The 487394-nt window shown below is 46.9% G+C and overlaps 7 protein-coding genes, 2 long non-coding RNA genes, 1 other non-coding gene and 1 pseudogene across 31 annotated transcripts; 5 read left to right on the top strand and 6 right to left on the bottom strand.

The window, feature by feature from the left end:
* Positions 1–22356: 22356 nt before the first annotated feature.
* Positions 22357–150119, bottom strand: UBE4B (ubiquitination factor E4B). Of its 3 annotated transcripts, XM_027610069.2 has the most exons (29): positions 149402–150119; positions 109257–109443; positions 93633–93768; positions 87328–87415; positions 86166–86310; positions 84046–84274; positions 83168–83581; positions 82256–82402; positions 75676–75817; positions 74666–74766; positions 73331–73445; positions 69260–69343; positions 66489–66545; positions 65817–65933; positions 65623–65721; positions 64929–65042; positions 63275–63473; positions 60786–60924; positions 49278–49377; positions 47901–48028; positions 46958–47056; positions 45832–46067; positions 38231–38357; positions 36330–36474; positions 32230–32364; positions 30451–30642; positions 23904–24078; positions 23194–23340; positions 22357–22906 (listed from the first exon to the last, which is right to left on the bottom strand). In XM_027610069.2, the coding sequence occupies exons 1-29, from the start codon at positions 149423–149425 to the stop codon at positions 22845–22847; spliced, it is 4083 nt and encodes a 1360-aa protein (XP_027465870.1). In that variant the 5' UTR covers positions 149426–150119; the 3' UTR covers positions 22357–22844. The 3 variants fall into 3 exon arrangements, with proteins under 3 accessions (XP_027465870.1, XP_027465852.1, XP_027465861.1); XM_027610051.2 differs by lacking the exons at positions 82256–82402; positions 83168–83581; XM_027610060.2 differs by lacking the exons at positions 82256–82402; positions 83168–83581; positions 149402–150119 and adding an exon at positions 116120–116259.
* Positions 150120–196307: 46188 nt separating this feature from the next.
* RBP7 (retinol binding protein 7) lies at positions 196308–210403 on the bottom strand. The gene is made up of 4 exons (XM_027577858.1): positions 210249–210403; positions 199599–199777; positions 199372–199473; positions 196308–196556 (listed from the first exon to the last, which is right to left on the bottom strand). Exons 1-4 carry the CDS (start codon positions 210319–210321, stop codon positions 196506–196508), a joined length of 405 nt encoding a protein of 134 aa, XP_027433659.1. The 5' UTR covers positions 210322–210403; the 3' UTR covers positions 196308–196505.
* Positions 210404–216925: 6522 nt separating this feature from the next.
* Positions 216926–246819, bottom strand: NMNAT1 (nicotinamide nucleotide adenylyltransferase 1). Of its 10 annotated transcripts, none has more exons than XR_003522613.1 (8): positions 246727–246819; positions 245709–245832; positions 226840–227010; positions 225561–225744; positions 222698–222840; positions 221978–222353; positions 217448–220526; positions 216926–217329 (listed from the first exon to the last, which is right to left on the bottom strand). XR_003522613.1 is itself a non-coding variant. In XM_027608362.1 (7 exons), exons 3-7 carry the CDS (start codon positions 226952–226954, stop codon positions 220508–220510), a joined length of 837 nt encoding a protein of 278 aa, XP_027464163.1. In that variant the 5' UTR covers positions 226955–227010; positions 245709–245832; positions 246727–246819; the 3' UTR covers positions 216926–220507. The 10 variants fall into 10 exon arrangements, 7 of the variants coding, with proteins under 7 accessions (XP_027464163.1, XP_027464144.1, XP_027464110.1 ...); XR_003522614.1 differs by having other exon boundaries at positions 216926–217493; positions 217658–220526; XR_003522615.1 differs by having other exon boundaries at positions 217658–220526.
* Positions 241508–242790, top strand: LOC113930793 (annotated as a pseudogene).
* LZIC (leucine zipper and CTNNBIP1 domain containing) lies at positions 246809–263100 on the top strand. 3 transcript variants are annotated; one of them, XM_027608381.2, is made up of 9 exons: positions 246809–246894; positions 247513–247673; positions 252600–252708; positions 253745–253880; positions 256067–256165; positions 259029–259124; positions 259299–259380; positions 259858–259883; positions 262624–262867. In XM_027608381.2, the coding sequence occupies exons 3-9, from the start codon at positions 252608–252610 to the stop codon at positions 262684–262686; spliced, it is 603 nt and encodes a 200-aa protein (XP_027464182.1). In that variant the 5' UTR covers positions 246809–246894; positions 247513–247673; positions 252600–252607; the 3' UTR covers positions 262687–262867. The 3 variants fall into 3 exon arrangements, with proteins under 3 accessions (XP_027464182.1, XP_027464191.1, XP_027464199.1); XM_027608390.2 differs by having other exon boundaries at positions 259858–263097; XM_027608398.2 differs by lacking the exon at positions 246809–246894 and having other exon boundaries at positions 247329–247615; positions 259858–263100.
* A 16692-nt stretch (positions 263101–279792) lies between these two features.
* On the top strand, positions 279793–330546 carry CTNNBIP1 (catenin beta interacting protein 1). 2 transcript variants are annotated; one of them, XM_027579736.2, is made up of 6 exons: positions 279812–279846; positions 287584–287637; positions 303189–303273; positions 307939–308057; positions 308630–308720; positions 328098–330546. In XM_027579736.2, the coding sequence occupies exons 4-6, from the start codon at positions 307962–307964 to the stop codon at positions 328154–328156; spliced, it is 246 nt and encodes an 81-aa protein (XP_027435537.1). In that variant the 5' UTR covers positions 279812–279846; positions 287584–287637; positions 303189–303273; positions 307939–307961; the 3' UTR covers positions 328157–330546. The 2 variants fall into 2 exon arrangements, with proteins under 2 accessions (XP_027435546.1, XP_027435537.1); XM_027579745.2 differs by lacking the exon at positions 287584–287637 and having other exon boundaries at positions 279793–279846.
* Positions 330547–349028: 18482 nt separating this feature from the next.
* On the bottom strand, positions 349029–351138 carry LOC118356925. Its single transcript, XR_004820040.1, has 2 exons — positions 350760–351138; positions 349029–349320 (listed from the first exon to the last, which is right to left on the bottom strand). It is a non-coding gene; the product is annotated as an uncharacterized LOC118356925 (long non-coding RNA).
* A 169-nt stretch (positions 351139–351307) lies between these two features.
* CLSTN1 (calsyntenin 1) lies at positions 351308–428981 on the top strand. 4 transcript variants are annotated; one of them, XM_027599017.2, is made up of 19 exons: positions 351308–351637; positions 391087–391209; positions 404271–404300; positions 405507–405702; positions 408034–408242; positions 409573–409722; positions 409838–410023; positions 412025–412273; positions 412645–412766; positions 417463–417625; positions 420573–420629; positions 421806–421963; positions 423145–423293; positions 423526–423752; positions 424241–424411; positions 424783–424928; positions 426050–426185; positions 426520–426704; positions 427149–428981. In XM_027599017.2, the coding sequence occupies exons 1-19, from the start codon at positions 351547–351549 to the stop codon at positions 427347–427349; spliced, it is 2949 nt and encodes a 982-aa protein (XP_027454818.2). In that variant the 5' UTR covers positions 351308–351546; the 3' UTR covers positions 427350–428981. The 4 variants fall into 4 exon arrangements, with proteins under 4 accessions (XP_027454818.2, XP_035582912.1, XP_035582913.1 ...); XM_035727019.1 differs by lacking the exon at positions 404271–404300 and having other exon boundaries at positions 427149–427361; XM_035727020.1 differs by lacking the exon at positions 420573–420629 and having other exon boundaries at positions 427149–427361.
* Positions 393345–393470, bottom strand: LOC113917718. The gene has a single exon (XR_003518335.2). It is a non-coding gene; the product is annotated as a small nucleolar RNA SNORA40 (small nucleolar RNA).
* A 712-nt stretch (positions 428982–429693) lies between the features above and the next one.
* PIK3CD (phosphatidylinositol-4,5-bisphosphate 3-kinase catalytic subunit delta) lies at positions 429694–478696 on the bottom strand. Of its 5 annotated transcripts, XM_027598984.2 has the most exons (24): positions 478632–478650; positions 476514–476590; positions 441853–442025; positions 439624–439852; positions 439307–439536; positions 438703–438882; positions 438308–438457; positions 437707–437796; positions 436401–436622; positions 435748–435844; positions 435526–435656; positions 435010–435060; positions 434774–434941; positions 434560–434681; positions 434278–434421; positions 434031–434130; positions 433705–433883; positions 433487–433599; positions 433226–433304; positions 432502–432669; positions 431778–431901; positions 431510–431655; positions 431234–431366; positions 429694–430579 (listed from the first exon to the last, which is right to left on the bottom strand). In XM_027598984.2, exons 3-24 carry the CDS (start codon positions 441991–441993, stop codon positions 430442–430444), a joined length of 3135 nt encoding a protein of 1044 aa, XP_027454785.1. In that variant the 5' UTR covers positions 441994–442025; positions 476514–476590; positions 478632–478650; the 3' UTR covers positions 429694–430441. The 5 variants fall into 5 exon arrangements, with proteins under 5 accessions (XP_027454785.1, XP_027454764.1, XP_027454798.1 ...); XM_027598963.2 differs by lacking the exon at positions 476514–476590 and having other exon boundaries at positions 478632–478696; XM_027598997.2 differs by lacking the exon at positions 476514–476590 and having other exon boundaries at positions 434774–434938; positions 478632–478696.
* Positions 461290–462278, top strand: LOC113924788. Its single transcript, XR_003520801.1, has 3 exons — positions 461290–461716; positions 461849–462012; positions 462190–462278. It is a non-coding gene; the product is annotated as an uncharacterized LOC113924788 (long non-coding RNA).
* Positions 478697–487394: the final 8698 nt, after the last annotated feature.

Here is a 487394-nt window from a genome sequence, read left to right as displayed (position 1 = left end):
AAAACCAAGACAAAAATGAAATTCCAATGGGTTAATGAACAGAAGCTCATCAATTCATCAGTAGACACCAAGTTTTTCCTAGGCTGGGACTCTTTGTATAAGTACTATGATAAGCACCATGGAGAGTTACAAAAACCTGAGTGGTAGTTAATATTGTTTTGGCTCTCAATGGAGCTCAATCTGAAAAGAATCTAAAACTGAGTAAAGGGCATGTGGTGGTAATCATCACTGAAATTAAGCAAAAGCATACCGAGAAGGGTCAATAGAGGCAGGTAAGGCTGTTCTAGGTTTCAAGGCCAAAATAGCCAGCTCTGCATAAGCCTTTTGACCCTTTGATAGATGAAGTTACTCTGCGGGGTCATTCAATTTCTCTGTAACCTAAAAGATTACAGATTTTGTACAAAGGCACCTTTTAAAAGCTGTCAAGTTCTAGAAAATTGAATTTAGCCATGGCCCCATTGGGTTATCCCTGGAATGCCATAGAATAACATCAAAAGATCTATTAATGTGATGCACATGCCCACTCTACTACAACTAATAGGGTTTCTGGATACAAGATTACTATACAAAAATCAACAGAAATAGCCAATTAGAAAATGATTTTAAAAGATCCCATTAAATCATTAAATATGGCAATAAAACTATTAAATATGTAAGGTTAGGTTGGCAAAAGATGATCAAGACCTATATGAAAAAAAATTATACAGCTGTATTGATGAAACACTTAAAGAATACATAAGTATTATAGCAACATTATCCTAGATCTGTCTCCTAAAACAAGGGAAACAAAAGTAAAAAACTATTAGGACAACATCAAAATAAAAAGCTTCTGCACAGCAAAGGAAACAACAAAACTAAAAGACAACCTCTGAATGGGTGAGATATACCTGATGAGGAGTTAGTATCCAAAATACATAAAGAACTTACACAAAATGGGCAGAAGACATGAACAGACATTTCTCCAAAGAAAATATACAGGGGCACTTGACTGGTTCAGTCGGTGGAGCTTTTGATTCTTGATCTTGGGGTTGTGAGTTCAAGCCCCACATTGGGTGTGGAGATTGCTTAAAAATAAAATCTTCTAAAAAATTTTAGAAAAAAAGACATACAGATGGCCAACAGACACATGAAAAGATGCTCAACATCATTCATCATCAGGGAAGTGAAACTCAAAACCACAATGAAATACTACCTCACACCTGTCAGAATGGTTAAAATCAAAAACATGAGAAACAAAAAGTATTGGCAAGGATGCAGAGAAAAAGGAATCCTCATGCAATGTTGGTGGGAATGCAAACTGGTGCAGCCATCGTGGAAGACAGTATGGAGTTTCCCCCCAAAATCAAAAATACAATTACCATATGATCCAGTTATTTCACTACTGGGTATTTACCCAAAGAATACAAAAACACTAATTCAAAAGGATATATGTACCCCTATGTTTATTGCAGCATTATTATAACAGCCAAATTATGGAAGCAGCCCATGTGTCTATCAACTGATGAATGGATAAAGAAAATGTGGTATGTCTATGTATATATGTGTATATGTACAATGGAATATTACTCAGCCATAAAAAAGAGTGAAAGCTTGCCATTTACAAAACCATGGATGGAACTGGAGAATATAATGCTAAGTGACAGAAGTCAGTCAGGGAAAGATAAATCCCATAGGATTTCACTCATGTGGAATTTAAGAAAACAAAGAGCGGCACCTGGCTGGCTCAGTCGGTGGAGCATGTAGCTCTTGATCTTGGGGTTGTGAGTTAAGCCCTACGTTTGGGGTAGAGTTTGGAAGAAAGAAGGAGGAAGGAAGGAAGGAAGAAAAGAAAGAAAGGAAGAAAGAAAGAAAGAAGGAAAGAAAGAAAGAAAGAAAGAAAGAAAGAAAGAAAGAAAGAAAGAAAGAAAGAAAGAAAGAAAGAAAGAAAGAAAGAAAGAAAAAGAAAGAAAGAAAGAAAGCCGACTCTTAACTATAGAGAACAAACTGATAGTTACCAGAGGGGAGTTAGGTGGGGGAATGGGTTAAGTAGGTGAAGGGGATTAAGATTACACTTATTGGGATGAGCACTGAGTAATGTATAGAATTGCTGAATCACTACATTGTACACATGAAGCAAATGTAATAGTGTATGTTAATGATACTGGAATTAAAATAAAATTAAATTAAAATAAATTAAAATCAGTCGGTTGAGCATCTGCCTTCGGCTCAGGTCGTGATCCCCAGGTCCTGGGATGGAGCCCCACATCAGGGTCCCTGCTCAGCGGGGAGCCCTGCTTCTCCCTCTCCCTCTGCCCCTTCCCCCTCGTGCTTTTTCTCTCTGTCTCTCAAATAAATAAATAAATCTTTAAAAAAATCAATTAAAACAATTCATCTAATCACCAAAAAGTAGAGGGAGAGATAGTCCTTATTTTCAGACAGGAAGAAAATATTATGAAGTTGTCTGTCCTCTCCAGGTTTAATCTATAAACTTAATGTAATTTCAATGAATACTTGAACAGGATTTTTCATGGAATTTGACAAGGTGATGATAAAATTAAATAATAAATCTATTCCATGTCCATTTAAAAAATTCATATGCTAGAATGAAGCCAAGATTATCCACAATTTTTAAGAACAAGATGTGGGGACTTGCCCATAAGTTAGCAAGATTTTCTGTAACATCATTCTAATTAGAATTCTGTTGCATTGGCACAAGACTATACGAGTCCAGAAATGGAACAGAATAAAGTCCAGACCACATGCACATGGTAACACAACATATGACAGCATTGGCATTACAAATCAGTGGGAAAATGGTAAACTATACATGATAATAAATGATGCTGAAATAATTGTTTAACTATACAGTTAAAAATGTGCTCCTTATACCATATAAAAAATAAATTTCAGATGGAATGCAAACCTGAATCAGAAAAACAAAGCTTTAAATATTTTAGAAGAGGGCGCCTGGCTGGCTCAGATGGTTAAGCGTCTGCCTTCGGCTCGGGTCATGATCCCGGGGTCCTGGGATCGAGTCCTGCATCGGGCTCCCTGCTCCTTGGGAGCCTGCTTCTCCCTCTGCTTCTCTCTCTCTCTCTTTCTCTCTCCCTCTCTCTCTCATGAATAAATAAATAAAATCTTTAAAAAAGTAAATATTTTAGAAGAAAATACAAAATATTTTATGATGTTGAGATAAAGAAAAATATTTTTATTTTCTTTAAGATTTTATTTATTTATTTGAGAGAGGGAATGAGAGAGAGAGAGAGCACATGAGGGGGGGAAGGTCAGAGGGAGAAGCAGACTCCCCGCTGAGCAGGGAGCCCGATGTGGGACTCGATTCCAGGACTCCAGGATCATGACCTGAGCCGAAGGCAGTTGCTTAACTAACTGAGCCACCCAGGCGCCCAAGAAAACTATTTTTTAAATTTTTATTTATTTACTTTATTTTCTTAAGTAAACTCTACACCCAACGTGGGGCTCGAACTCATGACCCCAAGATCAAGAGTCACATGCTCCACCAACTGAGCCAGCCAGGTGGCCCCAATGAAAAAAAAATATTTTAAACAAGAAACAAAAACCACTAACCAAAAAAGACTGACGAACTTGACTGTGTTTTTTAAAAACCACACACACACTTCTACACAACAAAAGATATAATGAAACAAAGCAAACAACAAACCACAGATGGGACAAATATATTTGCAACACATATAGCCAGGGTTTCAGAATATATAAAAAAAATCCAATCAATTTACAGTTATATAAACCAATATGGAAAATACAAGCAACCTAACAGAAAAACAATGGGCAAAAGGATATGAGTAGGCACCTCACAGACGAAAGAACGGAAAGACACTTAAATCATGGAAATGAGATACCATGCCAAATCCATCAAACTGCCAGCAATGGCAAGTGTGACAGTACCCAGTGATGGAAGAGAAGGCAATGGGACAGCTATTTTGGAAAATTTGTTAGCAGCCAGCCAAATGGAAGATGAGCACAGCCCTTTAACCCAGGATTCCAGTAGATACTCTAGCGAAAGTCTTGCACAGGTAAGCGAGGAAACAGGTCCAAGAATGCAGTCTTTCCATTGTTTGCGATACGGAAAAATCAAAATGCCCATCGACAAGAGACCGGATGAATAAACTGAGTCATAGGAGAGAATACTATGCAGCAACTAAAATTAATGGTCCAGCAACTAAAATTAATGCAGCAGTCAGGGCCCAGTTAGAAACCCCACTAGTCATGACAAACACAGGAGATTTAATAGAGGAATTGGTTATGCAGATGTTGCAAGCTTGAAGAGAAAAAAGAAAAGAAAAGGAGAAGGGATGCTAATTCAGAGACTAGAAACTGCAGGAAGGTGCCAAAATCCTAACACTGGAAGAATAAAGGAGGAGGGAGTGTTCCGGAAGCTAGGAGACTGGGGGAGGGGCCAGGACTGGAGCTGAGGTGCGCGGGGAGAGGGAGAGGCGGCAGCCTCAGGAAAAAAGCACCAGAAGGAAAAGAGCAAAAGAGAAAGGAAAACGAAGACTTCGCTCCTCCCCTCAACGCCTCCTACTGGCAGAACCCAAAGAGAAACCAACTGGCGAAGGAGCTTGAGGAATACAAACAGTATGGAACGGTGTCCACAGGGCTGAGAAAGAATAAGAAAACAGCTAGCGCAATGACTAAATCTCAAAAACATAAAGCTGAGCAAAAAAAAAAAAAAAAAAAAAAAAATAGTAAGAGTTTCAGAATAATTTGTGCGGTAAAATGCCATTTATGCATGAAGTTTGGAAACATGTGCGGAAGAACACTATAGCGCGCAGGACTCCATTCCTGCAGAGTCAAGGAGGAAAACCTGCACGGGAAATGATCATCAACAAATTCAGGAAAGAGGTTACCCTAGGAGAGAGGAAAGAAAGGAAGCAGGAAGCAAGACACAGGAAGCTAATATTTTATTTCTTGGGGGAAAAAAAAAGACACAGGATGAAAATGTTGGGGGGCGGTGGGATGGGTATATAGGTGGGTGCCGTTATGCCGGTCTCTATACTGCCTGTTAGAAAATATTTCATCGTTTAAAAATGTATTTGTCCAAAGGCATCCCAGCAGCGATGTCACCAGTAATCCTCTGCAGGCTGGGTCAGCAGCTGGATCGGAGGGGCCAGGACTCACCCGTGGCAGCTGGGCGAGCCTGAGGGGCTGAGTGGGCGGGAGGCCATAAGCCATAATCCCCTCCCTGACCTGGTTTTAAGATGCCCTAGTCCCACAACCTGCCTTGCGAAAGGTCACTGCCTCTTGGCCAAACAGTTGGCCTTCCTGACTCAGAGAGGCCATATTGATTCAAAATTGCCACATGCCGCCACTTGCACTGATGAAAATGTAGGGAGAATTAAGACCGCAATCCTTTGCAGGACTGTCCGTGCCCATAAAGAGAATTACCTTCCGGGTATTTTAAACAAGGTCAGGTAACACATATACTTAAGTCTTGGATCATGTTGCGCATTTAAAAATAGGAATTGCTTATATGTTTGGACCTATGAGGCTACTGTGTTGAAGCTGGAAAGTATCTGTTTTATAATACAAAGTCCTTGTAAATGTTAGTGTCTATTTGATAGAAGTATGTGTGTACAGATTGTATTGAACACTGTATTAAGTGACAACAATACAGAGCTGGAGACAAATCAATAAAGGCTCTGGTGTTTTTGTTTGTTTGTTTTTAAAGATTTTATTTATTTATTTGACAGCGAGAGAGACAGCGAGAGAGGGAACACAAGCAGGGGGAGTGGGAGAGGGAGAAGCAGGCCTCCCGCTGAGCAGGGAGCCAGATGCGGGGCTCGATCCCAGGACCCTGGGAACATGACCTGAGCCGAAGGCAGACGCTCAACGACTGAGCCACCCAGGCGCCCCTGGTGTTTTGTTTCTGTTTTTGTTTTTTTCAGTGAATACTTAGGATGCAATCTGATCTAACTCATTAATATTAATATACAGTGACACGACTTCTGCTGAGGTTATTTGGAATCAGAGAGTAAAAAGGGGAAGATACTTTAGCACAGGTTAGTCCTCCCGGTCAGGAAACTGATGAGCACAGCAAGCCTCCAGTTTGCTGAGGACTGATTTTTATTTGGTGGCTTCAACTACCCAGAATCCAGAAGGAAAGAAAAGAAAATCAGCCAAAACAGATGTCATGAAACTCATGCTTCTTACTCACTGAAAAGTTCCTCAAGCCTGTCTCTTTACTTATCTTTTTCACCTCGAATTCTAATAAGCTCCACAGCCTGAATTCTTTGCTAATGAGATTGGTAGGAACAAGTAGGAAACCGGAAATAGGGGAGTGAGCTGCTGGGAGAAGTGAGTCTTATTCCAACAAGATTAAAAATTTAAAAAGCGTGTGTTAGGTCTCAGACAACATAACCACCTGACAGCATTTGGATCCAAGTGACTTCTGGCTATCCGCAAAAGCCAGATTAATACAAAAGGTGAATTCTGATACTGCCTGGAAGAGTCAAAATCATGCTTCAGGATATAAACACAAATCTAGAAAGGTAATTTCAAAAATATGTGGAATAGGACAAGGCTTCTGCCTTTGAAAAGAATTTTCTAGTCTTCTTGGGAAGCCTTGAAGAAAAAAAAAAAAGTCTCTGCCTAGACCACATTTTCTGAAGTCCCTAACGCCAGTAGCGAAATCAATTGGTGTCATTTTTTTCTTTGCCTCCAATGTTCAATTATATTGAAATGAATATCCATTTATAAGGAATGTATACATCACAATGCAAATTAACACAATTGCTGAGATCGCTGTGGCCCTGAGGACCCCACAGTAAATACCAAACATGATATTTACCACGCAGAAGTCATGAATCAAGAACCCAACACTGACATTTGATACTTTTGTAAAGACCAAGAGAATGGGAAATTTTAATTTGGTGTGTTCCCTTAGTTCCCCCCGATTAGTGCAAGGTTTCGTTTTAATCAGCTGTTGGCTCTTTGCAAACACAGTCAGCTAAAATCAGCATGTCTGGCTGTTTCCCCTGGTCATGACTGGGGATCTATCATTTCAGCCAGATAAAAATACCCTGCATAGATTCCCCTCTTCTGAATTGCAGTTTATGTATACATCATTTTTCTGTAACAGGAATTTTTTTACTAATTAGGAACAACCTTGTATCAATTAACTTTGGTCTTAAAGCCATGATTGAAGAAACCAAATTGTTGTCTCTGGGAATTGCAGTGACAGATGGTCCCGGAACACATGGGCAGAACATGGTGCCTGAAATGGGCTTCCTACGGCTCCAAAGAGTCCAGCCACCAGGAGCGATGCCTGAGACACGAGAAGAGGAAGGATCTGGGCAACACGGAGAGCTGGGAGCACAATGCCCAGTGAACAGTGCTCAGTAGGGTCAGGATATCTCAAATAACCCCGCCGTTTCCACCATTGCCAAGTCCCCAGTCCAAGGAGACTATCCTGAAGACATAGCCCTCTCCAGAGCTCTAGCTCTCAGTGTCTCCTGGAAATTGCATTTTCTTACTCTCACTTACAGTGTAACCACTTGAGATGAATACATAAATCATGCTGAGAAACCATCTACTGGGAAGAGGGAGTAGGGAGGGGTTGAGAGCACCTGGTCTTTACAGTCCAACTGTTTGGATTCTAATTCTATCACTTGCTATGTGCCCTTTAGCATATAACCCCTGTGTCCTCATCTCTAAAATGGGAATGAAGATATTACCTAATTCACCCTTCCCATTGAATCTTTATTCTCTCTCACCTGCACTCTCCCTAAGTGATCCCCTATCATCCCTTTCCTTCGGTGTCCCTATCTACAGATTACAGAGTCCTAGTATCTAAAATGTTACAGTGAGAGGCACCTGGGATCAGCGTGTCAGACAAGAGTCTGCCTTCGGCTCAGGTTATGATCTGAGGGTCCTGGGATGGAGCCCCTCATTGGGCTCCCCGCTCAGTGGGGAGTCTGCTTCTCCCTCTCCCTTGGCCCCTCCCCCTGCTTGTGCTGTCTTTCTCTCTCTCTCTCAAATAAATAGAATCTTTTTAAAAATAAAAATCTAAAAAAAGTGTTACAATGAGGAAAACCTGGATGACTCAGTTGGTTGGGCGTCCAACTCTTGATCTCAGCTCAAGTCTTGATCTCAGGGTCATGATCTCAAGCCCCGCATTGGGCTTCACGCTCGGGGTGGAGCCTACTTTGAATGAATGAATGAATGAATGAATGAATGAATGAATGAATGAATACAATGTTACAACGAAATAAATCTGCTTCATTCTAGCTGTGGGATCCTGAGCAAGTCAATGCCTCTAGACTTCTGTTTAACCTATATGTCAGAGTAGATGAATTCTAAAGTGTGTCCAGGTTTTACAATCTCAGCATTCTGTGCTTACTGGATTTTTCTCATCCTCTCCAAGAGAGGGGAAGAATTTGAGTAGGTGATGGTGATGATGATGGTAGGGGTAGGGATGATGGCAGCTGATATTTATCGAGCATGGACTCTAAACCAAGAACTACTGGAAGCACTCCACGTTCACTGTCTCGTTTAATCCTCACCACAGTCCTGTAAAATAGGGATTCTTACTGTTCCCATATGATGAAACTTAGCTTGTGGGGGCCCCCCCCAGCGATAGCAGGTCCTCATCTCTGGGACCTGTCAATATTACCTTATAAGGAAACAGCGTCCTTGTAGATGCGGAGATTATCCTGAACTATCTCGATCAGCCCTCACTGCAGTCCTACGTATCCTTGTAAAAGGGAGGCCGAGGGAGATTTGACGGCCCACACAGACGTGCAGACGGCAGTGCAACCGCGGGAGGGGGAGCCTGGAGGGTTGCAATCCCAAGCCTAGGAACAACAGCAACCTCCAGAAGCTGGAAGAGGCAAGAAGCACATTTTCCCCTAGAGCCTCTGGAAGGAGCACAGTCTGGTCAACACTTAAGAATTTTCGGCCCCAATGATACTGATTTTGGACTTCTGGCCTCTAGATATGGGAAAGAATACAAAATTTCTGTTCTAATTTCACCTGGTTTATTTTTTTTAAAGATCTATTTATTTTTGAGAGGGAGAGAGAGAGAGAGAGAGAGAGAGAGAGAGATGGCACACGAGAGTTGGGGAGGGGGCAGAGGGAGAGAGAGAGAGAGAAAATCCCAAGCAGACTCCCCACTGAGCGTGGAGCCTGACACAGGGCTCCATCCCAGGATCCTGAGATCATGACCTGAGTTGAAAGCAAGAGTCAGCCGCTTAGCCGACTGAGCCACCCAGGTGCCCTGTAGGTGACCCGGTTTATTGTTACAGCAGCCCCAGGAAACTCCCACCGGGATGAAGTCATTTATTCAAGGTCACAGTCAATAAGTGGGGGGTGGAGTCAGGATTCAAATCCATGAACATCTAGCTCCAAACCCCATGCTCTTCAGCACAGCACTGTATGCCCCTTAGAACACCTAAAACAGAAAGTGGACTAAGTATTAACAAAGAAAAAAGAAAGAAAAAGCACTGGAATTCTATCAATAACAAGGGAGCATTCTAGTGGTGGATTCAACCACATTCATTCTCCCGGCTGCAAACATCTCAGCTTTGGAAGCACTGCTTTAAAAGTTGATTCTCCCACACACTTAACATCAAAATTAGGTCATACCTGCATCCCAGCCAAGAATGTGTGCACTTCAACAAGAAGATACACTTTGTGAAAAGATAAAAGATGATATATTTAGCTTATAGCTGAAGAGGTTACTTGGCGGCAATTTGAGACTCAGTCCACTCTGGGCAATCAGACAAGCAGAAACCTCTTATCTTTTTAAAGGGTTTGTTTCCTTTTATTCTCGCTTTCAGTTGGGACTCTGTCTTCAATTTTCTCAAAAGGAAAGTGAGTAAGAACTAAGAACCTGATTTTTATTCCCCTCACTTGCTACTTTCCTGACTATTTGAGTTCCCAGGCAAATCAACTCATGGGAGAGTTGGGATTTGGGGCTTGAATTTAATCCTAAACTTCAAATGAGCCCACATTTTTCTCTGTAGGAATGGGACCTGCATTTCATACTCTTAACACTCATTAAACCTTCTAGTTTATACTCTGAACCTGTAATAGTCATCAGTCCACCAACTTTATTCATTTTATCCACTCCCCCCTCCCCCTTTGGCCATTTAAATGAATATACACAATGTTTGAAGATGAGTGGTCGTAATAGGTTGGTCTGCAATGCTTTAAATTCAATGTTCTCCCCCAAATGAAAGAGCATAAAGCCGTAAGCAGGCAGACAACTGAGGATGGGACCCCCTTGGCTGCCATGGTATTTCTCAATCATCCTAAAGAAATCAACCGGAAAAGAAAAATGTTTTCGCATCACTGATGGCCTCAGTAGGTTGTGGTTTGGAAGGACAATAAAGCACAGCCTTCTAAGACAAGGAGCCAGCCTCCAAGGAAGAAGCTAAGCATTTAGATCTATAATATTTATATAAACAGCTGACTCTGTGGTTTTGACTAGAAATTAACCCTATTTATTTATAATGTGCTTTTCTTTATAGAGCTCTTTTTTTCTTTTTTTGCTTTAAAAAAAATCCATTACATCAACAATTTCCTTCCAACCATATAATGTTGACAGGTAACATGCTCATTTTACAAAGAAACTGAAAGGCACAGAAATAATCTCCAAAGGCTATAAACCCAGCTGTGATAACCAACCAACCAACTCTCTCCTTCTCTCTCTCTCTCTCTCTCTCTCTCTCTCTCTCTCTCACACACACACACACACACACACACACACACACAGCCTGCACCAAAAGAACCTCCAGGTACCAGGGTCAGAGATACTATGTTTTATTTTTTTCTAAATCACAATCCAGTCTGCCTGTCCACTTTCTACCCTCCAATGGGCGGCAATTTACCCAATGTGCTTAGCTTTCAACAAAACAGTATAAATAATTTAAACCTCCATAAAAAGTCATACTTGAGACAAAAGGACGAAAGATTTAAAGGGGACTGTCTCCTGGAAATCAGCAACAACCCTGTTCCTTTGTCTGTCCCAGGATCCCACGGGGTTTGGAAATGGCTGAAGCAAAGGTCTTGTCCACGCTTCTTTATTTTGGGGACAAACGACTCCAAAGAGTGGGGTATAGCCTTCGCAGGCAGAGAGGAAGTGATGAGCCTCAGATTTTCACTTAGCAGCTGCGTGGTTGCAGGCAAATAATGTAACCCCTCCGCATTTCAGTTTCAATCTGGAGAAAGACATGGCTAATAGGATCCACCACGAGGGTTCTTGGGCAATGGGATGGGGCTGTCATGTACACCACTGAGCCCAGCCATGGAGAGTCCAGAGTCAAGAGGGAGGCAGGGGAGCCTGAGAAACTAGAAATGGAGAAATGCAAGAGGGGAGAGAGGGTGGTCAGGCTGGAGGAGGGGGGCGGTAACAGCAGCAGGGAGCAGACCGGGGTGTCGGCCCCGGGTAGAGGGGAGGCTGGACAGGGGCTGTTGTGTTCCTCTCACAGATGCCCGGCTGCGGGGAGCAGCAGGTAGCTCATGCCGGAGGATGGCCACATCGCAACTGTTCCCTTCTGCTCCTCCATTCCCTCAGTACCAGGCGATGACATCCAAGCAAAGAGGTCTCTAGAAAAGAACTGCTCGTTGGGACATCTGGCTGGCTCAGTTGGTAGAGCACGTGACTCTTAATCTCAGGGTTGTGAGTTCAAGCCCCATGTTGGGCTTGGAGCCTACTTAAACAAAACAAAACAAAACAACTGCTCGAAAGAGATACAGGAAGGTTTCTGGAAGGGCACAGTGACCTGTAGCGAAGGCCCATAGGGGCTTATGAGACCTATACTTTAATGCCACCAACTCCACCCTGTGACAGCCCCCCAACACACACACACACACACACACACACACACACACACACACACACACACTGCACCAGGAGGGCAGAAACTGGGCCCTGAGCTTTAGCCTTGCTCACTACACACTACCACTACCATCCAGGTAGTTTCTGACACCCAGGGGAAGATGAGCTCGTGTGAAAATAATTGCACATCTAAGGAGCAAAACAGCCATACTCCAAATCAAAGACAATAAACTGAAAAGCTTATATTTGAGGAAGCAGAATTAATGGAGAAGACCCAACAAGAACTTCAAATATCTTCAAAGAGGTGGGCTGAGTGGCTCAGTCAGTTAAGCATCCGACACCTGATCTCAGTTCAGGTCTTGATCTCACAGTGGTGAGTTCAAGCCCTGCACTGGGCTCCACGTTGGGCGTGGAACCTACTTAAAAAAAAAATCAAAGAGATAGGTTATTGGTAACAGGTCAGGAAATAGGCAGTTATTAAAAAACCAAACAGCTAATTGGAGAGAGAGGGTTCAACAGGAAAATGCATACAAAGAAGGAATTAGTGACCTAGAAAACCAGATTGAGAAACTCCATCAGAAGACACCAAGAAGGGAACCATTAATATATGTGTAGAAATGGCATCATAGGTTATAATGCTGAATCACTGTGTTATGCAATGTAGGGATCTGAAAATTGGCACCTCCCTTGTGAGAAAAACTAAATGGGGAAGCTACTAAAACCAGAAAGAGATACTACAAGAAAAGAAAACTATAAACCAATATCCCTTATGACACAAATGGTAGATATAGAGAGATGCAAAAATTCTTTCAAAAATTTTAGCAAATTGAGGGTGCCTGGGTGGCTCAGTCAGTTGAGCTTCAGGTCATGATCCCGGGGCCTGGATCGAGTCCCACGTCCAGCTCCCTGTTCTACTGGGAGTCTGCTTTTCCCTCTGCCCCTCCCCCACCCCTTGTTTTCTCAAGCTCGCTCTCTCTCAAATAAATAAATAAAAAAAATATTTTTTAAAATTTTAGCAAATTCGGGGCGCCTGGGTGGCTCAGTCGTTAAGTGTCTGCCTTCGGCTCAGGTCATGATCCCAGGGTCCTGGGATTGAGCCCTGCATGGGGCTCCCTGCTCCGTGGGAAGCCTGCTTCTCCCTCTCTCTCTCCCCCTGCTTGCGTTCCCTCTCTTGCTGTGTCTCTCTCTGTCAAATAAATAAATAAAATCATTAAAAAAAAATTTAGCAAATTGGGGGTGCCTGAATGGCTCAGTCAATTAAGTGTCTGCCTTTGGCTCAGGTCATGATCCCAGGGTCCTGGGATCGAGCCCCACATCAGGCTCTCCCCGCTCAGTGGGAGCCTGCTTCTCCCTCTGCCTCTGCCGCTCCCCTTGCTTGTGCTCTCTCTCCCTCTCTCTCTCTGTCAAATAAATAAATAAATAAATAAATAAATAAATAAATAAATCTTTAAAAAACTTTTAGCAAATTGAATCCAACAATACATAAATAGAATAATATATGATATTCTAATGGGATTTCTCCCAGGATTGCAAGGTTTATTTAACTTTCAAAAATTAATTGATGTCACTTCACCGTATTAGCCCAAAATTTAAAAACCATATTACCATTTCAACAGATGCAGAAAATGCATTTGACAAAAGTCCAAAATCCAACATCAAATGGGCCCTGAAACATATCCAAGAATGTTCACGGCCACATTAGCTGTAATAGTCCCAAACTGGTAACAAACCAGGGTCCCTCAACAGTAAAATGGATACAAAATATTTTGGTATATTTAAACAATGAAGTATATGTAGCAATGAAAGTGAATGAGTCACACGTAACACAGCAATACTGATTATACTTACTCTTATGATATAAGATCAAAACAAGAAAAGCCAGATTTAAATACATTACCTTTAGATATGTGTATATATATTTTAAAGTTTTTATTTAAGTAATAAATATTTAAGTTTTATTTAAGTAATCTCGAACTCACGACCCCAAGATCAAGAGTTGCTTGCCTTTCCAACTGAGACAGCCAAGTGCCCCACCTTTAAGTATATTAATATAACATTTCAAAAAAGGCAAAATTAAACTATGGCGTTTAGGAATATATACCTAAGTGACAAAACCATACAGAAAAGTAAGGAAATGATTACCATAAAAATCAGGATAATACTTACCTATGGATGGGGTTGGGCCTGGGAAGAGCAGTAAAGGGGCTTGGGACACTGAAAATGTTCTGTTTCTTTGCCTAAGTGGTAGTTACATCAGTATAAGCTTTATAGTAATTAATAAATTTGTCTGTCTATGTTTTATGCATTTTCTAAATAGGTGTACTATTTCATAATAAACAGGGGGCAAACAAGGAAAAAGGAATATATACTAGGCAAATATCAACCAAAGCAACACCAAAGTACCAATTTTAATATGAAAAACTTCATAACAGGGGTGCCTGGGTGGCTCAGTCGGTTAAGCGTCTGCCTTCAGCTCAGGTCATGATCCCAGGGTCCTCGGACCGAGTCCCGCATCAGGCTCCCTGCTCAGCGGGGAGCCTGCTTCTTCCTCTACCCCTCCCCTGCTTGTGATCTCTCTTTCTCACTCTCTCTCAAATAAATAAATAAATTTTTTTTTTAAAAAGAAAAACTACGTAACAGAGAGATGACAAAAGGAAAGATAATCAAGAAAATATAACTATGAATATATCTCCCTTATAACATAAGCTCAGAAGATCCGAAGCCATTAGTGATAAAACCACACAAAGAGATAAGTCAACAACTGGAATAGAGATCTTATCATATAGTCTTGAAATAAATAGATCAAGCAGAAGTCAGACAAAAAAGTAAGCAAAAATAGAGAGGATTTCAATAATACAATCAATAAGCTGTAAATAATAAATACAAGTAAAATTTTATACGTCATAAACAGAGAAGACACACTGAGCTCCAGGGAAGGGTCACAAATCTTAATCATGTTCAAGGCCACAAGGAAGCCTTGACAGATTCCCAAGGATCAACACCATTTTGACAATTGTTCTCAGAGCATGGTGCAATAAAATGACAAATTTCAAACTGACTTAAATATAAGTAGAGATGTGTGTATACACTTTGTTTTTTTTGTTTTTTTTTAAAGATTTTATTTATTTATTCGAGGGAGAGGGAGAATGAAAGATAGAGAGTACGAGAGGGAAGAGGGTCAGAGGGAGAAACAGACTCCCCGCCGAGCAGGGAGCCCGATGTGGGACTCGATCCCGGGACTCCAGGATCATGACCTGAGCCGAAGGCAGTCGCTTCACCGACTGAGCCACCTAGGCGCCCGTGTGTATACACTTTGATCGTCCAAGTCCACTGCTAGGAATTTTATCTTCATATTATGTTTGCACACGTGCAAAAATGGTGTATTTATGAGATTGTTCACTGTGGAGCTGTTGGAGGCAATCCAGATTGCAATCCGCTAACGTGCTATCGGTCAATGACTTGGTAATAACAGGACAGAGGCGCTGCTGGAAGAGAGGATTCCCGAGGTATATTTTACGTGAAAAAAGCAAGGTGCAGCCTAGCTAGGATGGCCATTTCCACTGAGAAAGAAAACGGGTAATAGTGCAAGGGCCATGGGAGGCTGGGGGATGGGGTTAGAAAAGAGGAGGCAGTCCTTTTCCTCCATACTCCTTGGGTTTTTCCCATTCAAAATATTAAATCAGGGGCGCCTGGGAGGCTCAGTTGTTAAGCGTCTGCCTTCGGCTCAGGTCGCGATCCCGGGGTCCTGGGATCGAGCCCCGCATCGGGCTCCCTGCTCCGCGGGAAGCCTGCTTCTCCCTCTCCCATTCCCCCTGCTTGTGTTCCCTCTCTCGCTGTGTCTCTCTCTGTCAAATAAACAAATAAAATCTAAAATATATATATATATATATATATTAAATTAAAAAATCGAAGCCCTAAAACCACATCTATAGTTTTGAAACCAGAGAGAGCTGGTCATTGCCCAGCACTGTGTATACACTAAACACCACTGAATTGTACCCTGAATTAAATTAAAAGGGCTAATTCTATGTTGTATGAATTTTACCTAAAAAAATACGTAAGCAGAAGGATAGCTAGAACAACACAAACGTTCAGAATTTCTGTTTCAAAAAAGAGACCACAACAAAGCTATCAGAGAGACAACAGATGGTGAGAAGATATCCCCAACATCTAAAATGGACTAGGGGGTAAGTTCTAGAAAAATACATAAGAATGCCTGCAAAACAGCAAGAAAAGGGGCAGGAAAACAAAAAGGTAAGAAGTGACCATTTACAGAAGGGAGAGACGGTGTGGATGATTCTGTTTTCTAAGATGGCAGCAACACGATCTCTCATCCACATGCTCCTCTTGAAATGTGACACTGACATTCCTCCCACGGAGAGCTGGGGGCTCCGCTCCCTCCCCCGGAACCTGGGCGGGGCTGTGTCTGCAGCAGAAGAGACGCTCTGTCTCCTGAGGCCACTAGGTTGTCAAGATCCGTTTCTGCCTGCACCTCTTGGAGTGCTTGCTCTTAGAACCTGGTCACCATGCTGCATCTGGAAGCCAAAGAGCCCCAGAGGGGCCACATGTAGGTGTTCCAGCCACCGGCCGGATGGAAGGAAGCGTTTCGGGTGACTTCATCCTCCGCAGGCTTGCAATTGCCGCTGTCTGGAGTCCTGGAGCAAGACCTGGCTGCTGAGCTCAGTTCACCCCAGAACCACGACAGACGATGATAAATTAATAGCAGCTGTTTTAAGCCATTAAATTTGGGCGATCTGTTTAGCAGCAGGATTTAGGACCTGGAAATGGGTGTGGGTGTAACAAAGCCGAAAACACGTGGCGTTGGCTTCGGGGCTGAATGGTGGACAGAAGACGGGGGTGCCTTTGAGGATGCTGTTAGCCCAAAAGCCATTGAAGAGGCTTGAAAGGAACGTGAGGAAAAGTTATTGGAAGCTGAAGGAAAGAAGCCCCTTGTCATACGGTGGTGGAAGTTTTGGCAATGCCGTCATCTGTGTTAGAGGAAGAGTAAATGTGGAGGAGTGGACTCAATGATCGAGGTCAGGAGATTGCAAGGCAAAACAGTGAAAGTGTCACTTGGCCTCTTTTTGTTGCCTCCGGAAGCCATTTAGATCCTTAGAAACCATCTACATACGAGGCCAAGAATGTGACTACTTTAAGTAGTTCAGAAAGATGTAAGGATTTCACAAGAAATCCTAACTAGGGAAAAGTTTATCTGGAAGAGATTTAGGGGTGTAGCTTTTGTTTAGTAGAGTCAAACCCAAGGAGATTCATAGAAAACCCACAAAATTCTAAGGGAATCGTTCTGAGGAAAGTACCTCCGGCTTAGAGGAAAGGCGATAGAGAAAGAAACTTCTGAACCCCACCTCTTTTTATGAACAGGAAACAGACTGAGATGCCCACTTCATTGCGATTAGGTTTTGTTATGGAAAAGGGAGGAAAGATTCAGGGGCAAAACCCAAGAGCCCAGAGGGTGGAGTTGAGAGTCTTGGTGAACAAGTAGTAGATTGTAGGATGGATTCCTACATAAGGAACTGGCAACACGTGCCAGGTGGGATTTCAGAATTACTACGGGCCACTGACTCCTGTGTGTTTCCATTTTCCAACATTTGGATAGGAGCATCTATAATGATTTTTCCATATCTGTCCCATCATTGTATGGTGTGTGTGTGTGTGTGTGTGTGTGTGTGTGTGTGTGTGTGTGTGTGTGTGTGTAGATAACTTGTATCTTTAGTTCACAGAGCTTTAAATTTTTTTTTTAAAGATTTTATTTATTTATTTGAGAGAGAGAATGAGAGATAGAAAGCACGAGAAGGAAGAGGGTCAGAGGGAGAAGCAGACTCCCCGCTGAGCAGGGAGCCCGATGCGGGACTCGATCCCGGGACCCCAGGATCATGACCTGAGCTGAGGCAGACGCTTAACCAACTGAGCCACCCAGGCACCCTAGTTCACAGAGCTTTAAATCAAGAGGAGTGGCACTCCAGGGACTGGACCTGAAGAATCACATCAGAGGTGACTCACCTGCACCTGGAGTAGTCTTGGATGATGAGATGTTGGGCTTCAAGCTGATGCCATAATGGGATGAAATCTGGGAGTCTTTGGGGGAAGAGATGGATGTATTTTGCATATAGGGAGCCTGTAAATTGTTGGCGGGAGGGGAATGCAGCAGATCTTATTTTGCAAGGTGACCAGAACAGTATCTCCTATCTCAGAAGCTATCCTTACGGTGCATTGCTAACATCCTGTCATGCAGTGGCTTCTACATCCCTTGCCCTTGCATCCAGGTGGGTTTATGACTAAGGCAGAAGTCACACTGTGTGACTTCCAAGCCTGCACTGTAAAAGGTGATACAGCTCCTGTCTGGTCCTCCTGGATGCTTGTTCCTGGAACCTCCAGAACCAACGGAGATAAAATCACTGTTACTGTATCAAGCCACTAAATTTTGGGGTGATCTGGTTCTGCAGTAACAGATAAATGATACAACTGGAATGACAAATATATGAAGAGGTCATTCACTCAACAGATAGACTGAGCATTGACCCTGTGCCAGGCACCCTTCCAGGTGCTAAGGCTACACGACAGACTAAAATCCCGCCCTCCTGGGGCACACATTCTAGTGGGGGAAACAGACTGTAAATAAATAAGTGATATTGTACATTAGCTAATGATAAATGCTAAGGAGAAAACGCAAAGAAAGGGAATCGCAAGGGACAGCAAATAGTGAGTGTGATTTTAAACAGGGAGGACAAGGAAGGACTCACGGAGGTGATAGTTGAGCAAAGACCTAAAGCCGTACGGGAGCTGTGTTCCAGGGGGATATCCGTGGGAAGAGGATTCCCTGCAGAGGGAGCAAATACAAGGGCCCTAGCAGTGTGGGGAGCATGCCTGCAGGTTAAGGAGGGCAAGGAGGCCAGGGAGGCTTGGTGGTTGGAGGAAGGGGGAGCTGTAGGTTGTTAGTTCAGAGAGATCATGGAGAGGGAGCGTGCTGCCTTCTAAGCTACTGTAAAATCCTTTTTATTCCTAGGGGATTGGGAAGCCATGGAAGGTTTGAGCGTAGAAACGGTGTGATCTTAGTCAAGTGGTTTTTGTTTGTTTCTTGGTTTTAGTAATCTCTCCACACCCACTGTGGGGCTTGAACTCATGACCCCGAGATCAAGAGTTGCATGCTCCACTGACTGAGCCAGCCCGGCGCCCCTGATCATAGGCAAGTTTTAACAAGACCGCTCTAGCTGCTGTTACGAGAAAGGAGAACAACAGGGAAACAGGGAGAGTAGTCAGGAGGCTATCGCAATAAGCCAACTCACTGCTAATGACTCAGACCAGTCATACCAGTGGGCCTGGTGAAGAGTGGCTGAATTCTGGGCACATTCTGCAGGTAGAGCTGAGAAACCTGTGGACAGGCCGGATAGGAGGAAAGCACAAGAGAGGAATCAAGGATGACTCCCAAGTTTTTGGTCCGCGTGACCTAGAAGGATGGAGTTGCCATTTATCATGATGGAGGAGCGGGTTGGGGGTGAAACAGAAGGAACTTAATTCAGAACTCTGAGGGCATCGGAGAAGACTAGTGTGTTGGGCACGGGAGAGAGGCCTGGGCTGAAGACACAAACTTGGGGCTTGACAATGAGTGGCCAGCAAGCAAAGCCCTGAGATTGAAATCATTTCACCATTTCCCATGAAGGTTGGGTCTGGAGCTGACCCCAAGGCCAAAGCTCCTTCCAGAATCGTATGCTGCTTCTCTGTATGTCCTTGGGCCTTCTGAAGCTGGGCCATTCTGGAATACTGCCATACAGCAGGAGCGTTGGCGGGATGACTCTGAAGCCCATGTGGCTTAGTCTCACATGCGTGTCTCACTAACACCATCGCCTTCAGACAGTTGTTGAGGATTAAGTGAGTTATTACATGAAAGAGTGGCTTGAGCATAGAATATGCTCACGAAAGACGAGTTATCTACAACCAACGTGGTTTCCTTCAGCCCAACACTAGTAGGTATCAAGGCCAAGCTCACAGGCCACTGTGGTCTCTTTCCATCAAAAACTTACCTAGTGAGACCAGGCCTCTTGATGTCTCCTTTCCACTCCAACCAAAACACGGTGAAACTCACTACTTTCGGCCCCAAATCCAAAGGTTGCAAAACGTGCACAAAATAATGTGCTCAGCTATCTTTTCAAAAGATATTTTATCAACTCCTTTTAAAATCCCACACGACAGTGAGTCACAAAACGAGTAAGAAGTTATTTTAATCATCTCTCTGCCAAGGACCATTTCTCTCCTGCTCATCTGATACGCGGATCCTCCTCATTTGACCATCTTCCTTGTAGCCAAGACCTACTTTTAAAATATTTTGGCATTTATCTTAATATCCGTAATTAACAGATTGCATCAAGCGTTAAGTTTCTATAAAACAGTAACCCCGAGACTCTAAAAAATAGAAACATGAATTATCATGCCCCTAGAGATGGTACATACAGAAGACATGTCCTACCCAGCAGATCCTTGAGACCTCTGAATTCTGAATATTCAGAGTGCTGAGGGCGTACGGAGGGGTATAGCAGCATTCTATTACATTCACAGAGACGTGCAGACAATATGACAGAATCTGTGCCTCTGAAGACTTTATAATCTGGTTAGAGAGGAGATAATACATATGCATAAGATGGATAAACAATTAGGCACAGAAGCCCCAAAACATAATTTTTTTAGGCATACACATAAACAAGTTTAGTAAAAAGTGAACCAAATTAATGGCATTATTTGCATGGTGGGATAATGAATGCATTATATTCTTGGGGGGAGGGGAAGTGATTTAGTACAAATTTGCTCAAGAGAAGTAGTAGTACATATGGCAGTTGGGGGCATGGACCTCGGAGCCTGGACACTTGCTCTTCCACTAACTGACCAGGTGGCCTTGAGCCAGTTACCTAACCACCCCTCACCTCACTCCTGATGTGTGTGTGTGTTTTTTAAAAGATTTTATTTATTTTTTTATTCATTTGAGAGAGAGGGCATGAGAAGGGGGGAGGGTCAGAGGGAGAGGCAGGCTTCCCGCTGAGTAGGGAGCCAGACATGGGACTTGATCCCAGGACGCCAGGATCATGACCTGAGCCAAAGGCAGTCGCTCAACCTTCTGAGCCACCCAGGTGCCCACTCCTAATGTGTTTAAAAACAACCTGAGACAGTAGTATTGTCTTCTTTTTTAAAGATTTATTTTAGAGAGAGAGAGTGCGTGTGCGTGCGAGCAGGGGAAGGGCAGAGGGAGAGGGAGAGAGAATCCTCAAGTGGACTCCCCGCCGAACAGGGAGCCCGACGGGGGTCTTGATCCCAGGACCCTGAGATCATGACCTGAGCCGAAATCAAGAGTTGGCCGCTCATCCCACTGAGCCAACCAGGTGCAAAAGCCTCTTTGTGCGGTGCCCAGCGCACAGGAAATGCTCGCTTTCATCATCGCACGATGACACGGGCTGGCCTTGAGGAAGAACTGGAGAAGTCAGGGAAAAGGTACCAGCCATGGGGACCAAGTTGGGAAGAGCAGAGACCGAAGGTGGCAAAGCTCAGCCCCTCACACACACAAACGGTGAAATGAGAACCAAATGGAGCACCAGGACTGATACAAAGGCAGAAGTTTTATTTTAAAAATAGCAACTCTTAATTGGCTGCAGACAAGAGGATTCACCACATGCAAACTCATTTGGCTCTTGTCCTTCACCCACCCCTTTGCTTTCCACAAAAAGAAGAGACTCAAAGAAGGTTCCTTCTGAATGTGTATCACCATTTATTGTAGTTTGCGTTAGGAATCGAACAGAGGACATTGTCTGTGGAGGGGGTGGAAAAAAAGGAAAAGAAAAAGAAAGTCTGTTCTCGTAGCTTAATTTCTTCAAAACACTTCACGGTTTCAGACCCTTTTTTACCCCAAAGGAAATGCAAGAATTCAAGTATGTTAAAGTCGGGAGCAGTAATACAAAATCTTATGTTTCTGTGTGTGTGTGTGGGGGGGTGTGTTTGTGTGTGGCTTTACAAGCAGGCACACGCCCACGTTTCCTGCACCCCGTTTTTGCTTTGGTAAAGGCCAAGCCCCAAAGGACACGTCCTACAGATGATCCCCTGCCTCGAACTCACAGGCTCCAGAGTTGAGGAATTTCTCTTCCCTCCTAGGATAACTGTAATGGTTTTGAACTGTCCACACCACCCCCCGTGCCCGCCCCCCAAAACCGTTAAGTGATGTAAATCCTGATATACTTGAACACTTCCTTTGCTGCAGCTGTTCCTCAGATTCCTAATAGAGGCCTTATGACAAGGACCAGAGCAACAGGTTCTCTTCATTTTGTTTAGAATAAAAAAACTTTAAAGGGACATTTCAAAAGAAAAAAAAATAAAAACTGAAATTCGAATTCTGAAAATATCTTGCCTTTTTTATTAATCATGTCATCTAACACCAATTAAAAAAAACAAATATGTGAATATGATATAAAAATACGATCCCAGGATTAACACTTTGTTGCAGGCACAGTTATCTCACAGAGTATATGTTTGGAGGGCCAGGGGGAAGGAGTTTATTTTTGTTTTTGCTTCTCTTAAAAAAATCCACAGCAGTGCAAGTTGGGTCAGGAAGGGAGGGGGGTAAGGATTCTTTAGCAGCAAAATGTCCAAGGTTCTCTAATCACAATCAAATCAACGGATATTGGATTGGGGGGGGGGGGTGAACGGGATGCTGCCCAGACCCATTTGTCATCAATCACTAAAAGACTTCCGTTGCAAAAGCCCCGATGGTGACATAGGAAGGACGAGCTTTATTACATAAGCAATCGTAAAGTGTGTCCCTCAAGCTTTTGACCATGTGTGTCACTTAAATATATGTACAGGAATGGGGCTCCTCTCCTCAACCACGTCCTTGCAGCTCTCCACCGTCTGGTCACTCTTGGGGGGGGGGGGGGCTCTTGGCGTCTCTGCCGGGCGGGGCCGAAAACATCGGAACAGCGTTTCCACCACCGACGCGGCTTCCGCCTGCCTGGCTGGCCTCGGCTGTGTCTTGCAGAGGGTGGGCACGGGGGACGGTTTAATGGTCACTGTTTTGTTTCTCTCTCATCCAGGCGTGAATCTGTTCTTTCAGTTCTGGCACTGGGAAGAGAAAAGGAGAGGATTAATGGCCCCGGACGGGAGGGCTCTTCCTAGGAGATGCAGCCTGCAGTTCTCTCCAAACAGAAAGAAAAGGCCATTCACTCCCTCACTGACACGAGGACTGAGGAAGCAGCAGGACCCGAGGACTAGACTCCCACAGTGAATCAGAGCAGACAATGTTTTGTGTCTTTCCCGCGAAGTGCCGTAAGCTATGGAAGCTTCTGGATTTGGTAAATCACCCCCTTCTGATGGATCTCTGGCATGGGACTCAGGTGCCACTCCTCTACCTGGTTCCAGCATACTCTCGGTCAGCATCTGTCGGTTGAAGGGGTCCGTGGGAGAGTTGAGCAAGTGCCGCAGGATGATGGAGCGGTCCATGATGGTGCCCGAGGGCAGCCGCACGGGGTCGGTCATCAGGGTGTCCATCAGAGGGTCTGCGGAGACAAAACAAAGCAGACTCTCATCGCGGCATCCAAAACTGAAACTGAAAACGAAACAAAGCCCCTCCTAACAGTGTCTATCCACAGACACAGCAATCGTATGGTCCGACCAGGCCACCAAGTGCAGCCGAAGTTGGCATGAGATATAAATGTCCGCGGTGCCTTTGGGGGAGGGGGACACCCCCTGCGTCAGCTACAGCTGGGGGCGGGGGAACAGAGGAAAAAGACCAGGGCTCTGCCGGAAAGACAGTGGCTGGAGCCCTTCATCCGAGACCTTCCAGGACTCTTCTTTGGAAATGCGAATCCCCTCCGGCACAGGCAAGGCTGATCTTGGCATTTGCATGGTTGGTACTTGGTTTGAAATCAAGATAAGGACTTTTCCCCCCTTTTAATTTACAACAGGAACTAAAAGTAGGCAAATGTAATTTCAGACAACGTGTCTCAAGGAGTAACACTAGCACACCACACAAAAGTTAAAAGCACAGAACGCTGTCTTTTCATGTTACGTGTCTCCAGGTAATTCAAAGAATTCGGCACGAAGAGAGTGGCCCGCTTGCCTCGGAACTCGTCGGGGGCGTCGCTGTAGTCGATTTCTGCGCGCGCGTTCTTGGCCACTATCTCTTCCACCTTCTCCGCGAGGAGCTTAAACTTCTCGATCGCTATGGTGGATTTGATCCCTGCCTTCCGCATCTTCGAGATGACTTCTTCAAACAACTCTTTGCTGTAGGATCTCTGCGAATGAGGGAAGACAATGTGAGAGACATCAATATATTTTAAGTGGGGAAAAAAGCAAGCTGCAGAAAGTGCCTGAAGTATGATCCATTTGTGTCTTTCTAAAAAAGCCCTAAAATGATAACATGTACATAGTTTTACATGGCTATAAACACATACAGACTGGAGTAACACATACGAGACTGAGCCAGGTCATTACCTCTGAGGAGGACTTTAGGACTGAGGCAAATGAGGGGAATTTTGAATTTTGGAATTATTTTCTACATCAAACATGTATTTCTCTTAAAATCTGAATTTAAATTATTTATTTATTTATTTGAGAGAGCGGGGGAAGGGCAGAGGGAGAATCTCAAGCATACAAGCAGACTCCCTGCTGAGTAGGGAGCCCGACTCAGGGCGCGATCCCAGGACCTTGAGATCACGATGCGACGAAATCAAGAGTCCGACAATTAGCTGACTGAGCCACCCAGGCGCCCCTAAAATTTAAATATTAAAAAGAGAATGAAAATCGCGTCTGTGTGGGGCTTTGAAAGGCACTGTGCCCTGCAACAAATGTCGGCTCTTTTCCTTAAAGGTCAACATGGTGAAAACAACTCAATATGGTTCATAATCAAAAGGAGCTTTATTCTGTTCGTGGTCAATCTTTCTTCCAGAGCTCTCAGCTCAACACTGTTAAATGTCAGGTGCTCTGCTGAGAGGAGCATGAGGGATGGTGGAGAGAGGACAGGTCCCCACCAAAGACCCAGATGAACTTGGACTTGAATTCTGGCTCCACAGTCTACCCACTGGGTAGTCTCAGGCAAACCCCTCTGGGCCCCAGGTTCCTCCGGCATAAAATGGGGGGTGGTAACACCCACCTGACACGTGCCTAATTCATATACATCATTGCCGTTTCGAAATATCACAGCATATCCGAATTTGCATTTATGGCAAAAACACTGGCCACTTGTCAATTCAGTGACAGTGATGCGAACAGAGGAGACTGATCAAGCCTGAGACTCCGAACGATGGCCCAGTAACCCCTGAGCGGCGCCTCCCTTCCAAGGACTCAGACGAATGTCTATGGGATGAATTCATGTCAATACCTGTATTTTCTTAGAGCATGGGGTTGAGATTTCTCAACCTTTCTTCTTTTCTTAACTTCAGTTTCCAAGTGAGTGTACGCACCCACACGGAAGAGAGAGGGAAGGGCACGCACTAGCATCGGCCTGGCAGGAATCCTAAAAGCCATCTCGTAATCTCGTACAATCCTGAAAAGTTCCGAGAGCCTCAAGTGTAGTTTTCTGAAACTAAACTACTACACGGATTCAGCAAATGCCTTATTTGACATCTCCTTCTTATGAGCCAGGAAGCCACAGTCTCCATCCCTTTGGGGAGGGGCACGGCGGAAAGTGGCCAAAAGATTATAGGAAGATGTTGGAAGGGCAAAATTAAAATATTGCACACAGGGACTTATTGTGGGTTGGGCGTTGCAACTGAGACGATTTCACTTTGAACTTCTCTTTGAAACAAGGAGCCACTTGCTATCCTTGTGAAACATCACCCACTCTATTTCTCAAAACGATGATGAGTTTTTAACCAACTGACTTGTGCTTACTTATAAGTCAACTTCTAAGAGCAGTGTGGTGGCCATTATCAGAAATCAAAGGCAACCCGCGATAAGGGGACATGGCATTCAGCCTCACGCATGGAATCAATGCATGGAAAAAAGGCACATTACTGAGCTGCTGCTTCGAGTCTGATGTGGGTTGGGTCAGAGACGCAGTCGTTCTTGTCCTCAAGGATCTTACAGAGTCTTTCAAAAATTAAACACAGAAATATCTACAAATCATATATCTGATGAAGGCCTTGTATCCAGAATATATAAAGAACTCCTACAATTCAACAACAAAATACAAACGATCCATTTAAAAAAAAAAATGGTGAAGGACTTGAATAGCCATTTCTCCAAAAAAGATATACAGATGGCTGAGAAGCACATGAAATTTGTCATTATGAAAATGTGAATCAGAACCACAGTGAAGTACCACTTCACTCCCACTAGGGTGGCTATTAAAAAAAAATGAAAAAATAACAAGTGCTGGTGAGGATGTGAAGAAACTGAAATGAGACCCCTGGTCCACCGCTGGTGGGAATGGAAAATGGTTCGGCCACTGTGCGACACAGTGGGAAAGGTCCTGGAAAAGTTCAACATCGTATTACTGTAAGATTCAGCGATTCTACTCCTGAGTATATACCCAAAAGAATTAAAAACAGGCAGGGGCGCCTGGGTGGCTCAGTCGTTAAGCGCCTGCATTCAGCTCAGGTCATGATCCCAGGGTCCTGGGACTGAGCCCCACATCGGGCTCCCTGCTCAGCGGGGAACCTGCTTCTCCCTCTGCCTGCCACTCCCCCTGCTTGTGTTCCTCTCTCACTGTGTCTCTCTGTTAAATAAATAAATAAATAAAATCTTAAAAAAAAAAATTAAAAACAGGTATTCCAATACTTGGTCACAAATGTTCAGCGCGTACCATTTATAACAGCCAAACGGTGGAAACAACTCAAAGGTCCACCAATGGATGAACAGATGAGCACATCATGATAGATCCACGTAATGAGATATTATTCAACCATAAGAAAGGAATGAAGTACTGTACATGGATGAACCTCAAAAACATTATGCTAAAGAAGCTAGACACAAAAGGTAACATATTGTATTATTTCCTTTACATGAAATATCCAGAATAGGCAACAGGTAAATCTAAAATTAGGTAAAACAAAGACAGAAAGCAGATCAGTGGTTGCCCAGGGCGGGAGTGATCGGGGGATGGACAGTGCCTGCTTAACGAATATGGCATTTCCTTCTGGGGGAGATGTTTGCATATGATGCTGGAACCAGAGAGAGGTGGAGGTTGCATAACACTGGGAATGCACAAAAGTCACCAAACTGTGCACTTTAAAATGGTGAATCTTGGGGCGCCTGGGTGGCTCAGTCGTTGAGCGTCGGCCTTCGGCTCGGGTCATGGTCCCAGGGTCCTGGGATCGAGCCCCGCATCAGGCTCCCTGCTCGGCGGGAAGCCTGCTTCTCCCTCTCCCACTCCCCCTGCTTGTGTTCCCTCTCTCGCTGTGTCTCGCTCTCTCAAATAAATAAATAAAATCTTAAAAAAAATAAAATAAAATGGGTGAATCTTATGTGAATTCCACCTCAATTAAAAAAAACAAAAACAAAAGGAAAGATGGATAGGAGAAATGTGACTTCAGATGGGCTCTTTATTCTTTATTTTCATTTTATTTTACTTTTCAAAGATTTTATTTATTGATTTTACAGAGAGAGAGAGAGAGCACTTGAGTGCGAGCAGGGGGAGGGGCAGAGGGGGAAGGGAGAGACTTTTTTTTTTTTTTTTTAGATTTTATTTATTTATTTGACAGAGAGAGACACAGCAAGAGAGGGAACACAAGCAGCGGGAGTGGGAGAGGGAGAAGCAGGCTTCCCGCGGAGCAGGGAGCCCGATGCGGGGCTCGATCCCAGGACCCTGGGACCATGACCTGAGCCGAAGGCAGACGCTCAACGACTGAGCCACCCAGGCGTCCCTCTTTATTCTTTTTTTCTGAACAGACCCCAGTGCTAATGGACAGTGCTCCAGGAACAGCAGACCTGCAGTCCATGCACAAAGTCTGTCCATGAGAGCTAGTCCTGCATGGCCATCAATGCAGCACACAGAGTCCCCCTAAAGCCTCCCTGTCCAAGGCGCCCTCATCTCCAGGACAACTGTTCTCCACTCCTCCTCTGACAAGGGGCTCTCTCCTCCAGTCTGTGAGCATAAAGCTCATTGGCTCTTCATGCCAGTCCTCCTGTCACCTCTTCCGGACACTTGTCTTTAGCCTGCTCTTGGCTGACGGGGAGAGAAGCTTCTGAGTATCTTTCCTTGCACGGCCGCCATTTTCTTCTTCCTTGGTCTTCCCAGACATACCAGGCCAAACCAAGACCACCGCTCCCAAAGGAGAAAACAAAATTCCACTACTATTTCCCTGGAGCTTTCTAGACTTCCAACCTTCCTTCCTCAGCCCCCCAAACCCTCTTCTGAGACGATCATCAGGGCCCTAATCAGCTTACAGCCACTATAAATGGAAAATGCCCAACAATCAGAACAAACACCACACTGTAAAAGGAAGCAAAAAGCCCACGTAAAATGTTTTCCTGTCCATGGTGACACTGGCACATGTATGTCTTTGCTTCATGAGTCTGGAAGAGCAGGGCTATTTAGACATTCAAGAAAAGCCATGTGCCACGGTGCAGAAAGTGTGGCCTACGACTCAAGCCGGGTGCCACCACAGGCCCCCACCCCACCCCACAGGTTATTACTGGGCACTGTCCCCCACTTGGTCTTCACCATCTCACGGGCTGTGCTGTGTTTATTCACACTGCAAGTTGGTTACCTGTACCACTCGTGATGTGGCAGCCACAGCAAGGCCTACCAGCAAGACCCTGCTACGTGACTCTTCCAAGTCTCTTATAGTAAAGAGCAGAACAGTCTCTGGGGACTTCTCACACCGTGACCTCTGGCCGGGCTACCACAGCCTGGCTGCAGTCGGCCTGCTGTCCAGCAGACACCCCCATCCGGATGGGGGTGCATCTTTGTTTTCTTTGTCTAACTGCAGACTGCCACTTACCGTCCATAGGTCAGCATGGGCAGTATTGTAGTTGTCGGCTAGAAAAACATCCTTGCACCTCCCCACAGTAACTGCAAACTCTTACCCCCTCTCCTATACCACCTTTTTTTTAGGATTTTATTTATCTGACACAGAGAGAGAGAGAGAAAGAGAGAGAGAGAGAGAGAGAAAACAAGCAGGGGGAGCAGCAGAGGGAGCAGGAGAAGCAGGCTCTCTGCTGAGCAGGAAGCCCAATGCAGGGCCTGATCCCAGGACCCTGGAATCGTGACCTGAGCTGAAGGCAGACCCTTAACCTACTTAGCCACCCAGACGCCCGTATAACACCACTTTTTATGGAAAACCCACTTTAGACATATGTGTTGTTTCCCCCTGTAGGCACTCTGTCAAGACCGACTCTCTTGCTTACATCCAAAAGTACCCACATATGTGAATTATATCTCAGTAAAGCTGTTATTAAAAAAAGTAGTACCTACAATTTCCATATTTTACTATCATTCCTTTGGGTGGGATATGGGTGAAGAACCTTCGAGAACCCCTACTGCTAGTTAACCTGAAACGTGAGTGAGATTTAGACAGAGAGTGTGAACAAAGATGGAGAGACAGGGCGCCTGGGTGGCTCAGCTGGTTAAGCGACTGCCTTCGGCTCAGGTCATGATCCTGGAGTCCCGGGATCGAGTCCCGCATCGGCTCCCTGCTCGGCAGGGAGTCTGCTTCTCCCTCTGACCCTCTCCCCCCCCATGTGCTTTCTCTCTCTCTCATTCTCTCTCTCAAATACATAAAATCTTTAAAAAAAGAAAAAAAAAGATGGAGAGACAGATGAGCATAGAACTTTTTGGGTGTTTTAAGTAGAAGGCAGAGAGGCTGGGAGCACCTGCTCAGGGCCAGACTGCCTGGGTGTGAACCCTGCCTCTATCCCATACTCCCTGCTGCCTGGAGCAAGCTGCGTCAACTCTCTGTGCCTCAGTTTCCTCAGGTAAAAATGAGGAATCTAATAGAACCTATACCACAGGATTTTGCGAGGATTAAGTCAACGAAAACAAGCCCAGTGGTTAGAACTTGGTATTCAAATGATAAACGTCAGCTCTCAGGATGCTGCCATGATGCAGGACAGAACACGGCTGGTGGAGGAGCCCTTTATGAGACTGCTGGGAAGTCAGGGGGTGGGGGTGCTTGGCCTACATGGGCAGGTGTGGAAATCACAAACACGGAATGGGCGTCATGACAGCGGCGGACACAAGGAATAGAGCAGAGCGGACTGGGAAGACAACCACACGAGGTCTGAAACCACAAATCGCAGTAACAGCAGCACCAGCGCGGGGCGCTTGGGAAGCAGACCGGGACCCCGAGCCCCTGAGAAGGCTGGACCTTGGTGGGAAGGTGATGGATCTGCTGCATGAGGCCCTTGGCAGGATGGGCCAGGAACCCCACTGGAGACGGATCCGGGAGCCAAATCGGCTTTCACACCCGAAGGAAAAGAGCTGATTCATCTTCATTTACACCAGACAAGATCCCCTGGCCCATGTGGTGATCACTTCCACTTACGTACTAAAAACCTCCCAAACCACAAGTTGAAAAGTATCGCTTCCCCTGATTCCAAGTGGGGAAAACCCAGGGACAGATGGGTCTGCCAGGAAGTCCAGAGAGATGCGAACTCTGGCCAGCCGGGTCGGCAGCCTGAGGCCCCGGTCTCCCCCTGCAACGGCCTGCTCCCCGGGCACTGACCTGGTCGTCAGCAATGGCTTTGGCGAACCGGGCACAGTCCAGCTGCAGGTAAATATCCGTCAGTTGGTCCAACAGCTTCTTTGGTTCAAAGCCGTACTTCTCAGGGTTTTCAACTTTCAGGTCACGGCACTTGGGGCCACAGAGTTGCTGAAGATTAAAGTTCAGCATTGCAGCCAATCGGGGTCCAAGTTCCTAGGAAATCACAGGTAAGAGGACAATTCGTGCTGTTGAGACAAGCGAGAAGGACCAAAACTCCCATTTCAGTGGAGGAACATGAATTGGCTGGATTAATCTTCAAAGAATCCCTTAGATGTACTGTGAGTCATAAGCTGAAGGACATTTATATGCAAAATTTTCTTTATTCTCCATCTCCAATCCAGTAATTCTAACACCTAATAATGTTACAGGTTGGTGGAGTATCTATAAATACGAACAGAAGGCAACCTTTTCTTTAAATTCACGCTTTCAATGATAAAAACAAGTCACTCCAAATTCACTGAGAAGCAGGTAAGAGGGAAAATCACTCATAATTCCATCTCAAATAATTTATTATAGTTTCCTAACAATCAAAGACTCGCTGAGCTGGGAGTTCCTAAACATAAAATAAATCATGTTTTTAGTGCAGGGATTGGCCAACTGCTACCTGCAGGCCGAATCTGGCCCAAATGCTTGTTTTTATGAAGCCTTATTCAAACAGCCATACTTACTTGTTTATATGTATTTTTTCTGTTACTGCTTTTGTGCTACAACAGCCAAGTTAAGTAGCCGTGCCAGACTGTGCAGCCCACAATGTCTAACTCTTTACTATCTGGGCTTTGTAGGAAAAGTTAAAAGAAATTCCATTTGCAAGCCCCAGGGAAGCAAGGGTCTGAACTATCTTGTTTAAATTAGTTGCGGTGTTTGCATGCTTTCAATAGTGAGCTCGGCTTTGTTTCACGTTCCACTGCTCCTTTATGAAGAGAAGTGAAATGGAAAACGGACAGAGGAGGAGACTCATTGCTGAGAGGCACCCAGGCCAGGGTGTGGCGAGAATGCTGAGCCGAACGGGGAGCATGGACACTGGAGGAAGTGAGGAATAAAATTACGTTCCATTGTAAACCTGTCTCCACATCTCCAGGCAATCAATGACCAGCTTCCAGGCCCCTTCCTTGACTTCGTCACCACCCTTGTCCCGGCCACGCCATAAAGCTTCTGTGCCGTGCGGCAGCGGGAGGGCAGGGGTCAACACAAAGCAGCGATCTTCAGTTAGGTCACTCAGTTCCCATTTCAGAAGCAGGACTCAGGGCTTCATAGTGTCAAGGCCACATATTCTGACTACCTTCAGTCTGTCATAAACCCCAATTATGGCTCTCATTACCCTTTGGCTTCTTGAGTGTAACAAAGCTACAACCAGGAGAACCACAGATCTTACCCATTATCAGTGATTTCTACTTACTATAATTCCTAACTGATGCTACTTTCTACTTTTCCTATAAATAAAATACAGGAATCAATAACAATAAAAATATGTCACAGCTTCAGCATTAATAATCCCATGTGCTATGTAAGCAGAAAGCGAATTACGTTATTTTTGGAAGAGACTTGTTTGCAGACTTTTTCGGTCTTGCCCCAGAGTGCTAGATCACTTAGCGTAACTGGGAACAAAATCAGCATCGAGCTTTCACTTAGCAACTCGGAGCTGAAACGTCCAGGATCTCAGTAACCACCTTTAGTGACAGGTGACGGAGCTTGACTGTGGAATCCGACACACAAAATAAACATCGCGAAGTTTCTACTCACCGGCCTGAGGAACGGCTTCTGGACCTGCTTCGTGAGGATATGGAACATGTCCACGGTTTCTGTTGCCAAGGCGAGATAGGAGCGGGACACCCGCTCGTCCTGGGCGAGCTGGGACTGGCGGGCTTGCTGCTGGTCCTAGGAAGGCCGAGCAGAAGTCAGCGCTGGCCGAGAGCTCACCGGCGCGCCCAGCGTGAAGGAGAACGGGACGAGAGCACAACAAAGCCCACAAGCTGAGGGGATGAGAATGACCCAAACCAGAGAATTTTCCAGATAACTGAAGTTTATTCTTTTTCAGCGTGAGAACTCTCTGGGTCTCTGAGTCAGGTGACCCTGGCACACTGTTTAACTTACATGAGCTCCTGTTTCCTCAGAGAAGTCACTAAAAGAAGTCACCTCCAACTTCTGTGCGGGATGAAATTAGTGAATCTTCCATCACACCTGATACATGTGGTTGCTAATCCAGGACAGTGTGTTTCCCAGAATAACAACTTGTAGTCACTACTATTTTAAAAACATGTGCTGTGCTATGCCACGATACTGGGGCCTAGAGGTTTTGCCCCTACACCAAGAGCCTCCAGATTGCTAAGGTTTTGAGTTTTCGTCTCGCTGTACTCTCAGGGTGTCGCCCCGGACAACTGTTAGCATGCTTGCCTCTGGCACCATCTTCCTCCTTCATTTTTGCCAGGGGCCGGGAAACAAGGTAAAAAGGTGTGCTTGACTCGGGGGTAAAGCAAGGTGGAGCACTGAAGGCTCTGGGATGCAGAAAACACCCAGGAACAGCAGTAAAGTCGGAAATTCTTGTATCTCGGCTCGGAGGCCATTTTACTTCATGCTGAGGGGAGGGCAGTAGCCAGAGCAGCTGATGCCGCCACAGGAGGACCTCCTGGGGCAGTGCCCTCTGAGAGGGTGCGTGGGGGAGGCTGTTACCCAGTGATGCTGGGTAACCTGCCCACTGCCCCCTTGGCCAAGAATGCGCCTACAGAACACACGTCGAAGCGGGAAGACATAAGAACAAGGTGAGAACTAGTGCAATGCGTGTCTGCATGTCACACGCTTTCCTCCACACATGGTATCCGGGCCCTCGTCCAGGCCAGGCTCACCTTCAGGCACTGGAGCGCAGAACATGACCATCAGGCTCGCAGGCCTCATGAAGCTTAGCTCGCAGGCAGGGAGACAAGCAATAAACAAACACCCACACAGACGCATAACAAGTCTGAGAGTGATGGAGAAAAGGCAAGCAGAAGAAGAGAGTGGTCAGGGACAGCCTCTGAGAAGGTGACAGTTAGGTGGATGTCTGAAGAAGAGACTCAGCAGAAATCTGGGGCAACGGTGCTCCCAGTCGAGGGAACAGCAAGCGTGTCAGCAGGAGGGCAAGGAGGCCCATGTGGTTCGGGGAGAGTGGGTGACGGGGAACATGGTGGGCCGGAGGCCCACTCTAATTCGGGACTGGACTCTGTGTGAGAAGGGAAGCCTGGACGAGTTCTGAGTCAAGTGGTGATAGTGAGCAAACAGGTTTTAACAGCAACCCTCTGGTATGGACACGGGCAAGAGTGGAGGCGAGAGACCGGTCAGAGAGGCTACAGCAAGCCAGGCAAGAGAGGGCTGTGGCCTGGAGGTGGGGCAAGAGGCCAGATACGGGCATTTTAGGGTAGAGTCTTGAGGCACTTGGTGAGGGAGAAGAATCAAGGAAGACTCCCGAGTGTTGGGTCAGAGCACTTAACAGAATACAGTGGTCACTCAGTGAGGCTGGGCCGACCCGGAGAGGACATGTGGAGGACCCCACCAAGGGATCCTATTAGACCACCGGGCAGAGGGGCAAGTCAATAGCTGGTTGGTGAAGCAGGTCTGGAGTCAGGAGAGATAGGAGCTGAGGAGACACCTTCTGGAATCTTTAGAATACAGACCGTTAAACAGATGAGATCGCCCAGCACTGAGTTTGAGCCGGGGCACCAGGCCTCGCGTGGGAGTGCTTCTGGCTGCCTGACAGGGTTTGGGGTAGGAGGGTACATCACTGGCCCGAGATGGTAACTGTCCTGCCACGTCGGTGCAGTCTCTCCTAATAACGAACTACTGCTACAGCAAGATTCCGCTGCACTCACGATTCCAACGAGCACCCTCGCTGAGAGACAGCAACCTCAGCCGCGGGCGTGGGGAGAGAAGGGGAGAACCTGAGGGCCGAGCAGCGGCGTCCTCCAGCATTCAGACGACGGGCCGTGGGAGGAGCAGGCATGGAGGGGGGTGGCAGAAGGTGACTTCAAGGTCAAACGGACAGGACGTCGGGAATAGCACTTGCTTGAAAGGATTGTTTATGCTGTCTTCTCGTCCACGAGCATGGAAGAGTCAACAGGAATTGTTCGGCCATCTCACAAGCAAATGCTAGCAAGCGGTGACCGCGAATGAGATAATGTGCCACAGACCAGTATCGCACCAGCTCCGCCGTTAGCCGGGCTGAGAGGAGCATCTCGGGCGACATAAAGTGGGTGCTACAGAAGCAGAGAGAAAGGTGAAGATGTGCAGCCGCGCTGACTGGGCTGGTCCCAGCACGAGCGACCACCTGCACAGGACCTTACTCAAAGAACGGGGAGGGTTTTAATACGTAAGGATGGAACGTAGAGAACCGTGGACAGAAGGAATGTCTCAGGGCACATGAAACAACAGAAGCTAGCCAGTCCTGAGCTACGTGGTGACATCTACCGTTCCTCCTCATTGCTTTTCTGCAAAGCAGGGATCGTCTCTGGTTTGTGGACAAGGAAACAGAGATGAAGGAACTCTGAAGGCATGGCAGTGTCTGTTCTCAAACCCAGGTGCCCTTGACTCCAAAGCCGGAGCTCCTTCAACTGGCCTCATCTGCTTCCCAGCCTGTTCTGCAGGGGCCTGGGGACCGGTCCGGATTGGAGCCAACAGACCGGAATGGGAAGTAAAGCTTGGAAGGATCTCTTAGAGCCACCGTGGCGGGGGGCCATGGAGCAACAAGTCTGGGCCACCTCCCGCCTCTGGGACATGGCGGGGTGCGGGAGGCACAGTAGCAAAACAGTCTAACGGGTGTGTAGACGTGAATACGAGGGTAGAGGGTAGGCCGGACTCGGACAGGTGCCAGTGCAGTGCGAAGGACAAAGAGGAAAACCACCGCATCATCTCAAGAATACGGTAAGAGGGGTTCTAGCAGTGTGGCAGCCCGGACCCGGGAAATCCAGCATTCACGGGCCCTGGGCAAAGCTCCCGGGAGGTTTCAGTCTGTGGTGTGAGCACATTAGCTACAGCAAGATGGAAACTTCTCATCAAAGCTGCAGGAACACTTGGGATGAAAACCTTTCCTAAACGGGCTTTCATATGTGCTTACCTTATCTTAAGCATTAGAAGCTCGACAGCATTTGCGTTTTGAGGATGCTATTGCTAGTCAAGAAAAAAACAGTCCTCCCTACTTTTCCACGAGAACTCTTTTTGGAAAGCAGTTCTGATTCTGAGCCTGAGAACACCAGGCACAGAACGAACCAACGTATGAAGTCACCCGTAGCTGTCGAGGGCTAAGTAACTGATCAGAGAACCATCTACATGGCTGCAAGAAATGTCAGAAAAGCGTGTCAGTGTGCTGTCACTGGCACAGCATGAATTTCTCACGGAACCTGGCAAAACAACCCTCTCTTCCATTAATAACTGAACATAAAAACCAAGATCAACTGGAAGGAAAAAACCCACCAGAATCCTGCGTGAGTCACATAGCTGTCTGAAGATCACATGAGCAAATCAAATGCCTGTCTGGCACCGCATTCTAGAGATTTCCTTCCTACTTTCATAAATTGATATCAACACATTCAGATAATAAAAGCTCTTCTCCAAAAAAGCCCTTTGAAATTAAAAAGGCAAGGAAGTTTTCAGGACACGTTTTGAAAGACTTCTCAACTCATTTCTTAGCTTTAGATCAGGTGTCTAAGCTTACTCCTACCCCAAACCTGGGATGTAACTTCATGGACGCCCACAGGTGGGAGGTGACAAGTCAGTCAGAGCTACGTCACCAGGGCCCACAGATGCGGCCCCGAAGCAGAGCTCCGCCCGGGGCCAAAGGCAGCTTCCCCGCCACAGCCGGCCCACTATGTCCTCACCCGGGGCAGCTGGTCCCACTGTTCTGTGTTCTTCATCTCTTCTTGCACTTCGTGGATTCGCTTCAGAGACTCCAGACTTTCATCGAGCAAAAACGTCGTGTCATTTATCAGCATGTTTATATAGCGAACAAACTGCTTCCCCGAACTGAAAAGGCAATTACATTGGACATGGTCATACAGCTCCCTGAGGCAAAATGCTGCAGCAGATCCCAAAGAAAATGGGCCCCCGCCCAAAGTGCCAACCACGTCGTCCTGTAAGGCTGCCCACCTTGGCACCACTCAAGTACTGCAGAGGTCAAGGACTATGGAGTTTCTCCTTGGATTTTGTTACTCCTTTTAATTAATCACTTCAGTGGTGCAATGGAGGTACTCTGCACAGTTTATGAGAGCCAGTTGCTCATACTTCAGGATTTTGTGAGCAGATTCCCTTGAGAGCTTAAATTTGGCACCAGTGCAAGTATTTACATCCCGCTTCTCGGCCTTTTGGCTAAGATCAAGTGTGGAAAACCAGCAAATGCTGAATTTTTTCCCCCTTCTTCAGAGAGCAGGTTTATCAACACGTCCCTGGCTCGTTCTCTCAATGACTTTAAGTAGAAAAGACACTCTTCCAGACAGAAAATATGCTTAAACTCACCAAGATACAAAGAAAGCACAATTACCCACATATGAGACAAGAGAATTACCAATACAGTGATTTTTCATTATAAGGAGACAATGAAGAAAAGCTGGAAGCTGCAGTATTGATAAAGGAGAATATTAACTTACTTTCTAGAACCTGAAGCTTCCCATCTATAGAACTGTCCTGCATATCCTGTTACAGTGGAGGGCTCGCTGGGGCACTGAGATGCTGGTGCACCGTCAGGCTTTGTAACTGCAAGATTAGTGGAGCAAAGAAGAGCTACATACACTTTAGGATCTACTGCTGTGTAATCAGGGGGCGGGAAGCCCGTGCCTGGGGAGGAGAAGTTCCTGCGAACAAGGGTGGGAAGCTGAGATTTCAGGAACAAGGAAAGTTCAGGGCAAGCACTCCCACTCAGCACCACGCAGATCAAGCCACGGGCCTGTCTGGTCTAAGCTCATGCCAGGGCTTGTGGGAACATAATTCTGACCATAAGAGCAACTTTTGGAAAGAGAATTAACTTGAAGAGTCTACTCTGCAGAAACCTATCTAGCAAATGGTTACTCCACTGGTAATACGAAATTTTATTGACTAGTAACTTAGCTAACAAGTGACAGCTAGACCTGATCAGTGATCTAACATGGGTTGCAAAAGATCCAAGCAGATGGGATAAAATTTCTCCTGACGATTATTTCAAGAGTTCAACATTTTCATCTCCCTTCTTTTTAAAGCACCTTTCCTTTTAAAGTAACTTAGATGAAATGACTAATGTCCAGATTTAAGTAGCCACTAAAATTTCAGGTAGATAACAAAAAGTCCTTAATCAAGGTTTAGGGCCTTATTACAAAGAATGACATTTGAAATGACAACCCCAACCTAACCACTTCCAAATCGGAAGTCTTCCTAACATTTCGCATCTAAATCTTGACATCATGTTCGAGAACACTCTACGATCTCATTCCAGTCATTCTGACAACTTCACTTAACACTGTAATCGCAGAAACACCCAAAAACACTTCACGGATCATCTCAGAATATTTATAGATTCTTTATGTATACATACCATCCCCACAGTGTCTTGACAAATCTAAAGTTCAGCGATACCTTGCAAGCACAGACATTTAGTTAACTCTGCTCACGTGTAGCAGAACCATCTAGAAAACTTAAAGGAGGCTGAGACCAAGCCAACAGTCCAGGAGAATCAGCTCGGAAAGATTTAAGCAGTCACCCTACCTGTGATTTGCAAGAGAGCAACCTGTGACATCGGGCGCCCGATACTCACTTGAACTCCTCCATGAAGGTGCCATGGTGAGCTATGTTTTGCCAAAGGCTTTTAAAAATGGTGCTAATGTGATAGCGAATGGTGAACTTGTCGTAGAACTCACTGGTGGCTCCGGTGTGCTCAACATCTAGAGAAGAGAGAAGGATGAGTACTGCCTTACCTTTCTAAAAGCAGTTACTGCGTCCACGATGTTACTGAGTGCATACAAATCTGTAAATTTAGAGATGTGATAAGATCGTGCACCTATCTCTCACATGTAAGGCAGGACAGAAATCAGGAGGTGGTTCTGAAGACACAAGCTTCACAGTGAAGGTCCGGCAATGACACAACACGAAATGAATTGCTCGGAAAGCGGCTGGCCTCATCGGCACAGCACCCACTCGCCAATGACCAGAAAAAAAAAACTGGGCTGAATTTTCTTAAGGTCCACATGCTTATTAAATGTGACTATAGGCCAGGCGCCTGGGTGGCTCAGTCGGTGAAGCGACTGCCTTCGGCTCAGGTCATGATCCTGGAGTCCCGGGATCGAGTCCCACATCGGGCTCCCTGCTCGGCGGGGAGTCTGCTTCTCCCTCTGACCCTCTTCCCTCTCGTGCTCGCTATCTGTCATTCTCTCTCTCTCTCAAATAAAATCTTTTAAATAAATAAATAAATAAATGTGACTGTAGGCCTACCTCATTTTATTGCGCTTCGTAGACACTGTGGGGTTTGTTTGTTTGTTTTTTAATTACAAATTAAAGATTTGTGGCAACTGTGCATCGAGCAAGTCTATCAGCCCCATTTTCCCAACAGCATTTGCTCACTTCATGTCTCTGTGTCACTTCTTGGTAATTCCCACAATATTTCAAACTTGTTCATTATTATTATATTTGTTGTGGTGATCTGTGATCAGGGATTATGACCCACTGAAAGCTCAGATGATAGCATTTTTAGCAATAAAATATTTTTATTTTTATTTATTTATATAAAAGACTTTATTTGGGGTGCCTGGGTGGCTCAGTCATTAAGCGTCTGCTTTTGGCTCAGGTCATGGTCCCAGGGTCCTGGGATCGAGCCCCGCATCAGGCTCCCTGCTCAGCAGGAAGCCTGCTTCTCCCTCTCCCACTCCCCCTGCTTGTGTTCCCTCTCTCGCTGTGTCTCTCTGTCAAAGAAATAAAATCTTAAAAAAAAAAAAATTAAATTAAAAAAATAAAAGATTTTGTTTATTTGAGAGTGAGCGAGCAAGAGAACACGAGTCGGGGGAGGAGGAGAGGGTGAAGCAGACTCCCTGCTGAGCAGGGAGCCTGACAGGGGCTCGATCCTGGGACTCCGGGACCATGACCTGAGCCAAAGACAAATGCTGAACTGACTGAGCCACCGAGGTGCCCCAATTTTAAATTAAGATATATCCATTGGTTTTTTAGACATAATGATAATGTACACTTAACAGACTACAGTATAGTGTAAACGTAACTTTCATACGCACTGGGAAAGGAAAAAATCCATCTGACTTCCTTTATTCTCGTATTTGCTTTATTACAGTCGTCTGGACCTGAATCTGCAATAGCTCCGAAATATGCCTTATTATTTTAAGTACTTTTGTACAATTAACATTTTCAAACATGTACCCAAGTAGAGAAAAGCTTAGTAAAATCCTATGTACTCATCACTCATTTACCAATTACCAACATCCGTGTACTATTATTAAAATGGAACAAAGATCAAACTTAGTTATCCAAAAGACAAATAGCTTAAGCGTGAGAAGCTCCTGAGTTTATGGCAAGTTTTAAAAAGAGGGAAAGTTGTCAGGTAAAGACAATAAGGCTCAAGAAAAAGATAAAAATGTAAGTTAAAATAAGATACCATTTTTACCTATCAACTAGTAGATTATTACAAAAATGACAAAACTGCGTGCGAGAATCTGGGCGGGAGGTACCTTCTGACTGCTGGTGAGAATGAACAGTGACACAACCTCTTGAAGGCAATGTGACAACTTGCATCACAAGCCATCAATGAGCCCATCTCCCTGACCCACCAGTTCTATTCCAGAAAACACATGCAGGCAGGTTCAAAGACTGATCTCCCAGGATACTCTCTACAGTACTATTTATATTAGAGAAAAAATGTAAATGCAAATGCCCAACAGAGACCATGAAAAAATACTTGTGACCTACGAAGTGAAAAACACAGGTTACTGAATGGGGTCAATCATATTTAAAACCACACACACACACACACACACACACACACGATACAGAGCAAAATGTTAACTGAGATTCTGAGGGCAGAGACTATCAATAACTTTTATTTGCTTCTTGGTATTTCCTATATTTTGCAAAAGAACGTATTTTTTTGTGACAAGAAAGATTATTTAAAAATGAGAGGGGTAAGATAATTAGCACTTATCATACAAAGACCTGAAAGCACTTATGCATATTCATTAGGTCAACCTTTCTTTACAATGAACTAAGTGTCATTTTGTTAACTGTAGAAAAGTGTGAACTGGGGCGTCTGGGTGGCCCAGTCGGTGAAGCGTCTGACTCCTGGTTTCGGCTCAGGTCGTGATCTCAAGGGTGGTGAGACTGAGTCCTACATCAGGCTCTGCACTCACTGCGGAGTTCGCTTGAAGATTCTCTCCCTCTGCCCCTCTCCCTGCTCATGGGCGCTCTTTCACTCTCTCAAATAAATAAATAAATCTTTATTTTAAAAAAGTGTGAACTAAAGTGTGGAGAGCTGATTTAAAGAGTCTACTTGAGAAAGACGCTGGGGGACTGATACAGAGCCTCTCATAGCCTCAAAGTCGCCCTTAATACCTGTACCACTTCCTGAGCACAGCAAAAGCTAAGTAATGCCAACATTTAAAAAATTTCACTCCTCATGCTCCCTCAAAACTGCAGCGGCCCGAATTCTACTTCCCAAGTTCGAGTTCTAAGAGGCCTGAAATGAACCACACCCTGGCTGGCCTTGCTCCCCTGCTGCTCACTGTGCTCCCCCCCACAGGTCTTCTTATTCACTAAGCTGCCCAGGCCTCAGGGCCTTTACACTTGCTATCCCAGTTGCCTGCCACACTGTGGCTGAGATCTTCGTCTGATTCACTCTTCCGTCTCATTTCCAAAGTCACCGTCAGAGACCTTCCCTTACTGTGCTCCTTAAAGTAGCATCATCCCCTCCTCCCACACCCACCATCTGCAAGTATCTTATTTATCGGTTCCATTGTCTATCTCCCAACTAGAACACCTGGCTCACAAGACCAGCGACTTTGACATCCTCACCACTAGGCCTTAGCATCAAAACCAGTGCTGACACACAGTAGGAGCTTCATAAATATTTGTAGAATTAGAGACTGAATCTACTTGGGCTAACGCTGGCTTTGCCGATTCAGATCCACCTGGGGAGGAGAAGAGTCTGGAAGTAAGTCTTTGTTATCAGTGTTCTTCTAAGTTCTGAGTAGGCAGGTTGGGAAAGCTGGTCCTTAAGGAACTGACGGCTGGTACAAATAAAATACTCTGATTTTGGAACTTAATTTTATTTTTGAAACAAAAATTTGATCTTAAGCATTTCCAAAGCAGGATATTCTCTGGGGGTAGAAAAGAGGAGCCTGTTCCATAGGTCCATTTCTAGTTCATGTCTGAGAGTCTGTACCTAAGTCAGCAGGTGTTATTATGGGGCGATGCATGAGTGGGAGGGGCTGTCTTCTTCGGTGTCCCACTGGAGGGCCCTCTGGGCACTGGTCCCCTGTGACCACAACAGTAACAGTGCAGCAGTCAGGAGCACCTGTGCTAAGGTCCACCTGCCGAAACTGCTGCCACTCACTAGCTGCTGACCTTCAGCAAGCTTCTGGACCTTTCTAAGCTTCGGGTTCCTCGTTTGGAAGACGGAGATATTTATAGCCCCCATCTTGACGATGGCTGTGCAGAGTAAGTGAAAGGATTCGTGAGGATTCGGTAAGTGGTGGCTATTATTAGTAGGGGTATCATCTCTCTAGGACTGTAGACGTGGTCCAGGGCCAGGGGGTACACCGCTTGGTGGCAAAGGGGAAAAGAAGCCCCTCGGATCTTACTAGTGGGGCTCTGCCAGACCCAGCACTGGTCTCCCAGGAAGAAGCCCACCCCTCTGCACCCCCATGCTGAATTCCAAAGCCACAGTGACAGGCCCAGGGCACTTACCGAGTATAAAATACATTTAACCAAACATTTTTTGCTTTTAGTACTAACGATACATGTTTACTGCAGAATAATTAAGTTCAGATTAATTTTTTAAAAAGAAAAAGAAATAAAACCATTTACAGTTCTACCATTCAAAACTAACCAGCTCACTGTTAGTGTTTTGGTATATGTTCCTCCATGCGGTTGTCTGTCGTACGGATGTGTACCAACATACTGAACGTACTGGTTCATTACTTGACATTTTTAATGTAAATAACACAGTATTTTTCACAGCTCATATAGACCCACTTCATGGATAAACTGTGATTTACTTAATTTATCCACAGCTGGAAGAAATTTAGGCTGTTTTTAGTATTTTCACTACACTGCATTATAAATGACGCTGCAGTGAATATCATTATAAATATGCACACACATTTATAATTATCCCCACAGAGCAGATTACTAGAAATTAAGTTTACATGCAGAAGGGTGAGCTGTTTGTTTAGCTGCTGTCTCTCAGTGCCCAACCCACCCTTTATACTTGGCTTCGCCAGGCTGGGGCTAGGACTCTGCAAGTTTCCCCTTGCCAGCCGGCCCTCTGCCGGGTTCGCCAATAGGGGGTGCTGCAGGAGAACTGGAAAACTACAGGACAGCAGGGACTTGGTCCCAGGCCGTAGGCGGGCTGCTCCTGCCAGCAATGGTCCTTCCTCCAATCGGCAGCAGCTCCCTCCAGGCTCCAGCTCAGTCCCACAGTCGCAGAACTAGTTAGCCTGCGCTCCTCAGAGACAGAAGCGGGCCAGTGTCCTTCCTCAGAGACCTAGGTCCCAGTTCTGTCCTGGCCCTCATTCGAGCTGCCAGATTTTACTTACTCCAGCCTCTTCCCTGGGTTCCCCCAGCTCTGGAGACAGATGATGGCTGCTTCCTGAACCCATAATCTGCCTTACGCCAAAGTTCTTATTTGCCTTTCTGTCCTCCAATATCTATTTGCCCAGTTCCTTATATAGTTGCTCCTTGAACAACAACAGAGGCTTGAACTGCATGGGTCCACTTACAGATTTTTTTTCAATAAATATACATACAGGACCATAAATGCATTTACTCTTCCTTATGATTTTTTTTTTTTAAGATTTTACTTTTATTTATTTGAGAGAGAGCAAGAGAGAGCTAGGGAGCACGAGTAGGGGCAGAGGGAGAGGGAGAAGCAGACTCCCCGGTGAGCAGGGAGCCCGATGTGGGGTTTGATCCCAGGACTCTGGGATCATGACCTGAGCTGAAGGCATCCCTCTTCCTTATGATTTTCTTAGTAACATTTTATTTCCTCTAGCTTACTTTCTCATAAGAATACAGTATATAATACACATAACATAAAAAGATGTGTTAGTTTATGTTACTGTTTATGTTACTGATAAGGCACTACATAACAAATTCAACATTCTGGTCAATAGTAGGCTTTTAATAAACCTGGGGGAGTCAAAAGGTAAAAGTGGATTTTTGGCTGTGTGTGGGGGGGTCTCTAACTCCTACGTTGTTCAAGGGTCAACTGTATTTAAATTCTATTAAAATAACTGGTATGGGGGCACCTAGGTGGCTCAGTCGTTGAGTGTCTGCCGTCAGCTCAGGTCATGATCCCAGGGTCCTGGGATCGAGCCCCGCATCGGGCTCCCTGCTCGGCGGGGAGCCTGCTTCTCCCTCTCCCCCTGCTTGTGCTCCCTCTCTCGCTGTGTCTCTCTCTGTCAAATAAATAAAATCTTTAAAATAAAAATAACTGGTATGTTTCTATTTTCCTTACTTGACCTTGACCGATACATAGGATATATACATTTTTAGGGCTTTTGGTGTGGACTGCCAAACTGCCTTCTGGAAAGGTTTTACCAATTTACATTCTCCTAAGAGTTTCTTAGCGCTGATTCCACATACTAGCTAAGGGGGAGATGAAACAGGCATTGGCAGGTTAGAGTTGTTCTCTACAACTATGTTATTAGCACTAGGCATTCTTATCTTAAAAAATAAATAAACAGGTGAAAAGAGGTGGTACCTTATTGTTATTTTAAGAAATGCAGAATTATCTTCACCTAAGTCTGATATGTGCAAGACCCTGAATGAGGTCGTGTCCCGTACATATGTAACTCATCATCTGGACCTGAATGGCCCTCTCTGCCAGGGAGGGAGGCCCTCCCTCCCAGGACTAAGAAATGAAAGAGGACTAGAGCGCCGAGAGGCTTTTTACCCATGAGTGTTCTCTCTGCTGTTGCCAAAGTGAGGGTGTTAACAAAACTTCAAAGGGCTTGTCTATTTGCTTTAGGTTTAAGAGGATACCCAGAGGCTGGGAAGAAAAGAAACTCTTTCTCTCTCTCTCTCCTTCCTTTTTTTTTTTTTTTTTAAGTAATCGCTATACCCAACGTGGGCCTTGAACTCACAACCTAGAGATGAAGAGTCGCATGCTCTACCGATGGAGCCAGCCAGGTACCCCAGAGAAACTCTTATTAGATGTTACAAAGCAATGGTGACAAAAGAAAAAGGAGGTAGATGGACTGTTGGAACCCTTAGTAGTGAAGAGAGAGGTGACGGCACCAGCTCCAAATGAGCAGGAGCAGGTCTTGGTCAACAGGGAAGGGATGTTCATCACTGATGGTTGTCACACAGAGGAATCCACAAACTTCTGTTGCTGCAGTGAACAGCAAGTGGCCGTACTCACGGACAGCCAGTGTTTCTCCCAGAGTATGGCAAGTACACTCTACTAAATGCTAAAGACACTTACTGAGTGCCCAGAATGTGCTAGGTTCAACAGAAGAGAAGGCAGACAAGACATACTTCCTTTACTGCAACATGTACAAACTGGAAGGAAAATGTATCATTAGTAGAATCCCATGCCTTTACTAGCAGACAGGTCAATAAGGTCTCAAGCTAATCAGTTGATGAAAACACATTTGTAGTTCAAAAGCCAAATTAAGCATAAAAATTTGGAATCCAATTCATCCAGAAGTGGAGGACCTCCTTACAGAGGGTCTGATGTGTTCTCTGTCTGTTCACCAATGTAGCCTAGCACCTAGAACAGTGCCTGGCTATTAGCAGGCACTCAATAAATGTGTGTGGATTTAGTGAATGAGAGAAGACTCCCTGATATCCTGATTCCACTGATTTAAATGGGGTTCAAAAATAAACATTTTTAACAAGCTCCTTGTTTTACCCACGTTCTAGAAACTCTGAGTTACACAACAGTATTATAAAAGTAGCTAAAAGTTCATCTGATTTTCAGTGGATCCTGGCGCATCATCAAGGACTAGTGCGTAGAATAGTCAATGGGATATTTCCACTCCTTAGGGAAAACTAAGCAACAGTACATTCTCTGCCGGTGGTGGGGTTAGTGGGGTTAGTAGGTTATACTTGTAAGTGGCCATCAGAATATTAGCTACCAGATTTAGAGTAACTCCGTCCACTGGCTTTAGACGACCTTGCCTATCCGAATACTCTTACCTGTATAAAACTTCATCAGTGAAGGGACCAACAATTTGGTGGAGAGAGGATGGTTTTCGATCATTTCAAAAAACTTCTGGGTTCGTGGCTGAACAGCAGGGTTGGTCATAAACATGACTTCTACCAGTTTCGCCACCAGATAAGGATTTCGGATGTAGTTCTGGTTACACAACATCACAACGAGGAACATCACAATATCCTGAGTACAGGGCTCATAAAGCACCTGAGGAGAGTATCTGGAGAGAGGCAAGAAGAGCAAGAAATAAAGCTCCCAGAAACTCTCACTGGGCAGATGCTGGGGTCATCACGCAGGGAAGAGGCCAATAGGTCTAGGAGCCAAGATACTGAATTCCTTTGAACTTGCTGAGTTTCAAATGACTGTTTACTTTATAACTAGACAGATTTTAAATCTATTGTGTCTACTGGCTGAAGCATGTTATATTAACTTATATTATTTTAGGAAATAAACCAAAGCCATGATTAAATTATGAGGTAAGTTTCATAAAAGAGCTTTGCTACCAAAAAAGACTTAAAAAAATTTTTTTTAAAGATTTTTGTTTAAGTAATCTCTACATTCAATGCAGGGCTCAGACTCACAACCTCAAGATCAAGAGTCGCACGCTCCACTGCCTGAACCAGGCAGGCACCCCTAAAATTTTTTTCTGGTAATTATTTTAATTAAAAAAAAAACACAAAAAACTTCAAACATCAGTTATAAACTCAAACCATTTCTTTGTAAGCTTTCTCCAATGTTATAATTGAAAAAAAATCTGGTACAAAATATAGATGTGGGTATTTCTGGCTTTTGAATGTTCAGTTAGATATTTATAAACTGTTTGCGCCTTCTGTTTCTCAGAAACACATACTCAATTATTAGAAATTCAACTCAATTTTCAGAGAGTACATTCTTATCAGCATTGTTAATCCTGCTTCTGTCTTGAAGATATTATTGGAACTGGCTTGGTGCCATAGTTGGATTTATTTTACCAGTCTCCAGACAGTATTCAGTTACAGCAGTTACATAAAATTTCAGGCATAAAATGGAGGGCTGCAACATAGTTCGTAATACAATATACATTCTGTATAAAAACAAATTAGAACCATGCAGTATGTCAAAGGCACTTACTGTACAATAAAAAATAAAAATTCAGCGACGTCTTCTACATAAAACTCAGGCAATGCTGCAAATACCTTGGGGACATCTGAGTTTAAAGGCAGTGTTATACTGTCAAAGAGAATAAAAGCACAAGTTATAGAACAAAATCATGGCACCTGGAACCCCCCCCCAAAAACCCCAACCAAACAAACAAACAAAAAAAAACCACACAAAATCATGGCACCTGAAACTATAAAGACTATAAGACGGCCATTACAAGTAAGTATTTTACTGGGGGAAAACCTCCTCTAACACAAATATGGAAAAGGTACACAAGCCAGGAGACTAGAACCTGAAATGAACAGGGAAGAATGAAGACAGTGGATGTATTATGCTGTGTAGGAGATGTTTCTCCTTTTACTGCTTTTCTGTTAAGGCTAATGTAATAAAATAGGAAGGAAATAAAAGGGTCATATTTGGTCATTTTATGCAAATCAAACTGTTTCGAGGCAACAGAGCTACACATATAACTTTAAATAATATTTTTTACTCCTGCAGAGGGCCTTCAGCCAACCTCATCAACATCAGTCGGTCCAGACATTTCAGAGTAACAATAAACTAATAATAACTGGCTGGGTATTTTCCTGGACCCAGTGCTCAAACGGGCCTAATATCCTGTTACCTCCAGGTTTTAGCTTCTAATTTGTAGATTTCCTTTTCTATCAATCTATAGCCAATTTGTAAAAAGGACCAGGTCAAAATTAAACTCATAGGTGCTGACATTCCCTTCTTACTGTAATCACTGGGAAAACACTAATATTACTACTTTTGTAGTCTACACAGGTACAACCTGGAAATTGAAGAACGGATTCTTGATAAAGTAAGGGTTTGGGTTTTAGCTACCGACTGGAGGACAGTGGAGACAGCACAGGCCACCGAGGAGAGAGGAGGTGAGGAGGAAGGGCACACTCACTCGGGATAGGCGGGGTCCAGGATGCGGAGCAGCAACTGAATGAGAAGGCCATAAAAATTCAGACATCTTCTCAGAAAGCTCTCATCAAGTAAACCAGCGTCAGCACAGGCCTTGCACCGTACCAGTTTCTGTGGAAGGAGGTATGCCCCCACCCACAGATTAGTTGGTAGCCAAGTGCCTGCAGCGTTGACTGGCCAGGGAATGGGCCAGGAGATGGGAATTCGAGGTTCTAGGCTTTTCGCAAGCTTCATCTCTAACTAGCTATAATGTGCTGGTCATGTCCTAAAAGCTTACCTTGTTCTGAGAAAAACAAAAGTACGCCATGCAAACCACTGGGCGGAAAGCCGAGCACACAGTTACGGCTCAAAAAAGAAGTTAATACTGTCATATTTAAATAGCTTGACTGGGGGACAGGGTTGATGGGCGTCAGAGATGGTTAGTGGAAAGAAGCCAGACAAATCTGCACCTGAATTCCAGGTCACCATTTATGAACTGCCCCTGGACAAAATGCTTGTCCACTGAGGGTCCCACACCCACCTCAGAGGACAGCTGTGAGAAGGAAACCCAAGGCATGCATGCGCATTGGCGCATCTGTTTAAAGTTTCCAGGCACCTTCTAACATGTCTGTGGGGTGTTCACGGGGGTCTACAGACGCCAGGAAAGGGCCCATGGTGTATTCTGCATCTCAGCAGGTCTAGTGTATTAGTAAATAAAACAATTCTATCTTAACTTGCACCAGAAATCGAAGTTAAAATGTCCACATATCCTCCTACTAATTGACAGAAAGCAGAACCTGCTAATATTCAGTTTTATAATTTGAACGAAAACACAAGATAAATGCATAAATAAGCTGTCTACACTCCATTGTACAGCCTTTGCCCAGCATCCGTCTTCAGCTGTGTCTCACCAGCGGAAATCTTCCTGTCTACAGTTAGGTTCCATGCAGTGGATCATTTTTAACGACAAATGAAGAAGGAGGGATTGGGGGGGGGGGCTCTTCCCACTGCCACAAATCCACTCAGCCACACATCGTGAAAATGCATGCCTGGCACACTGGGTCACGGGCTGGGAGGCAGTGGAGGGGAAGAACCTTGCAGAAGGGTTAAGAAAGGCAGGTGACGTCAAACTGAGGATGCTAAAACCGGGAAGAATTCATGCTGTCACGGGCATAAGCACTTGCAGATTCTGTCTTGATTTAAATACTGTATGTAGACCCAGGTGAGGTCATCAACTAGTTTGAAAGTGCCGTGTTTTATCTTTAGGGGAAAGAACAATGAAGGATAAAGGATGCTGCGTGGCTCACTCAAGGCACACATTCTGGTAGGAAAATCGCTACAGAGAGGCTGACCTAGAATGACTGCAATTCACTTTACAAACCTTAAGCTGAGTTTTGCAACGCTTCAGCATTTCGCGGTGTCTAGTTGCCAGTGGGGAATCTTTCCATTGGCTCTCATTATTTTTCAAATCTTCCACAGTTCTGAAACCAAGGACTAATGGTCAAACACAAGAAGACACACAGATCCATCTTATCTATTCATTTTGACCATTTCAAGGACTGTCAGATACACATTTCCTCCCACATTTTAGCATCTTTAAAGTCAGAATATTTCTTATCATTCATTGGCGGAACTTTTCTTTCTTATTGGTTCCTAATATAATGAATATCTTGAAATTGATGGTACTTTAGATTTAATGACATATAATAATTTCTTTTGGAAAGGAATACATTGTTCCCTTATTTTCCTGGGAGGGAGAAAAAGAAGTCCCTTGCGAAAATTCCCGGTTACTAGACCTGGTCAGTTACCCCAAACAGAAGGCTGGTTCAACAACGGCAGCTCCTTTTCCTCTCCTGCCACCGCTCCCTCTGTATGGAATGCTCTCCTCTGAGGTTATCTTTGCAGCTTGCCCCTTCACTTCCTTCGGATGCCCGCCCAAATATCACCTGCCAGTCAGGCCATATCCTGCCTATCTTAGAGACTGGCTCACTAAATGCTGTATCAACCCCTCTCTATCAAGATAACGCACAGAAAACTGGAGGTTGGTAAATTCTTTGAACCTACACTTTCCCAGACTCCCTTGCTGCCAGCGAATCTGCCCATGACCTAGCTTCCATCAGGAGGTGAACCCTCGCTGGAGGCAGAAGTGAATCCTGGGGAGTGGCAGCCACACAGTGTTTCTGGAAGCATAGTAGTGGAGGAGTTCTGCCAGAAGCACTGACAGAGGCTCTACAGTCAGGATGAACCCTGGAGCGGCTTCCTGCCCAGTCAGGTTCAAAGGTGAACTCCAGGTACATACCTCACTCCCCAAAACTGATGATGATCTGACAGACTGACTGCGGCCACTAAAACTGCTGTGTGACACCTGTTTCTGCAGCTTATGAGGGGGAGATGGCACTGGAAGACGCTCAGAAGCCCTGTGGGATGGCAGATTGGCCTGACGGGTCAGCTCTAGGGAGCCACACGGGACAGGCTCATGGAACAGTGAGGCAAAGTGCAAGGCAGCCTTGTTTGGCTTCCAACTGGATGGTCTTGATAACAAATGTGGTAACATATTTGTTTTTCCAAACAAACTGCTGTAGATTTCAAAGCACTGGGACTTAGTCTCTTCCACATCCTTAGCTCCTTACCATGGAAGGTGACAGATCTATAGGTTTTATGGGCTGGGACGTGAGCGACTTTGGGACATCATTATTCTACCTACCACATTTGTAGTGACAGAATGTGGGAGTGTGTGCGGAATGGATCCTGGAGACACCTGATCAGCAAGAGTGAACCATGCAAAGATCCTTCTATGTAGAACCAAATTCACGGACATGGTTACACCTACCAGAGATCCTGGATTCAAGATTATCATGAGTAGCTGGGAGGGGTCTGAAATGTGCCACCAGCTAGTGGACTAAAACTTGGAATTTGACAGTGACCTATGCTGAGTGAAGCTGAGCTATCTGGTATCCCTTGACAGAATTCTGAGGAAGGAATCTAAAGTTTAACAAGCTGAGAATATTAATATATAATACTATGTGTGACTGGCTCAGACAAACCTTCCTCCTGAAACCTGCCCTCTCGCCCTCCCCATACCCTAGAGGACATCTCTCGTATCACAGCACTGGGAAGTACACAGGTGAGGGGAACACCGACATCTTTGAGAAGCACAACAGTGACCGTCCACAGTAGGGTGGGAGTGAAAGCAGTCGATGGTACCATTGAAATGGATCATCCAAAGTCAGTAAAAGAGATGGGATCCCAGGGCTCCAAGATGAAGAAACAGACAAATTCACAATCACAGTTTGAAACTGTATAAGCCTCTCTCAATAATTGATATAATAGGTCGCCTGGGTGGCTCAGTTGGTTAAGCAACTGCCTTCGGCTCAGGTCATGATCCTGGAGTCCTGGGATGGAGTCCTGCATCAGGCTCCCTGCTCAGCAGGGAGTCTGCTTCTCCCTCTGACCCTCCCGCCTCTCATGCTCTCTCATTCTCTCTCTCTCAAATAAATAAAATCTTTAAAAAAAATTGGTATTATAAACTGATAAAATGAGCAGAAAGAGAAAAATCTGAATAAAAGATGAACAAACCTGACATAACCGACAAAATATGAGACTGTGCAATAAGCAACACAGAAAGCACATTCTTTTCAGGTCTCTGTGGAACATTTACTCAAGTACATGTTAGGCTATAAAGCAAATTTCAGTAAAGTTCAAAGGACACAAATCAGAACACGTCCTCTGACCACAATGAAATTTAGCTAGGAATCAATAACAAAAGATAAACAGACAAATTCCCCAAGAATCTGGAATTTCAACAATATATTTTTCAATAACCCACAGGTCAAATAAGAAATAATAAAAATTGGAAAATATTTTGAACTGAACAGTAAAATGTGACAAATGTTACAAAAATGAGGGATGCAGCTAAAACCAGGCTTCGAGGGAAAGAAACAGCCTCAAATGCGTATATAAGGGCTGAAAATGAATGATATAAGTACCAATCTTAAGAGGCAAGAGAGGGAACAAGATGGCGGAGGAGGAGGAGACCTAGATTTCGTCTGGTCTCAGGAATTCAGCTGAATAGGGATCAAACCATTCTGAACACCTACGAACTCAACAGGAGATCGAAGAAGAGAGTAGCAACAACTCTCTGAACAGAGAAAAGACCACTTACTGGAAGGTAGGACGTACAGGAAAAGTGAATCCGAGGCAATATTCGGGAGGATAGAGGGCGGGAGAGGGGGCCTCCGTCCGCGGCTTCTGGCAAGTGATAGAGCCGCGGAGCACAAAATCGGACCTTTTAGAAGTCGGCTCCGCGGGGGGACGTCGCTGCAGTGGCTAAGCGGGAGGTGGAACCCTCGCGGGACAGTGTGGTCTCAGGACCCTCGGGGTCACAGAAAGACCGGAGGTGCCTGAGTGCGGCAGAGCTCCCAGGGATCAGAGCGGGGAAGCCGGCTGCAGAGACGGAGCCGAGGCGCGGGCTCTCAGCTCGGGGTGGCCATAAACTGTGATCCGCGGCCCAGTGGGGCCACTGCGCCTCCAGCAGGGACCCAACAAGCGGCAGATCCGGGGAGACTCCCCTTCCTTCCCGGGGAGGAGCGGCGCGGGAGCGCACCGCAGGGATCTGCTGGGTTTGGAGACTCCACACGGGGTCGGGTGCCAGACATAGAAACGCTCGGTCACAGGCCGGGTGAGCACGGAGTGCGGCCGGAGACCGGGGACACGGGAGTGACTGCTTTTCTCTGGGGGCGCACTCAGGAGCGGGGCCCCGAGTTCTCAGCTCCTCTGGGTGGAGATTGGGAGGCCACCATTTTCGCCCTGGTCCTCCAAAGCTGTACCGAGAGCTTGCAGGGAACAAAAGCTCCTGAGAGCAAACCCGAGCAGCTTGCTTAGCCCGGACCAACAAGGGCGGGGCAGTTCTGCCTCCGGCAAAGACATTTGGAAACCACAGCAACAGGCCCCTCCCCCAGAAGATCAGCACGAACAGCCAGCAAGGCAAGACCAAGTTTACCGATCAAGGAGGACGGGAGAACTCCAGCGCTAGGGGAATACTGCACATAGAATTCATGGCTTTTTTTTTTACCATGATTCATTAGTTCATCAAAGTTAATGTTTTTTAACTTTTTTTTAATTTTTCTTTTTCCCTTTTCAACCAACATCTTATCAATCCCTTTTTGAAAAAAAAACATTTTTTACTTTTCATTTTTAGAATCATATTTTATCCTTTCATAGTAGTTACCCTTATTTTTGGCATATATATATAAGTTGTTCTCTCTAAAATTTTGAGATACAGTTTCTTCTAACAGATCAAAATATACCCTAAATCACTAGTGTATGGCTTTGTTCTAGTCTCCTGCCTGATCACATTCTCTCCCTTTTTTCTTTCTTTTTTTTTAAATCTTCTTTTCTTTTTTCAAACAACTTATCAATTCCTCTTATAAAATCTTTTATAATTTTCATCTTTACAGTCATCTTCCATCCCTTCATTGTATCAACCCTTATTTTGTACATATGTCTTTCTTCCTTTAAAATTTTAGGAGGCACTTTTTTCTAACAGACCAAAATATGCCCAAAATCTAGTGTGTGGCACTGATCTATGCACTAGCCTGATCATATTTGATTATATTCTGCTTTTTTTGTATTGTTCTGTTTTTGTTTTTATTTTTTTTTCTTTTTTTTTTCTTCTCTTTCTTTTTTCTTTCTTTCCCTTTCTTTTCCCCTGGTTTCAGGTCTTTTCTGATTTGTATACAGTATATTTGCTGGGGACGTTGTTAACCTGTTAGCATTTTGTTCTCTCATTCATCTATTCTCCTCTGGACAAAATGACAAGATGAAAAAAATCACCTCAGCCAAAAGAACAAGAGGTAGTACCGTCAGCCAGGGACCTACTCAATACGAACATTAGTACGATGTCGGACCTAGAGTTCAGAATCATGACTTTAAAGATACTAGCTGGGCTTGAAAAAAGCGTGGAAGTTATTAGAGAAACCCTTTCTGGAGAAATAAAAGAACTAAAATCTAACCAAGTCGAAATCAAAAAGGCTATTGATGAGGTGCAATCAAAAATGGGGGCACTAACTGCTAGGATAGATGAGGCAGAAGAGAGAATCAGTGATATAGAAGACCAAATGATGGAAAATAAAGAGGCTGAGAAAAAGAGAGAGAAACAACTACAGGATCACGAGGGCAGAATTCGAGAGATAAGTGATACGATAAGACGAAACAACATTAGAATAATTGGGATCCCAGAAGAAGAAGAAAGAGAGAGAGGGGCAGAAGGTATATTGGAGCAAATAATAGCAGAGAACTTCCCTAATGTGGGGAAGGAAACAGGCATCAAAATCCAGGAGGCACAGAGAACCCCTCTCAAAATCAGTAATAATAGGTCAACACCCAGACATCTAATAGTAAAACTTACGAGTCTCAGAGACAAAGAGAAAATCCTGAAAGCAGCTCGGGAGAAGAGATATGTAACCTACAATGGTAGAAACATTAGACTGGCAACAGACCTATCCACAGAGACCTGGCAGGCCAGAAAGGACTGGCAAGATATCTTCAGAGCACTAAACGAGAAAAATATGCAGCCAAGAATACTATATCCAGCTAGGCTGTCATTGAAAATAGAAGGAGAGATAAAAAGCTTCCAGGACAAACAAAAACTAAAGGAATTTGCAAACACGAAACCAGCCCTCCAAGAAATATTGAAAGGGGTACTCTAAGCAAAGAGAGAGCCTAAAAGCAGCATAGATCAGAAAGGAACACAGACAATATACAGTAACAGTCACCTTACAGGCAATACAATGGCACTAAATTCATACCTTTCAATAGTTACCCTGAATGTAAATGGGCTGAATGCCCCAATCAAAAGACACAAGCTATCAGACTGGATTAAAAAACAAGACCCATCGAAATGCTGTCTGCAAGAGACTCATTTTAGACCCAAAGACACCCCCAGATTGAAAGTGAGGGGGTGGAAAACCATTTACCATGTTAATGGACACCAAAAGAAAGCTGGGGTGGCAATCCTTATATCAGACAAATTAGATTTTAAAACAAAGACTGTAATAAGAGATGAGAAAGGACACTATATCCTACTTAAAGGGTCTATCCAACAAGAAGATCTAACAATTGTAAATATCTATGCCCCTAACATGGGAGCAGCCAATTATATAAGGCAATTAATAACAAAAGTGAAGAAACACATTGACAACAATACAGTAATAGTGGGGGACTTTAACACCCCCGACTGAAATGGACAGATCATCTAAGCAAAAGATCAACAAGGAAATAAAGACTTTAAATGACACACTGGACCAAATGGACTTCACAGACATATTCAGAACATTCCATCCCAAAGCAACAGAATACACATTCTTCTCTAGTGCCCATGGAACATTCTCTAAAATAGATCACACCCTAGGTCACAAATCAGGTCTCAACCGGTACCAAAAGATTGGGATCATTCCCTGCATATTTTCAGACCACAGTGCTTTGAAACTAGAACTCAATCACAAGAGGAAAGTCGGAAAGAACCCAAATACATGGAGGCTAAAGAGCATCCTACTAAAGAATGAATGGGTCAACCAGGAAATTAAAGAAGAATTAAAAAAAATTCATGGAAACCAATGAAAATGAAAACACAACTGTTCAAAATCTTTGGGATACAGCAAAGGCAGTCCTGAGAGGAAAGTATAGAGCAATACAAGCCTTTCTCAAGAAACAAGAAAGGTCTCAAATACACAACCTAACCCTACACCTAAAGGCGCTGGAGAAAGAACAGCAAATAAAGCCTAAACCCAGCAGGAGAAGAGAAATCATAAAGATCAGAGCATAAATCCATGAACTAGAAACCAAAAGAACAGTAGAACAGATCAACGAAACTAGGAGCTGGTTCTTTGAAAGAATTAACAAGATTGATAAACCCCTGGCCAGACTTATCAAAAAGAAAAGAGAAATGACCCAAATCCACAAAATCATGAATGAAAGAGGAGAGATCACAACCAACACCAAAGAAATACAAACAATTATAAGAACATATAATGAGCAACTCTATGCCAGCAAATTAGATAACCTGGAAGAAATGGGTGCATTCCTAGAGATGTATCAACTACCAAAACTGAACCAGGAAGAAATAGAAAACCTGAACAGACCTATAGCCACTAAGGAAATTGAAGCAGTCATCAAAAAATCTCCCAAGAAACAAAAGCCCAGGGCCAGATGGCTTCCCAGGGGAATTCTATCAGACATTTAAAGAAGAATTAATACCTGTTCTCCTGAAACTGTTCCAAAAAATAGAAATGGAAGGAAAACTTCCAAACTCATTTTATGAGGCCAGCATTACCTTGATCCCCAAACCAGACAAAGACCCCATCAAAAAGGAGAATTACAGACCAATGTCCTTGATGAACATGGATGCAAAAATTCTCACCAAAATACTAGTCAATAGGATCCAACAGTACATTAAAAGGATTATTCACCACGACCAAGTGGGATTTATCCCTGGGCTGCAAGGATGGTTCAACATCCGCAAATCAATCAACGTGATACAATACATTAACAAAAGAAAGGACAAGAATCATATGATCCTCTCAATAGATGCAGAAAAAGCATTTGACAAAGTACAGCATCCTTTCTTGATCAAAACTCTTCAGAGTATAGGGATAGAGGGTACATACCTCAATATCATAAAAGCCATCTATGAAAAACCTACAGCGAATATCATTCTCAATGGGGAAAAGCTGAGAGCTTTTCCCCTAAGGTCAGGAACGCGGCAGGGATGTCCACTATCACCACTGCTCTTCAACATAGTATTAGAAGTCCTAGCCACAGCAATCAGACACCAAAAAGAAATCAAAGGCATCCAAATCGGCAAAGAGGAAGTCAAACTCTCACTCTTTGCAGGTGATATGATACTGTATGTGGAAAACCCAAAAGACTCCACCCCAAAACTGCTAGAACTCATACAGGAATTCAGTCAAGTAGCAGGATATAAAATCAATGCACAGAAATCAGTGGCATTCCTATACACCAACAAGACAGAAGAGAGACAAACCAAGGAGTCGATCCCATTCACAATTGCACCCAAAACCATAAGATACCTAGGAATAAATTTAACCAAAGAGGCAAAGGATCTGTACTCAGAAAACTAAAAAATACTCATGAAAGAAACTGAAGAAGACACAAAGAAATGGAAAAACGTTCCATGCTCATGGATCGGGAGAACCAACATTGTGAAGATGTCAATGCTACCTAGAGCAGTCTACACATTCAATGCAATCCCCATCAAAATACCATCCACTTTTTTCAAAGAAATGGAACAAATAATCCTAAAATTTGTATGGAACCAGAAGAGACCCCGAATAGCCAGAGGAATGTTGAAAAAGAAAAGCAAAGCTGGTGGCATCACAATTCTGGACTTCCAGTTCTATTACAAAGCTGTCATCATCAAGACAGTATGATACTGGCACAAAACCAGACACAGAGATCAATGGAACAGAATCGAGAGCCCAGAAATGGACCCTCAACTCTATGGTCAACTTATCTTTGACAAAGCAGGAAAGAATGTCCAGTGGCAAAAAGACAGTCTCTTCAACAAATGGTGTTGGGAAAATTGGACAGCCACATGCAGAAGAATGAAACTGGACCATTTCCTTACACCACACACAAAAACAGACTCCAAATGGTTGAAAGACCTAAATGTGAGACAGGAGTCCATCAAAATCCTAAAGGAGAACACAGGTAGCAAGCTCTTCGACCTCAGCCGCAGCAACTTCTTCCTAGAAACATCGCCAAAGGCAAGGGAAGCCAGGGCAAAAATGAACTACTGGGATTTCATCAAGATAAAAAGCTTTTGCACAGCAAAAGAAACAGTCCACAAAACCAAAAGACAACCGACAGAATGGGAGAAAATATTTGCAAATGACATATCAGATAAAGGGCTAGTATCCAAAATCTATAAGGAACTTACCAAACTCAACACCCAAAGAACAAATAATCCAATCAAGAAATGGGCAGAAGACATGAACAGACATTTTTCCAAAGACGTCCAAATGGCCAACAGACACATGAAAAAGTGCTCAACGTCGCTCGGCATCAGGGAAATCCAAATCAAAACCTCAAGGACATACCACCTCACACCCGTCAGAATGGCTAAAATTAACAAGTCAGGAAACGACAGATGTTGGCGGGGATGTGGAGAAAGGGGAACCCTCCTACACTGTTGGTGGGAATGCAAGCTGGTGCAACCCCTCTCGAAAACAGTATGGAGGTTCCTCAAACAGTTGAAAATAGAGCTACCATTTGATCCAGCAATTGCACTACTGGGTATTTACCCCAAAGATACAAATGTAGGGATCCGAAGGGGTACGTGCACCCCAATGTTTATAGCAGCAATGTCCACAATAGCCAAACTGTGGAAAGAGCCAAGATGTCCATCGACAGATGAATGGATAAAGAAGAGGTGGTATATATACACAATGGAATATTATGCAGCCATCAAAAGGAATGAGAGCTTGCCATTTGCAACGACGTGGATGGAACTGGAGGGTGTTATGCTGAGTGAAATAAGTCAATCAGAGAAAGACATGTATCATATGACCTCACTGATATGAGGAATTCTTAATCTCAGGAAACAAACTGAGGGTTGCTGGAGTGGTGGGGGGTGGGAGGGATGGGGTGGCTGGGTGATAGACATTGGGTAGGGTATGTGCTATGGTGAGCGCTGTGAATTGTGCAAGACTACTGAATCACGGATCTGTACTTCTGAAACAAATAATGCAACATATGTTAAGAAAAAAGAAAAAGAAGAAGATAGCAGGAGGGGAAGAATGAAGGGGAGTAAGTCGGAGGGGGAGATGAACCATGAGAGACGATGGACTCTGAAAAACAAACTGAGGGTTCTAGAGGGGAGGAGGGTAGGGGGATGGGTTAGCCTGCTGATGGGTATTAAAGAGGGCACGTTCTGCATGGAGCACTGGGTGTTATGCACAAACAATGAATCATGGAACACTACATCAAAAACTAATGATGTAATATATGATGATTAACATAACAATAAAAAATTTAAAAAAAGAGGCAAGAGAAATAACAAAAAAGCAAATTTAAACTAAGAGAAAGTAGAAGGAAATAATGAAGACCCTGCAGACATTAAAACGATAAAAAGAAGATATTATGAACAACTTTAGGCCTAGAAATTTTGAAACTTTAGATGTCATAGAAATACTGACACAAGATGAAATAAAAGTGTAAATAATCATATATCTAATAATTGACTAAAACACATAATTAAAAGCTTTCCTGTAATGAAAAAACTAAGCCCAGACAGCTTCATCAATGAAGGTTTCCAAACATTTAAGAAAGAAATAACAAAACTGTTATATAATAAACTCTTCCAAAGAGCAGAAAAAAGAGAGAATCATCTCCAGCTCATTCTATATGGCAAGTATGATACCAAAATCTGAGGAAGACTTAACAAGAAATGAAAATTATAGGTCAATCTTTCTTTTGAACAGAGACTCAAAAATCCTAAACAGAGTATAGCAAACTGAATATCCAATGAGTTATAAAAGCAATAACATAAAAGCTGAGTTTATTCCAGGAATGAAACTCGTTTATTTATTTTTTATTTTTTTATTTTTTAAAGATTTTATGGATTTATTTGACAGAGCGAGACACAGCGAAAGAGGGAACACAAGCAGGGGGAGTGGGAGAGGGAGAAGCAGGCTTCCCGCCGAGCAGGGAGCCTGATGCGGGGCTCGATCCCAGGACCCTGGGATCATGACCTGAGGTAAAGGCAGACGCTTAATGACTGAGCCACCCAGGCGCCCCTGAAAGACTAGTTTAATATCAGAAAACTAGTTGACATAAAAAAAAAAGAAAAACCTAGTTGATGTAATTCAACCACATTAACAGAAGAGAGGAGAAAAAAATTTCTGATCTCTTTAAAAGCTGTGGAAAAAGCATTTAATAAAATGCAACTTCTGTTAGGAATAAAACTTTTAAAATACTAGGAATAATGGGAAATGTTCTTCATCTGGTAACAGAAGTTATAAAAAACAACTTTCCCCTACTATTGAATTGGCAACAATAGAAAAATTTCAAGAAAGCTGCCTCTGTTCAAGATTGTACTAAAAATTATAGCCAGGATACTAAGGCACAGAAAAAAGTATAAGAAAGAAAACTGACTTCATTTACCAACAACACGAATATGTGTAGAAAGAAAATCTTAAAGCATCTCCAGAGTAACCATCGGCATTAACAGGTGATTAGCAAGATAGATACACAGAGATAGAGTTACAGATGCAGACATGACATCCTTTTTCTCATAGTCAGACGTGTCTGCAGGTCCCGGACCAAACACAGTGGCCACACTATGTGTTTGCTTCCTGTTCCTGTGATTTGTTTATTTGGAGGTGTTGGTACACGGGGAAAAATGCTTAGACTAAGAAACACAACAATGGTGCATTGGAAACTCAGGCTACTATCCAGCCATTGTGGGTTCCTTATGCCACCAGACAACATGCAAAAAAGGGAATTCCATGATGGCAGGAGTCAATGATCTTGATTATCAAGGGAAACTAGAGTTACTGTTTCAGAGTCCAGGGAAGGAGGAGAATGTCTGGAACCTGGAAGATCCTTTAAAGTGGCTCCTGGTCAATACCATGCTCAGGGGAAAAAGTTAACGGAAGTTTAGTAACCACATACTGAGGGATTGAGAACTCTCAGAAACCAAGGTTGGGTCACTCTGCCACATAAAGAACTCTGGTCAACTGAGGATCATGGACAGGGAAGGAGAAGCAGATTTACTCCCCACATTCGAATCCACTGGTCACAATGGAACTGCTTGCTTTGTGAGAACAAGTGGTACCTCAGGCAATCCCAGGACATGGAGTCACACACATACCTATTGAGCTCCCGGATGGCCCGGAGTCTGCGGATGTAGCGACGGCAGCTTGGCAGAATGGAGAGGTGGTGGGCGTGCAGGGTAAGAAAAAAGCATTCTGTAGGGAATTTCGGCTCAGAAAATGGAGGCTGATCTCCATCTAGGAAAAATAACATGATTCCCTAAAGTCTCTAACAAGACTAAATCAGGAGAAAAAAGCACAATTAAGACAGAATTACCCTTGAGTTTTCAAGAAGTTTAAGCATGTTTTTTAAAAAATATAGACTAGGGGTGCCTAGGTGGCTCAGTCGGTTAAGCGTCTGCCTTCGGCTCAGGTCATGATCCCAGGGTCCTGGGATCGAGCCCCATGTCGGGTTCCCTGCACGGCGGGGAGCCTGCTTCTCCCTCTCCCTCTGCTGCTCCCCCTGCTTGTGTGCTCTCTCTCTCTCTCTGTCAAATAAATAAATAAAATCTTAAAAAAAAATTTAAAAAATATAGACTAGTTATGTCCTGCTTATATGTCCTGCTTAAGACAGAATTCCTATGAGCTCCATTTAATGACTAGGTATCCTGCCCCATCTGATTAAGTGTTTGCACAGATGTACATCAACAATCTGTTGTTATATGCCTTCCTGATGTATTTTATATAACCATTCCTATAATTCAACACAGGTCATTGAAACATCACCTTGAATCTCAAAATGTTATTGGACTATGTTAATAATCTACAGATTCCAAAGACACTTCCCTACTGTGCGCATGTTTGTCATTTTTTTTCTTTTAAAGATTTTATTTATTTATTCGAGAGAGAGAGAGAGAGAGAATGAGAGAGAAAGCACATGAGATGGGGGGAGGGTCAGAGGGAGAAGCAGACTCCCTGCCGAGCAGGGAGCCCGATGTGCGACTCGATCCAGGGACTCCAGGATCATGACCTGAGCCGAAGGCAGTCGCTTAACCAACTGAGCCACCCAGGCGCCCCATGTTTGTCATTTTTAATTTTTCTCTATTATAAACAGTGCTTGGAAGATCTACGTATGAAAAATTACTCCCTCACCCCACTCCCAGCACTGGGAGCATGTTCTAAAATGTAAAATTATTGAGAATGACAGTGTTATAATTTTGGTATAAATCAGAATTCATTAAATAAATTGAGTAAATGCCATCTATTTCCTCACAAACTTATATTCTATCTTATCAGTTTGTTTTTGGATTATCTATTTATTTTTAAATATTTTATTTTTAAGTAATCCCTATGCCCAATGTGGGGCTCAAACTCACAACCCTGAGATCAAGAGTCACAAGCTCCACTGACTGAGCCAGCCAGACATCCCTGTTTTTGGATAATTTACACATATACAACAGTAACCTGAATTTCCAATTTGTATCTAATTCCTATTAGTATGTATATTTTTTCCAACAAGTATATTTTATTTTCTATGATATATACTGCCTACATTTCTTTCCCCAAACTAAAACTATCTCTTGGTAGAATTTAGTCTGGGCCTTATACATTTATAACGGTTCTACATTTTGAAAGGCACGATTCTATCAAACGTATGACATATATTTTGCCCCATTTTTAAGTTTTACATATTCATTTTGTCTCATTCTACAAAAAGCATATTTATCTATTAAGATACTGTACATACATACTGTCTCTGATGATATGCTTCGTCTCTTAAACCATTATAAATTTCTGTTTCCTTCATGGGTGGGTCAAATCCTGTTTGTTTTTTTCATGTTTTATGTTTATTTTGTGTGTGTGTGTGTGTGTGTGTGTGTATACACATATATATATTTTTTAAATGTTTAACCCTTTGATTCTTCTGGAATCCATGATATGATTCCAAGACGATACCAGGGACTAATTCAAATCACACTAATCAAATAATAACTTTATTGTTCATCAGATACTTAGTTCTTATTATAGTTTACATGTTTCTCTGGAATGTGTGCACGCATCTGATTATGATACTGACAGGTAAGCATGGAATCCCTATCCTATTCCATGAATGATTTTATAATATTTAAAAAATAAATGCCATAGGGTTTTGATGTCTGTTATTAACATGTTTTATAACACAGAAAGGAAAAAGATCAACAACTGTTACACCTTTAAAATATTCATATTTTAAATACCAACACAGCATCAAGATCTATGAAATATTTCATGAGAACTTTAATTGGTATATAAAAATCTCTATCATAAGTCTCTGCTATTGTTTTTATTATATTTCTTTTTGGGTTTTGTTTTTGTTTTTGTTTTGTTTTACTCTAAGTGGGTATATTTCCTTCCACTTGTTCTATGTATCTGTTTGACTTTGGCCAAGCCAAATAAGAACATTTTTACTGTGTTAATTTTTATTGTGTATCTCTGGCTCATAAATTCATTTTCTGGAGAGGAAACAATTTGTGAGTAATCACTAGCATCCAAATAAAATAAATTTACAAGAAGTTTTTAAATAAAAGGGCAGCATTTTAATGACCTCACAATGAGCAATGTCACTCACAGAGTTCAGCCAGCCAGTCATTCACGTCCTCCATCGTCGCATTCACTCTCGTCTCGTCATTAGGAAGAGTAATCCGACACCTTGGGTGGAATATATATGTGGGATCCACTGTCTCTAACTTGATCTTTGTACTTAGCTGCTGCAGCACCCAAAGGAAATTCAGCATGAATCCATCTGTAGATACCAATCTATCATCTGTCTGCAGAATATGAAAAAAAGGTATTTAAAATAACGATTTAAATGGAAATTTTGGCACAACTTTGTAAGGAAGGAAACCAGACATTCATCCCAAAGTCAGTGAGAGGACATATATCATCACCATTGTCATTTTATCAGCAGGTGCTCTTTGTGGAGTATTAATCCTATGTGAAGCATTTTATACATTCACTGAATCTTCAGAAGAGCCCTTGGAAGTCAGTGATACTGCTATTCACATTTCATAGAGGGGGAAACTAAGGCTCAGAGAGTTAAATGACATGCTTAAGATCTTCAAAATTAATTAAGGTAGAAACACAATAAATGTTCCTTCCTTTCTCTTCTTTATTCCCCCTCAAGAGATTCAAAACCCTAGTTTCACTCAGTACCATTTGACTAACAGTTTCTCTGGCTGACATCATTAGTGAAGTCCTGTATTAACAACGTGACAATTATTAATAACGGTAGTTAACAACAGGCACTGTTCTAACAGCCTTACGGATAGTAAACCCACAGTTAGGAACCATTATTATCCCCATTTAGCACTTAGGAAACCGAGGCACAGAGAAATAAATGTCTAAGGTCCCACCATTAGTAAACGGTGGGACCACAACAGGAAACCCAGGTAGTCTCATGCAGGCCATACTCTTCTCTAGACCTTTTTTCTTCTTCTCAGTAGAAATGTCACATCATTCAATCATTACTTATTAATAATATAGGAAGGATGGATGCCCTTTTAACTTCTCTACCCTTGCACAGTAGTCCAGGCCACCAGGTTCCTCACCAGATCTGATACACTTATAACCTTGTAACTGGTCTCCTCGGGTCTGCTTCTGTCCCTCCTCCCACTTTAGTCCATTTTCCACACAGCACATTTGGTGGTTTCCTTGCTGAAAAACCTCCAGGGGCGTCCCATTACAGTTCTTACCACGTCAGCCCCAGCCTGATGGAGCCTCTGCCCGCCCTGCTAGCCCGTGACCCGCCATTCTCCTTCCCGTACGCTACTCTCCAGCCACTGAAGTCTGCATGTGGGGCTTGTTCCAAAGTTAGATCATTCCCACCTTGGTGCCTTACACAGGTCTAGAAAATTCTCTTCCCAGCCTTGAAATGGCTGACTTTCACATCAGCTCGGTCTCTGATGAAACGTCACCTCCTTAAAGGTGTCTACCCTACCGCTGATCGAAACTCCCATACCTTCCTTCTGGTACCTCCATGGTTACTCCTGTGTCCTCTACCTTGCTTTATTTGCTTCACAGATTCTACAACTGCCTGAAATAATATATTTATATCCCTACTCATTGAGCCTATGGAACATAAGCTGCACAAAGGAAGGAAGTTTTACTACCCTGCTCAATACCATGTCACCATTTCCTAGAACAATGCCTGGTAGATACTGAGTGAAGACAAGTTAGATGAATGAATTTAGCGAATCAATAAAAGTGGTCTTTATGAATCCTACCTGCATCTGTGCTTTCTTCATGTTGGCATTGACGACAGCTGCCATGTAACTAAGAGCAGCCTCACGGGTCTCACCGTTTAACAGAATACTATGCAGAATCTTGAATAGCTCTTGCTGGAATTTATTTTAGAAAGGAAGAAAAGAGAAATTAAGGCTTGACTTTAAAAAAATGATTCCTTTTGACCTCAAGAACAGCTGGACTTCTTTCCCCTTTCTCTCCTCTCCTTCCGCTCATTTTAAGAGAACCTGACTACAAGAGGAACAGAAGTGTCCAAATTCAACTGTGTCAAGACAATTCGCGTGAAAGCAGATGGTGGGCTGGAGGAGGCAAGTAGTTAGAGTTTTAATAAAATAGCCTTTGCTATTGCCTTTTAGGGACAGGATCAAAATTACCTTAATTATGTTATCGTTAGCCTCTAATTTTGCTGCCGAAAAATCTCAGAACTGAAGACATACTAATCTACACTTGAGACACACGAGTCATCAAGGAGTACGTGCAAACTAACAGCGCTCGTTCACTCTCGTGTTTTAAAGGCCTACGAGCAGGCTGGAGAGAGAGCGTGGCCACTAACCTCAGAACCAGTCCCCAGTGATGCTACATACTACTGTTGTGGCAGTTATTACTCAAGACACTGGTTACTTATATACAGCCTCTCTGTCACTTGTCCTTTGAATTCATTTTCCAAACACCTACCCTTCCCAGCTCCAAGTAATGCTGCAGTGATTGGCTGACCACGCGAGTGTTCTCCAGGGTAATGGCAGGCCCTGAGAAATATTTTTCAACCACCTTAGCCTGGGAAAAGAAGGGAAAAATTCCATCGATATATGCACATTTAGGAAGGAATCTGAACATCAGAGCAGCAAAGTACAAATGGCCACTGTACTTACATCATCTTCTGCAAAGACTGAGAAGCTGAAGAAAGCCCCCAAATAGGAGAGTCTCTGCAGCTCCCGCCCAGAGCCAGGGCTTAAAGATTTAGGCAACCACAACGGCAAAGAAGCCACCTACGCAAAGAATGGAAGAGGCAAGTCAAGCTGCTACATCGGCAAGTCAGGGGAAAATGTAATGAACGGAGTTCTCAACAGCTAACCTGTCCAGCTGGGTCCCAGCCTCCGGTACCATGGCTGACAGTTAACACACAAAAACCCAAAGCTCACAAACGTGCTAGGATCCCTGTTGGTATTTTCTCATCTCATATGGAGGCAGAAAAGCCTCCAACTTCTCTACATTTTTACAGGATAGTCTTTTGATTTTTATGTTTCGAGAAGCTCTTTTATAGAGTTCAGATGAACTATTTTTACACTATCAAAGGACTCAGGTAAATTTTTCCATAGGATTTGTTTTCCTCATTGCACGATACTTATACAAAAATCATGGAAGAAAGTAAATAACATATAGGGTTAAACAATTTAACTACTGAGAGCCACCCAGACATGTTACCTACATCTAATCTAAATGTCCTCTAAGAGAATTTTTTTTTCCATATAATGTTACTTAAGGGTTATCTTCGGAGTTACCCGTTCATTGAACATGTGCAAGTCCATCAGGGAGGCACTCACCAAATTGCACACAGGGTGTGTCTTCCCAAACTTGGTTTCGCAAAGCTCACCTAAAGCCTAGAAATAAGATCAGAAAAGTGTCATTTTTTAAAAAGGATTTATTTATTTGAGACAGAGAGAGAACAAGCAGGGGGGAGGGGCAGAGGGAGAGGGAGAAGCAGACTCCTTGCTGAGCAGGGAGCCCCATGCAGGGCTCGATCCCAGGACCCCAGGATCGTGACCTGAGCCGAAGACACATGCTTCACCGACTGAGACACCCAGGCACCCCGCAGAAAAGTGTCATTTATATGTATTCCATCTTAAACTGAATGCCATGTGTAGTATCAAGGAACAGCTCTAATGCTGCTTTAAATACATCTGCATTCCTTCCAAAACACTAAGAGCTTCACTGTTTTTCTGATGAGTAAGCTAATACCTGCATGTTGTAAAAAACTTCAGATAAAACAGAAATACAAAATGAAACTAAGAATCACTCATAAACTTTACCCGAAGAGATTAACCTCTATTGATATCTTAGTTAACAGCTTTCCAGCCGTAATTTTTGTGCCTGTACACATTGAAATCATTATATACAAAAGTATTATATACTTTATATACAAAGTGATTTTTTCACTTAACATCTTTCCATGTCAAAAAAAAAAAAGATATGCTTCATAAACTTGAGATGGCTAGTCTTGCCAGTGCTAAATAGGACTATAAATCATTACCATCTAATAAGCTACCAAATTCAGAACATATTTAAAAGCATTAGTTGGCTTCAAGATCTCGGATAATTTTGAGAACTCCCAACATTTTCCTTTGGAGCTGCAATCATTCTCACATTAGAGAATCAGGAAAAGTAGGTTTTAGGGACATAAACAGTTTAACACAGCCGGCGTATTCCAGCCAAACACTATTTTAACAGTGAGCTTCATTTCCTGTGATTTGAACATGGCTACCAAAGTTCCCGAGCCAGCCAGCGGAAGCTGCTTCTGAGGCAATGCATGTAGGCACTGACAGGTCTCTGAGGTGCCACTGAGAAGGAAAAGCTCTTGCTGCAGAGGGCAGGGGTTCCCAAACGGTGCTGCACGTTAGGATCACCAGGGGAGGTGGAAAAACCCAGCGCCAGGCCCCATCCCCACCATACCCGCGGCCAGCGGAATCACAATGTGTGGGAGCCAGGTACCGGGTGTTTTTTAAAGATCCCCAGGTGATTCCAGGGCATGGCAACCTTGGGAGGCACGGAGCCAGAGAACAATCACGATTGTTTCTGATTGCAGCTCCAGTGGTCTTCCTCTTCCTGCTCCCATTGTCCTTCCTCACACAGCACTCTCTCGGCTGTACAAGCATCAATAATGGTATAAAACAAAACTATTGTCTGTCATAATGGAGGCCTTTGTCTTTTGAGCACGAGGAACATTTTGTTGATATCTGACACTGAATGCTCCTTAATGAGACATCGAGCCAGTTCAGACCGCAACGGAAAAGCTAACCATTCTGTGAAGGAACATTTACATCAACCGCTGAGAATGAATGTGCACTCGAATATTTCATCACTGGACTCAAACAATCAGATGGTTTCGCTTCCTTTTATCTGGCACGGACAGAATTATGCATAAGGATTAACAGAATTTTATTTGGAACCCAAATGACATGGGCAGTAGAAGGAGCCCTGACACAAATCCATTCAAAGTTATTCTAAAAAGAATTGCTATTTCGCCTTCTAATTTCCCACAGTATCTTCGCCTCTTAGCTCCATTTTGATTGATTAAAATTGAGACATGCATCCTTCATGTACACCTCTGAGTTAGCATTTATCATGCTGTGATTATCTGCGCTGTTGCAAACTTGAGTTTTGCAGTGGGTCAGGAGCAACTTGTAGAGAGGTGCCTGGTCTAATTAGCCCCAGTGTCTGGCACAGAAGAGGTCCTCAGTGATACTGACTTAATGGTAAGATGGAATTAAGTCAGTAGAATGAGTACAAGGAACAACTGTAGTAAAAAGATCAATTTAACCAAGGCCTTAATTTATAAGACTGTATTTATTCACAGAGTTAGCGAATTTTGTATTTTGATATTTTTTCCTTCACATCCTAGAGTGAAAAATATTTAGTCATATGTCAGAGTATTTTTCTCCCCAAATTTTCAAGAAGCCAATTCACAAAGAAAAGGGTCTTTTCTTTTCTTTCTGGTTCCAGTGTGTTCACAGCAGTCAGGACCCTCCGTGAGAGTCTAGGGGGAAGTCTGCCCACAATTTACGCTTGCTGTAGGTGCCTGAAAGAGCTAAGCAGGTCTGTTTCCCTTAGGAAGCTTAAAGGAAATGGGGAAGGGAAACAAGAAAACTACTCTGAGATTTTTCTGTCACTGCATGAAGCTCTGGGTTACTTTTCCTAGTAAAACTATGCCTTTTTACTTGCATTTGTAATAGTTCTTTTTCTTTTTTTTTAAATAACAGAACTGCATTCCAATCATGGTATGCCTGTTGCCAGGAAGATCAGAAGGATAGATCGAGAGCCAACATTTTCGTAAGCTACACAGTCAGGTGAAGTGTATTTTAGGGCCTACGTCACTGACTCCTGCCAAGGGCTTGCGTGTGCAGATCATGTCCTAGGCTGCTACCTCCCTCTCTTCACTGATACATCTCACTGCACACCAAACACTGCATGGCCAACAAAATGCTTTCAGATTTTAAGTGTGAAAACAAGGTTGATCACCTGAAAGAAAAGTGTGTGTTACAATCATCTGGAAGAAAGCGTCTGGTGAGTGGCTTAAAGAAAACGAAGAGAGGTTTACCATGAGGGGGTACTTAAAGTAGTCACTATCGAGGGAGCACTCTTTGGCAGCGAGAGCCAGGCCTTGTAAAATGGGGATAAAGATCTGTAAGAAAAAAGAAATTGGAAATATAAGCTTAGGAAACATTAAGAACAGGAGGCATGTTAAAATGAAGTGCTAAATCTGAATGTCTAAGCATGTCCACCTTCCCCAAGGAAAAGCTGTTTTGTTTATAAAGGAGTCTAGTAGCCAACCACGGAGTGCGGCTCTGTCCTCCAACGAGGCTGACCATAACGTGACATAGCTGAATTTTCCCGAGGTAACAGGATCTGGTGAGCCCTAATTCTCTGGCAAGACTCCGAGTGACTCAACAGAAACTCACAATTTTTGAGCCTGCTACAGGAGTCCCCAGGGGTCCTCGCTCTAGTCAACTGAATTCTCTACATCTCAACAATGAATATGTTTCTGATGACCAAGCACCTACAATCTGTAAAGAAACTGGACTAAATGTTCCACTATTTTCTCAACTCTACCAGTATTTTAAAAAATTATTCGCAGCCACTCTCCCACCTCCATCTGATTCTTCCCATCTCTCCCTGTTTATTTTGAAAAGAAAAACACACCAGTAACGGATATTATTATCCCTACATTAACTTTAATTACGTAGAGCAAAGAGATAGCTGCTAAGTGTGGAATAGGCAAAACTAAACTTGACTAGAATGACTTACCTCCGTTTGTGGTATAATGAAAACACGAGCATGATGCCAGAGCTCGAGGGCACCCATATTTATTTTTACAAGTTTACCATAAACACCAGAGCATGCTATCACCATGCAAGATTTGCTCAGCACAGCTCATCTACAAATGTCACAACACACTCACTGACCGACTTATTTAGAGAGTTGGTTGGGATTTAAGACTAATAACATTAACTAGAAGATGGTATAAACAACAGCCGACAACCTGTATGTCAGCAAGTTGAAATGGGAACGCTCTATAAAGCCACTAGAAAATCTGAAAAATTCCCTTTCCGACTAATTTCATCCCGTTGTACTGAGCAGCTTGGTCATTTAAGGAGCACAGGAAACTTACACAGTTTAAAAAAAAAAAAAAAAAAAGGTGCCCTGGATTACAAAGTGCCTGTGGGGTGTCTTCAGGCAACAAGATAGCTCTGGAAGAGATCGTTCGTTCCAGTTTTTGCAACTCAAACCATCAGGGTAGAAGTAACGTGCTGTCAGAAGCCAGCTAAGAACGGATAGGTAAAGCTGAGGTGTGGGGATGGGGGAACGATAACATCACAATCAGGAAAAACAAAACTGAAGTTCCCAAATCACCAAAATAAATTTTCACAATTGGTCATTTAGAATAATCTCAACATTTTTTCCAGAATGCTATAAAGAAAACATCTTTATGTTTTCTAGTAGACTTAACCTCTTCTGCAGGTAGGATTTAATTTATAATAGACAAGGTATTACTAGATATATTTTTCAAATAGTCAAGCATTATAATGTTTGTGTGACTTATGTATTTTTTTTTAAGATTTTATTTATTTATTTGAGCCAGAGAATGAGCAGGGGGTGGGGCAGAGGGAGAGGGAGAAGCAGACTCCTTGCTGAGCAGGGAGCCTGATGCAGGGCTCGATCCCAGGACCCTGAAATCATAACCTGAGCCGAAGGCAGACGCTTCACTGACTGAGCCACCCAGGCGCCACTATTTGTGTGACTTATGTATTTTAAATGATTCTCTTGTTTTCAAATAAACACCTTGGAGCAATAACCAAAAAAAAAAAAAAAATTACAAGTATTCATCTCCAATCCTAAATTCTAGCTGCTATTTGTTTATTCATCTGTGAATATCTCAAACATTAAAAGGAGACTGAAGTTTCAGTCAGAAGATTTAATAGTTCAAATCTGCCAAACTCTTCAGACAAAAAAAGTGAAGTGTTGTTTTCCATTCACTCGTCATTTTTCTCTAGAAAAAAACACCTGGTAACACAAAGACAGACATGGAGTGTTCAGGACCAAGTGGCAGGAAAGGCATCTGAATGCTATAATTAAAAAGAAATAGTGGGGGGCACCTGGGTGGTTTAGTCAGTTAAGAGTCCGACTCTTTGATTTTGGCTCAGGGCATGATCTCAGGGTTGTGAGATCGAGCCCCCTGTTGGGCTCCACGTTCTATGCGGAGCCTGCTTAAGATTTTGTTTGCCCCCTCCCCCCATCTCTCTCTCTCTCTCCCCCACCTGAGGAGGAAAAAAAAAAAAAAAAAAGAAATAGTGGATGCACAACACTGTGAATGTACCAAATGTCACGGACTGGTTCATTTTGTTATGTGGATTTCATCTCAATTAAAAAACAAAAAAGAGGTCACTTCACAACGTCCGTGTAAGTTTCTTTATGAATAAGATCGGTATAACCCAGTCCTTTCAGCTGATCGCGGGGCTGATTTTATAGAGCTAAAGCTACTCTGCGTTCCTCGAATGAAGACAATAGGAAAAGTGTTCTCATTTTTTTTTTAAGAATTTATTTTTTTAAGTTATTTCCCACACAGCGGGGGCTAGAAATCACAACCCCAAGATCGAGTCGCAAGCTCCACTGACTGAGCCAGGTAGGTGCCCCGGAAGAGTATTCTCATTAATGCACATCATATACACAACAGAGGGCACCACTTAAACCTTCCCAAATGCTTATTTATTTTCTTTTATGTAGGCTGCAGGCCCCGTGTGGAGCTGGACATGGGGCTCGATCCCACAACCCTGAGATCAAGACCTGAGCCAAGGTCGAGTCAGATGCTTAACTGACTGAGCCAGCCAGGTGCCCTGACAGTTACTTATTTCCATCATAGTTCACTTCTCTCTCTAGAGAGGAAAAGCTCACTATGCTGCCTTGAGTATTCCTGCGAGTCAACAAGACCATCATCTAAGAAACTTGGTCAATGAACTCCTAAGACAGTCATGATACTAACTAGGAGTTTTGCTTCTGGATTCTTCTTTTACTAATATTTTGGAAACTGTTAAAAACACAATTCCTGAGATTTTAAATTAATGGTTACAAATAATATTAGGTATAAAAACAAATAAAAAGGAATCATATCGCTTACAGCTACTGCCTCTGTTCTGTGTAGAAAGAAAACGATCATACGGTAAATTGTAAGAAAGCGTCATAAAAATCCTTCCATCACTGGAAACGGTTTGTGTGGAAGTTGCTGTGGCCAAGTGCTCATGTCACGGTGCAGGCTGGGATACAGCAACCAAATGTGATGCCCAAGTTTCACCTTGGAAGAAACTTTCAAGACTAAATAAATAGCTTTATTACTAAATATCCCATATCTGCATTTGCACTTGACTTCACAGAGTGAGCTATAAAAGCTGTATGAATACTTAATGAAAGAAGTAATTAGTAAGATATGAGACATCGTTCCCAGTTGAGTGGTGAGACGACAAAAGATTCTGTGTGGTACGCAAACTGCACTGAGCTAATTTCGTCGCTGGTTAACTAATCTCCTTCTTGCAAACTCGGAGAACTAATTTTCAACATGACTCAATTGGCAAACGCACGTCGTGTCTTATGCCATCTCTTGGTATTCTTGTGTTAAAAGCACCTTGAAATGAGGGACAGGGCCTTACACTTCTTCCCTCTCAAGGCACTTAGCACTGTTTAAAATACTTGACGCTTGGGGCACCCGGGTGGCTCAGTCGTTAAGCGTCTGCCTTCAGCTCAGGTCATGATCTCAGGGTCCTGACATCGAGCCCGCGTTGGGCTCCCTGCTCGGCAGGAAGTGTGCTTCTCCCTCTCCCACTCCCCCTGCTTGTGTTCCCTCTCTCGCTGTGTCTCTCTGTCAAAAAAATAAATAAAATATTTTAAAAATAAAATAAAACACTTGATGCTTGACTGCTTGAAATGAACAAATGATTTGAACAATGCAGCTATCAATCTGATTATCTCAAGAAAGAAATACCAGATCTCTCTGAGCAATCAACACATGCATGTTCAAATTGTGAAACAGAAGTTTTCAATAGATGGTGTCTTTAGAAATCAGCCTTGGCATAGAAGCTCCTAGGTTAAACATCCTGGTAGCAAATTCACAAAACCTCACCTGCTTGAACACTTCTTCATCCTGGTGAGTGGTCCTCACCAATTCCTGCATAAAGCCATACGGGAGATTCCTGCAGAGCATATACGGCACCAGGAAGGACGGCTGCTGCATGGACCTGCGAACCCACAAGAGTCAAGGACCGTGATGGCTCAGCTCATCCGTGTGCGATACACGGCACACGGGCTGTCACGTCAGCTGACGTGTCCAGCCAAATGTCAAACTTTAAATCTCCCAAATATTCTACACAACAGTTTCAGGCAAAAGACCACCCTTCTTAAATTGTTCATAATCACTTTTTGGTCTTTTTAAAGAAGAGACTATAGAAAGTTTCAAAGAATCCATTCTTTCCTACAGTCAAGCCCTTTAAAAATAAAGCATTACCCAAAAAATGAGGCATTATATGTCTCTTTTACCTATTTGTTTATGGCGCATCCAACTGAAAAGAAAAGATCAGCGGTGGCTGAGGACTTTTAAATAAAACTCTTGTTAATTTTAATCATAGAATATTTTTTTTGGTTTTGGTCCACGTTTATCCTTTTCTTTCTTCTTCTTCTTCTTCTTTTTTTTTTTTTTCCTTTTTAAGGTTCATTTATGTAATCTCTTTACCCAACATGGGACTCGAACTCACGACCGACCTCAGGAGATCAAGAGTCCCTCGCTTCCCTGACTGAGCCAGCCAGGCGCCCCCAAATTTTTCCTTCTTTTTGACAATTTTCAAAAACAGATTGTTCTGGTACAGAAAATAATATAAGAACATCTAGAACACATAAATGTTGTAACTCTGCCATTTCTTCCTCAGAAATTTTTGCATTACTTTTCTTTCAGATATTTTCATAAAATAAATGAAATATATAAATACTCTTATATTGAACTAGAAACCTTGATGGGACTCTCCGAAACAATCGATAATGTAGTGTATTCTGGGTGATTCCCAAACTAACTGCTCTCCCACTGTTATTTATCACTGAATAACAGAAATTGATTGTATGTACATTTTTTCACATTTTTTCAAAGATCTCCCCTGATTTCAAGGAGCTGCTTTTAAACTAAATACTAATTCCCTGCCTTGATGCTGACATATTTCAACAGTGGTCTAGAAGTAAAGCAGACAGTGTTTTATTTTCATAGTGTTTCAGAGAAGGAAAGGGACCCCTGGGTCACCCATTCAACCACTTTTGTCTTCCAGGTAAGAAAGTGCGTGATCCAAGGCGAGGGGAGTCAGCCGGACAGCCCAGTGTCCGCTGACGGATAGGCTCCTCCCCCTGCTACCACGAGCGCTCCGCTGACGGATAGGCTCCTCCCCCTGCTACCACGAGCGCACACGGTTTTCCCTACCTTGGCTGCGTGAGGGAGCCTTGTAGGACTAACGCAGTATGGGATATGCACTGGGAGCGGACGTTGCTCAGAAGCTGGCTGACTGCTGGCTGGCTGCACATCTGAAAGAAAAAGGCAGAGGAGGTCAGGACTGCAAAAACAAACAAAATAAGCCTGTACTGCTGAAAACTGACAAGAGTCAGGAGACGTCAATCTCCAGGCAATGGCACGCTTTTCTCTTGCTTGACTCATAAGGAACGAACCAGAGTAATTGTATCGTCCACGTGTACGGCCTCCGCTGAAATCTACAGTCAAAGAGCGTACAGTGAGGTGACGAAGCGGGAATCTCAGAGCTGTGCGCCCACTCTCCGCCTTTGCTTAAGGTTCAGTGCAACAAACTGCAGAGAGGCCCTTCACAAATAGATAACTAACAGGTGGACAAGTGGACTAGTTTGGAAAACGAGAAGTGGACAATGAACTGGGAATGAAATCATAATAAAGACAGCATGAAACAGGAGAGAAAGCATAGCTTCTGGAGTTTAAACCCATTTTTGTAACTTTTATGTGATTCTGGACAATTACTCAGTGTCTCTGAGGTTCATCTGGTTATTCATACAGTAAAAATAATACCTATCTTACACTAGATTAACTGAACAACTGTGAGAATCTGAGCCCCTGTAGGTGAAACACAGGGTCAGCAGTCCGCGGACACTCCATAAATGTGGGTTATTACCACACTTGTTACAGACTACCAGGAATTGTAAGGGCCATGTAAGTCGCTGGTGGCAGTGGCACTTGCCCCCGTCACTTCTTCCTTCCACTAGGATGTGAGTTCTGTGAGGGTGGGGATCTTTGTTTTGTTCACTGGTATGCCTTGAACTCCCAGCACAGCGCCTGGCACATAATACATGCTAGAGAACCATTTTCCTGATTGAATAAATGAAGGGAATGTTCCTTAAGGGGGCAAAAGATTATTTATCAAAAAATAACCATGTTCTTAGGGGTTTTTAAATGGATCTATTTCATGTTACCTTTGGTGCTTTTTTTTCCTCTATTCCAACTCGGTCAAAACACTCGATGAGGTAGTTCAGCATGTCTGTCTCCTTGCAGGTCTCAATGGTGAAATGGTCGCTGTAGGAATCCCAAGTACTTGCCCCACCAGAGGCTCCCAAACTTTGGAGAAGAGAAAAGAAAACTGATGATTCTTACCTCTTCTCAATGAATTATTTTCGACAGAGTTTGCATTTCTGCAGCAGAAAGCCTGTTAGGATCCCTGCACCCACAACAAAGCAAAGACACCCATGCAGCCAAGGTTGGAGCTGACTGCTCATTGCACCTGCTCCAAATCCAACAAGAGTAACTCTTAGTAAACATTGTATTGACCTAAGAAGAGAGTTGGAGCAGAAACCCAACATCTTATCTTATTGGGAATGGCAACTTACAAAGCCAGGAGGACTAAGACCTGCTACTGTGCTGGGCACCTGAAGGGATAGCACATGTACTTAAACCAAACTAGCCATCTTCACTCAGACAGACTTGTAGGTTGAAACCAGACTACGCTACCGCAATCATCGAACTCAGCAGGAGTAAAGTTATAAAGATTAACAAAAAACCCCTTCTCATGCCTTCTGACATAATCTCAAAAGCCTTCATCCAGCATTTGGCAGTAGGACCAGAAAAGGAAAACTGTCCAGTTAGAGAAGGAAACATAAAACTACTTGTTATTAACACAAAAATTTATAAAACTTTCAGTGAAAAAGGCAAAGTTGTAGAGTAAACACAAACAAAACAAAAAAATCTTGTGCAGGGGTACCCAAACTTGGGTTCTATTCCAGCTGTACTGCTTCCTTGTTACCTGAACCTGGAACCCCATCTCCTCTGCAGTGAGGCTTAAAGGAAACCAAATGGAAGTGCATTGTAGATTATAAGCAGGATACACCATGAAGCATTGTTATGATTAGTAATAACTATTCACCGAGACCAAAGCCAAACATTATCTCAAGGGTTAGGTGTGAGGAAATTAAAGTTTAGATCAACCATCAACAAGTCACATACCAAATCTGATGTTTAACTCACAAATTTATTTGATATACACAAAAGATACAAAGAGAGTAATCATGGCACAGGGAGAGGCTAGGAATTTTGAAATGAAAAGGAAATGAGAAAACATAAACTTAGCAAAAAAAATTACATATGAAAGATGATAAAGGATAGGAAGAATATCACGACCTTGAAAGACCCATCCCTACTTCAACTGGGGCAGACAATTAAAGGCTAGAAACCAACAGGACTAATAGGGATTGAGCTATTAACAATACGTTATACAGGCAGACGCATAGATATACATAACTAATTCTGGAATATATGCATAACTGACCTTAGAATTTTAGAAAAAGACAGCTGACCCTTGAACAACACAGGGATTCGGTTGCCACCTCCATGCAATTGAAAATTGCATTTAACTTCTGACTCCCCCAAAACTTAAAGCCTAATAGCCTACTGTTGACCAGAAGCCTTACTAATAACATAACAGTCGATTAACATGTATTTTGTATATGTATTATATACTGTATTCTTACAGCATATTCTTAAGCTACAGAAAACAAAATATTATTAAGAAAATCATAAGGAAGAGAAAATACATTTACGATACTGCACTGTATTTATCGAAAAAAATCCACATATACATGGACCTGCGCAGTTCAAACCCATGTTGTTTGGGGGTCAACTGGATATATAATTGACCTTGGAATGAAAGTACGGTATTAAAGTTAAAGAGATGAAAACAATGCCAGTTTTAAATCCAAGGCTTTCAGGCCAGAGTCTAGTAAATCTGAATTCCTACAATCTGCCCTATAGGTCTGACAGAAGGAAAGGGAGAAGAAAGCATGGCGGGGGGGGGGGGGAGCAACATCAGAACAAAAGAGAAAAACCAACCAAAAATATGAGAAGTGTGGTGAATTCTCAAAAGTAGAAAGGGAAAAGGGAGATATTTTCTTACAGCACCATCTCAGTTTCAAGCTATCTGCGATTCTTTCCTCTTCTGTCTGAGGTCAGGGACCCAGTGACTCTATTATTCACTGCACTTCCAAAGGTGACCTTGACCAACACAGGCTTTCCCCAGACACAACTAAGGTTAATTTTCCTTTGAGTGGCTCTCTCTTGCAGAAAACAATGAAAACCGATCTGCCTCATGTTTAAAATGAAAATTTCAACTATACATTTCCTTGATGATAAGGCCCAAATTGTTCACATTTTTACATTTCTGATGAAAAGCATCTTACATTTGATGCCGATAGGTCCTTGCCAGCTCCAAGGGGTCACTACCCACAGCCAGCATGCAAACACCTTGCGTGAAGTCAGCATGCTTAAATGGTGGCCACTCACATGCTGAAACTAGGTTCCATTCTTAGCCAACACTTCCCACTGAATTTTTTTTTTTTTAAAGATTTTATTTATTTATTCATGAGAGACAGAGAGAGAGGCAGAAGGAAAAGCAGGCTCCCAAGGAGCAGGGAGCCCGATGCGGGACTCGATCCCCGGACCCTGGGATCATGACCTGAGCTGAAGGCAGACACTTAACCATCTGAGCCACCCAGGCGCCCACTTCCCACTGAATTTTAACTTCAATGGGAACACCTCAAAGCCAACTGAGGTACCTTCACAATTATTTCACTGAGACATGAAGAGTGACAATGTATGTAGAAGATTGCTTGTCTCATGCCAGGCAATGCAATGAAAGGCATCCAGAATGTATCAGAGAATTTTCAAAGCTAAAAGAAGTTGGTATATTTTGGTGATCATCTGTCAGACACCAAACAACACTTCAGCTGACTCTCAAGAACAGACAACCCCAAAAAATGAAATAAAATTTAACCAAATAGGAAATGTAGAATAAACGCCAGTATTTGTTCATAGATTACAAATTTTAGGATTGGTTCTAAAGGTGCTAAAGTAAACCATGATCCCCTAGCATGAAAAGCAGCCAGTCTCGACAATGCTACACACAGGTCTCAATGATCAAAACGCACAACAATCTTTAGGTTCAAAGTGAAAGCGCTCGACTTAAGTTTTGAATGCCACACTGAAGGAGTAAGTGGTGTAGTGTCTATGTGCATATGTTCATGCTATCAATAAGCATTTTTAAAGTTTTAAAATAACATTTCATTTTTCCCTAAACAAGTTATTCCCAAATTCATGATGCTTTTACAACTGTGACACATGGACTACCACACTGGAAATATGTCATATTCAAGTCCTATGAATATCTACAAACTTATATCTCATTCTGGGAGAATGTGTGAACCGTTTTCTGATAACTACACCGACAGTCCAATTTAATAAAGTGACTACTTCGCATAATAGAAATACACCTGACTCCTTCTGAAAACACAATGCAAATCTTCCAGAGGAGCCGACGTGCATCAGATCGGTGCAAACTGAATCCCATTTGAAATGCACCAAGAAAACATGTTCCTTGATAATTTCTTCTATAATGGTATGAATAATCTCTCTCCTGTGTAACTCATTTTTTTGAATGCAGACTTTAGAATGTTGTGTTTTCTCAGTGCAAGGCAAAGTCAGAGCAGTGCGGGTTCAAGCAACGTGAATTCACTGAACAAATGTTCACAGGGTACTGTGCATTCCAGGCGCTGTTGTAGGCTCTGGGGGCAGACACTGAATGGAACAGACCCGGCTGGTATGGCGATTACACTCTAGAGGGGGCGATAATCCAAAATAATATAGGAATGCTATGAAGAACAATGACAGCAGAGCATGGTGACAGAGACGGGCAGTAAGTGTGTGTGTGTGCTTTATATAATGCGTGATACGACCCTCTGGGAAGATGGTGCCTACACGGAGACCCGAGGGCGTCAGGGGAGCAAGCCATGCAGCCATCTTGGGGACAGCTGTCCAAAGAGAGGAAGGAAGTATGAAGGCCTAAGGTAGCAGGGAATATGCCAGGTGAGGTCAAGAAAAGGGTGGCGAGCAGCAGAGAGCGTAGGCAAGGGGAGGCACGTGAGGTCAGAATGGAGGAACGCGTGTGTGTGTGTGCATGTATGGGACACGAAGGCTCTCACTCACCAGGGCAAGGCTTTGGGTTTTACTCTGTGTGAGCAGGGGCACACTGCGTGGGAGGGTTTGGAGACACACACGATGGGACTGTTTCCATGTTTCATCTCCAAGCAGTGACAAGCAGCAGAAATGAGAGGGTAAATGTGAACATTTTTCACCATTTGCTAATTTTTCCCTTTCTCTATTCACACAGGTTCACGATACTGAAGATTCTACCTCCTTCACTGAAATAATTAAGCAGTTACAGATTTCTTTCCTAGGAAACACTCGGAAAAATTTTCCTCCAAGCAAATGCTATGGTATTTTTATTACAAGACAATTCTCTCACTTTGCTCATTCCACTCCTGCAACAGGTTGATCCTTATAATTTACACAGCTCTTTCCGGAGGACTATAGAACGTCACAGAAGGAATGTTCTACCTTTCTTAAATTAATCCTTCTCGTCCCCACTACAGATACTTAACATATGTACGTGTGTCCCAACTACTTCCAAAAACATTTGTAACGTATCAACTCCACCGGGCGAGCCGGAGGCGGGCAGGAGGGGGACAGACGCGGCCTCCTGTTGCTCTTCTACAACATTCATCTTACCGGGCAAGGAGTAGGTGTTGAAATTGCTTACTTGAAAGTAAATAAAATTCTGGAAAGATCGATTGGCAAGAAAATAACTGTTATTTCCTGATCACTCAAATTAACCTCCTCTTGGTTCTGGCCCTATGTGCATTCTTGAATTCCTCTCTATTTGCTTAATCAGTTATATATTTTTACATATCCTCTCACATTCTGCTTGATAGCTATTCAAGAGCTGTAAGTTGCCAAAATCTGGATAGATCGGATTCTGTTTTAACAGCCAGCAAAGGACCTGCCAACTGAATGGAATTTTGTAATTACCGAGTAAAATGCTGGCACTTCCTTGCCAAGGAACAGAGTAGATGCATAAACACTCGGCTGCGAAATAACTAGTTAAGGAACAGGAACAACACGAGTCCTGTTGGGAGCACAGTGTGGTGGTGAAGCAGGTGAGTTCTGGACTCAGGCCTTGCCACGTACTTAGTTATGTGACTGACCTCCCTGTCCCCCAGGTTCCTTACAGTAACTGGAAGGGCTGCTGTGAGGACAGAGGGATAATGTGTGCAGAGTGCTGGCACGGGATCTGGCCCACGATGCTCAGTCAGTATCTGGAGCTATTACTACACGGTTATCTCTCCTTGTAGCTATAGAATCTAGATCAGAGACAAGGTTGGGATGCCAGGAGTCTAGTGCTAGTAAAAGCAGCATGCAATCTGGTATCTTGGTGAGAGCAAGCTGGAACGAAACAGGCCAGGGAGAGAGAGCATTTCTCTCACAATTTACAGTAAAACAGATAACAAAGCACTTCCATCATGTATGGAAATTGATTCCTAAAAAGGATGCCTGCTGCTTTACTATAATCGTGCAGTAGGATTTTATCCACATGAAAAAGACACTCTACCTTTGGGAAATTCACTTGAGAAACAGTAATACAACGTTCAACCTAATACAAATATCAACCTTCCTGAATCAATATTCAACCTTGCACCAACATTCCTTTCTCTCTTTATGTACTCTCTCTAATGATTCTTCTGAACACCGTCAAATTTAATGAAGTGTACCTAACTCCTACTGCCATCTCTATTTATAGCCTGGAGTTATTTTTGAGCAGTGCTGGGCACAAATACCAAATCAGTCCAGTGGAAACTTCGATTTAAGAGCAAAATCGTAAGACAATGAATCAGAGGTTCAGAAAGAAGGTGCTATTATATTTTCTTGCCCAAAATCACCTAGAAAACCCAAGCAGTCTTTTTTCACACAGTTTTCATGGGGGAACATTCAGCAGCATCACGAACTCAGTTTCAGCCTCTGTTGTCATTCCAGAGGCTGTCTAAACAAGGGTCTAGCTTCACTGAGGTCAAGGAGGTGATCAGTGAAATTTAAGGTTAGAAGTGAAAGCAGAATCAGTTATACACCAGACAGGATGGCCCCATATCCTCTTGAACAGACTGTCAGCCCGAGCTGGGGTGGAAGGGGGGTTAAAAGACACACACACACACACACACACGCACACACGATCCCAGCCCCTTTGCCATTCCTAAGTAGCAGCAATCCATGCAACTGTACGTAAGGAAACATGCCCCACCGAGTACGTGTTGCTCACATCTGGCAGCTCACAAGAACACTCGCCATAGTTAAATGAAGGGCACCTCATTTCAGATCTTAGGGTGGGTGTGCTTGATGGTTCATCTTTAATCTGTCATTTGTTTCTGACAAATGATTACACGTAAGTTTTCCTCCAAACTTACCAGGCAACAACGATGAAGATTTTCCTAACGTGCCACTTTACCCCAGGTAAGGTCCTAAAGCCTCGGTACATGCAAGCTCCGCACATCTTGACTATCCAGGCTGTCTCATTTGACCCCACCCTGTTTAGATCCAAAGCATGCCCATAATGGGGGCTTATAAAAGTTAGTTCCTAAGCACCTATGCACATGCAGGGGTAAGACTCCATTCCTCTGATACCTGGACCCAAACTGGACACAAGAAAACTCATCACCACCACCACCACCTTCATCATCACCATCATCACCATCATCATCTTCTTCATCTTCATCACTACTGTCGCCAGAAAGTGCGAGGAAGAGGAAGGAGAAAGGATTGTCGTACATACTACCACAACAAAAGCAAAAAAGGTCATCAGGGAACAAAGGAAAAACAAGAGGTGGAAAGCTTTTGCAACTGCTACCCCTTTTTAATTAAATGTTATGCTAAAAGTTCTGGTTACTGACATGCAGAAAAATAATTCACCTCGATGACATAAATGCACAGGTACATTCGGCGGTGGGGGGGGCGGTGGTGGAGGGGAGGCACTGGGTTAGTGGAATTCTGATACTGCTTCTTTCTAAGAGGCTCAAGTCAAAGGGTCAAGACACAAACACCGGCCCAGCCCCAGTGATCAGAGGTGAGGGACACGGGCCCAAGACTTGCTCCCGCCACCCCCTGGGCTAACGGTATTTCAACTCTGATTGACAACAGTACAAAGAGCTAAAAAGTGCTCCTGTGAGCCCCAACGCTCAAATACAAACTGCCCACAGCCTCTGGAATTCATCTGTAATGAGGAATGACACATGAACTAGATTTCCAAAAAATGAAAAGTGACTTCATTTTTTGGCCAGGAAGGAGGAAGAGTGAAGGGTAAGAACAGACGGAGGGAGGCACAATGAAACACCCACACCTTCTACTGTTATCAAAGCCTAGCAGAAGCATGGACTCGGGGCGCGAGCCTACCAAACTAGTTAGACACACAGGTTAATAACCCCAAACAGGAAAGCACATGTAACTGAGGTCAGCGTCACACAGCAGTTCTTCCAAACCGAGTTAATCACCTCTCCTGGCACTGCAAACACGCACGCGGCTTTCCTGCTGAATAAATACCTAGGAGAGATCCTTAGGGATGAGGAACGTCTGCTCGTGGCACTGGGGGAGGTGGCCAGGGAAGGTGGCCCCAGGCTGCCGGGTCTCAGTCTGGGAGAGCTGACAGGCACTGCTTGAGGGCTACTAGCGAGGGCAGGGAGGCTGGGCGAGCTGGACAGGATGGAGATGCCGGGGGACCGCGGGGTAGGAGAAGCTGAAGAGCCCCATGGGGGGGTGAGAGTGTAGGGGCGATACCGTGAAGACGCGGGCTGGCTTCCTCCGGCAGCGCCGGGAGCCGCGCCATGAGGGCTGAGGGGAGTGGACGGCACAGCCATCTGGCCGGCTGCACGGGAAGGGGAGGAGGCAAAGGATGGACTCATCATCGGCACCGAGCTCCAGAAACTTGTCCTGGGAGCCGGGCTAGTTTCATAGAGGCTAAATCAGTTGAGAAAGAGAGGAAAGAAGAGAAAATTGAAGAAAAACTTGAGGTAAATAACTAAAATGGAAAATATCAAGCTTTTAAAGAATAGTACAAGGACACTTTGCATCTCTAAGCATTCAAGTGTACAAAGCTCTCAGATACTCATCTGAACGGTTATAATCTAATTACCGCACCGATCTCGAGGCTGCATTTACAGTCTGATAAAGCCCTCTTTCCAAAAAATAATGTACTCTATACAGCCACTGGCTTCTAAATTTTACCAACAGCCTAACCATGGGAAGCCAAACAAACCAATCTGGAAAAGACAAGATCTCCAGCCACGACTAAACACACCCACCCAAATACAACACATGGCACAATCTGACTGGCAAAGGCCCGTGAGTGAGCAGTCCCTTCCGTCACATACTTCATGGCCGTTGGACTACCAAACTAGATGTGCAAAAGGGAGCGCACTGACCTAGAGAAAGAGCTGGTACCGAAGGAACCCACACCGCAGAACATGGGGCTTGTTCCTGGGTTGGAGCCAGTAGTGGGCAGGAGATTTCTGTCTGGTGACCGAGCTGCCGCTGCGATTGGCTGTGATGTGGCCGTCAGACTGGCAAATGGATTTTCATCTCTAGTCTGAGTAGACATCATTAGCACTTCCATTAAAATCTGGCCAATCAAGTCCTTAAAATCAGAGAACACTGTTGGAAAGGCAGAATAAAGAAGAGGTTACACATGCTTCTTCATATACACGGTCCTTGAATCAGCCAACTGGAACCAGAGGTTCAATGTGGTATCCGGACTGGATTCTGGAACAGTAAAAGGACATTAGGAGAAAACCTGGTGAAAGTTCCAAATGAAGCCTGAGTTCAGGTAATAGTGATATCTCAGTTCTGACAGACAGACTATGGCTACATAAGACGGTAACATTAGGGAAACTGGGTGAAGGGGATATGGGAACTCCCTGCACAATCTCCAAAACTTTTCTGTAAGTCTAAAATTATTCCAAAATACAAAACTTATTTAAAAAAAAAGAAAGAAAGAAAATTGGAGTGCACCCAGTGAGAATCCCTGCTGATATATATTAACCGTATAGCTACGGTCTTGCTACTCCCAGCTATGGACATTTGTTTATCATACTAGAAATAAAGCTGGGTTACATTTCTTCACCTACCTATACTTTATATAAGGTAGAACTACTAAATGTGAGGTTCAAAATATTTTATGAAGCATCTAATATTTAGTCACCATCTGGCTTTCTGGAGCAAATTCCATTTTCTAACTGCTTCCTTATTCTTTGAAGCTCCCAAATGCTTTCCTCGAGGTCTTTGGATACATTTTAAATATCACTAAATAAGAGCTGTAACACATGTAAATCTTATCTGATTTGGCTATTAAAAATGATCACTTACATGTGTACAAGACAGATTTAAGAATCTTAAGGTTTACAATAAGAAAAATAACACGGGGGCGCCTGGGTGGCTCAGCCGGCTAAGCGCCCGACTCTCGATTTTGGCTCAGGTCGTGATCTCAGGGTTGTGGGATCGAGCCCCACGTCAGGCTCCACGTCAGCAGGGAGTCTGGCAGAGATTCTCTCTCTCCTTCCTCCCTCTGCCTGTCCCCCTCCTTGCTCACTCTCTTGCTCTGGAATAAAAAAAAAATTTCTCTTTTCAAGTAGCTGTTGCTCAAAAAAAAAGGAAGAAGAAGAACAAGTGGCAGGCTTTTGAAACACATGGGTGCTAGGCTCATATCTACAACCAGTTAATAAGAAGATCCCAGTAAAATCAGAAGTAAACTATCCATCTGCCAGGAACGTGGGGGACTTTTCTTGCCAGGGAAGAGGGGCAGCACAAAAAAGGGAAAGATGATCTCCTTTTCATTCACTCATTTAAAGTACATCTATTGAGGGATTATTAAGTGCAAGCCACCCTTCTAGGCACCGGGGATGCATCAGGGAGCAAAAGAAACAAAAATCCCTGCCGTCAGGGTTATATTCTAGTGATATGCAAAGGAACACTACAGCAAACCACCCCTGCCTCTTCTGCATTCCAAATGACTTCTGTAAAGAAGAGTATCAGTGCCTGAAATGCTGGTATCTTGCTAGAGGTTTTATTACTTTGTTATAAAAGTGTGGTTTAGGGTAGTCTCTTAAAATAGAATCCTGGAAACACAGCAAAATATCAATGTTTTATCCTGCTAATAAGCAATTTAATCAAGTGGATTTACTCCATTGTCTGCACATGACCTGACAGGCGCTTAAAGCAAGTAGAGGTCATACAGAGCACCTCTCCCAGGATCCCTGGGGACCGTCCGGTACACTCCCATTTATTAGAGACATTAATAACTTCAACTCTGAAACAATGGAGACCATTAACTTATCTATATAGTTTTCTTCTAGAGAAATCATGAAAGTAGAAAAAAAAAATTTATCAATAAGATCAGTGGAAAGTGGCCAAACAGCAGTGTCCTCATCAAGAACTATCTCTGTAGTCAAAAAACATAACCCCAAAGCAAGAGAAAGTGAATGCCGGTAACAGAAGGGCAAAGATCTTACATCCTTGTTTTCTCTTAACAGCTAAGATGGATTCCTACCTTCTTTTGGGTTCTGCTTAAATTGTGCAGAAAGAGAAGAAAGAAAGATGACATCTCTGTCCCGGTCCTTCCAGGAGACACGAAAGATCTTACAGACCAGCTGTAAGGCCTGTTCTTCAGACACTTCAGAACCCGAGGAAGGCTCCTTGTGAGGAAGAAGATTTGGGGGTTAATTTCAAGTAATTCATTTATTAATGAGGATATTTTAGAAATACATACAACTGTTCACCCATTGACTAAGGGAAAAATAAACTTGTTACTATGACTTGAAAGTACCAACATGGAGGTTTCCTAAGCTTACAATTATCTACGGGGGGGTGGATAAAAGAGCGGGAACATTACCTGTAATCACCAAGGGAGTAATGTGATAAAGGATGTACATACATCCTATTTGTTTACTTTCCTGAACGCCAAAGGACCAGGATAACATCAGCACAGAACTAATTTTCATCCAAAAACTTTTCCAGAATTTAATGTTACTCACTAGTTTCTGTCACAGATAAAATATATATAAAAGAATTCTGGAAACACGCAAGACCTCTACAAAATGAAGCATCGTGCCATCAGAAGGCCACAGTCCAACAGATGCCCATCACCAAGTGCTGCTGAACATGCATAAATCATTGCACAGTAAGTGATGCAACTGTCTCTACCAATTCTACCCCATGACACCCGCCAAAAGAAAACACCTCTCACTGGCTAACTATAGGGAACTAAGCTCAGATGATAACAAAATGTAAAGACCTCATATTTTAAATGAGCTTCTAAGTGCTACTGGACTTCATGTATTCTTGCCTCAATTCCCAGCCATTTTCCTCAGAATACTATGGAAGATGTGATGACCTACTTGTGTAAGCAAAAGACCAACAGAAAAAGTTCAAGTTAGCGTGAAATTCCTGCTCATTACAAACTCACTTTACTGACAGAAATATGGATCTGAAACCAAGGTAAATGAAGGATTTGACCAGATGAAAGAAGTGAGCTCTCCTTCCATTAGGGCAATCTAGGCTCCATTTCTCCTCAAAAGAAAAAAAGAGTCACCTCAATAGGATTTGCTGACTTGGGGCGGTGCACTCTAATCGACTCTGCAGATGGAAGAACTAAAAGGGTATTTATATTACCTGTTCTAAAAACAGAAGCAAGGGCTTCATCTCTTACCAACCTTATCGCTGAGGCTCCTCTTTTCTCTTCGATCGTTTTCATCAACCTCCATATTTTCAATTCCTGAATCCACATCCACCTGGGACATGCTTTAAGTATAAAAGACAAATAAGGCTTTTACCTTTTATAAATCCACCCAATGTCATAGCTTCCTGGTTGAGGAAAAGTTCTTAAGTATCAGTCAAGAAGGCAAAATAATAAAGCAAAGAAGTCAAAATCAGTCAAGAAGGCAAAATAATAATAAATAAAATCTTTTTTCTGATTGACTTTTAAGAGCTCTTCATAAACTAGGATGTAAACATTCTATCTATTATACTTGCTGGAAATATTTTTCCTAAGTTGTCATTTTCTTAGGCTCACTTTCAAAAGCAAATTAGAGGTTATTTTCTATACATATTATTTTTAAATGGTATACATATGATCAGAGCCTATTACAAAAATCTGGTTAAGCACATATATTTTCCCACATTAAATAAATAATTTTCCCAGCACACCATTTATTTAAAAGCCCGTCCTTTTTATGCTAATATGAAATCACCTCTCAATAGGTCCAATGGACATGTATATATGGGTCTTTTCCTGGATATTCATTTCTGTTCCATGAGATAATCTGCTTGTCCCCAAACAAAAACCACTCTATCTTACTAATACTTCACAATAAATCTTGATTATCTGCTAGGTCAATGTCTCCACCTTACTCTCCCACTTCAAGAGAGTCTTAGCCATTCTTGGCCTTTGGCTCTTCCACACATAGTTAAGAATCAGCTTCACAGACTCCTTGAAAATCCTGTTGGTATTTTCACTAGGATTTCATTGACTCTAGAGATCAAACTGGGGAGAAAGGACATCATTATGTTATTGAGTCCATAGATAAGTATCTCTCTACAAGTACTTAAACCTTCTTCAAGGTCTTTCAATAAACTTTTTTTTTCTTTAAATAGGCTCCACACCCAGCATGGAGCCCAATGTGGGGCTTGAACTCACAACCCTGAGATCAAGACCTGAGTAGAGATCAAGAGTCAGCCATTCAACTGACTGAGCCACCCAGGCACCCCTGGTCTTTCAATAAACTTTCTTAGTTTATTGAAAAGTTTATTTTCACTTCTTTTGTTAAATTTATACATAGGCACCATATGTTTTTAAATGAAACAGTGAATGGTACCTCTTTAAAAATTAAGTTTTCTAATTGCTTGTTGCTAGTCCATAGTAATACAACTGATATAGACCTCTCAGAAGCAACTTATTTACTTATATGTAGGATTTACTAGGTAGAAAATAATTTCATCTCCAAATAATAACTGTTTTATTTCTTCCACTCTGATCCTTATTTGTTGTATTGCACTGGGTAGGATCCCCCCACATTGACCAGACATAGAAGGAGCAGCCATCTTTGTTTTTTCCCTGATTTTAAAGAGAGTGTTTCTAATTTTTCACCCCAGAGTATGAGAGTTGCTGTAGTTTCTTGAGAGACTATATTAGTCAGAATAAGGTAAGCTATGCTGTGCTTACACACACACACTTGGAAATCTTAGAGGCTTAACACTATAAGGGTTATTTCTTGCTTACGCCGAGTCTGGTGAGAGTGAAGCATCCTTACTCCATCTTTAATCTATGCCATCTGCAATACACAGCCTCCAAGGTCACTGGAGCAAGAGAAGAGAGGGATGGAGGAGGAACATCGGCTCAACTGCCTTTACCTAAAGGTGACACATGTCACTTCCACTCACAGCCTACTGGACAAAATTAGTCACTTGGCCCCCATCTAATTGCAAAGGTAACTGGAAATGCAGGGGATCATGTGGAGTATTTGCTGAACTCTGTCTCTGCCATATTGTCAATTTAGGAGGCACCTTTGTTTCCTGTTTGCAAAGATTCTTATCATGAATTGATGGTGAATTTTATCAAACTTCTCCAACTACCAAGATTATATGGCTTTTCTCTTTCATATATAACGTGGGGAATGATATTTATAGATTCACTAATGCTGCCCCCTTGCACTCCTGACAAAAATCCAAGTTGCTCATGTTATGTTATATTATTACTTTAAACTAAACTTATAATTGAAATATCTGTACAGACCTATCCATAGATGATCGTGTGTCTTTGGTTGAATAAAGCTTCACAAAAGAAACACTGATGTAATCAGCACCCACATCAAGAAACAGAGCATTACCAGCACCCCAAGAACACCCCAATGACCCTTCCGCAACTAAGCTAGCCCACAGTAACCACTATCCTGGCATCCAGCCCCAAAGAAGTTTCGTCTGCTGTTTATGTGTTATAATATTTGATTTGTCAGTATCTCAAGATTTTTGCAAGTATGTTCATGAGCATGATTACCATGTAATTTTTTTCTTTTATATTATTCTTGTCTGGTTTTGATATTAAGGTCTTACAAGCTTTGTAAATTGAGTTGGTTAAGTATTCCCTATTTTTTTAAATTATCTGGAAAAATCTGTGTATAAGTGGAATGGCAGAATCTGCCCATAAAAATCATACGAGCGAGGGGCTTGCTTTGGAAAATTTTAAAATACTGATTCAATTTATTTCACGGTTTTTGATCATTCAGGTTTTCTCTTTCCTCTTGAGTCAATTTTGGGAGAATTATGTTTTTCTAGGAATTTGATTTTCATCCAGATTTTCATGTTTATTTGCACGTTACATATTTACATTTTTTTCATGGAATTCTCTTTTTTAATAACAAACATTACCGAGATCCCCTTTCTGTGTGGGCATTGTTCTAGTTGTCAGAGAGGTTGGTGAACAAACAAAAGGGACAAAACAATCCCTGTGTCATGGAGCTTACCTTCTAGTTAGAGGGAGAAAGACACCAATAAACATAATAAGTAGAATATATCACATAATGATAACTGCTATGGAAAAATTAAGGAAAAGGCAATTGAGAGTGCAGGCCTTTCCATTTTAAATGGGGTGTGCCTCACTGAGAAATGCCACAGGAATACAAATAGGAGGGGGGCTGGCCATGCACATATCCAGGGAAACAGTCTTCCCAGAAAAGGCTTTTTATTTCCAATACTTAGTTATATTCTCTTTTTCCTTGTTTCATGTAAATTATAGCTTTATATTTTCTTCAGAGGACCACTTTAGCTATGACACACAGCTCGTAACACGGAGTATTTCTTATTGTTCAGTTCTAGAGCCTTTCAAATTCCCATTATGATTTCTTCTTTGATCTGTATTTAGAAGCATGCTCTGTTTTAAAAATTGCCAACCATATGAGGAAATTTTTAAGTTTTTTTTCTTCTATTAATTACCTAATCTAATGCCCTCATCAGAAAACATGATCTATGTGAAGCGTCACATAGAAACTCTCTGGTCGTTGGGTATTAGGAAAGAACGTGTATTCTCCAACTGTAGAGTGCAAAGTTCTGTATCTGTCAATTAGATCAAGCTTTTAGCCGTGTTGTTTAATTTGTTCATATGCTTACGGATGCTCATTCTTTTTGATTTATTGATGGATGAAAGGGATGTTAAAATCTCCCATTTTGATTATGTGTCACTTTCTTCTAGTCCTACTATTGTGTGCTTTACTGCTGCCGCTGTCCTCTTACTAAGTGCATATATTTTGGAAACTGTCAAACAGTACACAGTGCTTATTTCTAATAATACTTTGTGCCTTAAAGTCTAATTTATGAATATGTTTACCCCAGTTTTCTTTTGTTTAGTATCTGTGTGGGATATCTTTTCCCTTTCTTTCGCTTTCAATGAAAGGTTGAAGATCTAACCTAATGTTTCAGGTGTGCCTTCTGTAAACAAGGATAAAGCTGAGTTCTGTTTTGTTTTTACCCCAATCTAAGCCTTTTCACTGATTAATGACCAATTTTCATTTCTTTTGACCTTCTTATTTGGTGCTATTTGTCCCTTTTTTTAAACTTGTGTTTCTTTCTTCCCTCCCTTTGAATTGACTTAAGTCCCTCCAAACTGCCAACTCCCATTCCATATTTTCCCTTTACTTGTTTGGAAGATACACTCCATTCCTGTTCTTTTAGTGGCTACCCTTAAATTTTATCAAGTATCCCCAACTCAAAATCTAAAAGTTGGCCAGTGTCTTCACCCCTCTCCCACGTACACAGGAACTTTAGAGCTTGCTCTGATAATCACCCCGCTTCTGGCTTCCCTGCTATGCTGTCCAGCATGTTACATCTAACTCATTGTTTTACTTCTCTCCCCCAATATTATTTTATATACTGTTACTACTGTTTATACTGCATTTGTTTAGATGTACCACATTTATTATCTTCATTCATCCTTCCAGCTTGCATCTCAGACATCAGTCCTGAGATCACTTTCCTTCTTCTTCAACTACATCTGCTAAAAGTTGGGGTCCTCTGGTGGCAGACTATCAGGTTGTTTTTGTTTGGTTGTTTGTTTTTTGAATCGATAAATGTCTTTATTTCACCCTTGCTCCTGAAAGATAGGTGCACAAGGGTACACAATTCCCAGTGGGCAGTTAACTTACTTTCAGCGTTTTGACACTATTATGCCTCCATGTGACTTCCATCATTCAAACATCTATCATTCTTTGGCAGATAATCTCTTTTCTCTCTCTGGCTGCTTTAAAGGTGTTTTGTCTTCGATGTTTGGAAATTTTACTACAAAATGACCAGATACGAATTTCTCTTGGTTTAATCAGCATGCGAGTTTCTGGGCTTTTTTAATCAGAGGATTAATATCATTTATCAACTCTAGAAAAATTCTTAGCCGTTTATCTTTTTGATAATGGCTTCCAAACCAGTAGAGGAAAAACCATGGAATAAAGAGGGGTGTGGGGAATTGCTTTAAGTCTCCCTACTCTCTCCTTTTGAATTTCCATTAGGTATATATTGGCCCTGTGTCCATTATATCTCTAAATACACTGCGTAGTTTTCATCTCTTTTTCTCTTTGTGGCACACTCTGGGTAATTTCTTCAGCTCTACCATTCAGTATGTTAATTCTCTAGCTATGTCTAATCAACTGTCTTAACTCTTGCATCAAGTCTTCCGTCTGAATTATCTTTTCATTTCTAGAAATTCTACACGGTTCTTTTTCAAATGTGCTTGGTTGTTTTTATAGTTGTTTTCCCCTTATTCATGTTTTCAATTCCCTTTGTAATTTATTTAAACATATGTGTTTTGTATCCTGTATCTGGTAATTCCAAACCCCAAGAATCTCTAGGTGAATAATTCTGTTGTTCCTGATTCTGTGGTATCTTACTCATGCTGGCTTTTATCTAGTGTGTTCTGTGATTTCCAACCATGAGCTCACACTTCTTGGAAATTTTTCTAAGGAAATCCTCTAAAGACATGGATGATTTATGTTTGCTTCTGCTAGATGCCTTATAGGCAGTGTAGACCTGACTCCACTGTATATGGTAGTTCTCAGCTTGAGGCTTTTCAGACTATACCAATAGTGTAAATCTAGGTGCCAGACCCAATGAAGTCACCCACTGGCCATGAAATTGCAGAGATGGCTTGATTTTTTTAAAACTTTATCTACTCAGAGCTAAGGTAATAAGAACACAATTGTTTTTACTCTGTGGGGTTGACTTTTTTTTTTTTCTACTTGATCTTTTTCCTGAGAATGTAGTCCTTTCTGAATTCTTACCTACTGTGAGGTGATCTCTCATCTGGCTCCTTACCCCAACCCCACCAAGTGCTGAAACTCTATGCCAATGATTCTTAACCTTTTCCACATCATAACACACATAGAAAAATAGTATTTGGTCCACTGACATAAACTGTGGGAGCTGCTTCAGGGCAGAGAAGACAGGTCCTGGGCTGGGAGGTGGGGGGTTCTGGCCTGTGCAAGCAATAAAGGAATCAGTACCTCAGCAACTCTGTCACCCACTCATGGCACTCTGACAGCACAGGCAGACTCTGCTCTAGGACGTCCTGACCCTTGTGGAGCTCCGAAGGTATGTGGCTTACCTGTCTGTACCTTTCCAAACTTTTAAATTTCACTGATCAGTAAAACTTCGAAGAAATTTTTAGGGACTGACATATGCTTGCCAACATGGTATGTACAAATAAGGACATTAGAAAAAATTTAAAACAATTTTCTTTTTTTTACCACTTATACCATTATTTCCTAAAAGATGTCAATACCAAAACAAAAAAAAAAACTTATAAAGAATATTTCAGAATAATACAAAAGACCCATAAATCTCATAGATCTCACACTAATTTGCTAAGGACTGGCATAAATCTCTGGGCTGGCACTTGGGACTAGCGGACTAGAGACTAAAGTGACTGAATCTCTCCCTTTCCATAAACCCGACAGCTTACTGGAAAACTGGCTTACTTTACCTTTTTTCACAAGAGACACCATCGATATCCATGCTCTGGGAACGTGAGAGAGACTGAGATTGGGTTTCAAGGCTATTGGAGGGCGAGCTGCTGAGAGAACTGACTCCTTCACTGCTCTGGCTTCGATGAGCTACTCCTAGCCAGAAAAGACAGGAAAAATTAAGTTTCCTGTGAAGTAACATTAAAGCCAACTATACTGGCAACACAGTAAACATAGGCATTCACACCACGATAGTCAGCAAATGAGGAATCTCTATCAGGAGATCATGTTAAATGTTCAATATTAAAATCATAGAAACATTAGCAAGAAATCATAGTTTATCCATATATGTCATATGAGGTCAGTGACAAAGCTACATCTGATAGCCAAAACTGACTCATCACTTCTTCTTTCACCAATTCGAATATGGTCGCCGAGTACAAATTAGCTTCCGTGATGGTCCAGAAAAATCCTTGAAATGTACCAAAAGTAAGTTAAATTAATAAATGGCTATAGAAATATACAGATGGATAGATGTGTGACTCAGCAAATATACCAAAATGTTAACAGGAGAATCTAGATGGTGTGGATATAGGTGTTCATTGCAAAATTCTTTCAACTTTGGTTTAGGCTTAAGATTTTCACAACAAAATGTTGAAAACATGCCAACAGAGCCATCTAAGCAATGTCCTTAAATACAGATCAACTCATTTATTGATTGAACATCTCATCGAATGATAGTCTGGGGAAAATAAAATCCCCGACAATGCCCTTGCCTTCACTGAGCCTACAGTATAAAGAACAACAGCGATGAGCACAGGGCAGATTATTTCTTATCAATGTCTTTAAAACCATGTTTTTCTCATAGAATTAAAAAAATACTCTATCTTTCCATGGGGGGGGGAATGTTTTACCCAGGCATTTGCAAGTACTGTAAAAAATATATACTTAAGTTGCTGAAAAGAAAATGAGACTGACACTAATAATACATTATATGTTAATTGCATTTAAATTAAAAAATGAGACATTAAAAACAAAAACAAAAAACACAACAACTGGAATTACCATCTGTAGCTGAAACAAGTACCAAGTGGATGAACTTGAACACTCCCAGCATTACAAGAAAGTAAACTTGCCACCCTTCCCTCTCATTGAAGAATATCAGAAAACGTTCATCCATTCCTGATGGCGGGTTTTAACACGTGCCTGTTTATTAAAGCTTCTGCAGGACTCATGAAAGAAAAGAGAAACGAAATCCTCTATTCCTAAATAGACTCAAGGAGAATACAGAAGGTACCTAATGTGGTAAAAACTCTGAAATAAGCCTGGAGAAGATAGTAAAACCTTCAATTCCTGAATTCAAGAATATAACCCAAAGTAAGTTCTCAGTAACTATTTACTGAAGGAATAAATAATACAACTTCAACAAGGTCCTTGGGAGAATATTATTTTACCTAGCACAATAAAAGGTCTAACAATTTTTTTAAAGAATTTATTTATTTACAGAGAGAGAGGGCGCACATGAGTAAGCCAGCATGAGCAGGGGGAGGGGCAGAGGGAGAGAGAGAGAATCTCAAGAATCTCAACCCTGAGATCATGACCTGAGCTGAAATCAAGGGTAGGACACTTAACTGACTGAGCCACCCAGGCGCCCTAACAGTTTTTAAATAAAATTAATCAATAATAAAAGTTCAACAATTTTTATGGCATAGCAATTAAGCAGCTTTAAAATTTCTACCTTATAAAACCAGTTCTAAAATTAAACAGAGTAAGTTGTTTAAAAAAAACCTGTATCTGAGGGCGCCTGGGTGGCTCAGTCGTTAAGCGTCTGCCTTCAGCTCAGTCATGATCCCAGGGTCCTGGGATCGAGCCCCGCATCGGGCTCCCTGCTCAGCGGGAAGCCTGCTTCTCCCTCTCCCACTCCCCCTGCTTGTGTTCCCTCCTCTCGCTGTCTCTCTCTCTGTCAAATAAATAAATAAAATCTTTAAAAAATAAAAAAAAAAGAACCCTCTATTTGAAACACAGTATCCTACGCTACACTACAAGTACAATGACCCTCCAGTAATACAACGCCAGAGTATACCGGATAGCATACTGTGTCTGCAATATTTTAATAAAGCATCAAGGATATCATCTGAATTCTTTTTTTCTTGAACCCTCCATGTGATCTTCAAATCCTGGGTCCAGTGGGGCAATTCTCCCCAGAATTTATTGTGTATCACAGTGTTCCTCAATCCCATCTAGAATCTGGAGTGACCCCACTGCTTTCTTAAACTTAAAAAATGGACGGTGTCTTTGACTTTATTTATAGTCAATATAAATTAAATACTGTGGCTAAAACCAAATCAAAGCAACAGCACAAGATATAGCTTTGTTTCCAAAGCAAAGACACACATGACTCCTGTGGTACTCATTCTCTCCCGCTCCCAACTTGGAAAACTTGTCAGGAAGCCCAGTTTCAAGGAATGGAGATTCCCCCTCTTCTTCATCTCCATAAAGGCAGATATTAAAGAATTAAAACAGGGGCGCCTGGGTGGCTCAGATGGTTAAGCATCTGCCTTCGGCTCAGGTCATGATCCCAGGGTCCTGAGATCGAGTTCCGCATCAGGCTCCCTGCTCCTTGGGAGCCTGCTTCTCCCTCTGCCTCTTATCTCTCTGTCTCTCATGAATAAATAAATAAAATCTTTAAAAAAAAAAAAAAAGAATTAAAACAGACATAATCTTCTCCAATTCTCCTTTACAAGATGAGAAATCCCCTGCATTATCAATTTAAAAACAAGTCTTCAAAAAGTGAGGGTGTGTGTAACAAAGAATGGAGAAGGCCATGTCTGCTTAACAAAAGATGAACTACAAACTTTCAAGATGGCAGCTGTCCAAACTTTTATTACTAATAAGAGCTTGTTAAAGGAAAATTATACATTCTGGGTGGGAGGGCCATAATTTTAAAGGAAATAATAAGGAGGGTTTTACTTCTCTAAGATTTTCCTCCCACTACTGTAGTATTTCCTGAATGCTATTCTCTTTCAGGTATAAACCGGACCAAATGCCTATTTAAGCTGTAACACTAGATCTAGCCCAGCATTTTACACACATACACACACACACACACACACACACACACACACACACACACACACACAGAGGTTTGCTAAATTCTAGTATAAAAAGAGGCACAGAATTGCCAAAAAGGACCTTAAAACCCCAATAAAGCTGTTAAAAAGGGGTGTGGGGGGGTGACTTTAAAGGTCTTGGCCAATCCTCTTTATAGATGAGAATACGAAGATCTGTGAAGTCTAAGAACTTCCCTTATTAGCAAGTTAGAAATAGAGGCAAGATTAAAATGCATGTCTCTTGACTCCAAAGAAAATGCTATTTCCACTACCCCAAACTGCTGAACACTTCTTTGATCACAGCTATTTTAAACCAAAGCTATATGTTTCATGCATTCTAAAATTATAAGAGCAAAACTTAAAAAGATATTAGTGTTATAAAAAGAACCATCATTCTATTACTAATCAAAATTCTAAGGCTAATTTACATAGATCTTGACAATGAACTAAGCTAAAGGGTTAACATTCATGGAAAGCACAAAGTACCCTCATATTTCTTTGGCCAATACCAAACCTCACCCCTGGAAAGTACTTAGGATGAGCATATTCTATTCCACAAAACCAACTGATACATTCAGTCAGCAGCTAACTTCCTAGTGAAAACATTCTGTTCTTGTGAATTAACACAAATAGAGTGAAATTTCAAACCTGTAAAGAAATACAGTGGTACCTAAAATATTAAGAGAAGAAAACCAACAACTCAAGTTAGAAAAATGATTTAATTTTACTTATGCGATAGAGTTTCTCTTCCTTCATGTCAAAAGGGTGAATCATGCAAAGAATCATACACCTGGAATCAAAAGACCTTACCTGCTCCTCAGAGAAATGGTTGAGTGGAGGGTTAGTGCAGAGAAAAGACAGGATGAGCCTGGAGCATCTTACAGCGCCAAAGAGACAATACTCGAAAAAATTAAAAGATGAGCATGTCAAACAGAGGAGTCAACCCAAAAGAGCTCCCAATGGCCAAAGCCAGAACAATTTGTGCAAAATAATAATGCAAAATTAAATAATACAGCAATTTGAATTAGAACTCAAAGTACAAAATAAATATACACGAGTTCAAACTGATGTAAGTAAGGAGGACAAACGTCCCTTACAGAAGAACTCCATATAACGTATCTACATGTAGACATTCCCCACTCCAGAAGGTAAAGCTTAATTCCCACTGCCTGAGTGGGGTGGGCTGGACTTAGGAACTCTGATTCCAAAGAACTGAGTCTGGAAAGGGGAAAAAATCGTAACTTCACAAAGGAGAGACCTAGCGATCACCAGCTTAACCAGGTGGTGAAAGTGACCACCACCAGAGGGGTGGTATGGAGAGCGTGCACCCAGAGAGGAAGGGATGAGAGGGGCCCTTAGCATGTGTGATTCTCTTCGCTCAAAACCCCAAACCCCAGTCTAATCAAGAGGAAAAACATCAGACAAAGCCAAATGAAGAGACAGATATTCTACAAAGCTCTTCAAAACTGTCAAGATAATGAAAACCATGGAAAGACTAAGAAACTGTCACAGACCAAAGGAGACTCATCTTTAGTTTAGTCAACAGTAGTACCCCAAAGATATTTATGGTTTCAGATCTCACAGTTAGGTCTAGTTCTTCATATATTTTAAATATTAACTGCTTATGAGATATATTATTTGCAAATATTTTCTCCCATTCCATAGGTTGCCTTTTCATTTTGTTGATGATTCCTTTGCTATGCAGAAGCTTTTTACTTTGATGTGGTCCCACTTGTTCATTTTTGCTTTTGTTGCCTCGCTTTTGGAGTCAGATCGAAAAAACCATCACCAGGACTGACATCAAGGAACTTACCGCCTATGTTTTCTGCTAGGAGTTTCATGCTTTCCGGGCTTACATTCAAGTCTTTATCCATTTTGAGTTTTTATATATGGTGTTAAGATAGTCTAGTTTCATTCTTTCGCATGTGGCTGTCCAGTTTTCCCAACACCATTTACTGAAGAGACTGTCCTTTCTCCATTGTACATCCTTGGCTCCTTCATTGTAAATAAATTAATTGACCATATATGGGTGGGTCTATTTCTAGGCTCTCTATTCTGTTCCATTGGTCTATGTGAATGTCTTTATGTCAGGCCATATGATTTTGATTACTATAGCTTTATAATAGTTTGAAATCAGGTAGTGTGATACCTCCTGCTTTGTTCTTCTTCCTCGGGATTGTTTTGACTATTAGGGGCCTACTGTGTGGTTCCATACAAATTTTAGGATTCTTTGTTCTGTGAAAAATGCCATTGGAATTTTCATAGGGACTGCATCAAATCTATAGATTGCTTTAGCTTAGTATGGACATTTTATCAATATTAATTCTTCCAATCCGTGAGCACAGATCTTCCCATTTACTTATGTCTTCTTTAAATTTTCATCAACATCTTGCAGTTTTCAGTGTATAGATCTCCCACCTCCTTAGTTAAATTTATTCCTCGGTATTTTGTTCTTTTTGATGCAACTGTAAATGGGATTATTTTATTCCTTTTTCCCATAGTTTGTTATAACTGTATAGAAACACAAGAGATTTTTGTTGGGGCTCCTGGGTGGCTCACTCAGTTAAACATCTGCCTTTGGCTCAGGTCATAATCCCAGGGTCCTGGGACTGAGCCCCGTGTTGGGCTCCCCGCTTAGCAGAGAGTCTGCTTCTCCCTCTCCCCCTGCCCCTCCCCCTGTTCCTGCTCTCTCTCTCTCAAAAACAAATAAAATCTTTTTTAAAAAACCCCCAAAACAAGACATTTTTGTATATTAATTTTATATCCTGCAACCTTACTGAATCCATTTATCAGTTTTAACAGTATTTTGGTGGAGTCATTAGGGTTTTGTACATATAGTATCAAGTCATCTGCAAATCTGAAAATAGCAACAGTTCTACTTTCTTTCCAATTTGGATGCTTTCCCCCCCCCCAACTGCTCTGGTTAGGACTTCCAAAACTATATTGAATAAAAGTGGCAATAATGGGCAACCTTCTTTTGTTCATAATCTTGGAGGAGAAGCTTTTGACTTTTCACCACTGAGTGTAACATTAGCTGTGGACTTAGCATACATGGCCTTTATTATATTGAGGTATACTTCCTCTGTACCCACTTTTGTTGAGAGTTTTTCTCATGAATGGATGTTGAGCGGTTATTCTGAAAGCTCATGATTTTTACCCTTCGTTTTGTTAATGTGGTGCATCACCCTGATTGGTGTGCAGACATTGAACCCTCCCTGGGTCCCTGAAATAAATCCCACATGATGACAGTGTGTATACGATCCTTTAATGTACTGTTGATTTTGGTTAACTAATATTTTGTCGAGGATTTTTACACCTATATTCATCGGGGATATTGGTCTACAATTTTCTTTTCCTGTGGTGTTCTTTTCTGATTTTGGCATCAGGGTAGTGGCTGGCCTCATTAAATGAGTTTGGAAGTGTTCCCTCCTCCTCTTTTTTTTTTTTTTTGGAAGAGTTTGAGAAGGATCGGTATTAATTCTTTGAACTCACCAGTGAAGCTGTTTGGCCCTGGACTTTTGTTTGTTGGGAGGTGTTTGATTAATGACTCAATCTCCTCACTAGTAATCAGTCCATTCAGATTTTCTATTTTTTCATGACTCAGTTTTAGAAGGCTGTATGTCAAAACATTAATTTTTTTTAAGATTTTATTTATTTATTTGTCAGAGTGAGAGAAAGAGCACAAGCAGGGGGAGTGACAGGCAGAGGGTGAGGGAGAAGCAGGCTCCCCGCTGAGCAAGGAGCCCCACGCGGCACTCGATCCCAGGACCCTGGGACCATGACCTGAGCCGAAGAGAGACGCTTAACTGACCAAGCCACCCAAGAGTCCCCAAAACATTAATTCTTCTTAAACACACTCCCTCAGACTCCAATTGGGAGACTGGAGACAGATGGCGAGACAAAGTGCCAGCATATTCGCAAATCAAAAACAGAGAATTACTTCCTGGACATATACCTACTACGAGCTCAACAGATAGAAGAGAAATATAAGACAGCTTTATTCAGAGTTTTCAATCTAGTTAGGAAAACAAGATAAATGCACACAAAACTAAGAATGGCTTGTGCAGCACGATTCCTAAGGGTTATCAGTGTCTGCTGTGAGTATCATGGTGACTAGAACAGGAGCAGAGATGCTCTGAAAACAGAACATGGAGTGAAATCAAAGGAGGCTTGATCACAGAGGACTCTGAAAGTTCTTGGACTACATTATAGTGACAAACATGGAGACAAAGAAGACTTCTGAGCAGGTGACATGTCTGACCTCTCCTACTAAGCCATAAATTCCCCAAGAGACAGGAAGTACATTTTATGGAAACCACTCTCACACACTATTGACCTCTGAGCCCTCCCGAGACTTGAAAGCATGACCTAAGCAGTGAAAGCAGTAGTGTCATAATGTTCATGTCCCATGGAGTCAGATGCAACAGAAGTTCAAGGACCAGGTTAGCCTAAACGGGGACAGAGGAGGAGAAGAAAGGGACCAACCCCAGATCGAGACAGGAAGCTGATTCCCAGAGCTACATACCTCTCACTAACAAACTGTCGGCACTTTTTCCAGACTCACAAAGTAAGTATCATGACCCTAGGAATAATGCTATATAATACAGCCCATTATAATAATGCAGCCAGCCCAATATATAGAACATCCTGCCCCTCTGGTGGCCAAAATACATGTAAAATATACCCCCCTTGGATGACCAAAGAGCCACTCCAGTGAGATGAAATAGTCATGCGGGTATAAGACACATCTGTCACAACTAAAGCAAAAAGGATTTCAACCACCGCCAGGAGCCTCCCGAGCCCTGCAGTCTGCGAGGGGTCCCAATGCAGCCCTCTGGCCCTGGAATTTCTGCCTGAGCCTCTGCCCCCAGCTCGCTTCTCACTCAACCTCAAGCCCTCTTCCCTGCCCTCTCCCAAGCTGCAGACCAAGTTGAAACAATAGGGCTTCTTTCTGAAGGAAAAAAAAATGTAAATACTGGATTAGCAATCAAGGATAGGATGAAAGGTTCTAATTTTGTCATTGCTAATAGCATTCTTAGCCAAAGACAATTAACTATAAAAGTGTGATTTTGCGGGCGCCTGGGTGGCTCAGCCGTTAAGCTTCTGCCTTCGGCTCAGGTCATGATCCCAGGGTCCTGGGATCGAGCCCCACATCGGGCTCCCTGCTCAGCAGGAAGCCTGCTTCTCCCTCTCCCACTCCCCTTGCTGTGTTCCCTCTCTTGCTGTGTCTCTGTCAAATAAATAAAATCTTTAAAAAAAAAGAAAAGAAAAAAAGTGTGATTTTGCTGAAATTTCTACAAATGTACTGCTATTTAATAATGACGTTCAGTATCAGAACCGGAGAAGGAACTGAAGAGGATGGCACCATCACAGGCCTCGCATCAATCATCACCGGGCCCATTTCTGCCCTAGGACCTTTGCATCTGTTGTTCCTTCTGTCAGAAAAGAACACCCAACAGATAATCCCTTGGTTTGCTCCCCAGCTTCTTTCAGGCTTCTTTTGAAATGTCATCTTCTTAATGAGGCCTACCGTCGACTCTCTAACTGAAAATAGCTATGCCTTCACACCCTGGCAACATAATTCTCTAGTTTCTCCACAATAATTCTCATCACCTGATAGATTTTATGGTTTTTAAAAACTGTTTGTCTTCTCCCACGAGACTACAAGCAATGTGAGCTAGAAGAGAACCAAACAGACACGTGAGGGGATTTAAACAAATAGGTAGTAAATGAAAGTTGCATGAATTTACAGCGTTCAGTAGATCACTGATAACAACCGATATAAAATGAAACGTAAAACAGATCATAAAACATGTCGAACAAATCTGGAGGGTCTAGAATAACAACTGTAATGGGATATGGAAGGATGTTCCCTATTTTCAGAAGTAATAATCCTGTGTTGTTGTTGTTTTAAGGCAGAATTTTCAATCAGATAAATCCTTCAGTGAAAATTCTCCCAAATAGTTGACCACCACAAGCGGGAGTGTGGGGCAGAGAGAGACGACCTGTGGTCGAGCAGTGTCAGGTGTAGTGCGCGAGCCTCCGTGAGGACGTCTCCTCCTGCCGGACTAGGGGCCCTCTGACACCCCACATCTTGGCTGGCTTGCAGCCCTGGCTCCTAACACAGTGCCTAGCACACAGAAGGCATTAAACAAGTGTCCAAATGCATAAATGGAAGCAGGACGAAGATCATTTTCAAACATAAGAAGAATTTAGGTTAAATTATTAACTATGTTGAAGACTAGCAGGCAGAGGAAATGGCTTCTGTGTTTCTAATCCAAACCCTAGAACTAGCCCAGAAGCCAAACATATCATTTGGCTTCTTACTCATTCCAAACAGGCCCTGTCATTCATTTCTGCTCCCAGAGCAGAGGTGCTTTACAAGAGATGGAAACAGAATTTAGGGGGTTGAAATTATAGCAGCTGTTTGATTAGCTGCTAGATCTTTTATTTAAAGGATTTAACACAGAAGCACATAAATTACTATGCCACAATCTTTAAAAATATTGTGATAACTATATTTCTGTATCATTGGTTTCTATATCATTCGCATTTAAAAATATACTTTGAGATGCCGATCCAAGGCTTCATCAGTTTGCCAGGAGAACTCATGAAAAGACAACAGTCTTTTTTTTTTTTTTTTTTAATATTCTATTTATTTATTTGACAGAGAGAGACACAGCGAGAGAGGGAACACAAGCAGGGGGAGTGGGAGAGGGAGAAGCAGGCTTCCCACGGAGTAGGGAGCCCGATGCAGGGCTCGATCCTAGGACCCTGGGATCATGACCTGAGCCGAAGGCAGACGCTTAACGACTGAGCCATCCAGGAGCCCAAGACAACAGTCTTTTAAGAACTCCAGTTGGGGACACCTGGGTGGCTCAGTTGGTTAAGCGTCTGCCTTTGGCTCAGGACATGATCCCAGGATCCTGGGATCGAGTCCCACATCGGGCTCCTTGCACCGCGGGAAGCCTGCTTCTCCTTCTCCCTCTGCCTCTGCAGCTCCCCCTGCTTGTGTTCTCGCTCTCTCTCTGACAAATAAGTAAATAAAATCTTAAAAAAAAAAAAGAACTCCAGCTGGATGGGCGCCTGGGTGGCTCAGTTGGTTAAGCAACTGCCTTCAGCTCAGGTCATGATCCCAGAGTCCTGGGATCGAGTCCCACATCGGGCTCCCTGCTCAGCGGGGAGTCTGCTTCTCCCTCTGACCCTACCCCCTCTTGGCTCGATCTCTCACTCTCTCTAATAAATAAATTAAATTAATTAATTAAAAAAAAAAAAAAAAAAAGAACTCCGACTGGAGAGGGTAGAAAAGGTACCCAGGGAACTTGCTCCACTAGACCTGAGAATTCTGTCAAGATAAAACCAGCTGATAAAGGATTCACTGGGGAACTCTTGTGCAAGAAAGGCCACGTCTTCGGAGAGGTCAGGACAGCCAGGAAGGGTAAGGATTTCCTTGGATATACTGAAGATGTCGGAGGGGCGGACATCAAAGGGAACAGAAGGAAGAGAAGTATAATTTCAAAACAAGACTATAAAATTAAAACCATTCAAGGGGGTTAAGAATTTCCGAAGGCTGGCAATCACCAACCGATCTAAAGAGGGGGGAAGAAGTAAGAAAACCAGTTCATCCTCCCAAGAATTTAATAAGCAGAGATTCTTAAAAGGAAATGAAAGAACACCTTCTCCCGTACTGCACTGTAAGCTCTTCCAGGAAAGAAACTGAGCCTCACTCGTATTTGCATTCCCATGACTTAGCACTGGGTCTGGCCTGCTGTAGGCCCTAAATAAAAGCAGGCTGAACTGAAACATAAAAGCAACATAATCAATGATGACTGTAAAAAAGTGGCAATCAGCTGTAGGAAAAATACTACCCATACTTATAAAGTTTTCAGACAGGCAAAAGCAATGTCATATTAACAATGCAGCAAAAAAAAAAAAAAAAGAAAGAAAGAAAAGAAAAGAAAAAGAAATATCTGAGCATGATAAATGCAAAATTCAGAACAGCAATGGCCTGCTGGTGTGGGAGAGAGGTGTAGAGAGCCAGAGATTGCATCAGGGGTTCACAGGTGGTACTATGTCTCATGGATGTTATCTATCACGTTAAGTCCAGAATATTCTATAATAACTTTTTGGTAAAATTTTAGAAAAAAATAGGCTTAGGGATTTTTAAAATTCTGTTCAGAATGCCAAGAAAAGCAGAGAGACAGCTATCTGGTCAGGGTGCAAGAGTAAGCTTTCCCGCAGTGGGAAAGGAGGTCAGAGCCAAAACAGGGCCAGGTCATACACAGCCCCGGGTCAAGGTAAGGACTGTGACTTTCATTCTTTTTTTTTTTTTTTTTTTGTGACTTTCATTCTTGAAGAGGCGGGGAGCTAATGGAGGGAGCCAACAGAAGACTGATGTGGCCCACCTTATGAGGTGCTTATTTTCTGTTTCGTTTAAACTTGTTTATTTAATAAATTCGTGAAAATTTGTTTATTCAACCTGCCAGGCACATAGCTAATAATATCTACCTAACTGTGATTATGAATAATGATGATTATGTGAGAAACATAATCAGGACTTCACAGCATAGAGGTGCACTGGCCAGAACTAACCATCTAGAGCTGCCCAAGTTTTCCAGTAGTTTGTGATGGCAACGTAACGAGCTTGCTGTGAAAAATAAGCCTGCTGTTATACAAGGTTGTACTTGTGCTTTAGTGGGACCCAGTCTGGTGCTACCCTAAGAGACAGCAGTTAGGCGGCCACTCCAATAATCCAGGCAAGATATGTTGGTGCCTTGGACCCCGCATTTGGACCACTCTTCGTTTTTGTAAATAAAGTTTTATTGAAACACAGCCACACTCATTATATATTGTCTATGGCTGCTTTTGTGCTACAGGGGCTGAAACGAATAGTTGTGACAGAGATTATACTGGCTGCAAAACCAAAAATATTACTACCTGGCCCTTTACAGAAAGTTTACTGACCCCTGATCTAGAATATGAGGTAAAAAGAAGAGGTAATGTTTTAGGCTTAAGCAACTAGAAAAAAAACAAGCTGCCATTTATTGAGATAGGATTCAAGAAGACAAGATGTGAGGAAATAGCAGGAGCTCAATTTTGGACGTGTTAACTGTGAGATGCTTCTTAGACGCTGCAGGAGTCTGAGGTTCAAGGAACAGTTCAGGGCTCAAGAGATCAACCTAGGGACCAGCAGCTTAGAGATAATACTTAAACCTGGGAAACCAGATAAAGTCAGTAAGGGAATCCACACAGATGGAAAGGCCAAAAGGTTAAATATTGAGCCCTAGACCCCTGACATTTACAGGTCAGAGAAATGAAAAAGAACCATACAGAGCAGCAAGAGGCAGACAGAGACAGGATGAAAGCCACGAGAGTGTGGAGCTCTGGAAGCCAAAGGAAGAAAGTGTTTCAAGAAGAGGGCCAAAGCCCCACCAACTGAGGCCAAGATGGTGACCGAGAGCAGACCGCGGGAGGCCGCACTCGGCTGGATTCGGATCAGCAGTGGGTGCAAGGACAGAGCAGACAGAGGACGGGCAAGTCACTCCAGAGGCTCTGCTGTGACGCAGAGCCAGCGGGGTGGAAGCTGGCAGGGGAAATGAGACCAAGAGAGTTCCTTTTTATGTATTCCCATGATGGGAGAAGGAACAGCATGCATAATGACTGTTAAAAAAAAATAAAAGTTTTCCACTGGAGACAGAAAACCTGACGAAGCAGGAAAGATGGGAAGTGCCTGGGCAAAGGCTCTGAGTAGGACAGAGGAAGTGGGGAGGATCTGGGGACAGAATTCGGTCGGGAGTGGACGGTCCAAGCTTAACAAGAACCGGCCACACGTACAGGCGGGTAGGAGGCTGCGATGATGGGGCGCTTACAGACATCCCCTTTCACCTGTGTCTGTTTTCTCCATGAAACAGGAAGGCAGGCCATCAGCCCAGAGCTGCACGGAAAATGAGGTGCTGTCCACTGAAGGAGGAGGTTTGAAACGACCTGTGGAGCGGGGGGAGCGAATGGGAAATACACTCTAACTACCTGCGAGAGTGTGCGACCACAAATCTGAAATGAGACAAATAGCATGGTTCTGGACTCTTCTCTAGTCCTGTCCCACAGCACGAGACAGGAAGGAGCCAGGAAATGGGATCTGAAACCAGGAGCACGGACGGGGTTGCCTGGCTGGCTCAGTCAGTAGGGCACGGAACTCTTGATCTCAGGGTTGTTGAGTTCAAGCCCCACACTGGGCGTACAGTTTATTAAAAATAAAATCTTTAGGTGCACCTGGGTGGCTCAGTCAGTTAAGCATCCAACTCTTAATTTCGGCTCAGGTCACGGTCTCAGGGTCGAGATGGAGTCCTGCGTCAGGCTCCGCGCTCAGCGAGGAATCCACTTGGGATTCTCTCTCTCCTTCTGTCCCTCCCTCTGCCTATGTGTGCATCCGCGCTCTCTAAAATAAATAAATAAATCTAATAAATAAATACATAAATAAAATCTTTATGAAACAAACCAGGAGCATGGTTTAACCAAGGAAGTAAGACGAAGTGAGAGGGAGGCAAGAGAGGAGTGACAATGAATGACTGTGGAATTTAAATGGGGAAAGGAGGGAAGTGGGGACCCCAGGGGAGGGAGAAGTGAAGAAAGTGGCGGGGGTGGGGGGAGGCAAAAAGCTGAAGGTGGGAGTCAGGAAGCCTCTGAGATGTAAAGGGCTAGAGCGTGACCACGGCCATGAGTAGCTGATGTCGGATGGAAGACAAGGTCACTAAGGGAAAGCAGCTCACAAAGTTAGAGGGCAGAGTCCGGGAGGGTCATCCACGTGGCTACTGAAATCACCATGAATCGTGACACAGGCAGTACTGGGGAGACAGTGGGCCGAATGAGGCAGGGAGAGCGGGTTCAGGGGATGGCTGCGCCAAGGACGGGAGTGGGGAATACAGTCCGACGACGCCAAGTTCAAATCTATGTGCTCTTAGGGAGGGGGAAGAGTGGTCTAGAAAAAGAAACGAGAAAGCAACAGAGGAAGAGTGTAAATTCAGCGAGAGCCCCAAGGGGAAGGGCTGTCCAATGAGAAGGATTCTGCCAGGGACTGACCGTGAGCATTTCAGAACCGGGAGTGGGGGTGGGGGTGAGAGGTGTCTATAACAAGCCATACACAGATTAGAGACGGAGAGGTTAAGGGATGAGGACCTGGGAGACGCGGTGGCTGACATAAGCAGGAGAGGGCATGTGCCGTGATGATTCCTGGTGCTTCCCAAGAGGCACGGTGCTACGACCGGGTGCAATGACCATGTGCATGCGGAGCTCCGGTCTGCAGTCTGCCCACCGCTACTGCAGTGAGCTCTTCGGCCCCTCCCCATCCCACCAGCTCTCCCCCAACAATGTCCAGCATTCCAGGTGGGACCTGGTCCTGGTGAGACAAACGACACTGTCTCTAAGGAAAGGGTAAAAACCCAACTAGAGTCCCGAGCCCTTCCCCTACCGGAAGACCATCACGGCTTCTCAAAGGTGTACAGGGGAGACATTTCAGGCAAAGGCACTCTTTATTACTAACTGATGATGTGGCCTAAGCATCTCTCACTTTTATAATCAACAGAAGGATGTATAAGCTTTTATATTTACATGGGGAAGAGTCTACCATGATGCCTAACAAGAGCTATGGTAACAGAAACTCTGCAAATACTCTTAATTGACGAGTTACCTAGTTCAGAAAGACAGATCATGTGGAAGGCAACTAAGGGAGTGCTTTACATGACTGCAGAACTAACAATCATATTAAATTAGTCAATGACATGATGATGAAGAATGCAGATCTGAATGCACCTGCTTTTTCAAAATTAGAATCCTAATTATAATACTTATTATAATGGTAATGATTCTTATGTTCAGGAGAAAAGTTCACTTGATAAAAGAGAGATATTTTCAAATATACAGTATGCGTCGGTATCACTGTTTCCCAACAAAGACAGTCATGGATATCAACTGTGAGCCCATTAATTATAAAGAAAGAAATTTTCACAACAGTTATATAATTGTCAATGAGATAGCTATAAAACATCCCATCAGGTAAACTTTTATACCCTGAAAATTCAGAGAAAGAGTTACAAGACAATGTAAAATGAAGACAAGGAAATCCATAATTAGAGGCTTGTTATTTTGACCATTATTTCAATCTTGCATTTTCAGATGATTTTATCATAAAAGAAAAGCACCAACCAAACTCATAAAATCAGCTGAGCCAAATTAAGTCTTAATCGCCTTGCCATCAGAGATTAAGACCTGACCCTGTTTGAAACGAAGGATGAAAGTTATGGAAAGGAAAACAATTAGTTTTAACAGATCACCATCAAAATGAATAGAGATTAACAAAACACGGTATAATGATCTTAATCTTTTAAACTACTGCTTGCAGATTTTTTTTTGCTTGCAGGATTTTAAAAAGCTGCTATCCAATTCATTTTACCCTGTTGTGAAAACGTCACAACCATAAGTTTCCTAGAAAGCCATGACTGAAATTATAAACGTGTCCCAGGTATGAAAAGTAAAGCTTACCTGATGCACCTATTGGGGAGGTAGCTGGGGTCATGTTGTGGACATTGAGACCAAGGCTCTGGGAGGGGCCTGGGGCTGATGCTGCTATAGGAGGTCCCAGAGGGTTCTCCCTCTGGGGCGAGGTGAGCGGGGTGGTCGGCTGGGAGGTCTGTCCACCAGCAAGTCGTGCAAGGCGCCTCCGTCGGATCTACAAGAGGGAAGAAAAGACATTCTATAACTCAACCGCAGAAACACAATTCTGCCCAAGAACAACACTAACGTTGTCAGTAAGCATCGAAAACCACACCAGAGCTTAACAACTAAATATGCTTTGAGAAAAAAGGACTCATTCAAGACAAGTAATAACCTGGCATTCCAGTACTTTCACAAACTACCACCTCACTTTTTAAAAACTGCATCTTGGGGCGCCTGGGTGGCTCAGATGGTTAAGCGTCTGCCTTCAGCTCAGGTCACGATCCCAGGGTGCTGGGATCGAGCCCCGCATCCGGCTCCCTGCTCGGCGGGGAGCCTGCTTCTCCCTCTCCTTCTGCCTCTCCCCCTGCTCATGCTCTCTCTCTCTCTCTCTCTGTATCTCTGTGTCTCGAATGAATAAATAAAAAATCTTAAGAAAAAAACAAAAACTGCATCTTATTGCCTTACAATCCCTGTTAATCACACTTCCTTAACCGATTGCGTGAATCTGCCATAAACATGCTACACTTTTAAACACACCGAAGCTTGTTATTAAGATTTTATTTATTTATTTATTTGGCAAAGAGAGATACAGCGAGAGAGGGAACACAACAAATGGGGAGAGGAAGAGGGAGAAGCAGGCTTCCCGCCGAGCAGGGAGCCCGATGTGGGGCTCGATCCCAGGACCCTGGGATCATGACGTGAGCCGAAGGCAGACGCACAACGACTGAGCCACCCAGGTGTCCCGAAGTTTGTTATTTTAATAAAACTACGTAACTTGGTTATTTTAAATATGTGAGATAGGTGAGCTGTTTGTGTGTGTGTGTGTGTGTGTGTGTGTGTGTGTGTGTGTGTGTGTTATTTTTTTTTTAAGAGAAGGTGGTGGGGGAAAGGGCAGAGGGAGAGGAGAGTGAAAATTCCAAGCAGGCTCCACACCAACGCAGAGCCCAGCGCAGGGCTCGATCTCACGACCCTCGAGATCATGACCTGAACAGAAATCAAGAGTCAGATACTCAACCGACTAAGCCACCCAGGTTCCCCTAAATAGGTGAGATTTTATTTTTTCACTTATTTTTTTATTAACATATAATGTATTATTTGTTTCAGGGGTACAGGTCTGTGAATCATCAGTCTTACACAATTCACAGCGCTCACCATAGCACATACCCTCCCCAATGTCCATCACCCAGCCACCCCATCCCTCCCACCCCCCTCCACCCCAGCAACCCTCAGTTTGTTTCCTGAGATTAAGAGTTTCTTGTGGTTTGTCTCCCTCTCTGGTTTCGTCTTGTTTCATTTTTTCCCTCCCTTCCCCTATGATCCTCTGTCTTGTTTCTCAAATAAATACCCAATTTAATTTACTAAAGCAAAAGTTTCAAAAGTAACAAACATTACACTAAGACACAAATTTTGCCATCACTTTCAGGTGCAAAGCAATTCAATTTGTCTTACTTAATTGCAATAAAAATATAATCTGCCACTTCTTCCTTATAATACCCCAGAGTTATCCAGTGATTACAAATATCTACCACAAAATCCCAGTGGATCCCAGAAATGTTTCCCTCACATTTTCATAATCATTAATTTATAACCAGGCAATAAACTCTCACTGACCACCTGCTGTCCCAGGCAGTGAGGACATCTAACTACTGTGAAAGGCTTCTGGCTCTACATAGGCATCAAAGAAGCAAACCAACTAGGCTGCTCCACTCATTCCTTTACAAATAAGGAAGATGAAAAAGTTAACCAATGACAAATGCTAACTGGGATGGACCTCATCTGAACTAAGAATCTGTCATTCTAACACTGCAAAAAATCTGCTCCTTTTATTCTTCACACAACCAAGGACCAAGGATTCTTGACCCCAAAGTTGAGAAGCCCACTCCTATGCCCCTGCTGCAAATACATCTATCAACGAACTTACACAAAATCCTCAAGTTGTCTGGTTGTTCATCTATCTACTTCACCAGATTAAAGCCCTTGAAGGAAAGATCAGGTCTTAATTATTAAAAATAAACACAGGAGCACCCAGCTGGCTCAGCTGGTTGGACATGCGACTCTTGATCTCAGAGTTGTGAGTTCAAGCCCCATGTTGGGGGCAGAGATTACAAATTAAAAAAATAATAATAAATTTAAAATAAACACTGATGTGGCACTTTGTCTTCTAGCAATGTTCTCAACACTTTATAAATCCATACTCATTTAACCCCTATAATGAGCCTCTGTGGGTACTTATGCCCATTTTATATATGAGCAAACTGAGGCCCAGAGGTTACATCCTTGCCTAATTAGTAAGTGGCAGAGCTGGAATGTAAGCTCATGTAATCTGGCTCCAGGGCCTATGCCCTCACCACTAATCCAATGGTCTGGGGATCTCTGGGGATCTCCAAGACCCTTGCAGAGGGTATGCTGAGGCCAAAGCTATTTTTACAGTATCACTAAGACATCTGCCTCTTTCGCTCTCATTCTCAAGTGTCCAGTGGAGTTTTCCAGAGACTATGTGACATGCCATGTTGCAACAACTTAAATATGGAATTCAATATGAGAATTCAGCTGTATTCTAGCAAATCGGACATTTAAAAGACTTGCAGAAGTGAAGATAATGTAACTTTTGTCACTAAACATGTTGTTTTGGAAAAGGTAGTTTTTTTCATTAAAGATATATTATTTACACTAACACACAATGTTTTTATTATTTTGTTCAGGTTTCTCACTTCTTACTTCTATTGTGGTAAATATCAATGAATAGAACCCACCTAAACAAAAGCTCTTTGAGATCTTCATGGTTTCCTAAGAGCATAAAGGAGTCCTGAGACCAAAGCTCTGAGAGCCAGACCGTCTTCTCCTACCCATCCTCACCTCCCTACTGTCAAGCATCACACCTGCTCTGTAACAGGTGCTCAGCGCTCCCTGACCTGAGCTGAACAGCGAACGGTGAAGGTCATCACAAATCATCCAACGGAGAAGTGGGAGTGAGATGAAAAACCTCACTGAAAGAAATGACTGAAGTGTTCCATGAACACTTACCTGGGGTGGAGGGTGGGGAACGTGGACCAGAAATTCCCGATCCAATTACTCAAGCCAGAGACCCAGGATTTTTGTTCACTGTTTCCTTGCCTCCCCTCATGTCCTCAAACACCCAGTTTATCACCAAGCTCTGCTCCTTCGACCTGGGTCCACCCTCTCCCCTCAGCTCCTCTGCCACCACCCTATCCAGGCCACCACCCTTTCTCACCAGGCCCTCTGCCAAAGGTCCCAAGGAATCTATCTGTGTCCACTCTGGCCTGGTCAAAGCAAAGGCTCCACATTCCTTTCTTTAAACACTTTCAAAGTTTCAGATTTCTGAAATGCAAATCAAACCACGATGAGATAACACCTCATACCTATTAAGATGGCTGCCATCGAAAAACCATAAAATAACAAGTGTTTGTGAGGATGTGGAGAAACTGGAGCCCTTGTGCACCGGTGGTGGGAATGTCAAGTGATGCAGCCACCACTTTAAACAGCTGGGTGGTTCTTCAAAAAATTAAACATAGAGTCACCATAGGATCCAGTAATTCCACTCCTAGGAAGTACTCAAGAGAAATGAAAGCAGGGACTCAGTGAGCTGTTCACCCATGTTCACAGCAGCATTATTAGCGAGAGCAACCCAAATGACCATCAGTGGATAAATGGGTGAACAAAATGTGGCACATACACACAATGGAACAGTATTCAGCCTTAAAAAGGAAGGATGTTCTGACACGTGCTGCAACACAGATGAACCTTGAGGACACGACGCTAAGTGAAATCAGCCAGTCAAAGGAAGAAAAATACCGTATGATTCCATTTATATAAGGTACCCAGAGTAGTCAAATTCATAGAGACAGAAAGTAGAATAGCTGTTGCCAAGGGCTGGGGCGATTTTCAAAATCTAAGTATAAAATAAAATCCTAAGTGATAAGAAAGCATGTCATCCTACTTTCCCCTACAATCTATTCTCCACGCAGCAATCTTTGAAACACAAACCACCCTCCCCTGCTCAAACCATTCAATGGCTTCCCACTGCACTTGGAATAAAAACCCAGTCCTCACCGTGTCCTACGGTGCCACCAGCTGTCTCTCCAGGCTCCTGGTATGCCACACTAGGCGGCAGCCATGCTGGCCCTCTGATACCTCCTAGGGCATCTTAAGCTCTAGCTTACCTTCAGCCACTTGCAATTCCTTAAGCCTAGAAGCAATTTTTCTAATATTTGGCATGGCTGGTTCTTTCTCTTCTTTCCATTCTCAACTTAAATATCACCTCCTCCTAGAGGACTTCCCTGATCACTTTATCTAGCACTATCCTCCCCTCCATACTCATTGATATTGTAGCCCCCCGATCACATGCTTCAAACACTCTGCATGGTCTGTCATTACATTACCTACTTCTTTTGGGTTTTTTTAAGATTTATTTATTTATTTTAGAGAGAGAGAGACAGAGAGCGAGCATGCACGCCCATGCACCCACGAGCAGGCGGAGTGGCAGAGGGAGAGGGACAAGCAGACTCTATGCTGAGGGCAGAGCCCCATGTGGGGCTCGATCCCACGACCCCGAAATCATGACCTGAGCTGAAACCAAGAGTCTGATGCTTAACCAACCGAGCCACCCAGGCGCCTCTGTCATTACATTATCTATTTCTTATGTCTTGCTTACCATCTGTTTCCCTAGTAGAACGGAAGCTCTATGAGAAAACCGCAGCTATGTTCTTTTCACTGGTGTATCTCCAGCACTGAGTGTAGTGCCAGGCACATAACAGCTCTGTACATACTGAACAATGGGAAAAAGTAATACCGGGAAGCAAGACAGGCGAAGCAGTAAAACCACACAGGAGAGTGTTGAACTGAGAATTCAAAGCCCGGACAGAGTTTCAGACTTCTGCCATTAACTCCTCTTCAGATAGCCACTCATTCAACAAATACTCATCAAGTACGGGAGAGTAAACTGAATAGTTCCTGCTCTCATGCTGCTCAGATTCTAGCGGAGGCCAAAAAGACAATAGCCAAATTAACAAAAGAATGCCAGGTGGTTATGAGCACCATTAGAGAGAAATAAAGTGGGGGAGGGAGGGACAGCAGGGCATGCTGGGGAGAGGGTGCTGAGATTTTTATGTAAGGTGGATGGAAAGGCCTCTCTGGTAAGGCGTCTGCAGACATGAAGGGAGGAAGAAAACCAGGTAGGTATCTGGGAAGTATGGTGGGAGTGTGCTTGGCTCATGTTCAAGGTCAGCAAGCCTTGTGTGGCTGGAGCAAAATGAGCAAGATAGGAACAGTTGATGATGAGGGGCGCCTGGGCGGCTCAGTCGTTAAGCGTCTGCCTTCGGCTCAGGTCACGATCCCAGCGTCCTGGGATGGAGCCCCGCTCGCACTCTCCCACTCCCCCTGCTTGTGTTCCCTCTCTCGCTGTGTCTCTCTCTGTCAAATAAATAAATAAAATAGAAAAGAAAGAAAGAAACAGCTGATGATGAGATCGGAGGCATGAAGGGGCCCTGTAGGCCACGGTGAAAACACTGGGAAGCTGCCAGGGGGTTTTGACCAGAAAAGTGACATAATTCAACTTACATTTTTAAATTATTATTTTGGCTGCTATGGAGAATAAACTGTAGGGGAGAAAGGAAACAGGCAGAGAGGCTACGTAGGAGGATGCTGACAACCTAAACTCAAGTGGGTGGCTGTGAAAATCGTGGTGAGTGGTCAACTGGGATACACTTTGAAGGCAGAGCGCCAGCTCACAGGATCTGCTGATGGACTGGATTTAAGTAGAACAGAACCAAAGGAGGTAACAAGGCTGACACCAATGTCCTGGGCCCAAGCAACTTATCAAATCAGTTTACTGAGACAAAGACAACAGTAAAAAACATGGAGGGAAGGAGGAGATAAAAGTTATTTTAGAAACATGATTATTAAACATGCAGATGGAGTTGTCTTTGTGTGAATTCTATGATTTTTTTAATTGAGTATGAGATAGTAATTGGGGGGGGCGCCTGGGTGGCTCAGTCGGTTTAGCGTCTACCTTCGGCTCAGGTCATGATCACAGGGTCCTGGGATCAAGTCCTGGGTTGGGCTCCCCACTCAGCGGGGAGTCTGCTTCTCCCTCCCCCTCTGCCCCTCCCCTGCTTGTGCTCTCTCTCTCGCTCTCAAATAAAGAAATACAATCTTTTGGGGCGCCTGGGTGGCTCAGTCATTAGGCATCTGCCTTCGGCTCAGGTCATGATCCCAGGATCCTAGGATCAAGCCCCGCATCAGGCTCCCCACTCCTCAGGAAGCCTGCTTTTCCCTCTCCCACTCCCCCTGCTTGTGTTCCCTCTCTCGCTGTGTCCTCTCTGTCAGATAAATAAACCTTTTTAAAAAAAGAAAAAAGAAATACAATCTTTTTAAAATAAATAAATAAATAGTCATTAAGTAAATAGCAATTAAAATGAAAACATGATCTGACGTGCAGGAGAGGACAGGTTAGGGTGACCCTTGGACAGCTATTAGCTTCCAGACAGCACGAAGAGCCATGAGCCAGGATGAGGTCACCTAGGCACTGTGTGCAGACAGTGATTCAGGAGTCTGAGGATGAAGCCCTGCAACATACCAACAAATGGAGTGGGGGAGGGGAAGGGAGGTGACACCAACAGAGGAGACTGAGAAGGTGTTGGGAGGCCTCTGGGTTCACCAGGAGAACTGACCCTGGCTTCCTAGGAACCAGTCAGAGACTTTCAACGGCGATTAACATCACCCCGTGGACAGGCTGAGCGACGTGAAGACTGAAGAGTTGCTGGCTGGAACTGGCAATGAGGTGGGAACTGAGGGCCTCATCAAGACCTATTTTGATGGAATGTAGGGGCCGAAAGCTTGACCGGAGCAGGTCCAACAAAGAATGGAGACTGGAAGTACCGATTCCTGAGACCCTTTTACTGTAAAAAAAGAAAGAAAGAAAAGAGCATACGTGGGGGGAGGGGAGGGGAGTGAGCCCACCCTGCCGAGGAAGAGAAGGAAAGATGGAAGGGTCTGAAGACCGATGGGCTACAGACCCCAGTGGCGTTACATGCATGACGCAACAGGAAACGTGGTTGCAGCAGAGTGATGTGAACCCAGGATCCGTCAGGAAACCTGCGTTCTGGTGCCACCACAGATTGGCCGCAGTTGCTGTCATCTTGGATAACACACTTAACTCTTTCCCAGGAAACTAGGAAACAGGGATAATAAACTCAGCTCTAAATAGCTTTCCCAGGTAGCCGTTATGGGGTGGTATTTGTAAAAGTGCTCTAAAAACTACAACGAGGATAAATTAATGGTGGTACATTCCTACTCTGGAATCCAGGGAGCAATCAAATGAATGAGCTGGTGTTCTACACAAACAGCCTGGATGACTCTCACCAACAATATTAAGCAGAAGCAGCTAGATACAAAAAAGCACAGATTGCATGATTCCATTTAAACCAAGTTCACAAACAAGAAAAAAGCAGCATGAGCAGGCTTCTAGGGTGCCGGTGATGGTCTTGTTTTTTAAATGACACTAGTTTCACAGGTGTGTCCACTGTATGAAAATCCACTGGGCTGCACGCTTTCAATGTGGGTAGTGGGTTTGTGGGTATTCATCTTGTTCTTCATAACTGAAATGTCAAATGTAGCCTTTTTTATGTTTCCAACATGATACAATTTTATTTTTTTTAAAGATTTTGTTTCTTGGGGCACCTGGGTGGCTCAATCGGTGAAGCATCTGCCTTCACCTCAAGTCATGATCTCGGGGCCCTAAGATCGAGCCCCGCATCGAGCCCTCTGCTCAGCAGGGAGTCTGCTTCTCCCTTCCCCACTCCCCCTGCTTGTGTTCCCTCTCTCCCTGTCTCTCTCTCTGTCAAATAAATAAAAAAAAAAAATCTTTAAAAATAAATAAATAAATAAATAAAGATTTTATTTATTTACCTGAGAGAGCAAGCGAGAGAGAGAGCATGAGCAGGGAGGCGGGGCAGAGGGAGAGGGAGAAACAGTGTCCCCTCTGAGCAGGGAGCCTGATGTGGGGCTCAATCCCAGGACCACATGATCACGACCTGAGCCCAAAGGCAGACGCTTAACAGACTGAGCCACCAGGTGCCCCTCAAACATGATGTAATTTTTTTTTAAGATTTTATTTATTTATTTGTCAGAGAGAGAGAGAGCGAGCGAGCAATCAGGGGGAGTGGCAGGCAGAGGGAGAAGCAGGCTCCCTGCTGAGCAAAGAGCCCAACACGGGACTCGATCCCAGGACCCTGGGATAATGACCTGAGCCAAAGGTAGATGCTTAACTGGCTGAGCCACCCAGGCATACCAAACATGATAAAATTTTTTAAAAATGAATCCTACTTGTCCTTTAAGGCCTACAAATGTTGCATTCTTTGTGTGGATTCTATAATTTTTTTTCATTTAGCATAAAAGAATAATTAAATAAGTAGTACTTAAAATATGTTATATATCTGACACTGAAATTAAAGTAGTACTTTAATTTTTAAAATGTGTTTATCTAGGGGACCCTGGGTGGCTCGGTCGGTTCAGTGTCCAACTCTTGGTTTCGACTCAGGTCATGATCTGGGGGTCTTGATCTTAGGGTCATGGGACCGAACCCCGAGTCGGGCTCTGCACTCAGTGCAGAGTCTGCTTGAAATTCTTTCCCCCCCCTCCCCCTCTGCTCCTCCTCCTGCTCTCTCTCTAAAATAAATAAAATCTTTAAAATGTGTTTATCTATATACACCAATACAACAGAAGGCCTGATGAAGGGAGACTTAAATTTTTCACGGAAACCACCATTTGGGGAGATCTGCTTGAAGATGAGTTTCATTACCTTAAGGGCAGCTAACTTAGAAGCCCATGCTTGGTTTCAAATTCAAGTTCAACTTTGACTACTTACTACCTAGGCAGGATCAAGGTAAGTCACTTAACCCTCCCTGTGCTTCAGGTTCCACTCTGTACAGTGGGGGGTAAAAACTGTAACCTCCGCACAGAGTTGTGAGAAAACCACCATCTGTGCCCTGTTTTCTACTTCATTTTTCTCCATGGCTCGTATTTGACCTCCTATATATGTGATGTTGTTTATGTATTGCTTATTCACCACTCCCCGACTCTAGGTTTCTTAACGCAAGGACTTCTCTCAGTTTTCTCTCTGATGCCTCACCAGTGCCTAGAGAAGTACCTGGCACATGGAAGGTGCTCTCTAAATAGTTGCTGAATTAATGAAAGAATAAATGAAAAGTACTAGAAAATGTCCTGCACATAAAATTTAGTGTTTAGGAATTTATCTTATCATTATTTTGAAAAAGCACACATACTGTTTTTAAAAAAAACATAAAGCCACTTTTAAATCTGGTGCCAAGTTCAGCCTGAGATGTTAAATTTAAATGTTCTCCTGGGTGAAACAAACATAGAATAAATGTCCTGACTCATTGCAATATGGGCTTGAGGGAAGGAAGTTTTCCAAGAAAGATTTCCACTGCACTGGTGTTCCCCAAGCCCTACCTCCAACACTCCACAAAGGGGAAGGGGAAGGAAAGGAGGAAGGAAGGAAGGAAGGAAGGAAAGAAAGAAGAAAGAAAAAGAAAAAGAAAAAAGAAAAAAAGAAAAAGAGTGAAGAATCAGGACTTTGTGAAGTATACTGTGGACTATTAACGAAGACAGAGGAGTGCAGTAAGGGACACAGGCAGGTCCGTGCATGACGCGAACTGGTAGGAGATGACTGATAAAACCAGTCCTCACCCACCCCCATCTTAAAAGACCTACTGGGAAGAGGAGGAGGAGCCACGAAAGGGCCAGCAGTCTGGGCCACCTGCACAGCACTCAACGGAGGACAGTGCCCTTCAGGGGACTGACCACCTTCTATGACAGGGGTGGCCATGAACTGGTTTAGCAGCCCGAAGACCCAGGGACTATCTAGACAAGAGACCCCCAGGAGATGGCTTGGAGCAACCGAAGGTATAAGGGCTTATCTAATTAATTTGACTATTAAAGAGATGTGACCTCACTTTTATCACAAACAGAACATCACAACATATGAGACACAAACTAAAAATAGCTCGGCACATCAAAATATTATTAAACTTTTTTTCTCTTTGCTTACTCTACTTTTTAACACCAAGCACATAAGATTGATATAACCTCTCTTAAGTTAAACAAGTCCTTTTTGAAAGAATTTGGTTTTCCCAGATGTCACAAAGAGAAAATACCAAAAGCATAAAAAAGGAACTTCCAATTCCTCAACTTATGTCCTGAACCACAGCTCAAACCCAAACATACAGATCGCGAAATCTCATTTCTAGAGTTTTACAAGTGACATTAAAACAGGGCTTTCCCCAGAACTGTTCTATCTTGATGCATTTCCTAATCTCACGTTCCTGATCAACTAAAAATAGACTGAAAACAGCTACTGTTCAAAACAGCAAGGGCCTCTGCGGTGGCGTGGGGCAGAGGCTCTGACAGGATGGGCCAAACTGTTCCTCTTATTTTTAGCGGGTTTTTTTTTGAGGGGGGGAGGAGCGGTAAATCCAAAAAACATTGTTTTAAATTTGGTAAATAGTCGTTCTACAAAAGCATCTTTCAATACTCAAAAAAAATTGAATTCCAACATAAACACGTTTGAATATTTACTCTTTGGAATGGTGTCCTGGAGATGTGCTTATTTTGATTATTGCTGGTTTTGTATCTCAGAGTAAATGAATTCAAATCTGAACATCACACCTCTGTGACCAAAAGTTCACCAGTTGCCTTTTAAAAATTCACGATTTTAAATAAATTTTCACTCAAAAGCTCCAAGACTCTTATCATCTAAATCCCTCCCCCATTTGAAAAAATATATTAAATTCAATCTGCTATTGTCACCCTATATACATGAGTCCAAAAATATAGAAAAATCCTTTCTCTTTTTTTAAGTAGGCCCCGTACCCAATGTGGATCTTGAATTCAGGACCCTGAGATTAAGGGTCCCATGTTCTACTGACTGAGCCAGCCAGGTTCCCCTACAAAAATACTTTTTGCTTCAATTTTAACATTATGGCAGGAAGTGTCTTAAATTCTCCTTCAAAGATTTCAACTGAACACAAGTAATTATCTCCTTACTTCTCAATGCAATCCCATTACCTACTCTCCTGCAAATAGGAAGCAATTGAGCACTCAGAAAATAAAGTTTTCTAGGCTAGTCACTGACAACTATTTCCAGAAGGGTGCTGGAAACTAAGATAAAACAATAATTTTTAATAATATGATTAACACTTCAGAGAAAGAGAAGTATCATATGATCTCACTGATATGAAGAATTTGAGAAACAAGACAGAGGATCATAGGGGAAGGGAGGGAAAAGTGAAACAAGATGAAACCAGAGAGGGAGACAAACCATAAGAGACTCAATCTGAGGAAACAAACTGAGGGTTGCTGGAGTGGTGGGGGGTGGGAGGGATGGGGTGGCTGGGTGATGGACATTGGGGAGGGTATGTGCTATGGTGAGCGCTGTGAATTGTGTAAAAACTAATACATTATATGTTAAAAAAAAAAAGAAGATAGTAGGAAGGAAAAATGAAGGGGGGGGGAATCGGAGGGGGAGATGAACCATGAGAGACTATGGACTCTAAGAAACAAACTGAAGAGTTTTAGAGGGGAGGGGGGGTGGGGGGATGGGTTAGCCCGGTGATAGGTATTAAGGAGGGCATGCAAACAATGAATCATGGAACACTATATCAAAAACTAATGATGTAATGTATGGTGACTAAAATAACATAACAAAATAAAATTAACAAAAAATAAAATAAATAATATGATTAACACTTACCCAACCCTTAAGCCCTGCGCCAGATGCTATTCTAAGGGCTTCAGTTTATAAACCTAGTTAATACTCCAAAGAGATCAGTACATTTATCTTTCCATTCTACAGATGAGGAAACTGAACTCAGAGAGGTTAGATGACTCGCTCAAGGTAACACAGCTAGAAAACGAAAGAGGAGATTGAACCCAGGCAGTCTAACTCTGGAGTACCCGATGTTAACCACAACCCACAGATCTTTATAGCAGAAAATCCCTTCTGAAGTTACAGTGATTTTCACATAGAGGCATCCTCACTCCCCTGAGGACATAGTACTTGTTCATTATCAGTTATGAATTAATGAATTTATTTTTTTAAAGATTTTATTTATTTGACAGAGACAGAGTCAGCGAGAGAGGGAACACAAGCAGGGAGAGTGGGAGAGGGAGAAGCAGGCTTCCTGCTGAGCAGGGAGCCCGATGCAGAGCTGGATCCCAGGACCCTGGGACCATGACCTGAGCCGAAGGCAGACGCTTAACAACTGAGGCACCCAGGCGCCCCAAATTAATGAATTTATGTATTAATGTTATTATTTCAGATACTGTGTTCAACTCTAACAACACTGGAGTATTAGTAAGCTCCCTCTTTGATGAGTGCGTACACTGAAACAAAGAACATTTCTATTTTCTGGTCCAAAGTATATAGATTACCAGCAAATAAAACAAACAAAAATGACATATGAACATAATCTTGCCCCCATATTCAGTCCTTTATTGGTTTATTAAGTGCACTGAAGTCACTGTAGCAGGCACTCAAGGTAAAGACAACACCCAAGCCGTAATCCCCACTCTCAAGGATTTCCAGATCCACGGGGGAAAGACATGGGCGAAAACCAACCATTATGATACAGCATGATGAGGTCTGCATAAGATGTAATAAAGAGTAGAGAAGACACAAAGGGAGGGCAACTCAGACCCCAACTCAGTCTGGGGTATCTGTTATCGCTTCATGGGGAGGTTACAGATGCGTGCATACACACGTACATACACAGGAGCTCAATAATGCTGCATCTTTAAAAGAAAGCAATGTGTTTTCTTTTTTTTTTTAAAGATTTTATTTATTTATTTGACAGAGAGAGAGAGAGAGAGCGAGCACAAGCAGGGGGAGCAGCAGAGGGAGAGGGAGAAGCCGGCTCCCCGCTGAGCAGGGAGCCTGACGACGTGGGGCTCGATCCCAGGACCCTGGGATCATGACCTGAGCTGAAGGGCAGATGCTCAACCGACTGAGCCACCTAGGCGCCCCCAAAGTGTTTTCCATTTACTTCAAGATCTCTTGTTCGTAAAAGGAGGATTTTCTTTTTTAAAGATTTTGTTTTTAAGCAATCTCCACACCCATTGTGAGGCTCAAACTCACAACCCCTGAGATCAAGAGTCCCAGGCTCCACCAACTGAGCCAGCCAGGCACCCCAAGGAGAATTATTTTTATATGTGTTTTACCACAGTACTTTTTAAAAATTAAGTTGGAAAAGCAGGTTGCAAAAGGACACACAAAATAATTCCATTTGGGCATATTTACATTACAATGGATATTATTATAAGTGCAAACTATACATAAATGAAAATGGCAATGATACATAATAAATTCCTATTTTTTCCCATCTTCTCCTTTCCCACAATTTCTGAAGAAGAAAATGAAACCATCATTATTTCCTGCACTGCCTGCAAACCCTGAAAACACTCAGGTGGAAGTGCAGCTCTGCTCAAGATCATCCTTGCTCCGACAAGCCAGGATGACAAAGGAGCCTCCACCAGGCACAGGCTGTACTGGCCAGAAGGGACCCATTCATTTCTGCTCCCATTTCATTGGCTCTGATAAGTCACACGGCCACACCTACAGCCAGCAGGGCGGAGGAGAAAGAGACCCTCCCCCCAGGAAGGGGCAGTGAATCGCTGAAAAGAACACAGTCCGGTACACTAGACTCTCTTTTTAATTCACCACATACGTGATGTTAGGGGTCACTTACAGTACCGTTGCCTCTGTCTCCCCGGGGACACTCCTCCCCAGGATAACTGCCCAGCATCCCCTCCTCAGCTCTTTGCTCAAATGCTACCTCCCCAGGCACGCCTTCCCTTACCACCTCCTATTTTCCATCTTTGCTTTATGGTTCTCCACGCTTTCAAACAGCTCAGCCAAAACCGACAGGTGTGTGTATGTACGTACGCATGTATGCATGCACACGCGTGTATGTACGCACACGTGTACACACGCATACAGAGAGAGCTAAGTGAACGTGGCAAGAAGGCAACACCAAACACTGATGCATCTAGGTGACTCAATCAACCTTTCTGCAGATTTGAAAATTCCTGGAGCAAAAAGTTGAGGGAAAAATTAGATCCACCAACACGGCTTGTGGTTTTTCCAGCTGGGCTTAGCTGCACAGAGTAGGCACGAAGCTGGGTCTCCGGGGCTGCTAAGTGAGGACGAGGAAAGTAACGGGCAGTGTGCACAAGGTGTGAGTATCACGAAGCAGAAAGCCAAGGCAAAGTTAGCATCTGGATTCGGGGTTCCGGTCTCTTCCTGTAACCCAGCCATCTTTCTGTCCTTGGGTTCAGAAAGAAGACCCCTGCATCCTTAAAATAAATCTCATTTTCTGCTTCAGCTTGATAAGCCGTTCTGTTACGTACTGTATGTGTATAACTACTTCAACTCCCCAGAGGTACTCTCAGGAATCTGTGCACACAGCATCACCTCCCTTTTCTCACTAGTGGGTTTTCAGGATTCAAATTCACTTACACCGACTATATATTAATGTCATGACAAATCACCCTAGGCAATGATTTTGAAAATCGAGCAACACACCAACTCATATGCTACGCATACACGTCACCTGACTGGAGTTTCTTCTTCAGGACAGGTCGGAGGAGTTAGGCAGGTGAAGGGACAGAGGAGCATTGTCAAAAGCTGGGAGGTTTTATGAGAACACAGTGTTTTAGGGAATTCTGAGTTGTTTAAGGAGGAGCGTGTACAACCACGACAAGGCAGGCTGAGACAAGCTCACGGTGCGGTCTGAATACCATCCTAACTGAACTTTTTCATGAAGCCAAGGGAGAGATTTTGAAGGAGTTAAGCAGGGGAATAACTGGGTCAGATTTGTCTTTTTTTTTTTTTTAAAGATTTTATTTATTTATTTGAGAGAGAGAGAATGAGAGATAGAGAGCACGAGAGGGAAGACGGTCAGAGGGAGAAGCAGACTCCCCGCTGAGCAGGGAGCCCGATGTGGGACTCGATCCCGGGACTCCAGGATCATGACCTGAGCCGAAGGCAGTCGCTTAACCAACTGAGCCACCAGGCGCCCCAGATTTGTCTTTTAAAACGAATCACTCTATCTACTATGTGGAGAATGGACTGGGCGGGACAAAGCAAGCCTGGGTGATGGGGACTGTGGAAGGGACAGTTCCAGGGATATTTCATGTGTTCAATCAACAGAACTTGATCATTATTTGCAAGTGAGATGTGAGGAAGAATGGAGTCTAGATTTCAGGCCTAAGTGGATGGTACCACTCCCTAAAATTGAGACTGTAGAAGGAGATTTTGAGAAGAGAAGGTGAGTTCTGACTACACTCTGGGGTGAGATGCCTGTAAGAACACCCAAACAGAATGCCCTACAGGTACCTGACACGGGAAGGTATGTATGTATTTATGTATGTATGTATGGAAATGGTTTCCATTTCCTTGTTCTAGCGACTAGATTCAAAGGAATTAACAACACATAAGAATATTTTTAATTTAGGGGCACCTGGGTGGCTCAGTTGTTAAGCGTCTGCCTTCGGCTCAGGTCATGATCCAGGGTCCTGGGATCGAGCCCCGCATCGGGCTCTCTGCTCGGCGGGAAGACTGCTTCTCCCTCTCCCACTCCCCCTGCTGTGTTCCCTCTCTCGCTGTCTCTCTGTCAAATAAATAAATAAAATCTTAAAAAATTAAAAAAATAAAAATAAAAACCACTCTCTCGGGGCATGCATGGGCTGCAGAGCCTTCATTTAATCCGCTGTAAAAACACGCACCCAACATTACTCCCGATAAGCACTGAGCCACGGTGAGGTTTAGCGGCTTTCCAGTGACGCCCCCAAGCAGAGCCACATGTATAAGCGCCGCAGGTTGAGAAGCTGGGGAAGCTGGAGATCTGGATGCACAACTCAAGCAGGGGATAGGACCATTGAGGGGATTTGAGGGTCGTCAGTAAGTACTCAATATCTACTTGGTACACTATGTGCTGGCAGATAACCATAGGTACTAAGAGGGCAGAACTCTGCTATCTCCCGAGCACTTCAGAACTCACCACGGACCACAGTACCTGGGGAATAAATAAAATGAATGCCCCCAAACAGGCTAGTCATTCATTCACTCAACAAATGCGCCTGGAAGGTAGGAAACGAAAGGAGGACCAAGAATAGAGTCCTGAGAAACATCATTTAGGGTGTATCGGGAAAGAGCAGTCTGCGATGGAGACAGGAAGAAAGCCATATATACCCATGGCATCCAGAAGACACTTGCCAAAAACCGTGATCACCAAGGTCAAAAGCCGAAGAGAGGTTAAAGGACATGTTCTGAGAAGTGCCCGGGATCTGACAATCGTAGCAAGAGCAGTGTGGATGCAGTGATGAAAGGGGAAGCGTCCAAAAGAGCACAAGGAGGGAAGGCACTGGAAAATGAGGGGGCCGGGAGATCCGCTCTTGTAAGGGTCTGGTCTGTGAAAGGGGAGGACAGGGATAAAGCGACAGCTAGAGGAGAGGCCAGGACCAGAGGTGGCATCTTGCTGTTTTTACAACTGGAGTGAACTGGAGAGCTTCTGAATCAAAAGGAGTAGAGAGAAGGCAGGCAGAAGTCTGAACGATTACCAAGAAAGCCAGGCACAGGGCAAGATGGGGCAGAACAAACACCGATGAAGATGCTGCCCCACACAGCAGAGATAAAAATCCAGCACTTAGAACAGGGGGTGGCACCCCATAAATACCTCCCCTCCATCACTACCACAATTATTATTTTTATTAGGAAGAGGCAGGCTTCATGCCCTGAAAATGGAAAGAAGTCAGTGGGAATGAAGGAGGGAGATAAAAGCAACAGGCAACAAGTGCCTGACTACTTACTTCTTTTGAAAAGCAGAAGACAATGTAACCTGCAGGGAATGTGAAGGGGCTGTCCCTTCAGCAAAGTGGGGGGCTGGGGGCGGTGGGTACTTCTAATATTTCTGGAGGGCAGGAGAACAGCCTGGAGTGCAGTGGAAGGGCGAAGAAACATACCTCGTGTCTTCCTAGGTAACTCTGGCTGCTTAAGACTCCTTCTTGCTGGGGCGCCTGGGTGGCTCAGTCGTTAAGCGTCTGCCTTCGGCTCAGGTCATGATCCCGGGGTCCCGGGATCGAGGCCCACATCGGGCTCCCTGCTCCACTTCCCTGCTGCCTGTTTCTCTCTCTCCCACTCCCCCGCTTGTGTTCCTGCTCTTGCTATCTCTCTGTCAAATGAATAAATAAAATCTCAAAAAAAAAAAAAAAAAAAGACTCCTTCTTGCTCTAGCAAGACCCCTGTTTTCTGGACGTCAGGCAGATAGAGAGGGCTCAACAGACCACCAGCAATGGCTGGGTGACCTGGGCAAGTGACTGAGTATCGCTTTCCTTGTACACATATAAAATGAGAACATTGACCATAGCCTCACTTCATAGGGTCAAATAGTTCTCGCCCATGTAAAGTGTGTAGCACATTCTAAGTGCTGGACACATTAGCTATTATTGCTATCATTATTACCATCTCTGGCATGCCAAAAAAAACCCCAAAAAAACCCACCACATGTTTTTTAAGAATAGGCTAGGAAAAAAGGTAATTTGTCATGATAAGTGCTGGATTAGAAAAGATTAGTGAATGGTTTAAAAAAAAGAAAAAGAAAACAAGGGACAAGATCAAAGTCAGTCATTCTGTAATATAATCAACATACAAAGAAAAGTAGCCCACTGACACTTGTGCCCACTGACACTACATTTTCCTTCCAATTACTTTTCTTCACATCTCCTCACAGCCTATTTCTTACCCCAATCCTAACCGAGACTTGGACGGAGCCCCCCCACAGGTGCAGCACGAGGCCAGCATCACTGCCACTTCAGAAAATGACGCTGGATCACAAAGAGGTGACGTCAAAAATACTAGCCCTCCAAAAGAGTCTCTTGACACTGAGGTAGGAGCCCCACCCCTCTCCTAGAAAGCAATCTGGCTACATTCTAGAAAAATCCTTAAAGATGATCACACCCTCTGATCCAATAATTCTGCTTCTAGAAATCTTAGGGAAATTATCAGAAAATCAGAGGCACCTGGGTGGCTCCATCGGTTGAGCATCTGACTCTTGGTTCTGGCTCAGGTCATGATCTCAGGGTCATGGGATGGAGCCCCAAGTCGGGCTCCACGCTCAGCAGGGAGTCTGCTTGAGATTCTCTCTCCCTCTCCCTCTGCCCCTCACCACAGCGCACGGTCTCACGCATGTGCGCTTTCTCTAATAATAAATAATCTTAAAAAAGAAATTCAAAGATTCATATACAAAGCTTCATCACAAAATCAGAATAATATTTAAAAAGAGGGGTTCCTGATTGGCTTAGCTGGTAGAGTGAGTGACTCTTGATCTCCGGTGGTGAGTTTGAGTTCCACACTGGGAGACGAGCTTACTTAAATAAATAAAAATAAAAATAAAAATAATTTTTTAAAAAAGTTCAAAACTAAAGAAATAACATTTTAAAAAATATATATTAAAAAGGAAAAAACTGGGGCGCCTGGGTGGTTAAGTTGGTTAAGCATCTGCCTTCAGCTCAGGTAATGATCCCAGGGTCATGGGACTGAGGCCCGCACAGGGCTCCCTGCTCATCGGGGAACCTGCTTCTCCCTGTTCCTCTGCTCCTCCCCGCTCCGCTCATGCTCTCTCTCTTGCGCGCGCGCAAGAGAGAAAGCGAGAGAGAGAGAGAGAGAGAGAGAGAGAGAGAGAGAGAGAGAGAGCAGGGGCAGAGGGAGAGGGAGAAGCAAACTGCCTGCTGAGCAGGGAGCCCGATGCGGTGCTGGATCCCAGGACCCTGGGATCATGACCTGAGCCAAAGGCAGCCGCTTAACCAACTGAGCCACCCAGGCGCCCCAAATAAAATCTTTTTTTTTTTTAAAGATTTTATTTATTTATTTGAGAGAGAGAGAATGAGAGATAGAGAGCATGAGAGGGAAGAGGGTCAGAGGGAGAAGCAGACTCCCTGCTGAGCAGGGAGCCCGATGTGGGACTCGATCCCGGGACTCCAGGATCATGACCTGAGCCGAAGGCAGTCGCTTAACCAACTGAGCCACCCAGGCGCCCCCCCCAAATAAAATCTTAAAAAAAAATGACAACTACCTGAATTTCCTACATTTGGGGAAAAACCTTACCAGTATACCTAATGATGGAAAAACCTGTAGCCATTAAAATTGGTGTTTTAATTTGTAAGGATGCAAGGAAATGCTTATAATGCGATGTTAAGTTAAAATGCAATATATAAAACTGCATACGATATGATTCAAATGATTTATTCATTGATTCCACAAACTTTAACCAAGCCCCAACGTTTCAGGCAGAAATAAATGGGCTTTGGAAATTAAAAATGAATGTGACTTCTTCTGTGCTGTCAATCTAGTAGGGGAAACAGACACAAAAGCAGATTGCTCTAATGCAATATGGTAAGAGCAGAAGTGAAGCCAAACCACAGTGGGGGCCTGCAGGAATGTAGGGTGTTGAGGGAAAGGTTCCAGGGGAATGTGACAAGGCAGCTGAGTCTTAAAAGAGGGCGAGCTTGTCATGCTCAGGGAGGCAGGGCTTCAGGAAGAACAGAGCTATAGGAGTAAGGAACAGCAGAGTACATCGAATATACACAGTTAAAAAGAGAGAGACAACGGGCCCATAATGGAATCACTTGTGCTAAGCCCCGTATCAGCAAATCAAGACTCAACGCCTCACCTAACAGCAGTTTCAGCCTTTCCCAGGAGAGTAATCTTAAACCAGTAAATGTGGAATTTCCTGACAGCACCAGGGAGGTGATCTGCCTGACAGACCCTTTCTGGCCCCCACAGAAAAATGAGGTGCTCTACTCTTTCCTTGTTCCTAAACCCCTTCTGCCCATAAAAGCCTGCCATTTTGTTTGGCTCTTGGGAACTCCTTTCCATTTGCTAGACGGGATGCTGCCCGATTCATGATTCATTGAATAAAGCCAACCTGATCTTTAAACTTACTCCACTGAATTTTGTTTTTTAACAACACACAGAGAAAATAATGGAATGCCAAAAAATAATAGGCCAAAAAATTAACAATGATTACCTTTGGATAACAGGATTACAGGTAATTCTTGCTCTGGCCTTCATTCTTGATTTGGAAATCTTCTTATAAAGAATCATACAGAACTCAGTGACTCTATGCTAGTAAATTTATAATAAAAAATAAATAAATTTGAGTGAAGAATGTAGGCTACAAAGATTTCTAAAATATTTGCAAGTTCTAAAAATCTGTGATCCTAAGAGAAAGAAATGACATTAGAAGATTTAGCTTGGGGGCGCCTGGGTGGCTCAGTTGGTTAAGCGACTGCCTTTGGCTCAGGTCATGATCCAGGGGTCCTGAGATCGAGTTCCACATCGGGCTCCTTGCTCTGCGGGGAGCCTGCTTCTCCCTCTGCCTCTGCCTGCCACTCCCCCTTGCTTGTGCGCTCTCGCTCTCTCTCTCTCTGTCAAATAAATAAATAATAAAATCTTAAAAAAAGAAGAAGAAGAAGATTTAGCTTCGAAAAAAATAAATCCTAACCTAGAAAAAAAAACAGTATCCTTGGAAAGTGTGATTCTGAACAAAGATTTTCTTTTTACCTTCTGCTTCCTATTTTCCTTTTTATGTTTGCCTCTATGTTTCACTGTAGAATGCATAGCAGTCTAACCCTGTCTCTGCTGTAGCATGAAAAGGGAGACATCAGAAGAGAGGAACAGGCTACTGGCTGTTATCCTGGAACTGCACCATCAGCGTTGACAGGCATGAATCCAACATCCCCGACCCCCTTGCCCACACTGACAAATGAAGGACCAAGGCCCCCAGTCAGCTGAGAATTGCCACGGGACACACCAGGGCACAGTGGGAAGAGAAGAACACAGGAGCACTGTCCCCTCTGCAACCTTGGTTTTCCAATCATCTGCCTCCCTTCCCAGATTACTCACCCAGCTCAAACAACACTGACTCGAAGTTACCAAAAGCCTGATTTCTTCTCCAAAGGATATTATGACCATGTCCGGACTGAACCCCCCAGGTCAAAACCTTTATAAAGCAGCTAGTGCTTTTACCCAAATGCTTCCCACCAGCCCCAAAGTGTCACAGAGGGCAGGGGGACTCCGGGGTTCCTGTCTAATTCTCCCTCTCAGAAGAGTCCTAGTTTGGATGTGATCATTTCACAGTCACCCTACATCCATCTGACAGTCCTCCCCATACTCCTGCACCTCTCTCTACCCCCATGCCCTCAGTTGCCAGCCATGCTTCCCTTCCCTGAGAAAGGAAAGCAGACAAGGCAAGTTACCTTACTTCCTCCACAAGTCCTATTCTAGTTGAATAAATCTCTCAAAAATAAAGTACAAAATTCTTACAAAGGCCAAGTTCTAGCACTTACTAGCAAACCACACAACTTTCAAACTTGTCATCTTTTGAACTCCTACTGCCTTGGCTGCAATAGAACCAAAGAAATGGTCCTACCGTCATCAGAAACAGACTGTGAACCGTATTTCCTTACAGAGCAAAACATGCTGTGGCGCTTACAATTCTCTGATGTAATCCAGCGATCCTATTTTTTTCATCACAAGGAGTTTTATAAACTGCAACAATTGCTCACACCAATAATTTCTGCCTGATCAATAACATGGAAAACATTAAGTAGGCCTAACCACGCTCTGCTGGCTGGTAAGGGCTAAAAACCAAAGGCATAACCTGCCTAATTACCAAAGGTACTTTCTTGAGTCACCTGTAACACTGAAAATATTACTATTGTTAGTTCAAATTAGAATAATAAATAGCGGGCGCCTGGGTGGCTCAGTTGGTTAAGCGACTGCCTTCGGCTCAGGTCATGATCCTGGAGTCCTGGGATCGAGTCCCACATCGGGCTCCCTGCTCGGCAGGAAGTCTGCTTCTCCCTCTGACCCTCTTCCCTCTCGTGCTCTCTATCAATCATTCTCTCTCTTTCAAATAAATAAATAAAATCTTAAAAAAAAAATAATAAATAGCTTATAAGAATAAAGACTTATTCTAGACTCTTCATCAACATTTGCCATTAGAGCAATCTTTTAAAAAGCATTCCAGGGGCGCCTGGGTGGCTCAGTTGGTTAAGCGACTGCCTTCGGCTCAGGTCATGATCCCGGAGTCCCGGGATCGAGTCCCACATCGGGCTCCCTGCTCAGCAGGGAGTCTGCTTCTCCCTCTGACCCTCTTCCCTCTCATGCTCTCTCTCATTCTCTCTCTCAAATAAATAAATAAAATCTTTAAAAATAAATAAATAAATAAAAATAAATAAATAAAAAATAAAAAGCATTCCACTTGAAAGTGAGACAAGGGGCCAAACAGCGGATGAGTGAATTGCTGCTGTGTAGCCCTATCTTCACAAAGTCTTCTACACGACTCAGGGGGCCAGCTCAGGGGGCCAGCTCTGGTCACAATCCTAGCTGTACCCCTTTCTAGCTGCGTTAGCTCTCTGAGCCATGGGTTCCCCATTTAGAAGAAGGTGATGACATAAATATCACTTATCTGGCAAGAGTCATCAGAGATAACAGTAATGTAACACACTACCTGAATTTTATCAGTCTGCAGTCTGTCTCCCCCAAGCACAATGTAAGCTCCAAGAGGGCAGACACTTGATGTACTATATTCACTGCCATCTCCCCACTGACTAAAACAATGCCTAAAGCAGACAGCCCACAGTAAATATTTGTTGAACAAATGACAAGCGTCTACCCGACACACAACGAAGTTACTACTTTTTTTCATAACTTCAGCCCACAAGTTTTCTCCATCCTTTTGCTCTTTTCCATCTTTCTTTTAGGCCCAGACACTGTTTACCTTGGGCTCAGGGCTCTGTCTCACCCCAACAACATCAGTATGTAGCACAGCTACTAAAAATTAGCATCAGATCTGTTAACTGACTGTGAAACTGGCAGCAAGAGAAACTACTAGGACCAGGAGCCTAAGTCCACCAACATTATACAGCAGAGAAGCATCCTGAGATGCTTTTTAATTATATCTGGTTTTTGAAAAAATGATTCTTGCAACTACAATTTTATGTCCTCACCAAAAATATCCCAAGTGATAGAGATGATGTGGGCCCCATTCTCATCTCTGACCCCAATTGGTTAAGCAGACAAGATGACAAGACCAAGTAGCAGCTACTTCTGACACTATTCCATAAAATGGATTCTGGTCACTTAAAAGGGACCAATTGAAATTGACAGCATTAAACATTTTTAAAGAATTTTTTAAAACCCAGGTACATGAAAAGTGTCTTAAATTGACTCACAAACTAATTATTGCTGAGACCCAAGGGTACATTCTTCTGCAGGAGGGTTCACACATTTCCTCTGATCACTACCAAAGCTCTACAATCCCACTCAGTCTGAATACTCAAAGCCAATATTCTAGCAGATCTAGACAACGGTGTATAGTGCGCTCTTTCAGGGAGAGAAAATACTCCTCTGGGCGCTATGTTCTTGGTGTGAATACAGGTTTCCTTCCTAATGTGAACTGTTAATGTTAACTTCCTCCTGCAGGTTATGTATCATCACTCCACCAATGCCAACAGGCCCTTCTCCCTTCTAAAAATCAGAATGGTGGTGTGCCTGGCTGGCTCAGTCCTCTTGATCTCAGGGTCATGAGTCCAAGTCCTACACTGGGTGTGGAGCCTACTTAAAAAAAATTCTTTTAGGGGCGCCTGGGTGGCTCAGTAGGTTAAGCGGCTGCCTTTGGCTCAGGTCATGATCCCAGGGTTCTGGGATCAAGCCCCACGTAGGAGTCCCTGCCCAGCAGGGAGTCTGCTTCTCCCTCTCCCTCTGCCCCTTTCCTCTGCAACTGCACACACTCTCTCTTTCTAATCTTTAAAAAATAATCTTTTAAAAGATTTTTTAAAAATTTTTACATAAGTAAATAAAATCAGAAATGGCCACATTTCCACATAACCATCTCATTCCAGGATGGGTGAATGGGCTTACTATAGGCAAAACATAAAGGAGGAAGAGGTGTCCAACAGGACACTCCCACGAGCATTTCTCCCACTTGGCATTCACTGAAGTTCTCCCACTCACAAGCCATTCTAATCATAACGTCGCAAGGAAAAAAGACTGCTTGATTCACATTTCCCTAGGCCATACATCACCCAAACTTTTTGAGTGTGAGGACATCTAAACAAAGTAAAAATGAACAAACCAGAGTAGATGACCACCTCATCTGCCCCAAACTGTCCGTGAGGGGAAAAGAATGTGGAACTTTTTTTTTTTTTAAAGATTTTATTTATTTATTTGACAGCGAGAGAGAGAACACAAGCAGGGGGAGTGGGAGAGGTAGAAACAGGTTCCCTGCTGAGCAGGGAGCCCGATGCAGGGCTCCATCCCGGTATTCCAGGATCATGACCTAAGCCGAAGGCAGAAGCCCAATGACTGAGCCACCCGGGTGCCCCAAAAATGTGGCACTTCTTTTGATGAAACTCCACAGAAATGGTATCTGGTCTGTACCTAACATAAGTAAAAGATTAACTACTGTAAAAGTAAAAGGTTCATTCATTAATTTTCATCAAACACAAATGTATATGTGCTGTCATACGTTAGCATCCTAAAGCAAAACACCAAAAACGACAATCTAAACATCTACTTTACATAACTGGTGTTCAAAGCGCAACAGGGCTATAATTTTTTTTAACTGGCCCACAGAATAATTAACTGCCGAAACCAACGTGTAAATTCCTCAGGCAGATCTATATACAATATGGAAAAAGTGGTTGGGTATTTTTTTTTTTAACTTTCAGCATTTTTTCCCTTCATCTTGCCTATTGTCTGCTTTTTTCTGGTTGTTCATATCTTTCAATACCCTACACATGACAATTTTATGAGTAAATCAAATCATACACAGAAAGTACTACTGAGTAGATTATAAAGAGTGCTAGACATTTTTAAATTTTCCATCAATTTTCATTTCTTTCTCAGAAATAAGTTTTCCCCACTAGGACATCCGTATACACAGAATTTTCCAGCTCTAATATTAAATGTACTTTATTACTTTTGGAAAATTGGTCACCTAGGGGCGCCTGGGTGGCTCAGTTGGTTGAGCGACTGCCTTCGGCTCAGGTCACGATCCCGGAGTCCCGGGATCGAGTCCCGTGTCGGGCTCCCTGCTCAGCGGGGAGTCTGCTTCTCCCTCTGACCCTCCCCCCCTCATGCTCTCTCTCGCTCATTCTCTCTCAAATAAATAAATAAAATCTTTAAAAAAAAAAAAGAAAATTGGTCACCTATACATGATTATTTTTGGTCAGTCCTAATACCTGACTGGCCAGCACAGACAAATATTTACAGAGAAATACTAATACTTTAAAAAATCAGCCTCTGGAGGACATTTTTTAATTTAAAATTTTTAAAATGTTAAAACCAACATGAGTTGCAGTTTTTTTTTCTTTTTTCTTTTTTCTTTTTAAGTAGGTTCCACACCCAATGTGGGGCTTGAACTGACGACCCTGAGACCAAGAGGTGCACGCTCTGCCGACTGAGCCAGCCAGGTGCCCCACATGAGTTATAGCTTTAAATACAACAATCCATCTTTCACAAAAAAAGGAAGTGTTTATACTGTAAAACCCTGACCAAGGTAATACTATACTGGGTAAAATGCAAAAGAAGTCCTATTGAGACTGGAGAGGTAAGATGTACAACATGAAAAAGATAGTACAGAAGTAAATGCCTCTACGTCAAAAACCCCAATTTTTAAAAAGTGAATCCATTGGATGAAGTGAAATAAGTTATCCAAAGATTTCATATCACGTAGAAGTAGAAAATTGTTAAAAATTTCAAGAAACTCTATTAATGACATGGCGTTACAGTGAGACATATACTAACATTTTCTCCATAAGAACATGAACATCTCTCTTTGGTGAGTTTTCATATGGTTTTCTATAATCTTGGGATCTGGTCAAACTCTTCCCAGACTTTTATCCACCAGACAGAAAATCAGAGACAAAGCAGGACGGGCTACAGAACTGGTGGGGCCTGGCACCAAATGAAAATGCAGGGCCTCTTGCTCAAAATTTATTAAGAATTACAAGACAGCAACAACAGAGCACTGAATCACACGTGCATGAGGCCATCTGACTGCAGGTCACATGCCCATGACGCCAGCCCTGGTGACAAGTATGGACACAGTCTAACAAAAGACCCTGACCTGATACGATTCTAGAAGAATGCCTGGCAGGTGATAGGTGCTCACTATTCTCTGCCTGGAAGTCCTAGGAGCTCAGCTCCCCAAAAGGCCCATAAAAGCAAAGTACTACTTCATCTAGCCAGAAAATAGAACTAATTAAATCACGACACTAGTACACATCTCGAATTTATACCAAACACTGACAGGGAACAAAGAAACAGTGTGCACTGAACACATTCCACAATGTTTAATTAGAAAGCTAATTAAGTCAAGGCCCAGCACTTCTTCATACTAGGCCCCAAAAGATACCTCTCTTCCCAGCCTGACTATTGTCTTCCAAGAACTGGATAAGATGCTAAAGATAGAGCAGCCGGTGAGCAGTTACCACAACGGCCTCCAGTTCAGAGATTTCCCCTCCCTTCCCGGCACTGCAGGACCCGCAGGCCCTTCAGAAGACAGAGTCAGTCCTCTGGTTTGGGTAGACTGGGTCACTTTGGGCATTATTTTTTAGGTCTGATATGGAACGTTGCTTCTGGGACTCCTCAGGTCCTGCCTGCACGGCTCCCCCTCTTTCAAACCTCCTGGCTCCACTTTGACCCCCTAGTTCCTTCAGGCCACCAGATCACTCCCAATTTTAGAAAAAGCGGGAGAGAAGGCCTGACGAGTGATAACTGTACAGCTTAATACTGAGTGAGAAGAGACTTCAGGAAGATTAAGGGATAGAGGGGGAAAATTCCAACCCAACCTTTCACACAAGCCAGGGCCTGTTCGCTACCGTAACCAGTAAGATACGGCCCCTTTATGCTCTTGGCATTATTACAGGTATACCTCGTTTCATCGCACCCTGCTTTACTGCACTTCGCAGATAGTATGTTTTTCAAATTGAACGTCTGTGGCAACCGTGCTTCGAGCAAGTCTACCGGCGCCATTTTTCCAACAGCATTTGCTCACTTTGTGTCTCTGTGTCACATCTTGGTAATTCCTGCAATATTTCAAACTTGTTCATTATTATCATTAAGTGTTATGGTGATCTGTGATCAGGGATCATGACTCACTAAAAGCTCAAATGATGGTTTGCATGTTTTAACAATGAAGTATTTTTTAAATTAAGGTATGTACATTTTTATGCTATATTTATATGCATATAAATATACATACTTTTTTAAAAAATATACATACTTTAATGCTATTGCACACTTAACAGACTCCAGTGTAGTGTAAACGTAACTTTTATATGCACTGGGAAACCAAAAAAATTTGTTTGACTCACTTTATGTATTTGCTTTATTGTGAATAAAACCTGCAATATCTCCAAAGGTGTGCGGTGCATGCGCGGAGTTTTTTAGATCTTGTATGGGCAGCCACTAAAATTCTAATTTTGTACAATTCCATCTTACTCCAGAAAAAAGAACTAATAGGTCCCAGGAATCTACTCTGCCAGGGCACTGCACTAGACAATCTACATACCACTGCAACTATTCTGAAGAACAATGCCACGAGATAGATATTCATAACTTTTACAAGTTGAAGAAACTGAGGCTCAGAAAGTACTTTGCTCAGGGTCCTCCAATTGGTTGGTTCACTTAAAACTCACGTTTATCTGACTCTGAATTACAATTCTGACAATAAGGTTTCTTTCAAGTGCCTACCTTTACCTAACTAATGCAACTTAATGTACTACCAACAAAAAACAATTACGACACCTGGGTCACTCAGTCAGTTAAGCATCCAACTCTTGGTTTTGGCTCAGGTCATGACCTCAGGGTTGTGAGACTGGGCCCCAAGCCGGGCTCCCTGCACTGCCTGGGATTCCCTTTCCCTCTCCCTCTGCCTCTCCAGCTGCAGCTCATGCGCTCTCTCAAAATAAATAAATAAATCTTAAAAAAAGAGAAAAAAACCCTCCAACACGAGAATTGGGACTCACAAAGAGACACCTTGTATTCAATTCATGCATTCAACAAATATTTTCTTTTTAAAGATTTTATTTAGGGCTCCTGGGTGGCTCAGATGGTTAAGGGTCTGCCTTCGGCTCAGGTCATGATCCCAGGATCCTGGGATCGAGTCCCTGCATCGGGCTCCCTGCTCAGCGGGGAGCCTGCTTCTCCCTCTGCCTCTCTCTCTCTTATGAATAAATAAATAAAATCTTAAAAATAAATAAAAAATAAAGATTTTATTTATTTATTTGAGAGAGAGCATAAGCAGGGGAGCGGCAGAGGGAGAAGCAGACTCCCTGCTGAGTGGGGAGCCCGATGCAGGGCTTAGATCCCAGGATCCTGAGATCCTGACCTGAGCCGAAGTCAGACACTTAACCGACTGAGCCACCCAGGAGCCCCTCAACAAATATTTATTGTGGGCCACTTTGCGCCAAGCCCTGTGCTAAGAGCTGGATGAGAAAGAGTGAATGAGGATAGTCAGGAGCTTGTGTTGCACCAGTCAGTACATCACACACACAGGCAATTCCAGTGCAGTGTGACTGGCATCAGGACAGGAGAAGCAATTTTAATGAAACACCTTTTCTGTTTTCTCTACTTCTCCCCCAGCAACCTCCTTCAGCTTCTGCCAAATCTTAATGGTTTGGGGAGTTTGGAGTGACATAGCTGGCTGTGCCTCATACATCATAAAACCTTTCAGATCAGCAAATACCCACCCCTATCAGATTTTTTCACCATCTCCAATTTTTTGTCAGTGGTTCTCATAATTTCTACAACCAATTTCAAAAGAATGAATGTTAATTTAGTTTGCCCAGAGTAAGAAATAACTGAAACATTGATCCTCACCACAGATTTTTGTCAATGTCAAAACTCCGACCATCTTTAAGGACTAACTCGATCCTCCTAGAGGAAACAGTCAGCATGAAGTGCTCCCTCAACAGCACTCCGTTTACTTAAATATCTAGGGTAGCACCTGAACTCTAGCTGCCTGTGTTCTTGCCTCCCCACTGGAGCATGAGTTCCTGAAGGAAAAGACCAGGTCATGTTCATATTCGAGATGGTATCTCTCTATGTGTATCCCTCAGTACCTAGCAGAGAGTAAATACCCTACCTATACTCGTCGAAAGTAAACAGAATTAATAATATTTACCATCTACATATTTGCCGCTCTATTATTTTTTTTTATTAAAGGTTTTAAAAATTAACTATAATATAATCTAGTGTTCCTCTGATTACAGTTCAAAATTTGTATGTGCCACTCTTCAGGCCCAAAACACCTTGCTAGGAACAATATACAAAATCTACCTCTATGCCTTTACTTCCTACTTCAGGGAAAGAAAGGAGCAGAGTAAACACTGCATAAATATTTACTGAATGAAGAAAGGCATTGATGATTATAATAGAGAATAGTAAAAGTCAAATTTTAAAAGATATGCTCACCAAGTATTTTCTCCCCACTTCTTTTTTTTTTTTATAAAAGATTTTATTTATTTATTTGAGAGAGAGAGAGAGAGAGCGCACATCAGAGGGGGGAGGGTCAGAGGGAGAAGCAGACTCCCCGCCGAGCAGGGAGCCCGATGCGGGACTCGATCCCGGGACTCCGGGATCATGACCTGAGCCGAGGGTAGTCGCCCAACCGACTGAGCCACCCAGGTGCCCCTGCTCCCCACTTCCTAAACCCATTCTACCACTTTCGGAGGGCTCCTCGGCCTATCCCTGGAGCCTGTGCCTCACTCCTGAGCTATCCATTCCCTTCTCCCATTCTCTCTTGAACCAATTCTGGTCAGCAGCGAAACTAAACTGGCCTTGTCAAAGTCGCCAACAGCCTCCACGTTGCCCAAACCTACTGTCAAGGCCTAGTCCTTTGCTAACTTACTTTACTGACAGGACACAGAGTTGAACACTCCCCTCCGGCATGAAACACTTTCTCCCGCTGGGCGGCAGGACTCCATGACCTCTTGGCCCTCCTCCCACCGCACTGGCTGTGCCCTGTCAGTCCTTTCCTGGCTCCTCTTTATCTCCTCCCCACCTTTTAACTGAAGGGGCTCAAGGCTCGGTCCTCTCACTTCCTCTCTTCTCTATTTACACTCACTCCCTATGTAATCTGTCCATTCTCATGATTTTTTTTTTTAAAGATTTATTTATGTATTTGAGAGAGAAAGCACAAGCAGCAGGAGAGGGAGAGGGAATCCCAAGCAGACTCTGCGCTGAGCGCTGAGCGCAGAGCCCAACACGGGGCTCAATCTCACAACCCTGAGATCATGACCTGAGCCAAAACCAAGTCAGAAGCTTAATGGACTATGCCACCCAGACGTCCCCATTCTCATGGTTTTAAATATACTGACACATCCTGACTGGTATCCCAACCCCAACCTCCTTCTTGAGCTGCAAACCAACAACCGACTTAACATCTCCATGTGGATAGTTGCTAAGCAATATAGTCATAATATGATCGAAACATAACTTAGTTTCTTCCTCTAATCTTCTTTCAATATTCCTCATTTCAGTATATGACAACTCCACTTTTCAAGCTGTGCAGACTAAAACTCTTGATATGACTGTGGTAGAAGTTGCTAGTTGCCTCCTCATTATATGTTCAACCACCATTTGGTTGTGGCCATGTGACTAAGTCCTGGCCAAGAAGGTGTAAGCAATGATGTGTGACACTTTCTGATCATGTCCTTAAGGGATAGGAACATGCCCTCCCCTCCCCTTTAGTCCCTAAGTACTGGAATGCAGATGTGCGAGTAGGTGCTGGAGCCGCCATATTGGACTACAAGCTAGATGCCTCACACTGATGAGAGGGCACAAAACAAAATGAGTCTGGATCCCTAGGAATAGTGAAATTACTAAACCAGCTCTCAACCACCTACTCAGATTTTTACTTGAAAGAAAAATAAGCTCCTACCTTGTTTAAGCCATTATTGTTTTGGATCGCTAGGCTCCAACAAACAAACCAATATCTTAACCAATGCACAGCATTTTGAATCTGGAAGTAATCAACCTAAATAGACTACAATTATGTGGCAATGGCTTGGGGGTCAGCATGGGCACAGATATTGCAGGACAGAAGGTTGGTAACCCTTGTTAGACCACAACAAAATATTTGGTAAAACCCGTGACATCTTCAGTAACTGCCTGCATGCTAACATGGCCTGTAATTCTAAGGGAACTGGTTGAACAATTCAGAATTTGGGTGCTTACTGGCTTCTTGCCACTTTTTAAGCAAGAAGTCCCTTGAAAAGGAGACAGATTCAAGCTACAACCTGCCGATTTGCATGCAGAGATAAAAGGGAATATAGGTCTGCCTAAGGCATGTCCACAGCCTACAGTCTAAATCTCCTCAGAATCTCGTAATTCGGAGGCTAAATAGGGTTGATAAAGCCAACTCCTTCAATATCCAGCAGGAAAGAAGCTAGAGAAACTGTTCATCGCCCGGAAGGGGATATTTTCCAATGACATATCCCCAGAGGAAAACAGATACTGAAAAACCACCACAAAGGGCAAGGGACAAGGGAGTTCCTCCAAGAGAGCCGACCAAGGGCTGCTAAATGAGCAGTCAGGAACTCCTGCCAAGGCAGGAAGTCCCCACAACATGGCCCGGCAGGAGCTAATAATGGCTAAGGACCAGTGAGGGGTCTGTACTCCCCATTTTTCCCTTTCCCAAACTGGAGTTCTAGTTCCATAATTCTATCCTACTCAATCACGGTACATAAGGTGGGGACACACGCACATGACACCTTGTATCTCAATCTAAAGGTTCTTAGACTGTGTATCAATCAGCCAGAGATTCTGGACTCTGAAATTGACTGAGGGCTGTCTCTTTTGGAAAGGTGCACAGTGTGTTCTAGATTTGGGAAGAAGGGTCTGGAAAGGCCTAGACTGTCCTCCCCCTCTAACATAAGAGAACTTTTAGGTGAACATTTGGCTACCCAGTAGGAACCCATACTTCTCAGCTTCTCAGCAAGAAGCTGTGGCCATGTGCCTTAGGTTCTGCCTTTATTTTTCATTAGCCAATGGGAGGTGAGCAGAAGTGATCACGAGGCTTCCAAGTTGTGCCATTGGAGAGAAGGAATATGACTTCTCCTTCCCCTCTCCTCTCTTCCCTCCTGCTAGAATGCAGACATGTACAGACCAAAAGATGGAAGCCATATGTTAGACAAGTTAGTACAATGCAACAGAAGGCACCTCGGCCCCAAATGAACACAGAGGTGCCTCAGCAGCCCCAGCCTCCTATTTGGAGAGAAATAAACCTTGATCTGGCATAAGCAGCTGCGATTGCAGGTCTCTGTTACAAAGGTCCGCCCAGTGATATCCCGACTCACATGGCTATTCTCGACTTCACTCTTTCACACACCACGCCCACCCCATTACCGGGTGCTAGGGTCTCCCGCCCCTATCTGACCAATCACTATCTGACCCTTTGTTACTTCTTCACACTAACTCTGTCCTGGGACTCCTGTGACCGCCTCCTTTCTGCTTTCACCTTTCCCCTTTTGTCTACACACTTCACAGCATATAATTCTTTTAAGACATAAATAAGAATGGGGCACCTGGCTTGCCCCATCGGTGGAGCATGAGACTCTTTGATCTTGGGGTCGTGAGTTCGAGCCCCACATTGGACATAGGGATTAGTTTAAAAAATTTAAATAAATAAAGTAAAAAAAACCATAGGGGCGCCTGGGTGGCTCAGTCGTTAAGCGTCTGCCTTCAGCTCAGGTCACGATCCCAGGATCCTGGGATCGAGCCCCACGTCAGGCTCCCTGCTCCTCGGGAAGCCTGCTTCTCCCTCTCCCGCTCTCCCTGCTTGTGTTCTCTCTCTCGCTATGTCTCTCTGTGTCAAATAAATAAAATCTTTAAAAAAAAAAGTAAAAAAACCATAAATCAGAATTTAAGCCCCATGAAGGCAGGGTTTCTGCCTGTACTTTTCATTGGTATATCTTCATGGTCTAGAACAAGACTAGACATATATTATATTTCACCAAATTTAAGATGTCAGTGATTATAAGCTGCACTATTATTTTTTGCACTGCCAAGGAAAAAAATACTGCCCATTAAACCGCAACAAAATGGCTGAACAACAGACCAGGACAGAGCTGTAAACACTTACACCAGCCTCCCGTTGCTTTGAGATTTCTTTCTGAGGAACGTCAAGTGTCTGTGACCTTTAGCTGCATTGCCTAGGTATGAAAGGCAATCCTTCTAACTATATGTTCAATTGCAAAATGTGGCACAGCTTCATAAACTTACAGGCTGCTGCCTTTCTAAAGCTCCCTGATGCACTTCGTTGGTGCTTTGCAATAAAATATGGAATCGTGGTTATTCCTCCAACAACAAACATTTTCTTTACTAATATCATACTGAGACCCCACTGCTGTTGCCATTCCTCTCTGCATACAAAGTAACATTTGCTTTTAATTACTGCTGATCAAAGTATGATTTGGGGGAAGGCATTTAAAATGGCAACTAAATTTTACATCCATGGCACTCAACTGAAAGGGCAATAATATAAACAGGTAAAACCAGGTGTGCACATAAACAGGAAGTGATGTGTCAGACCTGCCACCTGGCCAATAGTGATGATACCATTATAACAAGCATCCCAATGTAATAGATGTTAAAATGTGAAGAAAAAAAAGGGGTGAGGAAGGGAATCTCACAACTGACTGAACCCCAGTTATAAGAACTCAAATTTCTGCTGACAGATGACTGACTTCTGCTCCTGTGCCCTTGCTCAGCAGGCTCCAACCGTACTGTCCTCCTTGCTGTTCCTGGAGCCAACCAAGGACGCACCCCTGTTTCCTGCTGTTCCTTGTACCTGGGAACACTTTCCCCCCAAGATGGCTCCCTGTTATCCCTAAAATTTCTATTCATAAGCCACCTCCTGGGGCACCTGGATGGCTCAGTCAGTTAAGCATCTGACTCTTGATTTTGGATCAGGTCATGATCTCATCCTGGGACGGAGCCCTGGGTTGGGTTCCACACTCAGCATGGAGTCTGCTAGGGATTCTCTCTCTCCCTCTGCCCCTCCCTCCGCTCGTGCTCCCCCCCCCAAATATATAAATAAAATCTTAAAAAGAAAAAAAGCCACCTCCTAAAACTGTACACACTCCATGTCCCCATTACTCTCCCACTCCTTTTGCTGATTTGGGTTTTCTTGGTAGTCTTATCACCACATGACATTCTAAGGGTACATGTTTGTTTATCATGTTTCCTCCCACTGGAATGAAGCTCCATGCAAGCAGCCTCCTGTGGTATCTGACCCACAGCAAGTAAACAGTAAATACAGTTCAATGAGCTGCTTATGGGAGGACACGTCCACCTAGACGTACTCCAAGCACTTTGTGAGCAAATGCACTCTGCACCAAGCAAAGGCCTGGAGACCCAAGGGCCTCTCATCACCAGTCTTTCTGTCTTCTTCCCCTACAAGAATAGGGGGCTATTTGATGAGCTCCACTCCTAGCAGTAACTGGGGCTTCCATTGCCCATCTCAAAAGGAACAGTTAAAATGCTATAAACAGGGCGCCTGGGTGGCTCAGTTGGTTAAGCGACTGCCTTCGGCTCAGGTCATGATCCTGGAGTCCCGGGATCGAGTCCCGCATCGGGCTCCCTGCTCAGCGGGGAGTCTGCTTCTCCCTCTGACCCTCCCCCCTCTCATGCTCTCTCTATCTCATTCTCTCTCTCAAATAAATAAATAAAAATCTTAAAAAAAAATGCTATAAACATCACAAACTTGCTTAGATTATTTGTTTTCAGGTAGTTTAGTAAACGGATTAAGAACTCTGGAATCAGGGGTGTCTGTGTGGCTCAGTCGGTTAAGCATCTGCATTCAGCTCAGGTCATGACCTCAGGGTCCTGGGACAGAGCCCCACATCAGGCTCCCTGCTCAGCGGGGAGTCTGCTCCTCCCTCTCCCTCTGTGATCCCTCTTGCTCTGGCTCTTGCTCTCTCTCAAATAAATAAATAAAATCTTTATTTGACAGAGAGACACACAGCAAGAGAGGAAACACAAGCAGGGGGAGTGGGAGAGGGAGAAGCAGGCTTCCCGGGGATCAAGGAGCCCGATGTGGAGCTCCATCCCAGGACCCTGGGACCATGACCTGAGCTGAAGGCAGACGCTTAATGACTGAGCCACCCAGACACCCCCAAATAAATAAATAAAATCTTAAAAAAAAAAGAACTCTGAAATCAAACTCTGGATTAGAAAGAATCCAGACTCTGCCACTTCCTAGCTGTGTGTCTTTTAGCAAGTTAGTTAATTTCTACCAGCCTCAACTTTCTTATCTGTAAAATGGGGTGATATTACCAACCTTGCTGAGCAAGTTAAATGCTTAGCACATATTAAATGCTCAATAAATGTTAGCTGGTATCATAATCGTTCTCTGTCTCTTGACTAAGATGAACAGAAAGGGTGAAGAACGAAGTGGGAGGCTACATCCACTTCCCTACAAGGCTTGAGAAGGAATCCTAGTTATAGAGTGGCAGCAATTACCTACCAGGAAGAGTGAGCTTAGGTTCTGAGGCCTGTTACAAAGAAAGAAAAGGTCAAAGAGATGGAGAGGTCAGAGTAGAAAGGCCAGAGGTGGGGGCTCTCTAAGTTGGCTCATCTTTCAATGGTCCAAAAATCTGCTTGTTCCTTGTCTGGAATTCCTCATCCTCCTTCTCTCAAGCTAGAAACCAAGGAATCATCTTCTTCTCTCATCTCCCACCCCCGCCTCCTTTACATCAATCTGATCATTAGAAGTGGGTTAACTTAGATCCTCGATATTCCTGGTGTCTGCCCTCCTCCATCCCCACTGCCAATGCCTTCCTTCGACTCCACTGCCTCGCTGCTAGAGAGCAACACGAGCCTCCTAATCTGTCTCCCGGCCTGCAGCCACCATCTTCCAACCCACTTTTACACCTTGCCAGTCATCTTTCTAACCCCTTCACATTCCTCAAAGACTCCTTATAGTCTTACTGACAAAGTTCAAACTCCTAAGTACTTCTGAGACCCTCCAAGATCTGGTGCCTGCCTACCTGCAGCCACTCCTCTGGGCCTGCCTCTGGGCCCTCATTCTTGCTTTTTTCCTGGGCTCCCCAGCCTCAGAGCCACTTCCAAGAGCCTGTCACCTGGCAACTACTGCTCAGCATTCAGCATCACTTTTTCTTGAAAGTTTTCACTACAGCACTGCCCCACCAGGGGTCCCTTCTTGTTTTTCTTAATGTCTTGTGCATCCCTCCACAACGGCACTTAGCCCTGGATTGAAATTGTTGGATCTCCTACCTCTATCTATCTCTACCCCCACCCCCCCAGTTAAATTACAATTTCTTTAAGAAAAAAGGACTGTCTAGGGCACCTGGGTGGCTCAGTTGGTTAAGTGACTGCCTTCGGCTCAGGTCATGATCCTGGAGTCCCGGGATCGAGTCCTGCATCGGGCTCCCTGCTCAGCAGGGAGTCTGCTTCTCCCTCTCCCACTCCCCCCTCTTGTGCTCTCTCTCTCTCTCTCAAATAAATAAAATCTTTAAAATAAACAAATAAGGGGCGCCTGGGTGGCTCAGTTGGTTGGGCGACTGCCTTTGGCTCAGGTCATGATCCTGGAGTCCTGGGATCGAGTCCCACATCGGGCTCCCTGTTCGGCGGGGAGTCTGCTTCTCCCTCTGACCCTCTCCGCTCTCGTGCTCTCTATCTCTCATTCTCTCTCAAATAAATAAATAAAATCTTTAAAAAAAAAAATAAAATAAAATAAACAAATAAATAAAAAGAAAAAGGACTGTCTTTCTCCTAACCTAACTAACACATCACTGGAGATAACACAACACCTTAAAAAAAAAAAATGTTTGTGGAGTGAACAATTTTGGAGAGGTCTGATGAAGGGTTAGTACCAAAAAGACTATAAACTTGATCATATCATGAATGCATTCATGAGAAACAACACTTCTACAGAAAAACTATGTAGATCAAGCATGTTAGTAGGATATGTATATGGACGCTGCAGTGAATTTACTGTCAGTTGTTAAGCAATAAAATGTAGTAAAAACAGTTTTTAGATCAGGCACCTTAGGTTTGAATTCCAACTCTGCCACTTCTAAGCCAGATCACTATGGACAAGTCGGTTAACCTAAATCTCAGTTGCCTCATCTATAAAACAAGAAAAATTTAAGGACCCTCTTGATCGCACTGTTGTATTTAATTAGACAATGGTTGTAAAGTGCCTGGCACCGAGCAGGTTTCTAAGGCTGTTAATAAATGTTGGTCCCTTTCCACTTAGAGAACACTGCTAAAAAGTGCAAGGTCACATATTCGGCATTTGGGAAGGAAGACTTAGCACTCTTCTAAAACCTTGACCACACCCTAACTCTCCCAGCCAGCCATCTTGAAGATGAACTAGGTCATAAAGAAGATTAAGCCAAAAAAAAGAAGAGGAAAAAGCAAATCATTTCAATGCAATTTCATCACCACAGTTGAAAAACAGTTTAAAATACCTGTCGTGCCCTACTCATAGCATCATTTTGGTATAGGAAGAACAACACATGAGTAGGCTACAGACTGAATGTAATGTACATAATGAAGCCTTGGAATGTAGGTTCCTGAAGGGGATGAACTTAGTCATGGATCTGCTCCATAGAGCAATGAACTCACCGTAATGTGCCACATAAATAACAAACAACATGGCACTTAAAGAACTACTCTACACAAGAGAATTAAAGTGTAAGAATTTCAGGTGATCTATGACAGGGACCCATAATCTAAAATCTTCTAAAGCTACCAGTCTGGTTATACCAACCTCTATTTTGTAGGGACTATATTCTCAGACATTTTCATTTTGTTCGAATATAAAACTCTGCCTTACCTAATTGCCTAATTTAGATGGAAAGATCACTGTCTTGCCTGTTTTCACACTGAGATGTATGTTTGAATTTTCAGCAAGAGAAATGTCTTATTTTCTAACCAAATGAATACCACCTACCATATCTGTGACACAGTTTCCACCAAGCAAGTAACAATACAAAGGCAAAAGCTCTGGAAATGGCTCTGTTGAGAACGGTTCACTTAATCCCAGAATTAAGGAAATGGATTCAAAACAAAACAAAACAAAAAAAAAAGCCCATTAATTTGTTCTAGGTTCTGCTGAGACTGAATTACCAGTTACTGAACTGTTCCTCTTCGTTCAGGTCACCTAATTGTCAAACGTAATTTTATGTTGATCTAATATTAGTGAATGTGATTTTTCACATTTATTTCAATATTTGGTTGACCTTGAAAAATGTTTTTCTGATCTCCTCCACAACGATTACATTTGTCCCTATACAGTCACAAAAAAGTTACAACTTCCTCAAAGACTGGTTAAAGTCAAGTGTCACAGTGTAGATTATGCAGTATCTTTAAATGGTCTCTATGCTAAGGATTTACCATTTCTCAGTGAAATATCAAGTATGTAAAAACTCTAAACCAGCAGCAACTTAGAGAATGTTAAGAAAAAAAGTAATTTCTGGAAGCAAAGGACTACTAAAAAACATAAACTCTTTGCCTTAATTTACCCATTAGAGTTACTATTAAGAAAGGGAGAGCAGATTTTTAAAAATTACCTAAACAAAGTGCCTTTAAGGGCATCTCTTGAGAGTTCCTACTGGAATGAAAGAAACCGTTCAATATTCTTCTAATTTCAGTTAGATTACATTCCTGATGTATTTGAGAAAAAAAAGTAACACAGAATGAGCAATCCTGACTCCAAATAGCCAAGCATCACAACCCACAAAAATTGTTTCCCTTCCCACCTGACATCTGAACTCACCACTTGCAAGCCCCATCCCTGGAGAATTTTAGTCCCTAAGTAAATATACTGACTACTCTAGCTAAAACGGAAGCATGTACTTAGCCAACCTGATGGATGACTACTTTCATAGTACTGTAGGGAAGTTTTATATGAACTAGTGAAAGAAATGAGGAGGTAGACTGAAGAGAGGGAGGCCAGCAGGGGTTCTGAAAGGGTAGCTCCTCATTTGTAAAAAGGAAGGGAAAAGTGAGTAGAATCACAGAAAATTCCTTGTACCCTAATTACCACTGTTTTTATGACAACCTTATTAAATAATCTTTAAAACATCAAGAAAGAGATCTGTAAAACTCCTTTCATAAATAAAAACAGGGGGAGTTTACAAAGTCATTTGCTACCATTTGCTTCCTGTACAGTGTCCGCTACAGCAAAAGACAAGTTGAAAGGGCCTAAAACTAGAAAAAGGCTGAATGAGAGAAGTATGCCAGGGGTCATTAGTACTTGTTACATCACAGAATTTAACCGGAATTCACTAGGCTTTTGAGAAGATATATATTTTGTTAAACATCAAAGAATCTGTCTGTAGGCCACCCCCAAACACAAACGTATGTTTAATCAACTTATACGATGCAACAGCCACACATACTTGGGATTTCAAATACTGCCTTTAAAAAACATACACCCAAACATTCTAATTCCACCCAAAATTATTCTTTAAATCTCTGCAGTAAGGCGCGCGTGCACGCACACACACACACATTTAACTTGATGTAAATCTAGCCCTTCTTGCTTAAACACCCCGAGGAAAAGAATGAACGCCTCAATAGGCTTTCTTTCCTCTTCTTCAGACCCTAAAAGACTCGAAAAGAAGCCAATGGAGTTCAGAACGAAGAAAGAAGGCAAGGTAATACAGGAGAATACAATTGGAGACCCTCTCAAGGACTCATTTTATTCTTGGAAAATGTCATCTCCATTCCTTCCCCAAACCCAAAAAGGCCAGGCACCACTGGCGCAATACCATCCCTGTCCAAAGCGCCAAAGAGTTGCCAACTAATCTCCCAAGGTGTCCCCCAACCTCCTCACCTCGTCAGCGCTCAGCTCCTCCATCGCTTTCCTCTTAATGGTGAAAGGCGTTGGGGAGAGATCCTTCTGTTCTTGAGACCAGGGCGGGAGGAGAATGGAAGGTGTCTATCGGGCTGTCTGGTCCCCCGAATGGGGGAGGTTTCAGAATTGCATAGTCAGAGGTTAAAAAATAAGAACACGAGAGGCACTGAACCGCCTTGGCGTCGGTCACTCCAATCGCCCCAGAGACTCCTACAGCTGCTTGTGCCCCGAGCAGCCTCCTTTGGCCGCCACTGCTGCTGCTCTACAGGGTTATCTTAAGGCGCCACTATTGCCCTCTGCTTCCCAGGTTACCCAGACCAGGGACTCGGGTCTCCAGCTCGTCTCGTGCCCCGAGCCTGCTGTGTCTTCGTGGTGGTGGCGCGGCAGGTGCGCTTCCTCCAGCAGATCCTGCTCTCCTTCCTACCCTTTGCCCCAGGCGGGAACTGGTCGACTGCAGAGCGGATGCCCCGAGGTAAGGCGACCCCAGAGCCGCCGAGGCAGAGCCCAGCACTGAAGAGGGAAGCCCCTCCCCTCCCAAAGCAGGCCGGCCACGCCCCGCCTCCACGCCGGAGCCCGGGCAGGGGGGAGGGGGAGGACAGGACTCGCGATGCTCCGGATGGAAGAGTAAATCCTCCTACCCCTCCACCCCTACTCTTACCCCCTCGCCCCACCAAGTATTATTCATCAAAACAACAGGGCGGCCATCTTTGAAAGGGATCACGTGACCCCTCCAGAGAGGCGGGGCTCCTGGCCCCAGGACTAGGCAACCAATGGGCCGCGGGCGTCGCGCCGCCGATTTCCTCTCGCCTGCGTCTCCTCCCCCCCCGCCCCACCCCCTCCCCCGCAGCAGCGCGGGGCGGGGGTGGGGCGCGGGGGGCGGCGAGGGGGGCTGCGGGCGGGAGGGCGGGCGGCGCGCGGGGGGGGCGGGGCGGCGCGGTGCCATGGCGACGGCCCGGGTGGCGGGCGCGGCAGGCGGGTCCAGGTAGGCTCCCGGGAGGGCCTGGAGGGGCGGGAAGCTGGGCGAGGAGGGGATGCCGGCCTGCGCTGCGACAGCGCAGCGCCTGCGTTGTTTCCAGGCACTTGCTTTTTAGCGACTCCACGATGCAGACCAAGTAAAGGAAAAGAGAAGACCTCTTCTTTCTGGGGCCAACGTTCTCTAACGCGTTGACCGCTCACATTCTGAAAAACCCTTGGACACTTCTCCACCTCCACAGAGAAAGCCCATCTGGAAGAAAACTAAGACAAGTACAACTTCGTTTTATTTGACTTTAGCCTTTTAGAGAGTTCCTGCTTTGGCTTTTTTTTTTTTTTAAACGTGTTCCAGAGTGATGGTAAAATTTGAAAGTATAAATGATTGGGAGACCTAGAAAAAGTGTCTGCACATATACAAGAAAGGCTTTTGGAGTCAATGAAAAGAAGCCATCTTTACCTGCTTAAGAATACAATTTTTTTAAATTGAGATATAATTGACGTATAACATCCTATTCGTTTTAGATATACAGCATAAAGATTCGTGGGGTTTTGGGGGGCTTTTTTGTTGTTTTTTAAGTTTTTATTTAAACTCCAGTTAGTAAAAAAATAAATACATAAATAAATTCCAATTGCTTAATATACAGCGTAATATTAGTTTCGGGTGTACAATATAGTGATTCAGCACTTCCATGTAACACCCGGTGCTCATCACAGCAAGTGCACTCCTTCATCCGCATCACCTATTTCACCCATTCCCCTCCCCCCCCCCCCCACCTACCTCTCCTCTGATAACCATCCGGTTGTTTTCCATAGTTAAGAGTCTGGTTCTAGGTTTGCCTTTCTTTTTTTTTTTTTAACATTTGCTCATCTGTTTTGTTTCTTAAATTCGACATTGAAATTATATGGTATTTGTTTCTCTGACCCACTTATTTCGCTTAACATAATACTCTCTAGCTCCATCCATGTTATTGCAAGTGGCAAGACCATTCTTTTTTATGGCTTTTTTATGGTTGAGTACTAGTCCGTCGTGTGTGTGCATGCCACCTCTTTATCCATTCATCAGTGGATGGACACGAGCTGTTTCCATAATTTGGCCATTGTAGATAATGCTGCTATAAACATCATGTATCCCTTTGAATTAGTATTTTTGTATTCTTTGAGTAAATACCTAGTAGTGCAATTGCTGGATCATATGGTAGTTCTATTTTTAACTTTTTGTGAAACCTCCATGCTGTTTTCCAGTGGCTGCATCAGTTTGCTTTCCCACCAGCAGTGCAAGAGGGTTCCCCTTTCTCCACAACCTCACCCACACCTGTTGTTTCTTTGTGTTGTAGATTTTAGCCATTCTGACAGGTCTGAGATGATATCTCATTGTAGTTTATTATTTTTTTCTTTAAGATTTTATTTATTTATTTGACAGAGAGACACACAGCAAGAGAAGGAACACAAGCAGGGGGAGTGGGAGAGGGAGAAGCAGGCTTCCCGCGGAGCAGGGAGCCCGACGCGGGGCTCAATCCCAAGGACCCTGGGATCATGACCCGAGCTGAAGGCGGATGCTTAACGACTGAGCCGCCCAGGCACCCCTCATTGTAGTTTCGATTTGCATTACAACGTAATGATTTGATATGTGTGTATATATATAATGCAAAATGATTACCAAAATTGTTTAGTTAACATCTGTCACCACGTAGAGTTACCATATTTTTTCCTGTGATGAGAACTTTTTTTTTTAAAGATTTTATTTATTTATTTGACAGAGGAGACACAGCAAGAGAGGAAACAGAAGCAGGGGGAGTGGGAGAGGGAGAAGCAGGCTTCCCGCCGAGCAGGGAGCCCGATGCGGGGCTCGATCCCAGGACCCGCGGATCATGACCTGAGCTGAAGGCAGATGCTTAACGACTGAGCCACCCAGGTGCCCCTGTGATGAGAACTTTTAAAGAATTATTGTCTTAGCACTTTTCAGTACAATATACAATGCAGTATTGTATATATATATAACAAATCTATAATACAGTATTGGTTACTGTGGTCCCCATGCTGTACATTACATCCCCAGGACTTATAACTGGAGGTTTGTACCTTTTGACCACCTTACCCATTTGGTCCACCTCTACCCCACAATGGCGATCACCAATCTGTTCTCTGAAGAATACAAATATTTTATAATATAGAAATCTAAATTGAGCGGTCAACATAGCAGTATCATGAAATTCTAGATTTTGCCACATCCTGAAGAATATACTGTATTGGATGATTTACTAAACCATAATCTTAAAGATTGTATTACAGAATTAAAAGAATTCCCCCCCCCCTTTGGTACTTGCTTAGAATAGTAACCTGACAGCTAGATATGCAAGGAATTTGTGAGTAAAATGAGACCACTGCTGGCTTTGCATATTATCTGCTCTCCAGGAAAGGAATTCTGTCTAAGCCAGAATTTGGACTCTTGGTGACATTGATGTTAATATGTTCACTTCTCACTTCTTTTTTTAAACATCCTTATTGTAATATAATTCGCATACCGTACAATCCACTCATTTAAAGTATACAAAGGTCAGTATATTCACAGTTGTTCGACCATCACTAATTCTAGAACAGTTTCATCACCCCCAAAAAAAGACTACATATGTATTAGCAGTCACTTCCTATTCTCCCCTCTCCTCCCTGGACAACCAGCAATCTGCCTTCTGTTTCTTTTCTTTTCTTTTAAGATTTTATTTATTTATTTGACAGAGAGCACAAGCAGGGGGAGAGGCAGGGAGAGGGAGAAGCAGGCTCCCCGCAGAGCAGGGAGCCCAATGCTGGGCTCAATCCCAGGACTGAGCCGAAGGCAGACACTTAACTGACTGAGCCACCCAGGCGCCCCTGCCTTCTGTTTCTATGAATTTTCCTATTCTGGACATTTCACATCAATGGAATCCTACACTATGCGGCCTTTGGTGTCTAGCTGCTTTCACTTAGCATATGCTTTCAAGGTTCACCCGTGTTGTAGCATGTATCAGTACTTCCTTAATGCCAAATAATATTCGCTGAATGGATATATCGCATTTTGCTTATCCATTCATCAATTAATGGACATTTGAGTTGTTTGCACCTTCGGGCTATTATGAACGATGCTGCTATAAACATTCATGTACAGGTTTTCTGTGTAGACATGTTTTCATTTCTTTTGGATATATATCTAGAATGAGAATTGCTGGGTTATATATCTAGCTTTTATTTTTATTTTTATTTATTTTAAAGATTTTTATTTATTTGACAGAGAGAGAGAGACAGCGAGAGAGGGAACACAAGCAGGGGGAGAGCCAGAGGGAAAGGGAGAAGCAGGCTCCCCACGGAACAGGGAGCCCGATGAGGGGCTCGATCCCAGGACCCTGGGATCATGACCTGAGCCCAAGGCAGACGCTTAACGACTGAGCCACCCAGGCGCCCCTAGTTTTTATTTTTAGATTTTATTTTTAAGTAGTCTTTACACCCAACGTGCTCGAACTCACGATCCCCCGATCAAGTTGCATGCTCTACTGACTGAGCCAGCCAGGTGCCCCATAGATGTTTAGCTGTTTGAACAACTGACAAACTGTTTTCGCACAGCAGCTGCACCATTTTGCATTTCCACCAGCGATGTAGGAGGAGGTTCCCATTTATCTACCTCCTCTCCCGCACTTGTTACTGTCTGTCTTTTTTATTACAGCCACACTAGTAGGTGTGAACTGGTATCTTGTTGTGGTTCTGCTTTTCATTTCTCTAAGGGCTAATGAAATTGAGCATCTTTTCCTGTGTTTGGTAACCATTTGTCTAGGGGCACCTGGGTGGCTCAGTTGGTTAAGCGACTGCCTTCGGCTCAGGTCATGATCCTGGAGTCCCGGGATCCAGTCCCGCATTGGGCTCCCTGCTCAGCAGGGAGTCTGCTTCTCCCTCTGACCCTCCCCGCTCTTGTGCTTTCTCTCTCTCAGATAAATACATAGAATCTTAAAAAAAAAATAATAACCATTTGTCTATCTTCTTTGGCCAAATAGTGTTCACTTTTTAGTTGAGTTACTCATCTTTTTATTGTTTTCAGTTGTCAGAGTTCTTTATATATTCCAGACGCCAGCCCCTTATCAGATGTGCAATTTGCAAGTCTTTTTTTGAGTACAGTTGACACAGTGGTATGTTAATTTCAGGTATACAATGCAGTGGTTCAACTGCTTTGTACAGGATGCTGTGCTCACCACTGCCGTCTGTCACCACCCAATACCATTAGGGTACCACCGACTCCCAATGCTGTACCTTTTGTTCCTGTGACTTACTCCCTAGCTGGAGGCCTGAATCTCCGACTCCCCTTCACCCACTTGGCCCATCCCCCTCCGGCCAGTCCATTCTCTGTACCTATAGGTCTGATTGCAATTTGTAAATATGTTTTCCCATTCTCTGGGTGGTCTTTTCACCTTCTTGATGGTGTCATTTGCAGCACAAAAGCTTTTATTCTGATAGACTCGGGTTTATCTGTTTTTTCTCTCGTCACTTACACTTTTGATACAACACGTTGACTTTTACAAGGCATGTTTAATCATTTAATATTGTCTGAGCTAGTTTGGGCTGCTGTAATGGGACACCATAGACTGGGTGGCTTAGAAACCACAGAAATGTATTTCTCAGTTCTGGAGGCTGCAAATCCAAGGTCAGGACACCACCGTGGTCGGGTCTGGCGCAGACTGCTGACTTACTGTGTCCTCACGTGACTGAGAGCAGAAAGAGGAAACAAGCTCTCTAGTGACTCTTATAAGGGCACTAATCTCATTCATGAATGCTTCACCTTTATGAACTTATCTACTGCTAATTACCTCCCTAAGTACAGCTGACCTTTGAACAACAAGGGTTCCAAACTGCAGATCCACTTATACAGAGATTTTTTTTCAATGAAAGCACTGTAAGTGTATTTTCTCTTCCTTAAGATTTTCTTAATAACCTCACTTCTCTAGTTCACTTTATCATAAGAATACAGTAGGGGTGCCTCGCTGGCGCTGTTGGTTGGGTACCCGGCTCTTGATTTTGGCTCAGGTCATGATCTCAGGGTCAGGGTCGTGAGATCAAGCTCCGCTTTGGTTGCAGGAGGCTGCTTGGGATTTTCTCTCTCCCTCCCTCTGCCCCTCCCTACCACTCGCACTCTCTCTCTCTCTCTCTCAAAAATAAACAAAAAAAAACCTATCTTGACTCTACATCTCCTTCAAACTATGCCTTCTTTCTTTGCCTCCTTGACAGCAAAACCTCTCAAAAGAGACATCTTTTTTATTCCCTTACTCCTATACCGTTCTGAGAAAATTCTCTTGTCAGAGTCACCAACGACCTCCATTAGGCCAAGATCAGTTCCAGCACTGTGTCCGATACTTACTGGTCTTGTCAACAGCATCCAGCACAGTTCAGCACTTTGGAAACCCTTTCCCCTATATTGTCTTCCATGAGGCCACACACTCTGGTTTTCCACTGGAAGCTCTTCCTCAGGTTCATTTGCTGCCTCCTCAACCCAACCTTCTAAATATTGTAGAGGGGCGCCTGGCTGACTCAGTCAGTAGAGCATATGACTCTTAATCTTGGGGTTGTAAGTTGGAGCCCCACATTGGGTGTAAAGATTGCTTAAAATCTAAAAAACAAAACAAAACCCCCCAAAGGCATAATAAATGAATGAATGAATGAATGAATGAATGCTGTAGAGCCACAGGGTCAGTGTTGAACCCTCTCCTCTCTGTTGACACCCCTTCCCTAAGTCTCGGTCCCATGGCTCTAAAGAGCATGTACGTATGCTGGCTGCCAAGTATATACTTGTAGCCAAAATCTCTTCCCTGAATTCCAGTTACATGTCCAGCTGCATAACTGTTATTTGTATTGGGCTGTGTAATAGATGGTCTCCACCAATCTGTCCTCTCCTCCTCCCCCAGAGCAAATGTCATCATTAGCCATCCAGGGGCCCAAGCCCAAACCCTTGGCATCATCCTTGACTCCTCCTTCCCCTCACACAGTCTATCAGCTAATTAGAGTTGGTTGTACTGCAGATATTCAGAAACTTAACCATTCTCTTCTCTCCAACTCACCTGCAACCCCAAAATCCAAGCTACCATCATGTCTTGTCTGGCTATTTCCCTGGTCCTGTTTTGCTCATGTCCCTTTTCAACCTACACTTCAGAAAGCAGTCAGTGTGACCTTAAATCATAAATCATGCCGTTCACTCATTCAAAATCCCTCAGTGATTCCCATTGTTCATTGAAAAAAACCCAAGCTCCTTATCACGACCTGTAAGATCCTATGGCATTTGGCCACCTCTGCTTCACTTGCCTCATCTTATACCACACTCCCCTTCTCCTGTGTTTCAACCTCACTGGCTTTGGCTCATCAATAAGACAAGCTCTTTCTTTTCTAGAGGCCTTTGTACTTGGCATCTTGTTTGCCTGAAAAACTCTTTCCCTGGCTTTTTGCATGGCTGGTTTCTTCTCATTCTTCAGGTCTTAGCTCAAATGTCACCTCCTCATTTGTGCATTAATTCATTTAACAAATATTTATTGAGTACCTTGCATCTTAGGCCCTGTTCTAGGTGCTGAGCGTACAACATCCATGTTTGAGTGGCTCCTCCAAGAAGCAGACACTCAGATAGAAATAGACGTGTTAAGAGATTTATTTAGGAAAATGCACGTGAAGGATAAGGGGTAAAGGAGAAGGTGGGGAGAGGGAAGATTTAGGTTTAGATTTTCAGACTGCATACAGGTCAGCTACCATGGAAAGGGGAGAGGAAAGTGATGGGGTTTTGGAATATAAGTGAGGTTTGGTGGGGTGAGGCTTGGAGCCCATGACCAAGCAAGAATTCTTGAGACGTTTTTGGTGCAAAATGGTTTATTAAAGCAAGGGGACAGGAGCTGTGGGCAGAAAGAGCTGTGGCACTGGGGTCTCGAGGAGTGGTGATTATATACTCAGGACTTGGGAGAGGTAAGGAAAAGGGAGGTTTCAAAAGAACTTTCATATGCTAAACAGGACCAATCTACAAGATACCTACAAGATACCTACAAGATAGCAGAGGTCTTGCCATTGTCAAGGTAAGGTTGTTTTCCCTTCTAGCAAGGTATTAACGTTAAGATAGTTGGTATAGGGGTGCCTGGGTGGCTCAGTTGTTTAAGCGTCTGCCTTTGGCTCAGGTCATGATCCTGGGGTCCTGGGATCGAGCCCCACATAGAGCCCCACATCGGGCTCCCTGCTCCGCAGGGGGCCTGCTTCTCCCTCTCCCTCTCCCCCTGCTTGTGTTCCCTCTCTCGCTGTGTCTCTCTCTGCCAATAAATAAAAAATAAAAAATCTTAAAAAAAAAAAAAAAGATAGTTGGTACAACCCTGGAAGAATGTCACACATGTCCCACCCAGGAGTGGAGGGTGGAGGGAGGTTGCAGGGTATCAGCCTGGGCTTTGTCTTCAGCTAGCCTTCTGCTCCCTCATCAGAAAGGAAGTAGCATCAAGTAGAAAGTCTCACTCTGCAGAGCAGTTCTGAGAACAGTTTTTGGCCAAGCTGATGGGTCAAAGTTGCCCATTGGAAAAATCCCACCACTTGCAGGAATGGGCCTGAATTAGCATTGCACCCTGCAGGTGGGATCAGCCCAGGGGGAGCTAGGCCTCTCACAAACACTGTGGTGGATCTAGAGGGCAGGAGCCGGGGTCCTAAGTCCACCTCCCTCCCCTCAGCAGGGAATCTGAGTCTCCCTGCTGCTACAGCATGCTAGCAGGAAACACTTATCTTCCTTATGTTTCCTTGGAAGACAGAATTTGAATGTCCCTTCCAGCTGCACACTATCAACCCACCTCACTCTTCCCCAGGGTAGGAAGAAGTTAGCTGCTTGTTGAATTTGGAGTAGGAACTGCGCATGCTAGACTCAGTGCCATGTGGCTTTTCGCTCTGATACCCTAGTGCTTGCCCACCTGCCAGGAGCAGAAATTCTGGTCTGCTCTCCTTGAGGGCATAAGCAAACTGGGGCAGGCTCTGTCCCTCTTGGGAAGCCTATGGTTGTCCAGCTGTGCCACCCACTCATTTAACATTAGTGTTTCTTATTTAGGGGTAAAGTTTGACCTTATCTTATTAGTAATAATGATAATTTTTTTAAGTAGGCTCCACACTGGGCGTGGAGCCCAATGCAGGGCTTGAACTCACGACCCTGGGATCAAGACCTAAACAGAAATCACAAGTCAGACGCTTAACCAACTGAGCCATCCATGGCTCCTAATAAAGATTTTAGGGTGCCTGGGTGGCTCAGTTGGTCAAGCGATTGCCTTAGGCTCAGGTCATGATCCTGGAGTCCCAGGATCAAGTCCCGCATCGGGCTCCCTGCTCAGCGGGGAGTCTGCTTCTCCCTCTGACCTTCCCCCCTCTCCTGCTCTCTCTCTCTCTCTCTCTCTCTGTCATTCTCTCTCTCAAATAAATAAATAAATAAAATCTTTAAAAAAAAAGATGATTTTAAAAATCTACTTTTCGGGGGGTGGGGGGATGGGTTAGCCTGGTGATGGGTATTAAGGAGGGCACGTTCTACATGGAGCACTGGGTGTTATATGCAAACAATGAATCATGGAACACTACATCAAAAACGAATGTAATGTATGGTGATTAACATAACATAATAAAAAAATAAAAATGAAAAATTGAAAAAAAACCTCTACTTTTCCATCTCCTGGGTCCTGTTTCTCAACAGGTTCCAAACTGAGACGCTCCATGCCCACCCTGGAAAATCCCATCACCACTCTAAACAAGATAGGCAAAGTCTGAATACTCATGGGGCTTACATTCTAAGGATGAGTGAGTGAGCCCTCCTGACCACCCTCTCTTAAGTCACCTTCTTTTCTCCATCATTCCTTTATTATATCTGCTGTTTAGTTCTTTCATGGCACTCAATCAAAATCTGAAATAATTTCATTTGCTCGTTTACTTATTAGATAGCCTTCCCTCCTCCCCGCACTATCCTCCACCAAGAGAATGTAAATCCTTTGAGGTCAGAGACCTGCCCCGCCTTGTTTATTGCTAAAATTCCAGTACCTAGAAAAGTGCATGACTCTTCAACAGGTATTTATTGAGCACTGACAAGGTACACAGGTGTAGCAGTGGGAAAACAAAACAAAACAAAACAAAAAATTCCTCTCCTTGTGGAGCTTACATCCTACAGTGGGGAGACAGACAATAAGTTAAGTAAACAAATTGTATACTATATTTTTAAAAATTGTGTGGTATATTAAAAGGTGTTAAGTGCTCTAGATTAAAATAAGTCCAAAAAGGGGAATAATGCTGCAGCTGGGTATTTCCATTTTAGGTAGCGTAGTCAGAGAAGATCTGACTAAGTAAGTAACATTTGAAGAAGGACTTGAAGTGAGTGGAGAAGTGAGCCAAGTGAGTACCAGTGGAAGAGCATTCAGAGCAGAGGGAACAGAAGGCCCTGAGTCAGGAATAGGCCTGGCAGGGCCAGTATGGCCAAAGCAGAATGAGTGTTAGGGCAAGTAGAAGGTGATATTGGTGGCTTTTGACTCTAATATGGAAGCTGCTGGCGAGTTTTGAACAGAGGAGTGACCTGATCCCCTTAGGTTTTAAAAGGATCACTCTGCCAGGTGGAAAATAGGGGAGCAAGAGGAGGAGCACGGAGACCAGTTATGCAAAAGGCGCAATGATGCAGGTGAGAGGAATGGTCCAAGTAAGAGCTGCTGGGGCTCGAATCAAGGTGGCAGTGATGAAGGTAGGGAGAAGTGGTTGGATTCTGGATATATTTTGAAGGCAGAGCCAACAGAATTTGGGAGTGGTTGTGAAAATGAAAAAGGAGAGAGAGAGGTCAAGGATGACTGCAACTGTGAGTGGTAGGATGATATTGCCATTCGCTGAGATGAGGAGGACTATGGATGGAGTAGAATTGAGAAGATAATGGGTTCAGTTTTGGACATACTAAATCTAGGATATGTATGAGAATGTGAAGTAAGGATGTCAGGTAAATAGTTGGATGTAATAGACCTGGAATTTGGGAAAGAGGTCCACACCAGAGACATCAGCTGATCATCTTTGGTGCATAGATGAAATTTAAAGTCATGAAATGGGATGAAATCACCACAGGGGTGATTACAGCAAGAGAGGAAGTCTCTTCCTGAGCCCTGGGGCCTCCAACATTAAGAAGCAAAGAGTGGTTAAGGATGCAGCAAAGGAGACTGCCAAGGACTGGCCTGGACTAGGAGGAAAACCAGGGGACTTTGTATCTGTTAAGTTCAGTGAGCAAAGTATTTAAAGAAAGAAGGAATGATCCCATGTTTCAAATGCTGCTGATGGATCCCGTGAGATGAAGACAGAGATTGTCCACTGAATTTAGCAACAAGCAGTTCTTTTTTTTTTTTTTTTTTTCTTTTTTCCTTAACATATATTGCAGTATTTGTTTCAGAAGTACAGATCTGTGATTCAACAGTCTCGCACAATTCACAGCGCTCACCATAGCACATGACCCTCCCCAATGTCTATCACTCAGCCACCCCATCCCTCCCACCCCCCACCACTCCAGCAACCGTCCGTTTGTTTCCTGAGATTAAGAATTCCTCCTGTCAATGAGGTCATATGATACATGCCTTTCACTGATCGACTTATTTCACTCAGCATAACACCCTCCAGTTCCATCCATGTCATGGCAAATGGCGAGATCTCATTCCTTTCGATGGCTGCCTAATATTCCATTGTGCATCTATACTAGGCATGGTTTTTATTCAGAGTGCTTTTCTTTGTTCCCCAAGCTAATCACCTCTGATTTCCGTCCGTGGGTCCATCGATCCCATTCTCTGGATCTAGCTCTATGGAGAATCTCGAGGTTTTGCGTTTGTTGAATCGATGACGTCGAAGGCGCTCTGGTCGGCCTCTTTAGGGCACTGGAAAAGCCACGAGCGGTCGGGCAGGCGGCGCCCGAAAGACGGCACTGCGGTGAATCCGTGAGTCTGGGTGTGACGAATAGGGGATTGCAGGGCGGCTGGGACGCAGCTCCTGCCTTTCTGGTGCACGGCCTGGTCCCGATCCACCCGGGAGAGTAGCGTTTCCCGCCTGAGGGCGCGCCGTTAGCAGAAGAGGGGCCTCTGGGGATCTTTCTCCTACCGTCCCTGGGGTGGGGACATCTGCACACGGCTAGGGGACGTGCTCCTCACGCACGCGCCTTCCGACCCACCCAGGGTGCCCAGGCTGCTCCCGTTCCGGCTTTTTCTCTAGACGGGGGTCCTGGATGTGGTAGGATTGGTCTCGAAGACGGGACGGGCAACCTCTCCCTCGCCCGGCCGGGCCAGGGAGAGGCGCGCGAGGCCCGCCACCAGCCGCTCCCCCCGTGGCGGGGAGCGGCCGGGGGAGGGGCGCAACAAGCAGTTCTTTGGTGACCTTCAGAGCAGCTTTGGTGGAAATGATGGGGCAGGAATCTGATTGGAGTGTGCTTAAGAAAGAATGTGAGAGGGGCGCCTGGGTGGCTCAGTTGGTTAAGCGACTGCCTTCAGCTCAGGTCATGATCCTGGAGTCCCGGGATCGAGTCCCACATCGAGCAGGGAGTCTGCTTCTCCCTCTGACCCTCTTCCCTCTTGTGCTCTCTGTCTCTCATTCTCTCTCTCTCAAATAAATAAAATCTTAAAAAAAAAAAAGAATATGAGGACACACAGAAATCAGTTGCATTTCTATACACTAAGAATGAGACAGAGGAAAGAGAAATTGGAATTTGTCCCATCTACAATTACACCAGAAACCATAAGATACCTAGGAATAAACCTAACCAAAGAGGTAAAGGATCTGTACTCTGAAAACTATGGAACACTTATGAAAGAAATTGAGGAAGACACAAAGAAATGGAAAAACATTCCATGCTCATGGATTGGAAGAACAAATATTGTTAAAATGTCTATGCTACCTAGAGCAATCTATACATTCAATGCAATCCCTGTCAAAATACCATCAACATTTTTCACAGAGCTGGAATGAATAATCCTAAAATTTGTTTGGAACCAGAAAAACCCTTGTAGCTAGAGGAAAGCTGAAAAAGAAAACCAAAGCTGGTGGCGTCACAATTCTGGACTTCAAGCTCTATTGCAAAGCTGTAATCATCAAGACAGTATGGTTTGGGCACAAAAACAGACACATAGATCAATGGAACAGAATAGAGAACCCGTAATGGACCTTCAACTCCATGGTCGACTAATCTTCAACAAAGCAAGAAAGAATAATCGGAAAAAGACAGTCTCTTCAACAAATGGTGTTGGGAAAATTGGACAGCCATATGTAGAAGAATGAAACTAGACCATTTTCTTACACCGTACACAAAAATAAACTTGAAATGGATGAAAGACCTAAATGTGAGACAGGAATCCATCAAAATCCTAGAGGAGAACACGGGTGGCAACCTCTATGACCTCAGTCATGGCAACTTCTTGCTAGACACGTCTCCAAAGGCAAGGGGAACAAAAGCAAAAATGAACTATTGGGACCTCATCAAGATAAAAAGCTTTTGCACAGGAAAGGAAACAGTCAACAAAACCAAAAGACAACCGACAGAATGGAGCAGATATTTACAAATGTTTTATCAGATAAAGGGTTAGTATGCAAGACGTACAAAGAACTTGTCAAACTCAACACCCAAAAAACAAATAATCCAGTCAAGAAATGGGCAGAAGACATGAACAGACATTTCTCTAAAGAAGACATACAAATGGCCAATAGACACATGAAAAAATGTTCAACATCACTCAGCATCAGGGAAATACAGATCAAAACCACAGTGAAATACCACCTCACACCCGTCAGAATGGATAAAATTAACAAGTCAGGAAACAACAAATGTTGGCGAGGATTTGGAGAAAGGGGAACCCTCTTACACTGCTGATGGGAATGCAAGGTGGTACAGCCACTCTGGAAAACAGAATGGAGGTTCCTCAGAAAGTTAAAAAATAGAGCTACCCGATGACCCAGCGATTGCACTGTAAAGATACAAATGTAGTGATCCAAAGGGACACCTGCACCCCAATGTTTATAGCAGCAATGTCCACAATAGCCAAACTATGCAAAGAGCCCACATGTCCATCAACAGATGAATGGATAAAGAAGATGTGGTCTATATAGACAATAGAATATTACTCAGCCATCAAAAAAATGAAATCTTACCATTTGCAACAATGTTGATGGAACTAGAGGGTATTTTTTTTAAGATTTTATTTATTTGTCGGAGGAGAGAGAGAGCACAAGCAGGGGAGGGGCAGAGGGAGAGGGAGAAGCAGGCTCCCCGCTGAGCAAGGAGCCCAGTGTGGGATTGGATCCCAGGACCCTGGGATCATGACCTGAGCCAAAGGCAGACGCTTAACTGACTGAGCCACCCAGCCATCCCAGCTAGAGGGTATTATTAATGCTAAGCAAAATAAGTCAATCAGGGAAAGAATTATCATATGATTTCATGCATATGTGGAATTTAAGAAACAAAACAGTGGATCATAGGGGAAGGGAGGGAAAAATAAAATAAGACAAAATCAGGGAGGCAAACCCTAAGAGACTCTTAATTATAGGAAACAAACAGGGTTGCTGGAGGGGAAGTGGGGATGAAGTAACTGAGTGATAGGCATTAAGGAGGGCACATGATGTCATGAGCACTGGGTGTTATATGCAACTGATGAATCACTAAACTCTACCTCTACACTAAACTCTACCTCATTAACACTATATGTTAATTAATTGAATTTAAATAAAATTTTAAAAAAGAAAGAATGTGAGGGGGGCACCTGGCCGGCTTAGTTGGTAGAATATGTGACTCTTGATCTCAGGGTTGTGAGTTCAAGCCCCATGTTGGGTGTAGAGCCTACCTAAAAAATAATAATAATAATAATAAATAAATAAATAAAAATAATAATAAAACAAGGATAGACAACTCTCTCAAGAAGTTTTGGGCAAAAGAGAGCAGAGAAATGGGACCTTAGCAAGAAGTAGGTAAATGTATTTTGTTTTTAAGATTGGGAGAAATAATCACATATCTTGTATGTTAATGAGAATTATTAGTAGAGGGGGGAAAATATGAAGATTTAGGAAAAAGTAGAGAGAAAACAGGAGCACTGTTAGATTCTGTGCACTGTTGGTATTTTTGAATTCTTTACCTCCCAAGAAGCATATCCTTATCTTATAAATTGGAAAAGGCTAGTTCCTCTTGAAAGGAAAATAATAGCAATTTTTTTTTCTTACACAAAGCCTTTAAGTACTACATCTTGTTTGCTATTGCTGCTGACTTGGTGTTAGCAATTTCCTAGATGTTTCACTTTCTTCTTGCATAAAATGCTGCAGCATGCCTGCCAAGGGCTGCCTTCTGTTTATGAAGCCTTGTTGGTAGCTCTGTGTCCTTTCTGGCTATAATCACAGGTAGTGCCTGTGATTGGGTTAACACCTCTAAACATTAACTATTTTAAATCTGTCTATTCTGACTCTCACTGGGGTTTAGGATTCAGAATTCCTCTTGCCTGGCGCGGGATTTGATCTCCATGGGATTACATGGCCATGCCTAATGTCTGGGGTTGTTTGATACACTCAGCAGATGTGTCTGCCAAAGCCGGGGGAGGTGGGGAATGCCGCTGACTCAGTCTCTCATCTATTCTCCTGTCCAGTAACCACTAACTGGGCAAAGCATTGGGCAAGACACAAAGATGAACTGGAGAATCAGGACACCCCAGGTCTTACCTGGCCTGTAAGATACTTACAGTCAGGGAGAGAAAGAAAATACCTATACAGAACTATAACACAGGGTAGAACGTAGTAAGTGCCATAAAAGAAATTCAAGGAAAGGGGCACCTGGGTGGCTCAGTCGTTGGGCGTCTGCCTTTGGCTCAGGTCATGATCCCAGAGTCCTGGGATCGAGCCCCACATCGGGCTCCCTGCTCCGCGGAGGCCTGCTTCTCCTTCTCCCACTCCCCCTGCTTGTATTCTCTCTCTCTAATAAATAAATAAAATCTTTAAAAAAAAAAAAAAGAAAGAAAGAAAAGAAATTCAAGGAAAGCACTAAAAGAGTCCAAAAGAAAAAGAGATTATTCCTTCTGGTTTGGGGGACAGAGGTCTGACTCACTGAAGCATGCAGGGATTCTGATGGAAATCTATCCATCAGCCTTCCTTAAAATGATCTCAACTTGTATTAGTATGTCCCCACATTTTAAAACATAATGATTCATTTTTTATAATCTCCTGAGAAGCAGGAACATTTTGACCCCACTTTCTTTTTTTTTTTTTTTAAGATTTTATTTATTTATTTGAGAGCATGGGCAAGAGAGAGAGAGCATGAGTGAGGGAGGAGCAAGGGAGAGGGAGAAGCAGACTCCCCACTGAGCAGAGAGCCTGCATGGGGCTCAATCCCAGGACCCTGAGATCATGACCTGAGCTGAAGGCAGACACTTAACCGACTGAGCCACCCAGGTGCCCCAACCCCACTTTCATTTTACAGCCAAATGGACTGATTCCACCTCTTTTCGATAACATTTTTCCCATTAATATTGTATTTAAAATTTAATATTAGAAGAGTTTTGTTGAATTTTTTAAAACCTAATGAGTAGTTGCATTTTAATAAAAGTAAGTTTGGTTTTTTCATCAGGTGAACCCATTCACCAATATCGATATCTTTATTTCCTTATTAAGTGAAAAGAAAAATGTTATCTGAAGGAAACTCTACCTCTTGCTGTATTTTCATAAGTCACCTACCTTCCTCTCTCTTTTTGCTTAAAAAAGATTGATAAATGGGTCAGCTAGCATAAAAAAGGGACAAGGTGGAAGGTCACCACCTCACGTTGGAGTAAATTAATCACATCAGATTTGAGGGGTTTGGGGAGAGAAGAGAGGTACCTATTATCACAAACAAACAAAAATGTTAATTGTGCCTCTTTCCCCTCCTTTTCTCTAAATATTTCCAGTAGCTTCAAATGTGACTTAGCTGATGTCACAGCAGATCCAAAAGAGACAGGAAGAAGTTGTACACTGAATTTAGAAAACCACCCAAAAAATATAATTTGTTTTGTTTTAGAAAGTTATAAATTGGATGTGAGCAAAAGGACAAAGAGCATATTCCCGCCACTCCCAGCTTCCAGCATAGTGTGTGTGTGTGTATAAGAATAATTGGAGAGGTGATAGAACTGTTTAGAAGACAGTAAGTCAACCCTGTAAATTGTGAAACATAAGGCACATTTCTATTTTTATGCAACCACATAAAAATCGCAAGTTTTGAAGTGCCTGGGTGGCTCAGTCGGTTGAGCATCCAATTCTTTTTTTTTTATAAAGAATTTATTTATTTATTTGATAGAGAAAGGAGAGAAGGAACACAAGCAGGGGGAGTGGGAGAGGGAGAAGCAGGCTCCCACTGAGCAAGGAGCCTGACGTGGGACTCCATCCCAGGACCCTGGGATCATGACCTGAGCCAAAGGCAGATGCTTAACGACTGAGCCACCCAGGTGCCCTGAGCATCCAATTCTTGATGTGGGCTCGGGTTATGATCTCAGGGTTGTGAGATTGAGCCCTATGTCAGGCTCCACCCTGGGTGTAAAGGCTGCTTAAGAGTCTCTCTCTCTCCCTGGGGTGCCTGGGTGGCTCAGTCAGTTAAGCGTCCAACTCTTGGTTTTGGCTCGGGTCACGATCTCAGGGTTGTGAGATTGAGCTCTACAACAGGTTCTGTGCTCGGCACAGAGTCTGCTTGAGATTCTCTCCTTCTCCTCTGCCCCTCCCCCCACTAAAAAAAAATCCCAAGTTTTTATAAGTTTTATGTATGTATAAAGAGCTATAAAAAACTTAAAAATGAACCTATGTTATTTGAACATTGCTATCCACTGGTATATTTAGTACCTGTTTTCTGATATCTCTAGCTGACATATATTTTTTCTTGTTTTTCTTTTTTTTAGTATAGCTGACATTGACAGCATATTTAAAATGAGGTTCCAGAATGCAGTTCTAGTTTGCACTATTCTGAGAAACAGGTTTCCAAATGATATTCTGGTACGTTTCTGTTCAACTGGATTTCATCACAGAGATTTTGTCTTTGTTTCTGAAAAATTGTACCAACAGTAAAATAGCAAATAATCACAGGAAGATTTTTTTTTAAGATTTTATTTATTTAAGAGAGAGAGAGATAGAGAGAGCACAGGTGGGGAAGAGAGGGAGAAGCAGGCTCCCCGCTGAGCGGGGAGCCCTACATGGGGCTCAATCCCAGGACCCTGGGATCATGCCCAGAGCTGAAGGCAGACACTTAACTGACTGAGCCACCCAGGCGCCCCTCACAGGAAGATTTTTAATTCTTACCTGTTTCTCTAAGGATATCCTTTTCTTTGGGGAAAAAAACAAAAACAAAAAACCCTTTCATCGTGAAATATAACACACGTACAGAAATGTGCACAAAAGTTATCATAGAGTAAAACCTGTATGTTCACCACCTTTGTCAAAGAAATAGCGTTGCCAGACTATAGTCACCCACTCACCTTCACAACCCTGTGCCTCGTGTCTAGAGGGTCACCATCCTAACTCCCACAGTGATTATTTCCTTGCTTTTCTTCATAATTTTACCATTGATGTGTGCATCCCTAAACAATATACTGTATGTTTTGCCCATTTTTGAAGTGTATATAAATGAAATTATACTATAATATTTTTCTATAACCTCTTTGTTGTTCAACATTATAAGATTCATCCATGTTATTTTATTTGGCTTGCATAGTCCATGCATGTTTATTGCTGTAAAATATTCCATTGCACGAATTGTATGCCACAACTTATTCATCCATTTTACTCTTTTTACATTTTTTCAGCTTCTTAATCTCCGTGAAACACGGTGCAATCATTGCAGAATTGTTCCTGCTTGTTGCAAGCGCCAACATTGGCCTTTGCAATGCCCCTGACTTTCCTCCTTCTGTTTTAGTGTAAAAGTTCACCATTTTCTCGAGATTTTTTTCTTCTCATACAGCCCATGTCTTGCAAATCAGGGTTGGGTTTATTTTATTGTTTTCTCTAATCCAAGAAATTGTAAATTATGCTGAGGCCAGCTGTCCTGCCACACACCAAAATGGGTGCTGAATCCAAATACAAAGATGACATCTGGTGTGGTCTTGTACGTTTTGGCTAGCTTCCCCCGAATTTCTTTTAGGTACTTCACTTTTGCAGGATGAAGGATTGTTTCTGCTGAAGTAGTGATTGGTCAGGAACTTCCATCCAGACTGCATCATTCATGATGGCAGGCTATCCTTAGGCAGCCGGGGTGGAAAAGAGCCCATTTTATTCTTTCCCGATTTTGGCAGTTATAAACAATGTTGTTATGAATATTTTTGGTTTTATATCCTGGCACACCTAAGCATATGCATCCCTTTTTTTCTTGACTTGAAAACAACAGTGTCTTCATTATAATGGAATTATTTTTTTTTCCTGGCAAATTCTCATATTTTTCTTAGTTTATTTATATTCATGTGCTTGAATAGAAAGTTTCTTAGTTTATTTATATTCATGTGCTTGCACCCCAAGTTATATATTTAATATTGGGAATATATATATCTTGTTTGTTCAATCTGGTGATGCTATCCAGCATCATTCAATGTGCAGAAAATAGGAGTACTTACACAGGTCAGGAGAACTACTAAAGCACAATGGTAAATTACGTGGGCCCTAGAATCATGTCAGCTTTAAGCAAATTTTAGGCAAATTAAGCTTCTCCAATCTTCAATTTTTTAATCTATGAAATTTGGGTAATAATACTTACAGTGTTACTGTAAGGCATGTCCACAAGGACTCCTTACAAAGCAAGCAACAAGTCCAACTCAAACCACGTTAGATACTAAAGGACTTTATTGACCCACCTGACTTGAAGAAAAAGTGGGAAGCAGGGAATGGGGAATAGAGGGAGAATGAAATTTCTTCCTGCCAACAATAAATAAAAATCCTTCAGTCTGAATGGGTCAGCTATGCTCCCGTTACCCAACCCTGAACCAATCACTAGGGATGTGGGAAATGCCAACCACGATCAAACCAGTCACAGCCCTCTCTCAGACCTGGGTGGCCAATCCCATTCTAAGCCTGTGGCTGGGACAAAATGGGAAAAGGACAAAATGGATGTTAGGGAGGCAGCCACAATGTCCACCAGATTCAGGAATAACAAGGTACAGGGCTCAGTCTAAGGCTTGGGGCTCAACGCCCTCTGTCAGCGCTCATTGTTCTAGGGGCTGCCAATACCAGAATCTGCCCTGCCAGTCTCAATATTAAGATAAGCACTTTTCAGAGTGGTGAGATAAACCTACATGTCCTCACGAAAAAAAAAAAGGTTATCCTTTAATTTCATGACTGGTGATTCTTATATTTGCAGAAAACATTTTCATAGCATGAATAGGACTGGGAATGTACCTGTTCTTTTCACACACAACCAAAAGCTGGTTTGTTGTTACTGATTAAAAGACTATTTTGCAAAGGGTCCAAAGTGTTGCACCCCAAAGATATAATTAAATGCTAATGAGCACGCCGAGTAAATATTAAAAGTAAACCTGTCATCTGTGGAGAACTAAAAACCTTTCAAATGAAGGGAGGATAAGAAAATTAGGGGAAATAGTATCCTACAAAAGATCTCAGGGGAAATAAAGTAGGGATTCTTGCTCTGGGCAGAAACAAAGTGAATATAAAAAGCATCCATTATAAGTATATTCATTGAGTTCACTGTCTGAGACTCCAAACAAAAAGGTTATAAAATAACAATAGTCGGCAAACAAGCTGGAAGGAACTTTCTGGAGTGATGGATGTTCTCTGGAATGTCGGGGTATGTGGGAATGGTTGCATAACTGTATAAATTTATTAAAAATTATCAAACTGTACACTTATAATGGATGGATTTTATGGTGTGTAAGTTATAATTCAATAAAGCCGTTAAAATGTTCGAAAACACGAGTCACATTCCAAGAAATTACATTTTTATTACCAGTAAAATTGAAATGCTGTTTTTCCTCCTCCCATCTTCTTCTCTTCCTTTGTTTTTTTTGTTTGTTTTTTGTTTTTCTTTTAAGTGCATTTGGAAGGGATAGATAATGGAGGTGCCTGCTAGGAGACATTCCTTTGCTAAAGGATGGGCCTGTCCAGCTAGTTGTCTGAAGGGGCCAACATCTGGTAGTGATTTTGTAGAAAGATCTTTGATCAGTGCTTCTCGGAGCCAAAACACGAGAGACCTAGACAGAGTCAAAGTCTGAAGCTTCTTTATGAACAGCAGAAGCACTGAGCTCATACATTTCTGAACCAGGACTACTTTGAGGGACAGGCTTTTTTTTTTTTTTTAACTTCAGCCTTACTGAGCTATAATGGACCTCTATAATAGTGACCTTAACCATGTTATTGATTTGACCTACGTGGTTGGCAGATCATAAAACAGAATCTAGGGGTGCCTGGGTGGTTCAGTCAATTAAGTTGCCCACTCTTGGTTTCGGCTCAGGTCATGATCTCAGCATCGTGAGATCAAGCCCCATGTCAGTCTCCACGCTTAGCGGGGAGTATGCTTGTGGGTTCTCTTTCTCCCTCTGCCGCTTCCCCCCACTCATGCTCTCTCTTTCTCTCTCTCCCTCTCAGATAAATAAATCTTTAAACAAACAAACAAACCAGATTCTGGCACATTTTTACCTGGAGGTCATGCCCTAGTCTGGGAGTTGATGGGGTGAAGCTGCCATGTGAAGCCTTGAGAAAGAACATGTAACTCACAGTATCCAAAGATGGGGGAGTTGTGTTTTCAGTTTCCTTGTTGTCAAGTTCTTTCCTCACCTTGCTTCTACAGTTGGAACCAACACCTCTGAATTTGGGAGCAGTGACCTGGAATAAAGGGATGAGACTGCTGTATGTGGGGAGCTTTGGAATCTGCAAAGCAGAACTCACTAGAAACGTTAAGTGTCCCTGGACTCCAGACCACCAGCTCACACGAGCACGTAGTAGACACAGGGTATGTTGAAGAAATGAAGACATGAATAATTGAAAAGTTTTCTCAGGGCACCCAGCTGGCTCAGTCGGTAGAGCATGCAACTCTTGATCTCAGGGTGGTGAGTTCAAGCCCCATGTTGGACGTGGAACCTACTTAAAAAAAAAGAAAAGAAAGAAAGAAAAGTTTTCTCTATAGAAATGGTTTCCTGGTGTTCTGGTGGCCCAAATAGCAGAAGTAAGAGGAGAAACATATATGAGGAACAAAGGTGCAGCATTTTATGAAGCACCAGGGTTGCCCCAAGACAAAATGATTCATGATGTGGGACATATTATGTATGTTCAGCATGGGACTACAAATACACACTCTGGAGCCAGATTACCTGATTTCAAACTGACTTCCCCATTTTACTGTGACCTTGAGCAAGTTCCTTAACGTAAGACAATTCGTGTTTTTTGGGGGGGTCCCGGACCCAATTCTGATGTGGGAGAAGGTGTTCCCACGCACACAACCCAAGCAATTCTCAGACATCAGTGTCTGAGTGTCTGAGATCAGGGTGTCTGACAATTCAAATCCATTCTGACACCATTTGCCAGAGATAGCATCAGATTCCACAGGTTAAGGGCTCAGTCAAGACTGCCCCCACAGCCCCACACCCTTGCTCCAACACTTTAGATGCCAGTTGCAAGCCCCAGGCTGTTCCCTGTGCCTCTGACTCAACCGGCTATAGATAGGACATTCCAACAATCACCTCCTCAGGTTCCTTTAATTTACCAGAGAAACTCACAGAGCTCAGGGAAACATGTTTACCAGTTTATTAAAGGACATCATAAAGGATACAAATCAACAGCCAGATGAAGAGATGCACAGGGTGAGGTCTTTGGAAAGGGCACAGAGCTTCCATGCCCCACCCCAGCCCCCGGAGCACCATTCTTCCTATTCCATGTGTTCACCAACCCAGGAGCTCTCCAAACCCAGTCCTTTTGTGTTTTTATGGAGGCTTCATTGCATAGTCAGGACTGACTAGTTGACTGATTCAACCTCCAGTCTCTTTCCCCTCCCTGGAGGTCGGGGGGTGTGACTGAAATTTCCAACCCTCCTATCACATGGTTGGCCACCCTGGTAACCAGCCTTCCACTTTGGATGAGATCCAAACGTCACCTTCATTAATGCAACAAAAGACACATTTATCACACTCAGCACTTAGGTTTGGGTAGCTGTGAGCCAGAACTGTGAATGAAGACCGAATATATATAAGAAATTTATTTTGGTCATCTGAATGACCAGATATATATTTCTTAAAAGTCGCAATACCCAGGTTCTAAATTGCCCATCTATAAAATGGGAGTAAGAACAGTGGCTATATCATATATTGTGAAAATTAAATGAGCTGATCTCTGTAAAGTACTTGGAAAATTGCTCGAGCCATAGTAAGCATTATAGAAGTGTTTTATTATTATTGCCTAGTTTTTCAACTTTCCTTTTAGTGAATAGCACTTTTCAGCCTTTCTTTGTACACCATACCCTTCCCCACTTAGACCCATCCTTTACTACCAAAGATATGTGTACTTAGCTGAGATGCTCACTTCTGAATGTGAGTCTTGCCTGACTCTTATCCAATCTTGTGGATTCCTAGTGTCTACAGTGGAAAGATCTGATCATCTACATCAAAGGACATTAATACCGACCGCCGTTATGAGAACATTAAACCAATCCAGAAGGTGCTTCGTATAGAAGTTAAAGCCTATGGTTCTGTCACTAACCCACTTCGTGACCCTCCTGGGAAATCACTTACCCTTTCTGTAACTCTGTGTCCCTCATCTGTAAAACAGGGATAACACTTACCATGAATACTTCACAGGGTTTTGAGTCTCTTCCCATTGGCAGAGCATGATTGTTTAAACCCAAAGTGTTTTTTACTTAAGAAATATTTTAGATAAACAAAAAGGTGCAAAGAATAATGTAACGACACCCAAGTACCTACCGGTCTAACAAACAAGGCATGACATGCAGAGTGGAAACCGTGGCTTGAAGGATTTTATTTGGTCATATTTGCATTCCTCACCACATGTTCCTGTATTGAGAACGTATCTGTATTTTTATCATGATCATTACCCTTATCAATATTTGGGTCATACAGACTAAGGCAAAGAGACTAGGAAACATGAGAATCAGTTCCTGCCTATTTTTCACTGTTTTTATTCAATAATGCTTAGGATTTCCCAGGTGCTTCTCTGTAACTACACGGTTTCATTTTATGACACCTTCTGTGCAAGTAAAAGAAAAGCACACCTATGGGGCACCCGGGTGGCTCAGTTGGTTGAACATCTGACTCTTGGTTTTGGCTCGGGTCATGACCTCAGGGTCGTGGGATCTAGCACTCTGTCGGGCTCCACACTCAGCATGGAGTCTGCTTGAGATTTTCTTGCTCCCTCTCCCTCCCATTCTACCCCTCCCCCTGCTTCCGTGCGCACACTTTCTCTCTCTCTCTAATATAAATAAATAAAATCTTGAAAAGCACACCTCAAGCTGGCTTGTCAACAATGAGTGGATCTTACTTACTGATTTACAGAACTAGAGTCCAAAAGTAGACTTTCAGGTCACGCTTGTTCTGATGCTGAACAGTGTACCCAAGTTTCTTCTTGGTCCTCTCTCTCTGCTTTCTGCCATATCCGTTGTTTTTCCTGGCTGGCTTCCTTCAGGGTGTTCAAATGGCCCCTGGGCCGCGACATATTTCCTCATCCAAACCTTGCATGGAAGAGCGATCATCTTTTCCCATAATTCCCAGCTAGAATCCTAAAATCCACTCAGATTAGATCACCTTGGACCACATGCGACAACAACAAGAAGTGTCACAGGACTTAGTCTTGGTCACATGTTATGGATTTCACATCTGGAGCTTGGGTAGAGTTAACTTCAGCAGAACCAGATAGATACCTTCCTACCAAAAGAAAGTCCCATCATCCACCTCAGTAGGTTTTAGACAGTTTTTTTCTGAGAAATAAGTGGCTAAATAAATAATATTAGTGAGATGCTATTTTAGATAGTACCAGTACAGGGATGGATCCGGGTTTTGTAGCACCTGAGGGATGAATTGGGAGGAGGGGTCTCCTTTAAGAAAATGAATACAAAATTAGTTTCAAGTATGAATATTTAGAATGAAAAAAGAAACTTAAAAATTCAGAAAAACAACAATTTTATTAACTGCCTCTATACTAATTCTTTCTGCAGCTTTGCCTCTCCATATGACAATTTCATAAGATAATTTTTAGGTTAATTAATCTTTCTGCCAGTACGGTTGAACAAAACTTACTTGTTATTATTGGTAGTTTCCAGAAAGTGTCTTTTTGCTTCAAAACTCATTATTGGTGGGGCGCCTGGCTGGCTCAATTGGTAGGGTGTGTGACTCAGGGTTGTAAATTCAATCCCCACACTGGGTGTAGAGATTATTTAAAAATAAAAAAAATGGGGCGCCTGGGTGGCTCAGTCAGTTAAGCATCTGCCTTGGGCTCAGGTCATGATCCCAGGGTCCTGGGATCAAGCCCCGCATCGGGCTCCCTGCTCGGCTGGGAGTCTGCTTCTCCCTCTGACCCTCTTCCCTCTCGTGCTCTCTATCTCTCATTCTCTCTCTCTCAAATAAATAAATAAAATCTTAAAAATAAATAAATAAATAAATAAATAAATAAATAAATAGGGCGCCTGGGTGGCTCAGTCGGTTAAGCGACTGCCTTCGGCTCAGGTCATGATCCTGGAGTCCCAGGATCGAGTCCCACATTGGGCTCCCTGCTCGGCAGGGAGTCTGCTTCTCCCTCTGACCCTCTTCCCTCTCGTGCTCTCTATCTCCCATTCTCTCTCTCAAATAAATAAATAAAATCTTTAAAAAATAAATAAAATAAAAAATAAATAAAATAACCCCTCATTATTGGTAAGGATATGTATTTTTATGACTGTTTTTAAATTTGTGGCTATTTCCATGAAGCTTCAGAAATGAACTGCAAGATTTCAGGGCATTTCAATTTTTTTTTACCCTGTGTTTAGTGGTAATGCTCTGAATTGATGACATGCATCAACCAGTTTGGTTTTGCTGTCGTCGTGATGTGTTATGTTTCATATCAACTCATTGGCATATTTTATGCAAATTAACAAAAATTTAAATCTTTTCATTCACCCCTTGCCATTCATTGGATTATCAAACAATGCCAGAACTTATTCATCACACTTAATTCAACATGAATTGTCATAATGAATTACTGCTTTTGGTATGACTTAAAATTCTTTTTTTTTTTTTGGTTATAATTCACTTCTTAGTGGCAGAATAATTTCTATTAAATTTGTCGTTCATTTTTCATGGCTTTTGTTTCATATTCTCTAAACCTACTGAGTCTCTTTGAATGTGTGCTGAATTGAATTCAGTATAAGCAATTGTGACAAAATGCTTCCAATAGTTAACTATAGTAAAACACCATGAAGGTAGCCTCTTGCATTTTTTTTTTTAAGATTTTATTTATTTACTTGCGAGAGTGAGCGAGTGAGAGAGCACAAGCATGGGGAGGGGCAGAGGGAGAGGGAGAAGCGGACTCCCCGCTGAGCCAGGGAGCCTGACGTGGGGCTTGATCCCAGCACTCTGGGACCATGACCAGAGCCAAAGGTAGATGCCTAACCAACTGAGCCACCCAGGTGCCCCAGCCTCTAGCATTATGAGATGACAAAGAGATCCTTCACTTGTTTTCTGGATGGTTCTGATGCAGTCTGGCTGGGTCTGAGGACCCAGAGGGGGGTCTGGCAGGACCAGCCAAGAGGGTCACTGGCTTCACACAGGATAGAAATCAGACAAGAGGAAGGGAGAGCAGAGTTTATTAAAGATATAGAGAGAGCGAAGATACGGATAGGGCATCTGAGAGACTAGAAAGAAAAAGAAAAGAGTCTTGTCTTTCCTTGGGATCCAGGGTTTTCATTGAGGACTGTCATCTGGTGACATGTCTTCTCAGGCGTCCAGGAAAAAAGACAAGTTTTAGGCATTCTCCGTAAGTTACTTAAGCCCCGGAGACAGGGCTCTTGGTGAGTCAGTGGTCTGGAAAACGTTCATGGTGCTGCTGCCTGGTCACTCCCTGGATGTTATCTATTGTGCTAGAAGAAGTTGTTAAAAATCCTAGTCCTTTACAAGGAGGACATACATTATCTGTGCTATAGGGCATGTGTAAGGCGGGGGTGTAAGTCCTAGCAAGAATAGAAGCAGGAAAAGGAGTGGAAAAAAATGTTTTTCATGGGGTCCCTATAGTTTTCCTGTCTCGGTTCCAAAACGCCTTTCCAAACGGAGGTTAAAGCAGTGTGATATAAAAATATATATTTGGTCTCTGCCCCTGGTTCCTGGCACAACGTTCCTAAAACCCTTGTAATTTCCTGAATGATAGGAGTGTCTATCGTCATTCCGAAGAGGCCAATTTTGAGCACATCTAAGTTTATGCTAAAGAAGTGACTTGCAGTGCGCCCCAGAGATAGCCTCGGGATGGAGGCAGCTCCCTGAAGACCAAACACTTTACTAGAGGCTGGGAACCCTCTGTTCCAACCACCGATCTCCAGGAGAAGGTGGGGGACTGGAGTTGGAGCTCTGTAAAAACTCTTTTTTTTAAGATTTTATTTATTTATTTGACAGAGAGAGACACAGCGAGAGAGGGAACAAAGCAGGGGGAGTGGGAGAGAGAGAAGCAGGCTTCTGGCCAAGCAGGAGCCCGACGCAGGGCTCGATCCCAGGACCCTGGGATCATGACCTGAGCCGAAGGCAGACACTTAACGACTGAGCCACCCAGGCGCCCCGCTCTGTAAAAACTCTTGAACAATGAGGGTCGGGAGAGCTTCCAGACTGGTGAGCACATGAAAGTGTCGGGAGGGGGTGCCCAGACGGTTCAGTCATTAAGCGTCTGGCTTCGGCTCAGGTCATGATCCCAGGGTCCTGGGATCAAGCCCCACATCGGGCTCTCTGCTCAGCGGGGAAGCCTTCTCCCTCTCCCACTCCCCCTGCTTGTGTTCCTTCTCTCGCTGTCTCTCTGTCAAATAAATAAATACAATTTTAAAAAAATATCATTATAAAAAAAAAGTACTGGGAGGGTAATACACCACGCATGCCAGCCTGCCGTTCCCAGTACCCAGCCCTAAGCATCTCTTCCATTCGGCCGTCCTTGAGTTGTATCATTTCTAACAAACCAGTAATAGTAAGTAGAGTGCTTTCCTGCACTCTGTGAGTCGTTCTAGGCAGCTGTCATGGGAACCTCCAAATTTGTAGTCAGTTGGGCAAAGTGTAGGCAGCCTGGGCACCCCATTTGCAGTTGGCATGGAAAGTAGAGGCAGTCTTGTAGGACTGAGCCCTTTAACCTGTAGAGTGTGATGCTCACTCCATGTAGGTAATATTAGAATTGAGTTGAACTGTTGTACATCTAGTGAGTGTCAGAGAATCCGAGAATTGGTTGTTGGTAAGGGAAAACACTCCATATATTTTGTGTCAAAAAGAACCTCAGAAGCAATGAAAAGTGAAAAGTCTGCTGTCTATAAGCCAGGAAGCAGGCTCTTACCAGGCACCCAATCTGCCACCTTGATCTTGGACTTCCCAGCCTCCCAAACTATGAGAAATAAATGTCTGTGGTTTCAATCCTCCCAGTCTATGGTATTTTGTTATAGCAGTCCAAGCTGATTAAGAGAGAATTGGTCCTGGGGCGCCTGGGTGGCTCAGTCGGTTGGGCGTCTGCCTTCGGCTCCAGTCATGATCTCAGGGTCCTGGGATCTAGTCCCGTGTTGGGCTCCCTGCTCAGTGGGGAAGCCTGCTTCTCCCTCTCCCTGCCCCCTGTTCATGCTCTCTCTCACTGGCTCTCTCTCTCATTAAATAAATAAATCTGATGGGTGGGGTACTGTTGCAACAGATACCTACAAAAGCAGACATGGCTTTGAAGCTGTAACGGAAAGATGCTGGAAGAGATTAGAGGTGCACACTAGGGGCGCCTGGGTGGCTCAGTTGGTTCAGCGGCTGCCTTCGGCTCAGGTCATGATCCTGGAGTCCTGGGATCGAGTCCCGCATCGGGCTCCCTGCTCGGCAGGGAGTCTGCTTCTCCCTCTGACCCTCCCCCCTCTCATGTGCTCTCTCTCTCTCTCTCTCTCTCTCTCTCTCATTCTCGCTCTCTCAAATAAATAAATAAATAAAATCTTTAAAAAAAAAAAAAAAGAGGTGCACACTAGAAGTCCAGACTGCCATAAAGGGACAGCTCACAGCGATTCTGATGAAAGCGTAGGAAGGAGAGAGGCAAGCTGGAGAGAAAGCCTCCACCTTCTCATGGGCAAAATGTTGGTAGAAACATGCATGGCCAAGGTCATTCTGATGAGGTCTCAGACAGAAATGAGGAACACGTTTTTGGACAATGGGGAAAAGGCAATCCTTGTTATAAAGTGGCAAGAACTTGGCTGAATTGCGTGCTGGTTCTAGTGTTTTGCCGAAGAGTGATGGAATTGTTGGATATCTAGCTGTGGAGATTGCTAAGTGAAGTGTTGAAGGGGCGGCTTGGTTCCTCCTAACTGCTTAGAGTAAAACATGAGAGGAAAGAGAGGAATTGGGCGCCTGGGTGGCTCAGTTGGTTGGACGACTGCCTTTGGCTCAGGTCATGATCCTGGAGTCCCAGGATTGAGTCCCTCATGGGGCTCCCTGCTCAGCGGGGGGTCTGCTTCTCCCTCTGACCCTCTTCCCTCTCGTGCTCTCTGTCTCTCATTCTCGCTCTCTCAAATAAATAAATAAAATCTTAAAAAAAAGAGAGAGGAATTGAAGAAGGATTGCTAGGTAAGAAGGAACGAGAACTTGAAGATTTGGAAAAATCTCAACTTGTCCATATTGCAACAAACAAGAAAGTGTGCAATAAAAAGAAAACATCAAGGATGTGACTCACTGGCCATTTGACAAGATTGGTATGGGTGTGAACCATGGACCTAATCAACCATCTCAACAGAAGTCGGGAATAGAGAGGAGATTAAAGGGAACAGAAGTAGCAGGACCACACGAAGAAAGGCTGTTGGATTCTGAGATCCTACAGGACCAGGTCATACTGCTATGCAGCTATGAGCAAGAATGGGGTGCCTGGCTGGCTCAGTCCATAGAGCATGTGACTCTTGATTGATCTCAGAGTCATGAGTTCAAGTCCCATGTTGGACATAGAGCTTACCTAATAAGAAAAAAAAAGGAAAAAGAAAAAGAATGACCTGGAGTTATTCAGACATCATCAGAGCTCCCTTCTTGGATGGGGGGTGGGGGCAGTTGCCTCAGTTCTAACAGCCCAGGGCCTCAGGGTGTGGGGCCACTCAGCAGAGCCTCGGGGTTAGGGGGCAACCCCACCCCAGTGGGTCCTGGGAGTGGGACTGCGGCCCTTGTTGGTCTAGAGGTCAGAGTATCTAACCGAAGAGGATCATTCTTGAAATATCTCTTGGAATTTGTCTTGCTAAGTTTTGGACTTGGTTGGGGCTCATCAGCCCCTTCTCTTTTCTGATTTCTCCCTTTGGGAATAGAAATGTCTATCCTATGTCTGTCTACCACTCTGGGTTTTGGAATAAGAATAACTTATCTGATTTTATAGGTTCATAGCTGGAGAGGAATTTTGCCTCAGGATGAATCATACCACAAATCTCACCTGTATCTGATTAAGATGATGGTCTCCTGGGAAACTCTGGACTTCAGACTTCGCAGTTGATGCTGGAATGAGTTAAGAATTTGGGGGCTTTTGATTTGGAACGAATGTATTTTGCATGTGATAAGAGCATGGATTGGGGGAAGGGCCAGGAGTAGAATGCTATGATTGGAACATTGTTTTGTTGTTGGTCTGTTGTTCAAGCCACCCAGTCTATGGTGTTTTGTCATAGCAGTCTGAGCTACTAAGACATCCAAACAGTGGAATATTAGTCAGCCATAAAAAGGAGTGAAGTACTGATACACTACAAATGGATAAGCCTAGAAAACATAGGGTCAAATTAAAGATACCAGACACAAGGGGCACCCGAGGGGCTCAGTTGGTTAAGCCTCTGCCTTCCGCTCAGGTCGTCCTGGGATCGAGTCCCACACCAGGCTCCCTGCTTAGCGGGGAGTTTGCTTCTCCCTCTCCCTCTGCCGCTCTCTTTCTCTCTGTCGAATAAATAAAATCTTAAGAAAAAAAAAGATACCACACAAAAGGCCACGACTTCATTGTATGATTCCATTTATACGAAACATCAGAATAGGCCATTCCATAGAAACAGAAAGTAGATTATTGCTTGCCAGGACTGTGGGAAGGGTTGAGGTAACGAAAAAGTTCTAGAACTGGACAGTGGTAGTGGTACAACATTGAGACTGTACTTACTGCCACTGAATCATACACTTTAAAAGAGTTAGAATAGTACATTTTATATCATGTGTATTTTATCACAATTTTTTAAAAAATGCGTTTGGATAATGCATGGCTATTATCCAAAAATGGAAAACAAATGTTGGGGAGGTTGTGCAGAAACGGGAACCCTTGTGCTCTGTGGGCAAGAATGTGAAATGGGGCAGCTGCTGTGGAACAGTGTGGCAGGTCCTCAAAAAGTTAAACATAGAATCACCATATGACCTAGAAATTCCACTTCAGAGTTGATACCCAAAAGAATTGAAAGCTGGGATTCCAATGGACATGTGTACACCCACATTCCTAACGGCATTATTCACAATCACCAAAAGGTGGAAACAACCCCAGCATCCATAGAGGGGTGACTGGTTCCTCAAACTGTGCTCTATGCCAACAATACAATGAAATATTATTCAGCCTTTAAAAGGAATGTAATTCTGACACACGCTACAGCATGGATGAACCTTGATGTGAGCTATATAAAGCCAGTCGGCCACAAAGGACAAATATTATATGAGTAGTCAGAGCGAGTGGTAGAGACAGAAAGCGGAACGGTGGTTGCCAGGAGCTGGGGAAGGAGGACATGGGAAGTTGTGTTTAATGGGGACACAGTTCCAGTTTGGAAGATGGAAAAGTTCTGCAGATGGTTGGTGGGGATGACTGCACAGCAACGTGAGTGTATTTAATGCAAATGCACTGTACTCTTAAAAACTGTTAAAATGATAAAATTTGGTTCTGTAAACAAAACACCCTAAATCTAAAAAAAAAAAAAATAAATAAAAGGAGCGAGGGCCCCCTCCCTCCCTCCGCAGTGGACCGGCGGAGGAGGTGCGGCTGGGCCAGGAGGGGGCGCTCTCGGCGAGGCCCCGCAGCCTCCGAGCTGTCTAAGAGCGGCGGGGAGGAGCCCGCGTTGCAACCTGCAGCGCGTCTCCCCCAGGCGGCGCCTGAGGTGCCCCGCAGCCGCGCTGGGGACAGACAGCATGGGGGCCGCCGCCCCACAAACAGCAGGCCCTGGGCCTGAGCCGCTGGGCGAGCAGTGCAGCCCTGCCAGGGAGGGGGGGTAGGGGGGGCGGGGCGTCTGGGGCTAGGGCTGGGGAGGGGGAAGGGGAGGGGGCGCCCCGGCCAGGGGGAGAGGGGCCAGGGGCAGGGGGCGGCGGGGCGTCCCCTGGGGGCAGCCCAGCAAGAAGCTGCCACGCGGTGCCGCTTCCCCAGCCCTCGGGATTTGGGGCCAAAATAAGGCCACAGGAAGGTGGGTGCCCGTCCTTTCCTTGGAGAGCGAGGAGAGTGAGAGCCTCAGGAAGTTGCATTTTCCCATCTGATTTCTGACACTTAAAACTTTCCTTAAAAATATCCCTGAAGGGGGGGGGGGGGGCGCCTGGGTGGCTCAGTTGGTTAAGCGACTGCCTTCGGCTCAGGTCATGATCCTGGATCCTGGAGTCCCGGGATCGAGTCCCGCATCGGGCTCCCTGCTCAGCAGGGAGTCTGCCTCTCTCTCTGACCCTCTTCCCTCTCGTGCTCTCTATCTCTCATTCTCTCCTTCTCAAATAAATAAATAAAATCTTTAAAAAAAAAAATATCCCTGAAGGGGCGCCTGGGTGGCTCAGTCGTTGAGGGTTTGCCTTTGGCTCAGGTCATGATCCCAGGGTCCTGGGATAGAGCCCCACATCAGGCTCCCTCTCCATGGGAAGCCTGCTTCTCCCTCTCCCACTCCCCCTGCTTGTGTTCCCTCTCTCGATGCCTCTGTCAAATAAATAAATAAAATCTTGAAATAAAAAAAAAGATGCCTGAAGAAGCAGATCCTAAAAGATGAAGGTTGAAGGAATACAACCATGCACTTTGATTTGTGTGCTGCTTAAGTCAGGAACTGTTTTTTTTTTTTTAAGGTTTTATTTATTTATTTAAGAGAGAGAGAACAGGAGAGGGAAGAGGGTCAGAGGGAGAAGCAGACTCCCCGCTGAGCAGGGAGCCCGATGCGGGACTCGATTCCGGGACTCCAGGATCATGACCTGAGCCGAAGGCAGTCGCTCAACGGACTGAGCCACCCAGGCGCCCAGTCGGGAACTTTTTAAAAAGAAACGTTTTCGGGCGCCTGGGTGGCTCAGTTGGTTAAGCAACTGCCTTCGGCTCAGGTCATGATCCTGGAGTCCCAGGATCGAGTCCCGCATCGGGCTCCCTGCTAGTCAGGGAGTCTGCTTCTCCCTCTGACCCTCTTCCCTCTGTCTCTCTATCTCTCATTCTCTCTCTCTCAAATTAAAAAAATAATAATAATAAAAGAAAAGAAACATTTTCTTGGGGCTCCTGGCTGGCTCAGTCCGTGGAGCATGGAACTCTAGATCTCAGGGTTGTGAGTTCAAGCCCTACCTTGGGCATAAAGATTCCATACGTACAAACATAAATATTTACAAAAAAATAAGGGGCACCTGAGTGGCTCAGTGGTTAAGCATGGGGTGCTTTATTTCTACTCAGGTCATGATCTCAGGGCTGTGAGGTAGCGCTCCTTCAGCTTCCTCCCTGGCACTGGGCATGGAGCCTGCTTAAGATTCTCTCTCTCCCTTTGCTCCCCCCCTAAATAAAATAAAGTCTTGAAATAAAATTTCTAGACGTGAGGAGGAAGAAAGGAAGGGGATGAGGGAGAAGGAACAGGGAAGGAGGGAGAGACAGAGGAAGCATTTCAGGGAGAGACAGTGAGAAAGTTCTCTGGAGTCTTTTCCAGAACACTGATTCTGTAGGGTCCGGTTAAGTGATCTCACTTAACCTTAACCACCTCATTAAAGTTCCATCTCCAAATACAATCACTTGGTCGTTAGGGCTTCATCATGAGTTTTGGGGGACACAATTCTGTCCACAGCCCTCACATATACCCAGCTCCAATAAATTATAAAAAACTTTGCAACCCTTGTTTCATTGATACACCTCATGTTTTGCATTTTTTTAAATTTTTTTGTTAGAATATGTCAAAGAAAATTCCAGACGTATAATTTTACATGTAAATACGTCAGATGTCTTGAAAGGTAAGTTTAAGAAACACACACCCCATTAACACACAGAGAAATCAACAGTTTTTTATCATCTAATATCCACTCAAATTTCCCTAATTTCCCTTTTTAAGTAATCTCTACACCCAATGTTGGGCTCGAACCCATGACCCCGAGATCAAGCGTCTCATGCTAATCCAACTGAGCCAGCCAGGTGCCCCTAAGATAGGTCTTTTCTGTTTGCTTTATTTTAAGCAGGACATACACAAGCTCCACATATTGCATTTGATTGGTAAGGCTTCTACTTCACTTCTTTTAATTTAGAACACTTCTCCTTATCTCTATTTTTATCATGTTATGTTATTGGGTGACATAATCGCTTATTTATCTTCTAGAATTGAATTCCTCACATTCTGGACTTGACGGATGGTGTAACATGCCCTGCTTTCTCCCCACGTTCTCTATGAACCAGTGGTTAGATTTACAAGCTGATTTCGATTCAATTTCTTTTCTTTTTTGCTTTTTTTAAAGATTTTATTTATTTATTTATTTAAGAGAGAGCGTACATGTGCATGCAGGTGCCCGAGTCAGAGCACGGTGAGGAAGGGAGGGAGGGAGAGAATCCCAAGCAGACTCCTCGCTGAGCTGGGAGCCTGACTTGGGACTTGATCTCACGATGGTGAGATCATGACCTGAGCCTAAACCAAGAGTCAGCCACCTAACCAACTGGGCCACCCAGGCATCCCTCTGTTCTTTTTGGAAGAGGATTCACAGGTACTCCCATGGCACCTCTCACCACCTCATACCACCACCCCCCCCACAGTACCTGGCCCTACCTTGAGTGGTAAGATTGATCACTTGGGGGTGTGTGGCGGAGGGTGCCTGGGTGGCTCAGTCGGTTAAGCGTCTGCCTTCGGCTCAGGTCATGATCCCAGGGTCCTGGGATCGAGCCCCGAATCAGGCTCCCTGCTCCGCAGGAAGCCTGCTTCTCCCTCTCCCACTCCCCCTGTTTGTGTTCACTCTCTCGCTGTGTCTCTCTCTGTCAAATAAATAAATAAAATCTTAAAAAAAAAAAAAAAAGGTAATTTTGTCCTAAATAAGATAGTTATTTAGAAAGAAATGGCTTGGGACAAAATCTGAATGCAAAAGAAAGTTGTAGGAGGTTTATGAAGGGAAATCTTTGGAAAGGAATTTTAGGTGTGGTCAGGATGGACTAAGATTGAAACGAATGGATTTTAAAGGCACATTGGCATAAGATTGAAAGTCTGCTTTCTCTCTGTTCAAAGAGACAAGTTTTCTTGAATTATTGTTCTGCTCTTGATAAGAAAATGTAAACAAAGGTTTTTTTTTTTCTCTTTTGTCTGTCCACAAAAGCAGTTTCTCTGTTTTGCCTGTATCAGGTCTTTGACGATCCCTAATCCTATTCAGGCATGTGTTTTAAAACTTTAGCAACTTCCCCAAGATTTAAATCATAAATGAAGTCTCTTTGACTCATTAGGCCTTTTTATTTGGTATGTTAAGTTATTCTTAAACAAATGATAAGCCTTAGGTTAACATGTGGGTAAATGCTCTAACTATTCTAGAGATGATATGCAATTCCTAAAGTTATAAAGTTTTAATATAAGACCATTACTTAATTTTGGCTAAGTGTTTTGTGTCACAGAAATAACTGAGTTTCCTTGTCAATTGCATCATAATGAATTCTCAGATCATTAACAGTGTCCATTTCTGAGTTTTTGTCATTTATAATTGTTCTTATTCTCTTGCAAAATGAGTTTCATCTTCAAGGAGTTTCATTAAAAGGACTTTTAGGACAAATACAGGTATTCAATATCTTTAAGACCAAAACTGAAATGGGTAAGAATCGCCAGAACTAAAGCTGCAAACTAAACAAGAAATAATAACATGGGACTAAGTGAATCGGGGAAAATGATTATAGTTTTTTGTTAACTCTTGGTTGAAACACTGCTGGTTCTCTAATATTTACTCCTCCAGATTAAGGAAACTTTCTCTTAAGATATCTATGACTTACAGAAACGTGATAAACAAAGCATTTAACTTTTCTCTCTACCTGAACCCTGTGATGCAAAAGGTCTCAGTGAGTATTCTTCCTTCTATGGCAATCGTAATCATTTGCATAAATTCAATAAGAATCTGTTCTCCTCGTAACAGGACACCCTTGGAAATGCTGGTTTTAGCAAGGCTTTGACTGGAATGTCATATTTGAGAGAGATATGCATAGACTCAGATATGACCAAACAGCTTTGAGGAACTAAGGTTGACTTTATGAAACTTGGAGCCATAAAGCCCCTTGGCCTGATCCCTTGCTTACTGAGTTCCCAGCAGCCTCACCAGGTGAGTAAAGAATGTCACTTCCTGGCAGGTGCAGGAACCTCAGGATATATTGGGGACCTCATGAAGAGGAATCTGCCCAAATCTACAGGTATTGCAGGCATGTCTGATAGCAAGTACTTGGCTTGGCTTCTGGCCTGGAGAGGCTACTGAAAGTTCAACTTAGAGATTCCTTATAAAAAGTTCCAGCAAAGCAGAGGCTAAAGATCTATATGATCAATCACTATTCTTGCTGAGCTTACGTAAATAACTGGGCCAATTTTGTTAAAACTGGACTTGTTTTTCAAATAAATTAGTCCTGGGGCGCCTGGGTGGCTCAGTTGGTTGAGCGACTGCCTTTGGCTCGGGTCATGATCCTGGAGTCCCAGGATCGAGTCCCAGGATCGAGTCCCGCAACAGGCTCCCTGCTCGGCAGGGAGTCTGCTTCTCCCTCTGACCCTCCCCCCTCTCATGTGCTCTCTTTCCGTCTCTCATTCTTGCTCTCTCAAATAAATAAATAAATAAATAAATAAATAAATAAATAAATAAAATCTTTAAAAAAAACGAATAAATTAGTCCTGATTTGGCACTTTCTGATTAAAAATGAGGGTTATTTTAGAGAGAAATTGTTTCAATAACTCACCTTTGTAGACGTTAAATTCTAGATCTGATTGTCTTTGAATGTTGTTTGCCTAAGCTAGACAACTTGTAACTTCAGAGAAATAGCTTTTCTATTTCTGCCCTATAGCTCATATATAGATAATCTTATCTGTTATTCTGTGTAGATGACAGGACCCCATGGGCATATGAGTATTTAAACAACCATTACCAACCCAGCCAAACTTCCAAATTTAAAATGATGGTGGACGTGGTCAGTGTTACATTGATATGACCACCTAGCATCCATCTTCGAGACTGAAGGATGTTTGGCACATGGAAGCTCTTAATAAGTACATGGTCAAAGCCCTAAATGACACTCAAAATAGCATTTCTCTTAAATACAAATGTGTAAAGCAGCTTTATAAAATAGAATGGCTTTAGATATTTTAACTGTTGCACAAGGTAGAACTTCCACTATCATAAAAACAGAATGCTGTGTATATGGTCCAGATGACCACAAATGTTTCTGGGTTTCTAACTGACATGAATACTCAAGTTGGCGCTTTTTGCCTTAAACTCCTGGACTGGAAGAAAATTGTGGCCATTAAGGATCTCTTTACTGGACTTCTCATTCTTATAGTCATACTAATGATAGGGAAAATCTGTGTCCTAAGATGGCCGACTGAGCCAGCGAGAGAGTCCCAGTCCTTGCCCCCGGGGCGCTTCCAGGTTCTTCTCCCTGCTCTCCTTCCCGCCCACCAATCCGGGTTCTTCTCCCTGCCCCGCTTTGCGCACGCGCTAAAAGTGCCAGTATGCGGAAGTAGCAGTGTATAAATTGCCCCTGTTGTTTGTGCTTGGGGCTCAGACCTTTGGAGACCACTCTCCTCTGAGCCCTCTGGCGTTAAGTAAACCTCTGATCCTCCAAGATCTCCGGGTGCCACTTGGTTCTTCCATTGGGCGATCCAGTCCAGGTTCGGGAACATTTGGTTCCCTGACCGAGAAACCCAACCGCGCTGGCCCACTGTTGCCACTGGTTTGGGGGCAACGGCGGGGCGGTGGCGGAACGAAGGACCGAGGGATCGTAAGGGAGAAGGCGCGCCCTGCCTAATTTTTGTCAGTCTCCTGCCCTGGTCGCCTCGGGCCGGCTCTGCTCTGCTCTCCCCACCAGACTTGAGAAGACCTGGCAGGTGAGGACCTGGTCCCGACGTTGGATTCCGGTAAGGCCTGGGGCCCCAGGACCCAGACAGGCCCACCCCCACTGGAGTGGAAGGGGAGCCTGATCACCTCCCAGAGACCTCTTAGAGGTCTCACAGGTAGGGATTCCGAGGGAGGGAATGTAATAACTTCTGGAGTGTGAATGTGTGAGTGAGTGTGCAGTCCGTCCTGGCTTGCTCAAGCGGACGGATTCTGTGACTTGATGGGCGGGCACCCTTAAGGTCCCCAGAAGCCTATGGAGTCTGAGTGGGCCCGTCAGTGATTCCGTGGTGAATGGCATACAGTCTATGGTGGCATCGGAATAGTTTCCGATCATAAGTCGTTGCTGAGACCACTATGGCTAAGCCCTCACCTAAGCTTCTTCAGGACACGGCCAAATGGGCATCTGATTGGTCTCCTCACCTCAGGAGGCACCCCCCTTTTGTCTCTGTGCCACTGCACACGGGGACATCACCGTGGGGTCAGGGCAGAGGAAACCTACGGTTCTAGAGACCATGATCAAAAATTTCAGGAAGGGGTTTTCAGGAGACTATGGAGTCAGGATGAACCCTGACAAGTTGAGAACCCTATGTGAATTGGAATGGCCCACCTTTGATGTCGGGTGGCCTTCAGAAGGGACATTGGATGTCCCAATGATTCATCGAGTATGGTGAGTCATAACAGGAGAACAGGACACCCTGACCAGTGTCCGTACATTGACTCCTGGCTAGGAATTGCTCAGCCCCTTGCCCCCTGTGTGCAATTTGCTTGCAGTAGGCAGGGACAGGCCAGGGTCTTAATCGCCTCATCCAAGCGACCTAAAGAAAATCAGCAAAAGCCCCAGTCTCCACAAATCCTAGCTGGAGATCCGAGGACAAACCGACCCTGTCCCCATTGTATGTACCCCCAAGAGGGGCTACACCTGGCCCTTCAGCTCCAGACACTCCACCGCCATCAGTTTCACCGGTGCCCCCAGGCCCAGAGGATCCACTGGCGCCCCCAGGCCCAAAAGATCCACGTTCTCCAGGACCAGCAGCCAGGCTGCACCCCAGGCCAAGTGCAGGCGCCCTCCAAATGCTGGTTTGAGAGACGCGGGAACCCGAGAGGCACAGTGAAGACGGGACGGTCCAGCCCGGCCGTTCCATGATGTATTATCAGCCCTTCTCCACCACCGACCTCCTCAACTGGAAACATAACACCCCATTCTACTCTGAGGAACCACAGGTTATGGTAGACCTCATAGAATCCCTCTTCCAGACTCATCGGCCAACCTGGGAAGACTGCCAACAGTTACTCTGCACCCTGTTTAACACAGAGGAAAGGAGGAGAATAATGAAAGGTGCACAGCAGCACCTAGAAGAGCACACATGCAGCCTGGGCTCATACGGCCGCATCCAAAAAGCACCCAGCATGGGACTTCACCACAACCAAGGGACAGTCCCACATCCACCAGTACCAGGAGGCCCTCCTCCGGAGAATCCGGGCAGGAGCTAAGAAACCCACGAACATGACTAAGGTACCCTCGGTCACTCAACAACCGGGGGAGTACAGATGGATATACACTCCATCTGACCCCGAGGCACAGGAAAGCCAACAGATGGTAAACATCTCCTTCGTGGCTCAGGCCGCCCCAGACATCAGAAAAAAACTTCAGAAACTAGAGGGTTTTGCCGGGATGAACATCACCCAACTAATAGATTGCCAATAAGGTCTACATGAACAGGGAAGTCGCAGCCGAATGGGAAGCCGACAAAAAGCTGAAAAAGAAAGTCAGCCTCCTCGCCGCTGCCCTGAAAGAAAAGGACAACACAAAGACAAGACCCCAACGACCGAAAGGGGAAAACCCAGAACCCCCTTGGCAAGGGATCAATGTGCCTAGTGTAAAGAGAAAGGGCATTGGAAAAAACAAATGGCCCAACCTGGAAAAGGCTCAAAGGCCCAGCTGCTACCAGGAAGAACCCCGAGAGGAGGACTTCATAGGCCTTGTGGGAATGGACTCAGACTGAGGGGGACCGGGCTCTTTCCTCCTTGGTCCCCGTGAGTCCATGGTGAGAATGAAGGTGGGGGGCCGACCAGTGACTTTTATGGTTGATACTGGGGCTGAGCAGTCTGTTGTCACCTCCCCAGTGGCCCCTTTCAGCAAAAGGACTGTGACCATCCTTGGGGCCACCAGGATGTGGGCGATACAACAGCCCTTTTACCAGGCTCACCAGTGTGAACTCGGGGGCCACAAGGTCCGACATGAATTCCTTCATCTGCCTGATTGCCCCATCCCTCTCCTGGGCCGAGACATACTCTCCAAAGTTAGGGCTCAGATAACCTTTGAGCCCACTGGACACACTAGCCTCTGACTGAACCCAAGGCAAGAGGAGACGGGGTCTCTAACACTAGCAATTACCATGCCAAGGGAAGAAGAATGGAGGCTATTCTGTGCCCAGGCCCAACCAAGCAGCCCGCCGGAGTTCAAACTTGCCTTCCCTTCAGTATGGGCTGAAGACAACCCACCTGGACTAGCCCGGAATTGGGCCCCTATCATTGTTGGACTGATCCCAGGAGCCCAGCCTCAGAGGCAAAGGCAGTACCCCCTTCCACAAGGGTCATCATCTCCCTGCCACAGCCCCAGACAAAAAGGGGCCTGCGAGAATTCCCGGGGTCTGCAGGATTCTGCCGCATCTGGATCCCTGGGTTCTCGGCAATAACAAGACCCCTCTGTGATCTCTTAGGGGGACCAGATTGAGAACCCCCTGCCTGGACTGAGGAGCAGAAGCCACTTTCACAGAGATAAAGACCGCCCTGGGGCAGGCTCCAGCCCTGGGCCTACCAGATGTAGAAAAACCCTTCAATCTCTTTGTGCATGAAAAGGAAAAAATAGCGCTTGGGGTACTCACCCAGACTGTTGGACCCTGGCAACAGCCAGTTGCTTCCCTGTCAGAGAAGCTGGACCCTGTGGCAGCGGGATGGCCGCCATGCCTCAGGGCACTGGCAGCCACAGTCCTACCCATCAAGGAGGTGGACAGACTTACCCTGGGGCAAGACTTAACCTCAAGGTCCCTCATGCAGTTGTGTCCCTCATGAACACACAGGGACACTGCTTCCTTTCCACCTCTTTGCTAGCACAATACCAAGGGCTCCTCTGCGAAAACCCGAGGGTCACCCTCGAAACAGTTAAGGACATTAAATCCAGCAACCTTTCTCCCCACAGAAGAAGGGGAACCAGACCATGACTGCTCTGAGGTGACTGATGAAGTCTATGTGAGCTGTCCAGATCTGCGGGATCAAGCCATAAAGAATCCAGAGCTCAGGGCGCCTGGGTGGCTCAGTTGGTTAAGCGACTGCCTTCAGCTCGGGTCATGATCTTGGAGTCCTGGGATCGAGTCCCACATCAGGCTCCCTGCTCAGCGGGGGGTCTGCTTCTCCCTCTGACCCTCTTCCCTCTCGTGCTCTCTGTCTCTCATTCTCTCTCTCAAATAAATAAATAAAATCTTTAAAAAAAAAAAAAAAGAATCCAGAGCTCATGCTGTTCAGTAATGGCAGCAGTTACCTACAAGAGGGTGCCCAGAAAGCGGGTTATGCAGTAACCACAACCACTAAAGTCCTAGAAGCTAAGGCATTACCAGCTGGATGGTCAGCTCAACGGGCTGAATTATATGCCTTAGTCCAAGCCCTCACCCTTGGTGAAGGCAAATGAGTCAACATCTACAGTGACTCTTGGTATGCCTTTGCTACTGTACATATACACGGAGCCGTCTACAAGGAAAGGGGCCTCCTAACCACCACAGGAAAAACAGTCAAGAACAAGGAGGAGATACTGAGGCTCCTTGAAGCCGTCTGCACTGTAAGGGACACCAGAAGGGAGATGACCCCATAGCTCAGGGAAATCGTCTGGCAGATAAGGCAGCCAAGACCTCAGCCAGTGATAGACAGAGCCCCTTCCCTCACCATGGCCCTAACACCCCCGGAAGAAGTCCCTCCGCCCAGTTAACACTGAAAAGGAAAAAGAATGGGCCATGGCTGAGGGAGCCACCCTGACTGAAAAGGGGTGGTGGATGATGCCAGATGGGCACATCTTTGTTCCAACAGCAACTGGAAGGCATCTAGTCAAGGAATACCACCGACTCACTCATCTGGGGAAAACTGCATTAGAAGCTCTTCTGAAGATGCACCACTACATCAGTCAGCTGCCGGCACTATGCCGAGCAACGAGTGAACGGTGCCTAACATGTGCTAACAATAATGCTCGGTCTGCACCACAGCCCCCGCCAGGTGTCCAGAGGTTGGGAGCAACCCTCTTCGAAGATCTAGAGGTAGACTTCACAGATGTGCAGCTGAGCAGGGGGTTCAGCTATCTCCTTAGTAATAGTATGCACATACTCTGGGTGGGTTGAAGCCTTCCTGACCAGGACGGAGCAAAGCCAGGAAGTAGCTAAAGTCCTCTTGTGGGAGATCGTGCCCCAGTTCAGCCTGCCATTGACAATCCATAGTGACAATGGACCCACCTTTGTGGCAGACATTGTACAGGTATTGACCAGATCTCTCAACATCACCTGGAGACTCGACACTGCTTACCGGCCCCAAAGTTCAGGGAAAGTAGAGCGAATGAATCACACCATCAAGCGAACCTTAGCAAAGTTTTATCAGGAGACTAACCTCCCATGGCCGGATCTGCTACCCCTAGCTCTCCTGCGTGCTTGCTGCACCCCCAGGACGTCAGGTTTCTCCCCATCCGAAATAATATATGGACGGCCTCCCCCGTGCTTGCTTGGGAAGCCTTCCGGGAAACTTGCATCAGGTTGGAGATAAAGGGATAATGGAGCAGGTTCAGGCCCTGGGGGCCACCCTAAATAAATTTAAAAAGTACACCATTGAGAGGGCCCCAATCTCCTTTGGGTCTCAGGTACACTCCTTCCAGACAGGGGACTGAGTTTGGAAAAAAGACCCCCTCAAACTGCAGTGGACAGGGCCCCACACTGTTGTTCTAACTGCCCCTACTGCCCTCAAGGTCTCAGATGTCACCCTGTGGGTCCACCATTCTGGAGTGAAGAATGCTCATCATTTGGACGGGGAGCTGCGCCAGTGGAGAGTCCGGCCAGACTTCACGAACCCGCTCCGGCTTCACCTTCGACGAGACCCCACCGACTGATGGACACCTGCTCCCCGTGGCCCCTGGCTCTCATCGGTGTGCTTTCCCTCATCTTGGGAGTCGGACTCTACACTGTTGCCCCTCCTGACTGGACTTTCCCCCAGAGGCTTACTATTGTCACTGCTTATTGGGTGTCCCTAGGGTGTATTACTGCACTTACTTGTCCACGGCTTTCATCTGCTGACGGGTTAGCCGTGATGGCTCCCTCTACCTAAGGTCAAAGAGCCCACCTTTACTGGCCTCGATCCCCCAAAACAGGCATGGGCTCGACTTGCTCACGGCTGCGCAAGGGGGGCTCCGGCTCTTCTTACAGGAGGAATGTTGTTTCCGTGCTAGTGAGTTGGGGGTGGTCCAAGAAACTCTGACCCAGTTACAGGAACGAGTGCATCGCCGGTGGGAATCACTCCAGCGGACACCTTGGTGGGATGCCCTCTCACAGTGGTTCCCTTGGTTCGCCCCCCTCGTCGGCCCCCTCCTATTGCTTCTCCTCATAGTAGCCTTTGGGCCTTGTATTCTTAATGCCCTTACTAGGTTTATCACTGCTCAAATTGCTAAAATCAGACTCCAGTTACTCCTTACTCACCGTCGCCCCTCAGAAGATGAAGATGATGCCCTCTAAACTAGGTGTTTAAAGGGGCATCAAAGGGGGGAATAAGGAAAATCTGTGTCCTAAAATGGCCGTCCGAGCCAGCGAGAGAGTCCCAGTCCTTGCCCCCAGGCTCTTCTGGATTCTTCTCTCTGCTCTGCTTCCCGCACACGCCAAAAGTGCCAGGTATGCGGAAGTAGAAGTGTATAAATTGCCCCTGTGGTTTGTGCTCGGGGCTCAGACCTTTGGAGACCACTCTCCTCCGAGCCCTCTGGCGTTAAGTAAACCTCCTAGCCTCCAAGATCTCCGGGTGCCGCTTGGTTCTTCCATTGGGCGATCCAGTCCAGGTTCCGGAACATTCATCTTAATGCATTGTCTTTTTCAGTATCTCTCCGCTTGGTGTCGAGATTCCATCCCTACAATGCCCTCTCGTAACTCCGCGATGTGTTCCCCAACTGACCAATAATTGACCCATAGGTAGGGACATCTCTACGCCTCTATTCAGCAGGAAGACGTTACAGAACATGCGACCTTCCACCTTCACCACCTTCCATCTAACCACCTTAAAGATTTAAGGGTCAAAATTGTACAGGGCAGGGAATGATGAGGGAGCAGAAGGCTAGCTGAAGACAAAGCACAAGCTGACACCCTGCAGCCTCCCCCCACCCCCAGGGTGGGAAATGTGTGGCCTTCTTCCAGGGATGTCCCAACTATCTTAATGTTAATACCTTGCTAGAAGGGAAAACAACGTTGCCTTGACAACGACAAGACCTTTGGTATCTTGTAGGTTGGTCCTCTTTAGCATATGAAAGTTCTTTTGAAACCTCCCTTTTCCTTACCTCCCCCGAGTCCTGAGTATAAAATCACCACTCCTCGAGACCCCAGTGCCACAGCTCTTTCTGCCCACAGCTCCTGTCCCTGGTCTTTAATAAACCACCATTTTGCACCAAAAAGAAAAGAAAGATTACTCACCACATAATTCTCAAATCTGGTGTCCATCTGCCAGCTCAGCTAATCCACTTACTACCTGATTTCGACCCTGAAACAATTTCATAGTCTTTCTGTTTGGGGTCACCATATCTAATTGGACCCACAATTGCCCTTTCTCTGGCTCTAACGTCACTGCTTCTAAGGTCAAACTAACAAGTCGGTTTCTGTTAGTTGAAACAAAAGTTAGATCTGATGCTCAGACTTTAATTTCCTCTTGAATTCTGTTACTTTCTGAAGTCTATAAGCTCCTTTCAGGCATAGACCTTTCCTCAGCTATTGTCCAGGGAGCCCCTAAAGCCCAGCTTAGAGCCTAGCTCACCGTGGGCACTCCTGACTTCCCTTACCCCACGCTGACTCTGTGATCCAGCAGTTCCACCCGTCTGAACTGGTCACTCCCTCACAGGCCTCCCTGAAACTATCCCTGCGTTCCTTGTGCTTCTCAGCCAAACGCACCCTGTCTGTACTTGCTCACCTCCCCTACTTCCACACCCACAGCATGCTGGCTCAGCACCAGCCCTGCCCCTGAACCAACCTCACCGAGGCAGAATGATCCAGCTTGACTTACTGCTACCTCAGGCATCTCAGTGAGTGCCCACCACTCCCCGGACCCTGAAACGTTTCCTGCCTTTGTTTCCTGGCTGCCCCCCTGTTTCTCCAGCCCCTCTGGCCACCCCTGCTAGTGTACCCCTTTGGGCCTTAGGTTTCTCTCTCCTCACTTGGAGCACAATGTCCCTGGGGCACCTGGCTGGCTCCGTTGGTAGAGCATGCCACTCTCGATTCTGGGGCTGTAAGTTCGAGCCCACCCTGAGCGTAGAGATTACTTATAAATAAACACAATATCCCAGACAGTCTCATCCATATGCAGTTTATGTGCTTCACATCATCTCATCCTCTCCTGATGGCCTGGCTTAAACTGGGCACAGGTCCCTCAAGATCCAGAGCTCATTCTTCTGTGTTGCCTTCTGATTGGCTCCTACCTTCCTTCCTACAGCTGCCTGAACCCCAAACAGGGCATCTCCCTTGACCCCTCCCCTTCCATCATCCCTACAGCTCATCGGCTCATTGACCACCTTGGACTATGAGTCTGGGTCCTACATGATTAGCTTTTTCTCTCCAGGCCCGAGTCCATTCACTGTATTTGAGACTTGGGCTCCAGGTACTCCTGATCGTCACCACCTCACGCTGGGATTTCTAGCAGTACTTTCTAAACTGGCTCCCGAATTGCATCCCCCACCTAGAGCCTTTTCTCCCCTGTGCATTTGGGGTTCCCTTCTGTGAGCCAACCTGGCTGTGCAGATCTGCTTAGAGCCAGGCACCATCTTCCTATGACTTTGGGGACAAATCTTAGCTCTGTCGCCCAGCCTTCCAGATTCTTCATGAAAGGGCCCCTGCCTGCCTTCCAGCCTCCTCTGATATCTCTTACCACTTCATCCACATACACTCCTGCTCCAGCAACACAGTCTTTCAGTTCCTCAAACGTCCCTCCAACTTACCCCTAACTTTTTACCTGGAATGCTTCCCGATGCTTCCTGCCCGCCTGTGCTTCAGTTCTAAGCCTGGAGACCACCTCCGCTACCCCTGACCCCTGCTGCCACTTGCTCATCCCCAAAAGTCAGGCTTCCCCTCCTGAGTTCTCATAGCTGCCTCTACTTATCACGGCGGTTCCGATGCTTGTTTTGTCCGTTTCCTCACTAGACCTTGAAGACGGAATTACATCCTGTTCATTGGTGTGTCCATGTTGCACCTAGAAGGCTTTCAAATACTTCTTCAAATAATGGGATACACTAAATTTAGAAGGAAAAAAAGTCAGGGTTGTTGGACAGGTTTATTGAAACGGAGCCGTTTTGCCCCAGTTAGAGTAAATGGCTTCTGGTACAGGCTGTGGGACATCTCTCGGACCACAAGTTCCCATCGCCAAACCAGGACAGACGAACATCTGTTCATGTGGGGATAGATTTCAACGTTAAGCTGCAGTCACACATGGACTCTGTGGCTGGATACAGCTCAGGCTCTCTGGAACGTCTGTTTGCACACTTGGCCTTCACAGAACATTTCCTAGGGACAAGGAGGTATAAGAGGAGAAAGAAGATGAGAGGGCATGCAGGCTATTATTGTTACTTAATACTCGCAACACTTCTGACTCCAGATATGCGGTGTCTTTTCCAACTGGGTGTCCAACAATTCAATTCGATTCTGACACTAATGACCCAGAGCTAGCGCACACCCCACAGGTTAAGTAAGGCTCAGTCCCGAAAACTGTTCCCACTTCAGACATCTGTTCCGAGTCCCAGGCCACCCGAACTTCTGACGGACCAGCTATGAACGGGATTCCCATGACCCCCTCCTCGGGTTCAGTAATGTGCAAGAACGGTTCACAGAAACACTCTTTACATTTACAGGCTTATTATAGAGGATACAAGTCAAGAACAGCCAAATAGATGCATAGGACACAGTATGGGGGTGCGTGTGCGGACCGTCCATGCCCCTTCCAGGAGTGACGCCGTCCCAGCACATCAATGTTTTCACCGACTAGGAAGCTCTCCAAACCCTCGCGTTTAGGGGTGTTTGTGGAGGTTTCGTTACATAGGCATGATTGATTAAATCTTTGACCATCTGGGAGACCCCAACCACCAATCATCTCATTAGCCTACAGGAGACACTCTTAATTACTCTGGAGGTTCCGAGGGTTTTAGGAGCCATGTATAAAGACCAAATACTTATTTTGTATTATATCACAGCATAGCAAGATTGCCCTGTGAGTATCCTCAGAGGAAGGCTCCTTCTGTTCTCTGCTTGGGCAGAGTTCATGGATATGCCAAGAAGGATGCATGCAATTTGAACATTACTTCTTACAACCAACTCACCTGTATATCCTCAAACATATTTGTGTTTTCCTTGAGGTTCCATATTACATTTTTGTGATGGCAAGTTTCTTAATTTTGTTTCTATTGTCAGAAGAGTATAAGATTTATCAATCTAGAATCAAAATATCTTTTTTTTTTTTTTTCCAGAGAATGCTCCACACCCAACCCGGGGTGTGAACTCATAACCCCGAGATCAAGAGTCACATGCTCTATGTCTGAGCCAGCCAGACGCCCCCAAAATAAAAATATCTTCAATGCCTTTGTAATCGAAAGACCACCCATGTCCAACTTTAAGATAAGTGCTCTAATTTTGTTTTCGTGGGTCTGGCTTAGATTTCTGTACATTAAGGCAAAAAGGCATAGAGTTGAAAGCACACATTTTTATCAGATCTGGATTTGAATCTCTACTTGGCAGCCTTGGGGAATTTCTAAATCTCAGTCTCTTCATTTGTAAATGGAAAAAATAGTGTCCCTTTCACAGGATTGTCTTGAAGACCAAAATAGATAATGCATACAAAGATTTAGCACAGTAATTGAGCAAAAAATCATCACTCGAAAAAAGTAAGCCATTATAATATATATGGCAAGAAGCAATTTTCATTTAAAAAGCCATAATTAGGGGCACCTGGGTGGCTCAGTCGTTAAGCGTCTGCCTTCGGCTCAGGTCATGGGATCGAGCCCCGCATCGGGCTCCCTGCTCGGCGGGAAGCCTGCTTCTCCTTCTCCCACTCCCCCTGCTTGTGTTCCTGCTCTCGCTCTCTCTGTGTCAAATAAATAAAATCTTTAAAAAAAAGCCATAATTAAGCCTTGATGTACAATTTTATACCTTCTCTCTCTCTCTTTTTTTAAGTAGGCTCCACGGCCAGTGTGGAGCCCAATGTGGGGCTTAAACTCACAACCCTGGAGGCGCCTGGGTGGCTCAGTCGTTAAGCGTCTGCCTTCAGCTCAGGTCATGATCCCAGGGTCCTGGGATCGAGCCCCGCATCGGGCTCCCTGCTCCGCGGGGAGTCTGCTTCTCCCTCACCCACTCCCCCTGCTTGTGTTCCTGCTGTCGCTATCTCTCTCTGTGTCAAATAAATAAATAAAATCTTTAAAAAAAAAAAAACAAAAAACTCACAACCCTGAGATCAAGACCTGAGCTGAGATCATGAGTCGGACGCTTAACCGACTGAGCCACCCCAAGCGCCGCTATACCTTCTAAATTATATTTCAAAATTATTGATCAGCTTGAGCTGTAACTAGTATGTTCATGAAGTGCTGGTGGCATCTGCAAGGAGACGATCTTTCGGAAGTAAGGCAACTAAGTAGAGAGCGGCAGTGATGTGAATGCCTCTGACAACACTCCTCTCTGTGAATTCTTCCTCAGGAAATAAATCCACGGATGCAAAAGGCTCTATTTACATAAAGTTAAGCAATAGCAGAAAACACCCTAAAAACAATACTCCTGGACACTGAGACTATGGAAATGTTTTCTAAAAATGAATAGTTCACCAACCTGGTAGAATACTAGGAAGCCAGTTTGCTACCTTATTTTATGTATATAAAATATATATTAAGGTAAATGTAATATATGTATGTATTATATTAAGAACTGTATTTTTTTCTTTTTAAAGGTTTTATTTATTAATTTATTTGAGATAGAGACTGAGAGAGAGCACAAGCAGGAGGCGGGGAGAGGGAGAAGCAGGCCCCTCACGGAGAAGGGAGACTGACCCCGGGCTCCACCCCAGGACCCTGGGATCATGACCTGAGCCGAAGGCAGACGCTTAACCGACTGAGCTACCAAGGTGCCCCTCTATATTTTTTTCCGTTAGTACATGATGAATTCAACAGGAAAATTATTTTGAAACCTGGAATATGTTCTGTCGTAAATGAAAAAGACTACTTCACCAGGCACTGGAAGGTAACATGCCAAGTTGAAAACAGTGGGTTGGAATGACGGAAACACTGTCATGGTTTAATCCTGTATCATCTCATGGGACGTAAGAACAAAGTGTGGCAAGTACCAGGTGAAGTTTGTCCCCTTCGATCCAATGGGTCCAGCCTCTGTTCTTCTTCTCCCCCTTCTGGACACAGGTGAGTCTGTCATTGTCCCAGGTGACCAAGCTCTGCATGAGACAGGGGAGAAGAGGTTGGTTTGCTATGGCAGGCTCCTCAACGGGTACTAGGAAGGCCCAGTTAATCTTGCAAAATCAAGAGCCTATGTTATCATTTGATTTTTTTTTTTTTTTACCTTGCATTTCTTGTTATCCAGGCCCTTATTATCCTCATCAAATTCTTCTCCAACTTTAAATGTAACAAGGTAGTTCCTCAGGCTGCTGTATGTGTGGATGGTAAAAGAATCCCCGTTTTGCTCAATCACTTTCTGTGGCTTCAGCAACTTGGCTATCTTACGAGTAGCAAAGTCAATACCTTAAAAAACAATTTTTATTTATTTTTTGTTTTATTTTTATTTTTTTAAAGATTTTATTTATTTATTTGAGAGAGAGAGAATGAGAGATAGGGAGCACGAGAGGGAAGAGGGTCAGAGGGAGAAGCAGACTCCCTGCTGAGCAGGGAGCCCGATGTGGGACTCGATCCCGGGACTCCAGGATCATGACCTGAGCCGAAGGCAGTCGCTTCACCGACTGAGCCACCCAGGCGCCCCTAGAAAACAATTTTTAAAAAAGAAGTCTCAACGTTGACTCGAGATGCAAAAGCAAAGAATTTGGCAGCTGTCCTCAGACCATTGTATTTCTTTTTTTTTTTTTTTTTAAGATTTTATTTATTTATTTGACAGCGAGAGAGACAGCGAGAGAGGGAACACAAGCAGGGCGAGTGGGAGAGGGAGAAGCAGGCTTCCCGTGGAGCGGGGAGCCCGATGCGGGGCTCGATCCCAGGACGCCGGGATCATGACCCGAGTCGAAGGCAGACCCTTAACGACTGAGCCGCCCAGGCGCCCCGGAACCATTGTATTTCATCACTAGTGTTTCTTTTGTAATTTCAATGCCGTTTGCTGCCAAAATTGGATCTGTAGGGCGTTGTCCTGGTAAAACTCTATCCAGAGGCTTGATTAAAAAGCTTGAACCGCTTTCCGGGAAGAGTCATTGGCCGGCTGTGCCTTCGGTAATAATGGATCTGAAGCGGGGCCTGGGAGAAGCAGCTCTGGGAGTCCCCCCAGAGGCAGAGAAGAGTCCAAGGCACCCAAGCGTACAGGACTCAGGCCCCAACCCAAACGCAAACACAGCAGCTCAGCCTTTGTCTGCTTTGTGTATTTACACTTTGGATTAAGACAGCATTTGTTAGAGACAACGGATGCATCACTGAACTCTACCTCTGAAACTAGTAATATAGTTAATGAATTGGATTTAAATAAAAATTTTAAAAGCATTTGAACAGTTTCTAAACAAAAAAAGTCAAAAGCCACTGTAAATATGCATATACTACTATCCATTTAGAATTTTTTTTTTTTTTTTTAGATTTTATTTATTTGACAGCGAGAGGGAGAGAGCACAAGCAGGGGGAGCAGTAGCAGAGGGAGACGCAGGCTCCCCTCTGAGCAGGGAGCCCCATGCGGGGCTCGATCCCAGAACACAGGGATCATGACCCGAGCCAAAGGCAGACGCTCAACCATCTGAGCCACCCAGGCGCCCCCAAATCTTTAATAAACCCTAAAACGGGACGCCTGGGTGGCTCAGTCGTTAAGCGTCTGCCTTCAGCTCGGGTCATGATCCCAGGGTCCTGGGATCGAGCCCCGCATCGGGCTCCCTGCTCCGCGGGGAGCCTGCTTCTCCCTCTCCCACTCCCCCTGCTTGTGTTCCCTCTCTCTCTGTGTCTCTCTCTGTCAAATAAATAAATAAAATCTTAAAAAAAAAACACAAAAACAGAGTCACACACAGAAATATGGAATGCTGAGAAGATCCAGGTTTTGATATAGACAGTGGATTTGAACCCCATTTCCCTTTTAGTAGCTTTGAGCATATTATGTAGCTAAAGGTAACTGTTGCTGTTTTATTTTACTTTATTTTTTTTTAAGATTTTATTTATTTATTTGAGACACAGAGATAGAGAGAGGGAGGGAACACAAGCCCTGGGAGAGGGAGAAGCAGGCTTCCCGCTGAGCAGGGAGCCCGATGCGGGGCTCGATCCCAGGACCCTGGGATCATGATCTGAGTGGAGCGCAGATACTTAACAACTGAGCCACCCAGGCACCCCTACTTTATTTATTAAGTAATCTCTACGCCCAACTTGGGGCTCAAACTCAAAACCCCATGATCAAGAGTCACACGCTCTACTAATTGAGCCAGCCAGGCACCTGTTGCTATCTTAAGTAGGGTAGCCAGATGACACTTCAGGCAGGAGCTAAATGAGGGGAAGAAGCAAACCATGCAGATTTCTGGGGAGAGCATAAGGCAGAGATCACAGGGAGCCCAGGGACACCAAGGAAGGGTATGCCAGATGGTTTCAGGAACCACCAGGAGCCTGGGGTGGCTGGAGCAGAATGAGGGAGATGAGGAGCCGAGAGGATCATGAGTTGAAATGTGGGGGTACCATAAGGACCACTGGGCTCTAACTCAAGAAAATGTAGATGGGTGCCACTGGACCATTAGGTGCAGGTGACATGGTCTGATAGGCAGTCAGCCACTACTCTATGCTGGCTCATCACCTAGACATTTCTGTGAGCCACAGAGCATGCATGGTTCCCCCATTTAGGATTATCCTACTATGTAAAATAAAGTCCCAAGAATCTTCATTTCAGAGAATTACATGCCTTAATGAAGGTAGTTTGGTTCCAGAGTTGACCCCTGTATCATTTTTTAATTTTTAATTTTTTTAAGTTTTTTTTTTTTTTTTTAAGTAATCTCTACATCCAACGTGGGGCTCGAACTTACAACCCTGAGATCAAGAGTCACCCGCTCCACCGACTGAGCCAGCCAGGTGCCGATCCCCATTTTAATTTGTTTGCCTAACAGATTTCCTTTTCATCTGACATGAAACTGCCACTCAGGGCTTCACAGAGAGCCTTTCCAGTCCAGAAAACTTGGCCAAGCACGGAGCAGGGCTCCTTCAGCATCTCATTAACCCCAAAATAATATAAATGTCCTTATTTTGAGAAAACTTTTTTTTTTTTTAATACACCTAGAATGCAGGGTTTTAGCTTGAGCTGCAAATGATCCAGTCTTAACTGGTTTTCAGCAATGTTTAAGCACTGGGGCTAACGCCTTAAAATACTTATCCCATTATAAATAGACCAAGCCAAATTTAAAATAGTTATTGCTGACTTTCCTTAAACCCTATTCTGTAAGTCAAACACAACCGACCAACTCAACAAACAAAAAACAAACTTTAGATTATTACTTTACATCAGTTATACTTTTAAAATCTGTGAGCCCGGGGAGCCTGGGTGGCTCAGTTGGTTGGGCGACTGCCTTCGGCTCAGGTCATGATCCTGGAGTCCCGGGATCGAGTCCCACATCGGGCTCCCTGCTCGGCGGGGAGTCTGCTTCTCCCTCTGACCCTCTTCCCTCTCATGCTATCTCTCATTCTCTCTCTCTCAAATAAATAAAATCTTTAAAAAAAAAAAATCTGTGAGCCCCACACTGGGTGTGGAGATTACTTAAAAAAAAAAAAATCTGTGAAGTGATTCATTGCCAGTAACTTTATAATCCGTACTACCATGTTGTAATTGTTACTGAGGGCTTGTCGTTTTAAAGATGAAAATTTATTTTTTTTTAAGATTTTATTTATTTATTTGAGAGAGAGAGCACGAGCGGAGGGGTAGGGGTAGAGGGAGAGGGAGAAGCAGATTTCTCATTGAGCAGGGAGCCCCACAAGGAGCTCAATCCCAGGACCCCGGGATCATGACCTGAGCTGAAGTCAGATGCTCAGCCAACTGAGCCACCCAGGTGCCCTTAAAGATCAAAATTTAAATCAGCCTAAGGTCTGGTCAATTTCGGCCATTCCACCTCAGTGGTCCAAATGGCTTTGTGCTTGTAAGGCTTTTATCCAGGCTTTTCCATACCATTAGGTTTTTCCGTAGGAAATAAGACATTCATGCAGAAGGAAGAGATGATCTAGCTATTTTGCATTCTATTACAAGTGTGTATACCCTTTAGGGCAGGATCTCAAAGAAGCCGACAGACATATACTTTTCTAAACTTCATCTGTTCACATTAACCCTTAATCCCAAAGCCACTTCTAATCTTGAGGCGACGTGGGTTTTGGAGCCAAAGAGAAATTGGTTTTAAATCCCAGCTTACATGGTGATCTCCGGCAAGGTGATCACACCACCACCTTCTCGTAGTCATCGGGATTAAGGACGATGATGGGGACAGAATGGTGAACACCTGCAGCCATTTAGCAGCTGGTTCCTTCCTGCCTGGAGCTTCACACCCTGGGTCTTCCTTGGCCACTGTGGGGTCCACCAGGAACTCCCAACCCCCAGGCTACCTCCTCCAGACTTTTTTTTTTAATATTTTATTTACTTATTTGAGAGAGGGGTGGGGAGAGCACAGAGGGAGAGAGGGAGAAGTAGAGCCCCCCACTGAACAGAGTGCCCGATGCGGGGCTCAATCCCAGGACCCCGGGATCATGACCTGAGCCGAAGGCAGACGCTTAACGACTGAGCCACCCAGGCGCCCAAAAACAAAACATGTTTTAGTTCACTGTGTAAAGTCATAATGATGTAGGAAAGATGTTAGGGTTCAAAGCTGATGGCCAAGAAAGAATTCTTGAGATGTCTTTAGTTTTATTAAAGCTTGGGGACATGATCCGTGGGCAAAAGGAGCTGCACTGGGGTCATGACGAGTGGCCCATTATATACTTTTAAGTTGGGAGGGGGTCAGGGATAGCCTAAGTCTCCCAGATATTTTGGAAACAAGGTTTCCAGGATCCCGGGGAGCTAGCTATTGTTAGGAAAAGGTCCTTTATTACTGTTCAGTAAAAACTCAGTCATGAAACTCTTCAGATGTATATCGGTGGGTCATATGCTTGGAGGATGATTGCCAATATGTATCTTGGGGGGTAGAGACAAAGGAAGTTTCCAAAGGAATTTTATATGTTAAAGTAGACTTACAGGATCCCGGGGGTCGGGCTAAGATTGCCTTCTGCCCTTAGCAAAGTGTCAACACCGAGGCACCTGAGCTCCCAGAGGAAGGTTACTCTGCCTGTTTCAAGGACTTGTCAATGGGCTGTAGGAAGTAAGGAAATTTAATTTTTCTTTTTCCTTTCTTTCCCACATCAATAAGACATGGTGAAGATAGGAGAGAAGGCTAATTCATAAAATGTACTTATTAATCAATTCAAACAACTGCATTTAAAAGGAGTTTCAATTTTTTAAATGTAATACAGGATTTACTGTAGATTTTCTACTAAAGTCTCCTTGCAATAAAATATACCTAACATAAAATTTACCATTTTATCCATTATTAGGCATACAGTTCAAGGGTGGTAAGTAGTTCCACAGTGTTGTCCAGCTACCACCATTATCCAATTCCAGAATTTTTTCATCCTCCTAGGCAGAAACTCTGTTCTTGACGGGGCATAGGTCACGCTCCCCCAGAACATGGTAGTTTGGCATACTGAATTGTTCAAGCTGAAAGAATTTGAGGAATGGTATGTGGGAGAAGAGCTCTCTGACCTTACCCCTAAGCAGGTCCTAAAACCGTCATACGAGAGGCGCCTTCTCGACAACGGAGGTTAGGAGCATCCTTATCTCTGAAAACCTGGGACACAGAAGGGAATCTGAAGAACAGAGCTTGCTAAATTTCTACCTTTGCTTGTTATGTTTCATTTCTAGAATTTCTATTTGTTTCTTTCTCGACTCTGCTATGTTGCTTTGTATAGATTCCGGTTCTTTGCCATAATTAAGCTCAGCATAACTGCTTCTTGTTCTATTTCAGATAATCCCAGTGTCCGGAGACCCTGTTTCTGTTGTTGTTTCTTCGGATTCTTGCTAATAGGGTCTTTTAATTTTTTAACAGCTATACTGAGGTATAATTGATGTACAAAAAAACAGTACATATTTAATATGTGCAATTTAATGTGTTTGGACTTAGGCAAACACCCATGATACCGTCACCACAGTCACAGCAACAGACAGAGCCAACACCTTCCAGAATTTTCTTGTCATGTGTTTTTATCTCCATATGTACTTGTTTGTGATTATTTCCTGGGCATTGTTTCTGTGGAGTGTGCATATAGAGCTGGCATGACGTTCTCTTCCTCCAAAGAGGGTTTTTTTTAATTGCTTTTAAGGCCACTAGCTGTCTGGGAGCACCTGAACTCAAGTTCAGGTCTTGAGATTTTTCTGGACCACCAAGATGATTCACAGTGAAACTACAGTCTGTTCAAAAGCTGTTTACTTCCAGGTCTCCCTTACTCCTCAGGCGGACCTTTCCAGAATCCCAGCCCAGAGTAGGGTGTTTATAGAGTCTCTACCCCTGACTGACTCAGGACTCCCACTTTTGCCCCCTGCCCCCCAATCCCATGCCGCTCCCCAAACTGCAGCTTAGTCTCACAAACACCCTGAAGGTAGGAGCCATCCGAAGAGCAAGGCTCCCTTCTCTGGATTCTTATTCTCTCCTAGACCTTGACATGACAATTCTTTATTATTTTGGTAGCTCTCGCATGTTCCTTAAGAAGCTTATATATACGGGCGCCTGGGTGGCTCAGTTGGTTGAGCGACTGCCTTCGGCTCAGGTCATGATCCTGGAGTCCCGGATCGAGTCCCACATCGGGCTCCCTGCTCAGCGGGGAGTCTGCTTCTCCCTCTGACCCTCTTTCCTCTCGAGCTCTCTATCTCTCATTCTCTCTCTCTCAAATAAATAAATAAAAAATCTTAAAAAAAAAAGATAAAAAAAAAAAAAGAAGCTTATATATACATACATATAAACTGTAGAAACAATTCAAGATCTTGCTCTCTTCCTCCAAAGAGGATTTTGTGTTTTGTTTTGTTTTTTTAATTGCTTCTAAGGCTACTGGCTGTCTGGAAGCACCTGAATTCAAGTTAAGGTCTTGAGATTTTTCTGGACCACCAAGATGATTCACAGTGAAACTGCAGTCTGTTCAAGAAATATATATATATATATAGTCCAGCTTAATTTAGCTATCTTCTTTGGGAGAGTTAGTATAAATTGATTTGCCATTAGCAGAGGCAAAAGTCCTCAGGAAAGGTCTAAATACTTCTGCATAAGTTGGCATTAGAACATACATAAACATGGACAATAGGTTTTACAGTACAGTTCACCCTTGAACAACACTGGGGTCAGGGTTAAGGGAGTGCCCACCCCCCCGCCGCCCCGCACTTGTGTGCTCCGTTGAAAATCCTTGTATAATTTTTGGCTCCCTCAAAACTTAACTATTAACAGCCTCCTGTTGACCAGAAGCCTTCCCGATAACACAGTTAATACACACTTTGTATGTGTATTATGCTATATTCTTACAATAAAGCTAGAGAAAAGAAAATGTCATTAAGAAAATCGTAAGAGAAAATACATGAACAATTCTATACTGTATTTATAAAAAAAAAAAATCCTCATATAAGCAGACCCACTTAGTTCAAACCTGTGTGTTCAAGGTCAACTGTAGTTATATTCTGCAGTTGTCCCAAGGACCACTTGACACATCAGAGAGCCCCAGCACTTCTTAAATTTTAATTGGCATCTGAATCACCTGAGAATCTGGTTAAATGCAGATTCTGATGCTGTAGATCTGGGATCTGGGGTGAGGCGCAGAGTCTGCAAGCTAAGAAGCTCCTGCTAGTTCTGAGTAACAAAACCCTACCCTCATCTGCTCCTGAGCCCCTAATCTGCCCAGGGGAGACTGGGTTGACCCTGGAGGCTGTGTTCTTTATAATGTTTGCCAGATCACTTTCTTCCCAGCTTATGAGGAACTGGCAAGAGGTTTTAAGTCTGATTTCAGCTATCATATAAAATACAAGAGATCTCTTGGTCCGTAACTGAGATCCTTAGAATATCCGATCTGGCCCAACTACCTTGTTTAACAAAAAGGGAAACTAAAGGAACTCAGAAGTTTTGTAACTTTGATTCTATGACCACAATCAATGGCTAAGCTAGCTGGGTTTCCGGTGTGACACTCCGTTACACTCAACAGTCTCTCTATTCCAGAAATCCTTAGCATGCTTACATTTCTTTTGGAAAACAGATTGCAAGTAAGAGTTACATGTGTTATCGGGATCCAGTATCTTTCTGGAACCTGAACCAAAAGTAAGAATAGGGGTTTGAGAGGCAGGATGCTGACTCAGTACTACATGGCTTAGTCCTCTGGGACGGGAGTTGGATGATAAATAAATATGTCAAGTAAACAAATAAATGGCCTCTGCTAGCCTCTAGGACCTAATATGGTGGCAGATCATTGTTAAGCCTCTACTGACATCATGGAAAAAAAAGGTATCAAACAAGGGATCATAGCAGAGCATACCGAAAAGCAAGACAGTGTGGGGACAGGAGACGGATGGTACTATACACATGTGAAAAACACTAATTCTGACATTCAGAAGGCTGCTTTTTGTGTTTTGTTTTGTTTTGAAAGATTTTATTTTTTATTTGAGAGAGAGTGAGAGCACAGAGGGAGAGGGAGAAGCAGACTCTCTACTGAGCAAGGAGCCCGATGCGGGGCTCAATCCCGGGACCCTGGGATCATGACCTGAGCCGAAGGCAGACACTTAATGACTGAGCCACCCAGGTGCCCTCAGAAGCCTGCTTTGTGATACCAGACGGACTTAGCACAGGATGTCTTCCCATACTTGGAATGGTGACTCTTGACTCCATTCCCTGTTGTCTCAGAGGTTTGTTCTAAAAGCCACGGAGATTGTCACAAACACAGTACACAGCAAGGCAACATTCGAAGCCATCACCTGACATTTAGCCTTTATCCCCCACACAAGTAGCCAGATCGCAGCCAGATAAATCAGGGAAGAAAGCACTTAGGGTCACATGTCACCACTAATTTGGAGGTGAGCAGGTAAGTAAAATATCAGGACCTACCACCTTTGGGAAACATAAGCATTCATTCCTACTTAGAATTGGAAACAAAGGAAATGAGATTCAGGTTGAAGGGTGAGCAGGATATGCCATCCCAAAATAGGCCACTCTGGCATACTGATTATATGGAACCGAAGGTACCTGGGAAGAAGCCGACAGAAGCAAAGCTCTCTGCCCTCCTCCATTTGCCTAAAAGCAGGACATAAATTTGTCAAGTTGTCCCCTCTCCCCTCTGGTCCAGGACAGGCAGAAGTTAGGGAGGCAACTCTGGTCTCTTAGCAGCCTAGAGATGGCCCCAGAACTTACATGATAAACCTTCCCAACCAGCCCCTTTGTTAGTTACCTTCCCCACAATTCGCTCCCCAGAAACTAAACTCAAAGTCTCCGTCTTGTCACTTCTCGACAAAGTTACTACTCTTTGCTAAGATGCCCTACAGACTCGCTCAAGTTCCAGCCACGCAACATTTGAGTGCACCCAGGTGCCCTCCCCGCCCATGTGCAACTAACTTCTGGTGGTTAAGCTGTCTTTTGTTCGTCTAATTTACCCGGCCCCAGCCCAGGAACCTAGGATGGGATGAGCAAAGTATGTCTTTCCTCCGCTGCGGGGTTTTATGGTGGTCTGAATCAGAGTTAGCTTGAGAAGCCCCGGACTTCCCTACCTGGTGTGAGAAGGGAGGAGAGAAGCCTACCAAAAGCACAGAACTCTTAAAAACACACTGGAGCCACAGAACTGTACATTTCAAAGGGCTTAAATGGCCCATTTTATGTATGTATAGTTTACCACAATTTTTTTGAAAAGAAAAAAAATCGGACCCCTCCCTCCGTCTGAACTTACAGATGGAGAAACAGGCCCAGTGTCAGATAAGGAGAAGCCAGAGCAGCTGCTGGGTCCCCATGCTCCCAGCAGCTCTAGCCACTGATGGGTGTCACTTAGGGGAAGCGCTTGGCACCGAGGTGCTCTGATGCCCCACATCTGAAGAATGACAGAGCAGGACAAACTGGGAACCGGTAAGGAAGGGAGGCGTTCTACCATCAAGGGCGGGAAACATTCTCCAAGCCCTCTGGGAAGCAAGGACATGGGTCAGACCCCCGCCACCCCTTACACACCCCTGGCGGCCACCAAGTACCCTTCCCTCTCAGGCGAAGAAGCGACCCCTCTGGGCACCCACGACTGTCGCCCCCCCCCGCCCCTCGCCCGGGCAGGCCCTGCCTTCCCTGGGGCCGAGGGTGGGTGGCCACCAAGGGGTCTGGATTTCCTGTCCCCACTCAAGACCTGGAGGGGAGCGGGGAAGTCAGAAAACTAAAGATTTCCAAAACGGTTCCCAAACTCCAGCGGGCACCAGAGTCGCTGGGCGGGGTGGCGGGGACCTCCTGCACCATAGCACAGCCGGGAGCTCGGACTCCGAGGGCCGGCGACCTCCCTAGCAGAGCCACCGGGCTCCGGGAAACCCAGAGCCCCGCCGCAGAGAGACCGGGACGGGGATCGGAGCCCCGAGTCCTCCTGCGAGGTGGCCGGCGCCTCAGTTGTCCGCGGTGGGACAGGAGACTTGGCCACCGGGCGGGTAGAGACCGACGGGGGCAGAGGCGGACCGAAGGGGGACGGGGGAGATGGAAGGACGGGGGGGGGGGGGGGGGGAGACGGAGGATGGACGGGGGAGGGTACGGAAGAGGGGGGAAGGGGTGAGGGGACGGGGAGACGGAGATGTAGGGACAGGGGGTTGGGGGGACACTGGATGGTCGGGAGTAGGGCCACAGGACGGGGAGACTGGGAAATGGAGTGGGGGGGACGGAGAATGGACGGGACGGACGGAGGAGCGGGAGACGGACGGGGGTACGGGGGTGCCGGGGTACGGGGAGACGGCCGCCCCGGGAAACGGACGGCAAGGCCAGGCCCTCCCTACCTAGGGCCAGCATGTAGCCCTCGAAGTTGTCGCTGCTGAGCAGGTTCCAGGTGCCGCTGAAGTCGGCGGGCATGGCGCGGCAGGGCGACGGCGGCCGCGGGCGGCGGGGCCTCGGCTTATCTGCGGGCCGGGAGGGGTGGGGGGAGGCGGGCCGGGGCGGGCCCGCGAGGTGACAGCAGCGCGGGGCGGAGCCGAGCCTGGACGCACCTGCTGGGAAACCCTCTGGGCTCCGGCCGGCCCCGCGCGTGGCCACCCCTGCTTCCTGCGCCTTCCTCCTCCTCCTCTTGAGCTCTAAACCCTGGCGCGCCCCACACCGTGTTCCCGGCCACACTTTTCCCCTCTGCCTGCATGGTAATAATGACCGAGGGAATTCAAACGCATGGCATCAATTAGCGTCTCCGGCCAAGAAACCCAACTCTGGTGGTCTCAACATACGTAGAGGTTTGTTTCTCTTAACTATCAAGCAGTCCCGGGATGGGTGATGATTTGGCAACTCCCCAAGGTCAAAGTGGCGTCGCTGTGATTCTCCTGGCCTTTTATGCCTGCTGGTTACGTCGCCATCATGAACTGGCCGCTGGGTTTCCAGCCAGGACATCCACGTTCCAGGTGAGAAGGAAAGGGGAAAGCACCACCTGCCATTATCCCGTCATTAGATTTCTGTTTACAGTCATTGGCCAAAGCTATGTCACATGCCATTCTTTTTTTTTTTTTAAGATTTTATTTATTTATTCGACAGAGAGAGACACAGCGAGAGAGGGAACACAAGCAGGCGGAGTGGGAGAGGGAGAACCGGACTCCCCACTGAGCAAGGAGCCCGATTGTGGGACTCGATCCCAGGACCCTGGGACCATGACCTGAGCCAAAGGCAGACGCTTAATGACTGAGCCACCCAGGCGTCCTGTCACATGCCACTTCTAACTGCAAGGGAGCCTGAGGAATCTCCCATCTCCTCTTCAGTCTTGACAGTAGAGAAAGGCAACAGAGAAGAGGGTTGGGAATGGAGGCTAACCTTCAGTATTAGTCACAAACACCATCCATATAGGCTGGCTCCAAAACTTAGAGTCTATTTCTTTTTTTTTTTTTTTTTTTTTTTTTTTTTTTTTTTTTTTTTTTTTTTTAAAAGATTTTATTTATTTATTTGAGAGAGAGAGAGAGAGAGAATGAGAGATAGAGAGCACGAGAGGGAAGAGGGTCAGAGGGAGAAGCAGACCCCCTGCCGAGCAGGGAGCCCGATGCAGGACTCGATCCCGGGACTCCAGGATCATGACCTGAGCCGAAGGCAGTCGCTTAACCAACTGAGCCACCCAGGCGCCTTAGAGTCTATTTCTGATCTCACCCATGAGCTCCAGACTCTCAAATATATCTTTATATTTAATATACATATTAAATATAAAGATTTACATTTATATATATTTCAAAATATTTATATTATTTATCTTTATATTATATATTAAATATAAATCTTTAAATATATACTTGTATATTAAAGATTTTATTTTTTATTTTTTTATTATTTTATTTTAAGTAGGCTCCACACCCAATGTGGGGCTTGAACTCACGACCCTGAGATTAAGAGTTGCATAGTCTACCAACTGAGCCAGTCAGGTGCCCCAAGATTTTATTTTTAAGTTCTCTACACCGAATGGGGGGGCTTGAACTTACAACCTGGAGATCAGGAATTGCATGCTCTACCAACTGAGCAAGCCAGGCGCTGCAGACTCAAATATATTAATAGTTAACATTTATTGAGCGCTTACTGCGTATATTATCATTCGTCACAAAATCTTACTTCTCCAATAGTTACATTATTATGTCCATTTGACAGAGACAAAAACTGAGACAAAGAGAGGTTATACAGTTGGTGGGAGAGTCTGGATTCAAACCCAGGCAGCCTGACTTCTGACTTCCTGTGCCACCTCTCACTTCCTGCTTGGTGTCTCCACTTGGATGTCTGAAACGCATCTCAAACTGAACACATCCAGCTCGGCACGCAATAGTTATTCTTCGCTTTCCTTGTCTCCATAAACCACATGACTGGTTTACCAGTCACCTGGTTGCTCAAGCCAAAAACCCAGTAGATACTGTGGATTTCTCTCTTCCCTGATCATCCATTTCCAATCCGTCAGCAAGTCCTGTAGGTTCTATCCTAAGCTAAGCTGCCATCATGTCTTGCCTCCTCCCTGGACTTGCTGCTTCCCCTCTGATCCCACCAAACCATTCTCCACACTGTAGCCAGGAGGGCAAGCTTTTGAGAAAAGTAATTCAGATCTTTTCACTCCTCTACTTAAAACCCTTAGGTGTTGTCCTATTTTTCTTAAAAGGAAATTTGCACTCTCTCCTATGGTTTATAAAGCCCTTCCTGATTTGGCCTCTGGATACTTCTCCAACAGTATTACATTCTGTCTTCCCCAACTCAGGAGCTCCAGTCACAGCAGTTTTGTTTCCTTCTTCAGGGTCTTTGTATACAGTGTTCCCTCTTCCTGGGATGTTTTTCTCTGGTTTTTGCATGGTTAGCTCCTTTGACTTCCAGTTCAAAAGTCACAATTAGGGGAACAGTCTTTTCTAATCATGCTCTTCATGGAGAGAAATTCCCCCTAAACACCTTGGCTTCTTTCCAAACCTACTTCTTTCTCGTGGAAGTGGAATGAGTTCTCTGCTTGGGGGCAGCAAGGGTGACCACCCATCCTGGTTTCCCCAGGACTGAAGGAATGCCCAACACATGGGACTTTCACTGCTCCAAGTGGAAAAGTTCCAGGAAAACCTAGAATGTGTTGCTTGCCTTAGGCACACAGCCACTGAACCAGTTTTCTCTACTGGGTAGAGTTAATCTATCAAACATTCTAAATGCAGGGTATTTCCACTTTTTCCTTCTCCCCTTTTGACATGGACTCGAGAGTGTATTTTTTTTTAATTTTATTTATTTGACAGAGAGAGACACAGCGAGAGAGGGAACACAAGCAGGGGGAGTGGGAGAGGGAGAAGCAGGCTTCCCGCCGAGCAGGGAGCCCGATGTGGGGCTCGATCCCAGAACCCTGGGATTGTGACCTGAGCCGAAGGCAGACGCTTAACGACTGAGCCACCCAGGCGCCCCTCGAGAGTGTATTTGTTTTACAGATCCAAACTTTCCCTCTGGTTGACTGCTCCAAAGTCTAGTCTAGGGGAGTTAGTATATAAGCTATTATTGCTCCCCCCAATTTAATGGCTTAAAAATAACAAAAATCATTAATTTCCTCTTAAATCTGCAATTTGGGCATGGCTTGCAGGGGAAGGCTCATCCCAGCTCCATGTAGTATTAGCGGGAGTACCCTGACCCTACATTGGCAGGGTAGAAGAAGATATTTCCAAAATGCCTCATTCTCACTGTTAGCAAATTAGTGCTGGCTGTCTTAGCTTGGAGCCCAGCCAGGGCTGTGGGCCAGAAGCCAGGTTCCTATCCATGGGGGGACCTGTCCATGGGCTGCTTGGGCTCCCTCACAGCATGGGTGGTTGGGTTTTGAGAAGGAGCATTCCAAGAGAACCAGTAAGATGCCGCACTGTCTTTTATGCCCTAGTCTCCGATGTCACATGACGTCATTTCCGCTGGAGTCACACACCTACCCAAGTCCAAAGGGAGGGAACTTGGACCTCATTTCTCAATGTCACATTGTAAGAAGAGCAAGTGGGATGGGAGGTCTCATAACAGCCATCTTGGAAAACACATAATCTGTCACGGTTACCTAATTCCGCTTTGAGCCTCACAGCAGGCTTCAACTTTGAACGTTTATCAGACTTCCTCAGTTGTAAAGATGCTATTTTCTGGGTGCCTGTGGGCTCAGTCCGTGGAGCATACGACTCTTGATCTTAGGGTCATGAGTTTGAGCCCACTTGGGTGTAGAGATTACTTTAAAAAAATTTTTTAAATGCTATTTTCATTCATTTGTTGCTTTTTTCATTTTATTTTTCAGTTGGTTTAGAATGTGGACAAAAAAATAATTGACTCTCTTCAATAATCTCTGAATCACCTTTTTAGGACAGTCTTCTGATACGTTTCTAATATCCATTTACTCTGAATCACATTTCTTTTTTTTTTTTTTAAGATTTTTATTTATTTGACAGAGAGAGACACAGCGAAAGAGGGAACACAAGCAGGGGGAGTGGGAGAGGGAGAAGCAGGCCTCCCTCAGAGCAGGGAGCCCGATGCGGGGCTCGATCCCAGGACCCTGGGACCATGACCTGAGCCGAAGGCAGACGCTTAATGACTGAGCCAGCCAGGCGCCCCTACTCTGCATCACATCTCTAGTTACTTCCTTATAATTATCATAATCCACAATTATCTTTTTTTGGTTTGTTTACTGACTCCCTTTTTCATTAAAATTTTAAGGGCAGAGGGCGCCTGGGTGGCTCAGTTGGTTAAGCGACTGCCTTCCGCTCAGGTCATGATCCTGGAGTCCCGGGATCGAGTCCCGCATCGGGCTCCCTGCTCGACGGGGAGTCTGCTTCTCCCTCTGACCCTCTTCCCTCTCGTGCTTTCTCTCATTCTCTCTCTCTCTCAAATAAATAAATGAAATCTTAAAAAAAAAAAATTTTAAGGGCAGAGACCACATTCATCTCATTTGCCTCTACAGCATCTCCAGGGCCTAGCACGGTGCCTGGTATGTGCTCCATAAATGTTTGTTGAATGAATGGCTGCAGCCTTTTCCAAAGGAGAAATGCCATTTTTACTGAGAAACGAGAGTGGCCCACCCAGAATGAGACTGTTGATTCTCCTAACTATAAGACATTGATTCCTTTGGTGGAATATGACAGGCTGATATCAAATCCTGGATTAGCTATATTTTGCCATTTAATGGGCAGAGAACGATGAACTCTGACCAGATTCTGGAGCATGGAGCCTATTTAAATTCCAGAAAACTAAAGGAACAGGACACGGAGAAGTCACACTTACTTCCTACCTTTAAAATCTTATTGTTCTAAATGTTGGCCTGAAAATGAAAGTCACAGAAACAACTAATAATAATTTTAGCATCTGTGCTGGTTGGTATGGCTTTTGGCTAGCTTGAGCAAGGGCCATGTAGTATGGATAGAGTTGAATTTCAGTTGAAGTGGACATAGACTGAGCTTGGCCGTGGGATAAAGAGTAATTTTCTCCTCCACACTTCTTGGATCTTTTTTCTAGACTAGGACCAAAAGTTATCTCTGGAAAGAGGGGTGAAATTTATTTGGCCAATTTGAGCCCTTTCTTTCTCTGCATTTGATATTGGCCAAGTAAATCATAACATTATAGCCAAGATGAGATCCTAAACCTGTGTACCAACTCTGCTCCTCCTCGACAGAAATGGATGGGAATGAATGGGGGGCACTTGGCAGTGGACCCACTCTTGTCTCACCTGGTGGAGTCTGGCACTGGTTGGGCAAAGGAGGGCATGGACACTGTGGACACTTCCTGCCATCCTTCCTTCCACCCCCTAAGGCAGAGAAGCATTGCCATCAAGGAGCTTGGTCCAGGTCTAGGAGTGAGATCTGGGTTAGTTTAAGACCAAGCCAATCACAGAAGGGCTACCTCCTTTGACAGTGATGGGTTTTAGGGACAAGCAGGTTTCAATGAATTTGAATCAGCCAAGGATATATGATAAGTTTGGTAGGCCTGCTGGGAAAGATGTTTCTTTGATTTTAACAAAGCCCTAGGGAGCCAGCCTTTCTCCCACTTTTGAACAAGAGCAGGGAAGCCCTGCTACAGTGACCATCCTCCTACTGAAGGAGCACCAGACTCAGGAGGCCGTGAGCTGCAGAGTTGGGGGATGGAAAGCCCCTGGGTCCCCAATGACACCACTGGTTCACTGTTCGCGCACCCTGAATCCGGCCCTCCATCTGCGCTTCTGGGTGTTAAGTGTCCTTATTGTTTATACCACCTGGAGTTGAAATTCCTGTTTACCTGCAGTGGAAAATATCCTGATATAGAAAATAAATTAAATTAAATTAAATTACTCTTGTCTCAAGTAACTTATTTGCCTTTTTGAACCTGTTTGAGGGCAGCAGAGCTAATTATGGTTCCATTCTGAGCATGTTTAACTTGCTGAGAGTACTTAGCAAATGTTAAATAAAATACTACTATGGGGCTCCTGAGTGGCTCGGTCGGTTGAGCCTCTGACTCTTGGCTTTGGCTCAAGGTCATGATCTCATGGGTTGTGGGACTGAGCCCCATGTCGGACTTCCTGCTCAGCTCGGGCGGGGTCCGCTTGAGGATTTGATCCTTCTGCGCCGCACCCCCCCCCCCCCCACTCATGTGCACTGCTCTCTCCCTCATAAATAAAGCAAGCTTTGGAGAGAGTGAAACAAGCCGTAAGAGACTCTCAACTACAGAGAACAAACAGGGTTGCTGGAGGGAAGTGGGTGGGGGACGGGCTAGATGAGTGATGGGTATTCAGGAGGGCATTTGTTATGGTGAGCACTGGGTGTTGTATGTAAGTGATGAATTCTACTCCTGAAATCAATACTGCACTGTATGTTAACTACCTAAAATTTAAATTAAAAAAAAATAAAAGAAAATAATCTAAAAAAAATACTACTTCAAAAAAATTTTAAAAATACGGCTTTTTACTTTTTTTATTTTTATTTTTTTTTAAGATTTTATTTATTTATTTGACAGAGAGCGAGACAGCGAGAGCAGGAACACAAGCAGGGGGAGTGGGAGAGGGAGAAGCAGGCTCCCCGCGGAGCAGGGAGCCCGATGCGGGACTCCATCCCGGGACTCCAGGATCATGACCTGAACCGAAGGCGGACACTTAACCGACTGAGCCCCCCAGGCGCCCTGAGTACTACTATTTCAACGAGAACAATGTGGCCGGAAGCTCAGGTCTGGGAGTGATACTTCTAGCTGCACTATTTTAAAGCCTATTAATCCAGAGAAACTTTGGATGCCAAGAATGTACCTTGAAGAAGGTAGCCGGGACTTTGCTTCCCGGAGCTGGGCCAAACACAGCCCACCGGGGCCCTCAGCCTTGCTCTTCTGTGTTGTGCCGCAGAGAGAAAGATCCAATGAGGCCGTCCAGATCTGGGGCTCTCACTTATTCTGATTTCCCTTGCAGCGGTTTGTTCTTGAGACCTTGGGGAGGACCGAATAGGGCAAACGATTTAAAAAAAAAAATACCTCCTTTCTTCCTTGACTGTCCTCGGCTCCTCAGACCCTCCTGCGAGCCTTTCATACAACTGAGGTAACATACAGTGGCATGGCGCGCCTTCTCAGTATCTCCTTGTAGGTTGTTCCTCCTGCGTAAGGTTGCCCGCATTAGAAAAACAAAAGCCCCCCAAACAGAACAGAAATAGGACTCCTTGGCCTTCGGACAAATGACAAATCATTCCCAGTGTAAGGAGCTCCCCCTGGAGGGCCCTCCACCCTGATTTCCTGGCCGGCAGGGCCCCAGGGCGCTCACGTTTAGGAAACCCTCAGCAGTGATACCGGAGAGCCCCTTGCTGATGCTCCAGATGTAGTCTTTGTTTTTCTCGCCACCTAACTGTAGGCGACCTGGCGGCAGAGACCGACTTGTACTCGTGTGCTCCCCGTTGGCACTTCACATAATAATAGTGTTCCAAGAAATGCTTCCTGGTCACACGGAGGAGAAGGGACAGGTGCCAACTCTCCATCGGGCTGATCTCATTTCACAGCTGGAGGGACCCCAGAGATCACTGCATTATTCTACAGAAGGAGACTCTGGGAGTCAGTGACCGCCCCCCACCCTCCCCCCGCAGTCAGCTGGCTGGCACGCCTGGCGCTGGCAACCCGCGTCTGGGGCAGAAGCTGCTTCTGCTCTGTCTTGCAGGGAACAGTGCTGCCCGGTGGCACTGCGGTACTGGCCTGGGCGTCTGGGTGCCGTTCTTCCTGCTTCTGCTGATGAAGAGTGAACCATGGCTCCTACCACTCCCCGCTCTGGGCATTCACTGCCCTTATTCCAAGGAACTGCTAACACCGGGCAGGCTCCACTGGGTCCTTCTGTGCGTTCAGAACACATCACATGTCCCCGTCAGACTACCATATGTTGCAAGTGTGCTTATTTGTACTCGTCCACTTGGGGTGGATGAAAACGCCAAGATTTGGCTACAACTTCATTCCTTGAAGAGTAATATGTTACATGAGGCATAAAGAGGTTAAGAGCCCAGGCTCTGAAGACAAACTGCTCATTCGAGCCTCGGGTGTGTCATTTATACCAATCACCTAACTGTGCCTTGTTTCTTTCCGACTCACACCCGCCCAGCACACCGTAGGTGCTCAGTAAGTGTTGGCATTCTGAAGTTCAAACAGCACCACTGCTAAGCTAGGTACAGATTTCAGAGATGGACACCGTACAGCCTCACAGGTGGGTGGACGTTGTGATGAATGTTCTAGATCATGAGGCCTGTGGGAACGGGTATGAGGATGGCAGTGGAAGGGACGTCCTGTGGCACCCAGAAGTCAATGCTAAAGGAGCCCATTTCACGATATGGTGACTTCTGGGCTGACAGAAGTGAATCAGAGTTTGGGGTAAGAAAAGTAGCCCCCCTGCCGCCAGGCATGCTGACCCCGACGGCTTCCCTCCACCCTGTGGGGAGACCCTCAAGATGACAGAAAAAGAAAGAGCATCCTTTGATGCAAGATGGGCCTAAATCATGCCTCTGACTCAATCTCTACCCTGATCATCAAGGAGAACCCTTTCCTCTTTATCTAAATGGTTTACTGTTCACACTTGTCCCCTAAACAGGTAAACAACAAAAAATTCTCCAGATGTTGTACATTCAACCGAATTAAGCTGCCAGTAAAAGACTTTTGTTCATTTGCTGCACTCAAATTACACGATGTAAGGGGTAAAGGAGTACAACACATAAAAAACACCAGCATCAAACACACAAAACACCAGCTTGACACATTTGCTAAACTCAAAATTCACATTACAAAAGCAGATTATGAAAAAGCCATAATAGGAAATAGTGGCGTATTTTCCTCTTCCTCAATGGAAGTCACAATTATTAATATTTATTCCCCTGTGAAGTTCATTGTTCTAATTTCCATTTCAAAACAGGAAATTCTGCCCTTGGGGTCACCCAAAACTATGTCATTATGCTGTGGCATTAGCAGCATCCTTGGTACTAGGACAAAGCTAAAAGCAGCTTGTTCCCTGTACAAAGGTATTGATCCATAAATAGCGAAACAACAGGATCATTTCACTATTACCAAGTCTCCTGGGAGGTCCTCAAATGCTTTACCCAGTGGGTCCTGAGGTCAATATACTCACAGCTGAGCATGGCTGGGCACTTCTAAGTAGGAAGGCACCATGGTATAAGAGAAGTTTCTACAAAGTAACAGAAATTTCTAGCATTTCTAGCATTCTGCAGTCCGTACACACACCAGATGAGCTAAGTGCAGTCTTCCAGGAGCAGAAATCAAAGTTACACACTTCAGTAGCTTCATCTGCTTCTAGATGGTTCTTTTTCAGGACCGCTTCAACTCTCAACTCCAAAAAGCTAAGGAGGGGGAGAAATGACCCTCATCTCTGCGATCCGAGACTCTAACCTGTCACTCCGTCAGCAGAGACTGAAGCCCGCTGGTGGCAGCCTCTTCACCCCTCCTGGTCTTCGTCAGGTCGGCCTGCTGGCTTCAGTAAGAAAGTCAGTAGCTGCAGAAGATACGTGGGCTGGCCTTCACATTGTCCCTTTGCAGGCTGTGTATTCAGATTTGACTGAACAACTGCATAGTTTTAAGTATTTTTTCCTTCCACAGAGTCATAAGCCCTTTATCTAGGTGTAAGTATGAAATATAAATTGCAAAAAAGTAAATTATCGTACTGTCATGAGAAATTTAACTTTAGTCCTGTTTCTATCACAGGATTATTTTCCTGAATCATAAAACTACTTTATAAAAAGCTATTTCTAGTCTTACTGCTTTACCAGTTGGTAAAACCTTCACAAAATTTTAATCAGCATCCAACTGTATCACAAGCTTGTGCTTGTAACATAAAAAAAAGCTATGACCTCAATTATTATTTGGGAGTTTTACTTTGGTTAAAGTGCATATAAAAGGACATGGGGAAAAGAGTAAGAACGTAGACCCTTTTTCTGCTTAAATTCACAAATGGCAGATTCACAGAGGGCTGGAACAGAAGCAGCAAGGCTCTTCAGAAACTCAAGAGAGTTTTAGACCGAGATCATGGAGCGTTCTTCCAACCAGCCATTTGTCAGTGCCCAGAATTCTGAGCAGGAGGGACTGCTGAGCTCATCCAGTGCGGCATTTCCCATGTTTGTAGGATCTCTGTTCATCTTTGGTTTATTAAGCTATTAAGAAAGGCCAAGAGGAAGAAAAAAAAAAGGCTAAGAGCACTGATATTTAATAAAATCCTTGAATAAGTTCCCTCATTCTCTGTGGTTCTCTCTGTTCCAGGTAGCATGACATCATCCCTGAAGTTATTCCTGAAGACAGCAAGATGGCAGATGGCCAGAGCCACCAGAGGCTGTGCTGAGAGAACATGCATAACATGTAACCTGATTTTAATTTACTATTGGTTTTTACCAAACTTCTAAACTTTAGTTTATGAAACAGGTTCACAATTCCTTTCCCCAGTTACTAACACCCACACTGCTTCTCTACCTCTGCGTGGGCAGCAGAAACACCGGTGCACCTTTCTGAACATTTGAGGCCAAAGGTGGAGCTCCAGGCATACGTGTCTTGGCAAAACTTAACTGGCCAACTTCGGATGTGTGCCAGAGAGACTGAACCATTAGCATCAAGTTTACAGCTGAAGATGACTGATTAGTGGTGCATTTTATAAGTTCACTATTTTAAGACTTATTTCCTTGGCCACCCTTGGTGAAGAATGCCTAGAAACAAGCATGCACAAAATGTTAATTCCCTTTATAGCTAAAGTTAGGATATTCATTTTTTTTTGAAGATTTAATTTATTTATTTACTTAAGAAAGAGAGTGAGCAGGAGAGGGAGAGAGAATCTGAAGCCGACTCCACGCTGAATGCACAGCCTGATAAGGGGCTCGATCCCATGACTGACTGCGAGATCGCAACCTGAGCCGAAGCCAAGAGTTGGATGCTTAACCAACTGAGCCACCCAGGCACCCCTAAAGTTAGCATTTTATTTATTTATTTATTTATTTATTTATTTATTTATTTATTTATTTATTTATTTATTAAAGATTTTATTTATTTGACAGAGAGAGAGACAGGAGAGAGGGAACACAAGTAGGGGAGAGGGAGAAGCAGGCTTCCCGCTGAGCATGGAGCCCAATGTGGGGCTTGATCCCCGGACCCTGGGATCATGACCTGAGCTGAAGGCAGCCGCTTCACGGACTGAGCCACCCAGGCGTCCCCTAAAGTTAGCATTTTAAATGGACTCTTGCTTTTCCCACTTTGTTCCTCTTACGTGGTCAAGCCAAAATGTCCTTTTTGACTTCGTATTTGTAGTTAAACTGAATGTCTTCTGATTTTAGTGCCATTAATCCCATTTTAAAGATTCAAGGATTTGTACATTCTTTAAAAAAAAAAAGAAAGAAAAAAAGACTATATTGAAAACCTTCATCTTAGCAATTTCCAATAAAATGATAAACCTGATTTTAATCTACTTCTGATTTTTACCAAACTTTTAAGAAGCTTTAGTTTATGAAACAGGATCACAATTCCTCTTCCCAGTTACAAACACCCAGACTGTTCCAAATTCCCAAGCTGGAAATCCAAAATACCATTCTGTAGGATTTATGAGTTAGCGTCCGCAACTTGCCTCTGCAAAGGAGCCAGGATGACCCCGACATTCTTCTCCTCACTCTCACAGCTATATAAATCATGCTTTTCGATATATTCTTGGACAAGGTCTGGTACCAAGTAGCGAATGCTCTGGCCCCTTCTGAGGGCTCGCCGGATCTTTGTGGATGAGATGTCATTGGTGATCCACTCGTTTACCAGGTGAATGTTGTTCCGGTGTTTCCACAGTGCATCAGATTCATAGATGAATTTCTGGGCATCATTTCCAGCCCGAGTAATACATATGAGCCCATAGTCTTCCACAATTTGGGTGATATCCTCACTCTTCCACAGATTGGGAACAGCAAAGGACTCCAATAAATCTGCCCCACACAGCAGTTTTACCTTTGGCACATCTGGGAAAAAGAAGAAAACACAGCTCCAGGGTCTGCTTTGCTAATAATTCCCTGCATCAAAATGAACACAACAATGTGTTTTTCTGGCTAGAGGGTTCATCGTTTTGATCAGAATCAGATTCTCAAAAGAGATCTAGGCTACCACAAAGGTTAAGGATCACTGTAGGAGAAATCAGCTCGAGGTGCCTTTTCCTCTCCTTCCCTCCCTCCCTTCACAAAACTAACAAGGGGCATTTTCCAGGCACTCACACATACTGAGTATGAAACGAAAATACAAACGGGGGCTTGCTCAGCTCTAGAATTTTATCTACTTTAGTCGGTAAGTCTTGATGAAACATACAGACCTTTTGGTTTTGGCTCTAGCAATTTCTTTTGACTAAAATCTTGTCTTTGTTCCACCCACTTCCTTTTCTGTCCGGGCTTTCCCGGCATTGGTGAATCCTGCTGGTGATCACAGCTCCCAGCCTCCAGTTTCTCCTGATGGTGTCTATAAGACAACAAAGCAACAGAGCATTTCTCTTCTCACAACATTCAATTAAAATACTGTCTCTCTGGATATGCCCGAGAGCCTCTGACCCAAAGTGAAGGCTGTGTGATATTAAAAACATCTAACCACAGGAACCCCTGATGCCTGACCAGTCAGCATGGATGCTGACCAGTATTCAGTACTGCCAGATCAGCCTGGATGCTGGCCAGTGGTGCTGGGGACTGGCTGTTGGGAACAGAAAGCAAGGAGATCCTGGGAGCACAGCAGATGGTGGCTATTACTGTTCAAAGCTTTATGTGTGTGTCATAATAACAAGAGTGAATATTAGTTATTTAGTATGTGCTAAGCACTACACTAAGTCCTTTGCATGGATCATTTGATTAAATCTTTTCAATATCCTGTGCCATAAATATTATTATTGCTACTATTATTCCCATAGCGGAGGGAAGTGAAGGCTTGGAGCTGCGACTCCAGCTTTTGGTAGACTCCTTGGGACACAGGAGGCACTCAATAGCAATCTGATTGAGTGAATGTTTTGGTTATTATAAAGCAACTCTTTTATTCCCACTATCATATCAGAATTGTTCTCCCCATCAAGAGAGGTGAACTCTAATTTGCCCAAGGCCATTTTTTTTTTAACTAGGCCCCACACCGAACACAGAGCCTAATGTGGGGCTCGAACTCATGACTGTGAGATCAAGAGCTGAGCCGAGATCAAGAGTCAGATGCTCAACCAACTGAGCCACCCAGGCGCCCCTGCCCAAGGCCATTTAGCTAATAAGTAGCAGAGCTAGTATTTGAACCCCAGCAGTCTGGTTCCAGAGCCAATACTCTTGACCACTAAAGAGTGTGGCTTGACCTAGTAATGGAGAGCCACAAGGCCAAGGATAAGGTCGTAGAGGGGACAAGTGCCCGAGGCCTAAAAGGAAGGGACCACAGGCAGTACTTGTGTGTAGCTTTCTTCTTGACTGGCAGCAGGATGCCCACCACTTTACCACTGTGAAGTTACCCAGAAAACATGAACTACAGTTGGGGGAGCCAACTGTGGGTCCTTTGTGCCCCTAACTCCTTTCCGTCTTGAGCAGCTGAGTTAATATGGAATGGACAGTACGACTGCTGTGGAGCCAGAGAGGGAAGGCTGGGTAAGGTGGGCATGCAGAAGCCTGCTGTTTGACGGGAGAACTGCTGGCCAGTGAAGGGGGCGGACTCTTCCCTGCCAAGCCTGAAAAGTCCCTCCTCTTCTTAAGTGCTGCATACTGTCTGCTGGCTCAGTGTCCAATCCTGCCCTAAACACACTTCCCAGAGGTCCTTGCGGCACGTTCTCGATGTGACAGAGATTCTGCTGATGAGATTCACTCACGAGAGACTCGGAAGGAAGAAGGGAGGCAGAGGCCATCTTTCTGGGCTGTGGAGCCTGAGAAGCATCTCTTATGGCATGAGCCTGGTGGCCAGACTCCATATTCCACTGTCCAGTCGCCAACTCTAGGAGACTGGGACAGGTGAACAGCAGTATTTGCGGTGGCAGAGGCAGGAACAGCTTCCTGAACACTGACTGCAGCTAAGGAGGTATGACCTTGGAACAGGCCCGACTTCCCTGCTGCCAGCCCCTTGACACTTCCGCACGAGCACCTAAATCCCTTTCTGCTTTTGGGGCGCCTGGCTCAGTCAGTTGAGCGCCCGACTCCTGATTCTGGCTGAGGTTGTGATCTCAGGGTTGGGGGATCGAGCCCCACAGCTGCCTCCATGCTCAGCATGGAGTCTGCTTGAGGGTTCTCTCTCTCCCTCTGCTCCTCCCCCAACTCGTACTCTCTCCCTCATATAAACAAATAAATAAAACCTTTAAAAAAGCAAAAACAAGAAACACTCAGAATGGTCTCTATTTCCTGTTGAAACCCTATCTGATATGTTTAGAACCAAAGGAATCAGAACTCTAAGAACAGACATTAGACATGAAGGTTTTTCAGAAAGTTCTGATACCCAAGATAATATTAGTAATAATTAGATGTCACTCCCTCTAGTTTCTGAATCCTCACCTGGAACTGTTTCAAAGGTGAGAGCACAGAGATCTGGGACAACCCCCATATGTGGTCACAGAAGGAGCATATAAAATCAGGGCCATCCATGACCAAGCACCACGGCTTCTCTCGCTTAAATTACCTGCCTCTCTCTTTTCTACTTAAAAGATTAACGACAAGGGGCACCTGGGTGGCTCAGATGGTTACACATCTACCTTCGGCTCAGGTCATGATCCCAGGGTCCTGGGATCGAGCCCCACATAGGGCTCCCTGCTCATTGGGGAGCTTGCTTCTCCCTCTCTCTCTACTGTTCCCCCTGCCTGTGCTCTCTCGCTCTGTCAAATAAATAAATAAAATCTTTAAAAAAAAAAAAAAAGAAAAGATTAACGACATCTTACAACTTTGCCTTTCTCATCTGGGGCACAGACAGGCCAGGCAGGCTTTTCTCTGTATTCTCTCTCGCAGAGGTACAGTAACAAGCATGCAAGCAGCTCAGAACATGATGAAAGGCATAAAGTCTAAGGTACCCCCATGCTCTGCGGCTGTGTGCTCTACACCCAAGAAATCACCGAATGTGGGAAGCCCTCCCGACCCGAGTCACAGTTTGCAAATCTGTATTTCACAGACACAGGCAACACTGGAACATGGCAAAAAGCCCCTAACCCATTTCTGAAGAACTGACAAAGCTGATTTCACCATGAATACCTTAGCACCTTAGCAGTCTCTACCCATTCCTTCTGAAGACTTTCCCAGGTATCAACTTCCACCCATTCTGAATTCTTGGTGGCGAGTTCTGCCATGATAACTCGGTGGTGGGCAGAGATGAGTCCTTTCTTCTTATATGCATCGCCAACAGGAGAGATTATGCCTTTGATAACTCTGTATTTTCCTGGATAAAGAGTCAGATTTGATGTGAGGTGTAACAAGTTAGATTTTATGCACAGGAAATATTATCATCAATATGGTTTTATAACAGACCCCCCTTTTCAAAACAGGGATTCAGGTTCACTCATACATTCATTTACAAACAAGGTGAAACAGACAGAACATAAAATTCACCGTTTTAAGTGCGCAGTTCAGTGGCATCAAGCACATTCACACTGTTGTGCAGTCCCCACCACCATCCGTCTCCAGAACTTTCTCATCTTCTCCAACTGAAACTGTGACCCCATGAAACACTAACTCCCCAACTCCCTACACAATAGAAGTTTTGATATTGCCAAATTGCCTTGTAAAAAGCCTTAATCAATTTGTACTGTCCACCTACAGTGTATGTAAGAGCCCATTTCTCCCCAACCTCTGATACTTGACACTATCAAATTTAAACATTTTTGTCGATGTGATGGGCAAAACAGATCTCATTTTTTTTATCTTAGTTCCCTGATTATTAGGATTATTAGTGAGTCTGAGCAGCCATCCATCTATCTAGCAGCATATGCATGATCATTTATGTAATAAAACATACTGTGTAGGGAAGGTAATAGTTTTCCTCAACCCTCCTTGGGTCCCTGGCTGGGTCTGAAAATTAAACTGACAAAAACAGAAAAACAGAAGAAAAATGTAGAAATTTATTTAATAGAAGGTTTATGTGACACGGGTGCCTTCATTAGGAAATGAAGACCCCAAGAAACAGTTAAACCTATTTTTATGCCAGGTTTAGTGAAGAGTGGACAGTCGTTGAGAAATATGATAGGGCAAAGAGTGCAAGGGAAGGGTAGTAAACTCAAGGAAATTTGGCAAGGCCCATGAGTTTAGATTCTTCCAGGCATCGCTCTGTCTTTAGCAATAAGGATGCTCCTTTCCTCCCAGTATACGGAGGGCACTTCTCACATCAAGATTTTATGAGCTGCTTCAGGGGAGAATGGTTCGGAGGAGGTCAGAGGGACCTTCCTGGTTCTGCCATTTTTTCAAACTCCTTCAGCTTAAAATACCCAACAAGCCAGAGTGCCATATTTTGGGGTAGTGTCCTGGCTACTGTTCCTACCTGTTTCATTCATGTAGTCTTTGGCCAGCTCAAATAGCCGGAGGTGCATGTTGGTGATAGGATTAAAGGAACCACAAGCAAGGAGAACCACTTCTGTCTTCTCTGAATTTTCCATGCTAGGAATTTGAAGTTCTTGATCTGAATGGAAAACTCTGACACTTTGCTTGTGGTCTGCAAAGGAAAAAGGAAACAAGTTCAGTTCTAGGTCTTTAGATGTCCTTCCACCTTCCAAGTGGATGGACAAAAGCCTGTGGCTTCAATGACAAAGACAGCCCCATCCTCCACCCTTCCTTTTCAGGGTGCATTTGCAGCTCCTGCTGTACAGGGATGGGATCTCCTTCCCCCTCTTTGTGACTTGCTTTGGACAAAACAATGTAGCAGAACCGGGTTCTGAGCCAGGCCTTTGAGGCTTTGCACACTTCCACACTCTTCTGGACTCCTACCTCTGCCATGAAAACAAGCCAGGGCCAGCCGGCTGGAGGATGACAGACCGCCTGGGAGAGAGATTGTACTCCCGCTGCTGGACAGCCAACCACACCAGCTATGCGGCGGGGGCCATCCTGCACCAGCCAAACCACAGATGACACGCTCGGACACACAGGCAAGCCCCAGCGAGATCAGCTGAGCCGGGCTTGTATCAACAAACCCACAAGCTGACCCTCAACTCATGAGCAAAAATTAATGTTTATTATTGTATGCTGCCGAGGTTTTGTGATGCACTACTGTGGTCACAGTTAACTGATACAATGACATTATCAACTACCAAATAAATAGGACTCCCCGACAACCTGTCCTTCAAAACAGTAGTCTGGGGCGCCTGGGTGGCTCAGTCAGTTAAGCGTCTGCCTTCGGCTCAGGTCATGATCCCAGGGTTCTGGGATCCAGCCCTGCGTCGGGCTCCCTGCTCCTCCGGGAATCTCCTTCTCCCTCTTCCCCTGTCCCTCCCCCTGCTTGATCTCTCTAATAAATAAATTCTTTAAAAAATAAGAAGAATAGGGGCGCCTGGGTGTCTCAGTTGTTAAGCATCTGCCTTCAGGGGCGCCTGGGTGGCTCAGTCGTTCAGCGTCTGCCTTCGGCTCGGGTTGTGATCCCAGGGTCCTGGGATCGAGCCCCGGATCGAGCCCCGCATCGGGCTCCCTGCTCGGCGGGAAGCCTGCCTCTCCCTCTCCCACTCCCACTCCCCCTGCTAGTGCTCTCTCTCACTGTGTCTCTCTCTGTCAAATAAATAAATAAAATCTTTAAAAATAATAAGAAGAATAAAATTAGGAATGCATTTCTTCATTGTTTCCCAGCATCCAACCCTGCTTTTGGAAGTCTAACACCATTCTGACTCTTGTTCTTTTTTTACATGACTTTCTTCTTTTTTGGCAGATTTGTGGGATGTCCTCTTTACCCCCAGTGCTCTGAAATGGCATAATATTTTATCTTCATGGGGGTCTTTTTCATTCATTGTGCTGGGAGTCAGCTGAAGGGGTTCAGAATGTGCCACTTTGGCATGCAGATTATTTTGAGTGGAAGGCATCTGAGACCCTACAGGCTCAAGAGAAAGTTTTGTCCTTCCCTTAATTACATAGAAGAATCTAAATTGGGGTCTTTCCCAGAATAAGGGTTATTAGCAGAGATAAATTTTATCTAAGGGACCCATCTGTATGGCAGGGCAAACATCTAATTACCAAACATCTGCTCTTCTTGCCGCCCTGTGAGGGGCATTCCTTTCCTCTGAAATCCCAGACCTCCACTCTCTTCGCCTTAGTTCAGAATGACATAATATGCCTCATTTTGCCTGTCTTTGGAATTTCCATGTCTATGTGGATTCCCCATATGTACTCTATTAAATTTGATTTTCTCCTCTCTCTCTCATGTCGATTTGATTCTTAGTCCCTAAGCTAGAAAGACCTGAGAGGATAGGAATTCTTGCTCCCTGACACAATGAACCTTTCCAGTCCTCAAAGTCAAATCACTCAGTTCTGAGTTATTTTTTTGATAAACACTGCTTATGAACCATCAAAAAACTATTTTGTTATTATAAAGTTTTATTTTTTTTAAGATTTTATTTATTTGACAGAGAGAGACACAGTGAGAGGGAACACAAGCAGGAGGAGTGAGAGAGGGAGAAGCAGGCTCCCCGCGGAGCAGGGAGCCCGATGCGGGGCTTGATCCCAGGACCTAGGTTCATGACCCGAGCCGAAGGCAGATGACCAACGACTGAGCCACCCAGGCGCCCCTTGTTATTGTAAAGTTTAAAAAAAAATATTCTTATGTATCCAAATTATGTTTCAAAATAATCATTCTGAGAACTTATAATTCCAGTGATGCCAAATTGCTGAAAGCATTTTGGGAACTTTGGGGAACGACCTGTAGAGGTCAGGGTATTTTTATAATTAACGTAGAAATACAGTAAATGGCAATAAACAAACAGTTGTATGACACTTTTTTTTTTAAGATTTTATTTATTTGAGAGAGAGAATGAGAGAGAGAGAGCACATGAGGGGGGGAGGGTCAGAGGGAGAAGCAGACTCCCCGCTGAGCAGGGAGCCCGATGCGGGACTCGATCCCAGGACTCCAGGATCATGACCTGAGCCAAAGGCAGTTGCTTAACCAACTGAGCCACCCAGGCGCCCTGTATGACACTTTTTGACGTATAAAATGCTTTCACACACATGATCATTTAGTCTTCACCACGCAGGGGTGCCTGGGTGGCTCAGTCGTTAAGCCCTGCACCCTGCTCCGCGGGAGGCCTGCTTCTCCCTTTCCCACTCCCCCTGCTCTGTTCCCTCTCTTGCTGTGTCTCTTTCTGTCAAATAAATAAATAAAATCTTTAAAAAATCTTCACCACGCAAACACACAAAAACTTGGCCAAAGTCATTAAGCTTGTTACCAAAAAAAAGCTATTGTTAGATATTTCATTTTTCCAGTTAATCTTCTATCATTGGACATGTAGGTTTTTCTAATTTTTCAGTATTACAAACATCTCAGAGAAAAAAATGGGTTGAGAATGAGCTGGAAATGAAGGCTATACAACACCTCGCTGTGCACTTCTAAGACTTGCCAATGCTTGGAAGATCTGTGTGTCAGGACCATTTATTTGTAGCCCAATAGTGTTCAGATCCAACTGCTAGGGTGACCAACTCCTGCTCAGATTCCATGCTCATTGGACAACGCTCATTGCTCATTGCTCAAGGCTAGGGAGTGAAAGAACCAGGGTTAGCCTCTCAGTTTCCTGACTCCTAGGCTCTCTCATCAAGAAGAAAAATGGGAGATACCCAGAGCTGTGCAGAATGGAAATGAGCTCTCCTAGTTGAGGAATGTGACCGTTAACCCCTTAGGCGATGAGAACCTCTGAAGTTTTCTGAGCAATGGAGTGACAACAGGGTTCTATAAAAACAATGTTTTAGAAAAATAAGACATGGGGCACCTGGATGGCTCAGTCGTTAGGCGTCTGCCTTCGGCTTAGGTCATGATCCCAGGGTCCTGGGATCGAGCCCCGCATCGGGCTCCCTGCTCTGCGGGGAGCCTGCTTCTCCCTCTCTCACTCCCCCTGCTTGTGTTCCCTCTCTAGCTGTGTCTCTCTCTGTCAAATAAATAAAATCTTAAAAAAAAAAAAAAGAAAAAGAAGACATGGGTGCTTAAAACCTTTATACGGTTTTACCAACTTAACCAAATCACTTAATTATGTGTCTTCAGTCTCCTCATCTGTAAAATAGAGACAATGACAACCAATTTCAGTTACTTTGAGGATTAATTCTGATTAATGGCAAAGTGCTTAGCATATTGCCTAGCACAGTGTAAAAATAAATGCTAGCTGTTATTTTTGAGGAAAGTGACAATACTGATGATGGTAATGCTAGGGGATTAACTGGAAGGGGTAAAACAAGACAGGAAGGCCAGTTACAAAGTCATGAGTGCCTCATTTAAGTAATCAGTGAGAATGGAAATAAGAAACACTTATTCAATAAACATTTGAGGTTTCTCCCAACAAAGCATAGTGGTAGGGATCAGAGAGATGCTAATTGTTGCTAAGAAATAAAGGACAGAAGGGTCAGTAATGCTCCATATGGAATTAAAAAAAAAAAGAATTAATTTGTAAGAATGATTTAAATGTCCTACCTTTCAGTTATCAGCCTAAGGATGATACCGGGGTTCACTTGAGGCTCGTTCCCACTCCTCCCATCCCTACCCCCAAGTCCCATAGGAAGTGCCTGTGGTATTATGGGGTGGTGGTGAATACAACATCCCCAAGGGTACTCTGGGCCCACATGGAAACCAGGGTAACCTGCTGCAGCAGAGCAGCTCCAGCCCCGCCCACCTCAGGCTTCAGGCACTGCTCCCCCCTCCCCCCCAGACTGTGCTATGAGCTGCAAGAACAATAAAGCTAAGAACAGGAGGTATAGGTCCCCAAGGGAGCTGCCTGCCGTTCAGGGAAGGACAGAACAAAGAGCTTAGAGCCCTTCCCCAACCTTGGAGATGCACTCAGGTTTCCTGGTCCTCCCCAGGGGAAAGGCTGTGAAAGGGGCTGGAGGAAGCTGATCTCTCAGCTAAAGGAAGCTTTCTCCCTTGTCACATTCAACCCATCTCAAATATCCAGCTCGGTTCTATTAATTCCCCGTGAACACAGCCAACTTGAGCTAGGACCTTCAAAACCACGGAAGAATTAAGTTACAGTGAGCGTCCATCATAGCCCAGGGTGGCTTTAGAAGAACAAAGATCTGTCCCTCTCCAAGGAAAAGTACTTCCTCGGGATCACTGCAGGGTACCAGAGTACTTGCGCTGGGAAGCGGGACAAGCTGGGGACAAATGGGGGGAGAAGTAGTTTGGGAGCTCTAACAGGGCTGCTCTGGATCCTCTGTGCCCCGCTCCAGGTGCTCAAGGACCAGCGTCCCCATGATTCACTTCTGTCTGGCCCACACGGCGTACCACCTGCACGGCTGGCTGCCGAGATCACGCCGGCTCAGGCTGTAAGTGTCTCTCCCCAGCTCTCGATGACAAAAAGCCCATTTCTTCCTGAGACAGTCTCAACGTTTAACTAAAATTTATTTTCAATTTTTAAATCATTTTATAAAACACTGAGGTATACTTGACATAAGAACTACTGACTTTAAGTTTTAAAACCTGATATGTAAACATTAATGAAACATTTTGTAAACATTAAGCCAGTTTTTTAAATGTTAACATTTAAAAAAATAGTTAACTGTCTTCTCTGGTCACATTTCAGAAATGCTCAATATGATTAAATCTATGTTGGCTGACTGTTAAAATAATGTGATTGACTTGACAACTGATCGGAATTTATACCCCTAAAAAGATGCTATTCCTTCCAAAATAGTCACATTAAGGCTATAACTATAGCCTAGTTGTAACAATGTGCGATTACCAACCAGTCTGGGGGTATTTTAAAATTGTCTGTTTTGTTTTTTTTTTTAGTACTTTCAATAGAGATAAATCTTTGTCTTTGGAGGGCAGATTTGATTTCTACAAATACCCTAAAATCTTTCAGTGTTAAACCTGATTAATAAAATAATTAAGGTAAATAATACAGCTTATGGTGAAGAGAACTATTAGTTATTGCAGAAGATTTTCTTATATGCATGGAAACTATGTACACATAATCTCAAAAGAATTTCAAAAATGGGCAGAAATAGCAGACTTCATTCGGTTGTGTAAGTTGTGGTAGGTAGGTTTACTCTGTTCATGAGTTACACTCAGTGTGAACTATCTGGCCAGCACAGAGCTAGCGCAGCACAGAGGCATGGTTAAGACTCTCGGACCCGGTTCAAAATTCTAGCTCTGTCACTACTCAGTGTTTGTCCTTGGACAGGACACTTCATCATTCTGAGTCTCGGTTTCCTCAATAAAATGGGGAACCACAGTCCTTACCTCATAGAATTTTGTGCATATTTTTTTAAAGATCTTATTTATTCATTTATTTGAGAGAGAGAGAGAGAGAGACCGAGCTGGGGGGAGGGGGGAGGCAGAGAGGGAGAGGAAGAGAATCTCAAGCAGACTCCCTGATGAGGGTGGAGCCTGACATGGGGCTGAATCTCACAACCCTCAGATCACGACCAGAGCCAAAACCAAGAGTTGGACGCCCAACCAACTGAGCCACCCAGGCGCTCCAGATTTTATGCATATTAAATGAGAAAGTGAATAAAAAGTGTGTGACACACTTGTTTACTAATGATGAATATTAACTTTTACTATTACCTGTGGGTTGTCTTACAGCATTAACTTATAGTCATGGTAAAGGAACGAAGGTTCTAAAGATTCCTTAGAGACCAGTATCAACAGTGCCTGCTACATAGTAGGAGCTCAATAAATGGTAGCCATTATTCTTAGTGAAGTATTATTAGACATAATTTTGTTCTAATGGGATGATCTCAAGTCATCTTTGTTTTGTTTAAAACTTTATCTCCATGGTTTAATGTAACGTTGTTATGAAGCAGAACCTAAATTTGGTTTTTCTTTAAGATTTTATTTATTTGAGAGAGTGATAGAGAGAGAGCACAAGCAGGGGGAGCGGCAGGCAGAGGGAGAAACAGGCTCCCCACTGAGCAGGGAGCCCGATGTGGGGCTTGATCCCAGGACCCTGGGATCATGACCTGAGCTGAAGGCAGACGCTTAATGACTGAGCCACCCAGACACCCCATACATTTAGTTTCTTGAAGCCATTTTATCACTAAAGAAGTAACGTAAAATGTAACTCGCTGTGTCCCATGCAGGCAAGTGACAGTGTTCTTGTTTGGGATCACGGCTCTGGTCCTCCAGTTGTATGTTCTGCTAAGGTAAGTTCTTTCACGACCAACCCCTTTACCTGGCAGCCCAGCATGCATGTCTTACCTCTGGAGATGGTTGGGGTATGCTCTGAGATTCCTGTTACATGTTCAACTGCAGCCTGCCCCATTGTTTCTGCCCCTATTATCAATGGTAGTTACCTGCTTTACCTCTTTGAAAAGTCAAAAATCTCAACACCAAAAGAGTACTTGGGAATAGGGCAGACTGAGTTTAACTTAACAGATTTCTTCTGGTACAAGAAGCCATTAAATGGGAGACAACGAGGGCACCAACATTTCAACGTACAGATTCCCTAGAGACCAGTCCTGCCAGCCTGATATGAGCTAACGTCTGCAGGGCTGAGGGTGACACAGCATATGTGACCAGATTGTGACTTGATATATTATTTTAGATTCTATGGAGGACATTAGTCTTGGCAGAAAAAGTCAGCTAGTAACTGGACAAATGAAGCAAATGCCATTTGATACATCAAAATAAAAAAAACTGTCTCTCTAAAAATGTGGAAATTCTAAAACAATCTGAAAACTGAGAATCTACTTAAGTGACAAGAAAAGGAAACTGTGATACTCACTGTAATTAGCCTAATTTAAACTTGCCAACGTCTGTCATAGGAGTTTTGTGTGCAGTAAGGCCTATTTCCTTACTCCAGAAGGCCAGAATTTCCACAAGATATTTTCTCACCAAAATATCTGGTTAACATGAATTAGAAAGATGATAGACATTATTTGTCCACCGATTGTAAATATTAACAACTCTTGTACTACTTGTGGGCTGTTTTCACATTATTAATTTGCAGTCATGGTAAAGGAACGAAGGTTTTTTTTTTTTTTTTTTAAGATTTTATTTATTTATTTGGGAGAGAGAGAGCACACACAGGGGAAGAAGCAGAGGGAGAGGGAGAAGCAGACTCCCCACCAAGCTGGGAGTCTGACGTGGGGCTTGATCCCAGGACCCTGAGATCATGACCCGAGCTGAAGGCAGATACTTAACCCCCTGAGCCACTCAGGCGCCCCAGGAACGAAGGTTCTTAAATGAGTTGCCTGCAGCCAAACGAACCTCAGGCCAGAATCAGGATTAGAATTCAATGGTTAGTGCCTTCTGGTATCATGCTTACAGGGCAAATTTCTTCTAGTAATTGATAAATTAATGACCTGTGTATTGATTTTAGGCCCAGATCTTCCCGATACTGCAGGCAACCTCTCCTTACCAACTTGGTTGGCAGTATCATCTTTACTTTCTTCACAATTGGTAAGTGTGCATTTATCAAGCACTTATTAAGTGCCTATTATTTGCCAGATATTGCCCGAACAAAAATGGGTAAGACTTATTAAGTGCCTATTATTTGCCAGACATAGCCCAAACAAAAATGGGTAAGACTTATGAAGTGCCTATTATTTGCCAGACATTGTCCAAACAAAAAAGCTCCTTGGGAGCTCAGACTGAAACTTTAGAAAAAATTCACATTTAAAATTCAAGTGAAGGAAATTTTTTATAAGTTCCTTAATAACTGTTTTAGTTGTCCTAAAATTTGGGCCCATATAATATGCTGTGTTGGTGTTATAAAATTCTTTAGTGATAATATAAAAAAATACCAGATTCATTCATTCATTTAATAAATGGTTACTGGACAGGAGATAATACCGTGGAGAAAACCAGAGACCTCGACAATTTGAAATAAAGAAGTGACAGAGACGTGTTGGACTCTGAAATGTAAAGTTCTAGGATTATCTTAATACATTTTGATTACATTTTCCTATGTGTGTGCTTAGAAGAGCAATGTGTGATTTAAATAAAAACTATGTCTAAGATTTTAAGAAAAATTTTTGAAGAGTTTATTCATTATTCATTTGAGAGCGAGCGAGCGAGCACAAGCAGGGGGAGCAGCAGGTAGAGGGAGAGGGAGAAGCAGGCTCCCCGCTGAGCAGGGAGCCCGATGAGGCGCTCGATCCCAGGACCTTGGCATCATGACCTGAGCTGAAGGCAGACGCTTAACCACCTGAGCCACCCAGGTGCCCCATCTAAGGTTTTTTTTTTAAGATTTATTTATTTATTTTAGAGAGAGTGTGCCCAAGGGTGGAGGTGGAGGGGCAAAGGGAGAGGGAGAAAAGCAGACACAGGGCTCAATCTCATGACCCTGAGATCATGACCTGAGGGAAAATCAAGAATTGGACGCATAACCAACTGAGCCACCATGGAGCCCCTAAAATTTTTTAAGATTTTATTTTTTTCGGGCGCCTGGGTGGCTCAGTGGGTTAAGCGACTGCCTTCGGTTCAGGTCATGATCCTGGAGTCCCGGGATCGAGTCCCGCATCGGGCTTCCTGCTCAGTGGGGAGTCTGCTTCTCCCTCTGACCTTCCCCCCTCTCCTGCTCTCTCAAATAAAAAATTTTTAATGAAAAAATAGTTATTGGGGTGCCTAGGTGGCTCAGTCGTTAAGCATCTACCTTCTGCTCAGGTCATGATCTCTGGGTCCTGGGATCGAGCCCCGTATCAGGCCTCCTGTTCAGCAGGGAGTCTGCTTCTCTCTCTCTCCCTCTGACGCTTCCCACTGCTTGTTCTCTCCCTCTCTCTAAGATAAATAAATAAAATCTTAAAAGAAAAAAAACTGTTGAATGCCTTAGGCACTGTTCTAGAGTCTCCTGCTGAATCCCAGCTCCACAAGAGGCTACATATGTGATGGTGAAAGTACTGGCTTTAGAGACAGAGGGAGGCCAGCTGAAACATTGACTCCACAACGACAGGAGCTACCTAACCTCTCTGAGCTTCCTGCTCCTCATTTATGAAATGGAAATAAGGGGCGCCTGGATGGCTCAGTCAATTAAGCATCTGACTCTTGATTTCGGCTCAGGTCATGATCTCAGCGTCGTGAGATTGAGCCCTGTGTGAGGCTCCACGCTCAGCAGGGAGTCTGCTTGGGATTCTCTCTCTCCCTCTGCCCCTATCCACCCCCATGCTCTCTCTCTCTCTCTAAAGTAAATAATCTTTTAAAAAATCAAATATAAAGTGGAGATAAAAAAAAAAAACAGGCTTCAGTTTTGCTAAGGTTTAAATGAGATAATAGAATTGTGAAAAAAGCAGAGTTCTTATAACCAGCAATGCCAATAATAAGAACACTGCCCACGTCAAAGGAAACCTTAGCTTGGCTACGTTTTGAGCATCTGTGTCCCACAGGAGGGAAGCGAGGAAACATCCTCTATTTAGGTTTGCATTCAAGAATGTTTTTCCGAGATAACTACACCCAGTAAATGGATGCTGTTCTGTTGTCCTTCTAGGGTTTACTGTGCTGCTTACGCATATGGAACCAGTTCCACAGGCACTCAAGAGGATGTTTGCTCTATTTGGTGTGGGATCCTTCGGCGAAGGAGCCTGTACCATGGTGTTAACAGTTTTGGCAAATGACTGTGTGTGTTTCTAAATACTGAATTTCTCAAGGGCTCATCTTAATCTGAAAGCATGTCTATATATAATATACCATTAGTCTTCAATATTTATTTTCTCCTCACACTAAAAATAGAGATATGTAGAGACAGAATTCCTAATTAGACACATGTCACAGTTAAAACATTTCACCAGGGGAAGTTTAAAAATTCCATGAGAGATTTTTCTTTTTGTGGGTGAATTCCACTTTACTAGCCTTTGAAAAAAAAGAAAAAAGATAAGCTATCAATCAACAGTGCAAGTGCTGGCCTGCTTTTGGTGCAGGGAGCAGCAAGCCTTCCATCTCTTGCTAAGCCGGTGCCATTGTTTAAATCCTTTGGCAAAAATGTTGTAAATACAGGTTCCAATCAAAAGATAAGTATTCCTCACAGTGCTTTTTCCTCCCAAATATAGGAAAAAACGACCCCTGAACTTTACTACTTGTCTGTGCTGCTGTCAGTGAGCAGCTTGGTTTCTACAGGTAAGCAAAACTTTCCAAGTAACTTATCCTTGTCAAAGGCTTCAAGGAAGTACCTGCTCAGCTAGGGTTGTCACAGTGTAAGGAGGAAGCCCTGGTTCCTCCTAAAGCAAGAGCTCCAAGAAGCAAAGGAGTAAAAAGCCATCCTTTTCACATGATTTTCCATCCATCTAATTAGATCCCATTCATCCTGCAGTGCTTTTCTCGTGCCTGGGGCTGAGTTGGCTGGCCAGTGCGGCCTGCACACAACCAGACACTAGACCAACGGTCTGATGCTGACACATGAGCCCTCTAGTCTCGGCTTCATACAGATGTCTTCGGCAGGTGAGCCTGTCCCAGCAGCACTGCCCCCTGACCGCTGCCGGAGCAGGAGCTCCTCTCCTACCCTGCTGCTCCTGAGTGAAATGGTCAGCTGACATCAGAACTACGACAACAGGAAGCACATCAAAACCAGTCATCTGAAAGTTGTCTTTAAATATCGATTAGCACTGACAATCGATAAAAAGGAACAGTTCAACCCAAATCACTGGATTGACATCACAACCAAATTCACCCCAAATAAAGATACTCTATTAAATACTTTCAAGATTATGACACTGACTTTCTGAACCTCCTTTTTTGTTTCATGAAACTATTATCATCAGCTGGATGGTAGCTACAGAAATAAGCACTGAAAAGGAAGAAGGAAAATATAAATCTTAGTAATGAACAAAGGTTTAGATTTAGTTTTAAGAGGATACAGTGATTCAGATGGTATATTTGAACAATTTGTTCTTTAAAAATGTAGTAGGAAATTTTAGAGTAAAAATAACCAAAATCTCCTCCATACGGGTGACAACAATCTTCTGCATCATGACAGTCAAGGTTGTCTAGAGAAAATAACTAATTGATCCACATAATGTTCGTCTTCTTGCTTTTCCTGTGTGTATTTACAGATTCTGAGGTATTTTAAGTAGGAGCTAGTTAATCACAGATGCTCTCAACGTTTTTAGGAAGTGAAGACAACTCTATTTCTTGAGGAAAAGAACTATCTATTGGCAGGAGGATCAAATTCAATATAAACATCTCCCAACACATCTATGACAGGCACAGACCTTCACAAGTGGGAATGACTGTTCTCCACCTGCTTCTCTATTCAGGGGGCACCTGTCAGAGGAAAAGTTACCTAACAAACACACTATATATCCAGCTCACTGACATTTCTGAGGGCTTTCCACATCTCAGACATAGTGCTGAAATTTATGAATCAGAAATCTGATTGGGGGAGGTGGGGCACCTGGGTGGCTCAGTCAGTTAAGTGTCTGCCTTGGGCTTAGGTCATGACCCTGGGGTCCTGGGATCAAGCCCCACATTGGGCTCCTTGCTGAGTGGGGAGCCTGCTTCTCCCTCTCCCTCTGCCCCTCCCCACCACCTCTGCTCTCTCTGGCTTGCTCTCTCTCTCTCTCACTACCTCAAATAAATAAATAAAATCCTTAAAAAAAAAAAAAAGAAAGAAAGAAAGAAAGGAACCTGATGGGGGCGCCTGGCTGGCTCAGTAGAGCATGCAACTCTCAATTTCTGGGTCATGAATTCAAGCCCCACCTTAGGGTTAGAGAGTACTTTAAAAAATAAAATTAAGGAGCACCTGGGTGGCTCAGTTGCTTAAGCAACGAACTCTTGGTTTCAGCTCAGGTGATGATCTCAGGATCATAAGACAGCCCCGCATTGGGCTCCACACTCAGCAGAGTTGGCTTGGATTTCTCTCTCCCTCTCTCTCTGCCCCTCCCTGCTGCATGCGCCCTCTCTCAAATAAATAAGTAAATCTTTTAAAATAAATAAATTAATTAATTACATTTTTAAAAAATCTCCAAATCCTCAGCACCTGGCTGGCTCAGTTGGTAGAACAAGAGACTCTTGACCCCGGGTTGTGAATTCAAGCCCACAATGGACATAGAGCTTACACTAAAAAAAATAAATTAAATAAATAAATAAATAAATAAATAAATAGCATATATACCCCAGAAAGAAATGAAATATGTATGCTAACTAGCATACATACATAAATAAAAACTTGGAGGGGCCCCTGGGTGGCTCAGTCAGTTAAGCAACCAACTCTTGATTTCGGTTCAGGTAATGATCTTGGGGTCCTGGGATCAAGCCCCTTGCTGGGTCTGAGGGGAGTCTGCTTGTCCCTCTGCCCCTTCCCCCGCCTATGCTCTCTTTCTCTCTCTCTCAAATAAATAAATAAAATCTTAAAAAAAAAAAGTTACCATGGAACTACTGGAATACTGTTTTCAGGGTCTTTCCACCCTCAAATGTGATGTTAGGGAGACTGGATTTTATCCCGTAAGGAATGGGGATATATTCACGGATTTCAACAGGAAGTAATGTACCGGTGAACTTTAGAAATAATTCTCATGTATTCATCATAGTTTAGCAAATTTTTTTAAAACTTTTTATTTATTTATTCATGAGAAACAGAGAGAGAGAGAGAGAGAGGCAGAGGGAGAAGCAGGCTCCCAAGGAGCAGGGAGCCCCATGCGGGACTCGATCCCAGGACCCTGGGATCATGACCTGAGCCGAAGGCAGATGCTTAACCATCTGAGCCACCCAGGCGCCCCTTAGCAAATATTTCTGAACAATCACTTTGCTGTAGATGCTGGGAATAAAGCAGTAAATGAAACTGTCAAAATTCCCGATCCACACTGGAGCTTATATGCCAGTGTCGGGAGACAAACAATAATCAAAATAAATACACATATACTCTGTATATTAAATAATGTGGCTGTGAGAAAAACAAAGCAGGGCAAGAGGTTAAGGAGAGGTGGGATTCTAAGTAGGGTGCTCAGCAAAGGCCCCAACGAGTGACATCTGAGCAAAGAATTAAAAGAGGCAAGAGTGAGCCATGCAGATTTCTGAAGGAAGAATGTCATAAGCAAAGGTAACCATGAAAAATCAGAAGTATGCCAGTCATGCTCCAGGAACAGAGAAACCAGAATGGCTGAGTCAGAGTTCACAGACAGAAGGTGGAGCAGATGTAGTCAAAGAGGTGAAAGAGAGCCACTGTGAGGTTTTGAGCAGAGAAGTGACATGGTCCAACAGATTTTTAAAGGATCTTTTCTGGCTGTTGAAGTTGAGAACAGAACGTAGAGAGAAATAAGGGTGGGAGCAGGGAGACCAGACAGGAAGCTACTCCAGTCAACCAGGTGAGAGCTGATGCTGACTTGGACCAGGGTGGCAGCAGCAGAAGTGTGACAAGGCACCAGAGTCTGGAAATAGCATAAATGGAGAGCCAATGTGATTGCTGAGGAATGGAATGTGGGCTGTGAGAAAAAGAGGAGTCAAGGACAACTCCAAAAATGTCTGGCCCAAGCAACTGAAAGAAGAGAGTCACCTTTAATTGAGAACAGAAAGATGGCCATGGAGGAGGTTTAGGGGAGAAGATCTGTAGTTCAGTTTATACAGAAGTTACATTTGGGAGGTCTATTAGCTATCCAAGTGGTCATGGTAAGTAGGCAAATGGAGAACAGAGCCACGTTCAGGGGAGAAGTACAGACTAGAGATTTACTAGCAATTTGGGGTCATCTGCATATAGATGGTATTTAAAGTCACAAGACAGGATGACATTACCTAGACAGGGAGTGAAAACAGAACGGGCAAGTATGGGCATCGCCTGGGGGCTGGTTAGAAATGAAGAATCACAGGCCCTACCCGAGGACTGCTGAATCAAAATCTGTGTCTTAACAAGATCCCCAGGTGATCTGTATGATTCTTTAAAGTTCGCAAAGCACTGCTTTGGAGCACTCCGTTGGTTCAGAGGAGAGACAATGAAGGGTAGTAACAGGAGGGATGATGTCAAGTGTTTACAAGTGGCTGAATGGAGGAGAGAAGCAAATGCAGGCAGAAGGAGGAGATTTCTGACTCAAGTGACTGGGTAGATGGTGTGCCACTAGCTGACAAAGAATAGTAGAGGAAATGTGAGCGGATCATGTGCAGCTCGCGCCTGCGGAACTGCGGATCCCGGTTCTGAGAGGGCTTGGGGCTGTTTCCTTTGAATGACCGGGAAGGCTGTCGGTGCGTAGCGTTCCTGCAAAACTGCTTCCACGGAAAGGGACCTTCGGGAAATTTCTCTGGACACCGCTGAAATTAACAAACCTAGTGCTCCTGGGCCTTTCCAGTTTTCCTGGCAGGTGGATTTCGAGGCAACATGTCTTCTTCAATGAAAGAATGCCTGCAGCTTCAGCTGCTAGAGATGGAAATGCTGTTTTCTGTTTCCTAACCAAGGAGAAGTAAAACTTGAAGATGTAAATGTCCTGACGAATATAAAGCGATATTTGGAAGGCACAAGGGAGGCGCTGCCGCCAAAAATCGAATTTGTGATTACCCTCCAGATTGAGGAGCCCAAGGTGAAAATTGATTTGCAAGTAACCATGCCTCACAGCTACCCCTATGCAGCATTGCAGCTATTTGGACGGTCGTCTGAGCTTGACAGACAACAGCAACTACTTCTCAACAAAGGTCTCACTTCTTATATAGGGACTTTTGATCCAGGTGAGCTCTGTGTATGTGCGGCAATCCAGTGGTTGCAGGACAATAGTGCCTCCTATTTCCTGAACAGAAAGCTTGTTTACGAACCATCTACACAAGCAAAGCCAGTCAAGAACACATTCCTCCGAATGTGGATCTACGGTCACCACATATATCAGCAGGACCTAAGAAAAAAGATTTTGGATGTCGGGAAAAGGTTAGACGTGACTGGATTTTGCATGACAGGAAAGCCGGGTATAATCTGTGTGGAGGGCTTCAAAGAGCACTGTGAGGAATTCTGGCACACAATTAGGTAGCCCAACTGGAAACACATTTCCTGTAAGCATGCTGAAAGTGTCGAAACCGAAGGAAATGGAGAGGATCTGCGCCTTTTCCATTCTTTCAAAGAATTACTCCTTGAGGCCCATGGTGACTATGGATTAAGGAATGACTATCACGTGAATCTGGGCCAATTCTTAGAATTTCTAAAAAAACACAAAAGCGAGCATGTGTTCCAGATACTATTTGGTATTGAAAGTAAAAGTTCAGACTCCTAGGAAGCTTAATTAAGAGGCCTATGCTTATAATTTCACTAAGGCAGTATTTCTGTTAATAAAACCAAAATAAAAGGGCCAGTGGCTGTTTAGCATCCTCTGTGAGACAACTAGCCCCCAAATTTTTACCTGGTAATGAAACACAAAGGCCTTTTAACTTTATAACAGTGCAATTGTGATGTTATCTCTATGTTCTTAAGTGAAAACTAAGTGTAAATTAATAAAAACAGTCAATTAAAAAAAAGAATATTAGAGGAAACGTGGGGGGAAGGCATACAGAGGGTACTGTTTTATAGGTGTTGAGTTTGAGGCACACACTGGGCATCCAGGTAGAGATCTTGCAGGCAGACACAGAGAGAGACTAGAACCCAGAGATTTTTTTTTTAAAGATTTTATTTATTTATTTGAGAGAGAGAGAATGGGAGAGAGAGAGCATGAGACAGGGGAGAGTCAGAGGGAGAAGCAGACTCCCCGCCGAGCAGGGAGCCCGATGTGGGACTCGATCCCGGGACTCCAGGATCATGACCTGAGCCGAAGGCAGTTGCTTAACCAGCTGAGCCACCCAGGCGCCCTAGAACCCAGAGATATTAAACACTATCTTCAGTGAGATATCATGATTAAGAGAAGGGTTTTTTTTTGAAGAATAAGACTATTGCTAGGTTGGGGAAGTCACAGAAGCTTCAAGAAAGTGAATAATTGATGGAGGAAGGTCCTCAGGGAGACTACAGAGAAAGGATTTTAGGTACAATGTAAAAGGATGGCTTAAAAATACTGGGGAGAAGGGCGCCTGGCTGGCTTAGTCAGTGGAACCTGCAACTCTTGACCTCAGGGTCATGAGTTCAAGCCCCAGGTTGGGTGTAGAGTTTACTTAAAAAAACAAACAAAAAAACAGGGATATCTGGGTGACTCAGTCAGTTAAGCGTCTGCATTTGGCTCAGGTCATGATCCCAAGGTCCTGGGATCGAGCCCTATGTCGGGCTCCCTGCTGGGCGGGGAGTCAGCTTCTCTGTTTCCCTCTGCCCCTCCCCCCGCTCCTGCTCTCTCTCACTCTCTCTCTCAAATAGAAAATCTTTAAAAAAACAACAAACAAGGATGCCTGAGTGGCTCAGTTGGTTAAGCGACTGCCTTTGGCTCAGGTCATGATCCTGGAGTCCCAAGATCGAGTCCCGCATCGGTCTCCCTGCTCAGCAGGGAGTCTGCTTCTCCCTCTGACCCTCCCCCCTCTCATGTGCTCTCTCTCACTCTCTCATTCTCTCTCTCAAATAAATAAATAAAATCTTAAAAAAAAGGCACACACCATGTGATTCCAGTTATATGAAATTTTAGAATAGATTATTTCATCTATAATGATAGAAGGTAGATCAGTGGATGTGTAGGGTCAGGAAATTGACAGAAGCGGGGCAGAAAGCTGTAGGGTTCCTGCTTATGGTATCCTCATTTAGTCTTGTGTGCTCCTCACTGAATGGCAATACCTTCATTGATTCTCTTTGGATGGACCTGTTCCTTATAAATATACGTCTAATTATGCTTATTTAACTGAAATGATGATGACGATGATGACTAACATTCACTGAGTTCTTCCTGTGTGCTCGGCAATAGGCTAAGCACTCATACAATCTGTACAACACTCCAATGAAGTTGGTACTATTACTATCTCCTTTTTTAAAAAAGATTTTATTTATTTGAGAGAGAGAGAGAGAGACGGAAAGCGCACGTGTAGAGACAGGAGCGCATGTGCTGGGGTGGGGCAGAGCGGCAACCAGACTTCCCTGCTGAGCAGGAGCCTGATGCTGCTAGATCCCAGGATCCTGAGATCATGACCTGAGCTGAAGACAGACACTAAACCCACCAAGCCACCCAGGCACCCCTCTCCTTTTTTTTTTTTTAAGTTTATTTATTTATTTTTTTAGTAATCTCTACATCCAATGTGGGGATAAAACTCACAGCCCTGAGATCAAGCGTTGCATGTCTTTCTCACTGAGCCAGTCAGGCACCCCTACCATCCCTTTTTTTAAACAAACATGAAAAAACTAAAGCTGAAAGAGATTGATTAACTTGCTCAGGATCTCATAGTTTGTCTAACAACCTTGACACTAAAACTTCATGGTCTTAACCATGACATAAGACTTACAATGGTACAAGCTATCTACTGGTTGGCATTTAAAAGAGATCCACATGTTCAGAGAGCCTTTGGCTCATGTGCTTCTTGTTAGCCACTCAAGCTTCATCTGCCCCAGCATCTTCCCTACCTCGTTGGAGCAACCTGCACTCGCTGGGCTTCCATCCCAAGTCCAAGTCAAAATGTCCTAAAATCCTCCAGCTGTCAAACAGTACTTATCCCAGTTATGACTCCCAGCTCTGAGGTTATTTCCCCCATGCTCTCTCCAGTGACTAGCTACCTAACATGTTATTCCTATCTTCCCAGTTTCTTCTCTTCCCTCACCAACCCCTCCAAAGCCTTGTTTTTGTTTGAGAACTGGAACCCAAACCAATTTCTCTTACTTATGCACTAGGAATACTTTTTCATTATCCGTTAAATCGAAACAAGAACCCAAGGAACACCCTCAGCATAGAAGTGCTGAATCATATCAAGTCACTGAGAAAGAAGAGCAGGCAAACAGAATGCATGGATCAGGTGAGGCCTGTCCTCCACAGCTCCTATGATTGCACACACTAAAACCAACACAAATGCCTGAATAGATCATATTAGCATCCTCAAAATTAAGGGAAGTAGGGGCGCCTGGGTGGCTCAGATGGTTGGGCGTCTGCCTTCAGCTCAGGTCACGATCCCAGGGGCCTGCCCAGAGTAGGGCTCCCTGCTCAGAGGGGAGTCTGCTTCTCCCTCTCCTTCTTCCATTCCCACTGCTTGTGCTCTCTGGCTCTCTCTGTCAAATAAATAAATAAAATCTTAAAAAAAAAATTTAGGGGAAGTACACTATGAGCAAATATGTATTTAGCAAGTTCTTCCAATGGTGAAACAAAAAAGTGTATTTTTCAGTTTTGTTTTGTTTGGCACTGACCCTATTTGTCACCGGGAGTTCGGCATTTCTCAAAGCCTTGACCCGTCCACACGCATTCACATATCAAAAATTAGAGATGATTACATTAACATAGCAGTCCACTTACTTTCACAAAGGAAACTCTGTGAACACGAAGCGTTTTGCAAGGTAGGTTACTGGAACCATTCCAACTGTGTCAACAGCTTCTCGAAGTTGGGCTGCCACAGCGGTTTCACATCCAAACTGTGACTCTGAAAAACAACGTATCGTAGTAAGTACGAAATCCTACAATTCGAACTGGCAGAAGTAATTCTCTCTGGCAGACTCCTACGGTAACTTTAGTTGGAAGTCTGTTTGGGGTGGCTGGAAGAGAATTAGCCTGAAAGGCAACATCTCTGAAACAATTTTGCCGTCAACCCCGATGTTGTCTTGGGGACTACGGACTCAAGGAGCGGGGCTGGGAACAGCTGGTAAAAGGGTTTCCGCCCAGGGTCTCAGTAACTTTAAAAGAGCTGCCCAACAGCTAGTAGTGTCCTCAAGGGGCCGTGAGCGTCAAACCGCTTCCTGGGAGGCGGGTCTCGTCTTTATGGATTTGGAAAGACAGATTTCCGAGGAAAGAGAAGTCCTTCAGAATGGAAAACTTCCTCCTCCGACCCCCCCCACCTCCGCCAAGCTCAAGTAGCCTCTACAAAGGGATTTTTTTTTTTTTTTCCCCAAGGTGAATCACCTGTTCAGAGGGCCAGAGGAAAAATTACCGAGGATTTGGTTCCACAGAAAGATGCAAAGAGGGCGTCTGGGTGGCTCAGATGGTTAAGCATCTGCCTTCGGCTCAGGTCATGATCGCAGGGTCCTCGGATCGAGTCCCGCATGGGGCTCCCTGCTTAGCGGGGAGCCTGCTTCTCCCTCTGCCAATCTCTCTCTCTGTCTCTTATGAATAAATAAAATCTTTAAAAAAAGAAAGAAAGATGGAAAGAATGAAGGGGCAAGACTCCTTGCCCCAAACTGGAATATGACCTTGCCTCGGGGACCGTTATATCTGCCTCTCAAAGGCTCCACCATCTTGGACTGCCCCATGCTTGCGACAGAGTCCTGCGCTGACTCCCCTAGAGACTGGTTTCTCAGGGGGTTCGGGCCAGAGGGCTTACCACGTCCTCAAAGTCGACCGGCCCGAGGCCCGCCGGAGACGACCCGCAGCCCGGACGCCAGACGGGGAACACCCCTGGCTACATTCTCATTGGCTCCTGGAGGCCGGAAGTGCCTGTGTCCGGCGGAAGTACTCCTACTGTGAGCGTCGGCCAGGCCCGGACCTTCAGGTAGGCGGGGCCCCTGGCTCCGAACTCTGGGACCAAGGCTGTGGCACGGGCGGAGGGGGGACCCCGAGGGCCCCAGGAGGTTGTCTGGGTTTTGGTCTGGGAGGGCTGGAAGAGTTTCGGGGCCAGGGGTTCGTGGCGACCTCTGGTGGCAGCCGGGGCCTAGTGGAGCCCGGCCACCGCAGGACCCAAGTGCGGGAGCTCCAAGTTCCCCCGTGGAGACGGGGTTTGGGGCGGTGGCCCGAGCTGCTCCGTGTCGCGTCCCGATGCTTGAGGTCCTTCGCTGCTCACGTCCAGCCGGGAAAAACGTGTGCTCTCCGCCCTTATCAGTGCTTCTGGCTTTGACAGCCGCGCTCCGGACACGTGGGGGTGCAGGGTTTCCCCCAGGAACACCCGCCGCATCGCTAGGGGACACCTCAGCAAGGCTGCCCGAGGCGCTGTCAAGAGAGAAAACGTCTTCTGCCCCTCCTCGCCCCGCTCCCCTCTCTCCCATGGTGTCTCCCTAAAAAGAGAAGGGTGTGTGTCAGATGCAGGCTGCTCAGGTGGGAGTTATCTGGACTGCTCTCGGCTAGTTTCTGTAAAGTCAGTGAAACTACTTGTTAATGATTCCCTATTTCCCAGCCAACTCCACCTTTAAGTGGTTTGAATTTTGAGCCTCTTGTAGTCCTGATGAACAGTTTCGCTTTCCTCAAGTTTATGACACTTGGAACTTCAGCAGTTGGAGGTTTATGCACTTTGGGACCGGCCAAGAGTGTGCAGAGTGTAAAGTACTAAGGGGCAAGGTGAGCATGAATGAGTACATCTTCCGCTCCAGATGACAGTTTTTGAGTGCTGTTCGGCAGTTTCTGTGAAAGCTGCACCGCCTTTATTGGATACTAGGTGGTGCCAGCGAGTTAATCTTTCTGGGATAAATTTCAAATAACGGGCAGCACCAGGTTAACGCTTTCAAAGTGCCCCAACTTCCCTGAAATTTATTTAAAATAGTCTTACCTCCTTTAAAATATCTGGTGCCTTTATACGCTGTATCCAGTTATCAAATACCTATTCTCTCTTAAGTGCTGAGCATGCTAAAAGAGGAATCAGACTCATTTTCTCCTCTCCCAGAGTTTATAGTCTGGAGAGAAAGACCAGTAAACAATGTGCTATAATGAAATCACATATAATTTAAGGAAGAAATGAGTACTAAATAGAGAATAAGTTGTGAAATGCCGTGGAAGAAGCAATCAGTTCTCATTATTCATTTACCAATTACTTATCCAGTATTTTCTGTCTGCCTAACGTTATGCTGGATGCTGATGCATAAAGAAAAAGTAGGGGCACCTGGGTGGCTTAGTCGGTTAAGCATCTGCCTTGGGCTTAGGTCATGATCCCGGGGTCGTGGGATCAAGCCCTGTCAGGCTCCCTGCTGAGCAGCTTCTCCCTCTCCCTCTCACCCCGCCCCCAGCTCCTGCGATCACGTGTGTGTGCGCGCTCTCTCTCGCTCTCACTATCTCAAATGAATAAATCTTTTTTTTTCCAAAAATTTTATTTATTTATTTGACAGAGAGAGACAGCGAGAGAGGGAACACAAGCAGGGGGAGCGGCAGAGGGAGAAGCAGGCTCCCCGCTGAGCAGGGAGCCTGATGCGGGGCTCGATCCCAGGACCCTGGGATCATGACCCGAGCCGAAGGCAGACGCTTAAGGACTGAGCCACTCAGGTGCCCCGAATAAATAAAATCTTAAAAAAAAAAAAAATCCCTGCTCACAATTTAGTGATTGGGAGGGAACCAAGTAAGACATGGAGAAACTGAACCTTGAGCTAGACCTTGAAGAATGGATTACGTGGGCTTGGTAGGTTGGAAAAAAAAAAAAAAAAAAAACTGGCTCAGAAGAGAAGGATGAGAGTGCGTGGCACGTTTTGAAACAGCAAGTTGTTCTTGCTTCGGCTGCACATACACCAAAATTGAAACAGCACATAGTTTAGCGTGGTTAGACTGTAGGAGATTGAGCCTGAAAAGACACTATCCGTTTTAGGTTTGGCTTTACTTTTACTGGAAAATTCAGCAGAAATAAAATAAAGTTTAATTGTATGTGTCCCAGGAGAAATTATACATGAAGCATAGCTGTAATAAATTATGTGCAATAAATTACACTTCTGGCTAACCTATTATACATGAAATTACACTTTTGGCTATAATTAGCTCATTTGTATTTACATATCATTAATCATTGTAGATAAGCCAATTTTAAAAGATACAGTAGTAAGAATAGATTTTCACTGATTACATTCTATTTTGAGTGTAATGTAAGGAATCCTCTTCATTGAAGTTCACATATCAGATCATCTGGTAATGATTATGTGTAGGAAAATTTTAAATGCTTTAATAAGTTATCCTAGGATTTAGGGTTTTTGTTTTGTTTTGGTTTTTTAAATTTTTGTTTAAGTAATCTCTACACCCAACATGGGGCTCAAACTCACTATCCCAAGATCAAGAGTTGCGTGCTCCACTGACTGAGCCAGCAGGTGCCCCAGGGTTTAGGTTTTTTTTTTTTTTTAAAGACTTTATTTATTTGAGAGAGAGAGCATGAGAGGGGGGAGTCAGAGGGAGGAGCAGACTCCCTGCTGAGCAGGGAGCCCAATGCGGGACTCAATCCTGGGACTCCAGGATCATGACCTGAGCTGAAGTCAGTCGCTTAACCAACTGAGCCACCCAGGCTCCCAGGGTTTAGGTTTTAATGAATGGTTGTATCTAATATTAAGCAAAATGTGTTTCCTGAAAGGAATGTAAGTTTAATTTTTATAAATGAAAAAACTTAAATACTATAAATGTTAAGGTAAATGCATATAATATCAACATGCCAAAATCAGTAACTTTTCTATACACTAGCAATAATCAGAAATTTTTGTTTTTACGTAAACTCTATGCCCAACATGGGACTGGAACTCACAACCCCAAGATCAAGGGTTGCATGCTCCACCGACTGAGCCAGCCGGGTGCCCCACAATAATCAGAAATTGTAATAACAAAAAGTCTATTCCCAGTGTTAACAAAAAATACAAAATGTCTTAGAATAGCCAATGTTCAAGACCTTTGTGAATAAAACAATACCTTTTAAATTAAAGATCATGAAAGAAAGCTGAGATAAATGGAGTGATATATTGCTTAATAGGAAGATTCAAATTTCAAGGATACAGATCTTCTCATATTAGTCTCTAATTTTAATGTAATCCCTGTCAAAATTTCAATCGTTTTTTTTTTTTTTTTTAGATTTTATTTATTTGAGAGAGAGAGATCACGAGCAGGGGGGAAGGGTAGAGGGAGAAGCAGACTCCCCGCTGAGCAGGGAGCCCAATGTGGTACTCGATCCCAGGACCCTGGGATCATGACCTGAGCAGAAGGCAGACGCTTAACCAGCTGAGCCACCCAGGCGCCCCTCAGTTGCATTTTTAAGGGAACTTGACAAGCTGATTCTTTAGTTCATCCAGAAGAGAAAATGCATAGGAATAGCAAGAGTTATGGGGGGGAAAATTCTGTAATAATAAAGGCAACTCCTTATCAGTTATCAATGTACACCAGCTCTGCTGCTAACAATTACAATAGCAAGGTAATGTCTTAGGACCCGAACATTATCAGTGAAATTGACTTGAGTCTGTTTCTATTGAATCTATATTAAAAGTGGCATGGGGCACCCATGTTGGCTCAGTTGATTAAGCGCCCGACTCAATCTCAGCTCAGGTCTCGATATCATGGTTGTGAGTTCAAGCCACATGTTGGGCCCCATGCTGGACATGGAGCCTATTTAAAACAAACAAACCAATAAAAGTGGCATAAGTACTGACTAGTAAACAGTGTTGGGGCAACTGGCTCCCCATTTGAAAGAAAGTAAAAGTTAGACTCCTATTTTACAGCATTAACAAAAAAAAGTTGCAGGTAGCTTAACTGAATGTAAAAAGAGAAAAATTTATGTAAGTCTTAGAATATAATATATATATATTTTTAAATCTTGAGATGGTTAGGGCCTGCCTTCATGGGACATAAAACTAAAAAGCCTTAAAGAAGAAGACAGATTTGGCCATTAAAAATAATAATTTATTGTGGGGCACCTGGGTGGCTCAGTCAGAGTCTGCCTTCAGCTCAGGTCATGATCTCAGGGTCTTGGAATCAGTCCTGCATCAGGCTCCCTGCTCAGCGGGGAGCCTGCTTCTCCTTCTCCCTCTGCCTCTGCCTCTCCCCCTGCTTTGCTTTCTCGCTCTCAAATAAATAAAATCTTTTTTTAAAAAAGTAAAAATAATAATTTATCATGACAAAAAAACAACATTAAGTGAAATTTAAAGTCAAGAGACAAGGGAGGGGTGCCTGGGTGACTCAGTCGTTAAGCGTTTGCCTTCGGCTTAGGTCATGATTCAGGGTCCTGGGATCAAGCCCCGCATTGGGCTCCCTGCTCCGCAGGAAGCCTGCTTCTCCCTCTCCCACTCCCCCTGCTTGCGTCCCTCTCTCGCTGTGTCTCTCTCTGTCAAATAAATAAATAAAATCTTAAAAAAAAAAAAAGATAATATTTGCAACATAACTACAAAGGCTTCATACTCCTATAAATCAGTAAGAGAAAGATAATCCAGTAGAAACATGGGCACATTTCCAAAGAAGAAATTCATATCAAAAGTTGTTAATGCCCATAAGTCAGGTAAATGCACATAAAACCAACAAGATAAGGCTAAGAGTGTTCTGAGTCCTGGAGAGTACTTAGTAAGAATGAAAAAGAATGTTATAAAAATCTTTTTGTAACACAAAGTCACACCTGATCTATTTCTTTTTTCTTTTTTTTTTAAAGATTTTATTTATTTATTTGAGAGAGAGAACGAGAGCACGAGAGGGAAGAGGGTCAGAGGGAGAAGCAGACTCCCCGCCGAGCAGGGAGCCCGATGTGGGACTCGATCCCGGAACTCCAGGATCATGACCTGGGCCAAAGGCAGTCGCTTAACCAACTGAGCCACCCAGGCACCCACACCTGATCTATTTCTTTATAAAATTGTGTTTCCAATTCATTTAAAGTAAGAGGGACCAATAGTGAAGATTTCTTTCTTTTTTTTTAAAAGATTTTATTTATTTATCAGAGAGAAAGAGAACACAAGCCAGGGTAGCTGCAGGCAGAGGGAGAGGGAGAAGCAGGCTCCCCGCTGAGCAAGGAGCCCAGTGCGGGCTCGGTCCCAGGACCCTGGGATCATAACCTGAGCTGAAGGCAGCCGCTTAACCAACTGAGCCACCCAGGCGTCCCAATAGTAAGATTTCTTTTTTTTTTTTTAAAGATTTTATTTATTTATTTGAGAGAGAGAGAGAACGAGAGATAGAAAACACGAGAGGGAAGAGGGTCAGAGGGAGAAGCAGACTCCCTGCTGAGCAGGAAGCCCGATGTGGGACTCGATCCCGGGACTCCAGGATCATGACCTGAGCCGAAGGCAGTCGCTTAACCAACTGAGCCACCCAGGCGCCCCAATAGTAAGATTTCTAATTAACTTGTCAAGTCAGTTAGGAAGACTGCCAGGCATTTTTGTGGGGTTTTACTAGTATGTGAGTTTAAACTTTTATATGTAAAATGAAATTCTCTTTGCACAACTGCCTTTCCCACACCTGTAGCTCAGAAAGAGTATAGCCCATTTTAAATTGTACTGGTATGTTGAATCATTTCAAATAACCAAATAATACTATATGTGGGCTTATTGTTCTACTTAGAGATCAAAATGGCTTCCAGAGGAAAGACAGAGACAAGCAAATTAAAGCAGAATTTAGAAGAACAGTTGGATAGACTAATGCAGCAATTACAAGATCTGGAGGAATGCAGGTAATAGTATAACTGCTGCTCTGCTGTCAAGTGGCTTTTTTCTGCAGCTAGATTCCCAGCCGTGGGTGCAGGCCCATGTGTGATTTTGGTTTCGCCTGTAGTGTTCTTCTCAGTGCTTTGTCTGTTGGAGAAATAAAAGTGCAAGCTTTGGAGTCATAAAAGTAAGCCCCTTAAGTTTCCATTTCCTTGAGTGTGAAGTAGAAATAGTAACACCTACCTTGTCTTCAGTATTTAAAATAGCCCTGCCTGGAATGTACTTGAACTTCTATAGTGTATTTTCAGCCTTAACCATTCAAAGGATCAAAACTGTTCATTGCCTTTTTTAACAACTTTGAAAGGTTGTTGTAGGTATTTCAAATGAAGACTAGGCTTGGCCCAGAGTAGGTGCTCAGTAAATGGTAGCTGTCATTATTTGTAGTAAATGTTTAATAAATGGCTTGTTCAATCAGTGACTAAAAATAGCCTCTTAGCTAACTGAACATAATAAAAAAAACTAGCTAGCCTCGTGCTCAGATGACAGGTACTACATTGCTCTTGTATTTCACGATGGACAAAATTTTACCTACCATTAATGATGGTGATAAAAGTAACAACTATTTTGTCAAGTACCTATTGTTTGTCAGGGACTTTCTGTAGTTTATGTAATGTTCATAGCAACCCTATAAGGTAGGTACTGTCATTATCTGTGGCTTGTAGATCAAGAAACTGAGGCTTGGCTGTGTTAAGTATCTTGCCCATGGTTATGAATCGATTCATAGACTGCTTAAGAGGAAGTTATTATGTGGTTTGTTAAGTGTGCCTCACTTTGGTAAAAGAAAAATATTTAATTATCAAAGTAACCACATTGCAGGAAAACACCCATATTACTAACATCTGAACACATCTATTGTTAGCATTTTGTCATTTCCTTTCAGCCTTGTCCCCCCAGATATTTTTTGTAAATATATGTATCTGAAGTCTTAGAGTACAAATATTAAGATTGCTTTTTTCACTTGGAACTCTTGTGTTTTTCTATATTATGTTCACTGTACTTCAGAGAGGAACTTGATACAGATGAATATGAAGAAACCAAAAAGGAAACTCTGGAGCAACTAAGTGAATTTAATGATTCACTGAAGAAAATTATGTCTGGAAATATGACTTTGGTAGATGAGCTAAGTGGAATGCAACTGGTAAGCATAATTTACGTACGCTGGTGACACAGGTGGTTTTTCTCTCTTTTTTTATAAGTATATTTAAGATAGAAGAGAAACCCTGTCCCAGGCAGCCAGCATTCATTGTACAAGTTTCCCCTTTGGAAAACGGTGTGTGGGTGTTCAGTTCTGTGTCTGGTGTATATGAACAGACCGTAAATCTCCCTGTGATCTGTGGTAGCTGTGAGGCAGCTCTGGAACGTGAAGAGCTGTTTGGTTTGAACCTTGAAGAAAACTGTTTTGAGTTTAGCTGAGATTAAAGAAAAGTTCATCAAGTGACTGTTAATGTACACCTGGTTATTAAAATAACTATGAAATTAAAGAAAAGAAAAGAAAAGAAAAGAAAAGAAACCCTGTTTGGGGGTTTGACTTCTAGATGAATGTCTGCTTATAGATAAAGCAGCATAAGCTTCCAGATCTTCATTTAGTTATGTATTTGGCTCCAATGACATGCACAGAAATAGCAAATGGAAACTAAAATTTTTTTTTAATTTAAATTTTAGGTAGTTAACACACAGTGCAATGTTGGTTTCTGGAGTAAAATTCAGTGATTCATCACTTACATACAACACCCAGTGCTCATCCCAGCAAGTGCCCTCCTTAGTGCCCATCACCCATCTAGCCCATCCCCCACCACCTCCCTCCATCAACCCTGTTTGTTCTTTATCGTTAAGAATCTCTTATGGTGGGCGCCTGGGTGGCTCAGTTGGTTAAGCGACTGCCTTCGGCTCAGGTCATGATCCTGGAGTCCCGGGATCGAGTCCTGCATCGGGCTCCCTGCTCAGCAGGGAGTCTGCTTCTCCCTCTGACCCTCTTCCCTCTCGTGCTATCTCTCATTCTCTCTCTTTCAAATAAATAAATAAAAAGCTTTAAAAAAAAAAAAAAGAATCTCTTATGGATTGTTTCCCTCTCTCCTTTTTTTCTTTCCCCCTTCCCATATATTCCTCTGTTTTCTTTCTTAAATTCCACATATGAGTGAGATCATATGGTATTTGTCTTTCTCTGACTGACTTATTTCACTTAGCATAATACTCTCTAGCTCCACCCACATCATCGCAGATGGTAAGATTTCATTCTTTCTCATGGCTGAGTAGTATTCCATTGTGGGGGGTTGGTGTGTTTACAACATACAGCATAAGTTGTAAATTATGCTTACACACACCACCCACATCCTTTTTTTCCATTCATCAGTCAGTGGATATTTGGGCTCTCTCCACAGTTTGGCTATTGTTGCTAATGCTGCTATAAACATCAGGGTGCATGTATCCCTTTGAATCTGTATTTTTGTGTCCTTTGGGTACATACCTAGTAGTTGCAATTGCTGGATCGTAGGGTAGTTCTATTTTTAACATTTTGAGGAACCTCCATACTGTTCTCGAGAGTTTCTGTACCAGTTTGCGTTCCCACCAACAGTGCAAGAGGGTTCCCCTTTCTCTACATCCCCACCAACATCTGTTGTTTCTTTTTTTTTTTTTAAGATTTTATTTATTTATTTGTCAGAGACAGAGAGAGCACAAGCAGGAGGAGTGGCAGGCCGAGGAAGAAGCAGGCTCCCTGCCTAGCAGGGAGCCCAATGCGGAACTCGATCCCAGGACCCTGGGATCATGACCTGAGCCGAAGGCACACGCTTAACAACTGAGCCACCCAGGCGTCCCCAACATCTGTTGTTTCTTGTGTTGTTAATTTTAGCCATTCTGACAGGTGTGAGATGGTATCTCATCATGGTTTTGATTTGTATTTCCCTGATGATGAGTAATGTTGAGCATCTTTTCATGTGTCTGTTAAGCCATCTGGATGTCTTCTTTGGAATAATGTCTATTCATGTCTTCTGCCCATTTCTTAACTGGGTTACTTGTTTTTTGGGTGTGGAATTTGTTAAGTTCTTTGTAGATTTTGGATACTAACCCTAATCAGATATATCGTTTGCAAATATCTTCTCCCATTCTGTAGGCTGCCTTTTACTTTTATTGATTGTTTCCTTTGCTGTGCAGCTTTTTATCTTGATGAAGTCCCAGTAGTTCATTTTTGCTTTTGTGGAAACTAAAATTATAACAGTGTTTGACGAACAAGGAAGACCTATTTGTAATTGAAGACTCATCAATCAGTTATTATAATATTTGATTCATTGGAATATTTTGCTCAGTTTTTACCTTCTTGTATTCTAGGCTATCCAGGCAGCTATCAGCCAGGCCTTTAAAACCCCGGAGGTCATCAGGTTATTTGCAAAGAAACAACCAGGTCAGCTTCGGACAAGGTTAGCAGAGGTAAAGTTTCTTTAAATTGATTTATTTGCTGTGTGTATTTGTTTTCTCAGCTCCAGAATTTCATTATGTTATTCTGAAATTTTAAAATTGGTCAGTTGAGAATGTATAACACCACCAAGAGTGAACCCTAATGATGTATAGACTATGGAATTGGGGGATTATGATGTGTCAGGGTAGGTTTATCTGTTGTAACAAATGAACCATTCCAGTGGGACATATTTATGATGGGGAGGCTGTGCAGAAGTGGAGGTGAGGGGTATATGGGAAATCTTTGTACCTTTCACACAATTTACTGTGAACCTAAAACTGTTCTGAAAAATAGTCTGTTAGAAAAAAAATTGATCAGTTGATTTTTTTTTCAAGATTTAATTTATTTATTTGAGAGAGAGAGAAGAAGTGGGGGGGTAGGGAGAGGGAGCAGACTCCCCAGTGAGCAGGGAACCTGATGCAGGGCTTGATCCCAGGACCGTGGGACCATGACCTGAGCCGAAGGCAGATGCTTAACCGACTGAGCCACCCAGGTGCCCCTGATTTTTTTTTTTTTTTAAGATTTATTTATTTATTTTAGAGAGAATGTGGGGAGCAGGAGAGGGAGAGAGAAACTTTAGTAGACTCCTCACTGAGCTTGGAGCCCAACACGGGACTTGATCCCATAACCCTCAGATCATGACCGGAGCTAAAACCAAGAGTCAGACCCTTAACTGACTGTGCCATACAAGGGCCCCTGATCAGTTGATTTTAGAGCCACAACCCATAGTTTTCTGACAAAGTTAGTCTTTTGAGCAATTATTATTGATAACGAATATGGAGGTTTAAAAAGCATATGACAGTTTATACTGCTACTAACTACTTCTACTTGGACCCTACCTTTAAGGTTTTACCATATACTTCTGGAACCCTGAGTTGAAATTCCATCTAGAATCCATTAGCGGCATTGCTCTCTGCACATGTGGCCTTTGTCATCTAAGAATTTCAAACATCTCTATAAACCTGGTACTTGAGGAAATCTGTTTATAGGCTTTAATATAATTAAGACATTAACAGGTGATTGGCAACCACTGGTAATTCAGTAGCATAGTGGTTAAGAGCATGAACGTGGGTCAGACTGGCAGGATTTTTATCCCTGCTCTACCGTGAAGGTAGCTGACCTTGGGGAAATTATTATTTTTTTTTAAGTTTTTATTTATTTATTTAACAGAGAGACTGCAAGAGAGGGAACACAAGCAGGGGGAGTGGGAGAGGGAGAAGCAGGTTTCCCACCACCGAGCAGGGAGCCCGATGTGGGGCTCAGTCCCAGGATCCTGGGATCATGACCTGAGCCGAAGGCAGATGCTTAACGACTGAGCCACCCAGGTGCCCCTTGGGAAGTTATTTTTAATTGTTTTGGCACAATTAATAATATTTTTAACAAATATTATTATTGGAGTTGGATAAGTTATCTTATTCAACTTCTTTGTGCCTCAGTTCCCCATCTATAAAAAGGTGATACTGGTAGTCCCTACTTCTTAAGGTTGTTATGAAGAATAAATGAGGTAATATATGTAAAACACATACTGTGTATAATATGTAATACATGTAAAGTATGTGGAATAGTACCCAGGCTTAGTACATGCTATCAGTGTTTCTGATGATAGAGGTGATGATAACCAACATTCCTAGAGACATGATACTAGTTATCTCATTCAAGCCTATAGACCACACCTCAGTTTAAGGGAATGAGTTCTTAGAGGACAGCTTCTCTCTAAAGGAAGCTATTGACCTCCCAGTTCTCAGTAGAGTTTTTAATCAAGACAGTGGTTATGATTATCATTAAGGTTTATTAGAATTGGGGCGCCTGGGTGGCTCAGTCGGTTAAGTATCTGCCTTCGGCTCAGGTCATGATCCCAGGGTCCTGGGACCGAGCCCCGCATCGGGCTCCCTGCTCGGCGGGGAGCCTGCTTCTCCCTCTGCCTGCTGCAACCCCTGCTCGTGCTCTCTCTCTCTCTCTTTCTCAAATAAATAAATAAATCTTAAAAAAAAAAAAAAAGATTTATTAGGATTGAGGGGCACCTGGCTGGCTCAGTCAGTGGCGCATGTGACTCCAGTTCTCGGGAGTTGTGAGTTTGAGCCCCATATTGGGTGTAGAGATTACTTAAGAAATAAAATCTTAAAAAAAAAAAGATTTACTAGAGCTGTGTAAATTGTGTTGCTGGCATGTTTGCCTTGAATTTCTGTAGTTCTCTATATTAGTCCTCTAGAGGATCTTTTTTTTTTAATATTTATTTATTTATTTGACAGAGAGAGACACAGCGAGAAAGGGAACACAAGCAGGGGAGTGGAGGAGGGAGAAGCAAGCTTACCGCTGAGCAGGGAGCCCAATGCGAGGCTCGATCCCAGGACCCTGGGATCATGACCTGAGCTGAAGGCAGACACTTAACGACTAAGCCACTCAGGCGCCCCTCTAGAGGATTTTTTTTAAGAAGTAGTAGATTTGGGGGTACCTGGGGTGGCTCAGTTGGTTAAGCATCTGACTCTTGGTTTCAGCTCATGTCACAATCTCGTGGTTCCGGTGATCAAGTCCTACATTGGGCTCTGTGCTCAGCAAGGAGTCTGCTTGAAGATTCTTCTCCCTCTTACCCTCTCCACCTAAAACTAATAAATCTTAAAAAAAAAAAAAAAAAGTCATAGTAGTTCTGGGGGCACCTGGCTGACTTGGTCAGAAGAGCATGCAACTCTTGATCTCGGATTGTGAGTTCGAGCCCCACATTGGGTGTAGAGATTACTTTACCAAAAAAAAGTAGTAGTGGTAGATCTGAAAAGCTGGATTTTATGGGCAGAATGTTTTTAACTTAAGTACCATATACTTTGCATTCATCCATTTCAGATGGATAGAGATCTCATGGTAGGAAAGCTGGACAGAGGCCTGTACACTCAGCAGAAAGTGGAGATACTAACAGCTCTCAGGAAACTTGGAGAGAAGGTACCTGTATTTAATTTACTATAACAGGGATAAAGAAAAGGTATAAAGTATTTGGTACAGAACTTCTTGATCTGTGATCCACTTTGTAGTCCTGAGACATTCTTAATGGTGTTTCTTAGAACCACTTCTTAACATCGGAATCCACTCCCTTGGGCTTTGTTTTGTTTTGTTTAGCTGACTGCAGATGATGAGGCCTTCTTGTCAGCAAATGCAGGTGCTATACTCAGCCAGTTTGAAAAAGTCTCTACAGACCTCGGTGAGTACCCTCGTATTTCTGAAAGCTGAGCATGCATTACTGCTCCAGATTACTGGATACCATGGGTAAGATAACAGGATGGCCTTTTCTTGAGTTTAAAGGTAAAACCAGATTTCTTTATAAATCCCTCTTACTGGGTTTATTTCCTAATACTTTTTACTTAAAAATAGTTAATATAACTTAATATTTTAAAAATACTTGTCAACTAAAAGTAAACTAAAATTTTATATATTCTATTTCGCATTTAAAGGTAGAGTAAGGTTTTGTAAGCAATAAATCACCCCGTGTATGTCAGATGTTTGTGCAGGGAAAAGGAAATTGGGAATTGGCACTGGGCAGGTTTGGGGTAATGCTCTGATAATAGAAGCTCATTTTATTTTCTATTTCAGTATCTATGGGATAGATTTTCCCCTTGTTATCTGGAACTGTAAATGCATTTGAAATAACCTTTTGTTTATTATGTGTCTTTCTCCTTAGGCTCCGGAGACAAAGTTTTGGCATTGGCAAGTTTTGAGTTTGAAAAAACAAAAAAATGACATGGTGTGGAGGCTTGGAACATTGGTCACATTCTTGCTATAAATGGCGTTTGTCTTCTAGGGATTTTGAATCATTGCAGAGCAATCAAGAGATTCTTGAAATGCATTGATAACCTAAGAAAAGGTGACAGAAAAACATACTTGTGGCTTCTGGTTATACCCTTCATCATTGTGCTTTGTGTAGGGCTCCTGCCTGAGTCATCCTAGACTTGTTGGGATGAGGGACCCATTGGACCTGATTCATTATGTCTTGTGTGTTTGAGAGAGAACAGAAAAGTTTCTCTGCCTGTTTTTTTTAAGCCTCCTTGTTTTTAAGTGCTGATAGTAAATGAAAAGATGTGAACTAATGATTCTTTTCTGTTCATAATTTATCCCCATTTATTGGAGTGAATAGTGTACCAACATCAATAGACCTCATGTGTGTTCATAGAATTTTAGAGTTCTAAGTGATCTTAGAAATCATTTTCATTTTATAAACAAGGAAACTGAGGCTCAGAAAGAGCAAGTTGACTTGCTTAACGTCACATCCAAGACAGAGCTGGTGATAAGACTTGGGTGTCCTGACTCTCAACTTTGTGTCCATTGAGTTTTATTTCTGTATTTTGTGCTGTTTTTAAAAACTAATTAAGACATATTTGGGCAAGTTTGTGTTTATGAAAAATTCGGTGTCCCAACAGAACATTGTCACTAAGGGACCGTTCCTCAGCCTGTAAGGCCTCCGTATGAATGGGGCCCATTGTATCTCTGAGTTTTGAGCTTGGAACAATGGGAGCCCTGTTGAGAGTCTCCTGGAGTAACTTAACCTCCTGCCATTGTTCCACCAGGGAGGCAATTGAAAGTGGCAGCTGGAGGCCCTCCCTGTGTGTGACCTCTTTGCTGAAACCCAGAGGGTGGTGACTGTAAACTATTATTTACTCTTCAGTTTTTGGAGAAACACAAAATAAGTTATGAGGAAAAGCATACTCTTGAGTGTTTATGTTTCTCTGCATGCTTAAATATATAGATTTCCCCATGCAGGTGTATGTTAGCTTATATTCTAGGCTCTGGCCACTTTATATTTTTTCATGTATTTCTCAGTTTTCTTTTTCTTTGCACTTTATACAAATTAAAAACATTTTTAAAGCTTCTTGTATACTGTAAACTCTACTAGGTGCTCTGCCAACTGGACAAATTAGGGACCTCAGCTTCATTAATGCCTTATTTGGAACTTTTAATGGGTAACTTTTTATATATGGGTTTACGATGGTCAAAAACTCATTGAAATTGTGACAAATCAAGAAGAAGCAAATGACCTGCTGTTCATCTAGGACTTTATGGTCAATCATCATTTCATTATTCTGCTTTTTGCTTGTTTGTTTTATTAAGTAATCTCTACACCCAACGTGGAGCTTGAACTCATGATCCCGAGATGAAGAGTCGCATGCTCCAACTGACTGAGCCCTCCAGGCACCCCTATTCTATATATTTTTTTCAATCAAGGTGAAACTCTCATAACATGAAATTCACCATTTTAAAGTGTACAATTCAGGGTGTTTAATACATTCAAAATGTTGTGCAATCATCACCATCTTGTTCCAAAACATTTTCACCCCCCACAAAGGAGACCCCGTGCCCATTAGGCAGTCACTCCATGCCCTCCTCTTTATCCCAGCAACCACTAATCTGCTTTCTGTCTCTATCTCTGGGTTTATCTGTTCTGGATATTTCATATCAATGGCGTCATACCGTATGTGACCTTTTGTGTCTGGCTTCTTTCACTTAGCATCATATTTTCAAGGTTAATCTAAGTTGTAGCACATACCAGTACTTCATATCTTTTAATGGCTGAAAATACTTCCTTGCATGGATACCACATTGTGCTTATCCACTTATCTCTTGAACATTTGGTTTTTTCCACTTTTTGGCTATTGCAAATAGTACTGCTATGAACATTTGTGTAAGTTTGTTTAAATACCTGTTTTCAGCTCTTTTGGGTATATACCTATGAATGGAATTGCTGTCTGTATGTGTATTTTTGGGTATTTTTCGTTTTGTTTTTTAAGCCATAACAAGATTCCCCCTTCCCCTCCAGTAGTAGGATAAGGAAAATTAGGAATATTTGGTATTTGAAAGGGGCCTAGATGAATCCCGAGTCCTTAATTTTGGTGTCTCTTACACTTTTTCTAAGACTAACATCAGTGAAATATTTTGTCATTAATCTCATTAGTGTATTCATTTTGTAAGCAATGACTAGTACTCAACTTAAAATTAATCTTCCTTTAAAAGTTGCAAAGTTTTCAGTGCCTAGCAATACACTGTCATTTATGGCCATGTGACCTTTGGTAGGTTATTTAATCTTTTTGAGTCTCATTTTCCTCTTCTGTTCAATGGGGATAAGTGGGTAGGACCTACCTACCACATAGGATTACTGTGGATTCCCCTCTTTTCCTTAATGCAGAAAGGTTTGCATTGGAGCTAATCTACCATTTAACAATTCTTTCAAGGGCCATATGATATGTTTGGTTACACAGATTTGGTATAATTTAGAAAAATAAATTGGAAAGTGAATAATTTGAAAATTCTGTACAATTATAGTTATTAAATGATGTGCAAACTATATTTCCTGTTCATATTTTACTATATTTAATCTTCTGGTTTTTTGAACTTCTTGGGAGGTTTCAGACTGCAATAATTAATGCCAAGGCAGCTAACTTTTTGATATACTTAGGTCAAGCTAATAATGAGAAGAATTCCTGCATTTTTCAAAGAACTGGGGTTGAAGCAGAAGTAAATTCCAACAAGCAAGCATACAACCGGGCTGTTGAATAAAAGTTAATAATTTAAAACACTTCCTAGGGGCACCTGGCTGGCTCAGTCTGTAGAGTGTGTGACTCTTGATCTCGGATTTGTAAGTTCAAGTCCCACATTGGGTATATACATTACTTAAAAATAAAGTCTTTAAAAAAATAAAAAAAAAAAAAAACAACAATTTCTATGTTTCAGAGCTTTGTTTTTTCCTGTGAGCGGTGAGATAGGTATGCTAGGTGGGTGGTACAGGAAGAAACCCTGCAGTAGAATGAGCTGTTCCCAGGGAAGAGTTGGAGTTGAGACAGAGATTGTTAACTTTGATTGTTAGGCGCTTTTTTGAAGACAACTCAGCCAAAGAATGGTCATCTTAGCCAAAATAAAAGACTATACAAATCCACCATTGGATGGTATCTGATTACAGTGAATGATGGATAGTTTGAAATTATTACAGAAAAAATAAACCCAGACCATTTTGCCTAGCGCTTTTCAGCCACTTTCCTGGTTTGTTTTTTGTTGTTGTTGTTGTTTTTGCCCTTACTCTATTCATTACTAAGGCCAAAGAATGCTCTTCTTTGCCTCTCAAAATGTTTTTCAGCATTAATATGTAAATTAAAACTGTCAGCATTCCCACAGACCCCCATGAACAAGCTGTAATTGCTTCCAGTCTGTTTGGCCCTGGAATTAAAAAGATTTAGAAACTGGGTTAACTAGTATTTAATATTTTCATTAAATTGCTAAAAGCAGGTTAAAAATACGGTTCTTCTAGCTATTCCCCTAGAGTGTGGCCTTTTGACATCCTAATTCACTTTGTTTTGAAGTCCCTCTCCCCGCCATACTGACAGCGGAGCTGGGAGACTAAGCTGCTGAAAGCCGCCCGCACCAGGCTCACCGCATGGCTGCACGCTGTCTGCCATCCATGCAGAGGACCAGGGAAGTTAGGTTTGAGGCTGTCCGTTGGAAGCCTCATAGTTAGTGCTTGGTGGTTTTCCTTTTGAAAAGACCACATTCCTTATGGCCTCAGACAATGGACTGCAATTAAAAATAAGTAAACAAAATTATTTTCTGTAAAGAAGGTGAAGGAGAGTCACCAGTTTTGTGTTTTTTGAGGTTTTGTTGTTTTGGTTTGGTTTGGTTTTTTGAGTAAAGAGTAAGATTAGGTAAGGGTTTTTTCTAAGATAATGCACCAGCCTCTGCCCCCAATTTCTGGCCACTTTGGGAATTTTGGAAGCCTTCCCACAAGAACCTGTGACTTTGTGTTACAGTCATAATTGTAATACATGATTTAAGGGCTTAGGTTATCTTGATTATGTATGTTTAAAATGTCTGAGTAGGTCAGGTACTATTCTTTGTTACCACTAAATTGTCATGTGGGGCTGTTCTTTCCTATAAGAGGAGTTTAAGGATTTTTTTTTTGCTTGTGTGAAAACCTTGTTCTTTCAGGCCTGGCATCACTCCTCCAACACTCATAAACCAGACCAAGTTGAAACTGAGGCTGTTACCTGCAGTGGTAATCAAAGAGGTAGGTAATGAGGTAAAAGCAAGCATTTGGCCTAGATTAGATTATAACTGATTGCCTTAACCCTGTGATTTGACCATGATCTTAGAAAATGTGGTACTTTTACTACTTCATGTATTTAAAAAGAAAAGAAAGAAACTTTCTTATCACAAGTTTTACATCAAATTTAATCTAGGTTTTGGTAAATTATAACTTAGATTTGGTTTATAAAGCTCTGAGCTTATACTCAAATATTTTATGTCATATTTACTCAGGAAAGGAGCATTTGTACTTTATGAGCAAACATGTAAAATCTCAGTCCCTTAGCCTTAGTCTTATGGCATTTCTTTTCATCCTGTCTTCTGGGAGTTTGAGTGGTTTGTTCCTCTGCAAGAAAATACCATGAGCAAGACTGTATAAAGGAATACATATAGACCTACCAAATCCACTTTCCAGTCTCAGAAGAATGCGGACTCTGTCTTTAACTTGTGAACTTGGAGGAGAAATGAGGGATGTGAGCACGCGCGTTCTTGTTCATGTGCCTGCCTCTCTTCTGGGAGTCTGACTGTAAAAGTGGCTTGTCTGCTCCCATCAGGCACTCAGGACCTCCCACAGTGCTGTTCTTGCCAGAGTGGGAGGTTGACTGTGCCAGGTTAATTCTATTACAATCCAAGCACTGGGCAAATGGTGTACTCTAGGCCCTTTTGGTTTGAAAAACTCAAAATGTGCTTTTCCCTGGTGAGGATTAGGTCTTGAGATTGGAGAGAAGAAACCATGTTTTGAAAAATCTTTTTTTTTTTAAAGATTTTATTTATTTATTAGAGAATGAGAGACAGCATGAGAGGGAAGAGGGTCAGAGGGAGAAGCAGACTCCCTGCTGAGCAGGGAGCCCGATGCGGGACTCGATCCCGGGACTCCAGGATCATGACCTGAGCCGAAGGCAGTGGCTTAACCAACTGAGCCACCCAGGCGCCCTGTTTTGAAAAATCTTAACAGTAATTACTATGTGGGAGCAAGGACAGTTTCTATCGGCTACCTCTTCTGACTATGATGTCATTTCTTCTTTCCTCAGACGTTTTCTTTTTCTTAAAGATTTTAATTTATTTATTTGTCAGAAACAGGCGGAGAGCGTGCACAAGCAGGGGGAGCGGCAGGCAGAGGGAGAAGCAGGCTCCCAGCCGAGCAAGGAGCCCGATGTAGGACTTGATCCCAGGACCCTGGGATCATGACCTGAGCCAAAGGCAGACGCTTAACCGACTGAGCCACCCAGGCGTCCCTCCTCAGACATTTTCTGAGCGCTGATATATGCCGGACACATTGCTTGGGTCTCTTTTATTAAATTTCTTTCCTTCCTTCCTTCCTTCCCCCTCTCCTTCCCTCCTCCCCCCTTCCTTCCCCCCTCCTTCCTTCCTTCCCCCCTCCTTCCTTCCTTCCCCCCTTCCTTCCCCCCTCCTTCCTTCCTTCTCCCCCCTCCTTCTTTCCTTCCCCCCTCCTTCCTTCCTTCTCCCCCCTTCTTCCTTCCTTCCCCCTTCCTTCCTTCCTTCCTTCCTTCCTTCCTTCCTTCCTTCCCTAGTCTCAACACCCAGCGGGGAGCCCAACACGGGACCTGAGATTGAGACCTGAGCTGATATCAAAAATCGGACACTTAACTGATTGAGCCATCCAGGTGCCCCGTTAAATATTCTCAATTGGGTATTGGATAGTCTTTAAAAAATTTTTTTTTAATTTATTTGCGGGGGAGGGAGAGCAGGAGAGGGAGAGACAGAATCTCCAGCACACTCTTTGCTGAGTGCAGAGCCCGACAAGGGACTTGATCCCAGGACCCTGAGATCACAACCTAAGCTAAAACCAAGAGTCAGACGCGCAACTGACTGGGCCACCCAGGTGCCCCTGTGTCTTTTTTTTTTTTTTTTTTTTTTTTTAATGACTCTTTAGGAGGCGCCTGGGTGGCTCAGTTGTTAAGCGTCTGCCTTCAACTCGGGTCATGATCCCCAGGTCCTGGGACCCCCCAGGTCTGGCTCCCTGCTCAGTAGGGGTGTGCTTCTCCTTCTCCCTCTGCCCCTCCACCCTGCTCGTGCTCTCTTACTATTTCTCTCTCAAGTAAATAAATGAAATCTTTTTAAAAATGACTGCTTAAGGGTGCCTGGGTGTCTCAGTTGGCTAAGTGTTTGCCTTCAGCTCGGGTCATGATCCCAGAGTCCTGGGATCAAACCCCATGTTGGGCTCCCTGCTCTGGGGGGAGCCTGCTTCTCCCTCTCCCTCTGCTGCTCCCCCTGCCTGTGCTCTCTCTGTCAAATAAATAAAATCTTTTTTTAAAAAATGACTCTTTACTATTTATATAATTAATACAGGTTTAGGGGTGCCTGGGTGGCTCAGTCGGTTAAGTGTCTGCCTTCGGCTCAGGTCATGATCCTGGGGTCCTGAGATTGAGCCCACGTTGGGCTCCCTGCTGAGTGGGGGTCTGCTTCTCCCTCTCCCTCTGTGCTCTCTTTCAAGTAAATAAAATCTTTAAAAAAAAATTAGAGGTTTGGGGCTCCTGGGTGGCTCAGATGGTTAAGCATCTGCCTTCGGCTCAGGTCATGATCCTGGGGTCCTGGGATCGAGCCCCACATCAGGCTCCTGGCTCAGTGGGGAGCCTGCTTCTCCCTCTCCCTCTGCCTCTCTCCCTGCTCATGCTCTCTCTCTCTCTCTCTATCTCTGTATCTCAAATGAATAAATAAAATGTTTAAAAAAGATATTTTAAAAAAATAGAAGTTTAGATATCCAGCTGCATTACCAAGAGGTTTATTTTACAGTGATAAAATTAGGTTTTAAATAGACCTAACAATAATAAAAAAAAAGATATCTGTTACTCTAGCATAGTTAGCTGGGTTCTTAGAAACATTACTTCACTGTGTATCTATATATTGTAAAGAATATTATGCTGGGGGGCGCCTGGGTGGCTCAATCGTTAAGCGTCTGCTTTCAGCTCAGGTCATGACCCCAGGGTCCTGGAATCGAGCCCCGCATCGGGCTCCCTGCTCAGCGGGGAGTCTGCTTCTCCCTCTGACCCTCTTCCCTCTCGTGCTCTCTCTCTCTCATTCTCTGTCTCTCAAATAAATAAATAAAATTAAAAAAACATTAATTAAATTTGTATCTTTTCTCTTGTTAATGTCTTTTGTAATAGGGGTCCCACTCAACAACATTAAAGGGTAGAGGAAAGATATTTTTCCTCCCCTACAGAAGTATTCCAACCTCCTCTCCATTTAATATTCTCTAAAACAAGACAAATGTTTTCAAATATTCATGTAGCTATTTTGTGAAGAGTGGCTATTAAATGTATAAATTGCTTTGAAACTGCAGCGTAAGGAACTATATAAAAGCTAAATAATACCACTTTCATTAGAATAAAATATTTTAAATCTCAAAACATGCATTTTAAGAATACTAAATAAAATGGAGGCATTGTGTTTGGTTTGACTAAGGGAAGCTCATGTTCATATTCTAGATATTTGAAGTAATGGGAAATTAAGATCATAAAATTAACTGGGAGTACCTAATGGAAAAAGCCTACTTTTGTTATTTTTGTTTTTTCCTTTCCTGGAGGTGAGATAAATTACTTTTTCTGTTCTATTTCCTTTTAGTGATTTAAATTCTGCTAAGGAGATCTTAAAATAAATAACCCAAGACATTCTTTTTTTTTTTAAGATTTTATTTATTTATTTGAGAGAGAGAGAGAATGAGAGATAGAAAGCAGGAGAGGGAAGAGGGTCAGAGGGAGAAGCAGACTCCCCGCCGAGCAGGAAGCCCGATGTGGGACTCGATCCCAGGACTCCAGGATCATGACCTGAGCCGAAGGCAGTTTCTTAACCAACTGAGCCACCCAGGTGCCCTAACCCAAGACATTCTACTGAAAGAATGTTACTGAGTTTATGGGAATTTGTGCGTTAATATTATAGTCTGTCTCAGCAGGGTGTCATTAGCTGCAGAAATGGAAGGCATATTAAAACTAGCCTCTTTATCTTTTCCAGACTCTGCAGCCCCTTTAGCAGGCTGCTCCTATGTGTCTCTTACTCTGAAAAGAAATTAAATGGAAATTGCCTGCTCAAAGTTGTTTTAAAAAGTCTCACGTGTCACCTGTATGCTTGCTTGAGGAATCCCTGCCTCCTGTGAGCCTGTCTTCTCTTTCCTCAGAAAGCTTTTCTACTTATTAGTGAAATAAGTGTCCCTTTCTGTTCTGTCTGTACTTAGCCACCAATTATTAAGATGAGCAGAAATGCTCCCATGCTGAGCCTGTGCTGGGGGCACGGAAGAAGTTGACACTACTTCATGATGCAAGCTATATAAGCACCTTTTTATCTCCTAGGAGAGGTTCTCAATAGGTTCGGTCTACCCCCTGGAGCCGGGAGCTATTTCAGTATCAACTACTCATTAAAGTCAACCTAAGATATTGCAAAAGCCTTTGGGTTCTTTAAGTGAATTGCCTCCACTTGAATTCAGCTAAGAATAGTTCACTTTTACTCCCCAGGGCTGCTTCCAACTTAACTTGAACTTTCCCCTCAGCCTTACACCCCACCAAAAATGTTGATGCCCATAACAAGCCTAGCTTCTTATTACAGACCCAGGACAGTTGCTGTGAATACATGCCTAACTGCTAAAGCTGAGCCCAAGAATATGAGATAAGAAATCAGGGCTTGGAGGGGTGGGCCACAGATTTTCTTTTTCCTGCAAAAAAAATTTTTTTTTTTAAATGCAAAAAAATAGGGTGACTGGGTGGCTCAGTCAGTTAAGTGGCTGCCTTTGGCTTGGGTCATGATCCCAGGGTCCTGGGATCAAATCCTGTGTCGGGCTCCCTGCTCAGCCGGGGCGGGGGGGTCCTGCTTCTCCCTCTCCCTTTGTCTCCCCCACCCCCGCTCATGCTCTCTCTCTCTCTCTCTCATGCTCTCTCAAATAAATAAAATCTTTTAAAAAATAAAAAAATAAATGCAAAAAACAAAATTATACCTAAACATTGATCAGAGAGGGGCGCCTGGGTGGCTCAGTCGGTGAAGCGTCTGCCTTCGGCTCAGGTCGTGATCCTGGGGTCCCGGGATCGAGCCCCACATCGGGCTCCCTGCTCGGCGGGGAGTCTGCTTCTTCCCGTCCTCCCCGCTCCTGCTCTCTCTTGCTCTCTCTGTCTCTCTCTTAAATAAATAAATAAAATCTTTAAATAAATAAACATCGATGAGAGTACATAGCCCTATGCCAGAGCCATCCATCATAAATTAGGTACCTACTCTGACTTTCTCTCCTCTCCATTTGGAGCCCATCGTAGAACTGGTAGCTTTGGAGTAACTGGCAGAAGAGGGAGCGTTCCTGGGCAAGGTGGAGCCAGCCCTGACAGGAAGAAACCCCTCTCATGTTTCCATAGAAGTACGTGCAAAAAGGGGTCAATCTGTTTCTGAAAACTTGTAAAATCATCATTGCATCCATAGATCCAGTGAAAAAATTGGGGCTGAGGACCCTAAACCATTCTGTGAATGATCAAAGTAGTTCTAGGCCAATATTACACCAGTTTTATACTATACCCTACCTGTTAAAGGCTTTGGGGAAATTAAAGCAGTTGTTTGGGGTCTAAAGCAAGGTGGCTTAGGATGAGGAAAGCAATGGCCTCTACGATTTATTTGGTTTCCATCAGAATGGAAAATGCCTTGCTCATCTTCACTTTGTTATGTTGGAATATTACTCACCATCCCACTGTTTTGGGCTTGGCCATGAGACTGCATGTGGCCAATGGAATGTTTATGGATATGACTTCTGGAGAGGTCTTCAATGTGCATCCATGGTTTAGCTTGGCACTCTTGCTCTTTTGTCATTCATCATAAGAGAATATGTCCTATGTAGCCTCTAGTCTAAGGAGAATGAGGAGACATGTGAAACAGACTTAATCCCATCCTGAAGCTAAAACCTGCTGATCTCAGCCCAAACCAGCAGAATCAGTCAACCCACAGCCTGAAGTAGACCCACACCAAGCAATTCGCAGACGCCTGTGCTAAAATTATAAATGTTTGTTTCTGCCACTGAGTTTTGAAGTGGCTTTTTACTCAGCAATAATTGACTGATACATCATTTTTTTGAAAAAAGATTTTTAGGGGTGCCTGGGTGGCTCAGTTGTTAAGCGTCTGCCTTTGGCTCGGGTCATGATCCCAGGGTCCTGGGATCGAGCCCCACATCGGGCTCCCTGCTCCGCAGGAAGCCTGCTTCTCCCTCTCCCACTCCCCCTGCTTGTGTTTCCTCTCTCGCTGTGTCTCTCTCTGTGAAATAAATAAATAAAATCTTTAAAAATAAAAAAGATTTTATTTGAGAGAGAGAGAGAGAGCATCAGCAGGGGAAGGGGGAGGGGCAGAGCGAGAAGCAGACTCCTGGCTGAGCAGGGAGCCTGGGATGTGGGGCTCGACCCCAGGAACCCAGGATCCCAGGATCATGACCTGAGCCGAAGACAGAGGCTTAACCGCCTGAGCCACCCAGGAGCCCCTAATACATCATTGTTGTTTTATTTTAGTCCATTCTCCATATTAAAGCCATGGTTCTTTATTTATTTGATAGAGCACGTGCAAGTCAGTGGTGGGGAGGGCAGAGAGAGAGAGAGAGAGAATCTCAAGCAGTATCTACGCTCAGTACAGAGCCCAGTGCCACGCTGAATCTCACTATCCTGAGATCATGACCCCAAGATCATGACCTGAGCTGAAATCAAGAGTCGGACGCTTAACCAACTGAGCCACCCAGGTGCCCCATATTTCTCTATTTAAATACAAACCCACCATATCACGTCCTTGTTTAAACCTCTCTAGTTCTTATTTTGGAATAAAGACCAAAAGTTTAGCATGATCTGTAAAGTGCCTGGCCTCTTTCCCAACACTCTGCACTCCAGCCACCCAGCCTTCTCTCAGTTGTTTGATCTCACCATGCTTTCCTTTCTCCCCAGGACCTTTTTATGGACTGGTCCCGGTGTGTGCTAACCTCTCCTCCCCACCCTCTGCTTAGTTAATGCCTAGTTCAGTGGAAGCTTAAATGTTACATTGCCAAGGAGATTCTCCTTGACCCTAATGCAAGGTTAGATTCTCCATAATATGGCCTCACAGGCTGGTGTATTTCAGCTTTTAGCACTTAACTATAGCTGCGGTGAATTATTCAATTGTGTAATTCATCTTACCCATCACGAGGGCAAGGACAATGTTTGTCTGATGTGCTGCTTTATCCCCTGCTGAGAGTGATGACATGCACCTGGGAGGCAGCTAATAGTTCTTGAATGAATGAATGAGAACAGAGACTGTGCTTGAACAGAAGTCAGGGAATAGGCCACATGTGATGTTGATGAAGATCTGAATCAGTTCAACTAAAATATCCCGTAAGGACTTAATGTAAGAGAGTGTGAATGCTGGAACAAGGTAAAACAAAACAAAACAAAACACCTGCAAAGGAAACAGTCTCTTGTTAGTCACAGAGCCAGGTTGGTTATAATAACAATGAGAGTTGATTTCTAAATGGGACTGAATGAGAAATGAAAACTGATTATAAGAGGAAAAGGTCATTAACTGAGGGACTGACACTGTGCGAAGGTTGGACTAGTTTCAACAAGGTGAAGATAGTCCAAGAATTTGAAAATAAAATCAGACCTATGCCCTTTTGTATTCACAGCTTTTGGGTTCTTAGCTTTTTAAATCGTGTCACAGCTCGGGCGCCTGGTGGCTCAGTTGGTTAAGCGACTGCCTTCGGCTCAGGTCATGATCCTGGAGTCCCGGGATCGAGTCCCACATCGGGCTCCCTGCTCAGCAGGGAGTCTGCTTCTCCCTCTGACCCTCTTCCCTCTCATGCTCTCTATCTCTCATTCTCTCTCTCTCTCTCTCAAATAAACAAATAAAAAATCTTAAAAAAAAATAAATCGTGTCACAGCTTACCTGAGAGAGAAAAACTGTTCTCGGTATCATGATATTTACAGAGAAAAAGTAAAACATACCAGGAATGACACGAGCTTTGAAATTTGAAGTGAAAATCTCATGAAGGTTTCAGTCCAAAGAACAAAGGAAAGAAAATCAGGGTGGAGGGAGCTTCAACTTTCAGGTTTCAATGTCCTTACCGCGTATGAACACGAAAGACATGTCTTCAGGGGAGCCTTGGAACTCACGGCCTTAGGATTCACTGGCACCTGCAAAGATCTGACTGAACCTCCTTCAGTCACCCCCCTGCGACACCCACCCCCCCTTCCATCAGTGAAGGGAGCTGTGGAAGCCATTTCACTGTCCTGTTCCAGTTTATCAGCAACATACACAAATGTAAGCTAAATTGTCTTTTAAGGGAAAAAAAGTGGTAAAGAATTTTTTTAAATTCTTCAGCTATTAGGTATGTTGGTCTATTTCCCTTGGCTCCGTAGCTTGTGCTAATTAAAATGGTTTCAACAGAGGATCCTAGAGTGCAGCTTCCTTTTTTTTTTCCTGCCTGTGTTGGCTCTCATGTTCTTTGCTTAAATAATTAATAATCATTACTATCTGTTATGCAGCATGTGGGAGAAGAGTGAGTAAATCTTGGATCCCAGGACATTTGCACCATGCCTGTCCCCTTTGCATAAGCTTTCATCTGAGGCTTAAAAAAGAGCCCCATCTGATGCACCAGCTGGGGGCAAATACCTGCTGATGGGAAGAAATTTCCCAGAAGAACAGTAATGAAGAAAATGAGGGGAGGGGGACATGGAGAAAAGAAAACCACAAAGTTCGTTTAGATTGAGCAATTGCTGCTGGACCAAAATGCAAAATCTAAGTGTCTGTCACATTACCCCAAAGCCAGGCTTCAGTGTCACAAACAGCAAAGGATTTCAGGAACTCCCTGACAACCATATGAATGTGAAACAGGAGGGTTTATAGTCTCAGGTTTGAAAATTTCTGCTCTTACAACAGTGCAGAGTGGGAGCAAAGCTACACATATTTAATCAGAACAGGCCCCTCTATTTGTTTACAGCAGTAAACTACTGGGCAATCTGTACCCCAACAGGGTGCGGAACTGCCTGTCAGGAATGTTCTTCAGTCTCACCCTGAATACGTTGGTAGCATTGCAACATCTACTGATAGGAAGCGTGCTGGTATGCGCTGGGGAAAAGAGCTGTTTTTACTGTTTATTCCCAGAGAGTAAAGGCTATTTGCTTTTAGGAATGGTACATTTTTTTTTATTACTCATTTTGAGAGAGAGAGCTAGCTTGCACAAGCCAGGGGGAGAAGGAGAGGAGAGGGAGAAGCGACTCCCCACTGAGCAGAGAGTCCAATTTGGGGCTCGATCCCAGGCCCCTGAGATCATGACCTGAGCTGAAGGCAGATGCTTAACTGATTGAGCCACCCAGGAGGCCCTGGGATAGTAATTTTGAACGATAACCAATAGGGGGAAAAAGGTGACAAACAAACTAGTATGCTTAAAGGGTGATAAGCTGAGTATTTGGATCCAAATTGGAGTCCTGTGTTGGTTTGTCTTAACTAGGTGATTAAAGTGTTTCTGCACAGGGGCGCCTGGGTGGCTCAGTCAGTTAAGCGTCGGCCTTCGGCTCAGGTCATGATCCCAGGGTCCTGGGATTGAGCCCCGCATCGGGCTCCCTACTCAGCGGAGAGTCTGCCTCTCCCTCTACCCTTCTCCCCTGCTTGTGATCTCTCTCTCTCTCTCTCTAATAAATAAATAAAATCTTTAAAAAATAAAATAAAATGTTTCTGCACAGACAAAATACATTTACAAGACATGTTGGTCTACCCTCAGCCAAAGGAATGAATAATCGTCTCTTTCTGTTGTTCCCAAGTGCAATACGAACAGGGTTCTGTGATTTAGGAGGATCTACCCATGCAGAAACCAATGCTCTGGGGACAGGTTGGCAGAGAGCCAGATGTTCACAGCTGCACATAGCCCACTCGTGACACAAAATATGTATATTCACTGATCTACAAAATGCTTTCATCGTTGTGTTTAATAATTCCTTATTATCTCCCAAAGTAAAATTAGATGGCAAGTCATCTGCAAAGCGAAACACAGGAGAATGGCGCATGACTGTGGCACTCCTTGCCTGCTGTGCCCTTAGCCCCCTTATCACTCTGTCCTCCGAAAAGTTAGAGCTGCACCAAATGTAAACAGGAAGACAAACATCGGGACCAGAGCAAAAGACAAATTATTTTCTTTCTGTCTTCCTGGAAATTATTAATTAATATTTAAAATGTGGTTCTCAAAACAAAAAAAGAATGGGTTCTCATTTTTCTTTCCTACCAAACCTCGTCCTTATTTGGTACAAAGTCTCTTCCTTTCTTTCCCATCCTCGCTTTGTACTCACTAAACTCCTAGGCAGGAAGGCCATCTTATGGGGTAAAATTTGAGGAACGCTTTTGGCAAGCCTACTTCAGAATAGCTCTCCTTCCCCGTAAGCCTGTGGCTCTGCTGTTCTTTCACACGTGGCCTAAAACTTTTTACTGTTATAGTTATCCCTTTGGCAGAGAGGATAGAGATTTTTTTTTTTTTGGCCCCGGAAAACAAGTATTTAAAGATACATACATGTCTGGGAGCACAGAGCGGCCCTCCCCAAAGATGAAAGGATAAAATCCAGAATCATAAATGTGATGAGTGAAGAGCCAGAGTGAGGAGGGGTTGATAGCATTGGGGTTGGGGGTGGAGCTGGGCAAGCAGGAGTCGCTGCCCAGTGGAAGGGACAGTCCTGGGCAGGGTATCTACATGGGTTTTATTTTATTTTTATTTTTTTAAGATTTTATTTATTTATTTGAGAGAGAGAGAATGAGAGATAGAGAGCACAAGAGGGAAGAGGGTCAGAGAGAGAAGCAGACTCCCTCCTGAGCAGGGAGCCCGATGTGGGACTCCATCCTGGGACTCCAGGATCATGGCCTGAGCCGAAGGCAGTTGCTTAACCAACTGAGCCAACCAGGCGCCCTCTACATGGGTTTTATTAATTTATTTATTCATGCAACAATATTTGGTGGACATCTGCATGTGCCAGATCCTGTGTTAGGTGGGAGTGGTTTGCAGGGATGTCGTTGCCCTCCTGGAATGTATGGCCATGCTGGACTGGGGCTAGCATAGGTTAAGAAAAGTCTCCTTGGGGCGCCTGGGTGGCTCAGTCAGTTAGGCGTCTGCCTTCGGCTCAGGTCATGATCCCGGGGTCCTGGGATCGAGCCCTGTGTCGGGCTCCCTGCTCAGCGGGGATCCTGCTTCTCCCTCTCCTCTGCTGCTCCCCCTGCTTGTGCTCACTCTCTCTGTGTGCCAAATAAATAAGTAAAATCTTAAAAAAATAAAAGTCTTCTTAAAGAAGATCAAATATTCAGTCATGTGATGAAGGGAGAAGCGGAGAACCACTGAGGCAAAGGGAACTGCACAACTAGAAGTCATGAAGCACAAATTACCTTTTGATCAAGGAACAGAGAGAAGGCCTACGTGGGGCTGGAGCCCAGTCAGCAAAGCCCAGTTTAAGATCAGGCTGGAGCCAGAGGACACAGGGCTTTGTAGCCATGCTAAAAAGTTTGAACTTCATCATGAAAACAAAGAGAAATCATTGAAGACCAGAGGACTGACAAGATTAGTACATTTTAAGAAGGACAATGGGGGGACGCCTGGGTGGCTCGGTCGTTAAGCGGCTGCCTTCGGCTCAGGTCATGATCCTGGGGTTCTGGGATCGAGCCCCATGTCAGGCTCCCTGCTCAGTGGGGAGCCTGCTTCTCCCTCTGCCTGCCACTCCCCCTGCTTGTGCTCTCTCTGTCAAATAAATAAATAAATAAAATCTTAAAAAAAAGAAAAAGAAAAAGACAATGGATTGGGGGTAAAGCCTGAAGGAGAGAGCATTTGGAAGTTACTGTTGGAGACGGGATGAGAGCTGATGATGGGTTAAGAGAAATGGAGGTGGTGGGCAGTGGGGAGATTCAAGAAGAGGTTTGGGGGCAGAAATGATATGGACTGGATATGAGGGATAAAGGAGACAGCGTGTCAAGGAGACTCTTAAGCTTCTGGTGCAAGCAACTGTGTGGAGTGTGGTGGTGGTTACTCAAGATGGGGAGTGTTGGGGGAGAGGCTTATTTGGGGACCTATCAAGTGTGAGATGGTGTGAACAGAGCTGGTACAAGGTCCGCTGAAACTGGATGTTAGAGGTCTCTCTTCTTCTCTACCTGTTCCTTTTTCCTCCTTCCAAATATTGGTCCCTTTCTGTCTTGTAACACTGCCTTATTCTTTCAGAATTTTCCATGTGGTGTGTGGAAGATGATACTAACATTTTCGAGGTCATATCCTTCTAGTTCTTGATCTAATGGGAAAGAGGGCTTCCCTTCATTTCCAATTCAGAAAGTTTTAGGGAATGGGTGCCTGGGTGGCTCAGTCGGTTAAGCTTCTGCCTTCGGCTCAGGTCATGATCCCAGGGTCCTGGGATCAAGTTCTGAGACCAGCTCTGCTCAGCGGGAAGTCTGTTTCTCTCTCTCTCTCCCTCTGCCCCTCCCCCAGCTTGTGCTCTCTCTCTCTCTCTCTCTCTCTCTCTCTCTCTCTCAAATAAATAAAATCTTTAATAAAAGAAAGAAAAAAGAAAGTTTTAGGGAAGGACTTCAATTGGTTCAGCTTGGGACTGCTTCTTAGCCAGCAGTCAAGAGAATGTAGTACTTGACTGGTCCAGCTTGGGTCCCATGTCTCTCCTGTTTTTGTTTTTTGTTTTTTGTTTTTTTTTTGTGGAGAGGAGAGGGCAGAATACTGTAATTGATAGCCTCCTCGGGACCTCTAGGGGGTACAGGGTAGGGAGGAGCAGTTTCCTAAGGGGAAGAGACAGTGCTGGACTGTCAGAACTAACAGATGTTCCCTACATCCTAAACCTCGGGTCAGTGTTTCATTCTAAGACCCTACAGATGGGTGGAGCCTGAGTTAATCCTGAAGTAATACTCTTGTCTAGAAAGGAAGAATTTTCCAGCTCGGAGCTGATAGGGTAGCTGAGGGACTGACTGTGATGATGAACTTATTGTAACTTTGAACTATAAAAACAATAGATTTATGAAAAATTTGAAAAAAGGAAAAGCATCCATTATTTCACGCAGACACATTTTCATCTTCTGCATTCCTTTTCCACCTTTATCCTTAAGCATGTGTCTTTTTTTTTTAAAGATTATTTATTTATTTATTTATTTGAGAGAGAGAGCAAGAGCAAGGGGGAGAGGGAGAAGCAAGCTCCTCCCTGAGCTGGGAGCCCGACACCAAACTCGATCCCAGGACCCTGGGACCATGACCTGAGCCGAAGGCAGACGCCCAACTGACTGAGACACACAGGTGCCCAAGCGTATGTCTTTTATTTTATTTTTTTTGAAGATTTTCTTTTTTGGGACACTTGGGTGGCTCAGTGGGTTAAGCGTCTGCCTTCAGTTCAGGTCACGATCCCAGGGTCCTGTGACCGAACCCCGTGTAGGGCTTCTTGCTCAGTGGGGAGCCTGCTTCTCCCTCTGCCTGCCGCTCCTCCCTGCTTGTGCTCTTTCTCTCTGTATCTCTCTCTCTGACAAATAAATAAATAAAATGCATACATTTTTTAAAAGACATATGCTGGGGCACCTGTGTGGCTCAGTTGGTTAAGCGGCTGCCTTCGGTTCAGGTCATGATCCCAGGGTCCTGTGATCCAGCCCCCTGTCAGGCTCCTTGCTCAGCCGGGAGCCTGCTTCTCCCTCTCCCTCTGCAGCTCCCCCTGCTTGTGCTGGCTCTCTCAAATAAACAAATAAAATCTTTTAAAAAAAATGCGTTTATACATTATGTCTTGAATACCAAGCAACTTGTTTAGTTTTAATTCATTTGTTTAAACATCAATATTTACATCATAATTTGAATGTGTACATTTTTTGCATTGGTGTGCTATGGGAAACTTGAAGGATCCGCTGGTACAGTGTGGGCAAATATTGGTTGAGCCCTCGCCGTGGGCATAGTAGCCTGGATACTAATGGGGATACAGACATGACTAGGACCTATTTCTGGCCTTTGAGTTCATAATCTCATGACTTCAATTTTTTTTAAGATTTTATTTATTTGACACACAGAGAGACAGCGAAAGAGGGAACACAAGCAGGGGGAGTGGGAGAGGGAGAAACAGGCTTCCCGCGGAGCGGGGAGCCCGATGCGGGACTCGATTCCAGGACCCTGAGATCATAACCTGAGCCGAAGGCAGTCGCTTAACCAACTGAGCCACCCAAAAGTCCACCTAATTTTGATAAAATATTCCTCAGTTGTAACTAAAATAGTTATGAACTCAAAAAGAGTAATATGGACATTACAAAATGTAAACACAATAAAGTAAAAAAAAAAAATCTCCTATTCTTCTCGCATAAGGATGGGGAAGAAATGTGAGGGGAGCGGAAGAGGATGGGACTGAAAACAGGCCAAAGGAAAGGCTGGAAAAGCCAGGCAGGAGGGCTTCTAAAGTGTGGTTAGCGTAACACTATGTAACTGTTAAAAATGTTGAAAGTGAGGCCATTCTTAAAGACACGCGTCCCTTTAAAAGGGAAAGTGGGTGTTCAAAGCAATTCATATTTTGCCCAAGAAGGGCTGTTTCTCCCTGTATTCTCTCCAGTCAGAGCCATCTAGCAGATAAACATTTTAATCATGGACCCTTTCTCCTCCCCACCAAGATACATGATGTTTTAAGTTGAACGGACCCACGGAGGCCCATCCCTGAGCTTTCTGGGCTCCGTGGATCCCAGGTTAGACAGGCGTCCAATTCAAGAGTGGGCCTAGCAGCTTCAAAGGTAGCTGTGTTCCCAGTTCCACCGCGCAGGAAGACCACGCCTCGAAATGTTTTGCAACCTCGTCCGTTTCAGATTTTTAGGGGTCCTGGAGAAACCGGCCTCACCGAGGATTCCGCCCCGTCTGACCGCTCCCATTTTTAAACACAGACTCGTGTGTGGGAGAGGCCATTATTTTTACGGGATCTCTGTGCCTCTGGAGCAGCTAGGGACGGGCAGACTCGCTTCACCGCAGAACCAGCTCCATCCTTAATCCGCCCTCAGCTCCGCCCTCAGACCGCCCCTGCCCACCCTCCCCGCCCCCGCTCCCGCTCCACCCCTTCGTTCTGAGCGCGGCTCGGCCACTACCCACGGCCCTGTTTCCACCCGCCCATCTCGTGGCCCCGCCCCGGGATCCCTGGCCCCACCTTCTCCCGAGGAGCCCAATGAGCGTCCCCGCGCTCCCCCCAGTACCCTCCCCGTAGGCAGGAGGCCCCGCCCCATGGGCCGATTGAACCAATGGGCGTCCCACGGCCCCGCGGCCCCGCCTCACCCTCAGGTCCCTCCCCTGGCGCCCGGCCCTCCTTCCCCCCCAAGTCCCCCCACACACACCCCCGGGCCTTGCGGTGGCCGCGCCTCCGCCGCCCGCGCGGAGCCAGGTGCCGCCCCCTCCGCCGGTCCCTCCCCCGGCGGCCTGGCGCCTCCCTCCCTCCCCGCCGCGGTGACTCACGGAGCGGGAGGCGGAGGCTCTGGCGGCCGCTCCCGCTGCTACTGCTGCTGCCGCCGCCACCACAGCCGCCGCCGTCGCCGCCGCCACTGCTGCTGCTGCCGCCGCCGCCGCGGCTGCTCGGGCTGAGCGCGCCCCGGAACAGGCCGCCGCGCGCCGTGCGCGGACCCGCAGCCCCCGCCGGCCCGGCCGGGTCGGGCGGCCCAGGTAAGCGCCGAGGCCGGCCCCGCGCCCACAGCGCCGCGCCGGGGCTCGGGGGAGCCGCCGGCCCTTTGTCTCCCGGGGAGGGGCCGCGGAGGGCGCCCCTGACCCCTCTCGGACCCGCTGGCTGGCCCCCGGCGCGGCGCCCTGGTCTGGGCCCGGCCTCCTCGCCCCGCCTGGTCGCCGCCGCCTCCCGCCGCTCGCCGCCCCCGACCCCGCCACAGACCACCCTCCAGCCGTCCTCACCTTCGCCCCGGGGTCGCCTCCACAGGTGTCCGAGCCACCCACTCTGTGGTTCACCCCACCGCGTCGGCGCGGTTGTCACCGTCTGTCAGCACTCCAGGTCCCGTGCCCTCCTGACCGTCCCCTCACTTGCTCCCCACGCTCAGCATCCCGACCCTCTGTATAGAGCCCTTCCATATTTCCCCAAAATAAATGCTGCCAACGTCTGGCCGCTGGGCCGCCCTTCCTCTCTCTCGTGTGATTGAACTGTCGCTTCCCCATTCCACCTCTCCTGGTGAGTGTTCCTGGATGGTGCACATTGCAGGCACATGTTTCACCTGTATGGCGGGTGTGCATTCGTGAGCCTGCAAAATGAACCACTGGGAGCCCCAAACTGCACTTGTCATCTCCTTTTCATCACCCCCACCCAACCACCTTCCTCATTCTTGAACCTGGTAAGCGAGGCACATAGATTGGTCTGGACACCCAACCTCTGTTAGGCCCCCCATGCCTCCCTCTCTCTTGTGTGCTGAACTTGTCTGAGCAGTACCTGCTGTCAGGTTAGCCCCTGGGAAGGCGGAGGAGGCTTGCCTTGGCAGCAAATCAAGAGTTTTATGAATAATGAGATGTGTGGCTTGCAGCACCTCCTATCTGAGAATCTAAGTATGCTGTAGCTGTTAATTATTTTGTCTCCTGTCACTCAAAGAACTTAGGGAAGTGTGCCTGGCTGGCTGCTGGGTAAATTGAGGCACGGGGTGTGTCAGTATTGGACCTGCAGGCAAGTCAGAGTTTGTTCTGAGATTTTCTTCCCAAGTGCCTTGGCTCTTAGCTCCCTGCTGCAACAACTAGGTTTTTGTTCCTGGTTTTGGGTAAACTGAGGCACGAGGTGTGTCAGTACGGGACCTGGAGGGAAGTCAAGAGTTTGTCCTGAGGTTTTGTTCCCAAGTGCCTTGGATCTTAGCTCCCTTCTGCAACTACTGGGTTTTTGTTCCTGGTTTTGGGTAAACTGAGGCACAGGGTGTGTCAGTATGGGACCTGGAGGGAAGTCAGAGTTTGTCCTGAGGTTTTGTTCCCAAGTGCCTTGGATCTTAGGTCCCTTCTGCGACTACTGGGCTCTTGTTCCTGGCTCTAGACCCTAAGTGATACTCATCTTTTGGGCCATTAAAAAATGTCCAGAGATACCAGTTTCCTCTGATTTAAAGTAGGACTTTGAATCATAAAAAAGGTGCTAGCTGTTAAATGTCAGTGTGTCATTCATGGTTTTCTGGTGGAGTTAGTGGGCCTTGTAAATACAAGTTGCCTCTATAAGTTGGAGACTCATCCATAAGTGGTGAGTGCTCACTATGTGACATGCACCATACTGAGCACTGGGGCTCCAGGGGTGAAAACAGACCCAGCCCCTGCCCTCCCGAAGCGGACACTCTAAAGAGGAGGGAGTAAACAAATAAGCAGACAAAGTAATTTTAGTGGCGTTAAGTGCTATGAAGAACCAGTTTGGATCGTATTCCAAGTGCAGTTAGAAGCTGTTAGAGGATTTTAAGCAGAGGTGATAAGATCTAAGCTTTCAAGGATCCGTTCTGGCTGTTGTATAGAGACTGGATTGTAAGGCGCAAAGGTAGAAGCAGGGATACCAGTTGGGAGATAGACGAGTGCAGCTTCTGGGCAAGAAATGGTGGTGGCCTGGGGGACCAGGCTGGTGGTACTAAAAGTGAAGTGAAAAGCAAAACTTCAGGAAACACCGACTCAGATTTATACGTCTAGCAGATAATTTCTATATCATACTCAGGTTTAGTTCAGCTAACCTTGCTCAACCCCATATTGTGAGCCAGGTACTGTGCTAGACTCTAGGGATATAGACAAGAACAAGGTGAATAGGGAGTGGGCCCCACGTTATAACAATGTGCTCACGGAAGGGTCACCCCCTCCTTGATGATGGAAGAGGGTTTGTGGGTTTAAAAACCAGTTAAAGGTGGAGGAGCGCAGAACACACTGGGCTTCGTTCCCATATCTGGCTGCATTATTGGAATGAGAGTATTTTTATTGCCCTGCCGATGCTGTTAAGATGTTGCTCAAAGAAATTGGGACTGTTCTCATGGTAGATGAGACGACCAGTCAGTGGCCATGCACTTGAACTATTAACCAGAATAAAACTTGATCTCTGTGCTACTCCCAAACTGTGCTATCAGAACATGTGAGAGGCAGAGGACCTTGGGGGTTGTGTAGGCCAGCCCCCTCTTTTCTGGCTGGGGACCTGTGGCCCCTAGAGGCTACGTAACTCCTGAAATCCCATAGCAGTTTGTACATTTTTTAGTGGCACCTGCCAATTTCGACCTCTGTTTCAGCTTCAAGTGTACCTGCATGACTCTCGGCTTTCTGAGGCTAGGATCTCTGGTGGATTCATCTTTGCATCGCTCCCAACGTCAAGCTCAGTGTCCTGCACAAAAAATAAACTCATCAAATATTAGTTGACTTGTCTGGGTGTCTCAGCACCTAGAACTAGAAGCCAGGAATCCTGGCCCCGTCCCTGTCTTGTCATCAGACCACACCTCCCTGCAGATCCCTCCTCATGCAGGGTGCAGTACAGTGGTAAAGCCAGCCGTCTCCACCTCACTGAGCTCACAGAACAGGGCAGCCCCTCCTCAATGGATCTGCTCTCTCTGCAGCCCTGCCTACAGAGAACAGCTGTGGGCGCCGCTGACCGAGTCCTTATTCAACACTCAGCAAAGCGGAAGTGTAGCTCTGAATCAGAGCATGGACTTTGTGCCAGGACTATCTGGGTTTGGATCTTGGTTTCTGCCATTATAAGCTATGTGACCTTCAGCAAGTAACTTAACCTCCCTGTGCCTCAGTTTCCCCATCTGTAAAATACTAATCCTTCAGGGAGTGGTTGGGAGGCTTAAATTAGGTCATACCCATCAGATGCTTAGAACAGCACCAAACACTTAGTATGTGGTTGGTTGAAGTAGTGGTTATCATTCCACTGTTATTTATCTGTTTCTTATTTGCCACCAGAAGCTCTTTGAGGGCAGAGATTTTGTCTTTTTTTTTTTTTTTTTTTTTGGTCTACTGTTGTAGTCCAGTGTCTAAACTTTGTAGGCACTCAGTAAATATTTGTTAAATTGAATGACGTACTGAACACCTACTTTATGCCAGACCCCGTGGTAGGTGCTGGGGATATATAGCCAAGAACAAGGTCACCAGGATCCGTGGTCTAATGTAGATTATACTCTGGTGGGAGAGACAAACAGTACATAGGTAAACAAAGTAATGCAGGGTGGTGAAAAGAGATATGGGGAGAATAAAGCAGGGCACTAAGACGGAGATGACTGGGATGGGGGTTGGGATCAGAACTCTAGCTCGCTCTCAGAGGGCGACTTTGAACGGGGACCCGGCTGATGGGCACAGAGGACAGCCGGAGCCCTAAGTCCGGTGGGGCTGGAGTGTGGTGACCGAGGAGATGACGGGCTGGATCTGTGGCCATGGTGAGGAATTTGGATCTTACTCATCAATTCTGAACAGTGGGAACTCACTGCCTGGGAACTTTTCCTTGAGGGTCCATGCTAGGAGAAAGAGCAGGATGCTAGGAAGAGCAGTGAGTGGCTTCTCCTTGTCCTGGGAAAGCTTCTGGAGGCCAGCAGGCCAGCAGTGTTGACTTTATTCCCATCAGGTTCCTCTTTTCTCTGGCCTAGGTGCCCAGGAGATACAGGAGCCATCAGCTAGGCTAACAAAGGCCCAGGTGTGTGTGCGTGTGTGTGTGTTTATGTCCTGCAGATTCCTTTGAGCCTTCTTCCTCACACCTCCCCCCTGCCCCGCCAAGAATGAGGATAATCAGTTTCTTGAGTTGAACGAATGAACATTGCCTGTTCTTAGCATCTTGCCTTATACTGTGGCGTGTCGTATGTTCTCTGCTCTTCTCTGTATGAGTTAAAGCTTCTTTTTTTTTTTTTAAATTAAATACCTCTCCCACCTTTTTTTTTTTTTAAGATTTTATTTATTTAGAGAGAGAGCACAAGCAGGGGTAGCAGCACGCAGAGGGAGAGGGAGAAGCAGGGTCTCCGATGAGCAGGGAGCCCGATACAGGGCTTGATCCCAGGACCCCGAGATTGTGACCTGAGCCAAAGGCAGATGCCTAAACTGACTGAGCCACCCAGGCGCCCCGAGTTAAAGCTTCTTATCTTGGCAGTGACACTGAAATAACGGAGTTTTGCTGTTGGTCTTCATGTGTGCATCAGGGATGTCCACACACATGTATGTCACAGCATCTTTGTTGAGATTGACTGGGTAGCTGTCTCCCTCCAGCCCACCACCACTTTTCTTCCAGGCCCCTGTTCAGTATCACCTGGCCCTCTATAGAGAGTCTGGCCACACCTGTCACCCATGAACACCTCCTGTTTGAGCAGGAACACAGTGGTACCTAGAAGGCATTGGCTGTCTTGTCTTTGGTCTGGGCTGAGAGCAGTTGGGAAGCTCAGCAGAGCACTCAGAGAAATGGCATTTAGAACCCAGGGGTTCGGTTGGCCAGGAATCCAGAGTTGGCCTCGTTAGATGGGGTGCTGTTGGCCGGCTTCTCATTCAGGCATCCCCCTTGTCACTTGGTGTTCATGATGCCACTTGCTCTGCTAACCTTGAGGGGCCAACACAAGTCAGTGGGAATCTAAACTTGGTGTTGGCAAGTCACTTTCAGGCTCCTGGGACATTTCATTGGCAGATTCCAAAATGCCTGTTAGTCATATGTCATCTGCAGCCTTGTAAAAACTAAGCCCAGGGTGGGTGCAACCCTTTTTTCAAGTAATTTTTTTTCAATGAGAGTGATGTGTGCTCATTGAGAAAATGAATGAAAATGGCATTTTATATACATTGTCTCATTTAATTCTCACCCTGGTTTTGGAGATCGCACCATTAGTTCCATTTTACATATTCAGACGCTGAGGCCCGCAAAGGTTAAGTAATTTGTTAGAGATCAAGCTAGTCAGGAACAGAGTCAGGATTCAAACCCAGGCAGTATGTCTCCTGGTCACGAGCTCAGAGCCCCATGTTAGATACTGCTTCTCGGCAGAAACAGTAGAGAAGAGAAAAATCTCTTAAGCCCAGCGTGGGTGACACTGTTCGGGTGGCCAGAGTTAGCTGACTGGCTGCTGCAAAGGGTTTGAATCCTATACCCTTTCCCTGTCTCATCTGACCTTGGGCAAGCTAATTAACCTCCCTTTACCTTACTTTCCCCAACTGTAAATGGGGATAATGATACTTGTACCTTCAGAGCTCCCAGGGGCATTGTGATGTTTGAGCCAAAGTACTTTTGAACTTCTTTTATGAAAGGGCGCTGAGCACCAATTGCTGTTATAACTCGGGTATTAAAGACCTATTATGCCCTGATCCTCCATGAAGCCTTGTTAAAAGGGAAAGACAACAGTCCCCAGAGGGAGAGGTGTCCTTGCGTGGTGGACACAACTGGACCAAAGCATTGTTTTCCTCCTTCCGAAGTTTCGTAAGGATTGAGGATCATGACTGTTTCTCCATTTTTCCTGGTTGTGTTGTAGTGTACAAGCTTCTGTAAGCAGGTCTGCATGCCTCCTAACATGATTGAGGACTACTGATGGCAAGGCAGAGAAAGGAGATAAAGGGCTTGGTTTCTAATCCTGGCTATGATGTCTTTATAAGATAAGCCAAGAACACAGAGATACCAAGAAGTGACGGCCTTCTTCCATTCGTCCTTCTTCCTACCCCCCTTCCTTCTAATGATTCACTGATTCAATTAATAAATATTTACAGAACTTTTATTATGATCTGGGCTCCATGGTAGGCACTGGGAATATTGTGATGAGCAGAGTAAAAATAGTTCTTCCCCATGCAAAGCTTATAGTCTAGGCCAAGAGTCTTATTATCTAGATGGAGTCATGTGAATAAAGAAAGAATGTGTTGGTGAATGTTTTGAACTCTCAGGGAAGAGTGAGGATATAATTTCCAGGTGTACACGTTGGCTCCCCTGGGTACCTGCCCTAGGTGGGCCTTAAGGTGGAGGACTGTGTTTGGCTTCCCAGAAGAGCAAGGGGAGAGTTAATAGATCAGAGCCCTTTTATGTCATGCTTAACAAAAGCTGCACTTGGTGTGGACAATAAGAACTCATTTCCAGGGCGCCTGGGTGGCTCAGTTGGTTAAGCGACTGCCTTCGGCTCAGGTCATGATCCTGGGGTCCCGGGATCGAGTCCCACATCGGGCTCCCTGCTCAGCAGGGAGTCTGCTTCTCCCTCTGACCCTCTTCCCTCTCGTGCTTTCTATCTCTCATTCTCTCTCTCTCTCTCAAATAAATAAATAAAATCTTTAAAAAAAAAAAAAAAGAACTCATTTCCACTGAAAGCCTCAACCCTTTGTTACTTGAGTTCAAGTCAGGAAGGAATGATCATAGGCTCTTCCCAATTTTTTGTTGTTGTTGTTGAATTTATGCCACCAGTCTGGTGCCTTTCTTTATGCCTTGTCTCTCCTGCCTGTCAGGTCTCCCTCTGCCAACTCTGGAAAGCAGGTATATGGCAGTGGGCGGGCTGTGGGGCTAGCGGCTTGGTGCTCTCCGGTAGGCCCACGGGGTTCCCGAGGGAACTGGTGCCTATCGACACCTGTGTGGGGTCAATTTATACACAGTGGGGTGGGAGGATTATTTCTTCCCCAAGTCTTCCCAGCATCAGGCCTCAGGATCCCTTCAAAGAGTGAGGTCAGGGAGGCCCAGCAGGTCATGGGAAAGCACACAGCGTTCTTCCTCTGTCCCTCCAGTAGGGCAGGGGTGGAGAGGGCAAAGGGCTGGCAGAGGCATCTGCCCATATTCAGAGTGAGAGGAAGACCCAGCACAGCATACTCCTGGGTGATGTTACTTTCACCCGGCCCCTGACATGTCACTGCCTTCCTGGGGCTAGTCAGCTGCCCCTTCTGCCTGGGGGCTCATCACCATTTGCTGCCAGATCAGGAGGAAATGGCCGGCCCAGCAAGAAGGCCAGGTCACTCAGTGTCCCTGGACTTCTTTAAGTGTGGCTGGAGCCCACAGTGACGCTGGTTCAGCCGGGAGAATGTGACCCACTTCCATGTCCTCTCCCACGTGGAGAGCTGGGTGGGAGGCTTTTGGAGACCAGCTCCAGTTAAGGTTTTTTGCAGACCCGAGTATCTCCTGAGTATCCTATGCCACCCACATGTTTCCTGCTGCTGGAATCCTGTGGTCCGTGCCCCTGAGCTGAACAACAGCTCCAAGACAGATGAAGTTACCGCCTCATCATCCCGCAGTCCTGGATTCTGCAAGCGAGGCTTCCTGTGGGAATCAGGATCCCTGTGGGTTCAAACACCTTTCCTGATGTGGGCCCCACCCTTGTTCTTCCTGCTAAATCACCAGGCAAACCAGAGGCCCGGTTTCCAAGGACATGGGTTAGCCTTGACAGCCCCCCTACCCAGACCAAGGCTCACAGGCCCCCACAGGCAGGCAGCCCTGGCTTCCCACAGACCCCTTCTGACCCTCGCCTCTCACAGAATGTTCTTCTGCTGCAGGAATATGAACTGAAACGTGTTTCGGACCTTCCAGGTTTCTTCTATTCTCTTCAGGTAGAGAACATTTGGATGATTTTCTCTTTGTGATTTTGTTTCTTCTGTGGGGATGGGGGGGGTGGGTGGAAGAAGGCTGATTTATAGCCATGAAGATGTGAAAACTACCAAGATGATTTGGGGGTTTTAAGCAGGTAAAAGTGGTAGTTCTGAGCCCCAGAATGATCCAATCGTATTTACAAAGGTGGGAGCAAAAGGTGGTAGGGCAACTGCCAAGGTCAGCTCGGGTAAGCCATGATCTCAGACCATGTGCTCAGCTTCCCGACTGAGACAGAAACTGTGTCATCTCCCCCTCACCCCTGCCCCCCACCCATGTCTGTCCCCACTGTTGCCACTGCCTGGTGGCTTCTCAAGGCACACGGCGTTCCTCTGGCCGATCGCTGGAGTTGGAGGAAGATGGGGTGCCGGTGATTTTTAGGAGGACATGGTGGGGCCTACAAGCCCGCAGGTTGGCTGTGGGGGCGTCTCTCCAGGGCCCTGGCTCTGCTTTCCTGCACAGAGCAGCCTTCTGGAGCTTACGGGAGAGTGGAGTTGGCCAGGACAAGTACAGAGTCCTTCTGCACCCCCCAGGGTGAAGCTGCAGCTCTGCCCGAGAGGCTGTGTGCCCCGTTTGCCGCAGCTGTTGGCTGCCCACGTTCTGTCTCGTAGGGAGAGAAGAGGTTTGTTAGGCCTGAGAGCCACAGACAGAGGAGCTTTAATGCCCCCCACTAAGCACTTCCTGGGCCGGCAGGACCACCCAGAGGAAGAGCTCTCTCTTATTCTTGTCTTCTGACCCCATCCCTCTTCCTTTAAAAAATAGCATTCATTTCTTTTGGCCTGGGTCATCGAGACATAGTATAGAATTCAAAAGGCTATATAGTCTTCCTTCCTGGCTTCCCAGCCCCAAAAGAGACCGCTGTCAGCCAGTGTCCTGTGTGTCTTAACCAGAGACATTCTACATGTGTGCACATGCTTCGTGCACAAGCGTGATCACACACACATGCTTGACATGCACTGTTTGTTTTCACACCTGTCATACACAGTGTTCTGCATCTTGTTTTTTTCACCTCACAATAAGTACTGGAACTCATTCTTTTTTTTTTTTATTAAAGATTTTATTCATTTATTTGAGAAAGAGAGAAGAGAGAATGAGAGACAGAGAGCACGAGAGGGAAGAGGGAGAAGCAGACTCCCTGCTGAACAGGGAGCCCAATGCGGGACTCGATCCCGGGACTCCAGGATCATGACCTGAGCCGAAGGCAGTGGCTTAACCAACTGAGCCACCCAGGCGCCCTGGAACTCATTCTATACCAACACCGTCATCATTGTCATCATTCAGTTCATACCTCTTGAGCACTTCTTGTGTGCTGGGTATTGCTTTCTTTTCTTTTCTTTTTTTTTTTTTTAATAGACTCCATGCCCTGTGTGGGGCTTGAACTCGTGACCCTGAGATCAGATGCCCCATGTGTGCTGGGTATTGTTAAAAGTGCTTTACTTATATTACTCATTTACTCACAAAAATCCTGTGAACTAAATACTGTTACTGTCTGCAATTTGCAGATGAGTAAACTGAGGCATGGAGAAGTTAAGTTATATCTAAGGTCATTTAGAACTCTTACTCATTTTCATGGTTCTATGGCATTCTTTGATTGGTTGTATTTTATTTTATTTTTTTTAAAGATTTTTTATTTATTTGACAAAGAGAGAGCACAAGCGGTGGGGGGCAGGAGAGGGAGAAGCAGGCTCCCCACTGAGCAGGGAGCCCGATGTGGGGCTCAATCCCAGGACTCTGGGATCATGACCTGAGCCGAAGGCAGACGCTTAACGACTGAGCCACCCAGGTGCCCTGATTGGTTGTATTTTAATTTCTTAAAACCGGTCCCCCATTGGTGAACTTTTAAGTTTTCTGTCTTTTGTTACTATTTTTTTTTTATTTTTTTTTAAAGATTTTATTTATTTATTTGACACACAGAGAGAGCGAGAGAGAGAGAGAGCGAGAGAGAGAGAGAGAGAGGGAGAGCACAAGCAGGGGGAGCGGCAGGCAGAGGGAGAAGCAGGCTTCCTGCATGAGCAGGGAGCCCGATGTGGGGCTCGATCCCAGGACCCTGGGATCATGGCCTGAGCTGAAGGCAGCGGTTTAACCAACTGAGCCACCCAGGTGCCCCTTTTGTTACTATTAACAAGGAATATTCTTATACACATTTTTGTGCACTTAAGGGTATCTATAGGATAAATTCTAGCTGAATTGCTAGAGCAAAGGGTGCATCTGTTTAGATTTGCAGTATTGTCAACTCATTCTCATGGAGATGGTAACATTTTATATGCCCATTAAAACTGTATATGCCCATTAAAACTGTACACGAATACCTATTTCCCCCAACCCTTGGCAGAAGTTGTCAAACTTTTTTTTTTTAAGATTTTATTTATTTATTTGACAGAGAGAGTACAGGCAGGGGGAGCAGCAGGGAGAGAGAGAAGCAGGCTCTCGCAGGGAGCCCGATGCGGGACTCGATCCCAGGACCCCGGGATCATGACCTGAGCCGAAGGCAGATGCTTAACCAACTGAGCCACCCAGGCACCCCAGTTGTCAAACTGTTTAATTGTTGCTAATCTGATAGGTTAGAAATGGTATATCATTATCATTTTAATTTGCATTTTCCTTATGAAGAAATAAAGGAATTTTTCATTTCATAGCTTCAAGAGCCATTTATGAGCAATGTGTTACACTGTTTGCTCATTTCTTTCTTGAGCTGGCAGTCTTTTCTTATTGATCAACAGGTGTTCTTTATATATTAAGAAAGTTTGTCTTGGGGTGCCTGGGTGGCTCACTTGTTCAGCAGTTACCTTCGGCTCAGGTCATGATCCTGGGGTCCTGGGATCGAGCCCTCATCGGGCTCCCTGCTCAGTGGGGAGCCTGCTTCTCCCTCTCCCACTCCCCAGCTGTGGGCGCTGTCTCTGTCAAATAAATAAATAAAATCTAAAAAAAAAAAAGTTTGTCCTATGGCTGTGATATACATTACACATAGCTCAACAATTTGTCATTATTCTTTTGATTATATATTTCTTTCCATGAATAGAGTTTTGATTTTATGTGATCAGATTTTAAAATCTTTTATAATGTTCAGGTTTCATTTCATACTATTTTCTTTTTTTTTTTAAGATTTTATTTATTTGAGAGAGAGAGACATAGCAAGAGAGGGAACACAAGCAGGGGGAGTGGGAGAGGGAGAAGCAGACCTCCTGCCGAGCAGGGAGCCCGATGTGGGGCTCGATTCCAGGACCCTGAGATCATGACCCGAGCCGAAGGCGGACGCTTAACGGCTAAGCCACCCAGGTGCCCCCATACTATTTTCTTGTCTCACTGTTTTCCTGCATTTTCATGCAATATAGCTACTCTCTATTTTAGATATTTAAAACTTTGTTCCACAGCCAATGAATCAAACCCAGCATCACCAGAGATGGGACGAACCAGGATTGGGTGCCTCCGGTGGGGTGTTGGCAACAGCTGTGATAGCTTCTTGCCAAACAGTTAGTCTTATTCTTAATTCTAGGGAACAGTTAGGCAAATCTAGGTTGTGGGATGTCCTAAAGACTACGTTCCTGGACTCTAAAAAATGTTCATGTCGTGATAGACAAAGAAAAGCTGGTGAACCATTCCAGGCTAAGGGAGGTGAAAGAGCATGGGGATTGAATGCACTTGAGATCCTCCATTGGATCCTGGATTGAAAACCAGTGATGGCCAGAGTGCCTGGCCTCTGGAGTGTGTGACTCTTGATCTCGTGGTCATGAGTTCAAGCTGCATGCTGGGTATCAGGATTACTTAAAAATAAAATCTTAAGGGGCGCCTGGGTGGCTCAGTTGTTAAGCGTCTGCCTTCGGCTCAGGTCATGATCCCAGGATCCTGGGATTGAGCCCCGCATCAGGCTCCCTGCTCAGCAGGAGGCCTGCTTCTCCCTCTCCCACTCCCCCCTGCTTGTGTTCCCTCTCTTGCTGTGTCTCTCTCTGTCAAATAAATAAATAAAATCTTTTAAAAATAAATAAATAAATAAAATCTTAAAAAAAATTAAAGAAAACCAGTGACGGTCACACAGCAGGGCTTGGAAACTGGGGCATGGGTGTGCATCACAGAATACTACTGGGTCAATATGAAATTCCTTGGGGGTGCAAATAGTGTCCTGATTCTATGTGGGAGGATGGCCTTAGGAGACAGCGGTGAGACATTTAGCAAAGTATTGTGACGTCTACAGCTTACTTTCAAATGGCTCAGGAAGAAAAGCAGGGTACACACCCCCATATGCCCACAACATGGAGAGACATGAGACGAATGTGGCAAAATGTTCGCGAGCGCTGACTCTAGGGGCAGGTATTGGGATGTTCCCTGTACCAGTCTTTCAGCTTTTCCATGGCTTTGACATTTGTCACAATAAAAAGATGAGGAGAAAAAAAAAACCCAACTTTGTTCCATCTGGAATCTATTTTGGTCTGGTTCTCTTGGCTTTGCCTGGCGCACCTGGGTTACCGTCCTGGATTTCTGGCTTCTTTCCCCTTCTCTTACAGCGTGCACAGTGGTCTATTTCCCTTTCTCTTAGGAACCTCTTTTTTTGGGGCGCCTGGGTGGCTCAGTTGTTGAGCGTCTGCCTTTGGCTCAGGTCACCGGGGTCCTGGGATCGAGCCCCGCATCAGGCTCCTTGCTCGGCGGGAAACCTGCTTCTCCCTCTCCCACTCCCCCTGCTTGTCGTTCCTGCTCTTGCTCTCTCTCTATCAAATAAATAAACAAAATCTTAAAAAAAAAAAAAAAAAAGGAACCTCTTTTTTGGGTGGGTTATTCTTTTTTTGGAGATGGAAATTTTTATGACCTCATATCTTTCTGGTAGACTTACGTGCTTTTCTAGAAGCAGGTAAGAACCGGTGCGCATTGGTGCTGGTATTCTTGTTTTGTTCCTATATTGCATTATGTGCTCCAAGTAAATTTGCAAGGAAGTTTAGGTCTCTGAGACCAAAAGCCTCAGGCGGTGAGAATACCCTCAAACTAGTATGTAGTGTCATTAACCTCTCTCTCTGCGAACCTTGATAGAAGCTTTTTCTTCTCAACTGAGAGTTTTTGCAAGAGGTCAGGCTCCACTTGCGTTATGTGGATATGGTAAAAGACTCCTGCGTCTCATTTTATGAAACGTGATGGTCTTGGGTGGGTAGCTGGCCTGGAAAACCAGGAGCCTTTTTGCCAGGGGAGTGGTAACAAGCCAGTTTTGCTGGGAGCTTCTGCTCCCCGTCCGTGGCTTGGTGACTAATGGTTTCGTGGCTTTGGGAATGAAGGATGTCATTACAAACGGATGATGGGGATTTGGCTGCTGAACTGGATTATCTGGGTGTGCCTGGTCTGGGTGTTTATGCCTACACCCATTGGGCATGGGGACAGTTTCTTTCTCAGCCCCCGCTCGGGCCCCAGCAGCCTCCAGTCCATTTCGGTCCACTGTTCTGAGCTTCTCTGGTGGTCGTGGCCCCGAGCAGACCCTCTAGGTGACCCTCTAGGTGACCGTGGCTGGATTCCTGCTGTGTTAGGTGCTGTGTTTTCCCTGACCGTCCCTCACCTCTCCAGGCGCCACCACATTTGTCCTCAGGCTAGAGCTTTGTGGCCCCCATCGGGGAGTCCTCATCTCCATGTTACTCCCCTTCCCCCACCTATCTCAAGCTAATGGAATAAACGCATATGGATTCTGGAGTTGTCTTTGTTCGAAACATTTTTGTTTTTGATTATCAGCTTGTTAAACATTTAGAAACTGAGTCTTCACAGCCTCTTAGGGGGAGGTTTCCTCCTTCCTCAGATTATATTTTTGTTCAGAGGTAGCTGGAGGGCAAGGAGAGGGGAGGCTACTGCTTGTGTCACAGAGCAGAAGCAGTTATCCAAACAAACTGGGGGGCCGACGGGCCGTGGGGGTAGAATGGATCCTTGCAATTTGCAGCAATGGTACGCGTATGGTTTTGAGGTAAACAAACATACCTATGTTTTATGCAAATTGACGCACGCCTATATGTTGAAAGCTTACAGGAGAGAGGAGGCGGTAATCCTAAAACTTCTTCTTCTTTTTTTTTTTAAGATTTTTTAAAATTTTATTTATTTGAGAGAGAGAGCGAAAGAGAGAGCAAGCACACAGAGGGAGGGGAGGGGGGGAAACAGGCTCCCCGCCAGGCAGGGAGTCCCATGCAGGGCTTGATCCCAAGACCCTGGGATCATGACCTGAGCTGAAGGCAGACGCTCCACCGACCGAGCCGCCCAGGCGCCCCCTAAAACTTATTTTCTTAAGGGTCTATATGAAGAATTTTCACCCAGGAGGCCACGCCTCGAGCCTCCCGGCCAGATCCCAAGGACGGTCATCCCCAGAGCTGAGCGGTAAGGACCTGCGGGCTCTGGAGGCCAGGAAGCGGCCAGCCTGCTGCCTCTGGGGGAACTGAGCCCTCTCCCCAGCAGGCGACCCCATTGATTTAATGACCTAATTCTCACAACAGGAAGTTGGAGGCCTTCCTGGCCCTGGGATTCTGAGGGGATGCAGTGAACCCATTCAGGAAGCTTATTTACTTGAACCAATTATACGAGAACTTTAATGGAGGGAAGGGATGGAGGGAGAGCTGAGGCAGAGGAAGAAGAGCTGGAGAGGCCAGTGCGGGGAGGGGCGGGGAGGGCTGGGCCGGTGCCATGCTCGGGCCTGCCATTACGAGGGTGGCATGAACGCGTCCATAGGCTTCTGAGTGAAGGGACCTCATGCAGCTCCTGAGAAATAAATAGCACTGAATAAATAGTCTTTCCCCTTCCTCTTAAAAAAAAAAAAATATTTTAAATTTCTCAATTTAATTAAAAATGTTAAATGGTGACCTGCAAGAATTGACATAGCTGTGGGCTGTGGGGTTGACAGGACTTCCATGGGTTGAGATTACCATTCTCGCCTCCTTCTCTGGAGGTGACACAGGCCTGTGAAACCTCCTGGCCAGGCTCCTTCCCACCAGGCCTGCAGTGGACTTCAGCTCTTTCCCTCAGAACACTGACCATTGATGCAAAGTGAGTTTTCCCTTGGTGGAGGGGAGCAGGGGCGTCAGCAAACTGGGGGGCATCTCAGATGTCAATCTAGTTTACAAGAGAGAAAAAGGGTCCTTCTGTCATCAACTTGCACGGGGTGGCTTCGGATGCTGCCAGGTGCTCAGCCTGTGGTGAGGGTCATCCAGCCTGATAGACCTCCTGCCCAGGGCGGGGGACAGAGTACGCTTGCACCCATTTGAGAGCAGGAGGTTCCAACCTCCATTCACTTATAAATAGACAGGAGTCTGCTCTGGAGTCTGCATTACCCACTCCTTGGAACCTGCCAGAGGCCGAGGGTCGTGAATCAGACTGAATCAGAGGAAGATCCGGAGCCGGGTTTTGTAGGCGCACTGGTTCCTGACTTCAGGTCTCCGGCTCTGGCTTGGCCGGGTTTCAGGGCTCCAGCTGTTCTCTGGGAAGAAAAAAGAATATTTTAAAATTAGGTCAAAAGATGCTTTTTTCCTTCTGTCCTCATTCCCCTGTTGTGCTGAGAGAACACCACCACCACCTGTGTGTCCCTCGGTCAGAACCACAGCCTCGAAACTTAGCCCGGGATCAGGAGTGTCCCTGTGCAGCTGGGGAAACTTCCTCCGGCCCCTCCACATTCCCTTCCTGTTTGCATTGTTCTCAGCTGAACCGCCCTGAGACGCTGTCACAGCAGGCCTGCCAGGTACTCTTTCTTAGCTGTAAAAAGAGGGGTTTCACCCCAATCAGGACTTGAAGAGACAGCAATATCCGAGTAACTTCTTTTTATCAGTCAGGTCAAAATCATAGGAAAAAAATTTTTTTAAGCCAGAAGTGCTAAACAGATGCCTTATATCAATGCAACCACATCAACATTATATAGTCCAAACATACAGGCCCCTTCTAGTCCTCGATGTCTCAGATTCCCTGTGGGGACAGCATTGGGGCTGGGGGCTCCTTTGTGGTTCCCAGGTGACTCAGGTTCCCCGAATCTGTTCATTCACATAACAGAGCCCAAGATGTGACTGGCGGCACTGTTCCCTACCCCCCCTCCAGTGTATCAGCTCCCTCTATGAGTGAGAGAAGAATTAGATTTAATGAGATGTGTGGGTTCATTTTAATGTCTCTGAGAATAAGGCTGCCTGGGGCCTGCCCGCAGATAGCTTGCAGCTTGGAGGTGGGAGGAGATATGCAGACACCCCGGAGCAGGGGGGGATGTCAGGCGGTGTCTTGAGGCGGGAAATTTGGGCAGGTGTGAACCCAGGGCTCAGGGCAGCCCTGGGAAGGTGCTACAGAGCAGAGAACAGCAAGTAGGAAAGGGCATTCTAGGCCGAGGGGCCTGCAGCTGCTATAAGCCCCAGAGGTGTCGAAGGAGCCCCATGCAGCTGGTAACTCTGAGGTTACCAGAGGTAACTGAGGGATACCACGGGCATCCCAGGGCCCTCGGCAACATCCCTGGCCCCTGCCCACTAGCATCCTCCCCATTACAACGACCAGAAATGTCTCAGACATCGCCAGATGCCCCCGACTGAGCACCCCTGCCGCGCAGGGACGTGGTGGACAGCTGGTCCTACTACCTGCCCCTGCCCAAGGCGGGATGTGGGGCAGGTGCCCTTTCTTCTCGCCTCCTCTCCAGCATGCAGGTCCTGGGGAGCCCTCTCTGGGCAAGTCTGTGCCTGTCCTGCAGCCCTTTGTTGTTATTGTTTAAAGATTTATTATTTTGAGGAGAGAGTAGGGGAGGAGCAGAGGGAGAGGGAGAGGGAGAGAATCTCAGGCAGACTCCTCACTGAGCGAGAAGCCCGACACGGGGCTCCATCCCTGGACCCTGAGCCGAAATCAAATCGCCTCTTAACTGATTGAGCTGCCCCCCCCCCGCGCCCCCTAGAGCCCTTTGGTTTATGCTACGTGCCCTCGGGTGCCATGTGCCTGTGGGCCTTGCTCTGAGGGGGAGTCTTATCCTGGAGGCCCTCCCTCCCGATGCTTCCAGGCGCCCCCTTCCCAGCCTAACCACGCTCTTCTGTGTGGCTGCCTTCCCCACGGTTGTCAGGACAGCCGGGCAGGGCGGCCGCGCTCTGCTTGCTGTTGGGTTGTTTTGAATCAGGTCCCATGAATTTGATTTTAATGCCACGAGAACCTTCACCCAAGGGCCTTCATCAGAGCGGTTCACGCCTGGAACAGGATGCGCCGGCCGCATTGCCATGAAGGGCAGGTTATAGCTCTGAGGTGGGAGGTGTTTGGCGGGGTGAAAAGTCCAAGAGTTTGGACTCACTCCTGTGCCCACGAACCTGCAGCTAGAGAGGAGCAGGGCTTATCTGTGTTCGGGCCTCAGAGCTGCTCCCCACTGCAGCAGGGCCTTCAGGTTGGACTACACACAGCTCCTCACATACACACACACACACACACACACACCCCAGAGCAAGGGCAGGCCCCTCCTACTGCCTTGCTTGACCATTTCCCAGTGGCTTTTCAATGTTTTCCCGACTTTTCATTTTGATTTCAGATCTGCAGAAAAGTTGAAATAGTAGTGAACTATGACCTTTACCTAGTGTCACCAGTGTTCACCTTTTGCCATAGTTGTTCACGCACCCTCTGTGCATGCTCACACACCCTTAGGCACACACACTTTCTTTTTCCCCCTGAACCACTTGGGAGTAAGTTGCAAGCATTGAGGTGTTTCACCCTTACGTACTCCAGCCCGAATCGCTTAAGGACCAGGGTGTTTTCCAGAGCACCCAGGATAAAATCACAGTCAACACACACAACATTGATACAATACCATTATCTAATCAATACTCCCTAGTAAACCTTCCCTAATTGCCCAATAACGGCCTTTATGACTCCTTCCCCCTCTGTCTCTCCCCGGATCCCATCAAGGACTATTCACTGTGTTCAATTGTTATGCTGTATTATCTTATTTTCTGACTGGCAGGTGTTTGGGGCTCTGGCCTTTTTTTTTTTTTTTCTCTGCAGTGGATTTTTATTTTAATTTCAGTTAAAATGGCTGACGCTTCTCAACTTCTGAGCCAGGAGGCGCTTGATAGGATGGAGGGAACTCATGCATTCAAATCCGGGCCCTGTCACTTTTTAACTCCTTGGCCTTGGGCAGGTTACTTAGCATCCCCGAGTCGCAGTTGTCTTATCTATCAAATGGGAATAATTCTTACCTTGCAGGCTTGTTGCAAGGACTAAAATTAAATGAGACAAATGTGATGAATGTGACTGACAGTGTGCCTGTCCCTTGGAGAATGCTCCAGCAACAGCAGTAATTATCATTGTTCTGCCACATAGCCTGGCTTCACAGAGCAGGAAGGAGCTTTGGATCAGGTTTGGGAACTTGGGTTGGGGACCTCAGGAGGAACTCCTTATCTCCAGCTCATCCCGGGAAGAATGATGCCGCGTCCTGCAGACTCCCTGACTCGCCAGAGCTGCCATTAGACCTGTTTTGCTCATGCTGGTGGAACATGGTTCGAGAATGCTGAGCCTGGCTCTGGATTGAGGAGGCTTCAGTGTGGAATTTATTAATTAAGGCAGTTGCTCATGAGGCCCCAGAGTCCAGGAGGTTGCAGCTTAATTACCGAGAGCAGAGCTTGTGGAAATTCTCTCCAGTGCCCTAGTTTTGATGTTGCTGAGGGTCTGAGCTGCCACCTGATACAGAGCCGCAGACCGGGCTCGGGCCCGCCTCCCTCTCCTTGGCCCTAAGTGCTTTCTATCCATTTACACATATTCCCGGATAGCAGTGTTGCATAGTGGTTCAGAACTTGGACAATCTGAGTTTGAATCCTGCCTCAGTGCAGAGTAGGACGGACTGGCCGAGTGATCACTGGGTGATCTCTGCATCTCCATGTCCTCATTTGTTGAACCTTACAAAGATGTTTGCTCTGAAGCCTGAATGATTCATGTACCTGAAGAGGTGAGCATAGTACTTGGCCAATAGTTAGAATGTGTGTCAACTATTTCTTTAGAGGAGTTCTCAACCTGGGGTGATTTTGCCTCCCAGGGGACACAATGGCAATGTCTGGAGACATTTTTGGTTGTCACAACCAGGGAGGAGCTGCTCCTGGCACCTAGTGGATAGAGCCCAGGGTTGCTGCTAAATATCCTACGACGCCCAGGACTGTCCTCACAACAAAGAATTCTAAATTCTCCATTGTGCCAAGGTTGGGAAACTCTGCTTTAAAGCACCCCCAGTGATTCAGGGCGGTATGTGGAACATGGAGGTGGGGTCCTGCCCTCCCCCCGACCCCATAACTCTTCACCCTTATCATTCCTTTGAGCCAGTTGGGGGCCGATGGGTAAACTGGGAGGGAAAAGGGAGGAAAGGAAGCTGGGTATGTTAAGCCTTTGAATTCTTACTGTTTAGTCTTATTCCCACCACCCCCCCCATTCTATAACAAAAATATCACTTGCATTATCTATCATCACCTTGTGATCTTATCATTAGAGTAACTAGTGTTTATTGAGCGTTTGCTGTGTGCCATGTACTACGCCTCGTGCTCTCTCTCTGTTGTCTCATTTTCACAGCCCTGATAGGCAGGTGCCATAATCATCCCCATTCTACAGATAAGGAAACTGAGCCTTATTGATGGGAAGGCTCTAAGCTGTCTGAAATTCAACCCCTGGTCCTTTTCCAAAACTGTTCCACCTGCATCTCTCCCATCTTGGTTGATAGGAGTGCTGCCTTCAGTTGCTCAGCCCCCAGGCCTGGCAGTCCCCACCCCACGTACCTGCCCCCACTGCGTGCCGCGCCCACTGGCCCTCCTGATGTCCCGTCCACTCCTTTTTCCTGGATTCCTACCATGCCCTCCCCCTGCTTCTGCTCTCAGCCCCCCACCTCCTCTCTGTGTCTGAGTCAGGGTGGACCTGCCAACACCCAAGTCAGGCCAGGCTATACCTCTGCTTGCTGCCCCTTCTTACAGGTCCAGGTCAGGTTTCCCAGAGGCCTCAGTGCCCTGGGCCCCTTGTCCCCGTGCATGTTCCCTTCCTATGGCTTTTCTTGCTCTTCCTCCAGCACACCCCACCCTGGGGGCCTCCGTCCAGCTCTGCTCTGGGCTCCCGCGGCTCACTCCGTCACCCCGTTCCAGGCTTGGCTCAGGAAGGCCCACCCGGCCACCCCACCTTCCTGATCCCCTCCCCCAGCTTGGCTTTTATCCTAGAGCTTGTTGGTCACCTTCTTCCATCCACGCTATATTATTTCCCATTGGTTGATTTTTATTTTGTTTTGTCTGCTCTCCCCTCTCACCAGAGTATGTAGGGATTTTTGACTTTTTTTGCTGATATATCCCAATACGTAGTAGGTGCTGAATACATTTGTTGATTGAATGACTTCCCCACGGCCACCTGGCTGGTAATGGGGTCACCAGGTTGCCACATCTTCACCTTCACGCATGTTGCTCCGTCCTCCCCATCCCATCCAGGGCAGCATGTCCCAGATCTGGCTGCTCACCACGTTTTGACTCTGTCTCCGGAGCACTTTGCAGATGTCCACTGTAGGAATGACTTTATCTGAAGGGGTTCTGCCCTACTTGCCAGCCCCCGTGGGCTTCTCCGTGGCCCAGGGAGTCCAGCCCTAGCTCTTCAGCCTATCCCCAGGGCCCTTACCAGCAGGCCTCCCATGCGCCTGCCTGCAGCCACCCTGCCAGTCCATGCTCTTACCCACCTGCCAGCGTGCCCCCACCCTCCCCTTCACCGTCCCTTCCCTGCCACCCCCCAGCCCAGGCCCTGGCTCCCTCCTGGTCCGGCGGGAGCTTCCCCTCCAGCTCTGCCCCAGAGTCTTCTTCCCGCTGCCGCCACAGTGGTCTTGTGAAGCTCAGACCTTACCTGAGGACCCCCTTTTTCAGCGCCTCTCCTCACCCCTCTCTGAGACCCCTGGGGGGCTCACCTTGACACCTCTCACCCGACACCTTCTTCCTCCAGGTTTTCCAAAGACTAAATCTTCTCTGGATGCCTTCCCGCAGGGCTGGGTCAGGCTCCCAGCTGCGTGTCCTCAGGGCACCTTGCTCTTACCTTTGTGTCTGCACTTACCCCAATGTCTGTGGGTGCGCATACCTGGGTGTGACTCGCTGGGAGCCCCTCATCATAGGCAGACTACGGCTGTTTTGCTCAGCTGTCTATCTTCGGTGCCTAGCACAGGGCCTGGCATGTAATAGACGCTCAGTAATCGTTCAGAGAACATCCCTGTGCCTCCAGTGCCCCTCTTCTTCCTCTCTGCCAGCAAACTCCTATTCATCCTTCAAGACCTAGCTCCAGTTTCCTCTCCCCGGAGCTCCTCCTCTGTGTTCTCGCAGAGCTTCGCACATTCCTTATCCTGCCACTTACTCCCTTGGGCGCAGGCCCTGGCCTTTCCCTGCTGCTGTGGAGCTGCTCTGGGGGAGGGGGGAGGCACGGCGCGGTCCTCGCATCTGACACTCTGGTGGTGTTTGTGTCTTAGCCCGAGCTCCGTCTTTGGCTCGTCGTTGCTGTTTGTATTGTTTTCCGTTTGCTGTGTGTAGTGTGATTTCCTCAGCATCATGGTCGCTTCCTGGAAGGAGGTGTCACAGCCCCACCTTTGTATCTCCTGTTCCCTGAGCCTGACACAGGGCTGTGTACCCCAAGAAAGGTTTTAGTGAATCCTTCTTGAGTCTGTGTCACGTCTACTTCAGGTTCCAGGGCCCGTGGCAGCTTGAGAGGCACCTTGACATTCTTTTTCTCATTCTGGACCAGCTTTATAATTTGCGGGGCCCCATGCAGGGCCCCTTGTTCAAAAATGATGAAGCGTTTCAAGACTGTGATAGTAGAGCTCTAAACCAAGGATGGGGCCTTCTAGGCCTCAGCTCATGAAGCCTACCCTGATCTCATTGTATCCAATGAGGGAAGACATGGTAGAGGTCATGATTTCCTTTTTACAGAGGGCAAAATGAAGGGCCCAAAGGGCAGTGACCAACCTCAGGGTGCACAGCTGATCGGCAACAAAGCAGAACTGAAAACGTTCCAGCCCCTGCAGCATGCTTACTGCCTTCCACTGGCTCAGGGGCCCCCAGGACTTTTGAGCCTCAGTTTTCTCTGTAAAATGGGGACATTGAGCTGATCATAAAATGCCAACTAGAACAGCTGGTCGCAAATCCCCGGACAGTCTCATCAGGAACTGTGGCCTTTGGATGCCTTCCCCTTAAAGTCACTAATGCAAAGCTACTCTCTGCTTCTTGGAAGGACCTCAGTCCTGTAGACAGTAGGAGGCTAATTGGCTCTTGTGGTAGTTGAAGAAATTAAAACCCTCAGAAGTGGGAGAAGCCTGTCTCTTCTCATCTCATTTTGAAGGAATGTGGGGACTTCGGTGGAAGTTTCCCCAGGGAGCCTTGGTATTTTGGTGCTTTGATATCTAGAGGAATAAAAGAGCAATTAATTGCTAAAGATGCCTGTTCCCGTAGGGGTGGCTGTTCCCGCAGTCTGAAGGTGGAGAGAGTGTCCCCATAGGGGCAGTCTGAGGACAGAGGGAGTGGCGGGGGTGGGTGACAGTTCCTCCATCCGAGGGCCCTTGCTGCTTGAAGAGATACACAGACCAGAGCCCCGGAGGGTTCAAGCTTTTGAAATCTCACTCTCCGGGAAACACATTTTCTTTAGGGGGCCCCCTCACCGCGAGTGAGCATCTTTCTTTGCTGAAAGACAGTGGAAGAGGGGTTTCCCAGCTGTCCTTGGTCCCACATCTCCCGCAGGACAGGTTTCTCAAAGTGTCATCCTCAGACCTCTGTCCTCACAGCAGGGCTGAGAGTTGGGAGTCCGCCGGTTGGAACCGAGATCAGTGCACACAGTGGAGGAGGTGGCTGGCCTGGTGCAGTGGGCACCGCTCCCTGGTGCTCCCCACCTGCCTCCGCCTGTGCTCCTGCCAGAGTAACCTGCACGGGACCTCAACGATGAGGCTATGCGGCAGGGGCAAAAGAGAAGACAGTGTTCTTTGATCCCTGTAAGAGATGTGTTAGGGGCCGGGAGACATGCAGGCAGGCCGGTAGGTTGTAAATGACCTGCAGCTATGTTCTATGTGCATGAGGGGGGGGGGGGCGGTTAGTTTATGCTTACATGTCCAGCTACGGTTGTTCACTAGGCATAGGACAGACAGAAACACATGTCTGAGTGCAGAGCAGGTAGAGAACCGTGGTGCCCGTGCCTGGCTCAGGTTCTGTGTGGTGGGTAGGATGCCTTCTTGTGCAGGTGCAGGACTGCGCATCAGCTGCCTGGAGTGACTCACCTCTGGGGCTACATCTCTGAGGGCAGCTCTCAGCTGGACTTGGTGACTAACCTGAGGCAGGAGGGTGTGCGGTGACCTGCTTCAGCCAGAAGTGACAGGCGAGTGTAGCTGCAGTCAGCACCTGATCCCAGAGATGTTGGTGCAGGTTCCCCGGGCTGGCCAGACACACAAGTATTTCCGGATCGTGGCAGAGCCTGCTGCCAGGAGCTTCCCGCCAGTGTGGTGGGTCCATCAGCGTGGGGCATGAGCTCCAGCTTCGACTCCGGCAGCCCCACGGGCCCTCCCGGCTCCTCCCATGACCCGTGTTCTGTGTTTCCACAGGGCCCCACCTTCCTATTTCTCCCCGGCCACAGCCCGCCCATCACAGTTGAGCAGCTGTTTGCCTGAAGTTAATTTCCAGAGGCAGGTAAGGACCCCAGGGGAAGGACTTCTGGTGGCAGGCCATAGGGTAGTGCTGGGGAGCGGGTCTTGGGTCTGGGCTGCGGGGCTCGAGTGGAAGGGAGCTCCTCTCGCTTCCTTCTTCCACCAAGCCCGCTACTGCTCATTTCTCCTGCCGCTGTGGGCCCTTCTCGTCAGTGCCGTGGCGTGGCTCATTTCTTAAGGCTAAGATGTGTGTAGTCTCTGGATTAATATTTTGTGTCAGTTCTGTGAATCACAATTATATGATGTTGTTTTACATTGCATACATGTAAATGTACCTTTTTTAATGTGAGCATTTAAAAGATATCACAACTTTTTAAAAAAATGGATAGAACAAAAGACAAGTGCTAGGACCCACGGAGCAGAGGTGGGTTGTGTGTGTCAAGGGTGCTCTGGCTGTCTGGCCCCGGCCTGAGGTGACTCACTGTTTTCCACGCAGGTGTGAGACCACCCCGGGTATAAATGTAAATTCCAGTTTTATAAATGTGGGTATTCAAACAGCATGAGCTTCAAGTGTATAAATAAGAATGCGCGCAGGTGGCTGTGTTTGCATTCAGGGCCGCTTATGCCTGTCCAGAGGAGGCCGGCTTTCAAAGCTCTTTATCGGAATGGGCCTGATTGCTGCAGGGGACACTCGGTGGTCCAGCTCTGGGGTTCCTCCTGCGCCACGGTTCTTCTAAAGTGACAGCCACTGCTTCAAAGCTGGAGACCGAGTTCTGGGAGAGGCTAGATCCCTGCAGGGCAGGGCAGGAGCATGCTGTCTCACCTGTGGCCTCGGTGTCTCCCACGGAATGCAGTGTGGCCTCTTAGGCCATGGGCCACTTTGTCACTTTGGATCCCTCCTGGCGGTTGGGATCCCCGTCCCAGTGAACCTCCCTCCCACAGAGATGCGGGCTCAGAACCAACAGGAGCATGGGGGTGTGGTAGGGAGTACGTCTGTGTGTGCGCATGGAATGTACGTCCCTTGGTTTCCCCAGTTGCACTTGTCCCATTTGCAGATGTAAGTTTCTGGACTCCTCCCCACTTTTTGTATAACACGTGGCTATCTCCAGCAGCATCTGTAGCCATGGGCCCTGCCCTCACCATTCATTTGGGTAGTTGATGGTTTCCTGTTTCTGTTTTCATTTTCTGGCTCGTCTACATTTTTCCCTAGTTAGCTCCCACAGTGGTAGCAAGCAGAGGGCGCAGGTTTGTCTCTGACTTGGGCCGTTAACACTGAGGCATTTTCTCAGGACTTAGAATGGTAATGCCGCCACTGTAGATGACGGGATGCTTCCGGACCAGCTGGGAGACCATAACTGAGAAGCACTGTTACCTTTGCCTCTCATGGCTCAAGTCTGCACAACTACCATGTCCAGATTAGTTGCAGTTTGGACTTAGGTGATTCAGACACATCTCACTGGAGCCCAGTTCTTCATCCCTACAGGGGAGAATACGGATTTTCCCAAAAGAAGTTAATCTGATACTTGTCAGAATGGTGAGGAAAATTTAATAGCATGTTTGCTGGGATAGGCACCAAACCCAAACATGCTTTAATAGACTGGTAGCATATCAGCGACTGCAGTGTCTGTTGTTTGGGTTGGTCATGATTTACTCTCTTCAGTTATTAATTTTCTTCACATCGACCCCCTGATGCAGACTCTGTTTAGGACAGAACCATGTAAACCAGCCATGATGTCCTCTACTGGGCAGCCACGTGCCCTCGTGGCTCCTACGTTCTGCCCCAGATCCAGCCCTGGGTGTTTCCCCTTGTCAGGCAGCAGGACAAAAGCGACTCGAAGTAGAGCTCGAAGAATACTAGAGAACCAGAATTTTTAGAAATGACGAGTCTGCCTCAAAGCAAGCCTGTCTCTGCCAAGGAAGCTGAGGTGGGAGTAACCTGGCCCCAAAGATCCATTCAGGCCCCATGACACCCTAGGCCCATGGCTGGGTGGCGAACCGCCCCCCCCCCTGCAGTAATCACAGTTTGAGTGTGGGGGCTCCCTCCGGACAGTGAGGCTCCAGTGGAAGACAATGGAATGACATCCATTTGTACAGGATGCCAGGATTTTGGGACAGAGCAAAATTCTGTAAAAATGGACCATGTAAAATGATTCACACACACTCAGGCTCATGGTCACACTCACACATTTCTGCAGGTTCCGAGCCTACCTCTCTATTGGAGGAAGCTTGGCTGGTCAGGAAAGGACAGTGAGGAAGGGGTCCCCAACCACGGGGAAGCCAGGACCCCTAGGTCCTGGTATGCGTAGCAAAACTAGATATGTATCTTTGCCTGAGTAGGGCCGGCCCCTGAATGATGAGTAGATCTTGCTGTGGGACCTGGGACTGGGGTGTGGTTTGTGACATAGGATCAGAGTAAGGGCTTGAACCAGATGGGCCTGTTGGGGAGTTGGGGTGAGGGTAGGCGGGGAATCTTGCTGGAACTCTGGTTTTTTTGTGTGTGGTGACACCTAGTGGCAGGTCACCGGTCTTCAATGCTGCCTTTCACAAAGAGAGAGCAAACTGACCATCAGCCCTTGGACACAGGTTGGGGGTGGAAGATTTTTACTCCCCGAAGCCCTGACTCCCAGTTTGAAGGCTTTGTGGAGTGTTTTAGAAGTCCTCTGGAGAACAGGAGAGCCCAAGGCACTCCAGTTGCTCGAATGGGAGCCCTTTGTCAAGGCTCAGTTTGCGTTATGGAGACTAGGTACTCTGGTCAGTGTCAACACAGTGACATTTGCCCCTAAATCAACATGGATATTGTAGAGAGGGAGAAGCTTAGACACCACAGGCCATCCTGATTTGCCAGCCAGCCAGCCGGGTGGTATCTGTTAAGTACCAGGCAGGGTGCTGGGCTATGGAGGACGGGGTGAGCTAAGTGGGCCCTGGCCTTCTAGTCGGGCAGGGGAGAGACGATAAGCAAGTACTCCAGCAAGACCCTCTCAGAAAATTGGGACTGGGCTATGTGACCCAGAGGGGTTGGCGCGGGGGGGGGGGCACAGAACCTGCTTCAGTTACGCTGTCAGGAGAGGTTCCCTGGGAAGGCGTCTTTAAGCACATTGAAGGATGAAAAGAAGCCAGCCCGGGCTCAGGGGGATACCCAGTGCAAAGGCTGCTGGGGGAAAGAGTTTCTTGGTATGTTCTAGAAATAGACTCGGGTTAGGAGGGCAGGGTGCAAGGGGAGGTGTGAGAAGGAGGCAGGGCCGCCGATGCAGGCCTCGTGGGTCCTTGTGTGGGACAGTGGAGTGGAAGGAAGGGAGGAGGGGTCCATGTGAGAAGTGATGTCCCACAACTGGGCTTTCCCACTCAGCTGGCTAGGGAGTTAGGGTTTGTCCGCTACACTGGGGATGGCGGGGCTGCCTTCCATCAGTGGCCCTCTGGAGGTGGCTTACCCCTTTTCCTGGTTATCGGTGTTCATTAGGCTTTTTTCTGAGCCCAAAGGAGGTGACAGGTGAGAAGACAGTACAATAGGGAGCCTGGGTGGGGGGAAGGATGTGGGGGGAAGGAAGGCCCCAGAAGGAGACATGCTACATCAAGTATACAGCTCTAAGTAAGCCCCAGCTTGCCAGCTTTTTAGCCCCTCGTGGGGACTTTTGGGCCAGAGCCCGTGTGAGCTTATGGGAACTGAGCAGTTGACGGGGACCTCCAGGGAGGCACTGCCCAGGGCTCTGGCACATTTCTGAGTCTGCCTTCTGCACAGAGAGCAGGCCGGCCTGGGAGAGCCTGCTGGTCCAGGGCTTGCTGGCCCCTGAAGGATGGACGGCGTGAGGAGTGTCCTTGGCTCGCAAGCCAGGTTCCCTCGGTCCTCCCAGCGCAGCTCCTTGGCACCAGGGCTGCCGAGGCTCCACCCCCACCAGCTGCTGCGTTATTTCTGACTCATCCAGGGGTTACAAGTGTGTAACCCAAACCCCTCCACGCCCGGCTTCCTCTCCGCCAGCTCCTCCTAGAGAGGGGAAGCCCTGGGACTTTTCTCCTGGGACCTTTCTGCAGGTCGGGTCCCTGCTGTCCCCGGACGCAGCTGCTGCCTGCAGGGCGCTCCCCTCTGACGGGGGGTGGGCGCGTGAGGGTGACGGCCGTGAGCTCAGGTGGGTATCTGTGCCCCACAGCCCCGGCTTGCCTGTCCCCATCGAGGGACTCCTTGGAACCCAGCCCAGGCGCCAGCCTCTTGAATTCATCAGGGGCTTTTGCGGAGAGGGGCCACCCTTGTGTTCGGGGCTGGGCCCCGATCTCTCGGTTTCTCCAGCCAGAGGCGCCGGCTGGCTGCCTCTGGTCATGTCACTTCTGCTCCTTGTGGAAGTTGCATGCTTTGAAAACCTGGGACACTTTGGGCTTCATTCAGCACATCTCCGGTGGCTCATCGCAGGGTTGTTGCTGAGGGGGTGGCTGGAAGGTCAAACTGGCCAGAAGTTCTGGGTCAGCTCAGTGCCCTGGGCCCAGCAGCTCCTCACAGAGGGTGCCAGCCCCCAGCGCCTGCTCCAGGACCGAGCCGCTCAGTCTGGCGGGCTGGGGCCAGCAGGGGTGAGGCAGGAACAGGCAACTTGCCACCTGCTCTGGGCTCTCAGCAGCGGGACCCTGAAGCCCTGCGGGCTGCCTGACAACTCCTGCCGAGTACCCGGTCTGTGTCTGGTGTGTCGTCCTGACCCCCGCTTCAGTGCCTCTCCTCGCCCTGCAGGAGTCCCCAGGGCTGGCCAGGGAATGAACCGCGAGGGGGCTCCCGGGAAGAGTCCGGAGGAGATGTACATTCAGCAGAAGGTCCGAGTGCTGCTCATGCTGAGGAAGATGGGGTCAAATGTGAGTGCCTTCGGGGTGCCGAGCAACAGATCCCCCAGGGAGGGTGCCTGATGGGGGCGGAACAGCGATCCATAGCCACCTCCTGTGACAGCCCTGCTCTGGGAAGGGGGATGTGGGGCTTGTGGTTTGGCTCTGTGGCCCATTCTTGTCACCCAGAGCCCTGCCCGTCCAGTTCGGGGGAGGACTGCTGGGGTGGCCTTCCCATCCCTGTGCCGAGCGTGGGCCGGGGGGGGGGGGGCGGTGTGAGCCCCTACAGGCCCTGACCTTACTCTCCTCCTGTCTCCGCAGGAGCTGTCCAGGGGGCGCTGGGCAGGATGGTCCCTAAGAGGACAGCATGATTCAGAAAGGGATGGGCTCCCTGCGCAGGCCCCGGGCTGCACGGAACCCAGTCTCAGATCTGATCCGAGCGGCAGGGCCTGGGCGGCCATGGGCCAGGCTTCGGGGTGGGGGCAGGGGGTGCTCGCTCGAACTGAAGGGTCAGGACTCGGGAACAGGGACCCCGGGATAGGAGGAGGTACCTTCGGGGAGCCCGTGCGTGCCGCCCCTCACCCGTGGCTGTCTCCCCCTTGCAGCTGACGGCCAGTGAGGAGGAGTTCCTGCGCACCTATGCGGGGGTAGTCAACAGCCAGCTCAGCCAGCTCCCCCAGCACTCCATCGACCAGGGTGAGTCCCGGCCAGGCTGCCCAGCCACGCCCTTCCCAGAGGCGCTAAGTTGTGGTTCTTGGGGAAAACTTAGCTCCTGGGGCCCATGAGGAGGGGCTGTAGCTGCCGCCCATCCACAAAGCTGAGCCCCAAGCCTGGGCCCATCTCCTTCCCCAGATGGGAGCCGAGGAACCCCTCAGGTAATGGTGGGATCCCCCCTTTCTAGGCCCGGAGGAGCCAAGAAATCGAGGCATCTGGGAGCCCCTGTGACTGCAGAGGCTCTGGGTTTTTGCATTTCCTCAGTCTTTGGCTTGACCCCCGCCAACCCAGCACCTGGTGCAGGGAGAGCGTGAAACCACCCTCATGGGCTAGGACCTGTCCTGGGCACGGCTGTGCAGGGGCTTGTGTGTTCCTGGCTCCACCCAGGCGAGAGGCCCCAAGGGCTCTGTGTGTGTCCCTGAGGTCTCTGTCTGCCCTGGGGACTCATTTCCATTTTGGGTGCCCTCACCTGATCATAATAATGGTAGCAGGTAACACTCAGGTATTTATTGTCTAGCAGGCACCTGCTGGGTGCCGGACACACATCATTTCATTTACTTGTAGAGAGGTACTGGGGGTATTACTCGCACTTCGCAAGCAAGGAAACGGGTTCAGAAGCAGTAAGGGATCGCCCTGGTCTTACAGCCCGTTAGCAGAGGGCTCAGGATGCACAATCTGCTGCCCAGCTCAGGGCAGGGCTTGTCACTGTCTGTCCTGGGGTAGCAGGAGGCTGGGCACTTACGGGCTCTCCCATTCTGGAAGGCTTACTCTCACCCTGGAGCCCACAGTGTCCTCACTGGCTCTTCCATCTAGTCCTTTCCTTTTATTTTTTTCGCCTCATTGGCATTATCGGCCGTGAAATAGTGCGGCCTGTGGGGCATCAGATGTGAGCTGGCTCCCAGCAGCGGAGCGCCGAGGGGCATGTGGCTGATCCGTGGGGCCCAGGAGGAGAGCAGGTGTAGCACGAGAGGCTGCTTGTCTTGAAGCTGTCCTTGCTCTCCTGGAGATCACAGGCCTCAGTTCTGGCACAGGGCCCGGCTCCCCGGCTCTGACGCTGGCTGTCACCTGGCCTGTGCACCCAACTCAGCAGAAACGTACAGGGCGTCCCCATGGCTCCGGCAGCTCCCGACACAGCCACTCACCAAGCACAGTCTGCCTGGGTCACACTCATGCCACAGCCTGTTCTGTACCAACGGCCAGGGGTGGAGTCTGCCCCTCCTGGGGTTTGTTTCTTTCTCACCCACGGCTGATCTGGGTTTCCAGCACGGGCCCACCCATACCCCCCAGGCTCCTGAACCATATCTCCCTGAAACCCTCAAAGCTCCTGGGTCCTTAGGACATTGCCTTTTCTCCCACCCCAACTTTAAGTCACTGAATTAACCAGAATTGGGGCTGGGTGATAAGGATGCCTCTAGGAGGATGCACTTCAAGGAAAAAAAAATCATAGTAAGTTGTAGAACTGTATGTCATTGTAGAAAGCACCCCCCCAACACACACACACTCACACATGTATGTGTATGGGGAAAGAAAGCTGGAAGAACATAGACCAGGCTGTTAATAGGAAATTTTAATAGAGAGTAGAACTATGTAAGGGACTTTAACTTTCCAAGTCACACGTTTTTTGAAAACTAATTTTTTTTAAATTTTTTTATTGTTGTGTTCATCACCATACATTACATCATTAGTTTTTGATGTAGTGTTCCATGATTCATTGTTTGTGCATAACACCCAGTGCTCCACGCAGAACGTGCCCTCTTTAATACCCATCACCAGGCTAACCCATCCCCCCACCCCCCTCCCCTCTAGAACCCTCAGTTTGTTTCTCAGAGTCCATCGTCTCTCATGGTTCGTCTCCCACTCCGACTTACTCCCCTCATTCTTCCCCTCCTGCTATCTTCTTCTTTTTCTTTTTTCTTAACATATGTTGCATTATTTGTTTCAGAAGTACAGATCTGTGATTCAACAGTCTTGCACAATTCACAGCGCTCACCGTAGCACATACCCTCCCCAATGCCTATCACCCAGCCACCCCATCCCTCCCACCTGAAAACTAATTTTTTAACATTGCACATGCATTTCTTCTGTAATAAGGGGAAGTTTAAAAAAGCATTGAGAGAACTCTCTATCTCACCTAGGTAAGCCAGCAGTTGAGAATAAAAATGAACTGTGTGGAGTTAAGGTCATGATAGCCTCACCTGGCCTGAAACTGCTGAGCAGTCAGGAGTGAGCCATGGGCATGTGGGTGTGACCCCAGAATCTAGGCCCTCCTAGTTGTGGGGTGTCCAAGGGACAGCCAGGCTGGCCTCAGAGCCATCTCCCCAGGGAGCAGACTTCTGGAGCTGCACCAGGGCCCAGCTGATGTCTGGGGTGATTCTCTGCTGTCAGGGCCCCCTGCCTGCTGCCCTGGGTCCCCACGGACTCCCCTGAGCTGAACTGCACAGGAAGACACGCTGCTGCAGGAAGTCCTGAGGATTCCTGTGGACTGTTGGGGGCGAATGGGCAGCTGTGCCTGGAAGAGCTTTAGGAGGGTAGCATTATTTTTGTGTGCCTAAGGACACTGCAGACAGATGCACAACACAACAGCAGTCGGTACAGTCTCTCCCGTCGTGGGGGCACAACCCCGGGAGCAGGACCCTGCGTCTCTGCCCACACTGGGGGGCCAAATGGGTCTTGGCTAACATTCTAGCCTGTCCACCTTATCTGTTGGCAGGGCCGACCTTAGCTGATGCCACAGGGATGCTGCTGGCAGGGGCTCAGGTGCTGTCCAAATGGTAAAAGTCCCGGATCATTGCTTCCAGTGCATGGGATCCCAGCATAAGAGGCCCCTCCCCCCCCCCGCCCCCCAAATAAAGGCCTAGGAGCAGTCAAGGTGACAGTGGGCTTGACAGTCTGGCAGAAATCTGGTGTGAGCACCTCCTGCCACAAGGTGGCACTGTGTCTCAGCAAATGCCCAGCGCTAGTCTCTGCAAGAGACAGAACAGACTCCTTGAGTTCCCCTCAGTGGGGGTCTGAGGCCACCCACCAACAGGACAGAGCTTGGCATTGGTCTACCATCGTAGACTCACACACGCTTCCCCTCTGGGGCTGGAGAGGTCTGGTACTGGGAGCCCTGCTGGCCCTCCCTAGCCCCAGGGAGGAGAGTGGGCTGGGCATCCCTTGCCCCACGCCCGGGCCTCCCGCCCTCCTGGTCTTCCCTTGGTGAACTGTGAAAGTGTGTACAGTATCTGCTGGGTCCGGGCAGGTGCCGGAGACCGTGCTGTGTGGGCCCGCACTGTAGGGACCCCCTAACCAGTGCTGGCCTCTGCTGGTCTGAGACCTCCCATGCTAGCCTCCTTTTGGAAGCCCTCGTTCCCCTCCGTCGTCTTCTGTGATGCACCTCTCCCTGTCTCTCCATCTCCCCCAGCTCATCTTCTGCCCCTCTCCGCTCACTGTCTGTAAGTGCTCCTTTTCCCACACCCCACTGGTGCTTTCCACATTCTGCCCTCCCTTCTGTCACACCTCCCCACTGGGGGTCTCACAGGCTCTGGCCGACACCCTCCAAGTATATACCCTCAGCCCAGACCCTCTCCTGAGCCCCAAGAACTTTACATGCAACTCCCTCCTGATCATCTTGCCACAGACAACCCACACTCAGATCCGGATTCATGCTCTACCCCCACGAATCTATTCTTTCGCCTGTATTCTCAGTGACGGATATATCACCAAATAACCAGTGTGCCAGGGACTTCTCTTTGAAGTCCCAAGTGTCCATTGAGTTACCAAGTCCTTGTAATTCTTCTCCCTTAATGCTCCTCAAATCTGCTCTGTCTTCTCCACCTTGGTTTGAACCCTCATTTTGTTCAGAGCTCATACTCATTTTTGTCTTGATCCCTGCAAGCAGTTCCTGGCATCTTGCCTTCTCACCTTGCCCCCTCCCACGCACTTCCTACCCCTACCTCAGCAGGTCTTTCCCCAACTTAAAATCTTTCAGTGGCTCCCCACTGCCTTGCGGCTGAAATCCAGCCCCTCATGTGATCAGCAAGATCCCCTGACACGGTGGCCTCATGCACCGTAAACAGCCATAGCGAATGGCTTTCAGCTCCTGTCTCAGGCTGGTCTTTGTGCCTCTGCATTTGCCTCTGGGCTGCTGGGAGCTCAGCCCTGACCCCCAGCCTTCCCCTGCCTCTCGCAGGCTGGGCCAGGCCTCCTGTGGTTAGCATCACACACATGTACCCCAGCTGTGCTTCTCCTCACCCTGTCTCCTGGTCCATCTCTTGAGCAACTCTGAGCCCCTTCAGCTTGGGACTGTGGCTTCCCCCCTTTTGTATTTCTGGGGCTGGGCCCCCATGAGGCCCAGGGCATGCTTGTACAAATGAATGGACCAGGCTGTGGGTCTGAGGGCCCACTGTCCCCCAGAAAGGCAAGAATGTGGGGCCAGTTCTCTGAGCACTGTCTCCTGCTCCCCCAAGGTGGTCAAGCAGAGCTGCCGGCCAGGCAGGACTGACTCTGAGCCAAAGGAGATCAATACCTCTCTGGGAAGGTCGCCTTGGTGAGAAAGCCAGCTGGAAACACAGGGGTCGAGAGCTGTAGCTTCCAAAAAGCAGGCTCGCCAGAATGCTGAGTTCATTCCTTTCTTATTGCTGGTGCTACTCTCTCCATAACACATATTGATCTTTTTTCCTGGTTATAAAATAACGCACAGTCATTGTTGAAAGCGGGGAAAGGGAGAAGTAGCAGAAAAGCTGGACGGATTGAATCCGACCACACGGCTGCAAGCACTATTACCTCCTGCTCAAGTTCCCGTCACCCTTTTAAAAATAGGCTTGTATTGGGGCACCTGGGGTGGCTCAGTCGTTAAGCATCTGCCTTGGGCTCAGGTCATGGTCCTGGGGTCCTGGGATCGAGTCCCACATTGGGCTCTTTGCTCGGTGGGGAGTCTGCTTCTCCCCATGCTGTGCACTTGCTCATGCTCTTCCTTCCTTCCTTCCTTCCTTCCTTCCTTCCTTCCTTCCTTCCTCCCTCCCTCCCTCCCTCCCTTCCTTCCTTCAAATAAATAAATAAAATGTTTAAAATAAAATAGGCTTGGGGGCGCCTGGGTGGCTCAGTCATTAAGCGTCTGCCTTCGGCTCAGGTTAGGATCCCAAGTCCTGGGATCGAGCCCCGCGTCGGGCTCCCTGCTCAGCGGAGAACCTGCTTCTCCCTCTCCCACTCCCCCTGCTTGTGTTCCTGTTCTCACTGTGTCTCTCTGTCAAATAAATAAATAAAATCTTTAAAAAAAATAGGCTTGTATTGGGGCGCCTGGGTGACTCAGTTGGTTAAGCGACTGCCTTCGGCTCAGGTCATGATCCTGGAGTCCTGGGATCGAGTCCCACATTGGGCTCCCTGCTCAGCAGGGAGTCTGCTTCTCCCTCTGACCCTCCTCCCTCTCGTGCTCTCTATCTCTCATTCTCTGTCTCTCAAATAAATAAAATCTTAAAAAAAAATAAAATAAAAAATAAAAAAATAGGCTTGTATTTACATTATAAATTTGGGACCATACAGTATAAATATTTTAATATCCATTTTAACATCTGTGTTTTATTTATGGTAATTTTATAGTATTTTCTTAAAGATTTTATCTACTTATTTGAGATAGTGAGTATGAGCGGGGGAGAGGGGCAGAGGGAGAAGGAGAAGCAGACTCCTCACTGAGCAGGGAGCCCGATGCAGGGCTTGAACCCAAGACCCTGGGATCACGACCTGAGGCCAAAGGCAGACGCTTAACTGACTGAGCCACCCAGGCACCCCAATAATTTTATAGTATTTTAAAACAATTTTCTTTTTCTTTTTTTTAAAGATTTTATTTATTTATTTGACAGAGAGAGAGAGAGAGAGAGAGAGCACAAGCAGGGGGAGCAGAAGAGGCAGAGGGAGAAGCAGGCTCCCTGCTGAGCAGGGATCCCGAAGTGGGGCTCGATCCCAGGACCCTGGGATCATGACCTGAGCCGAAGGCAGCCTCTCAACCAACTGAGCCATCCAGGCGCCCCTTAAAACAATTTTCAAGAAAACATTTTCGCGATCGCATAACATGTGGCCCCCTGGCTGTGCCATAATTCGTTGACCAGTCCTTTCCCGTTGGACATTTCTTTTTTTTTAAGATTTTTTATTTATTTATTTGTTACAGACAGAGAGAGAGCACAAGCAGGGGGAGCAGCAGAGGGAGAGGGAGAAGCAGGCTCCTCACTGAGCAGGGAGCCTGACACAGGACTTGATCCCAGGACCCTGGGATCATGACCTGAGCCGAAGGCAGACGCTTAATGCCTGAGCCACCCAGGCGCCCCCCCCGTTGGAGAGTTCTTTCTCATTTTGCCATTAATTACAGTAACAGCAAACACCTGTTGAGCTCCTCCTGCGTTCCCTGGCTTCCTTGCCACGTAGCACACAGTGTGACCCTGTGAGTCCCCGAGATCATCCTGGGAAGCAGGTGCCGTCACGGCCCCACCTTGGAGAGGATAGAACAGGCCCAGAGAGGGTTAGGCCGGCGCTGGGCTGCAGGCTGTCAGGGCGGGCACCGGTGTGCCAAGCGCCAAGCAACTGTCCTTGCACGTAGCTTTTCCTTGTCATCATTTATTTTAAGGTGAATTCTCGGAGTGGCTTTAAGGTCATGTGCGTTTTTAAGCAGGACTGCGTTTTATCTGAGGAACACGGGTGATTTAGGCAATTAATGTATTTCAGGAAGGTGCAGAAAACATTTGGAGTTTTTCGCTGCCTTTTAATCCTGGGCCCTTCACCCGAGGTGCCTTTGAATGTGCTGGTTCTCTGCGCGCTCCCCCCCCCCCCCCCCCCCCCCCCCCGGGACTGTGCAAAACCCCCCCGTGACAAGGTGCCCGCAGAACTCTCGTGCAGTGCCGTGGATACGCTCTTGTCCAGGTGTCCTGGGGCTCTGGTCTAGACGTGGCCCATTTGTGAAGGAAGCTTCTGTCCCTTCCCTGCCCAGGGGCCTCCCAGGACATCCTTGGTCTGCCGCCGCCCCCGCTTCTTGGCCCTGGGAGCCACGGTGCTGGCATGCTGGCTGCTCAGGCCTCTTCTAGCCTCTGTCCGATCACACTCCTTCTCCAAGAGACTTTCCAGGGAAAGTCTCCCAGGCTGGAGCCAGCTGGGCTGTCCCAGGGCTCTTCTGACTTTTCCCCCTGGAAGCCAAAGCTGCTGCTCAGGGTATGCTGCCAGAGAGCCTAAAATAGGTCATTTGGTCTCAGGGTTACACTGGGAACCTTGTTAAAATAGTTGTGGTCACAGGCAAACCCGCAGGAAGCCAGCGACTCCGGGGGAGGGCCCACCACCACGCGGGCTTCACGGTTGACCAAGGCAGTGCCCTCCTCTGCTCATCCCCCCGTCGCGGCCCTCTCAGCGCCCCTGGCGAGGTGCTGGCACCGTGGGGCCCATTCCACAGCCAGCCTTCTTCCTGGAGTCCTCTCCCACGCCCTCCAGCTTCTCTTTCACTTCCTCCACGGAGCCCTCTCTGACTCCTTCCGGGGTCAGCCTGGGCCCCCCTCTCGCTCCGGAGCTCCCTGTGACCTTTCGTGCAGTGTCGCTGCTGTCACGTTGTTGGGAGCCCTTTGGGACCCAGGTCTGTGCTGTGTTCCCAGTGACACGTGCTGCCCCTAGTCCAGATTCTGGCACAGAGCTGGAGTTTCCTGAATCCCTGTACAGGCCGGGCCTCCAGGAGGCGAGTCCTGTAAGAGTGGGGACCGTCTGCTGGGGGTTCTGCGTCCTCTCTTCCCCCAGGTGGGGCTCCAAGGCTTCTCCCAGAGGCTCCTGGCGATGACAAACTCTGGACTGAAAGGGCAGTCAGGCCTCGGGAGAATTCCAGTCTAGGGAACGGGGAGATGATTTTTTTTTTTTAACTTTAATCAACACTTAGATGAGAATTACCTGTAACCTAGTAATAATAAAATTGAACGAAAAAGATCACATATACATTGAATCAGACTGAAAAGCCAATCAGAAGAATTGGGTATACGATAACCCAGGTCACAGAAAAAGAAAAAAGCATCCCAAGACCGGGTCAAGGGTATGCTGAAATGTAGGGCCAGTTGCCCCGTCCAGCCTCTTGTCCTGGCCTGGGAAGGGCTGCTTTGACCTTTCTTTACCCAGCCTAGTGGGTTCTAGTGCATAGAACCAGAACAGGGGCCTCAGAGGTCTCAAAGCCCCTCCCGCAACATGGCATTGACCTCCCAACACCCCACCAAAGGCAGACCTCTGTCCTGGAGCGGAGCGTCAGGGGGCGGCTCAGTCCAGCATCCATGGGACAGTGTTGCTCGCTTTGGCCCACCAATCCATGTGCTGGGCGTGGTGCCAGGTGATAGCCCCCGCCCTCGAGCTGCCAGTCCAGCGGGGCAGACGGATACACGAACAAATGCACAGATTGAAGTATGACTCATCCTGAGGGGAGGGAAGCCCACCCAGAATTGCCTGAGCCCTGATGGATGTGTGGGAATGTGTGTAGGGGGGACATTGGAGGAAGCCTCTGGAGCCTGCCCAGCGTGAGCGTTGGGTGTCTTCGTGTCCCCTTAAGAGACTGGTGGGGTATGGGCGCCTGGGTGGCTCAGTCGTTAAGCGTCTGCCTTCGGCTCAGGTCATGATCCCAGGGTCCTGGGATCGAGTCCCACATCGGGCTCCCTGCTCAGCGGGAAGCCTGCTTCTCCCTCTCCCACTCCCCCTGCTTGTGTTCCTGCTCTCACTGTCTCTCTCTGTCAAATAAATAAATAAAATCTTTAAAAAAAAAAAAAAGAGACTGGTGGGGTAGTGGCCAGGTGGGTGGTGAGTGGCCGGAAAGGCACATGGGCTCTGGACAGAGTCCGTCTTGAGGACTGCGAGAGGTCCTCACGGATCCGAGGGGGAGGGTTGGCTAGGTCAGGTTGTCATCCATTTAGGGCGAGCACTGGGGAGAGGTCACAGGACAAAGGGTAAGGCAGGGAGATAGCTGGAAGGTCACAGTGACACCCACATGCGAGGTGAGGCAGACATTTTTCAGAGGCGGGACATTCAGGACCCAGGACCTGCAGGCAGCGTGAACAGGTCGGGGTGAGGTTTGAGACCCAGGGCCCAGTGGGAGCTGCTGCGGGAGGCAGGAAGGGGAGCTCTGAGTGGCAGGTGCCTGGGGCTGTCTGGCAGGGGCGGGAGCCAGGTCAGAGCTCAGGTGCAAGGTGGGAGCGGGTGCAGGAGTGTGGGCCAGGGGGAGGCGGGGAATCAAGGGAGGTCGTACAGGGAGAGCAGGCAGCGTGAGAGGAAGACGGAGCCTGGCGAGCACAGCACTGAGGGCAGCTCTGGAAGGAGGGGAGGGGCAGGAGGGGCATTGTCAGGGTCCCCCAGGCCTGTCACGAAAGGGTCAGTGGCGACTTTTCTAAAACAGTTTGTGTGGAGCCTGGGCTGGGAGCCAGACTGCCGTGGGCCTGGGATCAGTGAGGAAACAGAAGTGGGAGGACAGAAGCTTCTTTCAGAATGCTGGAGGACAAGGGACATCGGCTCAGGGTTGGGGGCCAAGGGACGGCCTGCGGCATTGAGTTCTCGGCATATGGGCCACAGACCACCAGCCCTGATTCACGGAGGGTATTTGTTAAAAATGCAGACTCCTGGGCCCCACCCCAGCTCTGCTGAAGCAGAGTGCCTGCCAGGTGAGCCTGGGAATCTGCATTTGAAATACGCCCCCGCCCCACCCCCAGGGTGATTCTGATGCCCACCAGAATTTGAGAATATACCAGGACTTTAGATGAAGACCTGGTCATTCCTGACCCCTCCCACCCACTCCTGCTAGGGTCTGTCCCTTCTGCATACAGCCAAGCTCTCTGGTCTAGGAGAACTTACATTTTTGGGGGGACCGAAGAATTTGAGGAAAACAAATACCTCACTTGGGAAAACCAGCCCAGAGGTAGAGGATGTGTGTATGTGTTGGGCTCGGCGGGGGTGTGGGAGGGCGTGAGGTGGGTTTGAGGGAGCTTGCCTGGGACTAGAGCAGAGCAGGTGTACTAGAACTCCCAAGCTGTGACACCGTCCCCCCGGCCCAGAAGCTGTTTATGATGCTTTCTGCTGCAGACGCCATCCTGGCCGGTCAGATGGGTGGGCTAGGGGGCATCCGTCACATTTCACAGGTGAGAAAATGGAGGTAGGTGTGCGGGCACGTTGCCCAGGTGGGCAGGGTCAGACCCAGGCCCAGGTGCTGGGGTGCCAGGGTCCACCAAGAGAGCCTAAGCCCAGGGAGGCCCTCACTGGCTCCGGTCAGGAGGCCCAGTGCCTCTGCTAGGAGCCCATCCCACGTCTGGTGCTATGTGCTCACCTTTGGGCAGCCTGAGCACCTGGTGATGTGGTTGTCAGTCTGGAGCCCAGTAGGCGCCACGGAGCCTGGAGCCTGGTTTGGCTGCTGAGACCTTGGTGGATCTGCGGCCGCTGTCCCTATGGCAACCAGTATCGTGCCGTCTCTAGGTAAAAGCCATCCCCTGGGAACTTTAGGCATCAGCGTTGAGATGTATAGAACCCCCGGGGCTCCTAGACCGTGGCTGCTAAAAACAGCGCGTGCCACGCAGCGGGTTTGTCTGGAAGGAGGCCTAGCCCAGTGGTACTGGAGCCTCATCCCCATGGAAATTTTCCCCCTTGGAGGAGGGTCTGGGACCTGTTTTTCCAGAAGCCTTGCTGCCTGGCTCATCTCCCTGGAGCTGGTAGCTGAGCCACTGCAGTCTTGGGTAGCTAGGTAGCAGACCCTAGCTCTTATCGGTGGCAAGCTCCTGGGGCTCAGGAGGAAGGACCGCAACCGACAGTCCTCGGCCAGAGAAGGGGCAGACCTGGGAGGTGGGAGTTGCCCTGGACACTTTGGAGCATGTGGCCATGTTTCCTCTCTAGCCCGTCAGCCGTGTGTGTGGAGGATGGCCGGGGCTTGGCAGGCCAGATGCCGGGGACTGTTTGGAAGCCCTTAGCTGAAGCGAGCTTCCTTGGTCGTCTCCGGCTTCCAGCAGCCATGGGAATTTGAAACCTCTGAGGTTTCGCGGTTCCATTTCTGAGTTTTCCAGTCCCTAGTTGTTCACTCTCACGAGGAAGGTGCGAGGCCCCTTCGGAGGTCAGGAGCTCCCTGGCCCCAGAACATGGGACTCTGGAGCAGTCCCAGGAAACTCTGGCCAGCGAGGGGCGCAGGGGTTTCAGAGCCCGCCCCGTGGTTGTGGGAGGCGGGGCCTGCACGAGCTCATGGCTCCGAGTTGGGTGATGGGGACACCCCCACCAGTGACTGATGTTCCTGGGAGTCCCCCTTTATTTCAATGACATCTGTGCAGGGCTGTATCCTGGACCGTGGGGCCCAGGGGCCAGCCGCCTGTGGGAGCTGGACCAGGCTTTCCATACCATGGGACCAATTTCTAGGCAGGGTCTGCCCTAAGAGCTGTCTTCCCTCCCTATCCACCTTTGAGTGCTGGTTCTAAGGTGGCCTTTGCAGCATCCAGAGCTGGAAGAGCTCTCGGGGTCTGTTTGTCCCCCTGCAGGGAGGCGCTTTGGTGGAATGCAGGCAGGAACTGTGTGGTCGGCTCATCAAAGCTGCCTAGGAGGCCTCCCCCCCACTCCTCCCGTGCCTGCCTCTCGCTGGGCAGGGTCCCTCCTGGAGAGGGAGGGTGGGATCCGGAGCTGACCTCATCTGCCCCGAAGCTTGCGCTCCAGGGTCTGTGCATTTCTGAGACCAAGCTCTGCCTTTCCTGGAAAAGGAAAGGGGCTGAGGGGCTCCACTAGGATTTCTCCAGACGGGTTTGTGTCACAGGCCATGTGCACCCTGTCCACATTGGCCTCGGGGCTGCAGCTACCTCCTTGCTCCTCTTTCCTGTTCTTTGTTATCCAGGATCACCGAGCCGGCTAGAAACAGACAGCTGATAGGGGAGTGTTCTGGCAATTCAGGAAATATATCGAGGTGCTTGTGTATTAATGAAAAGACCTTTGAAAGACTTTATGTTAGAGCCTCAAAGAGCAAGAGGGATTCTCCAGACGCTGGGGGTTGTGTGTGTGCGCCCGGGGCATTCTCCATACCATGCTGCCCCCTGCCCCCAGCCCCCTACACCCTGTAGGGAGCCACGCTTCTTGAGGGCCAGGTGCAGGTGCCTCCATAAGCCGGGGACACGGCTGAGGGTGGTGCTGGTGGTGGTGTGTGGAGCCTGTTCTGGGCTTTGGATTCTGCTGCTGTGAATTCATCCTGAGCTTGCAAACAGACCAGTGAGCCCATTGTCTGTCTCCCACCCCCGGCGGGGGGTCAGCTTCTCTTTTCTAAGCTCCTGCATAGTTGTCATTTTTCTCTGCCCAGTCACTTGACTGGATTCTGTTAAAGGGGCAAAGCTGGCATCGGGTGTGGGACGGGTGCCGTGCCCTGGTTCAGAGAGCTATGTTCTCACCAGCGCCTTGGCCCTGTTTCCATGGCAGGTGAACCGTGGGACTGGGGAGACATCTGGCAGAACCCTAGGCCAGGGTGGGGATTGGGGGCTGGAGGCAGGGGTCTGGGCTCTGGGGTCCTCCCGGGATGGTGCTTTGGGCTCCATGTTGAATTCTCTCCAACTATCCCAGAGCTGTTTTGGTGGTGTTCTTTAAATCCTGGGTCTTGGTTCCATTCTGATAGGGGCTGAGGGATGGGTCCAGTCTCTGCCGGGAAGCCTGAGACGCCACAGTGCCCTGGGTGACTGGAGCAGGTCAGTTATTGCCTTCTCCCGAGGAGAAATGACGGTGTGTGGTAGTGGTGAAGGCGCAGACTTCAGGGTCTAGGTCAGGGTCCTCCCTGTGCTACTGACTCACCGAGTTGCTTCTAGTCTCTGAGCTTCAGGCTCCTCATCTATAAAATGAGGATTCATCCTGTGTCCCAGGAACTCTCTAGGTGCTTCGAACATGCGAGTGAACAAGATAAAGTCCCTGATTCCATGGAATGTGCTTTCCAATGGGGAATCAGATCACATCAATATATAACTCTGTAGGTCATGCTGAAGCAGGCTACAGCCCTCTGAGGGACTGACGCAGGGCACTTTTTAGAAACTGTGTTCAGGGAGGGCCTGAGGAGCTGATTTTGCCCAGACTCTGGTATGAAGAGCAAGAGCTATGACATGAACTTGGGGAAGAGCACTGAGGCAAAGGAAACAGCAAGTGCAAAGGTCCTGAGGTACAAGTTACTTGTGCCTAACGGACAGAGAGTCCAGGAGACCCATGGGCTGGAGTGGAGTGAGGAGAGGGGTGTGTATAAAAGGTGAAGAGGCCGCCAGAGACCAGAGCATGTTGGGTCTTGCAGGCCAGGTATGGAGTTCGGCGTTTGCTTTGAGCGCAATGAGAAATCTTGCATTAAGAAGCCTTTGGAGAGTTTTGAGCAAAGCAGTGGCAGGGTCTGACGTGTTTTTAAGAACTTCTTTCTGACTCCTGTGTGGAGAATGGACAATCGGAGCCAGAGTGGGGAGATCCAGGAAATGGGGTACAGGAAGCTAGCGAGGGACAGTGGTAGCCTGGACTGGGTGGTGATAGGGGAAGTAGTGATGTATTCAGGATATAGTTTAAAAGTAGAGCCAGGGGCGCCTGGATGGCTCAGTCACCGGTAGTTGAGCATCTGACTCTTGATTTCGGCTCAAGTCGTGAACTTGTGGTTGTGGGATTGAGCTCTGTGTTGGGCTCTGCTGAGCACAGAGCGTGCTTAAGGATTCTCTGTCTCTTCCTTTGCCCCTCCTACCTCTCCCACCCCCTGCTTGTGCTCTCATTCGTGCTCTCTCTTTCTCATAAATACGTACATACATACGTACACACGTACATACGTACATACGTACGTACATACATAAAAAGTAGAGCCAACATGAGGCACCTGGCCAGCTCAGTTGGAAGAGCATGCAACTCTTAATTAATCTCAGGGTTGTGAGTATGAGCCCTACGTTGGGTGTAGAGATTACTAAAACAAAATAAAAACAAAAACACTTCAAAAAAAATAAGAGGGGCACCTGAGTAGCTCAGTCGATTGGGCATCTGACTCTTTTTTTTTTTAAGATTTATTTATTTGAGAGAGCGAGAATGAGAGAGAGAGAGTACATGAGAGGGGAGAGGGTCAGAGGGAGAAGCAGACTCCTCGCCAAGCAGGGAGCCCGATGCAGGACTCGATCCTGGGAGTCCGGGATCATGACCTGAGCCGAAGGCAGTCGCTTAACCAACTGAGCCACTCAGGTGCCCTGGGCGTCTGACTCTTGATTTTGGCTGGAGTTGTGGTCTCGGGGTTGTGAGATCGAGCCCTGTGTAGGCTCCGCACTAGGTGTGGAGCCTGCTTGAGATACTCTCTCTCCCTCTCCCCGCTCTCTCTCTCTCTCTCTCTCTCTCTCTCTCAAATAAAATAAAATCTTTTAAAAAAATAATAAAAGTAGAGCCAATAAGATTTGCTGGTGTGCTATATGCAGAGTGTGTGTGTGTGCGTGCACACAGGACGGGGGTGGGGGTGGGGAATCAGGAAGTACCCCCCACGCAGGGGTTTTGAGCAACTAGAGGACGGCTGAGGGTGGAGTGGGCTTGGGAGCCGCACCATTTGGCATTCCACCAGCACCATATGAGGGTTCCAACTTCTCCACCTCCTCCCTAACTCCTGTCATTGTCACTTTCTGATTCCAGCCCCATCCTAGTGGGTGTGAAGTGGTGTCTCATTGTAGCTCTGATTTGCATTTCCATAGTGACTAATGATGTTGAGCATCTTTTTGTGTTTGTTGACCATTCTTATATCTTTGAAGAAATCTCTATTCAAGTTCGTTGCCCATTTTAAAAATTGAGTTGACTTTTTACTATTATCGCGTTGTGTTGTTTATATATTCTAGGTACTGGTCCCTTACCAGATATATGACTTATGTATCTTACATACAGATATATTGTAATTTATTTTAATTTTGTTTTTTAAAGCTTTTTTTTTTTTTAGGTTTATTTATTTCAGTAATCTCTAAACCCAACGTGGGGCTCGAACTCACCACCCTGAGATCAAGAGTCACCTGCTCTTCCAACTGAGCCAGCCAGGTGCCCCCCACCTTTTCACTTTTTCGGTAGTATCCTTTGAAGCATAAATGTTTTTAGGTTCGAGAAAGCCCAGTTTAATTGATTTTTTTCCTTTATCACTTACGCTTAGGGTATCATATCTGAGAAATCATTTCCTAACCCAAGGTCATGAAGATTTACTCCTGTGTTTTCTTGTAAGAGTTTTATAATCTTAGCACTTATATGTAGGTCGTTGGTGCATTTTGAGTTAATTTCTGTATATGGTGCAAGGTAAGGGTCCAACTTCATCCTTGACATGTGAATATCCAGTTGTCCCAGAACCATCTGTTCACTTCTTTCCCACCCAATTGTCTCGATACCCTTGTCAACACTTAACTGACCCTAAGTGGGAGGGCTTATTTCTGAACTCTTTGTTCTGGTCCATCATCCTGCATGTCTCTCCTTACGCCAGTCCCGCCACGTCTTGTTTGCTGTAGCTTTGTAGTAGATGTAAAATCCCCAAAGTGTGGGTCCAACTTTGTTCTTCTTTCTCAAGATGATTTTGGCTGTTCTGGATCCTTTGCATTTCCCTACGAATTTTAGGAGCAGCTTGTCAATTTCTGCGAAAAAGGCAGCAGGGATTTTGATAGGAGTTGTGTCAAATTTCTTCCTATGATGTTTTTGAACAGTGATGTTTTGTACTTTTCCGAGTACAAATTCCATACCTCATTTGTTAAATTTATTCCTAAGTGTTTTATTATTTTTGATGCTATTGTAAATGAAATGGTTTCCTTCATTTCATTTACAGATATTCATCGCTAAGGTATAGAAATACCAATGGTGTTTGTATATTGATCTGGTATCCTGCAACTTTATTTGTTCTAATAGTTTTTTAGTGGATTCCTTAGGATTTTCTGTATACAAGGTCCATGTCACCTACAAATAGAGTTTTACTTCTTCCCCTTTCTAATTTGGATGCCTTTTATTTCTTTTTCTTGCCCAATTGCCCTGAATTGAACTTTCAACACAACGTTGAATGGAAATGGCAGGAGTGGACATCCTTTTCTTCTTCCTAATCTTGAATGGGGAGAGCTTCCAGTCTTTCACCATTAAGTATGATAACAGCTGTGGGTTTTTAGTAAATGCTCTTTATCAGATTGAGGAAGCTCCTTTCCATTACTAGTGTGTTGAGCGTGGTTCCATGAAGGGGTGTTGGATTTTGTCAGATGTGTTTTCCGTGCCTGTTCAGACAATTGTATGGTTTTTGTCTCTTTTTTCAGGTGTTAAAACACCCTTGCATTTCTGGGATAAGTCTCACTTGTTCAGAGTATGGAATCCTATTTGTATATTGCTGTATTGTTTGCTAGAACTTTGTTGAGTATTTTTGCATATCACAGGTATTATGAATATCTGTATTCGTAAGAGAGACGGGTGTGTGTTCTCTTTTTCTCGCGATGCCTTCACCTGGTTTTGGCCATCTTTACCTTTCGGTATGTTAGAGAGTGTTGAACAGGAGAGGCTGCTCAGCTTCTCTCCTCCCGTGCTCACCTGCGTCAGGTGGGGAGGGATGGACGGAAGCTCTGAGCCCGAGTCCAGACAGTGCCAACAGAGCTAACAATGGGATGGACACAGCCTCATCTGTAAAATGGTATAGGAAACTAGCTGACAGCCTGGAGGCATGTGCTGGGCCTTCCTGTTCTGAGCCTTGTGATTGCCAGCAGGGAGAGCACCCTAGGGATCTGCCACATACTGGACTTTAAGGGAGCAGGAGGGACCGTGGGGACCAACCTGATGCCCCCAGCTCTAAAGCTCTAAGAGCTCAATTTACAACAGCTAACTGAGCAGCACGCCCTCCCTGTTAGGCTGCTGGCCCAAATTTCATGGAGAAGAGGAGAGAGAAAAGCAACATCCTTGCCTAGAGGCCTGCACAGTTCCTGGTCAGGCCCTTGTGGAATGATGAGTGCAGGCCAGCCGATGATAAGGACAGGTCAGACAAGGTTCTGGCAGGGCCTGTCCCCTCTTGGTGAGGCCTGGGAAAAACAGCAAGTCCTTTGGGAACGGAACAGGGCACAGGATGGGCAGCAGCTCTGTGGGCCCTTTCCGCACCCGGCTCCAGCAGCAGAGTGGGAGGCTCTAAAAATGGAAGCTGCCGATTTTCCCACCCCAGCCGGGGCCGGGAGACCAGCCAGCACCGTGGCACCAGTGGGACTCTGGCAAATCTTCTGTTTCAGGTGTCTTGCTAAATAGGAGTCATCGGAGTCCCTGTGTGACCTTGAGGAGGTCACTTCCTTCCCCGACTCAGAGCGTCACCCCGGTACACATGCCAGGCAGGCCACCGTGTTGCGAGTCCCAGCCCCTGGTCTGTTCCCTCTGCAGACTCACCATTCCCTCCTAGGGTAGCCAACGCTATTTCTGTGCCTGCAGCTCAGCAGAGAGGCCTCAGGTCCCTGCGAGAGAGCCCACGAGGCAGGCAAGGAAAGAAGCAGGTAGGCTGCCACCGCTCATGGCTGACCACTCCCCTTCCCCAGCCCCCGCCGGCCCCTCTGGAGTAGCGAGCTGGGCAGGCGGCGCGCCCCAGGAAGAACCGGCGTCTGGTAGGTAACCAGCTCAGCTGCTCTGCAGGCTATGATGTCATCTTGGATTCTGTGGTTGCTAGGAAAATTCTGCCTGCAGTGATATTTCATGGTCCTAGGACCGAGGCGAGAACAGAACGTTCCCAAGAAGACAAGGGGAAGGATTCGTAGGACTTCCCAAGCAAAGGAGCCCCCATCCCAAGAAGTCAGATAATTGGAGCTTCTTGCTAGATGCTTATTCCCCTTTTCAGGAATGGAAGTTGTGCTGGTAACAGCAGAACCCCCTCAAGGCAGATTGGGGTGCCAGTGGGGGGCTGGTTGCCTTGGCAGGACCTTGGTGCCCTGGTGGCCAGAGTGAAGGCCCATCTCTGTGATGTTGCGTCCTTGTGGGTGAGCTCTCCTCCTGCAGCACCCACAGTTGGGTGCCTCTGCCAGCCCTTGGTGTGGTGGGACGGTTAGGAAGGAGGAGGGGGAGCTCCTCTGTGGTGTGGAGGACGCGGGCCAACACCATGCCTGAAACTCTGCCATGCACCAAGCACACTGGCCCCCTCTTCTGTGGCCTTTCCTGTGTCTGCCCTTCCCATCCTCCCCTCCTGGGGAGAATCCCTCCAATGGCCCGGAAGAGAAGTATGTCCCAAAGGCCCTGGCCACCGATTCTTGTTCAGGGCGTGGTGAAGAACCACCCGTGAGAAAAGGGGGAGGGGCGCCTGGCTGGCTCAGTCGGTAGAGCGGGCGACTCTTGATCTCAGGGTTGTGAGTTTGAGCCCCACACTGGGGGTGGAGATGACATAAAAATGAAAATAAAAAATTCTTAAAAAACAAGTACTATGGAAAGAAAGAAAGAGAGAAAGAGGAAAAGGGGAGAAAACCGTAGGCCCCAGGGAGGGCCAGGGCCCAGGAGGGGGCGGGACCTGCGGGTCAGCCCGCCTTGCCCTGCAGCCTCTTCCTGCCCGAGCAGTCTTGGGTGGCTGCAGCGGGTCAGTATTTTGAGCTCTTTCCCTCCTCCCTCTTGCCTTTTCTGGCTGCATGTCAGAGCCTGTCTTACGGAAAACAAGACAAAGGAAGTGATTTCATGAGCGCCTGGACCAGAATCTCAAATCTATGATTAAAAATAACAATACTAAAGATTCTGGCCATTATCTATCTCTGTAGGAGGCAGGCCGACTGCATGCTGGAAATGGGCACCCGGCTATGCTCCTTTGAGCAGGTGCTGGATTTGGGCAAAGAGGGATGGCTATTAGAAGTCCTAATGAGAGGCGCCTGGGCGGCTCAGTCGTTAAGTGGCTGCCTTCGGCTCAGGTCATGGTCCCAGGGTCCTGGGATTGCCCCGCATCGGGCTCCCTGCTCCGTGGGATGCCTGCTTCTCCCTCTCCCACTCCCCCTGCTTGTGTTCCCTCTCTCGCTGTGTCTCTGTCAAATAAATAAAAAAAATCTTAAAAAAAAGAAGTCCTAATGAGCAAGAACCTCCAAAGGGATCAAGACACAAGCCTTGAGAAGAAAGACAGAGGTTCCCAGCACCCCTGACTTTGGTGACCTTGGAGCAAGGGATGTGAGCAGAGCCCTGCGCTAGGACAGCAGCCCTGGGTTCTTGTCATGCAGGCCTGCAGTGCCATAGCCTTAAGCAAGCCTCCCAACTTCACCCCTACGGCCCTCCTGCCACCCTACGGCAGGGTTGCTGGCATGTCCCCTGGCCAGGCTGTCAAGAAAGGTCTAGAGAGGAGGTAGGCTGCCTTGGAAGCACTGGGTACTGGGGAGGACCGCACTAGGCGGACCAATGCTGCAACGGGCCCCAGCCGCCTTGCATTGCCCCGTCCAACGGTTCTTGTCCCCTGGTCTGCAGGTGCCGAGGATGTGGTGATGGCGTTCTCCAGGTCGGAGACGGAGGACCGGAGGCAGTAGCGGTGAACACCCTGGAACACCCTGGAAGCTGGCAAGGGCCAAGAGATCTGTGAGGACCTCGGCCAGCTGAGTGGCAGCAGAGCACCTTCCCGATTCCCCCGCCCCTACACCCCCACCCCGCCCCACCCCGCCGTCACTCAGCAGGGCTGGCCTCGAGGGAGTCACCGGTGGTGCAGTTACAATTGGCTTAAGGGGACGGACTCATGATTGGCTGCAGAAAGAAACCCTTTTATTTTTAAATCTTGACCAACAGAAACCTTTTATTTTTATTTCTGACTTTTTCTTTCTTTTTTTTTTTTTTTTAATTTGCGCCTCGGTATGTGGCTTCCCAGGAAGCTCTCCGAGATCTGGTGCTTTATTTAGGTCACTTTTTAGGAATGTGAAGAGGCCCGATTGGCTGCTTAAACTGGAAAAGGATTTTGATTGGCCGGCTAGTGGGAAACGGTTTTTTTCTTTGATTGGCTGCAGGTGTTCTGCTGATAGCAACAGCTTCTCTCTTTTGAATGCTGAAAACAGGGTTCGGGACATTCGTTGTTATATCTGACTTGAAAAGAAAAAAAGAAAAGAAAGAAAGAAACCAAGTGCGCTTTGCAATATTTATTACACAAAGAGCTTGCTGCTGCTTTCCCGTGTTTTGTTTGTGTTTGCATTTGATTGGTTTTTGATACGTGTGTTTGGGTTCTCATTGGCTCGTCCAGGACTCCCGTTGCCATGGGCTGCCCCCCCACTCTGCTGCGAGCAGTCCCTCTCCAGCCGGGGACCCACCTGGAGGGTGCATTTGCTTTAACGACCACACCTGGCTTCCCCAGTGAGGGGACCCCCCAAGACCCCATGCAGGGTCTACAGCTGGAAAGCGGAGCCCCCAAAGAGGTTTGTGCGGTCCCGAACGCGCAGACCGCAGCTTAGAGATGACCATTAGGCAGGATTTATGCGCATCACTTCCATGGGTTGGCAACCAGCCAGCTCCCCGGGGGGTGGGGGGGTGGGGGGGGGAATGGAATTGCTGGGCCTCTCCAGCCTGCCCATGCCGAGCACAGGAGCACCGCACTGGGCGGCTCTGTCTTTTCAGCCCTTCCCTCCAGATCTACTTCCTGAGGCCTCATCTGGGGCTCCTCCTGCAAAGGGCAGGAGCTGCTCCTGGCTGTGAGACCCCACAGTGGAGCAGAACTCTCTGCCTAGGAGCCCGGAACCCGCACAGACCTTGGCTCACAAGGCCCGGGAGGCCTTTGGCTCTAAACCCCCCAGCCCTGACCTCCGCCAGCCAGGCTCCCAAGGTGCCTGCCGCTGGGCAGTAGGCCCTGGCCAGCACCCGGAGTTCTCGGATCCCAGGCCGGCGCCCCTCACTGCACCGCCTTCAGGAGGGTCTCTCTCCATGTCAGCCTGCAATGGACAGAGTCATTATTTATGAAGTGCCATCTGAGACAGCTGGCTGGGCCTTCGCTGAGCAGGTCCCACCAGGCTGGCCCTCAACTCAGGTCCCCGGAAACACATGGCCGAGCAGCCGTATGTGAAGGGCTGGAAGAACCCCGGGTCTCACCCACCCGTCCTCCCCCTGCCCTTGGGGTGGTCCTCCCCCTGCCCCTCTCCCTGTGTCTCTCACCAGAGTGGAACGCGGGGCGTGGGGAGGTGGAGAAAGATGTAGGCCTCAGGGATGGGGAGCCTACACGCTCCTCCTGAGATAGTAAATGGCCGAGGCCCCCTTTTTGCCCCAGGTATCCAGATCCAGGAGAAGACTCTCGGAGCCAAATTTCCCCCGTCTCAGGGCTGGGGCTTCATGGATCACAGGAGCTGCCCTGGGACCATGTGGGCGGTTCATGCTGTGCTCTGAGCATCGTCTGGGCCTTGCCCCAGAAGGACTTGTGTGTCACAGCATAGATGGCCCCGACCTCCTCCACACACGGGCCCCTGGCCCTGGTTAGCTGACCTGGCTAGGTTACCCTGCAAAGACTGTTGCTCCCCAAGGAACGAGGACCGTGCGGACTCCAGCAGGGACCTGAGAGCATCTTCTTCCCGGAGAGCTGGTCGTGTGTGCACACACACACTCCCAGTCCCAAGTCCTGCAGCTCCAGTTGGAGCCCCTGGGGAAAAATGAGCTTTTTCCCAGCCCCCTCCCCCCAGGTTATGACATCTGTCACCAGGTGCCAATGCCGTGTTGCCATTTGCCCTCTCTGTACCTGTAGCTCCCACAAAGCGGCCGTGTCCTGGCCAATGGTGTGTTTTCTGCCCCAGCCTGCCCTTGTCAAGGTCACGGGTGTCCCTGTTGTAACAGCAATGGCCCTGATCTGTCTTGTCGTCTGAACGGGAGAAGTGAAGGTGTTGCTGTGGCTCCATATTTCGACTAAAAATATATCTGTTGGAGAAAAAAAATTAACAATAAAGATTTTTAATAGCTTGGTGTGTGAGCTGAGTTATCTCCCTCAGAGTTGAGTGCACTCACTGATTCCTCGTCTCATGGGCTCTGCTGCGGGGCCCTCTCTCCTCAAGGAGGCACCACAAGGCGGGTCAAAAACACCACATTTGCTAGTTTAATTGTCTGCAACCTGGCGTGGAGCTTGGGCTTTGGAAGGATTCCAAGATTTACCTAGCGCGGCTGACAGGTCCATAGGAGGCTGAGCCCGCTTTTTGACCTGGAAATTCTAAATATCATCCTAGATTGGCCTGAGGTCAGTAGTCTTCAGAGGTGACCTCGCCCCTCCATGCTCCTGACCAGACACGAGCACCCTGAAAGATGCTTCCTTCCACCCTAGACACCCAGCATCCTGTGTGATGGCCGTGGTCTTGGGCTGCTTATAACAGAAGTCCAAACAAAATATCCGGTCCTTCCGTCATCCCAGAAATGGGAGATTTATTGGTGTTCAGCTGTATATTCAAGTTTAGAAGCTGAAATCATTTCTCCTTTAGGAATTTTTGCTTTGGAAGCATTTTCTAGAATCTTTCATTTCTACCCTTCATCATCCCATTTTAGGTCTTCTTTTTTTTTTTTTTTTTTTTTTTTTTTTGCTGCTTACATGGACTCACTGCTTCTATTTCCTTTTCAAAGAGTTTCACTGGGTGCTAAACACTGTGGGGTTCATAGAATATGAGGACGGATGGCACAATCGACATCATTCCCTCTTAGTGTTGGGAGACCGATGTTGGAGGTTGCCTAGCAGCCCACACAATGGCCAGATGTGTGTGTCACCTCTGAAATAGCTCTAAAAAAGGCTTATCCAGCCTTTGCTTGAATCCCCTCTAGGATGGGGGACTCACTACCTCACAAAATAGCCCATTCGACCTTCAGGTAACTTACATTCATCTTTATACTGAGTTGGCCTGCCTTTCTCCGTACCTTCCCTTTCCAGGAAGGACTTTATGGTTCTTGAGAAACAGACAAAAAAAGATAGTTATGTTAGCCAAACATCACAGAGACGCATCAAGGGCTCACGTTGGGTAAATTATTTGTGTTCTGAGTTGCACTGTCGGGGAGTTAACCTCTCAGCCAATCTGTTCCTCTAAGATGAGCCGCGGAGCAGAGGGAGGGGCTGGCTGGCTCTGGTGCCCACTGCCCAGCTCCCAGCAGCGAGCCGGGAACTGGAGCCGGGAGGGAGGGAGGCAGGCATCCTGCAGGGGGATGGGGGGTTGTCTAATGGGAATTAGGCCACCAAGAAAGAGGACTTGGGACACCTCAGGAGGCCAAGGGAAAACACTGGGGACAGCACTGAGTCTTTGAGGGTCCCTCAGCCCACACAGCAGGCAACCATCTGGGTTCATCTTCCTAGGTACAGGTGCATGCAGCCAGCATTGACAACAACAGGTGGCCCTGGGACCGCTGAGGCCTGAGGCCAGCCGGGGGCCAGGCTGAGTCTGGGGGAGGCCGGGGATGGACTGAGAAGGGGGGCAGGGCACCCTGCCTTTTGTTGGTGTTTCCCAGCCCTGGGGGGAGGGTGGTTGAGACTGAAGGTCTGCTTTGCCTGTCCCTGCAGGTGCCTAGCAGCTGGGAGAATCCAGGTTGCTCCACCCTTTGAACGGGACCCTTTGTAGCAGGGAAACCGATCCCTCCATGGCACCTGGTTCGGTGGTGGGGGCAGGAACCAGTTTGCAGGGCCGGGAGCTCGGGGTCGGGGGGCCCAGGGGACCCCACCACTACCCACTTGCCCCGCCTGCCCGGGCCACTCTCTCAACTTGTCTGTTGCCCATGGCACCCACCCCTTTCCCAGAAGATGAGATAGTCCCAGACTGATCTGAGGCCATGTTTAGAAAACGTTTCTCTGTCCAATGAAGGAACTGACTTTTCTTGGGCAATAACTGGGCATTTAGTAGGGGATTTGAGGGGGAGGGGCCTTGGGGGTGACCATGGCTACTAGTCCTAATTTAAAGAAAGGCCTCCTCAAAGAATAAGGGCAGGGAAATGCTTGTTGAATATCAGCCAATGCTTTGCCTTCACTTTCCTCCTTGACTTTGGAACTGCTCCCTCACGGATGGTTTCCCAGAGAGACCTGCCAGTCCTGCCGGGCAAGCAGGCCAGGGGGAGCTGCTAACAGGAGCCGAGCTACACCCTGCCGGGGCCTCTTCCTGAGTCCCCAGGGAAGGTGCACAGTGTGCAACAGGTGGCCTCCCTGTTTGCACACCTGTGGGAGCCCCGCCCCACATACACAGCCCCGGGAGGTGACTTCAGACCTAGGACCTCTGAGAGTTTCCACCTCCTTGGCCTTTGGCCTTGGCCCTTGAAGGTGGGTTTTCACAAACATCTTTTATGCAGGTAACTACCTTGTCCCCGTCTTTTTTTTTTTTTAAGATTATATTTAGTTATTCATAAGAGAGAGAGAGAGAGGCTGAGGGAGAAGCAGGTTCCCCGCTGAGCAGGGAGCCCGAGGCGGGACTCGATCCCAGGACCCTGGGATCATGACCTGAGCCGAAGGCGGATGCTTAACCATCTGAGCCACCCAGGCGCCCCCTCGTCCCCGTCTTAATGACACAAGGAATGTGTGTTGGGCGCCACCTGTGTGCAGGTGCATAGCGCTGTATGGTATTATCCCCATTTTACAGATGAGGGAATGGGGGGTTACATAGTTTGCTAACGATGATTGTGCTACAGTCAGAACTTGGACCCAGGTTGTCTGAGCCCAGATTCCATGCTTGTAGCCACCATTTTGATGGGGGTGGGGGTAGGGGAGAGTAAACCCTAGATCACCGGGTTGCCCAGTGCCCTCTCCGTGACCCCAGGACCAATCTGGTGTTTGCTCTTGTTCTCTAAGTCCCGCTGTGTCCAGCTATCGTAGGTGGTTAAATATTTGTCTGGTGCTGGGTCCTCAGGCCAGCCCTTACCTCTGGGGTGAAGCCTCTGCCTTTCCAGCCTGGGTGTGAAGCTGGCCTCCCACCACCTCACGGTGCCCCAGCAGCTGCCCAGAGCCAGCCATCGAAACTCCTGCTCTTCACCTTTCACCACTCTGATGCCTCACGTGGGGACCCAGCAGTTCTCCAGGCTAAGCTGGTTTTTCTAGAATGGTTTCCTCTTCCACTTCTCCTTGCCTCTTCCTGTTCACAGCCCCGGCCAAAACTGGCAGTCCAGCCTCAAAGCACCCCTGTCCCCACGTGAGTCAGTGAAAGAGCTCAGAATTGGGAGACTGCAGGCTAGGCTAGGAGCCCTGCCTCCCTACTGTGACCTCTGTACTCTTGGGCAGGTCTCAGCCTTAATTTTCTCATCTGCACAATGGGAATAATAATAAAGTCTATTGTACCTTTGACAGATTCTACACAAAAAAATGAATCCAATAAAGCCCTAGATAAACACAATTGTCTCTTGACCTGGTTTATACTGTTTAGTCCCACAGTGTAAATCTTTATGTCCACGCAGGTGGGGGCTGGGGAGACAGTGAGACCTCTGGAGGCTGGCTGGTGGGACTGAGAACTGGCCCTGCCACTCGGCAGCTGCGTGACTTGGGGCAAATTCTCCAACTTATTGGAAAAATGGGAACGAGAGCATCTATCCCATAAGGCTGTTGCTGAGAATTATGATATAATGCAAATGACCAGTTTAGCAGAGACCTGTCCACAGTGGGCGGTCGGCACATATGGGCGTCATTAAGTCACGTGATGGTGTCCCCCCCACCCCCATCCTCTCTACTTTGAAGTCATTCAGAGCAAGGCCTGTGTGCAGCTCCTGGAGGGGAGGAATGTGGCCCCAGGTCCAGTCAGGTACTTGTTAAATGCTGCCTTTTCCTTTTTTTTTTTTTTTTTTTTTAAGATTTATTTATTTATGTGAGAGAGAGAGAGAGAGAGAGAGAGAGTATGCGAGGGCGAGCAGGGGGAAGGGCTGAGGGAGGAGGGAGAGGATCCCAAGCAGACTCCCCGCTGAGCACAGGGCCTGATCCCACGACCCTGAGATCATGACCTGAGCTGAAGTCAAGAGTCCGACGAGTAACCAACCGACTGAGTCACCCGGGCGCCCCTGTTAAACACTTTTTTGATGAGTAAGAGAGAGCTGAGATGATCCCTTGTTAGAGGCTGAGGGGGAGCTACCTTCTGCTCCCCTACCCACCCCAGACCTCTCCCTCTGCTAAGCAGCTTTGTGAGGGGGAAGGGCGTTAATTGGAGCAATCCGTCAGCCTCCCCGCGAACCTGCGGGGCTGAGGGGGTCCCCCAGATGGACCTTGTCTTATCTGGACAGGCAAGGAGGGGCCTTGCTGAGCCTGGGGGCGGGAGTCCTGTCTTCCAGGGACCCTCCTGCTCACTAGCTCGTGCTCAAACTCCAAATAGAATCAGAGCCAGCCAGAGAAGGGGATAAAATTAAATCCTTGATCATGATCAAGTGGTTAAAAAAAAACCCCATCACAGCCAGAGGCTCCTTCCCACTGCAGCCGGCTCTGCTTCCAAGCAAACAGGCGGAGGACAGGGGGGCCGCTGAGCCCTGAGCCCTGAGCCCCCAGCAGCCCTCCCCGGCTGCCCTCCTTCGGGCCCTCCCAGGTCACAGATCTCAGCCCCCAGGGCCTAACGTTACCCTTCCCACACTGAACCCCAAGGAGTGGCATGAAGCCCCTCTAGGCCTCAGGCAGTGGCTGCTGTCAGGGGAGGCCCTCCTGGGCTCCGGGCTCAGCTGCACACACCTGGGATCCGATTCAGCCTCGGACCGTTACAGGCTTTTTTTTTTTTTTTTTTTTGCGACAAAGTCCATCTGGGGGACCCCCTCGAGGGACTGCTCCAATGAATGCCCTTCCCCCTCACAAACCTCAAGGTTTCTCTCCCGCGTGGAGCCCGACTCCAGGCTCCCTCTCACGACCTTGAGATCAAGACCCGAGCTGAGATGGAGTGTCGGACGCTTAACCCGACAAGAGGCACCCAGGCGCCCCTAGTTACAAGCTGTTGGATGGGGACGCATCACTCAACATTGTCAAGCCTGCTTCCCAATCTGGAACATGGAACAGTAATGGCACTAGCTCTCGGGTGCTGCCTGGAGTCAGCGTGTGAGAAGCCGCAGCGGCCTGTCCCCCCCCCCCGCCCCCCAACGCACACCCCGACAGGCGATAGGGGTGTACCGGCTGGGGAGGATTTCACAACCACAAGGCTGACTGAAGGCCAGACTCCTCCTTTTTGTCTCCAGGACCCAGCAGCTCAAACCCTGCGGGCTGGGGGTACGGGGGGGGTGGTGGTCCCCATTTCAACCTCCCCCGAGGCAGGGGCTGGGCTGCTCCAGGGGTTTTTTCTGAACAGGCCGTGGGTGGAAACAGTCAGATGTTGGGGGGAAGACAGGCTGAGAGGCCCACCGTGGTCATGGGGCAGGCTCCCTCAGGCCCCCCTTCTGCAGACCGGCCCCGAGGCTGCCCCCGAGGGAGAGCTGGTGGCTGCGCTGCGGGCGCCTGGCAGGGCAGAGCCTGTGGTGGTCAGGCAGGCCCCGGAGCCGGGGGGCGGGGGGGGGGCTGGGAGGACGGAGGGCTGAGGTGGCCCTTGGCCTGGGAGCTAGGACAGGGCGAGAGGAAACAATGAGGCGGTAAAAATAGCTCTTTGTTTACCACAGGCTGCACATCCTCATGTGTCCCTGTGTTTGTGTGAGAGAAAAACACCGACCACCCTGGGGAGCCCGGGCAGCACTCCCCGGCCCCGGGCGTGCTGGGGGGCTCAGCTGTGCGCGGAGAAGGGGCCTGGCGGAGGGGACAGCGAGACAGGTCCCCGGTGGGGCCAGCCTCCCCCTTGGCTGTCCCCACACATGCTCCCACCCGTCGCAGGGCTCCAAACGGCCTCGTGGGTCTCTCTGGCCTCGGGGGGGCCGCTCCCTCAGCAACAGCGCAGCCCACCCACCCTTGTCAGCCCACTGCTGCTGCTGGCTCGTTCCTTGGGAATCTGTCTGGGCGTGGTGGTCCAGCATCCCAGGCGAGGGTGGTCTGTGGACTCTCCTCTGGCCGATTCACCCCCCCACACCCCATCCGGAGCTGCCCGAGGCGACAGACAAGCCATTCCCTGGGAGGGGCAGCCTGGACTCTGGTCCCTCAAGGTTTCTATCTGGAACCTTCCTTCTTCGTAGCTCTCACAGGTCTTCCCGGCTGATGCGGCTTGCTCCAGAGGCGGGTGAGCCCTGGGCCATCCGGATGACCCCCAGACTCCCCCAGACTCCTGTTGAGTTAACCCAGCCCGGCTGCACCACTGAGCCAGTCAGGAACTGCTGACCGAGGACCTGCCATGGGCGAGGTGAGGAGGCACGGACGAGAGGATGCAGCCTTGCCCTGTGGTCTCCGAGGCCACTGGGCCTGACTGACCTGGAAATAGGCTGCAACAGAGCAGCATCCCGCGGGGAAGGAAAACCCTGGTCACCAAGGAGGCTTGTCCGCAGGGAGCTGAGGTGGTCAGGAGGGCCCCTCAGAACTCCTGCACCGCCCGTGGGCCGTCCTGCCCCTGGCCCCGCTGTGCCGCTCACGCTGGGGTCAGGGCAAGGAGGTGGCAGAGGCCTGCTGTGTGCCCTGGCTGGTCCCTGGCTCCTCCCCAGTAGCCAGACCGAGAAAGGGCGGCCGGAGAGGCCCCGGAAGCTGCTTCAGAAGGAGAAAACATTTGGAGTGATGTGTCAGGGCAGGTCCTGGAGTTCAGGCTGGAGCCTGGGGGTTGCAGGAAAACCAGCAGCACAGCATGATCTGCCTGGCCTGGAGCATTCCTCCTGGTGCTGGACGGGCTTGCTCTTATCACCCCTTCCCTCCCCAGGCTGTGTAATCTCCTCAGGGCCCCAAGCGTTTGTCCCTGGGGGAAGGAAAGACAGAAGTAGTCTGTCCCCACTCTGAGAAGCCAGGAGGACAAGCTCAGGCCTGGGTGTGGAGGGCAGAGAGGCTTAGGAGATTGAGCTCCTCAAGGTCATTTGCCAGCGGAGGAGGCTGCGGGGGGGGGGGGGGGTGAGGAGGGGGTGAGGCCCTGCAGACAGAGCGTGGGACCACCCTCAGGCCCCTGACCTTGGTTGATTCTCTTCCATGTGCCTGAGCCTCAGTTTCCCAGCTGTAAAACAGGGTTGCTGCTGGCCTCAGTGCAGCACCTTGGATCCTCCCGGCCCCGTACCTGCCAGGCATGTGGAAGGGTTGTGTCGCCCTGTCCCCCTTTAAGTAAGCGTGACCTTGACTGGCTTTAGCTAATGAAGTATGGGTGTAAGCGATGGGTCAATGCAGGTAGAAGCTTGAAGAACCTCTTGGGAATGTTCCAGAGGCTGCTGCCCAACCGCCTGCGTCCTGGCAAAGCCCCAGCCAGTCCACAAGTGAGCAAGGAAGTGTGTGGTTTTGTGCCCTGGGGGTCTTGGGTCTGCCTGTGTCCGCACCATCAGCTGGCCTCTCCTGACCACTACGTTGCCTCAGGGATCTCGAGCCTCTGAAGCTGGGCGGCTTCTGACTCTTGTCAGACCTGAGAATACCCTGGTCCACTCCCAGCTCCATGGCTTCCCCGAAAGGCTGTGTCCAGGAGCCGCCGCTCGCTTTTCTGGGATCTGAGAAAAACACCAGGAACACCTCCTGCCCCGGTCCCTGCCCTGGACTCTATAAGGCAGTGGCTGCCCTTTGCACTCAGGATACAAATCTCCCTTCCCTATTGTGGGCGGCCCTGGGGCTCAGGGCCCTGGCTCCTGGTGACCTCTGACCTCCTCTCCCATCGCTGGCCCCTCCTCCTCACTCGCGGCCCTGCATCCCTCAGAGCTGGTGCGTGTCCTCCCTCTGCCTGCACTGTTCTTCCCACAGCCCTGAATCCTCAATTTTTAGCTGCCAGCTTAAATGTCACCCCCTGTCTTAGACTCCTTGGGATGCTCTAACAAAATCCCACACACCGGGTGGCTTCTAAACAACAGAAATTCATTCCTCGCAGTTCCGGAGGCTGGAAGTCCAAGATTAGGGTGCCAGTGTGGTCGGGTTCTGGTGAGAGCCACCTTCCAGGTTCTGTCTTCCCTCCGCGTCCTCCCATGATGGAAGGGCCAAGCGAGGCCTGGGGGCTCTCTTCTACAAGGGCACCGCCCCCACGCATGGCGCTCCACCCCCATGACCTAATCCCCTCCCCAAGCCCCACCTCCTAACACCACCACACTGCGGGGTGTTCAACATGTGAACTAGGGGGGGACAACGAACATTCGGGACCATAACACCCCCCCTCAGAGGATCTTTTTTTTTTTTTAAAGATTTTATTTATTTATTTGACAGAGAGAGAGAGAGAGAGCGCGCGCGCGTGCACAGCAGAGGGAGAGGGAGAGGCAGACTCCCTGCTGAGCAGGGAGCCCGATGACGACTCGGGGCTCCATCCCAGGACCCCAGGACCATGACCTGAGCCGGAGGCAGACGCTTCACCGACGGAGCCACCCAGGCGCCCCGCACCCTCAGAGGATCTTAACTGACCCGCCCTATTTTGCTTTCTACTCTGACGTGCTCTATTTTCTTTATGTGAAACATCTGCTTGTTTCTTTCTTGCTCCGCTAGAAGGTAAGCTCGTGGGAGCAGGCCACCAGAGCCACGTGCAGGGGGCAGCAGTGGTCCCTAAAGGGAAGAATGCTGGGTGTCAGGGACAAGCCGTCCACTATCGGGCTCTGGTGCTGGCTGAACTTCTGCGTCAGGAAACCCCACGGTGACACCAACCCTGGTGCTCAGCCAGCCTGCCTTGGGGGACAGGAAGAGCAGGGGGAAGAGCCCTCCCATTGAGCTTGAAATCAGAGCTTCCTTCTTCCCCATTCGGACCTGGCTTTGCCAGCCTAGAGCGGTGCTGTCGGTGTCACGCGGCCCTGTCTGAAACGGCAGGTGTCCCACGGAAGTAAAAGAAGGCTGGAAAATGCATGCTGTACACACTCGTTTGGAGAGTCACAATATAGGGAGGGTTCTGAGAAGTCCTGCAATGAAGACATTCATTTCATCTAGCTTCTACCTTATCTTTTTGACCACAGAACTCATAAGTCTCTTATGTATTCCATAGAATATTCCATAAGAACTGCCCTTGTGGAGGAAGAGTACAAGGTGTAAAATCGGAACTCAAGTTCCGAGTCCTGTTTGTTACGGGTTATGTCTGACTTCTCCAAGCCTCAGTTTTCCCCACCTGTAAAATAAGGGGGAATTCTAACCCCCGCAGGGTTGTTGTAAGTGTGGAAGGAGAACAGACCTTTGGTAAGTCTCTCCTAAGCTGCAAAGCGCTGTGCGGCTACCTGACCATTACAACGGGCTTAACCTGAAAAATAACATACGCTGTTTACCTTACAAGGTAAGGGGACGCCAAAGGAAAAGAAAGTGACTCATCCAAGACTGGCCAAGCCGGTGACTGGTTAGAGACGGTCTCCAAGGGGAGGAGGAGCTCTAGCAGGAGTACCGTGAAGAATGAAGGCCCAGGGGCCAGGAGAACAGAGGTGACACTGATGGGTGGCAAGCCCTGGGAACAGGTATCTGGTGGGAGGGAAGGACTGACTCTCCCTGCTGATCCCTTCTTGAGACTTCTGAGCAGACAGCAATGCTGATGTTCCCTCTCCTTGTCCCCCCTGCCCCTGCACTGCCTGCCGGGGGGGGGGGGGGGGGGCGGTGCTCTGCCTGGAGCAGGGTGGGTCTATGAGTTTCCTCGGGCTGCCTCAGTGAAACCCTTGTAGGTGCTTCACCAACGGAAAGGGACCGTCTCACGTTCTGGAGGCCAGAAATCCAAAATCAAGGTGTGAGCAGGGTTGGCTCCTTCCAAGGGCCGTGCAGGAGAACGTGCTCTAGGCCTCTCTCCTCGGCTTCTCCCTTGTCTCTTCATATTATCTTCCCTCAATGTGGCTAAATTTCCCCTTTTTATGAGGACTCCAGTCATATTGGATTAGGTCCACCCCAGTGACCTCATTTTAACTCAGATGATGTCTGTAAAGACCCTGCCTCCAAAGAGGGTCACATTCCCAAGGACTGGGGATTAGAACTTCAGCGTCTGGTTTTTGCCAGAGGAGGCCTGGGGGGGGGGGGGACACCATCCAACCCATACCAGTGGGCATTTGCCCCAGTGGGCACCTCTCTCCATCTCACCAGCCCAGTTCCTTGGCCGAAAGCATGTGGATTCTGGCCTGCCGGAAGAGAGAGCCCATAATTGTGTTAATTGCCACAATACTAGATCTGCAATTAATATGCCATGGGAACAAAGAGCAAATGCACTAATAGCACATAATTGGACCTAAACTACACCCTCGCAGAGCACTGCAACTGAGCTCTGCTGTTTATGCTCCTTTTCAAATTAGCAAAGATGAGCAAATTAACATCCGCTTCCCCTTCACCCTGCTCAGAGGGGAGCTATGGGGAGGGAACCTTGGGTTGGGGAACGGATGGTGGGGCACCCTGGGCAGATCCTGTCCAGAGCCAAGCACCCGGGCCTGACCTTTGGAACTAGAGGCAATTGAGGACTTTGAAGGAAGTGAGGAATCCAGACATTTCCTCAAGTTCCGACATCACGACAACCTGTCTGGGCCTTGGCTGATGCCCGGCCCCGGGATGGCCGGGATTCTTGCAATTGGGGCGTGTGGAGTGACTCACAGAACACTGCAATTATTTGGTGCCCTGGGGCAGGTTTGAGTCAATTTGGAGGCTTGAGGCTTAAGTGCCACACCTCTCCTCCTCCATTCCTGGGGTGGCGTCAAGTCCAGAGGCAGGGGGGCAGACCCCCTCAGAAAGGGCCAACAGATGCTCTTGGCCTCTCTTCCTTCCACCCTCTCAGCACGCAGGCCTGACTGCCCCGTGTCTCTGTGGCCCCGGGGACGGGCTGTCTGGGGCCTGCCCTGCCCGTGCTTGCCTCCTTCGGCTGGAGGCGGCTGGCAAGAGCTTCAGCCTCAACTTGTCCCATTGCCTGCCCAGTGAGGGCCGGGCAGGGCCTCCCCGCCCCCCCACTGCCTGTCTTGGTCTCCCCATGTGCCTCCCCCCGCCCCCCCCCCCCCCCCCCGGTGGACTCAGCCTGCAGCCTGCAGGTCAAGCACCCTTTCCTCGTCCACCAATCCCTGTACCTTGCAGGGCCTGTGAAGCCAGGGGGCCCAGCGGATGTAGGATTAACCGACTCCTCAGCTGGTCCCTTCCCCTCCCCTCTAGGCCACTAGGTCGCCCCTGCCTCCCTGGACCTGGGCAGAGGGTGACGGCCCTACTTGCTCGCCCCTCTCCTGCAATTTGCCTCCCTGCCCTTCCCGGGCTGTGCTGGGCCTCCTCCCTGGCTCCTGCCAAGCCAGCCACAGCAAGGGCTCGTTGAGAATTCTCTGAGACCTATCTGCCCCTTCCGAGAAGACTCTCTTCCTCCAACAGACAGCCTCCTCATTTGCATCCCCTAAATCAATGCCTTCAGCTGATCAAAGCCCAGCACTACAATCTCAGTGAGGTTGGCTTGGGATCGGAGAAGAGGCAGGACTCCCATCCCCCTTTCCTGCTGCCCCTTGAGCCCAAGGGGAACTGGAAACAGGAGGCGCTTGGGAGTGCAAAAGGGGCAGGAGCAGAAGTCCCTCTCTAGGTGAGGTTCTCTTCCCCTGCTTTTCCTGCAGGCTGAACAGACAAAGGGACAGTGCCAGGCCTGTGTCAACAAGGCTTGCTGTGATGTTCCAGGCCCTGAACATGACTGGGGCCCTGGGTCAAGCCCAGAAGGAAGGGAGGTTCTGGAAGGAAGCCACCTACCTCCTCCTCCCCAGTCAGACCTGCCAGGGCTCAGGCCTCAGGGTTCTTAAAGAACGGAGCAGGATTCGGGAGGCAGAGAGGAGAGGGTTAATCCCCGCTCCCCCCAACCCCCCCCCCCCCGCCACATGTGACCAAAAACGTCCTCATTGGAATGATCGCCAACACCGACTGAGCACTAACTATGTGCCAGGCCTAGTGCTGAGTCCTCCCGTGCATTATCACATTTAACCCACAGAGCATCCCTATAAGGCATGTATCATTCTGATCCCCATTTTATAGATGACAAAACAGAGGAGAGGCCACTGAGCTGGGAAGTGGCAGACTTTGGGTTAAATGAGAGAAGGTGGGGCGCCTGGTGGCTCAGTCGTTAAGGGTCTGCCTTCGGCTCAGGTCATGGTTGCGGGGTCCTGGGATCGAGCCCCGCATCGGGCTCCCTGCTCGGCGGGAGGCCTGCTTCTCCCTCTCCCACTCCCCCTGCTTGTGTTCCCGCTCTCACTGTGTCTCTTTCTCTGTCAAATAAATAAATAAAATCTTTAAAAAAAAATAAAATAAATGAGAGAAGGTCCAAGAAAGGCTGAATAATCTGAAAAGAGCTACAGGCAGGGGAGAAGGCCCTGTGTGCTGGTGTGTGAGGGTGGGAGGCGGCGTGGGGTGATCAGGACGTGACTGTCCTTACACAGAGTCTTGGCTGCCCTTTGGGATGGAGCAGGAGGCCTGGTCCTTGGTCAGGACATCTGCTTCCCCTCATGCCCCACTGAACTTCTTGGCTCCCTCCTGACCACTCACCATACCATGAGCCAGACGGGGATCAGCCAAGCAGTTCTCCCATCTTGATGTCTTCTGACTTTCGAGGGCCATGCAGAAACTTTCGCCATCAGGCAGCTTCTGGGAGATAGGAACGTCATAGGTAAGAGCCTCTGCTTTAGAGACAGAGAGATGTAGGTTCAAATCCTGACTCTCCACTTTGCTGCGTGGCCTTGGGAAATTACTTTACCTCTCTTAGCCCCGGTGGTGTGCTCTGTAAAAGAGGGATAATAACAGTGTTCAGTGCTGCTAGCACAGAATCAGACCAGGCTTCGGGCAGGGCTGGCCCACAGCAAACACTCACTATGTGAGCTCCGGATCTCCGGGGGTGGTTAATCTCTGCAACCCAGATGAAGAAGGAGAAAAAGTAATCCTGAGCAAGTAAATGAGCTGGAGGCTTGAAAAGGCCAGAGATTCTGATGTCTGGCTCTTGATTTTTATTGGTGCTTGCTGGTCTGGGGAGCTTGAGGGGCAAGGAAAAAAGCACAAAAAGGCCAGAGGAGCCTCACCCGAGGCCAGCAGAGCTACTTCACCACTGACAAGTCACTTAAGCCCACTGAACTCCTGCTTCCCATCAGTTAAAGAGGGATGAGTGAAAACTCTACCAGGAAGATTGCTGTGAGGCCCCAGAGTGTAGAGAGAGATGCCCTTCAAAAAAAAAAAAAAAAAAAAGGAGAATGCTGAGCAAATCCAAACTGTAAAGTACTGTGTGAACACAGTTATTTATTATTATTATTATTATTATTATTAGAGAGGGGAGAGAGAAAAAATCTTTTTTTTTAAAGATTTTATTTATTTATTAGAGAGAGAGAGAGAATGAGAGATAGAAAGCAGGAGAGGGAAGAGGGTCAGAGGGAGAAGCAGACTTCCTGCTGAGCAGGGAGCCCGATGTGGGACTCGATCCCGGGACTCCAGGACCATAATCTGAGCCGAAGGCAGTCGCTTAACCGACTGAGCCACCCAGGTGCCCCGGGAGAGAGAAAAATCTTAAGCAGACTCCCCACCCAGCGCAGAGCCCAATGTGAGGCTCCATCTCACAACCCTGAGATCATGACCTGAGCTGAAATCAAGAGTCGGATGCTTAACCAACTAAGCCACCCAGGCGCCCCTGGGAAAGCAGTTATAACCATCATCATCTCCTCAGACCTTTTTTTAAAAGATTATTTATTTGAGGGGCGCCTGGGTGGCTCAGATGGTTAGGCGTCTGCCTTCGGCTCGGGTCATGGTCCCGGGGTCATGGGATCGAGCCCCACATCGGGCTCCTGGCTCGGCGAGGAGCCTGCGTCTCCCTCTGCCTCTCTCCCTGCTCATGCTTTCTCTCTCTCTCTATCTCTGTGTCTCAAATGAATAAATAAAATCTTAAAAAAAAAAAAAGAAGGAAACCCCAACCTTTAAAAAAAAAGATTATTTATTTGAGAGAGAGAGAGAGAGAGAGAGAGAGAGAGAGCACAAGCAGGGGGAGCAGGAGAGGGAGAAGCAGGCTCCCCACTGAGCAGGGAGCCCGATGTGGAACTCGATCCCGGGACCCCGGGATCATGACCTGAGCCAAAGGCAGACGCTTAAGTGACTGAGCCACCCAGGCGCCCCTGGGAAAGCAGTTACAACCATCATCATCTCCTCAGACTTTTCAAAGCATATTCATATATATCATCAGCATGGTGAGAACAGTAACTGCTAACTGAGCACTACTATGTGCCACACACGGAGCTAAACCCTTGATATGCATCCTCTCGTTCAATCTTCCCAATAATCTAAACGGGGTATTATTATTGTATGCCCATTTTACAGATAAGGAAACTGAAGCTCACAGTAATTAGGTTGTCTGGTCTTTTCTGCTAATAACTGGAACCCAGCTCTGTCTGAATCCAAACGATGTAAGTAAGACATTTCTCCTATTTTCTTAAAACCGCTTTATCCTACTCTACCCCCAATTCCAGGCAATACGATGGAACTATGGGCAGAACCTAGGTTTGGTGCTGCTTCTACTATGACCGAGCAGTGGCCGTGCTCCCTCAGTGGTGCCAGGGAAGCTGTGCTGTTTCTGCCCCTGCCTTTCCCTCTCCCTTGCTCCTTCCCAGACACCTAACCGCATCCTGTCCATTGGGATGTTGTGTGTAGACAGGGCACATCGTGTTTGCCTTGTGCGTCCACAGAGGGACCGCGCTTGTCCATATGTTGTCTGTTCGTGTCGTGCGTTGGGTAGATAATTCATGCTGCAGAAGGAGAGAGCCACCCCTCCCCTCCACCACACAGAAGAGTGCGTAGGTCCTGTGCCTTTCCCAGCTGTCTACCCAAAGAGAGGAGGGGACTATGCTGTGTGTCACCTCGGGGAAAGCATAAGTAGGAAACCCCAATCCTTGTCCCACGTTTTGGGGGTGCAAAACCGAGCTGCCCGGCTTCTATGGGAAAGTGAGATTTTCCTCCTTTGGAAATTCTCAACAGCTAGTGATGGCTGATGTTGCCTGCGTGGGAATGCCTACTTCCTTTGCAGAGGAGAGCCGTGTAGAGAGCTTTAAAGGGAGTCTGAAACAAACCGTCAGGCCTCAACCTGACTCCCTGGAGACCACGGGGATGTCCCTTCCTAAGTCAGGGTTTCTGCCACTGCCAGAGAGGCAAGGAGCTCTGAGCCATGGACAGTAATGAACAGTAATGATAGAGACTGTTGTGTGTTGGCTCATCTATTCCTCACTCCCCTCTCCCCTCAGGGAAGCAGGCACTGACTTCTCTCTGTTTTACAGATGAGATACTGAGGTTGGAGAGATGAAGTGCCTTATCCAAGAGGTAGAAACCACACAGTTAGCAAGAAACACAAAAAGGCTCACTGCCGCTGTCTTTGTAAAAGCAAGAGATTGGAAACAGCCCATCAGTGTGGGAGAAATAGTCATCAATAGAGGACTGATTCAGTCAATTCCGGTACATCCACATGAAGGAAAACATATGTATGCCTGTCAGATGTATAAACGTGACATGTATGTCACATTTCTGACACCAGACATGTAGGTTTTCCACGCCAGCCAATTCTCCGATTCTCTGTGGACACCAACTAGGTGTGCTACAATTAAATTCAGTTCTAACCCTAACTCCCTAGAGTTAGCACAGACCCCACAGGTTAAGGGCTCAGTCTCCCCCACTGCCCCCACTTCATTTTTTTAAAAAATGGATTCCCTGTTTATTTTTTTAAAGATTTTATTTATTTATTTGAGAGAGAGAGAGAGCACAAGCAGAGGGAGGAGGTGGAGGGAGAAGCAGGCTCCCTATTGAGCAGGGAGCCCGATGCGGGACTCGATCCCAGGACCCTGGGATCATGACCTGAGCCGAAGGCAGACGCCCAACCGACTGAGCCACCCAGGCGCCCCCACTGCCCCCACTTTGGGTGCCAACTGCAAGTAGCGGGTCCCCAGGTGACCTCCACTTCTGTCTAACTTGGCTACCTTTCCAGGGATTCTCATGACCCCCTCCTCAGGTTCAATATTTTGCCATAAGGGCTCTCAAAACTCAGGGAAATGCTTTACTTACATTTACTAGTTTATTATGAAGACTATTATAAAGGAGACAAGTGAATAGCCAGATGAGGAGTACATTGGGCAAGGTGTGGAAGGGTCCCGAGCACAGGAACAATTGTCCCTGTGGAGTTAGGCTACACCACCCTCCTGGCACGTGGATGTGTTCACCAACCCAGAAGCTCTCTGCATCCTGCAGTTGAGGGATTTTGGAATGGCTTCATCACATTGGACGATTGATCACTAATTTGATCTCCAGCACCCCCTTTCCCCAATTTGGTGGGCAGGGGCCTGAAAGTTCCAAGCTTCTAATCATGGCTTGGTTATTCTGGTGACCAGCCCCAAACCAGGAGCCATCCGGGAGCCTGCCTAGAGTTGCCTCTTTACAACAAAAGATGCTCCTCTCCCCCAGGAAATTCCAAGGGATTTAGCAGCTCTGTGCTAGGAATTGGAGATGAAGACCAACTATCTATTTCTTATTATATCAGAGTATCACACTGCACAAGAGAATGCATTGCAGCTCTGAAAGGGATCCTGAGATGGAGCCATCTCCAGGATATCTTATTCATCAAAAAAAAAAAAAAAAAGCAAGATGTGGATGTGATATGCTTCTTTTTATCTAAGAAAGGGGAGAGTAGTATATTAGAATCCTAGCTTGTATTTTAAAAACCCACAGTGGAAGGATAAGCCAAACCCAGACGGAATGGTAATTTTAAGGGCAGGAAGGGACAGGGAGGAGCACACGTGAATGGAATCGGACTTTTCCGAGCAACTTGTTTTCCGGATTTGCCTATGGAGCCTTGTAACTATTTAATATGGCCGTAAAACAAAATTAAATGGGAATTCCGCAAAAGGAAAGGAAATGGATAGAGATGTGTTTGAGCCCGGTGCGGCGGGGGGGCGGGGGGGCAACTGGAGTCTCTGCTGCTTTTGCCCCTCATCAACTATCCCTTTACAGCCATCAAGACACCTGACCAGGCCACCAGAAGGCAGAGACAGGGCCAGATCTTGAACCTTCGGGGGCTCCAGGGGGACCCTAGTGGTGGTGCTGGGGTTGTGGTTTTTAGTATTTTGGGGCATTTGATTGGTGGCTCTCATCAAGATTCCCACAGCCACATTCTGCTGCATCCTTAAAGTGGGTCAACTTTCAAGCATATCATTCATAGTGGCCACAATGAGTGCTTACCCCTCTAGCTCAGTCCCACCAACACTGGCCCCTATAGGGCACACTGTTGCTTACAGTCCTAACACGCCACCCGAAAGGGGTTCAGCTTCCTGGCCAAGAGATTTCCTGCATGCGACCATGTTTCCTCCTCTCGGCAACTCTGGACCTGGAATGACTGTCTTGGTGAGAAAACCCAGGCTGGATGAGAATGCCTCCCATGGCTTCAGAAGGTGGCAGGGCCCCACCTCTGACTCTGGTGGCCCAGGCTGATGACTCCACGCTGCGGGATCTTGCATAGGGCTTCCCCGCCCCCCCTTTGGTATTTGTTGTGTCGTTTCACGTAGGGGCTGAGGCATTGTTTGGGGCTCAGACCTACATGAAATTGAATCCCAGGTGTCCCTGCTTTCTAACAACGGGCTCTTTATCAAATGTTACATTTTCCTCAATCTAGCACAAAAGCACCTTCTGGAAAGGTTGCTGGAGGCAAAAATGAAATGTCCCCAGTAAAGAGCTTAGTGGAGACTGTTGTTACTAGCAGGAATCATTACAAAAGACGCAGCACCCTGGAAATTCTGTGTTCTTCTATCTATTGCACAGATGGGTTGACTATATGCTCAAAAGCTCAAGTCTTTCCTTGGCCTGGTTATCAAAGCCCCCTCCTTACTCTCCCGTGTCTGACCCTGACTAGGACACACCTGGGGTGCTGCCTCATTTCCCACTGCTCTGGGCCCCCCTGGTGCTGTTCTCTCAGTGGCTGGCTCAGCTCAGGAGAGGCCCCTCTCTGCTAACTGTTAAGGCTGGATCGATCCCCATCTCAGGGCCATTTTGAGGATTAACTAATCCATCACGTGGAGACCTTTGCAAAGTGCCAATATGGCCAAGGCTATTGTCAGGCCGACTGGAAACCGAGTTCACTGGTTTTCCTGGCTTCCAAGACACTCAAGCTGAGCCTTGCAGCTGGACGAACTCTCCTGTGGGCAAAATCTCAGCGTGCCGTAGGTTGCACTGAGCTCACCGGCCGTCTGTCCTGCCCACCTGCCGCCGAACCTTTTTGATCTACCTCTTTGTTTCTTTAAGGGACAGTGAGGGTAAGAAGATAAAGGGATCAGGATTCAGACACCAAAGAGCCTTTGTTTGTGTTTTCTGATGGAACTGAATACATTACATTTTCCCTCTTGGCATCAGCCTATTGGTCTCAAGACATAGGTCTGAGATATATAATACCTTTCTGACTTTATGTTTTGTAAAACTCAAAGGTCCCTGGAAACCTACAGGGTATGTTTTTTATCCTCCGAGGTGTGAATCTCCACAGTACAAAAATGAATACAGGAATGTCATTGAGTTCATTGCTGAGTATTTATTGAGTGCCTACTGTATGTTTAGCAGACACAAGCAGCTCAGAAGGTCCCCAAGGGGAAAAAAAGAAGTTCCTATGTGTTTAGACCTACTATGTACTACGCTCTGTGAGGCACTTTCATTGCATCGTCTCATTTAATCCTGACAACTCCAGGAAATAGGTATTGCTATCCCATTTGACAGGTGAGGAGACTCAAAGTTCCGTGACTTGTCGAGATCATTCATAGTAGAAGCAGCCAGAGTTCCTGTCTGGTACTGTCTGGGTCCTTTCCCCTAGAACATAGTGGGGAGCAGAAAAAGACACACACGGGTTAGTTAGTCAATGGCACAAAGTGACAGATTGTCAATCCTGGACTGCCCGGTTCGGGCTGGCCTGACGGCTCAGGAGGACTTCCTGCAGGAGATAGCCCAGGTCTGACTCCGAGCAAAGGTGGGGAGGATGTGCTATATAATGCTGGCCCTGGGCAGAAATGAACGTGAGCACAGGCTGTGTTGAGAGAGCAGGTCCTGAGGTCAGCTGGGTGGGGCCTGAGGTTGAGGGGTGGGAAGCCTGGCAGAGCTGTCTGGACCAGATAAAGCGGCAACGAGGAGCTAGCAGGAGCTGGAGGGGGAGGCTCGGAGAGGATGACTCCTGCAGTGCTGGCTGAAAGGAGTGGAGCTGTGAGGCCTGGAGATGGAAGGGACCAGGCGGGGTACCTTGGGAGGGGTCCACCCCAAGGGGAGTCTGGTCCTCTTGGACCCAGGTAAGGGGGTGGCAGGGGAAGAAGAGATGGAATCTGCAGGCTTTGCTAGAGGATGCCTTCGAGGGACAAAGGACAGGGAGGAGCATATTCCATTGCAGGATGCTTTGAGACTCCCATCAGGTCACATCAGGCCTCTGTTCACCGCTGTTCAAGGTCCTCCTGCGGCCCGGAGCATCATCTGGCCGTGAAGGCACCTCACACTCTGGCCTGAATCTACTTTGTGGGCTCTTCACCCACTACCCTCCTAAATAAATCCTCCGCTCTCCTCCTACTTCTCCCAGCCCCCAAAAGGGCCCCCCTCCTGAACCCCACCCCAAGCTGGCCTTCACAAAGCCCACCAGCCTGCCAGACCCTCTCAGCTTTCACGGCTATGACAACCACAGTGTTCCAATCACCTTCCATCGCTCTTGCAGCACCGTCTAGAATAATTCACATTTTACTGTTATTTAGCTTTTGCTCTTGGGGCCTCCCTAATGTCACCTCCCTGGCCTTGATGGCTGAGTGTTCTTCTCGCTGTAGCTGTCGCAACTGGGGATGTCATTTTGCCTTTCAGTCTTTGTTCCCTCATCTGCAAAATGGGGCCAACAATGTCTCACAGTGCCTGGCCGAGGGATCCATCTATGACGGTGCCAGTCCTTTCCTCTAGCGTGGGGTGGTCCCAGGGGCCGAAGGAAGGTGGGAGAACCAGGACAGAAGAGGAGGACTCAAGCCCCCCCCCCAGGAACCCTTCTTTATCCAGTTGGATCTCTGCATTTCTAAGGGACCACTGGCATCACACTCAGATCATCTAGAAAGGGCACGCACAAGCCGTCTTTAAACAGCCATCACAGATTTCTCCAGCGGACGAAGGGATCTGGATTTACAAATTCCGGACGGACTCCCTGGGCAGCTAATACCCGCTCCCAGGGCGCAACCACGGCAGCACGTGCTGCGCGGTCCCTGACTGTTTACAAAGCGCGTTTCGCTGACCTCCATCTCCTTGAAAACCTCTCACGACCCCGCAGGCTCCCTGTCATCACTTCCACTTGGCAGCAGAGGACACCAAGACTCTGGGAGGCGACGTGCCTTGCCCGAAGGGGCCCAACGTGTTGGCGCTCAGGGGCCCCAGCTGCACCCTCCAGAGGGGTCTGCCCTCCTCGGGGCTGGGGCTGCGAAGGGCTGAAAGGCCGGCGCTGGCCCCAGGATACCGCTCGCTTGGCTCCGGAGCCTGGGGGCGCGCGTGGCGATGAGGGGCTGATGCTCTCGGCCGCAGCGGGGGCAGAGGGTGCAGCCCCCAGACATCTCGCCGCCGCACCGGAGGCATCCCAGGCGCGGCCCCGCGGGCGCGCGCTCCGGGCTCCGCCGGCGATCCGAGGCGCGCGCCCCTCCCCCGCCCTCCTGCGCGCGCGCGCCCCTCTCCACCTCTCCCTCGCGCGCGCGCCCCCTCCCGCCGCCACCTCGCCCCTCCCGCGCGCGCGCGCGCGCGCCCCTCCCGCCGCCACCCCCGCCCCCGCCGGTACCCTCGCCGGACCCGAGAGAGCGCGCCGCCGCCATCTTAGTTGCTGCCGCCGCCTCCAACCAAGCGCTACCCTCGGCGGAGGGGAGGGCGCCCGCGGCCCGAGCGCGCGGCCCAGCGTCGCGGCGGCGGCTCGTCGTACCCCGGACTCGCCGCGGCGCGAAGCAGCCGGCTCCGGGCCGCGAGAGCCCTGCTCGGCGCCCCGCGCTCGTGCCTGCCGCTCCCGCCTCGGGCCGGCCGCGGCGCCCGGGAGCCGGAGCGATGCTGCGCCGCCCTGCGCCCGCGCTGGCCCCGGCCGCCTGGCTGCTGCTGGCCGGGCTGCTGAGCGGCGGCGGGGTCTGGGCCTCGCGAGGTAAGCGGCGGGCCAGGGCGGGTCCGGGGGAGTCGGGGGCGGACGCGGGGGGCCGGGGAAGCCGGGCTCAGTCCCCGGGCGGGGCGCCGGAGCCCCGGGTGGCGGCTGCGCGGGTCTGGAGGGGACGTGCAGACGGGCCCAGGGGGTCGGTCCCCCTTCCTCCGCAGCGCCTGCAGGCGGGGGTGCACCCCGGTGAGAGGCCGTGTGCGTGTGTTGTGTGCTCAGATGTGCATCAGGCTGGGGGTGCACGCACAGTTTTTTGGTGTGTGCTTACATAAGAGCCCACTCCTCCGCATCCCTTTCCAAGGATCCCGGTTCTCTGCTGCTGCACCGCGGACACCGCATCCTCGCCCCTTTCAGCCTCCTCCCGGGGTTCTTTAAATCTTGTCTGTTTTCAGACGAGCAGAAGCTGAAACTTCTCGCTCCCCACCCACGTTTCATCCAAAGGTGAAATTGTGATGAGGTTTACGATCGCGGGCTCACCCCGCGTTAGAAATCTGCATCTCCTCCACTCCTGACACCTTGGTGCAGTTTTTCTGACGGTGATTTAGATCGTTCAGGGGCTTAACACCACCCTCAACAGAAACCTCTCCGGTTCCTCAGGGCTGACATTATTGTACGGTTACTTGGCAGAAAAATATTTCTTAGTGAATTGTTTTGTTGTTGTTTTAACCTTCATCCACTTAACCTTTTAAACAGTACACGCTTTCTGATATTGACTGATCTTGCCAACGAAAAGCTTACGCATTGCAGATACTTGCTTCCGAATGGATCTTGGAATCGTAAACATTTTCCTTGGCCTTGGAGCAAAGTAATCTAGGTGCAGTCAATAGAGGACTTGGACTTGGATCTATTCTTTTGATTTTTTTATTTTTAATAAAAAATCTGGGGGGGGAGAGCTGATGGAAATCTAAATGAAACGGTCATATTTCATATTAGCAAGCTTTTAAAAAAAAATCCTCATTTTCTCTTCCTTGGCATGACAGACGGAGTTAAGTATGGTGTTCACAAATTAAAGGGCGGAAGAGGCAAATGCGTCTTTTGTTCCGTGTTCCTTTCTTCACATTGGGGCTGATAAACTTTGAATACTTCGTTTCTAACATTGTTGAGTGTCATAGTCAAGTCTCAGTCACTAAGTATCTAATCGCTCTCAGTTTGATTTTTAAAAGTTACATCAAGCTGAGTTTGAAATGTTCTTTCCAGATGTGGAATGGAGGTCTGAAAGTCTAATATATCCAAGAGAAAATGTCAAAGTTCTGCTTCTCTTGGGGAAAACCCACACATTTCACAAAAATATGTGCTTGATTGAGTATTTTGGGAACAGTTCAAATATATTTAGTCAGTGATAACATTTCTTGTTAAAATCCGTATTTTCTTGTTTGTTCATTCACCTCCATTTGCTAATCATTATTGAATTACTTGGGTTATTCAACAAATATAAATTTCAGCTATCAAATATCTTCATTGTGGTGGACTAACAGAACTCTTATGTGAAAGATGTGTTGACTTTCTAAGCTTTTCTTGGTGCATTTATAGTATTTAAGAATAATTAGTCTTCAAAATAAAAACACAGTTTAGACATCAGTTATTCTGTTGCTTTTTTTTTTCTTTCCCCCAGCCTGCAAGGTAGAAAATGTCTTGTGAGTATTACAAGAAATGCTAATAAAATGGTTTCATTTTGGGGGGGTTACAAGTGGATTTTATATGTAAGTATGCAATTTGTAGAGACACTTTCTGTGGGCTCATTTTAGAAGGTGATCATTTCAACTAATATTCTGACTTTTGCATTGCTCTAAGACAGTATGACATGAACTGCTGGCCATACTCTAGCTACCTCTAATGATTATTAATGGGATAAATATCACGTATAGATTGCTGGAGAGAATGTTAGGTTTTGTAATATACATTGCATGTTGACTATTAATTAGTTGTTTAATAGAGAACTCCGAATTTCACTTTAATTTGTAGCTGTCGTTCTTAAAAAACATCGAGTAAATCAAAATATTAGGCACATCCTTGGCATGCCCTAGGCTGCCTGCTTTCTCTCCAGTCAGTCAATGATCAAGAAACAGTAAATTGAAATGGAGCATATAGAAAGCTTATGAATATATATATATATATATATATATATATTTTAATGCGAGCACGGACTGTATTTCAAAGCCAAAGGAATAATTTTCATTGTTATTGTCCTGTTTGTTTGCGCACAGACTTCTCAGTGAGGCCTCCCCTCGCCATCCTCTGTGGAAATTTCATCTCTCCCTGATCCCCTGATTCCTCCGTTCCCTGCCTTACTTTTCCTCTTTCCATAGCACTTGATCCCATTCAAACAGCCTTATTCTGTTTATTGTCTGTCTCCCCTCACTAGGACAGGAGGCCCCGAGATGGGGAGGTGTTTGATCTGTTTTGTTCGCATGTGAATCCTGGACAACTCTTACCTCAGTTCGACAGCATAGTATTTTTATGTCCTAATTTTCATCTGACAGATAAATGTTATATACTGAAAAAAGGCATTACAGACTATAAAACAAACCTAAATTCTGCATTATGATATAGAAATTCATTAGTAGATAATTTTTTCAAGGATCTTTGATTGCGTGTGTGGGGATATTAGACCGTAAAAATCTGTAGCAGCTTTTGAAGGCTGTAGCTTTGTGGCACCACTCTGCATCTAATTTTTTTTTTTTTTAAGATTGTATTTATTTATTTGCTAGAGAGAGAGAGAGAGGGAGAGTACAATCAGGGGGAGCGGCAGGCAGAGGGAGAAGCAGGCTCCCTGCTGAGCAAGGGAGCCCCATGTGGGACTCCTCCCAGCGCCCTGAGATCATGACTTGAGCTGAAGGCAGACGCTTAACCATCTGAGCCACCCAGGCGCCCCTGAGTCTAATTTTTAAAAATACTGTAATTCTCTGCTTTTTTGGAAAGTGGTTTCTAATTTGTTACCCTGTTTTTCAGAAGTAACCTTGAGGAAAAGTCCTTTGAATACAGACTTCAATATTATACTTAATCTAACAGTTGTATTGCTGGGAGTAAATGTCATTTATTTCAAATAGGAGACCTATAACTGCTAAGAATAAGATAGATTTTTAAAAATAATTTAATTTTTTTATTTATTAATTTTTTTTTTAGATTTTATTTTATTGGACAGAAAGAGAGTACGAGCAGGGGGAAGCGGCTGAGGGAGAGAGAGGGAGAAGCAGGCTCCCTGCTGAGCTCTATCCCAGGACCCTGGGATCATGACCTGAGCTGATGCAGAAGCTTATCTGACTGAGCCACCCAGCACCCCAGACGATAAAATATTAATAATTCTGATTGTATTGCAGTTTAAGAGCTCTAACTCAGTTAACTGGAACCTTCAGTTAACTAGAGTTCATCTTCTGGCTGCAGACCCCTTTTAGGCAGAAAAGCATAAAACCAAGCAGTTTCATAGGAATTTCTTTTGCAAAAGGAAGTTTTAGAAGTCATATCATGCATTATCTGTGTCCCGTACTATTTGATTTTAAATGGAAAAAAAAAGCAGATTAATATTTCAGTTTTAGATATGAAGAATATGACCCATAAATGAAATTTTAATGAAATAAAACATTTTTGCATTCAAGTTAGAAATGCCTGTAATTCCATGATACTGGGTTTCAGGACTTGGCTAAGTTTATTAAACCATCTCTTAATGTTTAATGTGAGGATGTTAAAGTTTTAAGACATTTTTAAAAAAGGATTGAGTGATTTTTTATTTTAATTTTTTTTAAAAGATGATTTATTTGACAGAGGGAGAGAGAGCACAAGCAGGGGGAGCAGCAGAGGGAGAGGGGAGAAGCAGGCTCCCTGCTCAGCAGGGAGCCCGATGCCGATGCCGGGCTTGGATCCCAGGACCCTGGGGTCCATGACCTGAGCCGAAGGCAGTCTGAGGCACCCAGGTGCCCCCAGGATTGAGTTATTTTTATTGTTGCTTCTAAGGCAGGAAAATATAAATTTCAGGGCCAAGGGTAAAGTTTTCATTTATAAGAGTTGAAACAAAATAGGAGGTCTGATTATCCTGAAAATCACCAAGAGTCTATTTCTAACTTACTCTGGTTAATTGGGGCGTAAGATCATTATGCTTTAAAAAAAATATGTCTTTTTCTGTGGTCTTGATTTGGTAAGAGCAGAGGTATTTGAAGATATGTTGTATCTTTTATAAATGCAATTTAAGATAATTGATTTGTTACAGAATGCAGAGTTTGGTACAGCTTCAGAAATAGGGATTCAAGATTGGGGGAAATGATTTACACGGCATTGTGTTCTAGCACTGTATAAAAACAAAACAAAAGCGACATTTTGATATCAGTAGGAGACTGTGCAAAAGCCCAGAGATGGGAACCCTCAACTGACGACATTCCCTTGCCTGCTGTGAGCTGATGATGTGCTATGGCCATCCTTTCTTAGGGCCACCACCGAGGAATGGGGATACTGCATTTGTCCCCGATTTGATAGGTCCTTTCTTCTCTGTGTTTTAGGTGTATTTTTGTTCATTTTCTCATTTAGCTGTAGGATAATCATTGTTAAAGTTTTTCACAAGATGTGTTGCCAAGGCTTTTCATTTTTAAAGTTTTATTTATTTATTTTTAGATTTTATTTTTTAATTTGACAGAGAGAGAGAGACACAGCAAGAGCAGGAACACAAGCAGGGGGAGTGGGAGAGGGAGAAGCAGGCCTCCTGCCGAGCAGGGAGCCCGATGCGGGGCTCGATCCAGGACCCTGGGATCATGACCTGAGCCAAAGCAGACGCTTAACGACTGAGCCACTCAGGCGCCCCTCATTTTTATTTTTTTTATTTTTTATTTTTTATTTATTTATTTATTTTTAAGATTTTATTTATTTGACAGAGAGAGCACAAGCAGAGGGAGAAGCGCTCCCTGCTGAGCAAGGAGCCCAATGTGGGACTCGATCCCAGGACCCTGGGACCATGGACCGGGCCGAAGGCAGACGTTTAACTGACTGAGCCACCCAGGCGTCCCAGGTGCCCCTCATTTTTAAAGTTTTAGATGAAAATTCATTTACTTCAAAGTAACTGAGAACATCTTAAAAACCTATAAAACACATCTTCTATTCCAGAACCCCGGTAAGAAGTAGGTGGTACCATAGTAAAGGAGGAATCGTGTTTTCCTTTTTTACCTTAGGTCAGACGTGAATATTATCTTTCAGCCATCTGTTTTGGACCAGTGTGATTCTCTTGTGACAAGAACTTTTTAGAATCTGCTACTTTTCAAGTCTACCTTGATCTGTACTTTCTTTAAACTCATTGTTTAGGGCAAAAGAAGACTCTCTTTTCTTCATCCCCTCATTTATTTTTTTTAAAGATTTATTTGAGAGAGAGAGAGAGAGAGGAGAGAGAGAGAGTGCATGCTCGTGCATGTGTGTGGGTGGGCAGTGGAGGGGGAGAGACAGAGAGAATCTCGAGCAGATCCCCCACTGAGTTGCAGATCCCGATGCAGGGCTCAGTCCCAGGACCCCAGATCACAACCTGAGCCGAAACCGAGTCAGGCGCTCAACTGACTGTGCCCCCCAAGTCCTCTCTTCGTCCCCTTTTTTTAAAGTTGTTTTTGTTTTGTTTTTTTTTAAGATTCTGGGTTTAAAGATTTATTATTAGAAGTTATTTTTTTTTTTATTTATTTTTTAAAGATTTTATTTATTAGAGAGCACAAGGCAGGGGAGCAGCAGAGGGAGAGGGAGAAGCAGACTCCCCACTGAGCAAGGAGCCTGATGTGGTGGCTCGATCTCAGGACCCTGAGATCATGACCTGAGCCAAAGGCAGCTGCTTAACCAACTGAGCCACCCAGGTGCCCATAAAAATTTATTTTTTTTAACTTTTTTATTTTTTTTTTTTAAGAGAGCATGCATGAGCAGGGGTGCCAGGGCGGGGGGAGGGCAGGGAGGGGGCAGAGGGAGAGAGAATCTTAAGCAGGCTCCATGCCCAGCGCAGGGCTCAATCTCATGACCCTGAGATCATGACCTGAGCCGAAATCAGGAATTGGTTGCTTAGCTGACAGAGCTCTGTGCCCAGTGTGGGGCTCGAACTTACAAACCCTGAGATCAAGAATCGCATGCTTTACTGGCTGAGCCAGCCAGGGACCCCTAATAGTTTTATTTATTTATTTTTTTTTTTTAAGTAAGTTCTGCATCCAGTGTGGGGCTTGAATTCACGACCTGAGATCAAGAGGTACATGCTCTACTGACTGGTCCAGCCAGGCATCCTCATTTCAGAACAGTTTCAGCACCCCAAAGAGGAGCCCCTGAGCCTTTAACTGTCACTCTAATTTCCCCTTTTCCCCAGCTTTGGGCAACCACCAATCTACTTCCCTGTCTCTATGGATTTGCCTGTTCTGGGCATTTCGTATCACCTACTATATGTGATCTGTTTGTGACTGGCTTCTTTCATTTGATGTTTTAAAGGTTCGTCTATGTTGTACGTGTATCAGAACTTCCTTCCTTTTATGGCTGAATAATATTTGCCATAGGTTTGTGTCCCTCCAAGATTCGTATGTTGAAACCAAATCCCCAATATCATGATATTTGGAGATGGGGCTTTTGAGAGGGGATTAGGGTCTGAGGGTAGAGCCCTCATGAGGCATGAGTTCCCTTATAAAAGAGAACCCAGAGACCTCCCTAGTCCCTTCCACCAAGTGAAGACACAGCTGAGAACATGGCCAGCTGCAGACCAGAAGAGGGATCTCACCAGAACTCAAACATGTGGGCACCTTGATCTTGGACTTCCCAGTCTCTGGATCTGTGAGAAGTAAATTTCTGTTGTTCATAAGTCACCCAGTCTATGGTATTTTGTTTTGGCAGCCCAAATAGACTAAGACACTATTTCTTTGTATGGATAGACCACATTTTGTTGATGTGTTCATCAGTCGGCGGATATTTGGGTGGTTTTCCATTTCGTGGCTACTGTGAATAATGCTGCTCTGCCCATTTGTGTGCAGGCTTTGTGTGCACATATATTTTCAGTTCTCTGGGGTGTACACCCAAGAGTGGAATTGCTGAGTCGCATGGTCACTGTTTAACATGTTGGGGGACCTGCAGAAGCATTTCCCAGAGTAGCTGCACCACCTTACACTTACTCTTGACCTCTGTAATTGCTCCTGGGAGCTTTTTTCTATTTTTTTTTTTTTTAAGATTTTATTTATTTATTTGACAGAGAGAGAGTGAGAGAGGGAACACAAGCGGTGGGGGGGTGGGAGAGGGAGAAGCAGGCTTCCTGGTGAGCAGGGAGCCCGATGCGGGACTTGATCCCAGGACCCTGGGATCATGACCTGAGCCAAAGGCAGACCCTTAATGACTGAGCCACCCAGGCGCCCGCTGGGAGCTTTTTTCTAATCAGATACTTATTTCATGGTTGTCGGCCTTTTCTTACAAGGGTTTTAAGTTGCTGATGTTTTCCTGCTCTAGGGATAAATTGGTGTTTCATCCAACCAGCCCCTTCCTCCACCATCCTCTACCGTATCATTTCTAATGTCGAAAGTTCTGCCCTCTACACCTAAGTAGCCTTCCCTGTAAAAACAGATATTTCTTCACACTTCCCTGACATTTGATCATTCAGCCTGGGCACCTGCTAGCACAAAAAGCAACACTTTCCTGAAAAAACAGAGACTGGAGTTGGCTTTCCTTAGGTCTGAAGCTTACCAGTCCTTCAGCTCTTTGCCTCATCCAGCCCTGCAGCTCTTTTGTTTTTACCACCTCTCACTTTAAGAAAGGCTGAAACCGTTTGCAGCCTGCGTCCAACCCCAGGCTCTGATTTCTGGCTGTGATGAGGAATAAGCTCATAAGGTACAGACTCTGTGGTTGGGGGACAAGCAGAGTGAACCTCCAGCTTCCAGGAGCAGGGTTTAACTTTTTGAAAGGAAACGGATGAAATGCTAGAATTCTTTTTTTTTTCTTAAAGATTTTATTTATTCCAGAAACAGAGACAGAGAGAGAGCCAGCGAGCAGAGGGAAAGGGACAAGCAGACTCCTCGCCTAGCGTGGAGCCTGATGCAGGGCTCAATCCCAGGACCCTGAGATCATGACCTGAGCCGAAACCAAGAATTGGACACTTACCTGACTGAGCCAGCCAGGTGCCCCCGAAATGCTAGAATGCTTCAACAACTAGTTTAGAATATGACGTTTCTTCATTCATTACATTTTTGTTCTGCTAATTGGCTAAAAAGTGTGTTTTTTTACAGTGAATTATTTTGTCTCCTTTGATTTTATTCTTAAGTAACGATTTCTTATTTATCTGGTCTTTTTTTTTAAGTTTTTAAAAAAAGTTTTTTAAAAGATTTTATTTATTCATTTGAGACAGAGATACAGAGAGAGACAGAGAGAGCATGAGCAGGGAGAGAGGCAGAGGGAGAGGGAGAAGCAGGCTCCCCGCTGAGCCGGGAGCCTGATGTGGGGCTTGATCCCAGGACCCTGGGATCATGACCTGAGCCGAAGGCAGACGCTTAACCATCTGAGCCACCCAGGTGCCCCTATTTATCCAGTCTTTAATCATAGTATAAAATACTTAGAAAAATGTATGTCTTCAGATTCAAAACGAATTTTATTTTTTGTTTTTTTAAGATTTTATTTATTTATTTAAGAGAGAGAGAGAGAGAGAGAGAGAGAGAAACAGCATGAGAAGGGGAGAAGGTCAGAGGGAGAAGCAGGGCTCCCCGCTGAGCCGGGAGCCTGATGTGGGGCTTGATCCCAGGACCCTGGGATCATGACCTGAGCCGAAGGCAGTCGCTTAACCAACTGAGCCACCCAGGTACCCTCAAAGTGAATTTTAAAACTCAGTGAATATGAATGGCATCTTTGCTTAAGACCTATTTAAGGTGTAACAAGGACATTCTGAGCTCTTCCTAATACTTAAAATTTTTTTTCTTGTATAATACAATACTTTCATTTTAAGGATCACCAAGAAAAAACTTGATTGTCATAAACTTAAATTGAAGATATGTAAAACTTGAAAATGATTTGTATGAAGTTGTCTATTGTGGCTTTTAAAGAACATAATTTATTATGTCTGAAATGCAGAATCCAGTCACATTTAATTTTACATATTTTAGATGTAGTTAATGATGAATATTGAGAGGACTAGCTGCATAATATGTGGGGCCAAGTGCAAGATCAAAGTGCAGGCCCCTTTCTCAAAAATTATTAATAATTTCAAGATGACAAAGAGCATTAACCAAGCATGGGGCCCAGCAAACCTAGAAAATTGTCTTGAGTGTTGATAGACTTACATGGCAGGGTATTAATAGTCGGAAGGTGGGCCTGGCCCTGGCATTTTCACCAGAGCCCTTGTCCTCTGGACCTGCTCAGGTGAACCAGTTTATGCCTGCCTTCCTCAGCAGCACCTTCCCCTGACGCCCCCCCTCCTCGTGGCAAGACTGGTCGCCTTAGGGTGGGGGGTGTTCACTCTTCCCTCCTCAGCACCTAGCAAAGGACAGAGTATACTCAGCTTACAATAGTGTCAGCAAATCAGAGGTAGAAGCTAATTGAGGAATAGGGTTGCTTTTGATTTGGGGGATAAAAGCCTTTGCGTCAGCAGATTATGTTTACTTTTAAAATGCCTTGACTAGTTCATGTCAGTTTCTTATTACTTATGGAATCGGTAACAAGGACAAAAGAAATAATTAAAATTCTTGGATAACCCCTAATCTTTTTTTGCCACGCTTTTCAAACATTCATCAGAGTAGCTAGTAAGTAGCGAAATGCACTGGCTTGAATGAATTTTCTTCCTAGGCCCCACTCACTTGGGCTGCAGTTATTATAGGAACCCCACAGGGATTAAAAGGTGGGCAGGGGCCGTTCTCAGTATGGGAACACCTCAGTTACTAGTGCTGTGATAATAGGGTACCTTGATAATCCCCAGCCTGTATTATAAAGCCCTGAATTGGCAGTGTTTTTGAGCTTGCTTCTGAGTTGTTTGTAAGAAATCCATTAATATCTGCCCATGATTCCTGAATGAAGCATTTTCATTTGGCAAGGGTTTAAAAAGTCCATGCCTGGAGCGCCTGGGTGGCTCAGTCCTTAAGCGTCTGCCTTCGGCTGTGGTCATGATCCCAGGGTCCTGGGATCGAGCCCCACATTGGACTCCCTGCTCGGCGGGAAGCCTGCTTCTCCCTCTCCCACTCCCCCTGCTTGTGTTCCCTCTCTCGCTGTGTCTCTCTCTGTCAAATAAATAAAATCTTTAATAAATAAATAAGTAAATAAGTAAGTAAATAAATAAATAAAAAGTCCACGCCCAAGTGTAAGAAACTGCTCGTTTAAGAGAAGCAACTAATAAGCATCTTCCAAACATTCACAGCCCAGAAGAGAAAGTGACTTAATTTTTTTTTTTTTATATGAGATCGGTCATTTTTAAACCTGGAGGAACATGTACCAGTGGGATATTTTCATAACAACGTCTCCCTTTTTCCCCCATGGTGACTTTAATAACAACTGTAACGTTAATATTTACTTGATGAAATGTTTTAGATAGGTCATCAATGCCAGTGATTAGTATATATTTGCTTATTCAGTTGATAAAATTTATTAACCCCGAGACGCCTGGGTGGCTCAGTCGTTAGGCGTCTGCCTTCGGCTCTGTCATGATCCCAGCGTCCTGGGATCGAGCCCCACATTGGGCTCCTTGCTCAGTGAGGAGCCTGCTTCTCCCTCTCCCTCTGCTGCTCCCCCTGCTTGTGCTCTCTCTCTCTGACAAATAAATAAATAAAAATCAGTAAAAATATATTTATTAACCCCACTTTTTCTAGAATTGTTCTTTGAGTATTCTTGAAAGGCTTGAGGTTTTTACCACTACTTTAAAAAAGTAATGCATAAGGCAAGTATGTATTTGTTGCATTTTTTTCTCTTCCTATTAAGTGTGTATTTATGTGGTTTTCAGTGCTGATGGACAGAGTGGAACCAGGGGCAGCGAGAAAGCAAATGTGGGCCACTTGGACCAGGCTTTGATGGTTTAGGCCTGAAGGAGGAATGCTAGAAGGGTTTCCTGAAGTTCCTGTTTTATCTGGAAACCCAGCTCAGTGGTGTAGGAGAGCAGATAGGGATTTGGGCAGAAGCCTTGACTTGGAACAGAGCAGTTCTGACTGTACCTTCTTATCTTTGGGAAATTCAAGTACAGGCAGGCAAACTGAGGCAGGCTGGTGCAGTGAGTAGTGACGGGGCCACCACACCCTCAGCAGTGGCTAACAAAAATTAGATGCCTGGGTATGAGCTCTGTGACCACCTCAGCTCCGTGAGGTCTTTTCATTCAGCTGTTAGCCCCAAGCTTTGACTTGATGTGTTGCTTCCTGGCCTCCCCCCCCCCCCCCCCCCCCCCCCCCCCGTTTCTAATTCCCAGGTGACCTGAAAAGGCAATTAATTTGTATCCACCTATTAGGAATTCAAGTTAGAACTCAAATTGCATTTTCCTGTAAACATTGTTATAAACCCTTTAAGCTCTAAAAGTGATCGTCAGAAACACATTTAACCCATAACACAGGTGGAAACCAGGTATATTTGTAGTAAAACACAGCACACACACTATTACAGTATTAATTTTATAAACCAGAGATGAAGTGCTAAATATCATAATATCTGTGATTTATTTTAAAATATTTCAACAAATAATCAAATATATCAAAATGTTAACAATTGTTAAAAGTAGGTGATGAATAAAAAGGTTCATATCCTTCTAAAAAAAATACAGCAAGTAGGGCTTGAAGTAGTAGAGTGGCTTTAAAAGATTTTGTGGGGAGCATTAGCTGTGATCAGTCACACTTGGCTCACACCGGGACTGAAGAGGGTGACTTCGAAGTGACCTGGCCCCTGAAAGGGACGGGTGGGAAAGCGACCCGTTCATTGTGATCTTGGAGAGGAGGAAAGAAGCGGGGAGACGTGGGCCAGCAGGCCCCCTGGTGACCAGGTGGCAACACTGCAGGGGTGGCTGAAGCCTGTGGGGGCGTGGGGGTGTGCAGGATGGGTGCCAAGGGCTTTCTGCCAATAGCTGTGTCTACCACATGAACGCCTGTGTGTGCAGGTCACCCCTTGTAGAGAATGCTTACTCGTGTGCATCATTTAAAGGAATGACTTATGGTCACACGTACTTTCATCAAAGAAGATTTTACTTAAGAATTGCCATTTAAAACCATTGCTTAGGGCGCCTGGGTGGCTCAGTTGGTTAAGCGACTGCCTTCGGCTCAGGTCATGATCCTGGAGTCCCGGGATCGAGTCCCACATCGGGCTCCCTGCTCGGCAGGGAGTCTGCTTCTCCCTCTGACCCTCTTCCCTCTCGTGCTCTCTCTCTCTCATTCTCTCTCTCTCAAATAAATAAATAAAAATCTTTAAAACCATTGCTTAGGGGCGCCTGGGTGGCTCAGTCGTTAAGCGTCTGCCTTCGGCTCAGGTCATGATCCCAGGGTCCTGGGATCGAGCCCCGCATCAGGCTCCCTGCTCCGCGGGAAGCCTGCTTCTCCCTCTCCCACTCCCCCTGCTTGTGTTCCCTCTCTCGCTGTCACTCTCTCTGTGTCAAATAAATAAAATCATTAAAAAACAAAACAAAACATTGCTTGAATTGTCCAAGTTCCAGAGTGTATACAAATTAAATTTACTTCTTGTAGAGTTAATTTACTAAAGCAAATGTAAAAGAGATGGTTTACATAACCCCCAAATATTCTTGATTGGATGTGTACGTGTTGTTTACTGGTGGTCATCCATTCTAAATAGTGGTGACCTGGTGACTTCTAAGAGTACCGAATGATAAAGGATGCCTGCAGGCCCCCTCTTCAAATCATTGTTTAGGATGGTCTCTGAGGCAGTGTTTCCCTAAGGGTGTTATGTGGTTAGGTGTTATTTGGCAAAAGAGGTTTGTCATACCAAAGTTTGGGAAATGCTGTCAACGCTGTAGGACTTCTCAGAATCCTTAGCAGACTGTGTTGAAGAATTGCTGGGGGTGAGGGATGGGGAGGTATAATCCACATTCATCCAGCTAAAGACCATGGACTCTTCCGTGACACCACTGTACATTGGAACACAGTTTGGGAAATGCTGTCACCTCCATATTGTAGAAAAAGAAAAATACGATTTAGTGCAAAAAGAATAGGTTAAAATGACCTAAAATACTGCCTCTTTGAGATCACTAGTCTTAACCCTTTTGTGTATTTCTCTAGATTTTTTCTCTTGTAAAAATTTAAGTAGTCAAAGTTTTATTTTATTTTTATTTTTTTTTAAAAGATTTTATTTATTTGAGAGAGAGAGAGAATGAGAGATAGAGAGCATGAGAGGGAAGAGGGTCAGAGGGAGAAGCAGACTCCCCGCTGAGCAGGGAGCCCGATGCGGGACTCGATCCCGGGATGACCTGAGCCGAAGGCAGTCGCTTAACCAACTGAGCCACCCAGGCGCCCCAGTAGTCAAAGTTTTAAACAAAATTGAGTCCACTTTATATGAGTTGTTTTGTAACTTTCTCAGTGTCATTAATTAAACATTTGTCCCGGGCATGGTGGGTATATCCAGTAGAAGGATGTATGTAATAAGATCTATTTAACTAATCCTGTAGAGTTCCAGACTGTTTGGTCTCAGGAACCCCTGTGCTCTAAAAAATTATTGAAGACCTCAAAGAGTTTATGTGGGTTTTATCGATCACTATTTACTCTTAGAAATTAAACTGAGAACCTATTAAAATATTTTATTAACTTATTTAAAATAGCGGTAATAAACCCATTAAGTGATAACATTATTTACTATATTAAAATTGAAATATAGTTGGGCAACATTATATTTTTAACGAAACACACTGTGTTTTCCAAAACAAAAAACAATTTAGTGAGAAGACTGGCATTGTTTTACATTTTTGCTAATCTCTGTAATGTGGATTTAAGAGAAGTTAGCTAGATTCTGTATTCAACCCCTTGCTATCTGTTGTTTGGTTGAAGTCAGTGAAGAAAATTTAGCCTAGCACAGATATGTAGCTGGAGAAGGGAGGGCTTTGTGGACCTCCTGAAGGGGTCTTGGGGACCCCAGGAGTCCTCAGACCAACCACATTCTGATAACAGTGGTTGATGTCAACATACAGTTGAGGGATATGTCTGCCTGTAATTTGCTTCTAAATAATAGATGAAGTAGAAAGCAAAGTTTACAAAGGATTTGCTTAAAAAAAGAGAGAAATTAGAATTAATTGAACTGATTCCTGTAATCCTGTCTCTTTCTTATTTACATTGTCATTTGCTTTCTTGAGTGCTCTAGAAGACGGTGCGGCCCTGGGGCCCAGGCGTGGACTAGCCTGGAATGTGCAGATGGACAGCACATCTTGCTGCCACCCAGTGAGGGGCCTTTACACGTCGGCAGTCAATACCCTACATGTGAGGAATCCAGATCTCGTGTGCCTTTGGTTGATTACTTTGGTTTTCTTTTTAGTTTTACTGTAGGACAAATTTTTAATGAGGGAAAAGGCAAGAATAGGTGAAAAAGTAGATGTTAAAATCAGATTTATTTGGACTTCTTCTTTGGGAGTATACACTTTATTAGTATTTCTAGAATGAGATCTAGAAAAAAATCAAGCTTTTTTTTAAAGTTCAATACTTAAAAGAAAAAATTACCCTCTTTTTTTTCTTTATAAGATGGCCCTTTTGAGACCTTTAAATGGCTGATTTCATTGTAAAAGTGCTTTTTAAAACTACCCCAATAAAGGAAGTCTCTTGTGCTATTTGCTTTCTTTTCCTAAAAAATCTTTTGTAGTTTTCTCAGAATCTGGAATAAGTTATACATAAGTACCTGTCCTGTTTGTCTTGGTGGGGAATGGTTGGTTGGTCGTTTCAACAGGATTCTTGGTTAACCGATGACCTAGTTCTTGGACTATATTCCATAAATCCAATTTCCTCTTGAAAGGTCAAATCTGATCCTTTTCCCTCTTCTATGATAAAGTCCTTTAATTTTTTGTTGTTTAAAGATTTTATATTTAAATAATCTCCAGACCCAACATGGGGTTCAAACTCACAACTCTTAAGATCAAGAGTCGTGTACTCTTAGAACTGAGCCAGCCAGGTGCCCCAGCACCAGTCCTTTACTTTTAAAACCTGACAATTTGTGGGGCACCTGGGTGGCTCAGTCCTTAAGCGTCTGCCTCCGGCTCAGGTTGTGATCTCAGGGTCCTGGGATCGAGCCCCGCATGGATCGCCCTGCTCGCAGGAAGCCTGCTTCTCCCTCTCCAACTCCCCCTGCTTGTGTTCCCTCTTGCACTCTCTCTGTGTCAAATAAATAAATAAAAATCTTTAAAAAATAAAAAAATAAAACCTGACAATTTGTTTTCCTACTTAAGTAATCTCTGGTATATTATTGCATTGGAACTTCAAGTACTTTTTAAAACCTGGCCTAAAAACCTAATTTATCTAAAAAAACAAGTTTCTGAATTATATGGCCAGAATTCTAGAAATGGAGAGGATTTTAGAATCAATTTAGCTCAATCAGCCCATTTTACCAAAGAATAAACAAGTGAAGTTGTTATTTGTCAGTATGGTATTTTGTAGCTCATACTATGAAAAGCAGGAATATGTAGAGCCCCATCTAGAGTCCTTAACCCATTTTTTTTCTGTAATAAAGAATATTCAGAGAGCATAAATTTGAGTGACTAGTTAGGAATATTTCATGTGCAGTTGAGTCAGGCATGATTATGAAATTGGAGTGGAGTTTTAAAAATTCTGGAGAAAGTACATTGTATTAAAGTTACATCATTTTTAATTCTGTAGCACTTGTTTGTGCAAACATCCCAGATGTTTGCACACTATGCCCAAATCACAGTGTCAGAGTTGACAGTGATTCTTGGCATGTGATTTTTCTCTACAATGAGGACTGGCATCAGTTAGCCAGTGTCTGCTGGGATTCATCTAATCAGGGAGCTCCTTTCATTTTAGGGGGCAGCAGCCTTCATTGCCAGATTTAAATTTTTTTAAAAGATTTTATTTGAGAGAAAGAGTGAGCAAGTGAGAGAGAGAACACGAGTAGGGGGAGAGGGAGAAGCAGGCTCCCTACTGAGCAGAGAGCCCCATGTGGGGCTCCATCCCTGGACCCTGGGATCATGACCTGAGCCGAAGCCAGATGCTTTAACTGACTGAGCCACCCAGGTTCCCCTGTCAGATTTAAATTAATGAACCTTTTTTTTTTTTTTAAAGAGTAGTTTTAGGTTCAGAGCAAAATTGAGTGGAAAGTACATAGAGTTTTCATATACACTGTTCCCCACACATGTACAGCTTCCCCCACTTTTGACACCCCGCACTATAGTGTTAGATGTATTAAAATCGAAGAACCTGCAATTGACACATCATTATCACCCAGTCCATAATGTATGTTAAGGTTCACTCCTGGTGTTGTTGTATATCCTGTGGGTTTTGACAAATGTATTCACTACTGTAGGATCATATAGAGTAGTGTCAACTGCCCTAAAAATCCTCTGTGCTACACCTGTTCATTTCCTTCTCCACCCAACCCCTCAGCCACTGATCTTTTTACTGTCTCCATAGTTTTCCATTTTCTAGAATGTCGTAGAGTTGGAATCATACAGTACTTAGCCTTTTCAGCTTGGCTTCTTTTGCTTACTAACACGCTTAAAGTTCCTCCGTGTCTTTTCATGGAGGATAGCCTTTTTTTTTTTTTTAAAGATTTTATTTATTTATTTGAGAGAGAGAATGAGAGAGAGAGAGAGCACGAGAGGGGGAAGGGTCCGAGGGAGAAGCAGACTCCCCGCTGAGCAGGGAGCCCGATGCGGGACTCGATCCCGGGACTCCAGGACCATGACCTGAGCTGAAGGCAGCTGCTTAACCGACTGAGCCACCCAGGCGCCCCCCTCCTCCTTTTTTTTTTAAGTGCTGAATAATCCTTGTCTGCATGGAGTACAGTTTATCCATGCACCTACTCTAAAGGACAGCTGGGTTGCTCCCAAGTTTTGGCAATTATGAAAAAAGTTGCCGTCAACATCCATGTGCAGGTTTTTGCGTGGACATAAGTTTTCTACTCGTTTGGGTAAATACCGAGGGGTGTGATTGCTGGATCATATGTTAAGAGTATGATTAGTTTTGTAAGAAACTTGCCAAACTGTCTTTCAAAGTGGCTCCCAGCAGCGATGAGTGAGAGTTCCTTATGCTCCATACCCTCCCCAGCATTTGGTGTTATCAGTGTTTTGGATTTTGGCCGTTCGAATAGGTGTATAGTGGTATCGTTGTTGTTTTAACTTGCAATTCCCTCATGACATATGATGTTGAACATGTTTTCACATGCTTACTTTCCATCTGTATATCTTTGATGAGGTGTCTGTTCAGGTCTTTTGCCCATTTAAAAAATCATTGTTTGTTTTCTTATTGTTGAGTTTGTGTGTTTGTTTTCTTATTGTTTGTATATTTTGGGTAACAGTCATTTATCAAATGTGTCTTTTGCAAATATTTTCTCCTAGTTTGTCTTAGTTTCTCCTAGGCTTGTCTTCTCATTCTCCTGACATTACTTTTTACAGAGCAGAGGTTTTTAATTTTAATGTAATCCAATATATCAATTCTTTCTTTAATGGACTGTGTCATGACAGTGCCCAAGGTCATCTGCGTTTCCTCCTACATTATCTTCCAGGAATTTTATAGTTTCGCATTTCATATTTAGGTCTCCTGCATCCATTTGGATTTAATTTTTTGTGACAGGTGTAAGGTCCAGTTGTTCTGATACCATTTGTTGAAAAGATTTTGTTTCATTGTATTGCTTTTGATCCCTTGTCAAAGATCAGTTGACTGTATGTGGATCTACTTCTAGGCTCCATTCTGTTCTGTTGACCTATTTATTCTTTCACCAGTACCACACTGTGTCGATTACTGTAGCTTTGTGTAAAGCTTTTTTTTAAATTATTCTTTTTTTTAAAGATTTTATTTATTTGACAGAGAGAGACAGCGAGAGCAGGAACACAAGCAGGGGGAGTGGGAGAGGGAGAAGCAGGCTTCCCGCTGAGCAGGGACCCCGATGCAGGGCTTGATCCCAGGACCCCGGGATCATGACCTGAGCCGAAGGCAGTCGCTTAACCAACTGAGCCACCCAGGCGCCCCTCTTTCACATTTTCTACATAGATGATCATGTATCATCTGAGAACAGAGGATGGTTTTACTTCTTCCATCCCCGTCTGCAGACCTTTTATTTCCTTTTCTAGTCTCATTTCATTAGCTAGGATTTCCAGGACAATGTTGAAAAGAAGTAGTCATAAGGCATGTTTTTGTCTTATTCCTCATTTTAGCAGGAGAGCTTCAAGTTTCTCACCATTAAGTATGATGTTAACTATAGGTATTTTGTAGATGTTCTTTACCAAGCTGAGGAAATTCCTTTCTTTCTTTTATTTTTTATTTTTTATTTTTTATTTTATTTTTAAGTAAGCTCTACGCCCAACATGGAGCTTGAACTCATGACCCTGAGATCAGGAGTTGCATGCTCTACTGAGTCCAGTGAGCCAGTCAGGCACCCCAGGAAATTCCTTTCTATTCCTAGCTTGCTGATAGTTTTTTTGTTTTTTTGTTTTTCCCAAGAAGTGTTGGATTTTGTCAAATGCTTTTTCTCCATCTTTTTTTTTTTTTTTTAAGATTTATTTATTTGAGGGACACCTGGGTGGCTCAGTCAGTTAAACATCTGCCTTTGACTCAAGTCATGATCCCAGGGTCTTAGGATCAAGTCCTGCATTGGGCTCCTTTCTCAGCAGGGAGCCTGCTTCTCATTCTTTCTGCCGCTTCCCCTGCTTGTGCTCTCTCTCTCTCTCTGACAAAGAAATAAAATATGTATATATTTTTTAAAGATTTTATTTATTTATTTGAGAGATAGAGAGCACGAGAGGGAAGAGGGTCAGAGGGAGAAGCAGACTCCCCGCCGAGCAGGGAGCCCGATGTGGGACTCGATCCCGGGACTCCAGGATCATGACCTGAGCCGAAGGCAGTCGCTCAACCAACTGAGCCACCCAGGCGCCCCAATAAAATATTTTTTTAAAAAAAGATTTATTAGAGAGTGTGAGCACGGTGGGGGAGGGGCAGAGGGAGAGAATTTCAAGCAGACTCCCTGCTGAGCTCAGAGCCCATTGCCCCATCACCTCATCGCCCCATCACCTCATCACCCCATCGCCCCATCGCCCCATTGTGGGGCTTGATCTCACGATCCTGAGATCAGGACCCTGATACCATGACCTGAGCCGAAACCAAGAGTTGGTTGCCCAACCAACTGCACCACCCAGGTACCCCGCTTTTTCTCCATCTTTTGATGTGATCATGTAGTTTTTCATCTTTTACCTGTTGATGTGATGGGTTACATTAATTGATTTTTGTATGTTGAAACAGCCTTACATACTTAGGATAAATCTGACTTGGTCATGCTGTATAATTCTTTTTATACCTTGTTGATACAGATTTGCTAATGTTTTGTTGAGGATTTTTCCATGAGATATGTTGGTATAAGATAAGATAAAAGATATTCGTATAATATCTTTGCTTAGTTTTGGTATTAGGATAATGCTGGCCTCATAGAATGAATTAGGAAATATTCCTTCTGCTCCTGTCTTCTGGAAGGGATTATGGAGTACTGATACATTTTTTTTTCCTTAAATGTTTGGTAGAATTTATTAGTGAACCCATATGGGCCTAGTGCTTTCTATTTTGGAAGGTTATTCATTATTGATTCAGTTTCTTTAGTAGATTCAGTTTCATTTCTGATATTAGTAATTTGTGTTTTCTCATTCGCTTTCTCTCTTTCCTTATCTTGGTTAGAAGCTTATCAGTCTTTTTAAAGAACCAACTTTGGTTTTGTTGTTTTTTTGTTTTGTTTTGTTTGTCTCTGTTCATTTCCTGTGTTCAGTTTCCTTGATTTCTGCTCTAACTTTTATTATTTCTTTTCTTCTGCTTACTTTGGATTTAATTTGCTCTTCTTTTCTAGTTTCCTAAGATGGAAGCTTTAGAGTATTGATTTTAGATCTTCTTTTCTAATATATGCATTCCATGCTATTAATTTCCCTCAAAGTACTGCTTTGGCTGCACTCCACACGTTTTGATGAGTTGTATTTTCACTTTCATTAGTTCAGAATATTTCCAGATTTCTCTTGAGATTTCTTCTCTGATCTTTGTGTTATTTAGAAGTTTAATGGTTAATCTCCAAGTATTTGGGGCTTTCCCAGCTATCTTTATGTTATTGATTCTTATTTAATTACATTATGGTCTGGTAGTAAATGATGTATGATTTTTATTCTTTTAAATCTGTTAAGTTGTGTTTTATGGCCCTGAATGTGGTGTATCTTGGTGAATGTTCCATGTCAGCTTAAAAAGAATGTGTAATCTGCTGTTGTTGGATTAAGTAGTCTATAGATGTCCATTATACCCAGTTTATTGGTGCTTTTCAGTTCAACTGTGTCCTTACTGATTTTCCCAGGACCCTGGGATCATGACCTGAGCTGAAGGCAGACACTTAACTGACTGAGCCACCGAGGCACCCCCTGACAATCTATCTTTTAATTGGTGGATTTATTATTATCATTATTTTTAATATTTTATTTATTTATTTGAGAGAGACAGACAGAGCTCACGCAGGAAGGAGGGGGAGAAGCAGACATCCCGCGGAGCAGGGAGCCCGATGTGGGGCTCGATCCCAGGACCCTGGGATCACGACCCGAGCTGAAGGCAGACACTCAACCATCTGAGCCACCCAGGCGCCCTTAATTGGTGGATTTATATCTTTGATGCTTACACTGATTATTGATTTAGTTGGTTTAATATCTGTTGTCTTAATTACTGTTTTCTTTTTGTTGCCTTGTTCTTTGTTCCTCTTTATGTCTTCCGTTATCAAGTACGTTGTTGCTGTTGTTATTTTGAGAAACTATGTTTGTTAGATAAATTAAGAGTAAGAAAAATAAAAGTTTTTATTTTACCTTATTCATACTCCATTGCCCTTCCTTTCTTTATGTACATCTGAGGTTCTGGTTTTTTTTTTTTTTAAGATTTTATTTATTGATTTGACAGAGGGAGACACAGCGAGAGAGGGAACACAAGCAGGGGGAGTGGGAGAGGGAGAAGCAGGCTTCCGGCTGAGCAGGGAGCCCGATGCGGGGCTCGATCCCAGGACCCTGGGATCATGACCTGAGTCGAAGGCAGTTGCTTAACCAACTGAGCCACCCAGGCGCTCCTGTGTTGTTGTTCTTTGAGTCTTGTAGTTTTTTGTTGAAAAGTGGACATGATGTGCTGGGTGAAAGGAACTGCCATGAACAGGCCTTCAGTGAGATGGCGGTGAGGGATGTGTGGGGGTGCTTCCTAGTGCTGTGATTAAGTCAGTCTTTGAGTAACCTGTGCCCCGGGACTGTGAACAACACAAGCACCTCTCAGCCATCCCTCTCCCCACCAAGGTGGGACGAGGGATGGCTGGGTGGGCTGGAGGTGGGTATTTCCTTTCCTCCAGGTGGGTTAGGCTCTGATCAAGTAGTTCCTCCCAAGGGCAGGCCCTGTAAAGAAGAACTGAATGGTCTGGTATATTTCATAATGCTCACTCTCCTTTCCCTCTGCTGGAAGCACTAAGGGATTTTCTCTGATATTCCCCGTGAGGATCTTGTAGGGCTCCTGGAGATAAAACTCGCAAAAGTGTGGGGGCCTCCCGAAGACTGGGCCCTCCTGGAGTTTTTAGCTTTCAGATTTGTCCACACCGAGCCTCCAGCTGTTCATCAGTTATAGTTCAGGATCTCTTACCCAGGCACTGGTTCCCGCTGAGGGTTCTGCTCAGATGAATTGTGAGTTCTCTCTCTGTATTCCTGTCCCTACAGTTTAGGGGGACAGTGGTCTGCCCTGTGACCTCACTTCTCTGATGACATAAGACGAGTTGTTGATATTGCAGTTTGTTCAACTTTTTACTTGTTGTTAGGACGAAGTGGTGACTTCTAAACTCCTTACGTGCTGGACCAGAAACCACAAGTTCTCAATATAACTTTTTTTTTTAAAGATTTTATTTATTTATTTGAGAGGGGGAGAGAGAGAGTACCAGTGGGGGAAGGGGGAGAAGGAGAGGGAGAAGCAGACTCCCCACTGAGCATAGATCCCCATGTGGGGCTCAGTCTCAGGACCCTGGGATCACAGCCCAAGCCAAAGGCAGACCCTTCACTGACTGAGCCACCCAGGCACCCCATCAGTATAACATTTTAAAGCGTACAGTTCAGTGGCATTTAGTATATTCACAGTGTTGTGTAACTACCACCTCTAATTCCAAAATCCAAAACATTTTCATCATCCCAAGTCACTTCCTCTCCCCTTCTCCCCTGAGCCCTTGGTAATGACTAATCTGCTTTCTGTCTCTGGATTTAATTGTTCTGGATAGTTCATGTAAATAGAATTATACAATATGTCTGACTGCTGTCACTTAGCATAACATTTTTGAGGCTTATTCACAATGGAGCGTGTGTTAGTACTCCATTCCTTCTTAATGGCTGAATAATATTCCACTGCATTTTGTTTATCCATTCATCTGCTGATGGACATTCTGGCTTGTTTCTACCCTTTAGCTGTTGTGAATAGTGCAGCTGTGAGTATTAGTGTATGAGTATTTGAGTACCAGGAACAGTTTTTGGGGTATCTACTGAGGAGTAGAATTATTGGGTCATATGGTGGTTCTTTGATTGAGGAACCGGAGAACATGCCTGAACTACTTTGCGTTCCTACCTGCAGAGGGTGTCACTGCCTCCTCCATCCCAGCACCTCAACTTTTTACATCTCAAAGTAAAGCATCCTCTACTTCTTCAACTGTTCTTCATATCACTTATGACTTTATTAACAGAACCTCTGCCAGCCTGCCTCGTTCCTTTCTCCTTGAGTGCTCCATGGTGTAGATACTACCTTTCTTCAGATGGGGCAGAGGGTTTAAAAGCGCTCTGCATACAGGAGCAGAGTTGGAACGCTGTGGGCCTAGCACCCCCTGTCTATGCTCTTCAGCCACTTTGTCACACCAACTTTATTTAACCAAGTCCTTCCACCATGTTGGTGTTGAACCACGCTTCTCATCTTCTAACTCGATGCTTTGTTTTAATGCAGGCCTTTACATTTCATCTTGCTGTGTGTGACCCACCACCCCATTCTGTCAAGTGAGTTTTCATCCTGACTCCACATTCCATCTGTTTGTTCTCCGATTTGATGTAAAGGCTGGAGACGGCCAACCAAGTGTGAACTTTGAAAGGGAATGAGAGACTGTTCTAGGTTTCCTAGGGTCATTATTCAGTGACCTTTTGGGGTGTCATTAAACCCATTTAAGTCCACCCATCTTCATTTCCATCCAGTTTCCGTTTTGCCATCTTGTTCTTAGTCACAAGAAAATGAAAGTCTTCGCCAGATGCCTCGTCACAGTTTAATACACCTTTTCTGGAGTTTATTTGAGTTGTGGTAAGCATCATTTTTATCGCGGTGCTTGGCACTCCGTAAATTGTAGCTGAAGTTCTTCCAGCGTCCCTGTCGCTTTCCTGGTAACCCCCTCAAAAGGAAATGTGTAGATCACTTGTACTTGTGAGTAATGTTACCAGCTCTTTGTGATTTCTTTTCCTTCTCTAAAGGCACAAAAACCAATCTAGAATTTTGTTCGTGATCAGTGTCAGACTCACTGAAATACAGTTTCGAACTGTCCATCTTCCCATTTTGAACATCCGGGTATTATGTGCCTTGCAAATTCCTTAAAGTTAAACTGTAGCGTAGTGTAGCGATTCTGTCCATATGTTTTCTCCGTGTCCTGTGACTTAAACCTCCCCCTGCCCCGAAACTTAGGAGAAGTGTGTCCTTTTCTTCTTTGTCTGTATGTCTTCCCTAGTCTTGGACTGGACTTCTCTCATCGTTACAGCGATTCTGCTCTTTCTACTATAAACGTGCTTCTTGAGAGACGAGGTGGCAGAATGAGATTGAGTGGTTCTGTTTCCTGTTTATCATAAAAATGTTACACTGAATTTTTTTTTATTTTTTTAAAGATTTTATTTATTTATTCGGGAGAGAGAGAATGAGATATATATAGAGAGAGAGCATGAGGGTCAGAGGGAGAAGCAGACTCCCTGCCGAGCAGGGAGCCCGATGCGGGACTCGATCCCGGGACTCCAGGATCATGACTTGAGCCGAAGGCAGTCGCTTAACCAACTGAGCCACCCAGGCGCCCGTTACACTGATTTTTAAGTAATGTAAGAACTCTATGTAAAAGCGTTTATCTTGCTGTGGGTAGTATTGTAAGAATGTAACCAATGAGCAAAAAGTAGGGGAGCATGGACAGAAACTTCATTTTTCTGACTAGCTGTCCTGGATTTATTAGGCAAGTCTAGTCAACTTAATGACAGTATTTTGGGTAACAGCTGTTAAGGACTCTGCATTGATCATGAATGTCAGCAGGTCTTGAATGCTAGGTGGCCTTTTCTGAACTATATATGATAAAGTTTTCCATTGTATATGAAGGTCAGGAGACTAAAAAAAACACGCAGAACTTGGAAATTACCACCAGACTATTATGTTACGATTCGGGACAGCGCCCTGTCCTATTTGAATTTGAGACAAATGTGGTGATGATAAAGAAGAAAGGAAAGGGCATTCTTGGCCTGTATTTTCTGATAACATCGCAGACGAGGAAATTTAAGGAAATCATGGCCTGCACTTTGTTGTGTCGCTAGATTTCTGATTGACTTGCATTGTAAGGGTTAATTGATAAATGGATGAATACGAACCAACAACTTGAAATGTTCTGATCGTGTTTTGGCAGTGAATTTGTTACTGTCATGTTATATATTTAATTCTGTAGAAAACTGCATAAAAATATATGTACTCTGAATCCTTTCCATGCTCATAAGCTAGGAACTGAGAGGCGTGAAAGGGCTCTGTTCCAAAAATATTTTCCTCCAGCAGCTTGCAACTTGCCTCCACTTCTTACCTTAGTTTCTACTTTTATATTAAATCATTGCAGTTCTTTGCAAAATGCAAGTGTGGGTACCTTAAGTCATTGTCATTGATCAGCGCCCAACTCAAGTTCATTTCTCAGACCAACTGGCCAGTCTTAGCAGGACTGTGAGGAAGTGGAAAGTTGCTGCAGGTAAGTTTTGATTCAGTACAAATGAGGAGGTCAGGAAAATCTGGAAGCACATACTGATGGGGGAAGGGGCAGGTGTACACGTTGGAAACTCTGGCCCGCCAGGGGAAGCTCTGGGAACCTGTCTGTAGCACGTATAGAAAGGCAGTGGATTGACACCGAAGAGAAAGTTCACACTTTTGCATTGCTTTGCCTGTGAGAAATGCTCTACGTTACATTTCCGAGAATTAATGGTCATGCGTGAGATGATTTTGCTTAAGTGGGGGGGCTCTTGTGCTAAAATAAGCAAGGAGCCAGTGGCCATAGTTGGTACCAGCTATGAGTAAGTGTCCTAGAAAAGCTAAGCCAAAGACAGGTCCCTACCAAAATAGCTCAGAAGTGGGGGAGTTTTGGGTGGGGAGGACAAAGGGCAAGAGAGCATTTAAGAGAGCAAAAGTGAAAATCGCTCAGTTTCTCTGACAAGGAAACTCTCCAAATGCCTCTATTCACGAGCCTTCTGTGATATGTTTGTTCTTTGTCGGGGAGTGCGTCAGAACCAACTGGAGAATGTTCCATCCCCAACCTGCCCAGCACCAGGTCAGCCTGCCTGACTCAGACTCCAGGATGGGGCCCAGGAGGTGTAGTTGATGGGAGGCATCTAGGGGATGCTGCCTCACACCAGGCTAAGGAGTGCTGCTGTGGCTGATGAACTGAGGCATATTCTTTGCTCTCTGGTTTGGTCTCCCCTCCTCTGTTAGGATACTAATTTTAATCGAGTGTCTCCAGTTTCGCACCTCCCCTACTTGCTGCAGAGATAAACATCTGAAGGAGGAAGACACGTTCTCCAACTCCATCTCTTCCTCCCTTTTCACTCCTCCTTGTAAAACGTGGTTCTGAAATGCATGCATGAACAGCCACCACCTGAGGGAACAGAGCTTGAGAAAAAACTCAGGACCCTTTGGACTTAACCCAGTGCCCACCCGTGTTGGTCAAAGAAGATCCCCAAGTCCCCTGGGTATGCAGACCAGCAAACAGTGCCCTTTCAGGCACCCATCTTTATGCGTCCTTCTGGGGTATTGTGGGATTCAGGCCGAGTGCTTGCTCTGTTGCCAGGGCTCCTGTAGCTGAGGGCAGGGCTGTGGGCTTCAGGGCAACAAGGTTGGCTGCAGGGTATTGATTACCAGCACCTGCGAGGGATCCTGTGACTCCAGGAGCACGTCCACCAGGACCCTTCCAGATGTGACCGCCTCATCCTGAGGGAGACCCGTTACTCCTTAAACGTTTAAGAATTATCCTCCCTGTGCTCATTGCCCATCACCTTTGGACTTCTGGAAGAGTTGTGTAAGAGTTTTTGCCTTTGGAAATCCTACTGTAGCTGGACACAAGGTTCCCATACTAGCGTGGCTGCCGCATGACATTTGTGACATTAAAGAGAGGCTCTCAGTTAATACGTGAGATAGTTGCTCAGGAGATGAAGAATGGAACACGGACATTAAATTTCTGTTAGCCTTGCTGGTTATGTTTTGGGTTGGTGCCTGGCCTTTTAATTTTATGTGGTAAATCTTAATATTGAGTAAAAGAAAATTTGATTAGGAAAGTAATTGATTTCTGCACTTCATGCTAGTGAAATGTTTTCATTTGATTACTAGAAAAGTTTGTGAGTATGATCCTGAGTTACTTTGGAAAATTAAATGTAACTTCTTATGAAAATCTGGGTGGTAGAAAAATGAGATAATAAGGCCCTGAGGTGTGGCCTCTTTAAATGTAAACATCAAAAAATTTATTTTTTAAAAGATTTTTATTTATTTATTAGAGAGAGAGAGAGAGAAACAGCATGAGAGGGGAGAGGGTCAGAGGGAGAAGCAGGCTCCCCGCTGAGCTGGGAGCCCGATGTGGGACTCGATCCCGGGACTCTGGGATCATGACCTGAGCCGAAGGCAGTTGCTTAACCAACTGAGCCACCCAGGCGCCCCAACATCAAAAAACTTATTAAAGACTTCTTTAAAATATACACATTTTTCTGATAACAGTGAATAAAATATACCAACTGCTCTTGATTGGCTTAGGATAGATTGTTACTCTGTGCTCTAGATGGGTGCATACACAGAGCAGGGCTTCACAGACCCCTCTATAGAATATACCCAGAACTTGTTTAAAGAAAGAAACCCTTATATTGTCTGTCTGTCCATCTCTCTGTATATCCATCCACCCACCCATCTATCTGGCTTCTGTTCCATCTTTCTCGTAACAGTCAAGTGAGAATGCTGAGTTATGAAACCTGTTGAATAGTGTAACAAAGATGTCCATCTATAAAACTAATTAGGGGAACAAAAAAAGGAAGCAACCCTCTTGGGAGTTCATTTTTTAAAATTATTATTCTCAGTAAAAGCATAATGTTTTTGTCTTTATTATTTATTTCTTACCATTATTCAAAGCATATGCTGTCATTTCAGCTTCAAATTAACTTCTTTGTTGCTTTTCAGCCCTTCTGTGTCACTAGCCTATACATCCTCTGGAAATGCGGCACCAATATCACACCTTATTTGTATCTCTTCCCTGGTCTCTTTCCCCAGGGTAGCACTTGGGGAAGTCTCCTGTGAACTGTTAAGATACTGTTGCTGAAGTGGGCACCTGGGTGGCTCAGTTGGTTAAGTGACGCCTTCGGCTCAGGTCATGATCCTGGAGTCCCGGGATCGAGTCCCGCATCAGGCTCCCTGCTCAGCAGGGAGTCTGCTTCTCCCTCGGACCCTACCCCCTTTCATGCTCTCTCTCTCTATCTCATTCTCTCTCTCAAATAAATAAATAAAATCTTTTAAAAAAAAAGATATTGTTGCTGAAGAGAATACAAGTAAAATTTGGGAAGGGCAGGCATAAAAGAAACATAGTGTTACAATTTGATTTTGAAGATGTTAGATTTCTTAGGGTCATTAATAGATATTTCACTATGTTTTAGAATAGTGATTCTTAACCTGGACTGATTTCAGCAGGAGTCTGAAGCCCTTAAAACCTCCTGCCTAGTGTTTTCTGTGTTTGCATTTTTTCCTTCGGAGGGGTTTTTGTGGCTTTCTGTAGGTTCTTAAAAGAGTCCATAACGTGAAAATGTTATGAACTTTGCTTTAGGAGGTCATGCTACTTCCATAACAGTTCTCCAGTTATTTGAATTTGGGGTTGCTATATTTAAGCCAGACTTAATATCAGAAACATTTATTACACTTGACTTTTTTTTTTTTTAAGATTTTATTTATTTATTTGACAGAGAGATAGAGAGAGCACAGGCAGGGGGAGTTGCTGGCAGAAGCAGAGGGAGAAGCAGGCTTCCCGCTGAGCAGGGGGAGCCCGATGTGGGACTCCATCCCAGGACCCTGGGATCATGACCTGAGCCAAAGGCAGATGCTTAACTGTCTGAGCCACCCAGGCGCCCTCCACTTGACTTTTTTTATCCTAATTTTTAAAATCACACTTGAGATCATCACACTCTGATTTCTCAAAAATAGCATTGTGACTGTTGCTGTCTCTTGCCTAATCGTGTAGCTACATCTCTTTTAGAAAATTAGTCTTAATGGTAAGCAAAATTGAGCATACAGAGTGCCTAGAATGTAGCCAATGATCAGTGAGTACATGCTGTATTTGATGTTGAATATACAAAACTGGGTATTACTTAAGCCAGTAGAATTTTTTTTTTAAGATTTTATTTAATCTCTATACTTAACATGGGACTTGAATTTACAACCCCGAGATCAAGAGTCACACGCTCCACTGACCCAGCCAGCCAGGCGCCCCTCAGGCCAGTAGAATTTTCAGGTCAACACAGAACTGAATTGAAATATATTATTGAAATACTATTTTTTAAAAGATTTTATTTATTTATTTGAGAGAGCATGCATGAGAGACGGTGAACGAGGCGGGGGGGGGGGGGGGGGGGCCAGAGGGAGAAGCAGACTCCCCACTGAGCAGGGCTTATCCCAGGACCCATGAGATCATGACTTGAGCTGAAAGCAGATGCTTAACCAACTGAGCCACCCAGGCGCCCCATTATTATTGAAATACTTTTTAAAATGACAATCTCAGTAAAGCTGTTTGAAAAAAAAAATCCTCAATACAGTATTAGCAGAGCAAACCCAACAATGTCTAAAAAGAATTATACACCATGACCAAATGGGCTTTATTCCAAGTACACAAGGCTATTTCAGTATTCAAAAAATCAATAATCCACCATATCAACAGGTTAAAGAAGAAAAATCACCTGATCATGTCGATCAAAGCAGAAATAGCGTTTGACAAAATCCAATACCCATTCATGACAAAAATTCTCAGCAAGTAAAGAGTAGGGGGGCGCTCTCTCAACCTGATAAAGAATAGTTACAGAAAAACCTAATTAGTAGACATACTTATTGGTGAAAAAAGTCGGGAACGTTGTAGAAACCACAAAAGCATTATTGTTTAAAGTTTTTTCTTTCATAGCAGTAGACTTTATGATGAAATATGTCAGAGAGAGATATTGGGTTAAATCATTTGCTATAGCAAAACATCCAGATAAATATGAATCCTGACTGGCTATTTGATGCTATTAAGTAATTGTGAATTATTTAGATGATAATGCCCTTACGGTTTTAAAAATAGTTACTGTCTTTTAGAGATGTATGTTGAAGTATTGAGGGGTGAAGTGTATGAAGTTTGGGATTTGTTTCAAAATATTTGAAATTGGTGGTGGGAATGAGGGTGTAGAAATCAAACAAGATTGGCCCTTTGTTGCTAATTGTAGTGGTGGAGTCATTCATTATTCTGTTCTGTCTTTTATATCTTATGTCATATAAAAAGATAAAATTCTTCGATGTAAAACTTGTTTGGTCACACCCATTAGGATGGCTACTATCAAAAACCAGAAAAGAGGGGCGCCCGGGGGGCTCAGTCGTTGAGCGTCTGCCTTCGGCTCAGGTCATGGTCCCGGGGTCCTGGGATCGAGCCCCGCATCGGGCTCCCTGCTCAGCGGGAAGCCTGCTTCTCCCTCTCCCACTCCCCCTGCTTGTGTTCCCTCTCTTGCTGTGTCTCTCTGTCAAATAAATAAATAAATAAAAATTTAAAAAAAAACAGAAAAGAATGAGTATTGGCGAGGATGTGGAGAAACCGGAGCCCTCGTGCACTGGTGGTAGGAACGCAAAATGGTGCAGCCACTATGGAAGACAGTATGGCGGTTCCTCAAAACATTAAAAATAGAATTACTTGGATCCAGCAAGTCCACTTCTGGGTGTAGACCCAAAAGAGTTGAAAGCAGGATCTCGAGAAGATATTTGTACACCCATATTCGTGACAGCGTTATTCACAAGAGCTGAAAGGTGCAGCAACCCAAGTGTCCATTGATGGATGAGGGTAAATGGAATAGTATTCAGTTTAATGAGAAAGGAAATTCTGACACAATATATAATATGAATGAGCCTTCAGGACATTATGCTAAGTGAAATAAACCAGTCATAAATACCCACTTACTGGGGATACTGAGTATAGTCAAATTCATAGAGACAGAAAGTAGAATGGTCACCAGGGGCTGGGGGAAAGGGGGATGGAGAATTGGTGTTTAATGGGGACAGTTTCAGTTTTGCGAGATGAAAAGAGTTCTGGAGATGGAAGGTGGTGATGGCTGCACAACAGTGTGAATGTTCCTAGAACCGCTGAACAGTACACCTAAAATGGTTAAGATGGTTAATTTTATGTTGTTTTTGACTCCACAATTAAAAAAAAACCTTGGGGCGCCTGGGTGGCTCAGTCGTTAAGCGTCTGCCTTCGGCTCAGGTCATGATCCCGGGGTCCTGGGATGGAGCCCCGCATCGGGCTCCCGGCTCGGTGGGAAGCCTGCTTCTCCCTCTCCCGCTCCCCCTGCTTGTGTTCCCTCTCTCGCTCTCTCTCTCTGTCAAATAAATAATAAAATCTTTTAAAAATAAATAAATTAAAAAATCTTGGCTTGGAATTTGAAGGAATGATTTAGAAGGCCCCCTTTAATCTTTCAAAATGTGTGTGATTTTGAAGAAAGTGTGATTTTGCTCCCTAAGAATCCTTTTGCAGAATATGCTTAAAATTAGTATTTTAATCAACCATAACATAAGCTCTACAGGGTCCGGGACTGTTTAATTCACCATTGTCTCAGCACAGGGGAGACTACCTGGGGCTCAGTAAAGCTGGGTAGACAGACAGACGGATGGGTGGAGTAGGTGGTTGGATGGATGGATGGATGGACAGATGGACGGACGGATGGGGGGTGGACAGATGGATGGATGCGTGGAGTGGGTGGTCGGGTGGATGAATAAAAGAAAGAATAAAGAAGCCCCTTTCCCTGGATTCTCCCTAGTCTGTTGTCCCTCCTCACCTTTCAGCCCCAGACGGGATGGCTGCCCCCTCAGCCGTGTGCCGCAGAAGCCTAGACACTAAGCCCCCGCCTTGGTTCAGCCCCTTAACTGTCGTCTTGCTGACCTCCGTTTCAGTGACTCCACTCTTGCCCCGCCTGTCACTTCCACCGTGAGGCAGAGATCTTCCCTCAGGCGCAGCATCAGGTCTCTCCCTGCTTCCCCCTTCACTGCCTCCCCACTTTGCACAGGCTGTGAGGTTTGAACTTGTGCATCAAGGCTCCTCTTCATTTCACGTCTGCTTCCTCTCTGGTCTCATCTCGTGACCGCCCCCCCCCCCGGCCCTGCTCCGTGGGCCATGTTCCCAGCCACATGGAACCATGGGGAGCTCTTCAGTCGGCCCAGCACAGACCCACAGTGCCCACCGTCACCCAGGGCCGATTTGAGGGCCCAGCCGGCGTTCCCGGCAGGCAGCATCCCTACCTTCTGTAAGATGGCAGTGCTTACCACGAGTGCTCCTGTAGCCGTGTGTGCGAAGCACGTGGAATGCTTGTCCCGTGAAGAGTGAATCAACACAGGGAACTTTTCGCTGTACCACTCAAAAGACTAATTGTTGGCTTAATTTAAGGATTTATTTCACACAGAAATGTGGTCTTATTTTAAAAATGAACTTCAGGGGCGCCTGGGTGGCTCAGTCATTAGGTGTCTGCTTCGGGCTCAGGTCACGATCTCAGGGTCCTGGGGTCCTGGGACCGAGCCCCACGTTGGGCTCCCTGCTCCGCGGGAAGCCTGCTTCTCCCTCTCCCACTCCCCCTGCTTGTGTTCCCTCTCTCGCTGTGTCTCTCTCTGCCAAATAAATAAAATCTTTAAAAATAAATGAAAATGAACTTGTAATACGTATAAATGGTAAAGTTGGCTATTTTGAAGTCTACAAATGATTTTAATGTGGAAAACTTCGGTTTTCCTTAAGGAAGTGGGTATGTCAGTGGTTCTCAAGGGATCTGGGGAGGGCGTTTGCCCCCTGGGCACACTGGCAACATCTGGAGACATTTTGGTCGTCACAACTGGGGACGGTGCTCCTGGCGTCTAGTGGGTGGAGACCAGCAATGCGGCTAAACATCTTGCAGAGCACAGGACAGCTCCGCCGCAGAGAATGATCTGGTGCAGGATGATTGGGAGACCCTGAGCTACATGATAGAGGTTTTCCCAACACTTTAGTATTAAATTTATTTGGGATTGTGATGAAGCCCTTAACCTTTGCTTACAGATTTTGTGTAGAGGTTCTTTGGAAGTGTTCCATTTTAGAAAAAAAGTTGAGTATAAAAAATGTATTTTACAAAGTCAGAGGAAAGTGATGCTGTGTTAACCAAACCATTACTAGAACAGTGTCAGCTGAAAGGGGGAGCTACTGTTTGTAAATTTCATGCAGTGTTACTTTGGTTAATTAAAGTTTCCTCTTTCACTAAAAAAAAACAAAACACTTTTTTTGTTGGCTTTTTGTTTTACACTTAGCAATATTACTGTGTATAATACTCCTTAAGTCCTTTCTTTCCAGAGTAAAAGGAACAAAGTGAGGCCCCTACAGGGTTTGAGACTGTAGGGATTTCCTGTAGCTCTGGGCTGTACTTCAGATGATGATGATAGGGAGGTCATCACGGGAATGCCTCCTGAGTCTCCTTAGCTCTGCCCTCGCAGTTATTTCTGCAATCTAGCTCTTGCTTATACTTAATTTACCCACAAATATTTGTTGAGCACTTGTGTGGCAGGCACAGAGTGGGCTCTTCACTGATGTTATTTATAATCTGCCAAACAAGGTTGTGGAAGGTGGTCCCATTCCTGACTTACAATGCAGAAATAGGTAAGGGGTGGTTAAAGAATCCACACCTAGTTACAGAGTGAGTCAGAAACAAAGTTCACTTACTTAACTACATTCTGTCCGATCCCAAAGTTCCTGCCTTTTCCACCAGACTGCACTGTCTAAAACTTTTAACAGCATCTTGCTGTCTAAAGAATGAAGAGAGCTCATTGGTGTAGGGGGATGCTCACCGTCAGGCCCCTCTCCAGCTGCACCTCATTATACTCTTAGAGCTGTCCATTCAGCAGTCTTGCTGGGCCCAGAATGTGCCACAGACCTGATACACATTTTTATTCTGTTTAAAATGCTCCCGCACACCCAGGACGCCTCAGTTATCCCTTCAAAGATGTCCTTGGGAGATCTCCGCTTGTACTTTGAGGGACCCTAGAGCTGATCTCGGATTTCCAGCCCTTCTTCCAGACACATGGTAGCATGGCACTTCTCCACCCTGGTGGGTTTGGGTGGGGCCATGTAATTAGCTCTGGCTGAATGAGCGAGGAGCCATGTGTGCCCTCTGGGTGGAAGGTGTCGCTCCCATGACACCTTTTCCTCTGGTACGGGGCAGGGCCACATTTGAGATGATGGCTCCTAGGTCATGCCGGTCTCTGCTGGCTGATGAAGTTCCCAACACTGGGTGAGTCTCCTTCTGTAGTTTTTTTACCACACTGTATAGCCCTTTAATTATAGCCACGCCATTTTGGAATATTGTAGATGGCTGTTGATAATGTTTGTGTCCTCAGCGAGCCTGTGATTTGATTCCCCAAAGCCCCGCACCTTGCAGCGTGCTTATGTATGGTAGATATTCAGGAAGGATCTCTTGGGACAAAATCAAAGTCAGTGGGATGTGAAGCTGAAAGGACCTTTGACATTAAGCTGGCTTGAATGACGAGGGACGGTCTGATTTAAATAAGAATTTATCGGACTGAGGACTGTCCCAAAGAGAGCCTGTGAGAATGTGTGTGCCTTTTTACATTTTGATTTTGGGACTGTTACTTATTCTAAATGTTTCTTTGAGGTGAAAAAGAATCAGCTGGAGATTTTATATTTACATAGCACAGGACACTTTTCTGTGCAGATCGTCTTGAGAGGAGGGTCCGGTGACTCAAGATTACATTCCCCTCCTTCCCTTCCCCTCCTTCCCTGAGGCAAGGGCTGGAGTGTTTCATCCAAGCCGATCAGTGGTACCTGTCGCCATCTAGTGGTAGCGTTCCTTAATGGCAGATTCTTACGGCCCGAGATTTAAAGCTGATTCTGCAAACAAAACATAACACCATCTAGGATTTGCTGTGAAATGCTGGTGGTCTCTTAAGACATCCAGCTGTTATTATTTATTATGTCATTCTTGGTCCAGTGTGACCAGCCTGGGTTTCTGGGAACGAGAAGGGGCACACATTAAGTTCTCTTTCGAAAACAGCGGATGTCTTTTTATAGTAGAAGGAAGAAGTCAGAGGGGAACTGCTTGGTGCTGGGTTGAAGTCAAGGCCACAGAGGTGGCTCCAGAACCACCTCACCAAGGGTGGGTGACTTGTGCAGCCTGGATGGGGACCAGCCTCTCCTCAGCCCATAGAGTTGGGATGTACTAGGGAGGCCTAAGTAATATATTTGAAGTTAACCCTGAGATTGACTGTTGGCGTTCTTTTCCTCTTGATTTTTAAATTGATGGCAATTTCTAATGATTAAAATCTATCACAGGGTGCCTGGGGGGCTCAGTTGGTTAAGCTTCTGATTCTTCTTGATTTTGGCTCAGGTTGTGATCTCAGGGTTGTGAGATCACGCACTGTGTCCACCCAGCCGGGAGTCTGCTTGGGCTTCTCCCTCTCCCTCTCCCTCTGCCCCTCCCTCCACTCACGCTCTCTCTCAAGTAAATAAATAAATCTCCAAAAAAAAAAAATCTCCCACAACCACAAAACCAGCCCTGTCCTAAAGTCCTAGGCATGTCCCCAGGTGGAACTTAAGTACGGGAGGTCTGATTGCCAGTCTTGCTGTTCCGTGATTTCAGTTAAAAATTGAATTGGCTTTTTAATGACCTAGAATGTGGTGAAACGAATCAGGTGAAGACTCTCAACATGGGTGACATGTTCCTTTATTTGTGATTTTTGGGGGGGGGGAAGATTACAGAAATATTATTCACTTGTTTCTATAAATATTTGATAAGGCCAATTGAATGTGATGAAATATTAAAAATATCATTTATTAAATATTTAAAAGTTCAGTCCTTGGAACTGGCCGAATCTCTTCATTCTACTGCCAGCTGAAAGGAGCAATTTATAAATTCTGAATTACAAAAAATTAGGAACTGGGAATATAGCTATACAATTATTTTTGCTTTGAACCATTAGCCATTTTCAGCTATGGGCCTTTCTTTTTTCTTCCTTTCTTTTCTTTTTTTTTTCTTTAAGATTTTATCTTTAAGTAATCTCCACACCCAGCATGGGGCTCGAACTCCCAACCCCGAGATCAAGAGTCACATGCTCCACCGACTGAGCCAGCCGGGTGCCCCACTACGGGTCTTCCCGTGAGAGTAGCAGAAGGGCACACACTGTGCTCCTACCCATCACAGGCTTCCTGCGGTGTGCTCTGCCTGGCATTTCCACATTCCTAGGGGGCTGAACACAGTCATTTGGCTTACGTGTCAGGACTTTTATGGACTTGCACACTGGAATAATCTTCAGCTTTATTTGCCGCGCTTATAACTTTATTAATAAAACCTTTAGTATGAAAACAAATTGGAACCAAATACTGCTATTAATGGTGCATTGTTAATAGTAAGTCGAACTCACATTTTCTGTGTTTTAAAATGAGATTAGTGGGGCGCCTGGGTGGCTCTGAGCCGAAGGCAGAGGTCATGATCCCAGGGTCCTGGGATCAAGCCCCGCCATCGGGCTCCCTGCTCGGCGGGGAGTCTGCTTCTCCCTCTCCCACTCCCCTCTGCTTGTGTTCCCTCTCTCACTGTGTCTCTCTCTGCAAACAAATAAATAAAATCTTTTTAAAAAATAAATAAAATGAGATTAGTGACAAAAAACAGAGGGCTTTGCACTACTTCCTTTCAGGTGGCCTGTTTCTCAGTATTGTCTGTGTAACTGCAGGCAGTGTTCCAGCCTCCGTCCTAGATGGTTTAACGAGCTGTCTGGGGAGGATGGGAGTCTTGGCAACTGGGTAATGAATGGCACAGTGCTAGGTGCTGGGAATTACCAGAGAACAAGAGGTTTAGTTCACGTTTGAATGGAGGAGAAGTCACAGCGACACCTAATGGCATTTACTGAGCGCTAGACTCTGTCCTAAGCCTTTCACCGAACAACTCATCAGCTGGGTACTATTGCCATCCTCAGTTATGGGTGGGGAAACTGAGGCCCACTGAGGAAGCCATGTAGCCTGCCCCGACGCCCCCAGCTCGCACCGCTGCCCTCTCCCTGACGGTGTGGCGACGAGCAGCCAAAGAAAAGGAAAAGCGGACGTGGGGACCAGAGTGGAAGGTGCTGTAGCTGGAGGAGGGAACGTTTGAACGGAGACCCGAGTGAGGTGATGAGTGCCCCTGAGACCCTGTCGGGTTGGAAGAGGTCAGAGCTGTTTTAATTATGTTAAGACGTCGCTTGCCTTTTTCCTCGTCTCTCACGTTCCTGCTGGAGCTCTCTAGGGGCCGCGTGACATGTGACAGAGCGGCCTGCAGGCTGCGGGAGAAGCAGGACTCTGCAGACTGTAGAAAGACTTGCAAACATGTGACACGTCGCCGCTCTTCTTCGTAAGCTCTGTTTTAAAAAGTATAGTTACTTCCACGAAAATGTTACTTATGTTAACATGTAATAGACATACTGTTTTTAAAAATGAATTGATAAATAATAAAATATTTCTTGATTTTGATTCCCAGTGCAGTAAATGCTGATTAGGTCGCCAGTTAATAGATAGATCCCACATGAACGAAAGCCACGTAGGGTCCTCAGGAACATGTGGTGTCCGTGGGCTCTGAGAGCAGAGGTGGAGAAGCGTCCGTCCGGCTGCCATGCAGGGGGGCAAGGATGAGGTTGGTTACCTGGATTTTATAAATAGTCCAGGTGAGCAGCATGGACGATGAGAAATGGCTCCGTCTGGATTGATTTTTATGTGTGGATTTTTTTTTTTTTTTGATGGTGGTAACGCATACATAAAGCCTCCCATCGGAAGTGCACACGGTGTTAAGTACATCCATTCACGGTGCTGTGTGGCCGATCCCAGAACTGTGTCCATGTCACAAAACTGAAACTCTGTACCCATGAACCAATAACTCCCATGGGTCTGGATTTACTTTGAAAGTGAAGACGACAGGGTTTGCTCTTGGTTTAGAAAAGGTGTGTGTAGGGGCACCTGGGTGGCTCAGTCGGTTAAGCGGCTGCCTTCGGTTCAGGTCATGACCCCAGGGTCCTGGGATCGAGCCCCGCATCGGGCTCCCCGCTCAGCAGAGAGCCTGCTTCTCGCTTTCCCTCTGCCTGTTGCTCTGCCTACTTGTGCTCTCTACCTCTCTGTCAAATAAATAAATAAAAAATATCTTAAAAAAAAAAAAGGTGAGGGTAAATGTCTGGTAAATGCACCATCAGTCAGCGAGACGGTAGCTTCTTTCCCGCCTCCGTGCTGGTGTAGAATGGCACATGGGAGCCGCAGAGCACATGCCCGTGAAGCCCAGGCTCCTGGCGGCTCGTGATGGTCATCACGTGACAGCAAACACATTGTGGTGGTTGTTAGTATCACATCGTGGCTAAACACTGAATCTTAGTTTTAGCTCCTTCTGAAGATGGACTTGCGGGAAAGAATCGGGTCGTTCATTCAACAAATAGGCACCATCTACTTGGAAATAGAGCTTCTTCATACCATTCCTTCTACTTAGATCGGCTCAGCTGGGGCCAGCCTCCCGCGGTCAATACACACGCCGAGGTTGTAATGTGAGCACTCATAAGGTGAAGGTAAAAAGAAATGAAAAGGTTTGGGCCGCCCAGACCGTGCTGGGGGAAATGGGGACTCAGAGAGGGCCCTGGCTCTGAGCAGGAGGAGGTCTCGCATGGGCCAAGCCCCAGGCAAAACAAATGGAATGAAAACTTGGATTTCACCGCGAGAGCAGACCGCCAGGATGGCTGTTTTTACCTTAGGAACAAGAGCATCCGTGCCAGTGCCCAACCAAGAAGGACACAGGTCGCTTCTCCAGTGATCTGCCCCAGCCTTGGGGGTTGTGCGCATGTCCCTGGTGTGCAGATGAGGAGACTTGAAATTAAGAGGCCGGTTATGTGCTAAAGGTCACGCAGCCAGTAATAGGAGGGAGCTGGAATCTGACCTTAACACGGCCTGACCCTCAAACTGGGTTATTTGTAAACACTGTTTTCAGTCAAGGTTTTCAGAAATTTGCGTTTAGTTTTATTTATACTCTCTAATTTTTTTTTTAAGATTTTATTTATTTATTTGACACAGAGAGAGACACAGCAAGAGCGAGAGAGGGAACACAAGCAGGGGGAGTGGGAGAGGGAGAAGCAAGCTTCCCGCAGAGCAGGGAGCCCAGTGCGGGGCTCGATCCCAGGACCCTGGGATCATGACCTGAGCCGAAGGCAGACGCCCAACGACTGAGCCTCCCAGGTGCCCCTACACTCTGTAATTTTATATTCATAAGTTTTCTTTTATATTTTTATTTGTAATGCTAGTTTTAAATAGGTAATACTGTATTATTATTGCCATAAAGAAGTGATAGTATATTTTTCTTTGTAACTTTCCTGTGATAGCTTAAAAACAGTTTGTCTATAGCCATCAGTCTTTTAATTTCTAGAGTAGTTTATTTCTTAATTCCGGTTGCTCCCTAGACTCAGTTTCTATATTACTTACTCTGGAATTCAGAATTTCATCCCATTAGGGTCTTGATGCCAAACTTTTCAACAAAAAATACAAGTGTTGGGGTGTCTGGGTGGCTCAGTTGGTTAAACATCTGCCTCAGCTCAGGTCAGTCCTGGGATTGAGCCCCACGTCGGGCTCCCTGCTCAGTAGGAATTTTGCTTCTCCTTCTCCCTCTGCCCCTCCCCCCTGCTCGTGCGCTCTCTCTCTCTCTCTCTCTCTCTCTCTCAAATAAATAAATAAAATCTTTAAAAAAATTACAAGTGTTGCCTTCCAGACTAATGAGTGTTTTGTTATTTTAGTAATAGATGTGTGTCTTTAGAAGCAGTGGAGTTTAATAATTCTGACCTGGTCTATTCCCTTTCTTCTTTTTCTCTTTTTAAACATAGTTAACAAGCACAAACCATGGCTCGAGCCCACCTATCATGGCATAATCACAGAAAACGATAATGCAGTGCTTCTTGACCCTCCTCTGATTGCCCTGGATAAAGACGCACCTCTGCGATTCGCAGGTATGAACGTGGCTTTTATCTTACTGTTGATAAATGAGGACTGGATGCAAAGCATTTCACATATCCCATTTAGATTATTTCTGAGCCTTTCTGAAAATGTCTTAATAGTTAAGAGGTGTCTGTGGCTTCTGTGTATGACATTTTTTCCTTTTAATTTTAATAGAGTAACTGGAAAGAAAAAACCTGTCCTTGCTGAAAAGCAAAATATTTATTGCATCATTGTATTCCTCGGTGTGACCAGATAGAGAACACCTAGACCAGTGTATCTCAGACTAGCGTGCACACAGAGCACCTGAGGATCATGTTAAAAATGCGGATTCGGGTACAGCAGGTCAGGGAGGACCTGCGATTCTGCCTTTCTGACCTGTTCCCTGGTGCTGCTGGTGCTGCTGGTTCGTGTGGCTCGAGGCTGCCCTTGCATGGCCCAGATTTCAGGTAATGGGAAAGACTGAGCTGAGAAAATGGAGCCGTGTTTATAGAGGAATCCTTTTGGCTTCGATTTTTACTTTTAATAAATTTTTAACATGGGTTGCTTCATAAGCTTGTAACCTAAGTATTTATAAGAGACAAATCTCTGGGATTGCTTTGGAGCTTTTCTGCTTTGTAACATTTAATAGCACTTTCCAGATCAGAACTGTGCTTTTACACAGTGACCATAGTAGCTTCCTTAGCTGGGGGGGAGAGTGCTGCTTCACCCTTGGTTTGCCTCAGAGTCAAAACTGACATCGTGACGGTAATTTTTGTAAAGAGTAGTTTTTGCAGGATATTTTTCCCAAACCCAGTTTCTCATATTAAAGAAGGTGTTCTCTTTGTCTAGGGACAGATGTGGACAATTGAGTGAACTCATACAGATTCTATCGTACATTAATTTTACTGTGGTACATTGAGGAAAATGAGTGTGCGGTTGTTTCTGAAGAGCTATTTTTACAATGACTGTGTTCTTCGTATTCTGTTCGAGTGCCACATCCCATTTTCAGGAGCGTAACCTGAGCACCAGTTTGCGCTCCTCGAGTCAGTTAGTTTTACTTGTTTATTGGTTTTTACAGAGAAACCCAGTTGGATGGACAGAAGAGGAAGCGCTCTGTGCCGTGAGCACACATTAGTGTTTGTCAGCTGAGGTGGTTTGTTCATTTTGTTTTCCCTAGATTTCAAACCATTTTAGCATTACATGTTGGTTTTCTCTGTAACTACCTAGGTATACATATATACACACAGACATCCCATGTGTACCAAATGGTTACTATGTCCATTTCTTCCTCGGGAGTGGGATATTTAGTGCTGTGTAAATCAGCTTATGTTTTGGAGTGGACTTACACCTTTCATGCATTTTAAGGGGTGACTGCACTCAGGAGTTCTAGACTCACTCCCTTGGGTCTCTGTGGAGTATCCGCTGCAGACCTGTTGTGTGCAGAGCACCCTCCTGCTGCCTCACTAATAATACGGGACGTGTATAGAGAGCCTTTGCAAGCTTGCAGGCACTGTTCTAGGTGCTTTACAAATACAAATTTGTATGTAGTCCTCCACAGTCTTAGGACGTAAGTATGCTTCCTGTCATCATCCCCGGTTTGTTTCTTTCTTTTTAAAGTCAATACATTTTTACGTAAGGAATTTACATGTGATTCCTTCCACTCCCAGTCACCTTAGCTCCTCCAAAGTCAGAATCGCAGTCTTCAAAATAGTCCTTTTCAAAAGAACTTTTGTTCAGTCCCGGTTATCACTGTCTCAGTCCATGGTTCCTCCGATTGGGCTCCTTTGACCTCCGCTTGAATATGGACATACTTCAAAAATTCCCCTCATGTTTCGGGTCAGAGTAGATGGATCTGTCTGGTTCTCAATTTCAGACACCCCCTTAACATGAAGAAGTTCAAACCACGTTCACCCCGGAACGATCACCCGCTAGCATTGGACAGATTTGGGGGATATGCCAGTATCTTGAAGTCCAGACACTGTGTTCTCAAGTGAGAAGCCGGAAAAAAGAAGCCATCTTTGTTTCATGTCGACGTAAAAGTTAGAATGTTAAATTCAGTATAGCTGAGATTTCTCTTATGTCCTAAGCTTTTAGTCATTTTGTGGTCCTGGACCCAACCTTCCTGTTGACCAGCACCCCCACCATCACTTTCTCCCGTTTTAGATGTCGTGTTCCTTCTTTTCCGTATCAACAGTCAGACTGAATAGTGAGTTCTGGGCCGCAAGACAGGACTTACCTCGGGTTCTTGTCTAAGTCTTTGCCCACAAATGAAACAAAAGCAAACGCAAGTGCTTTCTGCCATCCCCATTTGAAGGAAAGGAAGCTGGGACACAGAGCAGTGACCCCATCTGTCAGCATGTGTCAGAGGCAGGGTGGCTCTTTGCCATGATGAGGCCCTGGTGGGCACTGCAGGAAGCTGCAACAGAAGCAGGAAGTGAAATACACTTTGAGGGAAAAGTCCTATTAATAAAATGTCATCTATTTTTTCTTTCTCGTTGGATTGAATGTTATTGCAGCATTTATCAAAACCTAATGTATTGTCGTGAATGAAATAATACTTATTTTAAAGTTGTATGTTTTTAGGAGTTCCCAGCTGTTTTTTATTGATGTGCAAAAGTTAACATTGAGATTTAAAAAACTATGAAGAGAAGCAGTTGAGAGCCAAGTCATAGTGGTAACGTGATTGTATTTGCCCTAGTAGACAGGTAAATCGGTCCTTTCCTTCTGGAGATTTTCATGGGGGACCAATTATTCTTATAATCTTTTTAAAAAATAAAATCCACACAGCAGAAAATCCACACAAGCAGCGAAGTATACAGTTCACAGGGCTTGAGTATATGCACAGGATTGTGCAGCCGTCAACCACTGTCTGATTCCAGAACATTTTCATCACCCTCAAAGAAACCCTTGCACCATTAGCAGCCACTCCCCACATCCCCCACCCTTTTGACAACCTAGTTCCTGTCTCATGGATGTGCTTATTCTGGATTTGTAGTGACGAGTGTCTTTCGCCTCACGTGGTAATTTGAAGCTTCACCCATGCTTCAGTAGTCGCATGCATCCGTCCTTCCTTCCTTTTTATTGCTGAATAATATCCCATCGTGTGGACATACCACATTTCCCATTTATCTGTTCATCAGCTAACACGCATTAAGATGGTTTCCACTTTGCGGCGATTATGAATCATGCTGAAGTGAACATCAGCATACAAGTCTCCGTGTGGACGTAGGTTTTCGGTGTGTGTGGGTGGACACCTGGGCATGAAATTGCTGGGCAAATGCTCTTACTAAAGCACAGCCCTGGTCCCCCTGCCCTGGGGGGGGGGGGCAGCTGGGGGGCCTCCCTCCCTCCTCTCTTGCCCTGGCACCCGTCCAGCCGCAGCTCAGAACGCTGCCCCCCTGAGGCCATAGCTGGCAGGTACGTCAGGAACACAGACCCCAGCCTGGGTTTGAGTCTTGCCTAGGCCAACTACTGGCTGGATGGCCTTGGGCAAATGACTGAACATCTCTGTGTCCCAGTTTCATCCATTGTAAAAAAGGAGAGTGATGTCACATACCTCCAGGGCTTGGGGATTATTTGCTTATTTATAAAAATGAAGAGCTCAAAGCAGTGCCTGATATATAGTAAGTGCTGTATACAGTGTGTGCTGCTGCTGCTGTTAATGATAGAATCTTCTAGAAACATTTTATTTAACATTTTGTGAGAAATATTTTTCTGTCTTTCTGTAACAGTCCTCGTAGTGTTCCATTTTCTCACTGAGTTTCTTAAACAGTTTTTTGGGTAAGGCAGAGGCCCCATCGGGAGGTTTATTTTGATCTTAGATGGTTTTGGTGATGACATGATGGAGTTTAGTTTACCAGCATGATGGTGCTGGCGCTGTGGCAGTGGGAGCATCTAATGCTTGCTGAGCAGATGGTAGAGGTTGTTCTAAGGGCTTTACATGGGTCACTTTCTCTGATTCAACAGTCTCCTGCAGCGGGTACGCTTGCTGCTGCTGGCTTTCCAGATGAGGGACTGGATGTCGGGGTCTGTCCGTCAGTAACATGACAACCTTGTTCTTCACTTAATCCCCAGCGCCCAGGCTGGCATGTGGGAGTAGCTGATGCCCCACAAACATTCGTAGAAGGAACGAGAGGCTTTGCCCAAGATCACCCAGCTCAGAAGTGGTAGAGCCGCCCTCAAGCCAGGCAGTCTGGCTCCAGTGTGGATTCATACATTCGCTGTGCCCACTTCCCTGGCGTTACCTTTAAAACACTGTGAACGTCCTGGCTCACAGTCGTATCCCATCACGGGACGTGAGTGTGGGCAACCATCAGGGTTTACTTGTCGAAGCCCCGAGATAAATACACATAACGTTGGAAGCTTAATCACCAGAGTGCGTTGTAAACAGTCTCCAATCAGACCCTGGTGTTGAACATACAGGGTCCAGTCCAGATTGTTTCCTTGGGGGAAACCCAGAGACTAAAGTCTTGGTACTTGTCAGCTATTCTAGAAAATTAAAATGAGTCAATTCCTTACTCAACCCCTTTTCCGTAATCTGCTAATAGCCCGAGTAGACGTGGGTATGGAGGTATGTTATATGTTTTATGTATTCCATGGGGAGTTAGGAGCCTGCACCCCTTATATAGGCCACCCCTCTCACTGCCTGGAGGAGAAACCCCAGTCTCCCCCTCGGCCCCTTGTTTGCAAGCTCTTCCCTTTACTACATGGTTCCAGCCCAGCACTCATTTCCTGCCTTCCCAGATGGAGTTCGGATCATTTGCAAGTAGAGAATCCAAAGGAAATTTCAGGGCAAGAATGAGAACTTCGTCTTTGTTGATATTTAGTTAGAACCAGCTCAGATCTGTGATACTCTTCTCCATATTCTGGGTAATTTGTGTAACTCATGTGGCCTGAGGATGGCCAGGGGGGTTGACCGCCACACATCACCACACAATTCTGCTTTTTTAGCAGACGCAACTGGGCAGACATTGTGTTTGCCACAGTGACTTGGATATATTTGGTTAAGCCACATGAAATGGCCGTTGTTGTGTGTTGAAAATATCAAAATATTTGAAAAAATAGAATGCCAGAAATTTCATGTGGCTCAGCCTGACATAAGGCAGTTAGTTCTCCATTAGGTTAGCAGTTTTCAGTATCTGAATGTTAGGCCAGAAACTCCACATTAAGTGACTGACTAGAGGGAATTCATTTTGAGTGCAGTTGCCTTCAGGAGAGGTTTGAGATAGTAACCATTAAATATTAGGTAGCCACACCAGGTCACCCAGAGAATAGAAAAAAAGCATAAAAGTTGTTGTTTATTCTCAAAGCACTGATAATCTAGGTGGGAAGCAAAACCAGCATTGCCCAAGAGTTAAGTGGGGGTACTTGGAGTTTATAATTTAGTGCCAAGTGAGAGCGGCGACACGCAGCCTGGACTGGAGATGGTGTGGGTTAAAGAAGGTACAGAGGTGACTGGGTGTGAAAGATGAGCGGACCTGACGTGCCCAGTGGAGAACAGTCGAGCAGGGGTGGGAGCTGGAGGGGCTTCCAAAGGGAGAGATGGACAGTCAGTTCGTGGGGCGTGTGGAGTGAGCACACCGTGCGGGAGCAGAGGGTTGGAAGTCAGCTTGGGGCCCCAAGATTTCTGCTGCCAACTTGAGTAGATGGGATGTTTCTGCACATGTGGTTTTTAATACCATGTCCAAATCACCTGGGCCTGCCCGTTGAGTGTAGTCACTGCGGTACAGACTCAGCTGCCTGGATCTAAACGTCCAGGAGGAGAGCCTAAGAAATCTGTATCCAGCCAGCGAGGTTTGGAAGCCAGTGACAGGCCAGGCTCTCGAGTGTAGACCACATTCTAGCTGCATTGCAGCTATCTGTGACACTTGTTAAAAATGCAGGTCTACTGGGCTCCACCGCAGAGCCGCGGAGTCAGAATTTCTGGGGATGGAGGTAGACAGACCACATTTTTAACAAGCTTCTCAGGCTTTTCTTGGCACAGGAAATTTGAGACTCATGGCTGTAGCCAGTGAGGAGCTTGGAGGGGTAGCCCCTGGGTGTTTGGTGGTTGCTGCACATTTAAGCTGGAAAACTGGGGTGCCGGGCAGCTCAGGCTGGGCGTCTGCCTTCGGCTCAGGTCGTGATCCCAGGGTCCTGGGATCGAGCCCCGCATCGGGCTCTCTGCTCAGTGGGAAGCCTGCTTCTCCCTCTGCCACTCCCCCTGCTTGTGTTCCCTCTCCCGCTGTATCTCTCTCTGTCAAATAAATAAATAAAAATCTTTAAAAATATATATATAAACTGGAAAACTGTTCTGATTAGAGCAACATTCAAGCTTGTCCCAGAAATTAGCCTGGACTAGTCAGCAAAGGAGTCAAGTCACTGAAAATAAGGGTCAGCCTGGACATCCAGCTGCTGAGCATGGGCCCCAAGGCTGTGTAGAGAGAATTGGGTTAGGGACAAGAGCGAGACTAGCAGGGACATGGTATTGGACACTTGCTCTCAGCAAATGTCTATTTTTCCTCCTTAACAGCCCCTGACCTCTTTCCCACTGGGTCCAGATTGGTGGATCTGCAGTCCATTACTACACCTTCCCCAGCCAAGTGCATGCACGGTCCAAGCTTGGCCAACTAGATGTTCTCTCCGTGGATATGAATATTGAGCAGAGGGACAAAGATGCTAATACTGTTTGCAGTTGCATTCCATCCACCCAGGTCGTTTGCTCTGGGGCTGTTATGGCCCCTATTCCTGCCTCTTTTTTTTTTTTTTTTTTTAAGATTTTTAAATTTTTATTTAACAGAGAGAGCGAGAGAGAAAACACAAGCAGGGGGAGAGGGAGAGGGAGAAGCAGGCTCCCCACTGAGCAGGGAGCCCGATGCGGGGCTCGCTCCCAGGACCCTGGGACCATGACCTGAGCCGAAGGCAGACGCTTAAGGACTGAACCACGCAGGCGCCCTCCTGCCTTGGTTTCTGGCTCTTTCCAAGTCCTTTTCTCTGGCTTGCAGTTAATTCCATGGCTGCTTTTTTTTTTTTTTTTTGTAAGATTTATTTTTATTTTGAGTGACAATGAGAGAGAGAGAGAGTACATGAGAGGGGAGGGTTAGAGGGAGCAGCAGGCTCCCCGCTGAGCAGGGAGCCCGATGCAGGACTCGATCCCAGGACTCCAGGATCATGACCTGAGCCGAAGGCAGTTGCCCAACCAACTGAGCCACCCAGGCGCCCAGTTCCATGAGCTTCTGATGGTTCTTCACTGAAGTCCCTTTTTGCCTGAGTTTAGCTGGAATGGGTTTCTGTTGCACCCACAGAACCCTAACTGTCTGGGCCAGCACTAGTGACGGTAAGGAGTGCATATAAGGGCAGGACTACCTGGGAGCTGGGAGACTGTAGGTTAGGCATTAGAGACACCCCTCCCATTTGTGGAAGAGCAGTGTAGTGTGGGCCATATTCCGATTTGGAAGAAGACACGGAAGGCAGGGCCAGCCTGAAGCTGAGCTTTCTCAAAGGGATGGAAGAGGAAAGTGAGGGCTACCACGGTCAGCTGAGAACCCTGGACATGACTTAGGACATTGAGAAGTCAAATCTGTACTTTGTTGGGTGTAACCATTGTTATGTTTTAATGTTTTGCTTTTAAAAAAATGCCTCAGTAAAGTTCTTTTGACTATTTTAGATGCTCCTGGGGAATGAGAGGAGAGAGAGCGGGGAGAGGGCTGGTGTATTTGGAGGCTAGCATAGCTGGAGAGATCCTCTGGGAAAGCTGGTGGGGTATTTCACACATGATGAGAGCAGGGGTTTCCGTAGACTTACCTGGCAGAGCAGTAGCAGGTGGTCTGAATTGGGTGGGAGGGGGCAGAGCAGAAAGAAAGTAGAATAGGAGAGGTGATTTTGAGAGGTTCTTCTTGCGAGGGCTGAGTCCAGGGGAGCAGCCTGGGAATGCAGAGGGGCAGAGATGTACCTTTACACGCGGTCACCACGATGTGACCCACGGGATGCGTGTAATGCACACGTAACTGTCGTGTGTAACTAATAGAGCTGTAGGTACAAGAATGGAGGAAAGAGCGAAGAAAATGGATTATGACAACTTCAAAGTTTAAAAAATCAGCTCCTGGGGGCGCCTGGGTGGCTCAGATGGTTAAGCGTCTGCCTTCGGCTCAGGTCATGATCCCAGGGTCCTGGGATCGAGTCCCGCATCGGGCTCCCTGCTCGGCGGGAGCCTGCTTCTCCCTCTGCCTCCCTCCCTCTCTCTCTCTCTCTCTCTCTCACTCTCTCTGTCTCTCATGAATAAATAAAAAATCTTAAAAAAAATAAATAAAAAATCAGCTCCTGGGAGGATGGGGACAGAAAGACACAAACCGGTCTCCGGTTGGGGGGAGGAGGGTCATAAACGGAGTGTAGCTGGAGAGGCAGTAGGATCCTCACTATGAAAATTCCGAAGGGATTGTTAATTTTGTTGGCTGTGTGATGTTACTGTAGCGATGTTAACGAAAGTCTGTCTGTGAGACATCTCTAAGGAGGGATGGGTGGAAGTCTGGCTTTAAGATACTCCCGCGAAGCGACCGGCAGGCAGTTGGGGGAGTAAGTGAAGCAAACTCCAGAGCGCTTCACCGTTCTCTCTGCCTTTGTTCCCTGACTGGTACCATCGGCCACACCCGGGCGTTGCCCCAGACTCCTGTCTGTCTGTCCAGCCGGCTACCAAGTCCTGCCTCTCCTGAAGATCCCTTAAATGTTTCTTCCTGAAACTACCTTTGGTTAGTCCTTTTCAGATCCCATCAGACATACTGCAGTATTTTAACTTGTTTACTTGCCCCTCACTTTGCTCCACTCGGGCCCATCTTATCCTCATTAAAATCGGGGGTCGTGGATGGAAGGAAGAGACGGTCTACCGCCAGGTCTGAGGATGGCGGCTCGGCGGGCTTAGCGATGCGTAGGGTCACACAGCTGGTACGGGAGACCCAGGTCTGCCCGAGTGTGAACCGGCGCTGCTCCTGCTGCAGCAAGCTCCACCTGGCCAGACGGTGTCTAAAGTCGTTCTAGGCGAAAGGACCCGGCCTCCCAGCGATTTAATAAGTACGTGGATTTGAGGCGCCAAGTCCTTTTGGTGCAGCCCATGTTTCAGGTAGCCCCCTTAAACACTGAAAATAGATGGGGATATGTGGGAAAGACAGAAGTACACCCTTTTGCTGTTCTCGTTATAAACGGATCCAGTCTTTTAGAGAGCAGCCTGGAAATACGAGCGTTTAAATAATTTACATTCTTTTATTTGATAATCATACCTTTGAGAGGCTATTCCTTAACACATTGTAATACAGATGCATGTTCAAAGCTGCAGCTCGCGTTCCCATTCCCTGTCCAGACCCTCTGTCAGTGGTCTCTCCCATGTCGGCCGCAGGGAATTTATTAATCCTTGGGTTTCTCACTCATAATTCCACGGCATTGTCCGTACTTTCAGAACACAGCCCGAATCTGACCACTTTCAGCTTCTCGTGCCTGCGTTATTCCAGTAGCCATCCTTGCCTGCTTGTAGACACCAGTTGGATTCTTTCAAAATACAAAACATACTTTTTTTCCCGCATAAAACGTTCCAGTCATTTCCTTCTCCCTAGGAGGACAAGCTGCAATTCTTGAAGCAGCCCCTGTAGCTTCGGGTCACTCATCTTTGTTGGACCTCCTCTGCTGGTCTCCCCTTTGCCTAGCCACTGCAGCAGCATCAACCTCCAAGTGCCTAAGCCAGGCCAGGCCCAGGCCTGCCTCAGGACCTTTGCACTTGCTGTTCCTGGTCTGAAATTCTTCCCTAGATAATCATGTGGCTTGCTCCCTTAGTTCCCTCTGGTTTCTACTCAGACATTATCAACGAAACCTCCCCTGAACACTGAAATATAAAATTGAAACACCCCATTGTCTTCCTATACACTCTACATTCTCCTCCCGCCTCCCAGCCTGGTATCTCAGAGGAGAAAGTTAGGGAGTGTACATCTTTTGGCAAACAGTTCCACTCCTCATGATAAACTCATAGTCAGAAATAGTCTCAGGGACATTGCTTGAACGATCCTCTTTATACTTTTTTTTTTTTTTTTTTAGATTTTATTTATTTGACAGAGAGAGAGACAGCAAGAGAGGGAACACAAGCAGGGGGAGTGGAGGAGGGAGAAGCAGGCTTCCCGCCACCGAGCAGGGAGCCCGATGTGGGGCTCGATCCCAGGATCCCGGGATCATGAACCAAGCTGAAGGCAGACGCTTAACGACTGAGCCACCCAGGCACCCCAGCCTCTTTATACTTTTATTCAGTGATGCACTACGTAAGCAGCATTACCCACGATAGATACCTCATGGCAGGGTCTTAAATCTGCACTCACCTGCACAGCGGCCTTTGCCAGGAAGGCACCCTCGGTCACTGTCAGGTATGCCAACTCCGATAACGTGGATCTGGATCACTGTTTTCTCTTTAGAAGAGTAAACTCTGAGTTGAAAACTGAGCAACTTGACTTATCTTAAAATGCATTATGCAGTATTAATATACACCCAAAAGAAGCGTAAACATAATGGAGTGAATTAGGACATTCTGGAAATTTGACATACCTGGCACTCAGCAGTTCTCTACACAGAGGTGTATCTGTTAGCAATCAGCAAACGTCTGTAAAGGGCTGGTAGTGAATGTTTTAGACTTTGTGGCCCATAGGGTCTCTCTTGCAGTGACCCAGATTTGCCACTATAGTGGAAAAGCAGCTGTAGACCATACAGAAACAAAAGAGCACGTCTGTATTCCAGTAAAACATTACTTATGGACACTGAACTTTGAATTTCAGTTTACTTTTGTCACAAAGTAGTATTTTTTGTTTGTTTTTAAAGATTTTTATTTATTTAACAGAGAGAGAGAGAGAGCACAAGTAGGCAGAGTGGCAGACAGAGGGAGAGGGAGAAGCAGACTTCCCGCCGAGCAGGGAGCCTGATGCGGGGCTCGATCCCAGGACCCTGGGATCATGACCGGAGCCGAAGGCTGACGCTTAACCAACTGAGCCACCCAGGCGCCCCACCAAGTCGTATTTTAAAAAGTAAAAACCACTCTTAGCTTCCAGGCTATTCGAGTACACACAGAGGTTGGATTTCGTGTGCAGGCCATAGTTTGTCTGCCCGGATTCTGAGCAGCTCTGTCCAGTAGAACTTGCTGTGGTGACAGAATGTTCTCTGTCTGCATCCCACACTCGGTAGTTACTCCTCATGTGTGACAGAATGTTCTGTGTCTGCATCCTACACTCGGTAGTTACTCCTCATGTGTGACAGAATGTTCTGTGTCTGCATCCCATACTCAGTAGTTACTCCTCATGTGTGGCTACTGAGCACCTGTGGTGTGACAGCCAGGGCGCTTGAGGAACTGATTTTTAATATTATTCCATTTTTTTAAAAGATTTTATTTATTTATTTGAGCAAGCACGAGTTGGGGAGAGAGGCAGAGGGAGAGGGAGAAGCAGACTCCCTGCTGAGCAGTGAGCCCAATGTGGCACTTGATCCCAGGACCCTGAGCCAAAGGCAGATGCTTAACCAACTGAGCCACACAGGTGCCCCAATATTATTCAATTTTAATATGAATTTTAGTTTAATTTTAAACAGCCCATGTGGGCTAGTGGCTCTAGTTTTGGGCAGTACGGGGCCTGCAGTGACTGCAAACGTGCAGCCGAAAGCACGTTTAGAAATGTCTGTCACAGCATTGTCCTTAGCAGAAAACGGGAATGATGGTGCACTCACACAGTGGAAAATACTTAGAGTAATAGGGAACATTTGTTGAGTGCTTTCTTTAAGCCAGGCCATGTTCTAAGCACTTTAGCTGCTCTAACTCCTTGGATTCTCGCCGAATGTAGTAGCGAAAAGAAATAAACTGTATTCTGTATCCGCCAACAGCGATGAATGAATCTTAGACGCGCAAGGTTGAGTGAAAAAGCAAGTCACGGGGCATCTGGCTGGCTCAGTTGGTAGAGCATGCAACTCTCGATCACGAGGTTGTGAGTTCAAACCCCATGTTGGGCACGGAGCCTACTTAAAAAAATAAAGTAGGGGTGTCTGGGTGGTTCAGTCAGTCAGGTGTCCGAGGCTTGATCTTAGCTCAGGTCTTGATCTCAGGGTCGTGAGTTCGAGCCCTGCATTTTAAGTAGGCTCTCCCCCAGCGTGGAGCCTACTTAAAATGAAAAGAAAAAATGAATAAATAAACTTTAAAACAACAACAAAAAAGCAAGTCACAAAAATTGCATACCATGTGATACCATTTTTCAAACCTCAAAACAGGCAAAATGAAACATTATTCAGGGATATACAAATATATGGTAAAACCATTGGAAAGTAAGAGAAAGCCGGTACGTTGCCTTTGGGGGAGAGAAGATGCCCCAGTGAGGCTGACTCTGTCCTGAAGAGGCAGTGGGTGGGGCTCCTGACCTCCTGACCTCTGCGTGGTGGCACTCCTCTGTAGCAGCCCTGGGTTGGGGGGGTGAGGAAGCAGCGCTTCTGTTGACTTTGGAGAACAGTGTTTTCACTAAAAGCCACGGTCATTGTGGTGTCACTGCAGTGAGGATCGAATCTGGTTTCAGTTCACATTCAAGCAGATGTTCCGTTAGATGAGGGGTTTGTGTGCGTTGCCTTGGTTGGGTCCTTTAGATTAGAAAACGTGGTTATTTCTCCAGCTCAAGAACAGAGAAGTAAAACCCTCTGGTCCCCAAATGTTTGTTTTTTGTTTCATCAAATCTTGTACTGGGTTGAATGTTACCAGAATTGAGCCACAAGAACTCAGTTTGAAAATGAAAAATTTGAAAACTGTAAAATAACAAATAGGTTTACTTATTAACTGTTACCGTGAAAGTGGTCATTAAAAATGGTCCAAACGGCACTTGAGGGGTGTTAATGAAATTTTATAGTAGATTTCATCTCCAGGTTGGTGTAATTTCAACATTACGTAGTGGTTTGTGCTCCTGAAGATCCAGTTCTCTGTAGCGATTCTGGCGAGTGGCTACTGAGCTGATTGTTGAATTATGTCAAGCTTTTCTATGTAATATGTGCATCTTTGACTTTTTTCCTTATTGTTCCGTCTTTATTCTTTCCTGCATTACTGACTTGGGTTTATCTTTTCTCCCTTTAGAGAGTTTTGAGGTGACAGTCACCAAAGAAGGTGATAAAGGGTTCTTTCTATCCCTCTTATGAATATTAACCCACTAACTTTGTTTATAAAATTGGGAATCAGCCCTTAAACAGAAGAAACTGTCATGTTCTTTTACCCTGATTTATTCTCCTACTTTGTTTCTATTTTTAAATGTATTGATGGAAATTGTATGTAACCAAACCCTTGGTTAGAAATATCTGGAAATCAGACATCCATTTGAACTGTATGGATAATACTGTGCATTTTTTTTTCTCAATTGAACTTCAGAGATTCACTTTGTAACCGTTTTCTGTGAGTTGTAATTTTGGAAGAGGGCAGTCTTATTTTTATGTGAAATACATTTTTCTGAAGTTTTATATGTATATCAAAACATTTATGTTTGTTCTCCCACAGGCAAGAATGGAAACCTAGATTTTCACCCCTAATTGAGCTTGTGAGCCAATTTAGATGTACTGATGTCCCCAGGCAGGCTTCTTTTCCAGGTCTGATAGTCTAGTGTTGGCAACAAAGGCAAGTCTAGCCAATCCCTGCCCGTGACAGAACCGATCTTAATAGTGGACTATAGTTGTTGAAATGGATGCCTGAGAAGTTGGTATTTCTACCTTTCTCATTCAGTAGTTTGTTTTGATTCCCTAATTTTAGCCAGGCTCATTGCACAGGAAGACTTGTTTCTTTTGATTTTTCTTTCTTTCTTTTTTTTTTTTTTTTTGACAGAATTTCTGTAATTATGGTGTTGAACCTATAATATAACATCACACTTCTTCCCTTCTCAACACTTAACTGCATTTTAGCCCTCTCTCTGGTCCAAATCAAAATCGCTGCCCAGCTGTCCCCAGTAGCTGGGGACGGCTCCCCGTGTTCTCAGGCCACGGCTGTTTGCTAATGACACTGCTTTTACCCTGGAGCTATCTTAAGTACTCCTGTGAAATGCCTGTCTATATTTTCTCTTTTTCTCTTTTGTACTCCTGCATGAATGGATGCAAAGTTAAGCAAGTTGCTTGGAAAGCCAGAACATGCTTCTTTTTACTAAAGCCCCAGAACTTATCCCTGTCAAAGCACAGTGCCCTTGCTTTGTCCACAGACCCTCTAAACCCCTGGCTGCTGAACTGTTGTCGTTTCTTTTCTTTTTGGGGGCGTGGGCCGGGAAGGGGAGGAAGGGGGTATGTGCAGATGCACGGGGCAGAAATTCTAACCTGCGCTGCTTTGACTCCCTAGGTGAGATCTGTGGATTTAAAATTCACGGGCAGAATGTCCCCTTTGATGCAGTGGTAGTGGATAAGTCCACTGGCGAGGGAATCATTCGCTCAAAAGAGAAACTGGACTGTGAGCTGCAGAAAGACTACACATTCACCATCCAGGCCTATGACTGCGGCAAGGGGCCGGACGGCACCAACATAAAAAAGTCTCATAAGTAAGTAAACTGGGCAGAGAGCGGGTGCGTGCGGAAGGCAGTAGTGACCATTGTCCCTGTCCCCAAGACTCTTTTTTTTTTTTAAGATTTTATTTTTATTTATTGAGACAGAGACAGAAAAAGAGAGCATAAGCTGGGGCAGGGGGTAGAGGGAGAGGGGGAAGCAGACTCCCCATTGAGCAGGGAGCCCGACATGGGGCTCAATCCCAGGACCCCTGAGCCAATGACAGACGCTTAACCAACTGAGCCTCCCAGGTGCCCCCGAAGGCTCTGTGTTTTTTAAAGGTGAGGCAGAAGATATTTCTGGGTTGTCCCCTATGACACTATAAGCTCTTTGAGGGCAGGAATCCTATCTGTTTACCCCACAGCATTAGATGTTGAATAAATAAATAAATGAGTAATTTTATCCCACCAAATCCTCTGTTAAAGACACTAAGGCCCTACGCTGAAAATTGGAAAAGCCCACTTTTTCCCGAGGGAGGTATTTTGTTGTTAGGTTTCTTTTTTCTGTGAATTCTTTTTTTTTTTTTTTAAGATTTTATTTTATTATTTATTTGACAGAGAGGCACACAGAAGCGAGAGAGGGAACTCGCAGGGGGAGTGGGAGAGAGAGAAGCAGACTTCCTGCCAAGCGGGGAGCCTGATACGGGGCTCGATCCCAGGACCCTGGCCGAAGGCAGATGCTTAATGACTGAGCCACCCAGTCGCCCCTTTTTTGTGAATTCTAAGGGTGTAGAATTCCTTCCTGCTGGTGGGAGCAGGCTGAGCGCTGCGCCCCCCTTCCTGGCTGTGTCCCTGTCCTTCCTGCCGGCCGAGAACTACTGATGTAACTGACGGGACTCTGGACAAAATGTAGATTTAGATAGAATCCAGTCTTTACTTCCTTTCTTTTTTTTTAACACTTAATCCAGCAGCATATACCTTTTTTTTTTTTTTAAGATTTTATTTATTTATTTGACAGAGAGAGAGCACAAGCAGGGGGAGCTGCAGGCAGAGGAAGAAGCAGACTCCCCGTAGAGCAAGGAGCCCGACGCGGGGCTCTATCCCAGGACCCTGGGATCATGACCGGAGCCGAAGGCAGACGCTTAACCGACTGAGCCACCCAGGCGCCCCAGAATCCATTGTTTTCTCCACCACTTGCTATCCCTTTGACATTAGGCAAATTTCGTTTTGTTGAGTCTCAGTTTTTACTTAGCACCTGGGCTGAGGGGAGAGGGGCACTCGGGATGACAGCACGTGACCCACTGTGCTGGGTCAGGAGGTTGCTCCACGTTGGGCGTGGAGGGTCTTGGTGAACACTCGGGTGCTGAGAGCCAGCGAGTCTCTCCTCATCCCTTTCACACGATGTGACATTACTGTTGTCCTTGAAAAAGGCATTATTTGAGTCAGGGATCTTGTCTGAGTCAGAAACACGCCCTGATCAATAGCCCTTGAGACTGACCGTTTCCTCCCTTTGCTACCGAGTCTGATGGCACCTTTGTTGCCTCTTGCCCGAGCTGGGGAGGTGGAACATGGCAGCAAGGGGTCTGCTAGGAGGGGAACGTTGAGGTCATGTTGAGGTCCTTCGTTTGTTGGATCAGTAATGGGGGATGGGTAACAATGGGTTGCTAGTGGTCTCGGTTCCACAGAAGCGGGACAGAACTTTTTGCCATGCTCCCAGTCAGACTCCCCGTCCATGTTTCCCATCTTCTCTCTCTGTCTTACCCCTTCTTCCTTGGGCTCTGATTTTGTCTTATCTAGTTTACCCCTTTCTGCACGCCCTGTCCCATACTGTCAAGAAAACCCCAAGTCTCTTTTGTTTTATATTACTGCCCCTTTTTTTTCTTTTAAAAAATTATTTTTTATTTTTTTATTTTTTATTTTTTTAGGATTTTTTATTTATTTATTTGGCAGAGAGAGAGAGAGAGACAGACACAGAGAACAAGCACAAGCAGGGGCAGCAGCAGACAGAGAGGGAGAAGCAGGCTCTCTGCTGAGCAGGGAGCCGGATGTGGGGCTCAATCCCAGGACCCTGAGATCATGACCTGAGCTGAAGGCAGACGCTTAACGACTGAGCCACCCAGGCGCCCCTTTCTTTCTTTTTTTTTTTTTTTTAAACCAGCCGCCTTACTCTTAGGATCTGGAAGAATCAACTCAAATTCCTATTTTAACTTTCTAAAGTCGTCTCCACGCTAAAGTAAAAACAATGACTTGTTTAATTTTGATCTCCATCATTTGATCTTCATGAAACAAGATAGTAGCAAAAAGAAATCTAAAACTAGGGCAGAATTGGTATGCTCTGGGGAAAAACACAAACCGAGCACACAGCTTTTTTTCTTTTTCTTCTTTCAGGGCAACTGTCCATATTCAGGTGAACGATGTGAACGAATACGCACCGGTGTTCAAGGAGAAGTCCTACAAGGCGACTGTCATCGAGGGCAAACAGTATGACAGCATCTTGCGGGTGGAGGCTGTGGACGCAGATTGCTCCCCTCAGTTCAGCCAGATTTGCAGCTATGAAATCGTCACTCCAGATGTGCCGTTCGCCATCGACAAAGACGGTAAGTCAGAGGAGCAAGCCTTCCTTACTGGGGCGACGGTCTGTGGGCAGGTCTGCACACGGGCGAAACTCAGATTCGAGACGATCTTCATCCGTCCCTTCAGGCAGCTGTAACAAAGTACCACAAGACGCTTAACTTCGCATGGTCCTGGAGTCTGGGAGACCAGGATCGAGGTGCTGGCGGATTCAGTGTCTCATGAGGCCTGAGGCCTGGTTCACCGGAGGTCTTCCTGCTGCTTCCTCACGTGGTGGGGAGAGAGAGAGCCCTCTGGGACCCCAGTGTGGGGCCCACCCTCACGACCTCACCTAAACCTAAGTTCCTCCCCAAGGAGGACCTCTTTGTGACATCACATTGGGTGTTAGGACTTAAGCGTAGGGATTTGGGAGAACACAAGCATTCAGTCCATAGCAGAGAGCCCTGATGGTGTGATGTGTGTGTTTCACATTTTTTTTATTCTGTCCCCTGAAAGCCTTGCTCCTGGCACCTGAAGTTGTGTGTTCTTTTATGGGGCGCCCTTCTTTTTCCTCTCCCACCAGGGTCTAAAAAATCCCCCACTTAACATGTTTTTAGTATGTACCTTCTCACCATTCCATCAGTGTGCACCCGAAAAGACTGACCTTTGGTTGGTCTGTTTTCTGTTGTTAGATTTGGATCTTCTGCCTCATCTGGAATGTGAAGGTTTATGCCTTCCTGGCAGATCCTCCCGTCCTTCATCATTGTGCTGAACGAACTCGTGCTAAAACTCCGCTTCTTTATTAGGTTATAGCTTCTTGATGGTGTTACAATCTGTGTTGCTAATGCACCGTCCAGAATCTTCTAATGAAATCATGGACATTGCAAACTCTGCAAGACATCTGCACTCACATTCGAAAGCAGGCTCCTGTTCTAGTGGGTGGGTGTAGGAAATCTCTCTGTCTCTCTGACAGACACACACACACACACACACACACACACACACACACACACAAAGTAAATCTTTTAATAAGAAATAGTGCAGCTTGATCTTGTGTTTCGTATTTGAATTACTTGAATTATTTTGTCTTCTTTGTCCTCTTACATGTGAACTACTTAAGCTTAAAACAAATACATAAACCCAAAAAAGAAAAACCATAAGAGTAAACAAAGGCTGAATTGTGTAGTCTCGTTCCTTCTGTTGGAACAGTCCTTAAAGGTGTACTTAGTGTGTGTTCCAGCTCCGGACAGCCAGACCGAGTGTTAATTATCTCCAGCCGAGGTTTTATGTCGCCGTCAGTGTTTATGACGCTTGAAGCTCGTGCACTTTGTCTCAGTTCGGCTCTGCGTTCTCACTGTTGTTCTGCCCCTCTGGAAGGTTATATAAAAAACACAGAGAAGCTGAACTACGGGAAGGAGCACCAGTACAAGCTGACAGTCACCGCCTATGACTGCGGGAAGCGGAGAGCAGCAGAAGATGTCTTGGTGAAGGTCAGCATCAAGCCCACCTGCACCCCGGGGTGGCAAGGTGAGCTTCGTTGTCCTTTCTGCTCTCGCAGCTATTCTTAAACACCATCTACCAGAGAAAACTAAAGTGTGAGTTTTCCTCCTTTCTCCCCACCCGGGTTTGTGGACTGACCCAGGATGGAACAACAGGATCGAGTATGAGCCTGGCACGGGCACCTTGGCCCTCTTCCCCAGTGTCCACCTGGAGACATGTGATGAATCCGTGGCCTCGGTGCAGGCAACGGTGGAGCTAGAGACCGGCCACATCGGGAAAGGCTGTGACCGGGACACCTATTCTGAGAAGTCCCTTCACCAACTGTGTGGTAAGGGGGCCTGGTGGTCTTCAGGGAAGGCGAGAGACCCCCTCTCAAATGGAAGGGAATGTGTGCCTGTGTTGCTGGTTAGAATCAGACATTGAAACAGACTTGGACTCTCTGAAGTGGCCATTACTGCTTCCTGGCTAATTTTCATACTTTGGGCTTTAGGAGGTTCATAAACCCCTCACAGGCTGTTTAAAATGTTATGTGCATGTGCATTTTAAGAACCAGTGATTAGAAGAAAGTATTTCTCTAACCTAGGGAATCCTCAAAAGAGGGATTATCTAAGTAGAGTGAGTTTGAAATGAAATGAGATGTTTATCTCAGGACTGAAGAAAAAACATAGGTAATGCAATAGCTTATGGCAAACATGAGCTAGAAAATCAAAACTAAGAATACTCCCATCTAATTTCAAGTCTCAGCAGATTCTTTTTACCACAAACATTACGTGAAGTCAAGAGACCAGTGTTGTAATCTGATCAAAGCCTCGAGCTCTGTCTTCACCATCAGTTGTGGACATTTTTCTGGCTTATCTAAATGAGGTAGAGGTGAGGTATGGATGCCTGTCGTGGAAACTGCTGAGGAAAAATGTTTCACTTCACCAGTGACAAAATACCCGTAACTTGAATGAGCTCTTTGTGATCTGAGGGTATTTTGTGCTTCAAGAGCTACTCCGTGTCCACTGTGCAGCAGCCGTTCACCCATGCTTACCTGTCTTTCCACCAGCCTGATCACAGCCAGCAGATTTAGGATTTCTTAAAAAACTGGAATAAGCAAAAACAAAAAAGTATATTCTCTGCTAGCTTATCCCCATGATGAATGTACTCTGGTTTTGCATGAGCCTGAGTCCAAATATTCATGTACTTAAATATATATATAGTTAAGAGGACTGGGATATAGTCTGTTTTAAACTATGTGTGGGTAGAGGCAGAGGGAGAGGGAGAAGCAGGCTCCCTGATGAACAGGGAGCCCGATGTGGGGCTCGATCCCAGGACCCTGGGACCGTGACGTGAGCCAGAGGCAGACGCTTCACTGACTGAGCCACCCGGGTGCCCCATACATATTTAAGTATAATGTTTAAAACTCTTTCTCTCTCCAGTGCCATGATTTTTTAAGGTATTAAGTGAACATTTTCTCAGCAGAACAGTTTAAAGTCAGGAAGAGTGGGAAGAATTTCATATGTGAGTGCCTGCTGTATGCCCTGCATTTCCATATGTGCCCATCAGGCCTACAAGGAGGTGGTGGTGACCTCATTTTTACTGAGGAATGAACTGTGACTGGAGGAGGGTAGGTTCACATTTTTAGGAAGTGGCAGGCGCTCACATCTGACTGAGGTTTTATGTTAGGTCACGTGGCTCCGAGGAACAGGGAAGGACCAGGTGACTGGGGGAGCGCAGCCTTCTTCTGTGGACACATTTAAAAGAAAATTGAACTTGGCAGTGTATAATGACAGCTGGAAAATTATTTTCATGTTCTTTGGCTTACTAATTCCATTTCTAGGAATTTATGGTAAGGGAATAATGATGGAGTCACACAGAGGTCCTCATAAAGGCAAGGTTTGTCATAGAAAAAAGTGGGGACAACCTCAGTGTTACTAGGGAGATCTAATTAAATCACAGTATATCTGTGCAATGAAATGCCTTTCAGACATTTAAAATCATGCTGTAGAAGAGTATTAATGGGGGTGCATGTATGTATGTATATCACTAGACTCCATTCTTATAATATGTATGTATTCATAAAGAAAAGACTGGAAGTGTTTATATGCAGATGTTAATAGTGGATATATTTGGGTGGGATTGCAAGTAAGGTTTTCTTCCTTTTTTCAAAATATTCACAGTTACTATTTATGATTTTTTTTTTTTAATCAAAACCGTTATTTTTGAGGGAATGTAAACTGGGACTAGCCAGTTGTATAAGATAAGAATGTTGCCTTAGTGTGGCTTTGAAACTATGCCTTTTAAGCCCTTTACATAAGGTGTGTTAAATGTTACTGTGTTGGCCTAGGTGCTGCGTCTGGCACTGCTGAGCTGCTCCCTTCCCCGAGCGGGTCCTCGAACTGGACTGTGGGCCTCCCCACTGACAATGGCCATGACAGTGACCAGGTCTTCGAGTTCAATGGCACACAAGCAGTGAGGATCCCAGATGGCGTTGTCTCGGTCAACCCGAAAGAGCCTTTTACCATTTCTGTGTGGATGAGGCACGGCCCTTTTGGCAGGAAGAAGGAGACGATTCTCTGTAGTTCAGACAAAACAGGTAGGTTAACTTGCCGTCCTGGCACCCGTCATACTCGAGTGGGCCCCGAAGTGGTTGCTGGAAGCGGAGCACCTGACTTCCCCCAGAGGCTCCCACAGGCTGATTGGCGACACACAGCGTTCTGTGCTCTGGGCCAGGGTGCTCTGTCCTCAAGATACTGCACTGGTATTTGGTTGTTAGTTTTACTCAGTGAATTGGGCTCCACGTCTCAGTGAAACCCAGGTGTGTTTGTTTCTAAATTCTGCCTTGGCCCAACTGGAGAGTTCACTTACGCTGATAAAACCGTGTCTTCAAAATCTATTAAGGAGATGGCCTTTACTTCTCCTTTGGGTCTTAAGTTGGCAGTTGACCAGTAGGATTTCTTTCTGCAGACATGAACCGACACCATTATTCACTCTATGTCCACGGCTGCCGGCTTATTTTCCTCCTCCGCCAGGATCCTTTGGAAGAGAAGAAGTACAAACCTGCAGAATTCCACTGGAAGTTGAATCAGGTACGTGCCTGGAAAACTCGCTCATTCTGATCTTTCAGAGGCTCTAACTAGGTGCTACAACTTTACACAGGACCAGCTACTTATGGGCAGTTTATGGGCACTGTATATTTATATTTATGAATAAATATAAAAATATAAAAAACTTTTTGCAACCTACGTAGACATTTTAGGCACAGTTATATTATAGTAACCATAGTAACCATGTTTGGTTTCGTTTGATGATACTTCAAAAAAACTTTATTACCTATGGGTGATAGGATAGCAAATTTAAATCCTTTGAACTCCTTTCCACTGAAAGCCTAAGTTTTTCATTTTATAAGTGTGTATTTTATATATCCAGTATTAATATAAAGAAATTATAGGCTTTAAATTAAAAATACTGTGTTGTAATTTATTGAAATAAGCAGCGCTTGCTTAAAAATTGGGCTTGAGGTCCTTGTATTGGTTTATTCATTACTTAAAGCCTTGGCTCCTAAACTGTGCCCAGGGGCCCCTGGGGGCCTCAGCAAATTTGGGGGTGCCACGGGATATTTTAAATTGTCACAGAGCCAGCAATCTCGACATCTTTCAGAACCCACACAAGCTACTAGCTGGAGGGAGTTTACAGTTTCAACATGAGGTCACGTTATATCCCTTTTGATGATAGCCTATCTCTGCAAAGCTGCTTTCCCAATAGTTTTTGTGATGAAAAGCAAGTATCACGTGAGAAAAACCGATGTGTTACAGGAAACAAGGGGACGCAGTGAATTGAGTCCCCTCCATTAAAATCACAGTGGATCATTTCTCCTCTTAATTTCTGGTTGGGTTAAGACAGAAACCCGTGGCCTGAGCTTAGTTCTGTCTCATGGAGTTGGTGGGCCACGGCTGACAAATATGTGCCCATAGTTGCTGGAATACAGCGTCTTCCATGACACGTACAAGATAGACGGATGTGTGCGAGCATAAACGGGAGAGGAAGACCGTGTGTGGTAGTGTGTGGTAGTGCAAAGACGAAAGACGAAGTGATGGTCCAGCTGGTGGCATCCATTTCTCACTGTGTCATTTTCATTTATGTAGAGACTCGGTCTCAGAAACTTTTATACATATAGTTTTTCAAGAAACTAAAGAAACGTACAGTCCAGAAAAAGCTTTTTGCAGTGTACATAGAGTTCATAGGCACAGTTCTGTTATAATAACCATAGTCTATATTTATGTGTTTAGTTTCTTCTGATAACATTTAAAAAAAAAGCCTCATTATGGGAAATTTCAGAGATACGTAAAAGCAGAGAGATTAGTGTAAAGAACAACCCCACGTATCCTTCATCTAGCTTCAACAGTTAACACTCTGCCAGTCAGGTTTCATTATTAATGATTGTCGTTAGCTCTTCGAGGTAAATCCCAGATGTGGCATTTCGTTCTCTGTGGAGATAATGCAATATGTGTCTCTAAAAGATAAGCATAATCGTAATACTTTTTCACGTCTTAAAAAAATTAACAGGGTGCCTGGGTGGCTCAATCAGGTAAGCATCCAACTCTTGATTTCAAGTCAGGTCATGATCTCAGGGTCATGAGATCAAGCCCTGCATCAGGCCACACGCTCAGCATGGAGTCTGCTTGAGATTCTCTCCCTCTGCTTGTGCGCATGTGCACGCTCTCTCTCGCTCTCAAAAAAAATTAACAATTCCTTAATATCGTCAGATATCTAGCCAGTGCTCAAGTTTCAGATTGTCTCGTAAATTTTTTTTTTTTTTTAATTTATTTGAGAGACAGAGCTCGAGTTGGGGGGAGGAGGAGAGGGAGAAGGAGAAGCACACTCCCCGTCGAGCAGGGCGCCTGACGTGGGGCTCCACCCCAGGACCCCGAGATCATACCCTGAGCTGAAGGGAGACGTCCAGCTGACTGAACCACCCAGGCCCCTGTCTCATAAATATTTCTATGTTTATAATCTGTTTGAATCAGGATCCAAATAAGGAGCCATACATGGTGACTGGTTGAGTTTATTTTATAATCTGTAGATTTTTCTCTTTTCTCCTGTAATTTATTTGATGACAAAATCAGGCCGTTTGTCCCACAGAGTTTCCCATGGTGTAGATTTGGCTGGTTGCATCCCTGTGGGGCCATATATTCTGTTCTCTTCCTTACAGCCTGTAAATCAGTAATGTGGCCTTGAGGCTTGATTGGGCTTGGGTTTGCATGTTCCTGGTCCCTTTAGGCTCTCTGTCTGGTTGTTTCTGTTTCTGTGATGTAAGGAGCCATTCGTGCTCACTCTGTCTCCATCATCTGTGTTGTGGGGCGTGTGTCCCCAGGAGGGATTCATGGGAACAGCCTGAGTTCCTCCGTGTTTAATAGCGTGTCTGTGGCCTTTACACAGAAGGTCAGTTTGGCTGGATATAAAATCTCTGACTCCCATTTAGGATTTACGAGAACAGAAGATCTCTCTGTCTGTTGTCTTCTGACATAAGATGCTGCTGGTCGTCTGATGGCCATCTGGTCTTCTTTCCCTTGTAAAACACTTGGTCCTTTCGCTTGGGTGACCAAAGGATTCTCTTCTTTTTTGAAACCAGTTAATTTTATGCCTACATCGTGATTGTTTTGAGTCTTGTTTTTACAGATATGTGGTATGCCCTTTTTTAGTATATAGTTGAAAGCTGTTTGGTATTTCAGGCAAGTTTTTGATGTTGTTAACAGTTCTTAGCACGCCCCCCTCATCACTTTGTTTTTCTTCCCTGGGGACCCTTCGCCTTTGGTTGGTATTCCTTACCTGTTTTCTGTACTTTCTATTCGAGTCATTCCTGTTTTGTCAGCTCTTGTCAGAGTTGCTGTAGTCAGGAGCTATGTTCTTTTTTTTCTTTAAAGATTTTTTTTTTAAAGATTTTATTTATCTACTTGACACAGAGAGAGAGATAGCAAGAGCAGGAACACAAGCAGGGGGAGTGGGAGAGGGAGAAGCAGGCTTCCCGTCGAGCAGGGAGCCCGATGCGGGGCTCGATCCCAGGACCCTGGGACCATGACCTGAGCCGAAGTCAGACGCTTAATGACTGAGCCACCCAGGTGCCCCCAGGAGCTACGTTCTTTCGTGTTTTGTGTCACTTTCCTGATGTTTCTAGTGTGTTTTGAGACAATACGTGATCATTTTCATGTTTGTTGCCGGCGTGTCTTGAAAGGGGGTCTGGAGGGATATTATTCCAGCAATTCTCTTTCTTTCTCTTAAAAAGTTCATATGGGATTGAGCTGTGGTCCTTTCTCCCCTCCTCATTTTTATTATAAAAGTCCTTTTCCTGTACTTTCAAAGGGGGGAGTTGGGTAGCATGACCCTTTTCCTAGTTTCTGGGCCCTGCCTCCCCCTCCTGTTGTCATAAAGCATCTCAACAAGTAGATACAGTCTCGCCGTCCTCTGATATCCCCCGGACCTGGAGCCCCGTTGCTTTTCTCCACCTATGCGCATCTCAGGGTGCACCCGGGCACCGAACTGAGGAGTATCGTGGGTGTTATCTGTGGCTTTGGGCTTTGCTATTCTGCTCACCCAGTTTTCAGGGAAATCCGAAAATTATGCCAGTTCTAGCCCTGTCTTCCCAGAATACTGTCATGGACTTCTGACTAGAGTCAAGTGGATTTTCAGTTACAGTGTCATTCTGCTGATGCCCCAGAAACTAGGGGGACAACAAATTGCTTTCTGAAGGAGCTAATACTACAGAACTTGTTTTAAATAGAGACAGGCTGAAATTAAGATATTACCTGCCTCAAAAGTGAATTGCTGTGCAGTTCTTTCATTTAAAAATGTTTCATGTAATCAATATATGTACTGATCTGTTATGCATATGAAATAGACATGTGCACGATGTTAGAGGTTTGAATTTTTTCTGTAATAAACTCATCAGGAGCAGCCGCTTTTTTCTGGGGGGTACTCTTTGGTAATTTCTTCATTTATTGTGATGTTTCTGGTCTGTTGAAGTTCTCATCGGTTCAGTTTTTTAGAACGTGTAAATTAGGCAAGCTTATTTAGAAACACTTTTTAAAAACTTCTTTAGCCCACTCCGTCTCTTTTTCTGCCTGTCTCTGTTCTTGAGTGCCTGCCTCTTCCTCTGAAGCCAAAGACGAGGGAGTGCTGGACTGAAGGGGCCTTGGAGGCTGCTGACCAGTGCTTTCCCTCAGCTGCGAGAGAGATGCTCATTCACGATGGGGAAGGAATGTGGTTTAATTTATCATGCCCTCTGAGTTGTATGCTCAGTTTACTTAGATCATCACCTTTGAATTGAAAAAGAAGATACATGTGCTCCAGCATGCCTTATCTTGAGATGGGAGGTATTTTTCATTTTGATCCAGAAAAGGAGGCATGGCCAATAGGCAGGCTAAGCCGGCTCAGTGGGAGGCTGTCCAGCCTGCCGATACCAGAATCTCCTGGTGTCAGACTATTGGCAGAAGAGGATTGGGCAGTTCTGTATTCTGAGGCCCTGTCGCATGATGAGTGAGCACTGCTGCCTGGTCTGGAACGCCCTAGAGGTGATAGTGTTGCTTTGGCCCTTTGGGGTGAGATGTGGTTGAGTGAGTGAGATGTATTTTGTTGTTAGGTTTTTAAAAAATGTCGTTTCCTTTTTCAGAAGACATTATTCCTTATGGGTGACTTGCTCTCCGTATCCAGTTGTATGGCTTTCGTTGTTTCTGGACGAGAGGGAAGGTAGATGTTTCATGCTCTGGTTTTTCCACTGGCCTCTCGTAGGTCTGTGATGAGGAGTGGCATCACTACGTCGTCAATGTGGAATTCCCAAGCGTGACTCTCTATGTGGACGGAGTTTCTCATGAGCCCTTCTCTGTGACCGAAGATTACCCGCTTCATCCATCCAAGATCAAAACTCAGCTCGTGGTTGGGGCCTGCTGGCAAGGTAACGGTCATTGGCGCCCTCTCCGCAGTCTTGGGAAGTAAATCCTGCCTCTCGGCCTTAGCGGTGGAAGCAGGCTCATCTCAGTGTCTCACCTCCACCCTCATGTCCTTCATCTTTCGTCCCTTCTCCTGGGCATGGCCTTTCTGGGGACACTGCTGATGTCATACTTTGGGGCGCTCACTAACGGTGTGTTATAGGACTGAAGCAACCAGCCCCTTCTGGGAACCTGGGAGGGAGAGTGCAATTGAGGGATTGTTTTTATAAAGTAATCTGTTGATTGAAAAGTTCACGAAAACAGAGAGGCGGCACCTGACCTCATCAGGCACAGAACTGTAAGTATACTTTGACCCAGAGGACTCTTCCAGAGCGTTGAGTGCTGGCTAACCCAGCAGGAGCGGTGCTTGAAGGGACTCCCAGGACGTCTCTGCTGCAGGACCAGGGATGGGATATGACAGCCACCAAAGCAACAATACCATTTATTCATGCTATCTGACCGGCAGGCAGCATGCCTATTACTTTGTATGCATTCTCTCACTAATCCTTAACAGTAAGTGCGTGGGGAAAGAGCAGTTTTTAGCCCCATTTTATAGCCGAAGAAACAGGCTCAGAGCCCAGGGTTACCCTGCTAGTTAATCTTGGCATCAGGATTTGAACCCCTGAAGCCGGTGCATTGAGAGCCTGTGATCTGATGGGCACCCCTTCCCAGGATAATTTTATATTAATCTATGAAACAAAATACGTAGGATTTCCAAGGTAACCAATTAAATTGAAAGAGAGTTATCAAAGTACTAGAAGACTAATGTTTTGACATGGTAATACCTGTGCTGCTTTATTAACAAATGGAGAACAAGCTCTGGCAGCAAGTTCAATAACTGCCATAATCTGGAAGTGGTAACGGGCTTTGTGGTATTTGCAGCATCACGACATGCTAGGAAGTAGTGGTGACAGCCAGGCCGTGCTTTGTAGTGACATTCGTATCCAAAGGGAAAGCTCACCTTCAGAAATCCGTGGAAGTAAGCACGTAATCTTTCTCGCCCGAGTTTGCGGGACCCTCGGTCTCCCCTCAAGGTTCACGGCCTCACATGAACCTCACACTCGACGGGGTTGCCATCACTGTCTGTACCTGCCAGACAGACCTCTTGAGTATTTTTTTCTCCCTGTGGAAACATCGTACCTTGAGGTCGGCGAGAAATTTACCAAATAGCCTAATTCCCATGACAGCATTGCTATAATTTCAGAGACTTTGAATTTCATCATTTTCCTGCAGATCCTTTTAAATTGAAAAGGTTAAGACAGCATTTTAGAGTGAACCTCTTTAGCTGACTCCTAGATTTAATTTCGGGGACGGTTCATCTATGAGAAAGTGGAACTTGAGGCCAAGGAACGAGAAACAGATTACAGGGAAGTGGGAATTGTTTTAGTTGCTAAGTCTTTTTTTTTTTTTTTTTAGATTTTATTTATTTGAGAGAGAGAGCATGAGCAGGGGGAGTGGGAGAGGGAGAAGCAGGCTTCTTGCAGAGGAGGGAGCCCGATGCGGGGCTTGATCCCAGGACCCTGGGATCATGACCTGAGCCGAAGGCAGCCGCTTAACCAACTGAGCCACCCAGGCGCCCCCTTAGTTGCTAAGTCTTAACATTTCAGTCCGGAGTTGCTTCCCAAATTAAACAATAATTCACGTTGTTTTAAAAATAAGAATTTTTAAAATAAGAATAAAAATATGAATGCAAACCCAGGAGCTTTGCTGCTTGGGTCAAAGTAAAGCTCCTGTTCTGGGCTGCCTCCGGGCCCTATTTGGGCCACAGCGTCTGTCACCCACTGGCCATCAGCTTCATGTCTTTCTACCTCAGCCTCTCAAGATCCTCAGCCAGAAAAACACACGTAAGCTCTCAAACCAAACACATGGTTTATAAAATGTAGTTCCCCGGGGGGAAGATCTCCTTCCTCCCTTTAGATTTGGAAACCACTTCCCTTACACATTCATGGTGGAGGGCCCATGCTGTAAGCAGCAGCCTCCCACCCATCGACTGAAACGCCATCCCTAACGGTGTCCTGGAGGCATCTGGAAGCATCATGGGAACGCAGATGCTTATGCCAGGCCTGTCCCCAGCGCATCTCCATGCCGCTGCAGCACAGGAGGTGTGGGGGCCTGTGCCGTGGGCTGTGGAGTGCTCCCACGACACAGTCTGGAAAGTGGAGATTCTGTGCTCAGTCACTGGGCGTGGGCCTCCCTGGCTTGCTGTTACGGTCAGAACACCGGGCCAGGGCCAAGAGGGATCAGTAGTTAGAGGCCCCAGGCCCACCACCAGTGACTGATTACCTATTTCTCGGGGTAAGTTCCTTAACCCCAGACTCTCCCTTTTTGTTCTGAAAAAGTGGGTAAAAATGCCTTCATTTCTCTGTGACTTAGGAGTTAAAGTCTAGACCAAAGTGAACTTGTTTTGAGCTCAAAAAACACATGCTTTTGTATGTTTACTACACATACCAGGCTTTGGATGCTTACTGGCGCTGTCCCATTTTGTTTCTGCAAGTGCCCTCCCTATCAGGGAGGGAAGTGCTGTGGGCCCAGGGTTTGGTTGTACTTGTATCTGGCACGTCTCTGCCGGCTGTCTGAGCGGCCTCTTTGCAATACCCCACCCGGTAACACAGGCCGAAGAGATGGGAGTTCAGCGGACGTGCTTTTGTTCTTCCTCTTGTGAATTGGGCCTGCGTTTTGGCAAGGCAGGTGTGCAAAGATAAAAGAAGAATGCGGAAAGGCAGGGAGCAGGGGGTTGGAAAAGGTGATGGAGGATAAGTTTGCTTGGGGGAGGGGAGGCGTCCCTAAGGGGCCAAGACGAGAATTCTCTTTGTGTTTTATATTCGGTAGCTTTTCAAGACTAATTTTCAAGTTCCAGTGTGAAGAGCCTAACCTCTTGGTCCTTTTTATTGTCTTTGTCTTGCTTTTCTACAGAGTATCCAGCATTTGAAAATGACAATGAAACCGAGTCTGTGCCTGTGGCCTCTACAGGTTGCTGGATCTTTCCCTACGGTTCACTCTTGTGTTTCATTTAAAGACGAGACATCAATTCATTCCACATTTCGCATGAAATGCCCGAGTTGCATTTTGGTCCCAGAACCATTTGAGCTGCTGCTTTGCATTATGCTCCCCCCACTGCTTCACAGGATTGACCCTTTTTTTGCCCAGTCTGATCCCAGTTGCAGTGAGGGCAAATGACTCATCAATGCACTGCACTAATGGGACTCCTCCCCACCCCCCAATCAGATTTGACCCTGATCCCACTGCATGAGGCTCCCTGCTGAAATCTCACAGGCCACATCAGGGAGGCCACCTCCTGGTTCCCCTGTGGCTGAACCACGAGACAGGAAGAGACTCATTACTAGATTCTCTATCCTGACCGATACTAAATTTTAGACAAATGTTTCTTAGAAATCTCAGTCCCTGGTGATGGCTCATAGTGTCTAATGTCCTTATCAGGAACGAGACATGCTGTGGACATTGGTCTCCTTTGTCATTGCGAGAATAAGTTCTGTTTCACCTGCTTTGGGCTCTTGGCTACAGTCCATCAGGGGCCACTTTCTGGGTCTCCATTTTCCTTGTAACACCATCAGTTCCCAGTTATCCTTAGTCGTGGGGGCTGGCCCGATGGGACTCAGCCAAATAGCAGCCACGCGAGGCCACTCACATGCAGGCTGGGGGAGTAAGCGGCCCTCTTCCTCGTCCTGTTGGTGTGGGTTCGTTCCCAAGTTTGCATGTGTCCCTGAGTGTGCTCAGTCAGAAAAAGCAGCCCAGAGTGTGACCCAGCTGATCGAGAAGGCGGTGACCCAGGAGGCTGGTGCTAATGGAAAATGTCACCAGTGCACAGGGTGATGGGGGCAGCATAGGCCACCCTTTCCAGGGAGTGGCCGGTTGCGTGGGGACACCCATGGGACCTCTTGGCTTCCGGGCTTCGGGTGAGGGAGCCCCACCACCTCTTTTCTCCATGCCATGTGCATGATCATAAACGATTTAATTTCTCCATTGCGCTTCCATGTAGATTGCAAGGCTAACAGGATTTGGTACAAACTAACCCGCATGTCCCTCCATCCAGCTGCCACCGCCGGTAACGCTGCATTGTGAGGTAAAGCAGGAGGCCCCGGGCCGTGCACGTAACTGCCTGCTTTGTCCCCCCCCCGTGTTCCTAAGGTGGTGAGCTGCACATGACCCAGTTTTTCCGAGGTAACCTGGCCGGCCTGACCGTCCGTTCCGGGAAACTCGCTGACAAGAAGGTGATCGACTGTCTTTATACCTGCAAAGAAGGGCTGGACCTGCAGGTCCCCGAAGACAGCGGCAGAGGCGTGGAGGTAACCTTGGCATTGCCTTGCACGGCCCTCGCGACCTCCTCGAGCACCGGCATGCAGGCTGCTGGCAAAGGACTGATGTGTTTACTCACAACACCTCTGACCCCAAACTTGGGGGGAGGGGGTTCCCAGGAGCCAGTCCCCACCTCTCCAGACACCTGCACCTCCAGGTGTCCTGCAAGTCGCTTCACTTCTGACACTGACTCCCAGGAGTTAGCACAGAGCCTGCAGAAGAGGGCTCGGTGCCACCACACTGCCCCCGCTGCAGATGCTGTGTGCAGGTGCCGGGCCCTTGGGTTACCCACACTGCTGTCCAGCTTCACTACAAAGTTAGGCGCTCCCGTTATCCCCCACTCTTTTGGGTTTCAGTAATTTGCTTGAACTACTCAGAAAACTGCAGAAAACACGTTGCTTACTACTGCTGGTTTATTAGAAAGAATACAACTCAGGAACAACCAGATGGAGACATTGCAGAAGGCAAGGAAGTGGGGAGGAGGAAGGAGCTCCCCTCTGCCCCGGGAGCGCCACCCTCCCACACACGGGAAGCTCCCAAACCCTGTCCTTCAGGGGTGTTTACGGAGCTTTTGTTAGGTATGCACCGCTGGTTAAATCATTGGCCAGAGGTCAGGGTTGGGGCTGAACGTGCCAGCCCTGTAGTCACGTGGGCTCTGGGGTGGCCAGCTCCATCCTGAAGTGCCTCAGCCGCCCAGAAACTGCTCGTTAACACAGGTGCTGGTGTGCTTGGAAGGGGCTTATTATGAGTAACAAAAGGTGCTCTTATCACTCAGGAAATTTCCAGGGTGTGGGGGTCTCTGTGCCAGAAACTGGGGATAGAGACCAAATATATATATGTATATATATTTCTTTCTTTCTTTTTAAGATTTTATCATTTTTAAGTAATCTCTGCACCCAGCATGGGGCTTGGACTCACAATCGCGCAGTCAAGTCACACACGACGCCGACTGAGCCCGCCGGGCGCCCTTTTATTTCTTACGCCACAGACGCATTCACGCCTTCGGTGTTTTCCCTCGAACAAGAGGGTCTTGTCGCTGCAGTTCCGTGAGGTTTCCTGCCCAGGTCCCCAGTCCAGACCGATCCCCAGCTGACCCTCTTTCTCTGCCAGAGTGTGTTTGAACTTCTGGCAGTTTGAACCCTTTTTTTCTCGCCCTCTGGCCTGATTTCAGATCCATACGAACCCCAGTCAGTTGGCGTTGACCTTGGAGGGAGATGACATCGGGGAGCTGGATAAGGCCATGCAGCACGTTGCCTACCTGAACTCCCGGCAGTTCCCCACACCGGGGATCCGAAGACTCAAAATCACCAGCACGGTCAAGTACGTGCTGATTCTTAACTCTTGAGAAGAAAACATGTATATTTAGGTTTCTAAGACACCTCAGCCGTCGTTTGTTACCGGAGGGCATGGACGGTGTCCGTGAATGGTGTTGGGCCCGGCCGCTACCTCTGTCCCCCCAAGGGCCTGGGGAATCCATGGGCCAGTGCGTGTGTAGCCTGCAGAACCGCTTCTCAAAGCCCTGACCTTTGCCACCTCCATCGCTTGCTGGCAGGTGTTTCAACGAGGCCTCCTGCATCTCCGTGCCCCCGGTGGACGGCTACGTGATGGTGCTGCAGCCCGAGGAGCCCAAGATCAGCCTCAGTGGCGTCCACCATTTCGCTCGAGCGGCTTCTGAATTTGAAAGCCCAGAAGGGGTTTTCCTTTTCCCTGAGCTTCGGATCATCAGCACCATCACGAGAGAAGTGGAGCCTGAAGGGGAAGGAGATGCGGACCCCACAGGTAACAGCTCTGCTGGGCTAGTGGCCCTCCCCTTGGCTTGAACCCGGGTGGCTGACACCCCACAGCTGCTACCTACTTCCCGCATTCTTCTTTCCTGAGATTTTGAGAGATTTGGATGTTTCGATGTTACTCTTGGGTCTGCTCCTGGAATCTGACCCACGGTCGAGAGCTCATAGTGCTCCTCGGAAACCCACCTGCAGAGTCCTTTCCTCCTTTTCCAGTGGGATGTCCGGATCTGAGCTGCCCTTGTGCAGGCTGAGAGGATCCGGGCCGATTGCAGGGGACGATGCTGCTCCCGCTGGCTGCATGGGGGCCAGTCCTCCCAGGCACATAAGGCACCCCAGTTCTTCAAAGGGCCTGCCCTGTGCCTCTGTCATCGGTCTTTGAAAGGGCTCTGTGAGCTCGAGGACAGCCAGCAGGCCACCCAGCGTGACCGGCCTGCCTGGGCTCCCCGGCCTCTGCTATGGGTGCTTGGTCTGTTTTTGCAGTCCAAGAGTCGCTGGTGTCCGAGGAGATCGTGCATGACCTGGATACCTGTGAGGTCACAGTGGACGGGGACGAGCTGAACCCGGCCCAGGAGAGCCTGGAGGTGGACACGGCCCGCCTGCAGCAGAAGGGCATTGCAGTGAGCGCCTCCGACCTGGGCATGGTCTTCACAGGTGAGCGGGCCAAGGCCAGGCTGGGGGCGGAGCGGGAGCCTCAGCCCTGCTGGGCCCCCCCCCCCCCCCCCCCCCCCCGTCCTCTCTGAGCTCTGGGAGAGTCCTGGAGGCTCAGCATGGGCTGCTCGCCCTCTCCTGGCAGGAAGTACAGGTATTGCCCTACTTCCTGTCCTTACGAGGGGGTGGAAGTCAGGCTCGGGATGGCACCCGAGAGAGGGACGGGCGTGCCCACACACTCGCACTTCTCCCCACAACTGGAAAGCCACCACGCGTACCCGCTTGGTCCAGCCGCCCCTGGGCCCGACTCCAGCCTCCCCTGACCCTGGCTTTGACCCCAGCCAGCGGGCAGCCTTCTCACCCTGTCCCCACAGGTGTGGACACCATGGCCAGCTACGAGGAGGCGCTGCGCCTCCTGCGCTATCGGAACTGGCACACCAGGTCTCTGCTCGACCGGAAGTTCAAGCTCGTCTGCTCGGAGCTGAATGGCCGCTACGTCAGCAACGAGTTTCAGGTGGAGGTGGGTGATTGGGTGCCCACCTACGGCCCTGATGTTTGCAAACGCCATTTTTAGAGCATTCGTGTGACAACTGTCGGGGTACATCCAGGTGCGCACTAGCCTTTCCCAGCCCGGGGGGCTGCTGCAGGTTAGACCTGCGCAGGTTTGGGTGGGCCGGGGTGCAGCTGGTGTGCCCCTTTTGTGGGCGTCTGAGGGGCCTTTGGAAGGAGGTGGTCAGGAGCTAATAATACCTCGGGTGGTTAATACCTCACGAGTAGAGCCAACGTTGTTTGTTAAGATTTGACACTGCTTGAGAAAGAGCACTTCCCAGGGAACTGAAGATTCTCTGCAGGCTGCTGGCCCAGGGAGAAGGGTCCTCACGTGGGGCTGACCCGGGGGAGAGGGGTCCTGGCGGGGGGCTGGCCCCGGGTAGAGGGGTCTCGGCGAGGGGCTGGCCCAGGGGAGAGGGGTCCTGGCACGGGGCTGGCCCAGGGAGAGGGGTGCTGTGCTGTCTGCCAAGCCTGATGGTGGCAACTCAGTGCGTGGTTGTCAGAGGGTGCTCACCCTGCTCTGAAGTCTTCCACAGGCCTGGATGGGAGCCCTTCGTCACTCAGGGCTTCTGTGGTCTGAAGAAACGGGCCCAGAGTTATTCTCAGCAATCAGATGTCTGCACAGTGACCTCAGCAGCAGAATGCTGAAGTCACAGTGCTGAAGAATCGATGAGGGTTTTGTTTGAGCCAAAGGCTAACAGATTTGAAAGGAAATAAATGGTTATGATTTGTGCTCTTTCATAGTGGCTGTGGTTTTGGAGAAAAGCAGGGAAATGGGCTATGCCGGTGCGTCTCGAATGACCCGCAGTGAAGGACGGTGGTGGTGGTTTTTCTGTTCTTTTGTGGACAGGTTCTTTTATGAAATACAATGAAAGGGAATTATTAGAACAGCGCTCTATTTCTGGGATGGGTGACAGCATCAGGCAGTTATGATGTGTTTCTGAGAGCTGACCCTTAAATTTTTTCTCTGTTCCCATCCGCTCAGCACTGCTGGTCCGGGGACCCCTTTGAGCTGCGCTAGTCCCGGTAGCTTCTGAACTGCATTTCCGCCCCGGGGCCACATTCAGGCCTCTCTGTGTGTCTCTGCTGCAGGTGAACGTCATCCACACGGCCAACCCCATGGAGCACGCCAGCCACATGGCCGCACAGCCCCAGTTTGTCTACCCGGAGCACCATGCCTTCGTCGACCTCTCGGGTCACAACCTGGCCAGCCCCCATCCCTTTGCAGGTAGGACTGTGGGCAGAAGCAGGGCCGTCTGGGGCGGGTCTGGGGCCGGGGGTGGGGTGGGGGACCCCTCTCGCGTGCTGCTGGGAGCCCAGCCCCTGGTCTGAGCAGCCCTAGCTGACTGGGCTCTGTGATTCTCCGTCACCCGTGAGGGATGGAAGCATGGCAGGGCGGAAAGTGGCCAGCCCAGGGCTCGAAACCTGTGCTCAGACTTTCCTTACATCTCTTCCTGTTCTCTGGGGTCAGATGGAGCAGCCGTGTGTTCGGGGGGGGGGGGGGGGCGGGCACGACCTGGGGCGGGCACCAGCCTCACCGCCCCGTCTCCCCTCGGTCGCAGTTGTCCCCAGCACCGCCACGGTGGTGATAGTGGTGTGCGTTAGCTTCCTGGTCTTCATGATTATCCTGGGCGTGTTCCGGATCCGGGTCGCTCACCAGCGAACCATGCGGGACCAGGACGCCGGGAAGGAGAACGAGATGGATTGGGACGACTCTGCCCTGACCATCACCGTAAACCCCATGGAGGTAGGTGCCGACAGGCGGCCCCGCGACTGAAAACCACTGCAGGCCAGGGCCAGAGCGACGCGCGCCCCAGAGAAGCCACGTGGCGGTGGCACGTCCACGTTTACGTGGCTTAAATGTCACGTGAGCCACAGGACAGGTGGGCGAGGTGCAGGCGTCCCCGCTCCTCCGGTGGGCACACCGAGGGCCCAGAGAGGCCGTGTCAGAGCGCGCGTCACCGCGTCAGGGTAGAAACGCCCTCCCCCGCGCGTGACGGGCCTCCCCGGCGGCGACTAGGGCCGCGTTCCCCCTTCCGTCTGGGCTGAGGTGCCTCCCAGCGCGGGCCGGCCGTCGCCGGGGCCTGTGACGCGGGGAGTCCCTAGGTCCGCCGCCCCCGGCGGGGGGGGGGGGGGGCGCGCGCGGGGCCCCGGGGCTCGGCTCACCGCCGTCTGACCGTGTCTCCGTCAGACGTACGCGGACCAGCACGGCGCCGAGGAGGGGGAGGAGGAGGAGGAGGAGGAGGAGGAGAGCGAGGAGGGCGAGGACGACGACGACATCACCAGCGCCGAGTCCGAGAGCAGCGAGGACGAGGAGGGCGGGCACGGAGACCCGCGGAACGGGAGCAGGCAGCAGCAGCTGGAGTGGGACGACTCCACCCTCAGCTACTGAGCCGCCCGGCCGCCGCCGCCGCCGCCGCCCTGTGTCCTCCCAGGCCCGAGGGTCCACGGTGTCCAGTCATTCCGGCCCGGAGGTCCGCGGAGCCTCCCGTCGCCGCCCGCCCGCCTGTGCTTGGCGCGTAGGCCCCCCGCCCTGCACCCAGACCGCCCTTAAGTTATGTGAGGAGCTGACGCTCGCCGCCCACGGCTCGCTCTGCGCCGCCCCCTCGCGCCTCCAGGAAAGCTGCAGTGAACGGACTCGTTGACAAAGGGTTAAAATCGCTCACTCCCACCTCGTAATCTGGTTTTTTTTTTTCCTTTTTTTTTTAAAGGTTTTATTTTTTCCAAACTAGTGCATGTATAAAATGGCAGGATGGGGGTTAATATGTAGATGATGAACTGACTTTTTAATATTTTGTAAATAAATTGCGATTCCTCATGTCCTCCGTGCTAGCGTGACCCAGGACTGGCATGCAAAGTGAAGCCTGAAACACAGCGTAGGAGACCCCGCGGGCTCCTCCTGCCTCATCCCCCAGCCCGAGAGGAGAGGGACCTGCCCTGCTCGGGCCTTGCTGGGTGCACCCCCTCGGTGGGTGGGCCAGACAGTGAGGGGGAATGGACTTGCGCCCACCCCCCAGCTCAGCAGGAGGGCAGCAGGTCGGGACCCCTCTCTGGAGGCTGGACACGGCCAGGTCTTTGCTTTCGGATTCTACCCATTTCTGATCTGGCGGAGGGCTGGGGGTGCCGGGGTCCCTGGCCTCTTTCACACACTCCTCCGATGACCGGCAGCTCCTTGCGCAGGAAGCTGGACTCCTCGTGCGCAGCCTTGGGTTCATACCTACTAGATGTCCGTTGCCCTGCTGGTGAGTGTGCGTACGGACGGTGCAAAGCGTCTGGCCACTTGGTTGGAGACAGAACAGGCCTGAGTGGCCCGTACTCAGGACGTCCGAGGACAGACGCACTGCAAGGACGCCCTGTGGCCGGAAGGCAAAGTGCTAGCTTCCCCCCCACAACAGCCCCAGAGGTAAGCCCCCTCCCCAGGGGTGGGGAGCCCTGCTACTCAGCCTGGTGGGGGAGGAAAAGGAGAGGTCACGTCCCGAGCTAAAACCCCTATGGCACTTTGTTTTTAATTTACATGTAAAATTTTAGATTTCTAAAACTGGGGGAAAATCATTTTGAGTCCTGTTCTGTGATCATGACTGCTAGTCGCGAGGACACTGCGGCTGTCCTGCGTTGTGTGTGGCCGTCCTGCGCGTACTGTCACTGTACCTGCCCCGTGTAGACAATGATAGAGGCTGACGCGGACCCCGCGTGGGCCGCTTTCCGGATGTGTATATTGATGAGGCCAGAACGTGTATACACTACAATAAAGTGCTGGTTCTAACCCCAGTGGCAGTGTGTCAGCTTTGGGCCCGGTTTTGTTTTAATCCTGCATCCCCTTGCTTTGTTTTTTTGTTTTTTTGTGGTTTCTTTGACCTGAGAACACAACAGAAAAAGGCTTTTCTTTTAGTATGCTTTTACCTCTCCTGCCAAGGCTTCACAGAGTGCTGGTCTTCAACCCCCATGGGTTAAGTGTTGAACTCACCTTCCCCATACAGAACTGTTAAAAGACCAAAAAAAATAATAATAATAAAAAAAAAAAAAACCCCAGAAAAGATTCTTTCTTGGCAGGTGCACAGGCCGTGTACCTGAACCAGAACGCCAGGAAGCACATAGACTCGTTTAAATAAATAACATAACATAGAGACATACGCTCAGCTTTTCCTATTGCCAAACCGTCGAGGTGGGGCGAATGAATTCAGCACTTAGTTGGGGACAAGAGTGGGGTCAGTGGTGTTCTGTGGGTGGCACTCCCTGCTCACGGACTGTGCCTCTAACTAACCAAAGAAGGTCGGCACCTGGGTTCTTTTTTTTTTCTTAAAGCCATGCACCTGTACAGAGGGCAGCTGCTCCTGGCTCTGCCAGGCCTTGCAAGGCCTTTGAGAGACCAGTAGTGGAGCTGGGTGGGGCCCGAGGCGGCTGCTAACACCTCAGGCTCACCCGTGGGCTTCAAGAAGCCCAGATTCCTAGCCCTGTCTCCAGAGTCGGCCTCAGACGGCCGGGAGGGGCCCAGGAACCTGGCATTGCTAGAGCTCTTCAGGTCCACCGAAGGCGAAGCCTGAACTGCTTCAAGCCAAGTACTGTCAGAGGAAGACATTCCACCACAGACCGACCTCACATTTCTGATACCCGATTGCTCACCCACAGCAGGTTAAAGGGGAGAGTTCTGGAGATCAAGTCCTCCCGTGCTCAAAACCTGCCTTACGAGGCAGGAGACGGAAAATTGCACAGAGTACTCTGACCTGCGTTCGCCTTGATCCATGGTTGAGCTCCATCAAGCTCCAATCTTTTTAATATCTTGAGGACCAGCATATATTATACTTTATGGGGCTGAGGCCATTCTGAGCCATCGAGGTTCAGTGAGTGGTTTGGCTGTTTTCTTTCTTACCCGCAAACAGAATTGCTTTACAGCAGAGAGATGGGAGGAGTCCCGTACCCAAGAGTCACTTTAAAAGTGGAAAGCAAGCATCCCTGAATCTAGAGGGAACCCTGGCTTCCCCTGGGAGCTGCCCAGCGCTCAGTCAGTGGAGAGCACAAAGGTGGAGGGGGGGAACGGGGTCGTGGGCACCCTGTCAGCAGGGTGATCGCCAGGCGCCAAGCCCTGTGCAGCCCAGCGGGAGCCCGGGAAGAAGGCAGGCTTCCCGGCGGCGGGGAGAGAGCAGTCTTTGCTGGGTCCTGATTCACCAGCTGGAAGACTCGGGGTGACTTGACGGTCCTTAGCAAGATGCAGCCTCGGAGGTGCCCGACTCCCAGCGTCTCCTCAGAGCCTGAGGCTCGGATCAGGGGCGCGGGAAGACGGCGCCCCTCCCCTGTACAAAGGATGCATTTCCATTTATGGCTGTTTAGCTCCTGAAACATTTCAAGTCACAAATAAATAACCAGTGTAAACAAAAGGCAGTGTGTAGGTGCTTGCCCGTGGGGTGCCGTTCAGGCTCTTCGGCCCCAAAGGATGGCTGAGGGTGCCTGGTGCCCGGTTCCCGACGCGGGTGGGTGGCTCGCGGGCGGTTATTGCCTGTTATCTTTGGACACATTGTGGGCCAGCCAGTTCACTTTGGTCTTCCAGCTCTCCCGGAGGGCTTCATTAAACTTCACCCGGAAGTGCTTTAGAGCCTCCTCCTCTGTCTTCCCCAACGCCAGGGAGTCCTGGGGTAAAACCGCCAAAGCAGTGAGCTCGACCCGACGAGGGGCAACCCCCACCCCGCCCCGAATATGGTAAATTCCCTCCTGAAAGACTCGCAGGAAGGGAATCGGGAGACAGCCACCAACATCTCCCCTGGGAAAAGCTCTCTGTTCTGATCCCAAACCGAGATGGGTCTCCCGACCCACCCTCCAAGTAAGAAGCCAACTCCAGCCAGGAAGCCGCGGGCCCCCAAAGTCGCAGGGGTGGACAGGTGGCCTCACCTTCCGCACAGGGGGAGAGGAGGAGGGGGCAGCGTTGTTGTGCATGACCCAGGCACCACAGAGGGGCTCGTGGCCGACCACCCTCCCGACCCCCCAGCTTCTCCCACACTGAAAAGACACAGGAAGGAAAAGCAGTTTTAAACGAGGACGGAATGTATCTAATCGCGCCCTCTTGTTCGAGTGGAACCACGGCAGCCTGCGGAGGACGGGAGGGCGGGCCAGGGAGGTCCCAGCACATCTGCCACGGACCCAGGCTGACCCCCGGCTGGGTCGCGGGCGGCATGAGGAACCCCCACTGGGAGTGCCCTGTGGGGTCCACGGTGCTCGGAGGCGGGCCTCGGGGACTTGGGGGCTACCGGGTCTGCCCGACTGGGGCGGCCCTACCCTGGCATTTACCTTGAGATACTGGGTGTCTTTGGAGCAGCTGAGCTCCGGCAGGCCGGCGGCCCGCATCAGGGCGAAGAGGTGAAGGAAGAGCAGCCCGTGACGCCGCAGGATGGTGTAGGCGCGCTCACAGTAACCCCGGAATCTGCGGGGCCAGAGGGACGTGGCAGGCAGGGCTCTGGCTCCTCCCAGCCATTCCCGCCCTGCTCTCACCCTGGAAACGGCCCCCGCCCCTTCCTCCTCCAGGACCCGACCCTGAGCCCGGCCCGGGACCCCGAGCACCCTCACCTTTCAAATTTCTCACTGTTACTCGTTTTCCCCTGCTGGATCACGTGCACAAAGTCATACGTGAGGATGAATGGGACTCGCTCACGGTTGATTCCAAACTTGGTCTTGAAATTCCCCAGAAAGTGGCCAAAATCGATGTGGAACAGCTAAGAAGAGGCAGGGAGAAGCGGTCAGAGAGGAGAGTGCCCTGGTCGGGGAGGGGGGCTCCGGGAGGGAGAGACAGAAAGCCGGGAGGGTGCGGCGCACCCGGCAGCCGGCTCTGCCCTACCTGCCCATTCTCGCGGATCATGATGTTGTCGCTGTGCCGATCACCAATGCCTAGCACGTAAGTGGCCACGCAGTAGCCGGCGCAAGAGAGGGTAAACTCCTCGATGGCTCGGTCCAAGGCCTCCCTGTGTGTGTGTTGGCGGAAGGGGGATTCAAAACGGTGGGCATTTCCCAACAACTTCTACGAAGAGGTGGGGTCTGTGTCCCCTCCTCTTCAATCTGGCCTTATGACCAGTGGGACAGGGAGGAAGCGGTGTTGGGCTCATCCCACAGTCTCGGCCTTAAGACACCTGGCAGCTCTTGAATCTAACCTGTTGCCAGGCCGGTTCAGGAAGCCAGGGCCGGTCTACTTGCAGAGGGGAGGCCACGTGGAGACACGTGACCGGGGCCCGCCCGGCCGGTCAAGCCACCAGCGGCGAAGAGTTGCATGAGTGGTTCCAGGCCAGAGAACCACTTAGCTCAGCCAGCTCAAGCTGCAGGTTTGTGAGCCCATAATATCTGGTGGTGGTTTTACGTCCTTAAGCTGAGAGTGGTGGCTACATGGCGACACGGGTAACTGACCCCTGGGCTAATGGAGACCCACTCTGCCCCAACAGGGCAGGCCTGGTGCCCGGCTGAGCAAAGAAGCCGTGGAGACTGTCACGGGCCCTACCCCTCACCTTTGACTCCTCAAACTTTGACTCTTGGAAAGGAGAGGGCGTCCATCCCCCGGGCCCGGAACCTACCCAGGGTTCTTGGACTTGAGCCAGTTGAGCAGGGCATCCTTGTTGAAGGCCGCTGTGGCCGCCATGTTGCTCTTGTTGAGCTGGATGTTGGCGATGGTGTCTGAGTGAAGCACCACCTCGATGAGGCCTGTGCGGTCCCCCGTGGAGAGGCAGCCATAGGGGGTCATCCTAGCCAGGGGGGAGGAGGGGCAAGGAAATGCTGAGGTCACGGGCTGTCCCTGGGGTGGCCTGACACTCCGTCCCACCCAGAGGGGCTCAAGACAGCCAAAACAGCCCCAGGAGACGCTGCAAGGGAGGGGAGAGGCGCTGGGAGGAGTCCGTGACGCCCGGAACTCGGGGGGAAGACTCCTTGGAGAGGTCAGCACCTGCACCCAAGCTGCACAGAAGAAACGGAGGCACTTTGGCCGAGCTCATGTTTGCTCAGAGAGAAATCCAGGTGGCCTGGAAGAAGATGCCACCGCTTCCCAAGATGGGGCAGGAGGCCAGGGACGCGTGGGGCGAGGGAAGTAGTGGAGCGAGACAGACGCCGAGGACCAGGCCTTGGCCTTCTCCACCCTCACACTCTGTGGCCCCATATCGCCTCCCTTGGCCCTAATTTTAAACTGGTCTCTGCTCTTCTTAGAACAACGGGGGTGGCAGCGTTGGCTCTGACAGAGGACTCCTCCAAAGGGACAGGGTCCTAGGCCTGCAGCGAGAACGAGCGGATGACGGGAGGGCCTCTCACCTCAGGTCCAGTCCCTCCTGCTTCCACAGAACATCCATGAGCTGGATCATCTGCAGAGTCAGCATGTCCTGGCGGAGGTCTGGGCAGCCGCCCCCCGGAAGGAAAAGCACGAGCTTCTGGTGGGCTCTCCACTCCCAGCCAGGCCCAGGCCCCAGAGCCCCAGGACCCCATCCTCAGCCCGCCCTCCCCATTCCCCCCACCCAGCGCAGCACGTGTAGGGGGCCAAGGCCTCCGCGGCACTCTCCCCGGGGCCCAGCTCACCGTCCCCGTTCTTAAAGATGATGCCCACGCTGCCGTCACTGCCTGCCTCCTCATTGCTGTACATCACCCACAGGGGCTTCATCTTGGAGTCCATGAAGGTGCACTGCTCCACGCTGTGGGCCAGAAAGCAGTCAGCAGTGGGGGCGGGGGGGGGGGGGCGCTCAGCAGGGCCTCTGGCGGGGCGGGGCGGGAGGAGGCCCCGGGGGCTCGGGGCTCACCAGACTTCAGCCAGCAGCGTGCTGGGGTCCAGCGGGGACTGCAGGTTGGAGAGGGCCTCCAGGTAGGTCTCCTGGCGCATGCACAGGTGCATCAGCTCCTTGGTCTGGGGCTTGGTGGTCTTCTGGGAGCTCACTTTGACAAAGTCACTCAGGGCCTTCAGCTTGCTCAGTGCCTCCCCCTGGCAGGGAGAATGGGCCGGTGGGGTGGGGTGGGAGGCCAGGAGGGTCAGGCTCTGGGCCTCGGCCCCACCGCGGGGGCTCCAAAGGGCCCGACCCCACTCAGACAGAGCCTGGCCCAGGGCAGGGACTCAGGGCCCGAGCCTCACCTGCTTCATCAGCACCTTCATGTGGTGGGTGCTGCCCCTGCAGTAGGCTTCCATGATGAGGCCAAAGCGCAGAGCCACGGAGGGCACATGCATCTCGGAGCTGGAGGGAGGGAGGGGAGGATGGCTGAGCCTCGAGCCTGGCAGGGCCACACCCCTGGGGCCGGCAGGAACGGGGGGCCAGCAGGCCAGGGGCCCCCTCCTCCCCAGGGCCCTCAGGGAGACACAGAGGCCCCGGTGGGTCCACTACCGGAGATGCCAGAAGAGGAAGTGGCCGATCTTGCGGTTGGCCAGGGCCCGGTCCAGCAGGAACTTGGTCAGCTCGCAGTCGAGGTAGGATTCGTACTTGAGCACCTGCACCAGCTGCAGCAGGTACTGGAAAAGCTCATCGTCCCTGCGGAGAAGGGAGGCCGGTCTCACCTGAGCAGACCCCAGGCAAGGTTCAACCCTCACCGGGCCCGGCTCCGCCTTCCGGGGACAGTCAGGACCGCACCGCCCTCCTGAGGAGCAGGGAGCCCCCGGGGGGCCTCACGTCAGCTTCCGCAGAGACTTGATGGCGAAGGAGCCCACGTGGCGGTCGGGGAAGCTGAAGTCCAGCAGCTCCAGGGCGCTCAGGACAGGCAACTCGGGCCAGGAGCACAGCAGGTAGAGCATCTGGGGGGGGGGGGGGGCGGGGCCGGTGGTCAAGGTGCGGGGCCAGGCGGGAGGCCCTTCCCCCCTTCCCCCACCCCTCCCCTGCCCCCCACCTGGGCCACGTCCTCGTGCTTGTTCCACTTGGTGACCAGCAGCAGGCGGGCCAGCGCCTCGGGGAAGCGCTCCTGGACCTCGTGCCGCATCTTCCACACCAGGTCCTTCTCATGCTCATACAGCTCCCCGGACCCCCGCCGCTCCAGGATTTCCCGCAGCTGCAGCTGCTGAGGGGTGCAGGCAGGGTGAGCTGCGGCCCAGCCTGGCGCCCCACCAGCCCCGGGCCGCGGCTCACCTCCTCCTCACTGAAGCGCCCGTGCTCCCCGTGCCGCCCGAGCTCCAGAATCTGCAACGAGTGGCCCCGTCTCAGCGGAGACCCCGGACCCTGGGCCAGCCCTGGCAGGGCCCCAGGGCCGGCGGGGGAGGGGGGAGGGTGTCAACCGCTCGGCACCCCTGACCTTGCGGGGCCTGCGACCCTCAGCGGTGAAGGCTCTCCTGTGCACCGCATCTCTGCCTCCACCCCACAGATGCCAGGAGCATCTCTCCCACCAGCTGTGACAACCAAAAGTGTCTCTGGACATTGCCCCAAGTCCCCCGGGGAGCCACATGGCCCTGACCGAGAACCACTGCTCTAGAGCACATGAGGGTTCTAGAGAGCTAAGGAAGTCCCCAGCTGTGTGGGTGACCAAGCCCCAGCCCTGGGCACCTTAGGGGATGGGCGGGGCGAGCCCCAGAGGCAGGGTCAAGAATAGTCATCTTTAGTCCCACAGCCTCTGGACCATCCCAGACCCTGGATGGCGAGGGGGCTGACCTTGTCCAGGGTGGGGTAGTACACAGGGTAGGGGGCCACCTCAGGGAGGCAGATGACGAGGGCCGCAGCGCTCTCCGTGTTGGGGTTACTCCGCACTGTTCCCGTGGGGTTCAGCAGCTCCCCTTTCTCGTCTGGACACAGGGACAGACGGGAGTTGCCCGGGGAATGCCACCATCCGGGAGCCCGCTCCCCTGCGCCTCTCTCCCTTGCTCCCGGGCGCACCTGGGACAGACGGCCACATGTACAGGCAGCATTCCCCGGTCTTGAGCTGGTCCTTGTAGTCAAACAGCATGAGGTTGGCCCAGGCGATGGGGCAGTCCTGGGAAAGAGCACGGGCAAGTGAGGGCCAGCGGCGGCAGGGCCAAGCTCCCTGCCCCCGCCCAGACTCCCTGCGAGGAAGGCAGCAAGGTCAGCCACCTCTCGGCTCCCTTCTGCTCCCAGAGGCATCCCTACTGCCGGCTTCTTGAGAAACCCCCAAACAAACCACACCGGCCCCAAAAGGCTGGCCCAGCTCGGCTGTGGGGTAAGTCGGCGTGGCTCAGTGGCCGGTCACATCCTGGGCCTGGTGACTCAGGGCCCACCCCCCCCACTCCTTCCCCGCTGGCTGCTGACTCAGGACACCCTGCTCCCTGTGAGGACAGTGTGCTTGTCCTTCCAACCCAGAGAGCGGCCTCCAGGTTCCCAGGTGCCTCCGAGTCACCCTGCTCATCAGCCCTGGGACCCAGAACCGTCACACGGCAGAGATGGTGGCCAGGATGGGAGGGAGGGTCGCCCCCATCCCCACCCCCCGAGGTGCACGCCTGCTCAGAGTGGACCGGGGAGCGGGGAGCGGCTCCCGGAGGCCCGGCCCCAGCCCCCCAGCCAGCCCCACCCACCGCCTTCTTGGACTTCTTCTTGGTGGAGCGAGCCTTCTTGGCCTTCTCGATCACGGCGTAAAGTGCAAAGCAGAGACGGGCCATGCGAGGCAGGTCGCAGATGTTGATGTCGAACTCCAGCCGCTGTTTCCACACGGGCTCCGAGCACACGCTCACCTCCGAGCTGGACACCGTCTTGCACAGCGTCTCGTTGCCGTGGAAGAGCCCAGCCTGCACCACAAGCTGGGCGGGGGGGGGTGCGGGGGTCGGTGCCAGGCGGCAGAGGCCCAGCCCCCCGCTCCCCTCCGAGGTTCTCTCCCACCCACCTAAGGCTCAAAGCTCCTGAAACGTCCTTATTTCACATGGATCTGAATCCCACTTCCCACTCGGAAGAAAGTGGCGCCGAAGGGGGGCGGCTGACTGCTTGAGTGGGACAAGGGGCCACAGGGTGAAGGGAAGGGTACCATGGGCGCTACGCATGGGCTCCCCACGACTCTGTGGGACCCCGGGGCATGTCGCTTCCCTGCTCGGGGCCTCAATTTCCCCACTGGGGCTTGGGAACTCCAGGGGCCCTTCTCGCTCCGCTACCCACGAGCTCCCTCCACAGCTCAGAATCATATGAGCCCCGTGGGCAGGCAAGGATTTCATGCCACCTGAACACCCCTACCCTGCTTCCTCCAACTGCACCTTGACAGCCCTCAGGGCCCAGCCAGAAAGCTGCCCCCATCCAGGGCTCCAGGATGCCATCAGGGAAACCCAGCCCTGCCTGCTTGTGAAATCACCCCGACAAAAAGTGCTCCACATAAGAGACTGGACCTCTGTGGACCCAAGCGTAACATCCAGCAAATGGGACAATGAAATAAGCACCTCGCGAGCTGTCCTGGGGACAGAGGGAGATGGGGTGTGGGAACAGCCCCAAAGCGAAGCGGGCTTGGCCCCCAGGGGTCCAGGCGGCAGGCCTCCCAAGTGGCCCCTGGGAGTCCCAAGGCCCCGGGGCCCAGCCAGAGCCGCTCCCGCACTTGTCACCTCCCAGACCCTGCAGTTCTCACATCCCTGGGCCTGGGCCTGGCCCCACAACTTCCACCCGAGTCAAATACCCAGAACTTGTTGGGCCTGGTTTCTACGAATTAGCCTCTCTGGCCGGCCAGCCAGCTCCCCTCCCCCCTTCCTGTTTTGAAGCAGCTCACAACCACCCCAGGCAGGGATGCTGGGTAATGTGGTCAGGTGGCTTTCATGTGACGCCCCCCTTCTTCCTCTGCCATCCCTCTAGACCACAGCCACCTTGTTTGTGCAGAAAACATCCCCCCTCCCCCCAGGAGCCCCCTACCTTCATCCGCTCATCGGCATTCACTTTGCTGCCCTGAATCAGCTCCACGCGGAAAGGCTGCTCCAGGGACCACAGGGACAGAGAAGAAGGCTGGGGCGGGCCGGAGGGGGAGAAGCAGGGCCGTCAAAGCAGAGGAATCCAGGGGAGCTCCCGAGGCTAGCGCCCCTGGCCCCTCCCAAGGCCCGTGGCCACCCGTGGGTGGGGTGAGTGTTGCTGGTTGGGGATAAGGCTCAGGTGCCCACCCGCGATGCCAGCCGCTTTGTCAGGAAACCTGCCATGCAGCCGCCCCAGGACCCCCGAGCTCTGCCGGGCATGGCGTTCTGTCTCTCTCTCCAGTACAGGGGGCAGGAGAAGGGCAGCCCGTGAGCCGGGCCTGGGAGCTGCCCCGGGAAGCTCAAACAGCACCCCCTGCCGCTGCACACCGCTGTGGTGGTGGCAGGCCAAGCTCAAGGCCCAGCTCTTAACACTGACCCACCAAGGAGCATGAGACCAGGGGCCCTGGACCCACCGCCAACCCGCAGCGTTGCCACTGGGCTCTAGGGTTGGCCGACAGCGGGGAGGAAGGGATGGAGGGGAGGGGAGGTGGAAGGCACCGGCTCACCTTCTTCATGGGAATGGGGGGTGGTTTGGTGCGTGGTTTCTGGACTTGGGGGGCAGGGTCGCTCTGCTCGTCCCGCATGGCCAGGATGGACGAGGAGTGCACCATGGTCAGGTGGGGGGTCAGCCCGCTGTGCAGGCAGCTGCAGATGTACTGTGATGGGGGGGCAGAGTGAGTGGCCGATGGGGCAGCCCCAACCTTGTCCGGATAAGGGACACTCCCCAGTGCCGACTACCGCCGGTCCCAGGCCTTCCAGCCTCTCCTGCTGACCCTTCTGCCCTCACCCACTTCCTGAAGATGGAGCCCTCCTTGTGCCCCTGGGGAGGGCGGCTGAGCAAGGGGATCCCCAAAGGCCCAGCTCCCCACACCCCGCGGGCCCCAGGAGCGCCGCCCCTTACCTGGAACTGGTACAGGGGGTAGCTGCCGTACAGGTATTCATGCTTTCCGTTCACCTGCAGCGTGTAGTCCTCAGGCTGCTCCACCAGGGGCTGCCGGAACACGGTGGCCTTCTTCCGGAGCGCACACGCCATCAGCGCCAGTGGTACGTCCTTGGTGGACACCTGGAAGGTGAAGCTCTCCTGGGGGGAGGAGGGAGGGTCAGCCCTCCACCCTCGTGGAGGGCCCACGCATTCTGGGACGCAGAGGGTGGCGCTGCCTATTTGTCTGGAATAGCCCCCCCCCCGGCCCCCCGAACGCGAGGCAGAGTCTGATGAAGGCACACGGCCAACACCCCGGAAATAGTTATCGAATGAATGAATGGACCCATGACCAAGGCCATCGGGTCATTCGGCCTTGTCCAACTTGCCCGGTGGGACGTCGGCCCAAGCCCCTCATCACAGGCATGGGTGCCCCACCAATGCCCCCCTGGTGCCCCTGGGAGGAGAGCGAATCTGGGGTGCTGGTGGAGGGCTGGGAAGTCTCACGGGAAGCAGCCCCCTAGTGGGCCCCGGAGCCCTCACGCTGCCAACGGGCCAGCGTCCCCCGCAGGAGCCACGGGCTCACCTCGCTGCCCTCAAACTTGACGTTGACCAGGAGGGCCCGGGTGGGGCCCCGCAGGGTGCCGGCCCCCCAGCTCCGGGCCGAGGGCTCCAGCTGCAGAGGGAAGCTGTACTGAAGCCAGGCCTCCCAGCCCAGCTGCTGCCGGCGGGCGGCCGCCTCCTCGCAGAACTGGCGCATCTTGGTGCGAAAGGCATTCACTTCGGGGTCATGCAGGGAGTCGAACTCATGGAGGCCTGAGAGGCGGGGAGGCTGGGTCAGCGCGGGGGGCCGGGGGCCGGGGGCCGGGGCGGGGCCCGCCCGCGCGCGCGCGCGCGGGTCACCTTTGCCGATGAGGAGGCTGATCTGTGAGTTGACCAGCTTCTTCACCCTGTCCCCCTCTCGGGCCACCAGACGCAGCACTGGCAGGAAGGGCTGGATGTCGCAGAGCCGCCGCTGCTCGTCCTCCAGTTCTTGCTGCTCTGCGGTCTGGTTGACGCAGGTGAACACATAGGCCTCGGGGTCGCTGAGCATGTGGAAGAGTGGCTCATACTGGGCTCGGTGCCACAACACCTGAGGGGACAGCGGCCGGTCAGCCCCTCCGGCCGAGGCGAGCAGGGCCACAGGTGGCCGCGAGGTGGCTGGGGGCTGGCCTCAGTCAGCCCTGCACGACCCTGACCAGAGGGCAAAGCCAAGATGCCCAAACCCCGTCCTCTCCTGACCCCTTAAGTGCTGACCACATGGGACCCCGGGAGTCTCTGTCGCTGCCCTTCTGTGGAGGGCGCCTGGAATAGGCTAAAAGTCTGTCCACAGTCTCCTCTGTATGTTACCCTTGAGAGACGGCCGGCCGGACATGACCTCCAGGCACCCCCCAGCTCAGCGTTCTGGCGTTCATCACCCTGATTTCCAAATGTTGGCAACGAATTCAGAAGAGCTGAACACACGGAGATAGCTGTCAAACCCTCTACGGGCTGTGTTCAGCTAGGGCGGTCAGTGGGCGCCCTCAGGGAAAGGCGTCCCCAGGGACCCCTGGGAGAGCCATCCAAGGGTCAAGCTTTATTGCAAAGGTGTTCACCACTGAGTCACAGAGAAGATGGAAAAAAGAATAGTCCCATTCTTCTTCCATGAGGGATGTATAATTATGGTCCATCAGCACGAAGGGATAGCATGGGGAGCGTGACCCAGAATCTGGGGATAGCTGTATGAACGGGCACAGAAGGCTCCAAGAGACATGCTAAGTAGGAAAAAAAAAAAAAAAACCCAAGGTATGTAACAGCAGATATAATTCAAGCCCATTTCTGTAAAAACAACTCGAATAAACATCATAATGAATAGAGACGGGGATTTGACAAAAGGAACTAGGGTTTGCAGGCAAAACCTGGTCCACTCCCAAGTTACTAGAAGACAGCCATGCCCACTCATTTACATGGAGTCTAAGGCTGTTCTGGACCCACACTGGCAGAGCTGAGTGGTTGCGACAAATACCAGATGGTCAGCCAAGCCTCAAATATTCACCAGCTGGCCTCTTGGATAAAGAAAAGTATGAAGAAACTGAAGGCAAATTGGGGTGTGTGCAGGGACCCATGTGTTTTGCATTTCTGCACTGTTGGAATTGTAGTAGGATGCATGTATGGTTCAGAAAAATCAGATTACCCTTAAAATAGAGTTAATCACATGAAAAATGTGTTATAATGTTAACTCAGGGAAAAAAAAAGATCTCAAAGTTCATAATCGGAATTATCACAAAAAACAACACTCCATAGAAAACAGGAAACACCCGAAGTGTTAACTGTGGTTGTCTTATAAGGGCTGGATCACAGGTGATTTTTTTCCTTCTTCTACTTTTTCCTATTTTCCCCAATCAATATGTCCATATTACTTTTGAAATGTGGGGGGGGGGGAGGGAAAGGAAATTTAATTAAAAAAAAAAATCTCCCAGGAAGGGGAGATTAAAAAAGCAAAATAAAACGTCAAGGATGATCCACGATCCACTGCTTCTTTCCTTTTTTTTTTTGATCCACTCCCAAGTACAAGCTTTTAAAATTCTGAGCTGAGGTCTTGTCCTCTGGCGTGAGCCACTAAATCCCACACTTCGCAAGTGGCGCAAGCCCTCTGCAAGATCACAAGACACTCTCTGCCAAATACTTTCCAGATGTCTAACCCTTTGACTCAGTAATCCACCCTGAAAATTATTCAACAGAACCCAAAACTATTTCCAAAGATGATGTTTACTATGATGACAGCTCTATGGAGAAAAGACCGATAAGACTCTTTTAAGTGGCTAGGGCTGGGGATCGGTTCCAGAAATGATAGCACTGTCATGGAGAGAAGAAAAAGCCACCATGGGAACCACAGCCCGAGGCTCCCACTGGAATCTAGAGAGGGTAATCCTGCCCCGATAAAGGGAGAAGCTGCATTCAAAATGCTAGCTGGGCTCTAACTATAAGCTTGCAAAAAAATTTTAGATATTATTTATCTTTTGAAATTTGTTTTATAGGATCTCAAATCTGAGCCTGAGCATCTGTCTGTCTGTCTCTCCCTCTGAGTTCCAAGCTCGAAGGTCGGGATCGTACCTTCTTGATGGTGCTGAGGTTGGCATTCCGGGACACAGGGAAGTTCAGATAGACCCCGGTGGGCAACAGGAAGTCAACGGCCACACTCTGATTCTCCTCCTTGGTCCAGAATTCCATGGGGCAGTCAAGCCCAGGGGGCATCCTGCACTTTCACTTCTCAGACCCCGCTTGTCCTGAAAAGGAAGGAAAGGCAAAATGAGCCATCCCAAACGTGCTGGATGAATCCTTTGAAAGGATCCTCTGGAAAGCAGAATGTCAGGACCTTTGGTGGCAGGAGGGTCCGGAAGGAGTCTCTCCCGCGGGCACCTGAGGCTCGCCTCCCTCTTGGCCTCATCCTTCCTGGGGTGGCTTTATTGCCCCCCAGGCCCCCCCTCACCTCTCATCACACCCCGCATCCCTCACCACAGTGGCCCAAATTCAAGACACCAACAGACCCTTTCCAAATCATTTTTTCTCAGGAACGCATACACATGGAAGATCCCTCCACGACCACCAGCCGGCAGCCAGAGGCAGGGGACGGCAGGGTCGCTGGTCAGACAACCCAGGACTCGAGAAGGACCAAAGGATGCAGTTCTTGGAAACTCTTCCTTCCTTCCTTCCTTCCTTCCTTCCTTCCTCCCTCCCTCCCTCCCTTTCTTTCTTTCTTGCTTCTTCTTTCTTTCTTTCATATTTTATTTATTTATTTGACACAGAGAGAGAGCACAAGCAGGGGGAGAGGCAGAGGGAGAGGGAGAAACAGGCTCCCCGCCGAGCAGGGGGCCCGATGCGGGGCTCGATCCCAGGACCCTGGGATCATGACCCAAGCCGAAGGCAGCCACCTAACTGACTGAACCACTCAGGCGCCCCTCTTGGAAACTTTCTAACCAGAAATAATCACGTGGCTTAAAAACGGCTTTGGCCATCAAACAATTTGTTGAAATAGCTCAATCATACCAAACCCCCCTGAGTCATACCCACTCCTCAGTAACAAAATGCTATAGACACAATTAAAGGTCTTTCGAGTATCTCCCCTGCTCCAGGCTACCACCATCTGGATTCTGGTTGTTTATAATTTCCATGCATGTTTTTATACTTTGATTATACTAATATGTATTCACAAACGATTCCCAATATTTTTGCATGCTTTCAAACTTTATATGAATAGGGAGTCGTTATGTTCTTTAGGCTAATCCGAGGGGATACATGTAGCTCTAGATCATTCATTGTAACTATTGTGCTATTTCTCTGTGTTAATAAACCACAATTTATTTACCCCTTCTCTTGTTGATGAACCTCAGGGTTTGTTTCCACTCTTTTTGGTTATTACAAACAATGCTACAATGTATATCCTTACACACCTCACTTTGTGTGTATGTAGAGTGGGGATGAGTGTTGTCCAAAGAAACACAATGCGAACCACATGCATCATGTCAAAGTTGCCAGTAGCCACATTCAAAAGAAGTAAAAAGATAAAAATTAAGTTTAGTCATCTACTTTGCTTAACCCAATATATCCAAAATATAGTCATTTCAAAATGTCCATCAACATAGCAAAATTACTAATGAGATATTTTACATTCTTTTGGGAGGGCATGAAGTCTTTGAAATCTGGTGTGCATTTTCACTTAGAGCACACTGCAGCTTGGGTACTAGATTTCCATCAGAAATACCTTATCTATATGTCAATGTCGTACACTTTACGGATGAAAAAGGAGGGCCGCGGACTCCAGTTGCTCCAAATATACTGAAAAGTTTTCCAAGAAACGAGTTGAGTACCCGTTCTTATATTTGAATGAATCAAAATGAAATAAAATGCTTAGAAATGTTATTCCTCAGTCCCTCTCCCGCATGTCCAGTGCTCAAGAGAGACCCGTGGCAAGGGGCCGCCACGCTGGACCGCACGGGTCCAGGGGAACTGTGGGATCACAGCCATAACCTATGACAGCTAGAACAAGATCCTGAGCTTTACTAAAGTAAAGCAGTGGTGCCCATTAGCAATGGCACCGGCGTTGTCCGCGGCTTACTCTCCCCATCTCCGTCAGCACTTGGTATCGTCCCATTCACTCATTTCTGCCAATCTGATGGGCACGGAAGGCTCTTTTGTCGTTTTAATTTATATTTCCCTGATTAGCCATAAAATATTTATCTTCTGCAAATAGCCTGCTTATAAATTTTGCCCATTTTTTTTTCCTGTGGGGTTGTCTTTTCCTTATTGGTTTATAGGGTTTTTTAAAATATACTCTAGATTCAATTCCTCTGTTGATTAAATGAGTTGGAGATCTCTTCTTTTGGTCCAAGTCACCTTTTCACTTTGTTTATGGTGCCTTTTTTTGGTGAGGAAATTTTGTAATGCTGATGTAGTCAAATATTGTCCTTTATGTTTTATGATTTTTTATTCTTTCAAAAAAGATTTCCTTACCTTAGGGTCACATCCTTGTAGATTTAAATGACTTTGAAAAATAGTTGAAAGAGATTGTTTAGTTTATGAGAGATATTTTTGGGGGGGCTCTGCCAATAGGGCCCAGACCTCAGCCTTGTAGAAGGGCTGGATGCAGAATCCGCCTGGAGCTGCAGGACATGCGTATCACGCTGGCGCAACCATGTTACCACTGCTGGGATCCACTTCCTCTGATTGTAAAACCACATCCTACTTTGGGTTCCTCTTTCTGAGAATGGCCAGGCCAAAGGTTTTCTTTTTGATTCAAAATGTAGTGGGGGGGGCAGGCAGGAATCCTCGAGAATCCACTTACAATGCTAAATGTGCTTTGGCCATGCTCAGGATGTCAGGGGCACCTTCGGCCACTCGATCCCGAGGCCAAGATGAGCACATGTAGCATGAGCTCCTTAGGACTCCAGCCAAAGGGGCGGTGCCTGAGACAAATGCACCCCCTTGCTCTTCTGCCCCTTAGTGCTGTGGAATGAAGCCTTCAACTACACTTACCCACCTGGGATGCGTGGACATACTTTCATGCATAAAGCTCGTGCCTAAGGAAGGAAGACCCAGAATGGTGTTGGCAGCACATAATCAGATGCCAGAGATTCAAGAGGAGGAAGCAGGAACCCTCTCTCTCTTGGCGGGCCCAAGACCCAGGTGCAGCTACTCACAAGCCCCAACTCTCTATGAAGCTCAGACTCATCACTCTGCAACGTATGGGACAAAGATGCCAACTAATCCAGGGACTTTAGAACTGCTCCAAGAATGCAACTGGGTACAACCGCTTTGGCAAAGTATCTACTCTTGGTAGTATCTACTAAAACTGAGCACATGGTGCCCTATGACCCAGCAATTAATTGCACGCCTAGGTATACACTCACCAGAAACATGAGTCCATGTGCAAGAAGAAACACAAACAAGACTGTCTACAGCACTGCTATTCCCCATAGCCCCAAACTGGAAACTTCCCAAATGCGCATCCAGAGTATAATGGGGAAATAAATGATGGTCTCTTTTCCCAATGGAATGTTACATGGCAATGAGGATGAACGACCTACAAATGCACACAACAGTATAAACGAAGCTCATAAACAGGCTGAACAGAAGAAGTCAGGCAAAAAAGCGTATGTGCTCATGATTCTAATTATCCAGAGAACACAGGCAGAGCTCATTTATATTGGCAGAGGAAAAGACAGGGGTGACCCCAGAAGGAGGGCAGTTACCCCAGGGGAAAGGGGTATTGAGGGGCTTCTGGGGGCTGGTACTTTTCAGTTTCTTGATCTGGAAGCTGGGGACTTTTCACAAAGGCAACACACCCTCAGTTCAAGTGGTTCAGCCAAGTTGATTTCACTCCTGGCCACTAGCATGGCCTGAGCCTCAGGCCCAGCCAATCAGAGCCCTGAATTTCGTCCCCCGGCCGCAGGGATTGGATTGGAACCAGGAAGGGGGTTTGGGCCCGGCCAATCACCGTGTGTCCTCTCCTGGCCACGGATTCCAGGTTGGGCACGAGAACGTCAAGTCAGTCCAGGGCGTTTGACATCGGACTTCTTTGGGTACTGCATCCTGGGGTAGCAAAAAAGAGAGAGTAGCCACCTAGAGCTGCCGGTGACCACCTCCTGCCGCTCTTAGGGGTGAAACCTGATAAAAGACCACCACGAAGGAGAGGCGAGCTCAGAGTAGAGCGGTGGGGTCCTGAAGACATCCTCCGAACCCCTGGATGCAGGCATGCCTGACGCTACGCTCTGTCCTTGGACGTTTCAGTTCTTTCAGCCAAAAAACCCTCCCTGCCTCCCGCCCCCAATCTTTTTTTTAACTTAGAGCAGTTTGAGTTGGTTTTGGGGGTTTTTTTTGGATGTTTTTTGTTTTTTGTTTTTTGGTCACTTGCAGCTGCACGTTCCATTTTAGCTTTTAGTGTTTAGAAGGTTCTTTCCTTGGAAATTGGCCTGCCTCTAGGAGCCAACCCTCATCTTTGTGTTGTCATCTAGAGGTACCAAGAGCTGTCTGTCACCTGATGGCTCTTTCTACTGGATGATGGCTTCAGTACCTCTGACTGTGCTCCCTACAACACAGTTTTTAGACTCTTGCCAAAGTTTGGTACTCTGAGAAAACAAGAGGTTGCTGTGGATGGGGCCTGACAGGCCAACTGTAGAAGAATGTTCTGGGTACCAGACTCCCATTGCTTAGCCTAAAAAAAGCATATCAGCCCCTTCCCCCAAGAAAGTTCTTCAGTGGTCACATCACTGAGCTCATTGGCTGTCAACCTTCTAGCTATTTCTCCCAGGAAGCCAGGTTCTCCCAAGGAATCTCCTGAATCTGAATGCAGAAATTCACAATTACTGTTGGTGATTTCATCTCTTGGAAATCATCGGCATCCGTGTATTACTGGACTTGATATTTTGTACGTACGACTCAGTCTGAGATACATTAGTTTAAACTATTAAGTGCCAGGAGTGGTGCAAGGGGGAGACACTGATAACCAAGCCCAGAGTAGGTAGGAAGAACGATCACACCTTGTAGCAACACGGTTAAGACAGCGCGCTAAATGGTGTTGTAATGGAGAGCAGCCTGCTCCCTGTGGGGAGGCCAGGGAGAGCCCCTCTGAGAAGAGGGTACCAGAGCGGAGGACCAGAGTGGGCCAGTTGTGTCCAGAGCAGATGGAAGGCAGGCCACCGCCGCTGGAGTGTATGGGTGGGGCAGGGAGGGGAGGACACAGAACAAGAGGGGCTGAAGAGGTCAGCAGGGACCAAGGCCTGCGGAGTCTTTACACGGGAGACGCCTGGGGGTCACTCAAAGAGTGATGGACAGTCTTAGCCAAGGAGCCATGGGACCCGATTTGCACCTAAAATGATGCCACTGTTTCAGTGTGGAAGGACTGGAGAGAATCAAGCATTGCCCATGGGGAGTGGGGTGGGGGGCTCGTGCCCCCGGGGGATGAGAAAGGCAGGGAATCGGGTTATATTCAGGAGCCTGGCGGGTAAGATGGGAGGTCTTCAGGGAAGAAGGAAGGATGACAGCCGGGTGTGGGCTTGGGAGACTGGAGGGGTGGTGGAAATGCACCGAGATGGGGGAAGTGTGAGGGAGAAACAGATTTGGGGGGCAACAAGACGGCAAGAGGTCCATTTCAGACATAGTGAACCTGAGCTGCTTAGTGAACAACCCCGTGGAGAGAGCCAAGGAGCAGCCCCGAGTGTGGCGCCTAGGGGAGAGGTCTTTGCGGTTCCCAAGGTATAACTGGGGGTCAGGAGGCTCCCCACAGAGAAAGGTGAGCTGGCCTGGAGACAGAGGGTAAGCGAGGGCCAGGGCCATCTCAAGGCACTAGAGGCATCAACCCAAGATGAACCATGAGCCATCCTTCCTTGCTCGGAGTCAGCCCGACTCTTGGCGGCCGACTTCCCTGTCCGCATCCGAATCATGAATACAGTATCGAAGGAACGGGACAAGAGGGAGCACCGTCCTTCCACGTCCCCACTCTGGCCAGCGCCATGCGCAGAACGGCTGTGTGACGGTGGAACCTCCCCCGCCGTGGGGCTCTGTCCCCGGAGCGCCCCATCCCTCGGCCGGCTGTCCTGAGATGCGCCCAGTTAGCCGCGCTCCCTCCGGCCCGAGGTCGGAGCGCAGTTCCTCGGCCTGCCCACGTCTGAGTCCCGAGCAGCCAGGAGAGGAGTTTCTCCCGAGTCCGTAAAAGCATCTATGCTACCTCCGTCCTTCCCAGCCGGCCGCAGTGAGTGTTTCAAGGGCCTTAATTTCTGTCTCTCTCCCTCTCTTTTTTTAATGCAGTTTATTTTTACTTTTTATTTTAGAGTGGGGGGAGGGGCAGAGGGAGAGACTCTTAAACAGGCTACACGCCCAGCGTGGGGCTTGATCTCACGGCCCTGAGATCATGACCTGAGCCGAAATCAAGAGTCAGACGCTTAACCGACTGAGCCCCCCAGGCGCCCCAACAGCCCTCATTTATTTCTAAGAGAGGAGGGCATGCAAGGGATGTAGCATCCCAGAGCCACAGTGCTTTCATCAGCCTGGGAAGGAGGCGGCAGGCAGCCCATTGACTAGTCCGCCTCCCCCCCACCCCCCACCCCCCACCCCTGCCCCCAGCTGGCAGACCTGTTGGCTGGTGGCTTGTGCTGAGCTCAGGACCCCTGAAGCCTCCCTCTCGTTTCTTTGAGGTTCCACCATGTTAAGGCTGTAAGCTGCTATCTGTCTCCTGGGTCTGCTAGGGCTCCACATCTTTCTCGCAAGTGTGGCTGACACTCTGAGTGGGAACCGCTGCCCAGCATTTGTCAACGTAAAGGCAGGCTTTCTGGTGCTCGAGTCACATGCCCCGGGGGACAGCTTCCCAAGGGAACACCTGAGTCACTCTCAGCCGGCTCGGTGCAGGGGACAAGCAGCAGGGAGAAGGGAAGTTGTAGCCTGCTTATCTGAGCAATAAACATCCTCCTCCCTGAGGGTGCCCTGAGCAAGACAGGCCTCGTACCTTCACCTGTCATTCTAGAGCAAGAGTCTAAAGGTCCCCCGGGTCATTGTTATGAATCCACCTATAGAGAGACATGCTCTGTTCTTGTAACTCTAGGACAAAACATCTGCTCAAAACCCGGATTTCAGAGCTGAAAGTCACCACCCCAGTAGCTCAAGAGAAGTCTCAGAAATGTCTCAAAGGTGCTTACATACATAGTCCAATATCTACCATCAACCCAGGCTCAGAGGATACAAGACCAGTAACCACCGGGACAAGGGACAGGGAGCCACACGGGAAGGCCTTCTGCACCATGCTGGACAGAGCAGAGTCCAGTCAGGCCTCCTGACTTGGGCTGATTTTCAGGTGCTTCTCAGCCTCAAAAAGTCCTTCTAAGAAGTGTTCTGTTTCCCAGACTGTCTTCTGTGGAGAATGAAGTGGATGCTTTTCCTGTTGCCTAACTTATGGGGGAAGTGGGTGCAGGTGGGCACTTCAGAGATGAATTCCAAAGATGCTTTACCCAGAGGTCCCACTTCCCAACGGAACTCCTGGATGTTTGCCTTAAAGGAGCCTTCTAGAGACCCCCCCCCTGTTCTGGCATCCAGGGAAAGCCCAGAGACGAATCAATAACCACATCCTCCCGGAGACCCTTGGGAAAAAGGACATAATGGGGCCCCCTTCAGCCCAGGAGGCTGCAGGTTGCAAGTTCTGTTCATTCACTCATTCAGCAAATATTTATTTGAGCATCAGGGAATGTGCCCATCGGGAATGGAACAGGCACCATCCCTGATCCTACGAAGTTTTTAGTCTAACAGGAGAAAATCAGAAAAAGAAAAAGAAAAACAAAAACAAACAAGATGACATAAGATAAGAGTTGGAATGGAATAAAAAGGGCTTTGCAGGGAGGGAGGGTCTCCTTTGGAGGGCAGGTCCAAGGCAGGTGCTCAAGTGAGATCATATTGGAGTTGAGGCCCAAAGGATGAGAAAGAACAGGCAAAGATCCACGAAATAGGATTCAGGCAGCTGGAATAGGAAGTGCAAAGGCCCTGAGGCAGGAGACCACGTACCTGGAGTCCAGGACCCAGAGGGGAGATGACTGGGGGAGGCAGTGAGGCTGATCCTACAGGGCTTTGTAGCCACAGTGTGGAGCCAGATTTTGTTACCACTGCAATAGGAAGCCACTGGAGGATTTTAGGCAGGAGACTGATACGACCTGACTTTATGCTCAACAGAAATTGCTTTGGCTGCCGTGAGGAAGATGGAAGCGAGAGAGGCAAGAATGAGGTGGGAAAGCAATCAGGCCAGGGCCCCAGGCAAGAGCTGACAGGGCGAGATTAATGAGGGAAAACTTGGGCCCTGCCTGCCACAAAACGCCCCGAGCCTCTGCTCTTAACAGCTGAGGATCAGGCATCCCAACACCCCAGCCTTGAAACTCCCCGTCCGTAAGAACCTTCTTGACAAAGAACTGAAGCCATAGACCAGACGGAAAACGGACTGGCCCAGGGTCCCCCCGACAGGTGCAGTTTTAGGACAGGTGAGCTGTTCTCCCAAAACACGGAACCTCTCCTGAGGCCCGCATCAGTGTGTCTCTCCGGGAGACCCGGGGGTAGCAGCATCCTCCGTCCCTGGTGGCCACCCCAGGTGGTGGGGCAGAGTCTCTGCACCGCAGCAAAGGAACGGCAGAGCAAAAGGGGTCCTGCCCTGCAGACGGTGTCCAGTGGTGGTCAGGTGAAGGAGGAACCTGTCCCCAAAAACGGAATGGGAGGGAAGTCTCCAGAAGCCAGAGGCCAGCCAAGTAGGACATCCCCAAAACCATGCCCCGGACTAGGAAGGAAGGGCTTGTGTGGAGGGTGGTCTGACAGCCCAAGCTCCCGCCACAGGAGGAAAAAGGATGGGAAGGGTGAAGGCCGAGGACGGATGAAATAAAGTGATGTGAAGTCCTGCAAAAGGCATCCCGATGTCTGCTTGGCAGGTAAGCTGAGGACATGAGCTGCCTTACTCCTTTGTCTGTCCGCTGCTGCCTCCCTCTGTTCTTTCTTTGTTTCTTCTTCTTCTTTTTACTCTCTCCCACTTTTTTTTTTAAGATTTTATTTATTTATTTGAGAGAGAGAGCATGAACGCAGGGCAAGCAGAGGGAGAGGGAGAAGCAGGCCTCCCGCCGAGCAGGGAGCCCGATGCGGGGCTCGATCCCAGGACCCTGGGACCATGACCTGAGCCGAAGGCAGCCGCTTAACCGACTGAGCCACCCAGGCGCCCAATACTCTCTCCCATTTTATAAATGTGTCTCCCTTGAAGCCATATTATTTAATAGAGTGGTAACTTTTATTTTGAATATTTCAAAATGAAGAAAAAATCCTCAGTGGAGGAAAACCAAATAGACAAATAGACATCGAAGAATGAGGGGCAAAGATCTCTGGGAATTCTGTTCTATAAAAAGAGACAGAGGGAGAGAGAGAGACTCCTGACTTCTGCGGTCACCGGAAAAATGAACCAACTATCCCACCAAAAAAATTCTATCCCAACTATCTCCTATGATGCTCAGTTCATGGCCCACCCAGGGAGGCCAGGGGCCTGCACCCAAGTGGAAAATCCCCTGACACTACCCATCAAAATCAAGAGAAAGATCCATGGTCTCAGGTTTGGTAGTTTGGGGAATTTGGGACTCGTCCTAAGGAAGCAATGCAAAAGAAAAAAAATATAGAAAGTTATCTGTACAAAGATATTCATTTGTGGTATTCATGAAAGTGGAAAATCAAAAATAACAGGGAAATTATGATAATTGACTTAACAGGAGTGAAGACAGTCATTACAGTGGCACCTGTGTAGAATACAGAGCCCTGCAAATATTCCCCCCATGAAATGGAACCAAAAATGCCCCTCCATCTGCCATGGCCACATCTGTTTGTGGACAAAACATTTCAGAAAGGGTAGAGAAAATGAAAACAGCTCTAACATGGGTGAACATGGATGCTATAATAATGATTTCAAAATGTTATCTGTGAAAGTTAGGCAAGCACATCGTTTTGAAAATTAAAGCTAAACTGCTTGCGGCAAAAAAAGGAGCAGCCCCCTGCCCTGCACATCCAAACCTACCACCCCCCGATTGCAGGTGTTTCTTTGGGTATTTATCTCTGATTTTCTAAATGATCGATTTAGGCGGGTATTTCTCGATTTTCAACTTTTAACTTCTGATCTTAGAAGATGAGTCTGTGCCTCCCGCACACACACACACATATCCTCTCCTCCAGCCTCTGAACATAGCTACGTGATAAATTTTTTGTTAATCAAACGTGAGGATGCCTGGGTGGCTCAGTGGGTTAAGTGTCAGCCTTCGGCTCGGGTCATGATCTCGGGGTCCTGGGATCGAGCCCCACATCGGGCTCCCTGCTCAGTGGAGAGTCCGCTTCTCCCTCTCCCTCTGTGCTCTCTCTTTCTCAAGTAAATAAATAAAATCTTAAAAAGAAAAGCTTGAGTGCTTACATCATTATGACTACATAAATACTGTTCAACACTAAACCACATTGTATACTCTGGTTTTATTTCTTTTCTTGTTCAACTTTTTGTTATTTCTATAGTTGATAGTTGCCTCACTTATAATTTGCTTCATTTTCCATGTACAAATATAATTCCTTTGTTTTCTATGTACAAATATGTAATTCTTCCCTCAACTCTCTAACAGAATTATAAAACTCTTCCTAAGATGGTAAATATGTCAGATAATCCATCAGCTTCATTTTTTATATTCCTCCTGGGGTCCTCAGCCATACTGCTCCAAATTCGCCTGGTTCATCTCTAGATGAGCTGCACAGCTGTACCGTTGGAACTTTGCTTCACCATTATTATGGGAATTCTCCTCATCATCCTCTCTACCAGTCAAGGTTCTTGGTTGTAAGTAAAGAAGCCAACTCCCACTGATTAAGCAGAAAATTTCCTGACAGATTATTTGGCTTATTCGCTGCACTGTGAGGAGTCTCACAGTTCTGTTGGAGAGCTTGAGGAAGAATTAGTAGTACATTGCAAACATAGCTAATAAGAGATGAGGCGCTTATCAACTCCAAGAAAAACAGAAAGTTAAACAAAAAAGAAGAAATAGAACCTAGTACACTAGATTCCATGATGCATGTCTGATGGCAAAACTGCCCCTATTTGCCACTGAATACTGAATGCTAGTTTGTACTTCTGCCATTTCCGTGCCAACAAGTTGAACTTGTAGCCCATCATTGCTGCCACCGCCATAACCACGGATACAGCACATGCTTCATCCCTCTCCTCTGTCAAAATACAGCATAGGTACATCTCATCTGTGGAGTCTAGGTCACAGGTCCTGGCTACAGGGAAAGCTTGGAAGTCAGTCCTTTTCAGTTCCCATGATGGGGTAGGTGTTTGTTTGTTTTTTTTTTTCTCCACACTTGCAAAACTCAGAGTAAGGTAACAGCTGAAATACTGAAAGCCATTTGGAAATGGAGCCAAATGAGAACAAGAGACAATCATATATTGTATCACTTGTTCCTCTTTCTTAGTTTACTCTCATTTTCGTAGAGTACAATCTCCACTAGTTTCCTTGAATACCGATACAAAGGTGCACACACAGAGAGCTTTGGAAAATTCACATCTACAAAGGTGCCTTTATTCTATTATTTTGCTTGGATGACAATTACAGAATTCTTGCTCAGGAATTAATTTCCTTTGGAAATTTGAATGAGTTGTTCCATTGTCTTGTAGCTTCTGGTGTTGCTTTTGTAAAGTCCAGTGCCATTCTTTTATCTGATCTTCTAGATGTGGCCCCTTTTCTCTCTGTTGACTTTTGGCAACTTCTCTCTCTGGAGTTTTGAAAGTCCATGATGATGTCCTGTAGTACATACTTTACTTTTATGTAGTATGTCTTTTATTATTCATTGTTGGGTACTACTCAGAGACTCTTCATGTTCAAGTTCCTTCAGTTCTAGAATTTTTTTCCTGTAGTTTGATAACTTCCCTTTCTTCATTTTTCTCTTTGTCTTGGTTTCCTCTGAGGTGGATATCAAGAGTCCCGAACTGATTCTCCAGGTTTCTTCTATTTTCTTTCCCATTTTCCTTCTCTCAAGTCTTTCTGTTCTACTTTCTAGAAATTTAGTTTTCAATCTCCAGCTCTATTCTATTGAAATTTTTGCTTCTACTATTAGGGTTTTTTTTTTTTAAGATTTTATTTTTAAGTAATCTCTACACCCAACATGGGGCTCGAACTCACAACCCTGAGATCAAGAGTTGCACGCTCTTCGAACTGAGCCAGCCAGGTGCCTCTACTATCAGAGTTTTTATATCCAAGAGCTTATTATTGTTTCATAAGTATTCCTGTTTTTAAACAACCATGTTTATGACTTCTGGCTCCCTTTCTTCTGTTTGTTTGGGTCTCTATCTTTCATGCTAGAGGCTTCATTCTATGTGGGATGATCCATAGCTGCCCTATTCAAACTTAAGAGAGAGGCACTCAAAGCTGTTTGTGCACAGGTAAGGCCAGTTGCTTGGGAGCCATCGCTGTGAAATGACAAAGCTAGCCAGCTAGCTTTCCAAGAGTGTCTCTTCAATGTTAGTATTTGAGGGTCATTTTTTTCTTGTGAGCTCAATTTCATCAGAGAGAAGTTCTTCAAGGCCCTGACCAGAGAGTGGTATAAAGGAGGCTGCCATGTTCTGGGAGCCAACCAGGAAATGGTCTCACTGTTCAGTATATAAACTTTCACTGAATCTTTCTGTTTTCAATGCAGTGTCTCTTGCCCTCAGCTGCTCCCCACACAGCCTCCTTCCACCCCAGGCTGGCCCCGAGCTACTCTGGTTCAGCAATACCTCTGGGAAAACAGGAATCTTCTGCTGGGAAGGAGGAGGGAGCCACCTAACTATGTGGGCTGAGAGAGGGGTCTGTCGCTCCAACACACACCTTTCATCAATCTTCCTGCTTCCAGCCCACCCTGCAGCCTGTCACCAGGAACACTGTAGCTCCCACTCTTGGACTTTTGGTGGGTCCTCGAACACACCAGCCTTCTTCTACCACAGCATGGGACATTCAAGATTCTAAGCTTTGCATCTCTTTTACCGACCTGCCTTCTGTCTCTCAGTGCGTTTGCTCACTCCTCCTCCTCATCCTCAATCATTTCCTTTTCTGTTTCCTTAAGGATTTAGTCCTATTTTATTCCTTTATTCTCATTTTAGTGGGCTTTTGAAGCAGAGCCAGGAGAAACATATGCATTCAATTAGTTACGTTACTAGTTTTCACGGAAGTTCATTATAATAATTAACAATACATAAAAATCAAGTTTCCAAAGATAGGCACATAGAAGGCTTTCTGGGGGGTTTGGGGGTTGGACACTCCATCAAGGAAACAGTGGTTCTCTGGGGGTGTAGGGGAGGGTAGGTTATGTTAATTTTTTTGGCAAACTTTCAACAGTAAATCAGTATTTTTTTTTAAAGATTCTATTTATTTATTTGACGGAGAGAGAGAGAGAGAGAGAGCACAAGTAGGCAGAGAGGCAGGCAGAGGGAGAGGGAGAAGCAGGCTCCCCGCTGAGCAGGGAGCCGGACGTGGGGCTCGATCCCAGGACCCTGGGATCATGACCTGAGCCGAAGGCAGCCGCTTAACCAACTGAGCCACCCAGGCGCCCATAAATCAGTATTTTTTAATAAATAAAAAAGCATGAGGGTTAAAAATTATTAAAAGGCATCTGCTGAAACAAGAATCGAGATACTGTTGGGGCTACTGGGTGGCTCAGTTGGTTGAGCATACGACTCTTGGTTTTGGCTTAGGTCATGATCTTGGGGTTGTGAGATCAAGGCCTGCATCAGGCTCGGTGCTCAGCATGGAGTCTGCTTGGGATTCTCTCTCTCCCTCTCCCTCTGTCCCTCCCCTATGTGCACATTCTCTCTCTCTCAAATAAATAAATAAATCTTAAAAAAAGAGAGAATCAAGATATTGTAAGTAGGTAAAGAGGTGTATAGAAGAAACTCTAATCCTCCAACAAAGGTCTACACAATCCATGGTTTTTTACTATGTTCCAGGGGGTCCTGGGGTTCCATAGAAGCACCCCAAGGTCTTTAGAGGGTGGCAGAAGTGGGACAGGGTGTTAAGTGGAAGTCCTAGGCCAGTCTCTGCCTGGACCACAGGGCACTCTGTTTTTATCTACTCTATAGGTCAAAATTCTATTTTTAATATCTTGATCTTTTTATTGTATTTTATTTTAAGATTTTATTTATTTATTTTGACAGAGAGAGACACAGCGAGAGAGGGAACACAAACAGGGGGAGTGGGAGAGGGAGAAGCAGGCTTCCTGCTGAGCAGGGAGCCCGATGCGGGGCTCAAACCCAGGACCCTGGGATCATGCCCTGAGCCGAAGGCAGAGGCTAACGACTGGGCCACCGAGGGGCCCCAATATCTTGATCTTTTTAAAGAGAGCTGCACTAACAAAGACGTTTGGAAAGTACTGATGAAGATCTAGAGAAAATGAGGTTGGGGTGGGGCCAGGGGGGAAGCTTCCAAGGATGACACCATGCTGGAACCCCATGCTTCTTTCCATCAGAAATGACAGGAGCTGCTCAAGCATCCAGATAAGAAGGAACGGACTTTGCAGCCGGAGCACAGCTATGCACCCACAGGGCTTGCAAATGGGACTGTGGCCGGCCAATCTGGGAGCTTGCTAACCATACCCAGCTAGCCCCAGGCACCAAAGCCAATGCTCAGCCAATGTCAGTCTCTGGCCTCAGTTTCTTCATTTGCACAATGAAAGGACTGCATTCATCTCCCAGCAAACATCTAAGAAGTTCCAAGGAGCATTGTCTTACTGATACAGTGACTGCCAACTCTCTGGAGAAACAGAATGTCCCCACCTAAGGATTCTTTGAGAAGCAAGCTGAGTTATAAGAATTCAATCCATTCCCTTCAGAAGAATGTTTTCATTTTTCTCTCCCCAGATGGGCCAGCCCAACTCTACCATGACTGAAGCAAGTCAAATAGCTTATTAATGAGCTCCAGGGCTTCTGGGAGCAGGGCCCCCCTTCCTTTCAAAGGGAGCAGCACCCCTCTCCTGGGGAGCTGGCCGAGGTCTAGTTCACTTCACCTGTTGGCTCATGGAACACATTTGGGTCATTCTCTTCCTTTGCATGATCTAGTCCTAGACCGGAAGTTAGAGAGCTTCTCCTTTGGCTGGATGGTCAGGGAGGGCGGAGTCTGTTCAAATTCTTAAGCTGTCTACAAAATCACATCTCTTCTTCCCCACACATTTGTCTCCTTCACCCAACCTACCTCTCTGGAATGGTCCAAGAAAGACCAGCAGCAAATGCCCCTCTGGCTGGCAGATCAAAGAAGATGCTTTGGAATCAATGAGCACCATTCCGCCCCTGCCTGACTCTGAGCTCCTTATCTGTCTGGGGGGGGGGGGGGAGAATGAATGAATGAATGAAATTTTTAAAAGAGAAAGTCTCACAAACTTTCTATGCATTCCCTCACAGGACTTTAGCTCAAAAGCTACTCTTTCACCTAGGCTCCCATTTTGCAAACCAATCACATTCTGCTTGATGGGCTCTTCTTACAACCCACGTCAGTGCCACCCCCCAGCTCCTTTGGTGATACTGAAGCAAAGCACTGGAGCATTTCCAGAGCCTGAAACAGGAACACACACACACACACACACACACACACACACACACACACACAGATACAGATAACTCAGATCATTCTTAAGTATTCATTGGTTTGGTTTGGTTTGGTTTGGTTTTTGAAGGCAAAGTGAACGATCTGTGCCAAGCCTGGGTTCAAGTTCCATTCAATGGCTGTAAAAAGCAGATTCCTGGACTTGAGGTCCCTACTCAAGTACTAAATTGCATCATACAGGAAGACTCATCCCTGCTTGCTGGAGGTGAAACGCGTAGGTGTGTGGGGAGAGGGCCGCCCACTCAATGCATCCGTGGCGTTTCTTTTCCCCCACTGCCGGCCACTCCTGGAAATAATCTGACCCCAGAGACAGGAAGACACCTGAGCTCCGGAAGCCGGAAGCCCCGCCGGCTGAATGCTAAGAGTAGGACCCGCCCCTTTCTCCAACCCGCGGCTCAGGGCGCAGCCACCTCCACAGCGGGAAGCCCCTGGGCAAGGCTAGGGAGGGCTCTTGAGGATCAGGTCCCCTAAACCATTTGCTTCTCCATAAGCAAAAAGCCCAGTGCTGGGAAGCAGTTGGAAAAGGTGTCCATTCCAAGAATACATTTCCCAGGGTCCAAGCTGGAATTCTCACTGCTGAGAGACTAATCCCTGGAAGGATATCCCATGGACCCTGCTGCAGGAGCCCGGGAACGGGGACTTGGATGGTCTCTCCACTCAGCATCCAGGCGAGGATGGCAAGGGCTTCCCAAGAGAAACGAGAGGTCAGCTCCAGGAGCTAAGGAAGAAAGAACTTCCATTGCTGACCAATGGAGTTTAACAAGAGGACAAAACCCAGCAGTTCAGTCACAGGGAAATGAGACATGATTATAGAGAAAGCACTTTCAAAACGAGGAAAGACAAAGCAGAAAGCATGATGGAACCTAGGGAAGGAAGAGTTAGGGAAAGCAAGAAGGAATTAGTCCTCAGGAATTCAGGTCAGGAAACAGGGAGCTGGGGCAGAATTCACAAGAGGGCGGCCAAGAAGGAGGCTCTTCCCGGAGGAAGGTGCGTCTTCTGCTCGGGCCCTCAGTCTGCCCAAGACCTCAGGATCTGGGTCGGCCGCCCTCTAGCCCTCTGGGTTCAAGGGCAAAGCTTGGGAGGCAACGCCAGGAATGGACACAGCGCAGGATGCTCCGTCCCGAATCGGGGACAGGGGGAGGGGAAGATGCGCACGGCAACTGCTGGGTCCCTGACAAGTAAACAGCTTGCCCTGAACAGGCGCGTCCACGTCCGGAGCCCGGCTGAGGGCCCTGCTCATCCTATCAAGGGCGGCAGCGGGACACCCCGATCCCCGCCCCCCCGGAGGCACAAAAGGGATGCATGGAGATCTGGAGAGCCGGAGAGCATGAACCAGCCCACACCCGAGAATCACAACGCGAGCGCGGCCCCCTGCCTCGGCCTCCCCAGCCGGGTCCGGTCCGCCCCGGGACGCGCGCGCCTCCCCCAGCCCCCACGCCCCTGGACCCCGATCGCCCCAGGCGGACAAAGCCCCGCGCTGGGCGGGGCGGGGTGTGCTCAGGGGGGCACTGGGACCCCGCAGACGCCCGCACAGGTGGGCTCCGTACCGGGTGTCGGTGCCGGGGGCGGGGCCCGATCTCCCTGGAGACGGTTGCCCAGGGGACGCGGCGGGCGGGTCCCGGAGCTACGCGAGCCTCCCGGCGGCGGCGCCGAGCCCGCGGGGGCCTGAGGGCAGGCCCGCGGCGCGGAGCCGGCGAGCCGGGCAGCGGCGGAGGGGCGCGGCCCGGGGCGGGGCCCGGACAGCGGGCTGGCGCGGGCGGGGCCGGGGGCGGGGCGCCGGCCGGGGGGCGGGGCCAGGGCCCGCCGCGCCGCGGGCACCGTCCGCAAATTCTCGCAGCCCCAGCCAGGCGGAGTGTCGGAGAGCCGGCGACCGCGGGGGAGCGCAGCGGACGCCGCTGCAAATCCTCCCCGACCCCTGCTGCTCCAGCCCTGCCGGCAGGTGGGGTGTGCGCTTGGAGCCGGGAGCCCGCCAGCCGTCGCGGGACCCCGGGCGGCGTGCGCACGCTGGTCCTGGCCCCCCTCCCGCCTCGTAACCGGAGAACTGAAAGTGCCATTTGCAAAGGGAACGGGGCCTGGTGGTCCGCCAAACCGCTCTCCCCTCCCGGGTTCCCAGGGAGTCACCAGAACCGACGGGTCACTGGACCTCCGTCACTGATCCGGAGCCGGGGTCACCCGCGTAACTGGGCATCCCGGACTCTGGGCTCCCATCCGGTGTGCGGGCTGTTCCCCAGCCGCTGGGCCTTCCTTTCCATCGGGGTTCCCGTTACAGGTCGGATTCGGAAGGTAAACGAGTTTGCCAGGGACCTTCGCTAGTGCATCCATTCATTACAATGAACCACGTTCGCGCTGGCGGGGCGTTGGTGCAATAACGCGTAACCCCCCGCCCTGCACCTCACACAGCGCTCCAGTGAATCCACGCATCCCCCTGCGAAGTGGGTGCTGTTTTCCCTCGGGTTGTAAATGAGAAACCCGAAGCTCCGAGGGCAAGCAGTTGACCCTCACACGCACACAGGTCCGCACGCAGCGGCAGGGCTAGCTTCGGAACCACCTTGGTTTGGTACCGGACTGCAATGCTTCTTGCCCCGCAGTGTCCCGTGTCCTGCAGAATGTTCTTTGGGAGTCCACAGCCCTAGACTTCAAGCTTTGCCACCGTGGAGCGCAGGAGGAGGAGGGGAGTGTGAGTTCAGAATCACCCCGGTGTCCCAGCAGGTGCGGCAGACGTGGGGTGCACGAAAGTGGTCTGAGGATGACTCTGGTGGTCGACTCCGCCTGCAGTGAGTGCTCCAGGTGAGGCGCCCGGGGCAGGGCCCGTCCATCCGAGAGCCCCCAGGGCCTCCCTCAGCCCCAGCGTCGCCCAGTGCCCCAGAGGAGGAAAAGGAGAAAAACAGCCCTAAGCTCCTGGAATCGTGAAGAAGCCTGGGATGAGAGGGCCGGGCTGTGGGTTGGCGGGGGGGGGGGGGGGGGGGGGGGGGGGGGGGTCCCGCCACGCTTGGTGACCTTTGTGTCCCCGTCCCCAGCACCCGGCAACCCTGTCAGAGACGGGTCCGGAGTCCCTGGCATCTCAGGGCTGGAGGAAGCAACCCCCCTCCACAGCCCCTGATGTCACAGACAGTCACACTCACAAAGACAAACACTCCCGTACACGTTCACACACACAAGCACACACCAAGTCACAAACTCCCTCACACGCACTCAGACACAGAGGTCAAAGCCACACACGGATGCACTTTCACGAAGACACACACCCCCCACAATTATGTAGACTGACACACGATGACACAGACACAGAGATCACACACACACACACCCATCATGCACATTCACACACCGAACCTCACCCAGCCATCCACATGGCGCAGCGTGGCTGTGCACTTGGCAGAGGAGGTCTGGAAAAGGCGGAGCCTGGGCCCCCGGATGGCGACCGCCCAGCATGCCACCCCGTCCACCCCAGGGTTGCACCCGCTGGCTTCTTCTACTTTGCCCTTCACTCCTCCCACCCCCAGCTCGGAAGGGGAGCAGTGCAGCGGAAGACAGTCCAAAGGAGGTCAGGGTGGTGGAGGGCAGGCCTCCTGCTGAGCTGCCCTTGACTCACAGGCGGGGAGTGTAGGGGTGTGGGGGTGGGGTGGGGTGGGGTGGAGGTGCAGTATGATGATGAGACATAAGCCGCCAGAAGTCACAGCCCGATCTTAGGCTGACTGAGCTGAGAGTTCTCTCTGACAACCATCTTGGCTGGGGGTCTGTAGTATTCCCCAACAACACCCAACCAGGAAAGGATAATGACCCCACGCCGCCAAGCCAGGGGAGAGATTGTCTGTGGGCAGACAGACTTCCCGGTTCCACTCCCCCATTCTCCCCGTGCGTGTCCTTCTCCTTAGGGGCCCAGTCCTGCAGACTTCGCTTTCTTTCCAGCATGGAAAGCCAAGTGCAAAGACAAGGTCTTTATCAGCAATGGAACCCAGTGGCATGGCTTGGGGTTCAAACTGGGAGCGTCAGGTACTGGTTCCTCTGGAGCCCCAAGGAAAAGCCAGCATTCCTTGAAAATGGCAGAAGCCACCAAAAGTCATCCTGCCCGTATTAGAACAACGTACTGAAACTGCGCTAACAAATCCAGAAAGACACATCACATAATAATTGGGAGGTAATGAGGTGACTTAATACAGGTGAGTGAAAAGTCTCTAGAACAGTACCTGGTGTGTACAGTAATTGCTCGAAAAGCGTTTGCTCTCACAGATAGATGGGAAACATGCAAAGACGGAGTGACGTGCTCAACATGGTGGAGAGGAAAGGACCACCCAAGTGTCCTGATTCCTGCCTCATTCGGGGCTCAGGTATGTTAAATCCTTTCTGGAATACAGACGAGGGTCTAAATAAATTAGTTTGGTGGCTAAATAGGTTTCCCCAAGTCTTAGGAAATCAGAGTAAACAGAAAAATTAGATTCCTGCCCTCCTACTTGCTACAGCCAAAAGATTGGATCCTCTTTATAAGTTCCCAAGCACAAGGCAGGAAACCAGATGATTCTCTGCTCCCACCCGTGAGAACCCTTGCTACAATCAACAAGCTCCGTAAGAGGGAAACTTCTCTGCTCCATTAGTCACACCTCCTCCTCTCTCCTGACACTTCCAGGTAAGCTCAAGGTGAGGAAATGTCAGCTTCTCCCAGCTGCCCACCAATATCCCAACCACCAATCTTCCTGGAATTCTGGTGGGCTCTTCCTATTCACATTTGGCACTCTGCATTGTAGGGGTTTAGAATAGTCACCCCCATATGCCACTTTGGCATCCTGATTGTTTTGAATAAAAGGTACTTGAGAAACAGCAATGCAAGAAGGACACTCTGAACCTCCTTTGTCCCCCTGACAGCAGGAGATAAATCTCATGTGTGAAAGGTACCCCTCCCTGTAAGGGGCAGGGGGTTGGGGTGGGGGGCTGGAGAGGGTAGAAGGCATCCTTATCACCAGGGACTGGAGATTTAGGGCCAAGAAGTCCATATAAACGAACCTTGTTACTTCACCATTTTACTACCCCAAACCCGAACCTCTCTGTCTTGTCAATTCTTCATACATTTATTGTTTCTTTGTCTAAAAAGTATAAAGCCGGGGCGCCTGGGTGGCTCAGTTGGTTAAGCGACTGCCTTCGGCTCAGGTCATGATCCCGGAGTCCCGGGATCGAGTCCCACATCGGGCTCCCTGCTCAGCGGGGAGTCTGCTTCTCCCTCTGACCCTCTTCCCTCTCGTGCTCTCTATCTCTCATTCTCTCTCTAATAAATAAAATCTTTAAAAAAAAATAAAATAAAATAAAAAAATATAAAAAGTATAAAGCCTCCTGCCCTGGTGACATCTTTGAATCTCATATTTTTTTTGTGGGGCTCCCATCCTTTAGTAATTAAATATGTTTTTCTCCTGTTAACCCATCTTTTTATCTTTGGGTGGGGGATTCTCAGCCAAGAATCTAGAAGGATAGAGGGAAATTGATTCTTCCTGCCCTACAGCATTTTTAGGTGTGATCAGATAGGATGCGGAGTAGAGTCGAGAACAGGAATGCTACAGTCAGTAAAAATAAGATGCAACTAACAAGGAAAAAAAAAGCACAGCTAAATGTTTTTAATTCTTTTAGGAAAAACAGGAGGACTCTGGAAAATAATCCTCCTCAAAGGGGAGAGAGAGTTTCCCTAGTTATTCACAGAACCCCCACATGGCTTTGTCCCCTTGATCTTTTTACTCTCCAGGCGCACAGATGAGGGAGCCTAATTACAGGAACGTCTGGCCCCTGTTCTCCTGCCATCTTCACATATTTCCATTAATCTTCAAGACTCTCACCCCCCATTAATTCAAAACTGCCTCATCTGTACTTAAAAAGCGAAGTTAATTAGACTCTGGAGCTTCTTGCTTTTTTCCTTTGGCCAATTCCCCAAGCTTAGACCAAAAGTCTGCCATCATTGAGGCTTTCTGAGTTTGTGACTTGGGGTGGAGAGGGGTATACCAAAAGCACTCATGCCTGCAGGGACTCTCTCGCAAAAGGCAGGAGCATGAGCCCTGGCGTTAGATCTGGATTTGGAAGAGTTTCTTAACCACTCCAGAGCTGTTTCCTCAGCTGTAAAAGCAGGTGCCTGCACACAGTGCCCAGCTCGGCCGGCGGAGGCAAACATCAACGGGGCAGCCTCTGGAGGGGGCTTTCTAGCCAGGACCTCACAGCAGCGCATCCGGGGACACACTGCATTCCGCCACCGTTTCCCGGAGTCTGAGGTCTCTCCAGTTCCAGAATGTGATCCTCGTGGGAGGATGCCCCGTCTTAGACTTCTTTGTATCTTTTAGAGAAGGAAAGCTACTCCTTGCTTGTGGAGAAGATCAATAGTGTATATGTACTGGGAGAAATTAGGGTAAAGGGGGGTAAATGGAACCAACAGGGCATTCATTGTGTGAGTCACACATCAAGGCTCCTGAAAGATGCCCTGGGGACTCAGGCAACTGATCTGCTGGCCGTTCTGTGTTGACTAAATGCGTTTGAGCCTAAAACGGCTTCTCACAACAAAGCTTCCAACTACTCCAGGGTATGAGGCTCAGTTTTTTAATGCATGATATATGTCCCTTTTACCAAGACCTGACCCTCCCCCTCCACACAGTCTCATGGGCCATCTGGGAAAGAAGGTGTCTCCAGCACCTTCTGTGGGATGGTGTGACCCCAGGCCATGGTGGGGAAGTATCAAACCCACTGGGATGGATCCCGGGGACGGTTCTAGTCAACATCCTTCTGGACCACACAAATGAAAGGAAATCCCAAAGCTGACTCATTCATTTGATAGAAATGCACACAGAATTCACAGATACCTGGAAAATCATCTGTAAAAATTATTCTATGTGAAGTGGATAAATCAGGTGGTACCAAGGGCAATGTATATAGTTACACACTCCGTTCCCTAGTTTCAAATACGGAGCGGGGAAAGGTGGAGGAGGCCTGAGTGGAGCCTGGAACCAGAAAACTCACAGCCAACCCAAGGCTCGTTCAGAAGCAGCCCGGTGGGCCCTTCATGAACAAGCTGGCTGGGAGCTCGCTATCATGAGGGCCATTCTCCATATGAAACCATATCCAGTCACTTGCCCCTCTTGGTATTCACACCTCTTTGCAGCCCCCACCACATGATAGCATGATTGCTCTGTGTGACCAAGAGAATCTGGCAGAGTGATGGCACATCACCTTCAAGATTAGGTTCACAAAAACTGAGGGCTTTAGCCTTGGCCTCTTTGTCTCTCTCATCTCTCAATATCGGGTAAGCCGGCCGCCACGTTGGAAGGACACAAATTGCCCTGTGAAGAAGCCCACGTGGGGGGGTAGGGGGGTGGGGGGGGAGATAACTGGCCATCAGCAGGACAGTCACTGAGACCTGCCAACACACCAGCTCCAGACACCTGCAGCCCCAGCTCCTTCCAGATTCTGGACCCACAGCAACCGTGAGGTGGTAATTAGTGTTTGTCATTGAAGCCGCTAAGTGTTGGGATCATTTGTTACACAGCAATAGATGACTAATATACCTTCCGCGGCTGCTGTGTTCCTTGCTGTGTGGCCCGGCACCTGCAGCAGGCTTAGGACAGCAGATGCCCCATCAATACTTGTGATGGAGTAAATGATCGGTAGAAACAACCCCTCCACTGTAATTGTATGAGTCAGACATGTTTCTAAAGAAGAGGCAACAGGCTGAGTGAAAGAAGCTGGCCACAAAAGACCACATCCTGTATGATTTCATTTACTCAAAATGTCCAGAATAGGCAAGTCCATAGAGACAGAAAGGAGATTCATGGTTGCCAAGGGCCGGGAAGGCTGGGGAGAAGTGGGGAGTGACTGTGAATGGGTATGAGGTTTCTTTTTGGGGTGATGAAAATGTTCTACAGTCAATTCCGGCAACAGTTGTGCAACTCTGTAAATATAGGAAAACCGTGGAATTGTGCACATGAAGTGAAATATAAAGCTTGTTTTATTAGAAAAGGAGGAGGAGGAGCTCAGGCAAGGTCACCGGTCCCAAGTAGGGAGTGGCACCTAGGGAGGCCGGCCACCGGCAAAGCTGGGGAAACGAAGTAGAAGGGTTTCCCCGTGCCTGGGGCAGAGACCATGGTGCAAAGGATAGCTAACCAAAGCCTCGGATGCCGTGGTGTGGGATGCTTGGAGTCAGCTCCCCGAAACTTGGCAAAAGGAGGTTTGCCTGCTAATCTTCCAGGGAGACCCTGCCTGGTTTCAGGCTGCGCAGAGCCCAACATGCTGAGCCTGGACATGGGCTCTGACTTCCCATCCTCTGTAGATGACGCCCCCCACCCAGGATGTACACCCACCTCTCCTAGGCCCTTCCACCTGCCAAGCCAAGGGAGGGCCACAAAACCACAGGAGGCAATTATCCCAAAGCTCAGCTGTCCCCGTAAGTGAGCTGACCTTACAGGAGAGAGTCATCAAATGATTTACGTGAGTCGGTCCTTGCTGAAAGCCCCCCAAAAGGAGTAGTGAATTTTAGACAAAAGAAAGGATTTAAACAGCACAGAGTAAACTCATACATGGTACCTAAGAGGTGGTCAAGGCTGAAAACAGAAGCAGCTTCAAAGCAGATTTTTTTTTTTTAAAGACAGCGCGTGAGCAGTAAGGGCGGGTAGGCAGGGGGAGAGGGGAGAGAGACTCTCAAGCAGGCTCCATGCCTAGGGTGGAGCCCTATGTGGGGCTGGATCTCACAGCCCTGAGATCATGACGTGAGCCGAAATCCAGAGTCGGACGCTTAACTGACTGAACCACCCAGGCGCCTCTCAAAGCAGACTTTGAATAAGTTGTTGGGCAAGAATGTCTTATGCAGCCCTCGGTGGTGCTGGAATCTTTTGTCTCTCTCTGGCCTTCGACATTGGTTTTGGAGGCAGCATCCCATAATGCAGAGAAGCCAGTGGTTGGACCCAAACAGTCCTTCGGTGCATCCTAATGAGTCTAGGATGAACTTGGGAGACACCCAGGAACCCCCTGACATTATACTGTAAGAGCCTTTCTCTGGGGGAGAGGTCCATGATCTTTAGCAGATTTTCAAAAGGATTTAAAATCTGAAAAATATCAGGAACCGCTGAGTGGTGGGGGTTTTCTAGGATAGGTAGATGATGGATTTCTTCTTTGGCAAATCTGTATTTTACAAACGTTTCATAACTAGCTTGCACTGATCCTATACAATTAAAAATATATAGCATACACGCATACACACATTTATAAAACATAGCACATATATTAAAAACATCCACGGGCAAGATCCCAGCCTATAATACCCAGAAGATCTAGACTGCCCCAATATCAAGACCCCCTAATAATTAATATCCTTTAAAACTGCAAATTCCACTTCCTCCTTCTGTTCTGACCCCCTAAGCTAATCACACACACACACACAGAGGGTAGCAGTGGAGATGGGTCCCCTTCTCAAGGGTCTCAGCTAAGGGGCGGTTTACCCCCTTCTCCCGGGGTCTGGCTCTGCAGCTGGCCGTTTACCCAGGCACTCAACACTCCAGTTCCCCGTCCGGCCATAGGCTTACGTGTCCTCCCTCCCTCCTGTTCTCGCAAGACCCCAGATCTGCAGACTACTTATGTTGGGGATGACACACAGTGCTCTGAACACCTCCCTCCATCATCCATCGTGGGGCCAGTCTCTCCTCGGCAAGTGCCCCCGGGTCACCTCCTTCCCCTCCCAGAGCAGGACTCCAGGCCACTTCTGCCCCTGGGAGCTTCTGGACATGTTCAGACTCTGTCCGGAACAACAGCCTTGCATAGTTTATCAGGGCAGAGCCCATCGCTGGGCACCTGCCATCAGCCGGCAAAGTGTAGGTGCCTTCTGTCTCTTTTCTTATTTATTGGTCACGCCAAGCCCCTAAGGCAGGCCTCCCGTTTTGTGAAGGAGGAAAGCGGGGCTCAAGGAGGTTACAACCGCACGGCTACGGAATGAGAGAGTCGGATCCAGGCTGACCCCGGAGGCTGCTGTCAAGGCCGCGCCACACCGCCTCTCCTGGGTCAGGGCAAAGGAACTGGATTGGGGCCATTGACTGAAGAGACACCTGAGTCCTGCTGCCCTGTTTGTCACCCACCAGCAGAGGACTGTCAGACGGACTTCCTGCAAAAGTTTCAAGAGTTGGGCGAGGAGGCGATTGAGATTTCAGGTGGCAGGCCCTGCTTCCTCGGGACAGAGGGGGAGAAGGGGCACCACCCTGGGCCGACTGGGGCGGGGCTGGGTACAGAAGCCGCATCCTCCTGGCCTCTCTCGCTCTAGAGGACCAGAGCCCAGGATGTCAGCTCTCCCAGAATTGCAGGACCAGCAAGAACAGGGAGGGCTGCCCAACTAAGTCCTGGGTGGGGAGTGGGGAGAGGGGACCGGTCAGAATGGGCTGGGAAGCCCCTCTGCATAGCCACGGACTCCCAGAGGCCTCGCCCATCCTCCTGCCTGGGGTCCAGATCCCCCTGCCCCAACCAAGCGCTCCCTCCCACACGCAGCCACATTTGAAGACAGCCAGCACAGGGGTGAGGAACAGGCCCTGCCACTTCCTAGCTGGGCAATCCCTAAGTAAGTTACTAAGTGTTTCCATGCCTCGGTTTCCCCTTCTATAAAGCAGGGATCGCAACATAACTTGGAAGAATAAATCTGCATTTTCAAAGTGCCCGCAACACCGCCTAGCACAGAGTGGGTGCGTGTTGCCATTATAATTATCAGACAAAGAAATAGCCCGGTTAACAAAGGTGGTGACTCTGAGCTGACCGATGGGGAAACGCCGAAGTAGGCATGCTTGCTGATTGGCTCCACAGAAAAAGAAACTGGTTCTGGATGCCTCCCCTCCAGAGCTGGGGGTGCCCATTCTCAGAGTGAGGGGCTGGTGAATTTCGGCCGGGAGTTCCGACCCGCCCTGGCCCTGCGCTGCGATTCCTTCTATCCTTTGGCCTTACCCAACCTCTCCCCCGCAGACTCAGGGGCGGATTGTGCTCCCCATGCCCTCTCCAACCCAACCTGGCCGATGGCCTCAGCGTGCTGACCACTGGGGCCAGCAGGATCCTCCCCAAGGGCCCCAGTCCCTGCACGCTAACAGGAATTGGCTGTGCTTGGTTGGGCCCACATCAGCTCATGTCAGTTGCTCACCTTAGTAATTAAACGACACGGAAGAGGAAAAGCAGATGAAATATGGGTGTATAAAGAAAGAGCCGTTTCCATGACAACGAAGCAGAAGGCTTTAGAAACCCAGTGAAGAGGAGTCATTAAAACAAACTTTCCATTGCAGCGGAATAGCCAAGGCATGAGAGACCAGGGGGAAGGAGCAAAGTTTACAGGGACTGTCCCCTTCAGTGGGCCCCCTGCAAGAATGAAGAGCCAGCTCAGGCTGAAGCCCTTGGGGCCTTGCATCTGTGCATCAGTGAACCAACGTACATGTATGCGTTTTAGGTTAAAATGTCTGGATTTGAGGGATAGCATTTTATTTTATTTCTTTTTCAAGTAGACTCCATGCCCAAGCTGGGCTTGAACTCACAAACCTGAGATCAAGACCTGAGCTGAGACTGAGTCGGAGGCTTAACCGACTGAGCCACCCAGGCGCCCCTGGATTTGAGGGGTAGCATTTTAATACTCTCTACACCAACCAGAGTTTTGGCAACTCAACCAGCGAATCACATAGGAAAACGGGACTCCTATTAAACCATTTACAATTTGTCACGATTGTGGCCAATCATCCTTCACGCTGTTTTGCCCTGATCCACCCTTTCAAACTATGGTGAGAGATGCTGTCCTGGGAGTAGCGGAAGCCACAGAAAAAACACAAACATCTTCCCAGAGCATCCATCTGACTCAATGTTTAGGGCGAACTATGCCTCCTAGTAAAATAAACACGGGCTTATCATGGAATAGAATGTAAAATTAACGTTCGTGTTAAAAATAAAACTGGAAGCTTCAAAGCAAGGTCATGGCTGGAGTGGGCTGCAGGAGGCCAGGCTTGCATATCCCATCCCCTCTAGGAGAGGCATGGTCCATGAGGGCCAAGGTCACGGCAGCCGCCAGACCTTCCCCCAACCACCTTCCCACACACCTGCAGCACAAGGGCTCCTGGGATGGCTGCCTTCAGGGCACCTCGCCCACTCTGTAGCCCCCCGTCTTGCTGCTGCCACTCAAATGACCGGTCTGACCCAAGGTCCAACTGCCACAGCCAAGGTCCAACTGCCACGGCCAAGGTCCAATTGCCACGGCCAAGGTCCAATTGCCATGGCCAAGGTCACTGGAAGGCAGACCTCACGGGCAAACTGCTCTTGCCTGCAAGTCCAGGCCAGGTGGGCTAGTCCAGGGGCTGCTTCTCTCAACCCCTCCGCTCCGAAGGAAGAAAAGGCCCAGAAAGATCTCACCCTTTCAGCCCTCCGCTCTTACTTGCCAAGCTCCTTTAGACAATGAAGGGTTAGAAAAAGCTGGAAAAAAATAAACTTTGGGCTTTGACACATCTGAGAGAAGCAGGCTGATAGCAAAGGACAAAGCCATTCTGACTTTTATGTATAAAATGGTGGTTATTTGTTGCCACATGCTCTGTGCCTTTCATACGGGTCAGCCCCGGGAGGGTCAGATGAAATGACGGATGGATAGACTTTACGACGCAAGCAAACCCCAACAATCAGTGACCCCTGTCATTAAAAACCCACTCATTGGGGCGCCTGGGTGGCTCAGTTGGTTAAGCGACTGCCTTCGGCTCGGGTCATGATCCTGGAGTCCCGGGATCGAGTCCTGCATCGGGCTCCCTGCTCGGCAGGGAGTCTGCTTCTCCCTCTGACCCTCTTCCCTCTCGTGCTTTCTATCTCTCATTCTCTCTCTCTCTCAAATAAATAAATAAAATCTTAAAAAAAAAAAAAAAAAACACTCGTTCCCGTAACGTGGGCTGCAAGGATTCATTCATCCAATGGCAAAAATAGCGATTTTTGGAGAGCCTGTGACCTTCGACAGGTTTTTCCTTATTTCTAATCTTTTTGATAATCCAGTAAAAGAAGTACTTGTTCCCAATTTTCAGGAAAAAACCTGGAGGCTCAGAGAGGGAAAATAACTTGCAAGGTTATCCACGTGTCAAGCATCAAAGCTAAGACCTGGACTTCCACTGAATTCTAAAGTTCTGGCTTTTGACACTAACATTAAGCTTCCTTTCCATTTGTTCTTGAAACACTGTGCCTCGCGCTGTGCTTCCCACCAGAAATATGAAGCCACACATGCCTTCAGAAACTACCACATTGTCAACGTGCTGCCGCATTTAATTAAAAAAAAAAAAAAGACCACAACTCCTCACGGCTTTCCAAATGACGGCAGATGGGCCGTATTACTCAAATATTTGCCACACCACCAATAGGGAACGAAGATTCAGGACCTGGTGATTCCAGCGCCCAGACCCAGGAACCACCAGAAACAGGAGGTATGGTCTTGCTTGTCCTTTCCTTGGCTCTGAACACAGTGACAGGTGATGGGGAAAGTTGACGGTTTTCAGTGTTTTTCCCCCTAAAAGAAAACTTCTTGAGAAAAGGTTATTTGAGACCCAGATCCTGGTTTCATTAACTTCCTCCTCAGACCCAGGTGGGCAGCAGAAAAGAATGCATGCACTAAGCACGCCCCAGCACTGTCTGCTCCCCTGGCATGCCCCTCACTTGGGGCTCCCCGAGGTCTACCGGAGAGTGGCCCCCACTTTCCTCTAAGGGGCTGCAAAAGCAGGCTTCAAGGACAGTAACCCAGGCTGGCGCCAAAGCCCAGGGGTCCTGCCTTTGAAGTGCCTGCCTCAGTTTCCCAAACTGTTTGATGGAGCATCTGGAGGTCAGCTGTGGAACAGCCACCAAAATGAGCTCTGGACTCGACCATCTACTGAGTCTTTATCTGCCACTTGCACGAGACGGAGGCTGCGGAACCGCAGGGGGTCAGGGTCCTGAAGAAACAGCCCTGTTGGGGGTTCAGGATTCTGGGCAGCCCGTCACAGCTCTTCTCATCTCCCGGGCGGTAAGCATCACGTGGCACAGGCTCATCCGCTTGCCTTAGGGAGGCTTACACCCAAATCCAGCCAGACAGCCAAGGACACTGTCCATTTCACCGGAGGGCGGCTGTCGGCTTCCTTCTGGGACTGTCTGTGTTTAGAGCAGGAAACTGATCCCTGTGCTTAACCTAAATCCCTTTGGCATAAGTGTGTACCGTCTGCCCTAGTGGAAACAAGATGAATCTTGAGGGTAAGTGGAGACTTGTTAACTTAAATTAGAATAATGGTAAGGACAATAACAGCTAATATTTCCTGACTGTCAACTATGTGCCAGCCAATGTTCATTATCTAATTGATCTCATTTAATCCTTGAGACAACCCGACAAATAGGTCGCATTAGCTTCATTTTACAGAAGAGGAAGCCAAGGATCAGAGAAGGTAAATAATCTACTCAAGGTCGCACAGCTGGCAAGTGGGGAAGCTAAGGTTTTGAATCTGAATCCATCCGATTCCAGAGTTCAAGGGTTTAAACCGCTGCATTACACTGCAGCAAACCTCATGTTATACACACAGCTAGAGCCAAGAAGAAAGCTATTTAACCTCATTAGCAATGAAAGAAACACATTTAAGATGATTACCTTTGGGACCTATGAGTAAAACATTTTTTCCCAATATTATTTAATACTAGTGAGAGTGTCGTGAAACTATTGTGTATCACTGGGATAAACTAGTCCAGTCTTCCTAAATGGAAAAGCATTTAGCAGGAAGAGCCATCAAAATGTACAATGCCTTTGATGCAATGATTCTTTTTTTTCCAAAATTTATTTATTTGAGAGAGAGAGAGAAAGAGTGCACGCGTGCGCACGCGCGCACACACACACACACACACACGTGCACAACCAGAAGGGGCAGAGAGAGTCTCAAGCAGACTCCATGCTCAGCATGGAGCCCGACGTGGGGCTCGATCCCCTGACTCTGAGATCATGATCTGAGGCAAAACCAAGAGTCGGACGCGTAGCCAACTGAGCCACCCAGGTGCTCCTGATAGAATAATTCTCGAATATGGGAAAATGTCAACGATAGTATCTTGAGAGTCTCGTGGGCACGTGTGTGTGTGTGTGTGTGTGTGTGTGTGTGGCTGGAAGCAACATAAATGTCCCACAATGGAAGATGCTTGATAAAACGATGGTGTCCCTTAGGACACTTACAATACCACTGGGAAGGATGGCTTGGTTACAAAGCAGAGGAAGAATGCCAACGAGCCGACATCAAGTGAAGGAAGCAAACTACAGAAGCACCTGCCTTGTTCATCAAAAAATTAAGCATAGGATTACCAACAACCCAGCAATTCCCCTTCTGGACATGTACCCAGAAGAATTCAAAGCAAGGACCTGAACAGATATTTGTACACCCGTGTTCATAGCAGCGTTATTCCTAGTAGGCAAAAGACAGAAGCAGCCCAAGTGTCCGTGGACAGATGAATGGATAAGCAAACCGTGGCATTTACACCCAATGGAACCTTAGGCAGTCTTAAAAAGGAAGCACATTTTGACCCAGGCCACAACATGGATGAACCTTGAGGACATTACGCGAAGTGAAATTAGCCGGTCACACAAGGACATTGTACGCTTCCACTAATAAGGCAGAGAGGGCAGTCAAATTCAGAGGGACAGAAAGTAGAATGGTGATTGCTGGCCGGTTGGGGGGGGTGGTGGGAGGGAAGAATGGCTCCTTACTGCTTCATGGCGACGGAGTTTCAATTTTGCAAGATGAGAAAGTTCTGGAGATGGCGCTGCTGGTCGCAGGACAGTGTGAATGTACCAAATGCCACCAAACTGGACACGGTCAAGATGGCAAAGTTTTTCGTGTATATTTGACAATTGGGACACAAAAATTAATATAAAAACCCACCTGCTTATGAGGTCCAACTGTATTAAAAGTGCACCTCCCCCAAAGGGAAAAGATAGTCCAATTGGCAGTGGCTGCGTTGGGGACAGCGGGATCATGACACTCACGGGCCACCCGCTGTACCCCAGCTCTTTACAGGCATTGCGTGTTTCGTCGTGGGGCTCTGTGCCTGGCGCTAGACACGTGACAACATATGAAATCTTACAGGCTGACGATATTACTATACCCGTGTTACCCCCGGGGATTCTGAGGTTCAGGGGGGTTAAGTGACTTGCCACAGGTCACTCAGCAAATAAAATGAGGTTGAGATTAAGACCCAGTCTGGCTGGCTCCAAAGATAATGCTTCTTCTTCCATGCAGAGATCCCTCCATCACCTCTGTGCCCTGGCCCACCCCACCATAACTTAAGTGACTTTTCAAAATTTCAGTAACAGGGCTATGACCTTGCTTCCCTGTTGATAAGAAAAGACTTCTCCCAGATTTCACAACCAAAGCAAAGAGCAGCAATGCACACTCACCCCCCTCTCCTGCCCTGGGGCAGGGAGGCTGAGGGAGGGGGAGAGGAGGCAGGAGAGTGGCCCCGCCCTCCAGAGAGCCCTGGAGCACTCCTTAATTGCACCCCCAGATCTGGGGAGCTCCGGATCCCTCTCAGCACCACCAGCTCCATCCCACAGCAGACACAGCAGCAAAACCGAGCCCTGCCCCCAACTCTCCTGGTTGGGGCGGGGGCTGCTCAACAGAGAAAACTCCAAAATGAGAAGTGCTGTGTGGCCCCAAACAGAGGGTGGGGGGGAGCCCTGGCTGGGAGAGGCCCTGAGCAGCGAAGGAGTTGTTCTTGAAGGGAAGGGGGAAGGTCAGGAGGGAGACCGGAGGACTGCCTGGAGGCAGGGGCAATTCTTTGCAGGTGCAGAACTTAGCCCGCGGGCAACTCCTCCAAGCTTGGCAGTTGTCTTTTCTGCTCCTGGGACCCTGGGAGGGGGCCTGCCATTGGCAGAGCCCACTACTAAGGTGGCCACCAGTTCACAAAGCTGGGAAAGGGAAGCTGGAGATAGGGAGAGGAAGGGTGGAAACTGGGAAGCAGTAGCCCAGGGCCCAGACGCAGGGGACGGCTGGTTCTTTGCAATGATAACTGTGTTCAACACCTTCCCAGGAGACGCTGAAAGAAACGTGCTCCTGTCCAACTGCTGAGGGCTGAATGATGGCCCCAAAGGGATGTGTCCACGTCTTAACCCTCGGAACCTGGGGATTATGTGGGAAAATCATTATCCAGAGAAAGGGTCGCTGCAGATGTAATTAAGTTAAGGATGGGCCCTAAATCCAATGACAAGTGTCCTTTAAGAGACAGCAGAAAGACACAGAAACAGAGAAGGCCAAGTGAAGAGGGAGCAGAGAGTGGGGTGGCATGGCCACAAGTCAAGGACAGCCCAGAGCCGCCTCGAGCTGGGGGAGGCAGGATGGAGTCTTCCCTAGGCCCCCGGAGGGAAGTAAAGCCTTGCTGACACCTCGACTCGGAACTCCTGAGCTCCAGAACTGTGAGAGAATACATTTTTGCTGCTTGAAGCCACAGAATTTGCGGTCATTTTTTACAGCGGCCCCAGGAAACACATATAGTATCATTCCAGGACATAAATCTGACCCAGGCAGCTTGCTCCCTTTCTGTGGCAGCTCCTCTCCCCCCACCCCCCACTCTCCTGGCACTTTCTCTAAGTGGAAAGCATTTTCCCCAAAGTGAGTGAAACAGAAGCGAACTGAAATACCACTTTAGAAATGCCACTCCCATTCCTCCAATCACTCTCCCTCTCGGCCCAGAAAGTAGGCGGCCTTGAGAAGCGCCCATTTCTAGAAGTCCTGACCCCCCCCCCCCCTTATCCAAGGGAGCCAGGTTATCACCTCTAGGGAAGGAGTGGGGGGCGGTTCTCACAGGCCAGGGCAGCTGGAACCTTCACTGCACCGACCTCAGGCCCCGTGGACTGTGCTGGCCCCCAGAGAGGGGAGAAGGGGCCACCGTGTGGGTCTGCAAGGAAGGAGTGGGGTGGAAGGTTCCCGGGGTTTAAAATTTTTTTTTTCCATCTTGAAACTGGCAGCATTTCTGATATGATTGCGGGGGATTTCCGCCAACCAAATTAAAGAAAATTCAGTTTTAGCATTAGCTGCAAGGAGAGAGAGGAGGGGTTTTGCAAGCCTTGCCATTTATGAAACACTGGCCGTGGCACAGAGGAGAATGTCTTCCTCCCTTCCTGACAAGTCAGGCTCCTGCCGTCCTGCAGCTGGTGGTCAATGACTACATGCCTCTGCCATCAGACAGGGCAGCAAACCACCCCCCCCATCCTCCAGGAGCACTTCCCTCTGGACCTGCCCCTCCAACAGCTTTGCTGGGAAACATGTTTGTCCCCTGGGGAGTGGCTGAAAGAGCTTTTCTAAGGTCCCACGGTAAAGAAACGTTTGGTGGGGCCCCACGCCCCATCACCAGACCCGCAGAAGCATCTGGCCTCTGGGAGGGAGGAGACTGCTCTCTAAACAAAAATCGTTTTGAAAAATAAGCCAGCCAAAGGGGAATTGCTTCATGAGTTGCACATTCACTTCTCCCTTTAACTGTGCGATTGAAGAAAAACAAGCAGGAACTGACCCCTCACACACCCATTCACATCCCCACAATCTCCCTGGACACAGCAGTGCTGGGAGTACAAGCTAACCAGGCCTGAGGCTGGTCTCTAGTTATGTGTGGACTGCCTGCGTCTCATAAGCCCCCTACCCACCCACCCGAGGGCTGGGACCCTCCCCGCCTGCCTGCCTCGTTTTTAGCAGAGCCCCTGTGACGGGGATCTCGATAAACACTTGTTAGACGTAAGAAAGCCAGGGAAAAGTCCTAATGGAAGGGGACCACCTGCGTGGCCAGGAGCGCCTCTGGGGTACTTGCCCTAATTCCAGAAACATGTCTATTTGCTGCGTGGCCAGCACTGTTTCTAAACGTGAGCAGAGGAAGTGGGGGGCAGTGGGGCTCAGAAAGAGATAAGCTCGGATGTCTTAGAACAGGCAAGGGCCAACTAGGTTTCAAGAGACCCGACCCTCACCCCTGTCCCCTGCCCCGACCCCCCCCCCCAGTGTCCTCCACTACTTGTAGGAATTTGTGAAAGCGGCCCAAGAACCAACCTCAGCATGTGCTGGGCAGTGCTCTCATGAGGCACGATGGATGATAGGATCCTGAAGTCGAGAAATCAAACCACAGCAGGGTGTGGAAACGATAAGGGTTGGCAAATACCTGCTCTGGAGAACAGAAGAGAAAGTTCTATTCCCATCTCTTTGTATTTGGTGACAGCCTCCTTAATCGGAAGATTCCTTTTTTTAAAAAAAAAAAAAAAAGATTTTATTTATTTATTTGACAGAGAGAGACACAGGGAGAGAGGGAACACAAGCAGTGGGAGTGGGAGAGGGAGAAGCAGGCCTCCCGCGGAGCGGGGAGCCCGATGCCGGGCTCGATCCCAGGACCCTGGGATCATGACCTGAGCCGAAGGCAGACGCTTAACCGACTGAGCCACTCAGGCGCCCCGATCAGAAGATTCTTTATGCCCACTTAATCACCGCAGTCAAACCTGGTGGTTAATAGTAGGGGCGGCTTTTACCGGGGATTACCAAGGTGGGTCCCTTAGAGGCTGCATCTCTGAAAAGACACTCCAAGGGTCCTCGTCCCTACACCGAGAGAACTATTAGGAAATGTTCTCCTTAATCGGCAAACCACAGCACCTACAGATGATGGAACTCTTCAGCGCGTTCTGGATCAGCTACTTGCAAAAAAAAAAAAAGTTATTTAACTTTTCTGGGCCTTAGTTTCTTCCCCTGGAAAATGGAGACTTCAGTCAGCTCCTATGACTGCTTAACTGAAAACACGTATGTAAAAACGATTGATTCTTTGTGAGGGGGGCAGAAAGAGTCCCAGGAGTACCATTCACTTGACCAGAACACCAAGGCACTGCCAGGCGCTCCAGCACCGTCCTCTCTCCTGCAAGTGAGCAGTGGGATGAATCCTCAGTTTCAGGGTCTCTTTGGAGCGGCGAACTTTACCCTCGAAGCCCCTGAAAGAGGACCCCCCCACATACACACACACACACACATACACACCGAGGGCACACCTGCCCCACATACAGGCGCGACTGTGCAGCACATTTCTGCCGGGGCGGGCGGCGCGCAAATGGGGCTTTCTGCAGGAGCCCAGGTGAAGCCGCCCCACTGGATAATCTGTTGGGGTTCTAGACCTTCAGCTCTCTCCTTCCAGGGGATCTGAACCAAGTGAAAGCTGCTCGGTCATTCGAGGGCTCCCGAGCGCTCGCTCTGCAAACTGGGCTGATCCCAAGGGTGCCGCGGGGCCACTTGGTACGTGGACCCCCAGCCCGGGCCTCCCCAGGCGCCCGACCCCAGCCTCGGAAATCCCATCCCCACCCTCGTCCCCTCCGGGAGCGCGCTTTTCGGGGCCTCGCGTTAGTCCTTTCCTGGCTCTCTGGACCCCCATCTCCCCACCCCGGCAGAGCACCGCCTGCTACGTGCTCCCGCATCCTGGTCCCCACCAAAGGTCTCCCTGCTCCCCTCTCCCAGATTTCAAGGAAGGTGCAGAGAAGGAAGCCTAAATAAAAACAGGAAACCCGATTAAAAAAAAAAAAAAAAGAAGCCTCATTCTGGCTGAATTACGGGTAAGAATATTAAAAAGAAGGGGGTAGAAAAAAGTCCGGAAATGCAAAGCTGGAGGCGGTTTTGCCGCCGTAACCCAGGCTCAGCCGCAGATCCGGGGGCTGGTCTCCGCTGGCGGCTGCAGTAAACACGCGGCAAGCGGCTCCCGAGGCCCGGGGGCCCCCAGGCGCGCCGGGCGAGGCCGGAGGGGGGCGCCCGGCAGACTCGACTCCGGCGGTTCCCCAGCCCGGTCCCCGCTCGCCGGCGCCGGGGAGGGCGCGCAGGGCCAGGGCGCAGGGGACGGTACACCGGGCTGCACCGCTAGTGGGAGCGCGGCCGGAGCGCCCCCTTGGCCGGCTCGGCAGCGCTCGGGGCAGGGCGCACGCGGCCGAGCGCTGCCGGGCTCCATGCCCCGCCGTTGGGAGCGCAGCCCGACCGCCGCCGCCGCCGCCGCCGCCGCCGCGCCCGTGAACTCCCCGTCGGGCCCCGCAGGGCGCGCAGTAGCGGCGCAGGGGAGCTGTGCGCGCCCAGGTCTCGGCGGCCATCCCGGGGGGCGCCCCTTGCCGGGCTCTCTCCAGACGCGGGAGGCGCACCCGGCCAGGGCGCACCGCTTGTGGGCACCGGGAGACGCCCGCGAGCCGGTCCCCGAGGTCCCCGAAGCGCCGGATCCCGGTACTCTCCCCGACCTCCCCAGACGCAGCCAGAGGCGAGTGCTTACCGTCCCGGCGCGGCTGGCAGGGGCTGGGCGGCTCGGCCCGGCGGCCGCTAGGAGCTAAGGCTCTGGGCGCGAGTGAGCCTCGAGGGAGGGAGGCGGGGCGCGGTGGGGGCGCCCCGCCTGCTGACAGCCCGCACACTCCACTTCCCACTTTGTTTCCTTTTTACTTGCAACAGGAAAAACAACAGGTCCTCCTGCCGCCAGTCCGCCCCCCCCCGGTCCTCTCCACCCCCCAAATCCGCACCCCGTCTGCGGCTGGAGGGGCATCATCCTAGGTGTCTCTGGAAGCTGCATTTTGCCCTTCTTCAAAACAAGTTTTCTTTACAAAGGAAAACAACCAAATAAAGGTCCTAAAGCCCATAAAACCCCCACGCCTTCCACATTCACACACCAAGAATTTCCACAGTGGCCAGAGAAAGGCTGGAGGGCAGGAGAGAGAGGAGGCAGCCGCAGCTCCCGGCACCCCGGGGGTGCCCCCCGGCGCCAGGAGCGCAGGGGCTGGGCTCCAGGGAGGGTCCAAGAGGCCAGGCAGACAGACTGGAGCAAAGTCCCGCTGGCTCAGCCCTGGAGGGAAGCCCTGGCCTCCACGCTTGGGGGAGTCAAGAGCAAGGAGGGGGTGTGGGAGTAGCCCGGTTACAAGAGTGGCTTCAAATCCTTCTGGGGTGTGATGGCGGAAGAGTCGGTCAGTTGCTTAGACTTAAAGGACCCTCTCCAACAGGGTCTGGGAGGTAAAGCACCTGTCTGGTCCCCTTGGAGATATGAGGAACATGAAACTTGGGAAGGCTCTTTCTACCCATGCAGTACGCTGGCCTCCAGCCCCGATGTGGGCCCAGCTCTGGCTGCAGCAAAGGGAGGAGCAGAAACTTGTGTCCTGCCAGGAAAGGGGAGAGCATTGAGGCAAGACCCATTGGGTACTAATGCTTCCAGTGTTCTAAGATCTAGGCTGCAGGCTCTGAATTCTCAGCTGGACACCTTTGGAGGAGCCAGAAGGGACCACATTGTCCCTTTAGGGAAGAATGTTGGTCTGTCCCCAGGAATGTACCCTAACATCTTTCCCAACAAAACATCCCAGGCTCACAGCCTCACTCCTGCCCCAGGCCCGGCTCACTGGTCCTTGGCGGAGGTCTCCAGCCCACTCCAGGGAGGTACTGCCAGGAGCCAGAAGAGAAATGGGCACATCGGAGAGAAAATGTGATGGCAGGATAGGCAGCCTGCCCTGAGATTTCCGAACACCTGCCCCAGCCCTGCTTTTGCTAGTTTGCAGTTTAAACAATTTACTCCCTGGCTTTCAGAGTTTGGTGTAAGAAGCCGGCAGATGAGGAATGTTTTTGCCTCATTCAGAAGAACGCTTCACTGAATATTTGCTGATAGCCATTCGCTTCATGCTCTGTAACATGAGAGACGAGGACCCAAGGCATGCCAAATGCTCAGATATGCTCCACCCGTTATTATCTCTGATCCCTACAACAATCTCCCAAGGGCAACCTTAGCCCCACTTTACAGATCAGAAAACAGAGGCTCAGGAAAGTTTAATCAGTTGGGGGCCACACAGTCTAACTGCTCCTCTGACCATGTCATGCTGCCTGGGTCCCAGTCCTAGAAGTTTCACTTTCCTGAAAACCCAGAACATTTCCGTTTCGAGATGGCACCATAGGACCTCCCAGTGTTGCCTGGGGTGCTGGGGGAAAGAGGCTGACAGTAACGCAGGGCTCAGCCGTCGCTCTCCCTTGTCTCTCAAGTTCCCGGTAGACTTGCCTTCTGCCTTCCTCTCTATAGTTTCTGAACTCTCTTTCTGACTTTATTTTTAACTGTTGTCATGTGTGTTTGGAGGAAGCTACTTCAAGTTCCCTTTGAATTGTAAACAAAATAGGCTAGGCACGGTAAGAATTTATAGCAGTCCTAGAAGAGAAGGAGCATCCTAGCTGCATGGAAGTCAATGCCTCATGACTCACATGATCTCCTGAAGGGCCAATCCTTCCGCCCCATGTTATGGAAGGGAAAAAAGAGGTCTCGGTTATTAAAGGGGCTGCTGGTCAGTGGAGAACAGGCTCCGGCCGGCAGAAGGTGCCCTGCTGCCTGGAGGAGCACACACAGCCCTCCAGCCCTGTTTCATTCTGCCCCCCTCTCCTGCAAAACTTCTCCTCCAGAATCCATCCAGCGTGTGCAGCTTCTCGCAGATGCAGTAAGCATCTCTGTTCGGCCTTGAGTGGCTTCAGCGCTGACACCCACACAAGCCCACAAGCAGGGTTATCTCAGGGCAGCCGGAGCCAAGCTCAGAACCCCAGTGCAGGGGTGCAAGCATGAGAAGCCCACCTCCTCAGCCCCTCCATGCAGGACTCTGGGCACCTGTCTGTGTGCCCCGTCCTGGCAGGAAGCCCACTTTGCTGTGGGGTCCTTTCCTCCCAAGCAAATGTTATCCAGCTCAAATCCTTGCCCTTTTGCTTTGGCCAAGAAACGTGTGGTGAAGCTTCTTGATTAAGAGCACCTTCCCTGGAGCCAAACTCCTCAGCACTGCCCTGCTGTGGCGCTGTGTGACCTCTGGCAAGTGACTTAAAATTGTCTGAACCTCCACTCCCCATCTGAGAAAACAGGGGTGCTAATCATGGCTTTTGGCATTTAGAATTGTTCTTAGAGGGGCGCCTGGGTGGCTCAGTCAGGTTAAGCTGCCTTGGGCTCAGGTCATGATCTCATGATCTCGGGGTCCCAGGACCCGGATGGAGCCCCAAGTCGGGCTCCCAGCTGAGCAGGGAGTTTGCTTCTCCCTCTCCCTCTCCCCCTCCCCTGCTTGCTCTCTCTTTCTCTCAAATAAATAAAATCTTTTAAAAAATTGTTCTTGGGGCACCTGGGTGGCTCAGTCGTTAAGTGTCTGCCTTCGGCTCGGGTCGTGATCCCAGGGTCCTGGGACCGAGCCCCACATCGGGCTCCCTGCTCAGCGGGAGGCTGCTTCTCCCTCTCCCACTCCCCCTGCTTGTGTTCCCTCTCTCGCTGTGTCTCTCTGTCAAGTAAATAAATTAAAATCTAAAAATAAAATAAAATAAAATAAAATAAATAAAAATTATTCTTAGAATTACCCGAGGTAATAATACATGGAAACTGCTTCTAACCGTGCTGACAGAGTGAACCCCCTGAAAAGGTTAGTTCTCTAGCAATCTTGGAACAGGGTCTCTGTGCTCCGTGGCACTGGATGTTTCTGCTCCATAACAACATTTCCCCACAGCAGGGTGTGACATACGAACATGTTAGTGGACTGGAAACCCGCTCAGCACGTCAAGTTTACAAAAATGGAACAGAATAGAAATGGTCAGATTGTATTCCACTTCGGGAGGGAGGATATCACGGCCTGTGGCTTTTGCCCCGTTTACAGGGACGCGTGAGTGTGCATTAAGTTAAGACATAAAATGCATTTCTTACTGCAGGCCCCCAGGTCCCCGCGATGAGACAGCTGCTGCTTGGGGCAACGTCATGGTGGTGATGGTGCAAGGGCGTGCAGACCTGGAAAAGCAGGCCAAGGTCAGAACTGATTCCTAGAAAGTCTGACTTCTGAGGACACAGGCTCCGAGGAGCCTGGAGAGCTGGCCAGGTGCAGGTGCCTGAGGAAGAGAAGACAGGGGTCCTTGCAGCCCCCGTCCCCAGGCTGTACCCTCTGGAGAAAGACTCAGAGGTGGATGGATCGTGCCCCTGTGCTTCATCCCAGGTCACAGCTGGACTGAACGGTCCAGAAAGACCCAGATCATTCAGAGGCGGCCCAGGTAAACCAGGCCCTTATGGGGTCAGGGTTGAATTGCTGGAGATTGAGTTTCTGGGCCCAAGTAAATGAACGCTCCAAACAGAAGTTGAGTTGTCCTTTTTGTAAAACGCAAACACTCCAAACCCAAGATGTCTGGGTTCCAATCCCAGCCCAAACCCCTACCCACTGTGCAACCCTGGGGGGATCCCTCCGGCCCTCCTGAACGGGGGACTAAGGGAGGGTCCTGCCCCTGGCACCAAGTCAATGTTCCAGAAACAGCAGTTGACTTTTAAACATACCTTCTAATGCTCTTCCTAGTCCAGGGTGTGAGGGTGTTGGGGAAAGGGGGTGGTAGGGAGCAGCAGGGTTTGGGGTCATGAGGCTGGATCCAAACTCCTGCCTCCATACACTGGGGGTGACCCAGGCTTTGCAACACTGACTCATTCAGCCTGCGAGCCTGCTACAGTTGGGGCCCTGGGATACAGCACCGTCCAAGCCAAAGACCCGCCCTCCCGGGGCTTACACTCCAAGAAGAGAAACTATGAAGAATAAAAATAAGATACAGTGTCGTGAAGTAGTAAGTGCTGCAAAGACATAGGGGGTGGGGAGGAGGGGAGAGATGGTGGAGGGACAGTGGGGGTCTACAAAAACACCTGACCAGTCCTCCGTACGGTCAAGGTCATCAGAGACAAGGAAATTTAGAGCAACTGTCCGCCAAGAGGAGCCTAAGGAGGACATGACAAGCCAATGTTACGCAGTGCCCTGGCTGGGCTCCTGGAACAGAGAGAGGACAGCAGGTGAAAACTAAGGTAGTTGGGATTCAGTTAATAATAACGTATCAATGTTGGTTCATCCCTTGTGACAAATGTACTGTAGTAGTTAAGATGTTAGCAATAGAAGAGACAAGGTGTGGGGTGTGTGCGAACTCTCTATCCTCTTTGCAACTTCCCTAAAAATCTGAAATTGTTGGGGCGCCTGGGTGGCTCAGTCGTTAAGCGTCTGCCTTCGGCTCAGGTCATGATCCCAGGGTCCTGGGATGGAGTCCCGCATCGGGCTCCCTGCTCGGTGGGAAGCCTGCTTCTCCCTCTCCCACTCCCCCTGCTTGTGTTCCTGCTCTCACTGTCTCTCTCTGTCAAATAAATAAATAAAATCTTTAAAAAAAAATCTGAAATTGTTCTAAAATTAAGCATTTCTTTCAAGGAAAAATAATAGGGCACCTGGGTGGCTCAGTCAGTTAAGCATCTGCCTTTGGGTTCAGCTCATGATCCCAGGGTCCTGGGATTGGTGGCAGGCTCCCTGCTCAGCGGGGAGTCTGCTTCTCCCTCTGCCTCTGTCCCTCCCCCAGCCCCCCACCCCAGCTCCTGCTCTCTCTCCAGCACTCTCTGTCTCTCTCTCTCTCAAATGAATAAGTAAAAAGTCTTAAAAAAAAAAAGAAAGAGGGCGCCTGGGTGGTTCAGTTGGTTAGGCGACTGCCTTCGGCTCAGGTCATGATCCTGGAGTCCTGGGATCGAGTCCCACATCGGGCTCCCTGCTCAGCAGGGAGTCTGCTTCTCCCTCTGACCCTCCCCCCTCTCATGCTCTCTCTCTATCTCATTCTATCTCTCAAATAAATAAAAAAAAGAAAGAAAGAAAGAAAGAAAAAATAATAGAATGGGGAGGTGCGGGAGGTAGGAAAGCCCAATCAGTCCCTGGGGCTGGAAACAGGCCCTTCCCTTACAAGCCTAGAATACAATGGTTTGGGGTGGGGCGGGGGGGGGGGGGCAGAGTCACAGAAGGGGGTGCTGCAGAAAGTAAGAAGGCGTGGCCTTATTCCCCGCCCTTGGAGTCTGATGGAGGGGGGAGTATATTTTTGAACCTTTTCTGGGGACCCTGAGACCCAGCCCTGCCCCCACATCTTCTGGTCCTCCGTAAGATGGGGCTTATTACTCCAGCTTCAGAGAGCCTGTAAAACTAACAGATCTTTCAGTGAAAGTGGTTTGGGGACAGTCACAGCTTCGCAAACAGGGCGCAGAGGAGGGAGTGCTAACGGGAGCTGGGGTTTGCTCCAGTCTTGTGTCCCACCACTCTACCACCTGCTTTAAAAACCTCCTTCTGTCTAGATAAGTACCCCTCTAGATAGATATCTATCTTTAAAGACATCGATGCTGAGGAGCACCCCCACGCGAAACCCCAAAAACCTCAATGAGAAGGCATATGTCTGGTGACTTTTTCCCCAGACAGGAAAACGAGAACAAAAGAGCATGAATGTTGAAGAGCGAGAAGAGTTAGAAGGAGAAGGAAAGCCATTTTCTACCTGGAGGGGGCTGGCTGGTGACCTCCAAAAAGGTATGTCCAAGTCCTAATCCCTGGAACCTGGAAATGGGGCCTTATTTGGAAATAGGGTCTTTGCAGATGTAATTAAGTTAAAGATCTTTAAAAAAAAAAAAAAGATTTTATTTATTCATTTGAGAGAGAGAAAGCACAAGAGCGGGGAGGCTCAGAGGGAGAAGCCGACTCCCGCCGAGCAGGGAGCCCGATGCGGGACTCGATCCCGGGACTCCAGGATCACGACCTGAGCCGAAGGCAACCGCCTAACCGACTGAGCCACCCAGGCGCCCAAGTTAAGGATCTTGAGATGAGGTCATCCTAGATTATCTGGGTGGGCCCTAAATCCAATGGCAAGCGTCCCTATGAGAGAAAGACAGAGGGAAAGCCAGCTCCATGTGCAGCTGGAGGCAGAGGTCGGAGAGATGCAGCCACGAACTGAGGAACATCAGGAGCCCCAGAAGCTGGAAGAGGCAAGGAAGAGTTCTCCCTAGAGCCTCTGGAGGGAGTGGCCCTGCTGACACCTTGATTTTGAACTTCTGGCCTCCTGAACTGTGAGAGAATAAATTTCTGGTGTTTTGGGTTTTGTTTTTTAAGTCTGTTTATTCTTATTTATACATATATATTTTTAGGAATCTCTGTACCCAACGTGGGGCGCAAACTCACGACCCTGACATCAAGAGTCGCACGCTCTTCCAGCTGAGCCAGCCAGGTGCCCCAAATCTCTGTTTTTTTAAACCACAGGGTTTGGGGAGCCTGGGTGGCTCAGTTGGTTGAGCGACTGCCTTCGGCTCAGGTCATGATCCTGGAGTCCCGGGATCGAGTCCCGCGTCGGGCTCCCTGCTCAGCGGGGAGTCTGCTTCTCCCTCTGACCCTCTTCCCTCTCGTGCTCTCTATCTCTCATTCTCTCTCTCTCAAATAAATAAATAAATAAAATCTTTAAAAAAAAAAATAAACCACAGGGTTTGTGGTGCTTTGCTATAGCATGTATGGAGCCAGTAAACGTGGCCTCGTGGAAAGCGTCTGGGCTACACAGCAAATGAAAGAAAGTAGATCTATAGTGAGCTATCAGCGCAGGCTGCTTTCATGCATTACCCTGTTTCATCCCCCTTGGAACCCCGTAGGGTACATGCTGTTCTTATCCCCATCTTACAAACAAAGACACTAAGGCAATGCGGCAGGTAACTCGCCGAGGTCACCCAGATGGCAGGTGGGAGTTCATTAAGTGGCAGCCTTCCTAGAACTCTGAAGTCAGGTGACAGGAAGGGTGTGGGGTCTATTGGACCAGCGATCGCAGGAAGTTGGACCGTGAACCAAAAATGGGAAGAAGAAAATGTGTCACCTTAACGCTGTGGAGGGTCTGCCTCCATTGAAAGTGGCGATCCTGGGGCACCCGGGTGGCTCAGTCGATTAAATGTCCGCCTCTTTGTTTCGGTTCAGGTCATGATCTCATGGGTTGTGGGATGGAGCCCCACAGCAGGCTCCATGCTCAGCGGGGAGTCTGCTTGAAGATTCTTTCCCTCTGCCCCTCCCGATTCATGCGTGTGCTCTTGCTCTCAGATAAATAAATAAGTTTAGAAAAGAAAAGAAAGTGGCGATCCTGAAGACCCGCAGCATCATGGGAAATGGTGACATCATCGGGGGGGGTCAAGTTCAAGGCAGAATTGCCTCTGTGCAGGATCGCCACCCTGTAAGCGTGACATATGCACACGTATGTAGTAGGAGGTGACTGAACAGTGAAAGCTTCGGAGGAGGAGGGTTACAGATGTTTTCCTTGCCATTTTTTTTTCCTCTCTGTTCACATTTTGCCAAATGTGTAATAAAACTGCAAAAACATGTAAAATTTATTTCCTTTCCCCCAGTCAGAGCTGATAATCCCTCTTACTGCTGTTCACACCAGTACAATGGATGAGCCTCTGTTCCATTCTGCCTGGGCTCCGGTCAAACCGTAACGACCCCATGGCCTCGTCTCTCAGCAAGAGGGATGAGAAGCCCCTGGAGAAGGAGTCCTTTGGGGATACAGGTGGCATCAGGGAAGGTCCATCAGTGGGTAGTAGGGCCTCAGCCAATGGGAACTGCCCCGTGGGGAGGTGCTAGATGGCAAGAGCACAGTGCTCCTGGGGTGCACACCCAGCTCCTTTCTCCAGGAACACTTCCCTGTACATCCACATGGGGATACTGCAGTCTCCAGTCAGATATGCTGGCCTTGAAGCATGCCCAAGTTGATTGCCCCCAGTGGTGGCCACCTGGCCCCAGGTTGGCCAACCAGTGGTTTCCTCAAGAATGCGGAATTAGAACCAAGAGCGTATGGGGCGCCTGGGTGGCTCAGTTGGTTGGGCGACTGCCTTCGGCTTGGGTCATGATCCTGGAGTCCCGGGATCGAGTCCCGCGTCGGGCTCCCTGCTCGGCGGGGAGTCTATTTCTCCCTCTGACCCTAACCCCTCTCATGCTCTCTCTCTGTCTCATTCTCTTTCTCAAATAAATAAAATCTTTAAAAAAAAAAAAAAAAAATAACCAAGAGCGTAGTGATTCTTCAGGTACCTGGAGCTTGGGTGCTATACACATAAGCTGGGGAGCTGGGGGCCACTTACGCCTCTCGACAGGACTAAGGAAATCAGAGAAGCTGCCGTGCAGAGACCGAGATTGAAAGAAAACCAGCAAGCAGATGCACAGAGAGGAAGAGAGGATCACAGGCGAGAGAGACAATTTCGGGCAACTTTTCGGTTCCTTGTCTT

This window comes from Zalophus californianus, chromosome 4 (assembly GCF_009762305.2).
Source record: "Zalophus californianus isolate mZalCal1 chromosome 4, mZalCal1.pri.v2, whole genome shotgun sequence".
In the NCBI taxonomy this organism is placed as follows: Eukaryota; Metazoa; Chordata; class Mammalia; order Carnivora; family Otariidae; genus Zalophus; species Zalophus californianus.
Note: the sequence above shows the minus strand (reverse complement) of the source record. Positions and strands in the feature narration are given on the sequence as shown.

Excerpts from the sequence above, each read along its gene's own strand:
- UBE4B (XM_027610069.2), bottom strand. The coding sequence starts at position 149,425 with ATGGAGGAGCTGAGCGCTGACGAG. Across the intron at positions 82,403-83,167 it reads TCCCTAAGGATCTCTCCTAG|TATGTACGACAATCCTTTCT; the intron begins GTATTTATTCAG and ends TTGTTGTGGTAG. Across the intron at positions 60,925-63,274 it reads TGACTGGCTGGCTGAACTCT|ATGGAGATCAGCCTCCATTT; the intron begins GTGAGTGACATT and ends TATTTTTCCTAG.
- RBP7 (XM_027577858.1), bottom strand. The coding sequence starts at position 210,321 with ATGCCCGCCGACTTCAGCGGCACCTGGAACCTGCTCAGCAGCGACAAC. Across the intron at positions 199,474-199,598 it reads TGGATAACAAGAAATGCAAG|AGCTTGGTCACCTGGGACAA; the intron begins GTAAAAAAAAAA and ends TGTCTCATGCAG. Across the intron at positions 196,557-199,371 it reads AAGGGGACAAACTTCACCTG|GAAATGTTCTGTGAAGGCCA; the intron begins GTACTTGCCACA and ends CCTTGTCCCTAG.
- NMNAT1 (XM_027608343.1), bottom strand. The coding sequence starts at position 226,954 with ATGGAAAATTCAGAGAAGACAGAAGTGGTTCTCCTTGCTTGTGGTTCC. Across the intron at positions 225,745-226,839 it reads AGACTACATGAATGAAACAG|GAAAATACAGAGTTATCAAA; the intron begins GTAGGAACAGTA and ends CTCTTTATCCAG. Across the intron at positions 221,732-221,977 it reads ATCCTGGCTCCTTTGCAGAG|AATGTACAAATCCTTGAATC; the intron begins GCAAGTTGCGGA and ends TTTTTTTTAAAG.
- LZIC (XM_027608398.2), top strand. The coding sequence starts at position 247,561 with ATGAACAGTTTCGCTTTCCTCAAGTTTATGACACTTGGAACTTCAGCA. Across the intron at positions 252,709-253,744 it reads CAAGATCTGGAGGAATGCAG|AGAGGAACTTGATACAGATG; the intron begins GTAATAGTATAA and ends ACTGTACTTCAG. Across the intron at positions 259,125-259,298 it reads TCAGGAAACTTGGAGAGAAG|CTGACTGCAGATGATGAGGC; the intron begins GTACCTGTATTT and ends TGTTTTGTTTAG.
- CTNNBIP1 (XM_027579745.2), top strand. The coding sequence starts at position 307,962 with ATGAACCGCGAGGGGGCTCCCGGGAAGAGTCCGGAGGAGATGTACATT. Across the intron at positions 308,058-308,629 it reads TGAGGAAGATGGGGTCAAAT|CTGACGGCCAGTGAGGAGGA; the intron begins GTGAGTGCCTTC and ends TCCCCCTTGCAG. Across the intron at positions 308,721-328,097 it reads CCAGCACTCCATCGACCAGG|GTGCCGAGGATGTGGTGATG; the intron begins GTGAGTCCCGGC and ends CCTGGTCTGCAG.
- CLSTN1 (XM_027599017.2), top strand. The coding sequence starts at position 351,547 with ATGCTGCGCCGCCCTGCGCCCGCGCTGGCCCCGGCCGCCTGGCTGCTG. Across the intron at positions 391,210-404,270 it reads CGCACCTCTGCGATTCGCAG|AGAGTTTTGAGGTGACAGTC; the intron begins GTATGAACGTGG and ends TTCTCCCTTTAG. Across the intron at positions 409,723-409,837 it reads CTGCACCCCGGGGTGGCAAG|GATGGAACAACAGGATCGAG; the intron begins GTGAGCTTCGTT and ends GGACTGACCCAG.
- PIK3CD (XM_027598963.2), bottom strand. The coding sequence starts at position 441,993 with ATGCCCCCTGGGCTTGACTGCCCCATGGAATTCTGGACCAAGGAGGAG. Across the intron at positions 433,305-433,486 it reads CATCTTTAAGAACGGGGACG|ACCTCCGCCAGGACATGCTG; the intron begins GTGAGCTGGGCC and ends GCGGCTGCCCAG. Across the intron at positions 431,902-432,501 it reads CTCAAGTCCAAGAACCCTGG|GGAGGCCTTGGACCGAGCCA; the intron begins GTAGGTTCCGGG and ends ACACACACACAG.